This window comes from Lissotriton vulgaris, chromosome 3_1 (genome assembly GCF_964263255.1).
Source record: "Lissotriton vulgaris chromosome 3_1, aLisVul1.2, whole genome shotgun sequence".
NCBI lineage: Eukaryota > Metazoa > Chordata > Amphibia > Caudata > Salamandridae > Lissotriton > Lissotriton vulgaris.
This window is the reverse complement of record NC_141689.1, coordinates 9,188,099-9,660,128: the sequence shown is the minus strand read 5'-3', so window position 1 is coordinate 9,660,128 and position 472,030 is coordinate 9,188,099. Positions and strand designations below refer to the sequence as shown.

Sequence of the window (472,030 nt, the reverse complement as noted above, 5' to 3'; positions counted from 1 at the left end):
GGGGAAAGCCCAGCCCCATTCAGGAACCAGGTGCAGCCCTCCCCAGCCATCAGCATGCTAATCTCACACTCACCCCCGAACAGACCCATCATGACTCATGGAGCCTGGCATCCCAGTCAGCTCCAGCCAATCACACGCCAGACACATTTTACACTAATATGCCAACTCCTAGAAGTGGCACTTCCGCACAAGACACAATCATGCCACATACATCATTGCGAAGCATTCAATCACACGAGTTCGCACATACCAAACTCGAGCATGCGCACCTCACGCATCAGGAACTACCAGGGACAGAGACATTCCCCATGCATTCCTCCTATGGGAGGGCAGGCCCACCTTACTCCAAGCACACAGAGTGCGCACGCACTTTCCACTGGGACACAGTGAAAGTGCGCAGAAACCAAAAATCACTACCACCAATTCACATTCAACAAGCAAAAAGTTTAGGGGTGAACCTGCCAGAAGGGCCAAGTCCAACACACAGGGACACCTTGTGTGCCCCAGGCATGTCTCATTTCTTTCAGCCCTGTCCTACCTAATACACAAAATCCTGTCTGGGGTGGTGCTAGCACCTCCCAAGGCAGGAAACCCTTTGTCCAAGCCTCCCTCGCTGGAAGGACTCCCAGCAGCAGGAGGTCAGACTTGTCTGTGATGGCAGCATCCATTTTGTGATGCTGAGGCTCGAGTTAACTTTAACCGGGGTTCACAGTTACATACATGTTGTGTCCCTCTAGAAGGGTGGAATGCTACCCCCGTCGCCAGAATTGGCGAGGGGGTAGTATTCCAATTCGTATGACACCTTACTCGACATGTTTTGATAATGCTATACCAAAGTTAGCAATAACCGCGAGGATTATAATGCACTTAAGAGTATATGGTATAGCGTTATTATCGACACAGCTAAAGGACTTGGTTCTGAAAGCTGCAGACAGGCTCAGCTCATGCTAGAGCACCATCTCACAGAATTCCAAGCACTCTGCCTTCAGGATTGTTAAGGCCTGCCATAGGAGTGACTGATAGGAGGATATGTGTCCATTTTAGGTTTAGATATAGGTATACTATATCTATAGCAAAGGGTGATTACACCACCTTGCCCCAGCTGATTGATCAGCCAGTTGTGTCCGATTTGGATGGCCAGTCAGGGGTGGCATAATACATGCTGCAGCCCCTGGTAGGCCCTGGGTACCCAAGGTACACTGTACAGGGGCTGATAAGGTGACTCAGTATCCAATTAGATATGTACCTAGAGTACATGGAATCCATGTTACAGAGAGAGCAGTGGACCTGGGGCCCTGAATAGCAGGATCCCAGGCCAACTAAGTCGAAAACCAGCAAAACACCAGGCAAAAGGTTGGGGGCAACCATAGTCAGATATCCACCTTCCTACAGCGATCTCTCCCCATACACTGAAAAATCACCTGGACAACTCTACTGTACAGGTATCTACAAAGGTGAATGACTGGTCCCACCTAATGCTGTGTATCCCTCCCAGGACACACAGCGCCATCAACGACTCCTACTACAATCCCTCAGCTGCCACACATTACACACCATGTCACAATACTACAGTTACTCACACTTCCTTACACCCCCTCACCTAAATCAACCACCCATTTAAGACCAGCTACCGCCATCCCACGGATACCCCTCCGTATGCACCATCCTACTATTTGTTGCCTCTTCGCAGCAACCTTCAACCCTCCTCACCTCATTTACCTACACAAGCGATCTCTTCCTGCATGTTGAAAGTCCACTTGGAGAACTACAATCCTCCCACCACACCCTACCAGTCACTGCAAACATAGATGAGCAGTCCCACCTACTGCGCCGGAGCCACCGCAACACTCACAGCAGCATCTCGACAATACAAATCTTGACCCATTACCAGTGCACCAAGTGGACGAACCAATCCCTCAGGGAGAATATTGAACAAAAACCGTACAGCGAGTCACTGGTCAACTGGTAAATGTGATCGATTACAGCCATCTTTCACCGACTAAAGCTCTAGGTGACCATCCTAGCAATGCTTCCACCGTAGCTCAGCATCCCAAGAACACGTTCGATCTCAAAGTTTTACCAGGTGTTCCTGTATGCAAATTTAGGGACATACTTACTAGGATGTGGCAGAGCGAGGCGTTGGCCACCTTGGCTTATCACCGCGCTCCACCACTTCCAAAACGTCGTTCTAGGCTTTCTGCTCGTTTAGACTCTCTACTCCCGAAGTGGAGGTCCCATCATTCCTGGCACTAAGAACCCCCGGCCAGTGTCTCTCATTCCAAGAGAATCCTACTCGATCGCTCACGGGCAGATATTGTCAATTTCCTTGCAAGTTATACCAGCGCTATACCCTCATCCTCCACCACCCCCTCAACCCACATGGCTCAAGCCAACCTGAACCATAAGACCCACTATTATCATGGCTTGGAGTGACCATCACCACTCTAAGCAGGAACCGCAGCCAAACCATGCTTCCTATTCCAACTAAACCTCTTGCACCCCCTGCGCTGGATCTGTCTCCGTGCCCCCCCCCTGCGCCGGATCTGTCTCCGTGCCCCCCCTGCGCCGGATCTGTCTCCGTGCCCCCCCCTGCGCTGGATCTGTCTCCGTGCCCCCCTCCCTGCGCTGGATCTCTCTGTGCCCTCCCCCCCCTGTGCTGGATCTGTCTCGGTGCCCTCCCCCCTCCACTCCCCCTGCACTGGATCTGTCTCCGTGCCCTCCCCCCCTGTGCTGGATCTGTCTCAATGCTCTCCTCCCTCCCTGTGCTGGATCTGTCTGTGCCCCCCCTGCGCTGGATCTGTCTCCGTACCCCCCCTGTGCTGGATCTGTCTCCGTGCCCTCCCCCTCATCCCCCCTGCGCTGGATCTGTCTCTGTGCCCCCCGCTCTGGATCTGTCTCCGTGCCCCCCCCCTGCGCTGGATCTGTCTCCGTGCCCCCCCTGTGCTGGATCTGTCTCCGTGCCCCCCCTGCGCTGGATCAGTCTCCGTGCCCCCCCCTGTGCTGGATCTGTCTCGTGCCCCCCCTGTGCTGCATCTGTCTCCGTGTCCCCCCCCCCCTGTGCTGGATCTGTCTCTGTGCCCCACCCGCGCTGGATCTGTCTCCGTGCCCCCCCACTGTGCTGGATCTGTCTCCGTGCCCCCCCTTGCGCTGGATCTGTCTCTGTGCCCTCCCCCCGTGCTGGATCTGTCTCGTGCCCTCCCCCCCCCTGTGCTGGATCTGTCTCCATGCCCTCCCCCCCCTGTGCTGGATCTGTCTCCGTGCCCCCCCCCTGCGCTGGATCTGTCTCCATGCCCCCCCTGTGCTGGATCTGTCTCCGTGCCCCCCCCCTGTGCTGGATCTGTCTCCGTGCCCCCCCCTGCGCCGGATCTGTCTCCGTGCCCTCCGCTCCATGTGCTGGATCTGTCTCCGTGCCCCCCCCTGCACTGGATCTGTCTCCGTGCCCTCCCCCCCTGCGCTGGATCTGTCTCCGTGCCCCCCTGCGCTGGATCTGTCTCCATGCCCCCCCTGCGCTGGATCTGTCTCTGTGCCCCCCCTGCGCTGGATCAGTCTCCGTGCCCCCCCTGTGCTCGATCTGTCTCCGTGCCCCCCCCCCTGCGCTGGATCTGTCTCCGTGCCCCCCCCTGTGCTGGATCTGTCTCCGTGCCCCCCTGCGCTGGATCAGTCTCCGTGCCCCCCCCTGTGCTGGATCTGTCTCCGTGCCCCCCCCTGCACTGGATCTGTCTCCGTGCCCCCCCTGCGCTAGATCTGTCTCCGTGCCCCCCCTGTGCTGGATCTGTCTCCGTGCCCCCCCGCGCTGGATCTGTCTCCGTGCCCCCCCCCTGTGCTGGAGCTGTCTCCGTGCCCCCCCCCTGCGCTGGATCTGTCTCTGTGCCCTCCCCCCGTGCTGGATCTGTCTCTGTGCCCTCCCCCCGTGCTGGATCTGTCTCGTGCCCTCCCCCCCTGCGCTGGATCTGTCTCCGTGCCCCCCCCCTGTGCTGGATCTGTCTCTGTTCCCCCCCTGCGCTGGATCTGTCTCCGTGCCCCCCCCTGCGCTGGATCTGTCTCCGTGCCCCCCCCTGCGCTCTATCTGTCTCCGTGCCCTCCTCCCCTGTGCTGGATCAGTCCCCGTGCCCCCCCCTGCGCTAGATCTGTCTCCGTGCCCTCCCTCCCCTGAGCTGGATCTGTCTCCGTGCCCCCCCCCTGCGCTGGATCTGTCTCCATGCCCTCCCCCCCTGTGCTGGATCTGTCTCCGTGCCCCCAACCCCTGTGCTGGATCTGTCTCCGTGCCCCCCCCCTGCGCTGGATCTGTCTCCGTGCCCCCCCTGCGCTGGATCTGTCTCCGTGCCCCCCCCTGCGCTGGATCTGACACCGTGCCCTCCCCCCCCCCTGCGCTGGATCTGTCTCCGTGCCCCCCCCTGTGCTGGATCTGTGTCCGTGCCCTCGTGGTGGAGGCTCCGGAGCTGAGGATCAGCCATGACATACAAGCTGGAAATGGTGGACACTGTCACACACTACAACCTGGACCTACAAGTCCCTACTGAGACCTGGTTAATGATACATCTCATAACACAGTGAACCTTCTACTGCCTCCAAAATACTCCATCATCAGAGATGACCCTGTAGGGAGAGTCGGAGGAGGCCTCAAGCTGCCGAGATCTCCAGCGCCTGCTCTGCCTTGTTTCAATGGCTGACTCTAGAGACACCGACACAGACCCGCCTCTGACCGACAAGCGGCAGGACAGGTCTCTGTTAGACGGGGACCCGGAGGGTCGGCCGAGTACAGGGGGAGAGGCCTCCGGTGAGGACCGTCTCCGGCGATCGTACAGACAAGTAACTTCCCCCCCACAGATGGACACCACACAAGGATGAGTTCAACACACTTTATATAAGAATTTTGAGGCAAGGTGATAAACGATACAGTGGGGTCAGGACACGAGGATCCTCCCAATTCTAGTCTCTGTAGGGGAAAGGGGTACCGGGACAGTCTTAGTACCGGTCCGGTACGGGGGCAGCAAGAGGGAAGCTCACAATCCTCGAGCTTGGGGGTCCGCAAAGATCGGCCGCGGCAGCGCCAGCAGGCTACGAAGTTGGTTCGAGGCGATGGGGGCCGCGGCAGCGCCAGCAGGCTAGGACGATGGTTCACAGCGAGGAGGGCCGCGGCAGCGCCAGCAGGCTACGAAGATGGTGCACGTCGAGAAAGGCCGCGGCAGTGCCAGCAGGCCAAGACGATGGTTCACGTTGAAGAGGGCCGCGGCAGCGCCAGCAGGCTTCGGAGATGGTGCACGACGAGAAAGGCCGCGGCAGCGCCAGCAGGCCAAGACGATCATTCACGTTGAAGAGGGCCGCGGCAGCGCCAGCAGGCTTTGGAGATGGTTCACAAGAAAGGGCCGTGGCAGCGCCAGCAGGCCTCCAAGGATGAGTTCGCCTCGGTGTCTCTCAACTCCAGGATACAACTGCCTTCCTGTTCTGGAGCTGCCCCAGTTATAGGTCTGGTCTCCTTTGATGTCCGGACCCTCGCACTTGGAGGTCGGGAGGTCCAAGATGAGGGAGTCCAGACACCCAGCAGGGGGGTGGAGCCAGCGCCCGGGGAGGCCGGGGGCGATCGACACCTGGCGGAGGGGAGCCATTGACACTCCTTCTCCCATTGACCTGCCAAGTGGTCTCTTCACCTCCTGGGTGGATGGTGGTGCCTCGATGTCGGGGCCTGGCCAGGCCCAGGGTTGGGGTCGAGCCGAGGCCACGCGGCCTTGTTAGGTAGTGTCCAAAGATGGCGGCTGGGCCGGGGCAGTGGTGCTGACGGGGGCCCGGGCCAGCCGATACTGGGGTGTTCGGGGGCTGGAGTTCCGTTGTGGACGGGTCGTGGGTTGCCCCAGCGGGTTGCCGGGATGGTTCTTGTCGGGGATACAGGGAGAGCAGGGGTCCGGGCCCCGTCACGCAAGGAGGGAGCGGGCCTTCCCCGAGGCCTGTCCAACAGTCTCCTTGGGGGACACATGGATCCCTCAAACAACCAATCCATGCCAAGGATCTTTCTGAGGACTTGAACCCGTAGTGGGTCGCACCGCAGACTCCGCACTCCTTCTCTTGGCTTCTTTTCCTTCTGGAAATGATCCGACCCAACATTACCCGAGACCAACGAGTACCAAAGAATTCGGAGCGCTGCTGACGGGTACCGGGTCAATGCTCACCCCTGTGGCCCTCAGGGGGGACCCCGCGGCGGGAGGCTGCTGATGGGCACCGGGTCAAAGCTCACCCCTGCGGCCCTCAGGGGGGGACCCCGCAGCGGGAGGCTGCTGACTGCCAGAACCGGGTTCAATGCTCACCCCTGCAGCCCTCAGGGGGGGACCCCACGGCGGGGCGCTGCTGACGGGCACCGGGTTCAATGTTCACCCCTGCGGACCTCAGGAGGACCCCGCAGCGGGGGGCTGCTGACGGGCACCGGGTTCAATGCTCACCCCTGCGGCCATCAGGGGGGGACCCCGCGGCGGGAGGCTGTTGACGGGCACCGGGTCAATGCTCACCCCTGCGGCCCTCAAGGGGGAACCCCGCAGCGAGGGCTGCTGACGGGCACTGGGTTCGATGCTCACCCCTGCGGCTATCAGGGGGGGGCCCCGCGGTGGGAGGCTGCTGTCGGGCACCGGGGCAATCCTCACCCCTGCGGCCCTCAGGGGGGACCCCGCAGCGGGGGCTGCTGACGGGCACCGGGTTCAATGCTCACCCCTGCGGCCATCAGGGGGGGACCCGCGGCGGGAGGCTGTTGACGGGCACCGGGTTCAATGTTCACCCCTGCGGCCCTCAGGGGGGACCCCGCAGCGGGGGGCTGCTGACGGGCACTGGGTTCAATGCACACCCCTGCTGCCCTCAGGGGGGGTCTGAGGTTCCGTGACGATTTGAACCCGTGTTTTCAACATTGTCGTAAATTCCTAATTTTGGTATCATTGAACCGCAAATGATCCATTTAGCATATCCTGGTGTTTTCGCTATGCTACGAGCAAGAGCACTCCTGTTATGAACACATTTCTGGTTTACCCATGGCATCCATCTTAGATCACGGCAGCCATTTTGTATTCTTGCCCTCACATAGTCAATGGACATGCAGTGACCTCTTTCACTTAAGGACACGTAAGCTTTAGCCGGCGATTCACCTTGCTAGTGACACGTGCACCTTAGGACAGAAAACGCCATGGCTACATGACTCGGCAGAAGCTGCCTCCCCAGCCTGAGGCCAGTCCTGCTATACTGGTTCTCGCATTCGTTGGCCTGATCATGATTAGGCGGCCGAAGCTGGTAGCCTTGCCCATTTACGACCCACAAACATCTCTTATCCTGCTTTTCTATCTTCTGCACCTGGCTCTGCTCCTTTCCTTCTGGGCCTTTATTAGGGGGAGGTAACGAAATTTACGATGAGGCGGTCCGGCTCTTGAATGAAAAGTTGACATGGGATTATGATGGAACAGTGGGAACCCCTCGTTCGTAATGTTTTGACATCAGATATTATTGACGATTTCTGTGTAACGCCAAATATTTATTGTTTAGGACACAAAGGTTTAAGAATGTACTAACATGTAAAGAATTTGCCCCAAGCTGAAAATTTAGTATTTAAGGAGCAACCCACTTTGTACAAATCGAACAGGCTCCTAGAATCTGCCCGTGTGTAGTTTCTGTGACTTCTGTGTCCCTGCAGTAATAAACCTGGTCTTTGACGCCACCATCGAGAAGCCCGTGTTTCTGTTTATTTGTGCACCGAGACAGGTAGAACTCCGGGGTCTTCGGGTGTTATCCCTGACACCTCTGGACGGAACCAAAAAGTCCAGAACTCCAATTGGCGCCCAACGTGGGGCGACATCATTCGGTACCGGTCCAAAAGCCTGAAGAGTTCGAGAAGCTTCGTGTGAAGATTCCAGAGGGAGGCGCCCCACTTCATCGATCCCGGCATATCGCAAAAGTGGCCCGACGTTCTCTTCCACGAGGGTTCCCGTTTGGACGGCTGCGGTGGTCCGCTGCCTTGACTGTCGCCCTGTCTTGGACCCGAGGTGCAGACCTTAGTACGGCGAGACGTGACGGGTTTCTCCTTGGTGACGTCTTCAGTGCCTCAGTTAAGTATTAAGTGGTTGCTAGTTGGCTACTTCGTAAGGGTTGCTCCTGTTTGGATAATCCTTTTAGTTCTTGGTTTGGTTTGGTTTCGTAAGATTATCACTGGTTGTTCTAGTTACGATAATCATTTGGTTTAGTTTGGGTATCGATACATTTGTTCGCTTTGGTAGGCCTAAGTTCTTGGTTCGAGCGCGCACCTTCGTTTGTGTTTTGTCTGTTCTGTGTTCCGGATTATAAAATGGTAAGTCGGAAAAATTGTATGTTGTCGTGTTTTGGTTGCAACAGTGATTCCCGGTTGGAGGACTCATGTCTGGTTCCTCCGATTGGAACTCCTCTTTATGATCTGTATTGTAAGTTCGGAGTGGGTCCTATATCTTATAATGAGGTGTGGATCCGATATACAGAGAAAGACGGTGTCCTTAGTTGGCCACTGCATGGTAGTTTTGAACCCGAAATTCTTGATAATTTAGAAAGAAAATTATTTAAGAAGAAAGCCCGGCCGGCAATGTTTGATTCTTTCCGTTATTGGCGAAAAGAATCCAAACAGAGAGAAACTAAAAAGTTAAAGAAAGAACAGAAAGAACAAGAGTTGACTTTAGAACAGTCTGCCAAGCAGCTGCAACTCAACGAATCTGAGAAAGCGATGGAGGTGGCCAATAGAGAGCGTAATTTAGCGATAGACAAGTGCTATCCTGCCTTGCCATCGAGTACAGCTAAGATAATAGAGGACCCCGAAAAGGATCCCCTGTTGTCTTACTTGTTAAGGTCACCCCCACCGTATGCACAGGGTGCTACAGCTCCACCCTTACCGAATGTTCAATTACCGGTTGCTGGACAGCCTGGTATTCCTGCTCCTGCTCCTCTGAATCAAGCTCCTGTACCTCCTGTGGTCAATGTTAATGTTCCTCCGGCACCCCCTCTTCCAGGGTTGCCGGCTCCTTTGCCTGTACCGGTCATACCTGTTGTTTCACAAGCTACTTTGCCTACTACTCCTACTGTTCCTGTTTTATCTGTTCCGACTGCTACTCTACTTACAGCCTCTGCTAGCATTATGACTCCGCTATCTGTTCGTCGGAGAATCACTGATTCTGTCTCCAATATTCTATCTCCCTTCTATAAAACTTTGATTAAGACTCCTGCTTCTGACTCCGTTCAGAGACGTAGTCGGCTTCCCAGTACTGAAGAACGGGGAATATTAGATTCCACAGCTCTTAGATGGATTTCGAAAAGTGGAAGATATAGTGTAAGAGATGTATTAGAAACATTTATGCAATGGAATGAACCGACACAGCGATATGTGTTTGATGAAATGTGCTCCCTTTTGCGTGAAGAGTTGGAAGAGGATGACTCTGAATCAATTCTAGACAAATTAATTCATGTTCAGAAAGAATTTGCTGCAGGTATGATAGTTGGACAGAGTATAAAGGAAGCGATGGAATTGATTTTAAGTTATAGGAATGACCCATCCCTTCGTTCACCAAGAGAGTTAGAGAAACGTAGTACGAAACAAGGTCGCCAATATCCTATGAGGGTGGTTCCTCCAATTTGGCGCGAAGCTGTGCAAGCTGATGCGGTCCGTGGTATTGCAGCCGCTCCGGCCCAATTCCAGAGAGTGTGGATACACATTCCGTGGAAGCGAGCCGAAGTGTTAGCAGTGAAACAGGCCTTGCCAGATCCGCGTAAGAATCCAGCCGGATATTACAAAGAGTTAGCGCAGACAGTTGAAGCTTGCGTAATGAATTTAGCGGACATTGACATGTTATTTGGAAATGTAGTACCACAACCAATTTGGGCTGAAATTCGTAAAGCAAATCATCCAGTTGCCCTAGGTGGTGATTGGGCAGCTATAATAGCGGCAGATGGTCAACAAACAGGTGGTTCTAAACCAGAACCTCTAATTGCTGATTTGCCCGGTAGAATAATAGATTTAAGGAAGACTCTGATGCCAGCATTGCGCGTTAACTGGGACAAGTTGTCCGCATGCAGGCAGAAGAAAGACGAAAGTGTCTCCGACTTTTTCACAAGGTTTGAAGAAACTTTCGTAGATCACAGTGGCCAGGATATGAGCACGGAAGGAGGACAGAGACTATTTGTTGATAAATTTGTGCACAATCTGTTACCAGAGCTCAGTAATAAATTGAAAGATTCTGAAAGTGCGTGGGCTGTCTCTACTACTGCGCAAATACTTGCAACTGCAAGGTATTATGAAAATAGGGATAAAGAAGAGAAGGAAAAGTCAGATAAGAAAACGAAAGATTTAAAAACAAAAGTTCTTTTGCAGCAAGCATATCCGCCTCGCACGAATCAGACTAACACACAGCAAGGGTCATATCAAAGGACAGATTATGGTTCTCAGAGACCGCAATATCAATGGAATCAGTGTGCTTACTGCAAGAAAGAAGGTAATTATAAGAATGAGTGTCCAGTCTTAGCACAAAATAATGCTGCAGCAGCTCAGAGAGGTCGTGGTGGTTCTATGCAAAATTCTAGAGGTCGAGGACGAGGTGCTATGCCTCCACAGACGAATGATCGCCCTTCTAATTATTTTGATCAGCGAAATGGACAGTCTGCCCAACAAAATAGATCTCAACAGTATCACGTTGAAGACTACTGTGAAGTTAGTGAGGAATTTCAGCAAAATGAGTACTAGGACAGCCATGGACAAAGAGAGGGAGCAGTATCAGTTCCAGTAGATCAGAGTGGGCCTTATGTCGCAGTAGCAACATCAGGTGTAGTCGAACCGTTTCTGTTGGATACTGGTGCAGCAAAAAGTTCTATCATACATGCGAAACTCCCTGGCGCACCTTTGTCTGGCTTAACAAATGTTTCTGTAGGTTTTTCAGGCGCCCCTGTTTACAACCCTGTATCTGGTCCCTTGTCTATTTCTGTTGGACCCCGTCAATTGAAAGCACCCTTGATTTTGACAACCGGTTGTAATGAAAATCTGCTTGGTTTAGACTTGTTAAAACGCCTGTACGCGACATTGTACTGTTCTCCTTCAGGAGTACAGCTTATATTAGGTAAGAGAATCATCTCTCCGATGTATTTGTCAATGGATGCGCTCCCACCAGAGCTGCGTTCTCTCCCTGATTCTCTTTGGGCGACTGGTCCTAACGATGTAGGTCTTTTGGAAATTCCACCATATGTAGTCACTTTGAAAGCGAATCTCAAATTTCCACGAATCCCACAATACAAGATCTCTAGTGAAGGTGAACGTGCGCTTTTATTGATCGTGCAAGATTTGATCAAGAAAGACGTAGTAGAAGAAACTAGAGGAAATGTCTGTAATAGTCCTGTATTGCCAATTCTGAAACGCACTGATCCTTCAAAGCCTCCAGTCTATAGATTTGTAATCGATCTTAGAGAGGTTAACAAAATTGTGGTTCCACAGTTTCCTGTGGTTCCAGATATTACTGCATTGTTAACGTTGATTCCTGCTACAGCCACATGGTTTTCAGTTATCGACTTGAAGAATGCCTTTTTCAGCATTCCAATAGCCGAAGAAAGCAGAGATATTTTTGGCTTCTCTCTAGGAGGACGAAGCTTCAGGTTTAAACGTGCTCCACAAGGCTATTGTGAGAGTCCGTCCATTTACAGTCAGGCATTAAAAAGTCAGTTAGACACCTTTGTACTTCCTATTGGTTCTGCATTAGTGCAATATGTCGATGATCTTCTAGTGGCTGCCGATGACAAGGAAACTTGCAAAGCAGCTACAATTTCCTTATTGCATCATTTGTCTAATTTGAATCACAAGGTGTCACCTTCGAAAATGCAATACTGTTGCCAAGAAGTGACCTACCTAGGTCATCTCTTGTCAAAGGAGGGAAGAAAGTTGACCCCAGAGAGAATAAAAGCAATTACGCAGATGAATGTTCCTAGCACTCGGAGAGAAGTACGTGCCTTTTTAGGTATTACCTCATACTGTAGGCAATGGATCCCAAATTTTTCTCTTTTGGCAAAACCATTGGTGGCTTTGACTGGGAAAGGTGTTCCGAGTCCGGTGCCATGGTCTGCCGAATGTCAGCAGAGTTTTTCTGAGTTACGAAATGCACTGTGTTCAGCTCCTGTGTTGGGTACACCTGACTACAGTAAGCCATTCACGCTCTATGTTCACGAGAGAGAAGGTTGTGCGTTGAGTGTTCTGACGCAAAGATTTGGTGATAAACAACGCCCTTGTGCGTATTTTTCATCAACATTAGATCTGGTAGCCAGAGCATTGCCCAGTTGCTTGAGAGCTACAGCAGCAGCTGCAGCGTCCATTCGACAATCTGCTGGTTTGGTGATGAACAACATGCTAGTGGTCATGGTTCCTCATGCTGTGGACACACTCATGAACCGAACCAAGACGCAGCACCTTACCAGTGCTAGATTATCAGGCTACGAGCTGACACTGCTAGCGAGTCATATTCAGATCAAAGGATGCAATGTATTGAATCCAGCAACATTGGACTAGTCAGGAGTCGAGTGATTCGGAACCACATGACTGTTGTTTCAGAACCGAGGAAGAGACAAAAGGACGAATTGATCTTAAAGACACTCCGTTACCAGATCCAGATGGCATGTTGTATGTTGATGGGTCATGTTTTAAATTGGAGAATGGTGATGTGACAGCTGCTTACGCAGTAACGACTTTGAGTACGATTGTGGAGACTGCAAGAGTGAGTCAGAATTCTGCCCAAGCTGCAGAATTGATCGCGTTGACGAGAGCGTGTGTTTTAGCTAAGGGAAAGAGAGTGAATGTGTTCACAGATAGTCAGTACGCGTTCGGCGTGGCCCATAGTTTTGGCCGTTTGTGGAAAGAGAGAGGTTTCATTACGTCCCATGGGACTAAGATTCAACATGGTCAGCTAGTTAATGACTTGTTGGAATCTCTAACCTTGCCGACTGAAGTTGCGATTGTGAAGTGCAGTGCTCATCGAGCAATCACGGATGATGTTGGTCGTGGGAATGCTTTTGCTGATGAGACCGCTAAACAGACAGCTAGAAATATGATGAGTAGGATGTATGTTGCAACGTCTGCAATATGGTTTACTGAGTCTGGAATGTGTGAGGATACAGTGGAAAGTGTGAAAGAAATTCAGAAAGAGGCGACTGAGGAGGAAAAGCTTGCATGGAAAGAGACTACGGGTAAATTGGACTCGAGTGGGTGTTGGATCGATTTGTCAGAACAGCAACGTTGGATGTTACCTGATGCGTATGTGCTTGCAGTAGTAACGATGGCGCATGGAGCAGCGCATATCAGTTCTAAAGGGATTTGTAAGATGTTGGCTCCAGTCTGGAAGAATGATGGGATTAGTAAGTGTGCAGAGAGAGTGGTGACAAAATGCATGATATGCCTGATGCATAATCCTGGCAAGGGAATCCCCACACCCGCTGGTCATTTTGCTCCTCCTTCCTGCCCCTTTGAAGTGATCCAGTTAGATTTCATTCACATGGATCGTTGCAATAATCTAAAGTACGTCCTAGTGGTAGTCTGTGCTTTTTCCAGATGGATCGAAGCATATCCACTAAAGGACAACACTGCCTTGTCCACTGCCAAAATCCTTCACAAAGAATACTTCCCCAGGTTTGGAATGCCACGGATTGTATGGTCAGATAATGGAAGTGAGTTTGTAGGGAAAGTTATGCAGAGTGTGTGTGCCGGTTTAGGGATAAAACAAAAGTTCCACAGTGCGAATCACCCCCAGTCTGCTGGTTTAGTTGAGGGTTACAATGGCACCCTCAAGCTGAAACTTGCCAAGATACAGGCCTCCATGGGTTTGTCCTGGCCAGATGCACTACCTTTGGCTCTGTTATCCACAAGAGCGACTGTACATTCTAGAGTAGGGCTTAGCCCTTATGAGATTGTATTCGGTCGACCTGCAAATATTTGGGGGGTACCTAGACCGAAGGAGTTTAAGCAGCTGGAATATCCAATGTTAATTGATTACCTTTTCGACTTGACTGCTAAATTGAGTCTTATTCACCAACAGGTTTTCGGTGCATTGCCAAAGCCACCGGAGAGTCCAGGTCATCAGCTGAAACCCGATGACCAAGTGGTCATCAGAAACTTTGGACGGACGAGAAATCTCCAACCCAAATTCGTCGGACCATTCCAGGTCTTGTTGGCGACGAGGACTGCTATACGTGTGGCTAGCAGAAAGAACTGGATACATGCGACGCACGCAAAACGTGTGCCCCTTCCACTTCCTTATGACAACTGGGTGAAGAAAGGAATCGGTGCCTCTGAAACTGAACCAGTCCCCAGGTTCATCCCTTTCAGCGATGCAGAACTGATCACTGATTCACCGAACTCTGACTCCTCTTCTGAAACTGCTCCTTTGAACTCCGAACATTTGTCCTCTGCATCAAAAGAACATTTGCCATCTGCGAACCTGAACATTGCAACCTCTGCTGAAAATACACTGTTTCCGGATCAAACAGCTCCAGGAAAATTGAGATACAACTTACGTTCTCACTCAAAGGACAAATAAAGCAGGAAACTGCCTATTCTACATATTTGAATTTTGATACATTGCCTCCAGCCAGGAAGTTTGCTAATATTTTGTATTTCTATGTTGTTTTTAAATTGCCTTGCCGTCTGGGTAGCCGTAGGGTCGTGGCTGTGTGCCTAATTGAATCTGCGGGGGTCAGACACAAGGTCGATCTTTCTGTTAGTTCTGGGAACTCCCAGGGCTGATAGAGGCATTTTCAACTACGTACACATCATCAGTGGTCGCGAGCGGTTGTAGAAGATGGAGCTTCCTGAGCTGCACCGAGAGAATGTAATTTATGTTCGCAGAAATAGACTTTACAAGATTCTTCATAACAAATGTTTTCTGATGCAATGTGCAATTACGTTTTTGATTGTTTTAATAACGTTGGTGGGTGGAATCGTCTTTGGTGTCCATTTAATTTTGTCACCGATAACAGCTACAGTACCTCCCCTTGATCCCGTTTCTTCTACTGTTGCTTCTTACCATTCTTTTCACTCGTTTCCTGAACACGAACAAGCTCGACGTTCAGAGTTCATTAATAACACTTTTGTACAGCTCTTGCATCAACACCAACTAGTAGTTAACACAACAGACTGCTGGGTGTGTGGTTTGATACCCCACACTATGGATAAAGGCATTCCCTATCTAGTCTTGCCTTTTAGCTATAATGGATCATTTCAGGCCTTTCAAACTATTTTTGTCTATGCCCTTGAGACCTATCCTCCACGTCCACCACGTTCCACTAAATATAACTCTGCCAATAAAGCTTTAGTCAAGGGAATCATTGACATGATTAAAGACGTCAATAACACCCCATCTTATCCTAGAGATGAATTACGAGTATATCTGAGTTGGAATTCTACAGAGTATCGCATTAGTTTGGGTGAAAGCAAGCGTAAGAGCTCCACTCCAGTCTGGGTCGTACCTCACCGAGGTCAAGTCTGTTTGCAAGGTAATGGGAGAAATCCAAGAGCTCAGCTAGGGAAGAGTGAGTGCGTTGAGACTTACGTGTATCCGTCTAACTCTTCCCCTGCCTTTCTTACTGCTAGGGGTACCTACTTCATTTGTCTGGGTAGAGCATATACATGGCTGCCTGCTGACTTTACAGGTTCATGTTATATTGCTCGACTGTTACCTCCAACATACACTGCTTCTTCAGATTATCACAAGACCAGAGTAGCAAGAGGTGTTTTCAGCAAGGAAGATACCGCTGGTCAGGAAGCTGGAGACTTCTTCAAAGGTTTCCTTCCGTTCTGGGGGCCTATGGCCAATAGTAGAAATCTACGTCAGCTAACACGGGTAGTTGAATCTACTATTACAGAAACTGCTGGTGCCCTAAGTAACTTGACAGCTGAGCTTCAGGTGGATCGTCTCATGACGTTGCAGAACCGTATGGTTCTAGACGTAATACTTGCAGATCGAGGTGGGGTATGCAGAATGATCCAATCGAGCTGCTGTGTTTTTATTCCCAATAATGCTCCAACTGTGTATGAAGCGATCTCTAAGCTACACAAGATCTCCGACTCTATACACGTAGACAAAGGAAACTGGTCCTTAATGGAATGGCTCTGGACTTTACTCTCAGCATGGGGATGGAAGGTTCTAATGGTCGTTGGTATCATCCTAGTATTCCTGTTCTCGTGCTGCCTTATCGTCCAATGTGGTCCTGCTCTGTGTAGTCTCTGTGCTGCAACCTGTCTTAGAAAACCACCTGCGTTTGGAGACAAAGTACGAGAAAGGATGATGATGCAACAACATGTCACTGACCTGATGAACATTGAGATAGATTCTGACATAGACTGAGTAATTGCCTATGTAAGGGCAAAAGGAGGGTCTGAGGTTCCGTGACGATTTGAACCCGTGTTTTCAACATTGTCGTAAATTCATAATTTTGGTATCATTGAACCGCAAATGATCCATTTAGCATATCCTGGTGTTTTCGCTATGCTACGAGCAAGAGCACTCCTGTTATGAACACATTTCTGGTTTACCCATGGCATCCATCTTAGATCACGGCAGCCATTTTGTATTATTGCCCTCACATAGTCAATGGACATGCAGTGACCTCTTTCACTTAAGGACACGTAAGCTTTAGCCGGCGATTCACCTTGCTAGTGACATGTGCACCTTAGGACAGAAAACGCCATGGCTACATGACTCGGCAGAAGCTGCCTCCCCAGCCTGAGGCCAGTCCTGCTATACTGGTTCTCGCATTCGTTGGCCTGATCATGATTAGGCGGCCGAAGCTGGTAGCCTTGCCCATTTACGACCCACAAACATCTCTTATCCTGCTTTTCTATCTTCTGCACCTGGCTCTGCTCCTTTCCTTCTGGGCCTTTATTAGGGGGAGGTAACGAAATTTACGATGAGGCGGTCCGGCTCTTGAATGAAAAGTTGACATAGGATTATGATGGAACAGTGGGAACCCCTCGTTCGTAATGTTTTGACATCAGATATTATTGACGATTTCTGTGTAACGCCAAATATTTATTGTTTAGGACACAAAGGTTTAAGAATGTACTAACATGTAAAGAATTTGCCCCAAGCTGAAAATTTAGTATTTAAGGAGCAACCCACTTTGTACAAATCGAACAGGCTCCTAGAATCTGCCCGTGTGTAGTTTCTGTGACTTCTGTGTCCCTGCAGTAATAAACCTTTGGTCTTTGACGCCACCATCGAGAAGCCCGTGTTTCTATTTATTTGTGCACCGAGACAGGTAGAACTCCGGGGTCTTCGGGTGTTATCCCTGACACCTCTGGACGGAACCAAAAAGTCCAGAACTCCAGGACCCCGCGGCAGGAGGCTGCTGACGGGCACCGGGTCAATGCTCACCCCTGCGACCCTCGAGGGGGGACCCCGCAGCGAGGGCTGCTGACGGGCACTGGGTTCAATGCTCACCCCTGCGGCTATCAGGGGGGGACCCCGCGGTGGGAGGCTGCTGACGGGCACCGGGGCAATCCTCACCCCTGCGGCCCTCAGGGGGTTCCCCGCAGCAGGAGGCTGCTGATGGGCACCGGGTTTAATGCTCACCCCTGCGGCCCTCAGGGGCTACCCCGCAGCGGGAGGCTACTGATGGGCACCGGGTTCAATGCTCACCCCTGCGGCCCTCAGGGGGTTCCCCGCAGCGGGAGGCTGCTGATGGGCAACGGGTTCAATGCTCACCCCTGCGGCCCTCAGGGGCTACCCCGCGGCGGGGGGCTGCTGACGGGCACCGGGTAAATGCTCACCCCTGCGGCCCTCAAGGGGGGACCCCGCAGCGGGGGCCTGCTGACGGGCACTGGGTTCAATGCTCACTCCTACGGCCCTCAAGGGGGGACCCCGCGGCGGGAGGCTGCTGACGGGCACCGGGTCAATGCTCACCCCTGAGGCCCTCAGGGGGGGGACCCCGCAGCGGGGGGCTGCTGACGGGCACCGGGTTCAATGCTCACCCCTGCAGCCCTCAGGGGGGGACCCCGCGGCGGGGGGCTGCTGACGGGCACCGGGTTCAATGCTCCCCCTGCGGCCCTCAGGGGGGACCCCGCAGTGGGGGGCTGCTGACGGGCACTGGGTTCAATGCGCACCCCTGCTGCCCTCAGGGGGGGACCCCGCGGCAGGAGGCTGCTGACGGGCACCGGGTCAATGCTCACCCCTGCGACCCTCAAGGGGGGACCCCGCAGCGGGGGGCTGCTGACGGGCACCGGGTTCAATGCTCACCCCTGCGGTAATCAGGGGGGGACCCCGCGGCGGGGGGCTGCTGACGGGCACCGGGTCAGTGCTCACCCCTGCGGCCCTCAAGGGGGGACCCCGCAGCCGGGGCCTGCTGACGGGCACCGGGTTCAATGCTCACTCCTACGGCCCTCAGGGGGGGACCCCGCGGCGGGAGGCTGCTGACGGGCACCGGGTCAATGCTTACCCCTGCGGCCCTCAGGGGGGGACCCCGCAGCGGGGGCTGCTGGCGGGCACCGGGTCAATGCTCACCCCTGCGGCCCTCGGGGGGGGACCCCGCAGCGGGGGGCTGCTGACGGGCACCGGGTTCAATGCTCACCCCTGCAGCCCTCAGGGGGGGACCCCGCGGCGGGGGCTACTGACAGGCACCGGGTTCAATGCTCCCCCTGCGGCCCTCAGCGGGGGACCCCACGGCGGGAGGCTGCTGACGGGCCCAGGTCAATGCTCACCCCTGCGGCCCTCAGGGGGGGAACTTGCAGCAGGGGGGCTGCTGACGGGCACCGGTTTCAATGCTCACCCCTGCGGCCCTCAGGGGGGACCCCGTGGCGGGAGGCTGCTGACGGGCACCGGTACAATGCTCACCCCTGCGGCCCTCAGATACTCGAACCCTACCAGGGTCTTCAATAGGGTGACCAACCGTCCGTAAATTTCACGGACGGTCCGTAATTTTAGTGTCTAGTCCGTTGTCTGTGATAATACATTTTACGGACGCCTTTTGTCCGTAATTCTGGCGTTTGCAGGGATGACCCCCTTGAGAAGCGTGGCTGCGATGACTTGAGAAGCCTCAGGGGTTTCACAGTAATCACTATTGGGGGCAGCTCGCAGTTCTTTCAAGTGCCGAGGCTTTCACAGCTCCTCTCGGACTTGTTAATTAGCCCCATTGTCATTCAGTCTGTCCCAATTCTCTCATTCAGCATCTGGTGTGTCTGTGCCTAAATTGCAGAGTCGGGTGCTATAAATGCTGGGGATGTTCCTATCAAACAACAGACACAATATTTTACTTTCACTCCGTAGGACATCGTTGGCGGTTCCTCCTGGTGCCAGCAGCAGCAGCCCCCCTCAGTAAGATCAGGAAAGAACAAATTGCAAGGAGACACAGCCCCTTCTTATACTACTAAATCCTTTGTCTGTAGGTGCAGGTTTGTGGAGAAACCAGTCGCAGCTGGTTTTGGAGCACCCTTGATGGCTCAACCACCCCTTTCATTCACTAGGGAGGCTAGGGTCGTTGGACACACCACAGGGGGCGGAGCCAGCATTGTGTGGGGAAAGCCCAGCCCCATTCAGGAACCAAGTGCAGTCCTCCCCAGCCATCAGCATGCTAATCTCACACTCACCCCCGGACAGACCCATCATGACTCATGGAGCCTGGCATCCCAGCCAGCTCCAGCCAATCACACGCCAGACACATTTTACACTAATATGCCAACTCCTAGAAGTGGCACTTCCGCACAAGACACGATCATGCCACATACATCATTGCGAAGCATTCCATCACACGAGTTCGCACATACCAAACTCGAGCATGCACACCTCATGCATCAGGAACTACCAGGGACACAGACATTCCCCATGCATTCCTATGGGAGGGCAGGCCCACCTTACTCCACGCACTCAGAGTGCGCACGCACTTTCCACTGGGACACAGTGGAAGTGCGCAGAAACCAAAAATCACTACCACCAATTCACATTCAACAAGCAAAAAGTTTAGGGGTGAACCTGCCAGAAGGGCCAAGTCCAACACACAGGGACACCTTGTGTGCCCCAGGCATGTCTCATTCCTTTCAGCCCTGTCCTACCTAATACACAAAATCCTGTCTGGGGTGGTGCTAGCACCTCCCAAGGCAGGAAACCCTTTGTCCAAGCCTCCCTCGCTGGAAGGACTCACAGCAGCAGGAGGTCAGACTTGTCTGTGGTGGCAGCATCCATTTTGTGATGCTGAGGCTCGAGTTAACTTTAACCGGGGTTCACAGTTACATACATGTTGTGTCCCTCTAGAAGGGTGGAATGCTACCCCCGTCGCCAGAATTGGCGAGGGGGTAGTATTCCAATTCGTATAACACCTTACTCGACATGTTTTGATAATGCTATACCAAAGTTAGCAATAACCGCGAGGATTATAATGCACTTAAGAGTATATGGTATAGCGTTATCATTGACAAAGCTAAAGGACTTGGTTCCGAAAGCTGCAGACAGGCTGAGCTCATGCTAGAGCACCATCTCACACGATTCCAAGCACTCTGCCTTCAGGATTGATAAGGCCTGCCATAGGAGTGACTGATAGGAGGATATGTGTCCATGTTAGGGTTAGATATAGGTATACTATTTCTAAAGCAAAGGGTGATTACACCACCTTGCCCCAGCTGATTGATCAGCCAGTTGTGTCAGATTTGGATGGCCATCCAGGGGTGGCATAATACATGCTGCAGCCCCTGGTAGGCCCTGGGTACCCAAGGTACACTGTACAGGGGCTGATAAGGTGACTCAGTATCCAATTAGATATGTACCTAGAGTACATGGAATCCATGTTACAGAGAGAGCAGTGGACCTGGGGCCCTGAATAGCAGGATCCCAGGCCAACTAAGTCGAAAACCAGCAAAACACCAGGCAAAAGGTTGGGGGCAACCATAGTCAGATATCCACCTTCCTACAGCGATCTCTCCCCATACACTGAAAAATCACCTGGACAACTCTACTGTACAGGTATCTACAAAGGTGAATGACTGGTCCCACCTAATGCTGTGTATCCCTCCCAGGACACACAGCGCCATCAACGACTCCTACTACAATCCCTCAGCTGCCACACATTACACACCATGTCACAATACTACAGTTACTCACACTTCCTTACACCCCCTCACCTAAATCAACCACCCATTTAAGACCAGCTACCGCCATCCCACGGATACCCCTCCGTATGCACCATCCTACTATTTGTTGCCTCTTCGCAGCAACCTTCAACCCTCCTCACCTCATTTACCTACACAAGCGATCTCTTCCTGCATGTTGAAAGTCCACTTGGAGAACTACAATCCTCCCACCACACCCTACCAGTCACTGCAAACATAGATGAGCAGTCCCACCTACTGCGCCGGAGCCACCGCAACACTCACAGCAGCATCTCGACAATACAAATCTTGACCCATTACCAGTGCACCAAGTGGACGAACCAATCCCTCAGGGAGAATATTGAACAAAAACCGTACAGCGAGTCACTGGTCAACTGGTAAATGTGATCGATTACAGCCATCTTTCACCGACTAAAGCTCTAGGTGACCATCCTAGCAATGCTTCCACCGTAGCTCAGCATCCCAAGAACACGTTCGATCTCAAAGTTTTACCAGGTGTTCCTGTATGCAAATTTAGGGACATACTTACTAGGATGTGGCAGAGCGAGGCGTTGGCCACCTTGGCTTATCACCGCGCTCCGCCACTTCCAAAACGTCGTTCTAGGCTTTCTGCTCGTTTAGACTCTCTACTCCCGAAGTATGTCTAGAGAAGAACTTTTAGCACAGCTAAAAATATTAATTAAAATACATAGACAATTAGTCCAATATGTAATGCGGACTGCTACAGTCCAAACAGCTGTTAATGTACCACAGCTGACCCCTCATCAGGGGAACGCCAATAAAATTACACCACAGAACATACAGTCATGTCTTGGTAAAGCACCCGTAAAACGGGAACAAATTCCATTCTGGTTAGCACAGAAAATCACTCAAATAGAGGCAGTATTTCCGGATACTACCCCTATTGAGAAACACAGAATCTTGACCATCTGCCTTCCTATGGGAATCGCACCACACGTGAAGGACTGTGACACTTGGGGTACAGTCTTTGCTTCCATTTACACAAAAACACACGGTGTTCCGTCCATGGCGGTAATACCAGAAGTGCTAAAACAGACTCAAAATGAATTCGGTCCAGAGCCCGCTTTAAATCTAGGTATGAAATTACTGAAAGACTTCAAGCAGGTCTCGGCTATATTATTAGCCAACATAAAGGGAGAAGCAGCATCTGTGGCGATCTGCCAGAAGTTGAAGGAAACAGATATAACAGATCAGCCAATTGAGCTTGCCAAAATCATAGAAAAATGCTATGAAGAATTAGGTAGAGACAGCTTGGGTGGAAAACCAGTAAAGCCCCAACTGCTCGAAAATCCTGAAAAATTATTTATTAAAAATAATTTAAACACTCCTAAAAAGAGCTGGGATGGAAATAAACAATCCACTCCCAAGGAAAAAGTTTTCCAGTCCAGAGGAAGGTCTCCTCGACGGAGGGAAAGAACTCCGACTCGAGAACACCAGTCTCCCCAGAGGGAGCCCTCTGAGAAAAGATATAACCTTAGAAATAGGGATAATTTGAAAAAACCTGATAGATATCAAAGTATTGATACACGTCCCTCTTGATCTTTTTCGCAGAAATCGGAAAGAAGAGGACGGTCAGACCCAGGAGAGCACACCAAGTCCAAAGACAAGGAACCTGCTCAGAGTAAAAAATCTAAATTTCCAAAAAAGAAGGTAGCCAGTATTAGAGTAATCAACCATGCCGAGAATACTGAGGACACAGTTGAAAAACGGGGAGTGGGCACAGACAATGCTAGACAGTGCAGCAGAAATCAGTATAGCCCGCAAGATCCTGATGAGTCATCTGGAGACAGTGGACACGAATGAATACATTCAGGTTGAAACTGCCGACACCAGACTTAGCGAGCCCCATAAAATATACGAAATAACATTGCGTATAGAGGGTGATAAGACTAGGAAAATAAAGGGTCTATTTATTATATAATTTTGGGACAAACTCTCAAAAGGCTATGATATTCTGTTAGCTGAAAAAGATTGGCCCCCAGAGTTTGTCAGGGAGTGCCCTCGTGGCGAAGAAATGATTATGCCTGCCTTCTCCAATCACATTCCGATTCACAAAAAATATACTTATGCAAGGAAATGGGCAGTAGCCCAGGCACCGGCATTATATAAAAATCATGTAGGCTGGGATGAGGACTCACCTCCTCACAAAATCCAATTAAAAAGTGAACCAACTGCCCAACGACAGTATCCCATAAAGCAAGAAGCTAAAAAACAAGTCAGGGAGATCTTAGATCAACTTGAATACCAGGGGGTGATTGAAACATGCACCTCTCCAATGAACAATCCTTTGTTTCCTGTCTCCAAGCCAGACAATTCATATCGTCTAGTTTTGGCCTACAGACATCTTAATACATGTTGTAAAACATTTGCAGTACAAAACTCGCATAGTGCAGCCCTAATGAATAACATAGTTAGGAAAAAATATAAAACGACATTAGACATATCTAATGGTTTCTTTTGTCAAAACATTGCACCGGAAAGCAGATATTTGACCGCTTTCTCAGCATTTGGGTCGCAGAAAAATTTCTGTCGACTCCCACAGGGGTTCAAGAACAGCCCAGGACTATTCTCAGCTAGGGTAACAGAGTTACTACAAATATATGATGATGAGGCATTATCTTATGTAGATGATATCTATCTCACAGACGACGACTTGGATACTCACTTGAAAAGAGTGAACACCATTATACTTGGGTTCGCAGCAGAGGATTACAAATTCAACTTTAAAAAGTCTCGAATTGCCCATCTGACAGTACTATTCTTAGGATACAAATTATCAAGTGAAGGAAAAAGCCTAGCGGAAAACTTCTTAGAGAAGTGCGCTGTACTCCAAGCTCCAAAAACGCTGAAGAATTTACAATCCATACTAGGTTTTCTGAATTTCGGAAGAACTTACATTCTAAATTACGCAGAGAGGGTTAAACCTCTTTACGAACTAATTAAACCTGATTTTAAACAAATCAATTGGACTCAAAAACACACAGAAATTTGGAGATCACTGCAAACAGACATGTTAGCAAAAACAAAATTAGATACACGTGACAACACACGCGATCTTGTAATCCGAGTCATCCCAGGAGGATGCGGATTCACGTACCTGACCTCTAATGAGGGAGAAAAGGTACCAATTTCAATTAAATCTCACTTGTACACACAAGCAGAAAAAACATTCAGTCACACAGAAAGAACTGTGAAAGCAGTGCAAATTGCATTAGCAAATGAACGAGAACTAGCACACGGCAAAAGGATTAATATCCTCACAGCGGAATCCGCCTTCGAGGTGCTATTCAGCCCAGTAAACCTGCCTACAGTGTCACTGCATCCGAAATGGATACAGTGTATAGATTCTCTAGGAGCGGAAGATGTGAAATACTATTTCGCCCCGCAATTCGAAGAACTGAATGATTTAGAATATGAAGAAGAATATCCTCTGCCAATCGAACTTCTGCCTCTCCCACAGTACGCCTGTATAATCTATACAGATAGATTTGTACAGCATTTCAACGTAGGGAGCAAATCCTACGATGCAGCCTGTGCGATTTGTTAAAGGTCGTTGGCTGTGCGGTAAATTCAGACCGAGAGTAACAAAAACTGAATCAGTAAGAAACTGTTCGGCTAAGAGAGCTGAAATCAGATCTTTAAAGATGGCGCTCGAAAATGCAGAACGTGAATTCCCGACATTTATCGTGTGTGATTCTCAATTATGCGTCAACTCTTACAACAATAAACTGCAGAGTTGGATTGAAAACGATTACAAAGATGACACAGGTGCCACAATAAAGCATAAATTGCTCTGGAAACAGGTAGCTCTTTTACAGAAAGAACTACAGAAGACTCACGTGATACATACACTGAGTCATCAACGTGATGGCGTTCACGTTGCAGGGAATTCATTGGCTAATACAGCCACAGCGGAAGCAACTAAACCGGCTCCCGTAGCCACAAAAAAGCGTGCAGAAAAATACATAGACGGGGAAACCATGCTGGCAGTAAAAACGACCGTAAAAGGCGACTGTGCAGCACTACCCGTGAACTATCCACTCAATTATGCATTCGTAATCGATGCAAACTCCGTTCCTTTTGCTCGAATCCCTGGAGTGGGGATAGGGTAATTCCAAACAGGGACCGGAGGGGCTTCCTATTACAGGAAGCACACATGGGGTTGGGTCTGAGACACCAAACAATCAGGGACTCTCTGAGAGAATTAAAATCAGAGTACTGGTGGCCGGAAATGAGTGAAGGTATTCATGAGTTTGCAAAAAACTGTGAAGACTGCAACAGAGATCGCAGTAGAGAACCGGCCAGTGAAGTGTCAGAAGCCCTAATAGAAAGCATTAGGCAATCTATCCGCGCTATCAAAAAAGAGAAACGCGTCCCATTGTACATCCTTAAGGCTAAACACACTTAAAAAATGTGGCCTCCAGCGCTCGGTTGACGCTAGAACGGTTATAAAAGATCTGCGAGTCTTTATCGGCACATACGCAATTGCCACGTTCCATTCTGACCAGGGTCCTGCTTTCAGCTCTCGAGCTTATAAGGAGGCCATGGCCAGCATGGGAATTGGGTTGGGGTATTCTTGTCCGTCGCACCCCGAAGGGAATAGTGTGGTAGAAAGAAAAAACCGAGACATGAAGCGATCTATAACAGCGAAGGTATTAGGTTCAGGCGCTGGGTGGGTCAAACATTTAATAAGTGTCCAGACCAGTCTTAACAATTTGCCAAGAAATTCTCTAAAAGGTTTCAGCCCATACGAACTATTGTTCAGAATTAGAATGAAAATTCAGGACTTAGATAGTCAGGTATCAGTGGTACAAGATAATAAAACAGACTTTGACATCAAAGATCGTTTGGCTGTTTTACAGGAACTGAATGAAACAAGAAAATCCTTAAGCAACATAAAGTTAAAGCAACGGCCAGATACCACTGACGAGGCACCACAAGCAACAGCCCCAGCAAGGCCTATCTGGATTCCAAAGATTGGGGATCTAGTCAGGGAAAAAATCGCGGTGAAGAAGGAATTTGGGCCTTCTTACAGAAAAGCAGTACCTGTCTTGGCAGTCACCGGAACAAGATCAGTTGTACTACCGCCCCTTGCTGGTAAAAAGGAGAACAGAGTTGTATCTATCGACCTGGTAAAACCACAAGCATGTGGCCTATAATCAACAGAAGGCCCAGTGGACTCCCGAGAAACAACAGAATACCCAAACTTGCAACAATCCAAGAGGTTTAAACTGAAAGACTAATCACATTCGATCAGCCTGCAGTGCACAGAGAAGGACTATGCAATAATGCCATGGAACTCGTGCCTCTTGAGACACAGATTGAAACAGTTCGTCAAGAAACACCAGTCTACAATAATGTGGCATCAGAAAGTGCTACCGAAAGACAGATTGAAAGAACAATCCCAACAATTGACAGAACTGCCTCTGGTTATTTCATCGACTTCGACAACTTTTCCGAGGATCAAAGTAACCCCGAAGTGATGCCAGAAACAAAAAAGTATTCTAAAGAAACTACGACGGAACTCTTTCAACAAATCAAAGAATTATATCTGGATTCACCGTTGATTGAGCATTGGATTATCTCAGGGGTATTCATACTCCTACTATGCCTAATTTTAGTTTTAATTTTAGGAAAGTTTATTACAATTGAATGGACACAGCAAGGCAGAACATCAACCTAGTCCTGAAACCACACAGATCATCCCACGTGAAGAAAAGAGAACTGTCAACAGTAAATGTCACAGCCATTCCAATACCCGGTGGGGTAGTATGGGAGAAAACTGACTATGAGATCTATGGTCCGGTCGAAATCCTGAAGTATCCTCATCAACTAAAGGTTTCCTTAAGTGACTTTGTGACACCTAGTACATTCTCTGATGATTGGGACTTTAACAGTATTAATGACATGATGTCTGATTTAGTAATGTCAACTAGATTCACAGATCATGATTATTTACAAGGTTCATCTAGTTATGAGCAGACATTCTGCTACACACATTATGGTGATCATTATTTGCATAAATCTGCACAGCCTAGAAATGTTTTTAAGTATAATCAATGGGAACATTGTGCTACACCACCTAAAAGCAGTTCTAAAACATTCTTTGAGAAATTCAAGTACTTCTCTGGGTTTAACACCAGTGATGCAGAAACGTTTTATTACTAACTGTTAGATAAAACAGGAATGAAAACAATGCTGACAAACACTAAATTAATATATTCAGAAGCATTTTATGAAAAAATGATGACATTTGGTTTTGATTATTGGAAAAATAACATTGAAACAAAAACCATTTGGGGTACAAAAGATTGGCAGGTACAAGGCCTAGAAGCACTTTTCAGAACCTGCATGATACCAGAACAAATGATGTTTTTAAATGACACAATTCACCAAACATCCTGTCTTGGCCTAGCTAAGATCAAAGACCTTAACAAACCGTCTATTCCGAAGCCAATACCTGAGAATACAACCACAGATATTGAGATAGACGTAACTAAAATTTTACATTTTAACAGAACACATCCTGATTGGAAAAAGTGGTTAATCTGGCCTACTGACACAAACAACTGTCAAGATAGATTCCTGAATAAAACACAGGGGTTAAAAATAACCAGACAAGACCCTAGATACTCCCAGAGACAACATCCAGGGATAGTAACAACATACAGTGTAGGGAATCTCTGCCTCGAATGGCTAGGATCATCCACACTGGCTGAAATTAAGCAACACTTATCTTTACTTAAAGATGGTGCTGATTTGCGCGATTTCATTCTTGGACCACGCAAACAGCGTAAAAAGCGTTTCATAGCGGCCAGCATCTATGCTGCGTACAACGAGGCTTGGAAAGTCACACAAATTGAAACAGCAGAAAAAATACGAGAAATTGATCGTATTAATTTGGAAAAATCACTTTCTGTAGTGGACAATGGGTTAATGACTCTGTCCTCCAGAATATATTCGTTGGACAATATTGTATCTTCTGCCTTTGACATAATAGACAGAGACTTGCTAATGTTACAGCATGGCCAATCTCAATTACGTTCTATTGTACAATTAGGCTGGACGCTGCAAAATCTTCGTTCAGGCTATGTGCCATGGCGTTTAATCAACACAACGTCATTGTTTTCCATGTTTAACCTTACTGATAAACAAATCAGCTTGGCACAGAAAGGAGCAGACTATACAATCCTGAGCATCGAAAAACTTGAGAGATTACCATTGACAATGTCAGAGAGTCCTGTCATTGAATGGATAATGCACGGAATTATCACTATTCCGATAACAACTTTCCGATTTATAAAGTGCCTTGAATACATACCTACTGGCCAGTATGAACGATTGGGTAAAGGATATGTAAAATCAGAATGGAAATTACCATACACACATTCATGCTATAGTGACAGCGACAAAAATTTATTTCTTAGTGGTGAAAACTGTAAACGTTCACTAAGCGGTATACTTTTGTGTCAGGGTATTAATTTACACGGAGCCTGTGAAGGTAATTCTAACAACCTTTCATGCCACCAGCATGTCACACCTGCAACTCAGATAGAGCCCTTCTTTATGCAACTCGCGAATGGGAGTTACATTCTTAGAACGGATCACAGATGTTGTGGCCTTGTTCCAGGGAAAAGTTATCTTGTAAGCGTAACTTCCATGGTCAAATGTTGTATGCAAGCATTGTTCCCGAGCGGGCCTGGAGACTATCAGCCTGATTCATGTACGGGCCGTTTTGCGTGGCCCTAATAGCGAATCATAGCGACTCGCTATTGAGGACACGCAAAACGGCATTCATGTAGGAATTGCTAAATCAATAGCGATTCCTACATGTTCTCTATTTGCGAGTAGCAATTTGCTACTCGCAAAAAAACGAATTTCTCCCCATTCATTCCTATGGGCCAAAAGGCCCATAGAAATGAATGGGGAGTATCCCTTATTTGCGAGTAGCAATTTGCTACTCGCAAATCAGATAGCGATTTTAAGGGTGCCAGGGGTGTCCAAAGGACACCCTGTAGCACCCCTAAAATGCACATTTGAACAGGTGTTGCGCACACACATGTCCCAAGGACATGTGTGTGTGCAACATGCAACTTAGAAAAATGCTTTTAAAAGCATTTTTCTCTGTTTTTGCTATTTACCGAGAGGTCTGACCTCTCGGTAAATAGCGCCAAGAAATTGCGAATTCGCAAATTTAAATTTGATGTTGAATTGCATTTAAGGAATCTCTAATAGAGATTCCTTAAATGTCATTCCTCGCACATTTGCGACATCGTAATTAGCGATTTTTGCATTTGGGATGCTGAATCCCAAATGCAAAAATCACTCTCGCAAAAAAGCTTTATGAATCAGGCTGATAGAGACTCCCATCTGGCCTCGTCTGCATTTCTCTTCTATACGAATTGATACTTTAAGCAAATGAAATCTGTGCTTTTACAGACAACAGTGCCTATAACGTCATCAAAAGAGACGTATGATCTTCTAGTTGCAAGGACAGCTACGGAGGTTCAAGACCTTTTATCAACAAATTGCCCCGTGCATTTCGTAGAAATGTTGAGCCAACTCCTTAACATGTCTAGTGCCACAGGCATCCCAGGCATATTTAAGACGATTTTTACGGGACTGCTAACACCATTTCAAGCAATTCTGGGAATCGTTCCAAATTTTGTCCACTCTGTTTTTGGCGGCATACCCCTATTTTTGGGACTTGTAGCAGGGATTTTATTTTTGACCCTCCTGCTTCGTTATGGCAAGCCACAGCTCAGACATGACTCCTATGGGATGGAAGAGACAATCCTAGCAATTCGCTACCGGGACAGAATAACTAACGTCCTTGGATTGGCCAGGCTGAGAGATCTAAACATGACCTGGTTTCTTTCATTCAGACCGATATGGCAAAATTGCATCTTACCTGTACTACGATGTATGCTATGCGGAGATGAGTGCGTGTTGGACATCTGTCTTTCACTTCCATCAGCAGTACCAATGGATATCGATACTTTGCTAAGTCCGATAACGGCTCACGCATTGTGTTGTCCCCAGCGGCTACCAATCCTGATGACGGCATTCGTTGAGACTCCTGTGCTACGAGTAGGTGGTAACGGTGGAGCGAGTGACAAAAGCAACATCACCCAGGTACGACCTTCTGTGAGCATTGCTGATCCCGACTTTGATGACAGCAATCATTCTCACACCTGCCATGTTACAGCACTATCGAATTTGGTCGAACTGTCACCTGATTTTGTAGACCAATTCTTTGAGAGCCTGTCTGATATGATGTTCTCACTCGAACAGAAACAATAACTTTGGAGAAGCATTCCGACACACAGCGTTCCCATGAACTCTGAATTCGGCCTTCAGTTTTGAACAACAAAAACTGCTAAAAGCGTTGGAACTCTATTTTCCCCGTTCAAGCAATAATTCTTTTGAATTGAACACTTTTTAATATTCACTCTTTTTCTGGCACGAAAAATTCTTTGCTTAAAGTAAAACTATTCATAGAGAACAGAAGCTTCAACTTCTATTTCTAAACACATCTAGAGACATAATAACTTTACACCAGCCTCTAGCACATTTTATTGCAATGCATTTATATGTGATGAAATTATCTCGCCCCTCTTCTGTTTCAGAAATATTTCATGTGTAATTCTTTTTGCATAATCGTTCATTTATTTCATATGCTATAATTTTTGAATGATTTCAATGCTTCAAAAACGTACAGTACCTAAATATTCACGTATTACCAATATTTCAAATGCATATATGTATTTTGGGGTGGGCAATGTTACACATGCATCTCATTGCTCTAGTTTTAGTAATTTGATGGACATGAATTCGTGGAGTGGGTGTAGCGTTCTAATCTAGGACCCTGATTGATACTATAACCTTATGCCCCTATTCGGCTATAAATCCATTTATTCCCCATATTGGCATAACCGTTCAAGTGCAATATTCAGAAACTCGTCTCTGGCCTCACACGAACAGAGCCACATTTCAGAATAGCTTTCTCTGCCACTTCCTTTGCAACCAATTAGTGCAATGACATAGCAGAAGTCACTATCTGAGATTCCTAGATTAACACTCCGAGTTCTTCAACAAGATAAAAACTCAGCAAACCTGGAAATCCCCGCTTGCTGTGTTTTGATTAGTAATGGAACTCTAATGAGCAACTGATAGCTATCACTTCCTAGTGACATCTTTAATTGACGTCTTATGTCCAGCAAACTTACGTCAAACAAGGCACCTGTCAGGTATAAATACTACCAACGTTGCCTTAAGCAAACGCTGCTGTTTACGCTAATGCCATCGCTGATGCTAGCTGCTGTCTCGTTGCTGTTGGTGAAGCTGATACTGCCAGCTATCTCGCTGCTGCTGAAGAAGCTGTCATGCTGAAGATATCATAGCTGCTATCGCTACTGCTATCGCTGCTAACTAGCGAACGATGGTGTGGTGAACTTAGGAGCTGAACAGCCGTCTCCTGCCAGAGCCCAGCAGATGCAAGCTGCCCGCGGACGCTGCCCCTCCTCCTCCTCCTCGACGCGCTGAGAAGAGACGCTGTCTTTCTCCTGCAGAGAAATCCAGCTCCGGCGTTTCTAGTCTGGGGTATCGACCCCCTGAAGAAGATACCAGACCTCCATCATTCTATTCCAGAGGTATGGTGTTGACCAAACCCTTAGAGAGAATTCTTGAAGCAAACCTTGGCAAAACCAACTTAAACTAAAGCTACTTACTCCCCTCCCAAGTATTAGGCTTAGGTCAGGTACACTGGGGTAGGCGTAGTTAGAAGCACCAGTTGAGTATTTTAGCCTAATGTATATATGAATGTATATATGTTTTATTCATTTTAAACCATTGTATGGCTAAGAAACCATATCAATGCTTTTACAGTATTATTTCGCAATACTTATCTTACTGTACGTACTTTTTATAATAACAAGTCTTGCAATTGTGGCAATTCATTTCTCTTGTATGAGAAGAAAGACTGTTCGATAAATGTTACCCTTTATTGACAAACGCCCGTCTCTCTATTCTCTACATATTGTGAAAGTAAACTGCACAACCACTGACTGAGTAAAATAACTGTCTATTGTTTCACACGACCCTAGAGATTGACTCTTGATCTGAGGAGCAAAGTTGTCATGTTGCACGGTTGTTGGAATACTGAATCCCTTCTTGTCTGTGCCAGGGAAGCTGATCACTTCCTATTCAGTCAAGAAAGTTTCCAGTGACCTCTGAGCTAGTTGGTAACAACCCCAATTAAGTTTAGCATAGTCAGTAGAACCGCTTAGAACCAGTCCATCAAATTTGATGACTTAACCATGAAAACAGAATAATTTGCACAGTTCTTCCAATCTAACCGTAAGATCCGCACTTCTACGTCATTACTACTGTTTATGTTATTCCAATGCGCAGGGCCTATTGGGAAAATAGGAACTACACTACACTGGCACCTGGCCACGCTGCTGCTCGCTCCGAGACCCCTAGGCCATGGGAGTCAACTTTTAGAGAGAAGGCGGGACATGCACCCGCCTTAGGTCAATTGCAGGCTTTCAATTTTTTAATGCCACACGCAATGGCGAATCACTTCAGCTTTTCAGAAAACTTGTAAAACAGCCACACGCACGAGTTTGTTGAAAAGCTGAAGTGATTCCATGAGGTAGTTTTCTAGAGCAGCGCATGCACGCTGCGCTAGGCTAGACCTTAAAAAAGGGCTTTGAGAATCCTGGATAAGAAATAGAGACAATCACCTTGAACATCTTTTCTGTGAGAAATCAAACACTTCAAATCTCAACTCGACTCAGCCAAGACCCGAACTAAACAACTCTTTGATCTGGTCAAAAACGCTTAGAACCAGTCCATCAAATTTGATGACTTAACCACGAAAACAGAATAATTTGCACAGTTCTTCCAATCTAACCGTAATTATTTTTTGTGTCGAGAGGACAGTCCTTTCCTGACCACTAAGAATACTTGTCAAACTTTCAACATAATTAGTGATGAAGATCTACGGAAACCCATCATGAAAACCAAACCATCTGACCACTTTGGGGACCCTATTCCGGACAACATTGTGAAAGACCTTTCTACACATATGCTTCCTTACTGGACTAAACTGGTAAATCTCCCACTCACCCAAAAAATATTTCCTGACTGCCTCAAGACTGGACTGGACAAGTTACCCCAATCCCCCAAGAACCCTCCGCAGATGCAAACAACCTCAGCAGTTTTCACCCTGTCTCCAACCTCCTATTTCTTCTAAAGACCATTGAAAGATGCATAACAGATGAAATTCTCGAACATATCCAGGCCCACAATCTCCGAGACAACTACTAATCGTGTTTCAATCAAGGCTGCTGCACCCAAACAGCCCTGCTCCAGGTGGTTGATGAGGTTCTTCGAGTCCTAAACTCAGGCAACTGCTACCTCTTGATTCTTCTTGACCTATCGGCAGCCTTTGATACAATAAACCACTATATTATCCTTGACAACCTCAAAATCAACACCATGGCCATAAATGTGTGCATTCAATTATGTCGTCTCTGGGGAATTCACAGCTGCATTCCAGAACAAGATCTGAAAACTCTTGGCCAGTTACTGGTGGTTTTCAGAAATAACTATGGTAACTCTCTCTTGACTGGTGTGCTTAAGACACATCTCACCGCTCCTAGATCAATCCTGCATTCGGCAGCACACTTTGTCTACGGAGCAAGATGGAATGACCATATCTCACTGGTGCCGGTTACACGTCTTTGGCTGCCCATTAAAGCCAGGACTGTATACAAGATGGTTTGTATCATTCATGAAGTGCTACGCACATCCACTCCAAAATACCTGGCTGACAAACTCGGACATCGTGGAATGCAAAAGTAGTGCTGCCAGAACCTCTGACATTCAAAGAGGATCGGCTAGTGGCTCAATCCTTCTCAGACGCGCAACCAGAATATAGACCATCTTACCTCCAAACCTACGCACTACCACTTCGAAGGTTGCTTTACATTGGAGCTGAAAGCCCTTCTCAATCAAAGACACCCGAGCTTACCTCTCTTCCCCAGTTTTGACCTCCCTGGCTTAGTCTCCACACTCTTCGGTGTCTTGAGATTCACAGCACTACTTCCATTTCATTACAGACCATCTTGGCACCAGTCGATATCCTGTTACATACCTTCTATGGCTGCTGTCACTAGGACTGTAGTCCAGTGTTCAAGGCATTACATGTATTTACATCTCTGCATAATGTAAAACTGTGTCTTATGTGATGATTTTCTTAACCTCTGAAATCCTAGGCTTACTTAAATGTTCCATCATCTTCGGATTATGTACTTGTGTACCTTATGTAAAGATCCATTTCTACTGTAATGTGCTCGGGCGCCTTTGGGTATTGTCCATACCAGAAGAGCAGGGAGCTGGAGTAATGTTGCATCACACCTCCTGGTGAGACTGTGATGTGTGCTTGGGGGGTGGACAGACATGAGGAGGTGGCCCCAGGGGGTCTCCTGAATGAAGAAGGCTGGAGAGGTGCTAAGGAGGTCTTGATAACTCAACAGGTTACCCATGTAGGGCTAGTTTGGTAGAGAGCAAGGGTTCAGTCATTGGGCTTGTAAACTACTTTCACAAAGTCCGAGCAAAAACCCAGCTTCCTCCAGCCCTGTCCTTTTCAGCCTTTGCTTTCTTCCTAGCCCCAGCTCCCTCCAGGCCCAGCTATCCCAGCCTTGCCTCCCCCTTCCAGACGCAGCTCCCCTAGTGAGACAGCGAGGCCTTTTATTGGCCTTAATACAGGACCAGCTATAGTGAACCTCAACTTTAAGCCTTGAAAAAGTCACTTGTGTGACGAAACATGTGTCTGCTGTTTTTCCTGACTGAAAATACGTATATCTTTTGGGGTGAGGGTTTCACTGGGGGCTGGTTTAAGTTAAGCTATTCAAGCTACCCCCACCCCCCTCCTCACAGGCATGTTGCCACACCACTGCCGTGACATGTAATTATTAATAACGCAAACCACACAAGGCTCTAAAGAAACAGACAAAAAATATATATTTTATTGTAACAGTTGCATGAATATAAATAAAATTGTAACATTTTTTAGCACAGTAATGACGACAAAGTGTTACGACATAGCGCCATGACATAGTGTCACAACATATAGTCACAACATAGTGCCCCTCAGCCATTCTCCTGCCTGATGTAGCTACAGAGGGTCTGGTAGTATCTGGGTGACAGAAGCGTTTGACCTTGAGTACAACCCTCGATGATCAGCCTTCTGCCAGGATATATACCATATGTAGTCTGGCATCAAGTGGCAGCTTGAATACTGGGCCCTATAGCACAGGTAGTCCGCCTAGCACCACAGTTGGCTGCTAGGTGCTATATCATAGGTAGTATAATTCTTAAATATTTTCCCTTGTCTTCCGAGTAACATTCCTTTGGAGTCATTAAAGCTGCCGAAGAGGCTTCCCTGAGTTTTTGGCGCTATACCTTGAGGGAAAGGACAGGAATGCGACGTACTTAACATAATACTGCGCAATGCTGCCTTTTCCTAGCACGGCGCACTTTTGGCTGCCTAACGCCAACGCCGGCACTCTAGAACCATGGCGCAGGGGTGTCGGCGTTGTAAGAGGGATTGTTTCTGTGCAGGAAGGGGCTCCTTCCTGCACAGAAACAATCCCCTGAGCCATGTCCTCTTTCTATGTCTGCTGCAGAATACAGCACACGTAGAAAGAAGAAAGGATGAGGAGAAATAAAGATATTTATCCTCGTTACACCTCACCTGGCTAGGCATAGGACTCATTCCCAGGACTAGCACTGATAGTAAGTCTAAGATTCTGCCAGAATCCATGGGCGTTGCACGGGAACACCCGCGCTCCAGCCGTGGAACGCCTCACAGGGGCAGAGTAACGCGACGCATTGATTTGCGCTGCGTTACTCTAGATGTATCGAGCCATTCGCCCATGCATGGGGCCGTGCATGGCTCGATAAATCGCATCTTAGGCGTTGTTTCACTTGCACATTGAGTAGTGCGACAGTGACGCAACCGCTTGATAAATGTGGCCCTGAGGAGTCTGTCTAACAATCAGAGTTGGCTCTCTGAGAGCTACGGGGCATATTATCAAGGGGGTTTATCTCCGCTTTTTTGGCTTTAAAAGCCAAGAAAGCGGAGATACAATTATCTCCCTATTACCAAGCTGTCGCTAACACCAGTTAGCGACAGCTAGTAGGAGATAGCGACCATCTTGGGCCCCACTTTGCATGTCAGTGATATTTATCACTAATGACATGCAAAGTGGGCGTGCCAAGATGTTAGCGACTGGAAACAGTCTCTAACATCGCTATCTCCTATTATCAACTTTTGGAAATATTCGCGCTAAGCGGGAATATCTCCAAAAGCTAACACCTGCCCTGAGCAGTTCTTAGCCATGTTATCCAATGGGAGGTGGATAACATGGCTAAGAGCATTTGCTCGATAATGCATGAATATCGCTGACTTTTCAGCGATATTCATGCATTTCGGCCGTTTTTTATCGCATTTGCGATAAACCTTGTTAATAGCAAGGTTTATCTGCGATAAAAATTGCCGATGTGCGGCGATAATTTTTGTCTCTAAACAAGTTAGAGACAAAAATTATCGCTAGTTGTTGGTAATATGCCCCTACATTCGACGCAGTCTTACACCTGCAGTTGACTCCTCGAGTACTCCGAGGAGCTCACAGTGTTGGTTACTGGAGGGCACAGCGCTGTGCCTTGGGCAGTCCGTCTTGGCGCTAGAGGGAGTCTCAGAGCATCACTCTCAGCTTGGGGCGGACACTCTTCAGCTCCGTGTTCAGGTCTCGGAGAATCTTCCTTCCCTCGGCACTCAGCATGGTGTTTCCAAAGAGCCTGCAAAGGGAGAGCAGAGAGACAGTCAGTGCGAAGCGCCTAGTGAGAGCAGAGAGACAGTCAGTGTGAAGCGCCTAGTGAGAGCAGAGAGACAGTCAGTGTGGAGCGCCTCCCTAGGGAGGGGGGGGGGGGAGGATGCAAAGTGAGAGCAGAGAGACAGTCAGTGTGAAGCGCCTCCCTAGGGAGGGGGTTGAGGACGCAAAGTGAGAGCAGAGAGACAGTCAGTGTGAAGCGCCTCCCTAGGGAGGGGGTTGAGGACGCAAAGTGAGAGCAGAGAGACAGTCAGTGTGAAGCGCCTCCCTGCGGGAGGGGGGTGAGGATGCAAAGTGAGAGCAGAGAGACAGTCAGTGTGAAGCGCCTCCCTAGGGAGGGGGTTGAGGACGCAAAGTGAGAGCAGAGAGACAGTCAGTGTGAAGCGCCTCCCTGCGGGAGGAGGGTGAGGATGCAAAGTGAGAGCAGAGAGACAGTCAGTGTGAAGCGCCTCCCTGCGGGAGGTGGGGGAGGATGCAAAGTGAGAGCAGAGAGACAGTCAGTGCGAAGCGCCAAGTGAGAGCAGAGAGACAGTCATTGTGAAGCGCCTAATGAGAGCAGAGAGACAGTCATTGTGAAGCGCCTAGTGAGAGCAGAGAGACAGTCAGTGCGAAGCGCCTCCCTAGGGAGGGGGGGGGGGGAGGATGCAAAGTGAGAGCAGAGAGACAGTCAGTGCGAAGCGCCAAGTGAGAGCAGAGAGACAGTCATTGTGAAGCGCCTAATGAGAGCAGAGAGACAGTCATTGTGAAGCGCCTAGTGAGAGCAGAGAGACAGTCAGTGCGAAGCGCCTCCCTAGGGAGGGGGGTGAGGATCCAAATTGAGAGCAGAGAGACAGTCAGTGTGAAGCGCCTCCCTAGGGAGGGGGGGGGGGGAGGATGCAAAGTGAGAGCAGAGAGACAGTCAGTGTGAAGCGCCTCCCTGCGGGAGGGGGGTGAGGATGCAAAGTGAGAGCAGAGAGACAGTCAGTGTGAAGCGCCTCCCTAGGGAGGGGGGGGGAGGATGCAAAGTGAGAGCAGAGAGACAGTCAGTGTGAAGCGCCTCCCTGCGGGAGGGGGGTGAGGATGCAAAGTGAGAGCAGAGAGACAGTCAGTGTGAAGCGCCTCCCTAGGGAGGGGGTTGAGGACGCAAAGTGAGAGCAGAGAGACAGTCAGTGTGAAGCGCCTCCCTGCGGGAGGGGGGTGAGGATGCAAAGTGAGAGCAGAGAGACAGTCAGTGTGAAGCGCCTCCCTAGGGAGGGGGTTGAGGACGCAAAGTGAGAGCAGAGAGACAGTCAGTGTGAAGCGCCTCCCTGCGGGAGGAGGGTGAGGATGCAAAGTGAGAGCAGAGAGACAGTCAGTGTGAAGCGCCTCCCTGCGGGAGGGGGGTGAGGATGCAAAGTGAGAGCAGAGAGACAGTCAGTGTGAAGCGCCTCCCTAGGGAGGGGGTTGACGACGCAAAGTGAGAGCAGAGAGACAGTGTGAAGCGCCTCCCTGCGGGAGGGGGGGGGGGAGGGAGGATGCAAAGTGAGAGCAGAGAGACAGTCAGTGTGAAGCGCCTAGTGAGAGCAGAGAGACAGTCATTGTGAAGCGCCTAATGAGAGCAGAGAGACAGTCAGTGCGAAGCGCCTAGTGAGAGCAGAGAGACAGTCATTGTGAAGCGCCTAATGAGAGCAGAGAGACAGTCAGTGCGAAGCGCCTAGTGAGAGCAGAGAGACAGTCATTGTGAAGCGCCTAATGAGAGCAGAGAGACAGTCATTGTGAAGCGCCTAGTGAGAGCAGAGAGACAGTCATTGTGAAGCGCCTAGTGAGAGCAGAGAGACAGTCAGTGCGAAGCGCCTAGTGAGAGCAGAGAGACAGTCATTGTGAAGCGCCTAGTGAGAGCAGAGAGACAGTCATTGTGAAGCGCCTAATGAGAGCAGAGAGACAGTCATTGTAAAGCGCCTAGTGAGAGCAGAGAGACTGTCAGTGCGAAGCGCCTAGTGAGAGCAGAGAGACAGTCATTGTGAAGCGCCTAGTGAGAGCAGAGAGACAGTCAGTGCGAAGCGCCAAGTGAGAGCAGAGAGACAGTCATTGTGAAGCGCCTAATGAGAGCAGAGAGACAGTCATTGTGAAGCGCCTAGTGAGAGCAGAGAGACAGTCAGTGCGAAGCGCCTCCCTAGGGAGGGGGTTGAGGACGCAAAGTGAGAGCAGAGAGACAGTCAGTGTGAAGCGCCTCCCTGCGGGAGGGGGGTGAGGATGCAAAGTGAGATCAGAGAGACAGTCAGTGCGAAGCGCCTAATGAGAGCAGAGAGACAGTCATTGTGAAGCGCCTAGTGAGAGCAGAGAGACAGTCATTGTGAAGCGCCTAGTGAGAGCAGAGAGACAGTCAGTGCGAAGCGCCTAGTGAGAGCAGAGAGACAGTCATTGTGAAGCGCCTAATGAGAGCAGAGAGACAGTCAGTGCGAAGCGCCTAGTGAGAGCAGAGAGACAGTCATTGTGAAGCGCCTAATGAGAGCAGAGAGACAGTCATTGTGAAGCGCCTAGTGTGAGCAGAGAGACAGTCATTGTGAAGCGCCTAGTGAGAGCAGAGAGACAGTCAGTGCGAAGCGCCTAGTGAGAGCAGAGAGACAGTCATTGTGAAGCGCCTAATGAGAGCAGAGAGACAGTCATTGTGAAGCGCCTAGTGAGAGCAGAGAGACTGTCAGTGCGAAGCGCCTAGTGAGAGCAGAGAGACAGTCATTGTGAAGCGCCTAGTGAGAGCAGAGAGACAGTCAGTGCGAAGCGCCAAGTGAGAGCAGAGAGACAGTCATTGTGAAGCGCCTAATGAGAGCAGAGAGACAGTCATTGTGAAGCGCCTAGTGAGAGCAGAGAGACAGTCAGTGCGAAGCGCCTCCCTAGGGAGGGGGGTGAGGATGCAAAGTGAGAGCAGAGAGACAGTCAGTGTGAAGCGCCTCCCTAGGGAGGGGGGGGGAGGATGCAAAGTGAGAGCAGAGAGACAGTCAGTGTGAAGCGCCTCCCTGCGGGAGGGGGGTGAGGATGCAAAGTGAGAGCAGAGAGACAGTCAGTGTGAAGCGCCTCCCTAGGGAGGGGGGGGAGGATGCAAAGTGAGAGCAGAGAGACAGTCAGTGTGAAGCGCCTCCCTGCGGGAGGGGGGTGAGGATGCAAAGTGAGAGCAGAGAGACAGTCAGTGTGAAGCGCCTCCCTAGGGAGGGGGTTGAGGACGCAAAGTGAGAGCAGAGAGACAGTCAGTGTGAAGCGCCTCCCTGCGGGAGGGGGGTGAGGATGCAAAGTGAGAGCAGAGAGACAGTCAGTGTGAAGCGCCTCCCTAGGGAGGGGGTTGAGGACGCAAAGTGAGAGCAGAGAGACAGTCAGTGTGAAGCGCCTCCCTGCGGGAGGAGGGTGAGGATGCAAAGTGAGAGCAGAGAGACAGTCAGTGTGAAGCGCCTCCCTGCGGGAGGGGGGTGAGGATGCAAAGTGAGAGCAGAGAGACAGTCAGTGTGAAGCGCCTCCCTAGGGGGGGGGTTGACGACACAAAGTGAGAGCAGAGAGACAGTGTGAAGCGCCTCCCTAGGGAGGGGGTTGAGGACGCAAAGTGAGAGCAGAGAGACAGTCAGTGTGAAGCGCCTACCCGCGGGAGGTGGGGTGAGGATGCAACGTGAGAGCAGAGAGACAGTCAGTGTGAAGCGCCCCCTGCGGGGGGTGAGGACACAAAGTGAGAGCAGAGAGACAGTCAGTGTGAAGCGCCTCCCTGCGGGAGGTGGGGGAGGATGCAAAGTGAGAGCAGAGAGACAGTCAGTGTGAAGCGCCCCCTGCGGGAGGGGGGGGGAGGATGCAAAGTGAGAGCAGAGAGACAGTCAGTGTGAAGCGCCTCCCTAGGGAGGGGGGGGGGGAGGATGCAAAGTGAGAGCAGAGAGACAGTCAGTGTCAAGCGCCTCCCTAGGGAGGGGGGGGAGGATGCAAAGTGAGAGCAGAGAGACAGTCAGTGTGAAGCGCCTCCCTAGGGAGGGGGTTGACGACGCAAAGTGAGAGCAGAGAGACAGTCAGTGTGAAGCGCCTCCCTAGGGAGGGGGTTGAGCACGCAAAGTGAGAGCAGAGAGACAGTCAGTGTGAAGCGCCCCCTGCGGGAGGGGGGGGAGGATGCAAAGTGAGAGCAGAGAGACAGTCAGTGTGAAGCGCCTCCCTAGGGAGGGGGGGGGAGGATGCAAAGTGAGAGCAGAGAGACAGTCAGTGTCAAGCGCCTCCCTAGGGAGGGGGGGGGAGGATGCAAAGTGAGAGCAGAGAGACAGTCAGTGTGAAGCGCCTCCCTAGGGATGGGGTTGACGACGCAAAGTGAGAGCAGAGAGACAGTCAGTGTGAAGCGCCTCCCTAGGGAGGGGGTTGAGGGCGCAAAGTGAGAGCAGAGAGACAGTCAGTGTGAAGCGCCTCCCTGCGGGAGGGGGGGGGGGGGGAGGATGCAAAGTGAGAGCAGAGAGACAGTGTGAAGCGCCTCCCTAGGGAGGGGGGGGGAGGATGCAAAGTGAGAGCAGAGAGACAGTCAGTGTCAAGCGCCTCCCTAGGGAGGGGGGGGTAGGATGCAAAGTGAGAGCAGAGAGACAGTCAGTGTGAAGCGCCTCCCTAGGGAGGGGGTTGACGACGCAAAGTGAGAGCAGAGAGACAGTCAGTGTGAAGCGCCTCCCTAGGGAGGGGGTTGAGCACGCAAAGTGAGAGCAGAGAGACAGTCAGTGTGAAGCGCCCCCTGCGGGAGGGGGGGGAGGATGCAAAGTGAGAGCAGAGAGGCAGTCAGTGTGAAGCGCCTCCCGAGGGAGGGGGGGGGAGGATGCAAAGTGAGAGCAGAGAGACAGTCAGTGTCAAGCGCCTCCCTAGGGAGGGGGGGGGGAGGATGCAAAGTGAGAGCAGAGAGACAGTCAGTGTGAAGCGCCTCCCTAGGGATGGGGTTGACGACGCAAAGTGAGAGCAGAGAGACAGTCAGTGTGAAGCGCCTCCCTAGGGAGGGGGTTGAGGGCGCAAAGTGAGAGCAGAGAGACAGTCAGTGTGAAGCGCCTCCCTGCGGGAGGGGGGGGGGGGAGGATGCAAAGTGAGAGCAGAGAGACAGTCAGTGTGAAGCGCCTCCCTAGGGAGGGGGTTGAGGACGCAAAGTGAGAGCAGAGAGACAGTCAGTGTGAAGCGCCTCCCTAGGGAGGGGGGTGTTGACGCAAAGTGAGAGCAGAGAGACAGTCAGTGTGAAGCGCCTCCCTAGGGAGGGGGGAGAGGATGCAAAGTGAGAGCAGAGAGACAGTCAGTGTGAAGCGCCTCCCTAGGGAGGGGGTTGACGACGCAAAGTGAGAGCAGAGAGACAGTCAGTGTGAAGCGCCCCCTGCGGGAGGGGGGGGGAGGATGCAAAGTGAGAGCAGAGAGACAGTCAGTGTGAAGCGCCTCCCTGCGGGAGGGTGGGGGGGGGAGGATGCAAAGTGAGAGCAGAGAGACAGTCAGTGTGAAGCGCCTCCCTAGGGAGGGGGGTGAGGACGCAAAGTGAGAGCAGAGAGACAGTCAGTGTGAAGCGCCTCCCTAGGGAGGGGGTTAACGACGCAAAGTGAGAGCAGAGAGACGGTCAGTGTGAAGCGCATCCCTAGGGAGGGGGTTGACGACGCAAAGTGAGAGCAGAGAGACAGTCAGTGTGAAGCGCCTCCCTAGGGAGGGGGTTGACGACGCAAAGTGAGAGCAGAGAGACAGTGTGAAGCGCCTCCCTAGGGAGGGGGGTGAGGACGCAAAGTGAGAGCAGAGAGACAGTCAGTGTGAAGCGCCTCCCTGCGGGAGGGGGGGGGGGGGTGAGGATGCAAAGTGAGAGCAGAGAGACAGTCAGTGTGAAGCGCCTCCCTGCGGGAGGGGGGTGAGGATGCAAAGTGAGAGCAGAGAGACAGTCAGTGTGAAGCGCCTCCCTAGGGAGGGGGTTGACGACGCAAAGTGAGAGCAGAGAGACAGTGTGAAGCGCCTCCCTAGGGAGGGGGTTGAGGGCGCAAAGTGAGAGCAGAGAGACAGTCAGTGTGAAGCGCCTCCCTGCGGGAGGGGGGTGAGGATGCAAAGTGAGAGCAGAGAGACAGTCAGTGTGAAGCGCCTCCCTAGGGAGGGGGTTGACGACGCAAAGTGAGAGCAGAGAGACAGTGTGAAGCGCCTCCCTAGGGAGGGGGGGTGAGGACGCAAAGTGAGAGCAGAGAGACAGTCAGTGTGAAGCGCCTCCCTGCGGGAGGGGGGTGAGGATGCAAAGTGAGAGCAGAGAGACAGTCAGTGTGAAGTGCCTCCCTGCGAGAGGGGGGTGAGGATGCAAAGTGAGAGCAGAGAGACAGTCAGTGTGAAGCGCCTCCCTAGGGAGGGGGTTGACGACGCAAAGTGAGAGCATAGAGACAGTGTGAAGCGCCTCCCTAGGGAGGGGGTTGAGGACGCAAAGTGAGAGCAGAGAGACAGTCAGTGTGAAGCGCCTCCCTAGGGAGGGGGTGAGGATGCAAAGTGAGAGCAGAGAGACAGTGTGAAGCGCCCCCTGTGGGGGGTGAGGACAGAAAGTGAGAGCAGAGAGACAGTGTGAAGCGCCTCCCTAGGGAGGGGGTTGAGGACGCAAAGTGAGAGCAGAGAGACAGTCAGTGTGAAGCGCCCCCTGCGGGGGGTGAGGACACAAAGTGAGAGCAGAGAGACAGTGTGAAGTGCCTCCCTAGGGAGGGGGTTGAGGACGCAAAGTGAGAGCAGAGAGACAGTGTGAAGCGCCTCCCTGCGGGAGGTGGGGTGAGGATGCAAAGTGAGAGCAGAGATACAGTGTGAAGCGCCTCCCTAGGGAGGGGGGTGAGGATGCAAAGTGAGAGCAGAGAGACAGTCAGTGTGAAGCGCCTCCCTGCGGGAGGGGGGTGAGGATGCAAAGTGAGAGCAGAGAGACAGTCAGTGTGAAGCGCCTCCCTGCGGGAGGGGGGTGAGGATGCAAAGTGAGAGCAGAGAGACAGTCAGTGTGAAGCGCCTCCCTAGGGAGGGGGTTGACGACGCAAAGTGAGAGCAGAGAGACAGTCAGTGTGAATCGTATACTTCAGGGGTGAGTACGCAAAGTGAGACTAGAGAGACAGTCAGTGTGAAGCGCCTCCCTGCGGGAGGGGGGTGAGGATGCAAAGTGAGAGCAGAGAGACAGTGTTAAGCGCCTCCCTAGGGAGGGGGTTGAGGACGCAAAGTGAGAGCAGAGAGACAGTCAGTGTGAAGCGCCTCCCTGCGGGAGGTGGGGTGAGGATGCAAAGTGAGAGCAGAGAGACAGTCAGTGTGAAGCGCCTCCCTGCAGGAGGGGGGTGAGGATGCAAAGTGAGAGCAGAGAGACAGTGTGAAGCGCCTCCCTAGGGAGGGGGGTGAGGATGCAAAGTGAGAGCAGAGAGACAGTCATTGTGAAGCGCCTCCCTCGGGAGGGGGGTGAGGATGCAAAGTGAGAGCAGAGAGACAGTCAGTGTGAAGCGCCTCCCTAGGGAGGGGGTTGACGACGCAAAGTGAGAGCAGAGAGACAGTGTGAAGCGCCTCCCTAGGGAGGGGGTTGAGTACGCAAAGTGAGAGCAGAGAGACAGTCAGTGTGAAGCGCCTCCCTAGGGAGGGGGTTGAGGACGCAAAGTGAGAGCAGAGAGACAGTCAGTGTGAAGCGCCTCCCTGCGGGAGGTGGGGTGAGGATGCAAAGTGAGAGCAGAGAGACAGTCAGTGTGAAGCGCCTCCCTGCGGGAGGGGGGTGAGGACGCAAAGTGAGAGCAGAGAGACAGTCAGTGTGAAGCGCCTCCTGCGGGGGGTGAGGACACAAAGTGAGAGCAGAGAGACAGTGTGAAGCGCCTCCATAGGGAGGGGGTTGAGGATGCAAAGTGAGAGCAGAGAGACAGTGTCAAGCGCCTCCCTAGGGAGAGGGGTGAGGACGCAAAGTGAGAGCAGAGAGACAGTCTGGGTGAAGCACCTCCATAGGGAGGGGGTTGAGGATGCAAAGTGAGAGCAGAGAGACAGTGTCAAGCGCCTCCCTAGGGAGGGGGGTGAGGATGCAAAGTGAGAGCAGAGAGACAGTGTGAAGCGCCTCCCTAGGGAGGGGGGTGAGGATGCAAAGTGAGAGCAGAGAGACAGTCAGTGTGAAGCGCCTCCCTGCGGGAGGGGGGTGAGGATGCAAAGTGAGAGCAGAGAGACAGTCAGTGTGAAGCGCCTCCCTAGGGAGGGGGTGAGGATGCAAAGTGAGAGCAGAGAGACAGTGTCAAGCGCCTCCCTAGGGAGGGGGGTGAGGATGCAAAGTGAGAGCAGAGAGACTGTGTCAAGCGCCTCCCTAGGGAGGGGGGTGAGGATGCAAAGTGAGAGCAGAGAGACAGTGTGAAGCGCCTCCCTAGGGAGGGGGGTGAGGATGCAAAGTGAGAGCAGAGAGACAGTCAGTGTGAAGCGCCTCCCTGCGGGAGGGGGGTGAGGATGCAAAGTGAGAGCAGAGAGACAGTCAGTGTGAAGCACCTCCCTGCGGGAGGGGGGGGGGGGGGATGCAAAGTGAGAGCAGAGAGACAGTGTGAAGCGCCTCCCTAGGGAGGGGGTGAGGATGCAAAGTGAGAGCAGAGAGACAGTCAGTGTGAAGCGCCTCCCTGCGGGAGGGGGGTGAGGATGCAAAGTGAGAGCAGAGAGACAGTGTCAAGCGCCTCCCTAGGGAGGGGGGTGAGGATGCAAAGTGAGAGCAGAGAGACAGTGTGAAGCGCCTCCCTAGGGAGGGGGGTGAGGATGCAAAGTGAGAGCAGAGAGACAGTCAGTGTGAAGCGCCTCCCTGCGGGAGGGGGGTGAGGATGCAATGTGAGAGCAGAGAGACAGTGTCAAGCGCCTCCCTAGGGAGGGGGGTGAGGATGCAAAGTGAGAGCAGAGAGACAGTGTGAAGCGCCTCCCTAGGGAGGGGGGTGAGGATGCAAAGTGAGAGCAGAGAGACAGTCAGTGTGAAGCGCCTCCATAGGGAGGGGGTTGAGGATGCAAAGTGAGAGCAGAGAGACAGTGTCAAGCGCCTCCCTAGGGAGGGGGGTGAGGATGCAAAGTGAGAGCAGAGAGACAGTGTGAAGCGCCTCCCTAGGGAGGGGGGTGAGGATGCAAAGTGAGAGCAGAGAGACAGTGTGAAGCGCCTCCCTAGGGAGGGGGGTGAGGATGCAAAGTGAGAGCAGAGAGACAGTGTGAAGCGCCTCCCTAGGGAGGGGGGTGAGGATGCAAAGTGAGAGCAGAGAGACAGTCAGTGTGAAGCGCCTCCCTAGGGAGGGGGGTGAGGATGCAAAGTGAGAGCAGAGAGACAGTGTGAAGCGCCTCCCTAGGGAGGGGGGTGAGGATGCAAAGTGAGAGCAGAGAGACAGTGTGAAGCGCCTCCCTAGGGAGGGGGGTGAGGATGCAAAGTGAGAGCAGAGAGACAGTGTGAAGCGCCTCCCTAGGGAGGGGGGTGAGGATGCAAAGTGAGAGCAGAGAGACAGTCAGTGTGAAGCACCTCCATAGGGAGGGGGGTGAGGACGCAAAGTGAGAGCAGAGAGACAGTCAGTGTGAAGCACCTCCATAGGGAGGGGGGTGAGGACGCAAAGTGAGAGCAGAGAGACAGTCGGTGTGAAGCGCCTCCCTGCGGGAGGGGGGGGGGAGAGGATGCAAAGTGAGAGCAGAGAGACAGTCAGTGTGAAGCGCCTCCCTGCGGGAGGGGGGGGGGAGGATGCAAAGTGAGAGCAGAGAGACAGTCAGTGTAAAACGCATCCTTTGCGGGGGAAGGATGCAAATTGAGAGCAGAGAGACAGTGTGAAGCGCCTCCCTAGGGAGGGGGTTGAGGGCGCAAAGTGAGAGCAGAGAGACAGTCAGTGTGAAGCGCCTCCCTGCGGGAGGGGGGGGGGAGGATGCAAAGTGAGGGCAGAGAGACAGTCAGTGTGAAGCACCCCCTGCGGGAGGTGGGGTGAGGATGCAAAGTGAGAGCAGAGAGACAGTCAGTGTGAAGCACCCCCTGCAGGAAGTGGGGTGAGGATGCAAAGTGAGAGCAGAGAGACAGTCTGGGTGAAGCACCCCCTGTGGGAGGTGGGGTGAGGATGCAAAGTGAGGGCAGAGAGACAGTCAGTGTGAAGCGCCTCCCTAGGGAGGGGGTTGAGGGCGCAAAGTGAGAGCAGAGAGACAGTCTGGGTGAAGCACCCCCTGTGGGAGGTGGGGTGAGGATGCAAAGTGAGGGCAGAGAGACAGTCATTGTGAAGCGCCTCCCTAGGGAGGGGGTTGAGGGCGCAAAGTGAGAGCAGAGAGACAGTCAGTGTGAAGCACCCCCTGCAGGAGGTGGGGTGAGGATGCAAAGTGAGGGCAGAGAGACAGTCATTGTGAATCGTATACTTCAGGGGTGAGTATGCAAAGTGAGAGCAGAGAGACAGTCAGTGTGAAGCGCCCTCAACGGGAGGGGGGTGAGGATGCAAAGTGAGAGCAGAGAGACGGTGTTGGACTTGGCCCTCTTGGCAGGGTCATCCCTAAACTTTTTGCCTTCCTCCAATACTCTCTCTGACCTGTTTTTGTTGGTTTAATGACTCTGGGCAATTTACCACTGATGACCAGTGCTGAAGTGCATATGCTCTCCCTACTGTAAAGTGTACCTGTAATTGATTTCCATGATTGGCTCATTGAATTTACTGTCAGTCCCCAGTAAAGTGCACCAGGAGTGCCAGGGCTTGTAAATACAAATACTGCTAGTGGGCCTGCAGCGCTGGTTGCGCCACCCACAGATGCAGCCTTTTAAAATGTGTCTAAGGTCTGCCACTGCAAAACCTGCGTGCAGTCTGGTACCGTCATGCTGACTGGGCAAGTGCACACACTTGCCAGCCTCAAAACCTTCCCTTTGCTTCATATTAGTCACCCCTATGGTAGGCCCAATGGCAGTGTGCATTGTAAGCATAAGGTAGGACAAGCCCTGATGTGTGTGCCATGTCCTAATAGTGAATTACAGCCATTTTTGTTTTTCTCTATTGTAAGACTAACTGTTCTCATAGGCCAGAATGGGCTGCTGGAATTATTACACTCTATAATCCCAGCAGGCTCAGGGAACATGGTAGAAAGTCACGTTTAGTATGCCTGAACTCAGAATAATAAAATACTTCTTTTAGTAAAGTTTATTTTAATATCCTGTGTTTGCAAATGCGACTTTTAGAAAGTTAGTATTTGCTTGCCTAACCATTTCAGCCCGCCTCTGCCAGGATGTGTATCTGCTGTCTGGGTGATGTGAGTGACAGGGCTGGGGGATTACAGGTGGTGAATAGAGGGATTACGCCAGGATGGGTGGAGAGAGTGCCCCTTGACTCTGAATAGGGCTGTGCTCTGCCACCTCAATGCTGGCTCCGCCCCCTGGGGAGCGACTGATGACTCTGCCCTGCGCCTGGCCCAGGAAGAGGGAAGACTGTCAACAGAGCGCTCCTGACTGTACTTGTCACCTCAATGCTGGCTCCACCTCCTGGAAAGCGTCTGATGTCCCTGCCCTGCGCTCTGAAAGAAGAAGCCAGAAACAGCAAAACAAAGTGCTCAGAGACTGAATTGGACTATGCAAAGGCCCCCCTGGCCTGAAAAGACAAAAGAAACAGTGTATAAAAGTAGGATCCCTAATCCTAACAAATCAGATCCTGTTTTCCCACAACGAACCTCTGCCCAACTAGAAGGAGAAGAAGAAGCTGAAGGACTGGCCTGCATTGATGCCTTGCTAAGGAAGGAGAGGAGAAGACCAAAGAGGACTTTGCTTTGCTGTGCTGAGAACTATCTCCAAGGGCTTGTCTGAGCTTTCCCGCTGAATTGAACCCCAGGACCAGTGGGTTCATTGTGCCTTGGCTCGTCTGCAACTTGAGCCGTGTGTTTCCTCCCACCGGAGCTGAGAACGTGCACCCTCGCCCCCTTCTAGGGCCGTGGTACTCGGGAGCTTGCCTGCCTTTCTGCCCACTGAGAGCCCCGCTCGTGTAGAGCCGCTTTCTCCTCGCTGGGCCAGGCCACCTGCTCCTCTGCCACCTCGCCCGCTGTTGGAGCGCGCAGGGTGCTCTCTCACCCCTCCCCCCGGAATCCCGGTCGGAGCGCATTCCTAAGCCTCGGACGGCCGCCTGTACGTGAATCGTACCCGGCCGCCCGTACATGAATCGTACCCGGCCGCCCCGCTTTGCCCTCTGACCTCTGGAAGGGGCCGCGCCACACCTCGAAGGACCCCCTCCCGTACGGATCATACTGGAGGCCCCGGTGCCGCACCTACCCTGTGGAAAACGCCTGCTCCAAGAAGACCCCAAGATACGCTCCGCCCACCGGTGCATACTCAGCGAGTATGACTTTTCTCCCCCTGACGTCGCCGTGTGGGCCGGAGCGCACAAGAAACTTCCCCACCTTTAAGCGCAGTACTCGTCACAGGCTCGGGGCCTGCAACGTTCTTATTTCCCCGTGGACACTGTGCGCCTGCGTTAGTTCCGGTACGCTCCTGCCTCCCATTGCTGTACGCCTGATAGCGCGAGGCGCGTACTGTAGCAGGAACCTTCTGTTCGATCCAGCGTATGGCCTGTACAAGAGTGGTATGACCTGTACACCTCAGGAGAACCGCCGGAGACGTACTCCGCACACCGCGAGGCGCGTGCAAATTGAAAGGGCCTCTCCGATCGATCCGCCCAGAGTACGCCAGAGTATTACGGAGCGCACAACCTCCGGGGACCTTAACAAAAGACCAGAATCTGCATTAGGTGGTGTGGGACAGTATTTTAAGTGACGAACTCTAACCATTAAGCATTTTTATGACCTTTAAAGAAACACTTGCCATTTTTAAATCTTGTGGCCCCAATTTTAAACGTTATAGAAGGTCTTGTGATAACTTTACTTACCTACATATATTTTTACATAAAGATTACATATTTTTTATACAATCTACAGCCTGGTGTCCATTTGTGGGGGATCATTGGATTTACTGTGTGTAATCATAAATGCTTAACTGACTAAACGCTCTTGGGATTAGCCTTGACTGCTCGCGCCACGCAACCTAGAGGGTGAGCAGGGGTTATTCTGAAAGGGTAGTTCCCTTGCCCTGACTAGAGGAGAGGGTCCCTGTTTGTCACAAGTGCATACCTGTGCCAACCTGAGACCCCCAATTCTCACAGATGGTCAGTGTGAAGCACCTCCCTGGTAAGGAGGGGTGAGGATGCAAAGTGAGAGCAGAGAGACAGTCAGTGTGAAGCGCCCTCGGCGGGAGGGGGGCGAGGATGCAAAGTGAGAGCAGAGAGACAGTCAGTGTGAAGCGCCTCCCTGCGGGAGGTGGGGTGAGGATGCAAAGTGAGAGCAGAGAGACAGTCAGTGTAAAGCGCCTCCCTACGGGAGGAGGGGTGAGGACGCAAAGTGAGAGCAGAGAGACAGTCAGTGTGAAGCGCCTCCCTGCGGGAGGGGGGTGAGGACACAAGGTGAGAGCAGAGAGAAAGTCAGTGTGAAGCGCCTCCCTGAGGAGGGGGGTGAGGACACAAATTGAGAGCAGAGAGACGGTCAGTGTGATGCGCCTCCCTGGGAAGGGGGTTGAGGACACAAGGTGAGAGCAAAGAGACAGTCAATGTAAAGCGCCTCCCGGCGGGAGGAGGGGTGAGGACACAAGGTGAGAGCAGAGAGACGTTCAGTGTGAAGCGCCTCCCCACGGGAGGAGGGGTGAGGATTCAAAGTGAGAGCAGAGAGACAGTAAGTGTGAAGCGCCCCCTGTGGGAGGGGGGGTGAGGATGCAAAGTGAGAGCCTCTCTTGATACAGGGTCTCTTCGGGACAGTGTTTCTGGGGACAGTACAGCACAGGGCGTCTATTTCTTCGGCGTACCCTGCAGTAGGAAGGAATGCCAGGTGAAGGATTGGGAACAATCACACAGGAACAGAGAATTGCGGAACTATATAGTTTGTTCCAATACAAATTGACTGGGTCGCATCAAGGGTTAATGGTAGAATCCCGATGTTGGTCTCTTCAGTTCCGGGACAAATTAAGCGTCACCATCTCGGTCCTCTCAGTGGAGCGGTACAACAAAAGAGAGAGCATGAAAAATATATGATCCACTGTGTACAGCTCGTCCTTTTGATATTTACCAATAACCTGTTTCCCCGTGTTTTCACAATATTTCACTTAGTGCTGATCAAGATAGGCTATGGTCACTCCCTGGGGCTCACAAGTCACCTTTTTGTGCAGCTAATGCAAACCTTCCAATTCTGTTGTGTTTAAAGAAATACATCTGTGGTAAAGACTGTGACTGCAGAATACATCCTACTTCGGCTGAAGTAAGACTATCTTGATTCATTGCTGTGCTGGGCACTTTGCAGTCTATCGCCAAAGCAGGCACCTTTGCACCATAGTGCAAGGGTGTCTGCCTGCAGGTAAAGATTGTTTATGTGCAGGAAGGACCCTTCTTTAAATGCTGTATTGTAACTGATATGTTTGCAACTTAAGGCAGTACACAAAGAAGTTGCAAAACTGTATTTTAATAAAATGATTATTTATGTGCCGAAAGGGACCTCTGACTGCACGTAAACAATCATTGACCTTTTGTGTTTTCATGCGTGCTGCACAATGTAGCACACATGAAAACAGCAAAACCAAATTAAACATTTCTCCTCGTTGCGCCAAGTGAAGATCAGGTTTTCCCTGGTCTTAATCCTGGCTCTGCCTCCTATTTAAGTTGCCCTTGTAAATAGGGGCAAGCGTCAGAATCAAGGGGTGTTGTTTTGGAACGCCCACCGCAACACCCACTGCCCACTCCTTTCTTGCTAAGCATAGCGTGAAAGGGTGCCTTATTTACAAGGCACAATAAGCCACTTTAAGTGGCTTAACGCTGCCTTGTAAATAAGGCAAAGCACATATGACCACAGGAAAGTCCTAAAACGTGACGTTGTGGTGGCGATAGGGGCTTGTACATATGACCCTAGGTGTCCCGAGAGCGAGCAGCACAAGCCTGACACTAGGTGTCCCGAGAGCGAGCAGCACAAGCCTGCAATATCACAGGATGCCACCAGGTGTCCCAAGGGTGAGGTATATTAGCCGATAGTACCACAGGCTAACGGCCTATGAAATAATTCTGTTTGTAGCCAGAGCGACTAACCTACACAACATGAGGAGAGAAGGGAAAGCTTGGAAGTGTGTAGAGAAGTAGGGTGAGGACGGCACATGACAGTAAGGGAGGAACAAGGCGTGCACTAAAGCAGGGGCGAGGCACCACCTGGCAGGAGAAGGATCATGGCATGTGAAGAAACAGGATGGGGAAGGGACATGGCATGAGGGGTGTATTGTGGAGATGATGGCGGACAAGGCACACAGCAGGTCGAAGTAGGTGGGTGACATGCAGAGATTATACACAGTAGGGTGGAGAAGGCACGTGGCATGCAGAGAGGTAGGGTGGGGAAGGTGCGTGGCATGCAGAGAGGCTGGGTGGCATGCAAGGAGGCAGGGTGGAGATGGTACACAGTAGGGTGGAGAAGGCACGTGGCATGCAGAGAGGCAGGGCAGAGAGGCTGCGTGGCATGCAGAGAGGCAGGGTGGAGAAGGCATGGGATATGTAGCATGGGATAAGTAGAGAAGCTGCATTGCATGCAAGGTGGAGAAGATGCGTGGCATGCAGAGAGGCATGGTGGATAAGATGCGTGGCATGCAGAGAGGCATGGTGGAGAAGATGCGTGGCATGCAGAGAGGCATGGTGGAGAAGATGCGTGGCATGCAAAGAGGCAGGGTAGAGATGGTACACAATAGGGTGGAGAAGGCACATGACCTATAGAGAGGCAGGGTGGAGAAGGTGCATGGCATGCAGAGAGGCAGGGTGGAGAAGGTGCAAGGCATGCAGAGAGGCAGGGTGGAGAAGGTACACAGTAGGGTGGGAAAGGCACATGGCATGAAGAGAGGTATGCGGAGATGCAGGGTGGAGAAGGAATGTGGCTGGAAAGGTTAGGACTCACAATATGTCTCTGAGGCGGGTGCATCTTCGGATCATGTTGCTGAGATGTGGCACAGAGAGGTCGCTGAAGGCGTTCCCGCACAGGTCCAGCCGCCGCAGAGATAGATTGGTCCTGAGCGTTGAGCAGAACTCTTGGGCACCACTGTCGGTCAGGTTGTTGTCTCTCAGTCTGAAAGGAAAGAGCCCACCAATTTAAAAAGTGCCTATACAATACAAATGCATTACAAAGCGCACAGCTGCTTCCGAAGACTCTATAGCAGTTTTTTGGTGCAGTAAAGGATTGAACCGCAACCGAAGCTGGGTGCTGAATTATCAAACAGGTCTGTTTTCAGGAGTTTACGGAAGACTGATTCAGAGAGCGCGGAGTGGAGCTCTGAAGGCAAAGAGTTCCCAAGTTTGGCGGTTAAGTAAGAAAAGGAGCGACCACTATTCTTGCCGTACGGATCCTCGAGACAAGTAGAGGTGTTCAGGTCTTGCCTGGCAATGCAGCGCAAAGTGCTGCTCGCTGGGCGAGAGATTTTGTAGGAGAGTAGATTTGAGATGGAGACTTGAAGTCCTGCCCCTTATTTTCATTGGCTGGCGACACTGTTTATGCTAAACGTTGGCCTGCCATTTGAAATGAGGGCTTTTTTGGTGACGCCCTTTCGCATCTGATCCGGACTGGGTTGCCTGCTTTGCTGCTGTTGCAAAGCCCTTTCTTATCTTTATGGGGCCATGTGTTTCTAATTAGCGTGGCTCCATGCTAAGTAGAAACACATGGCCCCATACAGCTAAGAGATTGATGCTTGTTCTTTCTCCCTGTTGGCTACAGCTGACCTGCTCCATGATGAAGTCTCTTCTCTGAGGAGCTAAAAAAGTGTCATTTAGAAAACAAACCAGCCCTGTGTGCGTTTTAGCAGTGAAGTTAGCTCGATTGACTGGGTTAGTCTTGTCTTTGCATGCGACTCACTCAGACTGGAAGAAAGGCAAACTCCACGCTGGCCCTTCCATTAATTAGGATCACACTTTCAAGGGTGGCTGGGTGCACTCGAAACCACCGTCATGATAAACAACGCGATGTTATTGTTTGGTCGGTCTCCTTCACGCTCCAGATACTGGATAAGTGCTTGCGCTTAGTACACTTCCACGCACACAGGGATGCTGCGGCTTCTCACTCGCTGCAAATAGTTCTGCAAGAGTAAATACCGCATTTTTTATAAATCAGCAAATCAAAACAACTAGAGCAGTGCTAAGCGTGCACGATGGCATCTGGTCAAGGGCGTAAAACTGCCAGTAAAATTGCGGTGCAGGGATCCCCCATCCTTCAGGGGGGCCCTATGCAGCCTACTGATATTTGAGACACGTAAACCTGAGAGGGCCCAAGCCAAGTTTTGGGGACATCATTTTGTGTTACGCCACTCCCTTTGTTGCGTAGGTCACGTACACACATAAACTCGTTTACAAAAAACATGCATGCGCAGAACCAAGAGACTTACACACTCACCCATTGATTAACACTTTACACAGACATATTTTCTTAAATAAGGAATGCAACAATTGTCGTAATAAGTAGTTGATGAGAAAACAATTGAATACATGTTTTTAAGAAATTCCTCCTCCATTGCCCACCTTGATGCCTCAAAGGCACGCTCCCACGTGCCTGACTTACATGCACGCAGACACGTACACAGTCCTACCAGAGCTCTAGAAGAGTCATCCTTTGGTCGCACATGTGCACAGCGCTCAGGTTCTTTTGGTTAGCGTCAGTAAACATGGGCCTGTCTGCAATGACATGTTTTTATGGTGGCTGGAATCTATTCTCGTCCTCTTCCCTTCTTCTTTCCTAATTGTTTTGGCATCGCGCCTTTCTGCTTTCTCACAATCCTGAATGGAATTTATTGACTTCAGAAAGTTTCTTATTAAACACCAAGGTTCTGCTTTTATGAATTGGTTGGATTATTTTGCTTTTGTGACATTCAACACCAAGGGAAACAGTTTCCTCTGCCATTCGCAGTCTAATTGGCCTGGAAGTCTGTTGCAGTTTGGGGGTAACTCTGGTGCAGGGCCATCTGTTTTTAGGTACTGCCTTCGCTTTGCGAGGCATGCAGTTTACACTATAGTGTGGAAGCTTTGTGGAAGCTCCACCCACTCTCAGGCCCATGTTCTTAATTGGATTAGTTTCTAAATGCTGCCTTCCGATTGGTTTTAAGCTTGTTAGTCCCTCCCCATAACAGCCACGTCAATCATTTATGTCCTTCCACGGCTATTGGCCCCTTCACAGCACAGTCTACCTTCTTCCCATGGCCCCACCTCCTGCAGTCTCATGCCTTCTCCCCGCCCCCCTTTGCCTGCCAGCCCCGTGAATGCCCACCCTTCCGGAATGAGGGAGGTGCGTGGCAGGGGCTCCCCAGAAATAAATGTGCTACCGCCAATGCTTTATCAGCGAAGGGTATAAAACGCCTCGCGGCAGACATGAGGGGGCTGTGCACGTTTCCATAGGTCAGTGTGCTCCCCAGCCAAGCATGGCTGCAACCGAGAAAACCCAATGCTGATGGATGGTGGAATGAATCATAGCCGCAGGGAAGTTCTCTGCATAACATTACTTTCTGTTGTTTTGGGGTTCACCATACCTCTCAGATTGACAAACCAACGCACATCGGTTTTCACACTGTTCTAGAAGGGACAGCTCTCTGATACCCTCTTTGGGTGAAGTGTGCGCTTGTTGGAAGGCGGTGGCCCCAGGGGTCAAGATGATTCTCCCAACCACCCGGGACCTCCTCTCCCACAATTACTGCCGAGTCTTAAGGAGGGGGGAGTCCCCACCGGGGAGGACTGATCGTACACACTGTCGACACACCACACTTATGAGCAGACACCACACCGTGATTCTTTATCAAGAAAGACTTTATCGAGATTAAATAAAGAGCAATACACAGCGATCGAGGGATCGCGAAAGTCTCGTAACTGGGGGACGGGGGAGCGGGACAGTCTTAGAGGGCCCGAGGGCACGCCACGTACCCGGCGCACAGTTCTCAATCCTCGAACTGGGGGGTACGGGGTTGGCAATGGGACTTGCTGTCCTACTCACTTCGGGTTCAAGCTGTTCGTGAAGGTAGCGTCGATGGTCCAGCCGGACCAGAGAGTTTGTCAAGCCACGACGACGTCAGCAGGGCTTGGGTAGGAGTACTCCGTCGTACTCGGAAGTGGATGGGGCCGCGACGGCGTCAGCAGGGCTCCGATGTTCAGGTCTTGTGCTTCAAGAGGGAGCTGCGACAGCGTCAGCAGGGCCCCGATGGTTCAGTTCCGTAGGTTCTAGGATGAGCCGCGACGTCGTCAGCAGGGCTCGGTGGATCAGAGTCGGTTCTCCTCGAAGTCAGCCGCGATCAGATCAGAAGGGCTTTCTTGTCCAAGATACAACTGCCGACTAGGTGGAAGGCAGGCTGTCTTATAGTCGTCAAGCTCTTTGATGTCCGGACTCTCATTGGCAGGAGGCCGGAGGTCCGAGGGCCAGGTGCCTGATTGTCTGGGCGGGTAGTTCTTTGATGCTTTGGACCATGCGCCCATGGAATCCCATGTGAGTAAAGACAGTTCCCAACAGGTATTATGCGAAGACAGTTTTGGAGATGTATGCAATATGCATTACAAAGAAAGGAAAAACAAGGAGTCAAATGCTTTTCAGAAAGGGTAATCTTATTTTCAAAAGCAAAAGGAAAAAACTTTCAAGGGTCAATACAGTTAAAGCAGCACTGTACAGAGTGGATCTTGTGACAACCCGGTGACACTTGGTGCAAGTGCTATATACAATCAGTGACAAGTGGGTGTGCAAGTGTTAAAAACAACAGCAAAGGCGACGCATTAATCAGGGTATAAACATCAAATAATGGCCCCAACCGAGACAAGTAGCAATCACTTGAAACACAATTATTTGTATGGGAGCACAAGACGTGAAATGCGTCGTAAATTCCAGCTGTCTAGTCGACGGCGTTTCGATCCCCATTAGTCGGGATCGTCATCAGGACGGGGTTGTCGATGGGAACAGTGACTTATGCTCAGGCAGGAAGGCGTAGTTGAAATCCTGTTTTAGAGACTCGATGGTCCAAGGTTACTGAATGTTTCTTCCGTCTGGGCGGTGAGTAATACTGGCGAGGCCTGACTGAATCAGGGCTGTAGGCCGTAACCGGGGCTCTGCTGTCAAACGGGTTGCAGGCAATAAATGCGCTGCATACATCTCCAAAACTGTCTTCGCATAATACCTGTTGGGAACTGTCTTTACTCACATGATACACCCATCCCAACGAGGTTTATGGGTCTTCTCCTGTTGTTCTCACACACATGGAATCCCAGACACTCATCAGGACCTGGAGCCAGCTCACTAGGAGGCCCAAGGTGCTATCGAAACCAGCCCCCAGGGATAGTTCAGATGTGTGAGGGAAACCAGTTCCTCGGAAGGGGGCCAGAGGTGTGATGGAAGTCTTGGTTTCGGGTACTTGATGAGTCGTTCACCCCCCGGGTGGATCTGGGCGCGTCGGACGCGCAGGCTCAGCAGCCATCAGGAGCGGCCAGGGCTGCCGAAAGGAAAGAAGGCGGCCGGCCGGGGTGGCCAAACATAGAGTCTGATGGTCACGTGCACGGGTGCAGGCACGCGGTCTGGGGATCGTCTCAGGTCCAGTGTAGGAGGATTATGTACAGTCATGAGTGGACGGGAACCAGTTCCACCTGTAGATCCGGGGCTGCGGAGATCAGCGAGGACCACGCCACGAGGCCGGGTCCAACATGCGTCCCCTCCAGCTGAAAGACGAGGGGAACTACCCATCCTCTTGGGGGTTCTCCTCGCTGAGGCGGAAGAAGCGGGACAGGCCGTCGGCATTGGCGTGGTCGGCACCAGGCCTGTGTTCCACGGAAAAATCCATCCCTTGGAGGGAGATGGACCAGCGTAGCAGTTTAGGGTTCTCTCCTCTCATTTGCATGAGCCACCAGAGAGGACGGTGGTCGGTCTGGACCCGGAAGTGGGTCCCGAACAGGTAGGGCCTCAGTTTCTTCAAGGCCCAGACTACTGCGAAGGCCTCTCGCTCGATGGTGCTCCATCTCTGCTCCCGGGGCAGTAGTCTCCGGCTGATGAAGGCCACCGGATGATCAACCCCCTTGTCGTCCACTTGGGAGAGTACGGCCCCGATGCCATGCTCGGAGGCGTCGGTCTGAACCACAAACTCTCGGGAGTAGTCAGGGGCCTGTAGGACTGGAGCGGTGCACATGGCTTGTTTTAATTTTTCGAAGGCCTTCTGACAGGCAGGAGTCCAAATAACCTTCTTGGGGTTGGCCTTGGCTGTCAACTCTGTGAGGGGGCCTACAATACTCCCGTACCCCTTGATGAATCTACGGTAGTACCCTGTGAGTCCTAGGAAGGCCCGCACCTCGGTCTGGGTCGTGGGGTTCTCCCAGGCATTGATGGCGTCTATCTTGGGTTGGAGGGGGGCCACGAGGCCGCTGCCGACCTGGTGCCCTAGGTATACCACTGAGCTTTGTCCTATTTGGCATTTACTAGCTTTAATGGTGAGCCCGGCTCGACGCAGGGCGTCCAACACCTCCCAGAGGTGGTGTAGGTGCTCGGGCCAGTGAGTACTGAACACCGCAATGTCGTCTAGGTAGGCTGCACTGAAACCTTCCAGCCCAGCCAGGACTTGATTGACCAGTCGCTGGAAAGTGGCGGGGGCGTTTTTCATGCCGAAAGGTATGACTCGGAAGTGGAAGTGGCCATCCGGAGTGGAGAAAGCAGACCTTTCTTGGGCCCTCTCCGTCAGGCCGATCTGCCAGTAGCCACTGGTGAGATCGAAGGTACTGAGGTACTGAGCCGACCCTAGGCGGTCAATGAGTTCGTCGGCTCGGGGGATGGGGTGTGCGTCGGTTCGGGTGACTGCGTTGAGTCCGCGGTAGTCTACGCAGAACCTCAGCTCAGGAACGGTGCCGGGGGCTGCGGCCTTCGGAACCAGGACCACGGGGCTAGCCCATGGGCTGTCGGAGGCTTCCACCACTCCTAGGTCCAACATTTTGCCGACCTCCGCCTTGATGCAGGCTCGGACTCGGTCCGGGACCCGGTAGGCTCTGTGCCGTACCGGAGGGCTGTCCCCGGTGTCCACGTCTTGGACGCACCAGCTGGTGACGCCGGGAGTGAGGGAGAAGAGGTCTGAGAATTGTCCCAGCAAGTGGCGACATTCTTCCCGCTGCAAGGGGGTGAGGGAGGAGGAGAGACTCACTCCTTCTACGGAGCCATCTTGATCCTTTGCCCACAGGAGGTCGGGTAGAGGGTCCGTTTCCTCTTCCTCTCCGTCGTCGGTGGCAAGGAGTAATCCCAACTCAGACCGCACGAAATGGGGTTTGAGCCGGTTTACGTGTAACACTTTCAGGGCGTTCCTGGCTGATTTCGTATCAACGAGGTAGGTGACCTGGCTCTTGCGCTCTATCACCTTAAAGGGTCCAGTCCACTTGTCCTGCAAGGCACAAGGTTCCACTGGGGACATGACCCAAACCTGTTGGCCTGGTTGAAACTCGACCAGAGTGGCATTCTGGTCGTACCAGCGTTTCATCTCCTCCTGGCTGGCCTCCAGGTTGGCCTAGGCCAGCTTGCGAAACTTCCGCGTTTGGTTCCGGAGGGCCAGGACGTAGGAGAATACGTCGGGGGTGTGCTCGGTGGGGCTTCCTCCCAGCCTTCCTTGACCAGGCTGAGGGGTCCCCGGACGGGGTGCCCATAGAGTAGCTCGAAAGGGCTAAACCCCAAGGATTTCTGGGATACTTCCCAGTAGGCGAACAGGAGGCAGGGTAGTAGGACGTCCCACTTGCGTCGCAAGGGCTCCTCAAGACCCATGATCATCCCTTTCAGGGTGCGGTTGAACCGCTCAACCAGGCCGTTGCCCTGGGGATGGTAGGGGGTGGTGAACCTGTAGGACACCCCACACTGTTGCCAGAGGGACTTCATGTACCGGGATATGAAGTTTGTCACTCGATCGCTTACCACTTCTCGGGGGAATCCCACCCAGGAGAAGATCCCCATGAGGGCCCGGCCCACGACTGGGGCCGTCACGGTCCGGAGGGGGATGGCTTCGGGGTATCGGGTGGCGTGATCGACCAGAACCAGGATGAACCGGTGGCCTAAGGAGGTCCGGGGGTCCAGAGGTCCGACAATGTCGATTCCCACCCTCTCAAAGGGGGTACTGACAACTGGAAAGGGCTGGAGGGGAGCCTTGCGCTTGCCTCCGCTTTTGCCGCTAGCCTGACACGTGGGGCAGGACTTGCAGTGGCGTTCCACATCGGCCCGCATGTGGGGCCAGTAGAAGTGGGTCACTAGTCGCTGGAAAGTCTTATCTTGGCCCAGATGTCCCGCCAGGGGCACATCGTGAGCCAGGTTAAGGAGGAGTCCACGGAAACGTAGGGGTACCACCAGCACGCGGGCTGACCCTAGTTCCGCGGTCTTCTGTTCACTGTACAGTAGGCCGTTTTCCCAGTAAAGGTAATGGGAGCCGTACTGGTCTCCGGCGGCCTGGGCTGCGGCCTGGTGGCGGAGCCCCTCTAGGGCAGGGCAGGAGGTCTGCTCTTGGCAGAACTCTTCTCGGGACGTCCTCCCTCTTGGCGCCACTGGGCCAACTCGGGGAGATCTGCTAGGGTCGGGACTGGTTCGACGGCTGGTCCGAGGGGACCTTCGTCGGATGCATTCTCTTCGAGGGAGGGCTGGTCGAGGACCGTAGGGTGCTCGCCGTCCTCGGGTACATCAGGGGCTGGACTGGGGAACTCAGGTTCTTCGTTCTCGGGGTTGGGCATTCTGGCGGTCATGGCCCGGGTGCTCACACAGGCCCAATGGGGCAGTCCTAACATGGCTAAATGGGTCCTTCTCTCCACCTCTTTCCACGGGGAACTCTCTAGGTCATTCCCCAGGAGGCAGTCTACAGGCATGTCCGTGCGAACTGCGACCCGCAGGTCGCCCGAGACTCCCTCCCACTCAAACGGGACCTGTGCTATCCTGCAGGAGCGGACAGAGTTGTCGGCTGCGATCACCCGACAGGAGGTGTGGGGGATGATCATGGACTCGGGGACTAGCGTGTACCTAACAGATGTGATGCTGGCTCCTGTGTCCCGAAGGGCTCCTATGCTGCGCCCGTTAACCTTCACTGTCTGGCGGTACTTTTCTGTGTTGTCGGGCAGGTAATCTCCTGGGATCATCTCGCTATTCCCCAGGGAGGCTAAGACCATGGCTGCGGGTTCCCACTCCCCCTGTTCTTCTACCTCTTCCTCTTCTAAGGCTACTGAGGATATCTGTCTAGTGGAGGGCCCAGTGGGAGTGGATTTCGGGGTCAGGGGACTTCGGGGGTCACCGGCATAGTGCCCGGGTTGCTGACACTTAAAGCACGTGGAGCTGGGGCGGAGCCCCGGGGGTCCTGTACTCGGGGCGGCTCTCTCCAGGCCTGATTGTCTGGGCGGGTAGTTCTTTGATGCTTTGGACCATGCGCCCATGGAATCCCAGACGCTCATCAGGACCTGGAGCCAGCTCACTAGGAGGCCCAAGGTGCTATCGAAACCAGCCCCCAGGGATAGTTCAGATGTGTGAGGGAAACCAGTTCCTCGGAAGGGGGCCGGAGGTGTGATGGAAGTCTTGGTTTCGGGTACTTGATGAGTCGTTCACCCCTTGGGTGGATCTGGGCGCGTCGGACGCGCAGGCTCAGCAGCCATCAGGAGCGGCCAGGGCTGCCGAAAGGAAAGAAGGCGGCCGGCTGGCCGGGGTGGCCAAACATGGAGTCTGATGGTCACGTGCACGGGTGCAGGCACGCGGTCTGGGGATCGTCTCAGGTCCAGTTTAGGAGGATTATGTACAGTCATGAGTGGACGGGAACCAGTTCCACCCGTAGATCCGGGGCTGCGGAGATCAGCGAGGACCACGCCACGAGGCCGGGTCCAACAGCGCTATATAAATCCTTATATATAAAAGACCAGCCCATCCCCAGGCGCGGTGGTCATTTTATGGAAAAAGCAGTAACACAAAACATTTCCCTCAAACTAACAAGACCTACCTAAAACTCTGCCTAATGGGAGGGACTCACCTGTTCACTATCCAATCAACGGAGAGAACATCCTACTCCCTGTGTCCTCCTGACATCTGTCCACTGACAGGATCTGAGTGACGTTTTGTTCCCAGTGCAGTAACAGTGGTGTGGGTGCCCCCCCTGTACCCGCAGTTTCACTCCGACTTCCACCTTCTTGAGGTTTGTGCAATGTTTGCAAAAGCCATTAGCTTGACCCTGATTTCTCCTATAATGAACACCTTTTACAATGGCTTCAAACCTACTTATCATTATAAGTGACTACAACAGATGTCTGCGCCCTCCGATAAATGATGGATTGAACTCGGAGTCATATGCACTCGCTGTAATCAGGAGTTAGGTTGTGCGTTGTGCCTGGTTATCCTGCCTCTGTATGTTTCTGCCTCTCCTCCATCCTTCCAACCCCTCTCCACCCTTTCCCTCAAGGAGGGTGAGTGTGCCTCAACACCAGTGTGCTGTGAAAGAGAGCTGTAAGGCTCAGACCAGGGTACCTCAGGTTGCACAAGAGCACACAGGCCATCTGCAGCTGCCACACCCGGGCGTCTGTATTGAAATTGGCAGCAAACCCAACAGGAGGCACAGCACTGAAGGTGGCGCTCAGTCAGACTGACACCTGCCCCGCTCCACGGGAGTGAGCGGGAGGTCATAGTCGTTGGAAAAATAATTTATCGGGCACGATGACGTTGAGACGTCGAAGAGGAATGATATAAAGCATGCCAGAAGTGGTACACAACATAAACCGGGTGCAGTGTTTGATTTGGTCGAGCATTCGGGACCTCTTGTATATACTTTAGTATATTCTAATATGTGTATGTACTTTCTGGGCTCTGGAGATCAGCCCTAGGACCTGTCTGCTTCCGCTTAGGGACTTTTTTATGTTCAACTCCCTCTATTTAACTGTCTTGATAGAAAACGACCAGCAGAGGTCAGTAAAATACCAGATTCCAGTCCATCAAAAGTGTCTTCCACAAGCACCCGTAGACAATATTATTTTTTTCAAATCTTGTATTTTCAGTGATATGACCATCGAAGGCCCTGGTTTTATTTTAAAAACAGAGCTTTGGACCATACAATTTCCAGCTGAAAGGCAATATTTCTCTCCATGTGTTCCCATACCTGGCGTGTCACGCAGGTTGAGGCCCACTTTCCCTCCATGTTGTAGAACAGCAGATGTTTCAGCACCCAGGCTAATGTGCTGCATAGCTAAATACATATAAGGTCCCAGAGGCCAGACCGATTGCATTGCAAATGCTTGTTTTTTCATGTAGGCCCTTCAAACGAGGTGGGTGTTTACTGTGCTGGCGGGAAAATTGATCTACAGCATGTATGATATGACTCCGATGGCTACTTTTTTCCTTTGCAAATATCTGGGACAAACATATAGGTGGCTGCGGTATGCTTGCAGTGTGAAGAATAACATGAAAGCACATTCGCTGATTCGACTATTTTACTAGTGGTGTCTTTTAAGTGACAACCCTTCCAGCTGCACCATGCATGCTATTGTTATCATTTGCTGCACTTGAACTAGAAATATAGAAACGCAAGTACTCTCTGTCGTAGAATACCTATTTAATATTCAAAGTGCTGATACTCCCCGGTTAAAAGTGCTGCACACTTCCTGAGAGATGCAGGTACTCAGCCTTTTGACTTAAAGAAGGACAGATACCTAGTGCCCACCAAAGGAGCCAAGAATACATCGCCACCGAGCAGAACACTCACATTGCAGACAGCTTGAATGTTGCAATCCTACTCTTATTACAACAACTTCAACAAGCATTGACAATGCAACAGGTCTCACCTTTGATCAAGTTAAAGCCATTTGCTTTGCTAATGGTATTGTATAGCAACGCAAATGGCTTCAACTTTTAGTCAAAGGCGAGACCGATTGCATTTGTAATGCTTGTTGTCCATTGGAGCGAAGTGCTCCCTCCTGATGGTAGGGAAGCGATCTTTTGCTCAGATAGCCAGGGACGTTGTGCTCACATGCTCTGTAGGCCAAGGTTAGGGCTTTAAATTCAATGCAGCTAATAATGGGCGGCAAATGACGACTGCACAAGGAAGCCGCGACAGAGACACGAGTGTGGGTATCTTCAGAATCAGCCAGGTTACAGCGTTCCGAGTAATCTGCTGGCGGTGAAGCAGATAGGGCGGTAATCCTGAGTACAGGGGGCCTCATTTACAAGAAGTGTCACATTACTGCGTGAGAGCGGCGATGCGCCACTTCTTAGTGCGCCCTCCTTGCGACACCAATGATGCATCCTATTTACAGTATTTGCTCAACACTGGGTGTATAGGAGATGGTAGCGCTCATATAGAAATTACAATCCTAAGAAATTTCACAATATACTTCTCTTGGGTGCTAACCAGCCAAATGAGGAAAGAGAACACCCTACTTCCCTACAACCAACCTCGCGGTTGAATACTGTATCAAAATAATGCTCGTAGCACACCACTTATGACATTCAATTACTATTCATATAGAAAAAACAATAATCCATTGGGCTCTTGATGGTCTTTGTTTTCAGTTTATTCTCCAAATTCCCATCCCTCATGCCAACGCGTTTCGCCGTAGGCCATAGGTGCCCACTGGCTTCCTCAGGGCTTAGTGTAGTTGCTGTGATGCTCGTCTCAGCAGATATGCTCCACCACCATTCTACTGCTTCATGCCTCGCATGAAGTGGAAATATATTCGTCCAAATCTCAAAATTCTAAAATCTAGGCGTGGTGTGTGAGCCACCGTATTTCCTCTTCTTAACTTTGTCTAAGTATTTTATACCCAAAGTTCCCCATGTAATCCGGGTTCCGGTATTAAAACGCCCACACCGCCGCCTGCAATCCCACCGATCCTTCTCTGCCTTCAATCTTCCTTCAGTTCATTCCGCACCCGAGTACAGGCGAGCGATATTTACAGTATGATGCATCATGTTGCAAGGAATGACTGATACGGCAGTATATCTGATGTATCTGTCAGCACAAAAAGTGGCGCATTGCTGGAGTTCTATCGGAGCCTGACGCAACTCCAGCAATGTTCCTTTCACATGGGGCAAGCCCCATGTGAAAGGGCCTGCGTTACCCTAATGACTGCCGTGAGGCAGGGGTAAGGTTTTGACGCATTTGTGTCCTAGAAGTGGCGCAGTGAAATCTCATAGATTATGCTGCACCACTCTTACGACCCTTTCCTCCGGGCCCGCCCCCCTGCATACAATATACCTGCCGCAGGTATAATATAGCACAGGGGTTTACCAAGTGAGTGTACCTAGATGTGTCACAAATGAGCCCCAGGGTATTCGCGAAGTCTAGTTTTGATGTCACCAGAGCGTGAGTGACGGAGCTGCGGCGCTCCTTCGGGATCAAGTGGATCATCTTCCAGACCCATTTCAGCCTGAGGAAAGAGCTGGCAGACACAGCTCTAACCCGGGGCACGAAGGATAGACTGGAGTCAAATTTGACCCCCAAGGTATCTTACCAGCAATGCAAGGGACGCAGGGAGCCCAGCTCAGAAGGCCAGCAGTTGTAGGCGTCTGGATGATAGCTAGGCAAGGACACCCATGCCTGCCGAGCCCTGATCGAGATTGACCATTATAAGTTCGACCTCCGAGCGTGCAGATTCCATTCTATAGCCTGCACGCAATCCCGACTGAGTAGCATGGAGCAAGTTGTTATTTTCCAAAAAGGAGGAGTTTTGTTAGTTGACCCACTCCTCTAACATTATGACAACAGCCGGAAGCAGGGAGATCGCCCAAAGCTTGCTACGCCCCCTGGGATCCGCATCAGCTTTCTTCAGTAGAGGTAGAAGCACGGCCTGCGTCCAGGTCTGCGGCACTATCGCTGCCTTCAGCGAAGCCTTCATCAGCTTATGAAAGATGGGGTTGATTATCGAGCAGCCGTTTTGAGGATACCCAGGGGCATGGGTCCAATGGGGACCCAGACTTGCCGCTGGCCAATAGGGTGGACAAGCCCATAAGTGTACGGGAACGTAGGGTGCCTAGTAAAGGTGAGGTTCGAACACACTGTTGGGTTGTCGATAGACTAGTAGCCTCGCGACCGTGAAGGAGGGGTTAAGAGTGGCTACAAAAGACAAGCCCTCAATGTGCCCCAACTTAAGAGGTTGATGTATAGACCATTTCATTTCAAAAAGATTTTATTTCGGTTCACAAACCTCAAAAGTACAATCACAAAACATAACAAATACAAAGAAAAATGTCTAAAAATAGAAATAAAAAAAAGATACGTGTCAAGTTGATTTTACATGCGAAAGTGCTAAAAACAGGGGTTGATTCATGGCTGTGTACAGTACTCCATACTCGGAAAGTGCAAAATGCTGAATAAATAAATAAATTACCTAAAAACATTTGTCTTGCCGAATTAATATAAAAAGATGGCCTATACTTTATCATTCTTCAAACATGATACCTGGGAATCAAGATTTGCTATGCCGTGTTCTAAGGCCAACAACAGTCCTAGATTATTATAATAACAACAGGTCCTAATTTAAAGCCTACAGGCTAGGATATTCAATAGTTCACATCCGACATGGATAGAGATCCTATCACTCCTCACTCACACTTTTCAGATATGTCCGGCACGTGCACCACATAGAAAATAGGAACCCGGCCACTGAGTACACTATTGGGATACTAGTGTCATACTTCAGTATCCTGAGAGCCTCAGAACAGCATCTAGTTCCCCGGTTCCGACAAATCTGGACCAGCCACCGCTTCCTCCCCTTTTGATGGGCGGTACAGATACATAAAGCATGCGGAATAGTCTCTTCAGTACAATTACAAGCAGGGCAATTTGAACTTTGTGCATCCCCCCATTTATGAGCAAAACATCGAAGAGGAAGTGTCCCATGTCTAAACTGGAGGTATACCTTTTTGGCCGCTGCAGGTTTAATTTCATCTAATACCGGCTCAAAGCTAAACCTATCTTTGATTTCTAAGAAAACTGTAGTTAATCTGCCTGTTGGGGGGCAGCTATGAAGTTGAGATAGTTTATACTCCCCGTAGTATGCCTTCAGTAGTTTCTTGGGGCGGATGACACAAGCGGTTTCTGGGTTTCCCAGAGATCCTTCAACCCAAGCCGAACCAGCTATTGTTTAATATGGCCAAGCCTCGGGAGTCTACCAGCCCCTCGCAGATTCAGTATTTCCATTAGTTCCTCTCTGTATGATAGGAGTTCAGGGGTCACCCAGAGGCAGCGCCAATAGAGTAGAGGTTTCAGATTTGTTATATCCCCAATTGCCCAAAGTCCCAGATCTAAGCGTAGAGGGATAAGCGGAGTGCTCTGTGGGAGTTTTACTAACTGTCTGAGGAAGCTATTCTCTACCTGGGTAAGATTCTCTTGGCTTACATGCCCCAGAGTTCTGCGCCATATAATGCCCATCCCCGTGCCTGTACTTTATATATTTCAATGGCTGGGCTCAGTAATTTCTGGCTAGATTTACAAAAGACATTCATGATGCCTCCCGTAGATTGCGTTAGTTCGAGAAATGATTTTTTAACTTGGGCCCCCCACTCCATTTTTTCTGATACTGTTATCCCTAAATAATCGAATGAGATAACTTTTTCGAGGGGTTTACCAGGTAATGTAGGGTTAGGTCTTTTACTTTTCGGGCAATTAACGCCATAAATTTGGTTTTCTGTAGATTGATTTCCAACCCCCTTTGTCTACAGAAAAATTCAAATTCATCTACGACCCTCTGGATCCCCATAGGGGATTTTGAGACCAACAAGTTATCGTCCGGGAACATCATTGCGGATATCGGACGGGAGGCTAGTTTAGGGGCATCAAGATATTTTACTGTTGCTAACTATTCTATTAGGCCATTGATATAAAGACTAAACAAGGTGGGGGCAAGTACGCAACCTTGGCGTACTCCACGCTTGATTAGAATTGGTGCGGTAAGATTTCCATCCTTACCGTACCTAATTTGTGCAAAATTGTCCTTGTGTAGCAGCTTGATAAGATGGATTAGGTATGTGGGGGCCCCCATATCGTAGAGTACTAACCAGAGTTTATCCCTAAGGACCAAATCAAAGGCTGACCGTAAGTCAATGAATATCAAATAGAGGCTGCCACCCTCCAGAGTCACGGTCTTCCAGTATACCATCTGGAGCCTAAGAATTTGATTGATAGTGGACATTTTTCCCCTAAACCCAGCCTGGAGGGAGATAAGTATATTCTGTTCCTCCATCCAGGATTGTAGTCTAAGGAGCACTACACGCGTGAAAACCTTTTTGAGAAATATCAATCAAGCTAATTTGCTAGTAATTATTTGGCATAAGTGGGAGCCTTTTTTGTATATTGGAATTATTTCCGCTCCAGCCCAACTCTGGGGGATCTTCATGCCCTGTAGAATCGCATTAAAAAGAACCCAAAAATATGGCGCCCAGACAGAAGGTACGTTACGGAATAGGTCCCCCAGAAATTTATCTAACTCCGGAGCTTTCCTGGGTGCTATTTTAGCTAAAACTCCCTTGATTTCATTTAGGGATATGATTACATTACATGGGATGTTGGTGGCTTCTTTCGGATCTCTCAAATCAGGGGAAGAATCGACCCCCATTAGGCAGTCATCGTCTAGGTCACTAACCACTGCTTCTTCATTCGAATATAAGGATTGGAAGTGTTCCCTCCAAACGTCCTCTCCCAAGTTAGGATCTGCCGGAGATCTAGGGCCAGAGCTGTCCATTTTAACTACTCTCCAAAATAACCTCATGTCCTTTGCTCCCAAAGCACATTTCAAGTCCTCCCACCTATCAGTTTCCCATCTTTTCTTTGCTTCAACAATCGCCTTTTTATATGTCGCCCTAGTAAATTTAATCAACGGACGATCTTTGGCCTTGATGGTTAATACCAATACTCTTTTCATTTTATGGCAATGATCATTATACCACAAATGGGGGGGTTCTTTCTGGTTCTATTAGTTTTTTTGGGATAGAAGAAATCTAATGTGGCCTCTACTAGTTTGTCCTGATTCTTCTTCACCATTTCCAGATCTAAACCCACCCCCATTTGGTTTAGTGAGAGGGATGCTGTTTGGTGTACTTGGATCAGAACTTCATATAGGGAGCTCATTTTGGCTTGGGATTGGCTAAGGTCCGACCATCTCCCTCTTCGCCTGCAATTCGAGATAGCCAGCCTATGATCTATAGAGTTTTCCATAGCAGTGGCACTCCCTTGATTAAAGGCTTTTAGATCCAACGCCAGGACATGATGATCGCTATCAAGTCGTTGGATAACCCTAAAATCTAGGACCCTCTCCCAGGATTTAGAATCGATTAAAATATAATCTAATAGGGATCCCCGATCATTTCGATAAAAGGTATAACTATTGGAAGTTTCAGAAGGGGTTCTGCCATTACAGGCTCTAAGGGAATATTTGAGTGTTAGTCAGTTCAATTGCATCACCAAAGGTGTCCATTTTTTCACTGGTGGGCAACTGGTCTCCAGAATTGTCCAGAAATTGTCCTCCTCAAATAAACCATTTTTAAGTAAACCCTCGAGTGGCTCGAATTGGCAGTTGAAATCCCCCCCCCAAGATCACCATATATTTATCAGCAATGGTGCCTAGAAAATTAGATAGTTCCTCCAGCGTTTGTGACTCTTTGGCTGAGACTGTAGGTCTTGAGTATACATTAATAAGGGTTACAGACATGTTTGATGGAAAATGTAATAAGACACACAGTATGTCTTTTGACCCTGTATTTATCTGCTCAGCCTGGCATCCTAAATGGACACCCACCCACGTGATAAGGCCACCGGATGGTCTCCCTCTACCTTCAGAGGTATCAGGGATGCTAAAGGTGGCAAAGCCCAACCTAGAATCCCCCCTCTAACTCAGGTTTCTTGGAACAAGCAGATGTCGAATTGGTTGGTGAAGGAATTCCAAGTGGGGTCCTCCACCTTGTTGTTCAACCCTGCCACATTCCATGATATGCGGTACAAAAGGGGGTGGTGATGGACGGAGCATCTGAACCAATCAAACACTCACACCCAGTCAAAAGATCTGGGTTTGATCCATCACCGTTCTTTAGCCCACTCTGCCACCCCAGTTCAGACATGGCTATATGCAAATCAGTCTGACCCTGTGCCTCATGGGAACAGTCCAGCCCGAACTGCCAAGCCATTTCTTCCCTGGACCGTAAACAAGCTTCCGAGGACCGGTTTCTGGCATTCCAGCCGTCTTCAGCCCGGCTTGCTTGAATTCAGTGGCAAAGTGAGCAAGGGACTCACGTCGGAGCATACCCTGCCACACTTATGGCGGCCAAATTCCATGATATAGCTTTTAATATTAGGGGATTAGTAGATTTCAATATTGGGAGGTCTGCGCGGGTGAGAGTATTGTTGCTTTTGTTATCCCGCTATCAACCATTGAGATTGTATCTCATTCTCGGCATTGGTGGAGCCATGAATTTTGCCCCTCTGTATCCAGTCATTAAAAAGCGCAGTCAACCCCTCGACCTTCTCTTGGAGGAACTTGAGTTCATCCTTTACGATATCCCTCATTTGGATCTGTAAGTCCACTATCAACTTTGTGACCCCTACTGGCTGTTCACTTCCAGTTTCCGCGTTCCCCCCTTGCTGGCTCCCCACCCCTATTGTCCCCTTTTCTACCAAATGATCCTGGACCTTCCTCCTCTTTACAGCTGGTTTCACCTTAGGTTTAGGTTTGCTATTCCTGCCTAGTTGAACTTGTGGTGTGGCCCGTACTTCATTTTTAGATTGCTTTCTCACACAGCTGGTGAGGATAGAAATGGAGCAGAGACGTGAAAGAAGAAGGCCATGCAAGTGAATATCGTAAGGAAACGTATCTGCAAAAGCCAAAGGCTTACAGGGAGAAGGGTAGGCTCACGTGAATCTGCAGCACTACACACCACCAACAGGTGTTTACAGGGTGAGTGCTTGGCATGCGTAGCTGTAGATACACATGCTTTGCATAGAATGTAAAGCAGTTCCCCTCCCCCCAGAGGGGGCTAGCCTGAGGATGTCGAAAAGGATTGGAAAAGTGTGCTTAGTACAGCCTGGGCCACCTCAGCTGTTAGCATGCTAGGATATCCACACAGTAGTGTTTGGTGAACATGTGTGGGATGGACCAAATAGTTGCCTTACAGATGTCAGCTATTGGGATGTTACCCAGAAAAACCATGGCGGCTGCCTTCGTGCTTGTAGGATTCAGCTTAGGTGGGGCAGAGAGGTGTCTTTTGGCCATGACATAGCAGGTCTGAATGCAGCTGACTAACCACAGACTGCCCTTACTTGTGAAATCGCATTGCCTTTGTGTGGTTTAGTGTAGGTGATAAATAGTTGTGTTTTATGAAAAGATTTTGTCCTCTCAATGTAGTGTGTGAGGGTTCTTTTAACGTCTAGTGTGTGATGGACTCTCTCTGCTGCCGAGTTCGGGTGCGGGAAGAACACAGGGAGGTCAGTCGTCTGGTTTAGCTGGAAATGAGAGAGTGTCTGGGCAGAAACCTTGAGTTAGTTTCAAGGACTACTTTGTCATAGTGAACCTGGAAAAAAGGTTCCTCCAAAGTGAGAGCTCGGAGCCCACTTACACACCAGAGTGAAGTGGTGGTCCACATGGGAGCTACCAGGGTGAGGGGGAGGGATTTTCATGAAGTCTCTGGACCACTTAAGGAAGTAGTGGGAGGGGTGAAAAAGCATAGGCAAATACCACTGACTGGTTTATCCATAGTGCATTGCCTGTAGACTGTGGGTGCTGAAACCTGCAGATAAAGCTTGGGAATTTGGCATTTCAGCTGTTGCGAGCAGATCCACGTCAGGGTACCCCCAACGCTGGAAGTGCTTGAGTAGGACCTGCAGGTGGACTTCCCACTCATGGACTTGTTGCCACATCCTGACGCAGCTTCAGTAACATGAGGCAGCTTCAGCCTACAGGATGCACCTTCAGCCACAGGATGCAGCTTCAGCCACAGGATGCAGCTTCAGCCACAGGATGTAGCTTCAGCCACAGGATGTAGCTTCAGCCACAGGATGCAGCTTCAGCCACAGGATGTAGCTTCAGCCACAGGATGTAGCTTCAGCCACAGGATGCAGCTTCAGCCACAGGATGCAGCTTCAGCCACAGGATGCAGCTTCAGTCACATGAGGCAGCTTCAGCCTACAGGATGCAGCTTCAGCCACAGGATGCAGCTTCAGCCACAGGATGCAGCTTCAGCCACAGGATGCAGCTTCAGCCACAGGATGCAGCTTCAGCCACAGGATGCAGCTTCAGCCACGGGATGTAGCTTCAGCCACAGGATGTAGCTTCAGCCACAGGATGCAGCTTCAGCCACAGGATGTAGCTTCAGCCACAGGATGCAGCTTCAGCCACAGGATGCAGCTTCAGTCACATGAGGCAGCTTCAGCCTACAGGATGCAGCTTCAGCCACAGGATGCAGCTTCAGCCACAGGATGCAGCTTCAGCCACAGGATGCAGCTTCAGCCACAGGATGCAGCTTCAGCCACAGGATGTAGCTTCAGCCACAGGATGTAGCTTCAGCCATAGGATGCAGCTTCAGCCACAGGATGTAGCTTCAGCCACAGGATGCAGCTTCAGCCACAGGATGCAGCTTCAGCCACAGGATGCAGCTTCAGTCACATGAGGCAGCTTCAGCCTACAGGATGCAGCTTCAGCCACAGGATGCAGCTTCAGCCACAGGATGCAGCTTCAGCCACAGGATGCAGCTTCAGCCACAGGATGCAGCTTCAGCCACAGGATGCAGCTTCAGCCACAGGATGCAGCTTCAGCCACGGGATGTAGCTTCAGCCACAGGATGTAGCTTCAGCCACAGGATGCAGCTTCAGCCACAGGATGTAGCTTCAGCCACAGGATGCAGCTTCAGCCACAGGATGCAGCTTCAGTCACATGAGGCAGCTTCAGCCTACAGGATGCAGCTTCAGCCACAGGATGCAGCTTCAGCCACAGGATGCAGCTTCAGCCACAGGATGCAGCTTCAGCCACAGGATGCAGCTTCAGCCACAGGATGTAGCTTCAGCCACAGGATGTAGCTTCAGCCATAGGATGCAGCTTCAGCCACAGGATGTAGCTTCAGCCACAGGATGTAGCTTCAGCCACAGGATGCAGCTTCAGCCACAGGATGCAGCTTCAGCCACAGGATGCAGCTTCAGTCACATGAGGCAGCTTCAGCCACAGGATGCAGCTTCAGCCACAGGATGCAGCTTCAGCCACAGGATGCAGCTTCAGCCACAGGATGCAGCTGCAGGACGATGCTTCAGTCCTCGGCAGGATCCAGCAGCAATCACAGAATACAGCTGCACTTGCTAGATGGAGACGCCATCTCAGGCAGGATGAATCTGTAGTATTAGGACAATACTGGTCTCTGGCAGGATAAAGATACAGACCCGGCATGCTGATATGGTCTCAGACATCCTACAGCTGATCCCCCATGATAAGCTGCAGCCCCAGAACACTGCTGCAGCATCTGTCAGGACACAGATACAGATCCGGGACGCTGCTGCAGCCCCCGGGACCACCAGCTTGCCGCCACCTTGAAAAGATGTTGACACCTCACCACAGCCAGAGGTCATCACTCACCCCAGTTTCCTGAGTTTACACGTTGGGCTCCTCAGTTCCTCTGCGAGCTGCTGCGCCCCAGAATCCCCCAGTCGGTTCTTGCTCAGACTTTAAAAGGAGAAAAAAGACAAAATCTTACAAGCCGAGCTACATCTGTGTTTTTTACTGTACAGTCACAATGTGCAGAGAGAAACCACAGACAGAAAGCACTGAGCAGGGCAGTTCATGCCCTCAGGAAGGGTCCCACAGAGAGACCAGCTATTTCATACATATTGAACGCACAGAGATGAGCTCTTAAACCCACTCATAAAACAACAATAGGATGAACTGCTTCACACAGGAAAACCACTGCGAGGATGAGCTGTTTCACACAGGAAAACCACTGCGAGGATGAGCTGTTTCACACAGGAAGGGTCCCACAGAGAGACCAGCTATTTCATACATATTGAACGCACAGAGATGAGCTCTTAAACCCACTCATAAAACAACAATAGGATGAACTGCTTCACACAGGAAAACTACAGAGAGGATGAGCTGTTTCACACAGGAAAACCACTGCGAGGATGAGCTGTTTCACACAGGAAAACCACTGCAAGGGTGAGCTGTTTCACTCAGGAAGGGTCCCACAGAGAGACCAGCTATTTCATACATATTGAACGCACAGAGATGAGCTCTTAAACCCACTCATAAAACAACAATAGGATGAACTGCTTCACACAGGAAAACTACAGAGAGGATGAGCTGTTTCACACAGGAAAACCACTGCGAGGATGAGCTGTTTCACACAGGAAAACCACTGCGAGGATGAGCTGTTTCACACAGGAAAACTACAGAGAGGATGAGCTGTTTCACACAGGAAAGCCACTGCGAGGATGAGCTGTTTCCCACAGGAAAACTACAGAGAGGATGAGCTGTTTCACACAGGAAAACTACTGCGAGGATGAGCTGTTTCACACAGGAAAAATACAGAGAGGATGAGAGGACGGACAAGCTGTTTCACACAGGAAAACTACAGAGAGAATGAACTATTCCACACAGGAAAACTAAACAGAGTATGAAAAGAGGAGCTATTTCACACAGGAAAGCTACAGAGAAGATGAGCTGTTTCACGCACAAAAAATACAGAGATGATGAGCTGTTTTATGGACAGGAAACTTACAGAGAGAATGAGCTGTTTCATGGACAGCAAACATACAGAGTGCAGGAAATTCATATTTTGCCCTATTTATTTTAATAGTCTATGCTGGACCTTGCCCTCATTGCAGGGTCACCCTCAAAACTTTTCCCTTTACCATCCATTTTTTGATGGATTTGTTTTGCTGGCTTAGGACTCTGTGCACTTTACCACTGCTAACCAGTGCTAAAGTGCTTGTGCTCTCTCCCAAACACAGGGTTAAATTGGTGTATACCCAATTGACACATTTAGTTTACTTATAGGTCTCTTTTAGAGAGGTATACCTCATACACAGGTCCTGTAAATCAAATGTTACCTATAGGCCGGTAACACTTATTGTGAGATCCACTTAAGTAGCCCTCCAAAACATGTCCCAGGCCTGCCATTGCTATCTGAATGCACTGTTCCAGTGCCATGTCGAACTGGCATTAAAACCCCCTTTCCAAACCTTAAACTCGCCTTTTATTACATATAAATCAACCCTAAGGTAGGCACTAGGTCACCCATAGGGCAGGGTGCTGTGTAATTAAAAGGAAGGACATGTACTTTTAAGTTTTACATGTCCTAGTAGTGAAAAACTCCCAACTTCATTTTTCACTACTATGAGGCCTGCCCTTCCCATTGGATAACATTGGAGATTCCTTATTACATTTACTAAGCTGTAATTGTTAATCGAGAGGAAGTAGATGTGTCATGTTTGGTACCCATGATATTGTAGTGATAAGCCCTATTTGATGGTGAAGTTAGACTTACATTTGCATTTTGAAAATGTCACTTTTAGAAAGTTGGCATTTTTCTGTCTTTACCCCTGAGTGCCTACGGCCTGTCTTGGGTCACATGACAGCTGACAGTTCGACTTTGTAAATTCCTCCCAGACAGTCACCAAATAAATGGATTAGGTGTGCCTCAATTGGCCATCTGTTGGCAAGAGGGGGTGGAGAGTAACACAGCCCCACTTACACCTGAATAGCCTGTGCTCTGCCTTCACAAAAAGGGCCTTGCAGCCCTGTATTGTCACTGAAGCCAGCTTGGAGAAATGCAGGGTATTCGGGAAAATCCCTGCACCTCAGATAACCTTTCCAGAAGCTTCTCTCACCTTCCAGAAGAGGAGCACCAGGGTGTAAAAATAGGCCCTTCAGACCCATGTCTAAAGGTGTCCAGAAGGGCTATTTTCAAAACTAAACTGAGGACTTTGGAAAAAAAGTGGCCAAAAGGTGCTCTGTGAACCAGGAGGAGACTAGGACCATCCTACTTGCCTATCCGCCCGAGGTGCATCGCCAGTCCAATTGACTTTGCGGCTTCTCCCTCAAGATTTTCCTCCTCCGCAGCAAGTCGGTTTCAGCGGTCATTTTGCCTAAGGGATTTCCGACCTTGTGGAATTTTTTTGGGCTACAGCCTTCTGACTCGTCCCGCAGAATTTCATTTACATCCATTTCGGCAGCTAATTCTGAATGTAGAAACCGTCACTGCGGCTTCAACCCATGGCTATCTGACGAGGAAGCTCTTTTCTCGCACACTTCCCGCAGTCTTGCCCTGCTGAACTTTGCGTTCTCAGACACTTTTCTTGAGAATTGATTTCCGAGTCCAAAGGTAAGCGCTGACCGTCCCAATCCACTTCTTCACCCGAACCGTGCTCCATCACAGTCTGCCTTAACTTTCAACTTTAGCCTGGTCTCACGCAACGAGATGGTTCACAATTCTTAACTCCAGTTCTACTCATTGGAGTTTTGTCATTTTGGTGTCAATTAATGTATCCAAATTCCCTTATTTTTCTTAATTGGTTTAGGGTTTTTCCTGTGTTGTGTAATCGCTATATTACTGTTTGTGTGCTGCATAAATACTGTACACATTGTCCAGTATCCGGTAGCTCCTTGTAAATTTGCCCCTGTATCTGCCATGATATAGCCAACCCTCCTTTCCTCCTCACACCATTTCCCATCATATTAACAACTTCACCAAAGCAAACTCACCAAACTTACTTTTAGAATCTTATTACTCTCAGGGCCTTATTGATGAAGGCCTACGTCACTTTTGTGCAGCAGTCGCGCCACTTTTAGTGATGCAGTGGCGGCGTAAATAATGCGCCTTGTTGCGCCATATTTATTAAGTGACGCATCTAGGCAGTTGCGTCACTTTGTAAACCCCTGCATACATTATACCTGCGTCAAGTATAATGTATACAGGGTGGGGGTTTCCCCGCAAGAAAGGGTCATAGGAGTGGTGCAGTGAAATATATAAGATTTCGCAGCGCCACTTCTAGGACGCCAATGCGTCAAAACTGTACACCTGCCTCATGGCAGGTGTTAGGCTGACGCAGGCCCTTTCACAGGGGGCTTGCCCCATGTGAAAGGAACATTGCTGGAGTTGGTCAGGCTTCCGACACAACTCCAGCAATGCGCCGCTTTTTCGACGACAGATACTTCAGTAATGCTGACGTAGCTGTCATTCCTTGCGACACGATGCGTCATACAGCAAATAAGATGCATCATTCCTGTCGCAAGGAGGGCGCACTGAGAAGAGTTGTTCCGCTGCTTTCATGCAGCAATGCATTACTTTTCATAAATGAGGCCCTCTATTCTTGCCCTCCTGCAAGTCCGGATCAGTTGCGCCTGGGCAGCACATTGTGCGCCAGCACAGGGACAAGACAGGAACGCGTTAGATAATGTTACATACGACACATTCCTGCCCTTTCCCTATCACGCAGCGCAGTATGGTGGTGGCTCACGGTACTGCAGTGCACTGCAGTGGGCTGCGTGATTGCTTGATAAAGAAGCCCCCCATTGTCTCTTTAGTTCAGTGGAGGTGTGGCCCTGGGCTCCAACCACTCTTTGGCTATTAGTGCATCATTTCTGGCCTGTCTCAAGCACAGTGCCTTATGCAGCTGAGGTACCTCATGCTTGCTCAGGGTCAGCTCAAACACCCATGCAAATTCCTTCCTAAGTTGCCCAAACAACGCCCGGGCCGCCTGTTGCCTGCCAGGCCTTAGACACCATGTCCAGTTCACGCAGCCAGGCCAACTCTAGCTCCTATGAAAGAGGAGCGGGCCTCTATCTGAACCTCAGACTGCCACCAAGCCACCCTTTCCTTGCTGTTGCATTTCTACCCCCACTTACCCTACGCGGCCTATTCTGAAGCCGCGCCAGGTCTTACAACTGAAACGTTTCCAATGAGCCTTTTTCAAATGCCACGAGGGCTCTTACGGCTTCATGTCCATCAGGGGCATGGAGCCGGGTTGTCTTTGGAAATGTTGGTCATGTAAGGGGTTGATGGTCCAGAGGCGTGGAGCAGCTGAGAAGGCGCTTGTACCTTTTTGCTGCCATACTCAAGTCCTGATACTCATGTGGTCTGACCTGCTGGGGTCAGAAGGTCAGAGCTGTCCTCGCATGTATATGTAAGGTGGAAGACCTCAAGGATGATGCAGCTCGAGCAGGGAGAGGGTGTATCCTTCCGCGGTTTGAGGCCGACCTTGTGAAAGGGTCTAGATGAAACCCCCATGACCCTCCTCCCCTGTGGTCCAAGCCCCCCTCTACCTGTCTGTTCAACTCAGGCTCACCATCCAGCGCCCCTCATACAGAGCCGCTTCTGCATATGTGCTATGAACTTCATCACCTCTTCAATGCCTCATCAGGACCCCATGAGGTATCAGCGGCGAGCCCCTCCTTCACACGGGCTGAAGGACTCTTGATTCCTGCCACCGAAGGGGTGATAAGGATTTGCTCCTCTTAGCCTCCCGACTCCAACAACAGTGCGGTGCATGCCTACGGCCCCATGTCGTCTCACCCTACAACGACTCCAATATCTGCACCCGGTTCCAAGACTGTATGCGGGCGGCCACCCTATAGATGAAGATACACCGCCTCAAGCTGAACTCAGGAGAGACCAAGATCATCTTGTTTGGAAACTTTTCCCCTGATTGGTCGCATCCTGGTGGCCGAAGGAATTAGGAACTCCCCCCATTCCTGTAACTGAGGCAAAGAACTTAGGAGTTGTCACTGACAACAAACTGAGTTATGGAAGCCAGGTTAACGCTGGTGCCTCCTCTGTTGCCTTCCCCCTGCCTGAATTTCGATCCGTTTCCCTAGAAATGTACAAGCTCCATTGGTTGCCATTCAGAAGCCGCATTAAATTCAAGGCGCTCTGTATAGCCCTCAAGGCCCTACACAATACAGGTGCGGAGTTTCTCAGGCATATCTTTGACTGGTCGCCCCAAGTAGACCCCTGCGCTCATCTGGAGCTAGGAAGATCCCGGTTCCCAGGTTTCGTAGGACGAACTGGGGCGATAGGAGCTTTGACACAGGAGCTGCCAAGTTTTGGAACAACCTTCCTGCATGTATCAGGGCCTTACCCTCCCTGACTTCATTTAGAAAGGAGCTTAAGACTTAGGGGGCATATTATCAAGCACGGCGTTAACATTATCACCGCTTTAGCAACAGAAAACTGCTGCTAAAGCGGCGATAAGGGGTTTGATAATACGCCATAGAGAATTCCCTTAGATGCCCATATTCACACCAGAACGTGGGCTTCTATGGGAATTCACAAGGGCGTATTAATAAAGCCCATTATCGCCACTTTAGCAGCAGTTTTCTGCTGCTAAAGCGGCGATAATGTTAACGCGGTTTCTTGATAATATGCCCCTTGGCTTTTTAATAACCAAAGGGGCATCGCTCGTTGTGTTAGAGTGAACTTTGCTGCAAGACACCTTCAGATATTCACAAGCCCTATAAATCCCATTAACATAATATAACATAACATAACGTAACATGTCCCACATCTCACAGGGTTCCCGCCTTTAAACACTCTGTGCCTCAACAATGATTATAGGAACCAAGGAACCTGTTAAATGTCTCAAGGTGACCCTGGGGCCGAGGAGTGGGGTACCACAGGGGACCAAGGACAAGACCTCTGTGGAACCCCTAGATGTGAGAGGAACTCTAGGGACACATTGGGGCCGATTCACAGATCTAATCTGAGACAAAATCCTAAACTTACTACTTTTGGTATTCACAGATGGCGTTTAGTAGTAGTAAAGTTTGGATTTTGTCTTAAGTTCGGATTTTGTATTGAATTAGGATTTTCTCTTAAGACCAACACTTAAGACAAACTTAAGTTCATCTTAAGACAAAATCCTGACTTAAGACAAAATTCTAACTTTACTACTACTAAATGCCATCTGTGAATACCGTAAGTTTAGGATTTTGTCTCTGATTAGTTCTGTGAATCGCCCCCATGTCTTCTTCTGAAGATGCTCCTGAGGTGTCTGTTGATACTCACTCCAGGCTCTCCAGGCTCCGAGAGGCTGCGATGAGGCCCACAAAGCTGCGGGTGGACCCCGCAGTGAAGGCGTTACGGCTGACGTCAAGCTGCGTCAAGGATTCGCTTGTGGAGAAAGCTGAACATAGCTCCTCGGCGCTGGCGTCAGTGAGGCTTGCATCAAAGAGGCTGCAACGAAGGAATATCAGAGTGAGTGCTCAGGGCAGCCAATGAGAAGGGAGACTTCAAATCCCCAGGGAGCAAAAGGAGGAGGGAACAGGGCGAGGAGAGGGGGGGGGGTGGCAGAGTGATAAGAAGGAGGGGGCAGAGTGACAAGAAGGAGGGGGCAGAGTGACAAGAAGGAGGGGGCAGAGTGACAAGAAGGATGGGACAAAAGGAGGAGGGACAGGGCGATGAGAGGGGGGGTGGCAGTATGACAAGAAGGAGGGGGCAGAGTGACAAGAAGGATGGAACCAAAGGAGGAGGGGACAGGGCGAGGAGAGGGGGAGGGTGGCAGTGTGACAAGAAGGAAGGGGCAGAGTGACAAGAAGGATGGAACCAAAGGAGGAGGGGACAGGGCGAGGAGAGGGGGAGGGTGGCAGAGTGATAAGAAGGAGGGGGCAGAGTGACAAGAAGGATGGAACCAAAGGAGGAGGGGACAGGGCGAGGAGAGGGGGAGGGTGGCAGAGTGATAAGAAGGAGGGGGCAGTGTGACAAGAAGGAGGGGGCAGAGTGACAAGAAGGATGGAACAAAAGGAGGTAGGGTGAGGTGGTCGGGGAGAGGGGGAGGGTGGCAGTGTGACAAAAAGGGGGTGTGACTAGTAGTGTAAGAAAGCAGAAGTGCATATTTTTTCATCAGAAGGAAAATAGCCAGGAATTAAAAAGTGGTGAAGAGGAGGGCACAGTTAATGCACTCATGGCTCAGGCTTCCTTTCTCCCAGGATTCTTCAACCCTGGCCTCCACTCATCCTAGTCTTCTTCTACCTCAGAATCCTTTTACCTTGGTCTCTGCTTACCCAGCCTCCACTTACCTCGGCCTCTTTATACCCCGACTTCCACTGACTCCAGTCTCCTCCTACCTCAGAATACTCCTACCTCATTCTCTTCTTACTCAACCTCTTCTTACTCAACCTCATCTTACTCCAACCCTATAGTTTCTGAGTCTCTCCTTACCCTGGCCTCCCTTTACCTCAGCCTCGTCTTACCCCAAACTCCTCTTACCTCACCCACCTTTTACCTCAGCCTCCTTTTACCTCAGCCTCCACTTACCTCACTATTTTCACAGACTCTCCATACCCTGGCTTCCTCTCACCTCACCTTTTCTTATCAAAGTCTCTACTCATCCTACTCTTCTACTACCTCAAAATCCTCTTACCTAATTTTTTTTACTCAACCTCCTCTTACTTCGGCCACTTCATACCCTGGGCTCTACTCACCGCACTGTTCTATTACCTCAAAAAACTCTTACCTTGGACTCTTCTTACCCATCCTCCTCTTAGCCCCGCCTTCTAGTTTCCCGGCCTCTTCTTAACCAACCTCCTCTTATCTCTGCATATTCGTACCACTGACCCTAGTTTCTACTACCTCAGAATCAGCTTACATCAGTCTTTTCTTACCCAACCTCCTCTTACCTCAGTCTCTTCATCTACGGCCTCCACTGACCCTAGACTTACACTACCTCAGAATACTCTTACTTCAGTCTCTTCAAACCCAACCTCCCCTTATCCCAACTCTCTAGTTTCCTATCTCTAGCTTACCCTCGCCTCTCTTTACCTCAGCTTTGTCTCACTCCAACCTCCTCTTATCTCACCCTCCTCTTACCTTAGTCTCCTCATACTCCGGCCTCCACTGACCCTAGACTTATACTACCTCAGAATACTCTTACTTCAGTCTCTTCAAACCCAACCTCCTCTTACCTCAGTCTCCTCATACTCCGGCCTCCACTGACCCTAGACTTACACTACCTCAGAATACTCTTACTTCAGTCTCTTCAAACCCAACCTCCTCTTATTCCAACTCTCTAGTTTCCTATCTCTAGCTTACCCTCGCCTCTCTTTACCTCAGCTTTGTCTCACTCCAACCTCCTCTTACCTCACCCTCCTCTTACCTTAGTCTCCTCATACTCCGGCCTCCACTGACCCTAGACTTATACTACCTCAGAATACTCTTACTTCAGTCTCTTCAAACCCAACCTCCTCTTATCCCAACTCTCTAGTTTCCTATCTCTAGCTTACCCTCGCCTCTTCTTACCTCAGCTTTGTCTCACTCCAACCTCCTCTTACCTCACCCTCCTCTTACCTTAATCAATCAATCAATCAGTGACACTTATAAAGCGCGCTACATACCCGTGGGGTCTCAAGGCGCTGGGGGGGGGGGGAGCCGCTACTGCTCGAACAGCCAGGTCTTCAGCTTCTTCCTGAAGGAGAGGTGGTCTTGGGTCAGGCGCAGGTCGGTCGGGAGGAAGTTCCAGGTCTTGGCGGCCAGGTGGGAGAAGGACCTTCCTCCTGTAGTCGCTCTTCGGATGCGGGGGACGGCGGCGAGGGCGTGGTTGGCTGATCGGAGGTGGCGTTTGGGAGCGTAGAAGTTGACTCGGCTGTTGAGGTAGCTCGGGCCTTGGTCGTGTAGGGCTTTGTGTGCGTGGGTGAGGAGGCGGAAGGTGATTCTTTTGTTGACGGGGAGCCAGTGAAGGTCTCGCAGATGTCCGGAGATGTGGCTGGTTCGTGGGATGTCGAGGATGAGTCTGGCTGAGGCGTTCTGGATCCGCTGGAGTCTCTTCTGGAGCTTGGCGGTGGTCCCGGCGTAGAGGGCGTTGCCGTAGTCCAGTCGGCTGGTGACGAGGGCCTGGGTGACGGTCTTCCTGGTCTCGGTGGGTCTCCTCATACTCCGGCCTCCACTGATGCTAGTCTTCCACTACCTCAGAATGCTCTTACCTTGATCTTTTCTTACCCAGCCTCCACTTCACTCGGCCTCTTCTTACCCTTTCTCCTCTTACCTCACCCTCTTCTTACCCTAACCTCCACTGACCCTAGTGTTTTATTACCTCAGTATTCTCTTACCTTGGTCTCTTCTTTATCAGAATCTTCTTACTCGGCCTTCTTATTTCCCGGCCTCTCCTTACTCCAGCCTCTTCTTACCCTGGCCTCCTCTTACGTAATCCTCTTTTTATTCTGGCTTACTCTTACCCACTTACTCCAGCCTCCTCTTACTCCAGCCTCCTCTTACACCAGCCTCCTCTTACTCCAGCTTCTCGTTACAGCAGTGTCCTTTTTCCCTAATCTCGTCTTACTCAGAACTCCTCTTACCTCAGCTTCTTCTCACCCCAGAATCCTCTTACTCCGACCTACACTAACCCCAGCCTTTCCACACCCCATGTTTCCTCTTACCGCAACCTCCTCTTGTCCTGCATCCTCTTACTGAAACCTTCACTTCCCAGCCTTTTTCCTCTGACCTCAGCCTCTTCTTACCTGAGCGCCTCATATATGTTCTACCCGGGCTACCCTCGTCCCCTCACACCACTGCCTTGGCTTACCCCAGACTCCTGTCATCCCCTCTGTACTCTGTCTCCTCCAGGTCTGTCCTCTCACACTGCTGCCTTCCCCCAGACTACTTTCATCCCACCCTCTTCACTCCGTCTCTTCCCAGCCTGTCCCCTCACACAGCTGCCTTCCCCCAGACTCTTGTCATCCCACCCTCTTTGCTCTGTCTCCTCCAGGCCTACCCCTCTCTATCCTGGCCTTCAGCGAGGTACACAGGCTTACCTCAGTTTCTGCAGCTTGCAGTCTTTGTGCATCAGGGCCGTCTTCATCGTGGTCACTCCTAAGTCCCCGAGAGGGTTGGAGCCCATGCTGCAGGCAACAGAAAAAGAGAGCCATTGACAAGATTAAAACACAAATCCAAGACAAGAAGGTGCAGGGAGATCAGTATATCACATGAGGGACAGAGAGCTCACATTACCACATGTGCTGCAGAGAGGTCACAATATCACATGAGGGACAGAGAGGTCACAATATCACATGAGCTGCAGAGAGGTCAAAATATCACATGAGGTACAGGGAGATCAGTATATCACATGTAGTACCCGGAGAACAGTATATCACATGGGGTACAGAGAGTTCACACTGGTAAACAGTCTAAATATTGAGTTTTTCATTTCGACCTACAAGAATAACAAGTTGGAAATAGCGTAGGGACAAAATATCGAAATCGAGAATATCGACGACCAGAATATCGATCTGAAGGTGAGAAATATTGGTTTGTTAATATCAAAGTTAGTAATATCGATAGCAAAAATATCGATGTTACTAATATCAATATTAATATTAGTGTTATGTATTTTATTATGTATTTTATATGTTTGTTTTTATCATTTTTGTTAATTATTGTACTCGTTTTTTAATATATGTATTAAATTTTTAGAAGTTAGAAATCATTTAAAAAAATAAATTATGCATTTTAATACCTTAGCGGGTTGTGGGTTTATAGGGGAATAGGGTGGGAAGTAATTTAATTATAGTAAATTAATTACATTTTTTTAGGAATTAGTAAATATTTTTACATACATTTTGCGTTTTAGTTCTGTAGCGGATTGTGGGTTTATAGGTGAATATGGCGGGAAGTTATTTTATTGTGATTAAGTAATTATTTAATTTTTATTTATTGGTATTGATAATACATTTTATGTTAAATATTTATTAATTGGGAATTAATTTTAATTAAATGATTAATTGGTAGTTATGTTACGTGTATTTATTATTGAAGTGTGTCGTGAGGTTATAGAACAATAGGGCGGGAAGTAATTTAATTGTAATAAGTAATCATGTATTTTAGTGTTCAGTATTGATAATTAATTTATTAATAAATTCTTAATTGGTAATAACTTTTAACTTTAAATCACTCTGCATTGTCTACAGAGCTGTGCACACCTCGGGTCCTGTCCCACTGCAAGAGAAGTTTACCTGGTATAATCCCAAAAGGCAGCTCCGCTCCTCTAGCGCAAATCTGCTGACGACCACCAGATTCAGGCGCTCTGGGATGGGGGGAGGGCCTTTAGTGTGGCAGCCACCCACTTATGGAATGAGCTGCCCCAGAATATCAGACAAGCCAATTCTCTGGCCGAGTTTAGAAAGAGCCTGAAAACCTCGCTCTTTCCCAGGTTTGATCCTTAAGCCTGCCCCTACTGTTGACCCGGTCTGTGTCTAGGTTGACCTATTTAAATCTGAGCGCCAGGATACCCGTAGGGTGACAGTCACGCTATATAAAAACCTAATTCAATTCAATTCAATTCAATAAGTAATATTTGTTGGGGGAAATTAATTAATTGTTCATTAATTATTAATTGGTAATTAAATTTGATTATTTATAATTTATTGGTATTAATCAATAATTTATTGTTAAGTAATTATTACTTGCTAAATATTTGTTAATAATTATTGCCTTTTGGTATTGATAATTTTAAAAAAAATGTTATTATTTGGTAATACATTTTTAATAATAATTCAATTGTATTTATCATAAACTTAATTGTTAATTATGAATTGGCAATTATTTTTAAATAATTATTTATTGATATTGTTACATAATTTAGTGTAATTTAATAATTAAATGATACATATTAAATAACATTTTTAATTATTAGTAAGTTACTTTAACACCTAGGCTATCCAAAACTTTCCCTACTGTTGTACTTTCTGGAGTTGGAAAAGTAATTGTAACCCCTATGATATCCAACGCTTTCCCTACTGTTGCGCTCTTTGGAGTTGGAATAGTAATTTTTACCACTACGCTATCCAATTTTTACTGTTTTAGTTAATGTACTGTATATTTTTGGGGGGATTTTAATAATTTGGTATATATAGTTTTGATATTTTTATTTATATTATTGTTGTATGTGTATGTATGTATTTATAATTTATAAAATGTTTTTTAACAATTTATAATGTTTTAGAATAATTAATTGTACATTTTATTAAGTATATTTATTATATTTTATCCAACACCAGTCCAAAATTTCTTTGCAAATAAGGCGCCAACTCCGTGAATAAATCCAAAGTAAGATCACTTTATTCCGAATTACAGCCCAGACTCGTTTCAGCGGTATTCAACCACCTTGCTCACTACATGTGGTTATCACCAAATCCACTGCTATATACTTGTAAGTTTGACAGGTTACAACTGGTTTAGAGGTTGTCATGGCAATCATGTCATGTCACTTCGAACAGAATAGAAGAGTTATATATGCGGATTACATCACTGAAAGGAGGCTTCTGCGCGATGCATGAACACATTATACAAAGTAAGAATAAATGTTACTTCACATTTACCAATTCCATGATGTACAGAATATGCATTCAATGCAACTTATATACAAAAATAATAATAAACTAAATTGAAATAAATCATGCAATTCGACACCTACGTAAGTCAGCGTGTTCACTGTTACAACCAAGGTGGGTGATATCGCTAGTTTGCAAACCTACTGTGTGTGTTTTATGTCATAGGGGTGGTTCAATGATTGGATGCAACATAGTCTCCCTTGCATAAAGCTATGAATGATGGATGTGTATCTGTAATATGACCCTGATGCTAGTCTATTGCTGACGAGGTAGTTTGCCGTTCTTGAAACAACAATGCTGCATGCGCCAGTCGTCACTTAAGAGCCCTGAGGTGCTGCAGTATTCTCACGTGTGCCTGGTGAACAGTGCTGCCTCATACTTTTTTCCACATGTGCATTCTAGCACGTAGACAACAAATTCTGTCTTGCACGTGAAGCTCCCTCTGATGGTGCAAGGGGTTTGTCTGAAAGGTAACCTGACTGTGTTGATGTTGATCCCATGCTTGCATGCCTTGCATTTTGCGCACTTCCTGAATCCCTTTTGGGCTTTAAGCCACGTGGTTCCTTTGATGTTTGTAGGGGTGTTGCACACTAGCTGATTCCTCATGATTTGGCCTTTCTAGAAGTGACTGAAGGTGATTTGTCACAGAAGGGACCTAAACTCGGGTCATTGCGTACCAACGGCCAGTGCCTGTTCAGAATTTTACGCAGATTGCCATGATACGTGTTATAGCCTGTGATTGGTCGAGGGGTAAAGTGTGTGGTTTTCCCATTGGTGTCTATTATGCTCTCCCGGTCTGGAAAAAGGAGGTCTTTCCTGTTCTTATCCCCACACTTTCTCTCTGCCTTGTCCAGTGTCTCCTTGCCATAACCCCTATTTCTTAATCTCGTGAAGAGGTTTTCTTTAGCATCTTTCAAATCTTTCTTCCTGCTACAATTACGTGTCATCCTAAGGCACTCTGCATAGGGTATTGATTCCTTAAGTTTAGTAGGGTGAAAGCTCTAGGCATGTAATATGGCATTTCCCGCTGTGGGCTTCCTGAATGTCCGGGTTTGTATTTTATTGTGTGCCACAAAGAGTTCTAAGTCTAAAAACTGGATTGTTGTTGTGCTAGTGGTGCAGGTGGCTGTGAGGTTCAAGCAATTGTCATTAATCTCTGATGCAAATATTGTCGCACTTTCTCTTGAACCTTCCATAGGATGAAAATGTCATCTATGAACCTTTTGTATAAAATCACATTGTCTGACATTTGACGTTGGAATTTTACCCCAAGCACTTGCTCCTCCCACCAGCCCATATGCAGATTAGCATAGCTGGGGGAGAAGCAAGTTCCCATGGCTGTGCCTTGTGTTTGTTTATAGTGCAGCCTGTTGAAAATGAATGTATTGTTTGTAAGACACCATTCGGTCATCTCTAGCAGCATACATGTATGTAGGGATATAGGTCTTCTGCCTAGATAGTGTTGCAGAGCCCTGAGACCATCATTATGCCTAATGCTGGGGTACAATGACTGTACATCAAGCGTCATGAAAACATAATGTTCGCTCCAATCATAGTCATAAATGTTAGTAAGGAAGTCCCCAGTGTCTTTTATAAAAGCTGGTAATTCACGCACATATGGTGTAGGAAATGGTCAATAAAAACACTCGTATTTTCAAACAGGCTCCCTATGGCTGAGATGCTAGATCTACCTGGTGGCTGGTGTGCGTTCTTGTGCACCTTAGGTATTAGGTACAGCTGTGGGGTCCGTGGGATAATCATTCTTAAGAAAGCCAAATTCAGGTTTGCTGATGAGCCCCATTCCTCTCCAGCGGGATAGTTCATTGTGATATCTCTCTTGAATCCCCACGATGTGTGTTGGACTAATCCGGTTGCAACATTCCTGGTCCTGTAATTGAGAGAGTGCCTCGTCATTGTACATGGTAAGTGGCCACAGGACTATGTTACCTCCCTTGTCTGACCACCTCACCACAATGTCTGGCCGGGCTTGGATTTTTGTGATCAGGTTATTGTGTTCCACTCTCTGGTTATGGTTCCTAGTGGTGAATTCTCTAGTACTCAACAGTGACAGTGTTTTTAAGTCTTACATTATCCGCGAATAGGTCAAGACCATCCTTCGGTAACATGGGCATGAATACTGATTTAGGCTTGAAAGGTGTGAGTACTGATTGGTATATATCCAATTAGGATCTAGCCGCTGCCTCACTTGGCGAGGTTTGGCTGATTACCTCCTCTTGCTCCAAGGCTGTTAGATCCCTGAGTAACCCCATGTCAGCTGTTGTTACTGCCACAAACTGTTCCATGTCAGATGGTGTTTCCATTGCCCTTTTCTTTGTATTGATAAAGTATTTTTGCAATTTTAATTTTCGCACAAATTGGAAGAGGTCGATTCTTGTTTGCGCGTAGTCAAAGTTTGTTTGTGTACAATATGTAAGTCCCAATGATAACATTTCTCTTTCTCTTGCAGTTAGTTCCATGTTGGTTAAATTAATCACTGTGTTGTCAATGTCCATGCTTACATTTATCGGCCTCTGTTTTGTTTGTATTGTCCCTTTGTTTGTTTTTGTCCTGTGGTTTCCCCAGCGCCTGTCCTTTCTGAGTCTGTTTTTTGTTTTTGGTTCTGCTGTTTTCCTTTTACCCATTCCTAGCGGGGTGGCCGTGGGCAAAGGCTCATCATACGCTCCATGCGTAAAAAAACAAACTCCTGCGCTGGAGTGGGTGCTTTACCCCTCGTGTTGCCACTTGCATTGCTTTCTAAATCCGATTCTATCTCAGAACTCCATTCTGATTCGCTCTGTACTATATTTGTATTAGAATTACTTGCCGTTGCCGATGATTGTTGGCGTCTTATATTTTCAAACTTTCTCGATAAAGTATATATTCTTCCGTTTAAATAATCATTTCTGTCTCTTTGGAATTTTATTGCTTATCTTTCTTTTATGTTAGAAAAGAGAACACAGCACCGGGTTTTGTGCATACATTTAAAAACTAACCATTTGTTGAACACTTCTAATTAAAACATAGAAACAGTCTATGAAAAAATATTCTCTTTATTAATCTTTGTATACATTTTTCTTCCTTTCTTTTTTTTAAAATAATTTTTTATACAGTTTATTATCTTGCCTTTTAATAATCTCATAAATGCTAATTGATTTTCAATCATTTACATATGTGTTCTTTCATCCACTAGATAAATAATACAGCACAATTTCAGTTACAGTCACAAATGATAGTTATACAGAACCAATCAATCCAATCAACGCGTTTCGGCGAATGCCTTCCTCAGGAGTTCTGTATAGCTCCAATAATTACTGTAATCACTCTTGATAATGTGGCCTCACATAACATTCATGTATGGTGCATCTAGATATAACTCAGTTGGAAGATATTTGAGTTTTATACCATGGGGTCCCACGACTTAGTATCTAATAAACATGAGGGCTATGCCTTAGATAAGTCCACTTGTAGTTCGGTCGGTTGTGATGGATATGGTGGATCCCACAACGTCCCGATATCTAGTCCCCCGTATGTATCTGTTTGCTTCTCTACCTCGATGGTGCACTTAGGCTCTGTTTTGGTGGCGCAGGTCTAACTTAGGTAATAGTTAGGGCTGGATGGTCCATTTTCTTGGAGAAACAAAGTCTCCTGCAGGATCGCAAAGTGATGTTTTATTTCCGTTGTCAGTCCAAACGAGACTCCCCGGCGTAGTGATACTTAGTGATAATCCATCCTCGTATTTAGTTACCCTTGCTTGTATATCTTTCATTGTTTTCTGTATTTCTTCCTAGTTTTCACGAGATTCTAATTCCTTATAAAAATTTCTGCTATTCGCTCATAGATTTTTTTCCCTGTCACTGGCCGCATATTTAATGAGAATGTTCAGCATGTTTTGCAAGGACTGCGCGCTGTTGTCTGCCCAGTCTTGTAACATTGCAGGGTCGGGGTTCTCATACGTGGGGGCTACCAGGATCCTGAGTCCTCTAGGCACTCGCGCCAAATCCAGATATCTTTTCAATGATTTGCACTCCCACCATTTCGAGACTTCACTCTTGCGGAGTTTATCCAGTTCAAGCGTTAGTTTTTTCACATCGTTCTGTGCAGGCTCAGCATTATGGGTTGTGGATTTAGATGTGGCGGATGCGGTTGTGTCAGCATCACTAAAAATTTCCAAAGCTGCCTCTTCCCCTTCTTTAACCCACTCCTCGGCCATAATCGGAATCTTGAATGTCACTTTGCTATTCACTGCCCGTGTAACTTTTGCTACAGGTCTACCTCTCCCATAAACTCTTGTGTGGCCTGCTTGCTGTCACACTGTGCACTCGCCGTCTTAGCTGAGCCTTGAATAGCCCTCCAGCGATCGCTAAGTCTAGGCAGAGCAGCTCCGTGCACGATGGCAGTAAACTCAGGTCCCGAATTCTGGTTTTGGGGGCGCAGTGTTTCTTTCTCCTTGAAAGCGATACCAATCGATTCCCGGTTATACAGAGCACCAAAATGAGGAGGGTCAGCTTGAGGATTCCCAGGAAGGTGAATCCCTAAATATCCAACACTAGTCCAAACTTTCTTTGCAAAGAAGGCGCCAACTCCGTGAATAAATTCAAAGTAAGATCACATTATTCCGAATTACAGCCCAGACACGTTCTTATATTTTATATATATATTTTTTTATTGTTTTACATTAAATGTATTACTTATAATTTTAAAAATATTTTAACTATGTTTGTTTTAATTATATGTATTATTTTTTTAATTTTACATTATTTTTAAACATTTAAAATAAAAACAACATTTTTAACAACGATATTTTTGACAACCATATCATTTTTTCGATATTTCTGTGCTTACCATCATTTAGATAGGTCTTCGATTTGCTTGACATCGATATTCCTCCTCCGATATTTTTGATGTCGATATTATGTCAGACATTCAGTCACAATATCACATGAGATGTTAATACTGAAAAAGTTGATGTCAATGTACACAATGATACATTAATGTTTAAGAATGGGATTGCCTCACGGTTAGAACAGGCCTCTTTTGGCGTGTGACCACTGTCTTTTTGCTTTCTGACCTCCTGGTTTTGGTGGTAAGGGGGACATGGTTTTTGCTGGTTTAGTGTCTCTGTGCACTTTAATACTGGTAATCAGTGCTAAAGTGCTGGTGCTCCTGCTGTACATTGTGTTTATGGATTGGTGTTTCCATGATTGGCCTATTTGATTAACATTTAAGTCCCTAGTACAGTGCACCATGAGTGCCCGGGGCCTGTAAATCAAAGCCTGCTGGTGGGCTTGCAGCACTGATTGTGCCACCCACAGACGCAACCCTTCAAATGATCCTCAGACCTGCCACTTCAGTGTCTGCGCGGAGTTGTGCACCCACTTGCCAGGCCCTAACCTTACCGTTTCTCGCATATAAGACACAACTAAGATAGGCTTGCGGTACCCCTGCTGCAGGGTGCAGTGTGGGTAAAGGTAGGACTCGAACTGCTGGTTGTTCATTGTCCTGACAGTGAAATACGGTGCATTTCCTTTTTACTGTTGAAAGGCTGTCCCTCCCATAGGTTAGCTGCTCTGTAACACCATTACAAATGTAGCTGGCCAGAGGAATGTGGCGTTTAGGATGCCTGAACTCAGACCCGGATTATGTACGCCAGGAGAACTTTGTGTCAGCGCCACAGAACTTCAAAGGGAAATGTGGTATAAATATTGGGGCTCAGACCCCAGGACTTTAGATCTCTTTTGGATCAAGAACATGCCAAAAAGAAGAGCTGGAGAAACAGTGAGGAGGATCTATCACTTGGTTGTCTGCTTAGCTGTCTTAGCCTGCAGTGGTTGCTTTTCTCTTGGGCGAAACAAGGACTGCACTGAACTTTCTGCAACTTTTTCCTGACTGTCTTCAAGGGCTTGAGGTAGAGATTCACCCCTCTTCTGGAAGTCTCAGGAACAACAAAGACTTCAATATCCTCTTAGTACCAGCTTCTGTAACTGGATATTTCAGTTGCCACAGCGGAAAAAGCAACACAACACTGCCACCAAGCCGCTGCCTGCAACTAGACCTTAGGACACTGCACGCTGCATCGAGCCATTTCACACTGCAGCCCGATGCCTGCCGATGCCAGCGCTCCTGACATCCACCTCACAGAGTCGGCCTGCAACGTGTGTGACTTCAAGGGCTCGACAACTCCCCCACAGACTCCAGAAACAATGTCTGCTGATACCAGCCCTTCAGAGCCCACAACGAGGTCCTCACCACCCTGCATTTCTAAATGTACTGTTTTGCTGGTCTTCTTAACACTAGCTGTCCCGCAATGCAGCGGTCAGCCAGAACTGTTGGATTTGTTTGTTCAAGAAAGTCCCAGACAGAGCTATCGACTTCAAGGAACTGTAAATAAAGTCAATTTTTGCTTTATTGGTAATGTGGATTACTGTATGTTGGATTCTTATTGTTTTGGTCTTGTTTTACACAGATAAATATTGGCTATTTTTCTGAAACTGGTGTGGTGTCATTTTGTAGTGTTTCGCTGTATTACTGTATGTGCAAATGCTTTACACATTGCTTCTGAGATAAGCCCGACTGCTCATTCCAAGCTACCAAGGGGGTGATCATGGGTATTTTTAGAAGTGAATTCCCTTATCCTGACTAAGAAGAAGGGTCCCTTTTTTTTAATTCCGCCGCTATGAATACTCCATCAACCCCGACTGAGAAGTATGTGGTCAGGCAGGCGCCGAGCTCGAGGCCTGAGGTCACTGATTGACAGGTCACAGATGGGGTGGCACATATCCAACAGACAAATGCATGAACTGGATACCCAGATCCATCCCATAGATAGCTGCCACGACACCACAATGGCCCACGGTGATTGGCTGCAATAAAGCACACATGGCCAGAAGGGTGCAAGCATTCCCCAAAACATCATAAACTCAGATGCCACATGGAGCTAGGAGCACACAGCCAATCAAAGCACAACACACACTACGCAGTGATCATGTGCCCCTCGTGCTGGACATCTGGACACTTTACCCAATGGCCACTACTGTGTCCACGCAATTTATTTGTTATCAAGGGCCTCATTTATGACTCCAAAGACAACAACTGCATTCTTTACCAAAATAGGATTGTTAGAAACTGCTTATGATACCCAAAGAAATGTATACACCCTCGTTCAGATTGATTTTACTTTGAGACAGTCCTCAGACCCGCTTGTGTAACAGTGTTCCCGGCAATGTGTTTGCGTAAACCAACTGTTCCTGTTTTGCCAAATATATCTAGTCTTTTATTTTTTCAAGGTAAATTCATATTCGTGCAACAGAGAGGTAGAAATAACGGTATATAACATGAGGTACAGAGAGAACTTCCTACCACGGAGTCAGCGGTAGTTCAGTGTCTATATATAATATGAGGAATAGTGAGATCTGTGAATCATATGAGGTGCAGAGAAGTCACAATATCACATGAGGTAAATGTAAATGTGTTTCGATTTATATAGCGCACTATAACCCAGGGATCTCTAGGCGCTTGCTTAGGGAACCCGTCCTGGTATTCCCCTGTGAGATACCCCAGCCGGGTGTCCACAAGGTGAAAGTCAGGCATCCCGCCGCGAGGGGCCGTAGTGGAGATTAAGCAAGCTATTGCCCAGAGTCGCAGAGTGTGATCCCGTGAGTCGAGAAGGCACCGGAGCGAGAATTGTCGACTCCGTGGAATTTTGAGCCCGAGACCAGCCGAGGCGGGGAATCGAACCCTGGTCCACGGCCGATCTCAGCTTCCGGGTCTGCCACCTCTAACCCCTGAGCCACACTTCTCCACATGAGGTGCAGAGAGGTCACAATATCACATGAGGTGCAGAGAGGACACAATATCACATGAGGGACAGAAAGGTCACAATATCATATGAGGTGCAGAGAGGTCACAATATCACATGAGGTGCAGAGAGGTCACAATATCACTTGAGGGACAGAAAGGTCACATTATCACATGAGCTGCAGAGAGTTCACAATATCACATGACCTCCTCATATAGGCCGGACGCATCGCGGTGAGGAGAGCGACCCTTGACCCTTCCAGGAAGGTCGCTCCCCCTCCGCACAGCTCTGCCTGTGTGCCCCTGCTGCTGCTGAGGTCTCGCTGGTAAGTGCGCTTCTTCCTTTCTGGTGCTCTGTTTTATTGCCTTCTGTGCCACTGTTTTTCCCCCTCCTTGTGCCCACTTTTCTACCTTCTGTGCCACTGGTTGCCTTCTCTTGTGCCCCGTTTTTTGCCTTCTGTGCCACTGTTTCCCCCCTCTTTGTGCCCCGTTTTTTGCCTTCTGTGCCACTATTTCCCCCTCCTTGTGCCCCTTTCTGCCATCTGTGCCACTGTTTTTCCCCCTCCTGTTCCCCATTTTTGCCTTCTGTGCCACTCGTCTCCCCCGCCGCTGTGTCCCCTGCGGCCCCAACCCCCTGACTGACCACTGCCCATTCGCTCCTCCCGCCTCCCAGCTGCTCCTCCTTACCACCTCCCCATATATGCCGGACCCTGTGCAGCCGCGCAACGAACGTGCGTGTCGGGCTCTCCACTGGCGCGCTGATGGCACGTCTAAGGCAAGCCCTTCTGCGCCCGTCAGCACCTGGACCGCGCCCAGCGCCAGGAACCCTGGACCCCACACACACCATAACACCCGCCTCTGCTACGACTCCAGCACACTCCACGCACTCAACGCCGGACAATCTTGCACCTGCTGCCAGGCCACCCCAAAACGCACCCAAGGACCCTTCTCCTGCCGGAACTGCAGCTTCACCAGCATCCGGCCCGCCATCCCACCCAACATGGAAACCAACGTCCTCAGATGTATCCTGCTCAACACCCACTACGCCCGCAAGCACAACGTCGAACTCTGGGATCTACTCAACACCAACGCCCCAGACGTCGCCTTCCTGACTGAGACCTGGCTTACCCCCTCCTCAGCACCTGACATCGCCATAGCCATCCCGAAGGCTACAAGGTCACCCGCAAGGACCGCACCAACTGAATAGGAGGAGGAATTTCCATTGTCCACAGAAACACTCTGAAAATCTCGACACACACCGACGACACTCTCAGCCCCGCCGAACACCTGCACTTCCAGATCCACACCGACCCCAACACTACCCTCAGTGGCACCCTCATCTACAGACCCCCGGACCCTAACCGCAGTTCCAGGACACCGTCACCGATTGCAGCGTACCCCAAGGGTACCCCAAGGCTCATCTCTCAGCCCAACGTTGTTCAACATTTACATGGCACCACCCGCCCACGTCGTCTGACAGCACGATCTAAACATCATCTCCTACACCGATGACACCCAGCTGATCCTCTCACTCACCAAGGACCCCCACACCGCCAAAAACAATCTCCACGAAGGAATGAAGGCCATCGCCGACTGGATGGCGAACAGCTGAACTCGGACAAGACGGAGGTCCTCATCCTCGGCTCCACTCACTCGGCCTGGGATGACTCCTGGTGGCCAACGGCACTAGGAGCACCCCCTACACCAACCACCCATGCACGAAACCTAGGAGTCATCCTCAACTTCACACTCTCCATGACAAAGCAGGTCAAAGCCGTCTCCTCCTCCTGCTTCAACACCCTCCGCATGCTTCGCAGGATCTTCAAGTGGATCCCCACCGAAACTAGAAGGATGGCCACCCAGGTCCTCGTCAGCAGCAGACTGGACTACGGCAACGCACTCTACGAAGGAGCCCCGGCCAAACACCTGAAACGACTCCAACGCATCCAGAACGCCTCAGCACGCCTGATCCTCGACATCTCCCGCCACAGCCACATCACACCCCACCTGAACGACCTGCACTGGCTCCACATCAACAAGCTAATTACCTTCATGCTCCTCACCCACGCACACAAGGCACGCCACAACACCGAACCAGCATACCTCAACAGACGACTCAGCCTCTACACCCCCGCCCGCCAACTCCACTCCGCCGACCATGCACTCGCCACCGTCCCCCGCATCCGAAGAATGACCGCCGGCGGCAGATCATTCTCCCACCTCGCCACCAAGATGTGGAACACCCTCCCCATCTGCCTACGGCAGACCAAAGGCCTTCTAACTTTCAGGAGACTCCTCAAAACCTGGCTCTTCGAACAGTAGCAGCACCCCCCTGCCAGCGCCTTGAGACCCTCACGGGTATGTAGTGCGCTTTACGAATGCTATGATTGATTGATTGATTGATTGATTGATTGAGAGAGGTCACAATATTATATGAAGTAAAGGGAGATCAGTATATCACATGAGGTGCAGACAGGTCACAATATCACATGAGGGACAGAGAGGTCAAATTATCACATGAGCTGCAGAGAGGTCACAATATCACGAGGTGAAGAGAGGTTACACTATAACATGAGGGACAGAGAGGTCACAATATTACATGAGGTAAAGGGAGATCAGTATATCACATGAGGTGCAGACAGGTCACAATATCACATTAGATGCAGAGAGGTCACAATATTACATGAGGTAAAGGGAGATCAGTATATCACATGAGGGGCAGACAGGTCACAATATCACATGAGGTGCAGAGAGGTTGCAATATCACATGAGCTGCAGAGAGGTCATAATATCACATGAGGTGCAGAGAGGTCAGTATATCACATGTGGTACAGAGAGGTCACAATATCACATGAGGGACAGAGAGGTCAGTATATCACATGTGGTACAGAGAATTCACATTATCACATGAGGTGCAGAGAGGTCACAATATCACATGAGGGACAGAGAGGTCAAATTATCACATGAGCTGCAGAGAGGTCACAATATCACGAGGTGCAGAGAGGTTACACTATAACATGAGGGACAGAGAGGTCACAATATCACATGAGCTGCAGAGAGGTCACTATATCACATGAGGTGCAGAGAGGTCACAATATCACATGAGGTGCAGGAAGCTCAGCATATAACATGTGGTGCAGCCATCATCCGACAAACGGCCTCAACATTGTATCCCACACCGATGACACCTAGCTCATCCTCTCCCTCACCAATGCCAAACTCAGCTTCCAGAAAGGAATGCAAGAAGTCTCAGTCTGGATGACCACCAGAGGCCTGAAGCTCAACGCAGAGAAAACAGAAGTCCTTGTCCTTGGTACCACCCCTTCTGAATGAGACAACACCTGGTGGCCGATCGCCCTCGGAAGCTCACCTACCCCCTCAGACCACGCCAAGAACTTGGGCATTTTACTCAACTCACAACTCACCATGAACCGACAGGTCAACGCCGTCACCTCCAGCTGCTTCAACACCATCCACATCCTCCGCAAGAACTTCAAGTAGATCCCCCCTGAGTCAAGGAAGACAGTTACCCGGGCACTCATCGCCAGCAGACTGGACTATGGAAGAGCACTCTACGCCAGCATCAACAAGTCCCTACTCCCCAAACTCCAGACAATACAGAAAACCACCGCCAGACTCGTCCTCATCATCCCCCAGCACAAACACATTACCCAACGCCTACGAAGTCTCCACTGGCTTCCCGTGGAGAAAAGGGTCACTTTCAAAATCCTCACTCACACCTACAAATGCCTACACAATACCTCAACAACAGAATCAACTTCCACGTACCCAAAAGAATCCTACGATCTTCCAACCTCGCACTGGCCGAAACCCCATGCATCTACAGAGCCAGAGCAGGCGGAAGATACTTCTCTCACATTACGGCCAGGACATGGAACGAGCTACCGGCAGACATCAAGCGCGTCCCCTCTCTGAACACCTTCAGGAAGACCCGCAAGATCTTGCTCTTCGGCTTAACAGATCTGCGGACACCCCCTCAGCACCTTGAGACCTTCACAGGTGAGTAGCTGACTTGCAAATACCCTGATTGATTTATTGATTGATTGATTGACATGAGGTAGAGGGAGATCACTATATCACATGGGATGCAGAGATGTCACAATATCACATGAGGGACAGAGCGATCTATAGAGCATATCAGGTCCAGAGAGATCAGCATGTATTATATCACATTAGAGATATCAATACATGAGGAACTCACATCACTCTAAAATAGAATATAGATATATGACACTATTGTGAGGGGTCTGGAGATCAGTTTATCGCACTAGGCCTAGGGAGGTGTGTGTATATATTTATCACAGAGAGGGATCTGTATATATCACAGAGAGAGAGAGCTGTATATATCACAGAGAGAGATCTGTCTATATCACAGACAGAGATCTGTATATATCACAGAGATAGATCTGTCTATATCACAGAGAGAGATCTGTATATATCAGAGAGATAGATCTGTCTATATCACAGAGAGAGATCTGTCTATATCACAGACAGAGATCTGTATATATCACAGAGAGAGAGATCTGTCTATATCACAGACAGAGATCTGTATACATCAAAGAGAGAGCTCTGTCTATGTCACAGAGCAAGATCTGTATATATCACAGAGAGAGCTCTGTCTATATCACAGAGCAAGATCTGTATATATCACAGAGAGAGATCTGTCTCTATCACAGAGCAAGATCTGTATATATCACAGAGAGAGATCTGTCTCTATCACAGAGCGAGATCTGTATATATCACAGAGATAGATCTGTCTATATCACAGAGAGAGATCTGTATATATCACAGAAAGAGATCTGTATATATCACAGAGAGAGATCTGTCTATATCACAGAGAGAGATCTGTCTATATCACAGACAGAGATCTGTATATATCACAGAGAGAGATCTGTATATATCACAGAGACAGATCTGTCTATATCACAGACAGAGATCTGTATACATCAAAGAGAGAGATCTGTCCATATCACAGAGAGAGATCTGTCTATATCACGGAGAGAGATGTGTCTATATCACAGACAGAGATCTGTATACATCAAAGAGAGAGATCTGTCTCTATCACAGAGCGAGATCTGTCTATATCACGGAGAGAGATCTGTCTATATCACAGACAGAGATCTGTATACATCAAAGAGAGAGATCTGTCTCTATCACAGAGCGAGATCTGTATATATCACTGAGAGAGATCTGTCTATATCACAGAGAGAGGTCTGTATCTCCAAGCTCAACTTACTTTGTTTAGCGGGTGACACCCACACCAATTTGACCTCGTGTGCACTGTCTCTTCTCATCTAAATTTTCGGTGACACACTCACCTTTGTGACTTTTGGCTTTAAATAGTGCTTATACTACGGTGATACACACACCTCTTTACTGTGTGTGTTCAGGCTCTATTTTACCAATGATATACACATTCTAGCTTCAAATTTTCAATTTTTTTTCTCCTTACCTTCATTTCTTATCTTTGCATTTTTGTTCTCTTTCATCTCTTATTAATTTTCTTCAAATCATTTCTACATCAGAAATGTGCACCTTACAATCTGTCAACCCTCCTCCTGCATTTCTAGAGTCTTCAGGAGATCCCTCAATTTGTTGGGAAATTTGGCACAACACCTTCGAAACGTGCTTAGGTGCCATTGGTGCTTCTCGTTTTGTTGCAGAGAGAAAAACATGTTTACCATTGCATTCTTTAGAGTTTGAAGGAAGGTCTACCTTTAAACGCCTTCCACCTTTAACACAAGAAGAGTCTCAAGACTTGCATGATTATCAGCAAACAGTGTTGAGACTCAAGCACAGATTCAACAACAACCTAGCCTCATGGTCTTGAGACACACATTCTTCAAAAAGACACAAACAGAGTTTGAAGATGTAGATTCCTACATCTCAACTTTACGCAAACTTGCTGCAGATTGTAAGTTCGACAATTTCACTGACCAATTGATTAGAGATCAGTTTGTCTGTCATTGTAAAGACAAGAATATCAGACAAAAACCTTTGAGTATGGCAGATTCCTCTTTAGAAGAAACTATAAGAATCTCTAAGAGTATTGATATTTCCATGGTTTCTCTCAAAGAACTTGATGAAAAACTTAATGGTGTTGTTAATATTGACAATGTTAACAGTTCATCCAAGCAACATATCAAATCAAATGCTAATTCATCCAACGTTTCTGCCAGTTCTAACAAGATTTCCTCCAAGCCTATACCTTAAAGTTCAAATTTTATCAAGCGAAATAGTAAGTTGTGTTTGAGATGTGGAAATCCTTGTCATCAAAGAGGAGCTAAATGTCCTGGTTTAGACATTATGTGCAACTATTGTAAAAAGATGGGGCACTTTGAGAAAGTTTGTCTCAAGAAGAGGAATTTCAAGAAACCTATGGTTTGTTCAATTCAATCCAACAGTGATTCTGACTCTGAGATCATATCTGTAGTCACGTATGAGGAAACTAATTCCATTAGTCATTCTCAAGAGGTGGTTGAGGGTAATCCATCCTTATGTATTGATCCTGTGGTTGACATTAGCGTGGGCCCTCACACTATTAAGGTGTTAGTTGACTCAGGAGCTAAGATAACAATGATAACACAAAAGCTATTTGATGAGGTTTGGAAAGGATCCCAAATTCTTTCTCCTCCTGACAGGTCACCTGTGTGCCATGAAGGACGAAAAGTTGATCTGTTAGGCTTCTTCAAAGATGAGTTGATGTTTAAAGACAGAAGGATCAAGGGAAAGATATACGTAGCTGTCAAGGGTCTCAACATTTTGAGGTGGTTTCACCAGGGAATTTTTGGCATGCTACTTAAGCCAGGTGCCACAGAACACGTTTTAGTGGTTGGGAATGAAGAAGAAAGTCAAGCTTGGAAGGACAAGTTTCCTGAAGTTTTTGGTAACACATTAGGAAAAATAAAAGGTTTCAAACATAAGATAGTTGTAAAGGATGTGACCATACCAGTTAAACACAAGCTGAGGGGGGTCCCATTCAGTGTTCGAGATGATTTAGAAAAGGAGCTGAAGTCTCTGCTCTAGAGGGATCAGTGAGCCCACAGAATCTTCACTATGGTTGTCGCCTTTGTTCGTGGCCAGAAAAAGGGGGGGAGATCTCTGCGTAGGTGTGGATTTAAGATCTTTAAATAAGGAAATCTGGGTAGACTCCCATCCTTTACCAAGAATAAGTGATCTCCTTGCTTCCACCAAGGGTGCTCGTTATTTTACAAAGTTAGACTTGGCTAGTGCATACCACCAGGTAGAATTAGACCATGGATCCCGTCATTTGGCTGCCTTTGTCTCCCCATTGGGCACCTTCCGATATTGTCGCATGCCATTTAAGCTTGCGTCTGCAGCCTCAGTGTTTCAAAGAATCATGTTCAACATCTTAAAAGGGGTTGAGGGGGTCTTAGTCTTTCAAGATGATGTACTTGTTTTCGGGAGTGATTTGACTTCTCATAACTCAATAATTGATAATGTCCTAACTCGTTTTAAGAAGAATGGTGTGGTGCTTGAGGAAGAGAAGTGTGAGGTTTTTGCGTTCCGAAGTGGAATACTTGGGTCATATTTCAAATGTTGTGCTAATTAAATTTATATCTAGGCACAACAGCTACCCAAAAGGGTTTCCCGGCGCCCGGCGGAAGTGACCAAATATAGGGGAGTAGCACTTACTGATTAAAAAGCCAGGTTTTAAGAGACTTACGAAAATTTGTAGCATTCGTCTGAGTGTGAAGTGACAGCGGAAAAGAGAAAGCCACATAACAGGGCCCAAATAAGAGAAAGAATGGCCACCCATGCGGGAAAGTCTAATCTTTGGCACTTGGAATTTAACCTGAGTAGCGAATCTGAGCGTACGAGAAGGCAGATAGAGGTTGACTAAATTTTGCACATATATGGGAGCCATGCCGTGCTTAATTCTGAACATATAGTTCAGAGCTTTAAACTTAACCCAATTTTCAACTCTTAACCAATGAAGGTCTCTGAAGGAGGTGGAGACAGAAGCTGTTCTGGGAGCTCGGCAAAGGAATGTGGCAGCGGAGTTGTGTACTCTCTGTAGCCTTCGTATGACATCTTTATTAGCTCCAAGATAGAAGATGTTGCCGTAGTCAGCCCCAAATCTGGGTTGTTAACAGCAATCTTAGATGCCCCGGCTCCGGTAGACAAGGCAGGAGTCAAATCTCTGTTAGGTCTTTGCGAGTATTACTCTAGATTTGTTCCAAACATTGCTTCGATTGTGAGACCCATCAGCAATTCGCTCAAGAAAGGAATGAAGGGGGCGTGGCCGAACGCGGAGCGAGATGGCCGCTTAGGCTGTGAGCTCCGCTCGCCACGGCATTAATCCTGGAATTATCCTGCCTTCCCCCGCTTGCACCAGCTTGGTGCTGATCTTCTGCGGCGTCGGAAGGTCCGGGGAGTAACTGGCTGAAACCTTGGGGCTCGACGAGACCGGCATCCCCCTTCTCTGCTCTCTGCCGCTTGAGCCGTGTTGGACAGGCCACATGAAGGGCTTGCTCCCTCCCCGCACGACCAGGCCCGAGCCCGGCTCCTCAGGTGTTACACGCAACCACTACCCGTTTCCCGTCTCCTATGGGACCCCTGCCCCTGAACATCTCTACCTCATGGGCCCGATCCCCTACCGGCCCTCTCGCCCGGCCTGGGCGCCATCTTGGACACAGCACCACGAGGCCGCGTGGCCTCCGATCGACCCTAACCCTGGGCCTGGCCAAGCCCCGACATCCCGGCACCACCATCCACCCAGGAGGTGAGCGGACTACTTGGCAGGTCAATGGGAGAGAGAGGTGTCGATGGCTCTCCCCCGCCAAGTGCCGATCGCCCCCAGCTCCCCCAGGCGCTGGCTCCACCCCCCTGCTGGGTGTCTGGACTCCCTCATCCCGGACCTCCCGACCTCCAAGTGCGAGGGTCCGGACATCAAAGGGCACCAGACCTATAACTGGGGCAGCTCCAGAGCAGGAAGGCAGTTGTATCCTGGAGTCGAGAGACGCAGTGAAGAACTCATCCTTGACGGACTACTGGCGCTGCCGTAGCCCTGCCCTGCGAACTATCGTCCTGCCTGCTGGCGCTGCCGCAACCTTCTGAAACCTTCATCGTCGTCGGGACCTGCTGGCGTGGCCGCGGACCGTTTGTAACCTCCACCTTCATCGGGACCTGCTGGCTCCGCCGCGGCCCGATCATCTAGAACGCCGAGCTCGAGGATTGTGAGCTATTCCATCTACCACCATATCCGCCAGATTGGTAACAAGACTGTCCCGCTACCCCCTTACCCAACCAAGAGACTAGACTAGAGGGGACCCCTGAGTCCAGACCTCCTTGTACCATTTCACCGTACTTAAAGAATTGCTTATAAAGTAACGTTCAACCTTATCCTTGTGTGGTGTACGTCTGTGGGGGGGAAGTTACTTGTCTGTACGATCGCTGGAGACGGCTCTCCCCGGAGACCTCTCCCTCTCTCCTCGGCCGACCCTCCCGGTCCGTCTAACATTGGTGGCCAGCGGCGCGATCCGAATCACCGCATAATCGTACAGAGAGTAGCTCACCCCACGACGAAATCACAATGACAACCAAAGAAAGCGGATCCACCGAGAAATTCCAGATAGAGAAATTGGAAGAATACAGCCATCGTGAGTTGAAACAATTCTGCATTGAACTAGGTATCGCTACCACCGGTCTAAGTACTAAAGACGATTTCAAGCACGCCATTGAGTCTTGGGCAGAAACCGGGGCCGTCAGACCCCCGGACCAAAATGTCGCAGCAGCAGAAAAAGACACCACGGCTCCCGAGGAGCGAAGAACGGGTCTCTCGCAAGACGAGATCCAAGAACGAGAAAGAACCCGACTACATGAACTAGAAATGGCCCGCCTCAAAATGGATGGCGAACTCAAGTTAGCCGAACAAAAACTGAACCTGGAACATCTGCGGCTCCGAGAAGAACGGGAAGAGAAACAGAGACAAAGGGAGCTCGAGGAGAAGAGACTGGCGTATGAACATGAGCGCAAACTAGCTGAGATAGACTTACGCAAGCAGAACAAAGAATTAGGGGTGCCCGAGCAACCGCGCACCCCAGGGGCAACAGAAAAAAAGGTACACATCCCCAAGGATGTCGTTCGAGAATATTTCCGAGAGGACGACATACAGCAATGGTTCAAGGCCTACGAGATCGCTATGACCTCCCACCGGATCGATCGAAGCGACTGGGGAGCCGGTCTATGGGGGAGGTTCCTCAATGAGGGCCGCGATGCCCTGCTACAGCTCCCAGACCATCTGATGACCTCCTATGACCACATGAAAGCTGCCCTCCTCACCCGCTATGGGCTCACACCCGAAATGTACCGCCAGAGGTTCCGAGACTGCACCCGGATCCCGGGTACGACTTGGGTGGAATACGTGAACTATTTCAGCCGGGCCTTCGAGGGTTGGATCAAGGGAAGCAACGTAACGACTTACGAACAACTCTTCAATCTCATGGTATGGGAGCATCTATCAAACAACTGCTTCGTCGAGCTCAGGCAACACCTCCTCGACAGTAAATTGACTGATCCACGGCAGCTCGCCGCCGAGGCTGACCGGTGGGAAATCACCCGAGTGGGCCGAAATGGGTCCTATGAACAGAACCGGAACCACCACGGTCAGCACCGTCCCCGAGGAGGAGGAGGGGGCCAAGGACGAGGAAGAGACAACGCTCCGGCCGCCCCCGCTACCAGCACCCCACCCCCGGCCAACCGGGGCAACACCCCGGCGCGGCCGGGATACAGAGCCAATGTCACGTGTCACGAGTCGGCCACTACGCCAACGACCCAAATTGTCCACAGAGCCAGACTCCGAGACCCCGCCAGATGGCTGCCGCCGCCCTGGGGGAAGAACAAATCTCCGAAGAACATGAAGAATGTGAGCAAGAACACCAAGAATGGGAGCCAGCCGCCATGGTTCTAGCATGCCTAGGGGGAAGAGACATGGTCCCGCGGGTCCCCCTACCCGCCAACACCCGGAAGTACAGTCAATGGGTGAACATTAATGGACGCCGGGCTGAAGCCCTACGTGACACCGGCGCCAGTGTAACCGCCGTCCGCTGTCACCTGGTGACCCCAGAACAGATCCTGCCGAACATTCTCTGCCCTGTCCGTTCAGCCGACAATTCGGAGAGTCTATGTCGGATGGCCTGCGTCCCCTTCGAGTGGGGAGGAGTCTCTGGCATGTTGAAAGTGACGGTCCGAGATGACGCCCCCGTCGACTGTCTCCTGGGGAATGACCTTGAGAGTTCCCCGTGGGCCGCCGTAGAAAGGAGAGAGCACCTGGGGATGTTGGGCATCCCGGACTGGGCGTGCGTAACCACCCGGTCCATGGCCGCCCGTGCCATCCCCCGACCCGAAGAACCTGAATGGCCGGCACCTCCTCCCCCGGTCGCTCCAGTAGAAGACACCGACCGTGCCGTCCCCCCAGAACAAACTCCCGAGGGGCTCGTTCAGCCTCAGGACCTTCCCGGCCTGGATCAGTGGCGTCAAGAGGGGGGGCCCACCCAGGAACAGTTTCGCCAAGAACAGAAGACCTGTCCCTCCCTCGAGGGACTCCGCCAACAAGCCCTCGCTCAGAGCGCAGGGGATACCTCCGGAACCCATTGGGTCTATTGGGACAATGACCTGTTGTACAGCGAACAGAGAATCGCGGAGCTAGGGGCCAGTCGAGTGCTAGTGGTGCCCCTCCGCTTTAGAGACTTCTTGCTAAACCTGGCCCACAATGTCCCCCTGGCTGGCCACCTGGGTCAGGATAAAACCTACAGTCGCCTGGTCACCCACTTTTTCTGGCCCAAGATGAGGAACGATGTACTCCAGCACTGCCGATCTTGCCCCACGTGCCAAGCTAGTGGGAAGAGCGGCCGCAAGCTGAAAGCCCCCCTGCAACCTTTTCCAGTGGTCACCACCCCGTTCGAGAGGGTGGGGATAGACATTGTGGGGCCCCTAGACCCCCGTACAGCACAAGGACATCGGTTCATCCTGGTACTGGTGGACCACGCCACCCGCTACCCTGAGGCTGTTCCCCTGCGAACTGTGACAGCCCCGGTAGTCGGCCGGGCCCTGATGGGGATCTTCTCCCGTGTGGGCTTCCCCTGAGAAGTCGTCAGCGACCGAGGCACAAACTTTATTTCAAAATACATGAAGTCCCTCTGGCAACAGTGTGGGGTCACCTACCGATTCACGACCCCCTATCACCCTCAAGGAAACGGACTCGTTGAGCGGTTCAACCGCACGCTCAAAGGGATGATTGGGGGGTTGGAAGAGCCCCTCCGTCGCCAGTGGGATGTGCTACTGCCGTGCCTCCTCTTTGCCTACCGAGAAGTTCCCCAGAAGTCCCTCGGCTTCAGCCCGTTTGAACTCTTGTATGGACACCCGGTACGAGGGCCGCTCAGCCTAGTCAAAGAAGGCTGGGAAATGCCCCCTCTGAAGAACCCTCCAGATGTTTTCAAGTACCTCCTAACCCTCCGCAACCAGACCCGACGATTCAGAGAGATGGCAAAAGCAAACTTGGAGGCCAGTCAGGAGGACATGAAAAGGTGGTACGATCGAAATGCCTCCTCCATCGAATTTGAACCCGGCCAACAAGTGTGGGTAATGTCCCCCACCGAGCCATGCGCCCTGCAAGACAAGTGGACGGGGCCCTTCAAAGTAATTGAGCGCAAGAGCCCTGTCACCTATCTCATTGATATGGAATCTTCACGGAACCTTCTCCGGGTCCTCCACGCTAATAGGCTGAAACCCCATTTTGTGCGTTCAGAACTCAGCCTCCTGATGGCAACAGACAATGGAGCCGAGGAGGACTCCGAACCCCTCCCTGACCTCCTACGGACTCGGGAGAAGGACGGCTCCGTGGACGGGGTCCGACTCTCGGAGGCCCTCACCCTGGAACAGCGCCAAGGATGCCGAGACCTCCTGCTGCAGTTCGCCACCCTGTTCTCCCTCACCCCAGGGGTCACCCCCTGGTGCGTACACGACGTGGACACTGGGGACAGTCCCCCTATCCGCCACCGGTCCTACCGCGTACCAGATCGGGTACGGGCCTGCATCCAAGAGGAGGTGGCCAGGATGCTCACGCTCGGGGTCATCGAGCCCTCCGACAGCCCCTGGGCCAGCCCAGTAGTACTGGTCCCCAAAGCGGCCGCCCCCGGCGCCACGCCGGAACTCCGGTTCTGCGTCGACTACCGAGGCTTGAATGCGGTCACCAGAACAGACGCACATCCCATCCCCCGGGCAGATGAACTAATCGACCGCATGGGAGCTGCCCGCTACCTCAGTATCTTCGACCTGACGGCGGGCTACTGGCAGATCGGTCTCACACCCCGGGCCCAAGAACGATCTGCATTCTCCACCCCTGATGGCCACTATCACTTCAAGGTCATGCCATTCGGCATGAAGAATGCCCCAGCAACGTTTCAGCGGCTAGTTAACCAGGTCCTGGCGGGGCTTGAAGAATTCAGCGCCGCCTACCTGGACGATATCGCTGTGTACAGCCACCACTGGTCCGACCACCTCCACCACCTCCGAGAGGTGCTACAGGCCCTCCAACGAGCTGGCCTCACGATCAAGGCCAGCAAATGCCAAATTGGCCAGGGGTCCGTGACCTATCTCGGGCACCAGGTGGGAAGCGGTCTGGTGGCCCCTCTGCAACTCAAGATCGCTGCCATCCAGTCTTGGCAGCCCCCCATCACCCAGACCGAGGTCCGCGCCTTTTTGGGACTCACAGGCTACTACCGGCGGTTCGTGCAAGACTATGGCAGCATTGTGGGGCCCCTCACGGAACTCACATCCAAAAACCAACCAAAGAAGGTCAACTGGACCCCAGACTGTCAAGCGGCCTTCGAGAAGCTGAAGGCCGCCATGTGCTCCGCCCCTGTGCTCCAGGCCCCCGACTACAGTCGGGAATTTATCGTCCAGACGGATGCCTCCGACCATGGCATTGGGGCAGTCCTTTCCCAGTTGAACCCCGAAGGACTTGACCAGCCAGTGGCTTTCATCAGCAGGCGACTCCTGGCCCGAGAACAACGCTGGAGCACCATCGAGAGGGAGGCCTTCGCCGTGGTGTGGGCCCTCAAAAAGCTCCGGCCCTATCTCTTCGGCACCCACTTCCGGGTACAGACCGATCACCGGCCCCTGCAGTGGCTAATGCAGATGCGGGGGGAAAACCCGAAACTACTACGTTGGTCCATCTCCCTGCAGGGGATGGACTTCACTGTGGAACATCGACCCGGGCAAGACCACGCCAACGCAGATGGCCTGTCACGCTTTTTCCGCCTCGACGAGGAGAGTCTCCAAGAGGATGGGTGACTCTCCCCGCCTTCAGCTGGGGGGGACGCATGTTGGACAGGCCACATGAAGGGCTTGCTCCCTCCCCGCACGACCAGGCCCGAGCCCGGCTCCTCAGGTGTTACACGCAACCACTACCCGTTTCCCGTCTCCTATGGGACCCCTGCCCCTGAACATCTCCACCTCATGGGCCCGATCCCCTACCGGCCCTCTCGCCCGGCCTGGGCGCCATCTTGGACACAGCACCACGAGGCCGCGTGGCCTCCGATCGACCCTAACCCTGGGCCTGGCCAAGCCCCGACATCCCGGCACCACCATCCACCCAGGAGGTGAGCGGACTACTTGGCAGGTCAATGGGAGAGAGAGGTGTCGATGGCTCTCCCCCGCCAAGTGCCGATCGCCCCCAGCTCCCCCAGGCGCTGGCTCCACCCCCCTGCTGGGTGTCTGGACTCCCTCATCCCAGACCTCCCGACCTCCAAGTGCGAGGGTCCGGACATCAAAGGGCGCCAGACCTATAACTGGGGCAGCTCCAGAGCAGGAAGGCAGTTGTATCCTGGAGTCGAGAGACGCAGTGAAGAACTCATCCTTGACGGACTACTGGCGCTGCCGTAGCCCTGCCCTGCGAACTATCGTCCTGCCTGCTGGCGCTGCCGCAACCTTCTGAAACCTTCATCGTCGTCGGGACCTGCTGGCGTGGCCGCGGACCGTTTGTAACCTCCACCTTCATCGGGACCTGCTGGCTCCGCCGCGGCCCGATCATCTAGAACGCCGAGCTCGAGGATTGTGAGCTATTCCATCTACCACCATATCCGCCAGATTGGTAACAAGACTGTCCCGCTACCCCCTTACCCAACCAAGAGACTAGACTAGAGGGGACCCCTGAGTCCAGACCTCCTTGTACCATTTCACCGTACTTAAAGAATTGCTTATAAAGTAACGTTCAACCTTATCCTTGTGTGGTGTACGTCTGTGGGGGGGAAGTTACTTGTCTGTACGATCGCTGGAGACGGCTCTCCCCGGAGACCTCTCCCTCTCTCCTCGGCCGACCTTCCCGGTCCGTCTAACAAGCCGTGACGGAGTCGGGCAGCTGACCGAGGGGCCGGATGCGGACGCCGGCTGTCGCTGGTACCGGAGACCGCGGCTGTGCATGCCGGGACGTCCGGAGGTCCAACTTGCTTCGGATGGCATTGGAGCTAAATAGATGAGCGCAGAGACCGAGCGCAACACCAGCAACAAACGCACACATTGAGGAGTCCACTATATCGGCTTGTGAGGTCGTCCCTTTGTTCTCGAAGCTGCTTGTACAGCTTACCGACTCGGAGGTGGGACGCCATTTTGGAGCGGACTTTGCGTTGGGTAACTTGTTTGTTGGAGCAAGCCCTGTGCTTTGTGTGTCCTTGATCTCAGTGGTACGGGGATCGGTAATCCTTCATTGTCTATCCTGACCATCACGACCCTGTACCATGAAGCGCTACTATTGCCGGCGTCTCCCATGGAATGCTCGAGGTTTAAGTGCCCTGCCTGCGGCCGTGGTGGACATGGTGAAATGTATCCCACGACTATGTGCTTTGCCGGCCCCTGTTTGATGCATCCCCTAGGAGCTCTTTGGCTAGGGGGCACCGCGTCAACATCTGGCGCTGTCTTGTGAGGGCGCTACTTTGCGGGTGGATGCACTTGATCTAGCCTCGCGGGATGGAGCCCTCGATTCAACACATCCTGATTGCATTGGACTCCCTCCGTGCTGCTTGGGTGAGGGGAGCCGAAGACTTTGGTAGACGACTGGACGCCATTATAGCTTCGCCGATGGATGGGAACCCTGCTGATCGTACGGTGAGTGGGGCCACAGACAGCGTTATGCAGAAGATGGGAGAAGTGACTATGCCTTCACGGGTGGTCCTGTTGGGGACCCTGGCCAGCAATGGAGGCGGCTTTGGGCTGGCCGACTGCTTGAGTGTGGCTTTGGGACTTGAACCTGTGCTGCAGGCGGATCGCTTTCACGGAACGACTCCTATGACCATCGAATCTGATTTGCCCTTATTGTGTTGCGACTTGGTGAGGTGGCCTGGCCTTTTGCTGATGTTCTTACACGTTTGGAAAGATTGTTTTCTCAGCCGCTGGATGGCGGGATCACCCGTGCGGCCGGTTCTGCCTTACTTGCCTTGCCACCCTGATCTTTTGAAGTACTGCATTACTAACTTTCAGTGGCCACGCTTAGATGGAAGGGTCAAAATGGGTCAGGGGTGACCCCTTCTTCTGTGCTACAAGGATGGATCCTCGGACGTCTAGTGTGTTGACCTTGCTTACTGCTTTTTGTAGCGGCGCCGCTATTGCCTGTTAACGAACTGGCTTAACTATGATCGACCCTGAGCTATTTTGTGCGAGTGGGGGGATCCAGTGGCTACGTATCAACGGAAGGTTCAAGCTGTTACAGGGGTGAACCCTTCCTTTATATAACGCAGGACGGATGCCCGGACACCCATCATGATGTGGACGCTTTGCTGACTTATACTACGACGCCGCCATTGCTTGTCGACCTGTTAGTCTGTTTGTGATCAAGCCTGAGCTGCTTTGTGCGGGTGGGGTGGGGCGGGAGTCTGGTTGTGTTGACTTTCCCCCGTCTTTTCCCTTATGTGGGTATTTCTGGGGCGACAGGCACATTAGTTGGGGGGGTGGGCCGTAGCCTCTTCGACGTGCAGGGTGGGGGGGGCTGGGGCTTGATTTTCGTTTCTTTTTGTTTCTATGGCCTTTCTTTTTTCTTGTTCTTTCTCTTGTTTCTCTTTTTCTTTCTCATATGACTTGGGTCAGACGGGGGGTCAGGGTTTGGTTCTTTCCGGGACGATTTTTGCACTTTGTGTCTATGTCTTTATTGCATGGTTTATTGATTCTATGGCTAAGAAATTGATTTTAATGCATAGTTACTGAATGATTGCATATTCTGCTTTTCCTTCCCTCTTATACTTCTGCTTGAGGGCGCATATCCTGCCTACGAATTGTCCCACGTAATATATGCCTTTATGTAGGTCGTCGGATCCTTTCATTGATGCTATAGAATGAACCCTCTTACATCCTAGTATACCGTAGACAAGCTAGTTCGTAACTCCTAAGGTGATATATTGATTGGGCGGGCGCTAACTGGGGCGACATGCACTTCCGCGCTAGTGTAACCTGCTTGTAATAACCTACGCCAGTATTTTGATAACGCTGTTTCACCTGTGGATACCCTGCTATGTGGCCCGCCCTCTCAGCTACCCGGTCTGACTTTAGGATGATTCGCCAAAATTACAAAATGAAACCCTTTTTATCCTTTTCCAGTAGTTCCTTGCCAGTACATCGTAGTGTTGCTATTTCTGTCATTTATTGCAGCGCAAGGTACCTTGGAATGTTTTACAGTGTCATAGCGGCCGGCCCGCAGTGGTTGTCGGCAGACGCTGTGTACTATGTTTACGATAAATAAAGGTTTTAAAAAAAATAAAAAAAAAGAAAGGAATGAAGTTTGAATGGTGTTCTGATTGTGAAGTTGCTCTTAATACCATCAAGTCTTCATTGAAAAGTGATTCTGCTCTCAAACCGTTTGACCCCAACCTGTTCTGCTGTATCACTGTAGATGCTAGTAAGTGGGTTTGGGTGCCATGTTGACTCAGACTGACAGAGGTGTTTAAAACACTATATGCTTTGCTACTAGAGTCCTGAGACCTGCCGAACTTCAGTACTCTGTCATAGAGAGGGAGTTGTTAGCCTGTACTAGGGCCATTGAGAAGTTTCGCTCTTACATTTGGGCAAACGTTTTTTACTTCAGACTGACCACAAACCATTAGTCAATATCCTCGGAGCGGGAATGAGCAAATGTTCAACTCCTAGGATTCTGCGCATGGTTTCTAAACTTCTTTAGTACCAGCTTGATGTCCAACATATCACTTGGGGAAAGAATGGATAACCTGACTTTTTGTCGAGGTTCCCTGTCAAGTCCGAAGAATTTGACAAGGTAAATTTGTATGATTTTTCCAATGAGGACTGTGATGACTGTTTGTGGCAGAGTTAGAAATACCTGGTATGAATCTTTCTTCAGAGATTGAATGGATGCGAGCTGTTAAAACTGATTTTTTTCTTCAAGAGGTGTGCTCTCACGTCGTTGAAGGTTGGCCTAGAGAGAAAACAGTTAATCCTTGTGTTCAGCCTTTCAGGAAGATACAGGATGAACTTTCTTTGGAAGATGGCTTACTCCTTAGAGGTGAAAAATGTATTCCACCCAGACCTGCTCCCCTTACCTGCGACGATATTTAAAGCTGTAGACCGCAGAACGGGAATAATAGACTCAATTGCATCTTCCAACCACGCTTGGCATAGCCTTTTGCAACACCAGGGAGGAGCATTGTTATATTCACCAAGTATGCTGGTGGAATGGGCACGCTGGTTGACCCCCTGCAGAGATAAGGGAGTGATTGAAGCTCTTCATAAGCTCAATATCCTTAAGGCAGGAGATCTGTTCCAGGATGAGAAAGCCAAGACCTGGGATCAAGTCCATGCAAATGGGGGAACGGACACACTATTGCAACGCTTCCAATTCTATAGGGTACGCAGGGCCCTTCTAGAAGAGCTGGGAGATGACCTCGCGGAGCCCCCGGAGGTCCCCGAGCTAACCTACGTGATAAAATCTGAAACTCCTCGAAAGCTGGTAACCAAACTATACAGAATAGTTATGTCCCACAGGGAGAATCAATACACAGCTGCAAGACTGGCTGGGCACAGAGACTTGCAGATGGCAATAGATGACAATATGTGGCTTTACTGCTGCCAGAATAACAGGCGTATATCCCTTAATGGTAAACATAGGCTGATTCACTTTAAATTTCTTAATAGGGTATATTACACCCCTGTACGTTTACACAGACATGGCCTCCGTGAGGAGGCAGAGTGCGAGCAGTGCCACACGCCGGTTGCGGATTTTTTGCACCTGGCTTGGTGTTGCCCGAGAGTACAGACATTCTGGAGGAACATTTTCGCGGAGCTAAGTAGAATTGCAGAGGTTGAGTTGGACCCGGCCCCTGCGCTTGCGCTTTTAGGCTACACTAGATAATTGCTCAGGTCGTCGCGCAGATTGGTTGGCATAGGTATGCTAATGGCGAAACAAGAAGTTGCCTTGTGCTGGCTGAGGGGGCCGACTCCCACGGTTCAATGCTGGACGCAGGATATGATGTACTGCTGCACACAGTCTGAAAATTACAACAAGCTGCTACCACCTAGGAGCCGCCCAAAAAAGTTTTGGGGTTTGTTTCAGACATATATGAATAGTAGGGGGGGAGAGGAGGAAGACGAATCCTGTGCGGAGGGGGAGGAAGTAACAAACGAAGATGTTGTGGGATGAAAGTCGACCATCTGAGAATCTGCATGCTGATTGCCTAGGAGGGAGTTTTAATTAATCAGTACTAGTAGTGAGTAATGTTCTGCTCGCCGCCTGCCCGTTTGTCAGGTTGTTGGCTAAACGGCTGTGTAATTCCAGTAATGGGTGCTAGAGACATATAGCAATGACGTACTGCTCTGTGTGTGAGGGTGTGGGGGGTTCACAGATTGTTGAGTATTTTTGATTTGTAAAACTCAATAAAACAATTAATAAAAAATATATATATATTCCACCCCATGCATTTCGCAAGGAAATAATATATAGGGCTCAAGAGAGTCATCTTGTTTGCCCTCTCACTATGCGTTGCATAAGAGACACTTACTGGTGGCCAAACATGGATACGGAAATTGAGGCTGTTGTTTTGAATTGTTGTGTTTGTAGTGCAGCTGATAAAAGTTTCAAGGTATCAGCCCCTCCTTTAATGCCGATCGAGTGCCCACAAGGACCATGGTTGAAGCTTGGAATAGATATCATGGGATCTTATGACTGTCTTGAAGTGGGTGCTTGGTTTGTATTATTTCTCATGGACTACGCATCCAAATGGCAGAAGGTCAAATTGGTCACAGAAGCTAACACCAAGGCCATTATCCTATTTTTGACAGAAGTGTGGTTGGGGAAAGGGTGTCCTGAAGTACTTGTCTCCGACAATGGCACACAATTTGTGAGTCATGAGTTTCAAAGTTTTCTGTCAGAATCAGGAGTTAAACACCACAAAACTTCTTTATATCACCCCCAGTCAAACGGACTTGTGGAAGGAATTAATCAAGTGATTGGGGAGTGCATCAGATGGCAGAGAGCAAGTAAACATGATGTTAAGAAGGCTTTAGACAGCTTAGTTTGGTTCTATAGGACAATGCCCCACTCCTCCACCAAGGTCTGTCCTTTTGAGTTGGTCAGGGGAAGAAAGGCCAATACCAATTTCAGGCCTGGTTAGATGGCTAAGTGGGTTAAGTCTGAATCAGATGTTTCCAAGTTGATGTCCGATTATCAGGTCAAACAAAAGGAATGGTTTGACATCAAGAAAGCTACTAAAGTTGTTCCCCTTGTGGTAGGGGACATGGTCCGAATCAAATCTCCTGTGCATACTAGGAAAGGTGATTGTAAATTCAGTGAGCTTATTAAAGTTCTTAAAATTGTTGGCAATGCTGTTAAAGTCTCAGGAGGGCATTGGTGGAACCTCAATAGGGTTTTAAAGTTTCGTGCCAATGTCTCAGCTTCTTTTTGTCAGACTTCTGAACCGTCTAGCTAAGGTCAAAAAATTGTCAGATGTAGTTCCAGACCTGTAGTTAAACCTGTTAGATATAGATCTTGATTTTTTTTGTTTTGCTTTGGAAAGGAACAAGATATTTTATACTTGGTGTGCTTGTTCATTTTGCTTTAGCTAGATAGTTAATGTTCTATTCTATTCTGAGAATCTTCTGAATCTCCTAGCAACTGTGATGTTTATTCAGTTGAGCTGGAGTTGCTGTGGGAGTTGGTCGTTAACTCCTCTCTACTATGTGTAGCCTTAATAAACCTGTTAACTTCAACCATGCCCAGTGTGGTCACTACAAGCACAGAGAGAGATCTGTATATATCACAGAGAGAGATCTGTATAAATCACAGAGAGAGATCTGTATATATCACAAAGAGAGATCTGTATAAATCACAGAGAGAGATCTGTATATATCACAGAGAGAGATCTGTATAAATCACAGAGAGAGATCTGTATATATCACAGAGAGAGATCTGTATATATCACAGAGAGAGATCTGTATATATCACAGTTAGAATTCTGTGTATATCAAAGAGAGAGTGTTAGAAAGGCGATCTTAGGGGGGAAGGCAGAGGCTATCTGGCCGACCACCCCGAGACCCACCTCTCCTAATGGAACCGGCCGAGCGTTGTCGAGAGGCCTCCTGGCGAGGTTCCTCTCCTAGGATCGTACAGGCGAGCAATCACACTACTACAGAAGGACACCACACAAGGATAGATTCTTAACGTCTTTATCGGTAATCAAGGCAGGTTATCTCAGTGCTATATGTACAAAGGGATCGAGGGATCCTTAAGGTCTCGAAAGTTGTGGGAAGGGGTTAGCGAGACAGTCTCGGTACCAGCCTGGTACAGGGATACCCTGCGCTCAGCTCTCAATCCTCGAGCTGGGGGGTTCCTCGAGGTCGGGCCGCGGCAGCGCCAGCAGGGCTCCAAAGATGGTTCAGCGAAGTCGGGCCGCGGCAGCGCCAGCAAGGCTCCGAGGGTAGTTCAGCGAGGTCGAGCCGCGGCAGCGCCAGCAGGGCTCCGAAGATGGTGTCAGCGAGGTCGGGCCGCGGCAGCACCAGCAGGGCTTCGATGATGGTTTCAGCGTGGTGGGGCTGCGGCAGCGCCAGCAGGGCTTCGAAGATGGTTTCAGCGGGGTCAGGCCGCGGCAGCGCCAGCAGGGCTCCGAAGATGGTGTCAGCGAGGTCGGGCCGCGACAGCGCCAGCAGGGCTCCAAAGATGGTTTCAGCGAGGTAGGGCCGCGGCAGCGCCAGCAGGGCTCCGAAGATGGTGTCAGCGAGGTCGGGCCGTGGCAGCGTCAGCAGGGCTCCAAAGATGGGTTCAAGGTTCCGTAGTGAGTTCGTCTCAGGGTCAGCCGCGGTTCAACCTGCAGGGCTCTCAACTCCAGGATACAACTCCCGACTCATTCCAGAGCTGCCCCAGATATAGGTCTGGAGTCCTTTGAAGTCCGGACCCTCGCACCTGGGGGTCAGAGGGGCTGGGATGAGAGTGTCCAGACACCCAGCAGGAGGGTGGAGCCAGCGCCCAGGGAGGCCGGAGGGCGATCGAAACCAGGCGTCCGGGGACGGCTGGAGGGCCATCGAAACTCCCCTCCTCCTTGATGTGTCAAGTGGCCGTTCTACCACCTGGTCGGATCTTGGTGCCTCGATGTCGGGGCTTCGCTGGGGCTGCGGCCGAGGTCGTGCCGAGGCCACGGGCCCGGACGTGGAAGGCCCAAAAGGCCCAAGATGGAGTCAGGGCCCTGAGAGGGTGGCCCGGGATAGGGGTCGGACCAGCAGCATGGGGCGAGTAGGGGTCGCCATGTTCTTGAGGGGGAGAGCCGGGGGTCGCCATGAGTGGTGGCTCTCATGAAGGTTGGCGGGGGTAGCTTCAGGCCGGAAGACAGGGGTCGATGTCGTCCAGGGCCCGTCATGCGGGAGGAGTGGGACCACGCCACGAGGCCGGGTCCAACAGAGAGGTCATTATCTATCACAGAGAGATATCCGTACATATCATAGAGAGAGATCTGTCTATATCACAGATAGAAATCTGTCTATATCACAGATAGAAATCTGTATATATCACAGAGAGATCTGTATATATCACAGAGAGCTCTGTATATATCACAGAGAGAGAGCTCTGTCTATATCACAGATAGAAATCTGTATATATCAAAGAGAGAATCAGTATCTATCATAGAGATAGATCTATATACATTACAGAGAGAGATCTGTATACATCATGGAGGGAGAGCAGTATATATCATAGCGAGAGATCAGTATCTATCACAGAGAGAGATGTGTATATATATTATGGAGAGAGTTGTGTATAACGCAGCTCACAGTACATGCTTCCTCGTTATTATAAGTCAGCGCTCTGCATATACTTCTCGCTTCAGGTTCACGACATATCACTCGAGGTGTGGAGAGCTCAATATATCATATAAGATACAGATAGGTAATTATATCAGATAGATTTTCATGATGTATGTGAACTCCAAGGGCACCTTGACGTAAGCCAGCACTAGCCCCAGTGTAGGGCTCTGTGAGCACCTGGGAGCGAGCCCTGATTTTACACCAAGAACATATTTCAGGATCAGCCCTGGGGTGAGGCTGGGTGGGCACTGGGGGGCAATCCCCAATGTTAGAACTTAAACACACTTCAGAACCAGCCACAGGATTAGGCTGGGTGGGTGCCTAAGGTTGAGCCCCAATGATAGATCGTAAACAAACTTCAGAACCAGCTACAGGGTTAGGCTGGGTGGGTGCCTAAGGGTGAGCCCCAATGCTAGATCATAAACACACTTCAGAACCAGCCCTGGGGTGAGGCTGGGTGGGCTCCTGGGGGAGAGCCCCAGTGCTAGATCTCAAACCCACTTCAGAACTAGCCCAGGGGTGAGGCTGGGTGGGCACATGGGTGCGGGCCCAATGCTAGATCATAAACACACTTCAGAACCAGCCCAGGGGTGAGGCTGTAGTGGGCAACCAGGGTTCGCCCCAATGTTAGATCGTAAAAACAGTTTAGAACCAGCCCTGAGGTTAGCCTGGTTGGGCACCTAGGGGTTAGCCCCAATGTTATATTGTAAACACACCCCAGGGCCAGACGTCGAGTTGGAAGGAGCCCAATAAAAGTAGAGCTGATTGGCAATCAGCGAGGTCGCCATAGCACCTGGATTCTGTGGATCCAGGGATGATGGCGATGCCGGTCAGAAGGATCGGCTAGTGCCCCTTGAGAGCCACACGCCCAGCAGATCTGCCACCACAAAGCACTGGGGGCTGAATCAACTGTAAACGGGAGTGAAGCATGGAAAATGGTATGAGAAGAATAAAGGAGCAAGCAGTTGGGCTAGAAATGTGAAAAATAAGGTTCCCTCAATTTTCAGAAGGTGGAACCATGAGCTAAGCAAGGAATCGGTCTTAATCTACTCACAGCTAAAGGCTGGAACATAAAGACAGTGTTTGCAGGATACTGTTAGTGGACACGTGTGCTGCATGAATGCAATCAGTACACTGCACTCTCTAACAAGCAATTTAGTGTACGGACACAGTAGAGATTGTAGGAGGGTGGATATCTGACTATGGTTACCCCCAAACTTTTTGCCTGGTGTTTAGCTGGTTTTTGACATAGTTGGCCTGGGATCCTGCTATTCAGGGCCCCAGGCTGATTGCTCTCTCCTTAAAATGGACTCCATGTACCCTAGGTGCATAACATAATTGGAACTGGTTCACCTTATAGGCCCCTGTAACAGTGTACCCTAGGTACCCAGGGCATAGGTGCATCCAAGGCCTAACAGGAGCTGCAGCACGTATTGTGCCACCCCTGGCCTGGCCTCCAGATTTGACACAACTGGCTGATCACTCAGCTGGGGTAAGTTGGTGTAATCACCTCTTACTTAGATATAGTATCCCTATATCTAACCTTAAACTGGACACATGTTAACCTGTAAGCCATTCCTATGGAAGGCCCCTGCAATCCTGGGGGCAGAGTGCGTGGTTACATGTGAGATGGTGCTCTAGCATGAGCGGAGCCTGTCTGCAGCTGTCGGGAACCACTCCCTAAGCTGTTCTGGGATATTGCCATACCATATACTCTTAAGTGCATTATAATCCTCGCGGTTATATGCTATCTTTGGTTTGGCTTTATCAAAACATGTCGAGTAAGGTGTCATACGAATTGGAATACTATCCCCTCGACAGTTCTGTCGACGGGGATAGCATTCCACCCTTCTAGAGGGACACGACATGTGTGTAGCCTTAACCCCGGTTAAAGTTAAACAGAGCCTCAGCATCACAAAATGGATGCTGCCACCACAGACACGAGTCTGACCTCCTGCTGCTGGGAGTCCTTCCAGCGAGGGAGGCTTGGACAAAGGGTTTCCTGCCTTGGGAGGTGCAAGCACCACCCCAGACAGGGTTTTGTGTATTGGGTAGGACAGGGCTGAATAGAAACCAGACAGTGCCTGGGGAGCACAAGGCTTCCCCTTGCATAATCCGGTCAAACCGGTTCTGGGGCATCCCAGCCCCAGCTCCAGTGTGACCTGGACAAAGGAAAGGGGGTGTAACCGCCCCCTTCCTGGTTCCTCCCAGAGGAGGGACCTAGTAGGTGACCCACCCCTCAGATTGGGAATAAGAGTGGGAGCAGTGCCATTGCACAGCAGATCATCCTGAATCAACTTTACACGAAGAAGAAGACTGGACTTCGACATTCTGCTGCTCAGAAGACTGAAGAGAATCTCCCTTGTGGCCTAGGACGGGCCATCCTGTGAACACAGGCATCACCCAGCACCTCGACGTCTGCTTTGCTGCCGCCTCCCGCCAGAGCCCGAGTGCAGAGCCTGACAAGACCCAGCTTCCCAGACCTCTCAGAGCCCGATCCACAGTCCCTGCAAAGAAGGGACCCGTGGAGGCACCGAGAGACGTGGAAGCGGACATCTTGAAAGACCCCCGAGACGCTGACTGCGCAGCACCCGAGGCATCCTCGACTCTGTGCTTTGGGGTTTAAGACGCCCCACAACCGAGCAGCATTTGCAGCAAAGATCAGCCCTCCAGCATCTCCACGATCTGCGTGGGGCCCTTTTGCTTTGTGCCACTCGACTCGCCATCCCGGCTGCTTGTCACGTGATCAGCGGCCATCTTGGCAACGAAACGTACAATTTACACTGTGGGTCTGGTTGCATCAGACCTGCCCTCGCTCCTGTAGAAAGGAGTACCCGCTCTGACCTTGCTGGTCCGAGTAATACGCCCTTTTCACTTTCCCCGTGGCTTGCATTAGCCAAGGCTTGTTTGCTTTAATCGAGTTGCCGACACCGCCATCAGCTAGAGCCTTCAAGGGACAGCTCGTGATCGACTCCTGGACGTCCTTGACCTCTTCGTGTCCACGTGGCTGCAGAGAGAAGCAACACCTCATCACCTGTTTGCACCCGACTTTGCCTGGTTCCAATCTGGTTCCACGGTGGTCACTGGTCAGTGACTTTGAACATTGTCCCCTCTGCTTTCAGGTCTTCACCACTTCAGATCCACCCTTGGATCCACCGGACACTTCTCCTTCACATCGCCTGCAGCATCTTCAGCTTCAAGCGCCAAGAACCTGCGTGTCAAAACCCGACGCCACTTCGACCCTGTGCACCCACTTCCTGTGGGTGAGGTAACATTGCAACGCCGGTGTCCCTACACTGGTACACACCTCTAGGGTCTGTGTCTTAAGTTTTGTTCCTCTAGGTTCAGCGGAAGTGCCCTTAAACTAACTTTGTGTAACTTTTACGCACCATAGACTTTACATTGGAAAGTGCGTGCACTTTGAACACTGCACCCGAGTCCCGCGGGCCTTTCCCGACTTAGTCACTGCTAGTCTGGAATAGCTCCAGCGATTCCCAAGGCCCTAGGCCTGTTCCCTTTCCTATTGGTATCTCTTATACCACTTTCTTAGTATATGGTTTAGGTGGCCCCTAGGGCTCATCCATATTGTGCAACTTTTGTGTATTTTAAACTGTCTTGTGTTTAACGCTTGTGCTTCTGTGCTCATAAAGAGTCCAGGGGATTTTATAGTTAATAAATCAATATATATTTTCAATATATATCTGTGTGGTGTCCTTTCATTTGGTATTCAAGGGGGTTGTGTATGGTAATACAGCTGGCTTCACATGCCTTTCAGAGTTTAGCCTAAGACTGCTTTGTCCACGTTACCACTAGGATAACTGGTCTACAAGGTTGAATTACAACCATCATCATAAGGGTTGCTTGACATGGTACAAGGTGATCACTAGAATTAGTGAGCATCACATATCAGGCCAACTTCTCACAGAGACGATCCTCCAACAAGTAAAACATGAATGCTGCTGCTGTTGTTTGGACAGCGTAATTGGGTTTTTAGTGCGGTACACGGACAGGTGAGACACACTTGGAAAGGGACCTTTCCTGGGAGAAGAGCGAGACAGCACATATGATATAGATTTACCATCTATAGGCTGAGGTATGGGGTCTGCCGACAAAGCCAAGAGATCTTCTATTATATAAACTTCTTCTTAGCAACAGGAGGGAGCTTAGGCACAATAGCCTTTTTTCCATTGTCTTTTTTCAATGCCACCTCCCGTCATGATTTGTGGACTAGCTGCTATGCTGACTATATTCGTTCTATGCAATTTCCTATTTTTTGCGGCACATATACTGCATGTTAGGGCATGTTAGTTAAAATAAATATTTTAAACTGTTTCTGTGTCTCTGTCAGATCTTATTGTGGACGGGTACAAGAGTTTGAGCGAAAGGGTATGTCTTGTTACAGCGATTCCTGAGAGATCTGGGAGTGTTGTGTTCTGGGTTGTCTAATCATTGGTTTCTCCATAAGTGAGTAGGAGAGAAAGTGAAATACTATAGCTAGTCAGTCCTGGGTTCGTGGATACTAAGGTGGTAGGAAGACCTATGTCCCTATTCACTAAGGTCCCATAATCCCTTGCATAGTTCTGTGTTTGTGCAGAATCCCTGCAACAGTAGACATCTACCATCCATTTACTCTGTTGGTGCTTATAATCATTTATACCAGTTTCTGTCTAGTGGTTGTGTCAGCACACCTATTTTACACTAGAATGACGCTGGTTCAATAAATGCTCATTGAAAAAGTCCCCACCGTTTATTCTGTGTATCCCTCCTAGACAAAGTGAGCACAAGTGACTGAGCGAAAAGTACTGTACTGTTTCATCGATCCCTGATGGGACAGGGTTGTCATGTTCGATAGTTGCCAGAAACTATTCTCTCCTTGGTAAGAGGAGTTTCTAGTGGTACTGTGAGTGAGCTGTTATACAGGCTAACATACCCCATAGGGGAGTCTGACACCAATCCTACAGTGTATGGTATTTAAATTCTCAGATCCTATAAAGATTCATACAAACTACATGACACGGGCCGCCAGCGTTCGTATGGTTCTTATTTAACCATCAAATCTGAGTAGTTCAGTTGTGCTGTTCTCACAGACCCCTACTCACATTTCCCAAGAGACGTCTGGAGTGGGAACAGGAACAATCCGCCACTGCTGAGTAGGCATATCCTATGTATTGGCTGTAGGTTTATCAAGCTTGGAGGAAAAATAGATCCTATTGTGCATAAAGCCTTATCTCAAGGTTTCTTAAACCTTTTCCAACAATCACTGAAGAAGAAAATTCTGTGCCAGCATTACGTGTGAATGCAGCAGTGGAAGGAGAACAAGAAGGTGAAATAAACATTTCAGAAAATGTCAGAACTGTCCTTACTGTAAAATTAGCAGACTATAGAGTCACAGCAAGAGGAGGGGCAGTAACTTTTGTGATTGAGGCACACAAGTCATACAGAACAGAGGTGTTCTATTCATCGGTCAAAGTCCCACCAGCTGATGCACGCACAAATACATTTCATTCGTATACTAAAGATGAAATACCAGAGGAATACTGTCCATATGAGGACATTAAAGTTCCGCTCACCTACCAGGAGCACATAAACTGATTTGAAGGAGCCCTCCCACAGACCACAGAAACAGTGAGACTTGATCCACTCAGCAGAGATAGAGCGACTTGGCCGGTCCTAGTGGCTTATTCACCGCACCCAGACATTGACACAATGACCATAGCAGACTTATGACTAAAACTTTTCAGAAATCTGACAAAGTTCGTTATGAGAAAAGGTATACTTCAGCCAACAAGGGCTACACCAGCAGGATACATTCAGGGGTCTGCAACTAAAAATAACTCCACAAACTCTACAAGCAGTTATGGGTATAATGCCCACTGGACGTGAGCAATTGCCCTTTTGGATAGCTCAGATAATAACACAATTAAAGGTAGTGTTTCCACACACAAGCACTCAAGAAAAACACAGGATGCTAACAATCTGCTTGCCAATGGGGATAGCTCCCCAGATAGAGGATTGTACCTTTCGGGGTACAGGTTTTGCTGCCATTTATACCAGAAGTCATGGTATCCCTTCAATAGCAGTGACACCAGATGTATTAAGACAAATACAGAATGAGTATGAAGCAGAGCCTGCTCTGAACTTAGGGATGAAATTGTTAGGACATTTTGCACAGGTATCAGCTATTATATTACCAAACATAAAAGGGGAGGCAGCAGCAGTGGCAATACATAAACGCCTGAGGGATTTCGCTCCTTTACAGCACAAGCGTGAATTACCTAAAATTATCAAAGACACACATGCCGAATTAGGTAGAGATAATTTGGGAGCTAGAGCAACAAAACCTCAACTCATGGGTGGACCTGAAAAGGATAACACCAAGCAAGCACCTGATTCTTCCAAGAAGAAATGGGATAATAAAAAACAAAAAAATAGAGAGAATAGGTCACACTCAAGGGGTGGGTCTCCTCAGCAGGAGCCCTCCGAAAGGAGGTACAACCCTAGGAATCATGATAACTTTTAAAAACCTGACAGGTATAAGGATACTGATACATGTTCCTCTCTTTCCTTTCAGGTTCATCAAAAAACTTTGAAAAGGAAGTACGGTCAGAACACAGACAAGAAGAACGGACAAAGTCTAGAGACACAAATCGTACTTCGGACAATAATATCAAACAAGACATGCGGCCGCCATGATTTAATGAAAGAAAAAACAAAACAGATGGGCGACTCGCGCAAAACAAGATGCGTGGCAACCATGATTTAACGTTGAAAAAAAATTAGTTGGCTGACCTGCGTGCAACAAGACACGCAGCCGCCATGATTGAATGTTGAAAAAAAAACCTAGTTGTGCGACCCAAGTGCAAGTTACAACTTTGTAGTGCAAAGTAATTCCTACCATCCGAACCGACACGAAAGAGGTCATGTGGGGAAAGGAGGAAGCAGCATAGAGCGCACAAGGGGCAGTGCTTTAGAGGGCAGCAGCATAAGGAGGGAGAGTGCGACGACGGAGGCGGAGCAGGCTCGGGTCGCGACGCAGAAATAGTGGTGCGGGGAAGGAAGGAGCAGCATGGAGTGTGTGTGAGGGAATATTGGAGGGCAGAAGCAGAAGACAAGAAAGAGATCATGTGGGGAAAGGAGGAAGCAGCATAGAGCGCACAAGGGGCAGTGCTTGAGAGGGCAGCATTATAAGGAGGGAGAGAGCGACCACGGAGGCGGAGCAGGCTCGGCTCGCGGACGCGGAAGGTGAAGCAGAATCTTTCGGGTGGCGCATGATGAGGTAGAGACAGACGCGGGAGCTGTTGCACCGGCACTGAGGAGGCCAGGGAAACCAGTAACAAAAGGAACATTAACTAGGAACATTGGAGACAGTAGAGAGCTGGGCAAAGCTGCAATTGTTTTTTTAACTAAAAGGTGGGGGTTAAATGCTGGTTGCGGGGAAGCTGAGTGCTGAAAGCCAAAGAAAACACGGCAGTGAAAGTGAAAGCGATGGATGGTAATGCGGCCGTGAGACTGGCCCTGTGGTGGGGGAGGGACAGTTGTGAGAGGCGCCATGAGGAAACAAGCTCTCGGCATTACGTGGCGGGGTGGCGGGGAAGTAGGAAGCGGTGTTCCTTTGATGTCAGAAGGGTGAGAGGGAATGAGCATATGAGGTGTGAGCGATACCGAAAGTAAGAGGGGGACCAGGAAGTGATGCGTGGCGGGGGAGCAGGGGAGCGGTGTTCCTTTGAAGTAGGAAGGGTGGGAGGGAACAAGCATATGGGGTGTGAGCGAGAAGTGAGGCCCAGCGTGCGCTGGCGAAGCTTCGTGCTTGAATGCTTCACATGCACTGGGCATAATCCGCACCCCAAAACTCTCTTGGTAGGATTTGCTGGTGGCATGCAAGCGCATTGGCAGGCGAGACCTAAAAAGATGATAAACCAAAATCAAAAACTCAATTTAAAAAGAAGTTATCTGGCCTTAAAGTAAGAAATGCCATGGATACAGAGGACTCAACTTCTGAACAGGGAATGGGCTCTGACGATGCTAGACAGCGCAGCAGAAGTTACAATAGCTCGCCAAAACCTGATGGAATTTCTAGTGACAGCGAAGCTGAGTGAACATATCACAGCGGAGACACCGGATACAAGGTTAAGTGTTCCACACTTGTTATAAAAAATAACACTCCAAATGATGGGGGAAAAACCCAGAAAGATTAAAGGTCTCTTTTGGGGAAACCGGACTTATGGGTATGACATCCTTTTGGCTGAAAAAGATTGGCCGCCTAAGAGTAATAGAGAATGACACCTCTTCAATGAATAATCCTTTGTTTCCCGTAATGAAACCTGATAATTCACATTGTCTAGTTTTAGACTACAGACATCTGAACACATTCACTAAGACATTTGCAGTACAGAATGCACACAGTGCAGCATTAATGAATAACATTGTTCTGAAGAAATACAAAACAACACTAGATATCTCAAATGGATTTTTCTGCCAAAATATGGTGCCTGAAAGCAGATATTTGACAGCCTTCTCAGTCCTAGGCTTCAAAGTCAATTCTGTTGATTGCCCCAAGGGCATAAGAATAGCCCCAGATTGTTCTCAGCTAGGATAACAGAGGGGCATATTATCAAGACCGGCGTTAAAGTTATCGCTGGTGTAGCGGCATAAAACTGCCGCTAAAACGGCAATAATGAGCTTGATAATATGCCCTGGAGAAATCCAATAGAAGCTCATGTTCACACCAGAACATGGGCTTCTATGGGAATTACCCAGGGCATATTATCAAGCCCATTATCGCCGTTTTAGCAGCAGTTTTCTGCCGCTAAACCGACGATAATTTTTAACGCCGGTATTGATAATATGCCCCAGTGTTACTTCAAAATTTTGATGAGAAGTCAGTTTCAGTTTCAAAATGCTTTATTCGGTTTGTACAGGTACAACCATATAGCAACATCCATGAATACAATTGAAGTCACTTTTATAAAAGATTAAAGAAGAATGATGAAACTTGCTAAAACAATTACATTAATTCAGCCAATCAAGTTAAAAACCTGAAAAATAGAATATAATCACTAAATGTAGCGTCAATTTAAACGTTTGGTGCAAGGCATGCCAAGTGGGATAGTACTAAACAAGAGGCCTATGCTGGACGTAAAGTGCAGTAATATGTGCAAAATAAGTAAAAATTGGACATAGTATTTAACAGCAATTTAGCAAATTAATGCAGAACATATCACATTAATATACCATAGAATAATCACTTATATGTAGCAGCCGTTTTAAACGTTTAATGCAGCATGCAAATAAGATGGTACTAGACAAGAGGCCTATGCTGGGCATAAAGTGCAAAAATATGTGCAAAATATGCAAAAATTGAACGTTATATTTAGCAGCAATTTTAAAATCTAGTGCAAAACATGCCAAGTGAGGTAGTACAAGTCGAAGAGAGGCCTAAACTGGGCATAAAGTGCAATAGTATGTGCAAAAATATGCAAGGATAACTAAAGTGCAATGTCTATAAAATCTCTTACGTATTTAGCAGCAATTATATACAAGAAGTTTAAAAAGTATAAGTCCAGAGGGGTACAGAACCAAGGGAACAATCGATACGGGATCTAAAAACATAATAATAACCAAAGTTCATGTATAAGAGAAATGCAAAAGGTTTGGCAGTAGCTCACAGTTGGTCAATAGGTGTCTTTTCCAACGGAGATCATATAATGATTGATTTCCTGTGCCCGATGCATTTAAGAACATAGGTGGCTACACGGTAACACACATTAGGGGACGACAGGTCAAACAACAGTTGCATTGCAGCTCTTATGTCACACGTACTATATTCTAAAAATAGTTGCTTTAGATAAAACTTTCTAAAACCAGTATAAAAGTTGCAAAGTAGTAAAAAGTGGCAGATACTCTGTTTCGATTTCCCATCGCATGGGCACGGGCAAGACCCCGGCTTCTTTACAGTAGGGAAGGCCACCAGATGGTGGACTATACCCAGCCTCAGGCGTGCCAGAACGAAGCGATGGGAGTTAATACTGACAAATGTAAGGTATGATGGGAATCCTGTGCTTAAATTATATTCCAGGTACAATTTAAAAGTACTTTGTGTAGCATACCCCTTCATTCTAATCCCTTTTGCATGATCCATGTAGGTGGATTTAAGGTCACGCTTCGTTAAAACTGATTCTGTTGGGGTGTCTTTAAAAATATCTTGACCAAAAAGGGAATTATACCAATGAAAAATGTGTTTTAGCCAAGGGATTTTTAAGTGCTGGTCCAGTTTAATGCAGTCTAAAATTATTTCCCGGGTAAACTTAGTTTCATCTTTAGCCCAAATGGATCGCCAGAGGGAGAGGGGGCGTAGTGCAATCAAGTCTGTGGCATGGTGTATGCCCAGCTCCCTGTGAATGATTTCGTTAGAGGCTGAGGCAGGAAGACATAATAAGCGTTTAAGGTACTTGTTTTCTTCCTGCTGAATGGAGAGGGCGATCTGCGAGTTATATCCCCATATCCCTGCTCCGTATAGGGCAGAGGACATGCACCTGGAATTATAAATAGAAATCATCTCCCTTATTCTACGCCCCCCTAGTTTGGAAGCGAATCTGAAGATGCAGTTCGTATTTCTAATCATCTTCATGCCTATACAGGATTGCTCGTTTACCCATCTCCCATCCCCTGAGAAAGTAATGCCTAAGTAACAGAAATGTTGCACAGACTCAAGTTTATCCCCATCAAGGAAGAATGACTTACTTTTCTTTAGTTTCTTCCCACAGGTCATAGTCATAGTCTTACCCTTATTAATTTTAAGCTTTCTGCCCTTGATAAAAATATTAAATTTGTCAATTAGCTTTTCAAGCCCGTTCGTGGTCCTGGAAATCAGGACCGCGTCGTCCGCGTATAAGAGGACGGGTATTTGTTTACCATTTATCATAGGGGCATCAGCAAAAGACTCTTGTAGGGACTGATCGACCTGGTTTATAAAAAGGGAGAACAGCAAGGGTGCGAGAACACACCCTTGCCTAATCCCTCTACCTATTTTAAAAAAGGGGGTGCATTCTCCGTTTGGTCCGAATCTAACTTTACTTGATAAGCTGCTATACATTCTGGCCAGCAAATGAATGATTTCGGGGGGTGCGCCCATAGCAAGTAATGTTGGCCAGAGCAGTGTGTGTTCCACTAGATCGAACGCTGAGCTTAGATCGGCAAAACACATGAACAAATTCCCTTCCTTTGCTTTTGTGTACTTGCCGATGATAAGCTCAAGGTTCACACACTGCTCCATGGTTCCTATGCCCCTACGGAACCCGTACTGGATTGGTGACAGGACATTATTGTCCTCGACCCAGGACTCTAATCTTCCCAGAAGCACGCGACTCAGTATTTTTAGTGACAGTCCAAAAGTGAAATTGGGCGATAATTACGTGCTTCAGCCCTTGAACCTTTTTTGAAAAGTGGCACCAAAATAGATTGACCCCATGAGGTAGGTAGTTCGTCCTCAATAGCAGCATTGAAATAGCGTGTTAAAATAGGCGCCCATAAATCAATCTTGGATTTAAAAAAGTCCACAGGGACCCCATCTGGGCCCGGGGCTTTCCCCCCCCTTGCTTTTCTCTATAGCATCCCGCACCTCATTTAAAGATACTGAAAACAATAATTTCTCCCATTTAAAATTGATTGGCATTACAATTAGAACATTAGGATCTGGGGCCAAAGTACAATCAAAGGAACAATCAGAGTTAAAAATCCCAGTGAAGTGTATAATCCAGTCTTGACAGCTGACATGCGAAGTAAGTTCGGGAATGTTGTCATTCTTTAAGAACGGGCTGTTTACAGTGTCCCAGAAGAGTTTATGGTCTTTTGTTTCCGCAGCCTGATCTAATTTAGCCCATGCCTCGTCCTGTAGTTCTCTCTTCCGAGTGGCTAGTGCGATTTTGTAATTGTAACGCTCTTCCCTTATTTTACAGGGGTCTCTCGGTTTTGCATCAAGCGAAATTTTTAGCCTTTTTAGTGACTGGGCACAATTATCATCAAACCACACTGTCTTAACTTTTCTTGGCTCCCGTGATTTGCGTGTCAGTGATTTCTCGACGGTTTGTGTAATGATTAGAAATTTAGACAGCAAAGTTTCTGGGCATGGTGTTGGGGATAGACAGTACTCCACTTCTCCTTGGCAGTTAGTAATTACATTGGTGACAATTTTAGCAGGGTCAACTTTTGTCCATTTCACCCTCATCCCATTTGGCCTTCCTACGGAGATGTTCTGAATAGGTTGACCATAGGAGTTCCTTTTTGACCCCCAGCCCAGTAATTCGACAGATACACTGTTGTGGTCACTGACCGTTTGTTCAATTACCCACACATTTATATATGTTGCAGAGCTGGATACGATGATGTGGTCTATAAAGGATTGGCTATTCCTTCCATGGAATGTTGGACATCTGACGTTGTTTGCATTCGTATTACATTCAAGAAGTTCCAGATCATATTTGGCCAATAGGTTATTCAAGGCACTGCCTAGGATGTTGTGCGGGAAATGATTGAAAACACAGGTAGTTTCCCTTCCTGAGTATTCCTCCCTATGGCCACAAGCCCCCTTAAGTAAGCATGAGCGAATTTTGCGGATCTCGCGTTCGCGAATTTTGCGGATTTGCGGATTCGCAATCCGCAAAATCCGCGAATTCCCGCGAATTTGCGGATTTTTTTTTTTTTTGTGTTCGCCGTGTTTCTGCCAGTTCGCGAGGGTTTTGTACACTTTCGCAAATTGCGAACTTACCTGTCGGGTCGCAAGTTTCGCGAACTTGTTGTTTCTACGTGTCCAGCCTGTTTGGGACACTCTTCTTCATCACTGCCACTCTCTGTCACCACTGCCACTCTCTGACTACTCATGCCACCCTCTGGCCCACCCATGCCACCCTCTGTTTCATCACCACACCCTCTGGTTGTCCAGTGTACATTATTTTCGGCAAAGCAAAGCACACCTTCCCTGCCTCAAGTGACCTGAATTAATTTGGGGCTGATTCATGTGTCACAGAATATTTTTTTAGCTGGCACCTGCTTCCTTAGTGCGCCCTGATTAGTGATCTTTTGCACTTGCTAAGTGCTTTCATTGTTGCAAAATTAGTTACAACACCTGCCCTGCCCCAACTGACAATAATGAATTAGGGGCTTATTAATGGATTTTAACTTCCAGCCTGGCTCCTGCTTGTCTCCCTTAGCTGTAATTCAGGACCTTTGTGGCATATGTGTAACTATTCTGAGGTTCAGAGCAGGGTCACATAATAGTTTCAACTGGCAACTGAACTCTGGAGGGGCCCCTCAGGAAGCACTCCAGGAAATGGCTACTAATGATGAGCCTGGACTTTTGAACCTGGTAAGTAGTTACTTTCAGTTTTGCTAAGATCGTATTTCTGCAATTTTGCACTTATTCGCGGGGCGCGAACTCACGCGAACAGTGCGAGCAGTGCGAGCAAAATCCGCTGCTCGCGGATTTGCGGATTTTGCGGGAAATTCGCAAATCTCGCGGATTGCGGATTTCCCGAAAATCCGCAAAATCCGCGAGCGGAACGGATTTTCCGCCCACGCCTACCCTTAAGTGCATAAGTGCACGTTTTGATGTTAAAATCTCCGGCCCACAAGATTATAGCTGGTTTAGAGGAGCTTAATAACATTGCATCAATGGCCTGCTCGATATCAGAGATGAACAATCCCTGTCTATGGCCGGCGATGTTGTTGTAGAAGTTCACTATTATTAAGTTTATATGTCCATTATGGGCCACGCGCAAAACAGAAGCATAATCTCCCAAAACTGCATGGTTACTGACCCGGAACTCAGTCAATGTTGTGGATAGCAGGGTCACTAACCCCCCCTTGGCTCGGCCAGCCTGCGAAGCCACAGCCAGCACGTTGAAGGAGGTATATCCCTCGACATATACTTCAGCTCTGTCCCAGGTTTCTTGTAGGCATATGATGTCGTAGCCTTGTTTAACAAAGTCCTCCCATGCGGGTGTATTTACCTTGGAAGCTAGGCCCGCTATGTTCCACGTGATAACTCTCAATGAACTTTCCCTGGATACATGAGGTGGAGTAATTTCTGTTGTGGCTGTCGGTGGTATTTGGTCGCCTAGGTGGTTTACAACAGTACAGGTGCTGTTAACTATCGTAGACGGGTCGTTAGGGCTGATTATAGGGTTCTCTATGGGAGGTTCATTTGCAGGAGGGATTTCAACCGGGCAGATACAAGTGGTGTTGACTGTCATGGTTAGATTATTTGAACTTAGAGCAGAAGTGTCTATATGGGATTCACTTTCTCCTACAAGTGTATCCGAGAGTCAGTCGTTTTCATCAAGGGAGTTGAACACCTGGAATCTGTTTGATGTTGGAACAGCGAATTGACCAAAGATGTTATTTCCAGACCCGATTGTATTGTGGTAATTGAGGTAATTGGGGTTAGGCATTCTGTACAATTCCATAGGTGGTTGTGGAACATGCTGATTACTAAATACATGAGGGGTCGAAGGGTACGAAGGATGGGAAGGATACCCGGCTAATTGTACAGGTGCCTGCTGTACAGGTGGGTAAGGTGTATTAGTTGCTCTAGGATGTTTAAAATTCTGTACCGGAGTCTTAAACCCCACCAGATTTCTATAGAAGTAATCCAAAGGAAACAGGGTTGTGTTGTAGTCATTGTCAGAAGGGACGGGCGCGTTCAGGATGGAATCTCGTGCCCATTCAGTGGTTTTGTAATTTATAATTACGCAGTCCCCGTTTATTTCCTTTTTGCTAGGGCCCACCCACCCTACCCTTTGAGTTGAAATAATCTGGCCTGCACCACTTAAGGGGAAACCACAATTATGGACCAACCAGTGTAACATTTTATTTTTAAGGGTTTTGCTGTTTTCAAATTGGGAGGGTTTGAGTTTTGGTACGTTGGCAAGGATTGCTATCAAAGGCCTGCTTTCTGGTGGGAGGTTGATCACGGCGGGGATAATATTATTATAGTAGCTACGCGCCGGTGGGTTACTGCTTACTGGGGTATAGCGCCCCTTAAATAGGAAACCTGTGTTACGGGACCTGATCTATAGTATGCTATATGTCCCCCTATCCCAGGTACAGAAGCAGCCAGTAAGCTACTGAGGCAGCTCTATCCTCCTGGGGCTATTTCGTATCCTAGGAGAACGACTAAGTGCAGCGCCACTGAAACTCCTGTTAAGAATAAAAAAGAACTTCGCCTCCAAAAGGTAAATAGCGGTAGAAATCAAATCTGTACCGCGAAATTTCAGTGGTTGGGCTCTGTAGCTTCACTGAAATGCCATCTTTCTCTGTAGGAACGCCAGAAGCCTATGTGTTATTTAATGCCGGCCAAATATCAAAAAGAAGAACTTCCGCCTTATGAGCCTACCTTCCGGGTATGTATTGGTAGCCACGGGAGCACGATGGAACAGTGAGATGTGGGATTAAATAATCTTTTTAAACATGTCATTTCCCTTAAGGAAGAATCAATAACGACGATCCTGGCCTTGATATGATACTGACCGAGCCTTGCTCTTTTTGACAGGCGCTATTGCTGTCTATTATATACAGAACCTATAGGACTGCCTGAAAAAAAGAAAATGGGATCTTAAATAACACGCTAAAGTGCCGACCAATTTTGGTAGGTATTATTTAATTGTTTAGCATTTGGTTTGTTAGACTATAATGAGCTCTTATAAACTAGTCTAAACCTGGTAAACATGATCTCCGCAAACTAGAGAACTGTAGAGATAGACACCTGAAAGACCTGCCTTTTACCCTATCGTTATTAGTACAGATACGATAATATATATGGGCAAGTAATATAAATATGACATGTTCATGAATTCCACTAAAAGGTCTTCAGAAGAGGTAATCTAACTATCCCCCTGACAGAACTAGAACAACCTGAAGCCTGGCTCCTGACAACACCAGCGACATCGGCGCCTACATACCCTTTAGGAAGTTGCCTGATACCTGGCAATCTTAAATAACAAAGCCAACATCAGGTAAAATAAAGGAGTGAAAATCTTGGAAATAATCAATAAGATTGTCTGATGTGTGAGATTTTCGAAATACAAAGCCATAATCAGACAAAACAAAGATGTGAAAAACCCAGAAATAATTAGATAACTGTGGGCATGGCTAGACTATAGTATCTGGCTTCAGTTGGGACTTATACTAATACATAATGATGAGCTGGACTCGTTCCTTGATTTACAATATAGAACCATGCGTGTGCGAAAGAGAGAGGGTTGTGAGAAATCATGAATTGTCCTTAAAAATATGGACTTACGTGTGAGTTATGAATTTGTGAAGTGTTGAAAGTGCTCTGTGGTCCACACAGTCAAGGCTATCATGATGCCTTTGTAAGGTTCCACCATTTTGGGGAATCTTTCCTAGGGAGTGTCTCTAGAAGGGTTGACACTACATGACAACCTACGGTCGGATGTAGGAGTATTAATCCTATGTTTATAAGATGGACAAACTAACAGATTATAATTTTCTTAAAATGTCTGAAATTCACAGTTACCCATTCAAGACGATGAGTGTTAAATGTTATAACTGAACTGTAATTTGAAAAACTGATGTACAGATTTGAGAGTGAAATGTATGTCTTATTCCTTGTTTTGCAGAATTTTACCATTGTGTCCGCCCCAGTATATCGCCCCTTGCCCTGACGAAGGTGCAGCCTTATTGGCTTGTCACCGAAACGCGCGTCGGCGTATGTCTCCACGAACACGGTCATTGTCCTCACTACATCAGGACCCGTAGTCAAAACCACCTTTCTGGATTAACACCTTGACATATTCTGCACATGAACCATCGTTGTGCTATACCTGCAAGGAGTAGAAAAATTAATTATTTGAATGAAGGATGTATGGTATGAGACTAGTTAGAGTTGAGTATGAATGATATGGTGTGTGTTTAGTACTGGCCTTTACTGGGTAGGACAAATCTCCCATCTGTGTTTGTTTTGATATATATGTTTGTCTTATTTATGATATATATGTACCCTTGATAAAAAAAATTAAAAAAAAAATATATCTCCATAATCTAAGAAGAAACTGTTTATATCTGTGTGATCAGAAAACAAAAAATAATAAAAAAATATATATTTTTCAATATAAACTGTTTAGTCTATCTGATTTGACCATATGATTGTGATGTTTAGTGTCAACCCCTAGGTTATTCACCCCTTTATGTATATCTTCTGGACCCTCTAACTAGGGCCTTCATATCCTGAGGCAGGGTACTTTCCTTTTCTTTTCCATGGTATAGTCCTTGGGCACCTCCCCAGTTACTCTGTGAGAGGTGGATGAAGATGGGCCGTTGGAGACGCTACTTTGTGAATTTGTAGTTTTACCGGTAGGTGCTGGGGGATTCGTATTTCTCACTGGTGGAGCCTGTGGTTTAGATACGGTATGGACGGATGTTTTGACCTTATTCCTGGTCGGTACATTTGGGATGGTTTGTGTAGTTTGTGGGCCTAGGTGTTCAAGGATGTCTAATTTTGCTAGACCCAGTTTTTCCAGGTTTTCCACCTTTTTACCTATTTGCTCAAGTTTGTCGTTTAGGGGAGCAATGAGGAGCTTCATAGCATCCATGATTTGGACCAGTATAGACTCCATATTAACTGCAGGTCCTGAATTAGGCACCGGTTGTACACTTCCATTAGATTGTTCTATGGGGGGTGTTGGTAAAATGATCTTCTTTCTTTTGCCCTTTTGTTTCATACATCCCCTAAAAGGAGCCTGTAGTTTCCTAATATGAGTGCGTCTGGTTCTACGATGGGCAGTGCCCTGGTTGGTTGTACTATTGTCGCTGCTATTGTTGGCTAGATCTATTGTATGCATAGTATCTGCGTTGTCGCAGGTAATCAATGATGCGCTAGGTGCAGTGCTAGGGCCCAGTTCCTCGGGTGGAGTAGCATCGATCTGTAGATTAGGGGTTAGGGACAGACGACTATCCCTATCTTGGGATATTGTGGGGGGTGTGGGAAGGTCTTCTGTGGGTGGGGGCACAGTTCCAGGAAGGCCTGTGTAAGATTGCATCAGAATGGAGTCGTTTGATAATGCTGTCATGTTGATGTTATATACAGTGCTATCAACAAGTTGTGGTGTGCGGTGAATTAGACAAGCGCTAGGTGGTAGAGACAGTCGTCTCTCAGTGTTTTCGATGGCATTTGCTACCACTACGATTGTCTGTTGAAGCATGCGATCAATAGCAGTTAGCGTTGGTAACGGTGTTTTAGTTTGGGCAGTGGTCCTTGCAACAGAACGTGTGTTAATAGGCGTTTTTTTAACCATGTTCTTAGTGGTGGGTTTGGATGCAATTGGAGCCATTTGCAATGTGTATTAGATCACAAAAAGTGGTACCTTGGTGGTCACTGCGAAATTGGCCAGGGGGTAGTGCCCAGCCCAGTCTCCTCAGGCCTCTGAGGGCCACAGAGGGCCCGCCCTTTGCTCGGGCTTAGCCCTGGGCACGGCCCCGCGTGCGGTCCCGCGACGCGGGAAGGCCGGCCCCTTAAGCAGCGCCTCCGGGCGCCAAGCCTCTACGCGACTTCCGCTTGCGTCACGGAGGCTGCTGGGAGTTGAAGTCTCTACTCCCCCTGCTCAGCTGCAGGCCCGGTGGTGGAGGGCTGCAGCGGGGGGAGGAGACAACAGGCTGCAGGCGCGATGGAGGAGGCACTGGGTCCCCGTTCTGTGAGGCAGAGAAGTCACCTGGGTCCCTGGACGCTGACAGACAGGCTGGTGGATGGTCCGGCGAGCAGGTAGGCTCGCGTACTGAAGTGCTGTGACCGACACCCGCTCCCCAGCAAGGCCGGCCCCTTAAGCAGCGCCTCCGGGCGCCAAGCCTCTACGCGACTTCCGCTTGCGTCGCGGAGGCTGCTGGGAGTTGAAGTCTCTACTCCCCCTGCTCAGCTGCAGGCCCGGTGGTGGAGGGCTGCAGCGGGGGGAGGAGACAACAGGCTGCAGGCGCGATGGAGGAGGCACTGGGTCCCCGTTCTGTGAGGCAGAGAAGTCACCTGGGTCCCTGGACGCTGACAGACAGGCTGGTGGATGGTCCGGCGAGCAGGTAGGCTCGCGTACTGAAGTGCTGTGACCGACACCCGCTCCCCAGCAAGGCCGGCCCCTTAAGCAGCGCCTCCGGGCGCCAAGCCTCTACGCGACTTCCGCTTGCGTCGCGGAGGCTGCTGGGAGTTGAAGTCTCTACTCCCCCTGCTCAGCTGCAGGCCCGGTGGTGGAGGGCTGCAGCGGGGGGAGGAGACAACAGGCTGCAGGCGCGATGGAGGAGGCACTGGGTCCCCGTTCTGTGAGGCAGAGAAGTCACCTGGGTCCCTGGACGCTGACAGACAGGCTGGTGGATGGTCCGGCGAGCAGGTAGGCTCACGTACTGAAGTGCTCTTCAGAGCCACCGACTCAAAATGTTACCAGTCCCAATTGAAATTCGCTAGCACCTGCTACGTTTATCCAATGAGATGTGAAGTCATTGTCCTATGTGGATGATATTTCTCAGACAGATGTTTTATTGGATCATTTGACCAGGGTGAGCAACACCATTTTGGGGTTCGCCCCTGAGGGTTACAAATTCAACTTTAAAAAATCTAAAGTAGCTCACCTCAATGTCCTATTTTGGGGATACAAGTTATCAAGTGAAGGGAAAAGCCTGGCAGGTAACATTTTAGAAAAGTGTGTGCTATTCCAACCTCTAAAACCTCATTTCAGATCTTGCTGGGTTGGGGAGCCCGGTCCACCTCCCCCTCTCTACAGCCTTCTAGACTCCTGTTCCAGCTCCTCGTCCTAATTCAATGTGCTGGGTGTCTGTTGTGGTTACTTTAGCACTGGAATTCTGTAGCAAAATTTTACCAACTCTCTCGCTGAGGTGCTCACTATCGTACACTTGCGTCTTGGTGCACTTGATGTACCCTGGGAAGACCCTCCTGAACTTCCATTTTACCTTTCAGAGTTGAAATTAGGCTCTTTGTGGTCAGGTCCGGTGGCCCTCACCTTCTCTGAGGGGGGCTGTCCTCTGCTACGCACAGTCCAGTTTTCTTGAGGTTATCTGCACTCCTCTCGCACTTGAGGAGGGTGACCCACAGAGCAGTACCTCATCTCGGACTCCAGCAAGTGACACCCTTAATATTTCTGCTTTATGAGGTCCCAGTATCAAGAGCTGAGTTGCGCTATCCCAAACGTGGGTAGCGGCACCGGATGCACACAGAAAAGAAAATTTCCAGCGAGGTTTCCTTGCTAACGCGTTCCCATTTGTCGAACCTCATCCTTTTTACTTTTTATTACTCACCTCCCACCGAACGGACCACAGTTTGTTCTTATGGTCCCAGACATTTCAGCTCTTTTACTTAATTATACAGGTACTTGCACATAGTGTTGTTTGACTTTCATTCACACCAGATAACAATAAGGGGTTAAACGTGTACTTTATTCATTTGTTTAGACCGGGTGAATCTCAGATTTCATTAACCAGATTCATGATTAAGAGATAAATTTTGGATTTTTGAAATGTATTGTTTTGCATCATGTATACTAGGTGGCGTATTAAAACATGTGTATCATTTTTTTCTGTCAACAGTAAAGTTTAATCCCCTGATGAAGGGCCCAGCGCCCGAAATGCATTGGGAATTCATGGGGAAGCTTTTGAATCAATAAGAAATGAAGATTGATGTATAAATTTCATCATGTGAATACAACATTTTGAATGAAGATAAAATTTGATTCGCTATAAAATAAATTCAAACGCACAATCAACCTCGCTGGAAATTTTCTTTTCTGTGTGCATCCGGTGCCGCTACCCACGTTTGGGATAGCGCAACTCAGCATTGTAACTTGGTCCTACAGTCCCTAACGGATTACCGGATAGCACCAACCCAACGTCACAGACCATACTCTGAAGTTTTATACACCCAGGAGTGCGATTGTCCTAAAACCATACCAGTCCCAGTATCAAGAGCCATTGGCCCCTCCCCCACTCTACCACTGCTACGGCCCCCAGAAATATGGCTTCAGACAGGGACCTCCTGCAGACATCTTTTCTTCTTGAATGCTCACAGGAAACTGATTTACCTCAGCACATATGTCCTGTATCATACACCTAATAGGCCGCTGTTCCGTTAACATACTGAGCTTCAGTGATCCCAGAACATCCCTGGCTAGAGAGTGTCTACTCTGGTGGAATTATAGAGAGACACGTGATTGTGACTGTCACTCCTTTAGGTTGCAACAGTCAAGAAGGACGCAGCAGGACAGACATGAGTGATACTCACAGGTACTCCCTCAGGTTGCAAGGGTGAAGAACGACACAGCAGGACTCACGTGAGTGATACTCACCGGTACTCCTTCAGGCTGCGAGAGTGAAGAACGATGCAGCAGGACTCACGTGAGTGATACTCACCGGTACTCCTTCAGGCTGCGAGAGTGAAGAACGATGCAGCAGGACTCACGTGAGTGATACTCACAGGTACTCCCTCAGGCTGCGAGGGTGAAGAACGACACAGCAGGACTCACGTGAGTGATACTCACCGGTACTCCTTCAGGCTGCGAGAGTGAAGAACGATGCAGCAGGACTCACGTGAGTGATACTCACAGGTACTCCTTCAGGCTGCGAGAGTGAAGAACGATGCAGCAGGACTCACGTGAGTGATACTCACAGGTACTCCTTCCGGCTGTGAGAGTGAAGAACGATGCAGTAGGATTCACGTGAGTGATACTCACCGGTACTCCTTCAGGCTGCGAGGGTGAAGAACGATGCAGCAGGACTCACGTGAGTGATACTCACTGGTACTCATTCAGGCTGTGGGAGTGAAGAGCGATGTAGCAGGACTCACGTGAGTGATACTCACCGGTACTCCTTCAGGCTGTGAGAGTGAAGAACGATGCAGCAGGATTCACGTGAGTGATACTCACAGGCACTCCTTCCGGCTGTGAGAGTGAAGAACGATGCAGCAGGACTCACGTGAGTGATACTCACAGGTACTCCTTCCGGCTGTGAGAGTGAAGAGCGATGTAGCAGGACTCACGTGAGTGATACTCACAGGTACTCCTTCAGGCTGTGGGAGTGAAGAGCGATGCAGCAGGACTCACGTGAGTGATACTCACAGGTACTCCTTCCGGCTGTGAGAGTGAAGAACGATGCAGCAGGACTCACGTGAGTGATACTCACAGGTACTCCTTCAGGCTGTGAGAGTGAAGAACGATGCAGCAGGACTCACGTGAGTGATACTCACCGGTACTCCTTCAGGCTGTGGGAGTGAAGAGCGATGCAGCAGGACTCACGTGAGTGATACTCACAGGTACTCCTTCCGGCTGTGAGAGTGAAGAACGATGCAGCAGGACTCACGTGAGTGATACTCACCGGTACTCCTTCAGGCTGTGAGAGTGAAGAGCGATGTAGCAGGACTCACGTGAGTGATACTCACCGGTACTCCTTCAGGCTGTGGGAGTGAAGAGCGATGCAGCAGGACTCACGTGAGTGATACTCACAGGTACTCCCTCAGGTTGCGAGAGTGAAGAACGATGCAGCAGGACTCACGTGAGTGATACTCACAGGTACTCCTTCCGGCTGTGAGAGTGTAGAACGATGCATTAGGACTCACGTGAGTGATACTCACCGGTACTCCTTCAGGCTGCGACAATGGAGAAGGACGTGGTTGAAGCTCACAATAGAAGTGCTGGTGAAACAGTTTCTGGACAGCAAGATGTGCTTGAGGTGCTGGTTGATCTGGAGAGCATCTGCGAGGTCCTTGGCGCAGGCGTCAGTGAGGTTATTATTGGCCAACCTGTAGGGGGAAGAGCCAACATGGGTAAATGCTCCGGCGGAGTGACAGGCGTTAACAAAGGAGTTTAGGCAGGACTAGCTGAGACCCTCAGGACATATTACACTCCGGTGGACTCCAGCAAAACAGACTGCGCCTGAGCCAGGAGCACCTGTGACCTCTCGCAGTGAGTACCACACTAGAGACCATTGCACCGCTGGACTCGGGTCATATATACTACACCAGAGACCATCGCACATGCGCACTCTGGCAATATATACTACACCAGAGACCATCGCACCGCTGGACTCAAGCAATATGAGACCATCGCACCACTGGACTCTGGTCATATATACTACACCAGAGACCATCGCACAAGTGCACTCTGGCAATATATACTACACCTGAGACCATCGCACCACTGCACTCAAGCAATATATACTACACCTGAGACCATCGCACCACTGCACTCAAGCAATATATACTACACCTGAGACCATCGCACCACTGCACTCAAGTAATATATACTACACCAGAGACTATCGCTCCTTTGGACTTTGGTAATAGATACTACACCAGAGACCATTGCACCTGTGGACTCTGGCAATATATACTACACCTGAGACCATCGCACCTGTGGACTCTGGTCATATATACTACACCAGAGACCATCGCACCACTGGACCCTGGTCATATATACTACACCAGAGACCATCGCACAAGTGCACTCTGGCAATATATACTACACCTGAGACCATCGCACCACTGCACTCAAGCAATATATACTACACCAGAGACCATTGCACCTGTGCACTCTGGCAATATATACTACACAAGAGACCATCGCACCTGTGGACTCTGGTCATAGATACTACACCAGAGACCATCGCACCTGTGGACTCTGGTAATAGATACTACACAAGAGACCATCGCACCTGTGGACTCTGGTCATAGATACTACACCAGAGACCATCGCACCTGTGGACTAGAAGCAATATATACTACCCCAGAGACCAACCCACCTTTGGACTCTGGTAATAGATACTACGCCTGACACCATCACACATGTTCACTCTGGTAATATATACTACACCTGACACCATTGCACCCGTGGACTCTGGTAATAGATACTACACCAGAGACCATCGCACCTCTTGACTCTGGTAATAGATACTACACCAGAGGCCATCGCACCTGTGCATTCTGGTCATAGATACTACATCAGAGACCATCGCACCTGTGGACTCTGGTAATAGATACTTCACCTGACACCATCACACCTGTGGACTCAGGTAATAGATACTACACCAGAGACCATCGCACCTTTGGGCTCTGGTAATAGATACTACACCAGTGACCATCGCACCTTTGGACTCTGGTAATAGATACTACACCAGAGACCATCGCACCTTTGGACACTGGTAATAGATACTACACCAGAGACCATCGCACATGCGCACTCTGGCAATATATACTACACCAGAGACCATCGCACCTGTGGACTCTGGTAATAGATACTACACCTGACACCATCACACCTGTGGGCTCTGGTAATAGATACTACACCAGAGACCATCGCACCGTTGGACTCTGGTAATAGATACTACACCAGAGACCATCGCACCTTTGGACACTGGTAATAGATACTACACCAGAGACCATCGCACATGCGCACTCTGGCAATATATACTACACCAGAGACCATCGCACCTTTGGACTCTGGTAATAGATACTACACCAGAGACCATCGCACCTGTGCACTCTGGTAATAGATACTACACCTGACACCATCACACCTGTGGACTCTGGTAATAGATACTACACCAGAGACCATCGCTCCTTTGGACTTTGGTAATAGATACTACACCAGAGACCATCACACCTGTGCACTCTGGTAATATATACTACACCTGACACCATTGCACCCGTGGACTCTGGTAATAGATACTACACCAGAGACCATCGCACCTTTGGACTCTGGTAATAGATACTACACCAGAGACCATCGCACCTGTGCACTCTGGTCATAGATACTACACCAGAGACTATCGCACCTGTGCATTCTGGTCATAGATACTACACCAGAGACTATCGCACCTGTGCATTCTGGTCATAGATACTACACCAGAGACCATCGCACCTGTGGACTCTGGTCATAGATACTACACCAGAGACCATCGCACCTGTGGACTCTGGTAATAGATACTACACCAGAGACCATCGCACCTGTGGACTCTGGTAATAGATACTACACCAGAGACCATCGCACCACTGGACTCTGGTCATAGATACTACACCAGAGACCATCGCACCTGTGGACTCTGGTAATAGATACTACACCAGAGACCATCGCACCTGTGCACTCTGGTCATAGATACTACACCAGAGACTATCGCACCTGTGCATTCTGGTCATAGATACTACACCAGAGACTATCGCACCTGTGCATTCTGGTCATAGATACTACACCAGAGACCATCGCACCTGTGGACTCTGGTCATAGATACTACACCAGAGACCATCGCACCTGTGGACTCTGGTAATAGATACTACACCAGAGACCATCACACCTTTGGACTCTGGTAATAGATACTACACCAGAGACCATCGCACCTGTGGACTCTGGTAATAGATACTACACCAGAGACCATCGCACCTGTGGACTCTGGTAATAGATACTACACCAGAGACCATCGCACCACTGGACTCTGGTCATAGATACTACACCAGAGACCATCGCACCTGTGGACTCTGGTAATAGATACTACACCAGAGACCATCGCACCTGTGCACTCTGGTCATAGATACTACACCAGAGACTATCGCACCTGTGCATTCTGGTCATAGATACTACACCAGAGACTATCGCACCTGTGCATTCTGGTCATAGATACTACACCAGAGACCATCGCACCTGTGGACTCTGGTCATAGATACTACACCAGAGACCATCGCACCTGTGGACTCTGGTAATAGATACTACACCAGAGACCATCGCACCTTTGGACTCTGGTAATAGATACTACACCAGAGACCATCGCACCACTGGACTCTGGTAATAGATACTACACCAGAGACCATCGCACCTGTGGACTCTGGTAATAGATACTACACCAGAGACCATCGCACCACTGGACTCTGGTCATAGATACTACACCAGAGACCATCGCACCTGTGGACTCTGGTAATAGATACTACACCAGAGACCATCGCACCACTGGACTCTGGTCATAGATACTACACCAGAGACCATCGCACCTGTGGACTCTGGTAATAGATACTACACCAGACCACTTGTGGGACACCCCCGCGCCGCACGGCCACCAGCTGCTGCGTGTGCCCCATCGCCTTGCCCTCTGCCTCGCTGCCTGCCTCGTTGCCGGCTGACGCCGCTGCCGTCTGTTTTGTTCTGTTTTTGAAAATCATTTGTGCCTGTTCTCTCAGTATTTTCCTCCCGTGTTAGCGTCTTGTTTAGCATTTGAGCCGTCTGTTTTGTTCTGTTTTTGTAAATCATTTGTGCTTGTTTTCTCAGTATTTTCTCCCCGTGTCAGTGTCTTGTTTAGCATTTGTGCCTGTTGTATTTTGGTCACTTTTGCCCGTATTCTCGTTCTCCTTCCTGTCTGCCCGCCTACCTCGCCGCCCTCCGCCTTCCCTCCCCGCTCCCCGCTTCCCGCCACCACCGCTGACCACGCCCCTTTTTCCCTTCTGTTCCCTCCCCGCTCCCGCCTCCCAGCTGCCCCGCCCACCCGCGCACTTCGCCTTAAATGGCGACCGTGCGAACGCGCAGCGGTCACGCGCAGCGGGCGCGCCGATTGTGCGCCGAAGGCGCGCCAAAGGTAAGCCCGTCTACGCCCGTCCGCGCCTGGACCGCGCCCAGTGCCAGAACCCCTGGACCCCGAAGACCCCGACCGACCCGCAGGACGTACTCAGCCGCCACCCTCAGCGCACTCAACACCGGCCGACGCCCAGAGTGCCACCAAGCCACACCACGACGCACCCACGGACCCTTCAGCTGCCACGCCTGCAAGTTCACCTGCATCCGGACCTGCCTCGCACCAGCACCCGCCAAGTCGAACACCAGCAGCACCCACCTCAAGTGCATCCTGCTCAACACCCGCTCCGTCCACAGACACGCCATCGAACTCTGGAACCTCCTAGACACCACTGCCCCGGACGTTGCCTTCCTTACGGAGACCTGGATGAACGCCTCTTCAGCTCCCGACATCGCCATCGCTATCCCAGAGGGCTACAAGATCGTCCGGAGGGACCGCAACGCCAACCAGATGGGAGGAGGCATCGCCATCATCCACAGGAACACCATCCGTCTCACGACCAGCACCGACAACACCCTGACCAGCGCCGAACACCTGCATTTCCAGATTCACACCGACCCGAACACCACCCTCAGAGGCACCCTGATCTACCGACCTCCGGGACCACGCACCCAATTCAGCGAGGACATCGCCGACTTCGTCAGCCCGCACGCCCTCCCCTCCGCTGACTACATCCTCCTGGGGGACCTGAACTTCCACCTGGAGAACAACAACGACCGCAACACCAGCACCCTGCTCGACAACCTCGCCAATCTTGGACTCAAGCAGCTGGTGTCCACCCCCACCCACCTCGCCGGACACACACTCGACGCAGTCTTCTCCTCCAGCACAGACATCGACTTCAGCCACGCCACAGAGCTTCAATGGACGGACCACAGCTGCGTTCACTTCACCTTCAAGAGAACGACGACCCACCACCACCAGCATCAGGCCGCCCGCAGAAGCTGGAACAAGATCACAGCAGACCAGCTCGCCGCTTCCCTGAGCCAGCACCCTCCCGCCAACTCAGCGAACCCCAGCCAGGCCGCCGACAACCTCACGAAGTGGATCAACAACTGCGCGGACGAACTCGCCCCGCTGAGAACCCCGCCCAGCAGATCCGGCAGCAAGAAAGCCCCGTGGTTCACCGACGAACTCAAGAGCTCCAAGAAGAACTGCCGAGCCCTCGAGAAAGTCTGGAGAAGGGAACCTACACCAGACAACAGGACCACCTTCAAGCTGGCCACCCGGAAGCACCACCAGCTGATCTGCGCCGCCAAGAAAACTGCTTTCAAGGACCGGCTGGACAACAACGCACACAACTGCAAAGAACTCTTCAACATCGTGAAAGAGCTATTCAACCCCAGCGCAGGAAACAACGACATCACCCCATCGCAAGACCTCTGCAACTCCCTCGCTTCATACTTCCACAACAAGATCGCGGACATACACAACAGCTTCAACAACCAACCAACGAACACCAAGACCGAACAGCCACCCCCCACCACCACCCTCCACGCCTGGACCCCGATCAGCACCGAAGACACCATCCGCACGATGAACTCCATCCACTCCGGATCACCGACTGACCCCTGCCCTCACCACATCTTCAACAAGGCTGACGCTGTCATCGCACCCCACCTGCGAGACATCATCAACACATCCTTCGACACCGCCACCTTCCCTGAGAGCTGGAAGCACGCCGAACTCAGCGCTCTTCTCAAGAAACCCACAGCGGACCCCACCGAACTCAAGAACTACCGCCCCATCTCGCTCCTCCCGTTTCCAGCCAAAGTCATCGAGAAGACCGTCAACAAGCAGATGGCCGCCTTCCTCGAGACGAATGGATCCCTCGACCCCTCACAGTCCGGCTTCCGAGCCAATCACAGCACCGAGACCGCCCTCATCGCCGCCACCGATGACATCCGAGTCCTGATGGACAACGGAGAAACAGCGGCCCTCATCCTCCTAGACCTCTCCGCGGCATTCGACACTGTCTGCCACCGCACCCTAGTACAGCGCCTCAGCAACGTCGGAATCCAGGACAAGGCGCTGGAATGGATCATCTCCTTCCTCGACGGAAGAACACAGAGAGTCCGTCTATCACCGTACAAGTCAGAGGCCACCGAAGTCATCTGCGGCGTCCCTCAAGGATCCTCTCTGAGCCCCACCCTCTTCAACGTCTACATGAGCCCCCTCGCGGCCATCGCACGCCAGCACAACCTCAACATAATCTCCTACGCCGACGACACCCAGCTGATCCTCTCCCTGACCAACGACCCCGCCGCCGCCAGAGCCAACCTGCACGAAGGGATGAAAGAGGTAGCCGAGTGGATGACGACCAGCCGCCTGAAACTGAACTCGGACAAGACGGAGGTCCTCATCCTGGGCTCCTCACCCTCCGCCTGGGACGACTCCTGGTGGCCTCCCGCCCTGGGCACCGCACCCAAACCGACAGACCATGCGCGCAACCTGGGCTTCATCCTGGACTCCTCCCTCTCCATGACCAGGCAAGTCAACAACGTCTCATCGGCATGCTTCAACGTCCTTCGCATGCTACGGAAGATCTTCTGGTGGATCCCCACCGAGACCAGGAAGACCGTCACCCAGGCCCTCGTCACCAGCCGACTGGACTACGGCAACGCCCTCTACGCCGGTACCACCGCCAAGCTCCAGAAGAGACTCCAGCGGATCCAGAACGCCTCAGCCAGACTCATCCTCGACATCCCACGAACCAGCCACATCTCCGGACATCTGAGAGACCTTCACTGGCTCCCCGTCAACAAAAGAATCACCTTCCGCCTCCTCACCCACGCACACAAAGCCCTACACGACCAAGGCCCGAGCTACCTCAACAGCCGAGTCAACTTCTACGCTCCCAAACGCCACCTCCGATCAGCCAACCACGCCCTCGCCGACGTCCCCCGCATCCGAAGAGCGACTACAGGAGGAAGGTCCTTCTCCTACCTGGCCGCCAAGACCTGGAACTCCCTCCCGACCGACCTGCGCCTGACCCGAGACCACCTCTCCTTCAGGAAGAAGCTGAAGACCTGGCTGTTCGAGCAGTAGCGGCACCCCCCCCCCCCCCCCCCAGCGCCTTGAGACCCTACGGGTATGTAGCGCGCTCTATAAATGTCTTTGATTGATTGATTGAGAGACCATCGCACCTGTGGACTCTGGTAATAGATACTACACCAGAGACCATCGCACATGGGCACTCTGTAATAGATACTACACCAGAGACCATCGCACCTGTGGACTCTGGTAATAGATACTACACCAGAGACCATCCCACCTGTGGACTCTGGTAATAGATACTACACCAGAGACCATCGCACCACTGGACTCTGGTAATAGATACTACACCAGAGACCATCGCACCTTTGGACACTGGTAATAGGTACTACACCAGAGACCATCGCACCTGTGCACTCTGGTCATAGATACTACACCAGAGACTATCGCACCTGTGTATTCTGGTCATAGATACTACACCAGAGACTATCGCACCTGTGCATTCTGGTCATAGATACTACACCAGAGACCATCGCACCTGTGGACTCTGGTCTACACCAGAGACCATCGCACCTGTGGACTCTGGTAATAGATACTACACCAGAGACCATCGCACCTGTGGACTCTGGTAATAGATACTACACCAGAGACCATCGCACCACTGGACTCTGGTCATAGATACTACACCAGAGACCATCGCACCTGTGGACTCTGGTAATAGATACTACACCAGAGACCATCGCACCTGTGGACTCTGGTAATAGATACTACACCAGAGACCATCGCACATGGGAACTCTGTAATAGATACTACACCAGAGACCATCGCACCTGTGGACTCTGGTAATAGATACTACACCAGAGACCATCGCACCTGTGGACTCTGGTAATAGATACTACACCAGAGACCATCGCACATGGGCACTCTGTAATAGATACTACACCAGAGACCATCGCACATGGGCACTCTGTAATAGATACTACTGGACAGTAGTTTACAGTACTGAACTGACAGCCAGAGGAAGGCTGCACATACCTCTACAGTACTGAACTGACAGTCAACATAGCGCTGTATGATACTTACACCAGCTTCTGTATCCGACACTCAGAGGTCTTCAAGGCGCTGGAGAGAAGCTTAGCTCCCTGGTCCCCCAGGTTTAAACCTTCCAGCCTGAGGAGAGAGAAGACAAGGTGTGAGCAAGGGGCCCCTCAAAGAGTGTCAGTGAGCACAAGACAAAATAGTGAAACCGAGAGGCGCAGAGGTATGTGAAGCATTAGGGAGGGGTGGGGCAAGGACTGTCAATGAGGTGGGGCAGGGGTAAGGGCTAGTACTGCCCAGAAGGGGTAGGGGAGGGAAAGGAATGCCAAAGGCCAGAATGGGTTGTGAACAAGGGTGAATATACTGAACGCTCAAGTCTGGAAAGTTCTTAGCACGAAAACTGGTTAGCACAGTTGATGACATCAGAGGAAATAATGTCAAGCAATCTTTGACATCAATGACAGCACAGGAAGTGACATAACATACATGCACTGAATCTCACTAAGATAGACACAGGTGAGCCGTACCCTCAGGGGTTCAAGCACCTCCTCCTATCGCCCATCCCAGGGTGGCACCCCCTTCATACCTGGGCTCGGTCCACCTCACACTAATCACGATAACATCGATCAGTGCTATGACTTGCAGTCATGCATGTAGGGCAGGTCACAAACCAGGAGCAAATCATTGCTTCGCAGAGTCATAAGCTGGTTGTCATCAGTAAAAGTCATCACTGACCGCACCTTCCAACAGGTACCCTTAGGGGTCAGGCACCGCGGCTTCTAGGCTTCCCTTGCTACCGAATGTCTGGCCTTTGTGGCCCCGTGGCCATGCCTGGGCGGCGAGTGCTGTGTCCGCACTCCGTCTAACCTGGCCCTCTGCGTTAATAATATGTTAATGTTAATAAGACTTATTGAGTGCACGAATACCCGGGGGTGTCTTGGTGCTATTGACTGCCGCAATTCCTCTTAATTACTCAGTTCTGGAAAAGTCAAGTTTCCAGCTTTTTATTAAAAATGGTGAGTGCCCTCAGCGCCTCTGCCACGAGGCACCCCAGGACACAGTTCACTGTCCGCCTTGAGTTAAACTCCTCCTGGGTACTCTGACTGCCCTTAGTGCCTCTGCCATGAGACATCCCGAGGACACAGTGTGGGCACTTCTCTCTGGTGGCTTACCGCCTGTCGTACTGTGTTACTACTGGAATGGTACTGCCTCTGCCTTCCCCTGGCCGCCCCTTAGCGTGGCTGCAACGCCCACGCTTGGGTTGGGTGTGGGTGGAGGGGACAATGATCACAACATACAGTGGCCGCTTGCTGTCGCTAACTTATTTGAGCTGCGTAGCAGCCATGCATACATCTTTACACCTTGGCTGTGGCCCGTGCTCCCTGACACTGGGGCCCCCGGGGTGAATTAGGCACGGTTCCCTAAGGGCCAGGATCTACCTTCCTGGACAGCCATCAACTGTTTGGGTTTTTCGGAGCGCTCCGTCTGTGGTGGGACGGTCTTCGGACACCTCTATGATTGCCAGTCACTGTTTCGTACTCTGCTATGCTATGGTATGCTATGCTGTGCTATACTATGCTGTGCTATGCTATGTGGACTTCTAAAGCACATGGCTACCCCAGGCTTTGAATCGCTGGGCCACCTGCAGTGTTGCACTTGAGGTGCTGTAGCTGGCATCTCAATTCTACCTGCAGTGTTTTCCAAAGTTTAGGAATGAGATGTGTGAAGGATCTGCCACCCCCATCTGGTTCTGTGAATTTGGGGCACGTTCAGGGTTTGGGCCGTTGAGGTTTTTTATGCCCTACCGGGGATATAGGGTGTCAAATGTGCCCTGATCAAGGAGGGTCTTTCAGAGTTTAGCCCTCTCTGTGCCAGATATTGGGGCATATTTACAAGACCCTGTGGCAATAAGAGCTTTGCCTTACACTTAACGTGGCTTAACGCTGCCTTGTACAAAAGGCACCCTTTCACGCTACACTTAGCATGACAGGGGTGGGCAATGGATTTTTTACAGTGGGTATTCCATCGCAACACCTATTGATTTTGACGATGCCCCCTTTTTTACAAGGGTAGCGTAAATAGAACGCAGCGCCATAATTAAGACTAGGGAAAACCTGGTCTTAAGTTGGCAAAACGAGGAGAAATGTCTTATTTCTCCTCGTTTTTGCAGTTTTCATGTTTGATGTGTTCTGCAGCACAGACAGAAGCAGCAAAACGCCATTGTAAATGTAGTAGTATTTGTATAGCGACACCGAATCGACCCCCGAAGGGGTATATCAGGCGCTTGTACGAATACCGCTGTGGCACCCTTCCTGGCATTTCCCTGTGAAGTGTCCACTCCTGGGCATCCCCAAGGTGCAGCCAGTCATCTTAGCGTTGTGGGGGCCGATGTGGAGATTAAGCAAGCTATTGCCCAGAGTTGGACCCATGATTAGAGTAGGCACCGAGGCGAGAATTATTGAGTCTGCAGACATTGAGCCTAAGACCCCGCTGCGTCGGAAATTGAACCCGGGTCCCGGGCTAGACCTCTGCATTAGGGTCTGCCGCTCTAATCATTGAGCCACACTTCTCCACTGATTGTTTATGTGCAGGAAGGTGACCCTTCCTGCACATAAACAATCTGTTATATTCTAGCTTGCATTTTATTATAGAATGCAAGTGCGATCTCTGGTTGCTGGATACTGTTAGGATGAGTAAGGCATTTACTAACTGCTGAGCTCGGTGGAGCTGCTTCTCTGCTCCACGAACGTTTTGTGATCATTAAATCTTTGTAATCCATTAAGTTGTCTTTGCCTTAATTACAACACAATTTTGGCGACGCTTAATGATCACACGGTCAATTATTTTTTAGGAGCCACACACGTGCCTATTTATTTTCACCTGTGAAAGAAGAAATCTTCCTGATTACCAGCTTTCAACTCTGCCCTTTACAAGATGTATTCCTGAATCGCTTTGCTGACAGCTCATTCCATCCTGATCATCGCGTCTTTCCTGCCTTCAAGATTGTATTTGATCGTTGCTGTGTGGGCCTATCTCTGAGGAACTGGACAAACTGTGGTAGGATGGATTTTTTTTTATTTGCAATTTACCTCGGCTCAGCTAGTTTCTTCGAGATTTTTTTTGTACTTTTTTTGGGGTAATCTCGAATCTTGTGTATTACAGTTCCTTAGACTTTTACCTTAATGTTTACATGTTTATTCTTCTTCATGCGCACACCAGCATCGTTATTTTCTTTTTTACGGTGATGCGCACACCTTTTGCCTTCTATGTGCACACCTGAAGTTTTAATTTACCTTCATTGATGCACACATTTCAATGATTTTACTAACAAAATAACATCAGCACACAATTCATAACCAGTGATGCGCACACTTTATAATGTTCATTTTGCTATCGTTCCTTTTATAATGTGCATATTTCAGTGATGTGCACACTTTCAACTTGTTTTAACAATTTTAAAGCCTCTTATCCAAATTTTATTCATCAATAACTTCGTTATACCTGGATCTCAATCTTTTTTTTTAATTTCTTCGTTTTTTGGGTATTATTCATTTTTTTTTCTCTTCTTTGCCATTGTTGCTTTAAATTTAGATCTTCTAACAATGCAATCTGTCAACCCTCCTCCCTTCTTTTTGGAATCACCCGGAGAACCTCCTGTTCCTTGGGAGAGGTGGTTTGATGCTTTTGAGACCTATTTAGGAGCTTTAGGAGCAACAAAATATTGTGGGGAGAGAAAAAATGTTTTATTGTTACACTCCCTAGGATTTGAAGGTAGATCCATTTTTAAACATCTACCCGAACTACCTGCTGAAGAGAATGATGACCTGGATGAATACTTAGAGACTGTTTTAAGACTTAAAAAAAGGTTTGATAAGCAACCAAGTATTATTGTTCTTAGACACAAATTTTTAAAAAGGAAACAAGGGGAGGATGAAGACGTTGATGCTTATATTTCTGCTTTGCGTCATTTAGCTTCTGTATGTAAATTTGAACATTTTACTGATCAACTGATAAGGGAGTTTGTGTGTAAATGTAAGGAGAAGAGCATAAGACAAAAATTGTTAACTCTTACTGACCCATCTGATAGAATTCACTTTTCGATGTCCTTATTACCCTATGATGACATGCGAGTTAGCATCATATGACTAACTAATGCAGTTCGTATATGCACTTATGCTGAATTCATATTCTTACTTATTGCTTATATTCAAATGTATGCGTGACCATATTAGTTTCTTAGCTTAGCCTGTGTGCCACCATTTTGTGTAACTCTCTGTGCCTGCGGGCTCTGCTCGCTCATGCCCCTCCCGCAGGAATACAGAAATATACTAAGACAGCAGTTTTCGTTTCTCGGCTCACTGTGGCTGAAAGTAACACGTCTTGTTATCTGTAATGTTCTCATGCCCAGAGACGCAGAAGCCTAGCTCTGTGGCCTTGAGCAGAGATAATAATGTATCCCTTGCAGGTGCAGATGCCTGCTGTATGAGAGCATTGTCCACTGGTCTGAGGCTCGGTAACTTTCCACAAGGGGCGTACCCCATTTACTGTATTGCATTATAATGTATTGCTGTGATGCAGAGAGTCAGTCCTCTCGTTCGCACTCCTAGGAGTGAGGTCGGACAGGGCCCTCTCATATGAGTGTTGTTTGGCCTAATAAAGACTTTTGTTTATACTTCTCCACTGTCCGGCTGACTTCCTGTAAGGTAATTATAGGTGAGTGCTGTAAGTCACTCCTGTGGATTTGAGCCACGCTTATCAGATGGCGCCCGAATAGGGACCCCGCGATAAGGATCTTTCTCACCCGTAAGTGGGTAGCAGAAGACCGGGGATCCGCTGGTCGGCACGGTGGGCCCGGGATCCCATTTGATGCCGAGCTTGGTTCTCGCAGCGCTGCCCCACCCTGCTGATCGGGAGAGGTCCCGGTTCGGATCTTACGCCGGGGTCCAGAAGGCGGAACTTGAAGCTGACCGTGTTGGTCCTGGCAGCCGGAGGTGGAGAACGGTAGAGGTCGGTGCCGCCTACGGAAGGTGAGTGGTCCACCTGTGATTGCTGCAAGAACGGGAGTGTTCCGAGAGACTAGAGTGTCTCCGATGGTTTGAGGAGCCGGTGTGCTCCTGGGGCTAGCGTGCTCCGGGGAACTCAGAGTACGAGTTGGTGCTCTGACAGACTTGACGGGGTTGGGGACGTATTCGAGATAATTGTTTGTAGCGATCCGACCGAATGGTACTGTGGTGAAAGCGTGGCTCATTGTGGGTAGACTCTGGTGCGCTTACCCTGACTCCTAGTGTGGTGATTCAGTGGAGGTGTGATCCGGGTTTCCCGCGGTAAAGTGCGCAGCGATCCATAGTGCCGCACGGGTGGCGGATCCGTTCCCCGTCCTCAGAACAGTTAGCGTACTGTTCGGTCTGCGGTAGAGTCCAGGTTCCCCAGGACTTGGTCGACGGGCCTTGTCCCATTTGGTAACACGTGTTTGGAGATATTGTATATGTGTACGTGGTTCTCTGATGTCCGTCTATATGTTTGTGTGTGAATGAACTCGAGTTGTGATTCAAGATAAAGTAAAGATGCCGTGTTTTAGCAAGTTACGATGTTTTGGATGCTGTTGTCGACCCTCAGATACTAGACTGGCCGAGAGCCAACCTGCACCCCCTGAAGGGACACCGAGTTTTGATATGTATGTTAAACATGGACTGGTCCCGATTTTGTTTGGTACTTTGTGGCATCGGTACACTGCTGATAATGTAGATTTACAATGGCCTTTGACGGGTTCTTTTGATGAAGCTAAATTGGATTATTTGCAAGACAAACTGTTTGCTAGGCGTAGCCGCCAGCGTATGTTCGACTCTTTGCGAGTGTGGCAGAAAGAGGCCAGGAAACGTAAGATGCGAGAAGAGAAAGAGGAGTATAAAAAGTCCACCCAGACTATGGCGCAGAAAGCGAAGGAACAGGTGGGGAATGAGAATGCACTACGCATGGAGCGCGCAGATAGACTTTGTAGGTTGAAGGAAAATAAAAGTTACGTAGTGAGAGAGGACGACCCAGATGAGATGGAGGACATTTTGAATGTCCGACCCCCTCCCCCTTATGCCCCGCAGCCCTTGTACCCCTCCTTGCCACTTTCGGCCCCTAGTAGTGCCATTCCAGGTCCTTCAGCGAGTGCCCCCCAACAATCCCTGCCCTCGACACCCCTCGTTTCTCTACTCCAGACCACTTCACCTGCCCCCTCACCATTTTCTTTAGCACTCCCTACTGTTTCAGCTAGTACCACCCCCAGTCAGGAGATGCTAACACCGAGTCGCGGCGCAGGTAGCGGATTGTTTTCGCAGGTACGGAAGCTGCTTACACGTTCTACAGTTGGTTTAGATGAAAAAAGTATGGTGGCTAATCAGGCATGCCAATGGGCCAGGAATAATATTTATTCGTTCGAAGATATTTGGTCCACCATGAAAGATTTTGAGCCCTTGATGCAGCAGCACGCTTTGTGGCACATGGCTGGTGTATTGATACCGCTATGGGAGCAGGGATATGGAGGCGTGGCTCCGGCGGTTTTACGGGATATACAGGCTGGAGCGTACAGAACGAACACGGGGGTGAAGGAAGTGATGAGTAGTCTGCGCGCGCTATTGCAATACAGGAATGAATTGCCCTCTGTCGGTACACCCCACTTCCCAGGTCTCCACCCAATGCGAGAGGTGCACCCTATTTTTCATCCCGAGGTCCCCGAGTTGTTAGACCCAGTCACGAGGGCTGTTACAAGGAACAGAATTGATGCGCATTTTCAGGAGCAATGGGTGTATACGCCATGGAAGAGAAGTGAGGTGTTGTCATTGAAGGCTCAGCTGCCGGATTCCAGAAAGAATCCGACCGCCTATTACAAAGAGCTTACGGAAGCGGCGTCTTCTACGGTGATGACGTTGGCCGATGTTGAATTGTTTTTCGGGCTTTTGGTCCCGGTTGATGTGTGGCGGCAGGTGAAAGGTACGGATCATAGGGAGGAACTGGGAGGTACATGGCAGGAGTTACAGGACTGGGACAAGGAGCGTAAGCCAGGGGAGAAGCCGAAGGCTGAAATATTAGCTTTACCGGGGCGCATAATAAAGTATATGCACTCCCTTATTCCCCCGAAAAAGGTGGATTGGGACAAGTTGACGGCTTGCAAGCAGAAAAAGGATGAGGCGGTCTCAGATTTCTTTACGAGGTTTGAGGAAACGTTCATGGATTTTAGTGGACAGGATGTGTCACAGGATGGAGGGTTACGACTCTTTGTTAACAGGTTTGTCACAAATTTATTGCCTGAAATATCAGCTAGACTGCAAGCGTCGGAGAGCACGTGGACGACGTCCTCTCCTTCGGGAATACTAAGTATGGCGCAATATTACGAACACAGGGAAAATGAGAACAAGGACAAGCAGGAAAAGAGGGCTAAGGATTTGAAGACGAGGGTTTTGTTGCAGCAGGTGGCAAGAGGCAGAGGAAGAGGTGCGGCGCTGAGTCGCGGAGGTGGTTTTGGGAGAGGTGAGAGTAGGGAAAGACTGGGACCGAACCAGTGCGCCAAGTGTAAGCAGGAAGGGCATTGGTGGTGGGACTGCCCGCTGCTCCAGTCAGGTACTGGTCCAGGAAGGGGACGAGGACGAGGTAGTGGTGATTTTGGGAGACAGGCTGCGCGATCAGAAGGAGGTGGGAGACCGGGAGGCAATTACTTTGACAACGGGACAGATAGACAACAGTCACAGAGGAGCGGGGGCCAGTATTACAACGATGATTACTCGGTGGACGATTTGACAGGGTTCTCCCACAACTAGGACAGCGTAGGACAGAGCATGGGACCAGTACTTATGGAAGTTGATCAGAGGGGACCTTATGTCGAAGCCGATTTACTGGGGTCTCAGCAGAAATTTCTAGTGGATACGGGTGCAATGAAAAGTTCAGTGGCTCGTTCTCGGGTCCCAGGGGCGGCTCTGTCTGGCAAGAATAACATATCCGTGGGTTTCGCAGGAACTCCGGTGATTAGCCCCATTTCTAAAACTCTCACGTTAACGATTGGTCCTTTTACTGTTGATTCACCGTTTTTATTGACATCAAATTGTGGAGAAAATTTGTTGGGTTTAGATTTATTGAAGAGATTGCATGCAACAATTTATTGTTCTCCGGATGGCGTGTACCTTACTCTAGGCCCGAATGTTGCCCGCCCACTACAGTGCTTTTCAAAAGACGACCCGCTACCACCCGAGTTCTGAGGCATACCCGACAGCTTGTGGGCTGTCAGTGATAATGATGTAGGGAAAATGGATATTGCCCCGGTGTCAATAAGAGTGAAGGTGGGAGCCAAATTGCCCAGAATTCCACAATACAGAATACCTAGGGAGGGTGAGAAGGCCTTGTTACAAATAATTCAGGATTTAATACAGTCTGGAGTAGTGGAAGAGACTGATTCGAATATATGTAACAGTCCCATTTTGCCTGTACTTAAAAGACGGTCACCTGATGCTACTGATAATACTCCTGATGTTTATAGATTTGTGATTGATTTGCGGCAAGTAAATAGAGTAGTGGAGCCACAGTATCCGGTGGTCTCGGACATCACTACAATATTGACTATGATTCCACCTTCGGCCAAATATTTCTCTGTCCTAGATTTGAAAAATGCTTTCTTCAGTATTCCAGTACATGAGGAAAGCCGTTATCTCTTCGGATTCTCATTGGCTGGCCGAAGCTTCCGCTTCAAGAGAATTCCTCAGGGGTACACTGAGAGTCCGAGTATATACAGTCAGGCTCTAAAGGCACAATTGGATGACCTGGAACTTCCACCTGGCAACGTAATGTTGCAGTACGTGGATGATATCCTAATAGCATCGGATGATGAGCAGGGTTGTCGGGATGCTACTGTAAAATTGTTACACCATTTGGCAAAAAGGGGGCATAAAGTGTCCCTTCCGAAATTTCAATACTGTCGAACGGAGGTCACCTACCTCGGTCACCTCCTTTCGAAAGTGGGGAGGAGATTGACGCCGGAGCGCATAAAAGCGATCACTAACATGCAAATACCTAACACGCAGCGAGAGGTGCGCGCGTTCCTAGGCATAACATCGTATTGTCGCCAGTGGATACCTAATTATGCGTTACTAACAAAACCCCTATTGTATCTGACTACCAAAGAAGTGCGCGAACCCCTACCCTGGACCCCCGCATGTCAGGAAGCGTTTGAGTCACTAAAAACGTCTTTGTGTTCTGCGCCAGTTCTTGGAACACCTGATTACCAGAAGCCTTTTGTTCTTTACGTGCACGAGGCGGAAGGTTGCGCGTTGTCTGTCTTAACTCAGTGTTTTGGGGGGAAGCAGAGACCGTGTGCGTACTTCTCTGCAATGCTAGATAATGTGGCAAGAGCACTGCCGAGCTGTCTGAGAGCCACGGCGGCTGCTGCGGTCTCCATAAGGCAATCGGCAGGGCTCGTGCTGGGATCAGACCTCACAGTAATGGTACCGCATGCTGTGGACATTTTACTGAACAGGACACAGACGCAGCATTTAACAAGCGCTCGTCTGACGGGTTACGAGATGACTCTTTTTGCGCCCCATGTAACAATTAAAAGGTGTGCCACATTGAACCCCGCCACCTTGTTACCTATCCCCACAGATACTGACACAAATGATGATGACATACATGACTGTCTGTATAGGACTGAGGAGGAGACAAAGGGGAGGGTGGATCTGACAGACAGGCCCATGGAAGAACCAGACGGGGAACTGTATGTCGATGGATCCTGTTTTAAATTACCAGACGGTACATCGACAGCAGCATATGCAATAACAACATTACAGACGGTGGTAGAGACTTCTAGAATACCTTACAATTCTGCTCAGGCTGCCGAGATTATTGCCTTACTGAGAGCATGTGAGTTGAGTGAGGGGTTGGATGTGAACATTTACACCGATAGCCAATACGCCTTTGGCGTGGCTCATAATTATGGGCGACTTTGGGCAGAACGGGGATTTCTGACGTCTCACGGACAACGTATACAACATGGTCCACTGATATTACGACTGCTAACGGCACTGACATTACCCAAAAGATTGGCTGTGATAAAATGTAGCGCACACAAGACAATAGTGGACGATGTCGGGCGAGGCAACGCTTTTGCCGATGAGACAGCAAAAGAGACTGCTAGAGAAAAATTACCACGAATGTTTGTGGCAGGGCCAGCACGATGGGTCCCAGATGTTCATATGTTCGCAGACACGGTACAGAGTGTCAAGAACATACAAAGCAAAGCGACGGATGAGGAATTGAGAGCATGGAAGGATGGGCAGGGACGACTGGATGCGGATGAATGTTGGACAGATGTGACAGACAAGAGACGATGGATGTTACCGAATGCGTATGTCCTTCCAGTAGTGATGATGGCACACGGGCCTGCCCATGTGAGTGCCAAGGGTATTTGCAAATTGTTGGACCCGGTGTGGAGCAATAAAAATATCTCTAAGATGGCTACCAATTTGGTTCGTCAGTGTATGGTGTGTTTGAGACACAATCCTGGAAAGGGTACCCCTGTCCCAACTGGAAATTTTGCACCCCCCTCTTTCCCTTTTGAGGTGATTCAGATGGATTACATCGAAATGGAAAGAGTCAATAACTTGAAGTACGTCCTTGTAGTCGTATGTGCTTTTAGTAGGTGGGTGGAGGCGTTCCCAACGAAAGACTGCACGGCCATGTCTACTGCGAAAATGTTGATAAAGGAGTATTTCTCCTGCTTCGGATTACCTAGGGTGATCTGGAGTGATAATGGCACGTCCTTTAATGCAGAATTAGTGAAACAAATTAGTAAAGGTTTGCACATATCGCAGAAGTTTCATTCAGCCTTACACCCTCAGGCAGCAGGACTCGTGGAGCGGTTTAATGGCACGCTCAAGCTCAAGATGGCCAAAATATGTGAGAGTACAGGTCTCCGTTGGCCAGATGCACTTCCCTTAGCTTTGCTTTCCACGAGAGTCACTGTAAATGCAAAAATGGGCGTTTCTCCACATGAAGTGGTATTCGGCCGCCCGGCCAATATCTGGGGAGTGCCTAGGCCTAAATGTTTTACTGAAATACCTTACCCTTTGTTGACAGATTATCTGTATGCTTTGACTAAAGATCTTCGTTCTATTCATCAGCAGGTAGCAGACACTCTGAAGCCGTTGCCAGAGGGGCCTGGACACACCATCCACCCGGGGGACTGGGTCGTCGTCCGAAGATATCAGCGGAAGTCTTGTTTGGAACCGAGGTGGTCAGAGCCTCGCCAGGTGCTCCTCACTACGCGCACGGCGCTTCGGATTGACGGCAGGAAAGCGTGGACCCATGCCTCTCATGTGAAGAGGGTCCCGCTCCCGTTGCCCTATGATCAATGGGTACAAGATGGCATCGCTGACCAGGAGTCTGAACATATCCCGAGGTATGTTCCTTTCTCGGATGCTTCACTGATTGGAGAAGAGCGAAGCGGAATTGAGAATACTGTGAGCTCTACTACTCCTTTTGTTGCTAGCAAAGAGATATCGGAAAGTTCAGCATCTGCCACTGATACACCTGCTTTGTTTACTGACCCCGAAGTGCCAGGGAGCACTCGCTATAATTTGCGGCCCCGAAGAAAATAAGCAACAGTGCTGGAATATGATGGACTAAATACTGGAAGAAGGGCTTAGTGGACATTCTGAAAAAGAAGATTTAGTGGTAGGGATGGACTTGTAAGAGCCCTGGTGTTTAGCCGAAGATTGTGTTCTTTGAGACTATAGAGTGGCGCGGGGCCCAAATTAAGTGCTTCCCTTGTTTCAAATTGTTGACCAGCAACGTTGGAGTAGGTATGGACGGTAAAAGCCTGCCTGTGAGGCTTTGAAGGACACAGGGAGAAGATCCCTTTTTAAGGGTTGAAGAACCCCTCTGGCCGGTTGAGGATTGTCTGGGACTATTTTTTTAGTAACAGTGTGATTTTTATCTTTTTGATTTTTGATACTTGTGAACGATTATTCGAAATGTATCCCTTTGGGCGGCCCATCCCTGATGAGGAGCAGCCTTTTGCAGCTCCCCCGAGACGTGAGCCTGATTCCCCCTGGTTGGCCCTTCCCCGAAAGGGAAAAATAGTAGTGATCATAATAGTTTTAATTGCCTTTCTGGTGACTCTTGGAATACTGTTTTTCCTAGATAAACACTATCCCGTTCATACATTTGCACCCACACCTACTGCTGTTCCGGAACACAAAATGATAACTGTCGATTATGGTGAGAGAATGATACGTAAAAATTATAAAGACAACGTTTTTATTAAAACTTTGCATCATGCACATGCCACTACCAACATGACAGATTGCTGGGTTTGTGGGCTTTTACCTTCTGCTGCCTATAAAAAAGATAGGTTCCTCGCTCTCCCTTTAACGCCAGTAAATAGTTGTGTGGGGTGGTATACTCTTATAGGTCTTGTTAAATATTTTCAGCAGCCAGATTCCCTGACTCCACGGCTGCAGAATAGGGGGTGGACAATGACCATGCGAGTACGCCCTTTGCCTTCAGCTTCCCTTGGACGAATATATACTGACGGACGTTTTGACCAGACCTTTATAGAGACATGTGAGAAAAGGTTGGGTCGATTCTTGACACCTAATGATACTGATCGACTCAGGGATAGTTTCATGAAATTGAACGCCACTTTGTCTTATAGGCATCCCCCTAAGAGTAACGACAGCTCCAAGTCTTTGATACCCCTGGCTGTGGTGGGTCCTCCTCCGTTTTTCTGTATAGAGGGAAGGGGTCCCATCAAGGTTGGAAATAGCTCTTGTAATGTGACTGCTTCAATACGCCTGCCCGTTAGCCCCTCCTTGATTGCCCCACCCAGTGTCTATTTTGTTTGCGGTGAAAATGGATACTTATGGTTGCCCGAGGGTTGGGGTGGGGTGTGCTACCTGGCTTATATGATTCCTCCCGTGTATGTGGCTCCCTCTGATTATCACAGAACTCATCGACGATTCCCCAGTCCCCAGGAGCAGCCGCAAGAGCAGCGTAAAAGGAGGGAACTTCAGGTAGAGGACGTTGATCAGACAGATACCTCGTATCAGCAATGGACTGATTTTTCTAAGGGTTTGCTTCCTTTCTGGGGTCCTATATTCAACAGTAGAGCTATTAGATGACTCTCTAGGGTAATGGAAAAGGTGGTTCTGGTTGAGGCTGACATTACGACTAACATCTCTGTTGTGGTTCAGGCTATGAGATTATTTACGATCCAGAACAGGATGGTTCTTGACGTCATACTAGCTGATAGGGGCGGGGCCTGTCGCGTCATCGGGACCTCTTGCTGTGTTTATATCCCTGACTCCGCCCCGACTGTTAACTTGGCAGTGCAAAAATTGCATAGATTAGCGACTGAACTACACCAAGATAATGGGACATGGTCTCTCCAAGGGTGGCTCTGGGGTGCCTTTTCTTCTTGGGGTTGGAAAATATTGATGGGCTTAGTTGGAGTGGTGAGTGTAATTCTGTCCTGCTGCCTTTGCATATATTGCCTCCCTCCATGTTGTTCAATGTGTGCTGCAAATATACGTCCGAAAAAGAAGTTACAGGGTCAATATGCCACCTCTATGATTACTGAAATTCCTGCTGATGCAAGTTGGTTGATGTTTATTGCAGAAGATGTTCTAGACTGAAGAAATATAGTCCTGCCCCTAGAATGGATGTCGGCACTACCTTTGGCAAATAAAATGAGGCTATAGTTAGCCAATGATGCTAAAAGGAGGGTCTGATAGAATTCACTTTTCGATGTCCTTATTACCCTATGATGACGTGCGAGTTAGCATCATATGACTAACTAATGCAGTTCGTATATGCACTTATGCTGAATTCATATTCTTACTTATTGCTTATATTCAAATGTATGCGTGACCATATTAGTTTCTTAGCTTAGCCTGTGTGCCACCATTTTGTGTAACTCTCTGTGCCTGCGGGCTCTGCTCGCTCATGCCCCTCCCGCAGGAATACAGAAATATACTAAGACAGCAGTTTTCGTTTCTCGGCTCACTGTGGCCGAAAGTAACACGTCTTGTTATCTGTAATGTTCTCATGCCCAGAGACGCAGAAGCCTAGCTCCGTGGCCTTGAGCAGAGATAATAATGTATCCCTTGCAGGTGCAGATGCCTGCTGTATGAGAGCATTGTCCACTGGTCTGAGGCTCGGTAACTTTCCACAAGGGGCGTACCCCATTTACTGTATTGCATTATAATGTATTGCTGTGATGCAGAGAGTCAGTCCTCTCGTTCGCACTCCTAGGAGTGAGGTCGGACAGGGCCCTCTCATATGAGTGTTGTTTGGCCTAATAAAGACTTTTGTTTATACTTCTCCACTGTCCGGCTGACTTCCTGTAAGGTAATTATAGGTGAGTGCTGTAAGTCACTCCTGTGGATTTGAGCCACGCTTATCACATCTTTAGATGAAACGTTAAGAATAGCTAAAAGTATTGAAGTCTCTTTATCCTCACTTAAAGAACTTGATGATAGAACTGTAGACAAAGTATGTGATGGTGTCAATGCTATTAAGTTTGGAAAAAAATACTTCATCGAAACCCAAACCTACTTTTAACAAAACCATATCCAAATCTGCTAAATATGAGAAGCCTAACTCGAATCTGTGCATTCGTTGTGGTAATCCATCTCATAACAAAAACAACAGATGTCCAGCTATCTATGTCACATGTAATTATTGTAAACGAGTTGGACATTTCGCTAGTGTAAGTCTGAAAAAGAAAAATGTTTTAAAGAAGCCAGTAGCTGTTGTTGTTGACTCTACCAGTGAAATGGAATCTGAAACTATTTCAGTAGTCATTGATCAAAAGGAAGAACATGAACATTTAGTTTCACCAATTGAGGTCATTGAAGGAGATCCTACTTAATGTTGTGATCCCATTGTTGACATTGGAGTAGGGAATAAGGTTTTGCCTTTGCTTGTTGATTCTGATTCTAGGATCACTATGATTACCAAAGACATATTGGATGAAAGTTGGGGAAACTCTATGCCTCTTCTTCCTCCAGATAGATCACCGGTTTCATATGAGGTTAGGAAGATTGATTTATTAGGTTTCTTTGAAGATCTCATGACTTTTAAAGGAAGATGTATCAAGGGAAAGGTTTATATTGCTGTCAAGGGGTTGAACATACTTGGTTGGTTTCATCAAGGTTTATTCGGCATGATGTTAAAACCAGGTACACGAGAACAAGTCTCTGTAGTAGACTGCAATGATGGTTGTACAAGCAAATGGGAAAAGAAATTTCCCTCGGTTTTTGGTAATCACCTTGGTAAAGTCAAAGGTTTTAATCATAAGATTGTTGTTAAAGAGGGTGCTGTACCAATAAAGCACAAGCTTAGAGGTGTACATTTTAGTGTTAGGTCTGATCTAGAAAAAGAACTTAAAGATTTGTGTTCCAAGGGAGTTATTGAACCTGCGGAATCATCCCTGTGGCTTTCTCCCTTGATGGTAGCGCGGAAGAAAAATAGCCAACTTAGGGTTTGTGTGGAATTGAGGTCCCTTAATAAAGACATTTGGGTTGATTCTCATCCCTTACCCCAGATTTCTGACCGTTTTGCAGCCACTAAAAGAGCTAGTTTTTTTTCAAAGCTTGATCTTGCTAGTGCCTATCATCAGGTCGAATTACATCCCAATTCAAAACACCTCACAGCTTTTGTCTTACCTCTAGGTACCTTTCAATATTGCAGGATGCCATTTGGGTTGACCTCAGCAGCATCAGTCTTTCAACGGATCATGAATAACATTCTTTGAGAGGTTGATTCAGTATTGGTTTTTCAAGACAATGTTCTTGTCTTTGGTAAAGACACCGAATCTCATGACTTAACTTTAGATAGAGTCTTGAATCTATTCAAAGATAATGGCATTGTACTTAAGTCAGAGAAATGTGAATTTTTTTGTGACAAGGTGGAATATCTTGGTCATGTTGTATCTAAGGAAGGTGTTAGTCCTAAACCTGGTTTATTAGAAGCTATTTCCAATGCTCCTCGACCTACAGACAAATCAGGTGTCAAATCTCTGTTGGGTCATTGTGAATACTACTCCAAGTTTGTTACAAATTTTGCTAGTTTAATTCATCCCATTAGTGAACTGTTGAAAAAGGGGGTAATGTTTAAATGGGATGAGGAATGTTCTCGTGCTTTAGAGTCAGTAAAAAACTCTTTGATACATTGCAAAGCTCTCAAGCCTTTTGATCCCTCACATGAATGCTTCATCACTGTAGATGCTAGTCAAGTTGGTCTAGGTGGAATGTTGACGCAAGTCATCAATGGAAAGGAAAATACTATTTGTTTTGCTTCACGTGTACTCAGAGGTGCTGAACATCAGTATTCAATTATAGAAAAAGAGTTACTGGCTTGTTGTTGGTCAATTGAGAAATATCATTCTTATGTTTGGGGTAAACATTTCACACTGCTCACTGACCACAAACCTTTGGTCAATATTTTAAATGATGGTATAAGTAAGTGTTCCACACCTAGCCGGTTGGTTACTAGACTTTTACAGTTTCATTTTGGGGTTAAAGACATTGCTGGTGGAAAAAATTTAAGAGCTGATTTTCTTTCCAGGTTCCCTTAAGTTTGTGATGCTCAAGATGAAGTAAAATATAATGATCTAATCAATGAAGATTGTGAGGATTGTTTTGTTGCAGTCTTAGATATTCCACAACATAGAGGGATTTCTGAACATGAATGGAGGTTGGCTTTCGATTCTGATAGTATCCTCCAAGATGTTAAAGCTTTAGTCACCAAAGGTTGGCCTTGAGAGAAAGTCCTTTCTCCATTGATTCAACCTTTTTGCAAAATTAGTCAATAATTATCTTTGGAAGATGGTCTTCTTTTGAGGTGTGACAAATTGATCCCTCCTTTATCTCTCAGATCGAATATTTTGAAATGTGTTCATGAGGGACATTTAGGTTTTATGCTCACAAAGTGTCGTCTTCGTGAAGCCTTTTGGTGTCCCTCTATGGACGTTGATGTAGAGAATTATGTTAAGGATTGCTGTATTTGCAATTCCTCAGACAAATCTATTAAATTGTCCACGCCTCCTTTGAACCCAATTGAATGTCATGATAGTCCTTGGTGTAAACTTGGCATTGATATACAAGGACCTTACGATTGTCTTTACGGTTCGTTCAAATATATTTTAGTGGCAGTTGATTATGCTTCTAAATGGCCTGAATTCAAACTGGTCAAGGAAGCCAATACTAATTCTATTATTGAATTTCTCAATGATTTGTTTTTGAGAGAAGGTTTCCCAGAGTGTATTGTTTCAGACAAAGGGAAACAGTTTGTAAGTAACGAATTTCAAAATTTTCCTTCCACTAGAGGAATCAAACATATTAAAAGTTCTCTTTACAATCCTCAAGCTAATGGCCTTGTAGAGAGGATGAACCGTGTGATTGGTGAATGTGTGAAATGGGCAAAAATTAGACATCATGATGTACGACGTTCTCTCGAAGATATGTTGTGGTTTTATAGAACTACACCTCATTCTGTCACGGATGTTGCTCCCTTTGTATTAATGAGAGGAAGAAGAGCAAATACAACTTTTAGACCTGGAGGGATGTCTAAGTTTTTAGGTTCTGCCAAGAGTGTGGATGACCTCATGGTTATGGTTAAAGATAAGGTTAAGGCCTCACAATCCAAACAGAAAATTTGGTTTGACACAAAGAAGGGTGTGAAAATGTCTTTTTTAAACGTTGGAGATATAGTAAGAATCGAATCTCCTCTGTACACAAAGAAAGGTGAGAGCAAATTTTCTGATTGCAAATGTGTTATAAAAGTTTTTGGCAATGCTGTTCAAATCGAAGATGGACATTGGTGGAATCTCAATAAAGTTTCTAAAGTTATTCATGGTAATGAGATAAGCCTTTCAAATAAAGTTTCCAAAGTTATTCGTGATAACGATTTAAGCTCATCTTCAGATTGTTCAACTTCAGGTTTTCATGCAAATGTTTCTGTAAGGAAGAGTTCTAGGAAACGAGTTCTTCCTGCTCATTATATATACATTTTTTTTAGACTTGTTTAGTGTTTCTTTTATTTCTTTTTATTTTAAATTCTTTTATTTAGATTCTATACTAGTTGTGTACGTCTTCATGTGTTAGTTTGCTTTATTTAAGGAAAAGAGATATGTTATATTCTAGCTTGCATTTTAATATAGAATCCAAGTGATGTTCTGTGGTTGCTAGGACACTGTTAGAATGAGTAAGTCATTTACTTACTGCTGAGCTTGGTGGAGCTGCTTCTCTGCTCCACAACCATTTTGTGATCAATAAATCTTTGTGATCCATTAAGTTGTGTTTGCCTTAATTACAACACAATATTTTTTAAAAATGAAGTTTTGCAACTTACATCTGTGCTGCATTAAGCAGCACACATAGAAGTTACAAAACGCCATTTAAAGATTGCTTATGAGCAGGAAGGAGGACAAACAGTCTTCTACTCAACGCAGACACCCTTACACAAGGGTGCCTGTGTTGGAGCTGGGCAGCTACATTTAACACCAGTGCAGGGGGAAATGCTGGGCTGCACCATATTGTCGTATATATGGTGCAGCCCTGCTTTTTAGAAGTGGCAGAGCACGGCGTTAAGCCGGGAAGGCTAACGCCGCGCTCTATCACTTCCTTGTACATATGCTCCAGAGTGTCTTGATTTTTATACTTTCTTCGATGGGAGCCAATGACCGGCTGCCAAGGCACTCTTTGCTGAAGCAAGTTTTGGGGTATTGAGTGGGGTCTTTGCAACTGCAGTATGAACGACCTGGAGTCTTTTTGTAATGTATTTAGGGGAGCCAATATATAGGGAGTTCTCGTAGTCCAGTCGAGAGAACTAGTGCCTGGAACCCTATTCTTCTGAACGCTATGGGAAGGCGGTCTAGGATTTTTGGAAGAGTTCTTTGGATGTGAAAGCAAGTTGAGGTGAGATCTTTAAGGGTGTGCGCATTGAGAGGGACTTTCCATCCACAACCCTAGGCTTTCTATGGGGGGGACAGGATAGGTGGGCGGCCCAGACCCTCTGCCATTGTCTAGATGGTAGGCAATCTAGGTTGGTACTCACCAAAGCTCCACACAGAGGCATCTAAAGCTCAGGTTCTAGCCCTTCTCGCCAGGGGTGACACATCAGCCCTCGGTCCGAGTTGCCAAGAGGGGTAACTCCTGTAACAAATCTGGGTGATCCCAAGTTTTGGGTGCCTTTGAGCCTGGCATTTTTGGGTCCTCAAGCTCTGGACCCGATAACTCCATGCCAGAGACAAGGACCCCAAGACGTCTGGGCAGCTGTGGGTGCTGCAGGCAGGTGCCCCACGGAACCAGGGGGAGCAGAACAGGCCCCCCAGATGAAGTTAAAGAAACTGTGAACTCCCTCCGTCCCCTCCTCGCGCCCGGAGCCCATCCAAGGGTCAGGATAAAAACTCCCCTGTAACATTTAGCAGCTGCTCTAAGCCAGGGGCACGTTTGTGGATTTGGGCCTACCATTCCCTCTAGAGTGGGAAACATGCAGCATTGTGCCCACTGCTCTGGATCCACACGTTATTCCCCATTCGGGGCACAGCGTGCAACCCCTGTTCTTTGAGGAGAGATACAGGCACTATTGTAAGTTCCGGCCCTCAGAGATAACTGGGACATTCGTACACGTTCCTACATCCTCTGCAGATGACACCAGAACCCCAAAACCCAAGGTCTCAGCCAACAGGGCAGCAGGACAAGGAACCATCAATGGGTCCCAGTGACCGGCCAGCAGCTGTCAGACAGCAGAGCTGTGGACTGGCAGTGAGTCAGGAGGTGGAGGGGCCAAGGACTGATGGTCAGAAGGGGGCAGTGCTGTGGACTGTCAGAGAGTCAGGAGGGGTAGAAGCAAAATTGTACCACCCTATTGGGCCCCTCACCAAGCTCATGCAAACTGCCATGGCAGCCTGCCTGTCTTGGTACAGAGAAAACCAAAGAGTTGGCATGGCGCACACCTCTGCGTGTCATGCCAGCAAAACACTGCATGCTGTATATGTAGGTCACCCCTACAGCAGGCCTTAGAGCCCGAAGGCAGGGTGCACTATAGCCCATGTGTGGACATATACTCATGAGTGGATGTGTCACCACGGCGTCTAAGTTCATCCTTAGATATTACAAGTGCAGAGGGAAGCCGTAATGAACACATGGGCTGGACAGTCGTGATTACGTGTTCCCCAGCTACATGATGGCTTCACTGTACCCCAAGGTGTTTGGTACCAAACACCTCATCTCAATAAACCCACACTGATGCCGTTGCTGGATTTTTTAATAGATGCACCCAAATAGCACCTTGGCGGTGCCCCTGAAAACCTTCCGACTACTAGTGTGTTGACTGACTGGTCTCGGCAGGGAAAGTTAGTAAGATTCAGAGGTGTCCCCACATTCAGCCAGCAGCACCTCTGTGGCAGGCCAGCTGATGTGGACCCCAATTTTCAGATTCCTCCATGTTGTTTTGGATGGAATTTGTAGTCTAGGGTCAGGGTTAAGTCCCCTTCGCACAGGAAGTGGCCACATAGAGGGTGTAGACACCCTAAAGGTGGGCAGCCCATTAACCACTACCTGTCACTCCCTGTAATCTCCCCTAAATTTGAGAATTTAGGTGCAGCCCTGAACCCAAGAACTCAGATTCGACGGATCAACAGATGAAAGACGTAAAAGAGTCGCTGCTGGTGAGAACTGCATTAGAACTCGGGCGCGAAACACTGCCGTCCTCAGCCCTCTCTCGACAATCGCAACAGAGTGACTTGTCTTGCGAGCTGGAGAACTTCCAAAGCCTTGGGTGGCCTGCCAGTAATTTGAACATCGCCCCCAATCTCGGTTGGAGTAGAGAAGCTACTCCCCTGCAGTCCAAAGGCACCGACTAGCAGAGTCCGGTGCACCGCCTTCAGGAGGATCAGGAGAAGGAACTCGTGTTCTTGGTGGTCATATCTGCTCCCCCACTGAGTGTGAAGACACCAGGGCCAACCGGAGCTGTGCTGTTTCAACCCCCATGGTCCCAGGTGCCCCGCACCAAATACCAACAGTGAGAGTCCAGTCCGGATTCTCACTGCACCAGAACCAAGTATCCATCGAGGGACATCACCTTCACTGAGGCACACCTCGAGAGCGCCTCAGATGCTGCGACTTCTCCTATTCCAGCTGTTTGTCCCTGACCACGAGGTGCATCTTTGCACATCCAGCTCAGCTGAACAAACCAGACTGCTCTGAGCCGCCCAGCCTGGGTACCGACAAACCGGCTGTGCCCCATTGCTCCAAGACCGGATGCCACCTAAGCCCCAGTTTGGGAGCCCTTTGATTTGGCTTCACGTCCCCCTGTGCAGCCTGTTTTTGGATTTGTCACACTTCACTGTAGCATGCTCTGCTACCAACCTCATCAGCACCCTGCTCCCGGTAGAATTCAGGGGGTTCCCGAATAACTGCTGGTGGTACTTTGGACCTTGGCACACTCCAACTCTGAACCCTGAAGGTGAACCTCTGAAACCACCCGTACCTACCTTGATGCATCTCTGACTTTTCCTCCCATAGGATTGCATCCTGCGTGTAAATGCAAAGGTTTTAACATTTTACTTACCTGTGATTGTTGATATCAAAAAAAGTACTTACCTTTGAATAAAGTTCTTGGTTCTAAAACATATATAAAAAGAAGTGTTATTTTTCTAATTCATCTCGGATTTATTCTTGAGTGAGTGTCTCATTTATTGCCTCTATGATTACAACAAATGCTTAGCAATACCCTCTGATAAGCCTAACTGCTCGCCCAAGCTACCAAAAATAGACCGTTAGTATGATCTACTGTTGCCTCTGAAAACGAATTAGAAACCCACTGGACTCTCAGCACAGTGTACTTCGTTTTAGTGCGCTATATAGAGAGCTAGCATCATACAAAAGGGCAGAGCTCGGGACTGTCAGTGGGTCAGGAGGGGGCAGGGTCAAGGACTCAGGGGCAGGAGGGGGTGGGGCCAAGGGAGGTCAGAGAGCCAGAAGAGGGCAGAGCTGTGGACGGTCAGTGGTTCAAGAGGGGGAGGCAAGGATGGTCAAAGAGCCAGAAGAGGGCAGAGCTGTGGACGGTCAGTGGTTCAAGAGGGGGAGGCAAGGATGGTCAAAGAGCCAGAAGAGGGCAGAGCTGTGGACGGTCAGTGGGTCAGGAGGGGGTGGGGCCAAGGATGGCCATAGAGCCAGAAGAGGGCAGAGCTGTGGAGGGTCAGTGGGTCAGGAGGGGGTGGGGCCAAGGATGGCCATAGAGCCAGAAGAGGGCAGAGCTGTGGACGGTCAGTGGGTCACAGAGGCTGCCCAAGCAATGGTAGTTCTGGAGCCGAGGGCTGTTAACCTATGCTGACGCACAGTAGCACCCCCAAGGCCTGTGTTGACAATAGCTGAGGAAGAATCTTCGATCTTTTTATGTCTTGTCAAACAAATGACATAACATATAAAAGCCTCAACCTGCCTCATGCAGATTTGGAGGGAACTCCAGCATCAAGGCATAGAGGCATGTGGAGATGCTGCCTGGTCAACATACGATCCCGGCTGGAGCTTTGGTCTCCACAGAGGGGCCTCAAGACAAGGTTGCTGGACTGAAAGGTCTGTACAACTCTCTGGTGGAGACGAAATGCAGCCCACCTTCTAGGAGAGGCCAGCCACCGGACGCTGAGTATCCCTTGACACAAGGAGGCACAGATTGAATTATAATCCCTACATAGGGGCACATTAACAGCAGCCAGGATGAGAAGCGAGAGGGCACATTAACCGAGGCTGAGATGAGAAGTCAGGGGGCACATTAACGGAGGCTGAGATGAGAAGTGAGGGGGAACATTAACAGAGGCTGAGATGAGAAGTGAGGGGGCACATTAACAGAGGCTGAGATGAGAAGTCAGGGGGCACATTAACGGAGGCTGAGATGAGAAGTGAGGGGGAACATTAACAGAGGCTGAGATGAGAAGTGAGGGGGCACATTAACAGAGGCGAGATGAGAAGTGAGGGGGCACATTAACAGAGGCGAGATGAGAAGTGACGGGCACATTAACAGAGGCTGAGATGAGAAGTGAGGGGGCACATTAACATAAGCCGAGATGAAAAGTGAGGGGCACATTAACAGAGGCTGAGATGAGAAGTGACGGGCACAGTAACAGAGGCTGAGATGAGAAGTGAGGGGGCACATTACCAGAGGCTGAGATGAGAAGTGAGGGGGACATTAACAGAGGTGTGATGAGAAGTGAGGGGCACATTAACAGAGGCTGAGATGAGAAGTGAGGGGGCACATTAACAGAGGCTGAGATGAGAAGTGAGGGGGCACATTACCAGAGGCTGAGATGAGAAGTGAGGGGGACATTAACAGAGGTGTGATGAGAAGTGAGGGGCACATTAACAGAGGCTGAGATGAGAAGTGAGTGGGCCCATTAACAGAGTCTGAGATAAGAAGTGAGTGGGCACATTAACAAAGGCCGAGACGAGAAGTGAGGGGGCACAGTAACTGAGGCCGAGATGAGAAGTGAGGGGGCACATTAACAGAGGCCGAGATGAGAAGTTAGGGGGCACATTAACAGAGGCTGCGATGAGAAGTTAGGGGCACATTAACAGAGGCTGAGATGAGAAGTGAGGGTGACATTAGCAGGGGCTGAGATGAGAAGTGAGGGGGACATTAACAGAGGCTGATATGAAAAGTGAGGGGCACATTAACAGAGGCTGAGATGTGAAGTGAGGGAGACATTACCAAAGTCCAGGATGAGAAGTCAGAGGGCACATTTACAGAGGCTGAGATGAGAAGTGATGGGGCACATTAACAGAGGCTGAGGTGAAAAGTGAGGGGGCATATTAACAGAGGCTGAGATGAGAAGTGAGGGGGACATTAACAGAGGCTGAGATGAGAAGTGAGGGAGCACATTAAGAGAGGCTGAGATGAAAAGTGAGGGGGCACATTAACAGAGGCTAAGATGAGAAGTGAGGGGGGCATTAACAGAGGCTGAAACGAGAAATGAGGGGGCATATTAACAGAGGCTGAGATGGGAAGTGAGTGGGCACATTAACTGATGCCGAGTTGAGAAGTGAGAGGGCACATTAACACAAGATGAGATCAGAAGTGAGGGGGCACATTAACAGAGGTTGAGATGAGAAGTGAGGGGGACATTAACAGAGGGGGAGATGAGAAGTGAGGGGGACATTAACAGAGGCTGAGATGAGAAGTGAGGGGCACATTAACAGAGGCTGAGATGAGAAGTGAAGGGGACATTAACCGAGGCTGAGATGATAAGTGAGAGGGCACATTAACAGAGGATAAGATGAGTAGTGAGGGGGCACATTAACAGAGGCTGAGATGAGAAGTGAGGGGGACATTAAAAGAGGCTGAGAAGAGAAGTGAGGGGGCACATTAACAGAGGCTGACATGAGAAGTGAGGGGCATTTTAACAGAGGATGAGATGAAAAGTGAGGTGGACGTTAACAGAGGCTGAGATGAGAAGCAAGGGGGACATTAACAGAGGGTGAGATGAGAAGTGAGGGGGACATTAACAGAGGCTGAGATGAGGAGTGAGGGAGCACATTAACTGAGGCCAAGATGAGGAGTGAGAGGGCACATTAACAGAGGATGAGATGAGTAGTGAGGGGGCACATTAACTGAGGCCGAGATGAGAAGTGAGAGGGCACATTAACAGAGGATGAGATGAGAAGTGAGGGGGCACATTACCAGAGGCTGAGATGAGAAGTGAGTGGGCACATTAACTGAGGTTGAGATGATAAGTGAGAGGGCACATTAACAGAGGCCGAAATGAGAAGTGAGAGGGCACATTAACAGAGGATGAGATAAGAAGTGAGGGGGCACATTACCAGAGGCTGAGATGAGAAGTGAGGGGGCACATTAACAGAGTCTGAGATGAGAAGTGAGGGGGACATTAACAGAGGCTGAGATGAGAAGTGAGGGTGATATTAACTGAGGCTGAGATGAGAAGAGGGGGCACATTAACAGAGGCTGAGATGAGAAATGAGTGGGACATTGACAGAGGATGGGATGAGAAGTGAGGGGGACATTAACAGAGGCTGAGAGGAGAAGTGAGGGGGACATTAACAGAGGCTGAGAGGAGAAGTGAGGGGGACATTAACAGAGGCTGAGAGGAGAAGTGAGGGAGCACAAAGCTGACATGAGAAGTGAGAGGGCATATTTACAGACGCCGAGATAAGAAGTGAGGGGGCAGACAGCTGAGATGAAAAGTGAGGGGGACATTAACAGAGGCCAAGACGAGAAGTGAGGGGGCACATTAACAGAGGCTGAGATGAGAAGTGGGGGGCACATTAACTGAGGCCAAGATAAGTAGTGAGGGAGCACATTAACAGAGGCCGAGATGAGAAGTGAGGGGGCACATTAACTAAGGCCGAGATGAGAAGTGAGGGGGCACATTAACAGAGGCCGAGATGAGAAGTGAGGGGGCACATTAACAGAGGCTGAGATGAGAAGTGAGGGGCACATTAACAGAGGCTGAGATGAGAAGTGAGGGGAACATTAACAGAGACTGGGTTGAGAAGTGAGGGGCATATTAACAGAGGCTGAGATGAGAAGTGAGGGGGACATTAACAAAGGCCGAGATGAGAAGTGTGAGGGTGCATTAACAGAGGCCAAGATGATAAGTGAGGGGGCACATTAACAGAGGCTGAGATGGGAAGTGAGGGGGACATTAACAGAGGCTGAGATGAGAAGTGTGTGGAGACATTAACAGAGGCCAAGATGATAAGTGAGGGGGCACATTAACAGAGGCTGAGATGAGAAGTGAGGGGGCACATTAACAGAGGCTGAAATGAGAAGTGAGGGGGCACATTAACTGAGGCCGAGATGAAAAGTGAGAGGGCACATTAACAGAGGATGAGATGAGAAGTGAGGGGGCACATTAACTGAGGCTGAGATGAGAAATGAGGGGGCACATTAACAGAGGCTGAGATGAGAAGTGGGGGGCACATTAACTGAGGCCGAGATGAGTAGTGAGCGGGCACATTAACAGTGGTTGAGATGAGAAGTTTGGGGGACATTAACGAAGTCTGAGATGAGAAGTGAGAGGGCACATTAACTGAGGCCGAGATGAGAAGTGAGAGAGCATTCAAATAAAGCAAGAGCTGAATATTTGACCAACTTCTCAGAATTCCCATTATCCACAAATCTGAAATATATTTTTCCTCCAGGTTCAACGCTAGAACGTCCTCCGCTGCGATAGATACAAGAGTGCTATTTACTGCTAGCTGTGACAAGGTCTCTGTCTGAACATAAGCCTTCACTCCTCGAGAATCATCCATGAAGGAATGAAAGTTGGACATTTGCAGGACAAACGTAGCCAAACCGCAGCGGGCACTGGGCTGGGTCACATGTCCCCTTGACTCAGTCATCCATGAGACTGTTGGGTCAATTGTCTGCATGATATCGACTGTTCGCTCTCTCACAGTTGTGAAAATGGTGCAAGGCATCCAGGGGGAGCTGCGGATCCCACCAGACCACAGATTTACCAAGGTGGCCATCTGCTGCTCCAGCCAACTACAAATTGTTTTTCTTTTATCACTTTGGCAATTCTTCATCATTTTAGCAGGCAGTTGAAACCAGAAAATGAAGCCACCTAATCCTGCAACTTTCTAAAGCCAGAAAAAGCAAAACTTCAAAGCTAACCTCCTCTTCCTTCCCTCCAACACTGTGGGGCTCCGTCCTGGTCAACTTCAGAACAAATCCTTATTTTCTTACATCTGAAAAAAAACATCTTCTGAATTTATCTCTCAGATTAAGTCAGCTTCTGTGGTCCTCTTAGACCTTTCCTGCAACAGTCATCTTTTCTCTCAGTACCTTCTTTGTGACTTTACTACTAAGTCCTTGTAATGTTACCTGTGAAGTGATCCTCTAACCCGTGGCTTCTAATAAATAACTAAAAAGAGGCTACTGTAACACACAAGGACTGCAGTTGAAATAAAAAGATAAGCTTTGCTTACTGTAAGTCCTGCGTTGGGTTCTTACCAGAGCTCGGTGCACTTGTGCAGAACAGGGCACAGCTTTGACAGACCCTCCTGGGAGAGGATACAGGACTGGAGGTTGAGGGTCTCGATGCTGTCACAAGAGTGGAACGCCCAGGCCAGGACGTAGCAGTCCACTGGTGAAAGGGTCATTTTTCTCAAGTTGATCTGTTTTATCTGTGAAACAATGGCTTGGGTCAGGCCTGTGTTCTGACACTCATACAGGCAATGAAAGGCATTGAGGCGCTTTCTCTTATTGCGCGTCTTCCTTTCCAGTTTTTTCTTCACCCAGTCTATGACGTGACGCGTGCTGTCATGCGGCATCTCGCCAAAGAAGGGGGCAAGCTTCCTGTACCATGGGCAGGAGAGGCCGGCGAAGAAGCGGAGGAAGATTTCATAGCGCCCATCCTTGATGTCGCTGGCCCGGTCCAGCAGAGTCATGACCTGCTCCGGAGGCGTGTGGATGAACTTTGTAAGGGCGGCTACGAACTCCTGCACGGTGAGGTGGAAGAAGGTGTAGGCCTCGCTCTGCAGGCAGGTTTCCGTCTGCAGAATCTCCATCAGGAACCCGGAGAGGAACTGAGACGGCTCCAGGTGCTGCGATTGCAGGTGGCTTTTATTGAACACAATGATCCTGTTGGAAACGCCCTCGTAGGCCATATTGCCAAGGTTGCTGAGGGCATCCTGAGACTGGCCACTCTCCCGTGGGTGGTTCTGTAGGATGTTGTAGATGTAATTGGAGAAAAGCTCTGTGATGGTTCGAGGGCGCGGGTGGGCTGCTCCACTGCCTTCCCTGAAGGTGGTCTCCAAGGAGGAGCAAATGATCCAGCAGTACGAGGGGTTGTAGCACATGGTGTACAGGATGTCATTCTGCTCCACATATTGAAAGGCTTCCTCGCCCATCTTTTCATCTTTGTAAAAGTTCAGAAAGTATTTTTTCCTTTGCTCAGCGTTGAAGCCAAGAATTTCTGCATGGAGGTGGATGACTGACTTTTTGAGGCTCTTCAGGACAGTGGGACGCGTGGTGATCAGGACTGAGCTGTCGCCCAGCATGTCCCCTTGGACAAGATAGCGGACTATATCCGCGATGGGGCAGAAGCTGGTGGGGTCTGGACAGACACTGACGCCAGGCTTACCTCCAATGAGTTTCGAGAAGGTGATGCTACTTCGAAACTCATCCAAGCCATCGAAGATGAAGAGGAGGCTGGAGGGCTCTGCAAGGATCCTGTCTAGATGCTCACCAAGGTACGGATAGGAATCCAAAATCAGAGTTCGGAGGTTGGTTTCATGATAATGGTTTAAATCCCTAAATTTGAAGTGAAATATAAAATGGAATTCATCATAAATCTTCCCACTTGCCCAATCATAGACAATCTTCTGGAGTAGTGTGGTTTTCCCAATACCAGCAACGCCGCTGATGGCCACGGAGGTGGACCTGCTCTCCGTCCCAAAGCTGCTCCGGAAGAGCTGATGGTGCTGGATGGTCTCCAGCTCCTTGCTGATGGCCTTCTGCCGCCACGTCTCGTGGTCCCGGCCCCTGGCCAGCAGCTCGTGCTCCACCACTCTCATTTCTCGCAGCGAGGAGATGACCACCAGGTCTGTGTATTGGTTCTCCAGTAGGAAGGACCTCACCTTCTCCTTCCCTGAGATGGTGTTCACCATCAGCGTCCGGTTCCGCTCACGCAGCGTCTCCTTATGGCGTTCGTGACAATCTGAAAGAAGAAGGAACAGCTCTGGACATCAACACCTCATGGTACGAGACTGAAGATGAAAACAATTCAACATTTGAATTTGAACGGATCAGCAAACAGCACCTCTGCAGCAGAACGAAAACAGGATTATCAGCGTAGAGGATGTTAAACCTTCCTTGTGAGTGAGTAGGGACATAGGGACAACTCTGATGGAGAACTGTACATTTACTAAGCCCGCCCACCCACACACATAGGCAGGATTGGCGCTATCCAACTGATCGCCACAGAAAGAGGGGGCAGAATTTATACCTTCCGCAGACAGAAAAAGAAGAGGTCTGTTTTTAAACTATCAAGGAATTTCAGAAGGGCACATTTATTCCTAATATTCAAAAGAATGGAGTTTACACCAGAGCTTCGTGAACCTTGAACTCTCTGCCACCCATTTCAACATCTTCAATTCTGAAACCTGAACTAGGGATGTCTTCATGGATCTCAAGGCCGGTTGAGGGACACAACACACTTGTTACGTGAAAACTTGGAACCCTGTGAAAGTTAGAAGCAATAATTGATACAGAAAGTTTTAAATACTGTATGTTTGCTGACTGGTAGCTAGCGAAGGTGTTGCAGTGTCCTGAACCTATTGAAACTTTGTGATGCTCCTTTTAAATTGACAGAGGTGGCTGAGTGGTAAAAGTTCACACAAGACTAAACGTAACACTTTAATGAAAGAATGTAGGGGCACATGTACAAGCCCCTTGCCACACTTTTTGTGATGCAGTGGTGGTGTAAACAATGCGCGACGTTGCATCACATTTACAACATGGCACATCTAGGGAGCTGTGTCAAGTTGTAAAGCCCTGCGCCGCATTAAACCTGAGTCAGGTTTAATGTATGCAGGGTGGGCATTCCCACGCAAAAAAGCCTCGTAGAAGTGACGCAGTGAAATCGACAAGATTTTACTGCACCACTTCTATGGAGCCACTGTAAAACCTTACACTTACTTGGAGCAGGCATAAGGAGTGACGCAGTGTAGTGAGAGAAGGCCTCAACATGCATTGCTGGAGTTGTGTCGTGCTTGCAACACAGCTCTGTCAATTCTTGCACCATGGTGCGCTGGAATGTAAATACGCGCATCCATGTTGGCGCAAGGGTTTCGCACGCAGGCACAGGGAATCTGACGCATCTCAGCTTTAACGCAGAGATGCATCAGTTTCTTGTAAATCTGCCCCGTGAAGTTTGTGACGCACTCTTAGACAAACAAGTTATAGTTATCGCAACGTATACGGTCCAGAGGGATACCCCAGGTGATTAGACCACAGCCACGCGTCCAAGAGATTGTGGTGAATTTACTTGTCAAAATAGTCCTTGTTTTTGATGGATTTAGGTCTAAAAGATTCAAGGCCAGCCATTCTCGAACGGCTACAAGCACCCATAGGAAGCATCTCTCACACATTGGGGTCCTGTCCTTTAACACTGAGGGGGATCTGGAGGTCCCCAGCTTGAGTTCTAGACTAACTGCGGGGCATATTGGCAAGAGCCTCGTTAAAATTATCGCTGTTTTAGCTGCAGGAAACTGCCGCTAAAATAGCGATAATGTGCTTGCTAATATGCATTATAGAATTTCAATAGAAGCCCAGGTTAAATGTCCTGCACATCTAAGTGCCCTGAGTGGAGTTATGCCTGAGAAAATTGAGCGGCAGCATTTCCAGCAACCTACTACTATTTTCCCTACTGATGACGGAGGAATCCAGAAACACATGTCCAGGAATACGCTTTAAAAATTTGGCATTAACTAAGACATATTCGAAATTTGTACTCAGCACAAAACACCATACTACATCGACCAAGATGCAAAGAGGTAATGACTCTGAGACGTGTCAGCAGTGTGCTCCTATCCCCCTTCACTAGACCCCGAAGGGTGTCGGAGGATGCCGGAGAACGCTGCAGGACATTGGAAGAAGCTGGAGGACTTCAGAGGAAGCTGGAGGACACTGGAGGATGCTGGAGGACACTGGAGGATGCTGGAGGACACTGGAGGATGCTGGAGGACACTGGAGGATGCCATAGGGCGCTGAAAGATGCTGGAGGACACTGAAGGGAGTCAGAAGATACTGGAGGAAGCTGAAGGGAGTCAGAAGATACTGGAGGAAGCTGAAGGGAGTCAGAAGATACTGGAGGAAGCTGAAGGGAGTCAGAAGATACTGGAGGAAGCTGAAGGACACTGGAGGAAGCTGGAGGACACTGGAGGATGCTGAAGGGAGTCAGAAGATACTGAAGGCTGCTGAAGGACACTGGAGGAAGCTGGAGGACACTGGACGAAGCTGAAGGACACTGGAGGAAGCTGGAAGACACTGGAGGATGCTGGAGGACACTGGAGGACACTGAAGGGAGTCAGAAGATACTGAAGGCTGCTGAAGGACACTGGAGGAAGCTGGAGGACACTGGAGGAAGCTGGAGGACACTGGAGGATGCTGAAGGGAGTCAGAAGATACTGAAGGCTGCTGAAGGACACTGGAGGAAGCTGGAGGACACTGGAGGATGCTGGAGGACACTGGAGGATGCTGAAGGGAGTCAGAAGATACTGAAGGCTGCTGAAGGACACTGGAGGAAGCTGGAGGACACTGGAGGAAGCTGGAGCACACTGGAGGATGCTGGAGGACACTGGAGGAAGCTGGAGGACACTGGAGGATGCTGAAGGGAGTCAGAAGATACTGAAGGCTGCTGAAGGACACTGGAGGAAGCTGGAGGACACTGGAGGATGCTGAAGGGAGTCAGAAGATACTGAAGGCTGCTGAAGGACACTGGAGGAAGCTGGAGGACACTGGAGGAAGCTGGAGGACACTGGAGGATGCTGAAGGGAGTCAGAAGATACTGAAGGCTGCTGAAGGACACTGGAGGCAGCTGGAGGACACTGGAGGAAGCTGGAGGACACTGGAGGATGCTGAAGGGAGTCAGAAGATACTGAAGGCTGCTGAAGGACACTGGAGGAAGCTGGAGGACACTGGAGGATGCTGGAGGACACTGGAGGATGCTGAAGGGAGTCAGAAGATACTGAAGGCTGCTGAAGGACACTGGAGGAAGCTGGAGGACACTGGAGGAAGCTGGAGGACACTGGAGGATGCTGGAGGACACTGGAGGATGCCATAGGGCGCTGGAAGATGCTGAAGGGAGTCAGAAGATACTGGAGGAAGCTGAAGGACACTGGAGGAAGCTGGAGGACACTGGAGGATGCTGGAGGACACTGGAGGACACTGAAGGGAGTCAGAAGATGCTGAAGGCTGCTGAAGGACACTGGAGGAAGCTGGAGGACACTGGAGGAAGCTGGAGGACACTGGAGGATGCTGAAGGGAGTCAGAAGATACTGAAGGCTGCTAAAGGACACTGGAGGAAGCTGGAGGACACTGGAGGATGCTGAAGGGAGTCAGAAGATACTGAAGGCTGCTGAAGGACACTGGAGGAAGCTGGAGGATGCTGGAGGACGCTGAAGGACATTGGTGGATGCTGGAGGAAGCAGGGGGATGCTGTCGGATGCTGCCCTTAAGGTGACAGAGATATCATTCAATGTGGGATTTATAAAAGGGGTCATGACACTTCCACCTTCAAGTCCCACTGGGCATTACCTAATTACAAAGAAGGGTTAATTACAGTTAGTTGTGAAGGAGCAACTCTCTATGAGCTCAGTGGGCATATGAGGGCAGATGTCTAGAGGGGACCCAGTAGTTCATTGTGGGTGCTGCTGACTTGTTCTATCAATTTAAGTCTCACTTCTCCCCCGTGTGTCCAAGAACACAGGGCACACCTTCCGAGGGTCTCAAGCTGCCACAATACACGCCCACCGCGTCGCTTGAAACTTCTCCGGAAACTTTTATGTTCCTGTGTTTTCAAACATGGAGCCAGCTCACCTGGGACCCTTGGGATAACAAGACACAGCACAAAGCACAGTCTTCTTCAAGCAGGAGAACCCAGCGCCCAAAGCACAGTCCCAACAGCCTCTTCCTTGGTTAAAACAGCAAACTGTATACCAGCCCCAGATCACGAAGCAAGCATTAGTCCTTCCCAGGAGTCTCTTCTGTTGTTCCCTCCTCAGCAGAGGTTCCTCTTGACCAAAAAATGGGTCCAAGCCTTTTCAGTTTCAATCCATTTCAATTCCAACGTTCAGGGGTCTCAGCTCTCATAGTTATACCCCTAAATGTCTTTGAATTCCGTTGTGCTCAGGGGTCCCTGACCCCTGATTAAATCTGTCCTGAGTGTCTCCCTCCCAGTGTCACCTTTCTCCCTTTGATACTGGGGGTCTGGTTTCTTAATCACTCAGCAGAAAATGGGTCAATTGTTTTATCGCACCAGCACAGGCCCCTTCACCTCCCCGGCTTCTCCTCCCCATACTCTCCAGATGCAGGTCAGCCTGGTGACATCTCAACCCCTCCCTGGGTGAAGACCCACCCCAGCTCCTCTCACCTCTAAGATCCAGACAGTCAGCAGAGATACACAGAAATGCTAAGAGCACAAAACTCAGCCACTTTCTAAAAGAGTGGTTTCAGAACACAAAGTAACAACATCACTATCATATAAAGATGGGTTATGACACTGTGAATTCATACACACTAAACATTACCTCTCCATTTTAAACCTATGGGAAGCTAGGCTAACAAACACAATACCCAGCCTCCCCATTCTGTCCTATGGGCAGGATGGCCTTTTACCAGGGAAAAACGAAATGGAGTGTTTTTCACTGTCAGGACATAGCACACACCTCAGTATATGTCCTGCCTTTTACTTATACTGCACCCTGCCCAGGGGTTACCCGGGACCTACCACAGGGGTGCCCAATGTGAATGTAAAAGGGAAAGTGAGGCCTGACAAGTAGTTGCACTTTTCAGGACAGCATGCAAACTTAGCAAATTGTGTGCAGGCCCTAGACTGCAGGCCTGAGTTCCCTTCTCCACGCACTTTTGCATTACTAGCCCCAGCACACACAGTGCACATCACAAGGCACTTTACTAGTAAGGCAAACATGGCCGACCAATCACCATTACACTTTACACAGGGAACACTTGTGCTTTGACACTGATCAGCAGTGGCAAAGCACCCACAGCATCTAAATTGTTAACTCTATGTCAGGAAAACAGCCTAGGGGGAAAACACAACATTTAGGGAACTTTAACCAAAAAAACCGAATCCTACATGGGTGTGATAGCGCTTGAAAATATGACTTCCCTTCCAATTCTTTTATCTTCCTTCCACAGTCACAAATTCGGGTGTTAATCTTACTCTCACCTTTTACTACTCCATATCTTCAATTTCCGGCCGCTGATATAGACACTAAGTGTAAGAGAGAGCGGGTGTTGACTCTTATTTAATGTATTATAAATTCTTGCAGCCTTGAAGAAGTCGCTTGAGCGACAAACGCGTGTTGGCTGTGCTTCTTGGTGCCACCAATCCTTGTCATTGAAGATGTCGAGTTACACACAAAAAACAGAATCGATTGAGCTCCTCGTGATCTTCACTCATTGGACTTCCAGAACACTCGGTTGAACTTTACTTGAAAACTGTTTTTTGAGGGCTGCGATACCTTTTGTGTTTGCAGAATTCATATGGCCACAGTGAGGTAATAAAAACATACAGTATAAACAATATAATCACAGTGAAGCGAAGGAACCTGTCACCAGTATTCGCGGTGTGTGTTGAGCCCACAAACAGGATCATGCAGGAGACAAGGGAGGCGGTTCATGGTTCCTTGGGGTTTCATGAGGGCACCAGCCCTCAGTCCTTCTCCTTGGGTCAGGTGGGGGTGCAGTGGTATCTCGTTTTTGTCCTAATGGTCCCACCGCTAATGATCTGAATCAAGAGTCAGATCAATGTCAAATTTATTTGAAAAATATAAAGTGTCCAATTTCCCTTGGATATGTCGTTCGGCTTTTGTCGAACCCATGTTCCCGAAGGGGTCTCCTCAGGAGGGGATCTGATGGGAGGTATTTAGATCCCAGTTTAGATGATTTGCAGTCCCCAAAGTCAAAGGCTCTTAGTTACCAGCACTGCTATATGCCGACGATGCTGTGCTGATGGCCCGTATCCCGAAGGCGCTTCGTCAGCTAGTGCGCGGTTTCGTACATTTCATGTCATTGCTAGATTTGCAGTACTCATTTTAATAAATCTTTTATTATGTCATGTGGCCGAAAGAAGCATATTCTGACCACTCTATTAGTGGGCAGGTCCAGTCTAAAATGCACAAGCACTTTTCTTACTTGGGAATGTTTTTCGCTGATAACGGTTCATGGCGAGCCCATGCAGCGTACAGTGGCAATCAACTCACTACTCATCTTACTGTGACCCAGGAAGGGGAGCACCAGTTCCTTTGCTGAAGATTTATAAAACACAATGGGGCAGATTTAGAAGAAAGTGACAATCTGAATCGATGCGTCACTTTCCCTGCGCCCCCATTAGAAACCCTTGCGCCACTATGGGTGCGCCGTATTTACAATATGGTGCACAATGGCGCAAGGATTGACAGATATGTCGGAAATTCTGATGCATCTGTTGACGCAAAAGTCACGCATTGCTGGAGTCCTCTCGCAAGCACGACACAACTCCAGCAATGCAGGAGGAGGCCTATCCTCATCGTGCTGCGTCACACCTTACGCCTGCTTCAAGCAGGCGTAAGAATTTGACACAGTGGCGTCCTAGAAGTGGCGCAGTGAAGTCTTGAAGATTTCACTGCGTCACTTCTACGAGGCTTTTCTGCGCTGGATCACCCACCCTGCATACATTATACCTGACGCAGGTATAGCGTGATGCAGGACTTTACAACGTGACACATCTCCCTAGATGCGTCACGTTGTAAATGGGCCGCATTTTTACGCTGCTGCTGCGTCACAAAAAGTGATGCAGCTGCGGCGCAAAAATTACACAAGGGCTTGTAAATCTGCCCCATAGTCTCCCAATTGCCACTCAGGGGGCCGGAGTTTGGGTATTGATAAGTGTCACGCAACCCAAGCTGAAGAACATAGATTCTGTAGAAAAATCTTGGTGGCACCAATTTCTTGTTTAAAATTAATTTGTCATAGTGAATTGAATATTCCTTTTGGTGAGGACTCCATGAGTGCCCGCCCACGGTTGTTATGGCTGGCAATTTGGAGAAACACAGAGGGAGGCCTCACTAGGGCATCATCAAGGATTGCCCCTCTTGTGATAAAGGTAGGAACATCCCTTGGCTGACGTACGCCGAAATCCCGCTTGTGTAAAGTAGGCGCCAGCAGTCATTGGAGGAGCCAGGTAGCCACAAACTATAAGCAAAACCAGCTGCAGAACTTCTGGTTTAAATGAACACAGGCAGAGGCTGAAGAATGAGTCTCCCAGGCTAAGAGTGGCTGCTTATCTGAGCCCACACCCAGGAGGGCACACCTCAATCCAAAGGCATTCGATAAGAGCAGTGGAGCAAAGGGAGCAGTTTGATGTTTGGTTTCAGGGCAGGCGTGGCCAAGTATCTGCTGAGCTCCCATGGACATATTGTCAAGAACGGTGTTAGAAATTATCGCCGCTTTAGAGGTAGAAAACTGCCGCTAAAGCAGCGATGAGGAGCTTGATAATATGGCCTTGGGAATTCCCATAGAAGCACATGTTCTGGTGTGAACCTGGGATTCTATTGGAATTCTCCACGGCATATTATCAAGCCCATTATCGCCGCTTTAGCTGCAGTTTTCTGCCGCTAAACCGGCGATAATTTTAAAGCTGTTCTTGATGATATGCCCCCAAGAATCCCGCCCCTCCTGTGTGAAGGGAGATCTGGCCAATCAATGCTACACTTTTTATTATTCTGCCATTTGTGTTCCTTGCATACTAAAAATATTTTATTACCATTAATTAAGCGACATTGCATTACAGACTTCAGAGAAGCGTATAATACTCTGCTCCAGGAATGCATTTTCTATGTCTGACTGTTTTTGAAGATTGCGCTTCGGGACCGGCTTCCAATGACCGCTTTTAGTTTTATTGATCGTGTGACGTGGCCATTTTGTTGATTTTATTATTTAGGAATGATGATGAAACTAAAGTGTATGAATGTTTTTGAAGAATTATTTATTTTTCTTGTGTATGTACTTCAATGACATTGTTCTGCATTTTGTCCATCAATTGTTATTTTTGCATTTGTCACCCCGAGTGGGACGGGTATGCTCAGACGTGAGTCCTGTTCTCTCCATGTCACTGGAGTCAAGCTATCCTGGCTGATGAGGGCTGAAAGCCGAAACCGGTCCTTGGATGCTTGTTTCCAGTCCAAGGAGGACCTGGCCTGGCAGTTCGGCCTGGACTGATCCCATTGGGCGCAGGGTCAAGACTGATTTGCATATGGCTGGGTTCAAACTGGAATGGCAAGGTGAGCAAAAAAACGATGGATTTAGGCCCAGATCTCTGTACTGGGGTGAATGTATGACATTCTGTCCATCAATTGTTGATTTGGCAAAATGACTTGCGGCACAACGCTGCATTTGTTTCTTGGAAATCTGCCCCACAGTGTCCAATTCCCCTTGGATATGTAGTTCGGCATATTCCAAACCCATGTTCCTGAAGGAGTCTCCTTAGCATGGAGAACTGTCGGGATGCATTTAAAGCCCAGTTTATGAGATAAGCAGATGCCACTGGATTAAGGAAAAAGTCAGGCTTACTTACACGTCTTTCTGGAATGTGGGATTAAGTTAAAGCATTCAAGAAAATGGTGCTATCTGGGATTTATCAGATGAAAAAGCTGAATTTTTTTACATCTAATTTATCTAAGGAATAGGGATCAATGTTGCAAGATCTAAAGAATGAAAAGATGTTGTACTCAGCCTGCCAACAAAGGTGGGGTAATCGTGCTACTCAATCAAAACTAATGCGTGGAGGAAAGACTACAGCAAAATATTGATGAACTATACTACAGAAAGCTTGAATCAGTCCCTACACTGCAAACAATGAACAAAATGTACCAAAAACAACAGCATGGAATGGAAGAGGCACGGCTCAGTCAGAAGGCATTTGAATTTCTGACAATATCACACACCCGAGCCCCAGTACTGTATCTCCCCCTCAAAGTAGACAAGACCACTCAAAATCACCAGGAAGGCCAATAGTATATGTAGGAATGTAGGATCTGCTTTTTGCTAAATGTGATACTGTTTTTAACTAGCCTGGCTGGGATCCTGCTAATTAGGACCCCAGTCTATCTGCTTTGTCCCTAAACTGTTACGTTATGTACATAGGTACACTCCAGATTGGATACTGGGGTACCCTTGTCAGTTCCTAGTATATGGTACCCAGGGCAAAGGTACCCCAGAGTCCTCCCATGGGCTGAAGCATGTATTATGGCACCCATGAGGGGTCATGCAAAATGGAACTACAGGCCTGCCATTGTAACCTGTGTAAGATGATGCATGCACCTCTTACTTTAGATACAGGTTCTCTATATATAAAGGGTCACTGTACTTAAAATCTACAAGTCACACCTATAGCAGGCCTTAACAATCCTGAAGGCACCTGGAAGATAACAACATCCTGGACCCGTCCCAGTCCGGATTCAGATGCAACCACAGCACCGAAACAGCCGTCATCGCCGCCGCCTCATCGACGACATCAGGCGCCAACTAGACAACGGCGAAACATCAGCCCTCATCCTCCTGGACCTGTCAGCTGCCTTCGACACGGTCTGCCATCGCACTCTAAAGACACGCCTCCAAGACGCCGAAATCCAAGAGAAGGCCCTTGACTGGACCACGTCCTTCCACTCAGGCAGAACCCAGAGAGTCCGCCTCCCACCTTTCCGATCCGTAGCCACCGACATCATCTGCGGCGTCCCTCAGGGCTCATCCCTCAGCCCGACGCTGTTCAACGTCTACAATGGCCCCCCTCGCACAAGTGGCCCGCCATAACGACCTCAACATCATCTCCTAAGCCGACAACACCCAGCTCATCCTCCTCCTGACCAAGGACCCACACACCGCCAAAACCAACCTCCACAAGGGAATGAAGGCCGTCACCAACTGGATGAGGAGCAGCCGTTTGAAGCTGAACTCGGACAAGACGGAGGTCCTCATCCTTGGACCCACTCCCTTAGGCCTGGGATGACTCCTGGTGGCCGACCACAATGGGAACAGCACCAACAACCACCGACCATGCACGCAACCTAGGATTCATCCTCGACTCCTCCCTCTCCATGTCCAAACAGGTCAACGCCATCTCCTCCTCCTGCTACAACACCCTTCGCATGTTCCGCAGGATCTACAAGTGGATCCCGACCGAAACAAGAAGAACGGTGACACATGCCCTCGTCAGCAGCAGACTGAAGTACGGCAACACACTCTATGCAGGAATCGCAGCCAGTCGCAGTCTGCATTTGAGTGGGTGTATAAAAGGTTATATTAGGGTGTGAGGAGGTGCAGCAGGTGATCACGTAGATGATGCTATCAGTGATATCATTTGAGATGTCATCAGTGATGTCATCAGTGATGTTACTGACCGTGTCATGAATGATGTAATATGTGATGTCATCAGCAGTGCATAGTGGGGGCACAAATTATAGTTAGCTGAACTAACCATAACCGCCGAATTTCTCTTTTTTTGTACAAGTGAAATGTTCAACTAACTATAACGTCCCTGAAACCTGTGGGTTTTTTTCAGTGAATTTCAAAGGTTTTTTTATATAAAAATTTCTAACTATAACGTCCCTGAAACGTATGCTTTTTTCAGTGAATTTCAAATGTTTTTTAAATGCTAATTTCTAACTATAATGTCCCTGAAACCTATGGTTTTTAGAGTGAATTTCTATGGTTTTTAAATGCAAATTTCTAACTATGCCTACATAGGTAGGACAGGTGCAAAAAGAGGAAGAAAGGTGTAGAAAGAAGCAAGAGAAGTGCAGAAAGAGCCAATAGAGGTACAGAAAGAGTCCTACTTTGACTGTACCTTACAACAGACTCATACAAAGTAGCCTAATCACTCATTAGTCTCCCAAGTTGTCTTAAACCTCACTTTTCTCTTGAAGGTTCAATATTCATGGACTGCTCAGAATGTTAGGCCTACATAATATAAAACAGGAATCCTAAGCATATCACTGTTGTAAGTCTGACCAAGTTTGTGAAGTTATGCATGCATGTTCTCTGCTTTTACCTAGTGACACATTACATAAAAATAAACATACAAATACTTGAATACATGTGTTTCAAACAGCATACTCTGTAAATGTGTTTACAGAAAGGTAGAAACAAGAGGAGTGCAGAAAGAAGCAACAGATGTGCAGAAAGATTACTCATTTTATTAAAAAGGAAGGAAGTTGTTTGTTGAATACCCCTAATAACTTACTAAATAACCTTTATGGTAGGAAGAGCAGCGGGATAGGGCAGTGGTATAAATTGTTCCATTGCTCTGGTCAATCCCCACTCATTGTTAAACATCTGAATAAAGTAAGTCTCTCGACCCAGTGCTTTTTTTCCTTGAAAGATTGGGAGGCTCTCTGTTTACTGGGAAACAAATCCTTGCGCGCTGCCAACTATAAGAGGATGGCCTTTCTGTCTCGTTGGCTAGCCTATTATACGCCTGAGGCTATGGAAAGAATGTTTCCTGGAACAGAAAACAAGTGTTTTAGATGTTTAGCACACGGCCAGGGAGGATGGTATCATATTTTTTTTGCCTGCCCGATGTTGGAGTCTTTCTGGAAAGAGATATTCGCGCAAATTGAATTGGCGATTGGAAAATCATTTCCGCCTACGGTAGAAATGGCCCTGTTTGGCATAAGCAAGGATAGAAGCAATATCAACAAATCGGAGGAGGTATTTATATTTATATCATGTGCGATCGCTCGCTCTTTAATATTACAAAACTGGAAATCAAGGGAAATTCCATCACTTATAAAATGGTTTAATAAGATGAGTAGAAACTGTGTCTTTGAAAAAGCATACGCTGGCAGAGTAGGTTCTATTAAGAGATTTGAAAGGAATTGGAAATATTTTGGGGATTTGGAACAACTGAAGGAGGGATGAGCAGCAAAAGAAGGATAAAGATAAAGAAAGGGTCAATACATTTAACTGCACCAGCACTTCTTTTAGATATCACTTTATCATAGTTTTTTACACATGCAGTAGCACTTTATTGCAGGTTTTTCCACTTTTTTGCAATGTCACTTTATAAATTGCAGATTTTGCACAGATCCTTCTTGATAAAATTGTTGTTTGTATTCCTTTTTTTGTCGTGCTTGATGAATATCTTCCCCTTTTCCTAATTCTCATGTCTGATATATATATGTATATAGATGTCTTTCTTTTTTTTTTTTTTCTTTTTTTTTTTTTTTTGTTAATGTTTTTTTAAGTCTGTTTAACCATTGAAATGATTATTGAAAAAGAAAATTGTAAAGATGCGTTGTACCATTGATCATCCATTGCTATGTTCAATAAAAAATTTAAAAAAAAAAAAAGATGTGCAGAAAGAGGCAAGAGAGGTGCAGAAACAGGCAGGAAAGGTACAGAAAGAGGGAACAGAGGTGCAGAAAGAGGCAAGAGAGGGATAGAAAGAGGGAAGAGGGGTACAGAAAGAGGTGAGAGAAGGGCAGAAAGAAGTAAAATGCAGAAAGAGGCAACAAAGGAACAGAAAGACCCAGGAGATGCGCAGAAACAAGCAAGAGAAGTGCAGAAAGAGGGAAGAGTATTGTTGAAAGAAACAACAGAGGTGTAGAAAGAAACAAAAGAAGTGCAGAAAATGGCAAGAGAACTACAGAAAGAGGCAAAAGGGATGCAAACAAGCATTGGCATAGCCAATAGGTCTCCCCTTTGGGACCTTATAAGTGTTTAACAATGCAACAGTTAATGTTGGTGCACCAAGGATATTGTGCTGCATAACTAAATACTTATAAGGTCCCAAAAGCGAGACCAATTGGATATGCCAATGCTTGTTTAGGACTTGTGCCCGGACTTTAAGCCTCGAATTAAAACAGAAAAAAATGGTCAGGAGCAGCTCATCATGCATAGACTGGGTAACCTGGCAGCTGTGTGTTATCCCTCTGGCACTGCCACTGGAGGTCTGAAAGGGGAGGGGTGTGAGACAGTGGCCGTGTTACTTGTTTGACCTCATATCAGAGGATGCAGGAAAATAGATGTGACCTATGTGTGACCTTATTGTCAATGCTGTGAAAGGTCATACGGAGTGTCTCTATTCCCTGGAGTTACAGTGCATAAAATACGGCGTTTGTGAGGTGTTTAGTTACACTCGCACACCGGTTGAAATATCCCTGTTGCAAAGGTTACTTGGTGACTCTGTGTCATCAGGAATAGCAAACTCCAGACCAGATTTTTAATTTCCCCAAACCACTGTAATGTAGCCATTTTGTGAGACTAAATCAGTGAGAAGACTACAACCCCCACAATTCAATAGGCATTTAAATACATTTTCATGACTGGAACATGTGCCCACTCAAACTATAATCGTGTCACCTACTGCCAAGCCGCACTAACAAATAATCTTGTTCCATGTCGTAGGTACCGAAAAATGCAGACAAGAGTGGAACAACACTGAATACTCCAGTAACCAAGGACCAGTTACCCATCTGAAATTGGAACCGGTGTCTTGACTGAAACAATGGATCACACCCTCTCTTAATGCGGCCGCTCCCCAGTTCACAGCACCTAGAAGCAGCTTTCAGAGCGCGCTTTCATGGGCGTAGACATCTATTAGTTTTTTATGGCTCATTGGTACTTACCTATATCGACTGCTTTCTGCTGGAGGGATGCCGCATCTGCCGTGCTGCTGCTGTTGTGAAGAGTGGACTCCCATCTCCCCGCAGGGTTGACACCGGGGCACCCGGGCTGGCAGGGGGCGATGTTTCCTGCTCAGGGATGTTCAAAAACTTCCCTAGCAGGGATGGGCTCTGTAAACACTGTGCTGCGGGAAGCAGGGGTGGCGCCTGGTACAGCCTCGTACAGTGCAGCACAATCTTCTGCAGATTTATGTATAATTTATGTGAAGTCTCACACCTGTTCAGAGGTCAAACTGCAGCAGAAGTACTAGAAACTATGTGAGGAAGGGGGAGGCGTGGGTTCGTGGAAACAGATACTTCTCAGCTCAGCAGGAGTCAGAGACAAACAGTTACAAGATACTGTGAAATGCAGACCAACAACGGCAGTAGAGATAAACAAGTGGGAGGAAAGGACAAGGGGAGAAAGGAAACATCACAAACCACAGGGAAGAATGCATCCCTCCAGTCACGTGGTGCCTCTCTTTTGCGTTATGCTGAATGATTAACACATAGTTGGTTTTGTGTGGTAAAGTTGGAGCAAGCTTGCCCCCAAACAACTCGCTAATATTTTTCAGAGCCATCAGCTTTTTATTGAAAAGAAAAAGAACAAACACCAAATAGCTCTTAAGCCTTTAAGTTTCCTTCTGTGCCTTTTGTCAGGACTTAGCCCTCGCGCCTGCCCGACGAACTACAATCCCCAGCCATCATGGGCCGGGAACTACAATTCCCATGATCCTTTGCGGCCCTCGCGATATAGCGCTGGTGGGCGGGTTGCTCGGGGCTAGTGATTCTTGTCGTCCCCGCGGGAGCGGCTGCTCTCGGTTCCAGTGCACCTTCCCAGGAGTTGCTCCGGTTGGATTCACGGACGCTCTGGTGGTTCCTGTCGGGTATTGTACCGAGAACGTTTTCTTTTCCTGTTTGGCATTCAGATTCCTTGGGGCGTGGTGCGCTCACCTTTGGAGGCAATGCGAGTCGCTTTGGACTCAAACTACTTTTGTGGTGTTTCGTGTACATAACGTCCCTGGCTAGGGCGGGACTGGTGTTTGCTTATTTCAACTGTGACTTGGCTTGGTCCTACAAGTGGCGGAATGAAGGGGAAAGACTAACTCCTCATTACCGTCACGAATTCATGAAGAGTGTTAGTCCTTTTGGTTTTGGATTACAATTCCCAAAGCGGGTGGCAGTGGCTTTGTGGCTACACCTCACCGTGTTTGGTTGGATTTGGTTTATGGAGCTTTACAGGCCATTCTTGGATATCAATTCTGGAATTGTTATCATAAGAAATGAAATAAGCCTCTTCAGCGTTTGCTTTATTTACTTACATTCCTGATCTACTGATAGTAGAAGCAGCATACTGTTCAAGACTTCATTGGCAGTAGGATTTACGTTTGAAAGAGTGTTACCACTCTGGGGGGTATGTGATGTCAATCTAAACCATATAGATGAATGTGTAGGGTATTCTCATATCATATGTGCTAACAGTGTCCCTTGTGTTATTTAGGTATAGGAGGAAAGGGATGAAGGTCGTCGTGCGGAGACTGGTTCTTATGTACTACAGGTGATAATTCATTTTAGTGAGACCTTACTGAGAGTAGCCATAGGAAGAGTTGCTGTTCCCTCCTTTCCTTCCTTGGGGTTTTCCCCGTTTTCGGGGTTTTTCCCTCACCGTATCACTCGAATACCCTGTGTATGTACTGTCAGGGTGTTTGGGAGGTCCGGAGGTGGAGCTTATTGCTGCAAACGAATCCTGCAGAGTGCTGATCCTGACACCTTTAGAGTATAAGGAAAGCTGTTGAAATGCTCTTGTGAAAAGCATAGTATTTTTAGCAACTATATTAAAGTTTAAGGTCTATTCAGATTTGAATTAAATCCATGTTTAGACTTTTAGAGTGCAGTCTGCGCCACAGTTCAGCTTTTCTGTTCAAATGAGAAGTTAATGAGTAAATCTTAAATAGTGATGTCTATCGGTCTATGGTAATTCTGTTGCTGCTCCGCTGCCCTCCTGTTTCTTTACATGCACGGCTGTCAACTCACCCAAATGCCTGTGGAAGCGGGAGGATGTGTCCTTACGGCCGAAGCAGGGGGACCAGGTTCGAGCATCGGTGTCAATTTAGCATCCTGGCTTCTGGGCAAATCACTTAAACTCCCTGTGCCTACCAAAACAAGAAAAACAATTGTGCACCCGCCTCGCGCTAAAGGAAGAGGCCTGAGCCTTTAGAGTTTAAGGAAAGCTGTTGAAATGCAATGAGCATCCTAAAATGCCATACTGCCCAACACAATGAGAACCGCCATGGAGGTTGGATAAGCTGTTGTGTTGGGGCCCTTGAATGCAAGGTGCTCTCACTTCCAGTGATGAGTTTGCCGCGACGGAGTGTCTGAAGGCACTGCTGTGTCAGCATTTGCACCAATTTGATGTGCCTCACCTTTAACTTCTGTGACATGATGCACCTTGCCTTGCGCAGGTACAGCACAGTTTGCAGGTGCTGCATCGCAAGGGTCGACATTAGTAGAATATGATAAAGGAGCGCCTTTTTCTTTCTGATGCAAGTTGATTGAACGTTTAGAGCGACATGAAATGTAAAATAAAATATTTTAAAATAACAAATATGAAAAGCAGTTCCAACCAAACTATTGTAAAGCACGTCCGTCATCTAGTGGATGCACTGTGCAGAAATATGATGCAGGCAGATAAGGAATGTTATTGAATGAAGATCGCTGTGAACGCAGAAAGTGATATTAAACAGCAGTTCGGATGACAACCAGGAAAGGTGAACTGAAAGTTTCAAAACACTCGAAAGTAAGCACGTCTGCCGGCAATGGAAAGTACACGACTAACCGCAAAACTCCTGAAAATATTGGCAGCACGCCTCGTGCTCACGAGTGGGGGAAAGTGGGAGGGCACACAAAGCAATTCCCATGCCAGAGCGAGCCAGGGGCACCATGTGTTTGTAAGTTAATTACAAACATATGGTGACAAGCTCATTCCCGCAAGGGAATCCCCAGACGTGCATGCGTTGCCATTGAAGGCAATGGAACGCGTGCACGTTTTTAAGGCAAAAGCTGCATCGATGGCTAAAGGTCTTTTTCCAAGCAGTGCATGCGCGCTACTAGGCGGGACCTAAAAATGGACGAAGGGTGCAGTAGGAAGGAAGGGAGGTGCAGAAAGAAGCAAGAGAAGTACAGAAAGAAGCAAGAGAGTTGCAGAAAGAGAGAAGACAAGTGCAGAAAGAGACAACAGCGGTGCAGAAAGAAGCAAAAGAGGTGCAGAAAGAGGAAAAAGAAGTGCAGACAGAAGCAACACAGGTGTAGAAACAGGCAAGAGGGGTGCAGAGAGAGGAGAGAGAAGTGCAGAAAAAGCAAAAGAGGTACAGAAAGAGGAAAGAGGGGTGCGCAAAGAGGCAAAAGCAGTGCAGAAAGAACAAAGAGAGGTGCAGAAAGACGCAAGAGATGTGCAGAAAAAGGAGAACAGGGTACAGAAAGAAACAAGAGAAATGCACAAAAAGGCAAGTGAGTTACAGAAGGAGGCAAGAGAACTGTAGAAAGAGGTAAGAGAGTTGCAGAAACACGCAAAAGAGGTGCAGAAAGAGGGAACAGATATGCAGACAGAGGCAAGAGAGGTGCAGAAAGAGAGAAGAGGGGTACAGAAATAGGCAAGAGTGATGCAGAAATTTGCAATAGAGGAAGGTCCTCACATACCCAGCAAGCTCGGTGTCATGCTTCATCATCTGGCAGCTCCTCGTTGGGCCTGCGCTGCAATGCCCAACGGGTTCCACGAGGGGTCTCTTCGCAGGAGGTCTTTTCTTTTGCCTGATGTGAGATGGAAGGGGTGGAGGGGCATATGTGTTGGATGTAGTATGAGTAGAGGTGGAAAAGAGTGTTGTGAAAAATAAACATACCTATAAGAGTCCCAAGGAGTACTTTATTGGCTGGGTCCCGCTGCTATAGCAAAGGCAAGAGACTGTAAAGTCTTAGCTGGAGAAGAAAAGTTTTACCCCTCGAGCTCAAGTTCGTTTATGTACGGCGAAAGGGATCAACATGCTTCAGGCCTTTTGTAGTCCAATGGATCTTGGCATTTCGTCAGGACCAGGGGATCCTTGTCCACCCAAGTAGGGACGGTGTAGGTGTGTCTCTGTGAAGTACCGTACCCTATAATTTAGATGTGTGGTGTCATATAATATATACAAATATTCAATGTACCTTCTGGATACACCTAATGAGGGGGCTACTTGCCCCTGTCATAACAGCTGGAGCACTCGCACTTTGGCAAAATCTGAGACCATCGATTGGTGCTCCGGAAGGGAGAAGACCCACCCGTCATCCAACCATCACAGAGCATGTGGTGACCATGAGACATAATTCTGAAGGGCTCTGATGTTACATCCCTTCACAACCCTTTAGCATTATGTCTCATGTTCACCTCATTAATTGGCATCATTAATAATTGTGAAGCTTGTGCCCAATTTTGTATTACCAAAGATTTAAATATTTATTGTATTTCCATGATACATATTGACACTAAGCATGGTGACTAACCGATGTTAGATGGGATGACTGTGAGTCTGTCTAGTGCAGGACGGGACCCATTATTTTTATGGTATGTATTTAAATCTATATCATTGTCCATTAATTAAATATATTTTTCTAGTCTTGGTATAAATATACATCACTTGTTGTGTTTTGTGCCTGTAATTTGCTTGTATATTCACTTGCCCAAGGTTATTTTTTAAACTTATTGTTACTTTCCCTGCTCTTGGCCATCTCATTGCAGGGGACGACTCCTTTTTCAAGATCATTTTCCCACTACACACATCCCTACTATCAACATCCATTAACCAGAACCCTACCGGGACCAGGACAAGAAAAGAGCTGCCCCAATGAGCCTCCTTGTTGAGAGGCTCGCTGAGTATTGAAGCCTCTCCAGCGCAGAGCAAGGCCTGAGGATGAACCCACCTCGGTGGATAAGGGTGCGTGAATCCTGGAAGGAATATCCTGTGATAAGTGTAACACAAGAATAACCAGCAATTCCCTTTGGGAGCAGATTTACAATCCTCATGTGACACTTTTGCACCGCAGTTGCGTCACTTTTTGTGATGCAGCGTCAGCACAAACAATGTGCCACGTTGCGGCCCATTTACAACGTGACACATCTAGGGAGATGTGTCACATTGTAAAGCCCTGCATCATATTATGCCGATAGACGGCTGCTGTGCGGTGTGTGAAAACACGTTTCCACATCTAGACTTATCAGGGTCTCGGGTTATACTAGACGGCTGCCTTGCTGGGTGCTTGATACAGGTTTCTACGTTGAGACTTATTAAGGTCTCGGGTTACGTTCACCCATACGGCAAACTATTACACTACAAGGGGCATGTCCATCGGTTGCAATATAGTCTTAATACAACTGTATACAACAGCTTCGCCTATATTATTGGAGGGCACCCCTGTAGGAGAGTAGGGTCTGCAATCCTATGATCACCCAGATTTTTTGCTTTTGTTTCACTGGTTTACGACTTTCTCTGGCTGTGGGCCTGCCAATCAGACCCACAGCCTGGCTGTTCTCTTTCTAAATTACGATATGTACCCTAGGTGCATTTACCAATTGGTACTGGGCCACCTTATCAGACCCTGTAACTCAGGGCATAGGTGTACCCAGGGCCGCCAGGGGCTGCAGCATGTATTATGCCACCCCTGGCTGGCCTCCTAAATTTGACACAACTGGCTGCATGACAGCTGGGGCGAAGTCGTGTAATCACCCTTTGCTTTAGATATAGTAGCTCTATATCTAACCATACAATGGACACCCGAGTCCCTATCAGTCACTCCTATGGCAGGCCTTGACAATCCTGAAGGCAGAGTGCATGGGCTCGCGTGAACTGTGTTCTGGCCCGAGCCGAGCCGGTTGCAGCTTGCGGAGAAAAGACCCAATGGCTGTTCCATGATAACGCGTGCCACATCGGTAACTTCGGTGTCGCGTTATCAAGACATGTCGAGTAAGGTGTCATACGAATCGGGATGCTGCCCTCTCACCAACTCTGGCGACGAGGTTAGCATTCCGCCCTTCTAGAGGGACACGACATGTACGTAACTGTGAACCCCGGTTAAAGTTAACGAAAGCCTCAGCTCCACAAAATGGATGCTGCCACCACAGACACGAGTCTGACCTCCTGCTGCTGGGAGTCCTTCCAGCGAGGAGCGCTTGGACAAAGGGTTTCCTGTCGAGGGCGGTGTTCGCACCGTCCCAGACAGGGTTTGTGTATTCTGGGTAGGTAGGGCTTTTGCGAGAAGGTGACTGCGGAGTGGCACCCTGGTGCTCACTACGCATCTGCCGGTTAGAACCAGTTCCAGGGGCGACAGCCCTGGCCTGGGGAAAGTCCGGCAGGGGAGAGGGGTGTAACTACCCCCCTTCCTGGTCCCACCCTTAGGGCAGGACCTAGTCATGTACCCACCCCTTTCTTTAGGATAAAGGCCGGAGCGGGGACCCTTCCAAATTAGATCATCTTTGAATCAAGAATACTTTCTACGAAAGGACTTCAAGACTCTTCTCAAGATTTCTCCCTTGTGGCTAAGGAGTAGTCACCCTGCATCAGCGGGCACCACCTAAGAACTCTGCGGTTTGCTGTAAGTCCTTCCTCAAGGAATCCGACGGCCCAGCTCGACGAGAACCGGCTTCCCTGGCACCTCTGACCTCTACCCCCGTCATCAGCTCAGCTGTGATCTGTGGGTGCGACGAGACCTCGAGGGACCGGCCATCATCAGAACCTGCACGCTCTTAAAAACCAGCACGACCATCGAGGTAACTCTCTGGTGAGTGCTCTGGGGTCCGAGAAGCCCCGACCCTGAGCCGCTCCAGCTCCGAAGTGCAGTCCCCCAGCATCTCCACGATCTGCGTGGGGCCCTTCTGCTCGCTGCTCAGCACGTTGTCTGGTCACTAGCCGCTGGCTTGTGTCCTTCTGTGACGACATCCGAGAATCATCACTGCCGGTCTGGTTGCTCCAGACTGGCCCTTGCTTCCATCTTTTCGAGAAGCACCCCGGACCCTCCTGGTCCACTCCAGACGCCGACAGCGTCATCCGTCGTGGGACAGCTCGCACCTCCACCGTGGTCGCCGACAACGCCTCCTGGTCCGTGAGACTGCAGAGCCTAGCGTCGCCCACTCACCTGGTCGAGGTGACGGCCAACTGGTGCCTTCCTGGTACCCTCTGACTACTGGCTAGTAGTACGAACTTGGTCCCCTCTGCTTTCAGGTTTCATCAATCTCCGATCCAGGCTTGGATCTCTACGAACTATTCATCACTGGTCGCCGGCCAGCAACTCCTTTTCTTCCGGCTCCTGGCTCGTCAGCGAAGACCCCGACGCCTGTAAGACTTGTGCAGCCGCAGCCCTCGTGGCTAGGTAACTCGGCATTTCAGTGCCTGCATAGCCTCCTTACTCTAGGGTCCCGAGTCCCTCGCTTCCGACTTGCCTTAACCTTTCCGTGTCCTCGGACACTTGTTTTAACTGTGCACTTAAAGTATTTGCTAAAGAGATTTGGTTTGTGCTAAGTACCCTGTCCTCATAAAGAGTACAGGGCTGTTGTGATTCTTAATAAATATACTGTTTATTTTCATAACACTTGTGTGGTGTCCTTTCACTGGGTGTTCAAGGGGTACATGTGTGGTGAACAGCTGGCTTAACGCGCCCTCTCGAGTCTTTAGCCTTAGACTGCTCGTATCCACGCTACTAGGATAGCTGGTCTATAGGTTGACTTACAACCAAACACCATAAGGGTTGTTGGAACGATACATAGCGGTCGCTAGAATAGCGAACGTTGCATATCGGGCCAACTTCTCACATTGGTGAGCAGCGGTTGGGATTTGAGCTTGCTGTTGTTTTACCACACGTATCCTAAGAATATCTTGTTGAAAGATCGCGCAAGTACTGTTAGTACATATAACTAAAGCTTAGAATACTCTGAGTTCTACTGAACCAGCTGTTGTAGCTCCTCAAGGCTTAGCACACCTTGGCTACAACTCTTAGCAAGGGATCAGTAGGAAAACACATAGTGTAGGTAGGTGCATCACTTACACCACACTAGAAACAGTATGTCGGGCCAAGGAGGAAACTCTGAGTCTCCCCTTGTGTCAGTTGACCCTCCACAGGTCATCCCTTCAGGATATACTGTGCTGAGCTTCAAGGAGTTAAGACGACTGTGTCACTCCCGGAAGATTCAGCAGGGGTCTAACCCCACAACGTCCTTTCTGATTGGTCTCTTGGAGACTTATGATGCCAGGAGAGCTGAGAAACTTCGTAGCTCTTCTAATCCAGAAGGAGACATGCCTCCCCTCGAGGGAACCCGAGATGATCCTGACCTCATCCACCTCGTAACTGAGAACGAAGAGGGAGAGGAGGACGAGGATGAGGATCTCTCTGGGGACGAGGCAGATAAGGGACAGGTAGAAGTCGTCAGACTAACACGGTCCAACTTAAGCAGACACGATAGTGGTACTGGGGGAACCCCGGCGCTACTGTCGGTTCCGCTTAACCTGGGGAATGGACGAGCCCGATCTCTGTCAAGAGACTCTGGCAGATCCCTTCATACCAACGGCTCTCACAACTCTTCTCAAAGAGGGATGACGTCCCCTCAGAGGAGAGTGTACCAAGCGAAGGAAAGGGCAGCTAATCTAAGGATCGAAAGGGAAGAACTTGCCCTGGCCAAGGAAAAGCTTGCTTTCGCTAGAGAGCAACAGTTAAGTGGGGCAATCCCCATTGGTGGCAGCAATGTACCTAGTAATAGGGAAAAGAGTTTCGATACGAAACACCTTGGGAAGATAGTGCCCCCCTTTAAACAAGGGGACGACATCCACAAATGGATTACTGCTTTGGAGAGGGCCTGCACTGTGCAAGGCGTTCCCCAGAGTCAGTGGGCAGCTATCTTGTGGCTCTCCTTTGAAGGAAAAGGAAGAGACAAGCTCCTCACCACAAGGGTAGAGGACGCTAATAATTACCAAGTCTTGAAGAATACACTCGTTGAAGGGTTCGGCCTAACCACTGAGCAGTACAGGGTGCTGTTCAGGGATACCCAGAAAACGCAGGCTCAAGACTGGTCTGATTTTGTCGATTGTGCCACTAAGGCTTTTGAGGGCTGGTTGCTGGGCAGTAAGGTTACTGATTACGCAGGATTGTATAATTTGATGATGAGAGAACAAATTTTAAACAATTGTCAGAACCAGTTGTTGCATCAGCATCTTGTCGACTCGGATCTGACCTCTCCCCAAGAATTGGGAAAGAAGGCAGACAGATGGGTTCGTACGAGAGTTAAACAGAACCAGGGCCAGAATCAAGGTGGTCAGAAGAAAGCAGACCAAAAGGGTAAAGATTCTAAGGGGGAACAAAATGACCAGAAGTCTTCGACAGGTCCCCAACAACCCAAAGAGGGTGGGGGTCAGGCTCCCCAAAAGAAGAAAGAAGGCCAATCCAAAAGATGGTGCCAGTACTGTAAAAGTAAATCTCACTGGTTTAGTGAGTGCACCAAGAAAGGAGGAGGGCAGACTCCTGCCACTGCAGCCCCTAAGGCACCTGTGCCCCCTAGTACAGTCAGCAGTGGTAGTGCGCCTCCCAAGGGTTTAGTAGGGTTAACCCTGGGTTCTGAGGGGCGTGACAACTTAGTTGGCACACTCACTCAGGCTGTCCTTGTCAGTACAGGGGACGCGGACGTGTCCCCTGACATAAGTCCCAATACGCTGGGCAAATACCGACAGACGCCTTTCATAAATGGAAAGATGGCTCAGGCCTATAGGGACACTTGTGCCAGCGTCACCATGGTGACGCCTAACTTTGTGGACCCTGGACAGATCATGCCAGGTACAGAATTCCTGGTGACCAATGCAAGCAATGTCACTACCAATCACAGTATGGCAATTGTAGCTTTCTCCTGGGGAGGGGTAACTGGCCAAAAGAAGGTTGTAGTTAGTCCAGACCTCCCAGTGGATTGTTTGTTGGGCAATGATTTGGAGTCGTCACAATGGTCAGAAGTGGAGCACCGGACTCACATGGAAATGTTAGGTTTGCCAGCACATGTGTTCGCTGTGACTAGGTCACAGGTCAGGAAATGCCCCACTGAACAGGTGCTGGATCCTGGAACAACGGACCAGACACCTCCCAAGAAAAAGAGCAGTAGGGTTAAGGCTGCGCCTTCCCCCTTGCCCCAGGTCGAGGATCAAGTCTCAGAGGAGGCTGACCTACAGGAATTGAGGGAAACTGAGCCGAGAGAGTTCGAACTTGATCAAGTTGAATTCTTGGGTTCAGGGGGACCCTCAAGGGAAGACCTGGGGAAGGACCAGTTAGACTGCCCTTCTCTTGAACCCCTCAGACTGCAGGCTGCTGCTGAGGCTGCTGGGAACGCCACAGGTACCCACAAGGTATACTGGGAAGATGGACTCCTGTACACTGAGTCAAGAGACCCCAAGCCTGGCATGACCAGGAGGCTGGTCGTCCCCTTGTCTCAGCGTGGTTTCCTACTTACCTTGGCCCACGAGATTCCCTTAGCAGGTCACTTAGGCCAGACGAAAACGTGGGACAGGCTTGTCTCGCACTTTCACTGGCCTCACATGAATGAAGATACCAAGGAGTTTTGCCGCTCCTGTGTCACTTGCCAAGCCAGTGGTAAGTCAGGTGGCACGACAAAGGCCCCCCTTATACCAATGCCTGTGGTGGGGGTGCCCTTTGAACGGGTGGGGATCGACATCGTCGGTCCCATGGAACCACCAACAGCATCAGGGCACAAGTTTATACTGGTGGTAGTGGATCATGCCACCAGGTACCCTGAAGCTATTCCCCTTAGGACCACTACAGCACCTGTTGTGGCAAGAGCCCTGGTTGGAGTATTCTCCAGAGTGGGCTTCCCTAAGGAGGTCGTCTCCGACAGAGGTGCAAACTTTATGTCGAGCTACTTAACTGCTATGTGGAAGGAATGTGGTGTCAACTACAAGTTCACTACACCCTATCATCCACAATGCAATGGGCTTGTTGAGAGATTCAACAGGACCCTAAAAGGGATGATTCATGGACTACCGGAAAAGCTTCGGCGTAGATGGGACGTCCTGATCCCCTGCCTCTTGTTCGCCTACAGAGAAGTCCCACAGAAGGGGGTTGGCTACAGCCCTTTTGAACTTTTGTACGGGCATCCTGTAAGAGGACCCCTGTGTTTGGTGAAGGAAGGATGGGAGAGACCTCTCAAAAAGCCGGCAACCAACATAGTGGACTATGTGCTCGGCCTCCGCTCGCGGATGGCTGAATACATGGAGAAGGCATCCGAAAACCTTAAGGCCAGCCAAGAACTCCAAAAAGCTTGGCATGACCAAAAGGCTGTCTTGACTGTTTACCAGCCCGGACAGAAGGTGTGGGTGTTGGAGCCAGCGGCCCCAGCAGCACTCAAGGACAAATGGTCCGGGCCCCACACCATCCTGGAGAAGGAGGGAGAGGTCACCTACCTGGTCGACCTGGGAACTCCCCGGAGCCCCCACAGGGTGCTTCATGTCAACAGGCTAAAAGCATATGTCGACAGGAAGGACATGAGTTTGCTCATGGCCCTAGATGAGGGACAGGAAGAGGAGAGTGACCCTCTCCCCGACCTGCTCACTCAGAATCCTGACGATGGCTCGGTAGATGGTGTTGTCTTTTGTGGCAGCCTCTCCGAACATCAACAGAGCGACTGTAAACAGGTTCTTCAGTCGTTCCGACATCTGTTTTCTCTGACACCCAGTCAGACCGATTGGTGCACCCATGAGGTCGACACTGGTGACAGCCTGCCCGTAAAGAGTAAAATCTACAGGCAGCCTGATCACGTTAGAGACTGCATCAAAAGTGAAGTGCAGAAAATGTTGGAGCTGGGAGTCATTGAACCCTCGGATAGCCCTTGGGCTAGTCCCGTAGTTCTAGTGCCGAAACCTCACACCCAGGGTGGTAAGAGAGAGATGAGGTTCTGCGTAGACTACAGGGGTCTCAATGCAGTCACTAAGACTGACGCCCACCCAATACCAAGGGCAGACGAGCTTATTGATAGGCTGGCTTCGGCCAACTACTTAAGTACGTTTGACCTGACAGCTGGGTATTGGCAAATCAGGTTAGCTGAGGACGCCAAGCCTAAAACAGCATTTTCAACCCCTGGTGGGCATTATCAGTTCGTGGTGATGCCCTTTGGTCTGAAAAATGCACCTGCCACCTTCCAACGGTTGGTGAATCACGTCCTTACTGGGCTGGATGACTTCTGTGCGGCGTATCTTGACGATATTGCTGTCTTTAGCTCCACCTGGGAGGATCACCTGGTCCACCTGCGGAAGACGTTAGAGGCGCTGCAAGCAGCAGGCCTCACTATCAAGGCCACCAAGTGCCAGATAGGGCAGACACAGGTTGTATACCTGGGCCACCTTGTAGGTGGAGGTCAGGTTCAGCCACTGGAGAGCAAGATACAGTCAATCAGGGACTGGGCTCCTCCAACCACCCAGACTCAGGTTCGAGCTTTCTTGGGCCTGACTGGTTACTATAGGAAGTTTGTCAGGAACTATGGTTCCATCGTGACACCATTAAATGAACTGACAAGTAAGAAAATGCCAAAAAAGGTTCAGTGGACAGCGAGCTGTCAAAAAGCATTCGATGACCTCAAGCAGGCCATGTGCACGGCGCCTATCCTCAAGAGTCCGGACTACTCCAAACCATTCATTGTCCAAACAGATGCTTCTGAGTTGGGTGTGGGAGCTGTTCTTTCTCAACTGAATTTTGATGGTCAAGACCAGCCCATTGCTTTTATAAGCAGAAGGCTGACCCCTAGAGAGAAGAATTGGTCAGCTATCGAGAGGGAGGCCTTTGCTGTGGTTTGGGCCCTGAAGAAGCTGAGGCCATACTTGTTTGGCACTCACTTCAAGATTCAGACCGACCATAAGCCCCTCTTGTGGCTAAATCAGATGAAGGGTGAAAACCCCAAACTGCTTAGGTGGTCCATTTCCCTACAGGGGATGGACTTCACAGTGGAACATAGACCTGGTACTGATCATGGCAATGCCGATGGGCTCTCCAGATATTTCCACTTAGAACAAGAAGACTTACCTGGTCAAGGTTAGCTAGTTGTTCCGACGTTTGGGGGGGGGGTCATGTAGGAGAGTAGGGTCTGCAATCCTATGATCACCCAGATTTTTTGCTTTTGTTTCACTGGTTTACGACTTTCTCTGGCTGTGGGCCTGCCAATCAGACCCACAGCCTGGCTGTTCTCTTTCTAAATTACGATATGTACCCTAGGTGCATTTACCAATTGGTACTGGGCCACCTTATCAGACCCTGTAACTCAGGGCATAGGTGTACCCAGGGCCGCCAGGGGCTGCAGCATGTATTATGCCACCCCTGGCTGGCCTCCTAAATTTGACACAACTGGCTGCATGACAGCTGGGGCGAAGTCGTGTAATCACCCTTTGCTTTAGATATAGTAGCTCTATATCTAACCATACAATGGACACCCGAGTCCCTATCAGTCACTCCTATGGCAGGCCTTGACAATCCTGAAGGCAGAGTGCATGGGCTCGCGTGAACTGTGTTCTGGCCCGAGCCGAGCCGGTTGCAGCTTGCGGAGAAAAGACCCAATGGCTGTTCCATGATAACGCGTGCCACATCGGTAACTTCGGTGTCGCGTTATCAAGACATGTCGAGTAAGGTGTCATACGAATCGGGATGCTGCCCTCTCACCAACTCTGGCGACGAGGTTAGCATTCCGCCCTTCTAGAGGGACACGACATGTACGTAACTGTGAACCCCGGTTAAAGTTAACGAAAGCCTCAGCTCCACAAAATGGATGCTGCCACCACAGACACGAGTCTGACCTCCTGCTGCTGGGAGTCCTTCCAGCGAGGAGCGCTTGGACAAAGGGTTTCCTGTCGAGGGCGGTGTTCGCACCGTCCCAGACAGGGTTTGTGTATTCTGGGTAGGTAGGGCTTTTGCGAGAAGGTGACTGCGGAGTGGCACCCCGGTGCTCACTATGCATCTGCCGTTTAGAACCAGTTCCAGGGGCGACAGCCCTGGCCTGGGGAAAGTCCGGCAGGGGAGAGGGGTGTAACTACCCCCCTTCCTGGTCCCACCCTTAGGGCAGGACCTAGTCATGTACCCACCCCTTTCTTTAGGATAAAGGCCGGAGCGGGGACCCTTCCAAATTAGATCATCTTTGAATCAAGAATACTTTCTACGAAAGGACTTCAAGACTCTTCTCAAGATTTCTCCCTTGTGGCTAAGGAGTAGTCACCCTGCATCAGCGGGCACCACCTAAGAACTCTGCGGTTTGCTGTAAGTCCTTCCTCAAGGAATCCGATGGCCCAGCTCGACGAGAACCGGCTTCCCTGGCACCTCTGACCTCTACCCCCGTCATCAGCTCAGCTGTGATCTGTGGGTGCGACGAGACCTCGAGGGACCGGCCATCATCAGAACCTGCACGCTCTTAAAAACCAGCACGACCATCGAGGTAACTCTCTGGTGAGTGCTCTGGGGTCCGAGAAGCCCCGACCCTGAGCCGCTCCAGCTCCGAAGTGCAGTCCCCCAGCATCTCCACGATCTGCGTGGGGCCCTTCTGCTCGCTGCTCAGCACGTTGTCTGGTCACTAGCCGCTGGCTTGTGTCCTTCTGTGACGACATCCGAGAATCATCACTGCCGGTCTGGTTGCTCCAGACTGGCCCTTGCTTCCATCTTTTCGAGAAGCACCCCGGACCCTCCTGGTCCACTCCAGACGCCGACAGCGTCATCCGTCGTGGGACAGCTCGCACCTCCACCGTGGTCGCCGACAACGCCTCCTGGTCCGTGAGACTGCAGAGCCTAGCGTCGCCCACTCACCTGGTCGAGGTGACGGCCAACTGGTGCCTTCCTGGTACCCTCTGACTACTGGCTAGTAGTACGAACTTGGTCCCCTCTGCTTTCAGGTTTCATCAATCTCCGATCCAGGCTTGGATCTCTACGAACTATTCATCACTGGTCGCCGGCCAGCAACTCCTTTTCTTCCGGCTCCTGGCTCGTCAGCGAAGACCCCGACGCCTGTAAGACTTGTGCAGCCGCAGCCCTCGTGGCTAGGTAACTCGGCATTTCAGTGCCTGCATAGCCTCCTTACTCTAGGGTCCCGAGTCCCTCGCTTCCGACTTGCCTTAACCTTTCCGTGTCCTCGGACACTTGTTTTAACTGTGCACTTAAAGTATTTGCTAAAGAGATTTGGTTTGTGCTAAGTACCCTGTCCTCATAAAGAGTACAGGGCTGTTGTGATTCTTAATAAATATACTGTTTATTTTCATAACACTTGTGTGGTGTCCTTTCACTGGGTGTTCAAGGGGTACATGTGTGGTGAACAGCTGGCTTAACGCGCCCTCTCGAGTCTTTAGCCTTAGACTGCTCGTATCCACGCTACTAGGATAGCTGGTCTATAGGTTGACTTACAACCAAACACCATAAGGGTCGTTGGAACGATACATAGCAGTCGCTAGAATAGCGAACGTTGCATATCGGGCCAACTTCTCACAACCCCTATCTCTATGTGTCACTGTGTTAAACTCGGTGGAGCCACACTATTTTGGCAATATTGCTTGGTACTGGATTATTGAGTAGATTGTGAGGTTACCATTTCATCGCCATCTGGTCGTGTTGGACTCATTGATCGGATTCTGAACGGATGGGTTGACCAGATAGACACTAGTGCAAGATTACCACAAGTTTTTTGCCTTGAAAAAGTCTCAGAAAGAGACGAAACACGTGTCAGCGGTGTGAGCTGAGAAGTCATATTTATTGATGAACTTTTAATAAAGAATTTGAAGAATATTCCTTGGCTTGGATCTTTGAGTCCATTGAAACTTACAGTAAAGGGACAGATGTTTAATCTCACCTTGGAACCCATGGCATATGGGGTGGGATTCTATTGCTCTCTAATGGAGATCTAGGACTACCTAGAACTGACCGTGTGATTAACATTATTTGGTGTGCTGATTCGGCCTGTTTCCCTTTGTTTTGTTGATTGTACGCACCTTGTGTACTTAATAACACTCCGGGTGGTGGGTGTATATCAGGCTTGTTCCAAGCACCCTGTGCAGATTGGCTAAATGTTTATGATAAGTCTAAAAGTCACGTATGATATTGGTTTTTGAGCTCTGTTATTATATGTGCGGACGTTTCTCCTGTTCAGGAGAACACTACCACCAACTTTTTGTTTCATCATATTATACCTGCGTCAGGTATAATGTATGCAGGGTGGGCGTTCCCATGCAGGAAAGCCTCATAAAAGTGATGCAGTAAAATCTACAAGATTTCTCTGCACCACTTCTAGGACAGCACCGTGTCAAAACCCTATGCCTGCTTGGAGCAGGCGTAAGGAGTGACGCAGTGTATTAGGAATACGCCTCCGCATGCACTGCTGGAGTTTCGTCGTGCCTGTGACACAACTCTAGCAATGCGTTACTTTTGCGCCAACAGATGCATCAGAATTTCTGATGCATCTGTTTCTCATTGCGCCACGGTGCGCCGTATTATAAATATGACGCATCCATGGTGGCTCAAGTTTTTTTTATCTGGTGCAAGGAAACTGACACATCTCTGCTCCACTGCAGATATTCATCAGTTTCTTGTAAATCTGCGCCTTCGTTTTTTATTGTCAGTGTGACATTCCCTTGGGTTTTGTTCCAGCCACGCAATGACACGCAGGAACAGAACAATACTCCACAGTATCTCTGATGATATTTACCAGACACCCAATGACAAGCAGGAAAATAACAATACTGCACACTGCCTCTGATGACACATTAGGCGTTGCTCATAGTTGGAAACATGTTCAACACTCAGACTGAGACTAGACTCCCGGAAGAGTAACACTTACCCTGCAGGTCATCTGGAACTTTTCGGACATCCAGAACTTTCCTGGTGGCTTCGTGTAGCAAGGAAGCACCTGCAGGAACAGGAGCGACTTTATTAACATACACGTACAATATAATGATGCGTACATCTTTACTTCAGCGTGAGGAACAACATGAGTGGATGCCACCCTCATTACAGAAGCATTCCCTGAGTTTGGCGCAAGGCACTATCAGGCACCTGTGCACCCCGTCTCATCCCATGAACCCTGAAGATGAAGGACGCCCGACTAGTTGTATCTGTATCCTCGGTCCCCCTTTGCTCTATCACATCCGTGCAGCTGCATGAAGACACAAAGGGCCAGGTTTGCTCATTCAATGCAGGGTCGCAAGCAAAGTTGCTGCATCGTGTTGCCTGAAAGGGAGACAGCAGGAATGTGCCAATCTACTACTATATGGAGCATGTCTGCTGTCTCCTAGCACACACCACACACTGTGTGCTGCCTAGCGCCAACGTAGGCACCTTGCGCCATGGTGATAGGGCGCTAGTGTTACAGGCCGGAATGTCTTAATGATGGACAGGACCCCTTTCTGCACAGAAACAACATTTAAAGGTATTTTCCTCTTTCTACCCGTGCTGCGGAATGCTGATGTTTCTCTTGTCACCCCAGGTTCAGGGAGGCGCAGCATTTCGGTGCAATCCCAGATAACTCACCTTAATTCATCTGGGATTGCGTCTAAATCTATAGGTAGACTCCCACACTTCACCAGAGAACGCCTCCCTGACACAAAGTTAAGCAAGGCATCATCCATGTGTTGCCTGTGTTACTTTTTGAGAAAAGTCCCCTGCAGAGCCACACAAGTCTGATTTGCATCGCTTTGTCAATCTCAACTAACATTTTATTTTGTGGCTGCACCAAAAAATATGCAACCACGACTGAAAATGTTAGTGAATCTGGGCTGTGGTGCCTGTGGTGCCTTTGGTGCCGTGGTGGTGGAGGGGACGTCTGGCCCCAGGATGGCACCCAGGATGAGCCTGTGTGACATGCCACCACAGGAAATGACATCACTTGACCTTTGACTTGAAGTAATAACTAGCACTACATTACATGACATTACCCATCTAAGAGTAAATGCCTCTGGGGCTCCTGACACTGATGACGTGCACTGCAAGCCTCCCTGCATTGCCGCAGCAGCTCAGGGGGTAGTACAGAATTTCCCGCCAGCATGACCACTGCATGCGTTCTTCTGAGCAGACAGCCATATGCAACGATCCAGGACCACGGAAGGAAGGCACAGGATTCCTCTGCACCTACTGACAATCCATGAGGAAGGGTCCGTCTAGGTGGCTGTAGGAAGGAGGAGTATTATGCAGAGATGCTGGCTAGTCTTCACTATGTAATACTCTCACGATACCCCGAATAAATCCCTAGCTTAGTCGAGGTAGAGTGGTAGAAAGCAATCAGGCTTTACTAGAGGGACGTGTGTGAAGCATTTCAGAGTGCCAACATGGGCGATAAGTAATTGACTCTACTTAAAAGAAACCTGGCACTAATTTATAGATAAAAAGGCAAAATTAACTGACTGTCCGAGCCTCGTCCTAGGACCCGCCTGACCTTCACACACAGTGGTTTCGACTAAACTCGACCTGCACATGACCGATTGTCACTAGTCCTTTTCCCCACTGACCGCAATGTTAAAGTTTTGCAGGAGTGAAATGCACAGATTTATTTTTCAATAATAAATCTATAACTCAGGTTATACTCATCTGATTGTGTGTGTTTTAGTGTCCAATTTAATATAAAAATAATCTTTATTTTTATAAATTGGTGTTGGATTTCTTTCAAGTTGGGTCAATTACTTTTCCTCCATACTGGTACTCTGCACACTACGAGGGCTGAGTTAGGGATTTATTAGGGTAAGTGCAAGGACCTATTTGGGGTAGATTGAGATGATTGCATAGTGAAGCCTAACCATTCTCACTGCATAATACTACACTTTCCAACACTCTGTCTCTCTCTGTGTCTCCCTCCTTCCATCCCTCTCTCTCTTTCTTTCTCACTCTCTCTCTCACTCTCTCTCTCTCTCAGAATCCCCTCTCTGTCTCTCTCTCTCTCTGTCTCTCTCCCTCTCTATCTATCTCCCTATCCTCCTCTCTCTCTCTCTCTCTCTTTCTGCCTCTCTCTCTCTGTCTCTCTCCCCTTCTCTCTCTCTCACTCTCTCTCTCTCCTCTTCTATCTCTGTCTCTCTCTCTGTCTCCCCCTCTCTGTCTCTCTCCCTGTCTATCTGTCTCCCTCTCCTCCTCTCTCTCTTTCTCTCTCTCTCTCGCTCTTTCTCTGCCTATCTCTCTCTCTGTCTCTCTCTCCTTCTCTCTCTCTCTGTCTCTCTTCCGCCCTACCTCCCTCGGTCTTTCTCTGTATCTCTCTTTCTCTCTCTCTCTCTGCCTGTGTCTTTCTCTCCCTCTCCCGCCCTCCTTCCTCCTCTATCTGTGCCTCTGATCTCTGTTTCTCTCTCTCTGTCTCCCTCACTCATTTTCTCTCTCGGTCTCTCTTGGTCTCTCTCTTTACCTGTCTCTCTCTGTCTCCCTCTCTCTCTCTCTCCCTCTGTTTCTCTCTACCTCCCTCCTTCACTCTGACAATAGAACATCCAGGGTACAAGGCAATGATGACTGCACTTATCTAAAGTTTGGTCTCATGTGTTCAAAGGATCTGGGTGCCAAGAACCTGAAGCCACATACCCCTAGGCTTCCAAGGGTATATACCCCAAATTTTACAACACAACACAATGGTTCAGCACTCTCCACAAAAACAATAATAAACAAATGAAAGTTTTCAAAATCCGTTCCGTAGGGCTTAAAATTTCTTTATTCTTTTTCTTCATACAAAGCGTAGCCAACGCTTTTCGTCCAAAAGGATTTCTTCAGGGCATAAAGTGATGAGACTATGAAGGTAGTTAGTTTGTACAAGATGATAATTTTATTCCTGGGATGTATTATCCATTAATCCAGTGGATCCACTTCTTTCGAAAAACGGCGACGCGGTGCGAGGTGACAGCTCAATACCCTAGAGGACTACAGAGACTGGACGTGAAACTCCGAACTATTTTGAAAAAACTCTTTTCCTGGTTAACTACAGAAGCGAATATATGGAGGATATTAAATAAATAATAGTAAGGTGGCCATCCCCGGGTATCCACTGGATTAATGGATATTACATCCCATGAATAAAATTATCATCTTGTACAATCTAACTACCGACATAGTCTCATCACTTTATGCCCTGAAGAAGTCCTTTTGGACGAAACGCGTTGGCCACGCTTTGTATGAAGAAAAAGAAAAAATAAATTTTAAGCCCTACTGAACGGATTTTGAAAACTTTAATTTGTTTATTATTGTTTTTGTGGAGAGTGCTGAACCATTGTGTTGTATCCCTCCTTCACTCTCTCTGTCTCTCTCTCTCTCTGTCTACCTCCGTCCCCCTCTGTTTCTCTCAGTCTCTCTCTCACTCTGTCTCTCTCCATGTCTCTCTCCCTGTCTCCATCTCTGTCTCCCTCCCTCTTTCCCACTCTCTCGGTCTCGCTCTGTCACTCTCTCTCTCTATTGCTCTGTCTCTCTCTGTCTATCTCCCTCCTTCCGTCTCCCAGTCTCTCTCTCTGTCACTCTCTCTCTGTCTCTCTAACCCTGTCTCTCTAACCCTGTCTCTCTCTCTCTCTCTCTGTCTTCCTCCTCCCCCCTCATGTCTCTCTCTCTCTCTGTCCCCCTCCTTCCTTCTCTCTTTCTCTCATTCTATTTCTGTCCCCCTCCTTCGCTCTCGCTGTCTAGCTTTCTCTGTCTCCCTCCCTAATTCCCTCTCTCTGTCCCTCTCTGTTTTTCTCTCTCTCTCTCTTTCTCTCTCTCTCTCTTTCCCTCTCTCTGTCCCTCTCTGTTTTTCTCTCTCTCTCTTTCTTTCTCTCTCTCTCTCTCTCTCTCTCTCTCTCTCTCTCTCTCTCTCTCTCTCTGTCCCTCTCTACCCCTCTATCTCTCTGATTGGCCTCTCTTCCCTAGGTTTCAGATTGTTTATGAGTGACGTTTTCATAATGTCAGTGTAATTATGAGTGACATTCAATGACTATGAATGACACTTTCTCACGATTAAAATCAAGCAATCAAAAGGAGGGGAACATATAAATAACAGAAACTACACACATCTGAGCAACGAGAAACTCTAAAAAGATCTTAAGATTGCTCCAAAGCTCCAGAAATAGAAGGGCACTAACCTAGTAAAAGCAGTACTCACAGCTAACCCTCATAAAATGCAGTTTTGCTGAACATGTCATGCTGTGCTTTGTTTCTTTAGCACACTGGAGGACAGTAGCACGTCCTGGGTACTGCGGTAGGACATGTCATTGTAAGAGAGTAGGATCTGCTTACTATAGTTACCCCCACTTATTGCTGATGTTTCACTGTTTTTAGACTTTAGTCTGGCTGGGACCCTGCTATCCAGGACCCCAGCCTAGCTGTTTCAGCTCTAAATTGATTGCAGGTACTTTAGGTACATTCCAGTTTGGTTATTGGGTTACCCTTCTTAGTCCCTAGTAAATGGTACAACAGGTACTAAGGGTATAGGTACCCCAGAGACCTACCAGAGGCTGCAGCATGTATTATGCCACCCATGGGAAGCCTTCCAAAATGACACCACAGGACTGCTACTGCAGCCTGGGTAGGGTGGTGCATGCACCCCTTACTTAGATATAGTTTACCTATATCTAACTAAAATCACTAACACATATAAACCCATCAGTCACCCCTATGGCAGGCCTTATCAATCCTGAAGGCAGGGTGCTGGTTTTTTTGTGAGAGGGTCCCCACGCATGAGCAGGACCCCTCTGCAGCTTTCGGAGCCTATTCTCTGAGGCTGTTCTGCGATGCAGCCAGACCATATACTTTTAAGTGCATTATAACCTCGCGATAAATGCTAACTTTGGAATGGCTGCACGGAAACATGCTGTGTTTGATGTCAAACACTTTGGAATCATACCCGCCACCAGTCCTGGCAGCGGGGGTATGATTACCCCCTTCTAGAGGGAGAGACATGTTCCAACCGGTACACCCGGCACCAGTTTAAGAGAGTCCTGGCATCACAAAAGGGATGCTACAGCAACAGACACAAGTCTAGCCTCCTGCTGCTGGACGAAACTCCGGCAGAGGAGGCCTGGACAATAGGTTTCCTGTCAGAGGGAGGTGTAACCACCTCCCAGACAGGCTTTAGTGTATTGGGGCTGGGTGAATGTACTCTGAGAGTGCTTTGAAGTCTGCACTGGGGGCACATTTGGTGTCCCTGTGCATATCCCAGTTCACACCAGTTGCAGGGGCTACCAGCCCCTGCTCTGGTGTGAAACTGGTCAAAGGAAATGGGTGTAGCCACCCCTCTTTCCAAACCCTCCCATAGGTGGGTCCCCAGAGTATGTCCAACCCCTTCCTTGGGTATAAGAAAGGAACCCCTGACTACAAGACTTTAGATTACACCTTGATGAAACTCTGCTACAGGAATCCTGGAACTTCGACGATCTACACAACTAGGTGACTGAAGAATCTCCCTTGGAGTAAGGGAGTTACTCCCCTGCTTGGCAGGCACCAAAGATGCATCTGACCGGTCTGCATCTCCGAAGCTCCCGCCAGACTCTGAAGTAATCACAGCCCAGGAGGTGGATTTCCAGACTTCCCTGTGGCAGACCTGAGTCCCCAGCAAAGCTGAGACCTGTAGCCCTTGTGGATACCGTGGAACCAGAAACCCTGGACACTGTGCACATTTGCAAGTGCATTAGCTTCTCAACGTTCCTTTAGGTTGTGCATTGGGTTACCTTTTCCACCATAGATTGCTGGCCTACATTCCACGAGTGTTCTGTGAGACAGCCCTTTGTGTTTTTGCTCGAGGTACCTTTGCGCTCCCTGTTCCATTGACTGGTGGGTCCCTGAGAAGGCAACTGTGACTTTCATTGGGTTTTCCTGGTTGCTCCAGACGTGCCCTGACTCTCCACCACTTGGTGAGTCCCCCGGACCTTGCTAGTCCGCTCCGAAGCCTATTTTCTCTTCCTGCGTGGGTTGCAGTTGCCAAGGCTTGTCGGATCCAATCCGGGCACTGACACAGCAGCACTCGACATCCTTCATGGAACAGCTCGAATCCAGCTCCTGGTTGTCGTCAACAACTCCTGATCCTCGTGGCTGCAGAGTCAAGCTTCATCTCTTCAACCTGAAATCACCCGACATCAGTGGGCATTAGACTATCATACTCCTGGTCACTGCCAAGTGACACAGACTCTGTCCCCTCTGCTTTCAGGTTCCTCTCATCTTTGATCCAGGCTTGAATGACATCGGACACTTTCCTTCTCGACGGCAGCAGCACTTTGCAGCAGATCGCCATTGAAATCAACGACGATTCCTGACACAGAAATGCACCTATGCACCCGGCTTCCCTGGTTTAGGTGACACGAGTACTCCAGTGCTCCTGTGGGTGTTGGCTTTAGAACCATCTAAGTCCAAGGGTTTGTTCCTAGTCCACCTTTAAGTGTCCTTAAACTTTTAAATTCTAACCATTACTTTCCTGATCAAAGCTAACGTAGCTCGCGGCTGTGTTCACACACTGCAAGCGTCCCCCATGGGTCCCCTGTGTCACTACCTTGGGTGGTTCCTTGTGGCCCCAGTGACTCTCCAGGCTCTAGGCCTTGTGTCTTGTCAAGTTGTGGTTCTTATACCACTTTCTTAATATATGGTTTGGTACGCCCCTAGGGCTGAACGTATATTGTGCTAATTTACTGTGATATATTAAGTGTAACGTATGAGCTTTGACTTCTAGCCTCATAAAGAGACTAGTAGGGTGTGTTTAGAATAATACATATATTTTATATATATACCTGGTGTGGTTCTCCTTTAATTTAGCCATTACATAGATTATAGACTGGTAAAACAAGCTGCTTTACTTTCCTTCAAGATTTATCCTGAAGGCTGCTCTCCGTAGCTACCACTAGGATAGCTTTCAAATAAGGTTGTCTTTAACCTATCACCTCGAAGGGGTTGTTTGGACGGGTGCTAGGTGCCCACTATAACTAGAAGACAGCATATGCCAGGCCAACTTCTCACATTGGTGTGCAGCAGTTGGGATTCAAGCTTGCCTTTGTTTTATCAGACAATCTTAAGTGAGTGACTAACTAAAAACCACTAAAGGTACCAGAGGTACATAGAATACAAGCTTGAATACAGTAAGTTCTACTGAACTTAGAGTTGTGTGTCAAGGGCTTAGCACACCCTTTCTACAACTCAAGAGAGTTTAGTAGGCTACAACTAGAGTAGGTGGGTGCAGAAACCACACTAGTAATGACTTCAAGGCCAGGAACCAGTGGGTCCCTGCCATATGTCAGTAGGTTACTGGCATGCAAGTATGACAAACTCCCATTCTTGGAATTGAGAGCATTGTGTACTACTAGGAGATTGAAGACAGGCAAATATGCCAACACTCAACGCCTCATAGAGGTACTGCTGTTGGATAATGTCAGAAAGGCCTCATGGCCTGGTGGGGTAGGCAGTATGGGTGGAGCAGCAGATGAGGAAAGGCCCAGGAGTGAAAATGACCAGGATCTGACCTCTGATGCTGACCAGGAAGGTGACAATGATCTTAATCTGGAAGAACCAACTCCTCCTGGAGGTGAAGAAGATGGCCATGAGGGGCCTCTCTTTGTTCCACCAGGGAGAGTTGGAGGTGTGCCTAGAAGATCAAGATCTCCTTCTGATGAGTCTGACCATTCTGACACATCTGTATGGACCTCTGTTTCTTCTCACAGGAGGGAAACCTGTCATGAGAGGAAAGAAAGGCTGCTCAAGTATGAGAAAGCTCAGCTTAGCATCAGAAGACGGCAGGTAACCTTAGACAGAGAAATCCGAGAGCTTCAGAGAACTAGTAAAAAGCTGAGGCTAGAGGAGCCCCAAGGTGGCAGCAACTTCCCTAGTGGTAAAGAAAGATCTCATGACCATAGGAACCTAAACAAGATTGTCCCGCCCTATCAGACTGGGGATGATCTCCACAAATGGATAACTGCTTTGGAGACGGCCTGTCAAGTTCAGAAGGTCCCCCAGGAGCAGTGGGCAGCAATTTTGTGGCTCTCCATTGCAGACAAAGGTAGAGACAAGCTCCTAACTGTTGGAGAAGAGGATGCTGATGCTTATACAGTCCTGAAGAGTGCTCTGATTGAAGGGTTTGGCCTAACCACTGAACAATACAGGATAAAATTCAGAGACACCCAAAAGGCTCAGACTCAGGAATGGGCGGACTTTGTAGATTGTGCTACTAAGGCTCCGGAGGGTTGGTTACTTGGCAGTAAGGTGTGTGATTTCAATGGATTGTATAGCTTAATTATGGGAGAGCAGATCCTTAATAATTGTCAAAATCAGCTGTTGCATCAGTACCTGGTGGACTCTGATCTGACCTCTCCCCAAGATTTGGGAAAAAAGGCAGACAAATGGGTCAGAACCAGGGTGAAGCTGAAGGTACAGAACCAAGGTGGTGAACAGAAGAAGCAAGATTATAAGAACTCTGACAAGGGTGGGGGAAAAGGTAAAGACCAGAACTCTTCTCAAGGTCCCCCAAAAATCTGCATCTGGTGGGGAGTCCCAATCAAACAAAGGAAAAGGCCAGAAGAAACCATGTTGTAAAATCTGTAAACAGAAAACCCATTGGACTAGTGATTGTAATAAGTCCAACTCAGGCTGTCCTGGTCTGTGAGGGAGACATAGATATGTCCTCCTTTGTGAGTCCCAGTAGTCTGGGCAAATACAGACAGCAGCCTTTGATTAATGGAAAAGAGACTTTGGCATTCAGGGACACAGGGTCAAGTGTCACAATGGTGACACAAGACCTTGTGGCTCCTGAGTAGGTCATACTTGGTAAAATGTACCAAGTGACCAATGTTAGCAATGCCAGGACTAACCATCCCCTGGCAGTTGTTAATTTCTCCTGGGGAGGGGTAACTGGCCTCAAGAAGGTTGTGGTAAGTGCAGACCTCCCTGTTGAATGCTTGCTTGGCAATAATTTAGAAACTTCCGCCTGGGCTGAAGTGGAGCTCAGGACCCATGCAGAAATGTTAGGAAACCCTGCACATGTGTTTGCTGTGACTAGGTCACAGCCAAAAATGTCTAATACTGAACAGGCCCTGGATTCTGGAATAATGGACCAGGTGCCTTCCAAGAAAAGGAGCAGTAGGGTTAAAGCAGAGTCTTCCCCCCTGACTCACAATACAGACCAGTCGCTTGAGGGAGATGACTTTAGTCCTGAAGAAGGAACTGTACCAGATGAGCTTCAGCCTGATCACGTTGAGTTCTTGGGGACAGGGGGCCCTTCCAGGGCAGATCTGAATCAGGAGCAGCTGAGTTGTCCCTCTTTTGAACCCATCATATAGCAGGCTGCTGCTGGGAATGCTAGTGGTACCCATCTATTGGGACGATGGACTTCTATATTCAGAGAGTAGAGACCCCAAGCCTGATGCAGCTAGGAGGATGATTATACCTCTAAAGTTTAGGGGCTTCCTATTAACACCAGCCCATGATATTCCCCTTGCAGGACACCCGGGCCAAAACAAGACTTGGGACAGTATTGTCCCTCACTTTCATTGGCCCCATATGTCTGAAGATGCCAAGGAGTTTTGTCGCTCCTGTGTTACTTGTCAAGCCAGTGGTAAGGCAGGTGGTACAACAAAGCAGACCCTCCAGAGTTTCGCGATTTCGCGATTCACGAAAAAATCGCGAAATCGGCCGTTTAGCGCGATGGCCGCGATAATTACATTCATCACCGCGATATTTGCTAGAAAGTGTCTGCAACACAAACAAAGCCCGTTAATTGGCTGTGTGTGCACACGTCACTACGTGATCCCGGCCAGCCGTCCAATACCTGCTTCCTCCTGTTGTCATGCCTCTCTGCTCTAGAGTTCCAGGGCTTGTATCCCTGATCCTCTTCAGGCGGGCCTGTATGTCCATATAAGCGTGCTGAGGCCAGGCTTCATTAATGAAATACCGGAAACATCCGGAAATACCGCGCTGCATGGCTGGCTTTGACACGCATGCAGAAGGCACGAGCGCCCGGACCAGCTGGGTCCACATGTCTCTTCTGCCATTAACAGGCCTTCTCCAGCCTCCCAGGTGCTCTGTGGAAGCGCAGGGTCATTAATCACCGGATATAGGCCCGGCGCTTGGCGGAGCTTCCATTCCACATTCGTAGGTGGGGGTCTGTAAAATGACGTGTCAGGGGAGACTGTAAAAGTTTAGCGTCCGCAGTGAGGTCAAATCCTTCATCTCACCTGCTTTTGGAAGGAGCGCTTTCTTACCGGTGTTCCGAGAGGAATGCAAGACACCTCATTCTATGAATGAATGACGTTTTTGTAGGATTAAGTTTCCAGCCGTGGCTCCGGGCACTAAATCAGCAATCACATGGGAGCACTAAAACGTGTACTTGGCCGTTTTATCTGTTGTAGTACGAGTTGGTGTGCGGCAGTGTCTCTCCTCTTCTGTTAAAATAAGTTATGTTTTTAACACGTACGAGATAGGCGAGAGAAGCAAAAAGGATTCATCCTCTTTGTCCTGGATCAAAATACAATATATTTAAAACATTTCAATAACATACTTGTTTCCCCTTCAACCTAGGACGAGACACCTTCCACTGACTACAGTTGTCAGTTATACTACATAAATATACCTTCAGTTATACGTTTTTCCAGATTTACCAGGTCTGCATCAGTCATTCATATTTCTTTCCAAAGGACCTGGATGGGTAAACATCTCGCTTTGCCAAATCCTCTGTCTGTGTTCCACTGGCACCACACTCATTGAGCCAATCACATCATCCCACATCATGAGGCAATTATTTTTTTGGTTGCTGTTGGGGTTACCAATCGTACAGACCCATTGCATGTTAAGTGTCATAATCTTTTTAACAAAGAAAATTTTCATTTTGATACTATCAAGCACACGTCATATATGCCAACAACGCAGCCATGCTTCGTTGTAACTAACTTCGCCAGACTGTACAACAGACTTCAAGCTCAGGGATATATAATAAAATAGGGCAGAGGATTATTATGCCTGCTACAAAGTACGTGAATCAGGTTACAAAGGCAGTAGACTAGAGTCCTTCCATTTCTGGTACTTTGCTGCAGTTTCAAGATATTCTTAGAGTTTCGAATTGCTCAAATTGGGGTAATTTCTGTTATTTATCTGTTTCCCTAACTTCATTGCTTGATTTTGTTCAGGAGAAAGTGTCACTCATAGTCATTGAAAGCCACTCATTTACAGTGAATTTATGAAAATGGCACACATAAGCAATCTGAAACCCTGGCAGTTATGTACCCTGCAGCAGCGCTTCCGAACTGCTGGGGATATTTTAAGGCCCCTTTTAGATGATTGGGTTTCAGAAAAGAGGATAGTTTTTTAAAATGCATTGCCTTGTCTTTGTCCACTCACAGAGTGGCACTTAAATTGCCACCCTTATTTAGCTGCATTACTTTTTAGTAAAGCGCTCTAGCAGCAAAGCAAGACTTCCTCTATGGGTCATATTTGTATTCACAATATATTTTCAATGTAAAAAAGGGTGATAGAAATTACTGTTGTTTAAAAAGGGGCGGGTCTAGGAAGCAGTGGTGCCCCGGCAGGGGTGCATACATGAGTGCTAGAACAACCCAAGGAGAAATGGGGCCCCCTCTCACGAGGTGCAGAGTGGAGCTGTGCTTCCGTAGAGCCGCAGACACTTTAAAGATGCCAGTTTTACAGTGGAATACCCTGTTAAATCAGTTTACATTGATTAAAGGCTGAAAAGGAATGATTACGAAAAAAATAAGGTGCCGCAATAATGCCGCTAAATTTCCACTTTAGTGCCGCTAAATTTCAAATATTGTGCCGCTAAATTTGCAAATCTATGCCGCTATATCCTGGGGGGTCTGACAAAGGCCCCTCTGATACCAAGTCCTGGGGTGGGGGTTCCCTGTGAAAGAGTGGGGGTTGACATAGTTGGTCCCATGGATCCTCAGACAGCCTCTGTACACAGATTTATCCTGGTGGTGGTGGACCATGACACTAGGTACTTAAAAGCCATTCCACCTAGGACCACCACAATTCCTGTGATGGCAAGAGCCCTCTTGGGAGTATTCTCGAGGGTGGGCTTTCCTATGGAGGTAGTTTCAGACAGAGGTACTAACTTCATGTCTAGTTACTTGACTGCAATGTGAAAGGAGTGTAGAGTGAATTACAAATTCACCACACCCTATCAACCAAAATGCAATGGTTTAGTTGAGAGATTCAACAAAACCTTGAAGGGTATGATTAAAAGTCTCCTAGAAAAGCTTAGGCGCAGATGCGACATCCTTTTGCCCTGTCTTTTATTTGCCTACAGGGAGGTTCCTCAAAAGGGGGTTGGTTACAGCCCTTTTGAACTTCTGTTTGGGCATCCTGTAAGAGGACCCCTGTGTCTAGTGAAGGAAGGATGGGAGTTACCTCTCAAACCCCCTAACAGGACATAGCGGACTATGTACTTGTTCTCTGCTCCAGGATGGCTGAATACATGAAAAAGGCAACCAAAAACATTGAGGCTAGCCAGGAATTGCAAAAAGCCTGGCATGACCAAAAGGCTGTGATGACTGTTTACCAGCCAGGACAGAAGGTGTGGGCGTTGGAGCCTGTGGCCCCAGCAGCTCTGCAAGGCAAGTGGAGTGGCCCCCATCCAATTTTTTAACAGAAGGGAGAGGTTACCTATTTGGTAGACCTTGGAGCTCCCAGGAGCCCCCATAGGGTGCTTCATGTTAACAGACTGAAACCTTATGTTGACAGGGCAGACATGGGCTTGCTCATTGCTACTGATGAGGGACAGGAGGAGGAGAGTGATCCACTCCCTGACCTGCTCTCACAGAACCCTGATGATGGGTCAGTGAATAGTGCAGCCCGGGCAGGCAGCCTCACTGCCCAGCAGCAAGCTGATCGTAGACAGGTGCTCAATCAGTGTAGACATATGTTTTCTCTGACTCCAAGTCAGACAATCTGGTGCACTCATGAAGTGGACATTGGGGACAGTCTGCCTGTTAAAAATAAGATCTACAGGCAACCTGATCATGTCAGGGACTGTATCAGGACTGAAGTCCAGAAAAAGTTGGATTTGGGAGTTATTGAACCCTCAGATAGCTCTTGGGCTAGTCCAGTGGTCTTGGTACCTAAACCTCACACCCAGGGTGGTAAGGGAGAGATGAGGTTTTGTGTAGACTACAGGGATCTCAATGCAGTCACTAGGACTGATGCCCATTGTATGAAGGTGGAATCTGACTACATGGTTGCCCCCACTTTTTTCTCGTGTTTGATGGTTTTTGACTTAGCTTGGTTGGGATACTGCTATCCTGGACCCCAGCCTATCTGCTTTCCTCTCTAAATTGATTGCCTGCACTTTAGGTATGCTCCAGTTTGGTTACTGAGGTACCCGTGTGAGTCTCTAGTATATGGTACACTAGGTACTAAGGGCATAGGTTCCCCAGAGGCCTACCAGGGGCTGTAGCATGTATTATGCCACCCCTGGGAAGCATTCTAAAATGGCACCACAGGTCTGCTACTGCAGCCTGGGTAAGGTGGTGCATGCACCCCTTACTAAGATATAGGTTACTTATATCTACCTTTAATCACTAACACATATAAACCTATCAGTCACTCCTACAGCAGGCCTTATCAATCCTGGAGGTAGAGTGCTTGGTTTTGTGTGAGAGGGTGCCCATGTATGAGTAGGACCCCTCTGCAGCTTTCGGAATCTATTCTCTGAAGCTGTTGTGTGATGCAGCCAGACCATATACTCTTAAGTGCATTATAACCTTGCGGTAGATGCTAACTTTGGAATGGCTGCATAGAAACATGTTGTGTTTGGTGTCAAACGCTTTGGAATCCTACCCCCCACCAGTCCTGGTGGCAGGGGTAGAATTACCCCCTTCTAGAGGTAGAGACATGTACACACTGGTCTAACCGGTAATAGTTTAAAAGAGCCCTAGCATCACAAAATGGATACTGCAGCCACAGACACGGGTCTGCCCTCCTGCTGCTGGATGAAACTCCAGCAGGGGAGGGCTTAACAACAGGTTTCCTGTCCAGGGAGGTGTAACCACCTTCCATACAGGCTTTAGTGTATTGGGGCTGGGTGGGTGCACTCTGAGAGTGATTGAAGGCTGCACTGGGAGCACATTTGATGTCCCGGTTCATAGTTCCAGTTCAAACCGGTAGCAGGGACACTCAGCCCCTGCTCTGGTGTGAAACTGGACAAAGGGAATGGGTGTAGCCACCCCTCTTTCCAGTCCCTCCCATAGGTGGGTCCCCAGAGTATGTCCAGCCCCTTTTCTTAGTATAAGTAAGGGACCCCTGGCAACAGGACTTTAGATTACACCTGGACAAAACTCTGAAACTGAGTCCTGGAACTTCAATGCTCTACTAAAGACTCGAGGATGGAAGAATCTCCCTTGGGGTCAAGGAGTGACTCCCCTGCTCAAGTAGGCACCAATTAAGCACTTGCTAGTCTGCATCTTCGAAGCTCCCGCCAGACTCCAAAGTTCTTGCAGCCCAGGAAGAAGATTTCCGGACTTCGTGAAGGCCGACCCGAGTCCCTAGAAAAGTTGAGACCCGCAACCCTCACGAGTGATGTCGAACCAGAACCCCTGGACACCATGCACATTTGCTAAGTGCATTAACTTCCCAAGCTGTCCTGAAGTTGTGCTTTGGTTTACTTATAGCCCAAGCCCCGAGCATCATCTGCACCAAAGATTGTGGGCCCACACTCCACGAGTGTTCTATGAGCCCGCTTCTTGCATTTCCGCTTGAGGCTCCTTCGCGATCCCTGGTCCGTCGACTGGTGGGTCCCCTTGAAGGTAACTCTACTTTTCATTGGGCTTTCCTGGTTGCTCCAGACATACCCTGACTCCCTACCAAAAGGTGAGTCCCTCAGACCTTGCTGGTCTGCACTGAAGCATTTCTTTGATTCCAAGACTTGTTGGGTCCAATCCAGAAACCGACACCGCAGCACTCAACATTTTTTGTGGGACAGCTCGAATCCAGAACTTGGTTGTCGTCGACAACTCCTGGTCCTTGTGGCGAAGAGTCAAGCTACACCTTCTTCACCTGAAATCACCCGACATTAGTGGGCATTCTACTATCGTGCCCCTGGTCATGGCAAGTGACCCAGACTCTGTCCCCTCTGCTTTCAGGTTCTTCTCACCTTCGATCCAGGCTTGGATCACACCGGACACTTTTCACTTGGACGCCAGCAGCACTTTGCCATTGAAAACGATGACGAAACCCGACACCAAAAGACACCTATGCACCTGGCTTCCCTGAGTGAGGTAACTCGAGTACTCCGGTGCTCCCGTGGGTGTTGGCTCTAGAACCCCATAGTTCTAAAGGGGTTTGCTCCAAGTTCTCTTCTAAGTGTCCTTGTCAAGTCGTGGTTCTTATACCACTTTCTTAATATATGGTTTAGTACGCCCCTAGGGCAAAACGTATAATGTGCTAATTTACTGTGTGCTAATTACGTTCTTGTATTGTACTTTTGCCTCTAGCCTTATAAAGAGACTGGAGGGGTTGTGTTTAGAATAAATACATATATTTTTTATATATATACCTTGTGTGGTTTACTTTCATTTGATTATTCAAGAGATTATAGCCTAGTAAAACAAGCTGCTTTACATTCCTTCAAGACTGAGCCTGAAGGCTGCTCTCCACAGCTACTTCTCTTTAACCTACCATCAATAAGGGTCGATTGGACTGGTGCAAGGTGCCCACTAGAATAGTGGACATCATATACCAGGCCAACTTTTCACAGTCATGCTTTGCTGTGTTTCTGTAGCACACTGAAGGACAGAGACATGTCATCTGGTCTGTGGTGGGATGTGATGCATGCTGTCATGTCTTTCTGACTGGAGGTCTGAGACGCATCGTGGCGTCTGTGGTGTGACATGTCATGCTGTGCTGTGTTTCTGAAGCACACTAGAGGTCTGAGACGCATCGTGGCATCTGTGGTGTGACATGTCATGCTGTGCTGTGTTTCTGAAGCACACTCAAGGACAGAGGCATGTCGGTGACATGACCCCTGTATCCCTGGGGTGATGCCCCCTTGTACCTACCTTTGGAGCAGATCTCTCTAAGGAGGGCCCTCAGTTTGCAGGACTCCTGGCTGCTGTGGAAGCTGATGAGCTCGGCCCACAGGGCCCTGCCCGCTCCGGCATCCGACTTTCCAAGCACCACCTCCAGCAGGTACCTCGCCGCCTCCTTCTGACTCCCTTTATCCAAACATTCAATTACCTGCCAGGAATAAAGAACAAAGTCTGTAACTTCCTTTCATCCACTAGATGAAATGTGGAGTGGGTCAGGAGGCCTTTGTTTCCATCGAAAAGGAGCAAAATACCCTCATAAGAAGAGAAGCTAAAGTGTACTCAGTGTGGAGCTCTGGGTGCAGTGGATGAGGAGCTCTGGGTGCAGTGGATGAGGATCTCTGGGACAGTGGATGAGAAGCTCTGGGTGCAGTGTATAAGGAGCTTTGGGTGCAGTGGATGAGGAGCTCTGGGTGCAGTGGATGAGGAGCTCTGGGTGCAGTGGATGAGGAGCTCTGAGTGCAGTGGATAAGGAGCTTTGGGTGCAGTGGATGAGAAGCTCTGGGTGCAGTGGATGAGGAGCTCTGGGTGCAGTGGATGAGGAGCTCTGGGTGCAGTGGATGAGGAGCTCTGGGTGCAGTGGATGAGGAGCTCTGGGTGCAGTGGATGAGGAGCTCTGAGTGCAGTGGATAAGGAGCTTTGGGTGCAGTGGATGAGAAGCTCTGGGTGCATTGGATGAGGAGCTCTGGGTGCAGTGGATGAGGAGCTCTGGGTGCAGTGGATGAGGAGCTCTGGGTGCGGTGGATGAGGAGCTCTGGATACAGTGGATGAGGAGCTCTGGGTGCAGTGGAAAAGGAGCTATGGGTGCAGTGGATGAGGAGCTCTGGGTGCAGAGGATGAGAAGCTCTGGGTGCAGTGGATGAAGAGCTTTGGGTCAAGTGGATGAGGAGCTCTGGGTGCAGTGGATGAGGAGCTCTGGGTGCAGTGAATGAGGAGCTCTGGGTCCAGTGGATAAGGAGCTCTGGGTGCAATGGATGAGAAGCTCTGGTGCAGTGGATGAGAAGCTCTGGGTGCATTGGATGAGATGCTCTGGATGCAGGGTACAAGGAGCTCTGGGTTCAGTGGATGAGAAGCTCTGGGTCCAGTGGATGAGAAGCTCTGTTGCAGTGGATGAGGAGGTCTGGGTGCAGTGGATGAAGAGCTTTGGGTGCAGTGGATGAGGAGCTCTGGGTGCAGAGGATAGGGAGCTCTGGGTGCGGTGGATGAGAATCTCTGGGTGCAGTGGATAAGAAGCTCTGGGTGCAGTGTACGAGGAGATCTGAGTGCAGTGGATGAGAATCTCTGAGTGCAGTGGATGAGAAGCTCTGGGTGCAGTGGATGAGAGGCTCTGGTGCAGTGGGTGAGGAGCTCTGGGTGCAGTAGATGAGGAGCTCTGGATGCAGTGGATGAGGAGGTCTGGGTGCAGTGGATGAGAAGCTCTGGGTGCAGTGGATGCGAAGCTCTGGGTGCAGTGTACCATGAGCTCTGAGTGCAGTGGATGAGAAGCTCTGGGTGCAGTGGATGAGGAGCTCTGGGTCCAGTGGATGAGGAGCTCTAGGTGCAGTGGATGAGAAGCTCTGGTGCAGTGGATAAGGAGCTCTGGATAAAGTGGGTGAGAAGCTCTGGGTGCAGTGGATGAGGAGCTCTGGGTGCAGTGGATGAGGAGCTCTGGATGCAGTGAATAAGGAGCTCTGGGTCCAGTGGATGAGGAGCTCAAGGTGCAGTGGGTGAGAAACTCTGGGTGCTGTTGATGAGAAGCTCTGGTTGCAGTGGATGAAGAGCTCTGGGTCCAGTGGATGAGGAGCTCTGTGTGCAGTGGATGAGAAGTTCTGGGTGCAGTGGATGGGAAGCTCTGGGTACAGTGGATGAGGAGCTTTGGGTGTAGTGGATGTGAAGCTCTGGGAGCAGTGGATGAGAAGCTCTGGGTGCAGTGGGTGAGGAGCTCTGGGTGCAGAGGATGGGAAGCTCTGGGTCGCATGGATGAGGAGCTCTGGACGCAGTGAATGAAGAGCTCTGGGTGCAGTGGATAAGGAGTTCTGGATGCAGTGGATAATGAGCTCTGTGTGCAGCCAATGAGGAGCTCTGTGTGCAGCCAATGAGGAGCTCTGGGTGCTGTGGATAAGAAGCTCTGGGTGCAGTGGATGAGGAACTCTGGGTGAGTGGATGAGGAGCACTGGGTGCAGTGAATGAGGAACTCTGGTACAGTGGATAAGGAGCTCTGGGTGCAGTGGACAAGGAGGTCTGGGTACAGAGGATGAAGAGCTCTGTGTGCAGTGGATGAGGATCTCTGTGTGCAGTGGATGAGGAGCTCTGGGTGCAGTGTACAAGGAGCTCTGGGTGCGGTGGATGAGGAGCTCTGTGTGCAGTGGATGAGGAGCTCTGGGTGCAGTGGATGAGATGCTCTGCGTGCAGTGTACAAGGAGCTCTGGGTGCGGTGGATAAGGAGCTCTGGGTGCAGTGGATGAGAAGCTCTGGTGCAGTGGAAGAGGAGCTCTGGGTGCAGTGGATAAGGAGCTCTGGGTGCAGTGTATGAGGAGCTATGGGTGCAGTGGATAAGGAGCTCTGGGTTCAGTGCATGAGGAGCTCTGGGTGCAATGGACAAGGAGCTTGGGGTGCAGTGGATGAGGAGCCCTGGGTGCAGTGGATAAGGAGTTCTGGGTGCAGTGGATGAGGAGCTCTGGGTGCAGTGGAGGAGGAGCTCTGGGAGCAGTGGATGAGGAGCTCAGTGTGCAGTGGATAAAGAACTCTGGGTCCTTTGGATGAGGAGCTCTAGGTGCACTGGATGAGGAGATCATGTGCATTGGATGAATAGCTATGTTTGCTGTGGATGAGGAGCCCTGGGTCCAGTGGATGAGGAGGTCTGGGTGCAGTGGATGAGGAGCTCTGGGTGCAGTGGATAAAGAACTCTGGGTCCTTTGGATGAGGAGCTCTAGGTGCACTGGATGAGGAGATCATGTGCATTGGATGAATAGCTATGTTTGCTGTGGATGAGGAGCCCTGGGTCCAGTGGATGAGGAGGTCTGGGTGCAGTGGATGAGGAGCTCTGGGTGCAGTGGATGAGGAGCACTGGGTCCAGTGGATGAGGAGCTCTGGGTGCAGTGGATGAGGAGCACTGGGTCCAGTGGACGAAAAGCTCTGGGTGCAGTGGATGAGGAGCTCTAGGTGCAGAGGATGAGAAACTCTGAGTCCCGTGGTTGAGGAGCTCTGGTTACAGAGAATGTGGTGCTCTGGGTGCAGTGGATGAGGAGCTCTAGGTGCTGTGGATGTGGGGCTATGGACCCAGTGGATGAGGAGCTATGTCACATCTCCAGAATGAACTGGCCAAATCAAACCTCCAGACTGAACTGGCCAAATCAAACCTTCAGAATGAACTTGCCAATTCATACCTCCAGTTTGACCTATCCGTGTCGCAACTTCAAAATGAACCAGCCGTATCACACCTCCAATAAGAACTGGCCATGTCACACCTTCAGAATAACCGGCCATATCATATCTCCAGAATGAACCGGTCATATCATTCTTCCAGAATTAACCAGCCATTTCACACCTACAGAATGACCCAGCTATGTCACAACTTCAAAATTAACCATCCATATCACACCTCCAGAAAGAAATGCCACATCACACCTCCAGAATGGTCCGGCTGTGTCACAACTCCAGAATGTCCTGGCCATATCACATCTCCAGAATGACCTGGCCATGTCACAACTTCAAAATTAACGAGTCGTATCACACCTCTAGAATGAACCAGCCTTATCATACTCCCAGAAAAAAATGCTATATCACACCTCAAGTGTAAACCAGCCGTTTCACACTTCTAGAATGAACTGGCCATGTCACACCTCCAGTATGAACCGCCCATATCCTACCTCCAGTATGAACCGGCCATATCACACCTCCAGAATGAACTGGACAAATCATACCTCCAGTTTGACCCAGCCATGTCACAACTTCAAAATGAACCAGCTGTATCACACCTCCAAAAAGAACAGACCATTTCACACCTCCAGAATGAACCAGTCATATCCTTCTTCCAGAACTAAGGCCATTTCACACCTACAGAATGACCCAGCTATGTCACAACTTCAAAATTAACCATCCATATCACACCTCCAGAAAGAAATGCCATATCACATCTCCAGAATGATCCGGCTATGTCACACCTCCAGAATGGACCGCCTAAATTATACCTCTAGAATTACCCGGCTATGTCACATCTCCAGAATTACGTGGCCATATCACACCTCCAGAATGAACCGCCTATATTGTACCTCTAGAATTACCTGGCTATGTCATATCTCCAGAATGACATGGCCATATCGCACCTCCAGAATTAATTAACCGCCTACATTATACCTCTAGAATTACCCGCCTATGTCACATCTCCAGAATGACGTGGCCATATCACACCTCCAGAATTACCCCACCATGTCACCACTTCAAAATAAACCAGTCATATCACACCTCCAGAAAAAAATGCCATATCACACCTCTAGAATGAACCGGCTATGCTACACTTCCAGTGAGACCCGGACAAATTACGCCTCCAGAATGACATGGCCATTCATTGCTCACACCACCAGAATGAAGCAGCCGTATTAAACCTCCAGAATGTACCAGCCATATCACCCCTCTAGAATGAACCGGCCATGTCACACTTCCAGTATGACCCAGAAAAATGACGCATCCATAATGACATAGCCATTCGTTTCTCACCCCTCCCGAATGACAAAGCTATGCCACACCTCCAGAAAGAACTGGCCATATCACTCCTCCAAAATGACTCATCCATGTCACAACTTCAAAATTAATTAGCTATTTCACATCGCCAGAAAGAACCGGCCATGTCACAACTCCAGAATGACCAGGACATGTCACACCTCCAGAGTGTCATTGCCATGTCACACTTCCAAAGTCACCCTGCCGTGTCACACTTCGAGTGATCCCACCATGTCACGCCTCCAGAGTGACCCCGCCATGTCACGCCTCCAGAGTGACCCCGCCATGTCACACCTCCAGAGTGACCCAGCCATGTCACACCTCCAGAGTGACCAACATGTCACGCCTCCAGAGTGACCCCGCCATGTCACCCTGCCATGTCACGCCTCCAGAGTGACCCCGCCATGTCACACCTCCAGAGTGACCCAGCCATGTCACGCCTCCAGAGTGACCAACATGTCATGCCTCCAGAGTGACCCCGCCATGTCACCCTGCCATGTCACGCCTCCAGAGTGACCCCGCCATGTCACACCTCTAGAGTGACCCCGCCATGTCATGCCTCCAGAGTGACCAACATGTCACGCCTCCAGAGTGACCCCGCCATGTCACGCCTCCAGAGTGACCACCATGTCACGCCTCCAGAGTGACCCCACCATGTCACGCCTCCATAGTGAAGCTGCCATGTCACACCTCCAGAGTGATCCCACCATGTCACACCTCCAGAGTGACCCCGCCATGTCACGCCTCCAGTGACCCTCGCAGTACCTGGTATTCCTCCTGCGTGATTAGACCCTTCTGGTTGAGCCTTCCCCCGATGAATAGGCTGATCTCCGCAATGGCCTCGGCCAGCCTGGGAAGCAGAAACTCAGTCAGTCGTCGGAGGGAGATGTCATCGTAGGATGCCAACATGTCGCCGACAGAAGATCCTGCCACATCAGAGATGTCATCCTTGGAGGAAGCCAGCACTTCCTGCGCTGCGTGCCCAGCCATGGTCCTGAAACAGACAAAAGGAAGTCCAGAACTTTAATCTTTTCTAGCAAAAAGTTATTCATTCCTTGCAGTCTGTTTCACTTAAAGAACTTTTCAAAGTGAAAAACAGGAACAAAGATGCCACACGTGAACTACCAGGACATATAGGGCAATACTCACAGCAATAACATGCCTTCTCAGTGCTTTTCTGCAGATCTAACCTTGAAAGACCAGAGGAGGTCTCCTTGCGCAGTAACGCTCCTTAGTGACACCCTAGTCCCCTAAGTGACATGCCAGTCTCCTCAATGACTGACCAGTCTCCTCAGTGACACACCAGTCTCCTCAGTGACATAACAGTCTCCTCAGTGACATTTTAGTCTCCTCAGTGACTGGCCAGTCTCCTCAGTGACATGCCAGTCCCCCCTGTAACACTTCAGTCTCCTCAGTGACACACCAGTTTCCTCACTGACAAATAAGTCGCCTCAGAAACTTGCCAGTTTCCTCGGTGACACACAGGTCTCCTCAGTGACACCCCAGTCCCCCCAGTAACACTCCAGTCTCCTCAGTGACACACAAGCCTCCTCAGGGAAATGCCAGACTCCTCAGTGACACAGCAGTGTCCTCAGTAACACGCCTGTCAACTTAATGACAGTATCCTCAGTGACATAGTGACATGGCAGTCCCCTCAGTGAAATGCTAGTCTCCTCAGGGACATGCCAGTCCCCTCAGTAACACGCTAGTCTGCTCAGTTACACACCAGTCTCCTCAGTGACACACTAGTCTCCTCAGTGACACACCAGTCTCCTCAGTGACACGCTAGTCTCCTCAGTGACTTACCAGTCCCCTCAGTGACACACCAGTCTCCTCAGTGACACACAAGGTTCCTCAGTGACACGCCAGTCCCCTCAGTGACATGCCAGTCTCCTCAGTGACTCGCTAGTCTCCTCAGTGACTTACCAGTCTCCTCAGTGACACACCAGTCTCCTCAGTGACACACCAGTCTCCTCAGTGACTTACCAGTCCCCTCAGTGACACGCCAGTCCCCTCAGTGACACGCTAGTCTCCTCAGTGACATGCCAGTCCCCTCAGTGACACAAAGGTCTCCTCAGTGACATGCCATTCCCCTCAGTGACACGCTAGTCTCCTCAGTGACCCACCAGTCTCCTCAGTGACATGACAGTCCCCTCAGTGACACAAAGGTCTCCTCAATGACACACCAGTCCCCTCAGTGACACACCAGTCCCCTCAGTGACACCCCAGTCTCCTCAGTGACACCCCAGTCTCCTCAGTGACACCCCAGTCTCCTCAGTGACACACCAGTCTCCTCAGTGACACACCAGTCTCCTCAGTGACTTACCAGTCCCCTCAGTGACACGCCAGTCCCCTCAGTGACACGCTAGTCTCCTCAGTGACATGCCAGTCCCCTCAGTGACACAAAGGTCTCCTCAGTGACATGCCAGTCACCTCAGTGACACGCTAGTCTCCTCAGTGACACACCAGTCTCCTCAGTGACATGCCAGTCCCCTCAGTGACACAAAGGTCTCCTCAGTGACACACCAGTCTCCTCAGTGACATGCCAGTCCCCTCAGTGACACAAAAGTCTCCTCAGTGACACGCTAGTCTCCTCAGTGACATGCCAGTCCCCTCAGTGACACAAAGGTCTCCTCAGTGGCATGCCAGTCCCCTCAGTGACATACCAGTCCCCTCAGTGGCACACCAGTCCCCTCAGTGACACGCTAGTCTCCTCAGTGACATGCCAGTCCCCTCAGTGACACAAAGGTCTCCTCAGTGGCATGCCAGTCCCCTCAGTGACCCGCTAGTCTCCTCAGTGACACACCAGTCCCCTCAGTGACATTTCAGTCCCCTCAGTGACACACTAGTCTCCTCAGTGACATACCAGTCCCCTCAGTGACATGCAAGTCTCCTCAGTGACATGCCAGTCTCCTCAGTGACATGCCAGTCTCCTCAGTGACACACTAGTCTCCTCAGTGACACACCAGTCCCCTCAGTGGCACACTAGTCCCCTCAGTGACACACTAGTCTCCTCAGTGACACAGCAGTCTCCTCAGTGACACACTAGTCTCCTCAGTGACACACTAGTCTCATTAGTGACACACCAGTCTCCTCAGTGACACACCAGTCTCCTCAGTGACACACCAGTCTCCTCAGTGATACACCAGTCGCCTCCGTGACTCTAGGAAACCCACCTCTCTATAGTGCACCACAATGGGATACACAGAGAGGTGGGAGAGACGCTGATTGGTTTACGATGCAAAAGTAGAAAATACTAAGGGTAGTGTGGGCAAGCAGTTAGGCTTATCAGAGGGCAGTGCTAAGCATTTGTTGTGACACACAGAGGCAATAAATTAGACACACACTCAAAGAATAAAGTGCAGACCGAATTAGAAAAATAACACTTCCTTTTATATAAATATTTAGCCCAAGAACTTCGGGTTCCAGGCAAATACTTTTCGCAATACGAGAAAAACGCAGTGAATGCAACATCTACAGGTGTGTGCAATCATGCACCATACATTTCCTATGGGTGGCAAAGGGCAAGTGGAAAACACAGTTGTTTGTGTGGCTCACATTTTAGGAATCAGAAGGTTCAGGCCAAGGTCCAAAGTTCCAAGGCCAAGTTCTTGGGGGTGTCCTGGATTTCACCGGGAGCAAGAAAAGGAGACTTTGTAGCTGGGGCGCTAGGAAGACGAGGGGCCACCTGTGGAAGCAAAGCAAAGGGGGACTGGAGGTAAGTCCAACGGCTCTCAGAGGACAGAAAAGGTCGGAAGGGCTTTGGGGCCTCGGGCACAGCTGGTTTGAAGATGCCCCGGCCGGACAGGCTGGGTGCAGCGGGGCAATGGCACGACAAGATGAACCTAGCCGTCATGTGCTGACACCTTGGAGCGACGATTCTGGAGCTGCTGCGCCACTGCTGAGGTAGGTCTCCAGAGTGCTATCTGTCGTTAGGCGCAGACTCGCTGTGAGGGTCCCTGGGGTGGCACAACCAGTGCTGCAGCCCCAGAGGACTCTCTTCAGCCCCAATGCCCTGGGCACCAGGGTACAATTCACTAAGGACTTACAGGAGTTGCTGAAGTGTTGTCCATCATGTTACAGTGTTTGGGAAAGAGATCTGGCACTGAAGACCTGGTTGGCAGAGACCCAGTGCACTTACGATTTGAAATCACATCAGACACCAGGCAAAACGTGTCACTTTCCTACAACACCCCGGCACCTTCTTCATCCCTTGGGTCCTGGTGTCCTGGAAGAGGATACCTGAGGATGAAGAAGGAGCAGGGGTGCTACAAGTTGTCGTATCAGGCTTTTTTTAATGTTTCAAAAATTCATGAATAAGGGCAGATTATCCCCCAAGTACATTTTCTCATTTCACCATAGAAGTCAAACAAAAACTGGTTGCTTCGGAACTTGTGGCTGGTGTTAACTAAGATCATTAAACGTTGTGTTCGTTGCAACTGTTTTCTTCCAGGTGATGGACTCCCACCAGGTTGGATTGGGATGCATAATAGGCCCGAGCACCCTTCCGCTTTGCAATTCACTCTCTGCGTAGGCGTTCCTCAGAGAAAATTGCCCATTAACTCCTTCCCTGCATATGACCTCACACCTGCTCAATGTCGGGGCTGACTTTGCGCATGTGTGACCACATAGCAGCTTGGGTGTGAGTGTTTGATTGGTTCAGATGCTCCGTCCATCACCACCCCCTTTTGTACCGCTTTTGGCCGCCATAAGTGTGGCAGGGTATGCTCAGACGTGAGTCCCTTGCTCACTTTGCCATGGATTCAAGCAAGCCTGGCTGATGAGGGCTGGAATGCCAGAAACCGGTCCTCAGAAGCTTGTTTCCGGTCCAGGGAAGGCATGGCTTGGCAGTTCGGGCTGGACTGTTTCCATGAGGCAGAGGGTCAGACTGATTTGCATATGGCCATGTCTGAACTGGGGTGGCAGAGTGGGCTAAAGAACGGTGATGGATTAAGCCCAGATCTTTTGACTGGGTGTGAGTGTTTGAGTGACTCAGATCCTCTGTCCATCACCACCCCCCTTTTGTACCGCTTTTGGCCGCCATAAGTGTGGCAGGGTATGCTCAGACCTGAGTCCCTTGCTCACTTTGCCACTGGATTCAAGCAAGCCGGGCTGAAGACGGCTGGAATGCCAGAAACCGGTCCTCAGAAACTTGTTTCCAGTCCAGGGAAGACATGGCTTGGCAGTTCGGGCTGGACAATTTCCATGAGGCAGAGGGTCAGACTGATTTGCATATAGCCATGTCTGAACTGGGGTGGCAGAGTGGGCTAAAGAACGGTGATGGATTAAGCCCAGATCTTTTGACTGGGTGTGAGTGTTTGAGTGACTCAGATGCTCCGTCCATCACCACCCCCCTTTTGTACCACTTTTGGCCGCCATAAGTGTGGCAGGGTATGCTCAGACGTGAGTCCCTTGCTCACTTTGCCACTGGATTCAAGCAAGCCGGGCTGAAGACGGCTGGAATGCCAGAAACCGGTCCAGGGAAGGCATGGCTTGGCAGTTCGGGCTGGACTATTTCCATGAGGCAGAGGGTCAGACTGATTTGCATATAGCCTTGTCTGAACTGGGGTGGCAGAGTGGGCTAAAGAACGTGATGGATTAAACCCAGATCTTTTGACTGGGTGTGAGTGTTTGATTGATTCAGATGCTCCGTCCATCACCACCTCCTTTTGTACCGCTTTTGGCCGCCATAAGTGTGGCAGGGTATGCTCAGACGTGAGTCCCTTGCTCACTTTGCCACTGGATTCAAGCAAGCCGGGCTGAAGACGGCTGGAATGCCAGAAACCGGTCCTCGGAAGCTCGTTTCTGGTCCAGGGACGACATGGCTTGGCAGTTCGGGCTGGACTGTTCCCATGAGGCACAGGGTCAGACTGATTTGCATATAGCCATGTCTGAACTGGGGTGGAAGAGTGGGATAAAGAACGGTGATGGATTAAGCCCAGATCTTTTGACTGGGTGTGAGTGTTTGATTGATTCAGATACTCCGTCCATCAACACCCCCTTTTGTACCGCACATAGCAGCTTTCAGCGTGTCAAAAGCTTTCTGGGTTCCAATCCACCATTTGGGCCTCTTCTTAGAAGTGAGTTCAGTCAGGGGACCACAAGGATCCCACAGTTCTGAACAAATCTTCAATAGTATCCAGCCAGTCCAAGGAATGCCCTGACCTGAGTCTGGGTAATGGTTTGGATTTTGGCCTGGAGAGGCTGTACATGGCCCCCACCTACCACCACAGATGTGAGAGGTTGGCCTGATATATGACGCTCACTAGTTCTAGTGATCACCTTGTATCAGTCCAAACAACCCTTATGGTGATTGGTTGTAAGTCAACCTTATAGACCAGCTATTCTGGTAGCGTGGACAAAAGCAGTCTTAGGCTAAACTCTTTTGGCATGTGAAGCCAGCTGTTTTACCACATATAACCCCTTGAATACCAAGTGAAAGGACACCACACAGGTAGTTATGAAAATAAACAAGATATTTATTACTAACAAACACCTCTGAACTCTTTATGAGATCAGAGGGCTAAGCACATGACAAGACTCTTAAGAAAAATACGATAAGTTGCACAAATTACAATGGTGCCCTAGGGGCACGACAAACCATATACTAAGTAAATGGTATAAGGAAATCGATAGAGGAAATGAAGATGTCAAGAGGCTGTAGGATCGCTGGGACTACACTACCCTAACCTTAGGTAAGAAGCAGGAGGCCCACGGGACGCGTGTGCAGAGTGTGAACTCACACGCGAGATGCGGAACAAAGTCAATGGGCAGAACAAATTACGAAAAGGTAAGTAAAAGACAGTTCCTACTAGTTACGACAGGATACCTGGACACTAGGAGAGTCGATCTACCCTTGAGCACCGAAATGCTCTTGTTACCTCACCCACGGGCTGCGGGTGCATAGGTGTGAAAGTGTGTCGGGTTTCCGCGTCGAAGTCTATGGAGCCTTAAAGAAAGATGCTGCAGGCGACCAGGAGGAAGATGTCCGGAGCGATCCAAGGGTGGATGGAGGAAGATGAAGACCTGAAAGCAGAGGGGACAATGTTCAAAGTCACTAGCCAGTGACTGGAGTGGAACCAGGAAGGAACCAGATGCTGTCGTCGCGATCAGGTGAAGAGTGGACGCTTGACTCTGCAGCCACGTGGACCAGGAGGTGTCTTTGACGACCAGGATGGAGGCACGAGCTTTCCCACGCAGGCTCTCGCTGTCGGCGATGTTGGTTCCGGATTCGGCGTCAACAGGCCTTGGCAAAGACAACCCACGCAGTGAGTGGAAAAGGCATTTGGTGCGGACCAGGAGGGTCCAGGGTGCTTCTCCTTTACAGGGAAGCAATGGCCAGTCTGGACCAACCAGACCAGCAGTGTAGATTTCTTAGATCGTCGTCTAGGAGGTCACTAGCCAGCCGGCAAGTGACCAGACAAAGCATCGAGCAGCAATCAAGCAAAATGTCCCCACGCAGATCTCGTGGATGCTGGAGGGCTGATCTTCTGTGCAGGAGCTGCTCGGGGCTGGGGCTTCTCAATCCCCAAAGCACTTTCTCGAGGATGCCTCTGAAGTCGTGCTGGAAGCGAAGTGCAGTTTCTTCAAGATGGCCGGTCCCACGTGTCTCGTCGCACCCACGGATCTCAGCTGTGCTGCAGATGTAGATAGAGGTCGGAGAAGAGGTCACTAGCCAGCCAGCAAGTGACCTCGTCTCTAACCTCTATCTACAGTCCGGATCTCGTCGGGCTCTGAAGTCTGGTTCCCGGAAGAAGGACGACAAAGTGAACCGCTAGGACGCTTGATGGTGTCTGCTTGTGCAGGGTGGTCACTCCTTGGCCACAAGGGAGATTTCTTCAGTCTTCTGTGGAGCAGAACATCGAAGTCCAGAGTTTCTTCTTTGTAGTTTCAAATCAGGATTAATCTAATTTGGAATCGGACCAGCTCCTACCTTTATTCTCCTAAAGGGGGCTGTACTGTGACTAGGTCTCTCCTTTGGGTGGGACCAGGAAGGGGGGTGGTTACACACCCTATCCTTTGTCCGGTTTCGCGCCAGAACTGTGGCTGGAGTGCCCCAGCAACTGGTTTGAACTGGGGTATAAACAGGGACACCTTGTGTGCCCCAGGCATGTCTCATTCCTTTCAGCCTGTCCTACCTCAATACACAAAATCCTGTCTGGGGTGGTGCTAGCACCTCCCAAGGTAGGAAACCTTTTGCCCAGGCCTCCCTCGCTGGAAGGACTCCCAGCAGCAGGAGGTCAGACTTGTGTCTGTGGTGGCAGCATCCATTTTGTGATGCTGAGGCTCGAGTTAACTTTAACCGGGGTTCACAGTTACATACATGTCGTGTCCCTCTCAAAGGGTGGAATTCTACCCCTGTCGCCAGAACTAGAGAGGGGGTAGTATTCAAATTTGTATGACACCTTACTCGACATGTTTTGATAAAGTTAGCAAATAACCGCGAGGATTATAATGCACTTAAGAGTATATGGTATAGCGTTATCATGGAAACAGCTAAAGGACTTGGGGCCCGATGTAGGTAATATTGATTTACCGATTTTCAATTACCGAATTTTACCGATTCGGTAATTGAAAATCGGTAAATCAATGTGGTGGACATGTAGGTATTTCCAGATGTGTAAATACCGAATCTGTCACATTCGGTATTTACCGATTCTGTAAATACAGAATCGATATTTACCATTGATTCCTATGGGCTTCAAAGCCCATAGGAATCAATGGGAAATACCAATTCTGTATTTACAGAATCGGTAAATACCGATTTTGCAGGGGTGCAGGGGGTGTCACTTTGACACCCTCTGGCACCCCACAAATAGGCATGTGCGCCATGTGGCACACACACATGACCTAAGGGCATGTCTGTCTGTCACATGGCAAGGTGTGCATGCACACATGTGCATGCACACCTGAAATCGGTATTTTACCACACAATAGGATTGTGTGGTAAAATACCGATTTTGTAGGGCCTTTGGGACTCAGAAGAGTCCCACCTACATCTGAGATTTACCGAATCGGTAAAAATACCGATTCGGTATTTTACAGAATCGGTAACTTTACCGAATCGGTAAAGTTACTGATTCTGTAAAATTGTGCCCCTACATGCCAAATCATGTATACCGGTCGGTAACGGCCGAAAATACCGATTTTCTGCCGTTACCGACCGACCTACATCTGGCCCCTAGTTCTGAAAGCTGCAGATAGGCTCAGCTCATGCTAGAGCACCATCTCACATAATTCCAAGCACTCTGCCTTCAGGATTGATAAGGCCTGCCATAGGAGTGACTGCTAGGAGTATATGTGTCCATTTTGGGGTTAGATATAGGTATACTATATCTACAGCAAAGGGTGATTACACCACCTTGCCCCAGCTGTGTTACCAGCCAGTTGTATCTGTTTAGATGGCCAGCCAGGGGTGGCATAATACATGCTGCAGCCCCTGGTAGGCCTTGGGTACACTTATGCCCTGGGTACCTATGGTACACTGTACAAGGACTTACAAGAGTGCCCCAATACCAATTGGTAAATGCACCTAAAGTACATGTGTGTCAATTTAGAGAGAGAACAGCAAGGCTGTGGGTCTTATTAGCAGGCCCACAGCCAGGGAAAGTCGTAAACCAGTGAAGCAAAAAGCAAAAATCTGGGGTGACCATAGGATTGCAGACCCTACTCTCCTACAACAGAACTCTGCCCTGCTTGGCCCTTGCTTGCCTTAATAGTCAGGCCTGACTGCTGCATGGCATGACACATTTCCCTTAGGTGGTTTAAGTGGTTATCCCAGGTAGAACTGTATACGGAAATATCATCCAGGTAAGCAGCACTGATCTCTTCCAACCCAGACATTTACATTTACATTTACCCTGTTCACCAACCTTTGGAAGGTGGCAGGTGCATTCTTTAAGCCAAAGGGCATTACCTTGAACTGATAATGTCCCTCTGGGGTGGAGAATGCTGACCTCACCTTTACTCCATCTATGAGGGCAATCTGCCAGTAACCTGAAGTCAAATCAAAAGTAATCAGGTGCTTAGCAGCCCCTAACCTATCAATTAGCTCCTCAGCTCTACGTATAGGGTGAGCATCAGTCTTTGTGACTGCATTCAGTCCTCTGTAGTCCACACTCAACCGTAACTCCTTCTTTCCAATCTGGGGATCAGGTTTGGGCACCAGCACCACTGGGCTGGCCCCCGGACTGTCAGAAGGCTCAATTACCCCTGACCAGGTAGATAGCCTCACCATTCTTTTCAACGATTGGATAGGGCCCTCTTCATTTGTTATGGAGGGTCCTGGGAGCTGCAGGCTTCAACACCCACACCAACTGTCTTGGAGTTTACTCAGACATTGCAGCCTTCTGATCATACCAGTGTTCCATGAGCTCCTGGCTGACCTCTAGTTTCCTGCATGCCTTATACATGTACTCCGCCATTCTAGATCTAAGGCCTAGCACATTGTCCTTTGCTTCTTTGAGAGGCTTCTCTAAAGACTCTCTTAGCAGGCTCAATGACCCCTTCACAGGGTGTCCAAACAACAACTCAAAGGGACTGAAACCGACCCCTTTCTGGTGCACCTCCCTGTAGGCAAACAGTAAGCATGGGAGGAGAACATCCCATCTCCTCCTGAGTTTCTCTGACAACCCATTTATGATGCCCTTTAGGGTTTTATTGAACCTCTCAACTAATCCATTTGTTTGTGGATGATAGGGCATGGTGAACTTGTAATTGACACCTCACGCATCCCACATAGCAGTCAGATAGCTGGGCAGGGAGTTCGTGTCCCGGTCTGACACCACTTCTTTTGGAAACCCCACTCTGATGAACACACAAAGCAGTGCTCTAGCCACCGCAGGTGCATCATGGTTCTAAGAGGCATGGCTTCAGGGTATCTAGTAGCATGGTCAACTACCACTAAGATAGACCTATTTTCTAATGCAGTAGATAAGTCCTGGGGACTAACAATGTCCATCCTCACCCACTCAAAAGGAACCCCAAATACTGGCAGTGGTATTAGGGGAGTCCTTGTTTTTCCCCCTGCCTTGCCACTGGCCTGACAGGTGACACGGGAGCTGCAAAACTCCTTTACCTTTGCAGACATATGGGGCCAGTAGAAATGGTTCACCAAAAGGTTCCAAGTCTTTGTCTGATCCAAATGTCCTGCCAAGGGGACATCATGGCCCAAAGTCAGGATGAACTCTCTGTACTTCTGGGGCACCACCTACATCCTGGTGGCCCCCTCCGTGAGGTTTCAGGACTCAGTATAAAGCAGCCATCTGCCCATTATATTCTGTGAAATCCACTGTCATCACCCTCCTCTTGCTTAGAGGCAATCTGCCTCAAGAGCTCAAGGACAGGCTCTTTGTTTCTCACAAAACTCCTCTCTGGGGGGTCCGCCGGCTCCTTTCAGTTCTGCCAGGTCTGAAAGACTGGAGGGCTGGAATCCCTTCCTCAGATGTAAGATCCTCCCCATCAGAGTCAGATTCCTGCTGCGCCTCTGGGGTTCCCTGGGCTGGCTCTCCAGACCCAGGGACCTTCTCTTGGAAAGCTTGGCCCCTTGTTCCAGAGTCAAAGTGTCCTCATCTCCCTTCTGGATAGTGTGTGATCAGGTCACAGCACATCCCCACTCAGGGAGCTCCAACATTCTCATGTGGAGGCCTTTCTCCACCTCTGACCACTCAGATGCTTCGAGAACATTGCCCAGTAAAGACTGGACCTGGAGTAGAGGAGACATAGATACCTTCATGGAGCCTGTCCACCTCCCCATTCCAAATCCACCTCAGCCGTAGGATGTGTCTAAAGTGCCCCAGTGTGGAGTCAGGAGGCCGCAGGGCAGGACGTCATCACCACTAGAGGCAAGAGGGTGAGCAGCAGGTCTGAAATCACTTTCTGAAAGAAATAGTTTCACCTTCTTTAAAAGGAAAAGCTGGTTCCAGGACGTCTTTGGTTTTTAGCAACATGTTCCTTGAGGCCAACGTTTTTATCCAGGGTGAATCCAAGTGACCTCTGGTGAAAGTTGGTGTTCAAAGGGGTCAAGGTTCACAACATTCAGCCATTGCACTGCATCCCGTTTATAGCTCCCGCCAGATATCAAAAGATGCAAGCAGTGTTTTAAACATTGTGGGCTTATTAAATTTCATGCAATGTAGGGCATCAAGCAAAGTGTCGGTGCTGGGTGAACGGGAGAGAGCAGATGTGGTACTCTCCAGGTCTCTCCCGGTGCTGGCAACTGTGGATGCCGGGCACCAATGCAGGCATGCATGCCGCAAGGTGCAAGGGTGCCTGTGTTATGGACAGGATTGTATTTGTGCAGGAAGGGACACCTTTTTGTGATAGGCGTATGGAATTCCACCTTAATAAACCTTTGCAAATCTGGATTTTTTGGGAAATTCTCAGGTGCATACGAGGAAGCACCCATTCTCCAACCATAGAATACCTACTACTAGCAAAAATAACGCAACACAGAGCAAACTATTGCGTTGCTTTACATTTCTTTACAAATACATGTAATGTCACGCAAATCAGGCCTTGCGTGACTTTGTCAATCCTAAGTAAGCCTTTGCCTTGCTTCTGCATCACCTTGTGCGACGCAAGGACGGTGCAAAGGTTTAGTACATCTTGGTCTCGATGCCTGTAGCAGAGGAGGCTTTCAAGTCGAGTTCCGCATCGTCAGCATATTGGTATTTTTGATGCTGTTCTGTGTGAGTGGAGCACCGAGTGGCTCCATCTAAAGGTAGAAGACGGCAGGGGCAGGGGGCACTATGGAAGTGCACTTGTGATCTGTGTGAGCTACAGGGACATAACAAGCTCCCGAGACCTTGAACCTTCCACCTGGCCTCTGCCCGCAGAGAGTCCTCATCCCCAAGTGGTGACCAACCCGTCCTGGACCCTTGGAAGTGGTGCTAAAGATGCTTTTCCAGCCAAAATCTGAAACTTGGGACTTAGAAGTGGCCTGAGAATCGGGACCTGGCTGCCCGCCAATCCACCAGTGGCGCATCGTCGGTTGGCCTGACTTTCGGGCCTTCTCTTCTTCCTTCGCAAATCCTATTAAGCGGGTCCACTCTGAAAATGTATCCAGCCTCGTGGTGCCCTCATCAGCTACAGCCAACAGCTTCGTCTCACTGGAGATTTTTGACTTCCAAAAAGGTGACAAAGTCAGCACACAGATATCATGACAGTGACTTCATCAACAGCTCCCCGATGACAACGCCTCCTCCTTGGACACCGCTGGCTGCCCTGCCCAGCTGAACTTTACATTCTCATGAACCTTTCTTCAAAATTTCTTAGAAATCCAAAGGCAAGCTGAGACTAGGCCCAATTCACCTTGTGTATTTGAACCGCGCCCCATCGAAGTGGAACACGACTTTTGACACTGCCCCAGTCTCGTATGACTTGATGCCTGCAGTTGGTGCTTTGATCTTTTAGGTTCGATTTATTCACATTAAAAATTCATAACTAATTGGATTTAATTCGCTTTGGTGTTATTTTATTCATTCAATTGAACTGTATTTTTGGTGTGGGATTTTTCACGTGTTGTGTTTTCACTTTATTACTGTTTGTGTGCGGCATAAATACACAGTGCCTTCACTGTAAGCCTGGCTGCGTTTGTGCCGAGCTACCAGAGGGTTAAGCACAGGGTAATTTAGTGACTTTTGTGGTTCACCCTGACATGGATTTTGGTTGTTGCTTCAGAAGGGTCTTCATCCACCCTCAATAAAAAAAAACAATTTATTAAGGTCAGGAGAACGTCATCTGTGATATATGATGAAGCTGTATCTGATCTGAGGTGCGATCTCAAGCCAGGTTGGGAGTCGCGCAGCATGTGGTTGGCGTTGCTGTGATTTTGGAGATGAGCGTAGCAGCTTTTTCCAATGATGCTGCTGATGGGGCGACAGGGCGAGCAAGACCTCTGCCCTCCTGTGCAGGGTAACCGCACTCTCCTTGTGCATCTCTGTCCTTAAGGCACTGCCCCCAGCGCCTTCCGGTCTCCAGGTAGGTGTTCAGGGCCCTCCTCCACCCGCAGGCTCTTGCCTACCCCTCCTCCCTGGTGGCGCAGTGGGAGAGTCTTGTTCTTCTGCTGGTCCACTTTTCCAGTTTTTCTGTTTTTGTCTATTTGTGCCTTTTTCACTATTTGCGCCTTTTTCACTATTTGTGCCTTTTTCTCTATTTGGGCCTTTTTGTCTGTCTGTGCCGTTTTTCTGTTTGCTGTTCCCACTGTTTTGTTTTTGTTTTCCTGTTGCCTTCTCGCTCCCTTTCCCGCCACTGCTGCCCCTGAGTCCCCTCCCGCCTCCCAGCTGCTCTCTCTCCCCAAACCCCTTCTTAATGGCGTTTGCTGCGCGGCCATGCCGCTGTCACGCCAAGTCACGCAAAAGGCAAACCCGTCTGCACCTATCCGTGACCCAACCCGACTGCGACCAGGGCCAGGGACCTTGGCCTTCCGACCCCCTGCCACTAACTCAGCACCCTCCACGCACTCAACCCTGGGGGCAACAACAACTGCCAGATATTGGTAAATTGCTATTGTATGACAAACGCCCCTTTAACTTATATACCTCATATTCTAGTAATATATAATCTGAATTATATCACCCCGCTCTACGCTATTCTACCGCGTCTGAAGCATAGTTTGAATGCCCGTGTTTATGGTAACCTGGCAACAGATCGAGTCTTTTTACTCTCTCCACACGGCGTTTCCACATCACGTGGTTCCATCCCCATGGCAACTATCAACCCGGAAACTCGGCTCGCCATTGCGAACTCGAGCATTTCTGAAAGCGAGATTAACTCCGCATTGGGTAAGTGTCTCCCTCTCACCCTCATCCTAGACCGGCTCGGTATTAACAGTCACCGTAATTTAAGGTCGCGCGCTCATGGGAGTGTTTCCATCTTGCCCTCTAGATCCGGTGTGATTATTCTGTGATTGACCGTCTTGATCTTGGACTTTCGCGTTGTCAACGCTACTATTGGTGAGTCCCCCCTCTGCTTTGTGTAGTTCAGTTTAACTTTGCAATGAGTTACCCTTGTGTATATCCGCGCACGTGGACCCTGATATTGGTTCCTTTCATCAACCCCGATAGATTCCATTTAACCGTCGGTTCGCCTGACCGGCCGACTGCCTTCGAGCTTTGAACTTTGATTGCGGTTTGCATCTAACTGAGAGGTAAGTCGATGTCTGTAGCAACCCACCTTAATCCCCGGTCGCTGTCCCATAACTGCGTGATACAAGTACCGCTAGACCAGGTACCTGCACATTAGGTCCAATGGTTCTTTATAAGCTCAGCCCATGTTTGACGCTAGCGTTTGTTTTTTGACATTACAGCTCTCAAGCAGTCTTCCTGGCCATGTGCACCTCTGTAGGGCTGGTTTTTTACACATCCAACTGCTCTCCCTATACTAAATCGTCCATATACTGGTAATCAATGTCTTCGATAGTCACTTAAATTACATAATTAAAGCACCAATCGCTGATGTCACTTAGTCTGCGTAATTATGTTCAATAATCTTGTTTCCTGACCCCATATCAATCCCGTCAAGGGTATGTGTGCTAATTTCTGTGTTGATACATTTTAGGGATATCTTTCCCAAGTCTAATTCGATTATTTACATATTAAATTAGGTTGTTTGCCCCGGTTTCCGGTCCTGATGAAGACCCTACTGCAAGGATAGCACTAATACCTGCGTATTGTAAAGGGTCGAAACGTCGACAACCTCATGCTTTTGAATGTCAACTTCACGCCTGAATGTTCCATTAATTGGACAAATGTGAAGTATGCTCTACTCCAATAACTGACTAATATGTCATGTGTTCTGTACATAATGTGTAACTGTGTCAACTAGAGGCTTCATACTAGTTGATTGTACTGTCACTCTTAAATACTTTTTCTTTTCCTTCACCTTATCCTCACATGATCAAACATCCCCACTCCCGCTTCCCTTTCTTGGGGCACTGCCTTAACTACGTATTTAATGTTCTAACGTTTGTATATTCAATATGCATTCCCATTGTGAATAAAACAGTGCGGATGGATTCATTATCTGTGTGATTTATAATTTTACTACTCTCTCAATCCTTGTCCTACGTAACTGGGACCCGCTCCTCTATACACTCAGCTAGCCCAGGTCCCAGTGACTTTATTTGGGTATACCCCCAATTCATACACAGCTCTCAATGCCGAGCATCACCCAAGGCCCGTTCTCCTGCCAACACTGCCGCTGCATCTTCTCCCGCCTCCGGGTCCCCAATAGCTACCGCCAATCCACTGGATGCCAGCGCACCGAAACCCCTGAGCTGCAACCTCCTCAACGTACGCTCCCTGAACATATACACAATAGAAATCTGGGACCTCCTCAATACCATAATGCATGACGTTGCCTTCCTTACAGAGGCCTGGACCACCGTCAGCTCTGCACCCCACATTGCAACCGCCATCCCCAACAGGTACAAGATCCAGAGGAAAGACTGCCCCATCCACCCGTGGAGGCCTCACCATCATCCACAAAAACTCCCTCCGACTGACAACCTCCATCCAGGTCAACCCCAGAACAACTGTATGCAGAACTCTCTTCTACTGATTTCCTGGACCCTGTGCCCCATTCACTTACACAATCGCAGACCACATTGCGCCCCACACCCTCGCCTCCACAGACTATGTACTGCTCGCAGATCTGAATTTCCACCTTGACAACCTCAGCGCCCCCAACGCCACTGCCCTCCTAGACAACCTCCCCAACATTGGACTGAAACAACTCGTCACCACCCCCACCCACAAGGCAGGACACACCCTCAACCCCATCTTCACCGGAGGAATCAACATTCGCTTCAGTCACACCACGCAACCCCTATGGACGTTCCCCCACTGCATCCACTTCTTCTCAAAACCCACCCGATACAAGCCAGCGCATATCCCATGCAGAAACTGGAGCAAGAACACCGAAGAGCACCTCGCCTCCACCCTCAGCCGCACTCCTCCCCCACCATGACAGACGCCAACTCTGCAGCCAATAAACTACACAAATGAATCGCTGCCTGCGCCAAAACGCTCGCACCCCTCAAGAACTCCGACAGACAACACACCACAAAGCCACCTGGTTCACCACGGACTTCCGAGAATCCAAATGCTCATGCTGATGACTCAAGAAAGCATGGAGGAACAGCAAAGCCCCAGAATCATGCACCATCATCGGTTTAGGACCGCCACTACAGCAAACCACCAACTCATCAGATCTACGAAGAGGTACTTCATCCAGGACAGAATCCTCTCCAACTCCCGCAACACCAAGGAACTCTTCAACATCTTACAAGAATTCACCAGACCCCCCCCAGGGAGACCTCTGACGTCCCTCCCTCTCAGGACCTCAGCAACAAACTCGACTCCTTCTCCACCACAAGATCAAGGCACTCTACGCAGCCACAGCCCGTGCAGGTACGAGCGGTGGGGCCACGTGAGGGGGGATTTCAACGGACAATGAAAAGGGAAAATTAAATAAACAAATAATTTACCCTCATCCATCGAAATCTCCCCTCACCTGGCCCCTCCGCCACACTGCTCTTACTTGCAAGGGCCGTTGCTGACTCTACAACAACTTCGACTATATTGACCAAGACACCGACCCAACACCTTCCACCTGCAACGCCACCCAGCTGAACATCCTTATCTGGACCCCTGTCACCACAGAAGACACCGCAAAGACCATGAGGAGCATACACTCTGAAGCACCCAGTGACCCCTGACCGCCACACATCTTCCACAGGGCCGCATCCGCCATTGCACCAGAACTACGATGGACAATCAACTGCACCCTTGAAAATAGGTATGTTCCCCGAGGACTGGAAACACACAGAATCAAACCCCTCATCAAGAAGCCCGCCGCAGACCTGACATCAAGAACTACAGGCCCATCTCCCTCCTCCCCTTTGCCGCCAAAGTCACTGAGAAGATCATCCACATCCAGCTAATTGAATCCATCGACATCCTCAACACGTCTCAATACGGCTAACACAGCAACAAAGACCGACCTCCTAGCCGCCACAGATGACATCCGCACACTCTTCGACCAAGGCCACACTGCAGCCGTCATTCGACTAGACCTCTCAGCAGCCTTCAACACCGTCTCCCACCACACACGAGCCGTCAGACTCCACGATGTAAGAATACAGGGATCTGCCCTAGACTGGATCCGCTCCTTCCTCACCGGCCGAACTCAAAGAATAAGACTCCCGCCCTTCCTCTCCAAACCAACAGAGATCAGATGCAGAGTACCCCAAGAATCCTCCCTCAGCTCCACGCTCTTCAATATCTACATGGCCCGCCTGTCAACCTTCATCAAAAAACACAGACTCAGCATAGTATCCCATGCCGGCGAAACCCAGCTCATCCTCTCCCTCACCAAGGAACCGGACATCACCAGGTACAAGTTCAAGGAATGAATGAAGGGCATTGCATCATGGATGAGCAGCAGCTGCCTGAAGCTCAACTCGGAGAAAACGGAAGTCCTCACCCTTGGATCCACCCACTCAACATGGAACAACAGCTGGTGGCCCCCCACCCTCTACAGCACCCCCACCACCCATGGACCACGCCCGCAACCTCGGCATCTTACTCGACTCCTCCTTCACCATGAACTGACAGATCAACACTGTATCCTCCGCATGCGTCAACACCCTCTGCATACTCCACAAAAACTTTAAATGCATCCCCCCCCAATTACAGGAAGACCGTCACCCACACATTCATCAACAGCAGGCTGACTACTGAAATTACCTCTATGCTGGAATCAACAAATCTCTACTCCTCAAACTCCAGACCATCCAGAACACCACTGCCAGACTCATCCTTTGAACCCCAAGACAAGACCACATGACCCAGCACCTACAAGACCTCCACTGGCTCCCCGTTGAAAAAAGAGTGACCTCCAGGCTGCTCGCACATGCCTACAAAGCCGTCCACAACACCGGACCCCAATATTTATTTAGAAGTTTGTAAAGCGCACAGCTACCCCCAACAAAGGTGTCCCGGTGCTGAGGAAGTTGACTCTGTCACACTTTCATCCATCCCTCCATCCCCTCAGATTTCCATTTACTTTGCCATTTATCAATCCTCTCAGATTACTATTTATCTACCCACCCATCCTCTGAGTTTTCCATACACTTTACAATGCTGTCACCCAGCCACCCATCCATCCATCCTCTTAGATGTCTATTTACTCTGCCATGCTTTCAGCCAATCCCCCATCAGTTCACCCTCTTCAATTTCCATTTACTCTGCCATCCTTTTACCTATATCATCAATCCATCCATCCATCTTCTCAATTTCAGTTTACTTTGCCATCTTTTCACCCATCCATTCTCTCAGATTCCCCTTTACTCTGCCATCCATCTATCCAGTCATCCTCTCATTGTGGTTAAAAGCCCAGAGCAGTAGTAGGCCAGCCGTTTGTCTAGTTTTACAGATTTAAGAAATGTAAAGCTCACCCGTGCCTGTGCACTTCTTCCCATGGCAGCTCCTTCTCCCACGCCTCCTTGGGCCACAAGAATCCAACATACAGCAGTTGGACTAGTTTTTGTGCCAAGTCACGAGTGTTGTGACCTAGTATATAGTGCCAGAATTGTTACTTGTATGTTGTGAAAGCAGAAAAGGAAAGACAAACCAATTACGACTCATAATGACAGCAGTGTGGCGGTATTGCGCCATCCGGGCTCTCCCTCCTTCCGAAGTGGATGAGACATATTCACAAGTACAAAAGACACCAGGAGGAGATGAAATGTACATCACCAGGGTTGAAGGGTATGATTCTTACAGACTGACAGGACAGTCCTAGAAAAGGTATCCAGGAGGGAACGGTTACTTAGCTGCAATCCTAGCTCTCCTCCAGGGGAATCCTTATCAACTGATGTTGTTCCTCCAGTTTCTGAGTTCCTGGAACACTTAAAACAAGCATTGGCAAAGCCAATAGGTCTCGCCTTTGGGACCTTATAAGTGTTGAGCCAGCAACACTTGATGTTGTTGCACCAAGGATATTGTGCTGGATAACTAAACACTTCTAAGATCCCAAAGGCAACACCTATTGGCTATGCCAATGCTTGTTGTAGATTTGAGATCACTTAGATGTGCTGTTTACAGAGTCAGCTGGCTGGACCAGTGTTCTGTTTATATGAGGATTGCTTCAGCTACGGAGCAGTTATAAAGCCAGGCTGTTCTTGTGATGATTGCACGCCTGGGAGATTCAAGCTACTTTACTGCTTTGATAAGCACAGTCCTGGGCACACGTGGTGAGGATGTAAAGGAGTTGCAGTAGTCTCTACTGGTTAAGTATTTTGTGGTCGACACCAGTGTGTTCTTGAGCGATATTTAATGAGAAAAAATCATATGGAATCAAACAATCAGCCACGTGTTTCGTCACAACGCATGGGCTTGTGACTCTTCAGGGCTGCTAGGCTGTTTGAAGGTCCGGAAGTATGGAGAAATCCAATCCGGCCTGGGGTGCGACGTTGAGCGGCGAAGGACGGTGTGCCAGCCCGTGGGCTCAAGAAGTCGGATGAGGGGTAACTTGAAAGAAAATGCAGGAACAGAAGTCGGGTGCGCCGTAACTGAGGGTAGCGTTGGTCCTACTAGGACGAGTGTCAAACTGGGAAGGAAAGATCCAAAGCGTGGACTGGTAGCACGGAGCGAGTACGGGTCTGAAAGCCAGATGTTGCCTGATTGACGAGTCTACACACAGTGTGTATGCAGGAGGGCGGGTTCGCCCGTCTGATACTCTGGTGGAGTGGTCTGAAGATCCGAGGTCGGTTCCTGCTTCCGGATCAACTGTCAAACTGTGAGAGAAAGACATGGCAAGGCTATGTTCTTAAGGAAAGCTGCGACTCTAAGATCAGCTGATCAAGTGGACCCATCATAGTTAACAAATGTTTTCCTTAAGGAAACGCTTTGTTGTGCTTTGGTAGTTTGTCGTCACCAGTACTCTGAACTAGATCGAACCGAAAGTCTTGTATGGCCAAGAATGAGAGGGCTCCAAGGACTGCTGACTGACTGACTGCCAGCTTTTCAGAGGTGAGTAGACATCATGTTTGCATGACCTGTTGAAAAAGCTGTATACCTGGCATGCCAAGAGGCATGCTTACTGAGAGTGGCAAGAAGCCCGCCAACCATGCATAAGTAGTGTTGGTCCAGAAGGAGTAGCCCTGGTGTCTGTGGGTCTGCAGTCTCTCCAGAGTAGTCCCAGGTGGGAATCATGAAGACTTAGACTGTGATCTCCTAAACTGAGAAAAATCCTAACTTTTAGGAGTCCTAAATGCCTTCTGTGAATACCGAAATGGTAGTAACTTTAGAATTTTTTCTTAAGTTAGTTCTGTGAATCGGGCTCTTGATATCTAAAGTGAAAGGTGCATGCACCATGCCACGCAGACTGCAATGGCAGCTCTGCAGAAACAGCTTCCATCGGCTCCCATGGGTGGCATAATACATTATGCCGGCTATGTGAGACCCATGGTGTACCAATGCCCTCGTACCTCAATACCATATAAATGTGTGTGGTGTAGGATTTAGGAGAGAGAGCACAGACATGGGGGTCCTGATTAGCAGGATCCCAGTGTACTGCAGTCAGAACACAAATGTGTAAAAGTAAATGTGTGTTTCTTGTAAAGCGCACTGCTACCCGGAGGCGTCCTGGCGCTATAGACCGCTGGAGAACCAGTCCTGGCTTTCCCTGTGAGATGTTCCCTCCTGGGTATCTCCAAGGTGAAACCAGGCATCCCCGGCGTTTGTGGGGGGCCGTTGTGGAGATGAGGCAAGCTAATTCCCAGAGTTGCCAAGTGTGATCCCTGGTTAGAGTGGCACCGAGCCGATAATTATCGAGTCTGCTGACCCTGGTTCACGACCCTGCCGCCTTGGGAATTGAACCCTGGTCCCGGGCTGTCCTCTGCTTCCGGGTCTCCTGCTTCTAACCAGTGAGCCACACCACTCCACAACCAGACATACTGAAACCAGACAAAAAGTGAGGGTAACTGTAAGCACCTTGCACCAGTCCAAAGGACCCCTTATTGATGATAGGTTAAATACAACCTTTATAAAAAGCTATCCTAGTGGTAGCTGTGGAGAGCAGCTTTCAGGGTAAGTCTTGGAGGAATATAAAGCAGCTTGTTTTACCAGTCTATAATCTCTAGAATGACCAAGTGAAAGCAGAACCACACCAGGTATATATGTAAAATATATGTATTTATTCTAAACACATCCCTCTAGTCTCTTTATGATGCTAGAGGCAAAAGTACATACAGTAAACTTATTTAGCACACAGTAAATTAGCACAATATACATTGAGACCTTGGGGCGTACCAAACAATATATTAAATGAGTGGGATAAGAACCACGACTGGCATAGATACAAGGCCTAGAGCCTTTAGAACCACTAGGAACCACCCACGGTAGTGACACAGGGAACCCACAGGGGAAGCGTGCAGTGTCTATACACAGCCGCGAATCACCATTAACTTCTCTGGGGAAAGTCGCGGTTGGAATTCTAAAGATAAAGGACACTTAGAAGAGGACTTGTAGCAAACCCCTTTAGAACTAGGAGATCTAGAGTCGACACCCATGGGAGCACAGGAGTACTCGAGTTACCTCACCCAATCAAGCCGGGTACATAGGTGTCTTTTTTTGTCGGGTTTGATCATCAATTTCAGTGGAGAGCTGCTGCAAAGCGCTGCTGGTGTCCAAGTGAAAAGTGTCTGGGTGGATCCAAACCTGGATCAAGGAGGTGAAGAACCTGAAAGCAGAGGGGACATAGTCTGGGTCACTTGCCAGTGACCAGGAAGGCGATGAGCGGATGCCGACCGATGTCGGGTGATTTTGGGTGAAGAAGGTGAAGCTTGAATCTTCAACCACGAGGTCCCAGAGACGACAACCATGAGCTGGATTCGAGCTGTCCCCCGAAGGATGTCGAGTGCTGTGGTATCGGTGCCCAGATTGGACCCAACAAGCCTTGGCAACAGCAACCCACGAAGAAAGCAGAGATTGGCTTTGGTGCAGACCAGCAAGGTCTGACGGACTCACCTCTTGGTAGGGAGTCAGGTCACATCTGGAGCAACCAGGAAAGACCAAGAAACAAGAGTTACCTTCGTGGGACCCCGCAGTTGACGGGCCAGGGATCGCGAAGGCGCCTCAAGCAGAAATGCTAGAAGCGAGCTCACGGGACACTCGTGGAGTGTAGGCCCACAATGTTTGATGCAGATGGTGCTCAGGGCTTGGACTAGAAGTTACTCAATGCACAACTTCGGGAAAGCTTGGGAAGTCAATGCACTAGCAAATGTGCACGGTGTCCAGGAGTTCTGGTTCCGTGTTATCCGTGAGGGTTGCAGGTCTCAGCTTTTCTGGGATCTTGTGTCGGCCTCTGAAAAGTCTGGAAGTCCATGCCCTGAGTCGCAAATTCTTCGGAGTACGGAGGGAGCTTTGGAAATGCAGACTGGCAAGATGCTTCATTGGTGCCTGTTTGAACAGGGGAGTCACTCCTTGACCATAAGGGAGATTCTTCCATCTTCTAGTTGTGTAGAATGTCGAAGTTCCAGGATAAATGTTGGAGAGTTTCATCCAGGTGTAGTCTGGAGTCTTAAGGACTGGGGTCCCATATCTATTCCAAGATAGGGGTTGGACATACTCTGGGGAACCACCTATGGGAGGGTCTGGGGAGAGGGGTGGTTACACCCATTTCCCTTTGTCCAGTTTCACGCCAGAGCAGGAGCTGAGTGCCCCTGTAACCGGTTTGAACTGGGATATGCACATGGACACTGTTAGAACTGGGATTTCAGGTTGGCTACGGCTTACGCCAAAGCCAGGCAGAAACCACCATTCTAGTCAGGGCAAGGGGGTCACACGCCAAGATAACCCCTGCTCACCCCCTTGGTAGCTTAGCACGAGTAGACCGGCTTATCCCGGAGGCAATGTGTAAAGCATTTGCGCACGCACCCACCAGCAACAACATCCTAGGCACACCACCAAAGGAACTCCACACAAGGTTATATAAAAATAACTTTTGTATTGTCAAAACACATCAGATAGTAATCACACAATATACATTGTGCCAACTGGCACGGGCAATGTTCACATGGGATTATTTACACAAGGACAGGGCCACATGGGCCACTGTCAGAATCAGCACTTAGTAGAACTAGCACTTAGAATAACTGTCACACCAAATCACAATTATAGATCACAACCAGTAACCATTGGTAACAGGTAGGTACACACTACGCAATACTAATAACCGTAGGCATAGATTACGCATGGACACATAACCTCTCTAGTATAAATTATACAAGGCAAAACAAACTTCTAAGCATGAGCACCTTTAGAAGTATCACAGGCATAATGGCAAAGCACATTACGCAGCAATCACATTTAGGCGTAACCAGTAAAAATACAGTAGGCAATCTCCTCACTAGTCTAAACGCATTAGACCCTCCCCCCTAAGCATAACTCACATTTAGGGGCGTAACTCAGCGGGTGAGACATAATCCAAATAACATAAACCTCCACAAGTAAGACCATCTCTAGAGGTATCAACACAGGGTGCGTAAAACATACTAAATGCATTACATTTCCTAGCACCACATCACTCTAGCCCATAAAACACATTAGGCAATTACCATCATAAACACAGTAAAATCCCATTGCGCAGAAATCACATGAGGGCCTTGCGCCCTACCCACATACCAGCCCCCCTGGCCTACTGGCCATCCCAAGAAGGGACTCAAATGCCCTGTGTCCAGAATGTCAGGGCGCGCTGCCAACGCAGCGCCAGTCGGGGTGCACCACCGGCGCAAACCTAAACGTTGCAGCTGCCCACTAAGTGCTTGGCAGCTGATGACAGTCACAAGGGCCTAAACGCTGCAGATGGCACTAAGTGCTGCGCAGCTGTGGAAAACCTGGCACCTCTGTGTCACTTCTGTTCCTCTTAGGGACTCTCTCTCAATTGCGCCTAAACGGTGCAGCTGCCCACTAAGTGCTGGGCAGCTGGACGGAAAACTGTGGCATGGGCTCTCACTGGCCCTAGACAAACTGCGCCGCAGGGGTTGGAGCCACACAGGCTCTGAAGAAAATATGAGCAGGCTGGAGCCACACAGGGCTCTGTAAATAAATGTTTGCGCAACCGGTAGAGCCTTCCAGGCTCTGAACACACATGTGCTCTCTGGAGCACTCTGGCTCCTCAAACATCATCTGCGCCAGAACGTGGGAGCCCCTCAGGCTCTAAACATAATGCGGCACAACATGGAGGCCAGAGCATAGGGGAACCAACCAGGCTCTTTCACAACTACTTCCCTCAGGGAGTGCCCTAGCACTTTGCCAATAATAAGGCCCCCAAATAATGAGGAACTTACCCCCCTCGGTGGAGCGCATGGGCCCCTAGAGATAGGCTGCCCCCTACACAATGAAAGCATGGGTCCCTCTGGACTCTAAGGGGAGGAGACAGTCATACCAGCAGCAGGGGAGTGGCCCGCTCCCCTGGCAGGGCCGCGCAATCTCCGGCACCGTCACTGTGCCTTTACCAGCACCCGGAGCCCCACTCACCGGTTTCTATGGGCCGGGCCCTTCGTGCCGCTCTCCTCGCCTCTGGGACAAGTGGGCTCCTCTCCTCCGGATGCGGCCGGTCTCTGCTTTGCCCGGTTCCTCTGCAGGGCTCTCTCTTTCCACATGAGAGCCCCGCCTCTGCCAATTCACTCACTTCACCCGGTCCTTCTCTTTACGCGGAAGACCGCAATGCCCGCATGGCTTCCCCCGGACTGGAGGGAAGCGGAAATAGAAACTGCTAGGCTCCGCCCATGTCCCAGGGACGGCGCCTGTCTTCCGGGTCACGCTGGAGCGGCCCGGCAATGTCTCTGCAAGCAGCTTGGGCTGCGAGGGCGATTTCGGAGCGCATAGATGGGGTGGCACCTGTATTTATTGAAACTATTGCTATGGGTCAAAACAGGAGGGCATACTGCAGGGTAGGCACCTGCATTTCGGATATAGACCTACCAGTGCTCCTGATGCAGCAGCAGAGAGTGCTCATGGGGACAAAAGCACCATACTCCCCCCAGCGCTATAGTCCAAGTCCAGGACAAAGAGAGGGAGCACAAACAGCTCCTAGCCAAGGAGAGTCTTGCAGCCCTCCCAGGCCAAGCAAAAAGGGTCCAAAGAAGAAGTCCTCCAGGGATCCAGGGGCTGGGCAGGGCCCAGGGAGGCAAGCCTTCCCCTAGGCCCCAGCAGGAGCACGCCCCTGGTAGTTTCAAGTTTGGCAAACAAGAACATTTTACAAGAGGTCACCCCCTCTTTTTATACACAAAATTCTTTGTCTAGCAGGGTGCAGGCAATGTGAGAACCAGCTACAACTGGTTAAGGGGAAATCCTTATACTGGACAGGCTAGGGACATTAGACGCACCACAGGGGGTGGAGCCAGCATTGTGGAGGGAAAACCAAGCCCTATTCAGGTCCCAGGTGCAGCCCCTCCCTCCCATTAACATGCAGATCTCTCCATTCACCACCGGGGCAGACCCATCCTGAATCCTGGAGCCAGGCTCACCAGCCAGCTCCAGCCAATCACAAGCCAGACACAAATTACACAAACATGCCAACTTCTAGAAGTGGCACTTCCACACTAGACACAATCAGGCTGCATACATCGTTGCACAGCTTTCACTCTCACGAGTTCGCACATACCAAACTTGACTCTGCACTCCCCACACATCAGGAACTACCATGGACACACATATTCCCCATGCATTCCTATGGGAGGGCAGGCCACTCTCACCACACACACAGAGAGTGCACGCACTTTACACTGGACCACAGTCAAAAAGTGTGCAGAGACCTAAAATCACCAACACCAGGTTACAGAAACAGGCTAGGCAAAAGCAAAAAGTTTCGGGGTGAACCTGCCAAAAAGGGACGGGTCCAACAGACACCAAGTGTGCCCCAGCACTGTCTGAAAAGCATTCTCTGAATGCACCCACCCAGCCCCAATACATTAAAGCCTGTCTGGGAGGTGGTTACACCTCCCTGTGACAGGAAATCTATTGTCCAGGCCTGCCCTGCTGGAGTTTCATCCAGAAGCAGGCGGTCAGACCCGTGTCTGCGGCTGCAGCATCCATTTTGTGATGCCAGGGCTCTTTTAAACTATTACTGGGTTAGACCAGTGTATACATGTCTCTCCCTCTAGAAGGGTGGAATTCTACCTCAGCTGCCAGGACTGGTGGAGGGGGGGGGAGGGAAGGGGTAGGATAGGATTCCAAAAGTGTTTGACACCAAACACAACATGTTTCCATGCAGCCATTCCAAAGTTAGCATTTACCGCGAGGTTATAATGCACTGAAGAGTACATGGTCTGGCTGCATCACAGAACAGCATCAGAGAATAGATTCCGAATGCTGCAGAGGGGTCCTGCTCTTGCATGGGCACCCTCACACGAAACCAAGCACTCTGCCTTCAGGATTGATAAGGCCTGCCATAGGACTGACTTATAGGTTTACATGTGTCAGTGATTAAAGGTAGGTATAGGTAACCTATATCTTAGTAACGGGTGCTTGCACCACCTTACCCAGCCTGCAGTAGCAGACCTGTGGTGCCATTTTGGAAGTCTTCCCAGGGGTGGCCTAATACATGCTGCAGCCCCTGGTAGGCCTCTGGGGCACCTATGCCCTTAGTACCTGGTGTACCATATACTAGGAATCTACAAGGGTACCCCAGTAAACAAACTGTAGTGTACCTAATGTACATGCAGTCATTTTAGAGAGGAAGCAGCTAGGCTGGGGTCCTGGATAGCAGGGCCCCAGCCAGACTAAAGTCGAGAAACAGTGAAACACCAGCAAAAAGTGGGGGTAATTATAGTAAGCAGAACCTACTCTCCTACAGTAGCTATGCCAGAAAGATGCTACTTTCCCACAGCTGCTCTACAGGAAACCTCTGCACAGCAAAAAAGAGCTGTCGATCACAAGAGCCAGTTATAGTGAAGTGGCAAATAAAACTGAATTTTCATAGAGCACATGTGTCTGCGACTCTGCGGAAGCCTGCAGCCACATCCGAAGTCAAAAGATGGGACACAAAGGAGAGAAGCCCAAAAATACAGGATTCTAGTGCCATCACTGATCTATTGATTTTATACATTTATTTCACTTAGAGATCCAGCTGTTTCCCTGAGATCAGAAGGCTTCGAGTGGGGAGACGGATGAACCTAAGGATTGCCTGATGGGCCGGTATTCGTGTCTTCTCGTCTCGAACGGACTGCAGCTTGACTGACCTCCTTGAAGTCTTGATGAGGGAGGACAGGTTTGTTCCCTCTGATGACTCTCAACTGGAGCTTTATGTTTCCAGCCAGCGAGTGGGTCTGTTTGTGGAGACCACATCTACTGTCTCAGATCAATCCAATGGGTTCAGTCGTGTCCATGGTGGACGCAGAGCGGTCTAATATGGGCTCAAGCAGATCTCGTACCCTGCAGATGACACCTGGGAGCAGACAGAAGGGACTCCAGTTTTGGGCGTGGACCTTGCAGTGGTGCATCAACACCACCATCATCATCATCATCATCATCATCATCAAGCAGTCCTGAATGTTCTCGAGTTGAGCCCGCATACTGGAGGTGGGATCAGCCAGATTCCTTCAGTATGCCCCCCTGGGGTTCACGGTGCAGGTGGAAATGTGCGGGCCGGACACCCCTGTGTTGGGGCTCCAGGGGACGCCGCGACTGAGGCTGACAGTGGGTGGTCCACGGGTGGTCCTCTTTCATCCGCTGTGAGTGGGTCGCATGGTAGGATTTGACCGACTCAAATATTTTCCATTGAAACTGAAAAGTGTGAGTTCTCCCAACTTAGAAGTTCAGGTGTTTCTGGTGACATCAACGGGATTGGGTCTCAGATTCCTTCGGGTTTGGGTAATCCGGTGGTTGATTAAAGAAGGGACTAGTTCAGGGGGATTAGACTAGGGCGCGAGTGATTCAGAGCAAACCTCTGGGAGACAGTGGAGGGGAGACCTAGGACAGCATCCAGGGGGGGTCCCTGAGTGAACCCCCACTTTAAGGGATCATGCCTCATTAACCACCGGTGACAGTCGGAAACTTGGCACTGGGGGTACCATCAGGTCCGGGCTTATGCATGTAACTCAAAGGCTTCCAAAAACACAATCTCCGCGACCAATCAGAGTGACTGCAGACAGCAGGATCTGAGCAGCCTTGGTCCTGCAGGTTGTGCAATCTTTTGTCTCCCACTTTCCAGATATATGTATCTGTGAATGTTGTTTGAGTGTGTGTGAGGGCGGTTGTTTGTGATGTAGCATGTATGAATTTATTTTATGATCTTTCATTCAGGGGTCCTTAACTCAAGAATGCTTTGCATTTAAATTCTATGTAACAACTTTGCTCACTCGTATGTACATGTTTATAATAATACTTTTATATTAAAAAAAGAAAAAGTAAAAGGATTTCGAAACATACAAAATAAGCGAAATAAATAATGATAAAATTAAAAAGCTACTCTTTTGAATTCTGTTGTTGTCATAATATAGTTGCTTAGCTCGTGCTGAATTTAATTTTAGATCTGTGAAAGAAATATAGGTCACGAGGGAGCATTTCTACATTGTACAACCCTTTATGCATCGCACCATATACATTCCAGGCTCAACAGTATTTAAAAGCAGTCCCAGCCATGGAGGTCTGCTGAGCCCAGCAGGCCGCCATCCCTGGGAGGGCCAGCCATTACCAATGGGGTAGCAAATTGCGAGTGGCTCATTAATATTCATGAGACATGCCATTTGCGAGCCCATTGGGATGGCAAACAGTGTCTCTGACACTCTGGCATATGTCATTTAGCGACTTGCAAATTATGACTCACAATTGAGCGCAATTTGTGAGTCGCTAAATGCCCCGGTCGTACATCTGGCCCATAGAGCTTTTAAAGTGGGTTTTAACAAAAGTAAAAGCGTCAGTTTATAAAATGTGCAGGGCCCGCGGCCGCCAGAGTCAGCCTAACTCTTGGCAGGAAGAACCGTTCAGAGTTAATACCCCTGCGAGGGTCTGGCAGGGTTAATGCCCTGTCGAGGGTCTCAGAGGGTTAATGCCCCCGCGAGGGTCTGGCAGGGTTAATGCCCTGTCGAGGGTCTTAGAGGGTTAATGCCCCCGCGAGGGTCTGGCAGGGTTAATGCCCTGTCGAGGGTCTTAGAGGGTTAATGCCCCCGCGAGGGTCTGGCAGGGTTAATGCCCTGTTGAGGGTCTTAGAGGGTTAATGCCCCCGCGAGGGTCTAGCAGGGTTAATCCCCTGTCGAGGGTCTTAGAGGGTATTGTCCCCGTAGGGTCTGGCAGGGTTAATACCCTGTCGAGGGTCTCAGAGGGTTAATGCTTCGCGAGGGTCTGGCAGGGTTAATCCCCTGTCGAGGGTCTTAGAGGGTTAATGCCCCGCAAGGGTCTCTGGCAGGGTTAATGCCCCCGCAAGGGTCTGGCAGTGTTATTGCCCCTGCAGTGGTCCGGCAGTGTTAATGCCCCCATGAAGGTCTGGCAGTGTTATTGCCCCCGCAGTGGTCCGGCAGTGTTAATGCCCCCACAAGGGTCTGGCAGTGTTAATGCTTCTGCAGTGGTCTGGCAGTGTTAATGCCCCCGTGAGGGTCTGGCAGTGTTAATGCCCCAGCAGAGGTCCGGCAGTGTTAATGCCCCTGCAAGAGTCTGGCAGTGTTAATGCCCCCGCAGTGGTCTGGCAGGGTTAATGCCCCTGCATGGGTCTGGCAGTGTTAATGCCCCTGTAGTGGTCTTGCAGTGTTAATGCCCCCACGAGGGCCTGGCAGGGTTAACGCCCCTGAAAGGGTCTGACAGAGTTAATGCCACTGCATGGGTCTGGCAGAGTTAATGCCTTCGCATGGGTCTGGCAGAGTTAATCCCCTCACGGGTCTTGCAAACTTGGCTCTGATAATACTGCACCAAAAAATGTGATACCGCAGGGTACAGTATTTATTGGATGTAATATTACAGCATTAGAAATATATTAGGATGTACGAACGGGATAAATGAAAAATAGCACACGTTTACCACTATTCCAAATTCTTCCGTTTCGGAGCACGGGCAATGTGTCAATTCAATTCGTACCTGCATTGACCTTGTACAAATTGTACAGGAAAACACAGGTGGTGTAAGTAATTTCCACAACATTGGTAATCTCTGGTTGAGGAGCAAATGTTAATTTATGTTTGAATTAGATCTTGGCCCATGACTGAGGACCTAAAGCTTTCGCCTTTTAAAAGTCTAAAATAGGAATGCAACTGTTTGAGAATAAAACTTATAACACTTATTTTCCCAAAGGTAACTACATTGTAGGCACAATGTGAAGTATGGTTAGCTAAAAGAAATAGCCAAAATTAAAAAAGTCTGTGCCATAAAATAAAGTTTTCATGAGAATTTTTATGCTAGTAGGGATATTTTATTTTAATCCTTAGCACCACTTTTAGCCACCAACGTGTTGAAGGTGGTGTCAAAATAATGAAGTAATACTATCACAAAATGTGCCACATTCTGTTGCATAATTTGGTGGTCCCCTGCCACAGAATACCAGTGGCCCTGGTTATAGCCACAGGTCAGAGGTCATGTAGCCCTCTCACGAAGTCGAAAGAATGGTACACACGTCACACTGGTGTAAGTATGCATGTTACATAAAGGTAGTGGAGTAGCTTTAGGTGCCTTGTTGTCCCGGACTCAGTAAGGGCTGTTGTTGCTGCCTTCATCCTTCCTCGAAGTGACATGTAATTATCTCGCCCTTTGTACAACCTGATGTGCCGCTGCGCCTTCCTGCTGCCTAGTAATGACTGCAGTGCACGGTCTGCAACTACCACAAAGGTGTGTCACAACACATAATACTCACATTTACTAAATTATCAAAAGAGATACAACTTCACCGGAGTTTCTGAAAACTTTGCTCTGCACTTTTGTCCCGGGGTGCTACTTTTTCTGCCCTGCCCAGCCTGTGACTGAAAGACTGCTTAAAATATTTCTGCTGAGCTCGTTACACTGGTTGGCAGACACACGCCTTTGGGGCGGCAGGCCTGTTGATGCGTCTTCTAACAGAGTTGATAGCAGCATTTGCTTCTGCCTTTGCCGGGGTGACCTGGCGATGTTGCCGGTTTTCACAATAGCTGTCTGCGGTGAAACCTTTTCGTTTCATGCACAGTGAGAGAGAGAGCAGTTAGGCCTCGCGCTCCTTTATCCGTGGTCTATAATTGTCAAAGTGCAGCCTGAAAAGAACCCCTCCCACCACCCGATTGGGAACCAGCCAGAGATGGACTGGGCGAGTCACCAGCTGGTAATTTAAAGAATGAGCTTGTCAATGAGCCGTGGTAGGGGAAATGATGCAAGTTAATGCAGGAAGTGCCGTAACACCAGGGTCAGGAGTGTAAGGAGCAGTTAAAGAAAGCTACAGAGGTGGCTCAAGGGGTGTATGGATAGGCAGGGCCTTGGCATTCTCAGTAAGTAAACTCACTTTCTCCACCGCTGCTTTGAGTCCGGATGGCGCCATCTTCCTCAGGCCAGCTTCTCACTTCCGAGTTCGTGGACGTGGCCTAAGCTAACCGTGGCATCATAGCAAAGTCATCAAAGGTTGTGTCGGCACCCCCGCTAAGTTAAGAATGATTATACATATATATATATATATATATATATATATATATATATATATATATATATATATATATATATATATATTCCGTTTCACCACACGCTCCCAACGTAGTGTGAATGCACTCAGAGACCAGCAATAATCACCACTCCATTAAACCATCCGAAAGTAGTTCGTAAATGTTCAGTTTATTTCCAGCATGAAAAAACAGTGCATGGAACCAACCCCAACGCGTTTCAGCGATCACTCGCCTTGGTCACGGGTGAAATGTGTTCTCAAATAAAACAAATAAATTAAGTTTTCAAAGCCACTTCCTTGCATAAACATAAACAAAGGACCACCGTGCAAATCATAAATATGGCCGCCATCTTGAAATGGTGTTTCTGTTGTGAGCCAAAATTATTTTCATTTAGACAATTTAACTAAACAGAACATGCTATTAACGGTAATAATGGGCTGGTAGAAATTATAGTACATTGCGCCAAACTGCATCAATTGGTGAACCCTCACAACACCATACTGGTATAGTATATGCAAATCCCCAGTGGGATAGTATCACAGTGGTAATTTCATATCTCATGCGACTGTCTCTTGCACGACCCCAGCGTACAATCAGTCTGGTGTAGTCGAGCGGAGGTTTCCAGCACACTAGACATCAAATACCACCCAAGAAAGTCAGTTCGGCAATTTAATAATTTCCATTATAAGAGCATGTGGAGTAAAATTTAACTCTATAAAAATTAACTCTCCAAATTACAGTCATGGATGAAGATATTGAATCACGTAGGAGACTGAGAGCACAATCTATGTTTATTCAGACAACAGTGCCACAAGCCCAGTCTGGAAACTCGAGTCTTCCAACATCTTTACAACAAAAATACTCTAAGCTGGAAAAATTAATCAGGAAGGAAGTTTCCAAATGGTGGGAGGCTATTACCCTTGAGAAGTACCAAGAGGAAAAAAGAGTGCCAAGGGGCTTAAGAATTAACCTTGGACAAAGTTCAAACAGAAGGTATCTCTGAAGAAGAAGTTGTTGAAAGTTATGCTTCTGAAGACGGTAACATACTTGCACAGACCAATCCTATTAAACCGATAAATTTTTGGGAGGAGTTTCGCGTAATGAACCAATCGTTACAACAACAGAACTGGCAAATAGACCGTGGCAGAGGCAAAGGAAAGGGATTTCGAGGACGAGGCAGAGGAAGAGGCAGAGTTGGAGAAGAAGCCACCGCATCCAGCGCCAAACAAGGAGGGGCGGTGTTAGACGGACCGGGAGGGTCGGCCGAGGACAAAGGGAGAGGCCTCCGGGGAGAGCCGTCTCCAGCGATCGTACAGACAAGTAACTTCCCCCCCACAGACGTACACCACACAAGGATAAGGTTTAACGATACTTTATAGGCAATTCTTCAGGTACGGTAAATGTTACAAGGAGGTCTGGACTCAGGGGTCCCCTCTGATCTGGTCTCTGGATTGGGAAAAGGGTAGCGGGACAGTCTTGTTACCAATTGAATAGGTGAACTAGCTCTCAATCCTCGAGCTCGGCGTTCAGATGATCGGGCCGCGGCGGAGCCAGCAGGTCCCGAGATGGTTGAAGGTAGCGACGGTCCGCGGCGGAGCCAGCAGGTCCCGATGAAGATGGAAGTCACAAAACGGTCCGCGGCCACGCCAGCAGGTCCCGACGACGATGAAGGTTTCAGAAGGTTGCGGCAGCGCCAGCAGGCAGGACGATAGTTCGCAAGGCAGAGCTACGGCAGCGCCAGTAGCCCGTCAAGGATGAGTTCTTCTCTGCGTCTCTCGACTCCAGGATACAACTGCCTTCCTGCTCTGGAGCTGCCCCAGTTATAGGTCTGGCGCCCTTTGATGTCCGGACCCTCGCACTTGGAGGTCGGGAGGTCCGGGATGAGGGAGTCCAGACACCCAGCAGGGGGGTGGAGCCAGCGCCCGGGGAGGCTGGGGGCGATCGGCACCTGGCGGGGGAGAGCCATCGACGCCTCTTTCTCCCATTGACCTGCCAAGTAGTCCGCTCACCTCCTGGGTGGATGGTGGTGCCGGGATGTCGGGACCTGGCCAGGCCCAGGGTTAGGGTCGATCGGAGGCCACGCGGCCTCGTGGTGCAGCGTTCAAGATGGCGCCCGGTCGGGCGCGAGGGCTGGTAGAGGATCGGGCCCATGAGGTCGAGAAGTTCAGATGCAGGGGTCCCGGAGGGGACGGAAAACGTGGAGTGGTGGCGTGTAACACTTGGGGAGCCGGGCTCGGGCCGGGTCGTGCAGGGGGGGAGCGGGCCTTCCATGTGGCCTGTCCAACATGCGTCCCCCCCAGCTGAAGGCGGGGAGAGTCACCCATCCTCTTGGGGACTCTCCTCGTCGAGGCGGAAAAAGCGTGACAGGCCATCCGCGTTGGCGTGGTCTTGCCCAGGTCGATGTTCCACAGTGAAGTCCATCCCCTGTAGGGAGATGGACCAACGTAGTAGTTTCGGGTTCTCCCCCCGCATCTGCATCAGCCACTGCAGGGGTCGATGATCAGTTTGTACCCGAAAGTGGGTGCCGAAGAGATAGGGCCGGAGTTTTTTGAGGGCCCATACCACGGCGAAGGCCTCCCTCTCGATGGTGCTCCAGCGTTGTTCTCGGGCCAGGAGTCTCCGACTGATGAAAGCCACTGGCTGGTCAAGGCCTTCGGGGTTCAATTGAGACAGGACCGCCCCAATGCCATGGTCAGAGGCATCCGTCTGGACGATGAATTCCCGACTGTAGTCGGGGCCTGGAGCACAGGGGCGGAGCACATGGCAGCCTTCAGTTGTTCGAAGGCTGCTTGACAATCTGGGGTCCAGTTGACCTTCTTTGGTTGGTTTTTGGATGTGAGTTCCGTGAGGGGCCCCACTATGCTACCATAGTCTTTCACAAACCGTCGGTAATAGCCTGTGAGTCCCAAAAAGGCGCGTACCTCGGTCTGGGTGGTGGGGGGCTGCCAAGACTGGATGGCGGCGATTTTGAGCTGCAGAGGGGCCACCAGACCGCTTCCCACCGGGTGTCCGAGGTAGGTCACGGACCCCTGTCCAATTTGGCATTTGCTGGCCTTGATCGTGAGGCCAGCTCGCTGAAGGGCTTGTAGTACCTCTCGGAGATGCTGGAGGTGGTCGGACCAGTGGTGGCTGTATACAGCGATGTCGTCTAGGTAGGCGGCACTGAATCCCTCAAGTCCTGCCAGGACCTGATTAACTAGCCGCTGAAACGTTGCTGGGGCATTCTTCATGCCGAAGGGCATGACCTTGAAATGATAATGGCCATCAGGAGTGGAAAACGCAGATCGTTCTTGGGCCCGGGATGTGAGGCCGATCTGCCAGTAGCCCGCCGTCAGGTCGAAGATGCTGAGGTAGCGGGCGGCTCCCATGCGGTCGATTAGTTCATCTGCCCGGGGGATGGGATGCGCGTCTGTTCTGGTGACCGCATTCAAGCCCCGGTAGTCGACGCAGAATCGGAGTTCTGGTGTGGTGCCGGGGGCAGCCGCTTTGGGGACCAGTACTACCGGGCTGGCCCAGGGGCTGTCTGAGGGCTCGATGACCCCGAGCGTGAGCATTTTGGCTACCTCCTCTTGGATGCAGGCCCGTACCCGATCTGGTACGCGGTAGGCCCGGTGGCGGATAGGGGGACTGTCCCCTGTGTCCACATCGTGTACACACCAGGAGGTGACCCCTGGGGTGAGGGAGAACAGGCTGGAGAACTGCAGCAGAAGGTCTCGACATTCTTGGCGTTGGTCCAGGGTGAGGGCCTCCGAGAGTTGGACCCCGTCCACGGAGCCGTCTTTCTCCCGAGTCCGTAGGAGGTCGGGGAGAGGCTCGGAGTCTTCCTCGGCTCCATTGTCTGTGGCCATCAGGAGGTTGAGTTCTGAGCGCACGAAATGGGGTTTCAGTCTATTGGCGTGGAGAACCCGGTGGGGGTTCCGTGAGGATTCGATATCGATGACATAGGTGACAGGACCCTTGCGCTCTATTACCTTGAAGGGCCCCTTCCATTTATCTTGTAGGGCGCATGGTTCGGTGGGGGACATTACCCATACTTGTTGGCCGGGTTCGAACTCGATGGAGGAGGCATTTTGGTCGTACCACCTTTTCATGTCCTCTTGACTGGCCTCCAAGTTTGCTTTGGCCATTTCTCTGAATCGACGGGTCTGGTTGCGGAGGGTGAGTAGGTATTTGAAGACATCTGGAGGGTTCTTTAGAGGGGGCAGTTCCCAGCCTTCCTTGACTAGGCTGAGCGGCCCTCGCACCGGGTGTCCATACAAGAGTTCAAACGGGCTGAAGCCGAGGGATTTCTGGGGGACTTCTCGGTAGGCAAAGAGAAGGCACGGTAGTAGCACATCCCACTGGCGACGGAGGGGCTCTTCCAACCCCCCAATCATCCCTTTGAGCGTGCGGTTGAACCGCTCAACGAGTCCGTTTCCTTGAGGGTGATAGGGGGTCGTGAACCGGTAGGTGACCCCACACTTTTGCCAGAGGGACTTCATGTATTTTGAAATAAAGTTCGTGCCCCGGTCACTGACGACTTCCCGGGGGAAGCCCACGCGGGAGAAGATCCCCATCAGGGCCCGGCCGACTACCGGGGCTGTTACAGTTCGCAGAGGAACAGCCTCAGGGTAGCGGGTGGCGTGGTCCACCAGTACCAGGATGAACCGATGTCCTTGTGCGGTACGGGGGTCGAGGGGCCCCACAATGTCTATCCCCACCCTCTCGAACGGGGTGGTGACCACTGGAAATGGTTGCAGGGGGGCTTTCAGTTTGCGGCCGCTCTTCCCACTAGCTTGGCACGTGGGGCAGGATCGGCAGTGCTGGAGTACGTCGTTCCTCATTTTAGGCCAGAAGAAGTGGGTCACCAGGCGGCTGTAGGTTTTATCCTGACCCAGGTGACCGGCCAGGGGGACATCGTGGGCCAGGTTTAGCAAGAAGTCTCTAAAACGGAGGGGCACTACTAGCACCCGACTGGCCCCCAATTCTGCGATTCTTTGTTCGCTGTATAGTAGATCATTGTCCCAATAGACCCAATGTGTTCCGGAAGTATCCCCTGTGCTCTGAGCGAGGGCTTGTTGGCGGAGTCCCTCGAGGGAGGGACAAGTCTTCTGTTCCTGGCGAAACTGTTCCTGGGTGGGCCCTCCCTCTTGATGCCACTGATCCAGGCCGGAGAGGTCCGGAGGTTGAGCGAGTCCCTCGGGAGCTTGTTCTGAGGGGCAATTTGGGTCGTTTGCGTAGTGGCCGACTCGCTGGCATCAGTGACACGTGACATTGGCTCTATATCCCGGTCGTGCCGGGGTGCTGCCCCGGTTGGCCGGGGGGGTGGTGCTGGTAGCGGGGGCGGCCGGAGTGTTGTCTCTTCCTCGTCCTTGGCCCCCTCCTCCTTCTCCTCCTCGGGGACGGTGCTGACCGTGGTGGTTCCGGTTCTGTTCATAGGACCCATTTCGGCCCACTCTGGTGATTTCCCACCGGTCAGCCTCGGCTGCGAGCTGCCGTGGATCAGTCAATTTGCTGTCGAGGAGGTGCTGCCGGAGCTCGATGAAGCAATTGTTTGATAGATGCTCCCACACCATGAGATTAAAGAGTTGTTCGTAAGTTGTGACATTGCTTCCTTTGATCCAACCCTCGAAGGCTCTGCTGAAATAGTTCACGTATTCCACCCAAGTTGTACCCGGGATGCGGGTGCAGTCTCTGAACCTCTGGCGGTACATCTCGGGTGTAAGCCCATAGCGGGTGAGGAGGGCAGCTTTCATGTGGTCATAGGAGGTCATCTGATGGTCCGGGAGCTGTAGCAGGGCATCGCGGCCCTCATTGAGGAATCTCCCCCATAGACCGGTGTAGGAGAGTAGGGTCTGCAATCCTATGATCACCCAGATTTTTTGCTTTTGTTTCACTGGTTTACGACTTTCTCTGGCTGTGGGCCTGCCAATCAGACCCACAGCCTGGCTGTTCTCTTTCTAAATTACGAGATGTACCCTAGGTGCATTTACCAATTGGTACTGGGCCACCTTATCAGACCCTGTAACCCAGGGCGTAGGTGTACCCAGGGCCGTCAGGGGCTGCAGCATGTATTATGCCACCCCTGGCTGGCCTCCTAAATTTGACACAACTGGCTGCATGACAGCTGGGGCAAAGTCGTGTAATCACCCTTTGCTATAGATATAGTAGCCCTATATCTAACCCTCCAATGGACACCCGAGCTCCTATCAGTCACTCCTATGGCAGGCCTTGACAATCCTGAAGGCAGAGTGCATGGGCTCGCGTGAACTAAGCTCTGGCCCGAGCCGAGCCCGGTTGCAGCTTGCGGAATCAAGACCCAATGGCTGTTCCATGATAACGCGTACCATATCGGTAACTTCGGTGTCGCGTTATCAAGACATGTCGAGTAAGGTGTCATACGAATCGGGATGCTGCCCTCTCACCACCTCTGGCAACGAGGTTAGCATTCCACCCTTCTAGAGGGACACGACATGTACGTAACTGTGAACCCCGGTTAAAGTTAACGAAGGCCTCAGCTCCACAAAATGGATGCTGCCACCACAGACACAAGTCTGACCTCCTGCTGCTGGGAGTCCTTCCAGCGAGGAGCACTTGGACAAAGGGTTTCCTGTCGAGGGCGGTGTTCGCACCGTCCCAGACAGGGTTTGTGTATTCTGGGTAGGTAGGGCTTTTGCGAGAAGGTGACTGCGGAGTGGCACCCCGGTGCTCACTACGCATCTGCCGGTTAGAACCAGTTCCAGGGGCAACAGCCCTGGCCTGGGGAAAGTCCGGCAGGGGAGAGGGGTGTAACTACCCCCCTTCCTGGTCCCACCCTTAGGGCAGGACCTAGTCATGTACCCACCCCTTTCTTTAGGATAAAGGCCGGAGCGGGGACCCTTCCAAATTAGATCATCTTTGAATCAAGAATACTTTCTACGAAAGGACTTCAAGACTCTTCTTAAGATTTCTCCCTTGTGGCTAAGGAGTAGTCACCCTGCATCAGCAGGCACCATCTAAGAACTCTGCGGTTTGCTGTAAGTCCTTCCTCAAGGAATCCGACGGCCCAGCTCGACGAGAACCGGCTTCCCTGGCACCTCTGACCTCTACCCACGTCATCAGCTCAGCTGTGATCTGTGGGTGCGACGAGACCTCGAGGGACCGGCCATCATCAGAACCTGCACGCTCTTAAAAACCAGCACGACCATCGAGGTAACTCTCTGGTGAGTGCTCTGGGGTCCGAGAAGCCCCGACCCTGAGCCGCTCCAGCACCGAAGTGCAGTCTCCCAGCATCTCCACGATCTGCGTGGGGCCCTTCTGCTCGCTGCTCAGCACGTTGTCTGGTCACTGGCCGCTGGCTTGTGCCCTTCTGTGACGACGACCAAGAATCAACACTGCCGGTCTGGTTGCTCCAGACTGGCCCCTGCTTCCATCTTTTGAGAAGCACCCCGGACCCTCCTGGTCCACACAAGACGCCGACAGCGACATCCGTCGTGGGACAGCTCGCACCTCCACCGTGGTCGCCGACAACGCCTCCTGGTCCGTGAGACTGCAGAGCCTAGCGTCGCCCACTCACCTGGTCGAGGTGACGGCCAACCGGTGCCTTCCTGGTACCCTCTAACTACTGGCTAGTAGTACGAACTTGGTCCCCTCTGCTTTCAGGTTTCATCAATCTCTACGAACTATTCAACACTGGTCGCCGGCCAGCAACTCCTTTTCTTCCGGCTCCTGGCTCGTCAGCGAAGACCCCGACGCCTGTAAGACTTGCAGCCGCAGCCCTCGTGGCTAGGTAACTCGGCATTTCGGTGCCTGCATAGCCTCCTTACTCTAGGGTCCCGAGTCCCTCGCTTCCGACTTGCCTTAACCTTTCCGTGTCCTCGGACACTTGTCTTTAAACTGTGCACTTGAAGTATCTGCTAAAGCGATTTGGTTTGTGCTTAGTACCCTGTCCTCATAAAGAGTACAGGGCTGTTGTGATTCTTAATAAATATACTGTTTATTTTCATAACACTTGTGTGGTGTCCTTTCACTGGGTGTTCAAGGGGTACATGTGTGGTAAACAGCTGGCTTAACACGCCCTCTCGAGTCTTTAGCCTTAGACTGCTCGTATCCACGCTACTAGGATAGCTGGTCTATAGGTTGACTTACAACCAAACACCATAAGGGTCGTTGGAACGATACATAGCGGTCGCTAGAATAGCGAACGTTGCATATCGGGCCAACTTCTCACATTGGTGGCAGCGGTTGGGATTTGAGCTTGCTGTTGTTTTACCACACGTATCCTAAGAATATCTTGTTGAAAGATCGCACAAGTACTGTTAGTACATATAACTAAAAGCTTAGAATACTCTGAGTTCTACTGAACCAGCTGTTGTAGCTCCTCAAGGCTTAGCACACCTTGGCTACAACTCTTAGCAAGGGAAAAGTAGGAAAACACATAGTGTAGGTAGGTGCATCACTTACACCACACTAGAAACAGTATGTCGGGCCAAGGAGGAAACTCTGAGTCTCCCCTTGTGTCAGTTGACCCTCCACAGGTCATCCCTTCAGGATATACTGTGCTGAGCTTCAAGGAGTTAAGACGATTGTGTCACTCCCGGAAGATTCAGCAGGGGTCTAACCCCACAACGTCCTTTCTGATTGGTCTCTTGGAGACTTATGATGCCAGGAGAGCTGAGAAACTTCGTAGCTCTTCTAATCCAGAAGGAGACATGCCTCCCCTCGAGGGAACCCGGGACGATCCTGACCTCATTCACCTCGCAACCGAGAACGAGGATGTGGAGGAGGATGAGGATGAGGATCTCTCTGGGGACGAGGCAGATAAGGGACAGGTAGAGGTCGTCAGACTAAGCAGGTCCAACTTAAGCAAACATGATAGCGGTACTGGGGGACCCCTGGGCCCACTATCAGGTCAGCTTAACGTGGGGAATGGACGAGCCAGATCTCTATCAAGAGGCTCTGGCAGATCCCTTCATACCAACGGCTCTCACAACTCTTCTCAAAGAGGGATGACGTCCCCTCAGAGGAGAGTGTACGAAGCGAAGGAAAGAGCAGCTAATCTGCGGATCGAAAGGGAAGAACTTGCCCTGGCCAAGGAAAAGCTTGCTTTCGCTAGAGAGCAACAGTTAAGTGGGGCAGTCCCCACTGGTGGCAGCAATGTACCTAGTAATAGGGAAAAGAGTTTCGATACGAAACACCTTGGGAAGATAGTGCCCCCCTTTAAACAAGGGGACGACATCCACAAATGGATTACTGCTTTGGAGAGGGCCTGCACTGTGCAAGGCGTTCCCCAGAGTCAGTGGGCAGCTATCTTGTGGCTCTCCTTTGAAGGTAAAGGAAGAGACAAGCTCCTCACCACAAGGGTAGAGGACGCTAACAATTACCAAGTCTTGAAGAATACACTCGTTGAAGGGTTCGGCCTAACCACTGAGCAGTACAGGGTGCTGTTCAGGGATACCCAGAAAACGCAGTCTCAAGACTGGTCTGATTTTGTCGATTGTGCCACTAAGGCTTTTGAGGGCTGGTTGCTGGGCAGTAAGGTTACTGATTACAAAGGATTGTATAATTTGATGATGAGAGAACAAATTTTAAACAATTGTCAGAACCAGTTGTTGCATCAGCATCTTGTCGACTCGGATCTGACCTCTCCTCAAGAATTGGGGCAGAAGGCAGACAAATGGGTTCGTACGAGAGTTAAACAGAACCAGGGCCAGAATCAAGGTGGTCAGAAGAAAGCAGACCAGAAGGGTAAAGATTCTAAGGGGGAACAAAATGACCAGAAGTCTTCGACAGGTCCCCAACAACCCAAAGAGGGTGGGGGTCAGGCTCCCCAAAAGAAGAAAGAAGGCCAATCCAAACGATGGTGCCAGTACTGTAAAAGTAAGTCTCACTGGTTTAGTGAGTGCACCAAGAAAGGAGGAGGGCAGACTCCTGCCACTGCAGCCCCTAAGGCACCTGTGCCCCCTAGTACAGTCAGCAGTGGTAGTGCGCCTCCCAAGGGTTTAGTAGGGTTAACCCTGGGTTCTGAGGGGCGTGACAACTTAGTTGGCACACTCACTCAGGCTGTCCTTGTCAGTACAGGGGACGTAGACGTGTCCCCTGACGTAAGCCCCAATACTTTGGGCAAATACAGACAGACGCCTTTTATAAATGGAAAGATGGCTCAGGCCTATAGGGACACTTGTGCCAGCGTCACCATGGTGACGCCTAACTTTGTGGACCCTGGACAGATCATGCCAGGTACAGAATTCCTGGTGACCAATGCAAGCAATGTCACTACCAATCACAGTATGGCAATTGTAGCTTTCTCCTGGGGAGGGGTAACTGGCCAAAAGAAGGTTGTAGTTAGTCCAGACCTCCCAGTGGATTGTTTGTTGGGCAATGATTTGGAGTCGTCACAATGGTCAGAAGTGGAGCACCGGACTCACATGGAAATGTTAGGTTTGCCAGCACATGTGTTCGCTGTGACTAGGTCACAGGTCAGGAAATGCCCCACTGAACAGGTGCTGGATCCTGGAACAACGGACCAGACACCTCCCAAGAAAAAGAGCAGTAGGGTTAAGGCTGCGCCTTCCCCCTTGCCCCAGGTCGAGGATCAAGTCTCAGAGGAGGCTGACCTACAGGAATTGAGGGAAACTGAGCCGAGAGAGTTCGAACTTGATCAAGTTGAATTCTTGGGCTCAGGGGGACCCTCAAGGGAAGATCTGGGGAAGGACCAATTAGACTGCCCTTCTCTTGAACCCCTCAGACAGCAGGCTGCTGCTGAGGCTGCTGGGAACGCCACAGGTACCCACAAGGTATACTGGGAAGATGGACTCCTGTACACTGAGGCAAGAGACCCCAAGCCTGGCATGACCAGGAGGCTGGTCGTCCCCTTGTCTCAGCGTGGTTTCCTACTTACCTTGGCCCACGAGATTCCCTTAGCAGGTCACTTAGGCCAGACGAAAACGTGGGACAGGCTTGTCTCGCACTTTCACTGGCCTCACATGAACGAAGATACCAAGGAGTTTTGCCGCTCCTGTGTCACTTGCCAAGCCAGTGGTAAGTCAGGTGGCACGACAAAGGCCCCCCTTATACCAATGCCTGTGGTGGGGGTGCCCTTTGAACGGGTGGGGATCGACATCGTCGGTCCCATGGAACCACCGACAGCATCAGGGCACAAGTTTATACTGGTGGTAGTGGATCATGCCACCAGGTATCCTGAAGCTATTCCCCTTAGGACCACTACAGCACCTGTTGTGGCAAGAGCCCTAGTTGGAGTATTCTCCAGAGTGGGCTTCCCTAAGGAGGTCGTCTCCGACAGTGGTGCAAACTTTATGTCGAGCTACTTAACTGCTATGTGGAAGGAATGTGGTGTCAACTACAAGTTCACTACACCCTATCATCCACAATGCAATGGGCTTGTTGAGAGATTCAACAGGACCCTAAAAGGGATGATTCATGGACTACCGGAAAAGCTTCGGCGTAGATGGGACGTCCTGATCCCCTGCCTCTTGTTCGCCTACAGAGAAGTCCCACAGAAGGGGGTTGGCTACAGCCCTTTTGAACTTTTGTACGGGCATCCTGTAAGAGGACCCCTGTGTTTGGTGAAGGAAGGATGGGAGAGACCTCTCAAAAAGCCTGCAGCCAACATAGTGGACTATGTGCTCGGCCTCCGCTCGCGGATGGCTGAATACATGGAAAAGGCATCCGAAAACCTTAAGGCCAGCCAAGAACTCCAAAAAGCTTGGCATGACCAAAAGGCTGTCTTGACTGTCTACCAGCCCGGGCAGAAGGTGTGGGTGTTGGAGCCAGTGGCCCCAGCAGCACTCAAGGACAAATGGTCCGGGCCCCACACCATCCTGGAGAAAAAGGGAGAGGTCACCTACCTGGTCGACCTGGGAACTCCCCGGAGCCCCCACAGGGTGCTTCATGTCAACAGGCTAAAAGCATATGTCGACAGGAAGGACATGAGTTTGCTCATGGCCATAGATGAGGGACAGGAGGAGGAGAGTGACCCTCTCCCCGACCTGCTCTCTCAGAATCCTGACGATGGCTCGGTAGATGGTGTTGTCTTTTGCGGCAGCCTCTCCGACCATCAGCAGAGCGACTGTAAACAGGTTCTTCAGTCGTTCCGACATCTGTTTTCTCTGACACCCAGTCAGACCGATTGGTGCACCCATGAAGTCGACACTGGTGACAGCCTGCCCGTAAAGAGTAAAATCTACAGGCAGCCTGATCACGTCAGAGACTGCATCAAAAGTGAAGTGCAGAAAATGTTGGAGCTGGGAGTCATTGAACCCTCGGATAGCCCTTGGGCTAGTCCCGTAGTTCTAGTGCCGAAACCTCACACCCAGGGTGGTAAGAGAGAGATGAGGTTCTGCGTAGACTACAGGGGTCTCAATGCAGTCACTAAGACTGACGCCCACCCAATACCAAGGGCAGACGAGCTTATTGATAGGCTGGCTTCGGCCAACTACTTAAGCACGTTTGACCTGACAGCTGGGTATTGGCAAATCAGGTTAGCTGAGGACGCCAAGCCTAAGACAGCATTTTCAACCCCTGGTGGGCATTATCAGTTCGTGGTGATGCCCTTTGGTCTGAAAAATGCACCTGCCACCTTCCAACGGTTGGTGAATCATGTCCTTACTGGGCTGGATGACTTCTGTGCGGCGTATCTTGACGATATTGCTGTCTTTAGCTCCACCTGGGAGGATCACCTGGTCCACCTGCGGAAGACGTTAGAGGCACTGCAAGCAGCAGGTCTCACTATCAAGGCTACCAAGTGCCAGATAGGGCAGACACAGGTTGTATACCTGGGCCACCTTGTAGGTGGAGGTCAGGTTCAGCCACTGGAGAGCAAGATACAGTCAATCAGGGACTGGGCTCCTCCAACCACCCAGACTCAGGTTCGAGCTTTCTTGGGCCTGACTGGATACTACAGGAAGTTTGTCAGGAACTATGGGTCCATCGTGACACCATTAAATGAACTGACAAGTAAGAAAATGCCAAAAAAGGTTCAGTGGACAGCGAGCTGTCAAAAAGCATTCGATGACCTAAAGCAGGCCATGTGCACGGCGCCTATCCTCAAGAGTCCGGACTACTCCAAACCATTCATTGTCCAAACAGATGCTTCTGAGTTGGGTGTGGGAGCTGTTCTTTCTCAACTGAATTTTGATGGTCAAGACCAGCCCATTGCTTTTATAAGCAGACGGCTGACCCCTAGAGAGAAGAATTGGTCAGCTATTGAGAGGGAGGCCTTTGCTGTGGTTTGGGCCCTGAAGAAGCTGAGGCCATACTTGTTTGGCACTCACTTCAAGATTCAGACCGACCATAAGCCCCTCTTGTGGCTAAATCAGATGAAGGGTGAAAACCCCAAACTGCTTAGGTGGTCCATTTCCCTACAGGGGATGGACTTCACAGTGGAACATAGACCTGGTACTGATCATGGCAATGCCGATGGGCTCTCCAGATATTTCCACTTAGAACAAGAAGACTTACCTGGTCAAGGTTAGTTAGTTGTTCCGACGTTTGGGGGGGGGTCATGTAGGAGAGTAGGGTCTGCAATCCTATGATCACCCAGATTTTTTGCTTTTGTTTCACTGGTTTACGACTTTCTCTGGCTGTGGGCCTGCCAATCAGACCCACAGCCTGGCTGTTCTCTTTCTAAATTACGAGATGTACCCTAGGTGCATTTACCAATTGGTACTGGGCCACCTTATCAGACCCTGTAACCCAGGGCGTAGGTGTACCCAGGGCCGTCAGGGGCTGCAGCATGTATTATGCCACCCCTGGCTGGCCTCCTAAATTTGACACAACTGGCTGCATGACAGCTGGGGCAAAGTCGTGTAATCACCCTTTGCTATAGATATAGTAGCCCTATATCTAACCCTCCAATGGACACCCGAGCTCCTATCAGTCACTCCTATGGCAGGCCTTGACAATCCTGAAGGCAGAGTGCATGGGCTCGCGTGAACTAAGCTCTGGCCCGAGCCGAGCCCGGTTGCAGCTTGCGGAATCAAGACCCAATGGCTGTTCCATGATAACGCGTACCATATCGGTAACTTCGGTGTCGCGTTATCAAGACATGTCGAGTAAGGTGTCATACGAATCGGGATGCTGCCCTCTCACCACCTCTGGCGACGAGGTTAGCATTCCACCCTTCTAGAGGGACACGACATGTACGTAACTGTGAACCCCGGTTAAAGTTAACGAAGGCCTCAGCTCCACAAAATGGATGCTGCCACCACAGACACAAGTCTGACCTCCTGCTGCTGGGAGTCCTTCCAGCGAGGAGCACTTGGACAAAGGGTTTCCTGTCGAGGGCGGTGTTCGCACCGTCCCAGACAGGGTTTGTGTATTCTGGGTAGGTAGGGCTTTTGCGAGAAGGTGACTGCGGAGTGGCACCCCGGTGCTCACTACGCATCTGCCGGTTAGAACCAGTTCCAGGGGCGACAGCCCTGGCCTGGGGAAAGTCCGGCAGGGGAGAGGGGTGTAACTACCCCCCTTCCTGGTCCCACCCTTAGGGCAGGACCTAGTCATGTACCCACCCCTTTCTTTAGGATAAAGGCCGGAGCGGGGACCCTTCCAAATTAGATCATCTTTGAATCAAGAATACTTTCTACGAAAGGACTTCAAGACTCTTCTTAAGATTTCTCCCTTGTGGCTAAGGAGTAGTCACCCTGCATCAGCAGGCACCATCTAAGAACTCTGCGGTTTGCTGTAAGTCCTTCCTCAAGGAATCCGACGGCCCAGCTCGACGAGAACCGGCTTCCCTGGCACCTCTGACCTCTACCCACGTCATCAGCTCAGCTGTGATCTGTGGGTGCGACGAGACCTCGAGGGACCGGCCATCATCAGAACCTGCACGCTCTTAAAAACCAGCACGACCATCGAGGTAACTCTCTGGTGAGTGCTCTGGGGTCCGAGAAGCCCCGACCCTGAGCCGCTCCAGCACCGAAGTGCAGTCTCCCAGCATCTCCACGATCTGCGTGGGGCCCTTCTGCTCGCTGCTCAGCACGTTGTCTGGTCACTGGCCGCTGGCTTGTGCCCTTCTGTGACGACGACCAAGAATCAACACTGCCGGTCTGGTTGCTCCAGACTGGCCCCTGCTTCCATCTTTTGAGAAGCACCCCGGACCCTCCTGGTCCACACAAGACGCCGACAGCGACATCCGTCGTGGGACAGCTCGCACCTCCACCGTGGTCGCCGACAACGCCTCCTGGTCCGTGAGACTGCAGAGCCTAGCGTCGCCCACTCACCTGGTCGAGGTGACGGCCAACCGGTGCCTTCCTGGTACCCTCTAACTACTGGCTAGTAGTACGAACTTGGTCCCCTCTGCTTTCAGGTTTCATCAATCTCTACGAACTATTCAACACTGGTCGCCGGCCAGCAACTCCTTTTCTTCCGGCTCCTGGCTCGTCAGCGAAGACCCCGACGCCTGTAAGACTTGCAGCCGCAGCCCTCGTGGCTAGGTAACTCGGCATTTCGGTGCCTGCATAGCCTCCTTACTCTAGGGTCCCGAGTCCCTCGCTTCCGACTTGCCTTAACCTTTCCGTGTCCTCGGACACTTGTCTTTAAACTGTGCACTTGAAGTATCTGCTAAAGCGATTTGGTTTGTGCTTAGTACCCTGTCCTCATAAAGAGTACAGGGCTGTTGTGATTCTTAATAAATATACTGTTTATTTTCATAACACTTGTGTGGTGTCCTTTCACTGGGTGTTCAAGGGGTACATGTGTGGTAAACAGCTGGCTTAACACGCCCTCTCGAGTCTTTAGCCTTAGACTGCTCGTATCCACGCTACTAGGATAGCTGGTCTATAGGTTGACTTACAACCAAACACCATAAGGGTCGTTGGAACGATACATAGCGGTCGCTAGAATAGCGAACGTTGCATATCGGGCCAACTTCTCACAACCGGCACCCCAGTCGTTGCGATCGATCCGGTGGGAGGTCATAGCGATTTCGTAGGCCTTGAACCATTGCTGGATGTCGTCCTCTCGGAAGTATTCTCGAACGACATCCTTGGGGATGTGTACCTTCTTATCTGTTGCCCCTGGGGTGCGGGGTTGCTCGGGCACCCCTAGTTCTTTGTTCTGCTTGCGTAAGTCTATTTCAGCCAATTTGCGCTCATGTTCATATGCCAGTCTTTTCTCCTCGAGCTCTCTTTGTCTCTGTTTTTCCTCTCTTTCTTCTCGGATTCGCAGATGTTCTAAGTTCAGTTTCTGTTCGGCCAACTTGAGTTCACCATCCATTTTAAGCCGGGCCATTTCTAGTTCATGAAGTCGTGTTCTTTCTCGTTCCTGGATCTCGACTTGCGAGAGACCCGTTCTTCGCTCCTCGGGAGCCGTGGTGTCTTTTTCTACTGTTGTGATATTTTGGTCCGGGGGTCTGACGGTCCCGGTTTCTGCCCAGGACTCTAGGGCCTGCTTGAAATCGTCTTTGGTACTCAGACCGGTGGTAGCGATACCCAGTTCGATGCAGAATTGTTTTAATTCACGATGGCTGTATTCTTCTAATTTCTCCATCTGAAATTTCTCGGTGGATCCGCTTTCTTTAGTTGTCATCGTGACTTCGTCGTGGGGTGAGCTACTTTCTGTACGATTATGCGGTGATTCGGATCGCGCCGCTGGCCACCAATGTTAGACGGACCGGGAGGGTCGGCCGAGGACAAGGGGAGAGGCCTCCGGGGAGAGCCGTCTCCAGCGATCGTACAGACAAGTAACTTCCCCCCCACAGACGTACACCACACAAGGATAAGGTTTAACGATACTTTATAGGCAATTCTTCAGGTACGGTAAATGTTACAAGGAGGTCTGGACTCAGGGGTCCCCTCTGATCTGGTCTCTGGATTGGGAAAAGGGTAGCGGGACAGTCTTGTTACCAATTGAATAGGTGAACTAGCTCTCAATCCTCGAGCTCGGCGTTCAGATGATCGGGCCGCGGCGGAGCCAGCAGGTCCCGAGATGGTTGAAGGTAGCGACGGTCCGCGGCGGAGCCAGCAGGTCCCGATGAAGATGGAAGTCACAAAACGGTCCGCGGCCACGCCAGCAGGTCCCGACGACGATGAAGGTTTCAGAAGGTTGCGGCAGCGCCAGCAGGCAGGACGATAGTTCGCAAGGCAGAGCTACGGCAGCGCCAGTAGCCCGTCAAGGATGAGTTCTTCTCTGCGTCTCTCGACTCCAGGATACAACTGCCTTCCTGCTCTGGAGCTGCCCCAGTTATAGGTCTGGCGCCCTTTGATGTCCGGACCCTCGCACTTGGAGGTCGGGAGGTCCGGGATGAGGGAGTCCAGACACCCAGCACGGGGGTGGAGCCAGCGCCCGGGGAGGCTGGGGGCGATCGGCACCTGGCGGGGGAGAGCCATCGACGCCTCTTTCTCCCATTGACCTGCCAAGTAGTCCGCTCACCTCCTGGGTGGATGGTGGTGCCGGGATGTCGGGACCTGGCCAGGCCCAGGGTTAGGGTCGATCGGAGGCCACGCGGCCTCGTGGTGCAGCGTTCAAGATGGCGCCCGGTCGGGCGCGAGGGCTGGTAGAGGATCGGGCCCATGAGGTCGAGAAGTTCAGATGCAGGGGTCCCGGAGGGGACGGAAAACGTGGAGTGGTGGCGTGTAACACTTGGGGAGCCGGGCTCGGGCCGGGTCGTGCAGGGGGGGAGCGGGCCTTCCATGTGGCCTGTCCAACAGGCGGCAGGTGGAAAAGTGAATGTTACCCCAGTGGGAGTGGAAACACGGGGCCAAAAAAAAGAGAGGAAAATGAACCAGAGAAATGTGGTAAATCTTTCTTCCCGTTCCCTGTCTAAAATGGAACTGAGGTCCTACAATTCGAATTTCACCTATTCTCGAGAGCGCATTGACCTACTCAAAATTTACCCGCAAATTACGTCTGCACAAATGGAACAAACTAAAGGTAAAGAATGTGGGTAAAGCTGCTGATGTTATTCAACCTGCCCCGGAATCTATTGGGGAGGTTGAAGCTCTCATTGCTCTAAAGGAGTTGGAACTGAGTTTGCCATCAGAAAGACCGATTGTTGCCGAGTCATTGGGTTTCAGCACAAATCTAAATTGTCCGAACAATTTTAAACCCAAATCGAACTTTAATCCCGTGTTACCAATCTGTGGTATTGACATCTTTGAAACTCTAGTGATTGGTGACTTGAAAAAGTTGGCCAGAAAGAAAGGTTGGACTAGTGACAATTTAAGTAAAAGCGAACGTCTTGCTATAAAAGCTTTGGAAAGTGATTCCTCTATTGTTATCCGTCAGTCGGATAAAGGAGGGAATGTCGTTGTTATGGATGTGAGTAGTTATATTGAGGAAGGGATGCGACAGTTAAATTGTGCTGATTGTTATGAGATCTCCTCCAACCAAGTGGTTGAGAAAACTAACACAACTTACCATAAAATGCTCAAAGAATGGCAATCAAAAGGTCTGCTAGAGTGGAACGAGTATTCTTTTCTATTAAACAGGAATCCAAAAGTGGCAGTATTATATCTTTTGCCAAAACTCCACAAGAGTGTAGACAAACCCCCAGGGAGGCCTATTGTTTCCTCAATGGGTTCCCTTCTAGAAAACACGTCCAAGTACATCGACTTTTTTCTACGTCCTTTTGTGGAGGGGATACCCTCCTATTTAAAGGACAGTAGAGATTTTATTAACAAGATCAAGAACTTTGTGTGGCAGGAGAGTTATTTGCTTATTTCTCTTGATGTGTGCAGTCTTTACACCTCGATTAGACACATCGATGGTACTGATGCTTGTCTTCGGTTCCTCAAGAAGCGGTCTATTTTCTTTCGAGACCATACTGAAATGATTTTAGACATGATGGTGTTTTGTCTCCAAAACAATTTTTTCATCTTTAATGAGGTCTATTATAGACAGCGACAAGGGACTGCGATGGGAACTTGTTTTGCTCCAAGTTTTGCGAATCTATTCATGGCAGACTGGGAGCAACAGGTGGCTGAAACTAATGCACTATATCGCAGCCATGTGAGAATCTGGCTGCGATATATTGATGACTTATTTATCATCTGGGATGGTCCCCAAGCAGTGGCAGAAGATTTCATCCGTGACCTCAATTGTAATGATTTAAACCTCAGTTTGGAAGGGGAAATCAGTAAGTGTTCTATGGAATTTCTAGACTTAAAAGTGGAGGTTGCTGGTGATAAACTTGTGATGAAACTATTTCGGAAGGCCACGGCAGGCAACACACTGCTTCATGCAGAGAGCAGCCACCCGAAATCCCTAATACGCAGCATTCCCTTTGGCGAGTTCCTCCGGGCTCGGAGGAACTGCAGCAAGGATGAAGATTTTGCAGATGAGGGGGAATGTATGAAAGAACGTTTCAGAGAGCATGGGTATAATCCACAGGTAATAGAGGAAGCATTTGTAAAAGCGCGCAAGATCAGCCACGAGACTCTACTAGTCCCGAGTGAGAGCAAGAAAGTGGGACAGGAGGTGGTCAGGTTTATCTCCACATACCATTCAAGATCCTGGCAGGTACAGAATAGCCTCAAAAACATTGGAATGTGTTACAAACAGAACCCACACTAACTGAGGTGGTAGGCAGTAATCCTAGTATTACTTATCGTAAAGCTGACTCCCTAAAGGATAGACTGAGTAAAAATGAAGTTAACACCAAACAAAGAAAGTCCACTGACATACAGGGCTTTTTTACATGCATGACATGCAAAGCGTGTAAATATAGCAATAATGTTAAATCAGTCTACTATCCAATAGAGGAGAGAGAAAAAACCATCAAACAGCACTTAACCTGCCTCTCTGATTATGTTGTGTATATTCTGGTGTGCCCTTGCCCCAAGAAATACGTAGGGAGCTGTTGGACAGGCCACATGAAGGGCCGCTCTCCCCCGGCCCGACCAGGCCCGAGCCCGGTCACGCAGGTACCACACACCACCATTACACGTCCTCCGTCCCCTTCGGAGACCCCTACCCTCGAACATATCAACCTCGTGGGCCCGATCCACTGCCGGCCTGCGCGCCCATCCTGGGCGCCATCTTGGACACTCCACCACGAGGCCGCCTGGCCCCCGATCGACCTCAACCCTGGGCCTGGCCAGGCCTCAGACATTCCGGCACCACCATCCACCCAGGAGGTGAGCGGGCTACTTGGCAAGTCAATGGGAGAAGAGGTGTCGATGGCTCTCCCCCGCCAAGTGCCGCTCGCCCATCACCTCCCCGAGCGCTGGCTCCACCCCCCTGCTGGGTGTCTGGACTCCCTCATCCCGGACCTCCCGACCTCCAAGTGCGAGGGTCCGGACATCAAAGAACACCAGCCCTATAACTGGGGCAGCTCCAGAGCAGGAAGGCAGTTGCATCTTGGAGTCGAGAGACGCAAAGAAGAACTCATCCTTGACGGACTACTGGCGCTGCCATAGCTCTGTCTCGTGCACCATCGTCTTGCCTGCTGGCGCTGCCGCAACCTTCGTAACCTTCATATCCTTCATCGTCGTCGGGACCTGCTGGCGTGGCCGCGGACCGTTTGTAACCATCATCTTCATCGGGACCTGCTGGTTCCGCCGCGGACCGTCGTTTCCTTCGTCCATCTCGGGACCTGCTGGCTCCGCCGCGGCCCGATCATCTAGAACGCCGAGCTCGAGGATTGAGAGCTATTTCCATCTTTTTGGTAACAAGACTGTCCCGCTACACTTTTCCCAAACCAGAGACCAGAATCGAGGGGACCCCTGAGTCCAGACCTCCTTGTACCATTCCATCGTAAACTTAAAGAATTGCCTATAAAGTCTCGTTGAACTTTAACCTTGTGTGGTGTCCGTCTGTGGGGGGGAAGTTACTTGTCTGTACGATCGCTGGAGACGGCTCTCCCCGGAGACCTCTCCCCTTATCCTCGGCCGACCCTCCCGGTCCGTCTAACATTGGTGGCCAGCGGCACGATCCGAATCACCGCATAATCGTACAGAGAGTAGCTCACCCCACAGCGAATCACGATGACAACTAAAGAAAGTGGATCAACCGAGAAATTCCAGATGGAGAAATTGGACGAGTACAGCCATCGTGAACTAAAGCAGTTCTGCATCGAACTAGGTATCGCTACCACCGGACTAAGTACCAAAGACGATTTTAAGCATGCCCTAGAATCTTGGGCAGAAACCGGGGCTGCCGGAACCCCCGATCAAAGCATCGCAGCACAAACCACCATGACCCCTGAAGAGCGAAGAACGGGTCTCTCGCAAGACGAGATCCAGGAACGAGAAAAAACCCGACTACACGAGCTGGAAATGGCCCGGCTCAAAATGGACGTTGAACTTAAGTTGGCCGAACAAAAAATCAACTTAGAGCACCTGCGTCTCCGAGAAGAAAGAGAGGAGAAACAGAGACAAAGGGAGCTCGAGGAAAAGAAACTGGCATATGAACATGAGCGGAAACTAGCTGAGATCGACCTACGCAAGCAGAATAAAGAAGTAGGGGTGTCCGAGCAACCCCACACCCCCGGGGCAACAGAGAAAAAGGTACACATCCCCAAGGATGTCGTTCGAGAATACTTCCGAGAGGACGACATCCAGCAATGGTTTAAGGCCTATGAAATCGCTATGACTGCACACCGGATCGATAGGAGCGATTGGGGAGCTGGTCTATGGGGGAGATTCCTCAATGAGGGCCGCGACGCCCTGCTGCAACTCCCGGACCACCAGATGACCTCCTATGACCATATGAAAGCTGCACTCCTCACCCGCTATGGCCTCACACCCGAGATGTACCGTCAGAGGTTCCGAGACTGCACCCGCATCCCGGGTACAACTTGGGTGGACTATGTAAACTACTTTAGCCGAGCCTTCGAGGGCTGGATCAAAGGAAGCAAGGTCACAACCTACGAACAGCTGTTCAATCTGATGGTATGGGAGCATCTGTCGAACAATTGCTTCATTGAACTCCGCCAGCACCTCCTCGACAGCAAGTTAACGGATCCCCGGCAGCTCGCAGCCGAAGCTGACCGGTGGGAAATCACCAGAGTGGGCCGAAATGGGTCCTACGAACAGAACCGGAACAACAATGGTCAGCACCGTCCCCGAGGAGGAGGAGGAGGCCAAGGACGCGGAAGGGACAACGCTCCGGTCGCCCCCGCTACCAGCACCACCCCCCCGGCCAACCGGGGCAGCACCCCGGCGCGACCGGGATACCGAGCCAATGTTACGTGCCATCGATGCCAACGAGTCGGCCACTATGCAAACGACCCAAGCTGCCCCCAGTACCAGAGCCCAAGACCCCGCCAAGTAGCCGCTGCTGCTCTGGGGGAGGAACAGATCTCAGAGGAACAAGAGGAATATGAACAGGAACACCAAGAATGGGAGCCAGCCGCCATGGCTCTAGCCTGCTTAGGGGGGAGAGACATGGTCCCGCGGGTCCCCCTACCCGCTAACACCCAGAAGTACAGCCAATGGGTGAGCATCAATGGACGCCGGGCCGAAGCCCTTCGTGACACCGGGGCCAGTGTAACAGCCGTCCGCTGTCACCTGGTGACCCCAGAGCAATATCTGCCAAACATTCTCTGCCCTGTACGTTCAGCCGATAACTCGGAAAGTCTGTGTCGGATGGCCTGCGTCCCCTTCGAATGGGGAGGGGTCTCCGGCATGTTGAAGGTAACGGTCCGAGACGATGCCCCCGTAGACTGCCTCCTGGGGAATGACCTTGAAAGCTCTCCGTGGGCAGCCGTAGAACGAAAAGAACACCTGGGCATGTTAGGCGTCCCAGACTGGGCGTGCGTCACCACCCGGTCCATGGCCGCCCGTGCCAACTCCCGCCCAGAGGAACCCGAATGGCCGGCGCCACCGCCTCCGGTCGCCCCAGCCGAAACCACCGACCAGGACGTCCCCCCAGAACCAGCCCAAACTCCAGACCTCGCTAACCTCGACCAGTGGCCTCAAGAGGGGGGGCCCACGCAAGAACAATTTCGCCAAGAACAGAAGACCTGTCCCTCCCTCGAGGGACTCCGCCAGCAAGCGCTCGCCCAAAGCGCAGGGGATACCTCCGGAACTCACTGGGTCTACTGGGACAATGATCTGCTGTACAGTGAGCAAAGAATCGCGGAGCTGGGGGCCAGCCGAGTACTAGTGGTGCCCCTCCGTTTCAGAGACTTTCTGCTAAACCTGGCCCACGATGTCCCCCTGGCGGGACACCTGGGTCAAGATAAAACCTACAGTCGTCTGGTGACCCACTTCTTCTGGCCCAAAATGAGGAACGATGTACACCAGCATTGCCGATCTTGCCCCACGTGCCAAGCCAGTGGAAAGAGCGGCCGCAAACTAAAAGCCCCCCTGCAACCTTTTCCAGTGGTCACCACCCCGTTCGAGAGGGTCGGGATAGACATCGTGGGACCCCTGGACCCGCGTACAAAGCAAGGCCATCGATTCATCCTGGTGCTAGTGGACCACGCCACCCGCTACCCCGAGGCTGTTCCCCTGCGAACTGTGACAGCCCCGGTAGTCGGCCGGGCTCTGATGGGGATCTTCTCCCGTGTGGGCTTCCCCCGAGAAGTCGTCAGCGACAGAGGCACGAACTTTATTTCTAAATATATGAAGTCCCTCTGGCAACAGTGCGGGGTTACCTACCGATTCACAACCCCCTATCACCCTCAAGGAAACGGACTCGTTGAGCGGTTCAACCGCACGCTCAAAGGGATGATCGGGGGGTTGGAAGAGCCCCTCCGTCGCCAGTGGGACGTGCTGCTGCCGTGCCTCCTCTTCGCATATCGAGAGGTTCCCCAGAAGTCCCTGGGCTTCAGCCCGTTCGAACTGCTATATGGACACCCAGTGCGGGGGCCGCTCAGCCTAGTCAAGGAAGGCTGGGAGATGCCCCCTCTAAAGAACCCACCAGATGTCTTCCGGTACCTCCTAACCCTCCGCAACCAGACCCGGCGGTTCAGAGAGCTGGCAAAAGCCAACCTAGAGGCCAGTCAAGAGGACATGAAAAAGTGGTATGACCGGAATGCCTCCTCCATCGAATTTGAACCTGGGCAGCAGGTATGGGTGATGTCCCCCACCGAACCCTGCGCCCTGCAAGACAAGTGGACAGGGCCCTTCAAAGTAGTCGAGCGCAAGGGTCCTGCCACCTATCTCATCGACATGGAATCTTCCCGGAACCCCCTCCGGGTCCTCCACGCTAACAGACTGAAACCCCACTTTGTGCGTTCAGAACTCAGCCTCCTGATGGCCACAGACAACGGGGCTGAAGAGGACTCCGAGCCCCTCCCTGACCTCCTACGGACTCGGGAGAAAGACGGCTCCGTAGATGGGGTCCGACTCTCGGAGGCCCTCACCCGAGAGCAACGCCAGGAGTGTCGAGTCCTCCTGTCACAGTTCGCCAGCCTGTTTTCCCTCGCCCCAGGAGTCACTTCCTGGTGTGTGCACGACGTGGACACGGGGGACAGCCCCCCTATCCGCCACCGGGCCTACCGCGTGCCAGATCGGGTACGGGCCTGCATCCAGGAAGAGGTAGCAAAAATGCTCACGCTCGGGGTCATCGAGCCCTCAGACAGCCCCTGGGCCAGTCCTGTAGTACTGGTCCCCAAAGCAGCCGCCCCTGGCACCACACCGGAACTCCGGTTCTGCGTCGACTACCGGGGCTTGAATGCGGTCACCAGAACAGACGCACATCCCATCCCCCGGGCAGATGAACTAATCGACCGCATGGGAGCTGCCCGCTACCTCAGTATTTTCGACCTGACGGCGGGCTACTGGCAAATCGGCCTCACACCCCGGGCCCAAGAACGTTCTGCCTTTTCCACCCCCGATGGCCATTACCATTTCAAGGTCATGCCCTTCGGCATGAAGAATGCCCCAGCAACATTTCAGCGGCTCGTCAACCAGGTCCTGGCGGGGCTCGAAGGGTTCAGCGCCGCCTACCTAGACGACATCGCTGTATACAGCCATCATTGGTCCGAGCACCTCCACCACCTCCGAGCAGTGCTACAAGCCCTTCAGCGAGCTGGCCTCACGATCAAGGCCAGCAAATGTCAGATTGGTCAAGGGTCTGTAACCTACCTCGGGCACCAGGTGGGAAGCGGCCGGGTGGCCCCTCTGCAGCTCAAAATTGCCGCCATCCAGTCCTGGCAGCCCCCCATCACCCAGACCGAGGTACGAGCCTTCCTGGGCCTCACGGGCTATTACCGAAGGTTCGTGAAAGACTATGGTACTATAGTGGGGCCCCTCACAGAACTCACGTCAAAAAATCAACCCAAGAAAGTCAACTGGACCCCAGAGTGTCAAACAGCATTCGAACAATTGAAGGCCGCCATGTGTTCCGCCCCTGTGCTCCAGGCCCCCGACTACAGCCGGGAGTTCGTCGTCCAGACGGATGCCTCCGACCATGGCATTGGGGCAGTCCTGTCTCAAATGAACACCGAAGGCCTTGATCAGCCAGTGGCCTTCATCAGCAGGCGACTCCTACCACGAGAACAACGCTGGAGCACCATCGAGAGGGAGGCCTTCGCCGTGGTATGGGCCCTCAAGAAACTCCGGCCCAACCTCTTTGGCACACACTTTCAGGTGCAGACCGACCACCGACCCCTGCAGTGGCTGATGCAGATGCGGGGGGAAAACCCGAAGTTACTACGTTGGTCCATCTCCCTTCAAGGGATGGACTTCACGGTTGAACACCGGCCTGGGCCAGATCACGCCAACGCGGATGGCCTGTCCCGGTTCTTCCGCCTCGACGAGGAGAGTCCCCAAGAGGATGGGTAACTCTCCCCGCCTTCAGCTGGGGGGGACGCATGTTGGACAGGCCACATGAAGGGCCGCTCTCCCCCGGCCCGACCAGGCCCGAGCCCGGTCACGCAGGTACCACACACCACCATTACACGTCCTCCGTCCCCTTCGGAGACCCCTACCCTCGAACATATCAACCTCGTGGGCCCGATCCACTGCCGGCCTGCGCGCCCATCCTGGGCGCCATCTTGGACACTCCACCACGAGGCCGCCTGGCCCCCGATCGACCTCAACCCTGGGCCTGGCCAGGCCTCAGACATTCCGGCACCACCATCCACCCAGGAGGTGAGCGGGCTACTTGGCAAGTCAATGGGAGAAAGAGGTGTCGATGGCTCTCCCCCGCCAAGTGCCGCTCGCCCATCACCTCCCCGAGCGCTGGCTCCACCCCCCTGCTGGGTGTCTGGACTCCCTCATCCCGGACCTCCCGACCTCCAAGTGCGAGGGTCCGGACATCAAAGAACACCAGCCCTATAACTGGGGCAGCTCCAGAGCAGGAAGGCAGTTGTATCTTGGAGTCGAGAGACGCAAAGAAGAACTCATCCTTGACGGACTACTGGCGCTGCCATAGCTCTGTCTCGTGCACCATCGTAACCTTCATATCCTTCATCGTCGTCGGGACCTGCTGGCGTGGCCGCGGACCGTTTGTAACCATCATCTTCATCGGGACCTGCTGGCTCCGCCGCGGACCGTCGTTTCCTTCGTCCATCTCGGGACCTGCTGGCTCCGCCGCGGCCCGATCATCTAGAACGCCGAGCTCGAGGATTGAGAGCTATTTCCATCTTTTTGGTAACAAGACTGTCCCGCTACCCTTTTCCCAAACCAGAGACCAGAATCGAGGGGACCCCTGAGTCCAGACCTCCTTGTACCATTCCATCGTAAACTTAAAGAATTGCCTATAAAGTCTCGTTGAACTTTAACCTTGTGTGGTGTCCGTCTGTGGGGGGGAAGTTACTTGTCTGTACGATCGCTGGAGACGGCTCTCCCCGGAGACCTCTCCCCTTATCCTCGGCCGACCCTCCCTGTCCGTCTAACAGGAGCACAATGTTCCCTGCAAAAAAACGGATTCTAGAACACATGAGGGCAATTGAGAACAAAGATCAGAATTCACCAGTAGCCCGTCACTTCGAGGAACAACATAGAAGCAATCGCAATTTACTAAAATTCTTTGTGATTGACAAGATTCCACCCATGAAAAGAGGGGGGGATAGAATACGAAGGTTGCGACAACTGGAAAGTAAATACATTCCTGATTTATTCACACGCATTCCGGGAGGATTGAATTCTGAGGAAGAATTAAAATGTCATTTGGGAGAATAAACAGTAATGTGTGTTTAGACTGTAAATATGCATAAGTAAGACAGTTGTCCTCTCAGTCTCCTAGCAGTGTTTCTCTTGTTTTAATCCACTTTGACTCATCACTTTTTATATGTTTTGCACTGTATAATAAAATGATTAGGCCATCTTGGTCGTGATGGAAGCCATAACTGATTGACATATCTTGTTTTTCTAAACAGGTAATTCTGCTACATGGAGAACGAATGTGCAGAGGATTTACATTCCCACTTGGGATTTAAAGACACTGTTATTCTGCATGAGATATGAAATTACCACTGTGATACTATCGCACTGGGGATTTGCATATACTATACCAGTATGGTGTTGTGAGGGTTCACCAATTGATGCCGTTTGGCGCAATGTACTATAATTTCTACCAGCCCATTATTACCGTTAATAGCATGTTCTGTTTAGTTAAATTGTCTAAATGAAAATAATTTTGGCTCACAACAGAAACACCATTTCAAGATGGCGGCCATATTTATGATTTGCACGGTGGTCCTTTGTTTATGTTTATGCAAGGAAGTGGCTTTGAAAACTTTATTTATTTGTTTTATTTGAGAACACATTTCACCCGTGACCAAGGCGAGTGATCGCTGAAACGCGTTGGGGTTGGTTCCATGCACTGTTTTTTCATGCTGGAAATAAACTGAACATTTACGAACTACTTTCGGATGGTTTAATGGAGTGGTGATTATTGCTGGTCTCTGAGTGCATTCACACTACGTTGGGAGCGTGTGGTGAAACGGATTACATTGGGCAGGGAGCCTTTGACCCTGCGTTTGCACCGCAGTCTGAGTGTCCCAGTTAATCGGAGGAAGTGAAACGCATATATATATATATATATATTCAATGAAAAAACCATTGGTTTTAGGCCATATATAGTTAGGGATTTGCATTTACAAAACCTTATTTTACTCGCATAAAACCATTGAAATTCCATATATAGTTAGATGCGCTAACTATATATCGCGCACCCGCAATCCACTGCTGATGATGTCACATATTACATCATTCATGACATGGTCAGTGACATCACTGATGACATCACTGATGACAACTCAAATGACATCACTGATGACAACATCCAGTGACTGTATGTTTCTGTAAAGTTAAAATATGTCTTACATATTGAAGAATGAGTGGATGTATAAGTGTCTGGATGAAGGATTTAGTAGGTGCATGACTGATTGTATGAGGGAGTGATTAAATGTGTCTCACTGAGTGCATGGGTTAGTGATTAAACTGTATTAATTTGTGCATCATTATATCTGTTGTTCTGTAAACTGCTGCATGTGTTGATCAGTAGCTATATGAATAACTATATGAGTTATTGATTGGTTGCTCAAGTATTTGTATGGGAGACTGAGTATGTGTATGAGTGGCTGGGAGGTGTGTGACTCTGTGCATAGATGTGTAAGCAGTTGATTCACTAGGTGTATGAGTTCAAGAGTGCATGTGGAAACAGCTATATGGGCGGTTAACTGTGTGCATGAGTGTATTGGTGAGTGAATGGATATCTCAGTGCTACATGTCAAAGTAAGTACATATGTAAAACACAGTACATGTGAGAGTTAACATATATAAATAACTGTGCATAAGAGCCAGTGAATGTGTGAGTGGCTGTATGGATCATTGTGAACATGTATCAAGGATTGTATAAGAGAGTAAATATGTGTTAGAATATGCTTCAATAAGTAAGGTGTGTATAACTGTATAGTTGAGGAATTGGAGGTGTGTTTGATTCTTTGCATGACTGTCTAGGTGTATGAGTAACTCCATGGATGAGTGACAGTCTGTGAGTGTCTGTTTTCACTGAGTGTATCTAAGGATATATCAGAGTCTGTAGAGGTTCATCGTATTAACACATGAATGATGTCATCTGTGATGTTGTCAGTGATGTCATTTGAGTTGTCATCAGTGATGTCATCAGTGATGTCATTTGAGATGTCATCAGTGATGTCATTTGAGTTGTCATCAGTGATGTCATCAGTGATGTCACTGACCATGTCATGAATGATGTAATATGTGACATCATCAGCAGTGGATTGCGGGTGCGCGATATATAGTTAGCGCATCTAACTATATATGGAATTTCAATGGTTTTATGCGAGTAAAATAAGGTTTTGTAAATGCAAATCCCTAACTATATATGGCCTAAAACCAATGGTTTTTTCATTGAATTTTCAAGGTTTTGTAAATGCAAATTCCTAACTATATATCCACTATAACCAATGGTTTTTTCTGTGAATTTCATTGGTTTTTTAATAGCAAATATGAAAAGCTTTAAAATGTCAAGTACGTGATAGATAAAAACATTTTCGTATTTATGCACGCTGATGTGCTTTGAACGCTGCACCCCCCCACTCCGCTCTTTTCTCTTAGTAGTACTCTCTCTTTGCAGATAGTGAACGGTAGTTAACGCAGGCCTTTGCCCCCGTTGTAATCCGTCGTGCCTGCTTGTCTCTCCATTTGATTGATTGTTATCCAAGCATTTACTGATTTAGAATTGGTTCTCTTTGGATCATTCTCTATTTACAAACAAGCACAAAGTCGCAATACTCTGTTTAGTCTTTGCAGATAGTGAAAAATCGTGTAAAAAAATAAAAGTAATCGAGCAAAATCAGTAGGCCACTAATTGGATCTCTTTTTGACCTCGCTAAAATAGAAATATTAGGAACAACCCTTCATGAGAAATACGAAAATAGTGAGATGAACTGAGCTCCACACCATGAGGGCTGCAAGACAGCTCGACTCCGTCACCCACCCCGCCCAAAATAACGACAAACCCTATGCAAATATTAAAAATATAGACAACACACCAGCAAAGAAACAGGGTAAAACATTTTATTAAATAACTATTTACATAACTATTTTATACTTTTTATTGCCCGATCCGGCTAGCTCAATCGATCGAGCATGAAACTCATGCACTCTGATAGCAAGCGTTGCTACTGATGCTATGCAGACCAAAACTGGTTTTCAGTTTGTACATTTTTCTAGATTTTTCAATCCAAGGTTGGTTGACTTTGTAGAACGATGGCTTCAGATTTTCAACATACGGTGTGGTGGCGCGGACTGGGAGGGGGCGCTTCGCTCCTGCCCCCTCCCCAAGTAAGATTTTCATACGTGAAAGTACGTTAATGGTTTTGGTCCCTGAGTTGCTTCAATGTCACTGCCATTCTCAAATGGCATAAGTTCTGGATGTTGGGTGCCATAGTTAAGAGTTCTGAGCAGTGCTTGTAACACTGTCTGAAGCTTATTTCCACCTACTGCAGCTTCACTATTCTCAAAGTAAGTGAGTGTCGTTTGTGGACCTGACTGCATTTGAAAACAATGTGATATGTTACCTTCCTAAACAGCTTGACGGAGGCCCCTGAGGGGCGGTGTGATGGCCATGGACTCGGAGAAGACGCTTGGCTCCGACACCCTCCCCAAGTCTTATAGCACTGGTGTAGCCTGAGATCACCCCCGACATAGGCGGCCGGCTCCCGGGGTCCGGCGGAACTTTTTGCCTTTTGATGACTCTTCAATTCTGGACCTTGTCCCACAATCCGTTTGACCTGAAGACACGCTGTAGTGGGGCGCCCCTTTACCGTTTCAGTTGCCATTCCGCCCACTTTTGCTACACTGTGCCTCTTCCGCCATTCAGCTGTTTACCGCCCGCTCTTGCGACTACAGCGTCTCGCTCATCATGTAGTTGAGTTGCTCCCGCTCTTGCGGTGCAGCGATAGGCGGCTGCCACAGGACTCTCAAAATGGCGGCCGGCTCTTCGGTTTTGGGCCTGGTCCACTAAAATGGCCCTGGGACACCTTTGAACTCGGACGCTTCCCTGATAGGGCTTGGGTCCCATTCTCGAAAGCGTCCCCTCAGCCGTGAAAATTCTACAAAAGTCTTGGGGGCCTCCGACTCCCGCAGGCTTCTGGTGGGGAGCGGCTGCCATGTCTGCTCGTGGAATGGCCACGACGGAGCTACGAGATGGAAGTGCTCTCATGCTGAAGCCAGCTTTAGTCTGAAACATCCAGAAACACTGTAGACTACCAATTCGATCAGTTCCGGTAGCGCCCCAACATGACCCGGAAGAGAAGAACTTGCCCTCCCCTCTTTGACTGATGGTTCTTGTTGCCTGTCCCCTCTGTTGTCATTTAACAGAACTTTTTGGACTGCTGAAAGGGGTTGTATTCCGAACGCTGGTTGGTGGAGACATTTTGACTATATTCTTGACCTACGTTGTCGCGTAATGCGTTATATGACACGCCGCGTTAGCGCACCCGGAAGTGATCCGAGGCGTGGCGCGCAGCGCGTAACGTAAGCATAACAGGTCATGTGACTTGTTAATAAAACTTTTCATTGGTTCATTTTACTTTTGTTATTTTAATGATGAAAAGCTTGGTCATATGACCTAAAAATTACGCTTTTTATTGTTTTCGAGCATTATTTTTTTTAAAACATATGTTATAATATTCCAGGCTAATGTACTTTCCCGGAAAATGTACAACTGTCCTGCAAGTAAAATATATTCCTTTTTCGAGAAAAAGGGCGTTTCTTCGTTCCATGACGGAGCCGTTGAGTAAAAGATACTCAGCCTGCTGTCTTAGTCGCCTGATTATCAGATTCTTATCGATCACTTTATGTTGCAGAAATGAAAAACACAACTGCCCTTGACCATTTATCTTTACTGCGTTCCTACATATTATACCTTTTATCCGTCATGTAATTGAACTGCTTTATTTCACTTGCCTTTTACTGATTCGAAAACAGTGACTAAAAGTAAAAACTTTACCAATGTAAATACTACTACCGTGTTTTGTTTTAAAAACCTTTATTGTGAAAATGTCAGTATACAAATACGGGCCTATAACCACGTGGGCCGGCCACGGAGCAAACTGAAATCGTATATGATGAGGAGACATTTACACTATAGAGGAACGTAACGAGCGGGCCATTAGGTTGCAAGAACTAAGGTGTCTAACAGTTGCGGAATCGGTGGACGTACATTTTGTAATTAAAATAAGACAGGGCCACTTACAATAACATTTTCTAGATATACATTTGCGGGCAAGGAGTTACGAGTCCCATTTATACCGGCGCCATTTTGGGCGAGGCCGGGCAGGTCCAAGATATAGTCAAAATGTCTCCACCAACCATCGGCCAGACCAGAACCGCTTTCGGCCCTTTATGCTACAAGATGGTGTCTTCCATTCAGAAAATATTGTTGGCAGCATTTTGAAAGGAAACAGAAACAGCCGTTCTCCTAGTGAGTTTCACATTGTTACATTTAGGAAGAATGTTGAAGAGTAGTATGTGGAAAATCTGAAGCCATTTTTCTACAAACTCTCAATCAGACTTGGATGGAAAAAAAATCCTGAAGAATGTACAAACTGAAAACCAATTTTTGTCTGTATAGCATCAACAGCAACGCTTGAGTCAGCTTTGTGTCAAGCCGCCATTTTCATTCAATCAATAGCGTCCCCCTGCACACATTCAGGGACCTGGTCGTGTCTTCAGATGAAACGGATTGTAGGAAAAGAAGCAGAAAGGAAAAGGAAAAAAGTTCCGCCGGACCTCGGGAGCCGGCCGCCTATGTCATGTGCGACCTTTGGCCACACCAGGGCAATAGTGAAGCTGCAGCAGGTGCAAATAAGCTTCATACAGTCTTACAAGCACTGCTCAGAACTCTCAACTATGGCACTCAACATCCAGGACTTGCCATTCGGATCTTGGCGCCTTGTGCTGGTTCCGACCTATTCACACATCGGTCCACTACTGACATCACCTCATAAGCCAACGGGGCACCCCACGCCGACTTTCGGCGCAGCATTGTAGGATGGCCACACCAGTGCGGCAACTTGCTGGACACAACCTCGGTGCCATCCGGATCTCGGCGCGTTCGACTCACTGTACCGCAAGAGTGACCGCAACTCAGCTGGACACGCCGTCTTTCGGCGCAACATTGTAGGATGGCCACACCAGTGCGGCAATTTGCTGGACACCACCTCGGTGCCATCCGGATCTCGGCGCGTTCGAGTCACTGTACCGCAAGAGTGACCGCAACTCAGCTGGACACGCCGTCTTTCGGCGCAGCATTGTAGGATGGCCACACCAGTGCGGCAATTTGCTGGACACCACCTCGGTGCCATCCGGATTTCGGCGCGTTCGAGTCACTGTACCGCAAGAGTGACCGCAACTCAGCTGGACACGCCGTCTTTCGGCGCAGCATTGTAGGATGGCCACACCAGTGCGGCAATTTGCTGGACACCACCTCGGTGCCATCCGGATCTCAACGCGTTGTGCTGCCTTCGGCCTATTCGCACATCGGTCCGCTACTGACGCCGCCTCACGTGCCAACGGATTTTCTACGCTTTTTCTAGCCCTATGCCGCATAACAGGTCATGTGACTTGTTTATAAAACTTTTCATTGGTTCATTTTACTTTTGGTTTCCTAAAGATGGAAGGCTTGGTCATATGACCTAAAAATAACACTTTTCATTGGTTTAGAACATTTTTTTTTCCCAAACGATGAAAGCCCCACCTTGTTTCTGGATCATTCAGACTGAAGCTGGCGTCAGCATGAGAGCACCACCATCTCGTGGCTCCGTCGTGGTCATTCCGCGAGCAATCATGGCAGCCGCTCCCCACCGGAAGCCTGCGGGAGTCGGGGGCCCCCAAGACTTTTGTAGAATCTTCACGGCTGAGGGGACGCTTTTCGAGAATGGAGCCCAAGCCCTAGCAGGCAAGCGTCCGAGTTCCAAGGTGTCCCAGGGCCATTTCAGTGGACCAGGCCCAAAACCGAAGAGCCGTCCGCCATTTTAAGAGTCATGTGGCAGCCGCCTATCGCTGCACTGCAAGAGTGGGAGCAACTCAACAACATGGTGAGCGAGACGCTGTAGCCGCAAGAGCGGGCGCAACTCAGCTGGATGGCCGCCACCTGGGGAGGCCCGATCACGCCGCCTCCCCCACGCCCCCCCACCCCGGGCCGCCGCACGCCAATTTTCGGAGCAGCATTGTAGGATACCAAAACCAGTGCGGCAGTTTACTGGACATCACCTGGGTGCCATCAACATCTCAGCGCGTTCTGCTGCCTTGGGACTATTCGCACAACAGACCGCTACTGACGAGGCCTCCCCCCGCACCACCCGGGACGCCCCACGCCAATTTTCGGAGCAGCATTGTAGGATCCCAAAACCAGTGCGGCACCCAGGCGACATCACCTGGGTGCCGTCCAGAACTCTGCACGTTGTGCTGCCTTGGGACTATTCGCACAAAAGACAGCTTCTGACCATTGTTGCTTTTTTGGGTGAAAAATGTTTAAATGTTTTTACAGTTTTTGTTCCGTTCATTATAGTTAAAAGTTAATGAAGTTTTAAAATCTAACTTTGTTGGAGTGCTATATATGTTTAAAAAATCGGGTGAATGGGGCCTTGAATCGGGTTATTGTCATGTGTGGGCTTTGCAAGTGTACTGCTACAAGATCGGACATTTCAAACTCAAATGCACGTTATTTTTCTTACCTTTCCGAAGCATGGAGCGCAATAGCAGGCAGAGAAAGGGTGATGCACGTGTTGAACACTGCCTGGCCTGGCAAGTTGCTGGCAGTGCCCCCCCCGCACGCTCCTGAAAGAGGGCACACACACACCGCCGCCCCGAGTACTTCACAAATCTTTAAAAGACCATGCGCTTGTTCATGAGGCTTAAATGGTTTATCACCCCTTCTAGAACCCCTGCATCGACCCTCTGACGTTTCCTGGAAGAATTAGCACGTAACACAATACCAAGCCCTGTCAGCTGAAACCCCCGAGAATCAAGATCACAGGCACAAATATGGTGACAATCACATAGAGATGCTGCAACATGCACCTCCAGACAACGAGAAATCATGGGGCATATTATCAAGGGGGTTTATTTCCGCTTTTTTGGCTTTAAAAGCCAAAAAAAAAAGAGATAAAATTATCTCCCTATTACCAAGCTGTCGCTAACACCAGTTAGTGACAGCTAAAAGGAGATAGCGACCATCTTGGGCCCCGCTTTGCATATCAGTGATATTTATCACTAATGACATGCAAAGTGGGCGTGCCAAGATTTTAGCGACTGGAAACAGTCCCTAACCATCGCTATCTCCTATTACCAACTTTTGGAGATATTCGCGCTAAGCGCGAATATCTCCAAAACCTAACACCTGCCCTGAGCAGTTTTAGCCATGTTATCCAATGGGAAGTGGATAACATGGCTAAGAGCATTTGCTGGATAATGCATGAATATCGCTGACTTTTCAACGATATTCATGCATTGCGGCCGTTTTTTATCGCATTTGCGATAAACCTTGCTAATAGCAAGGTTTATGTGCGATAAAATTCGCCGATGTGCGGCGATAATTTTTGTCTCTAAACAAGTTAGAGACAAAAATTATCGCTAGTTGTTGGTAATATGCCCCCGGGTTTTTCCTTGCAGGAATCGGGAAGCGAAAGACTAGCACTGAAATCAGTAGTCTCACGCCTGAATCGGGAGGGTTGGCATGTCTGGATACTCTACAGCTGGGGCCATAAACTACATCCGCAGGGCTAGGTGATAGCCTAGGTCCGGCCTGGACAATCGGACACAGAGGAAGAGAAGTGTCAGAGGGTGCGGTAGTGAATAGGGTGAAAGGGAGGTGTCGGGCGGGCACAGGGTGTGATTCTCAGAGAAGAGCAGCGCAGATGGGGGGAAGTATATGGCCCATGCATGAGAGAAAGAGCGGGGGTGACCAGTGCGTGGGGGAGATGCTTGCGAGGGTGGGGAGCCATGCTGAGGATCGGCGGCGTGCAGAGAGTGGCCCTGGTCAAGGCATCTAAAATGGCTGCTGTGCACGACAAAATTGTGGCATTGGACAAAAACGCAAGATGGCGCAGACAATGTTTATCAATAAGGATTCATTTATAACAAAATATTTACTCGCAGTGACAAAATGGTGGTCAACACTTCCTGATTTCCATCGAATCGAACGTTAACAAACGTCACGCAGCAAAAAAAAAAAAAAAAGCTCACGCACAGAGCAGTTTTTAGCCATGTTATCCAATGGAAGGTGGATAACATGGCTAAGAGCATTTGCTGGATAATGCATGAATATCGCTGACTTTTCAGCGATATTCATGCATTGTGGCCGATGTGCGGCGATAATTTTTGTCTCTAAACAATTAAAACGAAGCACAAAATGGCGAATTCCCGTTTCGCTACCAGTTTGCGGCCCAGTTCGGGGCCCGTGAAGCGCTTCTACCGTGAAAAATCATTTTTTTTTTATTTTCCCCACGGGACCCTTTAATAACCCCAACAACATTCCTAGGGGGTCAAGAGGGGTATACCTTGCCCCCTTTCAATAAATTCTTCCTTCGTTTTTCACCTCTTCTTCTCTCTCGATACTACCGAGAGATAAGATGGCGGCCGCTCCGGACTGTTTAGAATGTTGACAGACACCGGAGAGCCAATCAGCTTTCTGCGCGCAAAGTTCCGTTTCGCGAAAAGTAAGCGGACCGGATCGCTGCCCGGAGCGCTGTTACAGATATATATCTTGTTTTGAACGTTAATTTCTCAAAAACTACTGGAGCACATATATTGAGACCTAGCAAAGGCACATCGGGCTAACAGTCCCTACAATTTTGCCAAGTTTCGTGCAAATCCATTCAGCCGTTCGAGCTAAAAGTGAGTCCAACCGCCCTATGGAAAAATTAATGGGAAAAACGCGTTTTGGGACCCCCCTTTTTTCTCAGCCCCCCCTTGACGAAACCCCACCAAATTTTCAGGGGCTGCTCAGAAACAAAATGTGCCATTTTCCTGAAAATTTCAGCCGATTCCGTCCACAAACGCCAAAGTTATTAGACATAGAATTTTCAAAAATCCCATAGGGAATTAATCCTAACTATATATACCTACTGGCGAACGGCAGTAGGTAATATATATATATATATACATATATATATATATATATATATATATATATATATATTCACAGAAAAAACCATAGGTTATAGTGGATATATAGTTAGGAATTTGCATTTACAAAACCTTGAAAATTCAATGAAAAAACCATAGGTTATAGGCCATATATAGTTAGGAATTAGCATTTACAAAACCTTATTTTACTCGCATAAAACCATTGAAATTCCATATATAGTTAGCTAACTATAAGCGCTAACTATATATCGCGCACCCGCAATCCACTGCTGATGATGTCACATATTACATCATTCATGACATGGTCAGTGACATCACTGATGACATCACTGATCACAACATCCAGTGATTGTATGTGTCTGTAAAGTTTAAATATGTTTCACATATTGAAGAATGAGTGGATGTATAAGTGTCTGGATGAAGAATTTAGTAGGTGCATGACTGACTGTATGAGTGAGTGATTAAATGTGTCTCACTGAGTACATGGGTTAGTGACTAAACTGTCTTAATTCGTGCATCAGTATGTTTGTTGTTGTGTAAGCTGCTGCATGTGTTGATCAGTAGCTATAAGAGTGGCCATATGGGTTATTGATTGGTTGCCCAAGTATTTGAATGGGAGGCTGAGTGTGTGTGTGGGTGGCTGGGAGGTACGTGACTCTGTGCATAGATGTGTAAGCAGTTGATTCACTAGGAGTATGAGTTCAAGAGTGCATGTGGAAACAGCTATATGGGCGGTTGACTGTGCATGGGTGTGTTGGTGAGTGAATGGATTTCTCATTGCTACATGTGCAAGTAAGTATGTATGTAAAACACAATACATGTGAGAGTTGAGATATATAAATAACTGAACATAAGAGCCAGTGAATGTGTGAGTGGCTGTATCGATCACTGTGAGCTTGTATCAGGGATTATATAAGAGAGTAAATATGTGTTATTATATGTTTGAATAAGTAAGATGTGTATAACTGTATAGTTGAGGAAATGGAGGTGTGATTGATTCTTTGCATGACTGACTAGGTGTGTGAGTAACTCCATGGATGAGTGACAGTCTGTGAGTGTCTGTTTATACTGAGTGTATGTAAGGTTATATTAGAGTCTGAAGAGGTTCATTGTATTATCACATGAGTGATGTGATCAGTGATGACAAATGAGATGTCATCAGTGATGTCATTTGAGTTGTCATCAGTGATGTCATCAGTGATGTCATTTGAGATGTCATCATTGATATCATTTGAGTTGTCATCAGTGATGTCATTTGAGATGTCATCAGTGATGTCATCAGTGATGTCACTGACCATGTCATGAATGATGTAATATGTGACATCATCAGCAGTGGATTGCGGGTGCGCGATATATAGTTAGCGCTTATAGTTAGCTAACTATATATGGAATTTCAATGGTTTTATGCGAGTAAAATAAGGTTTTGTAAATGCTAATTCCTAACTATATATGGCCTATAACCTATGGTTTTTTCATTGAATTTTCAAGGTTTTGTAAATGCAAATTCCTAACTATATATCCACTATAACCTATGGTTTTTTCTGTGAATTTCATTGGTTTTTTAATAGCAAATATGAAAAGCTTTAAAATGTCAAGTACGTGATAGATAAAAACATTTTCGTATTTATGCACGCTGATGTGCTTTGAACGCTGCCCCCCCCCCCCTCCCCTCTTTTGCCTTAGTAGTACTCTCTCTTTGCAGATACTGAAGGGTAGTTAACGCAGGCCTTTACCCCCGTTGTAATCCGTCGTGCCTCCTTGTCTCTCCATTTGATTGATTGTTGTCCAAGCATTTACTGTTTTAGAATTGGTTCTCTTTGGATCATTCTCTATTTACAAACAAGCACAAAGTCGCAATACTCTGTTTAGTCTTTGCAGATAGTGAAAAATCGTGTAAAAAAATAAAAGTAATCGAGCAAAATCAGTAGGCCACTAATTGGATCTCTTTTTGACCTCGCTAAAATAGAAATATTAGGAACAACCCTTCTTGAGAAATACGAAAATAGTGAGATGAACTGAGCTCCACACCATGAGGGCTGCAAGACAGCTCGGCTCCATCACCCATCCCGCACAAAATAACGACAAACCCTATGCAAATATTAAAAATATAGACAACACACCAGCAAAGAAACAGGGTAAAACATTTTATTAAAAAACTATTTACATAACGTTGGTTTATAAGATGATGTCAGTAGTGGACCGATGTGTGAATAGATCGAAAACAGCACAAGGCTCCAAGATCCGGATAGCAAGCTCCTGGATGTTGGGTGCCATAGTTTAGAGTTCTGAATTTCAGCCTTTTTCAATGCCTGTGCTTTGTTGAATCAAAATGGCGGCTTGACACAAAGCTGACTCAAGCGTTGTTACTGATGCTATGCAGACCAAAACTGGTTTTCAGTTTGTACATTTTTCTAGATTTTTCAATCCAAGTTTGGTTGACTTTGTAGAACGATAGCTTCAGATTTTCAACATACGGTGTGGTGGCGCTGACTGGGAGGGGGCGCTTCGCTCCTGCCCCCTCCCCAAGTAAGATTTTCATACGTGAAAGTACGTTAATGGTTTTGGTCCCTGAGATGCTTCGATGTCACTACCATTCTCAAATAGCATAAGTTCTGGATGTTGGGTGCCATAGTTAAGAGTTCTGAGCAGTGCTTGTAACACTGTCTGAAGCTTATTTCCACCTACTGCAGCTTCACTATTCTCAAAGTAAGTGAGTGTCGTTTGTGGACCTGACTGCATTAGAAAACAATGTGATATGTTACCTTCCTAAACAGCTTGACGGAGGCCCCTGAGGGGCGGTGTGATGGCCATGGACTCGGAGAAGACGCTTGGCTCCGACACCCTCCCCAAGTCTTATAGCACTGGTGTAGCCTGAGATCGCCCCCGACATAGGCGGCCGGCTCCCGGGGTCCGGCGGAACTTTTTGCCTTTTGATGACTCTTCAATTCTGGACCTTGTCCCACAATCCGTTTGACCTGAAGACAAGCTGTAGTGGGGCGCCCCTTTATCGTTTTAGTTGCCATTCCGCCCGCTTTTGCTACACTGTGCCTCTTCCGCCATTCAGCTGTTTTCCGCCCGCTCTTGCGACTACAGCGTCTCGCTCACCATGTAGTTGAGATGCGCCCGCTCTTGCGGTGCAGCGATAGGCGGCTGCCACAGGACTCTCAAAATGGTGGCCGGCTCTTCGGTTTTGGGCCTGGTCCACTAAAATGGCCCTGGGACACCTTGGAACTCGGACGCTTGTCTGCTAGGGCTTGGGTCCCATTCTCGAAATGCGTCCCCTCAGCCGTGAAGATTCTACAAAAGTCTTGGGGGCCTCCGACTCCCGCAGGCTTCTGGTGGGGAGCGGCTGCCATGATTGCTCGTGGAATGGCCACGACGGAGCTACGAGATGGTAGTGGTCTCATGCTGACGCCAGCTTTAGTCTGAAACATCCAGAAACACTGTAGACTACCAATTCGATCAGTTCCGGTAGCGCCCCAACATGACCCGGAAGAGAAGAACTTGCCCTCCCCTCTTTGACTGATGGTTCTTGTTGCCTGTCCCCTCTGTTGTCATTTAACAGAACTTTTTGGACTGCTGAAAGGGGTTGTGTTCTGAACGCTGGTTGGTGGAGACATTTAGACTATATTCTTGACCTACGTTGTCGCGTAATGCGTTTTATGACACGCCGCGTTAGCGCACCCGGAAGTGATCCGAGGCGCGGCGCGCAGCGCGTAACGTAAGCATAACAGGTCATGTGACTTGTTAATAAAACTTTTCATTGGTTCATTTTACTTTTGTTAATTTAATGATGAAAAGCTTGGTCATATGACCTAAAAATTACGCTTTTTATTATTTTCGAACAATATTTTTTTTTCAAACATATGTTATAATATTCCAGGCTAATGTACTTTCCCGGAAAATTTACAACTGTCTTGCAAGTAAAATATATTCCTTTTTCGAGAAAGAGGGCGTTTCTTCCTTCCATGACGGAGCCGTTGAGTAAAAGAGATTCGGCCTGCTGTCTTAGTCGCCGATACGCCTGATTATCAGATTCTTATCGATCACTTTATGTTGCAGACATGAAAAACACAACTGCCCTTGACCATTTATCTTTACTGCGTTCCTACATATTATACCTTTTATCCGTCATGTAATTGGACTGCTTTATTTCACTTGCCTTTTACTGATTCGAAAACAGTCACTAAAAGTAAAAACTTTACAAATGAAAATACTACTACCGTGTTTTGTTTTAAAAACCTTTATTGTGAAAATGTCAGTATACAAATACGGGCCTATAACCACGTGGGCCGGCCACGGAGCAAACTGAAATCGTATATGATGAGGAGACATTTACACTGTAGAAGAACGTAACGAGCGGGCCATTAGGTGACAAGAACAAAGGTGTCTAACAGTTGCGGAATCGGTGGACGTACATTTTGTAATTAAAATACGACAGGGCCACTTACAATAACATTTTCTAGATATACATTTGCGGGCAAAGAGTTACGAGTCCCATTTATACCGGCGCCATTTTGGGCGAGGCCGGGCAGGTCCAAGATATAGTCAAAATGTCTCCACCAACCATCGGCCAGACCAGAACCCCTTTCGGCCCTTTATGCTACAAGATGGTGTCTTCCATTCAGAAAATATTGGTGGCAGCATTTTGAAAGGAAACAGAAACAGCCGTTCTCCTAGTGAGTTTCACATTGTTACATTTAGGAAGAATGTTGAAGAGTAGTATGTGGAAAATCTGAAGCCATTTTTCTACAAACTCTCAATCAGACTTGGATGGAAAAAAAAAACCTGAAGAATGTACAAACTGAAAACCAATTTTTGTCTGTATAGCACCAACAGTAACGCTTGAGTCAGCTTTGTGTCAAGCCGCCATTTTCATTCAATCAATAGCGTCCCCCTGCACACATTCAGGGACCTGGTCGTGTCTTCAGATGAAACGCATTGTAGGAAAAGAAGCAGAAAGGAAAAGGAAAAAAGTTCCGCCGGACCTAGTGAAGCTGCAGCAGGTGCAAATAAGCTTCAGACAGTCTTACAAGCACTGCTCAGAACTCTCAACTGAGGCACTCAACATCCAGGACTTGCCATTCGGATCTTGGCGCCTTGTATTTTTGTTTTGTTTTTGATGGAGGGGAAACAACAAAAAACAGACATTGAAAAAGGCTCAACAGTGCAGGGCGCCTTGTGCTGGTTCCGACCTACTCACACATCGGTCCGCTACTGACATCACCTCATAAACCAACGGGGCACCCCACGCCGACTTTCGGCGCAGCATTGTAGGATGGCCACACCAGTGCGGCAATTTGCTGGACACCACCTCGGTGCCATCCAGATCTCGGCGCGTTCATTCAATCAATAGCGTCCCCCTGCACACATTCAGGGACCTGGTCGTGTCTTCAGATGAAACGCATTGTAGGAAAAGAAGCAGAAAGGAAAAGGCAAAAAGTTCCGCCGGACCTAGTGAAGCTGCAGCAGGTGCAAATAAGCTTCAGACAGTCCTACAAGCACTGCTCAGAAATCTCAACTGAGGCACTCAACATCCAGGACTTGCCATTCGGATCTTGGCGCCTTGTGCTGGTTCCGACCTATTCACACATCAGTCCACTACTGACATCACCTCATAAGCCAACGGGGCACCCCACGCCGACTTTCGGCGCAGCATTGTAGGATGGCCACACCAGTGCAGCCACTTGCTGGACACCACCTCGGTGCCATCCGGATCTCAGCGCGTTCGAGTCACTGTGCCGGAAGAGTGACCGGAACTCAGCTGAACACGCCGTCTTTCGGCGCAGCATTGTAGGATGGCCACACCAGTACGGCAATTTGCTGGACACCACCTCGGCGCCATCCGGATCTCGGCGCGTTCGAGTCACTGTACCGCAACAGTGACCGCAATTCAGCTGGACACGCCGTCTTTCGGCGCAGCATTGTAGGATGGCCACACCAGTGCGGCAATTTGCTGGACACCACCTCAGTGCCATCCGGATCTCGGCGCGTTGTGCTGCCTTCGGCCTATTCGCACATCGGTCCGCTACTGACGCCGCCTCACGTGCCAACGGATTTTCTACGCTTTTTGTAGCCCTATGTCGCATAACAGGTCATGTGACTTGTTTATAAAACTTTTCATTGGTTCATTTTACTTTTGGTTTCCTAAAGATGGAAGGCTTGGTCATATGACCTAAAAATAACACTTTTCATTGGTTTAGAACATTTTTTTTTCCCAAACGATGAAAGCCCCACCTTGTTTCTGGATCATTCAGACTGAAGCTGGCGTCAGCATGAGAGCACCACCATCTCGTGGCTCCGTCGTGGTCATTCCGCGAGCAATCATGGCAGCCGCTCCCCACCGGAAGCCTGCGGGAGTCGGGGGCCCCCAAGACTTTTGTAGAATCTTCACGGCTGAGGGGACGCTTTTCGAGAATGGAGCCCAAGCCCTAGCAGGCAAGCGTCCGAGTTCCAAAGTGTCCCAGGGCCATTTCAGTGGACCAGGCCCAAAACCGAGGAGCCGTCCGCCATTTTAAGAGCCATGTGGCAGCCGCCTATCGCTGCACTGCAAGAGTGGGAGCAACTCAACAACATGGTGAGCGAGACGCTGTGGCCGCAAGAGCGAGCGCAACTCAGCTAGATGGCCGCCACCTGGGGAGGCCCGTTCACGCCGGCTCCCCCACGCCCCCCCCCCCCCCCCGGGCCGCCACACGCCAATTTTCGGAGCAGCATTGTAGGATACCAAAACCAGTGCGGCAGTTTACTGGACATCACCTGGGTGCCTGTCGTACATGTTGTGTCAGCCATGTGACACTGGACACAGACCGCTACTGACGAGGCCTCCCCCCGCACCACCCGGGACGCCCCACGCTGTTTTTCTGTGCTGCATTGTAGGATCCCTAAACCAGTGCGGCACCCAGGCGACATCACCTGGGTGCCGTCCAGAACTCTGCACGTTGTGCTGCCTTGGGACTATTCGCACAACAGACCGCTACTGACGAGGCCTCCCCCCGCCCCACCCGGGACGCCCCACGCCAATTTTCGGAGCAGCATTGTAGTATCCCTAAACCAGTGCGGCACCCAGGCGACATCACCTGGGTGCCGTCCAGAACTCTGCACGTTGTGCTGCCTTGGGACTATTCGCACAAAAGACAGCTTCTAACCATTGTTGCTTTTTGTGTTGAGAAATGTTTAAATGTTTTTAGTTTTTGTTCCGTTTGTTAAAGTTAGTAGTTAATAAAGTTTTATAACCTTACTTTGTTGGAGTGTTATCTATTTTTTTAAAAACGGGTGAATGGGGCCTTGAATCGGGTTATTGTCATGTGTGGGCTTTGGAAGTGTGCTGCTGCAGGATCGGACATTTCAAACTCAAATGCACGTTCTTTTTCTTACCTTTCCGAAGCATGGAGCGCAATAGCAGGCAGAGAAAGGGTGATGCACGTGTTGAACACTACCTGACCTGGCAAGTTGCTGGCAGTGCCCCCCCGCCCGCTCCTGAAAGAGGGCACACACACACCGCCGCCCCGAGTACTTCACAAATCTTTAAAAGACCATGCGCTTGTTCATGAGGCTTAAATGGTTTATCACCTCTTCTAGAACCCCTGCATCGACCCTCTGACGTTTCATGGAAAAATTACCATGTAACACAATACCAAGCCCTGTCAGCTGAAACCCCCAAGGAATCGTGGGGCATATTATCAAGGGGGTTTATCTCCGCTTTTTTGGCTTTAAAAACCATGAAAGCGGAGATAAAATTATTTCCCTATTATCAAGCTGTCGCTAACACCAGTTAGTGACAGCTAAAAGGAGATAGCGACCATCTTGGGCCCCGCTTTGCATGTCAGTGATACTTATCACTAATGACATGCAAAGTGGCGTGCCAAGATGTTAGCGACTGGAAACAGTCCCTAACATCGCTACCTTCTATTACCAACTTTTGGAGATATTCGCGCTAAGCGCGAATATCTCCAAAATCTAACACCTGCCCTGAGCAGTTCTTAGCCATGTTATCCAATGGGAGGTGGATAACATGGCTAAGAGCATTAGGTCGATAATACATGAATATCGCTGACTTTTCTGCGATAATAGCAAGGTTTATCTGCGATAAAAATCGCCGATGTGCGGCGATAATTTTTGTCTCTAAACAAGTTAGAGACAAAAATTATCGCTAGTTGTTCGTAATATGCCCCCGGGTTTTTGCTTGCAGAAATCGGGAGGCGGGAGACTAGCACTGAAATCAGTACTCACACGCCTGAATCAGGAGGATTGGCATGTCTGAATTCTCTACAGCTGGGGCCATAAACTACATCCGCAGGGTTAGGTGATAGCCTGGAACCAGCCTGGCATCTAAAATGGCTGCCGTGCACGACAAAATTGTGGCATTCGAAAAAAAGGCAAGATGGCGCAGCCGCTGGAAGAGATATATCAACATATATCAGCCTCCTCAGCCACCCTCAGGAAACATAGGGGATTAGGATATGTCTCCCGCACCCCCTTATACCTAGTACTTTAATTAACGAAGCACAAAATGGCGAATTCCCGTTTCGCTACCAGTTTGCGGCCCAGTTCGCGGCCCGTGAAGCGCTTCTACCGTGAAAAATCATTTTTTTTTTATTTTCCCCACGGGACCCTTTAATAACCCCAACAACATTCCTAGGGGGTCAAGAGGGGGATACCTTGCCCCCTTTCATTAAATTCCCCCTTAGTTTTTCACCTTTTCTTCTCTCTCGATCCTACCGAGAGACAAGATGGCGGCCGCTCCGGACTGTCACGCAGCAAAAAAAAAAAAAAAGCTCACGCACAGCCGCTGGAAGAGATGTATCAACATATATCAGCCTCCTCACCCACCCTCAGGAAACATAGGGGATTAGGATACGTCTCCCGCACCCACTTATAACTAGTAATTTAATTTACGAAGCACAAAATGGCGAATTCCCGTTTCGCTACCAGTTCGCGGCCGCGCTTCTACCGTGAAAAATCATTTTTTTTTTATTTTCCCCACGGGACCCTTTAATAACCCCAACAACATTCCTAGGGGGTCAAGAGGGGGATACCTTGCCCCCTTTCATTAAATTCCCCCTTCGTTTTCCACCTCTTCTTCTCTCTCGATCCTACCGAGAGACAAGATGGCGTCCGCTCCGGACTGTTTAGAATGTTGACAGACACCGGAGAGCCAATCAGCTTTCTGCGCGCAAAGTTCCGATAAGCGAAAAGTAAGCGGACCGGATCGCTGCCCAGAGCGCTGTTACAGATATATATCTTGGTTTGAACGTTAATTTCTCAAAAACTACTGGAGCACATATATTGAGACCTAGCAAAGGCACATCGGGCTAACAGTCCCTACAATTTTGCCAAGTTTCGTGCAAATCCATTCAGCCGTTCGAGCTAAAAGTGAGTCCAACCGCCCTATGGAAAACTCAATGCAAAAAACGCGTTTTGGGACCCCCCTTTTTTCTCAGCCCCCCCTTGACGAAACCCCACCAAATTTTCAGGGGCTGCTCAGAAACAAAATGTGCCATTTTCCTGAAAATTTCAGCCGATTCCGTCCACAAACGCCAAAGTTATTAGACATAGAATTTTCAGAAATCCCATAGGGAATTAATCCTAACTATATATACCTACTGGCGATAGCCAGTACGTAATATATATATATATATATATATATATATATATATATATATATATATACATATATATATATATATATATATATAATATATATATATATATATATGTGCAGTAATGCTGTAGCTTGTTATTTCATTTTATATCACGTGAACTGGGAGGAGTGTGTGCCTAAATAACCATCCCCTGAGCGTGGATTTGGCCCAGAGGAATCGGGGCTCATAACAAAGGGGATACTGCCGTAATTGTAGTGAGCATCATGAAGATAAAATCGGAGGAAAGTGGCGGCAGAAAAGTGACGGCCAGACACAACAATAAAAAAAAATTTAAAGCAGCAGGTGGCAAGGAAACCCGACACCAGACAGATGGCCCTGGGCGCCCTGCTGACTCCCCAGTGTTTCCCTCGCTGGAGCGAGCACAAGCATATGGTGCCGCTAGCTCCCTCAAGGAAATCGCCAAACGTGAAAGCGTTGCAATAGAAAGCAATGCAACGCGTGCCCGCTTTTGGGGAGAAATGTAGATTGATTACATGTGGTCCTCTCCTATGCAGCGTTTGCGCGCTGCGTAGGCGAGACCTAAAAATTGTATCAAGGAGTCTCGTTAGCTGCTGTGAACAGCAACACTCACAACAAACAATGCATCAAAGTGTGCTTTGTAAGGTGGGGCTGGAAGCGGCCCTCTGGCATACTAAACAAACTCTGTAATCAGATCTTAGCTCCCAACAGATCCACGTCACACAGCGCACAGGTGCCAGGTGTACTGAACCCAGCAGCAAGAACACAGGACCCCTCTCTGCACAGAGGGCGGGTGTATTTTTATGTGTCACTTCCTGCCCAGGAGAGCAGGCTCATGGGAAATGTAGCGCCCTGAATGTGCAGTTCAATGAACAGTAAGAGAAGAGTTTGCATAATTTTCATCTCCTGTAAATTCAGGCTCTCCTTCGCCAACTGACTACGATTTTGTGTTGTTTCTATTAAAATCTTTGTTTCCATCACATTTTCGAATTTGAAAAGTTTGCTTCTTTTGTGCTTTCCTAACTGCTGATTTATTTTGAAGTGTTTGTGCAGTTCGTTTAAAGGTATTTACATGTTGTTGTGTGCTAGCAAAAACAGGCAGCCTTTACTTTTATTCTCCATACTCCATTGAGAGGGTCAAATAGATCCCTTCACCAAAGAGAAGTGAACCCCATTCTTTAGTTAAAAGAATAACCGGTGATTCGCCCCAAGCCGCAGCCTGAGACTCCACCCCTGTCTTGGAACATCAAGACAAAAACATTATTTAAAGACATCTTTAGCGCTCAGTCACCCTCCAATCCCAGCATGGTTAATTTGGGGGTGCTTCAGCTCACCCCGCCCCTACATCCAGCACCTATCCACAGAGTAGTGGCTTGAGGCCGCCTCAGCATCAACAAAACCATAGGAGGCGCTACGATCACTTGGACGCGCCCGGTTTGGGGCCAGTTGATTCGCTCTCCAGGGAGCAGATCTAAAAATATTTCATGCAACACAGCAATGGCAACGCACTACATTGCGTGAAAGTGAGAGAGCAGAAAAGGGTAGAGATATAGCGCACTTCTGCTCTGTCCTGGCGCCGGTCCAATGTGTGGTGCCGAGCACCAGCACCGGCACCCTTGAACTGTGCCGCAGGGGTGCCCGAGCACCAGCACCCTTGAACCGTGCCGCAGGGGTGCCCGAGCACCAGCACCCTTGAACCGTGCCGCAGGGGTGCCTGAGCACCAGCGCCGGCACCCTTGAACCGCGCTGCAGGGGTCCCCGAGCACCAGCACCCTTGAACCGTGCTGCAGGGGTGCCCGAGCACCAGCGCCCGCACCTTTGAACCGTGAACCGTGCCGCAGGGGTGCCCGAGCACCAGCGCCGGCAACCTTGAACCGTGCTGCAGGGGTGCCCGAGCACCAGCGCCGGCACCTATGAACCGTGAACCGTGCCGCAGGGGTGCCCGAGCACCAGCACCGGCAACCTTGAACCGTGCTGCAGGGGTGCCCGAGCACCAGCGCCGGTACCTTTGAACCGTGAACCGTGCCGCAGGGGTGCCCGAGCACCAGCGCCGGTACCTTTGAACCGTGAACCGTGCCGCAGGGGTGCCCGAGCACCAGCGCCGGCACCTTTGAACCGTGAACCGTGCCGCACAGGTGCCCGTGTTACAGCCAGGATTGTTTTTGTGCAGGTAGGGGCTTCTTCCTGCACAAACAGAATCCTGGAAGTCATATTTCTCTTTCCATGTGTGCTGCAGAATTCAACACACATCGACGGAACGAGGTGCAACGAGGAGGAAAAAAAGACATTTCTCCTCGTTGCATCTCTGTTGGGGAGGTGCACAACTTTGGAACAAACCAAGGTTTACAAGACATTGTATATCTCTGTTTGCATCAAAATCCAAGGGTGGATGCACAGGAGCGTCTATGCCTCACCCGTGTAACGCCTCCCTGATGCAAAGTAACGCAAGGCAGCACTATGCACCTCATTACTTTGTATTTTCTAAACCACTTAAAGCCCACACAATCAATTTAGCATAGCGTAGTAAGCGCCAATGTGAATTATACGCAGGGAGGTACCAGAGACGCACATTAGACGCAAACTCTCAGTAAATCTGGGTCTTGCTCTTTGTGAAGGTTGAACAGAGGGGACACCGGCGTGAAACCCTAGCTTGTTACATGTGATGTATATTAAATAAGGACCTTTAAAAGTCTGGTGGGCATCTGGAGTCCACTGTGTAAACTGCATGTGAGAGACTCATGTATTGACCACTTATTGAGGCCAATCAGAGACCAACGTTTCAATCTTCTTCGGGAGCTAGGGGGTATTTTATGCAGTCTAATGTTCCATTATAGGGCAAATTGTAAACAGAAAATTCCCCATTCATTGGGTCATGCGCTCTATTGTCAAGCTGTCCTCCCATGGCCTGCAGACATTTCCACCTCCCTCTGTTTAGCTGATTCATGCTAAAGGCACCAACGCATATTCCTGGAAAAGGTGAAACCTGCGAAACTCCCTCACACAAGGACCCGCCTGGGGCTCCACCCTGACCCAGATCCATAAGCCACCCTCATTTCACTAGTGATGTCTCAGGGCTTTTCCAAGAGCCGCTCCCTGCGACCCAGGAGGACACTCTCTGAGGGACATCCAGCAGCAATGTCCCTCAAGGAACACCCTGCCAAGACAACAGAGACAGCCTGGCACCAGCTTGTCAAGGTCTTCTTTAAAGATGACAGCAAAACGCGGTGGTTATTGTGGTGGGTTTATTAGGAGAGAGAAAGAAAACAACTCTCTAATGGAACAGCCTGTGCCAACTGAGTCAGACTGGATCTGGGCTAGCACAAGATTCCAGCCGCAGATCCCCCCAACCAGCACTGGCCAGGATACAACACACCCCCTCTCGAGAGCGCATTAACAATTAAGATAAAATAGTAAGAGATTACACAAAGAATCTACAAGCGGGGAGGCATCAAAGTTTGCATGACATATTTGAAATAATATCCAAAATATTAACATATGTACAGTGTCACAATTGGGTAATACGCTCAGACACAGAGGGGCAGATTTACAAGCCCCTTGTGCCTCTTTTATGCCACCGTTGCGTCACTTTTGTGATGCAGCGGTGGTGCAAAGCCAGCGCCATGCTGCGGGGTATTTACAATGGGGTATTTACAACGTGACACAGTGGAGAAGTGTGGCTCAATGATTAGAGCGGCAGACCCTGATGCAGAGGTCTAGCCCGGGACCAGGGTTCAATTCTCCACCTCGGCGGGTCTCGGGCTCAAAATTCCACGGACCTGATAATTCTCGCCTCTGTGCCTATTCCAATCATGGAGTCCCACTCTGCAACTCTGGGCAATAGCTTGCTTAATCTCCACAACGGCCCCCACAATGCTAAGGATGCCTGGCCTCCACCTTGGGGGTGCCCAGGAGTGGACACCTCACAGGGAAAGCCAGGATGGGTTCCACAGCGGTACTCGTACAAGCGCCTTGAGACCCTTGCGGGTGAGTAGTGCGCTATACAAGTATCAATTTACAGTTGTAAAGCCCTGCGCCAGAAGGAGGCGTTCCTGCGCAGGGGGGGGTTGTTCGAGCACAGGAACGCCTCCTAAAAGTGGCTGAGTGAAATCTACAAAATTTCACCCAGTCACTTTTAGGACAATGCTGCGTCAAAACCCTGCGCCTGCTTGGAGCAGGCGTAAGGATTGTTGCAGCATTTTCAGGATAGGGCCCCCAGAGCATTGTTGGAGCTGCGTCGCGCTTGCGATGCAACTCCAGCAATGCGCCACTTTTACGACACAGATGCCTGACGCATCTGTGCCTTTTTTGCCCCAAGGTGCGCTGCATTGTAAATCCGGCGCATCCATGGTGGCGGAGGTATGGCACACAATGAGTGGCGCATCCCGGCATATCAGCAGGGATGCGCCAGGTATTGTAAATCTGCCCCAGGGTGTTCACCATGAAGGTGTAAACACACAGCTTGCCCTTGTCAAGCTGTGACGTGTCATGCTGGTTTAGGTTTCAACCTTGAAGCTGATGCCTTACTTGACACATCACTGTTTTGTTGTTTAACCACAACATCTCTTGGTCTGGAAATCTTTTCTTCATTAGTCCACAAACATGTAGGCGCTGTAACAACCTACTCGTGCTCCACACCTTTCCATAGGATAACTCTACTACTTGGTGCCCCACTCTGACTGCTTTCATGGGAACAGAACATGTGGATTCTCCAGATTGAATGAATCTTCCCTTTTTCACACGAGCCCATTCACCAATATCAGATTGGAGCATGGGACCCCGATGCAACTGAGAAGACTCCTGTTTATCGTTTGATAGCCATCGACGATCAATTGTTGTCACTTTGGTACTACGGGTTACTTTGGAGCCATCAACTCAGCCTTCCTTCCCCTCATTTTCTCAAACGGAGATATATTTCCTACTGTTCTGGGAGTAACTCTATAATCCTATGATAAGTCTTTGAGTGCTTGAGAACAATCTTTTCCACTAGCTAAAGCCAACTGTACACCTTCTTTCAAAACTCGTATCCACCTCTCTACAATCCCATTGCTTTGTGGATAATACCCTGATGTTCATAAATAACCGATGCCGGGTTTATCCAAATAATCTTTCATCTCAGTTGATCTCAGCTGCACACCATTGTCAGTAACCAAACATTTCAGAAAACCTTCCTTTTCAAATACTTCATTTAAAAATGGAATTACCGTGTGTGAATCAACTTGATGTATGTACTACTTTAATTTCTGGCCCTGGCTAGTATGAGGCAAGATAGGGGGAGTGTCAGCAGATATTTAGGCGAACAGCCATGTTTTAGACTTTTTTTAAAGGTCGTTTCGTTCTCGATCATTCCCAGTTCTGGATCCATACTGTTCCACAGCTGGAGGACCAGGTGTTTGAATGACCTTCGACCCCAGCTGGATCTCTTGATTTTTGGGGTGTTCATCTGGAACTTTGATCCTGACCTGAGATGGCTTCGTGGTGATTCCTGGGAGATGACGTCTCGTTGCAGCGTGGGCTGTTCCCGCGCATGGCTCGATGGGCCGTTCCCGCATTGGCTCGATGGGCCGTTCCCGTGCATGGCTCGATGGGCCGTTCCCGCGCATGGCTCGATGGGCCAGACGCCAGTGTCGCTCCCTAAGGGGGGCCCGTACGGACTGGTATTTGGGTGTCTTCAGGAGCAGTCGGGCTGCTGCATTCTGTACTCTTTGCAGTCTGTCTGTAGCATATTTGGGGGAGTTCCCGTGGTCAAGCCTTGACACCACTAAGGCTCAATGTTTTTCTAATCATTCGGAGCATCCCAAAGCAGGCGTTCGCCATCGTTAGGTTCTGGTCCAGCCACATTCCTAGGTTTTTATGAAGGTTTGGGGGGCGGGAGGGCACCGCATTTTTTTCTGTCCTGGGGACCTCCGAGCGTGGGCTAAAGTGACTGCGCAGGAGCAGGGGCTCGGTTTTTTCTCCATTTAGCTCCATTGCCCCCCTTTTTCCTCAGGAGCAGAGCGTTGCCCCTGTTTACATGTCTGACAGGCCGAGACATCAGAGCTGGCGCTCAAGTTACTCCTGCTTCCCTGGTTTGGATGACGCCGGGGCTTCTGAAGGTGCACCAGGGTGATGGTGATGTCACAAGAAAGAATAACACTGCAGATGGCTTCCAGCCGTGACATGCACCTTCATTGCCCTGAACGCTACCTCCGCTCTCTCTCCTAATTAATACAGTTCGTTACCTCTTTCTACCTGCTTACACACGCACTTTACTTACTTACTCCACCCTCTCCACCCCTCCCCCTCTCCACCCCTCCCCTCTCCACCCCTCCCTTCTCCACCCCTCCCCCTCTCCACCCCTCCCCTCTCCACCCCTCCCCCTCTCCACCCCTCCCCTCTCCACCCCTCCCCTCTCCACCCTCTTCCCCTCTCCACCCCTCCCCCTCTCCACCCTTCCCCCTCTCCACCCCTCCCCTCTCCACCCCTCCCCTCTCCACCCCTCCCCCTCTCCACCCTTCCCCCTCTCCACCCCTCCCCTCTCCACCCCTCCCCTCTCCACCCCTCCCCTCTCCACCCTCTTCCCCTCTCCACCCCTCCCCCTCTCCACCCTTCCCCCTCTCCACCCCTCCCCTCTCCACCCTTCCCCCTCTCCACCCTTCCCCCTCTCCACCCCTCCCCTCTCCACCCCTCCCCTATCCACCCTTCCCCCTCTCCACCCTTCCCCCTCTCCACCCCTCCCCCTCTCCACCCCTCCCCTCTCCACCCCTCCCCTCTCCACCCTCTCCCCCTCTCCACCCTTCCCCCTCTCCACCCCTCCCCTCTCCACCCTTCCCCCTCTCCACCCCTCCCCACCCTTCCCCCTCTCCACCCCTCCCCCCTTTCCCCTCTCCACCCCTCCCCCTCTCCACCCTTCCCCCTCTCCACCCTTCCCCCTCTCCACCCCTCCCCTCTCCACCCCTCCCCTATCCACCCTTCCCCCTCTCCACCCTTCCCCCTCTCCACCCCTCCCCCTCTCCACCCTTCCCCTCTCCACCCCTCCCCCTCTCCACCCCTCCCCCTCTCCACCCCTCCCCTCTCCACCCCTCCCCCTCTCCACCCCTCCCCCTCTCCACCCCTCCCCCTCTCCACCCCCCCTCTCCACCCTTCCCCCTCTCCACCCCTCCCCTCTCCACCCCTCCCCTCTTCACCCCTCCCCCTCTCCACCCCTCCCCTCTCCACCCCACCCCTCCCCTCTCCACCCCTCCCCTCTCCACCCTCCTCCCCTCTCCACCCCTCCCCCTCTCCACCCTTCCCCCTCTCCACCCCTCCCCTCTCCACCCCTCCCCCTCTCCACCCTTCCCCCTCTCCACCCCTCCCCTCTTCACCCCTCCCCCTCTCCACCCCTCCCCTCTCCACCCCTCCCCCTCTCCACCCCTCCCCTCTCCACCCCTCCCCCTCTCCACCCCTCCCCCTCTCCACCCTTCCCCCTCCCCACCCCTCCCCTCTCTACCCCTCCCCCTCTCCACCCTTCCCCCACTCCACCCTTCCCCCTCTCCACCCCTCCCCTCTTCACCCCTCCCCCTCTCCACCCCTCCCCTCTCCACCCCTCCCCCTCTCCACCCCTCCCCTCTCCACCCCTCCCCCTCTCCACCCCTCCCCTCTCCACCCCTCCCCCTCTCCACCCTTCCCCCTCTCCACCCCTCCCCTCTCCACCCCTCCCCCTCTCCACCCTTCCCCCTCTCCACCCTTCCCCCTCTCCACCCCTCCCCTCTCCACCCCTCCCCTCTTCACCCCTCCCCTCTCCACCCCTCCCCTCTCCACCCCTCCCCCTCTCCACCCTTCCCCCACTCCACCCTTCCCCCTCTCCACCCCTCCCCTCTTCACCCCTCCCCTCTCCACCCCTCCCCTCTTCACCCCTCCCCTCTCCACCCCTCCCCTCTTCACCCCTCCCCCTCTCCACCCCTCCCCTCTCACCCCTCCCCCTCTCCACCCCTCCCCCTCTCCACCCCTCCCCTCTCCACCCCTCCCCCTCTCCACCCCTCCCTCTCCACCCCTCCCCTCTCCACCCCTCCCCTCTCCAGCCTTCCCCCTCTCCACCCCTCCCCCTCTCCACCCTTCCCCCTCTCCACCCCTCCCCTCTCCACCCTCTTCCCCTCTCTTCTGTTATGTTTTTTCCTCGCTTCGTCTGCTTTCCTTAATCGTTATTTCTCTTTCTCCACTCTCTCTTTGCAGTCTCTTTTCCTTCCTAAATGTGCTAATTCCATCTCTCCCTTCTTTTCTTTCCCTCTCTCCCTCCTTTCCTCTCCTCAAGCTTTCACTTTTCTTCCCCCCTCCTGTGTCTGTTGCTCCCCCGGTCAGACCTCCCTGTGCCTTTCCTTCTTCCCTCGTGTCCTTTCCTCCAGCTGCTGTCGAACCTCTGTTTCCTTCTCCGTCCTGCCCCCCTCGCCTTCTCTTCTCTCTCTTCTCTCTTTCCTTCACTCACCGCGCTTTTCATCTCTCTCTCTGTCCAGATGCTCTGTCAATCCTTCTTTCTTTCTTTCTTTCTCATTGTCTCATCATCAATTCACTCATTCTATCTCTGCGGTGCGCTCTCTCTCCCTCTCCCTCTCTCTCTCTCTCTCTCTCTCTCTCTCTCTCTCTCTCTCTCTCTCTCTCTCACACTCTCTCCTACCTCTGTCCCCCGGGGGTCTCTTCAGTGCCTGCCCCTCTCCTGATGACGTCCTGTAATGCTCCCCCTCCTGGCAGGGTCACTCTTAGACTCGTCTGTGTGCTCCCTCCACCTCCAGTGCTTGAGACAACCCCCCCCCCCCGCAGCAGATGACGTCAGATCCATCCTCCCTCCTCCTCTTACTCATGCTGTGCAGAAGCCACGTGACTTCCTCTCTGTGCCAGAGAGACTCGGTGCTTCCTGTGCTCCCCCCTCTGTGCCCCCAGCCCCCTCCCACCCCCCTCTGTGCTCCCACCCCCCTCTGTGCTCCCACCCCCCTCTGTGCTCCCAGCCCCCTCTGTGCTCCCAGCCCCCTCTGTGCTCCCAGCCCCCTCTCTGCTCCCAGCCCCCCCTGTGCCCCCAGCCCCCTCTGTGCTCCCAGCCCCCTCTGTGCTCCCCGCCCCCTCAGCCCCTCTGTGCCCCCAGCCCCCTCAGCCCCTCTGTGCCCCCAGCCCCCTCTGTGCTCCCCTCTATGCTCCCAGCCCCCTCTGTGCTCCCAGACCCCCCTGTGCTCCCCTCTGTGCTCCCAGTCCCTCTGTGCTCCCCTCTGTGCTCCCAGCCCCCTCTGTGCTCCCAGCCTCCTCTGTGCTTCCAGCCCCCTCTGTGCTCCCAGCCCCTCTCTGCTCCCAGCCCCCTCTGTGCCCCCTCACAGCCCCCTCTGTGCTCCCAGCCCCCTCAGCCCCTCTGTGCTCTCAGCCCCCTCTGTGCTCCCCTCTGTGCTCCCAGTCCCCTCTGTGCTCCCAGCCCCCTCTGTGCTCCCCTCTGTGCTCCCAGCCCCTCTGTGCTCCCCTCTATGCTCCCAGCCCCCTCTGTGCTCCCAGACCCCCCTGTGCTCCCCTCTGTGCTCCCAGTCCCTCTGTGCTCCCCTCTGTGCTCCCAGCCCCCTCTGTGCTCCCAGCCTCCTCTGTGCTTCCAGCCCCCTCTGTGCTCCCAGCCCCTCTCTGCTCCCAGCCCCCTCTGTGCCCCCTCACAGCCCCCTCTGTGCTCCCAGCCCCCTCAGCCCCTCTGTGCTCTCAGCCCCCTCTGTGCTCCCCTCTGTGCTCCCAGTCCCCTCTGTGCTCCCAGCCCCCTCTGTGCTCCCCTCTGTGCTCCCAGCCCCTCTGTGCTCCCCTCTATGCTCCCAGCCCCCTCTGTGCTCCCAGACCCCCCTGTGCTCCCCTCTGTGCTCCCAGCCCCCTCTGTGCTCCCCTCTGTGCTCCCAGCCCCCTCTGTGCCCCCAGCCCCTCTGTGCTCCCAGCCCCTCTGTGCTCCCAGCCCCAGCCCTCTGTGCTCCCAGCCCCCTCTGTGCTCCCAGCCTTCTGCGCTCTCAGCCCCCTCTCTGCTCCCAGCCCCCTCTGTGCTCCCAGCCCCCTCTGTGCTCCCAGCCCCTTCTGTGCTCCCAGCCCCCTCTGTGCTCCCAGCCCCCACTGTGCTCCCCTCTGTGCTCCCAGTCCCCTCTGTGCTCCCAGCCCCCTCTGTGCTCCCAGCCCCCTCTGTGCCCCCAGCCCCGCTCTGTGCTCCCAGCCCCTCTGTGCTCCCAGCCCCTCTGTGCTCCCAGCCCCCTCTGTGCTCCCAGCCCCCTCTGTGCCCCCAGCCCCGCTCTGTGCTCCCAGCCCCTCTGTGCTCCCAGCCCCAGCCCTCTGTGCTCCCAGCCCCCTCTGTGCTCCCAGCCCCCTCAGCCCCTCTGTGCTCCCCTCTGTGCTCCCAGTCCCCTCTGTGCTCCCAGCCCCCTCTGTGCCCCCCTCTGTGCTCCCAGCCCCTCTGTGCTCCCAGCCCTCTGTGCTCCCAGCCCCTCTGTGCTCCCCTCTGTGCTCTCAACCCCCTCTGTGCTCCCAGCCCCCTCAGCCCTTCTGTGCTCCCAGCCCCCTCAGCCCTTCTGTGCTCCCAGCCCCCTCTTTGCTCCAGCCCCTCTGTGCTCCCAGCCCCCTCTGTGCTCCCAGCCCCTCTGTGCTCCCCTCTCTGCTCCCAGCCCCCTCTGTGCTTCCAGCTCCCTCTGTGCTCCAGCCCCTCTCTGCTCCCAGCCCCCTCTGTGCTCCCAGCCCTCTGTGCCCCCAGCCCCCTCTCTACTCCCAGCCCCTCTGTGCTCCCAGCCCCCTCTGTGCTCCCAGCCCCCTCTGAGCTCCCAGCCCCCTCAGCCCCTCTGTGCCCCCAGCCCCCACCCAGCCCCCTCTGTGCTCCCAGCCCCCTCTGTGTTCCCAGCCCCCTCTGTGCTCCCAGCCCCCTCTCTGCTCCCAGCCCCCTCTGTGCTCCCAACCCCCTCTGTGCTCCCAGCCCCCTCTGTGCTCCCAGCCCCCTCTGTGCTCCCAGCCCCTCTGTGCTCCCAGCCCCCTCTGTGCTCCCAGCCCCCTCTCTGCTCCCAGCCCCCTCTGTGCTCCCAGCCCCCTGTGTGCTCCCAGCCCCCTCTGTGCTCCCAGCCCCCTCTGTGCTCCCAGCCCCACCCCTTCTGTGCTCCCAGCCCCCTCTGTGCTCCCAACCCCCTCTGTGCTCCCAGCCCCCTCTGTGCTCCCAGCCCCTCTGTGCTCCCAGCCCCCTCTGTGCTCCCAGCCCCCTCTCTGCTCCCAGCCCCCTCTGTGCTCCCAGCCCCCTCTGTGCTCCCAGCCCCTCTGTGCTCCCAGCCCCACCCCTTCTGTGCTCCCAGCCCCCTCTGTGCTCCCAGCCCCCTCAGCCCCTATGTGCTCCCAGCCCCCTCTGTGCTCCCCTCTGTGCTCCCAGCCCCCTCTGTGCTCCCAGCCCTTCTGTGCTCCCAGCCCCTCTGTGCTCCCAGCCCTCTGTGCTCCTAGCCCCCTCTGTACTCCCAGCCCCTCTGTGCTCCCAGCCCCCTCTGTGGTCCCAGCCCCTCTGTGCTCCCAGCCCCCTCTGTGCTCCCAGCCCCCTCTGTGCTCTCAGCCCCCTCTGTGCTCCCAGCCCCCTCTGTGCTCCCCTCTCCGCTCCTAGCCCCTTCTGTGCTCCCAGCCCCCTCTGTGCTCCCAGCCCCCTCTGTGCTCCCCTCTGTGCTCCCAACCCCCTCTGTGCTCCCCTCTGTGCTCCCAGTCCCCTCTGTGCTCCCAGCCCCCTCTGTGCTCCCCTCTGTGCTCCCAGCCCCCTCTGTGCTCCCCTCTGTGCTCCCAGCCCCCTCTGTGCCCCCAGCCCCTCTGTGCTCCCAGCCCCAGCCCTCTGTGCTCCCAGCCCCCTCTGTGCTCCCAGCCTTCTGCGTTCTCAGCCCCCTCTCTGCTCCCAGCCCCCTCTGTGCTCCCAGCCCCCTCTGTGCTCCCAGCCCCTTCTGTGCTCCCAGCCCCCTCTGTGCTCCCAGCCCCCACTGTGCTCCCCTCTGTGCTCCCAGTCCCCTCTGTGCTCCCAGCCCCCTCTGTGCTCCCAGCCCCCTCTGTGCCCCCAGCCCCGCTCTGTGCTCCCAGCCCCTCTGTGCTCCCAGCCCCTCTGTGCTCCCAGCCCCCTCTGTGCTCCCAGCCCCCTCTGTGCCCCCAGCCCCGCTCTGTGCTCCCAGCCCCTCTGTGCTCCCAGCCCCAGCCCTCTGTGCTCCCAGCCCCCTCTGTGCTCCCAGCCCCCTCAGCCCCTCTGTGCTCCCCTCTGTGCTCCCCTCTGTGCTCCCAGTCCCCTCTGTGCTCCCAGCCCCCTCTGTGCCCCCCTCTGTGCTCCCAGCCCCTCTGTGCTCCCAGCCCTCTGTGCTCCCAGCCCCTCTGTGCTCCCAGCCCCCTCTGTGCTCCCCTCTGTGCTCTCAACCCCCTCTGTGCTCCCAGCCCGCCTCTGTGCTCCCAGCCCCCTCAGCCCTTCGTGCTCCCAGCCCCCTCTTTGCTCCAGCCCCTCTGTGCTCCCAGCCCCCTCTGTGCTCCCAGCCCCTCTGTGCTCCCCTCTCTGCTCCCAGCCCCCTCTGTGCTTCCAGCTCCCTCTGTGCTCCAGCCCCTCTCTGCTCCCAGCCCCCTCTGTGCTCCCAGCCCTCTGTGCCCCCAGCCCCCTCTCTACTCCCAGCCCCTCTGTGCTCCCAGCCCCCTCTGTGCTCCCAGCCCCCTCTGAGCTCCCAGCCCCCTCAGCCCCTCTGTGCTCCCAGCCCCCTCACAGCCCCCTCTGTGCTCTCAGCCCCCTCTGTGCTCCCAGCCCCCTCTGTGCTCCCCTCTCTGCTCCCAGCCCCTTCTGTGCTCCCAGCCCCCTCTGTGCTCCCAGCCCCCTCTGTGCTCCCCTCTGTGCTCCCAGCCCCCTCTGTGCTCCCCTTTGTGCTCCCAGCCCCCTCTGTGCTCCCAGCCCCCTCTGTACCCCCAGCCCCGCTCTGTGCTCCCAGCCCCTCTGTGCTCCCAGCCCCAGCCCTCTGTGCTCCCAGCCCCCTCTGTACTCCCAGCCCCCTCAGCCCCTCTGTGCTCCCAGCCCCCTCTGTGCTCCCAGCCCCCTCTGTGCTCCCAGCCCCCTCTGTGCTCCCAGCCCCTCTGTGCTCCCAGCCCCCTCTGTGCTCCCAGCCACTCTGTGCTCCCAGCCCTCTGTGCTCCCAGCCCCTCTGTGCTCCCAGCCCCCTCTGTGCTCCCAGCCCCCTCTGTGCTCCCAGCCCCCTCTGTGCTCCCAGCCCCCTCAGAGCTCCCAGCCCCCTCAGCCCCTCTGTGCTCCCAGCCCCCTCTGTGCTCTCAGCCCCCTCTGTGCTCCCAGCCCCCTCTGTGCTCCCCTCTCTGCTCCCAGCCCCTTCTGTGCTCCCAGCCCCCTCTGTGCTCCCAGCCCCCTCTGTGCTCCCCTCTGTGCTCCCCTTTGTGCTCCCAGCCCCCTCTGTGCTCCCAGCCCCCTCTGTGCCCCCAGCCCCGCTCTGTGCTCCCAGCCCCTCTGTGCTCCCAGCCCCAGCCCTCTGTGCTCCCAGCCCCCTCTGTACTCCCAGCCCCCTCAGCCCCTCTGTGCTCCCAGCCCCCTCTGTGCTCCCAGCCCCCTCTGTGCTCCCAGCCCCCTCTGTGCTCCCAGCCCCTCTGTGCTCCCAGCCCCCTCTGTGCTCCCAGCCACTCTGTGCTCCCAGCCCTCTGTGCTCCCAGCCCCTCTGTGCTCCCAGCCCCCTCTGTGCTCCCAGCCCCCTCTGTGCTCCCAGCCCCCTCTGTGCTCCCAGCCCCTCTGTGCTCCCAGCCCCCTCTGTGCTCCCAGCCCCCTCTGTGCTCCCAGCCCCTCTGTGCTCTCAACCCCCTCTGTGCTCCCAGCCCCCTCTGTGCTCCCAGCCCCTCTGTGCTCCCAGCCCCCTCTGTGCTCCCAGCCCCCTCAGCCCCTCTGTGCTCCCAGCCCCCTCTGTGCTCCCAGCCCCCTCAGCCCCTCTATGCTCCCAGCCCCTCTGTGCTCCCAGCCCCTCTGTGCTCCCAGACCTCTGTGCTCCCAGACCCTCTGTGCTCCCAGCCCCACCCCTTCTGTGCTCCCAGCCCCCTCTGTGCTCCCAGCCCCCTCAGCCCCTCTGTGCTCCCAGCCCCCTCTGTGCTCCCCTCTGTGCTCCCAGCCCCCTCTGTGCTCCCAGCCCTTCTGTGCTCCCAGCCCCTCTGTGCTCCCAGCCCTCTGTGCTCCTAGCCCCCTCTGTACTCCCAGCCCCTCTGTGCTCCCAGCCCCCTCTGTGCTCCCAGCCCCTCTGTGCTCCCAGCCCCCTCTGTGCTCCCAGCCCCCTCTGTGCTCTCAGCCCCCTCTGTGCTCCCAGCCCCCTCTGTGCTCCCCTCTCCGCTCCTAGCCCCTTCTGTGCTCCCAGCCCCCTCTGTGCTCCCAGCCCCCTCTGTGCTCCCCTCTGTGCTCCCAACCCCCTCTGTGCTCCCCTCTGTGCTCCCAGTCCCCTCTGTGCTCCCAGTCCCCTCTGTGCTCCCCTCTGTGCTCCCAGCCCCCTCTGTGCTCCCCTCTGTGCTCCCAGCCCCCTCTGTGCCCCCAGCCCCTCTGTGCTCCCAGCCCCTCTGTGCTCCCAGCCCCAGCCCTCTGTGCTCCCAGCCCCCTCTGTGCTCCCAGCCTTCTGCGCTCTCAGCCCCCTCTCTGCTCCCAGCCCCCTCTGTGCTCCCAGCCCCCTCGGTGCTCCCAGCCCCCTCTGTGCACCCAGCCCCCTCTGTGCTCCCAGCCCCTCTGTGCTCCCAGCCCCCTCTGTGCTCCCAGCCCCCTCTGTTCTCCCAGCCCCCTCTGTGCTCCCAGCCCCTCTGTGCTCCCAGCCCCCTCTGTGCTCACATCCCCCTCACAGCCCCCTCTGTGCTCCCAGCCCCCCTGTGCTCCCAGCCCCCTCTGTGCTCCCAGCCCCCTCTGTGCTCACATCCCCCTCACAGCCCCCTCTGTGCTCCCAGCCCCCCTGTGCTCCCAGTCCCTCTGTGCTTCCAGCCCCTGTGTGCTCCCAGCTCCTCTGTGCTCCCAGTCCCCTCTGTGCTCCAAGCCCCCTCTGTGCTCCCCTCTGTGCTCCCAGCCCCCTCTGTGCTCCCAGCCCCCTCTGTGCTCCCAGCCCCCTCTGTGCTTGATATGTAAAACATGGGTATGGATATGTCACACATGGGTATTGAAATATCACACATGGGTATTGATATGTCACACATGGGTATTGATATGTCACACATGGGTATTGATATGTCAAACATGGGTATTGATATGTCACACATGGGTATTGAAATATCACACATGGGTATTGATATGTCAAACATGGGTATTGATATGTCAAACATGGGTATTGATATGTCAAACATGGGTATTGATATGTCAAACATTGGTATTGATATGTCAAACATGGGTATTGATATGTCACACATGGGTATTGAAATATCACACATGGGTATTGATATGTCAAACATGGGTATTGATATGTCAAACATGGGTATTGATATGTCAAACATAGGTATTGATATTTCACACATGGGTATTGATATGTCAAACATGGGTATTGATATGTCACACATGGGTATTGATATGTCAAACATGGGTATTGATATGTCAAACATGGGTATTGATATGTCGCACATGGGTATGGATATGTCGCACATGGGTATTGATATGTCACACATGGGTATTGATATGTCAAACATGGGTATTGATATGTCACATATGGGTATTGATATGTCGCACATGGGTATGGATATGTCAAACATTGGTATGGATATGTCAAACATGGGTATTGATATGTCAAACATGGGTATTGAAATATCACACATGGGTATTGATATGTCAAACATGGGTATTGATATGTCAAACATGGGTATTGATATGTCACACATGGGTATTGATATGTCAAACATGGGTATTGATATGTCAAACATGGGTATTGATATGTCAAACATGGGTATTGATATGTCACACATGGGTACTGATATGTCAAACATGGGTATTGATATGTCAAACATGGGTATTGATATGTCAAACATGGGTATTGAAATATCACACATGGGTATTGCTATGTCAAACATGGGTATTGATATGTCAAACATGGGTATTGATATGTCAAACATGGGTATTGATATGTCACACATGGGTATTGATATGTCAAACATGGGTATGGATATGTCAAACATGGGTATTGATATGTCAAACATGAGTATTGAAATATCACACATGGGTATTGATATGTCAAACATGGGTATTGATATGTCAAACATGGGTATTGATATGTCACACATGGGTATTGATATGTCAAACATGGGTATTGATATGTCAAACATGGGTATTGATATGTCAAACATGGGTATTGATATGTCAAACATGGGTATTGATATGTCAAACATGGGTATTGATATGTCACACATGGGTATTGATATGTCAAACATGGGTATGGATATGTCAAACATGGGTATTGATATGTCAAACATGAGTATTGAAATATCACACATGGGTATTGATATGTCAAACATGGGTATTGATATGTCAAACATGGGTATTGATATGTCACACATGGGTATTGATATGTCAAACATGGGTATTGATATGTCAAACATGGGTATTGATATGTCAAACATGGGTATTGATATGTCAAACATGGGTATTGATATGTCAAACATGGGTATTGATATGTCACACAAGGGTATGGATATGTCAAACATGGGTATTGATATGTCAAACATGGGTATTGAAATATCACACATGGGTATGGGTATGTCAAACATGGGTATTGATATGTCACACATGGGTATTGATATGTCAAACATGGGTATTGATATGTCAAACATGGGTATTGAAATATCACACATGGGTATTGATATGTCAAACATGGGTATTGATATGTCAAACATGGGTATTGATATGTCACACATGGGTATTGATATGTCAAACATGGGTATTGATATGTCAAACATGGGTATTGATATGTCAAACATGGGTATTGATATGTCAAACATGGGTATTGATTTGTCAAACATGGGTATTGATATGTCACACAAGGGTATGGATATGTCAAACATGGGTATTGATATGTCACACATGGGTATTGAAATATCACACATGGGTATTGATATGTCAAACATGGGTATTGATATGTCACACATGGGTATTGATATGTCACACATGGGTATTGAAATATCACACATGGGTATTGATATGTCAAACATGGGTATTGATATGTCAAACATGGGTATTGAAATATCACACATGGGTATTGATATGTCAAACATGGGTATTGATATGTCAAACATGGGTATTGATATGTCACACATGGGTATTGAAATATCACACATGGGTATTGATATGTCAAACATGGGTATTGATATGTCAAACATGGGTATTGATATGTCAAACATGGGTATTGATATGTCAAACATGGGTATTGATATGTCACACAAGGGTATGGATATGTCAAACATGGGTATTGATATGTCACACATGGGTATTGATATGTCACACATGGGTATTGATATGTCAAACATGGGTATTGATATGTCAAACATGGGTATTGATATGTCACACATGGGTACTGATATGTCAAACATGGGTATTGATATGTCAAACATGGGTATTGATATGTCACACATGGGTATTGAAATATCACACATGGGTATTGATATGTCAAACATGGGTATTGATATGTCAAACATGGGTATTGATATGTCAAACATGGGTATTGATATGTCACACATGGGTATTGATATGTCAAACATGGGTATTGATATGTCAAACATGGGTATTGATATGTCACACAAGGGTATGGATATGTCAAACATGGGTATTGATATGTCACACATGGGTATTGATATGTCGCACATGGGTATGGATATGTCAAACATGGGTATTGATATGTCAAACATGGGTATTGATATGTCACACATGGGTATGGATATGTCAAACATGGGTATTGATATGTCACACATGGGTATTGATATGTCGCACATGGGTATGGATATGTCACACATGGGTATTGAAATATCACACATGGGTATTGATATGTCAAACATGGGTATTGATATGTCAAACATGGGTATTGATATGTCACACATGGGTATTGATATGTCGCACATGGGTATTGATATGTCACACAAGGGTATGGATATGTCAAACATGGGTATGGATATGTCACACATGGGTATTGATATGTCGCACATGGGTATGGATATGTCACACATGGGTATTGATATGTCGCACATGGGTATTGATATGTCGCACATGGGTATGGATATGTCAAACATGGGTATTGATATGTCACACATGGGTATTGATATGTCGCACATGGGTATGGATATGTCGCACATGGGTATTGATATGTCACACATGGGTATTGATATGTCGCACATGGGTATGGATATGTCACACATGGGTATTGATATGTCGCACATGGGTATTGATATGTCGCACATGGGTATGGATATGTCAAACATGGGTATTGATATGTCACACATGGGTATTGAAATATCACACATGGGTATTGATATGTCAAACATGGGTATTGATATGTCAAACATGGGTATTGAAATATCACACATGGGTATTGATATGTCAAACATGGGTATTGATATGTCAAACATGGGTATTGATATGTCACACATGGGTATTGAAATATCACACATGGGTATTGATATGTCAAACATGGGTATTGATATGTCAAACATGGGTATTGATATGTCAAACATGGGTATTGATATGTCACACAAGGGTATGGATATGTCAAACATGGGTATTGATATGTCACACATGGGTATTGATATGTCACACATGGGTATTGATATGTCAAACATGGGTATTGATATGTCACACATGGGTATTGAAATATCACACATGGGTATTGATATGTCAAACATGGGTATTGATATGTCAAACATGGGTATTGATATGTCACACATGGGTATTGAAATATCACCCATGGGTATTGATATGTCAAACATGGGTATTGATATGTCACACATGGGTATTGAAATATCACACATGGGTATTGATATGTCAAACATGGGTATTGATATGTCAAACATGGGTATTGATATGTCAAACATGGGTATTGATATGTCACACAAGGGTATGGATATGTCAAACATGGGTATTGATATGTCACACATGGGTATTGATATGTCAAACATGGGTATGGATATGTCAAACATGGGTATTGATATGTCAAACATGGGTATTGATATGTCACACATGGGTATGGATATGTCAAACATGGGTATTGATATGTCACACATGGGTATTGATATGTCGCACATGGGTATGGATATGTCACACATGGGTATTGAAATATCACACATGGGTATTGATATGTCAAACATGGGTATTGATATGTCAAACATGGGTATTGATATGTCACACATGGGTATTGATATGTCGCACATGGGTATTGATATGTCACCCAAGGGTATGGATATGTCAAACATGGGTATGGATATGTCACACATGGGTATTGATATGTCGCACATGGGTATGGATATGTCACACATGGGTATTGATATGTCGCACATGGGTATTGATATGTCGCACATGGGTATGGATATGTCAAACATGGGTATTGATATGTCACACATGGGTATTGATATGTCGCACATGGGTATGGATATGTCGCACATGGGTATTGATATGTCACACATGGGTATTGATATGTCGCACATGGGTATGGATATGTCACACATGGGTATTGATATGTCGCACATGGGTATTGATATGTCGCACATGGGTATGGATATGTCAAACATGGGTATTGATATGTCACACATGGGTATTGATATGTCGCACATGGGTATGGATATGTCGCACATGGGTATGGATATGTCACACATGGGTAATGATATGTCACACATGGGTATGGATATGTCAAACATGGGTATTGATATGTCACACATGGGTATTGATATGTCGCACATGGGTATTGATATGTCGCACATGGGTATGGATATGTCGCACATGGGTATGGATATGTCGCACATGGGTATTGATATGTCGCACATGGGTATTGATATGTCGCACATGGGTATTGATATGTCGCACATGGGTATGGATATGTCGCACATGGGTATTGATATGTCACACATGGGTATTGATATGTCGCACATGGGTATTGATATGTCGCACATGGGTATTGATATGTCGCACATGGGTATGGATATGTCGCACATGGGTATGGATATGTCACACATGGGTATTGATATGTCACACATGGGTATTGATATGTCAAACATGGGTATTGATATGTCACACATGGGTATTGATATGTCGCACATGGGTATGGATATGTCACACATGGGTATTGATATGTCGCACATGGGTATTGATATGTCGCACATGGGTATGGATATGTCAAACATGGGTATTGATATGTCACACATGGGTATTGATATGTCGCACATGGGTATGGATATGTCGCACATGGGTATTGATATGTCACACATGGGTATTGATATGTCGCACATGGGTATGGATATGTCACACATGGGTATTGATATGTCGCACATGGGTATTGATATGTCGCACATGGGTATGGATATGTCAAACATGGGTATTGATATGTCACACATGGGTATTGATATGTCGCACATGGGTATGGATATGTCGCACATGGGTATGGATATGTCACACATGGGTAATGATATGTCACACATGGGTATGGATATGTCAAACATGGGTATTGATATGTCACACATGGGTATTGATATGTCGCACATGGGTATTGATATGTCGCACATGGGTATGGATATGTCGCACATGGGTATGGATATGTCACACATGGGTATTGATATGTCGCACATGGGTATTGATATGTCGCACATGGGTATTGATATGTCGCACATGGGTATGGATATGTCGCACATGGGTATTGATATGTCACACATGGGTATTGATATGTCGCACATGGGTATTGATATGTCGCTCATGGGTATTGATATGTCGCACATGGGTATGGATATGTCGCACATGGGTATGGATATGTCGCACATGGGTATTGATATGTCACACATGGGTATTGATATGTCGCACATGGGTATGGATATGTCGCACATGGGTATTGATATGTCGCACATGGGTATTGATATGTCACACATGGGTATGGATATGTCACACATTTATCAGCGCTTTAAATGGACCGTTACCCACCAGTACAGAGTACCAGCACTTCTTAAATTCATCACTCTGTGTACCGGCACTTCTCTACTGCCTTCGAGGGTGTGTATCACTTACAACGCAACTTTTACGTCGTAATGCTGTTACAACGCAGCTATTACAACGCAGGATCCATTACATCGGATGCCATTACAACGCATGGCATTACATAGCAGATGGTATTACAACGCATACCATTACATCGTAAGTATTGGTAAGTATATAATTTTTTTTATATTATATAATTGATTTAATTATTATTAATTATAAATAAAAATAAATAAAAATATTTATTTATGTTTTTAAATATTATAAATTAAATGTATTAATTTAAGTAATTTTTTAAATAAGTATGAGTATAGGAGTATATGTTTTGGGGTACAGAGGTATATGTTTTGGGGTGTTTGGGTATTTTTAGGTTTTAGGGCAGGGTTTGGGTTTTGGGGTACAGGAGTGTTTTTAGGTTTTAGGGCAGGGTTTGGGTTTTGGGGTACAGGGGTGTTTTTAGGTTTTAGGGCAGGGTTTGGGTTTTGGGGTACAGGGGTGTTTTTAGGTTTTAGGGCAGGGTTTGGGTTTTGGGGTACAGGGGTGTTTTTAGGTTTTAGGTCAGGGTTTGGGTTTTGGGGTACAGGGGTGTTTTTAGGTTTTAGGGCAGGGTTTGGGTTTTGGGGTACAGGGGTGTTTTTAGGTTTTAGGGCAGGGTTTGGGTTTTGGGGTACAGGGGTGTTTTTAGGTTTTAGGTCAGGGTTTGGGTTTTGGGGTACAGGGGTGTTTTTAGGTTTTAGGGCAGGGTTTGGGTTTTGGGGTACAGGGGTGTTTTTAGGTTTTAGGGCAGGGTTTTGGGTTTTGGGGTACAGGGGTGTTTTTAGGTTTTAGGGCAGGGTTTGGGTTTTGGGGTACAGGGGTGTTTTTAGGGTAGGTTTGTGTTTTGGGTTAATTAAATAATATTTAACATTTTTAAATTAATTAAAATATATTTCACAAATTAAATTAATTTTATTTCATTCATTACATTTTTAAATTAAATTAATTAAATTAAATAAATTATTTCAATTAATTTAATTTAATATCAATTATAAAATATGTACATTAAGTTAATTGTATTATTGTAATTAAATTAAATTATTCCCATTTTTTATTAAAATTACATTCATTAAATAGATATTATTTTATTAAATTAAATTAATGGCTATTTTAAAATGTATTTTAATTAAATTAATTAAATTAAATTAATTAAATTAACTTAATAACATTTTTAAAAAAAGGTATACTTACCTATACTTACGATGTAATGCCATACGTTGTAATACCATCTGCTATGTAATGCCATGCGTTGTAATGGCATCCGATGTAATGGATCCTGCGTTGTAAAAATTCCGTTGTAACGGAATGCGATGTAAAAATCCGCGTTGTACTGACACCAATCCCCTTCGAGAGTACCGGTACTCATGTCAAGGTAGGCTCAGTGGCTGTGAGTGCTGCAGAGCAGGGGTGGAGCGTGTCTCTGGCAGTAAAGGTGCTGCTTCTGTAGCCCTGATCTGTGCCCCCGCTGAGCTGTTCAGCAGGGCTCAGATGAATAATGTCCGGTGCTCACCGTCACACTGTGCTGGACAGAGCAGGGCCAAGATTCATTTTGCCTGCTAGTGTGCGCGTGTGATTTTCTAAGCGCAGCACTTCAGGCAGGGAAAAGTCTGTGCAGGGTAATACTTTAAACATAGACATTCTATCAGGGGCAAGGGCGGATTCTCACTCTTCCCGTACTTTCTCTGGATCGGAGGGTTAATGCCCAGACAATGCGATCGAAGAGGCCCTGGAGCTCTGAGGCACCTACCTTCCTAGCGCCACACGCCTCAATGACCCGCTCTGTGCATAGAAGGCTTCCTTATAAGCCAAAGAAGCTCAAAACTAGCCCCGCCTACCCTGTGTTTCCACACACTCCTAACACTCTCCCTTAGATGCGCCCGGCTCCCTTCTTGCTCTGTCACACTGTTGCAGAGAAGCCACGTCCCGCCGGCGCCCAGGCTGTGGCAGGAAGTTGCATTTCCTGCCTGCCAACCGGGCCCCAGGGCGGCCAGGAGTTCCCCTGCTACATGGAGTTAACCCCATGCATGCTTATGACGAGCTCAGCTCGTCACGAGGCTCAGTGGAGCTGTGCTCATGACGAGCTCAGCTCGTCACGAGGCTCAGTGGAGCTGTGCTCATGACGAGCTCAGCTCGTCATAACTTCCGCGTCCTCCCATGCACTGCGAATTCCCCGCCTGTGCGGGCGTTCTAAAGGAGTGGGTGGAGTCATGACAAGTCCAGCTCGTCATGAGCACAGCTCCACTGTGCAGCATGACGAGCTGGGCTTGTCATGAGTACCACAGAGCTGCGTGCGGCCTCTCCCAACCCCCCCCCCCCCGCACCACAGGGGAATTAGCTCCACGTGGAAGGAGTTAAAGGAGGAAGCAGGTGGTTGAGAATCGATCACCTGCTCACCTCCTCCTGACCTCGACATGATGAGCTTTTCCTGTGCCGAGCCCAGAACCCAACTTCTGCCCCACACTCACCACACCAGTGCTACCTTTTTTCTAAACTAGCAGTTTTGCTGATTTATTGGTAGTGCCAAGTGTTTCACATCCCTGCTTGACAGTGATGTTATGAAGCAGCATCCTTTATTTTCTCAGCACAGTTAGACTTGCTAAGTCAGAGGTAAGTCATGTGATTATTGTTCCCGCTGGAGAGGGGTCAGAGTTTTCTCTACTGGCAGTTTTCACCCTGACCCTTAAGTAGCGTAGAGGGTTAATTTGTCTCCTTCAAAAAAGCATACTGTATTCTACTGTATTGTATGTGGGTAGCTCAGTGGGTTGCTGTTTTTGTCATAGAGATCTCTTAATTGCATGTGGTTTGGCCGCACCTGAAGCTGAGGTTGGGGTGGAGGGTGCTGATTTTTTTAGAAATTAAATAATAGCTTCAAACGCACCTTCTGCGAGTTTGACTTCCTTGTTGCTTAAATGAGTCTGACCCTGCTAGGAGTTCTGTTCCGGTTTGCCCACTGTTTCTGGCCGCTTCGCCACACCACGCCTCGCGGCCCCCGCTCCGCGGGAGCCGCTCGCAGGCGAAAGACACTGGTCGGGACTTGGTCTTTGGGTCCCTGAACGTGCATTGGAGCACCAACGCGCCCAGAGTATTTGCTGATCCTTACACCCAGGCCAGAGGCGGGACTGCGAGGACCAGCGTGCTGAGCGGCGCTCATCGGCCGCAGCTGGTCCTCTTCCCGCCCCCTCCACCCGATAAAACCATCGCGGAGTGCGACTTGCTTGGGTTTCTCTCCTGACCCTGCTAGGAGTTCTGTTCCGGTTTGCCCGCTGTTTCTGGCCGCTTCGCCACACCACGCCTCGCGGCCCCCGCTCCGCGGGAGCCGCTCGCAGGCGAAAGACACTGGTCGGGACTTGGTCTTTGGGTCCCTGAACGTGCATTGGAGCACCAACGCGCCCAGAGTATTTGCTGATCCTTACACCCAGGCCAGAGGCGGGACTGCGAGGACCAGCGTGCTGAGCGGCGCTCATCGGCCGCAGCTGGTCCTCTTCCCCCCCCCTCCACCCGATAAAACCATCGCGGAGTGCGACTTGCTTGGGTTTCTCTCCTGACCCTGCTAGGAGTTCTGTTCCGGTTTGCCCGCTGTCTCTGGCCGCTTCGCCACAACACGCCTCGCGGCCCCCGCTCCGCGGGAGCCGCTCGCAGGCGAAAGACACTGGTTGGGACTTGGTCTTTGGGTCCCTGAATGTGCATTGGAGCACCAACGCGCCCAGAGTATTTGCTGATCCTTACACCCAGGCCAGAGGCGGGACTGCGAGGACCAGCGTGCTGAGCGGCGCTCATTGGCCGCAGCTGGTCCTCTTCCCGCCCCCTCCACCCGATAAAACCATCGCCGAGTGCGACTTGCTTGGGGTTCTCTCCTGACCCTGCTAGGAGTTCTGTTCCGGTTTGCCCGCTGTCTCTGGCCGCTTCGCCACACCACGCCTCGCGGCCCCCGCTCCGCGGGAGCCGCTCGCAGGCGAAATACACTGGTCGGGACTTGGTCTTTGGGTCCCTGAACGTGCATTGGAGCACCAACGCGCCCAGAGTATTTGCTGATCCTTACACCCAGGCCAGAGGCGGGACTGCGAGGACCAGCGTGCTAAGCGGCGCTCATCGGCCGCAGCTGGTCCTCTTCCCGCCCCCTCCACCCGATAAAACCATCGCGGAGTGCAACTTGCTTGGGTTTCTCTCCTGACCCTGCTAGGAGTTCTGTTCCGGTTTGCCCGCTGTCTCTGGCTGCTTCGCCACACCACGCCTCGCGGCCCCCGCTCCGTGGGAGCCGCTCGCAGGCGAAAGACACTGGTCGGGACTTGGTCTTTGGGTCCCTGAACGTGCATTGGAGCACCAACGCGCCCAGAGTATTTGCTGATCCTTACACCCAGGCCAGAGGCGGGACTGCGAGGACCAGCGTGCTAAGCGGCGCTCATCGGCCGCAGCTGGTCCTCTTCCCGCCCCCTCTACCTGCCCTCCCCTTTGATAAACTGAGACAGTAACGCGCACGCGGGACGCGCCCGGGGCTAAGGCCGGGGCGAAGACCGGGCAAAGAGCTGGCCGTTTGAGGCCGTTCGAGGTCAAAGAGCTCTGGGCTGGGCCATGTCCCTTGGCTGAACGTTTGCTTATGTTCATGTGAGTTAGCCTTTTCTCTTTCTTTTTCTGTGTTTTAGCTCCCCATCACCTATCATGTGCACACAAGCCACACGCAGCAAAAGCGCCAGGGGTTTAAATAGACCTAGTGGGACCTTGGATGACTTTTTAACAAAGACAAATCTGGCCATTGATGCCGAAATTAACAAAATGCAACACAGGGTCTCCTTGGAACTTGATGCCGCTCGCAAATTGTCTTTAAACATTGCTTCCTCGAAGAAATCTTCATTAGGCAATCTTGCTTTAGCACTTACCCCTGAGCGTACAACTGGCCCTCGCTCCTTGCTTACATTGGCAGACATACACCACCGCCCATCTCTGTCTCCGCCTGAACAAGCGAAGGATCTCCTACTAAATCCTCCGGAGGAGGTTAAGCCTCCCACTCCCGTGGTTGGTGTAAGGCCACAGGTAAAGAACATGTCGCCCAGGGCTGCTGCACATGCCAAAAAAATTGCTCTTCAGCAAAAGAAAAGCTTGGCTAGGTCTGCATTTGCCCGTAAAAAGGCTAAAATTGCGAGAGCCCCGTTTTTCAACTGCCGACGGCAATTAGGCGCCTCTGCCCCTAGGGAAACAAATGACAAAACCTACACAGATGTGCCTGCTAGTGCCACTTCCTATGCCCTGGAGGGTGCTGTGATTGTTCCCCAGGTTGAATCTCTTCGTGACTCGAGTAAAGATGGGCCAAGGGAGGGAAGATTGAGTGGGGCTGAGGGGGACAAGAGGGGTGATGAGGAATTTGTACAAACTGTTTGGGAAACACTTAAGAAACTACTCACCCCCTTGGAACTTAGACTCTCCAGAATGGAAAATCATTTGCTTGAAATGGACAGGACAATCGTTACTCTGGCCAGTCTTAGTCTCAAGCAAATGGAAGCTAAATTTCCACAGGGGGAGGTTTTACCTTCACAATCTCTAGAGACAGATGCACCTATTGCTCTTTCTCTGAGATCCAAACCTGTACCTAAACCTCGCACGAAAACTGTGAATAACATCATTACCATCCCAAATCATAGTACTTGCCCCTCGGCAGAGGACCCAGCACCACCTAAACCTAAGCATACTGCCTCTCGTGCTGGGACCGACCCGCACTCCCAACAGAACACTGCACGTCCAAAACCTAGGCCTTTAGCCGCACAGCAACCCAACCAGCCGGACCCCAATACCCTGCCACCTCTAGAATCTAACAGACCTAACTTCTGTGGCGGCTATATCGACCTACCACCGGAAGCTAGTTCATATGTTATCGTATTAGCTGGTGTACCCACTCTTGATCCACAAGCTAAAGAGGACCATTGGTCTCTCAAAAATAAGGTAATACACTGGCTCAACACAAACAGACAGCTCCCAAGCCACCAAAGAAGCCGGGTACTAATGGTGCGAAGAGTACCATGGGTCGGACCGACCCATAAATCTATCATGGGCGTGTTGGACAGGCCCCATGAAGGGCCGCTCTCCCCCGGCCCAACCAGGCCCGAGTCCGGGCCCGCAAGTACCACACACCACCGTTGCACGTCCTCTGTCCCCTCAGGGACCCCTGCCCTCGAGCATGTCAACCTCGTGGGTCCGATCCACTGCCGGCCCTCGCGCCCATCCTGGGGCGCCATCTTGGACACTCCACCACGAGGCCGCCTGGCCCCCGATCGACCTCAACCCTGGGCCTGGCCAGGCCTCAGACATCCCGGCACCACCATCCACCCAGGAGGTGAGCGGGCTACTTGGCAAGTCAATGGGAGAAAGAGGTGTCGATGGCTCTCCCCCGCCAAGTGCCGCTCGCCCATCGCCTCCCCGGGCGCCGGCTCCACCCCCCTGCTGGGTGTCTGGACTCACTCATCCCGGACCTCCCGACCTCCAAGTGCGAGAGTCCGGACATCAAAGCACACCAGCCCTATAACTGGGGCAGCTCCAGAGCAGGAAGGCAGTTGTATCTTGGAGTCGAGAGACGTAAAGAGGAACTCATCCTTGACGGACTACAGGCGCTGCCGTAGCTCTGTCTTGTGCACCATCGTCCTGCCTGTTGGCGCTGCCACAGCCTTCGCAACCTTCATATCCTTCATCGTCGTCGGGACCTGCTGGCGTGGCCGCGGACCGTTGTAACCGTCATCTTCACCGGGACCTGCAGGCTCCGCCGCGGACCGTCGTTTTTCCTTCGTCCATCTCGGGACCTGCTGGCTCCGCCGCGGCCCGATCATCTAGAACGCCGAGCTCGAGGATTGAGAGCTATTTTCCACTCATTGGTAACAAAGACTGTCCCGCTACCCCTTTCCTAAGCCAGAGACTAGAACCGAGGGGACCCCTGAGTCCAGACCTCCTTGTATCACATCATCGTAACCTAAGAATTGCATATAAAGTCTCGTTAACCTTCAACCTTGTGTGGTGTCCGTCTGTGGGGGGGAAGTTACTTGTCTGTACAGTCGTTGGAGACGGCTCTCCCCGGAGACCTCTCCCCGTAGTCTCGGCCGACCCTCCCGGTCCGTCTAACATTGGTGGCCAGCGGCGCGATCCGAATCACCGCATAACGTACAGAGAGTAGCTCACCCCACGACGAAATCACAATGACAACCAAAGAAAGCGGATCAACCGAGAAGTTCCAAATGGAGAAACTGGAGGAGTACAGCCATCGTGAACTAAAACAATTCTGCATCGAACTGGGTATCGCTACCACCGGACTAAGCACCAAAGACGATTTTAAGCATGCCCTAGAATCTTGGGCAGAGACCGGGGCTGCCGGAACCCCCGATCAAAGCACCGCAGAAAAAACCACCACGGCCCCTGAAGGGCAAAGAACGGGTCTCTCGCAAGACGAGATCCAGGAAAGAGAAAGAACCCGACTACACGAGCTAGAAATGGCCCGACTCAAGATGGACGTTGAACTCAAGTTGGCCGAACAAAAAATCAACTTAGAGCACCTGCGTCTCCGAGAAGAAAGAGAGGAGAAACAGAGACAAAGGGAGCTCGAGGAAAAGAAACTGGCGTACGAACACGAACGGAACCTAGCCGAGATCAACCTGCGCAAGCAGAATAAAGAAGTAGGGGTGCCCGAGCGACCCCACACCTCAGGGGCCACAGACAAAAAGGTACACATCCCCAAGGATGTTGTCCGAGAATATTTCCGAGAGGACGACATCCAGCAATGGTTTAAGGCCTATGAAATCGCTATGACTGCACACCGGATCGATAGAAGCGACTGGGGAGCCGGTCTATGGGGGAGATTCCTCAATGAGGGCCGCGATACCCTGCTACAACTCCCGGACCACCAGATGACCTCCTATGACCATATGAAAGCGGCACTCCTCACCCGCTATGGCCTCACACCCGAGATGTACCGTCAGAGGTTCCGAGACTGCACCCGCATCCCGGGTACAACTTGGGTGGACTATGTAACGTACTTTAGCCGAGCTTTCGAGGGCTGGATCAGAGGAAGCAACGTCACGACCTACGAACAACTGTTCAATCTGATGGTATGGGAGCATCTGTCGAACAATTGCTTCATTGAGCTCCGCCAGCACCTCCTCGACAGTAAGTTAACGGATCCCCGGCAGCTCGCGGCCGAAGCTGACCGGTGGGAGATCACCAGAGTGGGCCGGAATGGGTCCTACCAACAGAACCGGAACAACAATGGTCAGCACCGACCAAGAGGAGGAGGAGGGGGCCAAGGACGAGGAAGAGACAACGCTCCGGTCGCCCCCGCTACCAGCACCACCCCCCCGGCCAACCGGGGCGGCACCCCGGCGCGACCGGGGTACAGAGCCAATGTCACGTGTCACCGATGCCAACGAGTAGGCCACTATGCAAACGACCCAAACTGCCCGCAGTACCAGAGCCCAAGACCCCGCCAAGTGGCCGCTGCGGCCCTAGGGGAAGAACAGATCTCCGAGGAGCAGGAAGAATACGAACAAGAGCATCAAGAGTGGGAGCCAGCCGCCATGGCTCTAGCATGCTTAGGGGGGAAAGACATGGTCCCGCGGGTCCCCCTACCCGCTAACACCCAGAAGTACAGCCAATGGGTGAGCATCAATGGACGCCGGGCCGAAGCCCTTCGTGACACCGGGGCCAGTGTAACAGCCGTCCGCTGTCACCTGGTGACCCCAGAACAGTATCTACCGAACATTCTCTGCCCTGTACGATCAGCCGATAACTCGGAAAGTCTGTGCCGGATGGCCTGCGTCCCTTTCGAATGGGGAGGGGTCTCCGGCATGTTGAAAGTAACGGTCCGAGACGATGCCCCCGTAGACTGCCTCCTTGGAAATGACCTTGAAAGCTCTCCGTGGGCCGCCGTGGAGCGAAGAGAACACCTAGGGATGTTAGGCGTCCCGGACTGGGCGTGCGTCACCACCCGGTCCATGGCCGCCCGTGCCAACCACCGCCCAGAAGAACCCGAATGGCCGGCGCCACCGCCTCCGGTCGCCCCAGCCGAAACCACCGACCGTGACATCCCCCCCGAACCAGCTCAACCTTCCGACCTCGCTAACCTCGACCAGTGGCCTCAAGAGGGGGGGCCCACGCAAGAACAATTTCGCCAAGAACAGAAGACCTGTCCCTCCCTCGAGGGACTCCGCCAGCAAGCGCTCGCCCAGAGCGCAGGGGATACCTCCGGAACTCATTGGGTCTACTGGGGCAATGATCTGCTGTACAGCGAGCAAAGAATCGCCGAGCTGGGGGCCAACCGAGTATTAGTGGTGCCCCTCCGTTTTAGAGACTTCCTGCTAAACCTGGCCCACGATGTCCCCCTAGCAGGACACCTGGGGCAAGATAAAACCTACAGTCGCCTAGTGACCCACTTCTTCTGGCCCAAAATGAGGAACGATGTGCACCAGCATTGCCGATCTTGCCCCACGTGCCAAGCCAGTGGGAAGAGCGGCCGCAAACTAAAGGCCCCCCTGCAACCTTTTCCTGTGGTCACTACCCCATTTGAGAGGGTCGGAATAGACATTGTGGGGCCCCTGGACCCGCGCACAAAACAAGGCCATCGATTCATCTTGGTGCTAGTGGACCACGCCACCCGCTACCCGGAGGCTGTTCCTCTGCGGACTGTGACAGCCCCGGTAGTCGGCCGGGCCCTGATGGGGATCTTCTCCCGTGTGGGCTTCCCCCGAGAAGTCGTCAGCGACAGAGGCACGAACTTTATTTCTAAATACATGAAATCCCTCTGGCAACAGTGCGGGGTCACCTACCGATTCACGACCCCCTATCACCCTCAAGGGAACGGACTTGTTGAGCGGTTCAACCGCACGCTAAAGGGGATGATCGGGGGGTTGGAAGAGCCCCTCCGTCGCCAGTGGGATGTGCTGCTGCCGTGCCTCCTCTTCGCCTACCGAGAGGTCCCTCAGAAATCCCTGGGCTTCAGCCCATTTGAACTGCTATATGGACACCCAGTGCGGGGGCCGCTCAGCCTAGTCAAAGAAGGCTGGGAGATGCCTCCGTTAAAGAACCCTCCAGATGTCTTCCGGTACCTCCTAACCCTCCGCAACCAGACCCGGCGGTTCAGGGAACTGGCAAAAGCCAACCTAGAGGCCAGTCAAGAGGACATGAAAAAATGGTATGACCAGAATGCCTCATCCATTGAATTCGAACCTGGCCAACAGGTATGGGTGATGTCCCCCACTGAGCCATGCGCCCTGCAAGACAAATGGACGGGGCCCTTCAAAGTAGTCGAGCGCAAGGGCCCTGCCACCTATCTCATCGACATGGAATCCTCCCGGAACCCTCTCCGGGTCCTCCACGCTAACAGACTAAAGCCCCACTTTGTGCGAACAGAGCTCAGCCTCCTGATGGCCACAGACAATGGGATTGAAGAAGACTCCGAGCCTCTCCCTGACCTCCTACGGACTCAGGAGCAAGACGGCTCCGTGGATGGGGTCCGACTCTCGGAGGCCCTCACCAGAGAACAACGCCAAGAGTGTCAAGCCCTCCTATCACCGTTCGCCAGCCTGTTCTCCCTCACCCCCGGTGTCACTCCCTGGTGTATGCACGATGTGGACACGGGGGACAGCCCCCCTATCCGCCACCGGGCCTACCGCGTGCCAGATCGGGTACGGGCCTGCATCCAGGAAGAGGTGGCCAAGATGCTCACACTCGGGGTCATCGAGCCCTCAGACAGTCCCTGGGCCAGCCCTGTAGTACTGGTCCCCAAAGCAGCTGCACCCGGCACCACACCAGAACTCCGGTTCTGCGTCGACTACCGGGGCTTGAATGCGGTCACCAGAACAGACGCGCATCCCATACCCCGGGCAGATGAACTAATCGACCGCATGGGAGCTGCCCGCTATCTCAGTATCTTCGATCTGACGGCGGGCTACTGGCAAATCGGCCTCACACCCCGGGCGCAGGAACGTTCTGCCTTTTCCACCCCCGATGGCCATTACCATTTCACCGTCATGCCCTTCGGCATGAAGAATGCCCCGGCAACATTCCAACGGCTCGTCAATCAGGTCCTGGCGGGGCTCGAAGGATTCAGCGCCGCCTACCTAGACGACATCGCTGTATACAGCCACCATTGGCCCGAGCACCTCCACCACCTCCGAGCAGTGCTGCAAGCCCTTCAGCGAGCTGGCCTCACGATCAAGGCCAGCAAGTGTCAAATTGGGCAAGGGTCTGTAACCTAATTCGGGCACCAGGTGGGAAGCGGCCTGGTGGCCCCTCTGCAGCTAAAAATTGCCGCCATCCAGTCTTGGCAGCCCCCCATCACTCAGACCGAGGTACGAGCCTTCCTGGGCCTCACAGGATATTATCGAAGGTTCGTGAAGGACTACGGTACCATAGTAGGGCCCCTCACAGAACTCACGTCAAAAAACCAGCCCAAGAACGTCAACTGGACCCCGGAGTGCCAAGCTGCATTTGAACAACTAAAAGCCGCCATGTGTTCTGCCCCTGTGCTCCAGGCCCCCGACTACAGCCGGGAGTTCGTTGTCCAGACGGATGCCTCCGACCATGGCATTGGGGCAGTCCTGTCCCAAGTAAACACCGACGGCCTTGATCAACCGGTGGCCTTTATCAGCCGGCGACTCCTACCACGGGAACAACGCTGGAGCACCATAGAGAGGGAGGCCTTCGCTGTGGTATGGGCCCTCAAGAAACTCCGGCCCTACCTTTTTGGCACCCACTTTCGGGTGCAGACTGACCACCGGCCCCTGCAGTGGCTGATGCAGATGCGGGGGGAGAACCCGAAGTTACTACGCTGGTCCATCTCCCTGCAGGGTATGGACTTCACAGTTGAACACCGGCCTGGGCCAGATCACGCCAACGCGGATGGCCTGTCCCGCTTCTTCCGCCTCGACGAGGAGAGTCCCCAAGAGGATGGGTGACTCTCCCCGCCTTCAGCTGGGGGGGACGCATGTTGGACAGGCCCCATGAAGGGCCGCTCTCCCCCGGCCCAACCAGGCCCGAGTCCGGGCCCGCAAGTACCACACACCACCGTTGCACGTCCTCTGTCCCCTCAGGGACCCCTGCCCTCGAGCATGTCAACCTCGTGGGTCCGATCCACTGCCGGCCCTCGCGCCCATCCTGGGGCGCCATCTTGGACACTCCACCACGAGGCCGCCTGGCCCCCGATCGACCTCAACCCTGGGCCTGGCCAGGCCTCAGACATCCCGGCACCACCATCCACCCAGGAGGTGAGCGGGCTACTTGGCAAGTCAATGGGAGAAAGAGGTGTCGATGGCTCTCCCCCGCCAAGTGCCGCTCGCCCATCGCCTCCCCGGGCGCCGGCTCCACCCCCCTGCTGGGTGTCTGGACTCACTCATCCCGGACCTCCCGACCTCCAAGTGCGAGAGTCCGGACATCAAAGCACACCAGCCCTATAACTGGGGCAGCTCCAGAGCAGGAAGGCAGTTGTATCTTGGAGTCGAGAGACGTAAAGAGGAACTCATCCTTGACGGACTACAGGCGCTGCCGTAGCTCTGTCTTGTGCACCATCGTCCTGCCTGTTGGCGCTGCCACAGCCTTCGCAACCTTCATATCCTTCATCGTCGTCGGGACCTGCTGGCGTGGCCGCGGACCGTTGTAACCGTCATCTTCACCGGGACCTGCAGGCTCCGCCGCGGACCGTCGTTTTTCCTTCGTCCATCTCGGGACCTGCTGGCTCCGCCGCGGCCCGATCATCTAGAACGCCGAGCTCGAGGATTGAGAGCTATTTTCCACTCATTGGTAACAAAGACTGTCCCGCTACCCCTTTCCTAAGCCAGAGACTAGAACCGAGGGGACCCCTGAGTCCAGACCTCCTTGTATCACATCATCGTAACCTAAGAATTGCATATAAAGTCTCGTTAACCTTCAACCTTGTGTGGTGTCCGTCTGTGGGGGGGAAGTTACTTGTCTGTACAGTCGTTGGAGACGGCTCTCCCCGGAGACCTGTCCCCGTAGTCTCGGCCGACCCTCCCGGTCCGTCTAACAGGGCGACTGTATAGTGGTGACCTTCGCTGACCCCCATACGGCACAGCACCTCTGTTCATGGGCTCTTTGTGAAGAAGACCACACTGTTGTTGTTAGACCCCCTTACTTTTTTCTATCCTCCTAGAAATCAGCATGGGATGGGTGGGCCTTGGACGACAATCCAGAAGTCCAGGAATAGGGGTTTTAGGAATGGAGGATCAAACCAGAGTGCCTGGTGGCAGGGTGTTCCTACGTCAAATATGTTTAGTTGCCTAGAGGAGGTTGATTGACTTGGGGGGGTGAATACAACAAAGCATCTGGCAGACCCTATTTCGCACACCACGATAGTTTGTAGCATGGCTTGTCCTACGCCACCATTAGGCCAAAGAGTTATTCTTGCCAATGCTCATAAACCCCTCCCGGCCGAGGTAGGAATCTTGGCTCAGCCTGCAACTCCATGCCCTAGTACCCCTGCTAATGAAATCAAAATAGCATCCTGGAATGTAGCGGGCTTACGGGGTCGCCTGGATAATGATGATTGGGTAGATTACATCACTGCACATGATATCATCTTTTTCCAGGAAACCTGGTCAGTTGCCCCATTGTTCAGACTAGGATTTTTAAACTTCTATAAACCGGCAATACAGGGTATGAAGGGTAGGGCTTCGGGTGGTCTCACCTTATGGATAAAAAATAGCCTGGGCTTCCGCGCTAGAGAAATATTGGTGATGAACCCTGATCTCCTTTGTATATCCTTAAGTAACGAGAACTGTAAAGATATAATCCTTATTAATATCTATGCCAGAGGATGTCAGGGTGGTAAGAAACAATCGATCCTTAATGACTTGGAAGCCTTCCTAAATGAGCACAAAAGCGACCAGCTCACTATAGTGGTTGGTGACCTGAACTGCTCTTTTGAACCCATCCTGAACCTTGCTGAGGATGTTGGTTTAGAAGAAGATTCCGCTTGGAACATTCCCCCGCTATCAATTACTAAGGGCGTCAGGGGAACTGAGGCTGCCTTCAATTGGCTTGGGCTCTGCCTGGAATGGGGGCTTCGAGCAGTGAATGGCCGAAGTTTATCTGACAAGGAAGGGAAGCCAACCTTTGACAATGGGTCTTACACTAGCCGCATTGACTATATATTAATCAGTATTGAATCTTGGGCCTTTGTAACTGACATGGCAATAGACACCAGGCCAGAGAGTGATCACAATCCTCTCTCACTTGTACTCAAGGTTCCTGGACTGGGGCCTCTACAGGCGGAATCAGCCTGTATCACATCTGACCTTGTCTTGTGTGATAATAGAAGACGGGTCAAATGGTCGAGGGTGATAGCTGACCACGAGCTTGTCGGCCAGATAGAAGAATTGGCCCTAGATACCAAAGATAGGATGATGGCACTATCCCCAAATGACATGCCTGAGTCTAAAAATGTTGACCTCCACGAGGCGTGTTTTGCGGCCATCAAGGAACTTCTTACCAGGCCGTGCCGGAAACAGAAGGCAAAACAACCCAAAGGCTGGTATAACAAAAAATGTAGAGAAACCCACAGTATCCTTATTGCTGCTGTCAAATCCAGAAATGCCCCGGATATTAGGGCAGCGAGACAGATTTACAAACGCACCATCTGGGAAGCAAAAAGGGATTGGGACGATTCCTATTGGCTTGATCTTCTTCAAGCTTGTGAGTCGTCTAACCAAAATAAGTTTTGGGAGATAGTCAGACGGGGCAGGGGTTCAGATTCATTATCACCTGAAAACCATGTTTCTGCTGCAGACTGGGTAAAATTTTTCTCTGCCCAATTTATTAACCCAAATGTGCCACAGTTGGCTGAAGGGCCCTTAACAGGGACCACATTAGCTTCCCATGGGGAGAGACTTATTTTTAGTATTTCAGACACTGAACAAGCACTAGGTTCCATTCAGTCTGGGAAAGCACCAGGTATTGATGCTGTACCAGCTGACCTTTTTAAACTGAATTTAGATCTGTGGGTCCCTTATATTACAACCTTGGCAAATTCCATCGCAGCAGGGGAAAGGATACCGCAGTCCTGGAAAGGGGCGGAGATAATCCCGGTCTATAAGAAAGGGGATCGATCTCTACCGAAAAACTATCGCCCCATTAGCCTGATCGATACCATTCAGAAAGTGGTATCACGAATGGCCCTAGCCAGAATACAGGGGTGGATTGAGCAAAACAACATCCTCTCCCCCATGCAGGCAGGGTTCAGATCAGGCACCAGTACCCTTGACCAGGTGTTTCGTCTTACCATGATGTACTGGAAGGTGGTTTTTTTGGGCGGTGGTGTCATCTACGCCGCTTTTGTCGATCTTAGGTCGGCATTCGACCTGGTTCCCAGGGCAAAACTCTGGGATGCCCTGGGAATCATGGGACTTCCACCAGAATTACTAGAGCTGGTTAGGCGCCTTCATGAGGATAATTTTGCCCGCGTAAGATGGGGTAAACAGGGTCAGGTGACCACTAGCTTCCCTGTCGAACGTGGTGTCCGGCAGGGTTGCATGCTGGCCCCTACCTTGTTCCTCCTGTTTATCAACCGGGTGGTTGCATTTTTCAATGACACTCATACTGATGCCCCAACCCTGGGGGGTTCAAAGTATCCCATGCTAATATTCGCCGACGACACCCTGCTCCTTTCAAGGACTCGAAGCGGCCTTCAGACTGCCCTAAACAGATTTGCTGAATTTTGTCAAATAAATGACCTCCAGATTAACGCTGACAAAACTAAATTCATGATTTTTAATAGGAACAAACCTATCACCAGTTCATTTTCTTTAGAGGGTGTTCCAATAGAACAGGTTAAAGTCATGTCATACTTGGGCGTGACTCTTGACCATCAACTCACATGGAAACCCCAGTTGGAGGTGTTAACCCTCAAATTTGTTCGCCTTACAGGATGCCTGTTGAAGGAGCAAAAAAAAACCTTGACCAAACGCATTACACCAGCGTTAAAAATTTACGAGGCCAAGGTGAACGCGGCTACCCTGTATGGTGCGGATATATGGGGCTACAAAGGCCTGTCGGCTCTCACCACCGCACAGAATAGGTTTTTTTGGAACCTAGTGGGACTCCCCCAATCTTCCCCCATCACACCATTGCTTTTAGATTTAGGTTGTAGACCACTGGATGAGATGGCTCAGTACCGTCTTGTAGCTCTTTGGCGCCGCCTCTGGACGACGCAAGAACTTAGTCTATTTGCCCATGAATTAGGTGAGGTCAGAGCATTGTGGGGTGCCCAGAAAATTCCATGGCTACGGGAGGTCAAACAAATACTGTATTCTATGGGCCTCCCAGAACTATGGCTACATCCCGAATGTTCTAGATTCCCATCGAAAGTGGAATTTAAAGAGCTTTATTGGGCTAAAAAAAAATCTGTACTGGTCACCCAATCCTCAGCTAATAACCTAACGGGACAGTTTCTAATGCATAAGATAACCCCATCTCTTGAACCTTATTGGGACCTGATATGCAAAACACTTGATCGCAAGTTGTACCATCAGTTTCGGGTGGGATCCTTGCCGATCAAGTCTTTTACCGTGAAGTGGGCAACAAACTCAAGTAACAAATGCCCCTTTTATCCCGGTCAGGCTGAAAGTCTAGCACATATATTCTTTGCATGCCCTGCTTATCGATCGCCTAGACTAAAATGGTTGAAACCAATTTGTAAGACACTTAATTGTGATGGTAGCCACACAGCCCTGCTCAAACTGCGAGATTTACGCACTGCTAAATCAGTGATTTGTGTTGCCAAATTTTTGGGTTGGTTGTGGCTAATTCGTGTAAAGAAACTGCAAACCGTTTTTTAACAGTAATCAATTTTAATGCTTGTATAATGCTGTATTCCATCTTTTATGTATTGGGGGATCTAATGTACAATGATGTAATGCGAAAATGTTTTTAAAACACAATTTTGCTGTCTTTTATGAATTTTTTTATTCGAAGTAAAGACTAATTGAACTGAACTGAGTCTGATTTCTGATATTTGTTTATTTCCATTGACTTCATACCATGGCTATGCTCGCAAGAAAGTGTCACTCTAAGTGTTACACATCTAGTTGTTGCCTGACTCTTGTACATCTACTGAATCTATGAAAATGTCACACAGAAGCAATGTGAAACATTAGCAGTTCTACTCAAATGGATGTCATTTGTGATATTTAAATGATTCCCTCGTCTTCATTGCTTAATTTTGCTACTGAGAAAGTGTCACTCATAAATACAATGAAAATATGACAATGTCACACATAGTATTCTGTAACCTTGGCAGCTCTGGGGTCTGTTCAGGCCACATTCACACTACCTTCTGCATTTGCGTAAACACAGGAATTATGTCAGTCCCCTTGAAGTGGCAATTAAAAAAGTATTTTGTGGGCCTGTTTATGTTTCCGTGTTTGCCTGCATTTGTATGCCTGTTTTTTGTAAGAAAAATGGGTGGCACTGTGTGTACATGCCTGCTTGGCGACAAAGGCTCATAGACAACGTAGTAGGGAGGGTTGGTGGGTGAGTGAGTGAGTGGATAGATGAGTGAGCAAGGGTGGATGTATGAAGGGATGGATGGGTGAAAGAGGGCGGATGATTGGATAAAAGTGTGGATGATGGGTGGATAAGTGAAAGACTGGATGGATGAATGAAAGGGAGGGGGGATGGATGAAAAGGTGGATGATGGATGAGTGAAAGGAGGGATTGAGTGAAAGGAGGGATGGATAGAGGAGAGAAAGGATTGATTGAAGAGAGAAAGGTGGATAAAGTGATGGATGAGTGATCGGATGGATGGATGGGTTTGGAAATGAAGGGTGGACGGACGGAGTGGTGAAACCTGAATAGACGACAGAATGTAAAGGGGAAATAGTGGACATCATCAGGTAAAGGGTAGGATGAATGGATGGATCGACGGAAGAGGCCAGGGGTATCTTCTGAGGAGGGTCATGAGGAGTAGCTTCGTTGCTTGTTGCCATAAGAGCTTTGGTTCAAAGTGGGGGTATTTTCCGTTTCTTTACTCCTTTGCTCAATAATATATAGTCTTGTGCCAAACAACAGCAATTAACAGTATGGCATGAAGAAGGTGCAACTATTGCAACAAAAGGAAATGTTCAGATATTATCGCATTTGTGTTGCTTTCTGTGTCAGGAGTGAAGCTGCTTTGTTTATATATAGAGACATCTCTCATGTGCTCTGCCCTCTGCTGCAGGTTATTGAAGTTAAGTATCATCAAGACTTGCCCTTAGCCCCGCCCCTCGCCCTGGCCCCGCCCCCTCTGCTCAACCCCCTCACTCTCGCACCTCCTCCTCCTCCTGTCCGTCCCTGGCCCCGCCCCTGACCTCGTCCTTAGCCCCGCCCCTGGCCCCGCCCCCTCTGCTCACCCATTCACTCTCGCGCCTCCTCCTCTGGGGCTCGTGTCTCCGCCCCTGGACCCACCCCTGACCTCGTCCTTAGCCCCGCCCCTGGCCCCGCCCCCTCTGCTCACCCATTCACTCTCGCGCCTCCTCCTCCTCCTCTGGGGCTCGTGTCTCCGCCCCTGGCCTCGTCCTTAGCCCCGCCCCTGGCCCCGCCCCCTCTGCTCAGCCCTTCACTCTCGCGCCTCCTCCTCCTCCTCCTCCTCTGGTGTTCGTGTCTCCGCCCCTGGCCCCGCCCCTGATCTCGTCCTTAGCCCCGCCCCTGGCCCCGCCCCCTCTGCTCACCCATTCGCTCTCGCGCCTCCTCCTCCTCCGCTGGGGCTCGTGTCTCCACCCCTGGACCCGCCACCGACCTCGTCCTTAGCCCCGCCCCTGGCCCCGCCCCCTCTGCTCAGCCCTTTACTCTCGCGACTCCTCCTCCTCCTCTGGTGCTCGTGTCTCCGCCCCAGGCCCCGCCTCTGACCCCGTCTTTAGCCCCGCCCCTGGCCCCGCCCCCTCTGCTCCCCCCAGTCCCTCTCTCAGCCCCTCCTCCTCCTCTTGTGCTCGTGTTTCCGCTCCTCGTCGTTGTGCGGGGGTGGGGCCCTGCTCGAGCGCTCGGGCTGGTTTCTATGGGCGGTGGGGCTTGTTTCCCGCCGTGCCGTCCCCGCCGCAGCCCGGGGCGCGTGCCGTTCCCGCCCGGACATGACGCGGTACTGCGTGGCGCAGCGCTGCTCGCGCGACCAGCGGCGGCGGGACGGTCGGGGCCGCGCGGTCACCTTCCACAAGTGAGTGCGAGCCCGGGGGGAGGGGCGCGGAGCAATGCTGGCCCATGCACTGCACCCCACTGTATGCACAGCACTGCAGGCAGCAAAGCACCGCTCTGCACTGCATGACCGCAGTCACACTGCACATCCAATGCTGGCCCATGCACTGCACCTCACTGCACTCCACTGTATGCACAGCACTGCAGGCAGCAAAGCACCGCACTGCATGACTGCACTCACACTGCACATCCAATGCTGGTCCATGCACTGCACCTCACTGCACTCCACTGTATGCACAGCACTGCAGGCAGCAAAGCACCGCACTGCATGACTGCACTCACACTGCACATCCAATGCTGGTCCATGCACTGCACCTCACTGCACTCCACTGTATGCACAGCACTGCAGGCAGCAAAGCACCGCACTGCATGACTGCACTCACACTGCACATCCAATGCTGGTCCATGCACTGCACCTCACTGCACTCCACTGTATGCACAGCACTGCACGCAGCAAAGCACCGCACTGCATGACTGCACTCACACTGCACTTCCAATGCTTGTCCATGCACTGCACCTCACTGCACTCCACTGTATGCACAGCACTGCAGGCAGCAAAGCACTGCACTGCATGACTGCACTCACACTGCACATCCAATGCTGGTCCATGCACTGCACCTCACTGCACCTCACTGCACTCCACTGTATGCACAGCACTGCACGCAGCAAAGCACCGCACTGCATGACTGCACTCACACTGCACATCCAATGTTGGTCCATGCACTGCATCTCACTGCACTCCACTGTATGCACAGCACAGCAGGCAGCAAAGCACCGCACTGCATGACTGCACTCACACTGCACATCCAATGCTGGTCCATGCACTGCACCTCACTGCACTCCACTGTATGCACAGCACTGCACGCAGCAAAGCACCGCACTGCACTTCCAATGCTGGTCCATGCACTGCACCTCACTGCACTCCACTGTATGCACAGCACTGCACGCAGCAAAGTACCGCACTGCATGACTGCACTTCCAATGCTGGTCCATGCACTGCACCTCACTGCATGGACCACTGCACTATGCATGACTATAGTGAACTGTACAGCACACAGCAATGCACTGCATGACTGCACCCCCACAAACCAATGCTACTGAATGCACTGCACTCACACTGCACACAGTGGGGGCGCTGCACCCACTGCACGGCACCGAGCAGCAGCACTGCACACTCCATCCGTGCACTGCATGCACAGAGCACCTCGCTGCTCCACCCACCGGAGCTGAGCAGCGCCTTCCACACATGATTCCAGGCGCTGCAGTCCGTGCACTGTATGATGCACCGCACACAGGTGGAACTCCCCGGTGACCCAACTCTGCTCGTGATTGCTGCACTGCATGAACTGCACCCACCCATGGCTGCAGAGCCCGCCACACCTGTGCACAGGCGCAGTGCTCTGTGCGGCCCACTGAGCTGCAGAGCAGGGATATGAATACAGCACTGCAGGGCCCCACAGTGCAGTGCAGGGTGCACTGCATGCAGCACAGCCAGGGCGGCCAGTGCCACGCACCGGGGAGCAGTCAGGACACAGGTCACATCAGGATCCCTGGAAGCTGGGCCCTGGCAGAAGTGACACACATTGTGCAGAGAATGACAAATTCGACCCCCTGAGGATAAGACAATAGAGGCGTTCGACTCACCTGCAGTGACCCCTTCGTCCGCCACGGTGAGATCTGCATCCGTTCTGGCGTCTGGAGGGGTAAAAGGTGCCTCCTCTGGTGGAGTCTTGAAAGTCCCCTCGACCGCGGCCATACCCCCCTCTGGTAGAACCGCGGCCATACCCCCTTCTGGTAGGACCGCGGACCTACGCCCCTCTGGTAGGACCGCGGACATACGCCCCTCTGGTAGAACCGCGGCCATACCCCCCTCTGGTAGGACCGCGGACATATGCACCTCTGGTAGGACCGCGGACATACGCCCCTCTGGTAGGACCGCGGACATACGCCCCTCTGGTAGGACTGCGGACATACCCCCCCTCTGGTAGGACCGCAGTCATATCCCCCTCTGGTAGGACCGCGGCCATACCCCCCTCTGGTAGGACCGCGGCCATACCCCCCTCTGGTAGGACCGCGGCCATACCCCCCTCTGGTAGGACCGCGGACATACCCCCCTCTGGTAGGACCGCGGCCATACCCCCCTCTGGTAGGACCGCGGACATACGCCCCTCTGGTAGGACCGCGGCCATACCCCCCTCTGGTAGGACCGCGGCCATACCCCCGTCTGGTAGGACCGCGGCCATACCCCCGTCTGGTAGGACCGCGGCCATACCCCCCTCTGGTAGGACCGCGGCCATACCCCCCTCTGGTAGGACCGCGGCCATACCCCCCTCTGGTAGGACCGCGGCCATACCCCCCTCTGGTAGGGTCTTGAAAGTTAGCACGGTCTGGTGAGCGGCCCCTGCCTCGCCCGCCCCTTCCAAAGAGCTGAGATTGAAAAACTCGCTTGATGTTGGATTCAGCTTTATCTAGAGAGGTAAAGGTCCCGACGTAATTGGAGACATCTTTCACAAATTTGTCACCAAAAAAGCAACCCTTCAGCCAACGGACCAGGTCCTGCTGCTAACTCGGTAAGATTATTGTCCATTCTCATGAGCAAAGATTTCCTATGCTCCGTTTGTTAGACGGACCGGGAGGGTCGGCCGAGATTACGGGGAGAGGTCTCCAGGGAGAGCCGTCTCCAACGACTGTACAGACAAGTAACTTCCCCCCCACAGACGGACACCACACAAGACTGAAGGTTAACGAGACTTTATATGCAATTCTTAGGTTACGTTGGTATGATACAAGGAGGTCTGGACTCAGGGGTCCCCTCGATTCTAGTCTTTGGTTGAGGAAAGGGGTAGCGGGACAGTCTTAGTTACCAATGAGTACAAAATAGCTCTCAATCCTCGAGCTCGGCGTTCTGGATGATCGGGCCGTGGAGGAGCCAAGCAGGTCCCGAGATGGATGAATGAAGGACGACGGTCCGCGGCGGAGCCTGCAGGTCCCGGTGAAAGATGACGGTTACAACGGTCCGCGGCCACGCCAGCAGATCCCGACGACGATGAAGGATGAAGGTTACGACGGCTGTGGCAGCGCCAACAGGCAGGACGATGGTGCACAGGACAGAGCTACGGCAGCGCCAGTAGTCCGTCCAGGATGAGTTCCTCTTTACGTCTCTCGACTCCAAGATACAACTGCCTTCCTGCTCTGGAGCTGCCCCAGTTATAGGGCTGGTGTGCTTTGATGTCCGGACCCTCGCACTTGGAGGTCGGGAGGTCCGGGATGAGGGAGTCCAGACACCCAGCAGGGGGGTGGAGCCAGCGCTCGGGGAGGCGATGGGCGAGCGGCACTTGGCGGGGGAGAGCCATCGGCACCTCTTTCTCCCATTGACTTGCCAAGTAGCCCGCTCACCTCCTGGGTGGAGGGTGGTGCCGGAATGTCTGAGGCCGGGCTAGGCCCAGGGTTGAGGTCGATCGGGGGCCAGGCGGCCTCGTGGTGAAGTGTCCAAGATGGCGGCCCGGGCTGGGCGCGTGGGCCGGCAGTGAATCGGATCCACGAGGTTAACGTGCTCGGGGGCAGGAGTCCCTGAGGGGACGGAGGACGTGCAATGGTGGTGTGTGGTACTTGCGTGACCGGCTCGGGCCTGGTTGGGCCGGGGGAGAGCGGCCCTTCATGTGGCCTGTCCAACACCGTTGATATGGCACAATTGGCGTTTCCTAGGAAACACAAAGCCCGTTATGCCCAACCCGCAAGAATGTCAGGATCTATGCACGCTCCAGTCGCCTTAACTATCAAAGCCAATTCCAAAATGTTCGCTAGTGGACCAGTGGCGTCCAAGAGCTTGCCTTGGCACCCACGACAGGCCCTATCAATCCCTTTCTTCGGGTCCTTAGCAAACTTTTTCAAAAACGCCAACATGTTGGGATCTATATCAGGCATTTCTGCCACCTTGTTCGGAACGTGGGCACTCAGAGCACAGACGACTCCTCACATCTCTGTCAAAACTACGTCTGATATTTTGGTGGAGATAGTCTGAAACTTCCAGAGGAGGAGACCAATCCAAGGACCGCCGCCTTCGATTCAGCACTTACCATCTTGATATGCAGACTACATCCAATGGGCATTAAGGGATGAGTATCAGATGGACTTACCTTCTTTCTGTCGCACCCACACAGGTGGTGAATATATCGTCTTTTTTAAGAGTACTTTTTGTTCTTCTGGAGTCCCCCAGGGCTCCACTTGAAGCCTCACACTTTTTAATCTGCTGATTTCACATCTGGATACAGAGATTTGTCCTCCTTGCCCTTATGTCGTATGTAAATGAACCACAAACTGTAGTCATCGTGATCAGTGCAACAGAAGCTGCGAATCATTCTGCGCATGTCTGGCCTTTGTGACCCCTTGGATGTGTATAGATGCACTGACAGTGAATGGGGATAAAAGAGACCTTTTGAATTTTGGCCCCCTATCAATTAATTTTCCGTAACCCAAATTGGTGGCCGGCAGGGCTGGGAACTCCTCCTTCTTAGTAGCATCCACTAAAAATTCGGTTTTCCCTAATAGACAAACTCGGTGTGGAAAAACAGGTGGATGTTCTTCTCCACCTGAGAATGCTCCATAAAGTGCTTCCTCTGATACCAATACAGGCGCGCCAGCTTGCGGCCAGGCTGCTGTCCTCTCTCGGCTGGATTACTGCAATGCACTATATTATGGCCCAATTGCAAAGGGTCCAGAATAGACCCCTGCGGGCCTGAAACGTAATGACTCCATCACCCGGGCCCAGAGAGCATTGCATTTGCTCTCCGTGGAAAAGAGAGTGCTGTTCAAGATGGCCAGTTCGGCACATAAAGCTTTCTATAGGCACACTCTGGAGGTTTCCTTTCTCTAAACACAGAAGACATACTCCGTATAGACCTCTAAGACCTGCTGATGCTCTGTTACTCGAGGTTCCTAAAATTACCTTGAAGCATAAGGGTAGGAGCGCTTTCTCCTTTCTGGCCGCTATGCTTTGGAATAGCATCCCCTTCTACCTGCATGCCAAACCTAATTAGTTGAAAATCCATAAAAGTTTGAAAACTTTATTATTCAAATACACTTGCTGTGTTATTTAGTGCCAGGACCCCCTTTTAAGGTATTTGTTGCACTTTATAAAAATATTTTAATCATAATTAATTACAGGACACAGTATTTTCACTGCACTGCAAACAGTACACTGCACACATCCAGGTTTGAACTGAAGTGAGTACAGGATGTTATACTCGCAATCCCATGGGATTCGGATTGCGTACTCACTACATTGATGTTTTAAGCCTATACACATCAACCCGACATGAAGATGGTATTGAAGCCGTACAGAAGGCACTACAAAACCAGCACATTTCTTTGAATCAAACCAAATGATTCTCGAGATGCTACTTTTCTGTCTCACCAACAATCTGTTTTCGTTCAACACTGACTATTATCTGCAACTACAAGTGCGATGGGGGCAAAATCTTGCCGACCTTGTATTACATGCGACTATATGTCTGTTACTTCTGTACCTGCCTACTTTGTACTTTTATTTATGTTCACACTTTTCAAATCAGCCTTGAAAATGCCTTTGACTTGCTGGCCATTTGGGCGAAACACGTGTCGGCTGTTCTTGTGTTTACTTGTATTTATGATAATGAATAAATACTGAATACTATATCTAAAATGCAATCTCAGAATTTCTATATCAAAAACGCTAAATCGGATTTTAGGATTTCCTTGCCCCAGGATTCCACATCAATACTTTTGGTGCAAACCTATCGCAGTTCCAAACCTATGAGTATCCATTGGTTGCTGCATTTGCACTCTACACTGAACAACGCTTCAGGCACTGCACAGTAAAGTGCACCTACTTAGCAGAGCACTGCACACAATGCACTAGAGCACAACCTACCAGAGCCGGGCGGTGGCCTTCACCTATGAGTACAGGTTGCTGCACTCTACATCACTGTGCTACACTTCCTGCTCTGCACAATACACTGAAGATGTTACATTTTACAGGGATCTGGACTGTTAATTTACGGAGTTCTATGAGCCCGGTTCTGAACAGGCCGAACTGCTGCACCGAGGGCAGGCTCAGAGCCTGGTGACCCTGACCCCCCACCCACTCCACCCCATCAACATGATTTATATATTTCAGGGCACAAGTCCTAAAAAAAAAAAGAATTTGGGGGGGCTTAACCAAGTTTGGCTGTATGCAAGTGTAATACCATCAAAACAAATCAATACGCTGGGTAATGCCATTTCCACACATTGTAGATTGTGCGCGGTACACTTTAAAACTGTGTGCCTGTGGAAATGTAATGTCAGCCTTGTGAAAAACCCTCACCCACCAGTGTTACCTCTTGGTGGCATGCTTTGCCAGTGGCTCCAGCCTGTTCCGCGGTGGAGCGGGGCGTGCTGCGACCTACGGACTAGGTGGGAGCCCTTTAGGTAGATATACGACAAAGTAAGTGGTGTTGAAAGCGGCGCGGGGGATGGAGTATATCTTAAAAATACCTGGCTAGAAGTTGTATTCTATTTATTCTGACCGCAGGTCGGTATGAATAAAAAGGGTAGAAAATGAGGAATCTACTTTATCACGTACATAGGCTCCTAAAAGGTCAACATGCCTCAAGCCGTGCCCCTACTGGCTTTTCAGCAGGACCTAGGGAGCACACAGAGTCCTGTACACACACACACAGAGAGCCCTCCAGACACACACAGAGCCCACCAGACACACAGACAGAGCCCTCCAGACACACACAGAGCCCTCCAGACGCACACAGAGCCCTCCAGACACACACACACAGCCCTCCAGACACACACAGAGCCCTCCAGACACACACACAGAGCCCTCCAGACACACACAGAGCCCTCCAGACACAGACGGAGCCCTCCAGACACAGACAGAGTCCTCCAGACACACACACAGAGCCCTCCAGACACACACACACAGCCCTCCAGACACACACAGAGCCCTCCAGACACACATACACAGCCCTCCAGACACACACAGAGCCCTCCAGACACACACACAGAGCCCTCCAGACACACACAGAGCCCTCCAGACACACACAGAGCCCTCCAGACACAGACAGAGTCCTCCAGACACACACAGAGCCCTCCAGACACACACACAGAACCCTCCAGACACACACACAGAGCCCTCCAGACACACACACATAGCCCTTTAGACACACACACAGAGCCCTCCAGACACACACACAGAGCCCTCCAGACACACACACATAGCCCTTTAGACACACACACAGAGCCCTCCAGACACACACACAGAGCCCTCCAGACACACACACAGAGCCCTTTAGACACACACACAGAGCCCTCCAGACACAAACACAGAGCCCTCCAGACACACACACAGAGCCCTCCAGACACACACACACAGAGCCCCCTCCAGACACACACAGAGCCCCCTCCAGACACACACAGAGCCCTCCAGACACACACACCGAGCCCTCCAGACACACACACCGAGCCCTCTAGACACACACACAGAGCCCTCCAGACACGCACAGAGCCCTCCAGACACACACACACAGAGCCCTCCAGACACAGACAGAGTCCTCCAGACACACACAGAGCCCTCCAGACAAACACACAGAGCCCTTTAGACACACACACAGAGCCCTCCAGACACACACACAGAGCCCTCCAGACACACACACAGAGCCCTCCAGACACACACACAGAGCCCTCCAGACACACACACATAGCCCTTTAGACACACACACAGAGCCCTCCAGACACACACACAGAGCCCTCCAGACACACACACAGAGCCCTTTAGACACACACACAGAGCCCTCCAGACACAAACACAGAGCCCTCCAGACACACACACAGAGCCCTCCAGACACACACACACAGAGCCCCCTCCAGACACACACACACAGAGCCCTCCAGACACACACACCGAGCCCTCCAGACACACACACCGAGCCCTCCAGACACACACACAGAGCCCTCCAGACACACACACAGAGCCCTCCAGACACACACACAGCCCTCCAGACACACACAGACCCCTCCAGACACACACAGATCCCCCTCCAGACACACACACACAGCCCTCCAGACACACACACAGAGCCCTCCAGACACACACACAGAGCCCTTTAGACACACACACAGAGCCCTCCAGACACACATAGACACAGACACACACACAGAGCCCTCCAGACACACAGACAGAGCCCTCCAGACACACACAGAGCCCTCCAGACACACACACAGCCCTCCAGACACACACAGAGCCCTCCAGACACACACACAGAGCCCTCCAGACACAGAGTCCTCCAGACACACACAGAGCCCTTTAGACACACACACCGAGCCCTCCAGACACACACACAGAGCCCTCCAGACACACACACAGAGCCCTCCAGACACACACACAGAGCCCTCCAGGCACACACACAGAGCCCTCCAGACACAGAGTCCTCCAGACACACACAGAGCCCTTTAGACACACACACAGAGCCCTCCAGACACACACACAGAGCCCTCCAGACACACACACAGAGCCCTCCAGACACACACACACAGAGCCCTCCAGACACACACACACACATAGCCCTCCAGACACACACACACACAGAGCCCTCCAGACACACACACACACAGAGCCCTCCTGACACACACACAGAGCCCTCCAGACACACACACACACAGAGCCCTCCAGACACACACACAGAGCCCTCCAGACACACACACAGAGCCCTTTAGACACACACACAGAGCCCTCCAGACACACACAGAGCCCTCCAGACACACACACAGAGCCCTTTAGACACACACACAGAGCCCTCCAGACACACATAGACACAGACACACACACAGAGCCCTCCAGACACACACAGAGCCCTCCAGACACACACAGAGCCCTGCAGACACACACAGAGCCCTCCAGACACACACACAGAGAGAGCCCTCCAGACACACACACAGAGCCCTCCAGACACACACACAGAGCCCTCCAGACACACACACAGAGCCCTCCAGACACAGAGCCCTCCAGACACACACACAGAGCCCTCCAGACACAAACACAGAGCCCTCCAGACACACACACAGAGCCCTCCAGACACACACACAGAGCCCTCCAGACACACACACACAGAGCCCTCCAGACACACACACACACATAGCCCTCCAGACACACACACACACAGAGCCCTCCAGACACACACACACAGAGCCCTCCAGACACACACACACACAGAGCCCTCCAGACACACACACAGAGCCCTCCAGACACACACACAGAGCCCTTTAGACACACACACAGAGCCCTCCAGACACACATAGACACAGACACACACACACAGAGCCCTCCAGACACACACAGAGCCCTCCAGACACACACACAGAGCCCTCCAGACACACACACAGAGCCCTTTAGACACACACACAGAGCCCTCCAGACACACATAGACACAGACACACACACAGAGCCCTCCAGACACACACAGAGCCCTCCAGACACACACAGAGCCCTGCAGACACACACAGAGCCCTCCAGACACACACACAGAGCCCTCCAGACACACACACAGAGCCCTCCAGACACAGACAGAGTCCTCCAGACACACACAGAGCCCTTTAGACACACACACAGAGCCCTCCAGACACACACACAGAGCCCTCCAGACACACACACAGAGCCCTCCAGACACACACACAGAGCCCTCCAGACACACACACACAGCCCTCCAGACACACACACAGAGCCCTCCAGACACACACACACACAGAGCCCTCCAGACACACACACACACAGAGCCCTCCAGACACACACACACACAGAGCCCTCCAGACACACACACACACACAGAGCCCTCCAGACACACACACACACAGAGCCCTTTAGACACACACACAGAGCCCTCCAGACACACACACAGAGCCCTCCAGACACACACACAGAGCCCTTTAGACACACACACAGAGGCCTCCAGACACACACACAGAGCTCTCCAGACACACACACAGAGCCCTTTAGACACACACACAAAGCCCTCCAGACACACATAGACACAGACACACACACTGCAGATCTTACACACTTGATGAGTTATTTCTTCACTATTGACACTGGAGAGCAGTGTTTATTGGTGAACTGCGCTGGGCGTGGCAGCGGTATTGCTCTGGAGATCACAGAACTGGCAGTTTAGCTGCAAGCCCTGTATGTGATTTTAATCATCATGATGCTTTATTTTGACATCCAGTGTCATAAAAGCAATAAAAGACATTATAAAAGAGAAATACAAGATAAATCTGTCATAAAACAGCTCACTAAAGCTGATATATGCGCCCTCGATGTAAGGTTCAATTGCCGGGTTCAACTGATTACAAAATGAATACACATCATATCAGTAAACGCGTACAATTAGTACAATAAAATACGAAGGGGAGCAATATAACAATTCATCTTGGCTAGGATCAGGGAGCAAGTTGCCCGCAGACCCACTGCTGGTGGTGTCCCAAGCCTCCTCGGGATAGGAGCGCGTAGGATTGAAGATAGAAAGGAAAGTGCATGCGCGTAGCATATCATCTTAGAGTTGAAAGGGTCAGCCAAGGAGCCCTACAGTGATTTCAACAACGCGCTGTGCTACTGCTGTCAGGAATCTTTGTCTGGTGAGCCATGCGTGGCTTAGAAACTTTGCCACACAACACACAAAAAGCGGTCTGGGATCGGACCTGAGAATGCGCAGGGCGACCCGATAGTCCTGTGCACTCATTTGCGTCACAGTGGTTTTAGCCACTTGGCCCTCGGCATGTTATAAGCCATGCAAGTAACAGAACATGGGCTACACTTTCTACCGGGCCCTGCACCAAGGGCAGGCCTTTGGTGTTTGTTTGCGTGGGTGCCATTTCGCTGTGGTCTCACAGACTGGGAGTGTACCGACCCTGAAGTGGATATAGAGCGTTCTATCCCGCGGGGCATGAATGATATCTAAAAAGGGCTCGAAGTGTCTGTTCTGCGTGTGGAGATACAATTCTGCTGTTAATCTACCTAGATTTGGTTTGTAGATTTCTTGGCGGTCCAACCATCCCCAGTAAGAACGTTTGAACTCTTCTTTCAGGGTGGGTTCCTGTCTGTCCCGATGCGCTTGGAACCCCAAAGCTGACAGCATTTTCCTAACATTGGAGATCCAGCCTATTTTGAGCCAGTGTCAAGTTGTATCACCTCAGAAAGGGCTGCAGCAGAGGGGAGGAGCTCTGGGGTTCGTCTTATGTGAGCCCAAAACAGGAGCGGGCGGCCCTTGCTCTGTTGCCAATCGATCGACTGCCCATGTCGAGCATTAGAGGGCGATGTATTGGGGCAACGTCACCAGGTCCCTGAGAAACTTGTGACCGGATCTACAGAGATCATGAGACTTGTCAAACCCCCATAACTCTGCTCCGTACAGTGCTGTGATAACTGCTTTGGCATCATAGACCTGGAGGGTTGGGGCTACGGGTCTGCTGTGTGAGAGGCGGTGTTCCCTCCCAAGTGCTCCCGCTGCTCTTTTGTGTCCCATCAACATCTTTGCTAGGTGGGGCTTTCGTGACAGTTTGTCGGAGAGTTCAACACCGAGGTAGTCGGAGGTGCCCACCCTTTCCAGAGGTGTCCCACCAAGTGAAGGGTTGCTTGTATAGGACCTAGGGGGGTTGATGGCCATGAATTTGGTTTTTAATGTGTTAATAACCAACCCCCTGTTGTCACAGAAAAGATAGATCCTGTTAAGTAGACATTGCAACCCTGCTGGGGTCTTAGACCTCAGGAAGGTGTCCTCGGTGAATAAGAGGGTCGGTACCTTGTCACCCCCAGGGTTGGTGCGTCTGCTGGGTCTTCGTGCAGAAAGCTGACCACCCCAATCATGTAAAGAAAGAATAGGGTGGAAGCAAGACACCACCCTGCCGCACTCCCCTGGGATGCGTTCTGTCAATTGTCCCTGCGCCCCCCACCTAACCTGGGCATAGTTTCCTTCATGGAGCTGGTACAGCTAGTTGAGAATAAATGAGGGGATGCCAATATCTTTGAGTGACTGCCACAATTTGCTCCTGGAGACCAGGTCGGAGGCAGCCTTTAGATCGATAAATGCCAGGTAGAGACTGCCCTTGCAGACCCTCACTACTTTCCAGTAGATAAGTAAAAAGCGAAACACCTGGTCGATTGTTCCTGTCCTTGGCCTAAAGCCGGCCTGATACTGTGAGAGAATGGCTGCATTGTCTGTCCATAGCTGCCTCCTCTGCAGGAGGGCTCTGCCAAAGACCTTCTGCAGAGCATTAGTCAGACTATTGGGCCTGTAGTTTGAGGGTCCTCTGTGGTGCCTCTGCGCCCTTCCAGGACCCCCGGGTCCCCAGGCACCCCGCTGGCTATTGCATTTGCTAAAAGAAGAATATAGCGTGCCCTGTTCGGTGTGTCTGCAAGAAATAAATCACCTGGAATGCCGTCGGGTCCTGCTGCTTTGGAAGGCACTACTCTGCCTATTGCCTCCTCGATCTCCGCCAGGTCGAAAAGCTCATCTTCGCTATAGGGCCCTGAGGGGCATCGAGCTCATCAGAGGGCATGGCCCCAAGTGTTGAGTAAAGGCTCCGAAAATGATTGCACCAATCCTGACCTATGATATAATTAGAGGCCGGGCATACACCTGGCTTATTGCCCCAGGTAACTAGAGTCCAGAATATCTTGGCATCCTTAGACAAACTAGCTTCTTTGAGCTGCTGCCATCAAGATTCCTCCCAAGCTGCCTTTGCCTGGTGCAAAGCAGCTCTGTAGGACTTCCTGGCGGCTTTAATCAGGGGGGCAGTTCTTGACTTTGATTGCTGGGGGTAAGTGTAGTTGTTTGCATCTGCAAGCTTTAGTGGACCATGAGTGAGGCCTGTTAGCTGGCATACTCAATCAATCAATCATTTCACTTGTAAAGCGCGCTACATACCAGTGAGGGTCTCAAGGTGCTGGGAGGGGATGTAGGGGGGCTGCTATTGATCGAAGAGCCAGGTCTTGAGGAGTCTTCTGAAGGCCAGCAGGTCCTGGGCCTGTCGTAGGCTTGTAGGGAGAGTGTTCAGGTCTTGGCGGCGAGGTAGGAGAAGGTTTTCCGGATGCGTGGGACTATGGCGAGGGCGAGGTTGGTAGAGCGGAGGCTGCGGGTGGGGGTGTAGAAGCTGAGTCGGTTGTTGAGGTATGCTGGTCCGGCGTTGTGTAGGGCTTTGTGTGCGTGGATGAGGAGTTTGAAGGTGAGCTTAATGCCTGAGTTCGGAGCTAAGAAACGTGCATTAAGTCTGTCAGCGGTGCGGAAATGGCCGCAGGTACACGAGCCAACCCACTTGGGCTAGAGGCAGCAGTCTGAAGCTCGAGTGAGCCTACAGCCAGTCGTATACCTGCTATCTTAGATTCTTGGAGGGCTACCATCCTCCATTTTAAGAATCTTTTACAATACAAGGGAATATTCTCTCTGGTGGTGGTCGGATGTGAGGTGCTCGCTGGATGGAGGAGGGCTTCCCACAAAGGTTTCGTAGGTAGGCAGAGGGGATTGTAATCACTTTCTCTGGTTGTGCCCACACTCATGTCGATCAGATCACACCAGAATCGCACATCAAGGAACATATAGTCGATGCTAGTCCTATTGTACCTGTTTGCGCCCTGCCTATCCGATGGCGTTCTGCCGTTGGCTGCCCTCAAGCCGAACTCTACATTGAGGGCGTTAGGTTGGAGTGCCAACGGCGTCCATTTTTTTTTAACTGGTGGAAGATTTAATGGGGGACAGCACATTTGATGTCACCGTCCTCAATCCCTAGTAGGTCATCTTCATCCAGCGGCTCAAAGCTGCTTTCAAAATGTCCTGCTACCACTGCTCTAGTGTAAGGCGAGCCGGTAGCTAAGCTCTCTTCCAGTGCTGCAATAGTAGGGGAAGGTCTACCCCCTTAAACATTAAACAAATTGATTGTGGCTCCCCCCTGGACTGCTTTCAGTCGCTAACAGTTTGGGTACGTCCACTTTGCATGTCATTAGCGATAAATATCGCTGACATGCAAAGCGGGCTCCAAACCGCTCGCTATCGCCTAAAAGCTGTTGCTAACTGATTGCTAATAGGGCGATATAACTATCGCCTCTTTAGAGGGAAAAGTACCCTTGCTAATATGCCCCTTAGTTATAAAAGCTGTGTCCCGATGGCATGGTACTTCTATTTTTCCCATCTCATTTCTCTGCACTCACTTCCTTTTCCTTTCCGAAGTCAGTTCCAGTGTCTGTGCACTGCCTTCAAACATATTCGAAGCCTGCCCTATCTTTACCTATCTTCATTAGTCACTGCTTATGTTTTTTCCACATTCTTAAATTATCTTTCCCAGTTCCTCTATTAGCCCTTCAACCTCTTTGTGCTTCTGCCCACTTTGTCTTTTTTCCATCAATGCTCTGAAACTCATGAATAATCGACATTCTTCTCTTTTCTGCCCGTTTAAAATAAACATTTTTTTTATCCCCAATCCAAATATTATCAGTCTCGATGTTTTTGTAATTCCAAACATCCACCTGTAACACTACTTAATTTTATTACTCTGCAATTTTTTATGCAATGTGCGTGGTTGAAAGCTCCACCTAGGCTCCGTAAAGCTCGCCCCAATGCGATCGCGAGCAGGTCATTGGGAAAAGGACATGAAGTCATTCATAAGTGCATTGCATACATACCAAGCCAATAAAGCATAAATACAAGGCAGCACATTTTCGAATTTCTAACAATAAAAAACGTTACATTTTAACATACCAGGTTATGATTGCCACTGCCTAAAATCTGAAATATAACAATCCGCACCAAGCGCAGTCAACAATGAAGATCTGTATCTGGAGTCCAGGTGACATGTATAGAGGCTGGAGCCATTACCCCATGTATACGACTTGATTCAATGTCATGATGGCGGAGCGGGGAGACTGAAGTTGGCCCCAATGGGGTGTTCCATTTGTACCAATGTGGTGGGCAAAAGGTCTTATCTTTGGAGACTAGGACTTCCCATCAGGTTTAATCCAGAGCAAGAGAGAAAGGCAGGATACAGAGAATAAAGCTGGAAAATAAAGATAGGAAAACAGTGGGGAAGGGAGAAAGCAGAGAATAAAAAGAACCCAGAAGAGTGAAACAAAACAGGAAGTGTGGGGGTGTGTGACCTCCCACGAGGCCTGGCCCTTTTACAGCTGTTGTTACTCGGTCTGTGTTTTTTAGTCTGTACGCACTATTTATTTTCTTAGTGAGTTTGGTCATACTGCAGACACAATGTGCTTTGCAGCAGCATTCAGCGCACCATTTGCGCTTTCACTGTCCAAGCAGCCGGGGCCACGACAGACACTTCTTTGCAATGCAACAAGTCTCGCAGTCAGGAGAGTCTGACCTATTGGCAAAGTAAATGACACTAGCTTAAACTCACACAAATTCAAAACGTATTGCTTTGTAAATATACTTTTTTGGGGTTGTTTCCGAACACCGCATGCCACGCTTGTACTTGATAGAGGCCACGCCCCTTTCTATAAACAAGCTGCGTCTGAAGAAAGGGGTGTGGCCGCCATTAAAAAGAAAGCGCTGCTTGGGGCACTTTTACAAAAAAAGCATTTGTTTTTCAAATGGTCCACTTGTGTTGGGAGGAAAGATGATTTTCCCCTGTAGATCTGTTTTTTTGTATTTTATGTGTTCCGCCCTCCCTCTCACCTCTTACCGAGGTGGTGGATGTCCAGCCTCCACTCTCAACATTGCTTTCCTGCAAGGCCGGAAAGGATCAACTTCACTCAAGTAAAGTTAGGAAACTTTGTCTGCTTCATAATGTGAGGAGTTTCCTAACCCTGACAAACTTTAGCGGTAACGTTTTAGTTGAACTCGCTACTAATTTAAAATAACTTCACAAAGAGCTTGGTGCAAGGCCATCAAGAAGATTTTGGTAAAATTAGTGGCGAAGAGTTTGTTTTAAACATTTTAGGGATTTAACAGTGGTGAAAACGAAAGAGAATCCATTTGTCATTTTACAGGGGAAGTTGCAAAGGTCCCAGAATGGATTTCACTCTAAGGTTCCGACAAAAGATGGATCGTTCAATTACATTTCATCAAAAGCACCAGTCAAAACGTCACAGACTTGAAGCAGGCTCCGACATTGGCGCAGACCCCTTATAGTTACACGAAAGGTGTTGTAGAGACGGAGACCTTGGTTAGACCTCGACCAGCAGGACGGATAGGCATGGTAAAGTCTGGGGGATGGGTCCATTCGAGGCCTGTGGCCTGGTTGAGCGCGCTAGCAGCAGCGCGGCCTCTAACGCTGTGAGGTGCTGCTCTGCGATTACCTCTGTCTGTGATGGGCCTTGCGTGGTACTTCCATATGGATGCCACAGAGCCGCTCGCTTCCAGAACTATGGACATTCTCTCATCTTTCACATGCGGTATACTTTGGTGGAGATTTGGTTTGCAAAGCAGATATTGTGATATATTAGTAGGCATCGGTGGGGTGGTCTGTTGTGGTATCTGAGTTGGGGTCCAAGATGTTGCTTTCTCTGGAGACGGTCGTTAGGTTGGAAGCAATGAGGTGGAGACAGTTGGGAGCAGCGAGCGGCATCTTCAGTAATGATTCACCCCGTGATATTGAGTGATCTTTAATATTGGAAGACCCCCTGCTGCCAACTGCTAGGACCACCGTCTCTACCGATGCACCTCTGTTATGACCAAACCCCCTGATAGGTCCACAGGCCTCTGCCAGAGCACCTCCATCCCTGCCTGCAGCTCCACCTTCCACCAAGGTATGGGATCACACCGCAGTGCTATACCAGTGCATATTGTTGCGATATTCGCCCCCTATGCAAAGGATTATTTATAGGCGTTGTGTGCCGTGTAAGGCAGCCCTCAACAGCACACCAATTCATTTAACTCCACTACATACCACTCCAAAACCCCCATTCCCACTCCACATTATTCCAGTACACTCAAAACCACATAATTACTATCCACATAATTCCACAGCACACCATGTCACATAATTTCAATACACAAATACCCTGCACACTTCACAATTCCATGCCACCCATTTACACAACTAAGTAATCCAATCCAATTTACATAATTCCAGACCACATACGTACGCACCATAACACATAAGTAAAACCCATAGCCATTTACAATGCCAATAGCGCCAACTCCAACAAATGTGAGAACTATTGCATTTCCAAAGCTTGTCTTCACATACACGTGTCACTTCTCATCATGCCCTGCTTCTTGTGCACCCTGTCTTTTTAAAGGGACACCCGGAGACTTTAGAGGCTCTCCGACCTGGCGCCAGAGGAAGTTTGCAACCGGTGCACCTCCACCAAAGGGTGTGGCTGGCACAGCACCTCTCAGAATCCTAAGCATCTCCGTTTCTCTTGATCCGCAGGTTTCCCAAGGACCCGGAGCTGCGCCAGAGATGGGTGCTGGCGGTGCAGCACAACACGAAGCATGGAGACCTCTGGCAGCCCTCCTCGTATAGCGCCTTGTGCTCGCTGCACTTCACGGAGGAGTGCATGGACCGCACTGGGCAGACGGTGCGCATCTGGAAGGGGGCAGTGCCAACCTTATTTAACGAGCCGAAGAACGAGCAGGTGAGTGTCCAATCACAACACTGGCTCCTGGCGTCAGCCCTTCCTATGCACCTTGGTGGCCCCCAGGGTCCCCCATACGTAGCATGGGTTAGTACACTTTCATGAATGGGCTGCTGGCTCCCTCACGGCTCACCCCTTTACCAACTGTGCAGAAGTTATTTATAAAGTTTTGTAAAGCGCAAACATGATCCCGAAGAGTAAGTAGTACTTTCTTTCTCAGGCAGCTTGAAAGGGAGTCTGTCTCTGAGCGTTGGGTATCTGAGGCAGGGACCGGTCCAGTGACGAGGCCTCCATGTCTGCTCTGGAGTGTGATGGAAATGAAACCTACACGCACAGGGCGGACTCTGAGGAAGGCACCTACAAGCCTTTCAAACAGTCATACAGGGCCAGATGTACGAAAGCATTTAGCATTTCTTAACGGAACAAATCGCTATTTCGAGCCTTAACAACTGCTAAATGGCTTTTCCACAAATACAAAGGCTGTTTGAGAATCACTAAATGTGAATCCTACCCACTAGAAATTGTATTTTGTGATACCCAAATATGAAATCGGATTCCCTATTTGTGATTTCCTTTAAACATGTACAAAGCATTTCCTAAATGTAAAATGGTAGTTCGGTAATGCGGTTACCACGTCAATGGTAACCATGTGTAATTTAAAAAATGCACTCAAAATGTTTTTTTAAAGTGCTATAAAACGCACACATGCTCCTAGTGTATGTGTGCCCTGTACATGCCCCAGGGCGTGTGCGCGCTTTACATGTGCACCACTTGTTTCTGGGTGCCTCAAGAAGGGCCGTAGGCCAATAGTCGCCCTTGCTTTAGCATTTCTTAATTTGTGATTTCCTATTTGGAAATGGCAAATTAGGAAATGCAAAACCATTCATACCTATAGGCCTTTAGGCCCTCAGGAACGAATAGTTTGGTTTTACCTAAATAACGATTTCCTAATAGCGATTCCTACTCTGTACGACTCGCTATTGGAGAATCGCTATTTTTGTACATTCCAGTTTAAATTTCCTAAATAACGATTTCTTAGGATTCACTATTTAGGAGATACAAAATTGGAATTTGCTACACCTGGCTGAACTCTCGTGGGCTGCGTGCAGGGTGCTGGGTCTTCAGTGCCTGTCGGGGGTCACACATGGCGACGGTCAAGCTCGTGTCCCTCCTTCAAGCCTTGGGTCGGGGCAGCTACAGAGCTCCAGCCTCCGGGGGGACGGCAGTTTGAGGTTCATCAGGAAAGATGTGCATAACTCTTTGTAACTGTTGCTAACCAGATAGCTCTCAGTCTAACTCTTTGAATTCTTGGCTTTAGAATCTCCATTTCAGGGCCTGCACTGGGCTCATTGAAGAAATCGGTTTGATGGTATCACCGCTCTGAAACATTTACCAAAAATGCCCTCTGTGGAGAGACCACCGCCGCTTTGTTACTTCATTACGTCCATCAAAGTGCAAAAGTGTACAGTAGAAGGGATTCACCGACGCGTACACTGCCATGATCCGTTATGCAGACAAAGTCAACTGATTGATCAAAATATATCAACTTCATAAAAGCAATTTGAATTGAGACATAAGAGGATGAATGTGCCAGAGAAGTAACTCGCGCACATCGGAACCCGGAAAGGATTCCATCAAAGTGCAGGTGCATAGAGTGCATAAAACACATTATAGGATGCAGAGTTTGAAGCAAGCACAACGTCCATAATCCAACTAGGGAGCTCCATCAATTAAAAGCAGTAAAACTAACAGATAAAAGCAAAACATTGATTAGAACCTTCATGCGGGTTGAATAAAACCTGAGCCAGAATGTACTGGAGAGGAGCTTCTCGCGGGCTGTAGCGCTTGGGGAGGTGGGAGAAAGTGCAAGCGCGTTTAATGCAAAGGTGCAATGCCGCGTACATGTTGGAAAAACCAATGAGATCACAGCATGCATTGTTAGATATTGGGTTCCATCAAAAGTGAATAAGTAATGCAGCAAATGATTCATGGTACCATGGCACAGAGAGAGCCCACCAGATATGATACAAACGCCCCTTGTACGCGGTCACAGTGGGATGGACATCATTTCTAATGCTATTTACGCGTGAACCATGATACATGGCTCTGAACGAGCTAAAACTCGAAAATCAATATAAAACTATAGGTGCAATTTAACCCTTCTGCAGTGCAAACCTCCTAATAAACCACATTTTCCCCAATAATGTGGCTACTGCACAAGCTATTAATAGCCTGGAGTCTGTTTGTAAGATATGTAACACCTCTTGATGGCAATGGGTACCCACCTGCCTGCAGACAGGCGCTAACCAATTAAGTCTCAGGGTTTTATATGCTGGGCATGCAAATAAAACCTGCTTGAATGAATGAATGAATGAAAGGAGTCTTGTCCTGCGCGAACTTTGCCCAATGGGCGTCAAGGCGCCTACTTCATAAATACCAGCTCATAGCAACACCGAAGCAATCTATCATTGGTAGGCTCTGGAAAAGCACCACGTTTTTAAGGCCTTTTTGAACAAATCCATTGAGGGTAAGGTTTTAATCTCAACTGGAATAGCGTTCCAGAGCTGAGGGGCAACAACGGAAAAAGCCCTGGCTCCCCATCTGGTCAGCCTGAATCAGGGAACAACAAGTTGGAATAGTCCCGCGGATCGGAGACATCTTGTTGTAGAGTAGCGGGTGAGTAAAGAGCTGATAGCACCCGCTGAGCCATCCGCGAGTGCTCTATATGTCACACACAAAATTTTAAAAGAAATTCTGTGCTGAACAGGGAGCCAATGAAGATCCCTCCTCGCAATGGTGGCAGAGGATGTCTTAGGAAGAGCCCAAACAAAGCGCGCTGCAGCATTCTGCACGATTTGCAGTCGATGTATAAGGCCCTTGTTGGACTCCATGTACAGAGAGTTGCAGTAATCTAACCGGGAGCCAACAAGAGCGACTGCAATCTGTTTGCGCGCCTGGAGGGAGAGATAGCTACGGATTCTATTGAGTATCCTGATCACACCCCAGCAAGTGGCCACGGTCCGGTTCACTTGTAGAGACATCGAGAGTGAGGTGTCAAATACCACGCCGAGAATTCTGGCTGATTGGGAGAAGGTGGGGCAGGTGTCAAGAGAAGAAGGCCACCACTCACTCGACCAAACATCTTGGTCCTTCCCAAAGACCAGTACCTCTGTCTTGTCGCCGTTCAGCTTAAGGGAGTTGATGATTATCCAATCTGCCACATGCTGCATGCATGACCTGAAGCTGGAGGCGGATGTCCTGACAGAGGAATGAGCCAGTGACACCATGATCTGGGTGTCGTCGGCGTAAGATACCACCTCCATCCCCTGCGATCTTACTAGCCTAGCAAGGGGGGCCACTTAGATGTTAAACAGGGTCGGACTTAATGCCGACCCCTGTGGCACCCCGCATTGCAATGACTTGGCTGGGGAGAGGTAGTTTCCGAGCATCACTCTCTGTTCCCTATCAAGGAGAAAGGAATTAAGGAGACTCAGGGCCGGCCCAGTAACACCTGCCTCCCTAAGCCGAGATGTTAAGATGGCGGGAGACAGGGTATCGAACGCGGCAGTGAGGTCCAACAGGACCAGAACTGTAGTTTGGCCAGAGTCCACTTTGCGTCGGATGTTATCGACCACAAGAGTAAGAGCGGACTCCGTGCTGTGGTGTTTTCTGAATCCGTGCTGGGTGTTGTCAAGGGATTCAGAAGCATCCAGAAAGGAAGTGTTAGACGGGGACCCGGAGGATCGGCCGAGAAAGGGGGGAGAGGTCTCCTGGCGAGGGCCCTCTCCTTCAATCGTACAGACGAGCAACTTCCCCCCCACAGATAGACACCACACAAAGATAAGTTCTGTACACTTTTATATGTATTCTTAGGCAAGGTAGCTTGACGATACAGCAGGACCAGGATACGGGGATCCTATCAATTCTAGTCTCTTTAGGGAAGGGGGTAGCGGGACAGTCTCAGTACCGGACAGGTACGGGGATAGCGGGTGTGGAGCTCACAATCCTCGAGCTGGTGTGTTCGCAAGTAGGGGCCGCGGCAGCGCCAGCAGGCCTTCACGGTTAGTTCACGAAGAGGATGAGCCGCGGCAGCGCCAGCAGGCCTTCAAGATGGTTCACGAAGAGAATGAGCCGCGGCAGCGCCAGCAGGCCTTCAAGATGGTTCACGAAGAAGATGAGCCGCGGCAGCGCCAGCAGGCCTTCAAGATGGTTCACGAAGAGGATGAGCCGCGGCAGCGCCGGCAGGCCTTCAAGATGGTTCACGAAGAGGATGAGCCGCGGCAGCGCCAGCAGGCCTTCAAGATGGTTCACGACGAGGATGAGCCGCGGCAGCGCCAGCAGGCCTTCAAGAGGGTTCACGAAGAGGAGCCGCGGCAGCGCCAGCAGGCCTCCAAGGATGAGTTCGTCTAGGTGTCTCTCGACTCCAGGATGCAACTGCCTTCCTGCTCTGGAGCTGCCCCAGTTATAGGTCTGGCGCCCTTTGATGTCCGGACCCTTGCACTTGGAGGTCGGGAGGTCCGGGATGAGGGAGTCCAGACACCGAGCAGGGGGGTGGAGCCAGCGCCCAGGGAGGCTGGGGGCGATCAAAACCTGGCGGAGGGGAGCTGAAGGACTGGGTTCTTTAAGACCCAGCGGTGCCAGGGCACAACACCTGAAACCTTCGTGGGTAACCTGCTCCGGCGTACGAATGACAGAGACACGGGACACTTCCTTCGGCGTCAAAGATTCAAGGTTTATTTGCTGCAGGGAACACAGATATCACGACAAGTACAACTCGTGCAACTTGGGGAGACTGCTTCAAATTGGTTCTGTGGATCGCTCCTTTTATACAGTTTTTACCCATAGGACAACATGGTACACAAAGGTTTACAACCCGGTTCCCACCATTATCCCCCAGAGGGGTCGCTTCGGTCACTTTGATACACATAAGGTCCGGAACATAAGTGCGGAAACATTTGGCGGTTCCCAACTGTAAAAACCCATCTTCCCAACATTAGTGCATTCCAATCGGCAGTAAAACAGATCGAAATAGGAACAAGGACAGGTGCAGAGGAAGACGGAGACAGTGGGGAGATCGGAAAGGGTGTAAAAGGGGAGGTATCGGGAAACACGAGATACAGGCATCAAAGGGACGTGCCTAATGAGATGCACGGCTGAGACAATAAACCGGCACGGCGAGATGAGCCTCGAGCGGGGCCATCTGCCTTACAGTATCATCCCCCTCGTCATAAAGACACTTACAAAGAACATGTGTCTTCCGCAAATATCTTGGGAGTCCCAGGGTCGCGAAGCGGACAGCGTCCGTTCGCTGGCTACTTGAGGGCAAGAGACAAAATGGATGCCGTATCTAAGATGGAACCCGTGGGTACAGATGAAAAACCCACATAACAAACGAACGGTTTAAGTTAGCACAGCGAAACTGCGCACACTTACTAAACTCGTCATTTGCGGTTCATAGATACCAGACTCGACCATATTCGTGCGAGTCGAAAACACCACTTACAATTGTCACGGAACCTCAGACGCTCCTTTTGCCCTCATGTAGGCAAGCACTAGTCGGAATCATATTCGATATTCATCAGACCATCGAGATGTTGCTGTAGCATAGCTCTGTCCAACCGAGTCCCCTTGGTAACAGGTGGCTGTCTCATACACGTTGTAGCACAGAGGCCACATAAGGCAGGACCGCACTGCACACAAAGGCAACACGTGAACAGGAACACCACAACGACTCCGATGATCATCAGAATCTTCCAACCCCAAGTCGACATCAGGCCCCAAAACCATCCAAGTAGCGTCCAATCCCCTACATCCACGTGTATGGATTCGGAGATCTTATGCAACTTCGAGATGGCTTGATAGACAGTTGGAGCGTTATCTGGAATGAAAATGCAGCAGCTCGAATGGATCACCTTACATACCCCACCTCGGTCTGCTAAGATAACATCTAAAACCATACGGTTTTGTAACGTCATAAGCCTATCCGCCTGAAGTTCAGTGGTGATATTACCAAGGGCACTGGCAGTAATATTAGCAGTCGATTCTACCACTCGAGTCAACTGTCTCAGGTTCCTACTATTAACCATAGGTCCCCAAAACGGGAGGAAACCCTTGAAAAAGTCTCCTGCCTCTTGACCGGCAGTATCCTCTTCGCTAATTACGCCTCTCACAACTCTAGTCTTATGATAATCGGCATCTACAGTGAACGTCGGAGGCAACAGATTTGCAATGAAGCATGAGCCCATGAAGTCAGCGGGCAACCATGCGTATGCACGATCATGACAGATAAAGTATGTACCCTTGGCAGCCAGAAACACAGGGGACGAGACCATCGGCAGAATGTAATTTTCAGTGCAAGCACTCGCTCCAAGTCGGGCTTGCGATCTTCGGCCACGACCCATGAGACAAAAATTACCAATGTGGGGTACGACCCATATCGGAGGCGAGCTTTTAAGCTGCTTTTCACTGGTGAACACACTATATTCGCCTCTACTTAGGACCCTATAGGCTTGTACCTCTTCTTCGGGAATAAGCGAGGGATCATAGATATCGCTATCTAGGTCCTCTATTGCTATCGACAAAGGTTTTTGATACGAGGTAGGACCAGAGTAGGGAGAACGTGGTTCTCGAATGGGGTGGAAACCCAGTGCGCTTCGAAACATTGTCTGAAATGCTCGAGCAGACCCTTGGGAGCTATACGGTAACACCAGATATGGAATTCCCTTATCCGTAGTATGTGGCATCAACCCACACACCCAACAATTAGTAGTGTTAACTACTAACTGATGCTGATGAAGGAGCTGAATAAAGGAATTGTTGCGGAATTCTACACGTCTAGCCTGCTCGTGTTCGGGTAAGATATGGAAAGAATGGGGAGATGCAGTGGAGGTAAGTTTAGGGTCAGGGGTAGGAGTAGGTGTAGCAGAAGGTAAGAAGTAAGACATCGTGTAATGCACCCCACCCGCCAATAATGCAGAAACAGTCAAAAACAATACGAATATTTGGAATATAAAACATTTGGTACGACTGAGTTGCTGCAGCTTGAATCTATGAGCCTGAGCTCCTTCCACATCATTCAGCTTCGAGAATGCCATTCCCTACGACCGTCCGCAACGTTTCTTGACGCACTTCGTTCTGTGTAGCAATAGTCAATCCCTAGGAGTTCCCAGAAACCGACGGCCTTTAACCTAGCGTCAAGACCTACTATCCAGAAGGAAGTACGCGCGCGGCCCTACGGCCTTTAATGCACAATATATATGTATGCAAAAACAATGTCTCTCAGCTGTGGAAGCAAAAAAATGTAAGGAACGAAGCTCAATGAATATGTACAAAATAATCACAATGGTACGAATGTTCAAAACTGATCACGGAAAACGGGATAATGCAGTTGTCAATACAGCAAAGCAGGATCTTTTATTAGTCTTTAGTGCTAGATCGCAAAAAGTATCGAGTTTTCCCAGGACGTGTCTGTTCATCAAACAAAGGATCCGTTGAAGGGACAGCGTCCTGTTGATCAGCTGAATGTTTTGGTCTTGAGTCTTTTGCTGACAATTGTTCAACAGTGTCTCTCTGCTGCACTGAGGATTCTCCGACAGGTTGTGCGTCGCTGAAAGGTACAAACGCCGGCAATCCTTCGGTTTCAGTTGATGCAATGCCTTTCCTCACCCACGAGTCTGCTGGCAACGGGATGGGGACTTTCTTCGTGTGGGTGGCGTGCACCCAATTCTTCCGCCCCTCAAGACGAACTGCAGTTCTCGTGGCAAGGAGGACCTGGTAGGGTCCGGTGAACCTCGGGTCCAAGTTGTTCTTGCGCGAAAAGTTCCGCGTCACCACCCAATCTCCGGGCTGGAGCTGGTGGCCTGGACCCTCCGTCTGCGTCGGCAATGCTTCGTGAACCTGTTGTAATCGATCAACATTGGGTACTCAAGATCAGAGAACATTCCTGGCCTAGGAACCCCCCACACATTCGCAGGACGGCCGAACACTATTTCATAGGGACTAAGCCCTACTCGGGAGTGTACAGTCGCCCTAGTTGACAGTAATGCCAAAGGTAAAGCGTCAGGCCACGAAAGACCAGTCGTAGCCTGAATCTTCGCTAGCTTTAGTTTAAGGATGCCGTTGTACCCCTCAACCAATCCAGCTGACTGGGGATGATTGGCGCTGTGGAATTTCTGATTAATTCCAAGGCCCTTACACACACTCTTCATCACACTTCCAACAAACTCACTTCCGTTATCTGACCACACGACTCTAGGCATTCCATACCGAGGAAAATATTCCTTCAGTAGGATTTTCGCAGTAGACAAAGCAGTATTGTCTTTGAGGGGATAGGCCTCGATCCATCGGGAGAATGCGCAAACCACAACTAAAACGTATTTCAGGTTATTGCATCGCTCCATATGGATGAAGTCCAACTGGATCACCTCAAAGGGATATGAAGGGGGAGCAAAACTGCCAGGAGGAGTTGGGGTTCCTTTGCCAGGATTGTACATCATACACACCATACAATTCTTAACCAAGCGTTCAGCACATTTCGTAATACCATCATTCTTCCACACAGGGGACAGCAATTTGCAAATACCTTTCGCGCTAATATGTGCTAACCCATGCGCCATTGTCACAACAGCCAGCACATACGCATCCGGTAACATCCATCTTTTCTGATCAGACAAATCAATCCAACAACCATTCGCATCCAACTTTCCCGTACTTTCTTTCCACTTCGTCTTTTCAGTGTCGGTGGCTTCATTCTGAATTGCTTTCACACTCTCGATAGTGTCCTCACACATATTCGATTCTGTAGGCCACCTAACCGAACTCGTCACATACATTCGAGTGCTAAGGTTCCGGGCAGTCTCCTTAGCAGTCTCATCCGCAAACGCATTACCACGACCAACATCATCCGTCACCTTACGATGCGCACTACATTTAACAATTGCAACTTGTTTAGGCAACGTCAGTGCATCCAAAAGATCATTCACAAGCTGGCCATGCTGAATCTTCGTACCATGCGACGTCAAGAAACCTCTCTCTCTCCACAATCGTCCAAAACTATGTGCGACGCCAAATGCATATTGGCTGTCGGTAAACACATTCACACGTTTCCCTTTCGCTAACACACACGCTCTAGTAAGAGCAATCAGCTCTGCAGCTTGGGCAGAATTCTGATTTAATCTTGCAGTCTCAACAACAGTATTCAACGTTACAACAGCATAAGCAGTAGTCACATCGCCATTCGGCAACTTAAAACATGATCCATCCACATACAGTGTACCATCCGGATCTTCCAATGGTGTGTTTTTAAGGTCCACTCGACCTTTTGTTTCTTCTTCTGTCCTCAAGTAACAATCATGTTCTGCTACTTCATCTGACTCTGTGCTAATTGGTAACAAAGTTGCCGGGTTCAGAACATTACAACGTTTTATTTGAATGTGGCTTGCCAACAGCGTCAACTCGTACCCAGACAACCTCGCACTCGTCAAGTGCTGAGTTTTCGTACGATTCAAAAGAGTATCGACTGCGTGCGGAACCATCACCGTAAGCATATTATCCATGACCAATCCTGCTGATTGTCGGATGGAGACCGCGGCTGCCGCTGTTGCTCTCAAACAACTCGGCAATGCTCTAGCTACCGGGTCCAGGGTCGAGGAAAAATATGCACATGGACGTTGCTTACCACCAAAAGGTTGCGTTAAGACACTCAACGCACAACCTTCTCTCTCGTGAACATATAATGTAAACGGCTTGCTATAGTCAGGGGTACCTAACACAGGAGCCGAACACAATGAATCACGTAATTCAGAAAAACTTTTCTGACATTCTTCCGTCCATGGTAAAGGAGTCGAAACATCCTTGCACGTAAGAGCCACCAATGGTTTCGCTAGCAATGAAAAATTTGGAATCCATTGCCTGCAGTACGACGTGATACCTAAAAAGGCACGCACATCTCTTTGGGTTGTTGGCACAGCCATTCGCGCAATCGCTGCAATTCTCTCTGGGGTCAACCTCCTTCCCTCCTTTGACAATAAGTGACCTAGATAGGTTACTTCTTGACAACAATATTGGAGTTTAGAAGGGGACACCTTATGATTCAACTCACAGAGATGTTGCAGCAACGACACCGTAGCAATTTTGCAAATGTCCTGAGTATCAGCAGCCACCAATAGGTCGTCGACGTATTGGATTATGGCCGCACCAGCCGGCAACCTAAACGCATCCAGTTGACCCTTCAAGGCTTGACTGTAAATCGATGGACTTTCACAGTAGCCCTGAGGAGCGCGTTTGAACCGGAAGCTGCGTCCACCGAGAGAGAAACCGAAAAGGTCTCTGCTCTCTTCTGCAATCGGGATGCTGAAGAACGGATTCTTCAAGTCAATCACCGAAAACCACGATGCAGAAGCTGGAATCAGAGTCAGTAGCGCCGTGATGTCAGGCACAACGGGGAATTGAGGAACCACAATTTTATTCACCTCCCGTAAATCGATAACAAAGCGATAAACAGGTGGTTTCGAAGGATCAGTACGTTTTAGAATGGGCAGTACAGGACTATTGCACACGTTTCCCCGAGTCTCTTCAATAACATCTTTCTCGATCAAATCATAGATGATCGCTAACAGTGCTCGTTCACCATCAAGGGAGATACGATATTGGGGAATACGTGGCAATCGCACATTAGATTTCAACTGAACAACATAAGGGGAGATATCAAGTAGGCCCACATCGTTGGGACCTGTCGCCCACAAAGACGCAGGAAGAGAACTCAATTCCGGTGGAAGCTTGTCGAGAGACAAGTACATGGGAGAGACAACCCTCTCTCCCAACGTAAGCTTTACACCCGCAGGAGAACAATACAAAGTTGCATACAAACGTTTAAGCAAATCCAGGCCCAAAAGATTTTCACCACAACCCGTGGTTAAAATCAACGGAGCTTGAAGCTCACGAGGCCCAATTTTAAGGGGCAAAGGGCACGAAACTGGAATGCTAACAGGGGCGCCAGAGAATCCAACGGAAACATTTGTTAAGCCAGACAAAGGTGCGCCAGGGAGTTTCGAATGCTTAATGGAACTTTTCGCTGCACCAGTGTCCAACAGAAAAGGCTCAACGACGCCCGATGTAGCAACTGCGACGTAAGGCCCTCTCTGATCAACCGGAACTGATACCACTCCCTCTCCTTGTCTATGGCTGTCCTAGTAATTACTGTCGTCAGTTCCCTGATCGACGTAATAATCGTCTACATTGTACTGCGCAGATCGTCCCTGCGATGATCCACGTTGATCAAAACAATTATCGGAATTCGATGAGTTATCTGAACGATCGTTCTGAGCACCGCGACCTCTACCACGTGGTGCCTGCTGCGAACCACCACGACCTCCTCTAGATGAGTTACCACTATTACGTTCATTTAGAACAGGACAATTGAATTTAATGTGACCCTCTTGTCTACAATAAGCACATTGATTGTATCCTAGCGAGGATCTTTGGGAAGAGGAGTCATTACGAGTTTGGGATCGGTTCGATTGCGGCTGTGATCTATTTTGTTGCGAATTATTCTGATTCGAACGTGGAGGATACGCTTGCTGAAGCAACACTTTAGTTTTTAGCTCTTTCGTCTTTTTATCAGCACGGTCATTCTCTTCTTTCTCTCTGTTCTCATAATATTGTGCCGTAGCCAATATCTGAGCTGAGGTAGAAACAGCCCATGCACTTTCCGAATTCTTTAATTTATTGCTCAAATCGGGCAATAAGTTCGAAACAAATTTATCCACGAACAACCTTTGACCACCCTCAGTGCTCATATCCTGACCACTATGGTCGATGAATGCTTCCTCGAACCTCGTAAAGAAGTCGGAAACACTCTCGTCCTTCTTTTGCTTACAAGCTGACAATTTGTCCCAGTTCACCCTCATAGCTGGCATAAGAGTTTTCATTAATGTTATAATTCTTTGAGGAAGGTCAACAATCAGCTGGTCGGGTTTAGCAGCAGCCGTTTGTCCGGCATCTGCCGCTACAATGGCAGCCCAAGCACCACCTAATTCATTCGGATGGTTTTCATGACGAATCTTAGCCCATACCGGTTGCGGTACGACATTGCCGAACAACATATCGATATCGGCAAGATTCATTACCGTAGCATCTACGAGCTGCGATAATTCTTTGTAATACCCTGTAGGATTTTTGCGTGGGTCAGGCAAAGATTGCTTCACCTGTAATACTTCCGAGCGTTTCCATGGGAGATGTATCCATACTCTCTGGAAATGCGCCAATACCGGGGGTTGAGCATTTGGATCAGCTGGTATCCAAACCGGTGGAACTTCTCGCATAGGAAATTGACCAGACTCATCTGGCTGTCTTTCAATATCCTCAACAAACAAGGCTTGAGGTATAGGAGTGGGACGAAAAGATAGCAACCGTTCAACGGCTCGTCGAACGTTGGTATCCACTATCAGTCCAGCCGAAAACTGAAGCTGTAGATCAGACAAAGCGGTCAGCACCTCGTCAGGTGCGTCGGCCGATATCTGATCGCGAAGGACCTTGCACATTTCCTCGAACACAAATCTCTGGGTTGGTATATTGAACTGACAAAACGTGTCGAGTACAATACGGGGTGGATTTCTAAGGGGGTGCGTCATCCAACCCATCGCCATATTATATAGCGAAGCACGTTCCCTGTTACCTGGAAGCTGACTACGTCTCTGAGGACCATCTGAACCGGCGGACCCAAGAACAGGTCCGAGCGAATGAAAGAAGCTAGCCGCAAGAGGAGAATTACGACTACGAGTAGAGGGAGAAGTATAGGACACAGGACTAACAAGTGAAGGAGTAGAAACAGAAACAACAGCAGGGGTTAACAAAGCAGGAGCAGTAGCGGGAGCAGGAGTATGCGGAAGCGGAGGAGCAGTAGGAATAGCAACAGACGAAGGAGCAGGAACAGTCGGAAGAACGGGTACAGGTTGAGGAACAGGCAAAGGAAGAATAGGTGCAGGAACAGGTACAGGGGGAATCACAGGGGCTGTGGTACCCTGTACGTACGGAGGTGGTGATTTCATAAGATAGGACATTAAAGGATCCTCAACTGCCTCATCCTTCTTTTCCGGCTCCGTAGGCAAAGCAGGATAGCATTTATCTATAGTCATACGCTGTAATCTGTCAAACACTTCCTTTTCCCTAACCTCCTTATCATGCTGGAACTGCTCTGCTTTCTTTACAATGGTACCAGCACTATCTCTCTGATTTCGCTTAGTCTGTCTGATTTCTTTCTGTCGGGCTTCTTTGCGCCACAACCGAAAGGCATCAAACATGGCCGGCCTTGACTTTTTCGCGAACAATTTAACCTCTAGATTATCTAAGATCGGGGCCTCGAAGCTACCATGTGGTGGCCAGCGAAGGTCACCATCTTTCTTCGTATATTTGATCCAGTATTCATTAAAAGTAATCGGGCCTAGCCCATGTTTGCTGTACAGTTCATAAGTGGGAGTTCCAACCGGAGGTATCGGACACGAGTCCTCCAGTCGGGAATCCGTACCACAAGGTCTGAAACAACGAAACAAAGTACTGCGACCAGGCATCTTGCACACTAGCCGAGTTTCACAAACTTCAAGGGTTACGGGATTTACCAAGTCCCATCAAAGAACAAAACCCTCGGTTTTTGGCGGCTGCAGTCGTCAAACAACACAACAAAGTACCAAGAACTACAAATGCACTGGAACCATGCAACCACTAAGTAACCACAACCAAGAACTCTGGGAGCGACCCACAAATACTTAACTCAAAGATCGATGGCGTCTCCAGGAAGGCCCGTCAATCGTCTCGCTCTACCAAGGTCTACGCCAGGCGCCAAAACAGGTCTACAGTCAGGGCAGCAGTCCGTCGCAGCCGTCAGGAGGCGGGAATCTTCGCGGGAAAAGTCTTCGGGCCACTTATTTCGACAACAGGATCGATGAAGCGGAGTGCACCTTCCCTCGGAGATTTCACACGAAGTTCCTCACGATCGTCGGGCTTGGACCGGTACCACTGATGCAGCCCCACGTTGGGCGCCAACTGAAGGACTGGGTTCTTTAAGACCCAGCGGTGCCAGGGCACAACACCTGAAACCTTCGTGGGTAACCTGCTCCGGCGAACGAATGACAGAGACACGGGACACTTCCTCGCAGCTCGCTCGCAGCTGTCTGTTGCCTGCCGTGACTTTGCTCTGCATCTCCGTGAGGAAAGGAGATAAGCTGCTTCTACTGAGACCGCGTTTGGAGGCTGCTTGACAGAGGTCGGGACTGCGAGACCCAGGGTTCTGCGCGTGAAGACCGGAGCGCACCTGGAGTCTCTTCCCGCCCCTGTTCCGCCTTGATTGCTTGGCTGCCTGCTTTGTTCTGATTCGCCAGCTTCAGTATTTACAGCTCGCGGCCCCCGCTCCGCGGGAGCCGCTCGCAGCTGTCTGTTGCCTGCCGTGACTTTGCTCTGCATCTCCGTGAGGAAAGGAGATAAGCTGCTTCTACTGAGACCGCGTTTGGAGGCTGCTTGACAGAGGTCGGGACTGCGAGACCCAGGGTTCTGCGCGTGAAGACCGGAGCGCACCTGGAGTCTCTTCCCGCCCCTGTTCCGCCTTGATTGCTTGGCTGCCTGCTTTGTTCTGATTCGCCAGCTTCAGTATTTACAGCTCGCGGCCCCCGCTCCGCGGGAGCCGCTCGCAGCTGTCTGTTGCCTGCCGTGACTTTGCTCTGCATCTCCGTGAGGAAAGGAGATAAGCTGCTTCTACTGAGACCGCGTTTGGAGGCTGCTTGACAGAGGTCGGGACTGCGAGACCCAGGGTTCTGCGCGTGAAGACCGGAGCGCACCTGGAGTCTCTTCCCGCCCCTGTTCCGCCTTGATTGCTTGGCTGCCTGCTTTGTTCTGATTCGCCAGCTTCAGTATTTACAGCTCGCGGCCCCCGCTCCGCGGGTGCCGCTCGCAGCTGTCTGTTGCCTGCCGTGACTTTGCTCTGCATCTCCGTGAGGAAAGGAGATAAGCTGCTTCTACTGAGACCGCGTTTGGAGGCTGCTTGACAGAGGTCGGGACTGCGAGACCCAGGGTTCTGCGCGTGAAGACCGGAGCGCACCTGGAGTCTCTTCCCGCCCCTGTTCCGCCTTGATTGCTTGGCTGCCTGCTTTGTTCTGATTCGCCAGCTTCAGTATTTACAGCTCGCGGCCCCCGCTCCGCGGGTGCCGCTCGCAGCTGTCTGTTGCCTGCCGTGACTTTGCTCTGCATCTCCGTGAGGAAAGGAGATAAGCTGCTTCTACTGAGACCGCGTTTGGAGGCTGCTTGACAGAGGTCGGGACTGCGAGACCCAGGGTTCTGCGCGTGAAGACCGGAGCGCACCTGGAGTCTCTTCCCGCCCCTGTTCCACCTTGATTGCTTGGCTGCCTGCTTTGTTCTGATTCGCCAGCTTCAGTATTTACAGCTCGCGGACCCCGCTCCGCGGGTGCCGCTCGCAGCTGTCTGTTGCCTGCCGTGACTTTGCTCTGCATCTCCGCGAGGAAAGGAGATAAGCTGCTTCTACTGAGACCGCGTTTGGAGGCTGCTTGACAGAGGTCGGGACTGCGAGACCCAGGGTTCTGCGCGTGAAGACCGGAGCGCACCTGGAGTCTCTTCCCGCCCCTGTTCCGCCTTGATTGCTTGGCTGCCTGCTTTGTTCTGATTCGCCAGCTTCAGTATTTACAGCTCGCGGCCCCCGCTCCGCGGGTGCCGCTCGCAGCTGTCTGTTGCCTGCCGTGACTTTGCTCTGCATCTCCGTGAGGAAAGGAGATAAGCTGCTTCTACTGAGACCGCGTTTGGAGGCTGCTTGACAGAGGTCGGGACTGCGAGACCCAGGGTTCTGCGCGTGAAGACCGGAGCGCACCTGGAGTCTCTTCCCGCCCCTGTTCCGCCTATTTAAGACACACCCTCCACGCTAAGCGGGACGCGTGCGGGACGCCGGGCTAAGCCCGGGCAAAGGGCGGGCCGTCTGTGGCCGTCCGTGGACGATCGAGGACGGGACGGGCCACCCTACTAACTATCATCATATCAAGTGCCTGGCATTTTCTCAGTTCTCTTATCCGTAAATAGTCATATTTGTCTATTGTAAGTTCATCGGGGATTTCTGCTTCTCGAAAGCTCCTGTCTAACATAACAATCCCCAACAGCATAAAAGGGATTCATTACCCCCGTTAACAAACGGTGTACAAATGGGCTTTAAGAAACTGAGATCTCGGACAGTTTATATGAAAAGAATGGGAACCGATAATGCAGTACGAATCACCACGGATAAAGCCATTAAACAAGGTCGTTTAACCCATACACCAGCTATTACAGCTTATTTTTCTACACTCTTACCTAAAGAGATCCAAGATATACAATTGTTAAGCAACGACACTAACCCTGAAGTAAAAGTATCCGCCGGGGAGACAAAAAAACTCATAAGAAAATCTACCCCAATGAAATGTAGCTCACAATCAAAGGAGGGATGTTTGGAATTAGACCCAAGTAACAAACTATCAAGCACTCCGAAAGACTTTCTTTTGTCATTTCTTGAAACGAGTGACCTGAAAACTGTAACTCCTATAAAAACCAGTGGGGGTGCACATTTATCCAACGACTTAAACATTAGCAAACAAATTATCGCAATAGAGAATAAAGATCTAGGAATAACTAATAATACCCAGTCAAATACCTCTTCACCCATTGTTTTGCTTGATCCCTCTCTTGACTGCTTCGATCGTAAAAACCAGAATAATACTGCTGATAATGACCCTCCAATATCTAGAGCTTTATTCTCGCTACAAGAGATACTGGAATCCGTTCTCTCATTTCTCGGTAACATTCTTGCAAATTCTGATCAAACATTGGATGTCCAAATAGGTATTTTAAAGCATTTGGTAGAAGAAAAAAAGAACAAAGATTCCCACGCAGCACAAAAAATCAATACGTCACACAAAACTCATCTTGAGCCGCAGAGAACTCTGAAGGATTGCGAAAAAACTCTAGAGGAAAAAACGCGTGACCAGAATACTCAAACCGTAGACATCCAAAAGCAAGAAAAACAAATAATCGACAACTCAAATGACTCAGAGATATACTCTTTGAAAAACTTATTTAAAGAAAAACATCAGCAGAAATCAAAACACTTCCCAATATTTTCAAAGACCCTGGCAGAGAATAAGTCAATGAATACCATCGTTCCAGAAATGCAGGAATCAAGAATAAGCATCACTAATGCAATGAGCGAAGGAAATGAAGAAAAACTAACTAACAAGAACCTAGAAAAGAATATGGCAAATGGGACAAAAAATAGAAGAAAGCCTTTGAGAAGGATCCAAAAACGGAAAAATCGTAAATTAAAATTTCAAAAACCCCAAATTTTTAATGAAACCAAAGAAAAACAATGCGATATTAAAAGAGAGTCGCAAGACGACGAAAAACCAGTTGCAACTAGTAACAACAGTGAAAAGGTGATGCCTCAACTAGACCCGACAGTAAAAGAATACATCCCTACTAAGGATATCAAGCAATCAGATCGAAGTAAAAATATCTACACAGAAGAAAACAACAGCTACTTAAGAAAGGGGGAAGGACCTTCTACCAAAACTCTACAAATTGAGGAACTCTTTCCCATTGATGCGGCACCGCTTAATAGAGGAAGGATTTTAAACCTACTACGACATATAAGGGCGCTAGATACAATGACTAGCAATGAAATCCATCTTGTGTCCTTTCCAAAAAAACAAAATAACAAATTGACACTGGTTACCTTTTGGTCAACAGTTCTCCCAGGTATAATATTAAAGGAGAAAGAAATACTACATAAACACGGTTACGATGTAGTGGAAGCAGAAGAACCAACGGACTTTAATACCCTTAATGGGTATAATGCTCAAATACAGGCTATCACCAACTCTCTAGTCAATAAATACCAGCGAACAAACAACTTGACTGAAGATCGAGATATTTCAAATCTTAAAATACTGGTGAACAAAGGCCATAGGGCAGTATGGTACAAAACTGACAAGAAATGTGAAGAGCATACAACTACTGAGTCCTGGGCTTGGGTCTCTGAGACTCTAAACAGCAATAAAATCTCTAACTTTGGTCAACATTCTGTTTAGCACGGGACTAAGGATAACATCTTGGAACATTGCTGGCAGAACTACAAACAAATTATCCTTGCTTATGAGAAACCTCCCAGACATATTGCTTTTACAAGAAACATGGGATACTGCGTCTTTCATACTTAAAGGGTACTTTGTATATGAAAACTTAGCACTGTCAATTAACCGAGGCCACGCAAAAGGAGGTTTAGCTTTACTGCTAAGGGAAGATTATCTATGGGACCAAGAAATAATAGACACAAAATCTAACAACCTGCAGTGCATTCAGATATCTGTAAAAAAACACAACACTGCTCCACCACAGGCAATCTTACTCTTCAATGTCTACGCTCCTCCCGGGAAAGAAAACGACAACACCTTTCTGGATATAATAGAAACGATTTCGCACATTATGGAGATCTATACTGACTCATCCTTTTTAATTGCGGGGGATTTCAACAGTAAAATCTCCGATTATGATTTCAATAGGTGGGCAAGTTTGTATGCAGAAGTAGGTCAAGACATCATAATCCCACAATTCCCTGAAGGTATATCAACCAATAAAAGAGGTAGACTGTTATTATCGGCAATAACAAATCTCAATGGACTAATATTGAATGGAGCAATTGAGGGAGATACTCCTGCAAAGTTTACCAGGCAAGGCAATGGGTCCCCATCCATTATAGATTACATCATAAGCAGCAGGGACCTGTTTGATACTGCCTTGTTATTATCTAATCAATTTTGTCTGGAGAGTGATCACGCAATTATGCAATTAACAGCTGATTGGATACCTAAAAATGCCGAACCCAGCCATATGATTCATATCGAAAGTACTATATTAATGGAAAGTGAACGGAGATGTATCTATTGGAATTCCTCGACTATTGAAAAAATTATGATAAAAATTGATCACTCTAAACTTTTAGAACAAAGATTCTCCAAAAATCCCATAGAAAATTTCGAAATTATAATTAAGGATTTTAAGAAACTTATCCAAAGGATGATACCGCCAGGAGCCAAAAGCAAAATCAAAAAGAAGGAGGGAAAAAATGGATATTCCCACAAGAACTCCGAAGTAAAAAAACAATTAAACAAACTTATCCGTGCCCAATATATGAAATTTTCATTAAACGTTAAGAAAGAAATAAACAGATTAAAGAACCAACTGAGGCGGGAGAACCAAAAGGAAAGAAGAGCTATTGAGGATCGTAATTGGGTGGAAATTCAGACTGCTGCAAGTACATACAATCAACGTAAATACTGGTCCTTAATCGCGAAAATAACTGGTACAAAGAAAAAATTACAATCCATCCCGGTTCCCCCGAATGACTGGGAACTATACCTCTCAGATCTCTATAAAGCAAATCCAACAAAACTGGAAGTAAGCTGTAAAGAAATGAAATACGAAAATGCCGAGAGCTTTTTAATACGAACTACAATCATCTCGGTTGAATATAATATACGCAAAGCAAGATCTACAGGCGCATCTGGTCCAGATGAAATCCCGATAAAAGCGCTACAAGTTGCACCGAAAGAATGGAGCAAACTATTATGCCCTCTCTTCAATTACATCTTTGAGACAGGACAAATTCCAAACTCCTGGCAGGGGAGCATAATTATCCCTATCCATAAAAAGGGAAGTAGAACCCAAGCTGGAAACTATAGACAGATCGCGCTCATGGATGCAGTTGGCAAAGTGTTCGCGGCAGAGGTGCTAGATCGCCTGAAAGAATGGGCCTTTTCGTCAGGACTGATACCCATGTGTCAAGCGGGCTTTAGGCCTAAGCATTCGGTTACAGATAACATAGCAGTAATACAGGTAATCTTCAATAAATACATTACCCTGAAATCCCAGGTAGTCTATGCCGCATTTATTGATTATTCAACGGCATTTGATCGGGTTGATCGACCTACCCTATGGAAAAAACTTAGGGGGCTTGGAATTCAAGAACAACTGTTGCAAGCAATAATAAATCTACATACAACTACCTGGTGTCAAGTCCAGATGGGGGGAGAAAAAGGACTCACAAAAAGAATCCAAACGGAGAATGGATTAAAACAAGGGTGCCTTTTAGCCCCGCTCCTTTTTTCACTCTACTTAAGTGACTTGCCTAACCAATTGCAAACTGGTTCTAATTTACCGCCAAAGATCGCCCAGCAAAGTGTTATTTCATTACTGTATGCTGACGATATAGTATTATTAGATCTAACCCCTTTCGGACTGCAGGCATCATTGGACATCCTGTTTCAATATTCTAAGGAAAACTATCTCATACCAAACATAAAAAAAACCAAAGTGATAGCTTTCTCAGGAAGAAAACGTAGCGCCAAGTACTCCTGGAAGATCGGGGAAGAAAAAATAGAAGAAGTAGTTAACTATCCTTACTTAGGGAGGATTCTCTCCAAAAATCTAACAAACATAACCCAGGTAACTAACTTGCAAAAGAAAGCTGATATACATGTCTCTGCTCTTTTGAAACTATACAGTGCAACTGGGAATCGACACTTCTCTGCACTGTTGGGGACATATAGAGTAAAAATACCACCTGTGTTAACTTATGCGACGGAATACATTCCCATAAAGCAATGGGCTTTCATGGATCAAAAAGAGGGGAAAATACTAAGAAGGATCATGAAAGTTTCCGATGCTGTACCTGTGCAGGCACTGAGACTAGAACTTTCAGTCACAAGCTCATACGCAATAGCTATCGCCAACGTAATAAGATGGGCCTACAACTTGATTCACGCAAAAGAGAATACTCTAAGGTCTGTCTTGAAAAAAGAGACTTTTGGTGCAGAGCCGAAAAAGCAAGTGTTTCTGGAAAATTTGGATATGGCATTTCGGCTGGCACACATTAATATTGAAATGTTGAGCACTTGGACTCCAGCGCAACTAAAATTGTTCTTAAAAACTTTTACCCCTAAACTGAGCTACGAACTGGACTGCTCACACTGTAACAAATTGACCATCTACAAGCCATTTGTGGAAAGGCTTGAATATAAGCAGCCCCAAACTTATATTGGATTCACCCTGACACATGGAGCAAGAAGAGCAATCACAATGTATCGGTTGGGCATCCTACCTGTTTTAACATTTACTTCCAGATGGCTCCCAGGAGGATCTCCTATGTGTACCTTGTGCAAAGGTGGTGATCAAACTATAGAACATTTGTTGCTTGTGTGCCCTAACCATAAAGTAACCCTAGCTCGTACTAGATATCTCAATCCAATATTTCGCTCTTGCAGAATTACTAGGGGGAGAGAACTTTTGGACATATGTGGAAAACCTTTGAATGAATTAATTTGCTATAATTTGTATAAATTTTTAAAACTATTTTTATCTTTGTACTAATTGTGCAGCATTTTCGTTTATGATATGTAAAATTTTATTGTGGTCCTCTGTTGAGTACCAACACACATAAATTTTTGACTTTTGACTTTGACTTTTTTTTGACTTTTGACTTTGACTTTTGACTTCGGGACACTTCCTTCGGCGTCAAAGATTCAAGGTTTATTTGCTGCAGGGAACACAGATATCACGACAAGTACAACTCGTGCAACTTGGGGAGACTGCTTCAAATTGGTTCTGTGGATCGCTCCTTTTATACAGTTTTTACCCATAGGACAACATGGTACACAAAGGTTTACAACCCGGTTCCCACCATTATCCCCCAGAGGGGTCGCTTTAGTCACTTTGATACACATAAGGTCCGGAACATAAGTGCGGAAACATTTGGCGGTTCCCAACTGTAAAAACCCATCTTCCCAACATTAGTGCATTCCAATCGGCAGTAAAACAGATCGAAATAGAAACAAGGACAGGTGCAGAGGAAGACGGAGACAGTGGGGAGATCGGAAAGGGTGTAAAAGGGGAGGTATCGGGAAACACGAGATACAGGCATCAAAGGGACGTGCCTAATGAGATGCACGGCTGAGACAATAAACCGGCACGGCGAGATGAGCCTCGAGCGGGGCCATCTGCCTTACAGTATCATCCCCCTCGTCATAAAGACACTTACAAAGAACATGTGTCTTCCGCAAATATCTTGGGAGTCCCAGGGTCGCGAAGCGGACAGCGTCCGTTCGCTGGCTACTTGAGGGCAAGAGACAAAATGGATGCCGTATCTAAGATGGAACCCGTGGGTACAGATGAAAAACCCAAATAACAAACGAACGGTTTAAGTTAGCACAGCGAAACTGCGCACACTTACTAAACTCGTCATTTGCGGTTCATAGATACCAGACTCGACCATATTCGTGCGAGTCGAAAACACCACTTACAATTGTCACGGAACCTCAGAGCCATCGACACTCCTTCTCCCATTGACCCGCCAAGTGGTCTCTTCACCCCCTGGGTGGATGGTGGTGCCTCGATGTCGGGGCTGGCTAGGCCTGGGGCTGAGGTCGACCCGAGGCCACGAGGCCTGGTCGTGAGGGTCCAAGATGGCGGCTGGGCCGGGGACGGTGGTTCGGGAGGGGACCCGGGCCAGCCGAGAATGTTATGATTATTAGCCAATATTCTGTCGGGGAAGAGCTGGGTGTCGACCCGGCTGGCTGCAGGTGTTGTTCTTGTTCGAGGAACAGGGGTAGTAGGGGTCCGCGACCCGCCATGCGGGGAGGAGTCGGGCATGCCACAAGGCCTGTCCAACAGGAAGACAGATGGAGATTAAGATGTGCTTCCAGTATTTTTGCTGGGGCAGGGAGTAGGGAGATAGGCCTAAAATTTTTAAGAAGGCCGGGGTCAAGTGATGGTTTTTTAAGGAGAGGCTTCACAATAGCCTTCTTCCATACCGGTGGAAAAGAACCCTGGACAATAGCCTTATTCATGACCTCCAGCATAGGAGGAAGGAGACTACTTCTACACTCTTGAGTTTTTTGAGAGGTAGAGGATCCATTGGGGAAGAGGATTTGGTCCTGTCAAGTAGAAGGTTCAGTCCTTCCAGGGACAAAGATGGAAATTCCGTAAGTGATCTGGAAGGAACTTCATCCAGAGAGTCCAAATTAATTATGGCAGGAGGGATATTCTCGTCCAGGGAGTGGCGTTGGACTTCTAAAGAAACATGAATGTCCAGAATTTTGTTGTGAAAGAAGTCTGAGATATCATTGCAAAGATCCTGAGAGCTGACTACGGGATCTGGGAGTTGAAGGGAGCATAGCGAGTCAGCGATTTTGAAAAGCTCCCTAGATGAAGTGAGAGAGCTAGTAAGGTTGGAAAAGTACTCCTGCTTTTCCAATACCACTTTCTGTTTACACTCCCGCAGTGCAGACCTATGGACCTCCCGATCCTTAGGGTCCCAGGATTTCCTCCATCTTCTGCATCTGCTTAATCGTCCCAGAGACCCCACGGCAACGCGGACAGCAGCATGATGCAGCCGAGGCTCCCCGCTGCCAGGCCGCTGTAAACGATTTCAAAGGGAGGGCACCAGATCTGAATGGTATGTACAGCTTTCGATCACACGGAATAGTGAAGACCTCCATGTACTGCTCGCACATGCCATGAGCTTCAACTCAAGGAAGTCTGAAGTGAGACGGCCACTTGTTGCATGTGTGGCGTTTCTCTGCTCCATCCAATTCTAGGTCTTCACATGGTGTCTACTGAGCAGTAAGCTGGCATCAGACTCCCCCCACAAATTCCCCAGGCCCCTGGTGGAAAGCAATAAGTGGATATTGCTAAACAACCCAATTTTTTTAAACCGATCCAGCTTAAGGACTTTCAAGGACTTTTAAGGATAAACGCAAGTGTTTGTTTTAAGCGCAGCCGAAAAAGAAGGGGGCGTGGCCTCGCATTGTCCACTATGGTGTTTCTGCCCATATCGAACCATAGCGGGAGAAGCGGGGTACTCTGGGAGGGTGAGCAGAGCGACCTCAAGAATGCATTTTCTATACGGAGAAGGCCCTCTAAATGATCGAACCTCCACATGTCGGCCCCATAGAGAGCCGAGCCTACCACCTTCTGATCATATCCCTGGAGCGGGGCTGCTGTCGGCCTAGTTTGTGAAGCCCTGTGTCCCATAATCAGGGCCCCGTGGTTTTCCTCTACTGAAGGATTCGCTTTGAAATGTGTGTGTTTCCAGGACATTCTCTCCGTGAGAGTTACACCCAGATAATCAAAGGTTTCGACTCTCTATAGAGGGCCCCTCCCCCCCCAATGGCAGTTTGCCCCTGAATGATTTGCGGGGTTCCTCGGCATGAGCTTTGTTTTCGTGATATTAACCTCCAATGCTCTCAAACCACAAAAGGCCATGAAACGATCAAGTAGCAGTTGAAGGCCACTGGGGATCTTAGAAACCAGCAGAGTGTCATCCGCAAACATTACAGTTGTTATTTTTACTATTTAGAAGCCCTTAATTCCACTCAGGACTCCCCTTCGTCATCCGATCTTTCTTAGGGACCCAGCCTGTCCTTGACCCCGCGAGGACATTTATCCGATTTCCCCCTACTGTCCCATGAAGTGCTAAATGGCCTGCTTGACAACCTTAAATCAGGATCTCCCCTAGACCCCTGTCCTCTCAAAGTTTTGAAAAATTGTAGAGAGGTCTTACTCTCCCCTTATCTTCATGTGATGAACTTGGCAATCACGAACGGCGTCTTCCCCGCAGCCTGGAAGTTGGCCATTGTTAAACCTCTGTTAAAGAAACCCACCTTGGATCCTGGGATTCTAAAAAATTTCCGTCCCATATCCCTCCTCCCAGCCCCTGCAAAGAAGCTTGAGGCCCACCTGAATCACCACCTCAATGCCTTCCTGGATACAGCTAGCCTGCTAGACCCCTCTCAGCATGGCTTCAGGAAGGCTCACAGCACCGAGTCGGCCCTGACAGTGGTAGTCAACAAAATCTGTGCTAAGGTCGACAGAGGTCAGTCTACTATTCTGATCCTGCTCGACCTTACAGCCGCGTTTGACACCCTGTCCCCCTCCATCTTGGCCATACGACTTGGTGAGATGGGAGTGGAAGGATCAGCTTTGGGTCTCCTGACATCTTTCCTTAACCAGCGTGCCCAAAAGGTCAAACTGGGTGACTTCCTTTCTCCGGCCAAGCCTTTGCATTGTGGGGTCCCGTAGGGACTTCCTTGAGCCCCACACTTTTCAACATATATGTGGCCCCACTTGCAAGACTGGTTAGATTTTATGGCTTGGAAGTCCTGTCGACGACACTCAGATAATGGTCTCCTTATCCCATTCTGTGGAGTCCACGGCCTTAAATTTTAAGAACTGCATGGAAGCCGTGGCAGGCTGGATGACCTCGAATTTCCTCAAACTCAACGGGGAAAAAACTGAGGTCCTTGTCTTTGGGGGAAAACCGGATCTCTGGTCAGAGCAGTGGTGGCCTCCTGCTCTTGGTACCTGCCCCAAGCCTTCCCTCTTTGCTCGAAATTTGGGGGTAACCATTGACAACACTCTTGCTTTTGACAAGCAAGTAGGCAGGACCATCTCCACATGCTGTGGGGTATTAAGGATCCTCAGGAAACTCGCTCACTACCTTTCCCCAGATGCTCGGAAAGAGATCTCAGTGGCCCTCATTTCCCCTCGCCTGGACTACTGTAATCCCCTCTACCTTGGCATAAGCAAAAAATTGATTCATCGCCTCCAAATTGTCCAAAATGCTGCAGCCAGGTTTGTCGTGGATGCCCCCAGACAGGTTTCCGTCTCGGGGATTAGAAAAGATCTCCACTGGCTGCCAGTGCAGGCAAGGATCAATTTCAAGGTACTTGTCCTCACTTACCATGCCCTTCACGGTCTGGGTGCTGAGGACATTGGATCTCTTGTATCCTTCTACACTCCCGGCAGGGACCTGCTGTCAGCTCATAAAAATCTTTTGATTACACCTCGAACTGCCAAGTCAAGGTGGGGAGGGAGAGCTTTTTTCTCCCTTGCCCCCAAATTGTGGAGCACGCTTCCCGCCAACCTTAAGGCCCAGCCGTCTCTTGTTCTTTTTCAAAAAATCTTAAGACCTGGCTTTTCTCAGAATCTTACCTGTAAGCTGTTCTCTTTTGGGTTGCTCTTGACCATTCAGCTTGTTTCCACCATCTGCGCCTTGATGCCCCCGGGTTAAGTAGCGCCATACAAATTCACTTTCACTCATTCATTCATTCATAGTGTCCAGATATAGTTTGACCAATTCAGAGTGTCGGCGAGAAAGACATTTCCTGGTTCACCATCGGGACCAGAGGCTTTGTTTTTGACTGTGGAATTGATGCTTTTCATTGGATCGTCTAAAGAAAATGCGTCGCTGTTAAGCTGAATGCGGGTGAATTCCGTAAGGGGATGTTCGATGCCTGTCACTCCGGATCTCGGATAAACTGCAGAGAAATGATTCAACCCGGCAGCCTCTGCAATATTGTTGGTTGGAAATTTGGGGGTCTTGGCGTCACCCCTAGTGACTAGCAACCAGAACTTCTGAGAATCTTTCCTTTGGCAGGCGTCTCGATTCTGTAACCAACAGTTCTCAGCCCTCTCCTTTTTTGCTTCTGCCTGCACAGAATCTTGTAGGACCTCCTGGCCAATCTTTTGCCTGCTACATTATTTGCTTTGATCGCAACTGCCAACTCTAACCGCAGTTTCTTGCATTTTTTATTAAACCTGGCGAATTGGGAGTTGTCAGACAGCTTCTTATGGTAAGACCTCAGGAGGCTGAAGTAAAAAGCTAGCTGTGTGAATAAAGACGTATGGTCGTGGCCGCTGGAAGCTCTTCTCGCTGTTCTAGTTTATCGTAGAGTTTGCTAGTGCATTCCAGAAGTGCTTGTTTTATGGGTTCAAGCTTTCGGGCATCAATAGCCACATGTGCCCACTTAAGGCGCCTGTTGTCATTCGTAGGGCAAATCTCTTACGACGAAAGCTTTGCACCAGAGCTGTTGGTATTCTTTTTTTTAAAAAGTCTTTTTATTGAACAGTAGTCAGCTTTAACAAACATGGTCCCATGCATACAGCAAGTTGAATGTAGTTTCATTAGCGTACGCATTCGGCTAAACACGTCTCGATCATGCATTAGTAGGCAGAATCCCCCAGTCATGGAGCCCGCCCTCCCTAACGGTCTAATGCCCCCCAAACTCCCTATAGTCTACCCATCGTTGCCAGACTTTCTCCCATATCTTGGGGCATCCCCGGTTATCATAAATTGTCTTTTCCGCCGACCAGCACTAGTCCATGTCTCGTTTCCACTGAGAGACTTTATGCGGTTGGCTCGCACCCCATGCCCCGGCAACATTCCGTTTGGCAACCATGGCAGCCACCTGTAGCCAAATCTGGTATTTGGGCCAAGTCAGTTCACCAGACATGCACAGTAAATGCCATCTAGCGTCCAAAGGTACTTCCTGTTCTAACACCTCTGACATGATGCGGACCACCTTAATCCAATATGTCTGTATAACAGGGCAGTCCCACAGGATATGAAAAAATATTCCCTTTTGAGTACATCCCATCTGGCACTCCTCGGTCGACAACCCCTCTGGCACTCCTCGGTCGAAATACGCCCTAATTTGAACATGAGGATAGTGGTGCAATAGGATCTATGTAATATTCGTAGTTGTACTAGACAAAATCGTGCCCTGATTGCTACCTCTCTGGGACTTTGCACTGCCTCCCTCCAGTCACCGTCTTCTAATAGGCCCACATCAGAGTCCCACGCCTCCCGTACCTTGCCTAGTAGCTCTGGTGAGTTATTCATGATTTTTTGGTATGAGCAGGACACCGCCTTCTCCGGGATTGGGTCTAACAGTAACCTGTCTTCTAGTGGACCGTACGAGCTGTTAGAATTCTTGGTCCAGATTGTGGTCATGGCGAGCTCGAGGGGGTTATGGTCTCTAACCGTAGTTACTCCAAATTCCATATCCAACGCTTCGGATCATGGTCTCAGATCTATTAATACATAATCGATTCGGCGCATGCTGGCAGTTCTGTTGAAGGTGCTGGCCCCCATCTTGTAGGATATAATGCGACCGATGGAAACCCGTACTCAAGGGTTAAGGCGTGGAGCTGCAAGGCCGTTTGTGTCCATTTTGTGATTGGTTGGAGACCAAGGGGAGGGACATGCCGCAGTTCATCTACCCTACCACAGTCTGTTACGTCTTCTGAGCCCAGTGGTTCATAGCTAGGGTTAAAATCTCCTGCTATTGTTAGAGGAGGTGAGGACTCTCTTTCCCCGAGACAGTCTTCCAAAGCTTGCATGGTTGGTGAGCTGGGGCCCACCTTGACCCCACGGGTATAGACATTGTAGATTGCCTTGCCGTTCCTGCCCCTGAGACTGATCGCAAGGATATTCGGGCTGATGGTCTTAATCTCTCTGATGGTACATTGCAAATCAAACTTAATGCAGGCTACCAGCCCCCCTGCCGGTAGGCCTGGTCTGGCAGTGACTGCCGGGCAGCTTATCGTGACATAACTGGGGATAAAAACAGGTACAGTAACACATGTTTCCTGTAAGATACAAATATCAAATTGTTCAATATACTGGATCCAGTGAGGGAGTGCCACCTTGGACCTTGGCCCTGCCCGGTTCCACGTCAATATACGAAGTTTAGGTGCCGATTTATCTACGCCATTACAGGCTAGATCGTGATCCTCTATTGCGCAGCTCATCTGGGGGTTAAGTAGAGCATACGTCCTGATCTAGGCTTACCCCTGATGGTATGCCGATAGTGGGCTGCATTGGGTCTACGCTGGAATTGGGTGGTGTGTTGTATGGAGCTTTCCAACCGTGTGGGCCTTGGGGGTTAAAGATTCAACCTTGTCTGAATGGCATGGAATTTGAATTGAAAACATTGCGTGGTCTTGGCACACCGGTCAGTCGTTTAAAGCCAGGAATGACTCAGTCCCATCAGACTGCCACGCCTTTTAAGAGCTCGAAGCTGAAGAGTGGCAGGAGGATTACACTTCCTCTGTTTATTGGTGGTTGCAGGTGGACATGGTCTCGCCTCCAGAGCTATAAGACTGAGTACTAAGTTCTCATCTCTTAGATACAATTCAATGGCATCAGCTGGAGAGGCGTTACGGGTTAATCGTTTTGCCCAAAGGATGTCGTCCCTATGACTGACCTGAACCCCCTTATTTTCCAGATCCAATGGATTGATTTGTTAACCAAAGAGATGTTGTCTACAAATTTAGAGTAAGAAGGCGGAATTTTAAGTACATTAATCAAGGCCTTGTTCGCGCCGTAGACTGAAGCGGCGCTCAATATCAACAACGTGAGTTTCATTTCTAGTTCCCACTAGATCCGGAAACGTTATATTTGGTTATATCTGATGTCGTGGTTGAATAGACATGAGGGGCACTAAGATATTTGTAGGCTTCGGGGTCGCACTGCTTCTTAGTGGGAGGGCCTGCCTTAATAGCGAGCTCGAGGACTGGTTGGATGCGCCTACTCTAAGATGATCTTTATCCGTAAGAGTCTTAACCTGATTTGTGACCCTGTAAGTGTCCATCCCTCCTATCGGATGCTCGGATAGATGACCCCCCCCCCCCCACCAATCCCTCCTCTCTGTAGGCTCTTTCTTGGTGTCCGTGCGTGCTACCGCTAGACTTGGTGACAAAGGGGCCCTACCTACATCCTCCTTCCTTCCCATCATGCTTTCAGGCAAATCTTGGAGTAGCGAATATCGGTTGGTTAAAGGAATATTGATAGCAGTGTTTATATCTGTTATATCAATGATGTCAGTTGCGTCTTCTATTAGACTTGTATCTGCCGCTGCAGTGGGAAGGAAAGGAGTCCCTACTTCCCTAACAACCTGTACTATTTCGTGTTGCGCAGTAGTATTCGGTCTTGGGATCTTAGTCGCAGCAGTGCGCTTGGTAAATATGGAGGGAATTCATTCAGCATAATTGGGGTTTGGACTGGGGGAGGGGCTGGCTCAACAAGAGATTGCAGGTTGCCTGGGGTGGCTGGGCTCGGAGCAGGATCTAAGATGTCATGACACTTGACCAATAGTTCATCAATACGATCAAGAATATAGTTCTTAACACTAGATTTACGTGTCGTCTTTGTTGTACTAACTTTCCTGCGTGGCCCTTGGTCTTCCCTCTCCATCTTTGTCAATAGATTTCCTTTTCCCCATGATAGTGAATCAGTGACGGCAGCCCTATAGTGCAAAACAAAAGTGATTCATTTTAATGCCAATAAAGTAAGCTCGCTAGCAATGCTTACGATTCCTTTACAAGGGAACTAACACGGCAACTAAGTAAGGAAACCCTAGTTCATAAGGCTAGGGAGAAATGGTAGTGGGAAAACAGTAAGTGCAAAACTTTAAGTCACAGTTTTAAGGTGTAACACACTTGGAGCCTCGAGTCCCAAAGAAACTTAACGTGTTTCAACAAAAAAGAACTGCTGAATCCTGAGACCAAGAGGGGTGACTCTGCCCTGCCTCTTCCTGGCAATGACTGGCAAGGACGGGCCCGCCCTTGACCTGGGCTCCGCCCGGGCACGCCCGAGTGCGTCCTGTGCTGCGGGACCCCCTGGCAGTTTTTAAAGAGCCTCCTGGCGCCGTGGCTCACGTCGGTGTCAGGCAGGCCGCAGGGGATGCTAGAAGGCGTGGCCCTGGCCCCTTCCCTCAGCAAGGAGCAGAAACAGCTTTCACTATCTGGTAACTCCGATTTCGCGTGTAAAAGTGGGATGAGCAAGTTCACCTGCTTGAAGTGAAGGAACAGCTTGTAACAGGTGATTGTGGTAGGTCCCAGTGTGAGGGACACCTCCCTTAAACAAGCAGTGGTGCTAGCCCCTCAGTGTGAGGGATGATTCTTGTAAACAAGCAGTGGTGCTAGCCCCTCAGTGTGAGGGGTGATTCTTGTAAACAAGCAGTGGTGCTATCCCCTCAGTGTGAGGGGAAGTTCTTGTAAACAAGCAGTGGTGCTAGCCCCTCAGTGTGAGGGCCAGTTCTTGTAAACAAGCAGTGGTGCTAGCCCCTCCGTGTGAGGGCCAGTTCTTGTAAACAAGCAGTGGTGCTAGCCCCTCAGTGTGAGGGGCGATTCTTGTAAACAAGCAGTGGTGTTATCTCCTCAGTGTGAGGGGTGATTCTTGTAAACAAGCAGAGGTGCTAGCCACTCAGTGTGAGGGGAAGTTCTTGTAAACAAGCAGGGGTGCTAGCCCCTCAGTGTGAAAGGAAGTTCTTGTAAACAAGCAGTGGTGCTAGCCCCTCAGTGTGAGGGCCAGTTATTGTAAACAAACAGTGGTGCTAGCCCCTTAGTGTGAGGAGTGAAACATGTAAACAAGCAGTGGTGCTAGCCCCTCAGTGTGAGGGCCAGTTCTTGTAAACAAGCAGTGGTGCTAGCCCCTCAGTGTGAGGGGCAGTTCTTGTAAACAAGCAGCAAGGTTAACCTCTCGGCTTGAGGGGTAGTTCTTGTAAACAAGCAGGGTTGCTAGCCCCTCAGTGTTGGGGATGGTTTTTATAAACAAGTAGTGGTGCTAGCCCCTCAGTGTGAGGGATGGGTCTTATAAACAAGTAGTGATGCCAGCCCCTCAGTGTGAGGGGCAGGTCTTGCAAACAAGCAGTATTGATAGTCTCTCAGTGTGAGGGGTAGTTCTTGTAAACAAGCAGTGTTGCTAGCCACTTTGTGTGAGGGATGATTCTTGTAAACAAGCAGTGGTGCTAGCCCCTCAGTGTGGGGGATGATTCTTGTAAACAGGCAGTGGTGCTAGCCGGTCAGTGTGAGGGGCAGTTCTTGTAAACAAGCAGTGGTGCTAGCCCCTCAGTGTGAGCTGCAGTTCTTGTAAACAAGCAGTGGTGCTAGCCCCTCAGTGTGAGAGGCAGTTCTTGTAAATAAGCAGCAAGGCTAACCTCTCGGCTTGAGGGGTAGTTCTTGTAAACAAGCAGGTTTGTTATCCCCTCAGTGTTGGGGATGTTTTTTATAAACAAGTAGTGGTGCTAGCCCCTCAGTGTTAGGGGCAGTTCTTGTAAATAAGCAGCATTGCTAGCCTCTCAGTGTGAGGGGTAGTTCTTGTAAACAATCAATGTTGCTAGCCCCTCAGTGTGAGGAATGATTCTTGTAAACAAGCAGTGGTGCTAGCCCCTCAGTGTGAGGGATGATTCTTGTAAACAAGCAGTGGTGCTAGCCCCTCAGTGTGAGGGGCAGTTCTTGTAAACAAGCAGTAGTGCTAGCCCCTTAGTGTGAGGGGTGCAACTTGTAAACAAGCAGTGGTGCTAGCCCCTCAGTGAGGGACAGTTCTTGTAAACAAGCAGTGGTGCTAGCACCTCAGTGTGAGGGGTGAAAATTGTAAACAAGCCGTGGTGCTAGCCCCTCAGTGTGAGGGGCAGTTCTTGTAAACAAGCAGTGGTGCTAGCACCTCGGTGTGAGGGGTGAAAATTGTAAACAAGCAGTGGTGCTAGCCCCTCAGTGTGAAGGGCAGTTCTTGTAAAGAAGCAGCAATGCTAACCTCTCGGCTTGAGGGGTAGTTCTTGTAAACAAGCAGGTTTGCTAGCCCCTCAATGTGAGGGATGGCTCTTATAAACAAGTAGTGATGCTAGCCCCTCAGTGTGAGGGATGGTTCTTATAAACGAGCAATGGCGCTCGACCCTCAGTGTATGGGCCAGTTCTTGCAAACAAGCAGTATCACCAGCCTCTTAGTGTGAGGGGTAGTTCTTGTAAACAAGCAGTATTGCTAGCCGCCTGAGTGTGCGGGAGGGTTTTTGTAAACAAGCAGTGATACGAGTCCCTCGATGTTAGGGAGAGTTCTTGTAAACAAGCAGTGGTGCTAGCCCCTCAGTGTGAGGGATGATTCTTGTAAACAAGCAGTGGTGCTAGCCCCTCAGTGTGAGGGGTGATTATTGTAAACAAGCAGAGGTGCTAGCCCCTCAGTGTGAGGGAAGTTCTTGTATACAAGCAGAGGTGCTAGCCCCTCAGTGTGAGGGGAAGTTCTTGTGAACAAGCAGTGGTGCTAGCCCCTCAGTGTGAGGGCCAGTTCTTGTAAACAAGCAGTGGTGCTAGCCCCTCCATGTAGGGGCCAGTTCTTGTAAACAAGTAGTGGTGCTAGCCCCTCAGTGTGAGGGGCGATTCTTGTGAACAAGCAGAGGTGCTAGCCCCTCAGTGTGAGGGGAAGTTCTTGAAAACAAGCAGGGGTGCTAGCCCCTCAGTGTGAGGGGAAGTTCTTGTGAACAAGCAGTGGTGCTAGCCCCTCAGTGTGAGGGCCAGTTCTTGTAAACAAGCAGTGGTGCTAGCCCCTCCATGTAGGGGCCAGTTCTTGTAAACAAGTAGTGGTGCTAGCCCCTCAGTGTGAGGGGCGATTCTTGTGAACAAGCAGAGGTGCTAGCCCCTCAGTGTGAGGGGAAGTTCTTGAAAACAAGCAGGGGTGCTAGCCCCTCAGTGTGAGGGGAAGTTCTTCTAATCAAGCAGTGGTGCTAGCCCCTCAGTGTGAGGGCCAGTTATTGTAAACAAGCAGTGGTGCTAGCCCCTTAGTGTGAGGAGTGAAACATGTAAACAAGCAGTGGTGCTAGCCCCTCAGTGTGAGGGCCAGTTCTTGTAAACAAGCAGTGGTGCTAGCCCCTCAGTGTGAGGGGCAGTTCTTGTAAACAAGCAGCAAGGCTAACCTCTCGGCTTGAGGGGTAGTTCTTGTAAACAAGCAGGGTTGCTAGCCCCTCAGTGTTGGGGATGGTTTTTATAAACAAGTAGTGGTGCTAGCCCCTCAGTGTGAGGGATGGGTCTTATAAACAAATAGTGATGCTAACCCCTCAGTGTGAGGGGCAGGTCTTGCAAACAAGCAGTATTGCTAGCCTCTCAGTGTGAGGGGTAGTTCTTGTAAACAAGCAGTGTTGCTAGTCACTCAGTGTGAGGGATGATTCTTGTAAACAAGCAGTGGTGCTAGCCCCTCAGTGTGGGGGATGATTCTTGTAAACAGGCAGTGGTGGTAGCCGGTCAGTGTGAGGGGCAGTTCTTGTAAACAAGCAGTGGTGCTAGCCCCTCAGTGTGAGCTGCAGTTCTTGTAAACAAGCAGTGGTGCTAGCCCCTCAGTGTGAGAGGCAGTTCTTGTAAATAAGCAGCAAGGCTAACCTCTCGGCTTGAGGGGTAGTTCTTGTAAACAAGCAGGTTTGTTATCCCCTCAGTGTTGGGGATGTTTTTTATAAACAAGTAGTGGTGCTAGCCCCTCAGTGTTAGGGGCAGTTCTTGTAAATAAGCAGCATTGCTAGCCTCTCAGTGTGAGGGGTAGTTCTTGTAAACAATCAGTGTTGCTAGCCCCTCAGTGTGAGGAATGATTCTTGTAAACAAGCAGTGGTGCTAGCCCCTCAGTGTGAGGGGCAGTTCTTGTAAACAAGCAGTGGTGCTAGCCCCTCAGTGTGAGGGGCAGTTCTTGTAAACAAGCAGTAGTGCTAGCCCCTTAGTGTGAGGGGTGCAACTTGTAAACAAGCAGTGGTGCTAGCCCCTCAGTGTGAGGGGCAGTTCTTGTAAACAAGCAGTGGTGCTAGCACCTCAGTGTGAGGGGTGAAAATTGTAAACAAGCAGTGGTGCTAGCCCCTCAGTGTGAGGGTCAGTTCTTGTAAACAAGCAGTGGTGCTAGCACCTCGGTGTGAGGGGTGAAAATTGTAAACAAGCAGTGGTGCTAGCCCCTCAGTGTGAAGGGCAGTTCTTGTAAAGAAGCAGCAATGCTAACCTCTCGTCTTGAGGGGTAGTTCTTGTAAACAAGCAGGTTTGCTAGCCCCTCAATGTGAGGGATGGCTCTTATAAACAAGTAGTGGTGCTAGCCCCTCAGTGTGAGGGATAGTTCTTATAAACAAGCAGTGGCACTCGACCCTCAGTGTATGGGCCAGTTCTTGCAAACAAGCAGTATCACCAGCCTCTTAGTGTGAGGGGTAGTTCTTGTAAACAAGCAGTATTGCTAGCCGCCTGAGTGTGCGGGAGGGTTCTTGTAAACAAGCAGTGATACGAGTCCCTCGATGTTAGGGAGAGTTCTTGTAAACAAGCAGTGGTGCTAGCCCCTCAGTGTGAGGGATGATTCTTGTAAACAAACAGTGGTGCTAGACCCTCAGTGTGAGGGGTGATTATTGTAAACAAGCAGAGGTGCTAGCCCCTCAGTGTGAGGGAAGTTCTTGTAAACAAGCAGAGGTGCTAGCCCCTCAGTGTGAGGGGAGGTTCTTGTAAACAAGCAGTGGTGCTAGCCCCTCAGTGTGAGGGCCAGTTCTTGTAAACAAGCAGTGGTGCTAGCCCCTCCATGTAGGGGCCAGTTCTTGTAAACAAGTAGTGGTGCTAGCCCCTCAGTGTGAGGGGCGATTCTTGTGAACAAGCAGAGGTGCTTGCCCCTCAGTGTGAGGGGACGTTCTTGAATACAAGCAGGGGTGCTAGCCCCTCAGTGTGAGGGGAAGTTCTTCTAATCAAGCAGTGGCGCTAGCCCCTCAGTGTGAGGGCCAGTTCTTGTAAACAAGCAGTGGTGCTAGCCCCTTAGTGTGAGGAGTGAAACTTGTAAACAAGCAGTGGTGCTAGCCCCTCAGTGTGAGGGCCAGTTCTTGTAAACAAGCAGTGGTGCTAGCCCCTCAGTGTGAGGGGCAGTTCTTGTAAACAAGCAGCAAGGCTAACCTCTCGGCTTGAGGGGTAGTTCTTGTAAACAAGCAGGGTTGCTAGCCCCTCAGTGTTGGGGATGGTTTTTATAAACAAGTAGTGGTGCTAGCCCCTCAGTGTGAGGGATGGGTCTTATAAACAAGCAATGGTGCTAGCCCCTCAGTGTGAGCGGCAGTTCTTGTAAACAAGCAGCAAGGCTAAACTCTCGGCTTGAGGGGTAGTTCTTGTAAACAAGCAGGTTTGCTAGCCCCTCAGTGTTGGGGATGGTTTTTATTAACAAGTAGTGGTGCTAGCCCCTCAGTGTGAGGGATGGGTCTTATAAACAAGCAGTGGTGCTAGCCCCTCAGTGTGAGCGGCAGTTCTTGTAAACAAGCAGCAAGGCTAAACTCTCGGCTTGAGGGGTAGTTCTTGTAAACAAGCAGGTTTGCTAGCCCCTCAGTGTTGGGGATGGTTTTTATTAACAAGTAGTGGTGCTAGCCCCTCAGTGTGAGGGATGGGTCTTATAAACAAGTAGTGATGCTAGCCCCTCAGTGTGAGGAGCAGGTCTAGCAAACAAGCAGTATTGCTAGCCTCTCAGTGTGAGAGGTAGTTCTTGTAAACAAGCAGTGTTGCTAGCCAATCAGTGTGAGGGATGATTCTTGTAAACAAGCAGTGGTGCTAGCCCCTCAGTGTGGGGGATAATTCTTGTAAACAGGCAGTGGTGCTAGCCGGTCAGTGTGAGGGGCAGTTCTTGTAAACAAGCAGTGGTGCTAGCCCCTCAGTGGGAGCTGCAGTTCTTGTAAACAAGCAGTGGTGCTAGCCCCTCAGTGTGAGAGGCAGTTCTTGTAAATAAGCAGCAAGGCTAACCTCTCGGCCTGAGGGGTAGTTCTTGTAAACAAGCAGGTTTGTTATACCCTCAGTGTTGGGGATGTTTTTTATAAACAGGTAGTGGTGCTAGCCCCTCAGTGTTAAGGGCAGTTCTTGTAAATAAGCAGCATTGCTAGCCTCCCAGTGTGATGGGTAGTTCTTGTAAACAAGCAGTGTTGCTAGCCCCTCAGTGTGAGGAATGATTCTTGTAAACAAGTAGTTGTGCTAGCCCCTTAGTGTGAGGGATGATTCTTGTAAACAAGCAGTGGTGCTAGCCCCTCAGTGTGAGGGATGATTCTTGTAAACAAGCAGTGGTGCTAGCCACTCAGTGTGAGGGGCAGTTCTTGTAAACAAGCAGTGGTGCTAGCCCCTCAGTATGAGGGGCAGTTCTTGTAAACAAGCAGTAGTGCTAGCCCTTTAGTGTGAGGGGTGCAACTTGTAAACAAGCAGTGGTGCTAGCCCCTCAGTGTGAGGGGCAGTTCTTGGAAACAAGCAGTGGTGCTAGCCCCTCATTGTGAGGGGCAGTTCTTGTAAACAAGCAGTGGTGCTAGCCCCTCAGTGTGAGGGATGATTTTTGTAAACAAGCAGCAGTGGTGATAGGCCCTGAAATAAGCAGCAATGCTAACCTCTCGGCTTGAGGGGTGGGTCGTTCTTGTAAACAAGCATGTTTGCTAGCCCCTCAGTGTATGGGCCAGTTCTTGCAAACAAGCAGTATCACTAGCCTCTTAGTTCGAGGGGTAGTTCTTGTAAGCAGGCAGTGTTGCTAGCCCCTCAGTGTGAGGAATGATTCTTGTAAACAAGCAGTGGTGCTAGCCCCTCAGTTTGAGGGATGATTCTTGTAAACAAGCAGTGGTGCTAGCCCCTCAGTGTGAGGGGCAGTTCTTGTAAACAAGCAGTGGTGCTAGCCCCTCAGTGTGAGGGATGATTTTTGTAAACAAGCAGCAGTGGTGATAGGCCCTCAGTGTGAGGGGCAGTTCTTGTAAACAAGCAGTGGTGCTAGCCCCTCAGGGTGAGGGGCGATTCTTGTAAACAAGCTAGCCCCTCAATGTGAGGGATGATTCTTGTGAACAAGCAGTGGTGATAGGCCCTCAATGTGATGGGCAGTTCTTGTAAACAAGCCGTATCACCAGCCTCTTAGTGTGAGGGGTACTTCTTGTAAACAAGCAGTGTTGCTAGCCGCCTGAGTGTGCGGGAGGGTTCTTGTAAACAAGCAGTGATACTAGTCCCTCGATGTTAGGGAGAGTTCTTGTAAGCTGGCAGCGGTGCTAGCCCCTCAGTGTGATGAGCAATGTTTGTAAACAAGCAGGGATGTTAGCCCCTCGTTGTGAGGGACAGCTCTTGTAAACCGGCAATGCTCCTAGCTACAAGTATGGGCGATGGCTTTTGTACATAAATGGTGATTGTACTCCTCCCCTGTTAGTGAGGCTTCTTCTAAAGAGGCAGTGGTGCTAGCCGTCAGGTGTGAGTTATGTAAACAGATTATGGTGCTAACTCCCCAGCGTAAGTGGGAGTTCATATAAACATGATGCCGCTAGCCCCACAGCATTGCACCCCCCCCCATGGTGTAAAGAGGCGGGGCTACAAGTTCTTGCCCCTCCTCACTGTGAATGAAGCTACTCCTAGCACTGGTCCATCGCAGTGGGGTGGACTTGAAGCTACTCCTAGCCAAAATACAGTGATCTCCAGGGGGAGACCAAACCATATACTAAAAAAAGTGAAATGCGAACTGCAACTGAAATCAGGACTTGGACTAGGAGACTCAGAGGAGCTGGGGCCACAAGGAACCACCCAAGGTAAGTACCCTGGAACCCTACAGAGGTTGTGGCAGAGTGAAACACAGCAGTGTGCCCAGTAGAAGTCAACGGAAGAGTCGCGGTTTCAGTTTTCAAGAAGAAGGACCCTTCTAGCAGACTCTGAAGAAATCCCGTGGATGACAAAAGGTTGAAGAGTCGCCCCACCCGTGGATACCCCAGGAACCAGGATACCTGCACCACGGAAGCCGGGTACAAAGTGACGTCTGATATCACCGTAGACCACAATAGAGGACTTCAGAAAAGATGCTGCTGGAGAAGAGTGTGCAAGAGCCCGGTGGAATCCAAGGGTGGATACTTAAACAGAATCACCTGCAAGCACAGGAGACCGAGTCTGTTCCACTCGGAGGTGCCCACGAGGCACGGAAGAGCAATGCCCACCGACGACGGAAGATGCAGGAGTGATGACAGTGGCCTTGTCGCTGCGACTGTATCGACCAGGTGACGCTGAGGAAGACCAGGAGCTGTGCACAAGCTGTCCCACATCGGTAGTTGAGAACCAGGGGGTCGTGTATTGTAGGAGCACCAACAAGCCTTGGTAGCTGCAACAGGTGTGGAGCATGGAGAAGGAGCAACGTTGTTACCAGCAATGTCAAAGGGACTGGCTACATGTAGGAGATCCAAATCAGGCACAAGCAAGCAGGGGAACCCACTGAAGCAGGAGAAGACCCTCGAGAGGACCCAGAGGCAGAAGAAACAGGAGTAGACAGAGGACCTCGAGCAGCTCACCAAAGAAGAAGGCCCACAGTGCAGAGGATGCGGTGAGGGTGCTATGCCTGGCAGGAAGAGATGCTGGAGGCTGGAGCTTCTTGTAGCACAAAGATTTATGGAGTGCAGAGCCAACAAGCCTTGTCAGCAGCAAGTCTACACGTTGCAGGGGTTTGGTCCCAGCTGTTCCGACAAGGGAGATTGGCCTTAAATTTGCAGAGAGGAGAGGTCGGGCCACGAGGGAGTTGCAGAACCACCACCTGTGTTGCTGAGCTTTCGAAGTCCGTGGGACATCAGAAGCAGCAGACCGGTCAGCTTCATTGCGTGCCAGCAAATGCAGGGTAGGACTCCTTCACTCCAAGGGAGATTACCTCGGGTGTACAGGTCTGTTGAAGATCCTGGAAGAAGCACAGACACAGATGACAAAGGATTCGTGCAGAACAGTGAGACCAGGAGCAGCAGGAGTCTACCTTGATGCAATCTCGGTTCCAGGCAAAGTCCAATGAAGTCCATGTTCCCAGAAGATCGAAGAGTGACGTGGTTCAAGGCTTGATTATTGTCTCACGACAAATCTAAGAACCACCCACGGGGAAGCCCTTAAGTATCCTAGGGAAAGGGTTGGAATGACTCAGGGGTCCCTCCCAGAGGAAGGGCTGGACAGAGAGGGGAGGATACTCCCTGTCCTTTGTCCAGTTTTGCACCGGAGCGGGAGACAAGGGCTCCATGAACTGGCTCAAACCTGTGTATGCAAGGAGTGCACCAAGTGTGCCCTTCAAAGCCGTCTTGTGGTGCTGGTAAGCCCCCCCACACACCCACCCCAGCCCAATACACTAAGTCCGGTCTGGGAGGTGGTCACACCTCCCTTTGACAGGAAACCTTTTGTTCTACCTTCTACTGCTCTGGCAAAGCCCAGCAGCAGGAGGGCAGAATCATGTCTGTGGTCGACAGCCGCACTGCCTTGCTGTCAGACCATGAAGGCTGTTAATGGTAGTACAGGGCGGTGCCCCAAGGGAGCCCCTCAGTACATGGATCATACGATGATTCCAACATGTTTGATACCAAATATGACCAGCTTTGGTGCAGCCACTATATAGTTAGACATCTCATAATGACTGATGTCCACTATATGTATCATAATGTCTGACCGCACTTACAAATCATGGCGAATCACCTCCGGGGTTTGTAGGGGTGCCCTGCTCATGCAGGGGCACCCACACACTTATAACCAAGCACCCTGCCTTCAGGACTGAAGAGCCTGCCATAGGGGTGACTTATAGGTTTTAAGTGCAGTGACCTCAGATATGAGGAAACCTAAATCTGTTGTGAGGGGTGCAAGCACCAACTCACACAGGCTGCCATGGCAGGCCTGTAGACACAGTTTGAGTGGTCTCTCATGGGTGGCACAATACATGCTGCAGCCCATGGGAGAACCTGGTGTACCTATGCCCTGGGGACCTTAGTACCAAATACTAGGGACTTAGAAGACTATGCCAATAGCCCATTAGGAAGGTACCAAAGTACACACCATAGTCTACTCTAGGGTGAGGGCACAGTGACTGGGGTCCTGGTTAGCAGGATGCAGTCAGACTAGTCAAAGACACGGACACCAGGCAAAAAGTGGGGGTGACCATGCTAGAAGGATCCGACCTTCCCACAACGTCTGAGGGAGAGGAGACTTACAGGTAGAGTTGCTTATCAGTGGCAGGTTGGTGAATCTTGACGCTGTGTCTATGAGTGGAGCACTGGGTGGCTCCGTGTAAAGGTTGAAGGTGACAGCACACAGTAAAGAACCGAGGGGGACTCCACAGGTGCTGCGGATCTTGTGTGGATTGGAGGAGGCTGTGTGTGCATTTGTTCTACGTCTTTTGCATGAACATAATTTTTCCTCTGTTTAGGAAACTGTTCCATCACCACAAACGGCGCAGAATTCCCTAATGATTGCCGAACGTTCATCTGTTGGTGGCAGGGTCCTTACCAAGTGGAAGCAGACACCATCACAGACCTCAAATGAAGACACTCCCGTGAAACGCTCGCCGGTGAGTCTACAGCTCACAAATATGAAAAATGATGCACTGTGATTGTGAATGTTCAGATCTCCTGTATTAGCAGTTGTTTTGCCTGGATTTTGCTCCTGCATGGCTTTGCTTTTTTCTGTGTCCTTGTGGTTGTGTGCACCTTTGATTTTGCTGCAGTTTTGTTGACTTCTGAAATTCTGTTCTTACAAAAGTTTTGCGCTTTAATGGGGTTTTGCTCTTGTGTGTGTTTGTCGGTCTAGGTATGTAGGGTCCACTTCCTATGGTCACCCCCACTTTTTGCTTTTGCTTCACTGGTTTTCGACTTAGATGTGGCTGTGGGCCTGCTAATCAGACCTACAGCCCAGATGCACTCTCTCTAAATTCACACCATGTACTCTAGGTACATCCACAATTGGGAATTGGTTCACCTTATAGGCCCCTGTAGAAGTGTACCCTAGGTACTCAGGGCATAGGTGTAACCAAGGCCTACCGGGGGCTGCAGCATGTATTATGCCACCCCTGGCTGGCCACTCAAACTGACAACTGGCTGAACACTCAGCTGGGGCAAGGTAGTGTAATCACCCCTTGCTTAGGTATAGCATTCCTATATCTACCCTTATATATAGACACACAGTAACCTATAAGTCACTCCTATGGCAGGCCTTAACAATCCTGGAGGCAGAGTGCTTGGTTATGTGTGAAATGGTGCTCTAGCACGAGCTGAGCCTGTCTGCAGCTTTCAGAACCATGTCATTATAGCTGTTCTATGATATAGCCATACCATATACTCTTAAGTGCATTATATTCCTCGCGGTTGAATGCTAACTTTGGTTTGACTTTATCCAAACATGTTGTGTAAGGTGTCATACGCTTTGGAATACTAACTGGCGAGGGGGTAGCATTCCACTCTTCTAGAGGGAGAAGACATGTTATTGCTGACTATCCCGGTTAAAGTTAACCAGAGCCCCAGCGTCACAAAATGGACGCTGCTGCCACAGACACAAGTCTGACCTCCTGACCGCCCTGCTGCTTCCAGAAGCGGTCGCTCCCCCACCTCCTCTCCTCTCCTGGTATCGTACCTATTGCTGATTTCTGCCTCGCATTTCCTTCAGAAAACAGCTTAAAACCTGGATATTCGATAAGTAAACCTCCTTCCCCTTCCTCAAGCGCCTTGAGACCCTCTGGGTATGTAGTGCGCTATATAAATTCTGACTTGACTTGACTTGACTGCTGCAGGGAGTCCTTCCAGTCACGGAGGTCTGGACAATAGGTTTCCTGCCTGGAGAGGTGCGAGCACCACCCCAGACAGGACTTTGTGTATTGGGACAGGGAGGGCTGAATAGATTTAGACACTGCCTGAGGTACACTAGGTGCTTCATGCATACCCCAGTTCAACCAGTTGCTGGGGCACTCCAGCCCAAGCTCTGGCACGAAACTGGACAAAGGAAAGGGGGTGTAACCACCCCTTCCCTGGTCCCACCCATAGGAGGGACCTAGAAAGTAATCCAGCCCCTTTTAGTTGTATAAAGGTAGGAGCTGAGTCCTGAAACTTTAGATTTGATCCTGAACTGAAACTTGAAACGAAACTCTGGACCTTCGACGTTCTGCTGAAGCTGAAGACTGAAGATTCTCCCTTGTGGCCAAGGAGTGACCACCCTGGGCAACCAGGCACCATCCAGCAAATCAACGGATTGCTTTGTCGACGCTCCCGCCGGGACCCGAGCACAGAGCCTGACTAGACCCAGACTTGCAGACCTCTCTGACCCTCTCTTCACGTCTGCAGCATAGCTGAGATCCGTGGAGGCGACGAGACACGTGGAACCGGACATCTTGAAAAGTCCACGACTTGCTAATTGTGCGGCTCCTGAGGTATCCTCGCAGCTGTGCACTGGGGATTGAGAAGCCCCGAATCCGAGCTCCACCTGCACCGAAGATCAGCCCTCCACACTTCATGAGATCTGCGTGGGGCCCTTCTGCTTGTGTTCTGCTCGACGCGTTGTCCGGTTGCTGGGCCGCTGGCTAGTAGCCTCTGTGACGACAATCCTTTTGAATCAACTCGCTGGTCTGGTTGCTCCAGACTGGCCCTTGCCTTCCTGCAAAGGTGAGGCACCTCAGACCTTTCTGGACTGCATCAGAAGCCTTCTTTGAATCCTGCATGGGTTGCCTTTGCCAAGGCTTGTTGACTCCAATCCGGCAGGCGACACCTCCATCTGCGAGAACCTTCGCGGGACAGCTCCTCTCCAGCATCTGGTCGTCCTCGACGCCTACTGGTCTGTGTGGCTGAAGAGACAAGCTTCACGACAGCACCTGATTGCTCCTCGACGTCGTCTGGTTCCTTCCTGGTTGCACCCGGTCACTGGCTAGTGACCCAGACTCTGTCCCCTCGGCTTTCAGGTCCTCTTCATCCTCGATCCACCCTTGGATCCACCCGGACATCTTCCTCCTGGTCGCCTGCAGCATCTTTCCTCCAGGTCTCCATAGGCTTCAACGGCGAAACCCGACACATCTTCACACCTATGCACCCGCTTCCTGTGGGTGAGGTAACGCGAGTACTTCGGTGCTCCCAAGGGTATTGACTATCCAAGTGTCTAGGTTTTTAGGTTTTTCCCCCTAGCTAAACCGGAAGTGTCCTAAATCCTCCTTTTTCTAAACTCTAAGTTCCCATTGACTTAACATTGACTCACGTGTGTGTGTAAAGACAATGCACGCGCCGCATGTGGGCCTCCTATTCCTAACCTAAGGTTCAGATAGTGTAGCCCCAGCGATTCCCTAGGCCCTAGGCCTTTCCTTTTCTCGTGACGTGGTACTTATACCACTTTCTTAGTATATGGTTTGCTTCACCCCTAGGGCCTAACTGTATTTTGTGCAACTTAACATAAAGTAACTTGTGCTTTTGCCTCTGACCTCATAAAGAGTTCAGAGGAGTGTGTTAGTAAATAAATACATATATATTTTATATATATCCTGTGTGGTGTCCTTTCATTTGATGTTCAAGGGGTAACATATGGTAAAACAGCTGGCTTTACATGCCCTCGAGAGTCTTTTAGCCTAAGACTGTTCTGTCCACGCTACCACTAGGATAGCTAGTCTATAGGGTTAACTTACAACCATCACCATAAGGGTTGTTTGGACTGGTGCAAGGTGCCCACAGAACTGTGGACATCATATACCAGGCCAACTTCTCACAGTCTTCAGCTTGGTTCTTCATTGCCTATGTTCTTACATGTCTGCGTTGTGTCTGTGTGTATGTTCTTACTGCCTGCGGACACTTGTGTGGCCCCTTCTGTAATACAGAGAGCACCGGTGTACATGGAGCACTAGAGCAGAGCCGAGGAAGAAGTGTGGCGCAGCGGCCAGGGCGGCAGACTCCGGAGCGCAGGGCTTTGGTTCGATCCCCAGCGCCAGCTCCGCTCAGCACCATGTGACTCTTGGCAATAGCTCACTTAATCTCCCCGACGGCCCCCACCGTCTTGAGACCGTTAGGGGTGAGTAGTTTGTGCTTTAGAAATACCGGATTTAGATTTAGCAGAGCCTATTCACAGTTTCTTATGTTTAGTGATCCACAGAATCCCTTGGGTGTCATGTAAGATAGCATGTTCCCTGGAAGGGGCAATCTTCAACTCACTCCTGGTCTCAAGTGAGCTCCAGACAGAACCCTTGAAGGGATGCAATACCGGACAAGACAGAAGGGTGTATATCAGGTCTCCATCCGCCTGTGGCACTTCCGTTTGGAAGTGGGTGCGATTTGGCCTTGTGTCATCTATTCGTTGACCAATGCCAGTCTTGTACAACTTTAAAATAGCGCAACTTCAGTTCTTCTGTATATTGTTTTTGGAGCCTCGGTTGGGGGGTGGGTGGGGGGGAGGGGTTTGAATGAAGTTTTTTTATCAGGATGTTATAGACGCCTCAACCAATTTCTTGTAGCCTCCTGGCTTTTTCTAGGTAAGAGTGTGGAGTTGAAAGCTGCAGGCTGAAGGGTCGTGTCCCAAGTTTCTTTGATAGACAAGTTCTGAGTTGCAAGAACCACCAAAACCAATTAAAATCCAGATGGATCGCAGATCACAGCTCCATAGGGGATTTCAGGGCATCGTCCAGAGGTCATGATGCTTTTATTTTACTTAAGGCCAATTATGCAATTTCCCACCCATTGACAAAGCAACGTTCTGCATCGTGGGTGTCTGCAGATTCCAGTAGCCATTCCTGCCCAGATGTATATAGCCCCACACCACAAATTAATAGAAATGCCTATTATGGGGTTGGCCACTTTCATATTACCTGAGATCCTTGGGTGTCCTCCATTGTAACCCAACCAAGGGTTCCAGACCGTGCCGAAATGGTCTGCCAGCAGTAAGGTGCTGAGCTAAACGATAAAGTTCTATTTTGGGAAAACTCAGGCCACCAGATGCGATGGTGGCATAGAATGTTGATCTGGCCAATCTCCAATTTTGGCCTTGCAGACAGAGGCTTTGGATCTGGGGACCCACAAGCCGTAGCACGGAGTAAGGCACTCTGATCGGGAGCACGCCAAGTGCATAATTTAATGGATGATTCACCACCATTTATATTGCTTTACAGTGCCCTCCATCAAACCAGGAGCTTCTCCCATTTAAAGAAATCCCTTTGATCGATTAAGATGTCCAGATTGTCTTTCACCACCTTCTGGCTATTATCACTCACCAATATCCTCATTATTTCAGCTTCTGGTTGAGCCCTTGCCGGCTGGCATAGATTTCATCCCCTCCACTATTTCTTCAACTGTAATAGAACCTTGAGGCTCTTGCCATGGCCCCACTGATAGTCTCAGTATAGAGTCGCTTCATGGATCTCTTTTTAGAGATCTTGTCAGGGGCACCTCTGAGGTGTGTAACAAAGAGTAACAAGCATTGGAAATGCAATAGGTCTCGCACCATTAGAGTTAGTGCTTTTAGAATTGTTTATGGTTTTTTTTTGTAAATGTTTAGCATTTTTGTTTCCTGTAGCCAATGCTAAAGTATTACAAATAAAAAAAGCCATAAACATTTCTAAAAGCTCTAACTGAAATGGTCTGAGAACTATTGCACTGTGTGAGGGTGAGGGGGAGTGTGAGTGAGGGTGAGGGTGAGTGAGGGTGAGTGAGGGTGAGGGGTTGAGGGTGAGGGCGAGTGAGGGTGAGTGAGGGTGAGGGGTTGAGGGTGAGGTGTTGAGGGTGAGTGAGGGTGAGGGTGAGTGAGGGTGAGGGTGAGTGAGGTGTTGAGGGTGAGTGAGGGGTTTTGGGTGAGTGAGGGGGAGTAGTTGAGGCTGAGTGAGGGTGAGTGAGAGTGAGGGTGAGTGAGGGGTTGAGGGTGAGTGAGTGAGGGTGAGGGGTTGAGGGTGAGTGAGGGTGAGGGGTTGAGGGTGAGTGAGGATGAGTGAGAGTGAGGGTGAGTGAGGGGTTGAGGGTGAGTGAGGGTGAGTGACGGTTTGAGGGGGAGGGGTCGAGGGGGAGGGGTTGAGGGTGAGTGAGTGAGAGTGAGGGGTTGAGGGTGAGTGATTGAGGGTGAGGGGTTGAGGGTGGGTGAGTGAGGGTGAGGGTTTGAGGGTGAGGGGTTGAGGGTGAGTGAGTGAGGGTGAGGGGTTGAGGGTGAGGGGTTGAGGGTGAGTGAGGTTGAGGGTGGTTGAGTGAGGATGAGTGAGAGTGAGGGTGAGTGAGGGGTTGAGGGTGAGGGGTTGAGGGTGAGGGGTTGAGGGTGAGGGGTTGAGGGTGAGTGAGTGAGGGTGAGTGAGGGTGAGGGGTTGAGGGTGAGTGAGGGGGAGGGGTTGAGGGTGAGGGGTTGAGGGTGAGGGTGAGTGAGGGTGAGTGGGTTTCTGAGCTGCAAGACGTACCATCAAGCTCAGCAGTAAGACCTTACAGAAAAAAAGGTTTTCCCTGCCAAATTGCAAACACATGATCGGCCATGCTACAGTATAAAACTGCACTAAATACTTTTAAATATACACATGATTAAACAAAGGTGTGTCCAAAAACATCCTTCAATCACAAACGAGGTAATGGATATAAAGATGTACCTATATTTTATGCTAGAGGGGCGTGATATTTCAATCACCCTCTGAAGTCATAAAAGTTTCAAAGAAATTTGAAAAACATGGAATCCAAATTCAGATTGTTCCTCACGTAGAGAACACAAGGTTGAAATTCCACTTGCGAAATATATAGGACGTGAGCGAGCTGATAATATCTGACAATATAATTTCTCAACCTCTGTAAACAACAGTATACAGGTAGATCTAGAATGAGGCAGCAGAGAGGCCCGCGGCCAGGATGATTAATTATACACTCATGCTCAGCCGTTCCCTTGGTATCCGGTTTTCTGCTTACAGTAGATAACACAGGTGTAATTTCCATGAAATGTTCTCTTATTTACTTCAAGCACAAGAATAAAAAAAAAATCACAACGCGCCTCAAATGAGGCGTCACAGATATGCACACATTAAACAGGTTTGCATCATTCAAAAATCTAACTCTTGCATACAACCCTCTTCAAACCCTAGGGTGGTGAACGAGATCCCCTGCTAACCTAAACCAGTCAGAAATCTGGCTGCTTTTATTTTTGGAAAAATGCTCATTCACTAAAGTGCGAAGAAGGCAGTGGGAAAGGGAAAAGTATCATGGCGGTCGCAGGCTGTAAACATGGGCACGGTGGACACAAAACATTCCAGAGCCTGTCGGGCGCACTCGCTTTTGTAAAATGCTTACCGGATTAGGAGAAAGTTTGGGATAAGCGCTGCTGAGGAGGGGCATACCCAATTGCAGTTCACCCACCAAAAGGTGTTTAACTTCAGGCGAGTTCTTCTGAATTGGGTGGAGATGTTATTCCAAATTGTTGAATATAGGGAACACGTCAGAACGTGGCAAGATATTTCTGAATGTGCCTGTAGTGGAAGTTCTTTTTCCTCCAAGTCCCAGTCCATGGTGGAATGTGGTTGAAAAAAAGCGAAAGAGAAAGCAGGGTAACCTGACCCAGGAGGGGGGAGGAGGGAGGAGAAATGCGTCTCGGCCGGAGCAGGGGGCGGAGCAGGGAGAGCGGGCTTTAGCACGGCGTCAGTGTTGGCATTGATGGGGGGTAGGGGGGAAGTGGGGATTTAAAAAAAAATAAACAAACAAGACGAAGGGAAGAGAGGGGAGGGGGGAGGAGAAATGCGACACGGCGGGAAGGGGAGGGGGCGGAGCGGGTGAAATAAACAACCAAACAAGACGGAGGGAAGAGAGGGGAGGGGGGAGGAGAAATGCGACACGGCGGGAAGGGGAGGGGGCAGAGCGGGTAAAACAAGATGGACGTGCACGCGCTTTTAAGCTCAATGCGCATGCGCATTGAGCTTAAAAGTCACGGGCACTGCAAGGAATCGCCACGATTCCTTGCAGTGGAAAAAGAGTGGATAAGCCCCCATAGTCTCGCTTGCTCGATGCGCATGCGCATCGACAGGCGAGACCTAAAAAGAGGCTAATTATCTTGTTGTATCCAGTGGGCAAGGAAGTGAGTAATTTTGGGAATTCTAGACTGCTGGGATGGCCCCTCTAAGCTGCACTGGCAGGTGTTGTTCTGCCTTTGATGTGTTGTAAGGCTTCTCAGCCTGTGTTGTGAAATGTGTTCCGGTTCATGTTTTCTGGCGACGAGCTGATGTAAAACACTGGTCTCCAGTATTCTGCGATTAAAATCTAGAAGTCGCTATGCTTGTTTTTCCAGGCTGGCTTTCCTCTCCACCTCTCGCTTACAAAGCACAGCAGAATCCCTCATCAGAACGCCTCTCGCGTATGATTTTCCTGCAGCCCAAAATATTTGTGGAGGGGACGCAGAGTGCTCATAAAGACATACAGCGACTTCCCGGTATACTTTGAATCGATTTTGCGGCTCCATTTTCTCTTCAAGCAGCTTATGCTGTAGAGTGTCCCTCCTCCATGACCTGGTTTTTTGTATCTTGACCATCAGATCCAGCTTAATTAACATTGGGCATGGTCAGAATTGAAGCAAACTCCACTTTCACAATTGTGGCTGGTTGGAAGCAAATGAGTGTGTGTGGGAAATAATCTTTCCTTGTTCCTGCGCCTTGGGGAAGAGTCAGTAATGCATGTTCCTTGGCGGGTATAGAAATCTCCAGGGTTCAATAAAGGAGTGATCTGCCCCTTTCCTTGTTTCGTAAAATCGAGAGGGCCTGAGCGATAGAGTATAGGACTATGATTAACGAAACGCTGCCATCTGAAGTCCATTAGGATTTTGATGAGTCTTGGATAAAAAGATCAATTTTATGCTGTTGGCGACATTAATTGAACCTAGTATGAGATAGTGGCATGGAGAAGCGACCTGCCCATCGGGTCTAGCCATGTCGTCTGCACCCTGGCTGCGACTCTGCAGTGAAGGAGTTTGGCCTCTCTGTTTTTCCTTTAAGACTTTGACCCAGTGCCAGAAGCCTCAGTCTCGGGTTTGGAATAGGAGCTGAAGACCACCTTCCGTACCCACTCTCTTTCGGGGGTTTCATACCCATAAGTGGTATAGGAGTCTCTCGTTAGAAAGCAATGCCTGGTTCATTATGGGCAGAGACCTTGTGCCCTTTTTCATGTTTATCTAGTCAGTCAAGCATTTAACATCCCGAGACCATACAGAATGAGCTCTATCTCTGGACCCGGACTCTGGAGTGGGCAAGGAGCGTTCTGCAGAACACTTGCTCAAGAAAGTCTAATTCATAGTTTTTTTTGTAACACAATGAGTTGGGTACAACTGATCAAGTTATAAACTGTCAATCACTCCAAATGTGAAAGTTTTCCTTCTGGTGGTTTTCCTCGGGCGCCCCCTCGTGATCGTAGCTCCAAGTATCAAATATCCAACATTTCCAAATTGTGCCTCTTGCTCTAGATAACACTGACATTTTGAGATGTGATCCTCATTTATTTCTATCTCTTGAAGGACGTTCCTCTCTGTTGTGGCCTGGAACTATTGTTCCACCGTCTATACTAGGCATTTTGGTAAGTAGAACTGGTCGGTGGGGCAGATCATAACAAACATCAGAAGATGCTCCTCGGAGACATCACTAGATCCTGTCAGTTCCAGGACTCCGTAGTTCCTTCTGCCTAAGAACATGTTGTGAGGCTGAGCATTTCATTTGAGATTTTATGATATTTTGTAGGAGAACGAACAATGTTTTTTAGCAGTCTTTATGATGAGACAAGCCTGCTGGAAGGAGACCCATTATGATCAGGCGGGGAGGGGGGGGTTGTCATTTTTGTCATTCTGTTTCGGATGAAGCCAATCGTATCTTCTTTTTTCTCACTCGTAGGGACTCTAAAATTATAGACTGTCCCTCTTAATTCTGTTCTCTAGATCTGTGACCTTTTGCAAGGTCCACAGTTTTGAACCCCGTCACATTTTCTTCCAAGGTCTCTGTTGGACCTGGCTCTCTCTACAGGGCCACCCTCAAACATGTTTTTTTTTCTTTTTCCCACAATTTCTGCTGAATGGATTTTACTGCTAAAGTGCTTGTGCTCACTCCCCTAAAGCATGGTTAAGTTGGTTTCTACTCAGTTGGCATATTACATTTACTTACAAGTCCCTTGTAGAATGGTGTACCATGTACACAGGGCCTATAAATGTAATGCTGAAAGGACCGCCACTCTGCTGCTGCTCTGAAGAACTGCTGGGCTGACCTGCTGCCCTCTTCCCTGGGTGAAGGGGACTGGACCTCCATCTGTTGAACCCAGGACCACCAGAGGGACTTCAAAAGCTAGTTGGCTGTCCTCTTGATGTGAGCCTTAGGGACAGAAAGCTCCAACAACATTGAACCCAGTATCTAGATTCTGCCATCTGTGAGTCTACCTTGCCTAGTGGTACCACCCCAGTCCTGTAGCATTGAAAGTTGGCCTAAAGTGGTCTGCCAGCCTCTGTGGATCCAGCAAAACCAACACATCTCTTCTGCTGAGCGGCACAACCTCAGGCAGAACAGATGCATCGCCGCTACTATGTGGGTCAGAACAAACGCAAAGACTCGCATCGCCTCCACAGTTTCTTCAAAACCGTGCTCCGCACCCCATCCTTGGAGCAAGCTCTCATATCTTTTGTTGATAGCAGGCTCTCCGACGATGCCAGACTCTGCATCTCAGACTTGCAGCTCTTCAGAACCGACCCATCGCCTCAACTGTGCGACGCATTCTCGACTTCGGACTTCACAACACAACGCCTCATCTGCAGAATCCTCAACGAAACCGACGCAGGACCTCGCATCGCAGCTTCTTCCAACCTCAGAACTGACACATCACTTTGGCTGCACAACACATATTCGACGTGGATCCTTGCAATGCTCTGCAAACCAGGATTTAAGATACTTTGTTTAGTGGGGGTAACTGGGTCCCTGTAGTTGACCTGTGCTCCATCCCGGTCGGCCTGAACTTGTGACTTTGTCACAGTCCGGCGTGACCAGATATCCACAGTTGGAACTGTGTGCTTATAGGCGCTATTTTCCCTAACATTTTAAAAACTGTATTCCTCCGGTTCTGCTGATTGGATTTTTGTCATTTTGGTCTTGTATAATTTATTAACAATTACTCTATTTGTCTAATACAGTGTGGGATCCTTTTTATGTGGTGTTTTTCACTTTATTACTGTTTAAAGTGTTGCACAAATACTTTATACCTTGCTTCTAAGTTAAGCCTGACTGCTCTGTGGCCAGATGCCATTCGTTTGAGCAGAGGTTATTTAAGGGTTGCTTGTGCCTTATTCTGACCAGGAATGTGGCTGCTGCTTGAACAGGGCTCACACTCCAGTCAACCAGCAACCCCAGTTATTTCAGTCTCCAATCATTTCACAGACCCGCTGAGTTCAGTCCAGAAGGCCGCCGTTTCAGCATTCAGAGATTTTCGGGCCTTCGATATTTCTAGTCGCTATGGTGATGGAGGTTTTGATCCCCTCAAGTTCTTCCATAACTGTGGGAGTTTGTAATGTTAGTTTAAAAAAGGATGTCTTTTTTTAGGATCACCCGCAAGATTTTGGACTGATGGTGCTAATTTCTCCATTCACCCAAAAGTACATGTTCCATTGGCTAATACCTGATTGGCTCATTTAACCTACCTATGATTCCCTGGTAGATGGTGCCAGCAGCACCCATGGCTGGTAAGCTTACTGTCACTAGTGGACTGTAGCCTTTAATTGTACCGACACAATGGTGACAAGACCTGCCACTGCAGCCTCATTGGGCAGCTTTAAACCAGTCAACTCGACATGGCAGACTGAACCCTTTTGTCAGCTAAAGCCTTCCTTTTTAGGTCTCGTCCGAGGTAGAGGCATGCACTGTTTCTTCAAGATCTATTGGATCTTAAACCTAAAAAAAACTTAGAGCACCCCCCACATTACTTACCATTGGTTTAGCGTCTTCGTCACGCTGACGTCTTTTGTCTGCATTGGTCAGCAGCAGGTGAGCTGGTATCATTTGGCCGTCCCTTCTACACACACAGAGATCAGGATTTTGGTCTCATCTTTGTAGATTAGACACAATCAATCAATAAATCAATCATATCATTTGTAAAGCGTACTACTTACCCATGAGGCGCTAGGGGGTTGGGGAGTGCTGCTACTGCTACTGCTCGAAAAGTCAGGTTTTGAGGAGTTTTCTGAAGGTTAGTAGGTCCTGGATCTGCCGTAGGTGGATGGGGAGGGTGTTTCAGGTCTTGGCGGCGAGGTGGGAGAATGATCTGCCGCTGGAGGTCGCTCTTCGGATTAGGGGGACTGTGGCGAGGGCGAGGTCGGCGGAGCTGAGACACCCACATACAGAAACAGAAGTCTCGAGCCGGCACATATCACATGAATCACTCCACTACACACGATGCCGCTCTGTGCCACTTTACGCCACTCCACTATATGCCTCTTTACTTCACTCTACCGGACTCCACTCAATGGCACTCTATTCTTTGCCAATCCACCCTATGGCACTTCAATCTGCCAATCCATTCTACAGCACACCACTCAACGACATTCCACTATACGCCACTCTAATTCACGACACTCTGCTCTACATCGCTCCATTCTACCCCAGTACACTGCACTGCACTCAATGCAGCTCCACTCTAGACCACTATGCACCACTCCACTCTACTCTACCCTATGCCACTCTACGGCACTCCACCCTATGCCACTCTACACCACTCCACCCTATGCCACTCTACACCACTCCACCCTATGCCACTCTACACCACTCCACCCTATGCCACTCTACACCACTCCACTCTACAGCCAGCACTCTACTCCACTCCACCCTATGCCACTCTATGACACTCCACACCACTCTACAGCCCGCACTCTACTCCACTCCACTCTACCCTATGCCACTCTATGACACTCCACCCTATGCCACTCCACTCTACCCTATGCCACTCCACCCTATGCCACTCCACCCTATGACACTCTACGACACTCTACCCTATGCCACTCTATGACACTCCACTCTATGACAATCTACACCACTCCACTCTACAGCCAGCACTCTACTCCACTCCACTCTACCCTATGCCACTCTACACCACTCCACCCTATGCACTCTACACCACTCCACCCTATGCACTCTACACCACTCCACTCTACAGCCAGCACTCTACTCCACTCCACTCTACCCAATGCCACTCTATGACACTCCACCCTATGCCACTCCACCCTATGACACTCTACGACACTCTATCCTATGCCACTCCACACCACTCCACTCTATGACAATCTACACCACTTAACTCTACAGCCAGCACTCTACTCCACTCCACTCCACCCTATGCCACTCTATGACACTCCACTCTATGACAATCTACACCACTCCACTCTACAGCCAGCACTCTACTCCACTCCACCCTATGCCACTCTACGACACTCCACCCTATGACAATCTACACCACTCCACTCTACAGCCAGCACTCTACTCCACTCCACTCTACCCTATGCCACTCTACGACACTCCACCCTATGCCACTCTACACCACTCCACTCTACAGCCAGCACTCTATTCCACTCCACTCTACCCTATGCCACTCTACGACACTCCACCCTATGCCACTCTACACCACTCCACTCTACAGCCAGCACTCTACTCCACTCCACTCCACCCTATGCCACTCTACACCACTCCACCTTATGCCACTCTACACCACTCCACTCTACAGCCAGCACTCTACTCCACTCCACTCTACCCTATGCCCCTCTACGACTCTCCACCCTATGCCACTCTACACCACTCCACCCTATGCCACTCTACACCACTCCACTCTACAGCCAGCACTCTCTCCACTCCACTCTACCCGATGCCACTCTACGACACTCCACCCTATGCCACTCTACACCACTCCACCCTATGCCACTCTACACCACTCCACTCTACAGCCAGCACTCTACTCCACTCCACTCTACCCTATGCCCCTCTACGACTCTCCACCCTATGCCACTCTACACCACTCCACCCTATGCCACTCTACACCACTCCACTCTACAGCCAGCACTCTACTCCACTCTACCCTATGCCACTCTATGACACTCCACCCTATGCCACTCCACCCTATGACACTCTACGACACTCTACCCTATGCCACTCTATGACACTCCACTCTATGACAATCTACACCACTCTACAGCCAGCACTCTACTCCACTCCACCCTATGCCACTCTACACCACTCCACCCTATGCCACTCTACACCACTCCACTCTACAGCCAGCACTCTACTCCACTCCACTCTACCCTATGCCACTCTACGACACTCCACAATATGCCACTATACACCACTCCACCCTATGCCACTCTACACCACTCCACTCTACAGCCAGCACTCTACTCCACTCAACCCTATGCCACTCTACGACACTCCACCCTATGCCACTCTACACCACTCCACCCTATGCCACTCTACACCACTCCACTCTACAGCCAGCACTCTACTCCACTCCACTCTACCCTATGCTACTCTACGACACTCCACCCTATGCCACTCTACACCACTCCACTCTACAGCCAGCACTCTACTCCAATCCACTCTACCCTATGCCACTCTACTCCACTCCACTCTACCCTATGCCACTCTGCGACACTCTACCCTATGCCACTCTACTCCACTCTACAGCCAGCACTCTACTCCACTCCACTCTACCCTATGCCACTCTGCGACACTCTACCCTATGCCACTCTACTCCACTCTACAGCCAGCACTCTACTCCACTCCACTCTACCCTATGCCACTCTATGACACCCCACCCTATGCCACTCCACCCTATGACACTCTACGACACTCTACCCTATGCCACTCTATGACACTCCACTCTATGACAATCTACACCACTCCACTCTACAGCCAGCACTCTACTCCACTCCACCCTATGCCACTCTACACCACTCCACCCTATGCCACTCCACACCACTCCACTCTACAGCCAGCACTCTACTCCACACTACCCTATGCCACTGTACGACACTCCACCCTATGCCACTCTACACCACTCCACTCTACAGCCAGCACTCTACTCCACTCCACTCTACCCTATGCCACTCTACGACACTCTACCCTATGCCACTCTACACCACTCCACTCTACAGCCAGCACTCTACTCCACTCCACTCTACCCTATGCCACTCTACGACACTCTACCCTATGCCACTCTACACCACTCCACTCTACAGCCAGCACTCTACTCCACTCCACCCTATGCCACTCTATGACACTCCACTCTATGACACTCCACCCTATGCAACTCTACACCACTCCACTCTACAGCCAGCACTCTACTCCACTTCACTCTACCCTATGCCACTCTATGACACTCCACCCTATGCCACTCCACCCTATGACACTCTACTCCACTCTACCCTATGCCACTCTATGACACTCCACTCTATGACAATCTACACCACTCCACTCTACCCTATGCCACTCTATGACACTCCACCCTATGCCACTCCACCCTATGACACTCTACGACACTCTACCCTATGCCACTCTATGACACTCCACTCTATGACAATCTACACCACTCCACTCTACAGCCAGCACTCTACTCCACTCCACTCCACTCCACCCTATGCCACTCTACACCACTCCACCCTATGCCACTCTACACCACTCCACTCTACAGCCAGCACCCTACTCCACTCCACTCTTCCCTATGCCACTCTACGACACTCCACCCTATGCCTTTCTACACCACTCCACTCTACAGCCAGCACTCTACTCCACTCCACCCTATGCCACTCTACAACACTCTACCCTATGCCACTCTAGACCACTCCACCCTATGCCACTCTACACCACTCCACTCTACCCTATGCCACTCTACGACACTCCACCCTATGACACTCTACGACACTCCACCCTATGCCACTCTATGACACTCCACCCTATGCCACTCTACACCACTCCACTCTACAGCCGGCACTCTACTCCACTCCACTCCACTCTACCCTATGCCACTCTATGACACTCCACCCTATGCCACTCCACCGTATGACACTCTACGACACTCTACCCTATGCCACTCTATGACACTCCACTCTATGACAATCTACACCACTCCACTCTACAGCCATCACTCTACTCCACTCCACTCCACTCCACCCTATGCCACTCTACACCACTCCACCCTATGCCACTCTACACCACTCCCCTCTACAGCCAGCACTCTACTCCACTCCACTCTTCCCTATGCCACTCTACGACACTCCACCCTATGCCACTCTACACCACTCCACTCTACAGCCAGCACTCTACTCCACTCCACCCTATGCCACTCTACCCTATGCCACTCTAGACCACTCCACCCTATGCCACTCTACACCACTCCACTCTACAGCCAGCACTCTACTCCACTCCACTTTACCCTTTGCCACTCTACGACACTCCACCCTATGACACTCTACACCACTCCACCCTATGCCACTCTACACCACTCCACTCTACCCTATGCCACTCTACGACACTCCACCCTATGACACTCTACGACACTCCACCCTGTGCCACTCTATGACACTCCACCCTATGCCACTCTACACCACTCCACCCTATGCCACTCTACACCACTCCACTCTACAGCCAGCACTCTACTCCACTCTACCCTATGCCACTCTACACCACTCCACCCTATGCCACTCTACACCACTCCACTCTACAGCCAGCACTCTACTCCACTCCACTCTACCCTATGCCACTCTACGACACTCCACCCTATGCCACTCTACACCACTCCACTCTACAGCCAGCACTCTACTCCACTCCCCTCTACCCTATGCCACTCTACACCACTCCACCCTATGCCACTCTACACCACTCCACTCTACAGCCAGCACTCTACTCCACTCCACCCTATGCCACTCTACGACACTCCACCCTATGATACTCTACACCACTCCACCCTATGCCACTCTACGACACTCTACCCTATGCCACTCTACGACACTCCACCCTATGCCCCTCTACGACACTCCACCCTATTACACTCTACGACACTCTACCCTATGCCACTCTACGACACTCCACCCTATGCCCCTCTACGACACTCCACCCTATTACACTCTACGACACTCTACCCTATGCCACTCTACGACACTCCACCCTATTACACTCTACGACACTCTACCCTATGCCACTCTACGACACTCCACCCTATGCCACTCTACACCACTCCACTCTACAGCCAGCACTCTACTCCACTCCACTCTACCCTATGCCACTCTACGACACTCTACCCTATGCCACTCTACACCACTCCACCCTATGCCACTCTACGACACTCTACCCTATGCCACTCTACGACACTCCACCCTATGCCACTCTACGACACTCCACCCTATTACACTCTACGACACTCTACCCTATGCCACTCTACGACACTCCATCCTATTACACTCTACGACACTCTACCCTATGCCACTCTACGACACTCCACCCTATGCCACTTTACACACTCCACTCTACAGCCAGCACTCTACTCCACGCCACTCTACCCTATGCCACTCTACGACACTCCACCCTATGACACTCTACGACACTCCACCCTATGCCACTCTACACCACTCCACTCTACAGCCAGCACTCTACTCCACTCCACTCCATTCCACCCTATGACAATCTACTCCACTCCACTTTACTCCGCTCTACTCCATGACATTCTGCTTCCTCAACAACTTTCTAAGCCACTCCACTGTTACATTATGTTATGACATTTATGAAGCGCTTGGTTACTCCGAGACGGAGTGTTCCAGCTCTGGCACGACTACACAGGAAGAGGCTATTATGATGCTTCAACCGGCCAGGTTTTGAGTTTTTTTCCCCAAAGGTCAGTTCTGAAATCTCCTGCCTCAGATCAAGATGAAGGGAGTTCCACAATTTGGAGGACTAGAGGCTGAAAAAGCAGATACCCATCCAAGCTCCTTTCACCCCTGCACCCTGGCTTCAGAAGATCTAAGGAACCTGTTAGGACTGTAGGACTTAATCAATGTTTATAGATAGCTGGCCTTTTCTTCCCAAGATTTTTTGGCTGAAACTGAGGGTACTTTGAAGGAGCATTGCTTAATGGAAGTCATCGGTGGATGCAAGCTTACCTCCTCAAATGTAATACAGAGATCATGCTAGTAGGGAAATGAAACCCTTTTGACCCCGTACTGTGGTGTCGAACACTGTTGAGGTGGTAAAAAACCTAGGCGTGTAATTTGACATCTCCTCTCCCTCTGCCCACAAGCACTCGCACTCGCACTCGCAGTGGCAGGAACGTGTTTGAAACGGATAGAAAGACTTCTTTGACTTTATCCCCTGTGCAGCAAGAAAGACAGTGGCCTTTGCGTTAATTGTGCCGAGCCTAAGGGCCACATGCATCAACAGCTGTAATAGCGATGACCTAATTGCGATTTTCATCGAATCGCAATTAGGTCATCGCTATTCCAAATCTATGAAACTCAGAGAGTTTCATTTAGCGATTGGTAGGGGCTTGCAAATCAACCTACCTCATTAATATTAATGAGGTTGGTCACAATATGCGACCCCCTAGGAATCGCTAAAATCACGGGGATGGTGGCCTGCTGGGATCAACAGACCACCATATCCGTGATTGCTTGTAAATAGGGGAACCTTTTTTTTTTTTTTTTAAATGCAACCCGTTTCTTCGAAGGAATACAGGTTGCGTTTAAAAAACAAAAATGATAAGTTTTCTTTCAATTTTTTAGGAGTAGGGACACTGCCTGCTCTTAAGAAACGTTTTCGCCACCATTCCCAAAGGGAAAGGGGTCCCATTTGCGAATGGGTTACCACTAACGTCAAGTTGGTTGTAAATTGCGCATGTTTTGCGACTGCATTCACAGTCACAAAAATGTCATACATACCACTGTGTTTTGCTGTTTGGAAGAAATGCCCTGAACAAGCCCCTTCCAAAGACCGAATGGCGAACCCATTATGTGATTCAGTAACAGGCTACATAGGATTTGATACATGTAAAACGCCTTTTCCGCATTCACAAAGTGGCCGATTCTGCAGTATTGGTTGATACCTGTTGCCCTAGATTACTGCATACAGCAGCAGTCGATATGCAGGCCCCTCCAAACAAGTGCTACGGAAGCGGCAGATGGGCCAACCTGCAGCCACTCGACTTGTACTGAAACTGCCACGCCGCTCTACGGCTTCAGCAGCTCTTAAAGCTCTTCATTGGCTGCTGATACAAGATCCGACTAATTACCTTTAGAGCGTCGGGTCCAAAATATTTAGCCTCCAGATTTATGCCTCACAGTCACTGCTCGTACTCTCAGTGAATCTTCTTGAACCCCCAACCTTTAGGCACAAGACCGAAGGTTGCAAATCTTTGGCCGCGCTGGGGACTAGGGCGTGGAATCTCCTACCCAGACTCTTCAGCTATATTGATTCAATGCCTCTCTTTAAGAAACAACTGAAAACCTGGATGTTTGCAGCTCCCGATTCGTTGACACTTGCGCTTTACAAGTGCAAGATTCGTTCATTCATTCATACTCTTTTATTAATCAGGAGCCAGGGCAGTTTTGTGAGCACCGGTCCCAGAGGAGCCTCTAGGAATATTCAGGAGCAGTGGGCTGCAGCATTTTGTACTCTTTGGAGCATCTTCTTTCTTGTAGTTCCTATGTAACCTTTACAGAATCTGCGTGTTTGCATAACATAAACTGTGGGTCTGGTGGCAGACTGACTCTGTACACCCCCACCAAGAATGTTAGCCTTTGTGTTTTAGCTAGCTCACAGTGCCACTAGTGTCTCCTCTTATCGAGGAGAGGATAGTTCTTGGCAACCTCAGAACATGACATCCCTGATCCCTCAAGATCGTGGAAACAATGTGCTACTTTTCGTTCAGTCACTCGTGCTCAATTATTCGGTCTCAGAGAGTTACACAGAAGAAACAGTCTGGGGTGTTACAATAAGAATTTATTGCAGTTGTTCTTCCAGTGTAAAATAGATGCGCTGCAACAACCGTTAGACAGTAGCAGAGATATATGATCAGCAGTACAGTGAAAATCAAAGGATAGTACAGCTCTACCATCTTGCAATAATCATGAATACACACATGAATGTAAAATGCATGATAAAAAGAGAGCGCGTACTCCTGCGATGCCGGTCTAGATGTACGTGAGTGCACCGAGCATGCGAGTAGCTGTGGAGCTAAGAATCCCTCTAGGTTTAGTCTAACCCCATTACCTGAAGTGAGAGAGTGTGGGACCCCGTCCTGGTCTGGAGTTTGATAGAGCGCTCGGGTCACCTGCTCAATGACCACACTCACGTGGGCCCATAAACATACTCACTTTAACCAGGTAACTCTGCCCCAATCAGGATCTTTTACTCACGTTTTTAGGACTTAAACTTATACACATTGACTTACCAACCCTTGTCTACAACAAGGGGTGGTGAGGGACAGAGTCTCTGAATTAAGCAGAAAGCTCTCACCCAGTCAAGAGATCAGGGCTAGATCCAACACCGTTTTTTAGCTCACTGCACCATCCCAGTTTCAGAACCTGGCTGTATGCAAATTAGTCTGTTCCTGTCCCAGTGCATGATGGGAACAGGGCAAACCAAACTACAAAAGCCAATTCTTACACTGGGATGCCAATCCTTGCCACCTGTATTAAGTCCTAAGGGATCAAAGGTTTTAGAATAATAGGTAGAAAAATAGCATTTCCTTCATAAAATAACCACGGACTCGGGAAAAGTTTAAACCTCTTTATCTACGTAAATTCTTAAATGTCGCAGTCCATACATATAAAATTAAAACCTTTTCGATTCGGAAGATGTTGATTAAAGCAATGATATGTAAAAATGTTACGAAACTCCTTTTAGGCATTAAAACAGAGGAAGAGGAGAGAAAGGGAAATATACGATAACAAACCCACACAGAATTATATTTACCTAGAATGGGGTGAAGACCAACCCTGGCCACGGGCTGGGACAAAGAAACAGGACTTCCCGATAGTTCAGGTGTCAACAGGACAGGACAGGTTCAGATCAGGACAGGTGAAGACCAAATCAGGATGGATACAGGTCAGAACAGGTACCCTCAGCTAAAGTGCAACGCCAGCGTCACACCCCTGTCTGCGGCTAACAGTCGGACCCCGATTGGGTTATTGATTTTTCTCCCTCAGGACCCCGATTGGGTTATCAAATCTTCTGACAGAGTACTCCGCCAGCACCTCTGCTCTCGATCTCCTATTGGATGCGTTGGGTCAGTGACAGGTCAGCTATGTGGACAAGTCGGACAATTTAACTAGTTAAGCCTACCTTAGTTATACCATTTTTCAGGGCAGTGTACCACCCCCAATGTTGTGAGTTCGTGTATTCCCTCAATTTTATTGGTCAAAAGACGAGGAGAGGTCATCACACCATACCAGTATGAGATCATTTCATTCAAATACTTAATTTAGGTTTCCGCCCACAATATATTTTCCCATGATTTTATTCCACCCAGCATTACTGTAGCAAAAGATGTACAATTTATTAACATTTTATATCGTTCTCTTCCTCTGGAGAGTTCACGAGGTGAGTTTCCCTTGGGCATCGCAAGCAGGACTGTCACTTGCAAAGATTCAATGCCGCTGCTTGAGGATTCTTCTGAACTCCAGCTCGTGCGCAGTGCGGGTTTTCAAAATGGAGTTAGACACATCCCAGGCCCAAACGCGAGCTAGTGATGAAGTTAAAGAGAAACAGTTTTAGAACAATGAATAAATGAAAGCACTGAATATCACTTATCTCTACACTATCCCCATTACTTTATTTTAACAACTGCGTTAACTGTTAAGCAGAACGAACACTGTTTAGTTAGAGCAGCAGCAGATGCATTAGTATGTCAAAAGTGAAGCAGCCATCTTCATTCTAGTGCGCAGCTGCAAGGTTTTCCCACCAAACAGAGAAGACGTCATGTCATATGAGTGTGACAGACGCATGCGCAATGAAATTCCCGCTTTGCGGCGGCCATTTTAGTGCATTTGAGTTACTCTACACCAATCCACTTCATTTTGCAGCACTCTACTCCACTCTGTCAAACCTATACCACTCCACTATATTCCACAACGGTCCACTCCACTATAGTCTACTGCACTCTAACATTCTACTCCACAACACTCCACTCTACAACACTCAATGCCGCTCTGCTCCACTCCACTCCACACCACCATAGTTCACTGCACTCTATGACATTCCACTCTCCACTTCACAACACTCCACTATAGTCTACTCCACTCTACGCAACTCCTGGTGGCTCAGTGGGCTAACGTGTCCAGTGTAAGGGCCTGTGTTTGACCTCAGGGTCACACGTTCAAATCCCGGCAGGTCCACTTAGCCTTTCATCATTCTGAGGTTGATAAAATGAGCCCCATTGTGTCGGGTAACAATAAACATCTGTTATTCATTGCCAAGATGCCCACAGGGGCATGCGCTTTACAAATACACGTGATGGTATTCTACGACACTCTATGCCACTCCAGTCAACAACACTCTCCTCTAAGCACCCCCACGTCGAACAGCAACACTCTACAACACTTTACGTTATCTTATGCCACGACACTCCACACTGCATCATTCTACTCCACTTTACAACACTCTATTCCACTCGGTCACTCTCCACTGCTCCACTCGACTCTTTGCAACTCCACTCTATGATACTCAATGACACTCTACTCCGCTCTACCCACTCAACTCCACTGTACAACACTCTACTATACTCCACTGTAATCCACTTCACACCACTCTCCTCTACACTACTTTACAACACTCCATTCCATTCTACGACACTCTACGCCACTCCATTCTGCGAAACTGTACTTAACTCTATGCCACTCCACTGTACGTCATTCCACTACGTATTTCACACTACTTTACTCCACGCTATTCAACTCTATAATACTGTACTCCACTCTGCCAGATTCAAATCTGCAAACTTTACTTCACTCTGCGCCATCCACTCTGATACTCTGCGCCATGGTATTGCACTTCACTCTACACCACTCCACTTTACTCCACTCAACTCTATATTTAAAAAAAAAAAATGTAGGGACTTGTAAAGCACCAGAATCGCCCCCAGAGGGATATCTCCGTGCTGGAGAGGTGCCGCAGTCAGAGCAGATTAGATGCAGGCGTTTTAGAAGAGCTCGTTTTAAGGAGCTTTCTTAAAACAAAGTATTCCGGGCATTTCCGGCAATGAATTGGAAGCCGATTCCAGTCATAGGGGCTAGGTGGAAGAAGGCTTTCCCACCCATGCGAGATTTCCTGAAGTGCGGGACAAGGAGCAAGTGTGTGTGTGGCTGGTATTGAATACGCCTTTCTGCTATATAACTAGGACCTTTACCGTTTAGTGCTTTATGCACAATACAACATATCATAAATCTAACCCGCTTACGTATCGGTAGCCAATGTAAACATTGTAATAGTGGGAGAGAGGCTGTTGTGGCAGGTGAGTTCGTGATAAGACGAGCCGCAGTGCTTTGAACTACCTGAAGTTTATTTAGAGAAGTCTTACATGCCACAATCAGGAGGGTCTTGCAGCAGTCCAGGCAACGCATTACCATTTCTTGCAGGAGTGTGTTACGTAGGGTGAGGGGGAAAAAAGGAAATACCCTGCATAAGAGGCTTAACATATGGAAGCATGAGCCCACAGTGGTTGTAACTTGCTCTTGCATCTTGAGTTTCTGGTCCAGACGTAGGCCTAGGTTCCTGACCGCAGTCTTTGGGACCAGGGCGGCACCTAATTCGGGTGGACACACTCTGGGGGCCAGAGCTGAGGCGCATCTCCGAACGACATGATCTCAGTTTTACCAGCATTTAGCTGTAGGAAGTTGTTCGTTATCCATGCAGCAATTGCAGTCCTGCCTTCTGAGAAAGTGATCTGAGTGTTATTAGATTTTTATCAAATGACAGTAAACGCTGAGTGTCATCAGCATATGAGATCGGATTAAAGCCAAGCTTTCTAAGTAATCCTGCTAACGGGGCCACATAAATATTGAACAAAGTGGGACTAAGGCAGGATCCCTGAGGCAACCCCTTTGGTGAGTTCCATGGTGTGTGATTGGAAAGATCCAAGATGAATGGTCTGTGTCTGATGTGTAAGAAAACACGAGATCCATTGAAAGGCCAATCCACGAATCCCGATTTCTCAGAGTCTCCTGAGTAGTAAGGAATGGGATACTGTGTCGAAAGCTACTGACAAATCCAGCAGCGCTCATAGTGCTGGTTGCCCATTGTCGAGGGAGTGTCTTATATTATCAGTGACGGCAATCAGTGCTGACTCCATGCTGTACATTGGCCCAAACCCAGACTGTGAGGAGTCACAGCATCCAGTGGATTCAATATAATCAGAAAGTTGTATATTAATATGTTTTTCCAATAGCTTACTCAGAAGAGGAGGGAGAGAAATCGGGGATTTGTTAGACAGATCTTCCAATGCTTTCTTTTGGATGGGAATTATTTGTGCGGCCTTCCATTCGAGTGGTAGTTGGCCTTCTCTCACAGAGAGATTGAGGATTGAGCCGATAGACGGAGCCAACTGTTTGTAGAGTAGAGAGGAGATTTTAGCTGGAATAATATCCATAGGTGAGCCAGATTTAACTGTTTTAAGCAGGGTCTCCACTATATCTTCTGTAAGAGGAGTGAAACTTTTCAGAGGGTGCACGATGATCACAGCTGGGGGACCGGAGATTAAAGCGTCATTCAAAGGGTTCCTGTCTTTAGTGATTTTATCCTGGATGAGCTCGATTTTCTGTTCAAAATGATTAGCAATCTTATTGCAAAGTTCTTGAGATGGAGAAACTTCGCTGTTGCAGGACTTCAGGCTGGTAAAAGATGTAAGGATTTGATATAATTCTTTAGGAGCATTCCCTGCCCGGTTGAGTTGCGACGCAGTGTGGGCTCTACGCACGTTCTTATGATATCCAGCTAAAGAGATCGTATACCTTTCTTTGTTGTTTATATCATGGGAGTGATCCCAGCGTCTTTCCAGACTTTTACAGAGACATTTCTCCTTCTACAGTTCCTGCGAGTACCAGGCTGCATGTGGGCGTCTGGGCGAGGTAGGGGAATGTTTCAATGGGGCCAGATGATCTATGGTTTTCCGTACTGTGGTATGGTAGGTAGCTAAGCAATCCTCAACATTCCCTCATTCCTGGTTAACATTTGCTGGGAATATATTCGTGAAAAGATCAGGTGTGATTTTATGCTACTGTCTTCGGACCCTAGGGGGAGCCGTGGAAGGCGCAGGGTTGATCATGTGCCTCCCGATTTGGAAGTCAATTAGCGAATGATCCGACCATATGAGAGGAGGTGGAGCCTCACACAGGATGTTTGGGGAGTTGCTCAGGATAAGAAGTAACGTGTGTCCCGCTAGATGTGTAGGACTCCCTTTGATCTTTCCTAATCCTAAAGTGGCCAGGTCAGCGAGGAGCATAGAGGGCTCTAAACTAGACGTAATCTCACTGTGTACATTGAAGTCCCCTAACAACAGGAAATGTTTAGTGGAGAAAATATGGAGGACAATTAGTTCCATCAATTGGAGCGAGAAATCTTGGAGGGGACCCAGGGGCTATTATACAAGAGCACCATTCCAGCAGTAATGGGGTAGAAAATCAATTCTAAAAACAAAAAATTTCTATTTTATCATTGCAACAGTGCTTGAGTATCGATACCGTAATGGTGTCTTTATGGATAATAGCTATACCTCCACCCACCTTAGTCCCTCTATCCAGCCTTTGAAAATGGCAGCCATCAGTGAGCGCCACCGCTATAGCGGGGGTGGAGCTAGGTTTGAGCCAGTAACCCGATAACGGTATTCCTAGAGGAAAGTAAATGACATTGCCCGAACACAATTCCAGCCCTTCCCTCCCTCTGAAGAGGGAGGGAAGTTATACTTGCCCATTGTTTTGATCAGATACCAGATGAGCCGCATGCTTTGCTTCAGCTCCAGGCTTTGGAATTGACAATTTCTGCAAGCGAAAGTTCTCTCCATGTCAGGGAAGGCCCCAGATGTGCCATGTAGGCAGTTGATACATTTGAATGTACTTGACCGTCTAATTTTAAGAAGTTCCAAGCTTGGGTAGGAATGTTTCTGCCTATGTCCCAGGTCTGGCTTCAAAGAAGCAGGGGTCCTTTCTCCTGGTGACGGCTGGGTGCAGACGGGCACAGAAGGGCTTGCCTTTGACGCGCCGGCAGCGCACCCGCTGCGCGTGGGGGCAGGCATGTGTTTAAATAGTTTTGGGTAGCAACTAGACTGCTAACACCGTGGCTCCACCCCAGCCCAGAAGTAGGAAAAGGGTATGTCTGCTTGCTCCCTCCACACAATCGGGAAAACTGGTAGTCGACCAGGGAGCAGACGTGGTACTGTCGCTGCAGATAGGGGAAGAGTGCAAGTAAAAGATTAAAAGGTTACACTTTTCAATAAATATGGGGTCGTAAAATAACCATCAAACCAGCCAAAGAGCTGATCTAATCCGATCGATGCAATCAGCAGCATCAAATTAAATATAGAAACTAAGAACAGCCTTACTGCAAAGCGCCTCCGTGGCTCCATGGCATTATGTTTCACTCTACACCACTCCACTCTTTAGCACTCCACCCTGCTTTACGTCACTTCACTGTTACACTCCTCTCTATGGCACTCCACCCTACTTTACGTCACTTCACTGTGACACTCCACTCTTTGACACTCTATTTTACAGTACGGTACTCCACAACACTGTCATTCCAATCTATGCCACTCCACTTGACACCACTCCACTCTTCAACACACCAATCCACTCTGCGACGCTCAATTTCATTACACACCACTCCACAACACTGCACTCTGGCACTCTACTCCGCTCTACAACACTCCACTCCATTCCAGGCTACGCCAATCATCAACACTCTACAACACTTTCCTCCACGCTACACCACCCCACTGAGAGACACTCCACAACACTCCACTCCACAACACTGCACTCCATTCCACTTCATTCTAGACTACTCCATCCACTCTACCCCATTCTATGCCACTCGACAACAACGCACTCCGCTACTTTACAATACTCTACGCCATTCCATGCTAATCCAATCATCACCAGTCCACTCTACGACACTCCATTCTACCTCACGTCATTATACTTCACTCCACAACACTGAACTCCACTCTACGCCACTCCATTCCACTCGACGCCGTGCCTCTTTACCTCTTTCCTCTTTATGACACTCTGAAGTAGAGTGGAGAAGAGTAGAAGAGTGTTGGGGACTGGAGTGGGGTAGAGTGGAGTACAGTGTCCTGCACTGCATTCTCTCTACAACTGCGCCACTGTACATCACTCTACAACACCCCACACTACGAAACTTTATTCCAGTTTACTTCACTCTGCACCTTTTTTACCCCACTCCACACCAAGCCACTCCACTGCCCGACACTCTTCTCCACTCTACGCTACTTTATGCCATGGCATTCCATGATATTCTACTCTATGCCACTCCATTCCACTCAACTGTAGGCCACTCGACTCTACACTACTCCACTCTTCGACACTGTACTCCACTACATGCCACTCGACTCTATAAAACTCGACTGTATGCCTCTTTATTCCCCTCTAGATCACTCCACAACTCTAAATTCTATCCCACTGTACTCCGCTCTACAACACTTCACGACTCTAAACTCTATGCCACTACACTCTGCTGCACCAATCCATGCCATTCCATTCTGACACTCTGCACCTCTCTACCCACTCCATTCTCTGACACTGTACTCCACTCTACGCCACTTTGTCACTCCACTCTACGCCATGGCATTCTATGGCATTACTCTATGCTACGCACTCTACGTCACTCCATTCTACTCTACTGTATGCCACTCCACTCTACTCTTCGACACTACTCGACTATATGCCACTCCACTCTATACAGTGCCACTCTATGCCACTGTACTCCACTCCATATAACTCTAAACTCTATGCCCCTGTACTCCACTCTACAACACTCCATTCTGTGCCACTCCACGACACTCCTCTCAATGACAGTCCACTCTGTCACTCCACTACAGTATACAACACTCCACTCCAGAACGCTCTATGCCTCTCCAGTCTATGCCACTCCACTCTACGACACCCCATTCTACAACACTATATTCCACGGCACTCCATTTTGACACTCTACTCCACACTACAACACTTTACTCTGCAACACTCTACTCCATAACACTACTCCACTCTATGCCACTCCACTCTGACACTCTATTTGACGACAAGACACTCGGCTCCTCTCTCCACCAATCCACTCTACTCTTCTTTATGAAACTGTGCTCCACTCCACGTTACAACACTCTACGCTGTCCATTCTATGACACTGTCACAACACAACAATCTACACCACTCCACTCCACAACACTCTACACCACTCCACTCTGCAAAACTCAACTCTGTGCCACTCCACTCAACTCCACAACACTGTACTCCGCTCTCCACTACTCCATTACACAATGCTCTACTCCACTCCACTCTGCAAAACTCAACTCCACACCAGTCCACTCCACTCAACTCCACAACACTGTACTCCGCTCTCCACTACTCCATTACACAATGCTCTACTCCACTCTATTTCACTCCACTCCACACCAGTCCACTCCACTCAACTCCACAACACTGTACTCCGCTCTCCACTACTCCATTACACAATGCTCTACTCCACTCTATTTCACTCCACTCCACACCAGTCCACTCCACTCAACTCCAAATCACTCTACTTCACTCTACACCACTCCACTGTACGCCACCCCACTTTGTGCCGCTCCCCTCTATGCCACTGTACTCCACCCTCCAACACTCCATGGCATGCCAATCTAGGCCACTCTACTCTATGACACCTTACTGCACTATATGCCACTCCACTCTACACCAATCAACTGCACTCTAAGGCACTCAACGCCACTTTACTTGACTAGTTCACTCTACAACACTCTGCACTTCTCTTACCCACTCTACGACACTGAACTGCATGTTTTTTATTTAGCTTCTGAATGTCCTCTTTTGTCCTCATCACTGTTAGTTGTTTGTGTCTGGTGGGTCTGGTCTATACTGACTGCCTCCAGGAGATTTCGTTTGTGCAGTTTCTTTTGTTCTGTGAGTTTTAATCGGAGCTTAACTAATTCTTTTGACACAATCCTCCCAGTGACGGTTCCCACCTCAAAGTCAGTCCAGGGTTTACTTCTGACCTTGGCTACCTTATGCTCGTGGCCTTCAGAGCAGAAAGACAGTGGGGCTCAGTTACAGCCAGGAGTCCAAGCTACAGCAGAGAACTGCAATAGCTACCTACAAACAACAGATAAAGATGGTCAAATCCCAGTGTTATTTTGTTTGCATCAGAGTGACACATACCCGGCCAACAGAACAGTTCCGAAATATTAGCGACTTCTGTGGCCTTTTTGCGAGATGTGACTGGGTCAAACCTTTGCAAGATTTCCCTTATGAGCTTTCAGTATTTTCTGTCCCGAAGATAGACAAGATTGGGTCTGAGATAAGCAGCACCTAGGCCTTGAGGCCAACTTTGCTGACATAACAAATCCAGTTTCCTTAAAGGCAATCACTTTGTCTTGCTCTCTTTTTAGGTCTACACCACAGAGCTGAGATTATTTCCACCACAGACCTTCCGATGTCAGCCCTGCAAGATAATGCACCTGCCTGGTTCTTTTCTACCTCCGATCTTGCACCCTGTTGAACCTTCCTCTCAGTAGTTCTGGAAGAGTGGAAATCCACCATGGAAAACCCTTCACTAAAGAAATCTTCTCTCTCCAGATTACCATCATACCTTCTGCCCCAACTCTCTGCTTCCATATCTTTGAAAAATCCTGGGACATTGGTCTTTGCCTAGTTAGAGTCTTGCTTGGAGGCCTTCCACCCTTTCAGGCCCGCTTCAGACCCAGAGCACACATCGCATCAGAGCACATTTACTTGTGACGCCAGCACGGTCTACACTGGTGATGTCGGAGCACTGGTTCTTTTTATATCCATCAGCTTTTGGCGTCATCAACCCCTCGCTGCGTCATGCCAGAATTAAGGCGATTGCTCTTGATCATCTAGTCCTTAAGTCACATCCAGGGTGTTCTCAGATCATTTTTCTCCCTCCTCTTAAGTATGAAACCAGATCCATCAGCTGTGATGTTCCCCAGGCTTGAACCCTTCTGATTGATGAATACATGCTCCTTCATGGGGTTTCAATTCTGCATGTCCGCGGAGGATACTCACCTGAGACCTGAGCTCTTCATTGTCCAGCGTCCCCCGGCTGCTCCTCGTGCAGTCTAGACTCGTAACATTCTGAGGCGATTGACAGCCGTAGACTTTCTAAGACTTACTGCAGCTCAAAGAGTCCTGACCAGAGGCCATGGGTTCACCGCCATCTCCTACAAACGTCGTAGGAGACTTAGGAGCCCACATCACCTCACACCGTTCTCTAGACCCCACTTCAGGCTGGGGGTTTACGTCAGTAATATGTCTTCATATGTACTGAGCATTGGAAGGCACAAACTTCTACCACCCCCTCCATCCACCAATCTTCTGGCTGGGCCTTTGGCCCATGTGTTGCCTTAACTAAATAATGTGCCACGTGTGTTATCAAGATGCTCTGTTCATGGGTATGGTTTAGTTTGTGCTTTAAATGTTATTCTTGATTCCTTCCTTTAGATGAGAACATCGAAAAGCTGCGAGACTCAGCAGATCGGCGTGCAGAACCAGATCGACTTGACTGGCGATGACCCCGTTGAGAATACTGTGCACGAAGCCCACCCTGCGAGCAAGCATGTGCCACGCGAGGACTGCGCAGCCCTTCTGCAAGAATCGTCATTCATATGTAACACATGTGGAAAAAACATCACTGGCTACTCTGTTTTTATGCAACATCTCAAAATACACAACAGTGAACTGTCTCGCTTTGGGAAATCATATGGGTACAAAGTAAAAGGGACCTTCATGCAAAACCCATAGAATAAAAAAGCTTATGTTGTGTTTGAGAAGTGCTTGTTTACTATCAGGAGCCCCATGGACCTTGGACTCCTCTAAACTGAGCTGCAGTCACAGACTCTGGTTTTATTCCATCTTCTGAAGAGCCGGCTGTCATGGGGCAAAGTCTGTCAAGCCTTCACGTCAACAAGTGCACGTTGTGCCACAACGTCAGCCACTGTACGGAGCATTAGGGGCTCCGCCAGTATAGAGTGGGCCCACGGTTCAGTAAGAGAGTTGCCTGTCACCCCTTGATAGGGAGCACCGAGTGCCACCAGTTCAGCAAAGGAAGATCCTGTCACCTTGTCAAGGGGTCTGCGGAGTGCCACAAGATCAACCTGTAAGGAGTATATCACCCCTTCAAAGGATGCGCAGCGGCACCTGTTCATCTAGTGAAGAGCCCATCACCTTGTCAAGGGTCTACAAAAGGCCACGAGTTCATCCTTTAAAGAGCGTGCCACCTCTTGCAGCGGTGTACAGAGTGCCATGAGGTCGATCCGTAAAAAGCGTCCCTCCTCAGGAGTTTACATGGTGTCACTGGTTTAATAAGTGTGTTACGTCTCAGCGTGTCTTCGGGAGGCCATGGGTCCAGCGTGTGAAGAGCCTACCCTCTCCAAAGGGTGCGCGGTGCCACCTGTTAAACAACTAAAGATCCGGTCACCTCCTCAAGGGGGGTAGAGGGGGCAGTAGGTTCATCAAGTAAAAAGCAGGGGTATATAGGCTCTCACGAGCTCCATAAGCGATGAGCACGTCTCCACTTCTGGGTATGTAGAGATGCCACCAGTTCAGCACGGCGTTCCACTGTGTGTTTGTTACCATGAGTTCAACAAGTGGAGAGCGGTACTCCTCTTCAAGGCATGTACACAATGCGTACAGTGTGACACTAGTTCTACGTCCCTGCTGCTGAGAATGAAAGGATAGAGCTCCGGAGAGCAGAGATTTATGCGCCCAGGAAGGATGGTGAAGGGACAAGGCTTGGGAGGCCACAGGGTAGAGTTGAGGAGAAGCAGCAGCTGGGTAGGGTTAAGGAAGCGGGAAGAAATGGGAGAGAAGAGCTGCAGGAATGGACTCATGAGTATTGGAGGGGTAGGTGGGGCTTCCCAAGGGAAGATCCCCGGTCAGAGGGAGAAGGCGGAGGAATCCTTTCCTGGCAGGAGGATCCCCTGTAGATATTAGGACGTCTATCAGGAGCCTGTAGAGGAGCTTGAGCGTCATCCTTGGTTTCCACCTTCAAGTCCGTAGCATTTTGTTTAAAGTGAAACCCCCCGGCGGGTGAAGTGGGATCAATATTATTTGCCTTGATCAATAAATTTGTCAGACTAGATAATGCCTGGAGATGTCCAGAAGGGGATTGTGAAAACGTAACTGGCCAAAATCCCTCCCTTTCCATCTGGTCACTGTCATCGCCTTGGCCATTCGCTCCAAGCTGATGGAGAAACTTGTGAATAGGCAGTTTCATTCATTTGTGAATGCCACAGTTCTCTTGCTCCTTTAGGGTCTGTTGTGGACCAGCCCGTTGGACTGCTGCAGCAGCTCCCTCTTTCATACCTTCATCATTGAGGCATTTATGGAGGACATCAAGCGAGTCATCCCTTCTAGGTGTCCCTCTGCACCGATGTAGAACTTCAGTATCTTACCAGGCTCTTGAGTCTCCCACTCGAACCCTTACCCTTGCACCTGCTCCAGCACTTCTCCTGCAAGGCAGCCTTTGTGGTGGCAATAACTTCTTTCACCGCTTTAGGCCCTCACCCTGAAAGAACTTTTCATTTACAAGTTTTCAATTTTACAAAGACTGGGTAGTACTCAGCACAAACTCTAAGTTCCTTCCGAAGGGGGTTCCCCCTTCCACTTCAATCAGACCACAGAGATCCCAGTTTTTTTTTTGAGGCCAGACTCGAAAGCAGAGAGAGCGATCCATAACTTAGACATCAAGCGCGCTCCCATGAATTACATTGAACTAAACCTCTTGGCAAAGCTGACCAACCCTTCCTGGCCTTTGCTAACCCTCAAAAAGAGCCGCCTATTCCCAAAGAAGAAATTGCTAGATGGCTAGTTGAGTGCATCAAGACTTTTTATCTCAAAGAGAACCGTCCCCATCATACCTGGGACTCACTTTACTCAAGCGAAGGCTGCTACCACGGTCTTTTTGGGGAGCATTCCGCTAGCTAACATATGCAAGGCGGTTACTTGATCAACACCATCACACTTCTACCATTCAGTACTGTGTGGATGGTCTGGCCAGACAATAGGCATCGGTTGGCTAGCCATTACTTATGGAGGGTACCGCTTTACAGTCACAGAGTATATGTAGCTACATCAATGCAAGGTACGAACAGAAAACGTTACCTACCCTTTCAGTTTCTGTTCGTAGTGTGTAACTCTGTAGATTCCCGTACACACACCCTCCTCTCCAGATGTGGTATGGCTTTGATCACAAATCTTTTTTCCCTCAAATCAGTATTGTTTTTGTGCAGTACACAATTGCATCGATTACTGTTCACTCACAGCGGCATACTACTCTCACCCGCTGCCCAGAAAACAATCTAACATGGAGTCGATGCCCGCGCGCTTTGCCAGCTAAGCGAGTGTCACTAGACCTCGTGACTTAAGACTTCTTCAAAGAAAAACAACGTGCAAATGTCCAAGCCTAACACTAGATATTAGGAGAGTATGTAGAGTACGTGAATCTACAGCACTACATGCTATGAACAGGTGCCTACAGGGTAACATTATCCTTTTGAATGATCAGACCTTCAGTGTGCTATTAGTTTGATTATTGGCCCCTTGCTCATGCTAACGGTCTATTGATTACACAGTGCTCACAAGCAGAGTGCTGTGAATCCATATTGAACAGGTTCCCAGTGCCCCACATTGTGCTATATTTATTGAATGATCACGGACAGGGTGTTATTGGTCGCCTGATCAGATCCTTTATCACAGGCTTCATGCTGTGGGTGCCTTCATCAGGCCTTCCTTCACGTGCAGCTTGCTACAGAGCCATCGTGTTCAGACCTGCGTTCACACGCGTGCTATAGGTCTATTGATCCGACCCTTGACCACACGCAGCGCGCTCTAGGTCTATTTATCTGCCCTTCGATCACATGCAGCGTGCTGTGAGTCTATTGATCTGACCCTCGATCACACACAACGTGCTATAGGTCTAGTGATCCGACCCTCGATCACATGCAGCATGCTGTAGGTCTATTGATCCGACCCTCAATCACACACAGCGTGCTGTAGGTCTATTGGTCCAACCTCGATCACACGCAGCCTGCTATAGGTCTATTGATCTGACCCTCGATCACACACAGCGTGCTGTAGGTCTATTGATCCGACCCTTGATCACACACAGCATGCTATGGGTCTATTGATCTGACCCTCGATCACACATAGCATGCTATAGGTCTATTGATCCCACCCTCGATCACACACAGCAAGCTGTAGGTCTATTGATCTGACCCTCGATCACACGCAGCGTGCTGTAGGTCTATTGATATGACCCTCGATCACACGCTGCCTGCTATAGGTCTATTGATCTGACCCTCGATCACACACAGCCTGCTATAGGTCTATTGATCTGACCCTCGATCACACGCAGCGTGCTGTAGGTCTATTGATCTGATCCTCGATCACACGCAGCCTGCTATAGGTCTATTGATCTGACCCTCGATCACACACAGCGTGCTGTAGGTTTATTGATCTGATCCTCGATCACACGCAGCGTGCTGTAGGTCTATTGATCTGGTCCTCGATCACACGCAGCGTGCTGTAGGTCTATTGATCCGACCCTCGATCACACACAGCATGCTATAGGATCTGACCCTCAATCACATACAGCGTGCTATAGGTGTATTGATCTAACCCTCGATCACACACAGCGTGCTTTAGGTATATTGATCAAACCCTCAATCACACGCAGTGTGCTCTCTGGCTTGGATCTCCTTGTTCTTGGAGAATCGTCAGCAGGCCGTTCAGCTGGCCGGCTTCTCTGCTGCTGCCTGCCATATCACCTGTGGTGTCCCCCAAGGTTCTTCTCTTTCTCCTCTTCTTTTCAATCTCTACATTCTCCCTCTTATCTCTGCTCTTCAAAAATTACGCCGGTGACTTCCAACTCATTTTTAACATCTCTTCTTCTTCGTCTGTCCTCAATTTCCAATCAGTTATGACTTTCATCAGTGACTGGATACATTTTATCCACCTTAAGGTCAATCCTGACAAGACCGAGCTAGTGCTTACTGGTGGTACCTCCAGTCCATGGTCCTCTTCTTTCTGGCCCTCTTCTCTTGGTCCCCCTCCTTCTCCCTCAGCTTCTGTCAAAAGTCTTGGTATTAGAGTTAGTAGTGATCTCTCCATGCACTCCCAAATCAGTGCAGTGGTCTCATCTTGCTTTCTTATTTAACGTATCATACCTAAAATCTCTCGTTTCTTTTCTAATACGGCACTCAAACGTATCCTGCTAGCCATGGTCATATCACGTCTGGATTACGGAAATGCTCTCGGTATTCCGGCAACAAGCTTCGCCGTCTCCAACCAATCCAGAACCAGGCTGCCAGGTTGGTCTACGAATTCCCCAGACACTACCATGTTACTCCACTTTTAAAAACATTACATTGGTTTCCTCTTTTTTTAAACTCGGCTGTTTGATCTTTAATGCTCTAGCCGGCACAGCTCCTGCATTTGCAGCCCCCAAACTTAAGGCTTACGTTCCCACCCGTGACCTTCGGTCTTCTTCTAAACACCTTTTGTGCATTCCCCGTTGCAGAAGGAAGAGACATGGCGGCATGAGTTTCTCCTTCTTAGCCCCCTCCTTTTGGAATTCCCTACCCCTTAGCATTAGGACCACTGCTTCTTACATGGATTTCCGTAGGGCTCTGAAGATCCGTCTCTTCTTGCAAACTTTTGGCGTGTAGGCTGCCCCCCCTGCTCCCCACGTACTTCCGTCCTCAGCGCCAAGAAACCGTTTGGTCTACGAGCGCTTTATAAAACTTGTAACTTTAACTCTATAGGTCTATTGATCTAACCCTCAATCACGCACAACATGCTATAGGTCTATTGATCAAACCCTCAATCACAGAGCGTGCTATAGGTTTATTGATCTGACCCTCGATCACACACGCAGCATGCTGTAGGTCTATTGATCTGAGCCTCGATCACATGCAGCTTGCTGTAGGTGTATTGATCTGACCCTCGATCGCACACACACAGCATGCTATAGTTCTATTGATCTGACCCTCAATCACACGCAGTGTGCTGTAGGTCTATTGATCTGCCCCTAGATCACACGCAGCCTGCTATAGGTCTATTGATCCGACCCTCGATCACACGCAGCTTGCTATAGGTCTATTGATCCCACCCGCAATTACACACACTGCGTGCTATAGGCCTATTGATCCGACCCTCAATCACACACAGCCTGCTATAGTTCTGTTGATCAGACTCTCAATCATACATTTCATGCTGTAAGTATTGATCAGACCTTCTAACAGACATCCAGCTATGGGATTATAAAGATCAGGCCATGAAAGAAATCACACAGTTTGTCAGCGACAGTATCGGGAAATGACCAAGAACAATGGACATTAGGACGTCACATCACTCGAGGAAGAACTCCGCATGCAACAACACTGCCAGACGCACATCACTTGTTCTGCATACTATCTTCTGTTGACATGCCCACCAAGCACATGTAACATGACATACCTATGCACCCACCCACACATTAGAGACTCTTGAGGCGTTTGTGGCATTTAAAGCTGTCTCTATACGTCACTTCATGTGTCTGCCAGAACAGAAAGCCTCTGCACTCGAGAGACCTCAGCTTAAAATCTTCTCAATCTCCACCACATCTGGTCTTGCTCAGACGTGCTTCTTGACTGGAACGCTCACCCAGAAGACAGCAGACACCAAAAGGACCTCAGTGCTTTCGGGGAAAACACTCAAAATTCTGTTCCATCTTCATCTCAACATCTTGCTGCATCTTGCCGCTGCCCTGAAGAAGGTCCTGTCTCAGGGCCGCAGTCAGTGCTCTCTGACCTCTAGAGAGGGGGCACTACGAGGTGACACTCCTTTTTAAGCAACTCTATCCTGAACTGTCCTTTTAAATCTTTCCGATCCATCATTTTCCTGCTTTTAGTACTACTTGTTCGATAGTTTCTCTCACCACCTCTTAGCCTTCTTTCTGTGCTGCTCTCTTGTTTATTTGAATTTGTAAGACTTCTATCTTGCTGGTTAAAAGTCTCTCTGTAAAGCGCAGAGACCCCCCAGGGCCGGAGGTAAAGCTGGGAGGGTGGCTAGCCCCCGCATCAGGAGCACTGGCCCGAATCCTGTGTCATGTGAATGTGAAGGCATCTGCTGGCCTTGACTAGGGCAGAGGAGACACCCTGCAGGCTTCATTCAGAGGTTCATCTCTGCCCTTGAACCCCTTTGTAAAGATGCGGGCACTGCCCCTGGTGCCAGATTAACCACTGCAGCACTAGGAAAAGGAAATGGACGCCAGGCAAGTAACGGTGCAGGGCGGCACAGACTCCTCAAGCTTCTCTAGGACATGGGTCCCTTCAGCACCCCCCCCAGACCAGGTGGGAAGGGCCGACAACGGGCCACGAGCGACCACGTGGGAAACAGGGGCTCTGGCGAGATGGGCACTGCTGAAACAGGAGGGGCACAGGCTTTCCGCTGCTGCCAGTCCAGCTTTGATCTTGCATCCGAGTGATGTCCACTGAGTAAGAGGGGAAAATTGTACAGAATCTGTTATCCTATGTTAGTGATGTATGATGAATGTGTGTATTTGTATACAGAATGGTTTTGTAACAGTTATTTATACGGTTAAGTGTCAAATAAACACAAATAAGATTCAGAAACTCTTTTCATGGAAAGATTTGTGGATGCACAAATGTCCTCACAGCAGACCTGACATTGACAACTGGCGTGCGTGCATTCAAGTGACGTGGGACTTCTCAGTGGATAACCCTAGTGGAAGGCTCGAGACTACAGGGGGCTTCAGAAGAAACTCTATAAGTGGAGACTCACCCTAGTCCTGCAACACTGGTCCCTGTCACCAGGGACGGGGGGCCCTGTCACCAGGGACGGGGGGGGGGTCCTGGTCACCAGGGACGGGGGGAAGGAGGGCCCGGTCACCAGGGACGGGGGGGGGGGGGCCCGGTCACCAGGGACGGGGGGGGGGGCCGGTCACCAGGGACGGGGAAGGGCCCGGTCACCAGGGACGGGGGGTGGGGGGCCCGGTCACCAGGGATGGGGGGGCGGTCACCAGGGACGGGGGGGGGGCGGTCACCAGGGACGGGGGGGGTGGCCCGGTCACCAGGGACGGGGGGGTGGCCCGGTCACCAGGGACGGGGGGGCCCGGTCACCAGGGACGGGGGGGCCCGGTCACCAGGGACGGGGGGGCCCGGTCACCAGGGACGGGTGGCTCGGTCACCAGGGACGGGGGGCTCGGTCACCAGGGACGGGGGGCTCGGTCACCGGGGGATGGGGACTGGGTCACCAGGGACGTGGGTTATGTCGCCAGGGATGGGGGCTCGGTCACCAGGGACGTGGGTTTTGTCACCAGGGACAGAGGCTCGGTCACAGGGGACGTGGGTTATGTCACCAGGGATGGGGGCTTGGTCACCAGGGACATGGGTTATGTCACCAGGGACAGAGGCTCGGTCACCGGGGACAGGGGCTCGGTCAGCAGGGACGTGGGCTCGTTCACTAAAGACGTTAGCTCGGTCACCAGGGATGTGGATTGTGTCAGACTCAAACTGGTAAGAAGCAAGGTACGCACTGTAATGATGAAACGCATTCTTGGTGGCCAGCTTTGTGGCAGGAGCTGCAGAAGACAAAAGGCCAGTTATCTACTGGGGCCAAACGACAATTGGTTTGAAATGGATTGGAAGCTGCCAATCCAGTGTCTGCTTAATCATGGATGTTAGACCTGGCAACCTTGGCGTGGGTCCCTCGTCCCCCTTTTCACCCTCTTGTTGCCTTTTTCATGTAGAAACCTGGGTGAAGGGGAACACCCTATCTGATCAAAGACTTCTAAGACCTCTTGGGCCTATAACTAGGGAACCCTTGAACTGGAAGGAGATCCCTTTTTGGGACATGGCGAGCCCTGCTGACTTTGTCGCGGCTCACGAATCGTACCCCCTGTACGCAAGACTTTCCATCACCACGAGCCCTGCTGACCGTCGCGGCGCACAAATCGTACCTCCTGTACGCAAGACTTTCCATCCAGACGAGCCCTGCTGACTTCGTCGCGGCTCACGAATCGTACCTCCTGTATGCAAGACTTTCCATCAAGGCGAGCCCTGCTGACTTCGTCGCAGCTCACGAATCGTACCTCCTGTACGCAAGACTTTCCATCAAGGCGAGCCCTGCTGACCTCGTCGCGGCTCACGAATCGTACCTCCTTTACGCAAGACTTTCCAGCACCACGAGCCCTGTTGACCTAGTCGCGGCTCACAAATCGTACCTCCTGTACGCAAGACTTCATCGCCATGAGCCCTGCTGACCTTGTCGCGGCTCACGAACCATACCTCCTGGACGCAAGACTTTCCATCACCACGAGCCCTGCTGACTTTGTCGCGGGCTCGCGTACCGCACCGACCTCAGCACAGCAGCATTTCAACGCGGCTCGTGTGCTTTCGAGACGGATCTCCGACGCATTGTACCACCATCCGCCCAGCAGCATCTCAATGCGGCTCATGTGCTTTCGAGCTGGACCTCCAGTACGCATCGTACCACCATCCGCCCAGCAGCATCTCAACCCGGCTCGTGTGCTTTCGAGCCGGACCTCCGGTCCACATCGTACCAACTTCAGCCCAACAGCATTGCGAGGCGGCTCAGGTGCTTCGAGCCCACCCTTCTGTACGATGCGAACCGACCTTTCCCCGACCTACAGCAGCTCATCGCGGTTCCCCTGAACCAACTCGTACTCTCATACGCAACATGACAGTCGTGCCCGGCTCGTGCACCTAGAACCTAGACTGTGAGTATCCGAGTCGCCCTGGCTGCTCGAACCCAACCGGAATTAACCCTATCCCAGTTACCCCCATAAGACGGTCGCCCCTACCTTAATGCCTGATTGTTATTGTTATTTGGCCTTGTGATAAATCCTAATATAAAAAGTACTATATTTTCATATAAAACCAGTGTGGTGTCCGTTTGTAGTGTGGCAAGATATTACTGTCCATGGTCGTAAATGCTTTGCACCCGCCCTCGAGGTCCAGTCTGATTGTTTGGTTATACTACTATGGGGATAATCCCCTACCCTAACAAGAGGAGGCTGGTCCCTGCTTGGACAGAAGTACTTACCTCTGCCAGCCAGAGGCCACCAAGTCGAACAACGGAGAGCGGGTAAGAAGAACGCAATCCACTCGGGCAGACTTACTAAGGATTTGGATCGGGTTGCATTGTATGGTACAGGCTCAATGGAAAATCCCTTCTGGTGTTTACTAAGCCACGCAAAGCCACATTGTGTGGTTTAGTAAATACATACGAAGTAACACAAGGCCCGACATAACTTTGCGTCAGCAAGGTGTGCCTTGGGTGGAGCTTGGGCATTTCCGTGTATCTACCCGTGGATTTTGATGCAATACCAGATTTTTTTAGGTGAGTTGACCTGAGATTGCGCCAAAAAGCTACGCCTCCCTGAGGCAGAAATAACAAGAAGGAATATCTTTATTTCTTCTGATTTCCTCCATCTACTTATGCAGTATTCTGCAGCACACATAGAAGGAGGACATCGCTTCTACAGTCAAATTGTGCTTCGTAATCCTCTGGCCAGGGTCAGATGGAAAATATCACTGGGAGGACCTCAGTCCCACTTCATATAACCTGGTTACCATCAGACAGGGCACGGATAATTTGTTTCATTGTATGAAACATTTTAATCAGAAATAAATATGCCATTTTTGTACCTGAGGGCCACTTCTGATGAATGAGGACAGTTCCATGATATCTCGAGAAGATCGACCAAGATAAAGGCGAGTTGCACGTCACCACGGACTTAGAGTGTGTCACCCGGAAGGAACATTGTCATGCCACCTGGAGCATGGGCCGTGTCACCCGGAAGGAACATGGGCCGTGTCACCCGGAAGAAACATGGGCCTTGTCACCCGGAAGAAACATGGGCCGTGCCACCTTCAGCATGGTCCATGCCACTTGGAGCATGGTCTGTGTCACCCAGAAGGAACATGGCCCATGCACCCGGTAGGAACATGGCCCGTGTCACCCAGAAGGAACATGGCCTGTGCCACCCGGAAGGAACATGGCCTGTGCCACCCGGACGGAACATGGCCTGTGCCACCCGGACGGAAGGAACATGGCCTGCGTGCCTCGGAAGGAACATGGTCCGTGTCGCCCAGAAAGAACATGGCCCGTGTCACCCAGAAGGAACATAGCCCGTGCCACCCAGAAGGAACATGGCCCGTGTCACCCGGAAGGAACATGGCCCGTGTCACCCGGAAGGAACATGACTCGTGACACTAGGAACACTGGCTGTGTCACCAGGAACATGGAGGAGAGGGTGGCAAGTTTAAAGCTGACCCAGCTGTAATATACACCATATCAGGGGCAACACCTCAGTTGGGCCACATATATCTACCTACTATTTAGACTAGATCCTTGGTACCAACATAGCACAACTGAGTGGGCTCATGAACCTACTTCTGAAGGGGTATTGCCTACCCCGTGGGTAGTAACGTGCCACACCTGGGTGGTCCCATATGCCTATTACTGTAGGGGTACAGCCAATCCGTCAGTAGTAACGTAACACCCCTGGGTGGGCCCATACACTTTTTATTGTAAGGGTATAGTCTAGCCCATTTCAGCCCACATACTTTATACTGCAAGATATAACCTACCCCCTGGGTTGTAATGCACCACACTGGGGTGGGCCTATACGCTACTAAAGTATAACCGCTGGGCACTAACGTACCAAACCTGGGTGGTCCTATACACTAATACTCTAGGAGTGCACTCTACCGATTGGGCAGTAATGTAGCACACCTGGGTGTGCCCGTGCACTTTCTACTGTAGTGGTACAGCGACGTAGTAATGCGTGCAAGCCGCTGACATCTGAATCTAAACCAGACTTGAGCACATCACTCTGTCCATCAGGACCCGCACCGCTCCTCCAGGCTCCGCACCGCTCCTCCAGGCTCCGCACCGCTCCTCCAGGCCCCGCACCACTTCTCCAGGCCCCGCACCGCTCCTCCAGGCCCCGCACCGCTCCTCCAAGCTCCTCCAGGCCCCACACCTTCTCCAGGCCCCCCCAAGCTCCTCCAGGCCCCACACCGCTCCTTCCGACCCCGCACCGCTCCTCCACCGCTCCTCGAGACCCCGCACTGCTCCTCCAGGCCCCGCACTGCTCCTCCAGGCCCCGCACTGCTCCTCCAGGCCCCGCACCGCTCCTCCAGGCCCCACACTGCTCCTCCAGGCCCCACACTGCTCCTCCAGGCCCCACACTGCTCCTCTAGGCTCCGCACCTCTCTTCCAGGCCCCACACACCGCTCCTCCAGGCCCTGCACCGGCCCTCCAGGGTCCTCTGGCCCCGCACCGCTCCTCCGGCCCCGCACCGCTCCTCCAGGCCCCGCATTGCTACTCCAGGCCCCGCACTGCTCCTCCAGGCCCCCGCACCGCTCCTCCAGGCTCCTCTGGCCCCGTACCGCTCCTCTAGGCCCGCACCGCTCCTCCAGGCCCGCAAGGCTTCTGCAGGCTCCTCCAGGCCCAGCACCGCTCCTCCAGTCCCAACACCGCTCCTCCAGTCCCAACACCGCTCCTCCAGTCCCAACACCGCTCCTCCAGGCCCAGCATCGCTCCTCCAGGCCCAGCATCGCTCCTCCAGGCCCAGCATCGCTCCTCCAGGCCCAGCATCGCTCCTCCAGGCCCAGCATCGCTCCTCCAGGCCCAGCACCGCTCCTCCAGGCCCAGCACCGGTCTATGTGGCACAAATAACCTTCAATACCCTCCACTTGTGCACAAAGCGATTCATTCCACTGGACTAGTTTCCCTAGAAATCAGATTCACACCTTATAGCCAAAAGCAAAACCCCCACTTGAGCAGCCACCACCACAACTATCCCACCTACCAGAAGCACCAGGATAGGTGGAACATGAGCAGCCATCTCCAATGCAGAGAAGCAATAAAAACGCTTTTTGCCCAAAATGAATGAACTCCAGCATGGTCAGGGGAGGCTAGCTGAGCATCCACAGACTGAATGTATCCAAGTTCAACTAATCGGGACATTGATGTCATACCAAGCGCGCCACTACACGAGGCAAACCTACTGGATACTAGCGAACAAAGACTACTGGGCTTACTACGTTTCCACCTACCTACAAGCGAACGCAGACCACTGGGTGCACTGTATTCCAACTGCGTACACCGAACGCAGGCCACTGGGCTAACTACAGTCCACCTGCCTACAAGGAAATGCAGGTCACTGGGTGCACTGCCTTCCTTCTATATACTAGCAAACGCAGGCCACTGGGCTCACTACGTTTCCACCTGCCTACAAGCAAATGCAGGTCACTGGGCGCACTACAGTCCACCTGCCTACAAGTGAACGCAGTAGACCCACTGTTATACTCTCCGGTTCGCCGGGTGCCACGCAGGAGGGAACTGGCCGTCAGTGACAGACCAGGTGCTAACATCTGGTGTGTGTGGCATGGCCTATAAGTGTGCCCGCCCAGTCAAGCTGAGCTCTTCCTCCACAGAACATTCGCGGTCCGAGCTGAGCTAGTATTGCTAAAATGGGGGAGAGTGGGAGAAAGATTCAGTGGAAAATACTATGTATATACGACAAAGGTCTTGAGTGTGAAAGGAAACGAAAACAGACTACGAGAACGGGCAGAAATAAACAGGACGACAAGGGAATGCAAGGCGGATGAAATGAAACGACAGAGTGCGGAAGAATAAAGCAGGAACAACTGCAGTTGAAGAGGGAAAAGTGGTGAAATCAACCGCAGGGACTAGTCCTGTCCAAATATCGGCTTCACATGATGGCACGCGTAATGAAATCTTGGCTTGATTAAAAGATCTAGAAAGGCCCTGGTGTAGACTTTTTTTTGTTAACCATCTCACATCTTTTGTTAACCATCTCACGACCGCATCCATAGCGCCAACACGGTCTTCCCCCCCACACGCTCAAAGCCACCACCCACGTTGTGCTTAACTGGGCTCTGGTCTCCCGAATTGATCCACCACCTTCTGCTGCCTGTGGCTGTGCCCGGTACGCTGTGAGGATAGTGCCTCTGGTGAACTCTGATGGTCGCAAGCTCTCCAAGATGGCCATGCGCCTGCAGCTGGCCTCCATCTCACTCCTGGGCTCCCACCTTCTCTCCTGGACTTCTCGACTTGCGTGCTATCCTGAATGACACTTTGCTGCTGCTTTCGGACAGTTTTCGTTGGACTTTAGCCCTTCCCTCCATACCTTGTATCCCACCCACCCTTCCTCTATGCTGTGAATGCTGCTGTTTTCGGACAGTTTTCGTTGGACTCTAGCCCTTCCCTCCATACCTTGCATCCCACCCACCCTCCTCTATGCTGTGACTGCATCTTTGACCGATTGCAATAATGCTAAGCTTTGGTAGTCGCTGAAGTCCTTACACCATATACCACCCCTATGCGTCTCTTAGAGTTTAACCAGTCATATCCCTTCCTATGTGTATGTAGTTGACTCTTATCACTAGTGTTTGTAGTGGACCTTTGTACTCTCTACCACCCCTATGTTACCCTTCGAGTGTTTCCAGTCATATTTGTACTCTCTACCACCCCTATGTGACCCTTAGAGGGTTTCCAGTCATATCCCTCCGGTGTAGATAGAAGATAACTCTAATGACTAGTATCCTATGTGATTTTTAGATTGTATCCATGTGTATCTCCTCCCTGTGTTTAGAGTTATAGCTTTAACGACTAGTCGCCTGTGTGACTGTTGGAGTATAGCCAGGTGTATCCCTTCCCTCGTGTGAAGAGATAACCCTATTCACTAGAACAAAAAGAAATGTGTTCCTGAAATGTGTAACGTAACTGATTCTATGTAAAGTGCTTTGATAACATGTAACGGAACTGGTGCTATGTAAAGCGCTCTGATAACCTAATCGGTTCAAGTTCGCGCTATATAAAACTCTAAAAATAAAAAAAATAAAAATTCACACAGATGTAACCACAATAAACACCCTTTCAACAGCCACTCAAGCACCATCCAGGACCTTGATAAAAGTAAAGCTGGCGCACTACAGTGACTTCCAGAGAAGTCACTGAACAGCTTCAAATCCTTTATGCGCTGCACATGGTATGAAAAGCGCTATATAAATAACCATACAATACTTGGGGAGACAGAAGAGGCCAGGCAGTCTATGAGGGAGACTTAGTAACATAGCGTGGGCTGTAAGACATGTGTGAGAGGGAAGGTAGTCTAAGCGCCCCAAAACTTTGGGGGAAACTTTCCACCACAGAAATGTGGGGAAAATGCGGCTTTTTTGACAATTTTTTAGGTTTGCAAGGGATTCTGGGTAACAGAACCTGGTGGCAGGTACTGAAATCGCACCATCCAGGATTCCCCTGGGTGTTTAGTTTTCAAAAATGTATGGGTTTGCTAGGTTTCCCTAGGTGCCGGCAGAGCTAGTGTACAAAAACTACAGCTATGCACTTTGCCAAAAAAGGGCAATTTTTCACTGCGAAATTGAGGTGTGACCACGTTGCGTTTTGCGACGTTTCCTGTCGCACTAGGCCGACGCGCACAAGTGGGGTACCGTTTTTCTCAGAAGACTCTGGGGAACGCAGGGTGGAAGGAAATTTGTGGATCCACGCAGATTCCAGAACTTTCCACCACAGAAATGTGGAGAAAATGTATAGGTTTCCCTAGGTGCCGGCAGAGCTAGGGTACAAAAACTACAGCTAGGCAATCTGCTAAAAAAGGGTCATTTTTCACTGCGAGAATGAGGTGTGACCATGTTGCGTTTTGCGCCGTTTCCTGTTGCGGGCACTAGGCCAACCCACACAAGTGAGGTACCATTTTTATCGGGAGACTTAGGGTAATTGAGTTTTGTTGCATTTCTCCCTTCCAAATGAAAGACATTGTGTAAAAAAATAAGTCTTTTTGAAAAATGACCAATAATTCTCATGCTAGTATGAGTATTCCCAATTTTGAAAATGTGCAAATATCTACTGTTTCTAAACTCTGTAATTTGTACCCATTTCAGAAATACATAGGTGTCTTTCATACCAATTTTTCCATGTATACTTTTCCCAAGAATAATTGCACTATACCCGGTACATAATAAAATACCATTGCAAGATGCTGCTCAGTTTTTGACACTGGGTTCGTCGGGTTCTTGGTGAATGTTAGAAATGGGATTTCTGGTTGGCTAAGGCTTGCGCCAAAGCCAGGCAGAAACCACCACTCTAGTCAGGGGTTGGGTGTTACACTCCAAAGATATCCTCTGCTCACCCCCTTGGTAGCTAGGGTTAAAAAAAGATAGCTACACACTTCGCAAAAAAAGGGTACATTTCCATTGTGAAAATGTGGTGTGTTCACGTTGGGTTTTGAGCCCTTTCCGGTTGTGGACACTATGCCTACCCACACAAGTGAGGTACTTAGGGTAATTCAGATTCGTAAAGTAACTTATTACCTATTGACTTTCTATGCATATATGCCTTCCAAATGAAAGACTGTGTAAAAAAAAAGTCATTTTGAAAAATGACCAATAATTCCCATTCTACTACGAGTATTCCCAATTTTGAAAATGTGCAGATATGTACTGTTTCTAAACTCTATAAATTGTACCCTTTTCAGAAATACATAGGTGTCTTCCATACCGATTTTTCCATGTATACATTTTCACACAATAATTGCTATAAACCCGGTACATAATAAATCCATTGCAAATTGCTGCTCAGTTTTTGACTCTGGGTTCGCCTGGTTCTTGGTGAACCTACAAGTCCTATATATCCCCACAACCAGGAAGGCCCAGCGGATGTAACAGTATTTTGCTTTCAAAGAGCTGTCATAATTACAAGAAGTTACAGGTGGAAACATGGACACAAAATGCTGTTTTTTTCAACAAATTTTCAATTTTTCCAATATTTAACTGTTAGTGTCTATGAAGAAACCTTGATGGCTCTACACAAATGGCCCCTTTCTGAATTCAGAATTTTGTCTACCCTTTCTAAAATGTACAGTTTTCCAGGATCCATTATTGCCTTCATACTCATTTTTACCATTAACTGGAAGGAGGTTGAAAGCACTTAAAATAGCAAAAATAGGCTATGTCCCAGAAAAATGCCAAAACTGTGTAAAGATTTTTGATTTTCTGACAAAAGTCTATCATTCCCTAAAAGCTGGGAAAATTGAGATTTCAGCACCACAAACCCTTTCTTGATACCATTTGCAGGGAAAAAAAACAGACCCATTCATATGCTTGACTTTCCCCCCATTTTTCCCCAAAAACCAAAATGTTGCTGTATTTTGCCCCCCTGGGTAATCCACAAAGCCTGGGTACCTTTAGAATACCCATGATGTTGGAAGAAAAGGACGCAAATTTGGCATGGATACTTTATGTGGTCAAAAAGTTACAGAGGCTTAATCGCAAACTACTACAAAGAGCCAAAAAAGGGCTCAGCACGGGGGGGGGGGGGGGGGGGGGGGGCCAGCAGTTAAGGGGTTAACTTTTGATGCACAATGCTCGTGGCACCGCTAGTGGGTACGCATATTCTGCCAAATAGAGCGCCATTACAGCTTCAAGCGATTGGTGGGGGTTCATTAATTTTAGGGCGTTGGGGGTTCAGCAACAGCCTAGAATCAGTGTGGTGTTTTTGCATGGACGGAGGGTGGGGAAGGGGTGAACGTGGGTGGATGTGTGTTCAGTCACCTGGGCTGGGAAGCCAAGCTGAGGTCCTCTTGTCTCCAGCACTTGTGAAGCTGGACCTCCTTATATTATGTGAGGCCGCTGACTCCGAGTAAAGTCTCCTGTACATCCTGGCTGGAAGCCGCAGAGGGCAGACTCGTTACCCCTTAATTGGCGTCAGAGCACCCCCTTTAATGCCCGGGGCCAGGAGTGGTGGCATTCCTGGGTTCCTTTTCTTCAGAGCGTGTTTAGCACTTGGTGTAGAAACCTACTTTTCATGGTCAGGCCTGTTCTCTTTTTTAGTGTAAATGTGACATTTCTGTTCTTTCCTCCCCACGCCACCACCCCCACTACCGCCCTACCCTGAGTTTAATGGTTTTGACCCTTTTTTTTAATTTAATATGAGCGGGTGCTATTCCAATGTATTTATACCACGAAAGGACCTTGGCTGTGTTTGGGGTTGAGCCGGTGCTCAGGGAATGATCCTGCTCTAAGCCCTTGCGTAACCGGAATGCCAGAAGCCAAACCCTTTTATCAATCTAGAGGGGATGAGCAGGTTTTAAACAGTTCAGCCTATCACAGAACGGCGAGTCCTATTAATGAGAGATTCAGAAATTACATTTATGACAAGTAACTTTAAAGAAACATAAGGGTTTAGTGCTTACATTAAATCATGCGCTAATCCGGACTATGTTTCTTTAAAAATCACCTGAACTTTATTTCCACCTCTGGTTCCTGCCAAATAGGGGGCGGGTTTAAATGAAGCTAAGCCCCTCCCCTTAGAATTCTGCAACATGTTCACAACTCGGCCTTCATAACATTGTTCTGTGAATCTCCTTCTAGCCCCTCTGCGGCTTACATGGGGCATGTGTTCTGTCTGGCAGCCCCTCTCACTGCCTCCTCATACTTACCACCAGTGCCACCTACCACGGAGGCTGCTGGGGCTGTGCTGCCCATGCACTCCAGGGTCGAATTGGGACACGAATTGGGTTGGGGCACCAAAACAAAAATGCCCCCCAATAGTGAATTAGAGCTAAACAAGCCTTGGCAAAGTAAACGGGTCTCTCCTATACTGCACCGCAGTGTGAGCTGCTGGGCAACACGGCTTGAATTCAAGAAATGAAGTGCTAGGACGAGGCCAACATAGACCATGCCTTGGCGTTTGTTTTCAGACATATATTAATCAAGCATTTGCAATGCAATAGGTCTTGCATCTATGCAAGTTTAACCCCTTCGGTGCTCACGACGGCCCCCAGCCGTCACACATCACGGTGGCCATGTGCTAACAACGGCCGAAGGCCGTCCGAATACCGCCCACTCGGCCGAGGGCCGTCCGAATACCGCCCACTCGTTAATTCTCCCACACAGTGGGACCGCGCTCAATGAGTTAAGCTATTGGTATTGTAATGGACAATGCCTTTTATTTAGGTTTTAAAACATAAAAACATAAATAAAAGGCATTGTCATTTACAATACCAATAAATCAAACTCGCATAAATGCGAGACCTATTGCATATGTGTAGTAACTTGGTCCACGCTGTTGTGATGTTTCAAGAGGATTTATTAAGATAAGTTACAGCATTGAAGTATAGATGTAATCAGCCCCACCAGGAGCAGCCAGCAAGGCTGTCAGCCCTTCTCCAACGGTCTGCTCCATGCACCAACATTCTAAATGACATCAACATTATAGTGTTCTACAGATAGAGGAGTGTAAAGCATGTAAAACATTTAACTAAGATATTACAATATGCTTGTTTACATTTTGTATAACATGATGCGAAACACCAGCATAATTGGTCATGAGAAAGGAAAGAGACTTGTGCTTATTTATTATGTGATTTGAAGGTGAACAAGTCGGATGTAAACTAGAAACGCATTCCAAACCTTCAGTGCATGAACACAGAAAAATAAGTTGAGGGTAGAGGTCTCCCTAAAACATCAAAGTTTGAGCTGGAGTAGAGCTTAGCGTCTTACGATCCTGTTTTTATCAGATGATCCAATCATTATCCCATTGCCCATCAGCACAGGAAGGGACATCCCTGGATCTCTCATCATTCACGCGTACGGGAAGTGACATTACTTGTCTCCCACCAAACCCATCTTCAAAAGAAAAAGCCATCCAAGAGGACTTCATTTCCCACTGTCCATCAAGTGATACCACTGGATTTCCCATCATCTATCTGCACAGGAAGTGACATCACAAGATAGCCCTTGATTTTTTGCCCTGCAACATGCCACAATCACATGCATGCCCCTTGGGGTAGCACTTTCTGCAATTCAAAATAACTACTTTTCAACCCTTCCTAAAAATACTTTGGGAATTTATCACTTTCCCCAAAACATTCCAACACTGGAGTAAGAATAGTAAATAAGCCGCCTGTAAAACTTGGGGGAAAGTTGCTCAATCCCCAATTATTGTATGACTGGAGTAAGAAATTATAGATTTGACCCCCCAGTGTTCCCCTGTGTCTCGAGAGTGCAGCTCAGGTCAAGAAACAAGAACGAGCCAGCCTCGATCTACACAGGAAGTGACATCACTTGTTTGCTGCCAAAACTATCTTTAAAAGAAGAAGTCAAGCAAAAGGACTTCATTGTCCACTGCCCTTCTGCACAGCAAGTGACATGACTGGAGTTTCGATCATCCATCTGTACAGGAAGTGACATTACTGGCTCCCACCCACAGCACGCTGCGCTCGAACCTTCTCCCAGGATCTAAAGAATGATGGCTGCACCACAGACACGGCACTAGTGGACCAAAGGCAAGTCCATATGGCCTGGAGAGCGCCCAGCGCTAGGAACTCCATAACCACCGATACCCTGCTGTACTACTGCATGCCCTTATCCCCGGGCACCAATTCAATTCAAATGATTTATATAGCGCGCTACATACCCAGAGGGTCTCAAGGCGCTTGGAGAAGGGTGGGGATTTACTTGTCGAATATCCAGGTTTTAAGTTGCTTTCTGAACGCTAGGTGGTTCTGAGTGAGGCGAAGGTGAGTGGGAAGTGAGTTCCAGGTTTTGGCTGCCAGGTAGGAGAAGGATCTTCCTCCCATGGTGGTTTTGTTGATGCGAGGTACAGCAGCAAGGGCTTGATGAGAGGAGCGTAGCTGGTGGGAGGGGGTGTAGAAGGAAAGTTGTGTGTTGAGGCATTCGGGTCCAAGTTCGTAAAGTGCTTTGTGTGCGTGGGTTAGGAGGCGGAATGTTATCCTCTTATTGACGGGGAGCCAGTGGAGGTTTTTCAGGTGACCAGAAATTTGGTTTTTACGCGGAATGTCTAGTATGAGTCTGGCTGATGCGTTCTGGATGCGTTGGAGTTTTTTCTGAAGTTTTGCGGTGGTACCGGCGTATAGGGTGTTTCCGTAGACCAAGCGGCTTGTAACCAGTGCGTGGGGGACCGTTTTTCTAGTTTCAGTGGGGATCCAGCGAAATGTTTTTTTGAGCATGCGAAGGATGTTGAAGCAAGATGATGAAACGGCGTTGACCTGTCTGGTCATCAAGAGTGAGGAGTCCAGAATGACGCCCAGGTTCCGTGCGTGGTCCGTCGGGATGTGTGCTTTTCCAAGGGACTCTGGCCACCCTGAATCGTCCCAGGCGGAGGGGGAGGTACCTAGGATAAGGACTTCTGTTTTGTCGGAATTCAGTTTCAGACGGCTGAGCTTCATCCACTCGGCTACTTCTCTCATTCCTTTATGCAAGTTTGTTTTGGCGGTGTTAGGGTCTTTGGTGAGTGAGAGGATCAGTTGAGAGTCATCAGCGTAGGAGATGATGTTGAGGTTGTGTTGGCGTGCGATGGCCGCGAGGGGGCTCATGTATACGTTGAAGAGGGTGGGGCTGAGTGAAGCTCCTTGTGGCACGCCGCAGGTGACTTCAGTGGCCTCTGACTTGAATGGTGGGAGGCGGACTCTCTGGGTACTTCCGGCAAGGAACAAGGTGATCCATTCCAGTGCTTTTCCTTGGATTCCTATGTTTCTGAGGCGCTGTAACAGGGTGCTATGACAGACTGTGTCGAAGGCTGCGGAGAGGTCGAGGAGGATGAGGGCGACTGTGTCTCCATTGTCCAGTAGAGTTTGAATGTCGTCTGTTGCTGCGATGAGTGCGGTTTCAGTGCTGTGTTTGGCTCGTAAGCCAGACTGTGAGGAGTCTAGGGATTTGTTGGTTTCGAGGAAGGCGGCGAGCTGGTTGTTGACAGCTTTCTCAATGACTTTGGCCGGGAATGGAAGGAGCGTGATGGGGCGGTAGTTTTTGAGTTTGGTGGGGTCAGCTGTGGGTTTTTTCAGAAGGGCGCTGAGTTCGGCGTGTTTCCAGCTTTCCGGGAAGGTGGCGGAGTTAAGGGAGCAGTTGATGACATCTCGGAGGTGGGGTGCGATGACGGAGTCAGCTTTGTTGAAGATGTGGTGAGTGCATGGGTCTGTGGGGGATCCTGAGTGGATGGAGTTCATCAGGCGGATGGTGTCCTCAGTGGAGATTGGGTTCCAGTCATTAAGGATGTTCAAGGGGGGTGGGGGTACGGCAGAAGGTAGGGTGGGTTGGTCTCCAGGATGGTTGTCAAAGCTGTTGTGGATGTCTGCTATTTTGTCGTGGAAGAACGAAGCTAGGGAGTCGCAAAGGGCTTGAGAGGGAGTGATGTCGGTGGAGTTGGCAGTGGGGTTGGTAAACTCTTTGACGATGTTGAATAATTTCTTGCTGTTGTGGGCGTTGTTATCAAGTCGGTCTTTGAAAGCGGCTTTCTTGGTGGTTCGGATCAGTTGGTGGTGTATGCGGATGGCGTTTTTGAACGCGTCCCTGGTGCTGGTGTTTGGGTCTTTTTTCCATGTCTTCTCAAGGGAGCGACAGAGTTTCTTAGATTTCTTAAGATCATCGTTGAACCAGGAGGCGATTTTGCTGCCTAGTTTGATTTGACGTTTTTTCAGGGGTGCTAGGCTGTCGGCGCTGTTGGTTAGCCATTGAGTGAAGTTAATGGCTGCTTGGTTGGGGTTCGAAGAGTGGGCAGGGGGGTTTTGAAGAAGCGATGAGGAGATCTTGTCGATGGTGATTTTGTTCCAGTTTCTTCGCAGAGTAGGTTGAGGATGGTTGTGGGTTATGGTCTTTTTGTAGATAAAGTGAACGCAGCTCTGGTCCGTCCAATGGAGAGCTGTGGTGTGACTGAAGGAGATATGTTTGCTGGAGGTGAAGATAGGGTCGAGAGTGTGACCTGCGTGGTGAGTGGGGGTATTAACAAGTTGTTTGAGTCCGAGGTTGGCGAGATTGTCCAGCAGGGTAGTGGTGTTGCTGTTGTTGCTTTTTTCCAGGTGAAAATTGAGGTCTTCCAATAGAATGTAATCCTCGGAGGGGAGGGCGTGTGGGGTGATAAAGTCAGTGATGTCTTCACTGAATTGTGCACGGGGTCCTGGTGGCCTGTAGAGGAGGGTGCCTCTGAGTGTGGTCTTGGGGTCGGTGTGGATCTGGAAGTGAAGGTGCTTGGCACTAGCGAGGTTGACGTCTGAGATGGTTGAGATGCGGATGGAGTTCTTATGGACGATAGCAATGCCTCCTCCCGTTTGGTCGGTGCGGTCTTTTCGGATGATCTTGTAACCTTCTGGGATGGCAATGGTGATGTCTGGGGCTGAGGAGGCGTTCATCCATGTTTCTGTTAGGAAGGCGACGTCCGGAGAGATGGTGTCTAGTAGATTCCAGAGGTCGATGGCGTGTCTGGACCGAGCGGGTGTTGAGTAGGATGCATTTAAGGTGGTTGGTGTCAGGTCTCTGTTTGGTGTTAGTGGCTGAGGAGTTGGTCTTGGTGCCGTCATACTGCAGGAGTTGCATGAGAAGGGTCCATGGGTGTGTCCGGGGGCGGCTTGGGCGCAGTTGGGGAGTCGGCCGGGGTTTAGGGCTAAGAGGGTGGAGGCGGCGTATGTAATGCGGGTGGGGTGGGTGGGACAGGGGCCAGGGGGTCTGGCGCTGGGCGCGGCCTTGGCGCAGACGGGCTTACCTTTGGCGCGGCCGTAGCGCGTGGACACTGCGCGTTGGGGCATTCGACTTAAATGGATAGTCGAGGGGGGCGGAGCGTGGGAGGGTCAGCAGGGAGGCGTTAGCTGGGAGGGTAGGCGGGACAATCGAGTAAACAACAAGCCAGGTTCCAAAATGGAGTTTGGAAAGTGAAACTGGGACAGACTATGTTTAGTGCAAAGCTAATACCACAATGAATGCACAGTCGAGGCAGCACAAGAATGCAGATTAAACAATGTCAGCAGTAGCTACAATCACGTGAAGTTAAACCACAATGCAGAAAATGATGCGAGGTACGGTGCTATTAATTAGTCAAAGCGCTATGTTTAAAATAACAATTTCTATCGTGCGCGATGATGCCAGGTCAGTTTCACTCAGGCACTGTGCTTCAATGTCAAGCGCGATGTTCAGAATGCACTTTAAAAGCTAATTGACTCGAGCCCGATGTTCAGAGCTCCTTACAATCACGCGCTATGTTTAGTATGCTAATGCAGTCGAGCGCGAGTTACAAATGCTGCTTTACAGCTATGCGCGATGAAATAAAGTAATTGCAAGTGAGCGTGATGCTCAAATTTCTACAATACCAGCGTGCAGCAGATCTCAATGGCCAGGGAGCGTGGGGGGGAGCGACCGTCTGGAATCAGATCCAGGTGCACTTTTGCCACACACCACAGAAGGAACGCAGACTTGCACTCTAACACACCCTACACGGACCACTGACTGACTGACCACTACTGCAAAAATAGCACCCCACTCGTACACACTAGTACACCTTCTCACGCTCACACAGAACAAACACTGATAAAACAAACCATACTCTATTGTGCATGCACACCCAATCGTTCACCGAACAAGTCATGGAAATATGAGACCTACTGCACGACCGCGTTCTGAACTGGACCTGCTCTTATTTACAAACTGGGTTTCTGATTGGTAGAGGTATGCACCCTGTACAGGCAGGAACCACAATCAGTCAGGGTAAGCCACAAACACATTCTAAATTAACCTGTGCTCACCCTCTGGTAGCTAGGCACAGAGCAGTCAGGGTAAGTCAAAAACACACCCTAAAGGAGACTGTGCTCACCATCTGGTAGCTGGGTACAGAGCAGTCAGGGTAAGTCAAAAACACACCCTAAAGGAGACTGTGCTCACCCTCTGGTAGCTAGGTACAGAGCAGTCAGGGTAAGTCACAAACACACCCTAAAGGAGACTGTGCTCACCATCTGGTAGCTAGGTACAGAGCAGTCAGGGTAAGTCACAAACACACCCTAAAGGAGACTGTGCTCACCCTCTGGTAGCTGGGCACAGAGCAGTCAGGGTAAGTCACAAACACACCCTAAAGGAGACTGTGCTCACCATCTGGTAGCTAGGCACAGAGCAGTCAGGGTAAGTCACAAACACACCCTAAAGGAGACTGTGCTCACCCTCTGGTAGCTGGGCACAGAGCAGTCAGGGTAAGTCACAAACACACCCTAAAGGAGACTGTGCTCACCATCTGGTAGCTAGGCACAGAGCAGTCAGGGTAAGTCACAAACACACCCTAAAGGAGACTGTGCTCACCCTCTGGTAGCTGGGCACAGAGCAGTCAGGGTAAGTCACAAACACACCCTAAAGGAGACTGTGCTCACCCTCTGGTAGCTAGGCACAGAGCAGTCAGGGTAAGTCACAAACACACCCTAAAGGAGACTGTGCTCACCCTCTGGTAGCTGGGCACAGAGCAGTCAGGGTAAGTCAAAAACACACCCTAAAGGAGACTGTGCTCACCCTCTGGTAGCTAGGCACAGAGCAGTCAGGGTAAGTCACAAACACACCCTAAAGGAGACTGTGCTCACCCTCTGGTAGCTGGGCACAGAGCAGTCAGGGTAAGTCACAAACACACCCTAAAGGAGACTGTGCTCACCCTCTGGTAGCTAGGCACAGAGCAGTCAGGGTAAGTCACAAACACACCCTAAAGGAGACTGTGCTCACCATCTGGTAGCTAGGTACAGAGCAGTCAGGGTAAGTCACAAACACACCCTAAAGGAGACTGTGCTCACCCTCTGGTAGCTAGGTACAGAGCAGTCAGGGTAAGTCACAAACACACCCTAAAGGAGACTGTGCTCACCCTCTGGTAGCTGGGTACAGAGCAGTCAGGGTAAGTCAAAAACACACCCTAAAGGAGACTGTGCTCACCATCTGGTAGCTGGGCACAGAGCAGTCAGGGTAAGTCACAAACACACCCTAAAGGAGACTGTGCTCACCCTCTGGTAGCTGGGCACAGAGCAGTCAGGGTAAGTCACAAACACACCCTAAAGGAGACTGTGCTCACCCTCTGGTAGCTGGGCACAGAGCAGTCAGGGTAAGTCACAAACACACCCTAAAGGAGACTGTGCTCACCCTCTGGTAGCTGGGCACAGAGCAGTCAGGGTAAGTCACAAACACACCCTAAAGGAGACTGTGCTCACCCTCTGGTAGCTAGGTACAGAGCAGTCAGGGTAAGTCACAAACACACCCTAAAGGAGACTGTGCTCACCATCTGGTAGCTAGGTACAGAGCAGTCAGGGTAAGTCACAAACACACCCTAAAGGAGACTGTGCTCACCATCTGGTAGCTAGGTACAGAGCAGTCAGGGTAAGTCAAAAACACACCCTAAAGGAGACTGTGCTCACCATCTGGTAGCTAGGCACAGAGCAGTCAGGGTAAGTCAAAAACACACCCTAAAGGAGACTGTGCTCACCATCTGGTAGCTAGGCACAGAGCAGTCAGGGTAAGTCAAAAACACACCCTAAAGGAGACTGTGCTCACCATCTGGTAGCTGGGTACAGAGCAGTCAGGGTAAGTCAAAAACACACCCTAAAGGAGACTGTGCTCACCATCTGGTAGCTAGGCACAGAGCAGTCAGGGTAAGTCACAAACACACCCTAAAGGAGACTGTGCTCACCCTCTGGTAGCTGGGCACAGAGCAGTCAGGGTAAGTCACAAACACACCCTAAAGGAGACTGCTCACCCTCTGGTAGCTGGGCACAGAGCAGTCAGGGTAAGTCACAAACACACCCTAAAGGAGACTGTGCTCACCCTCTGGTAGCTGGGCACAGAGCAGTCAGGGTAAGTCACAAACACACCCTAAAGGAGACTGTGCTCACCATCTGGTAGCTAGGTACAGAGCAGTCAGTCTCAACTTGAGAGGCAATGGGTAAAGTAATTGTGTAACATTACAAACAGTAAAACTGTGAAAAGGCCACACAAAAGATACCTGGTTGGAAAAATAGAGCTCAATTTATTGAACAAGCAAGACAAAAATCCAATAAGTATAACCAGAGTTGAGCATTTTTTCTCTTCTTTTTTGTGTCCTCATTTCACCATGAATACTGCATTCTGAACCGTTTCGGTACCCTCCTTCCATCTGTGGTCCATGCAGATTGAGACTCCGAGCCACCCTGGCCCGAATATTGGAGGAGGGGAGCGGAAAACTGGGTCAAACCTCAACTGAGCTCATGGCATGATGTAATCATTGGACCTTATATCCGAGATGATATCCAACCCCACCTACTTTAAGGTTTTAGATCCTATTTTGACCATGTCACATAATCTTTCCACAGCTCATTAGTGCAACCAGGGTTGCCTTTAGTATCTAGTTCGCATGTCCATTTTATCGAGTTCAACCATGCGGTTGGGTGTAGGGGCTCCGAGCCTAACCATCTTTTACAGATCTCTCTTCTTGCCAGGAGCAAGAAGTAAAAAAGTAATCCACTTTGTGTGTTATTTAAAATCTTCCAGGATGCATTGTTTACCCCTAACACCAGCGTTTCTGTCAGAGCAATATCCTTAATGAAAATGGCCCTTAAGATTTTTTTCAATGGTCTTCCAGAAGTCTTGGATCCCGGGACAGGTAAAGAAAATATGAACATCACTGACTCAAAAGTTTACATCTCTTACAACTGGGAACAGGTTGCATTACAAACTTAGCGAATCTCTCAGGAGTCCAGTAAATCCTGTGAATAACAAAAAAGTGATGAAGTTTTAGGTTTGCGGGTGAGACAAATGCATATAGAGTCTTTAAGGATTCGGTCCACAAATATTGTAAACAGTCTTCTTGCAGAATACCTAACCAAACCTCTGATAAAGCCTTCATTCCATCCTCGTCGGCCTCTAGAAATTGACCGTACCATTTTGCTACCTCTTTGGCACCTGGATTTATATCCTGTATACCAGCTTCAAAGTCCCAGTCCCCCCCCCGCCTCCTCCGTAATACTGGAGAACAAAGAGGTGAGCTGGAAATATTTAAACTTGGATAGCTTATTCCCTGACCTGTTATACAAAACCTCCCACGGGGTCAAGCCATCCCCGGACAGGAGATCCCCCCCCCCAATAATTTATTCCAGCCTGCTTCAAAGGTAAGCTCAATGCATCTTCCAAACATTCCGGTGTTCCCGAGGATTCCCAAATGAGGGCCAAGTGTGAAAAATAACCAGTCTTTAAAAGTCTTTTCATTGTTGACCATAATGTTAATGCAGATCTTAAAACTTTCAACCTGACTTTTTAAAAAAAATTGTGGGCTACGAACGTATACAAAAAAGCCTTCGAACTCAAGTCTTTAACCATTTCCCCCAATATAGACCTCCAGGTGTTGGTCAGAGGTTCCCCCAGCAGCATACGAATATTAAAGTGGAAAGCCATGCAGTACAATTTAAAATCTGACAAGCCTAGCCCCCCCCTCAGGCCCCCCCCCCCTTTTGAGCTACATCGTAATTTTCTCCATGATAGACGGACACCCCTGGAAGCCCAGATAAAACTCGTAATTTCCCCCTGAATTTTATTTATTTTTCCCGTTGGGAAAGTGAGAGGTATTCCGTTAAAAAGGTAGGTCAGCTTTGGCAAGATGGACATTTTTACCAGATTTACTCTCCTGTATATGGAAAGCGGCAGATTCTTCCATCTGGTTAATTGTTTCTCCGCCTCTCTCATAACTCGCTTCAAAATTGTAAGAAGGTATTTCCTCAATTTTTTTAATGATATCTATCCGAAGGTATCTCATTTCCTTGCATCTTATGCCTCCCCACCCCTCCATATTCCAACACATCACTCCCGTCTTAGATGGATTAATAGCATACCCCGATAAAGACCCATATTCACTTGTTCTATTCTTGTTAATATATACTTCTGATCCGACCCTTAGATTAACACCTTCGATGCTTGTGACAAGGTCAACTCGTCATGGGTTTTACCTGCCCTGTGCTTATGATGAGTTGACCTTGTCACAAACAATGGGATTTTGAAAATTGCAGCACACAGCGGGAATATGCGGCAGCTTTGAAGTGGTTAAGTCATCTGCATGCAGCGTGATTTTACTATGGGACGGGAGTAGGGGTATAGGAGTGATTTGTTCATCTGCTCTCAACAGTTGTGCAAGCGGCTCTATATATAGATCGAAGAGGAGCGGGGATAAAGGACAACTTGCCATTGATGAGAATCTTGGCCATTGGGTAATGTAATGTAATGTAAAATCACACTTATATAGCGCTGCTATCGCTCCAAGGAGCATCTTGCCGCTCAGTTTGGGTGTCCATACAGTTTTTGCAAAGCCCTCATAAAATCATGATTAAAACCCATGGTATACAGTACCCCCACAGGAGCCCCCAGCTAACTCGATCAAATGTCTTGAGGTATGCATTGCTAAAGAAAACGGAAATTTAGTGCTTAAAAGCATGGTGCGCCAACCGGGGCTATCTGGTCACACTTGATTAGGACAAATCTGAAAGCTCAGGCTGACCTCAATGGAGTGGGGGTTAGATCCAAGGACTAGCCATAGCCCACTGCAAAGTACCTTGTTTGTGTCGTCTCCAAGGAAGATGCGAGGAAAAGGAGGCGATGTGTCTGCAACAGTACTAAAAATGGCGGCAATGCGTCAGCTCCAAGCCACGCAAAGTCGAAGATGCGTCAGAAAGAGTGGCTATGAGCGCCACAGTCAGCGAAGCGATGCACTTGATCCTTGGAGCAGCGGCAATGCATTGTGGATTTTGGCTGAGCAGCACTTTATACCTGCTTCCATGGGCCCAGAGCTGGATTGGCACCACTTGGCAGGGCAAGACTCAGATGTCCAGGTGCTGTAGCAGATGAGTTGGAAGTCTGATGATCCTGAGAGATACGACAGACTTTTTAATTAAAGTTGAGGGAACCAAGTTTGATCCTGAATGTCAAATAATGGTAACAATGGACGTTACTTCCTTATATACCCAGAAACCTCAGGACGAAGCAATCGAGGTAATGGAGCTTTACCTAGAGGCAAGGGAAAGTCTAGCTGTGCCAAAATGACATTTTTAGATGTCGAAGTAACTTGCAATGAAGGAGTGTTGAAATCTTCCCTTTTCAAGAAAAAACGGATAGAAACACAATCTTACACAATCGGACCGCACACCCAAGGAGCCTAAAGGCCAACTTGCCATATGGCCAACTGCTCCGAATACGGAGGAACTTCACTGAAATGGCAGATTTTGAACATCATGCACTTAGATTTTGTGACGAAATGCAGGAGAGAGGGTACTCCAAAAAATTGCTTAAACACTCCTACAAGAGGGCGCGCTATACACAGCGCGAATGTTTGCTAGAAACAAAGGACAAGAAACCATTAGACCGCATGGTGTGTGTGAGACCACCTTCGGTCCCGACACTCATAAATTGAGACAAATGGTGTTAAAAAATTGGCACCTGTTGGAGAATTTAGAATGTCCTTTCCCTCGTCCCCTATTTGCATATATAAAGTACAGAAGTATTGGCCAAGAAGTGGTGAGAGCAGACATAGCCCTGCGCAAAACAAAAAGGGACTTATTGTCACAATGGGGCATGAAACCAATTGAAGGGCACCATAAGTGCGGCAATTGTATCTCCTGTGTAAATACAATCGAGGGTAAAGAGTTTCAACACAGAAATGTCAAATGGAAACACGTGGGTTTCACGAATTGTAGAACACGCAATGTCGTGTAGGCAATCGGGTGTCCTTGCCTGAAGTTATACATCGGCAAAACAAATCAGCAAGTGAATGCACGCATTACCCAACATCAATCTCGCATTAAGTATAAAGTAACATCTGCCCCGATGGTTGACCATTTTTTGGAGAAACAACATGGGGATAAGGACTTCAAGTGGACAGTATTGTTTACAATAAGCCAGCAACAAAGTTCTGCAGATGTCAAAAAAGCACTATTAAAAAAAGAAGCGTATTTAATCTTGAAGTTCGACAGTGCAATGAGTGGTCTCAATGCTCTGTCTGAAATTTCACAACTGTAAATGCAGACTGTCAATTTGAACCCCCTTAGCAGAAATTTAACATAAAGAACCACGTTCAAAGATGGCCGACACACTGGACAGAAAACCTGTATGTACAAATAGACACTAAAAGATGGCCGCCGCGCCCAGAGATGGATTCAGAGAGCCCAAAGAAGCTGTGAAAACAGGTAAGCTGCTGCCAGACTTGCCTCCCTTTACTTAAAACATATGGAGCGTAGACCAGTTTTATCTTGAAATAACATCCTTTTTACAGATAACGGCACTCATAATGGCCCCATGAAAAAGACGCTGACAATTGCGCGTTGACTAACACAAAGTATCGGCGGTTCCTGCGAATCCACCACCAGGTATGTACCGTGGTCAGGGCAAGCGCAAATATGACAGAGCAAGCGCAAATATGACAGAATCGGTTTAAAAATAGGATTATTTTCCCTAAAACGATTCTGCATTGTTTTCAATTTAGATGTTGGCAAAACCGGTGGCCCAATGTTGTAACGACTACCTAAACAGGCTGAATAACCAGGAAACGATTAGTGAGCACTCAACTAAAGAACAAACAGGTATGCTTTGACCAGTGTTATCGTGCTAGGAACGCAAAATTTAGTAAAGACACTCAATAAAGAACTTGTTAATTACAGGAAAAGAAAAACAACCCCAGAAAAAGAAAATCAAAGGTGCAAGCACACGCAATAAGAGGACTGCCTGTGTAAGAGACACCAAAGGCAGGTACGTCCAAGAAAATGCATTGGCATCTTTGACACTTAGCTGCTAGCCCCTACATAGAGTCACGATACGTCACACTTTCATTGTAGGTAGCAGAGTAGAAGGACATCCATCCCTCATAGAAAAGAAAGCGAATCTGTGGACCGATTGTTGCTGGAAAACCGGTACAACCACAACGAGTTAAGCATAGATATGGGACACTATTAGGAAGAGTAGTGAATTAAAACAATGTTGTCTTTATATACATCCCACAGACAAGTTAAGAACAGAGCCCTGATGAGAACCTGAAAATTGACGTGAGAGGGTTCGAAACGAGTCAGCACATTGAGAAGCAATTGACTTAGAAGTCCTTTAGACTGATTAATTCAAGTGTGGTCTTTTAGAACGATTTGTTGCTTAGAGTATTTCTTACTTTTTCCCTTGCATTAAGTTGTAATGGACAGTAAATGAACTTGGTGTCAAGATAGGGCACCCCACAATAATTGATGTCTGTTGATGAAATTGTCTCTATGTGATGAATTCTATCTCTATATATTGTTGAATGTTGTAGAATATATATGTTGTCTTGTATAAATTGTAAATATGTATGTATAGTGTTTTTTCTTAGATGAAATAATACAGAAACATAATGAAACACAATAGGTATGAACAAAGTCTTCCTCCAGACATGGCAGGCTGGAGACATGTTTACAGGGCTACTTAAGGGGATGGCAGAATCAGGAGTGTGGTCCCACTAGTAGCATTTAATTTACAGGCCCTGGGCACATGTACTGCAATTTACCAGAGACTTTTAAGTAAGGTAAATACGACGACTGTGGATAAGCCAATGTTGCCATGTTTTAGGGAAGGAGCACAAGCACTGGAGCACTGGTCAGCGGTGGTAAAGTGCGCGGAATCCTAATGCCAGCAACAACAGAGTGTACGAAGGCAAAAAGCCAATAGAACCACACCACGGACACCAGGTATAACTCGTTTTCTCAGAGAAACATGGCTAACCCCCTACTCGGCACAAAACATCACTACAGCCTAACCGCAAGCAACAAGATAGGGAGGTGGAGTCGCCGTCATATTCAAAGACACCATCAGTTGCACCACCCACACCCCCACCAGCTACATGGAATACCTCACATTCAAGATATACATCATAGCTAACTTCTCTCCGGGTGGACCCCTTGTATACTGAACCCCAGGACCCGACACCAATTTCACCAGCGAGTACACAGACTTCATCACCCCCCTGATCATCAAGCCCAGCACATTCATCCTCCTCAGAGACCTTGACTTTCATCTAGAACACTGCTCCGACACAAACAATACATCCCTTCTAGAAAACCTAGGCCTCACCCAACAGGTTATGGAATCCACCCACATCGCCAGATGTCTAATGGACGGGATTTTATCCTCAATAATCAACATCACAATAGATAAGCCAAGAACTATGACCTGGACAGACCACACCCTCATAAGTTTCATAATATCCATTTCGCACCCTCATTGACCTACTAACGCCATCAAAAACCTCAACAGCTGGATCATCGCATGCACCAACACCTTTGCTACCATTAAGCACAACTCAAAGGCAAGAGACAGACCACAGGCCAGCTGATACATAGACGACCTCGGGCTGACAAAAGGCCACCGCAAGCAACTAGAGAGCAAATGAAAAACAAGTCAAGAAACCGCAGATAAAGACATATTCTAATCAGCCCTAACACACTACCACCAGCAGATACAAAACACCAAACGCACATAGCAGCAGCAAGAGTGACATCACTGCTACCATGAAGACCATCCATTAGGGGGCTCCATCTGAACCCTTGCCACTGCCACAGCTACAATCCTCCCTATCAGCGAAGCACTAACACAAAGCCTCAATTTCTATGACACAGGCTCATTTGCGGAAACATGTCTCGTCATGCCCATGCCCATACCCAAAAAAACACCCAAGTACACCATCAATTTGCCCAAAGCCATCAAGAACCTCAACAGCTGACTCACCATTTGCGCCAACACCGGGGCTCTCCTCAAGCACAACCTAACTGCCTGACCACAGACTAAATGACACACGCAGGAACTCAGGCTGACTGTAGGAAGCTGGCTCTGTATATACTATACCCAAGTAATACCCAAGTAAGGTATAGAGTGCAGAGTCCAGCGGATCCCCAGAGGGTTTACAGAGGCTAAAGTAGACAGCGCTAACGCTCTCTTTTGTGGTAGTGTGGGCGAGCAGTTAGGCTTATTAGACGTCTGTGTTACGCATTTGTTTAACACACTGAGGCAAGAAATGATTATACACACTCAATGACTTAATAGACCAATTGATTGTAAAAATATTACTTTTTGTATGTTGATTACCTAGAACCAAAGATACTTAGTTGCAGCATAATAATTTTTGAAATATCACAATTTTTAAGTATAAAAAGTGGGCACAATACATTTTCCCACCAGTTCATGCAGTTTCACAGGTGAGTTCACCACCTCCAAATCCAGTCTGTGGGTTTTAGGAGCAACACTGGGCAAGTGTCCAGTCAGTGTAGAGTCTGCACCACCAGCGGCACAAGGGGCGGCGGGGTGCAGAGGTCGAATTCTGTCACTTGGCCCGATGTTAGTTAAAGGAGATAGGGGATACGCAAAGAGGTGCCAGTTGCTGGCAGATCAAATCGGAGTTCAGAGTTAATATCCAGGGGTTAGGCTCAGCACTAGAGGGGCCACGGGGCAGCAAACACACACCCTCAGCGGCAAACCGGCAGCTGGGTGCAGAATGCCAACACAGAGTCGGACGGCCAGTGCAAATCAATGGAGGCTGAAGATTCGAACAAATGCTGCAGGCTTGGACCAGGCAGCTGGAGGAAGAGAACCAGTAACTCTGGAGGTAAGTTGGGATGTTGAAGGGTACCGTCGGGCGGACTCCCCAAGGCCTGGGGGCTACGGGTGTCCTTTGAGGTTGGAAGATCCTTAACAGAGATGGTCGCGGTAAGGGTCCCTTCATGTTGAGGCTGCAGGCGTCTTCATGGAGTCCAGGAGAGGCGATTTGGGGGAGGACTCAAGTTCAGGACCACTGGGCAACCTACTTAGAACCGGTGAGCCACTTTGACTCGGGCCAGGGTAATCAGTTGCAGAGGTAGGTCCGGAGATCTGGCTGGGCAGTTCAGCAGGGGACTGGAGCGTTTCTTGTTGGTTTCTTTGTGGACACGACCGCTGTCCTCTTGAGGTGGAGGTCTTTAGGGAAGGCAGGCAGTCCTCCCGGGCGTTGTGGAGGTCGCTGGGCCAGCAGGACGAGTCGCTCTTTGGTGTAGGTTTCTTCTAGGGCTACAGACAGGCCGGTAGAACATGGTCCAAGTCAGCTGTGTCTAGAGTCTTAACTGTACCTTCAGTCCTTCTTTAGGTTGCCCGGAATCAGAAGATCAAGGTTCAGGGGTGCCCCTAAACACTCCCTTTAGAGGTGTTACAGGTAATAGCCGGAAGTAGTCAATGGGTTACTTACCTTTAGGGTGACTTTAACCTTTGTATATCCACTCCCTCTTGAGGAGGGGACATTTTCCTAATCCTATTGGATAAAACCTTCACAACCAATTTGCAGGATTTTCTAACGAGCGGGGGCACTTCAGCTCAGAAGACTTTAGAGATATTCCAGGCTGAGAGAGGACAAACCTCTCCAGTTTACAAATTTTCCTGCCGACATTGTCGCCAAAAGTGAGGCTTGGTCAGGGGGGCGGGCACCTCCACTAGCTGGAGAGGCCCTTACTAGCATAACAAATGGAAGGCTGCCTTAGAGGCTCACCACACTTGAATGCTATTCCTGCTTGGGGGTAGGTGTGAAGCCTCTCCACCCAGAGCAGGCTTTGTTTCTGACCCCCAAGTGCACAAGGCTCCCACCTCAGAAACATGTCTGGTAGTGGCAGGCTGATGAAGACCAGTCAGCTACACACTAGAGGTTGGTTAGCTTTTCGGGATGCACCTCTAAGGTGCCCTATGACTGCATTTATTAATTACTCCAACACTGGCATCAGTGTGGGCTCATTATTCAGAGATGTTTGGTACCAAACATTTTGGGATTCGGTGACGCCATCGTAGATCTGTGAAACTTGTATTGACAAGCTCCCAGTGCATGTACTTGGTATGTATTGTAAAACGGAAAGAATAGTTCTAGCGGTACACAAACAATAAATCACCTAGTCCACTTTCTTCTTTGTGGGTGATGAAGGAATAAGCCTCCTACTTCATTTATATGACTTCATTTTAGTGAAGAAAAAGGAGGGCATATTTTTAATTACGCACTATGACATAATTGCTGAGCAGAATCTAGTGATGTACAAAATGTCAACACTCTTCTTCAGAGTTTATTGATTACATAGACAAAAAGCCTCAGAATCGTACAACACAAAACATTGCGACTCACAATTGATTAAAAGAAATTCTATGCGTGAGACTGCGAACTAAATATGAAATCTACATGGTGAAACAGGTGTCCGCTGTAAGGTGGATAACTGGATCTTGTTTGAGGGCGTCAATAGAAGGAACCATCTCCAGGTACCAGCAAAAGATTCCTATAAGACCA

The 472,030-nt window shown here is 49.6% G+C and overlaps 2 protein-coding genes across 2 annotated transcripts; one reads left to right on the top strand and one right to left on the bottom strand.

Moving 5' to 3' along the window:
* Positions 1-35,124: 35,124 nt before the first annotated feature.
* Positions 35,125-316,011, bottom strand: LOC147725812 (NACHT, LRR and PYD domains-containing protein 3-like). The gene is made up of 12 exons (XM_086959989.1): positions 315,916-316,011; positions 228,889-229,117; positions 223,399-223,576; positions 207,279-207,347; positions 174,987-176,694; positions 148,026-148,112; positions 139,972-140,139; positions 83,652-83,738; positions 79,915-80,082; positions 73,491-73,577; positions 52,870-53,037; positions 35,125-36,988 (listed from the first exon to the last, which is right to left on the bottom strand). Exons 2-12 carry the CDS (start codon positions 229,111-229,113, stop codon positions 36,886-36,888), a joined length of 3,048 nt encoding a protein of 1,015 aa, XP_086816115.1. The 5' UTR covers positions 229,114-229,117; positions 315,916-316,011; the 3' UTR covers positions 35,125-36,885.
* Positions 316,012-347,516: 31,505 nt separating this feature from the next.
* Positions 347,517-436,782, top strand: LOC147725811 (THAP domain-containing protein 5-like). Its single transcript, XM_086959988.1, has 4 exons — positions 347,517-347,632; positions 365,068-365,272; positions 406,092-406,232; positions 436,343-436,782. The coding sequence occupies exons 1-4, from the start codon at positions 347,550-347,552 to the stop codon at positions 436,640-436,642; spliced, it is 729 nt and encodes a 242-aa protein (XP_086816114.1). The 5' UTR covers positions 347,517-347,549; the 3' UTR covers positions 436,643-436,782.
* Positions 436,783-472,030: the final 35,248 nt, after the last annotated feature.

Excerpts from the sequence above, each read along its gene's own strand:
- LOC147725812 (XM_086959989.1), bottom strand. The coding sequence starts at position 229,113 with ATGGCTGGGCACGCAGCGCAGGAAGTGCTGGCTTCCTCCAAGGATGAC. Across the intron at positions 83,739-139,971 it reads CGCAGCCTGAAGGAGTACCG|CATGGGCTCCAACCCTCTCG; the intron begins GTGAGTATCACT and ends TGTTGCCTGCAG. Across the intron at positions 53,038-73,490 it reads TGTAAACTCAGGAAACTGGG|ACTGAGAGACAACAACCTGA; the intron begins GTGAGTGATGAC and ends CTTTCCTTTCAG.
- LOC147725811 (XM_086959988.1), top strand. The coding sequence starts at position 347,550 with ATGACGCGGTACTGCGTGGCGCAGCGCTGCTCGCGCGACCAGCGGCGG. Across the intron at positions 365,273-406,091 it reads ACGAGCCGAAGAACGAGCAG|GAAACTGTTCCATCACCACA; the intron begins GTGAGTGTCCAA and ends TCCTCTGTTTAG. Across the intron at positions 406,233-436,342 it reads CTCCCGTGAAACGCTCGCCG|ATGAGAACATCGAAAAGCTG; the intron begins GTGAGTCTACAG and ends TCCTTCCTTTAG.